Genomic DNA, 487587 nt, shown 5'->3' on the forward strand with positions numbered 1-487587 from the left:
GTTTAGTATCTTCGAATTATCTTCTTCTTCTTCTTCGTCTTCTTCTTCCATTTCAGCAGCATTGGAACTGTCTTTGAGTCGAATACAAGCACCAGCAGCAACAACAGTGAATCCATTAAGAGAAGAAGAAGAAGAAGATGGAGGAAGTGGAAGAGAAGGGGAATGGGGAAGAAAAAGAAAAAGAAAAGTTGAGTGATTATTATGAAAGCAATTATTAAAAGAAGATTGAAGATTCTATCAATGAGATTTCATCATTCTCAACTTCATCTTTGTTATTTTAAATCCAATCTCCTTTTATTTCAAGTTTGCAATCTGCTTCTTCTTTTCCTGCAACTTTGCCATTCTTTTTGAAATCGCTTTTCATATCGAACAAATGACAAAATTCTTTTTTTTTTTCATTTCTTCAAGTTCTTCCAATTGATAATTCAATCTAAAGCAGGTGCCATCATTATTATCACTTCTCTATCTACTCCCTATTCCTTTTTAACCTCTATCTTTTTATCTTCCAGTTTTCTTCTGCTCATTTCATACAATTTTTTATTTATCTTAAGAAGTTATTTTTCCATCTGAAGTCTCCAATCTTCATATTCCGGAGCTCCAAATTCCTATTTTTTCCATTAATAATCATTTCACCTTGATCTTCGGGTCTTTTTGCATGGCAACATAGACTTCTCTTATTATTTTTTTTTCATCTTCAGTGAAAAGCTGTTCTTTCGTGTCAATTGAGCATGCTTTTTCTTTTTCATAATGTTCTTTTGTGTTATCGTTTATTTCATCAGTTTATTCTTCAAATAACAACACAAGAATTTTCTTCTTCGACAAGTTACTGACATACTTATTTCAACATTTTTTTCATCATCTGTATTGTTCTATCATTCAGTAATAGTCACAAATTTTGTCTAATGTCATTCGTATAAAATTATATGAAAAACAAATATCTTTAAAAGTTGAAATTTCATTCACTGAATATATTTTGTGATCTTGACAAACATTCAATGCAACAACATATTTTCTTCAATTCACGTTTTCTAAACTTGTTCTTGACATTTCCTGCATTGATCCGTGTGAAATGTTTTCATTTTCAGTCGTTTCTTATCTTGTTTTTTGGACTTCCATTTGCACTTTATTGAACTGTCAGAAGCATCTGTGACAATACATATAAAATATTTATATGGGAAAATTGAGAAAAGGAGAAGAAACTCTTGAAGGAAAAAGTGTAAATTTCATATCATAAATAAACAATACTGTGAAGAGCACACTAACATTCATTTCTTCAAATAACTGGTTTGTGAACTCTGGATGATATTGATTTCTGTCAATGAACATAGCTTCAATGCTTATTGATTTTATTTGTTGGTAATCACTGATATATTGTGAAGATGATATATTATTATTGTAGTCTTCTTGCACAACTTTTATTTATCAAATGTCATCCTCGATGATTCAAGGTCATTTTTATAGATATTGGAGTATTTTTGAATTCGAATGCTTCTTGTGTGATATACGGTGCATTTGAATTCATCACTGGGCTCAGAATAACTTTTTTCATTATCCTTCTGATCAAGATCATCATCACCTTCACAATTTTCTGTCTCATCATTGCCTATCAATTCCAAATTGATGTTCATATCGTTGTCATCGCAAGGTTCACAATCGTTGTCATCTGTCTCTGTTTCTGTTTGGTTTGCAAATATTGTGGTGAAATAGTTGGTCTGAAATTGGCATTGGCTATTATGTCTGTAATTATTTCCGCTTGTTAATTCGAAAGCCTTTCTTTTTTTCCTTTGTAAGTCAGTGTCATCGAAATGGTAAATATATCCTCTTTGTTCGTTGTATTTGAATTTTCTTCTTTCACTTTTTGTCTTTCACATTCTCTTCATTTCATCTTTTTTCAATTTGTATTTTCTCTTTTTCTTTTGTTTCGTTTAAACATGCTTTGATTTAGATTGATCTTCTCTATTTCTCGTGAATAATAAGTTCATATCAGAAACGATTTTGATTCGTTTTTTCCTTTACGCTTTCGAAAGCATCTCCGCGTTTTCAGCAATCCAACCATCCAATTTTCTGTAATTCATAATCTTCGGCTTTTCAAAAATTCCTTTTGAAAACTCAGAAGTTCAAATTCATAAATCATTTTCGATCATCGTCCATCATCTCTGATCAAACCTTTTATTCCTATTTGTTATTCCCATTATATTTGTATTTTTGAACATATTTCAAATTTCAAATTTTGAACATAAAACGGAAGAAAATAACTTTTTTCATTGTTATAATTCAGATTCTTTGATATCGCGAAAAAACAAAAAAAAGGTCAAACCCACAATAAAATTCAATGTCCACGGTTATTGAAAGTGTCCACCATTATTAACACTAACTATACATGTTTATTTATGAATAGAAAAAGAATTGTGAATGATTTTTTGATAACCTAGTTTCTTTGAGAAAATTCTGAAAATTTTAAAATAACATTATGTTTTTGAGTTATTATTTATATTTTATTTATTTGATTTCACGACTTCCAACAAGTCCAGTTGGCAGAAGTGAAACAAAATACCTCCTTCAATTTCACGAATTCATTCATGATAATAAGTGTTAATAAATAACATAAAAAAACAATACTTTTTAGTGGAGCAGTTTTTTGAGATATCAACATAAAATAGCTAGAATAAATATTTGTGATCTGACCCATAATAAATTTTTTATTTCAATCTTTTTAACTTAAAACTTTAATGACCGTGTGTTGAAAGTTTTTCTTTGGATTTATAAAAATGACAATTATTACATGACAAGTTCTGCATGCCTTTTCTTCTCTTTTATCTTTTTTTAATTCTTTTCTATTGATTTTTAACTTTCTTGAATAAACCAACTTTGTAAAATTATTTCAACATTTTTTTGTTAAATTGCATCTTTCATTTATATTTTGTGTAACGTGAAATAAAGTATTTAATTTTTCATTCGTTTTTTTCACAATTAATAACGTTGTTCATTTGTTTCGAAATTTTTTGTACATTTCACATTTCATCTATTATGAAATAATGAAGTTATTCCTATACCCCTATTTTCTTCATTTACCGAAAAAATTGATTCAAAAAGTGTAATTTTGAAAAATTTTGAAAATTTTCTTTTTATTTCCAAAAAATTAATTATTAAAATATTTTCTTTGAAAAGAAGAATAGGTTATAATCAAGTTCTGTAACAATCACATAAAATCGTTCAAAATGGATTGTGATTATAACTGAGCTTTACTGGAAAGGATTTTCAAAGAAAAAACAAAAACTTGTAAATCAAAGCATAAAATTACAGTTTGAATAAATAAATACTCATTTCGATTTTCATTTCAATGAAAATTATTAGATTTTATTAAAAAAGGACAAGTAACTTTTATTCTGAATACAAATCCTTTGAAGAAAATACTGCTTCGCTTGTAATTGTAACTCCAAGCTTGAACAATGTAGCTTTGTCGTTTCGTGAAATTATGTGAGAGCAATGAGCATCCCATCCTCTAATAAGTGGCAAGCAATCTACTGCTGCTTTGGCCGAAGGGTTTGTAGCAGCAGAGATTGCAAGCGCATGAAGTACCTCTTCCAGATGAAGTTGTGGATATTCCATTTTCAACATATCGGTCTTTAGTCTCAGCAATGGCTCCAATACAGATGGAGATATAATATCAATCTTATCTGGAATTCCTGCAAGACTCTTAACGGCATTAAGAATCGCACTTCCACACGCAACCATCAACTTGCTTGACTTCCCTGTGATGCATGTCCCGTCTGGACTTTCCAAGCACATTGTCATTCGATCCGACTCTTTAAAGGTTGTGCAAGCCTTCTCGATGCACACTCTTTCTTTCAATTGTATCCCTCCCCGTTCCAAAAGCTTCTCAAGCTCTTTCACATTGTCCTCTGAAGAAATTCCTTCAACGACTTTCACGCGTTCGTCTAAATAACGTCTGATTATTTCCCGCTTACAAGCAACTTCAACAACTTTTGGATCAACAATGCATTTTCCTACCATGTTAACTCCCATGTCAGTAGGCGAAGCAAACACTTCGTATCCCAAAATCTTCTTTAGAATGGCATCGACAACAGGAAATACTTCAATATCCCTATTATAATTGACAGTTTCAACTCCATACTTTTTCAAATGAAAAGGATCGATTAGGTTTTTATCCTTCAGATCAACTGTTGCAGCTTCATATGCAAGGTTAACAGGGTGATCGATTGGTAAATTCCATACTGGAAATGTTTCAAATTTTGAATATCCCGCTTTAACTCCTCGCTTAGATTCGTGATACAGCTGCGACAAACAAGTCGCAAGTTTTCCACATCCAGGGCCAGGAGCCGTCACAACAACAAGGTTTCGTGTTGTCTCAACAAACGGGTTTGATCCGTATCCTTCCTCTGAAATAATTGCTTCAACGTCACTCGGATATCCTTTTATAGGGTAATGAATTGCAACTTTTATTCCACGAGCTTCCAGCTGTTGTTTGAATCGAAGTGCACCTGCTTGCCCGCTAAACATTGTAATGACTACAGCTCCAATCAGTAGATCTCTCTTCCTTAGATTATCAATCAATCTTAGGACTTCAAGATCATATGTAATACCAAGATCGCTTCGAATTTTGTTTTTTTCAATAGAATTCGCGCTGATACAAAATATAATTTCTGCATCATCTTTTAGTTCCTCTAAAAGTTTAACCTTTTCATTAAGATCGAATCCAGGTAACACTCTAGCCGCATGGCAATCATCAAATAGTTTTCCTCCGAATTCAAGGTACAATTTCGAGAATTTCTCAACTCTTTCATGAATCCGAGAAGATTGCAATTGCAAATATTTCGAATTGTCGAAGCCACAAGATTGTGCCATTGCTTTTGCCCTTGTTTATTAAAATCAATAAACAAGGGAATGGGAAAGATCCATTTAACACATAAACTTTGGTAAAAAGAATTCAACTGATCGTCTTTAATGCGTGCAATAAACAAAAATATTAAGTTAATAGTTATTACAAAAAAACGACTTTCGAAAATGGAGCAACCTCAAATTTGACAAAAGAGAAGTTTAAATTGTAAAAATGTTAAATTACGCAAAAAAATTTGCCGAATCTTTTAATTTTGTGAGAAATCAGTTGATTTTCATGGACATTGCACTTTGCTTTTTGTTTCAAGCAGGCTTTCTCAGAAATCCATTTATGGGAAATGAACTGCTTCTCCATCCACAAACCACAAGATTTTTCTCAGAAAGATACGTTGGGTAGTATCTCAGAGAAAGATGCCATTTTTGCTTTCCGAATGCTTCTTCTCCTTCTCCTCCTTCTTCTTCTCCTCTTTTTCTTTCTCTTCCTTCTCCTTCTCCACCCATCTCCATTTCTTCGTTCTCATTTTCCTTATCTCTTTCAGCTCTTTCATCAAAACATCCATTTCTGTTTTCCTTTCCCATCTTCAGCACATTTGTCTTCTTTCTCTCTCCATTTCCTCTCCCAACATAATCAATTATTTCTCCCTCCTCCAAAAGAGGAAGCAGCCGCACTGTGTTGATGGCAAAGCTCGCCCTCTCGCCAATGTCTCTCAAATGAGTCGGGTTCCACTTCGTCTTCAGCTCAGCCAGTCTGCACAGAAGTGACCGTGTTGTCAGGGTGGGTGAAAGAGGATGCACCAATTGCATCTCATTCAGAGAGGGAATCAGATGGAAACCCCAAAATTGAGGGGAGGTGAATGTGATTATGGAAGAAGAAGAAGAGGAAGAAGAAGAGGAAGAGGAAGAGGAAGAGGAAGAAGAAGAAGAAGAAGAAGAAGAAGAAACTGTTGATGAATAAGATGACAAACTTTTTTCTAATTGATCTTTGCCTTCTCCTTTTTCTTCTTCTTCTTCTTCATTCTCTCCCTTTGTCTTTTCTCCCACTTCTTTTCTTCTCTCATCACCTCCTCCTCCTCCACCATCACCACCACCAGCACTTTTGTCATCCTCCCACTCTCTCAATGCCATCCACTCCATCTTTCCATAGCAGCACGGGCACAACACAAATGGAGCAGAAAAAAGAGAAGAGAGGAAAAGCGCAGCATCAGTCAGACCGCCACAGCAGTGCAGCCCAATGAAGAAGAGAGGAAGAACAGAATTTTCATTCAGCTGTTGCTGCTTCTCCTTCTCCTTCTCCTTCTGTTTTTCATTGAAAAGGGCAATAGAAGAAGAATCCAATGAGTTCTGCTTCAATTGCAATGGGAACGTGAAGAGTGTTTTGATGCTCATCAAATCACTTGGAGATGATGTTGATTGCTCTGAAGGAGAATTCGCTGAATGAACGGTATCTTCTCTTTCTTGTGGCGGAGGATACAAAATTTGTGCTTCTATTTGCTCTTCCATTTGCTCCAGTGTTTTCGGCAGTGAAGAAGGATTCTTCGAAAATATGCCATTTTTCTGGTAAAAATGCATCACTTTCAGAATATCTTTAACGTTGCAGCGAATAAAACGAATGCGCTCAGTCAAATGCAAATCATCAGCATCTTCTTCTTCTCCTTTTCCCTCTTTTTCTTCCTTTTCTTCCTTTTCTTCTTCTGCTACTGTCGATGATTTGTCTTTTCCTTCCGATTTCGATTTTTCTTGCTCTTCTCCAGTTTCCTTCTCAATTTCTGACCTTTCTATTAATTCATTCTCTTCTTCATTCTTTTTCTCCTTACAGACTTTCTCCTCTTTCCTCTTTCTTCTGGTCTCTTGCAGTCTTTCTATGCAATTCCACCCTTTTTGCATGCTGCTGGTGCTGATGTCAATCACAGTGAACGTCGAATGAGGAAACAGAAGTGCCAATGCAGCTACAAGCAGCCCGTTTCCTCCGCCAACATCGACAAAATGGAAAGAAGGCGAAAAAATACTTGAATTTCCTTTGAAAATTGCTGATGATGATGAGGACTGAAGATCAATTGATGATGATGATGCTGATGAAAGTGCAGGAAAGCATCGAAAACTTGGTGTATTTTGCTTCATTTGCTTAGAAAGCTTGAAGATTTTTATCTTTTCGCTTTTTTCTGTTCTCTCTGCAATGTTTCTGTCTACCAACATGTCCTTCATTTTGGATTTGACCAAAGGAGAAGCATCCATTTCAATTTTTGCTGTTGATCCATCACTATCACCATCATCAGCAGTGGTATTATTATTATTATTATTATTATTAATTGAATCTGATTCTGGGCCGTGGTTATTAACTTGCTGTGAAGAAGCTCTTTCGACTGTTCTCAGCATCTTTGGCTGAACAGAACAGAGGGTGTCAGTTGTGGCTTCTGCAGCTGTCTCTGCAATGAAGCGGAGCATCCACCGGATTTGAGGGAATTTCTTCTTGTAGAAGAAGGAAAAACGAGGAAAACGGCGAAATTGCGACTCGAATGCAGCCATTTCAGCCAAAAGAGAGGAATCTGACTGAGAAGATGGCGATGATAAAGTTGATGAAGTTGATGGAGAAGAAGAAGAAGAAGATGATGATGATGATGATGATGATGAGCATGTTGAAGAGGAAGCTGTCGTTGCTGTGTTTGAAAGAATTGCATTTGTTTCTTTTTCTTCGCTTTCTATTTCCTCGTCGTCGTCGCTGCATTCTGCATCTTTTTCACCCGAGTTGCGGATGTCCCTCAAAAGAAGCAGATGTTCCTTTTCCAGCTGCAGAAGCCTTTTTTCAATGAGTTTTCTGGCTTTCGCTATTTTTGGAGGGAGCAAAGGAAACTTCTGCTCTTTTTCTTTAAGCTCCTCTGCACTTTCACCATCCAAATGGGAGTAGGCTCCATCCGCTTTCTTTTCGATGTTGTCATTCGTTTCTGTAAATTGAGTCAAAATCCGTTCAATTTGAGTCAAAAAATCTATTTCTGCTCGTTTCAATCTGTGTGGCCTTTCTTTCTTTGTTCTCTTGAATGCAATTGCTTCTGACGATAGCCTCTTTCCGCTGATCGGATCTTGTTCCGCGAAATGTTTCGAAAGCTCTGCAAAAATAGCTGTTAGTAGCTGCGACGCTGTAAGTGATGTTATGGCGGAAGCGTATTGTTTTCCTTTGAGTATTTGAGACTTCGGAATCGGCTTTGATGAAAGAGACTGAATATCAAATCCTATTGAATTTCCAAGCAAAAATAAAACATTTAAAGTTTGGAGGGCATTCCAGACTTTCTTTTCTTCTGCGCCAGGAATTTTAGCATGATGTTTTTTTGACCAAATTTCAACCTGATCAATCAAAAATTCACTCAGTTTAAAAGATGATAAAAATAGAATTTCAATTCCTCGATCAATTGAAATCTTTTTTTGATAACATAATTGAACAGCGGGTAATGACGTTGAGAGAGGTGATAATGGCAATCTTAAAATTCGACCAGAAATTACAAACAAAGAATTTTCTCCTGTTTTTGATTTCCCTCCAACGCATCGAAAATAACAGCAAGTACCAATATAAAGAAGAGCGGACATAACTGTCAACGGATCACCTTTAATACTAAGTTCATGATCCAAAGGATGAGGCAAAACCGTATCTTCTTTATAAAGACGATTGTCCAACAAAAGCTGGTATGTCTTTGTTGTCCCACTTTGTCCATCATCCTTAAAATCATCGCTAACATCTATTTCACTTTCCTTTGGCAATCCAGATTGATCAATATCTTGACAAAGTAAAAATGATAGTTTTTTATATTTTCTTTTTGCAGTAATAATCACAGGAACATCATAAAAAGTATCTTCATCCACCTCTCCAATAGAATAATTCTTGCTTTCTAAAATTAAGTAAATTTCTGAAAGTTCCATCTGTGAAATTATTATTTAATTATAATAATCTTTCTAATTATAATTATGTAAAAATGATCTTGCAAAAATATTTCAAAAAATGAAACACTTTGTTTTCATAATTTTATTTAGGCCTCTGCGACAGACCGACATTTTTAAAACAACTCGACAACTCGACCGACAATTTTATCGAGTTTATATTTTTTGGTTATTAAAAAATTTTTTCTTTTATTTTAATATTTTTAAGAAAAAAACGAAATAAAATCTTTTTCAATATTTTTTGATCTATAAATATTAATAATTTTATAAGGAAATAAATAATCAAAAAATTTTCTTTTTTTTTCTGAAATTATAATAATAATAATGGGTTATCGACAGATCTTTGTCGAGATCAGTCGAACGACAAAGATCAGTCGAACGACAAAGATCAGTCGAACGACAAAGATCAGTCGAGTTGAAAGATATAACAAAAAATAAATGATTTTTTAACATTGGCTTATTTTTTTTTTTATTTTGAGACTTTCTCTCACTTAAAGATTTCACTTTTTTTTTATTTTTGAATCATGTTTACTTTGATTTCGTATTTTGAAGTTCAATTATTTGGTTTGATTTTATTACAAATGTTGCATTGCTCAAATAAGGCTTTTTGATAATTATTAATAAATGGAAATGGAGTTTAGCGTATTTCAAACAGTTCTCTTTTATCTTTTTGGTTTTGATTTTTAATACAAATTTGATCGTCATTTCAAAAATAACATTTGATTGTTGTGGCAATTCAATAAAACGATAAAGCGGTTATTTGAGGATTATAATTATTACTAATAGTTGAAAAAATCTTTTGTTCAAAGTTAACATTTGCACAAAACAGTATGATGCGATTCTTTTTCTATAACATGAAACGGTGATAACACATTAGTGAAGGAATATTATTTTTAAAACAAAAAAAGTGAATGAAACGAAGTTCAGATAATTTCTTTTTATCCAGAGAATGAAATGCCGCTCAATTGGAGTGCGTGTGTGAGATGACATGAAAATTAGGAAACTGCAATGGTGATGAAGGATCAGATGGAGCTACATGCGAACCCGAAGAGGACTGTGGAAAAGAAGGTTGCTGGAATGATAAAATAGTCTGATGACGTGGAAAACGTCACATTTATCGAAAGAAATTGTTTGAAAGAAGAGAGAAGGCGAAAAGTGGAAGAAGAAGAAGGAGAAGTGAAGGAAGAAGAATGGTTAAAACAAAATAACTCATGTAATGAAGAGGAAGAAGTGGAAGAAGAAGATTATGAAGAAGAAGAAGAAGAGGAGGAGGAGGAGGAAGAGGAGGAGGAGGAAGAGGAGGAGGAGGAGGAGGAGGAGGAGGAGGAGGAGGAGGAGGAGGAGGAGGAAGAGGAGGAGGAGGAAGAGGAGGAGGAGGAGAAGAAGAAGAAGAAGAGGAGAAGAAGAAGAAGAAGAGGAGGAGGAGAAGAAGAAGAAGAGGAGGAGGAGGGGAAGGAGAAGAGGAAGAATGATTGGAAGATTTTATTGGGCTGTTTCGAATGTGAGTTGAAGAAGAAGAAGAAAAGAAGACGATGAAGTTAAAAGAACTCTTTTTGTTTAAGTTTTTTTCGATTGCTTTCGCAAAAGTTTTCATTTGCTTGTCCTGCTAAATGCTTCACTATCATCTTCATCTTCTTTTTCGTCGCTTTCATCATCGCCACTTTCATCATCCTCATCATCATCACTATCTCTCTTCTCCATCTTCCTCATCTCCTTCATCTCTGCCCTCTCTCTTTCCGAACTCGCCTCAAACAGCCTGAATTCCTTCCACCCTGCACACACTTTCCTCTTCACATTGTCTGGAATCATCGCTTTTGGCGCTTCAAATTCAAATCTCCCTTCTTTCGAAGAGCAAAAAGAGCCGTCTAAAACAGGCGGGCTCGGAAGAGGGATCGGAATAAGCATCTCAAATTCAACCAGAAAACACAAAGTTAAAAACAGGTGCGGATATGAAAAGCGAACAAAAGATGTTTTTTTGGCCTTTGAAGAAGGGAAGAAATTGACAATGTTCATCTTTTTTCCGTCTTTGAACTGCATCTAAGAAGCTTTGCCTTTCACAAGAAGAATCGAAAGAGGCTTTTCAGATAGCATTTTGTGGGTGTTGTGCACGAAAACAAGAAGGGTGCGGGAGAGGATGGTGACAGACCGATCATATGATGGGAAAAATTAAATTTGTGAATAATCAAAAAAATAAAAACAAGTAGAAAAAGAATAATCATCTTCATAACATACGCATTTAAAGTATAGTTTTCAGAAACAGATAATTTCAAATAACATCTTTCATTCACAAACCATAGTCCATTCCATTCTCTGCCAGTCTGATGTAATTCACTTTTGTTCTGATCTGCTCTTCAAGCGATGCATCCATCTTCACACACATTCTCCAATTTCAGTGTCAGCTGTACAACTTCAATTAGATTCACCAGGCGATTTCCGAAGAAGAGCGGGTGCTGTGTCACAACTGCATGAAGAGTTTGATGACCAGAAGGGAAAAGAGAAAGAGAGAGTGTGGAGAACCTGAAATCTTGGTTCCTCTCTTTTGTCTGCTCCTTCTCGGCGGTGCTGGGCTATTCGCAGAAGTCGCAAAGCTCCCAAAAACTCTGATCCAGCCAGGACGAACCAAGAAAGGGAACGTATTTTATTTTTGACTTCGACTTCGACTTCGACAGATCTTCGAACTTGTTCTCTTCGCTTAGCGTTGCTTCCTCGTCTTCTTCGCTTTCTTTACCTTCATTGTCATCGTCATCATCATCTTCTTCTTCATTTCTTTCATATTCTCCTTCGTTATCTTCCTCTTCCTCTTCTTAGCTTCCCTCTTATGAAATCCTTCCTTTTATCTTCGATTTCTTTCTCTTCAAATGTGAATTTGTTCTTTTCATCTACCCGCTTTTCTTCTTCTTCTTTTGAGTTGCTCTCTTATTTGCATTGCCTTTTGCTGTTTTCTGCTTTTGAATCTTTTCCTTTGTGAATGTTTCGATTATCTTCTGCTGCTCTCCCATTTCTTCTTCTTCTGATACTTCCAGAACTGAATTTATCAGCACCAATGCTCGCTTCAAAATCAGAACTTGCTTCGTTTTTTCGCTTTGAAAAGATATTTTCTTCTTCTCCTCTGGCCTTTTCTCTTTCAACTGGCTCGTCTTCATTTTCACAGTTTTTTGGTTTTTCACTTAACTTTTTGATGAAAACTTGTCACTTTTTCCTTTTGGATTTCTGTCATCTTCTGAATCTTCAATGTTCTCAGCTCCGCTTTCATCTCCTTTTGACTCTTCTGCTTTCTTTTTCTTTCGCGAAAGATCCAGTTCTGCAAGCTCTGCTTCAATGAAGTCTTTTTGCTCAAGAAATTCTTTCTTCATCGTCTGCTTTTAAATCACTCAATGCGCTGGCGATATGACGCCAACCTGTGACAACGATGCATTCCGCTCGTCGATGATCGTAAATGAAGGCAAAACCTTTATGAGCTTTGTGAGCATCTTGCGTGGAATTAATGTGAAAGTTAGTTCTGATTCTTGCATTGGAAGGAGATTGGTTGAAAAAACAGAAATAAACAGTCATTTTTTAGACTACAATGCAAATTAGCTGAACAACAAACGTCGAAGGCTTAGGTATGCTTGAACAAATAACACTCGCACCGAACCATCTAATTGCTTTTTCGTAAAAAAATCGAATAAATCAAATTAATCAAATAAGGAAAAAAACAACAAACTTTTTTTGTCTTCTTTGTATAAAAAAGGAAATATGCAGAAGTTTCAGTGCATGATCAGTCATTTCAGGAAAAAGCGTATGAACCTCTTCTCATAACGTCTTTTTGGCTATTCATAAACGCACTTCGACACATTGATGCTTCTTGAAAAAAGTACAAATATGAAAAAGGAGAGAAACAAATGGAAGAAGAAGATGAAAAATATGATGATGATGAAATAAAAGAAGAAATAATCGAAAACGGAGAAAAAGAAAAAAATTGAATAAAGAAATTTCTTCCAATTTTTCTTCTTCTTCTTTCACACAGAAAACTGTACAAAAAAAAATATAAATTTATATTTTCTTTATCGTTTTGAAGAAAATGTTAAAGATAAAAAAGAATTCTTCTCAAAAAAGATCGTAAAGCATACGAAAGTTAATTTTCCTCAGATTTTGCTGAGGAAATGTTTGAGATGAAGAGAAAGGAAGATTTGAGGAAGAGGAAGAGGAAGAGGAGAGTTATGAGAATTGTGTGGGAGAAGAAAAGAAAGATAGAAAGAGAGAGAGAATGAAGGAGAAGAAAAGGAAGGAGAAGAAAAGGAAGAAAAGGAGGAGAAACAGAAAGTTAAGGCACTTGTGATATGAAAGATGGAGTTGTGGAGTGTAATGTGAGATGTTGTGATGAAGCGGTACGAAATGGAAATTGAGTGTCAATGGAAGATGGCTATGTTGAAGAAGGCGGAAGCAAATGAACTGGTGAAATGGAAGAGGAGGAAGAAGAAGATGATGAATAGAACAATTCTTATTCATGAGTAAATATTTTTCGAGTATTTAAAATAGCAACGTTATAAATTATCGCAATTAATCAAATCCACATCAGCAGCAATGATATCCCAAAAAACTTCCATTCCAAATCATTGCACTTTAAAAAAAACAACAATCTGTTTGATTCCTTTCATATATCTTCTCCAGTTTTTTCAAAAATTTCTCATTTGTTTTCAAAATACATAAAATATAATTATTATGGTGAGGGGAAAAAAAAAAACAGTGACAGTGAAGTTAAGGAAAGTCAGATATGGGTCATTCTTTTTGAAAAGTCGCAAACGTTTAACTGATCTGAAAATAAGATCAGAAATGATCAAAAAATATTGATCATTCCGTTCCCATATAAATTTGATTAATGATATTTATGGTTATTTATTTCGCTTTATTAAGAAAAACAGGATACAATTTCGTTGAAATAATAAAAATTTTAAACTTTATTTTGTTATACACTTATGTAAGCGAGTGCTTTCCAGTTATTTGAATCAGATGATATAAATGTTTTTATTTCCTCATTTTCATTTCATTATTTCGAATATTCGTTATGAATTTATGGATGTTCTCTAAGTTTTTATTTTTTTCTTTTGTTGCAAACCAAATAAAATTGATTTGCTTTAATTCGAGAATTTTTCATTAAAAAATTATCAGTTAGGAAAAGTTTATCAAAAATTCATCAAAACAATACTCATTGCATTCGAAAAGTATTTAAAAAGGAGTTGGCATAAAGCAATTATTAATGCAATTCTCGAAAAATATGGAATGAAGTATTATTTTTCAAAATATATCACAATTTTTTCAAAACTCAAAAATGCAATCTTTTCTTGTATTTAGATTCAAATAGTTTGTATCATTCAAGTTTCTTTCTTCTCGATATGTGCCTTTTTCTTCTCCCTTTCAGTTTATACAGATGAATTATATAAAGATGTTCTGCTTCAATCTTTTCAAATTGAATAAAGAAAGCAGGCTTTTTCGGCTGGTCGTCCATTCTGATTCAAATGTGGATGCTGTTAGTGCTTCTAGTGGAAATTCTGGCTGTCTTGATGGTACATGTCTCATTAAACTTCTTGTGGCAGGAGTAGCACAGCCGCCGTCTTTTCTCTCAGCGCTTTTGTCTTCTTCTCCATCTTCAACTTGAACAGCATGCAGGTTATATTCGCCGTTTGGGATGTGAAAAAGCGCAAAGAAGAAGGCAGTCGGAGTTGATTAACCATTGTTATCTTCATCATCACTATCAGCTCCTGCAATTGACTCTTCGGATACCTCCGCGGTGGCAGTTTCAAACAAGTCGGCTGGAGCGATGGACTACATCGAGAGGTGGCTTATGTGTATGAAAATCACAATAGTCGTTACTGAGGGAGCAACAGACGCTTCGAATGATTTGTTGTGGCTCGGCGGGCGGTACTGTATGGGGGTGTTGTGTGTGCATACGATGTGGAGCTTTCAGCGATGCTTTCGGTTCCGCTGGTCGCCCCGCTTCCGTCGCTTGCAGCGTCGGTGGGAACGAAGCCAGAGGGAAAGCAGAATTTTGTGTCGGTTGTATGAATACGTTCATGTCGATCTGCGATCTGTTTGACCCTTCGCTGTTAATATGGCGATCGCAACAGTCGAGGTGTGATGTGGTGAAGTTGGATGAGAAAGTGATGGTGTGAGGGGCTGCAGTGTGTGAAGTCGGGGAGATTATGGAGAAGGCGCTGGAGGAATCAGAAATGATGATGAAGGATGAGGTAATGTCGCCAGCAGCGATTGCGCTGGCGGTGCTGGAGGAGCGAGAAGAGGCAGATGAATGTGAAGGGAATGAGGAGAAAGGCGGGTATCCGGCAGCGCACAGAGAGTTTGTGGAAAGAATCAAAGAGAAACAGAGGAAGCAGTAAGAAGCGATGGCGCTGCTGGTTGTAAAGGCGCTTGGGCTGAGTCGGCTGAGGTTTGTGAAGGAGGAGACCAAAGCAGAGGTAGACAAGCAGCAATTAGTGAAATCTTAAGAATGCAGTATTTCGTCAGCCGATTGCATCCAACAGGAGATATTAAGAGCAGAAGAAGAAGCAGTAGATGGGTCTTTGGGAATAATTTCAGATGGAAGTGAATGAAGTGTGAGGAGCAGATGGAAATATCAGTTGATCATTTGATAATAATTTAGGAAAAAGATAAATCCCATGAAGTTAGTGGGGAAAAGCCGTTTGATTTGTGAGGAGTGATAAGAAGAAGAAGAGGAAGAAGAGGAAAATGGAGGAAAATTTGAGCGAAGACAGAAGAGCGAAGTTCCGTGGTTGTTCTATTTGGTTGAGGGATTACGAGAAGTGCCTTGACACAAAAAGGCAATCAGTAAATGATGCGTGTGTGCATTGCAGACGGGCAGACTTTTGATGTGCTGGGCGAGCTGGATATGCCGCTGACCATAAGCTGTGTCAAGATGTCAATGAAATGGCGAAGATACAGCTGAGGAACAAAGCCAAAGAGGAATCTGACTTTGGAGCCCTGCGAGATTTTCATGCAGCATGGGACAGAGAGAGAAGCAGTGGTGAAGCAGGCGATTGTGGAAGATTTGGCGGTTATTTTTTTCGAAATTTTTGAATAGTTCGAGCACAAAGCAGAGGAGAAAGAGTTTGTGTGTGGTATCTTTATCAGCCAGGATGAGCTGATCCGCCTTGCGAATGAGCACGCTTTTATGAAGCAACGGCTTCTGTGCTGTGGAGTGACAACGACTGTTGTGATGGAGAACAGATGATTCAGCGAAGGTGAAGTTCACAACGGAGAAAAGAATTGAAGCTTCACGGCAGAGCAGAGAAGGAGAAGAAGCAGGTAATGTGAAGGAGATTTTGAGCAATTGTTCAGCGATGCAATCAGTGCATGCGTTTGAGGATGTGTCTGATGGGGCGTCTCATGCGGATACGCAGCTGATATGGCTAGGTGAGTGAATTGAGGCGGAGGTGCAGAAGGCGGGGAAGCTTATTCATTCAACATATCAGACAAGAGGCTCGGTACAGAAGAGGTGTTTATTTGAGAAGACATTCAAATGCTGTACAGACGATGGGTTAACGCGGCTGCAATGCTTCGAACACCATTTCTAACCGACCACGCTTCTCAGCGGTTGTTCCTATGGATGCTCCCATGGCATTGAAGATGGCAGCAGAGAATCTTCATTACAATTTTGTTTCTTCTTCTTCTTCTTCTTCTTCCTCCTCTTCTTCCTCTTCTTCCTCTTCTTCTTTTTCTTCTTCCTCAACTTCTCCTTCCCCTTCTTTATCATCCCCATCTTCTCCATTGATTACTACACTATCACCATCTCCTTCATCACCTTCTTCCTCTTCCTCCTCCTCTTCTTCTTCGTCGTCGTCAATTTCTATTTTTTTTGAGTGTCTGTTCCTTTTTCATATCCTCCTTATCATCTCAAATATCTCATCTGTCACATTCCTCTTCTTCTCTCTTTTCATCTGCCTCAGCACATGCATCTCTGGAAGCACTTGCTTTGAACAGTACGTCAAATGCGTGTGTTCTGACGAGTTGCCCGTCGATGTGCTTGTTTCATTGGCTTTTCGGTATTTGCGTAGCTCCATCGACCTCCTCATCTCCTGATGCGACGAATGGGAAGAGTGTGACGAAGGCATTGGTGGAGGTATATCGTCAAGAGGAGTTGGGGATTTGAACAGACAAGGAGACGAATGGAAGAAGCGCTTCTGCGATGATGTCTGTGAAGATTAAGAGTATGTGACCGGGAGAAGCGGTGGGGCATCAGCAGCGGAGGAGGAAAGAGGCGCAGACATATCTGATGAAAGAGATGAGGAGGAAGTGGTGGAGATGATAGCAGACGAAGTGACTGCAGCTGGCAAGTTTGATGAGGTAGTTAGGGCTGTTGCAGCAGCAGATTGTTGGAGGCTTCCTGGATCAACCAAATGAGAAGGATGTGAGGGAGAGCTTGTTAATGTGAGTGACTGCTGCGATGTGGCTGAGGATATGCGGGTGTGGAGATAGTTCGTGTTCTAAGAGGAAGACAATGATTGAGACTGAGACTGAGATGAAGACTGAGGTTGTCTGGTGAGTGCAGGGCCAGGCGAGGTGGATGTGGACATCTGCTGGATGGGCTGAGAGAAGGAAAGAAGAGCAGAGAAAGAGGAGGAAGCGAGAGATGTTGGAGAAGTCAGAGAGGCCAAGTTAGAAGAAGCAGAGGAAGATAAAGGTGGAAGGGAAGAAGAAGACGACGACGAAGAAGAAGATGATGATGCAATGGATGCAGTTGAAGATACCTCAAGCACAATCGTCGGAGCCAACATTGATGCAGACACAGAAAACGATGTGTCATCAAAGAAAGAGTGAAGCGTGGCTCACTTAAAAGTGGTAGAAAATGCAGTGTTTGATGTGCTTATCTCAGAGAGGTGAGCTGTTGATGAGTGTGTGCCTGCTATAAACGTGGTTGTTTGAGCGATGAAGGGTGCAGGGAAGATGGGTGAAGTGACTGAGATAGAGGCAAAGGCTGATACTGTTAAAGAAGGTAAAGCAGATATAGAAGAAGGAGAAGAGGAAGAGGAAGAAGAAGAAGAGGAGGAGGAGGAAGACGCTATATTTCCAAATGGCTTTTGAGTTGATTGAGTTGCAAGGGTCAGAAGTGTTGATCCTTTCGTCTTGTTTGTCGATATCACACTGAATGCAAAGTTCGCAGACTGCAACTGGATATCTTCTCCTTTTCGTGTTGGAGTGATAGAAGATTCATTCACTGTTTGTATTGTTATGCGAGTGGGAGTGGCAGGCACAGGAATTAGTGTCTTGTTGAGCTACCTGGGTGACTGCAGCTGAGTATTCGAAGCAGAAGATGTCTGAGAGGACGAAAGCTTGCTGAGAAACAGCATAGATTGGTCTGTTGAATTGGAGGATTTGTGTCTGGAAGGAGAAGTGAAAGACGCAGATGGAATGGATGAGGATGAGAGAGAAAGAGGAGGAGAAGAGGAAGATGATGATAAGGAAAAAGACGAGGAAGAAGCAGACAAAGTGGCAGATGAACTGGGCGGAAACGCCAAAGACACAAAAGGAGGTGGAGAAAGAGGAGAATTGGCCATTGTATCGTCTGCAGAATTCTGGGGAAGTGAAAATGGAACCTGCGATTGAGCGAAAAAGCGGGGAGTTTGAAAGCGTGGAGAGCCATCTGCCTGCGAAAGCTGTTGCTGTTGATTTTGGTCAAGTTGCTGGGTATTCATCAGACTTCCACTTGAGTTCTCTTTGAAATTCAAATGCTTCATTTGAACACTTTCTTTCGATGAACTGTTGGTCTTTGAAGAAATATGAGAAACCTGTGTGGATTGATTGTTTTTTCTGTCTTCTGCTTGCATGCTATCAATTTCAGTTTTTGCTTCAAGCATTCCATATCCATCTTCTTTCACTGATGCATTAAAAGAACGTGATAAGTCCAATGAATTGTTGTTTTGTGGAGTTATTCGCCCCAAATGAGACTGTTGAAGCAGCTGTGACTGCAGTCTCTTTCGAAGATTGTTGGAATACACCTCAATTGTTTTAATAGCTGATGAAGGGAACGAAGAAGAAGAAGAAACAGAAGAAGATGTTGACGATGTTGATGATACTGATAAAGTTGTATTAGTTGTATAAACAGAAGTTGATGATGATAATGTTAAGTCATCAGAAGGCAAAGAAAAAGGTGTCAATTGTGGACACACTTCAGGCTGTAAAAGTTGATAAGGATTGCTTCCTTTGCTTTGTGGAGTGCTATTCAATGGATTACTCTGCTTTCTTGTTGGCAATAAAAGAGACGAAGCAGAAGCAGAAGCAGAGGAAGAAGTAGAAGAGGAGGAGGAAGAGGAAGAATTAGAATTATTCGAAGCATTTCCAACAGAGTATGCATTCTGAGCTGTTGGGAGTATTGTTCCCATCTGCACAACCATCCTCACGTCATCGAATGTCTGCTGTGTCTGTGTATGAACAGGCCTCTTTTCAGATGTGCTGAATGAACCAGAGGCAGAAGAGAAGCGGTTGACAGATGCAGACGAATAAAGCACACTCGAATTCCCGCTGGTCGGTACAGAAGACGGCTGCAAAGGGACTCGGGGCAGAGAAGAAGGGTTGATGGGGATATGTATTGCATCAGCTTCAGTGGAGAACAAGAAAGAGTTTGAGTCTTGTTTAGCACTTCAGCACGGGTGGAGGCAGATGGGGAGGAGAAGTGGGAGGTTGAAGAGATGAGAGAAAGATTGGACTCCTTTTTGGGCAAGTTTGAAGATGGACTGCACAAAAAGAGGGGGAGAAGCAGCAGAACGACGAGGAAGAGGAAGAGGAAGAGGAAGAGGAAGAAGAAGGGGAAGATAAAGAGAAAGAGAAAGAGAAAGAGGAAGAGGAAGAGGAAGAGGAAGAGGAAGAGGAAGAGGAAGAGTAAGAGGAAGAGGAAGAGGAAGAGTAAGAGGAAGAGGAAGAGGAAGAGGAAGAGGAAGAGGAAGAAGAGGAAAAGAAGGAGAAGGAGAAGGAGAAGGAGAATGAAAGAGAGGAAACAAGGGCTGGAGTTGAATGGTTTGGGGAAACGAGTTGAGATAAAGCATATGGTTGTGCAGGAGTTTTTGAATGTTGTGAGCGAAGAGTGGGAGGTAAATGAGGAAGAATGGAAGGCGATGAAGTATGTGAAGTGGGAGAAGATGCATAAGGTGTGGATGTATGTGTGTGATGTGGTGATGATGAGCACGACAGCTTTGCAGAGGTCTGCAGAGGTGCTAATGCAAGCGCCAGAATCGATTGCGCTGCAAAGGGGCACTGAGAAAAGGACATAAAGCAATTCACTGAAGTTTGATGGCACTCTTCCGTAGTCTTGGGCGTTATTCTTCTTGCTGAGAAAAGTGTTTGTTCTATATCCAGTGCATTTGATGATTCGGCAGTCTAATATGTGTTGCAGCAGAGAATGAGGGCTCATGGTGGGGTGAAAGCAGAAGGGAGGATGCTGGAGGCAGAGAGGAGAGACAGGGTACATATGTCGCAGGATGCGGAGAAAGAAGTGCTGCTTGAGTTTCTGGAGAAGAAGTATCTGCAAAAAGCAGAAGTGGATTTGTTGATGATTTTGTGGTAGTTATAGTCGAAGAGTGTATCCGAAATTGTGGTTTCGATACTGTAGGCTGAATGTGGGACAATGCTGTGGCGCAACTGCATGAGATAACAATGGTGAAAGGGATGCAAGTGTATTGAAGTTTCGCTATCAGAACAATGTGCATATTTTCGTGTTTGGAATAGAAGAAGAAGAGTGGTAGGATGAGGTGGAAGAAGAGATGATGATGAAGAGACATTGAAAATGGAGTGAAGAGGAAAAGAAGATTAAAGAGAGAAAATATGTTTTGATGATTCCGTTTCAATATTTGTTGAAATGATCGCTGAATTGAATGCTAAACTTGAATCAGAGACTGTCCAGCCGCTTTTATCATTATTTCCTCGAATTTCATACTTCATACAGCAAATTCCAATTCATCGCTCATCAAAATCGTTTTATTGACAATAACTTTCTTTATTCCTATCAACCATGTGAGGGCGTGCTTCAAGGTCAAACAAGGAAATTGGACAATTCCACAATGAAAATGATTGAATGCATCAACATTGCTCACAAAGATTTCTTCTGGGGCGGGAAGGAGAGAGATGCACAGAGGAATAGCGACGCTCGAATTTCCGTTGTCATATCCTCTCACCTTGTCAAGAGAATCCAATGAATCTGTCACACATGTGATATTTTGTGAGTTTGCAGTTTCTTCCAGATTCGGAGAAATAACAAAGATCTCTCTTCCCCACTTGGATGTGTTTGCTCCGAATGAAGATGATATCAGGAAATCTGTGTTTTCATTCAATCATCGATGAAGAATTCCTCCCCACAGGTCATCGGATGCAGAACAAAAGCTCCCATCAAAAGATCCACCTTTCACTTTCACTTCATTTTCATTCCCAACACATAGAATCATCAACACTCAGTTGGCTGATGTTCTGCTTCCACATCCTGTTAATGAACAAGTATTCAGATCTTTGTCTTATATGCCATTTAAAAAACTGATGTTTACTGTTAACTGTGCACTTTTCAATTAAAATGCATGATTGAATTATAAATAAAAATTGAAAATTTTTTGTTAAAATAAAATACTAACCACTTAATTTATCAAATTTTCAGATGCATCAAATATGTGTGTTCTATCTTCGCATTTGTGTTAAGTTCAGGCTTATAATGCAAATGAAAGATACCATTCAAATGAAATTTTGAAATAACATTGAAAATAGAGTTTTTCATATAAAGAATCGAAACACACTTTGCCCATTTCATAGCTCCACAATTTCATAACTATTCATGCTAATAAAACCTTTTCACATTGAAATACTGAAATTTTAGTTTTGATCAAAAAATATGATACATAATTTTTCTATTCGGAAAATTTCTATTCATAAGGAGATTTGAAATGAACTTGCTAGCATTGTTGTAAAATAATCATTTTTTCATAAGAATTATGGAAACGGAGTGTTTTTGAATTAACTTTCATGGGACAAATTTTTGATCTGAAGCGACTTTTCAAAAATAACGACCCATATATTCATGAAAAGCAAAGTTTGGGAAAAAACAATCATTTCAAAATTTTCGACAAATGAAAAATTTCTCGACCGACAAATTGCACTCAAAAAATGTGTGTCGCAGAGGCCTAATTTTATTCCTCCAGACATGAGAGAAAATCAAATTTTAATTTAACAATTTTTCAATTGTTTTTTTTAAGTTTGATTATAATTGTCTGAATATATTTTTTTTTGGAAAGTTTGATTCTTTTTAGCAAAATGAATTATTCACGAAAAAGTTACAGCTGAAACGGAAAAGAATCATGTGGAACAAGCATAATTCTTGAAATCACTCGAAGTCTGATTCTTTTCACGGAAACCATTAAAGTTTTATTAAAGAATGTTGTTTTGGGGAAATCTTTTATTTTCTAAAAAACAACAAAAACACATTCGTCCGTTTGCAAATAACGAAGGGATAAAGATTATAATTTTTGATTGTTTTTTCTTTGAACAAACGAAATTGCAACATCTTTTCATGAAGTGAGAATATTTTCAACAAAATCCACAAATATGAACTTACAAATAATGAAAACCCATTGCGCATTAATGGAATTGAAAGTCTTTTTTATTCACCAACAACAATTTAACTTTAACGAATACAGAAAAGATTGGGTTTTAAAGAGCAAGGTAAACTTGTTACGATCATTTCTTGATTTATCAGAAAATAAGTATTTTTATTGAAATTATGACCAACACATACAACACTTCCTTTTCAGTTGTCAAGTGAAAATATTTGAAATGATTTGTTTGCATTCACATAAATAACTTTTAACGAAATAAATTATAGTTGTGGAAAATATTTGTTGAATAATAATTTTTTTTTAAATATTCTTTTTGTGATAATAATATATGAACAAAAAGTGTTCATTGAAAGATATTTGAATGACGTTGCAAAACATTATGTTGTTATATCAATGATTCATAAAAATAGATGAAAAATTTCAATTCATTTTGAAATTAGAAATAAAATATTTATGGTATAAGTGGAACTATTTTCGAAGACTTGATTCAAATATTTTCTGAATGTCTCTTTTTCCCTGGTATGTTCAACTCTTTTATATTTTCCCACTTTTTGTGTCGATTCATTGATCCGGCTTAAATTTCAAAAACATGTCAACGTCATTGCGTTTGTTTTTCACTATGTGCACTTCATTAATGATTGAATAAACTAATGTTCACTGTCTTCAAATCTGAGGTGGCAAACAAATATTTAAAACAACCTTTGCATCTTCTGCATTGAAACAAACAATCGAGCAATTGTTTTCCATCAGAAAATCAACACAACGTAGTCTCCTTCAGTCATTCATGATGCATTTTATCGAAGTGTAGTTTTGCTCAATTCTTTTTGGATCGTTCTGTTGAAACAGTCAGAACTATCATTTCTAACTTTTCACACTCAATTAAACAGATTCATTTATTATCGTATTCGTATTTCAAGCAAAAAACTTCTTGAAGAATAAGAAAGTCATTTGGAAAAGAATATTGAGACTTTTTCAGAAATGGATGAAAAAGAATAAAAAGAAACGAAACATTTTTCGGATTGTTTTTTGAAAATGAAAGTGAAATGAAAACAAGTCAAAAATGCTGTTTCAATAAACGAGAAGATCTTATCATTTTCAAGTGTTTAAGGTAAAAGAAAGACTGCTCAAAACAAAAATTCTGATTTTTGTTTTCTTTTGACATGCAGTTTGTGCAAAAAATACCGAACAAGATCGATATCTCAATAACCGCAATAAGAAAAATTCTTAAAAATTTTCTCAAAATATTTCTCATCAAAACAAGCTCAATTGATAAAAGAGACTTTCAAAATAGCTTCATTTGTGCTCAGAAAAAACAATTTTGTAATTTTCTGAGAAATAGAATTTTGAGTTTCTCCGAGATTGTTATTATAATTTTTTCTGAGAACAAATAAAGCTATTTGGGGCAAAATATAAAACTTCAGGCATTTTCATTGAAAAATTATGTATCAAAGATGAACTTTTTGTGATCATGAAATTTGAAAAAAATGTGTTCATTATTTGAAATGTGTTTGAGGTCATATAATTTTCGATTATAACATCAATGATAGCTATTTGCATTTTTGAAAATTCAATTAATTCTGAAATCTGAGAAAGATAAAAAAATAAGAGAGAAACATTAAAGTGCATTAGCACCTTTATTTTCAAGAAAAACATCCATTCAATTCCTTCTTTTTTATTTGAGATCACGATCAATGGGTCATCGCCACGATCGGATCAATGTTGCAATCGTCACAGTTCTCGACATTTCCTGGACTTACGCCGTCAACCTAAGCAGCCGGACTGCCAGGTGGGGCGCAAAGCCAGATGAACGTCCATTCGCAGCCGCCACTCCTTTCTCCTCCGTTTATCAACCATTCTGCAGGATTTTCGACACAGCCGTCAGATAGAGAAGAGAGCAAACGAGAAGAAGAAGAAAGCATGTACGAAGCTGCAGCATCTGTTTTTGTCAAAGTACTTGTGCAGGATCTCGTTAAATCTTTTCTCGTCATTCAGATTCCTTCTTTTTCAGTGGAAAGAAATCAGCAGGAATATTCTTCACACGATTTAAGCCCCTTATTGCCACAAATGCCTCCTCCAGCAACAAAATGTTAGAACTGGTTCAACGATGCACTTGACAGTGCAGGATATAAACAGTAGATGTGCCTGTGTAAAGCGTTCAAAGCCGTTATGTTTTGCTTTGCTGAAATGGATTCCAACAAGGAGAGTGCACGACAGAGAGCTTTATATGCTCTTATGCTCAAGGCAAAAGCTTTCCAGGAGGCTAGAAATACAAGAATTCAAGTGTAGTTATGTTTCACAGCAGCGAAAAAAATGCAAGCAGAAGCGGCGGCTGGATTGTTGAAATCGAGACTAGAACAGATCCTGAAAGAATCGGAGCTTGAAACGGATATGGCTAGTGCGCGAAGGAGATACAGGAGTTTTGAAGCAATGCTTAAGGCGAAGAAGCAAAAAAGAGATTTCCGTTCATCCAGCCCAGTTCAGGCACCGTCAAAAGGAGGAGCAGGTCAGAAGTTTTTTCGTTACAGACCCCGCTCTTTCTCAGGAAAAGGAAGCTATGGAAGCTGAACAAGAGCAGCAGGATGGGACAGTCGGAATAGAGGTCTTCAAATGAATTAACGAAAGCTACAGAGAAAGATTCGCAGCCAGATCAGATCATTGGAGGAAGGATGGTTTTGTTCTCAAAGGAATGGGAAGAGATTGGAGGAGGAGATTTGATCCGAAATGGGATCCAAGCGATGTGGAAGAACAGAAGTGAGAGAGAGAAACTTTCAAAGATGTCGTACAGAGATGGAGCCGAGCGAACAAGCGAGGAGCACAGAAGTGCCTTCAAGGATTTGTTGGAGTTACAGACGTGGAACGGAATTGTGGAGGAGATAAATCAGGAAGATGTCAAACACAGGAATAACGTATTCCTAATCAAGAAGAAGAACGGAACGTGGAGACAGATCTTTGACTGTAGTCGTTTGAATGCAGCTGCTCTCAGAACGCATTTCAAATGCGACAACGAGTGAACAGTGGAGAGAATATTGCTGAAAGAAGATTGGGCAGCAACGATAGACCTTCATCAAGCGTATTATCTACTCCCAGTTTCAGAGAATCTCAAACCATATCTCGCTTTCAGATTTCTCGGAAAAGATTACGTATTCAAAGGAATACCTTTCGGATTCGAAGATGCACCCAGAATATTCACCTATGTTATGAGGAAAGTTACGAAGGAAATAAGAAGAAGATGGCATGTGCGGTTAGCAGCCTATTTGGACGACTTGCTAATATTTCATCAAGATCAAATGCATCTAAGAAGAATTACTGAAGAGATTGTGTAGTTTTGAGAGTAGCTTGGGCTGCAAGTGAACAAGGAAAAAAGCCACCTATCTGCCAGCAGAGAGTTTGTTTACCTCGGATACAGATGGAACTCGGAAATGAGGAGGTTCAGTTGACAGAAGACAGCAGACTTGCGTTGATGAAAGAAGAAGACAAACGGAAAGTGAAAGCAGTGAATGCCAAGAAGGTGAGAATAAGAGATTTCGCCTCGTTCGTTGGAAAACTCAGCGCAACCCTTTCGTTCAGCAAGACGCTTCACTTTGGCTGCATTCCATGTATCGCATCTAACAAAAAGGATTGGAGTTGCATGGATGGAACGGACAGATGAGAATCAACGCATCCATTATACAACAGATTCTGCAATGGAGTGAGATATCGAAATCACTCCCTCAAGGAAAGTTGTTGCCTGTGTTTGGCCCAAAGGCAGTGATGACAACAGATGCATCGGAGGCGGCATGACTGAGAAGAATGGTGGAAACGCGCTTTGGAGCAAAAAGCTTTCTCAACTGATCTTGCAGAGGAGTTCTGCAAGGGAATTGAGGAGACAACATGGAAAGGATACCTCTTCGGCTTTGCACATTTTGGAAAGCAATGGGAGGAATGTGGCCACAAAGAAATACCAGACAATATTTTTGATTGGGCGTCGAATTGCGCAAATGTATTTTTTTTCCTAAGAAATGGTGGAATGTCGCTCACGTGCCTTCAAATCACAAGAGCTGCAGTTTCCTTATATACCAGTCTCGTTTTGAATACGTGCTTAGGAGATATCCCACTCATAAAGATGCTATTCAGAGCGTTCAGAAGAACAAGCAGATCAAAGAAAAAAAGAAAACAGAGAAATTTGGAACCCACAGACGTTGTTGAAGTATTTCGCAGATCAGGGACCGAATGAGACATTGAGCTTTAAGCAACTGACAATAAAGGTGATTGTGTTAACAATGTTATTTTCACCCTGCAGATTTACAGAGCTTGAGAGAATAGACATGAGAAATTCAAGGTTTAAAGAAGAAGGTATATATCTTGGATCGAGAATGAAGACTTCGGAGACCGAACAGTGATTGCTATTCTTCATTATTTCGGAGTTGCCACTTATTTGTCCTTATTTCGCGATTAAGATCCTCTGGGAGAGAGTTTAACAAGCCAACCCAAGCACAATCAGTTTTCTCCATAACACAAATCCCTTTGCCTCGTTGATAGCAGGAGGTTGTCGCAAACTTGCACATGAAGCACTGACCAACGCCGGGATACCAGACACATTTTCTCCATTCTCAATCAAGGCAGCTTCAATTTCGGCTTTGACAATGGCAGGTATTCCTCCTGTGCAGGTTGCAAAGTTTACTCGTCTTTCGCCACAAACAAACTCATTGGTTAAACATTTCTTTCGGGCGGATTTAGCGTCAGCAATGGGCAAGGTCATTGCTTCATCATCAGAAGGAACGATAAAGCAGGCGCAGAGTGCTGAAGAAGACAAACAGAGAAGAAGGAAAGAAAGACAGAACAATGATGAAAAGAATGTTACAGTTTTGAAAAAGCAGTTCAATATGAGACAAAGAAATGACAGAAACCAAGCGACAGATTTCTCCCAAGCAATAAAGCCTTCGAAGATTGAAGAACCAAAGGAAGATGGAAAAGAGGATACAGAATATGATAAATGGTTTATTATCAGAACAAGAGCTCAATCAAAGAAAGAAGAAATTCAGAAGTAATGGAAAGTGTCAAAAGCTGTAGTCTTGATTGTATCAGAAATGCCCAACTAACATTTGATCTCAAATGAAAGAGAAGGAATTGAATGGATGTATTTCTTGTGAATAAAGGTGCTAATGCACTTTTATTAGAAAAGAAAAACGAAATTCAATTCCTTCTCTTTTTCCCACAACTTTTTTCACTCCAAACCCCTCTTTAATATAAGTTTTTCACATTATCTTGCGTTCCACAATTCATTTTCTTAGCGTTTATTTGTTTTTTTAAAAACGCAAAGTTTTGATTTTTAATACAAATGCATTAACACTCACGTCGCTACCACATTGATCCTGGGCGATGACCCATTGATCGTGATCTCAAATGAAAGAGAAGGAATTGAATTTTATTTTTTCTTTTCAAAAATATTTTATATTTTTTGCAAAAAAAGCTTGAAAGTCCGTATTTTCCCCCATTTTAAAAGTCTCTTTTTTCAATTGAGTTTGTATTGATGAGATATATTTTGTGGAAAATTTACAGAATTTTTCCTCTTGTGGTTGTTGCAAAATCGATCTTGTCCGGTATTTTTTGCACAAACTTAATATCAATTTTTTTATAAAATTTTCTCTCTTTTTTTTGTTCACACGTAAAAAAAAAGTCAAAATAAAACAAAGACCATATTCATCTTCTTTTGCAACATTCAGCTGAACGAAACAATAAGGAAAAAAAATTCAATGAAAATGTTACTTCAAAAACGTTAATGTTTATCACACAAACCAAACAAAGAATTGAAAGAATTTGCTGACTCGCATTTCCCAAAAAGAATGAATGCGAACAGATTGCTGGAGTCAAAGAAGAAGAAGAAGAAGTTGATAAAGAAAAGCAATGACATTCATCACTCACAGAAGAAGTTGAAGACATTAAAGAGATTTTTTAACTGCTTTTCAGAAGCAAAATAATGGGTGTTTCCACCAAAAGAACCATATCAATCAAATTGAAATTTGATGAAAAACAATTGAAAGAAGATTATTCAGAAAATTCAGCTCTTCTATCTTCAGTCAAAGCGGCTTTCGCTTTGCTCCATTTGATAAATACAGAAACAAAAAAATATCTTCTCAATCCAATAAGTGCAATATTTCCTCTCTCTTTCTTCAATCTCTCTTTCTTCATCCACAAACAGCAGAATTCCAAATTGAAGCACGTGAACAGGAGGAGATCCATTCAGAAGATGTGTTGTTGAATGTGCCAATGAATGAAGAATGTGGATTTTTGGAAACAACTTCATTTCAAAGCACGATGACAGAGAAACAACAAACAAGGCATCGGCTCTTTTGGGGGGAAGAGAACACAAAGGCAATTGCACCGGCAACCTGAGAAATGGAGAAAGAGGAATTGAAGATCCCAAGAATGTTAATGATGAGGGATTTGAGGAGTTTGAATTACAGTGACTGCAATGAAGGAGAAGAGGATTTCCGAATGGAAGTTGATGGAACATGTAAAGAAGATGAAGATGTGAATGAGGAAAAATACACAACAACAAAACAAATATGAATGCAAATAAAAGAAATTCAAAATAAAGTGAATTACAAATTTGAATTTTACACTGGTAGAAAAAGATTGAAAGGTGAAAATAGAAACGAAAGGTCAAAAAAAAATTGCTCGAAATCAGCTGCAAAGCAACTTAAAGAAAAATTCAAGAAAAAAAAGAAGAAGAACAGGAAGAATAAAACTCTGATGAATACAGTTAACAAGATGGAGAAATTCACTTTTTGCCCGTTTTTAATTTATGATTCTTAATGATAAACAAAATAATCGTTTGGATTTTTTGATAACGCCCTAAAATGAGCTAAATCAAAAACTGATTTATAGAAGCTGACAATTAAATCTTCATATCCTTCCTCTTCCATCTTTTCGCACAGCTCTCTATACAACATCATTTTCTGATTTTCTTTTTCAATTTCCTCTTTCGCATTTCCATTCAGCCAGCTCCAGGTAAACAAAATAAACGAAGTTAAACTATTCTTCTATTCTCTTTTTCCGTTCAATGAACTCGATTCGCAATTGAGCGAATCAACAAACGCAAGGAGGAGGTTTGCTCCTCAATAATGAGTTTTGATCTTAAATTGTGGGTGGTTGAAGATCAAACTTCGCTTTCTAATTGACTTCTTGCTTACACCATTGTCCGCAGTTCAAATGACGCTAAATCCTGTTAGAATGGCAGACAGCGACAGCGAAGAGAAGACCGTTGATTTGGTTCAAAGGCTCAAGAGAGTTGAAAACTGGATGGATGAAGCATCGAGGAGCAGAGGAGGACTGAGTCACTCCGGAGTAGAAGGAATATTACCAAAGAGAAAGACGAAGAGGGAACTGCCAAGAAGAAGATCCCTGACGAGATCAAGCGAATCTGAGTCCGAAACAAATTGTTCAGAAATGATCGCAAAGAAGAGACACAGTCAGCGATTGAGGGGCAGTCGCGTACGTAATCAGATGAAGAGATGGGACCAAGAGGAAAGCAGCGAGAGCGATTCCGGAAGTACAGAAAAGCTGGAAGAAGAGCAGGGAAGATCGGAAGACTTTTTGGGAATTTCCCCAGACGAATGGCTGAAGCTCAGGAGGCAGGCTGGCGAACTGAAGAGATTTGTGGAGTTTTGCAAGGCCGGATCGATTAGAATAAACGATGATATCTTAAGCACGTTCATTCCTGAGACGGAAAAGAGTTTCTTTACCTGACATATGGATCCGAGTGGGAAAGCCTTAGCGGTGATGGGGGTCACCGCTGAAGGAAGAAAGGACTCACCAGAAGCTGTCCGGGTTATTAAATTGCTCCAACCTGCTCTCGAATCGGGGTTTGAAGCTGCCAATGCGATTGCAGCCCTTCCAGCAAGAGAATTAAAAAAGGTGTGCTTCGAAGAAAAAGAGAAGGAGCGTCTGAGGTGTCTTTTCTGTCCCTATGCGCTTATTGCCGGCTGTATCAGCAGAATTAACTTGTTGAAAGTTGTGCCCTACTCGGATTGGGAGAATGTGAAAGGCATTAAAAAAGGAGGAATGTCCAAGGATGAACCAGAGAACCTGAGAAAACTAGTGGAGAGCACTAGCTTTTTTCAAGCAGAGGGAGATGCAGCAGGATACGGTGCATCTCCCGACTCCACAACAGGTTTCGGGCCCACAACAGCCAGAGGGGGACTCTCGAGAAGATACAGTTCGGGAAGGAGCACCCAAGGATTTGTATACAGACAGCTCCAGAGAAGAGGATATGGCAGGAGCTTCACAGACTTCAAAGGAAAGAAGAGAACACCCCAGTTCCAGGCCCAGTTTGTTCCAACCATCGCTGGGAGGCCAGCCCCTATCATTGGACCATTGCCCCCAGCCCCCTCAAGGACCCAAGGAGGGACAGCGATGGAACCATCAATCAGATCCAACAAGTGGCCTCAGGAGTTGAGTGGCAGAGGAGAGAGAGAGTAGAGAGAAAAGAAAGAGCCGCGCTTTGCTGCAAGACCGAGAGAAGAGTGAGAGAGTCAAATTTCAGCGAAATGACTACATAACAAGAAACCGCAGCTCTTGGAGAGATGAGATCAGAAACGGAAGTGCCGAAACAATACGTGAACATCGGAAAGGTTGTGAGCTTGCTAGACCAAGAGAAGGAGAGAGAACGAGAAACCACAGGGGATTCTGTGACAAAGAGACCGAGAGAAGATGCGCAACACGCGACAACGAGAACAGAAGGAGACTCCGAATATCCCCGAGTGAAGGGACAGAAGAGCGAGAGGGAGAACGGGAAGAGAGTCTTGAGAGCTTCTGGGATTGTAATCGAGCCCCCAATTGGGAGCGCCCGGGAGGGGAGCTCGAGGATAGCTATATTAGATACTCTCGAAGAAGAAGGGAATACAATGACGCAACTTGGACACAAGACACCAGGGGTGAGGAGGAGAACAGCGAGTGGACCACCGAAGGAGCCACTTCCTGGGAGACTAGTGAACAGACCGAGAGAGTGGAAGAAGATTGGGGGAGACAAACAAGTGAGCTGTGGAATAAAAGCTCGATGGAAAAGTCCCCAATCCCCAATCTCACTGGAGGAGGGAAAACACAGACAAGAATTTCGGGGAACAACGGAGATGACAAACAATTATTTATCCCTTTTGGAGGAGGAATTGAAGGACGGAGTGGTGAAGCCCATGCAGGAGTCGGAGGTGAAGTGGTTCAACCTGACATTCATGGTTAGAAAGAAGAACGGAAAGTGGAGGAAGATCCTGGACTGCAGGGCGTCAAACGAGGAAGTGCAGGGAAAACACTTCAAGATGGATTCCCAGGAGACAGTGTTGGAACTCCTTGAGGAGAACGATGGAATGACCACTCTGGATATTTCGAGTGAATGCCAACATGTCAAGGTGGACGAACAATTCAGTCCCTATCTGTGCTTCAGCTTTCAAAATTAAGCCTATGCTAACATAGGGATGCCTTTTGGAGCAAATGATGCGTCCAGAGTTTTCACGAAGATAATGAGACGGGCAGCGTCATATATCAGAGAAAAGTGGAAGTTAAAGCTAGTGATACATCCAGACGACATACTCCTTATGCACACAGACAGGTATGCATTGAGATTGATCTCACAGGAGATAGCCCAGTTCCTGAGAAGTCTGGGATGGATGCATTCAGAAGAGAAACTGAAGCTGGAACCCACAAGGAGCGCGGAGTTTCTGGGATGGTTGTGGAACTCGGAGAAGATGGAAGTGACACTCCAGGAGAGGAAGAGAGTGCTGCTCCTGGAGGATGTGCGAAAGTGGATAGCACATGCAAGGAAGAGGAGGAGACAAAAGACGAGGGACTTAGCAGCACTCATCGGGAGGCTGAATTTTGTGAGGCTTCAACACACACCAGCGAGCTTGTGGATGAAGCGCATGCAATACGTGCTGAGGCAGGCAATAGCCCGCGGAGGCTGGAACGGGACAGTGATACCCAACCCAATGATGTTAGGAGAATTAACACATTGGAGGAAAACTCTGCGAGAGAACAGACCAAGGAGTCTGAGGAGAAGGAACAGACCAGCAGAGCTAACAACAGACGCTTCGGAGCTGGGATGGGGTGCAGTATTAACAATACCAACAGAGAACAAAGAGGAGAAGATATATGTCCACGGAAGTTGGACCCTCCAGGAGAGTGCGTTAGCGATAAACGAGAAGGAGTCCAGAGCAGTGTTGAGGACACTAGAGAGAAAGGGAGCATGGCTGCAACAACAGATGATAGACCATATTCGTTTAAAGACAGACAACATGTCCACGAGGTGGACGATTCAGAAGTAGAAGGGAGCGCCATCACTCATTCCAACACTGAGAGCATTGGAGATGAAACTGAACAGCCTGGACATTACAATACAGACGGAACATCTTCCGGGAGAGCAGAACATGGAAGCAGATTCACTCAGTCGGATGGCGAAAAAGCCGGACTACGCACTGAGGGGGGAGAAGGTCGCGGAGATATTGCGAATAGTCGCACCGAGAACACAAGATATAATTTCAGAACCAATTGCACCGGTGTCCTGCGGAAGTACTTGGAGACTATCCTCTCTGAGAAGGGAGAGAGAGAAAGAAATGCCAGAAGATGAGATAGTACTTGTCAATCCGTTCCTGAGAAATATCGGACGGACCCTGAAAGAGAAGATGAAGGAAGCCCAGAGGGAACCAACGATTCTGATTCTGCCAGCCTTGCGGGGACAGACCTGGACCCCGCTGCTGCCGCCTGGGCATTCGATAAAGACCCTGGAGACCTTTCAGGAGTGCATGATACCGGGAGCTATGAAGAGAAAGGAAGGCTGGAAATTACCCCCAGGAGAGGTTATAAGCGTTATACTGGAGAAGAGAATATTCAGGGGAGAGACATCTTCTTTACATGGGGAGAACACGTTGGAGCAATAGATAAAGCAGCAGCAATACTGAAAAATCAGAAAAGTGAAAGAGAAACGTGGAGAGCGCTACGAAGATTTAAACAGTTCCTAGAAAGAGAGAGCATAGATGACACCGTTCCACTCACAACCAAAGATGCCAAATGGATCATGGCAGAGCTCACCGAAACACTCTTGAATACGAACCTCTCGAGTGGAGTGATTCATCAGATGGTAATGAAAGGACTTGATTCAATTAACCTTTTCAGGGAGACAAAGATTGTTCGAAAGGACATTGAAACATTTCTAAAGACTAATGCAGGAGAGAAGCCGATGAGAGGCATGCGATATAAATCAATGTGGGATCTTTCAATTATTACTAAATGGGCATGAGCCATTCACGATATGACAAACTCATAGACACTTCACAGGAGAGCCCTCATCCTCACAATGATTTTTGAGAACTTAGGACCAGCGGAGCTGGAAAGAATGAGAAGTGGAACGACGATCAGCTGAGAGAACACTTAACTCACACAGGCACAGACAAAGATGTTTGGAGGGGAGATTATCAAAGTTTTTATTAATAAACGTCCAAACCCACGCATCGTTGCAGTTGTGGCACACCAACGTTGGATGGATTATTCAAAGACTACGTTTCAGAGTGAACATGTGTGGTTTGATTTAAAAGGGAGAAAACCTGCAAATTTGCAGAGAATTAAGAAAGAGTTAACTGCGATTCTGAGAGAAAACTGAATACCCGATACATTTACCGCGAACTCGATAAGACACGCAGTGATTACACACTCAGCAAGACGAGAAGGAGCAGACTGGAAGGCTATTAATGCTTATGCGAGATGGGAGCCAGGTTCAAGAGTGGACCAGGAATATTCTTCAGTGCTGCCGGTTCAAGATACAAACTGGATCCTGGAAACAATCGGCGGATCAGTACCCCTGGCTGAGAAGAGAGACAAGTCGGAGATGGATAGCGAAAGAAAGGATATTATCAACGAGGATACAGAATCTGGAGCAAAGGAGCATCATGAAGAGACATCACAAACTGGGGGAAAGGGGGACATGAGCAAGAGAAAGAGGTCGACGAGACGAGAGACAATTCGAGAGAGGAGCTCGCATCACGAGAGCGATGTTACAGAACCACCCAAAGGTGATGAGACAGCTCCCATAATTCCACGCAGCATCATGGAGCTGAAGGAAAGCAGACAGACTGCCTCATAGAAAAAATATGAGATTAATCGGAGGAAACGCGGAGAGAGAAGCATAGGGCAAATTGTCATGACTGTTCAGGCGCAAAGGACCAGATCAAGAACACCCTATGCACATCCCAAGAAAGGGAGGGAGGAGAGACAGGGGCCGCACTTTCTCTGCAGTCCCTCTATACATCCGCCGCACGAGAAAGTGCAAGGCAGGAGGGTTTAAGATCAGGGGAGAAAAGAGAGCGAGTGGTTTCAGGACTCATTATTGAGGAGTAAACCTGCTCCTTGCGTTCGAAGATTTGCTTTATTGCGAATTGATAGAACGCAGTGAGACAGGATTTGCTCCGAAATAATACGAACGCGGATGGAGAGACTCAGAGCGGCTGGGTGCGTAAGAGAGAGAAACAGATTAGGAAGATGACGTGAAAAAGGGCGAGATAGCAGAGGAGATGGGAAAAGAATAACCGCCCAGAAAGATCTAACGCACCTGAACCTGTATTGAGAAGCAGTGAAGGAATGAAAAGTTGGAAGAAGGATCCCACTCTTTTTATTGGTATCGATCAAATGCAAGGAGAAGAATTAGGCTGACCCACACAGTGCGTGGTGTGTGGTTTAGCTCTGCTGGATCAGCAGAAGAGCGGGAGGCAGAGCACATCACACGCAGTTTTCTTTTCCACGCCTCGCGGAAGCTAGAGTGGTTTTTTTTTCTGCTCCGACCAGAATACTCGCCTCACCGGATCCCTGCACTGAATGCAGGAGACAGCTCCGAGGGGCAATGTCCCCTGCCCTCTGGTCTTCGTGACCAAGGCGAAAAGGCGAAGTCGGGAGTGAAGTGAAGCGGACAATGCATTATTTCATTTAACAATTTTAAACATTATTGCAAAATTTTTTCATCTCGCCCTTTTTTCCACGTCATTTGGGGTGGGTGAAGTTTTTCACTCAAACCACCCATAATTTAAGATCAAACTCATTATTTCGGAGCAAATCCTGTCTCACTGCGTTCTATCAAAAGTTCAACAATTGCAAATGCACTCAATGTTGTTGCTTCATTGTTAATTGTTGGTCCAAGCATTTCCTCCAAAATGAAATCGACAGCCTTTTCACACAGGAAGCAATCAGGAGATTCTGCTTTTCTCAAAATAACATTCACAAAAAGAAACAGGCAGCACACATGGACATTTCTATAATTAAACTTAGATGCCATGTACATATCAATGATAAGCGTTGTCAGCTTGGAGTATTTTTCGTCCTGTATTTGGCCATATATCGCAAAAGAATTCAATGCGTGGAGCCATCTTTCCAAAGCAATCGTTTCATTCGCTTCTTTTTCTTTTCTATTCCAATTCACGCTTTTCGATAGCCCTTCCAGTTCTCTTGTTGCTTCTCTCACAAAATGCAGCTCATCCACAATCATTCTTTCCAATCTTCTATCATTGAGAAATCTGCTTATCAAAAACTGCCAAGCAGATAGATACTCATTTCGCTTCAGATTGTGATGCTTCTGGTGATGTTGAATGATTTCAGTTATTTCCTTCAAATGCACTTTTTGTTCGACAGACTTATTAGAAATTAAATTTAAAAAAAGCAAACATAACAAAAATGAAATAGAAGTGCTCATACACCATATCCCATTTCGCTCAAAGCCAGCAATGCTATTTCCACTTCTTTTTGAACTTCGTCGGTTTCCTCCTTTACAAATGCAGCTTTCAGAAGGTTGGACATGCAAATTGAAAGCATTTCAGAATTAATCCACCTGATCAACAAAAGATTGCATTCGCAAAGATCAATCAAAAACTTTATGCTTTTTCTTTTTTTTTCTTTTCTTCATCAGCAATCATCTGCACGATTTTTCTGCTCACAGAAGATCTATCTAATTGTACATTCCATACATTTTGCAATGTTCTGCAATATCCCATGTGCTTCGGCAGCAAAATTGCATTTTCCAAAACAATTTTCTTTTCTTCAATCATTCCGGAAATTTCTTTGAACAATTCTTCTGACAAAATTGAACAGAATTCATTTCTATCCATTTCTTCCATTAATTTATTCATTTCTTCAATTTTTTGCTTTTGTTCAATTTCAGCGCAATGTTCAAGCTCAGAAAACAATTCTTCGAAAATAATAAAAATTACAAGAAATAAAAAGCCTGTTAAATATAAGAAAACAACTACAAACTTGTGAACTTTTCAGTAAGATCTGACTTGAATTTTTCATTAACACTTTCATCTTCATCACCATCATCTTCTTTTCCTTCACCTCCTTCTTCTTCTCCTTCTCCTTCTCCTTCTTCTTCCTCTTCAACTTCTTCTTCTTCTTCTTCTCCTCTTTCCAGTTACACCTCCCCCATGAATAGGCGTTCTACACGCAACTTTGATCACATCTTTGAAGAGATGCTTATCTCTCTCATTGTCTTCATGAGCAAGCACCCAGGCAGACCTCTCTTCAACATCGATGAATGGGCACTGGTTGCAAAATGTGTCAAAGGAAAGCAAAAAAATCCATTGGCATCAGCTGAGCTGTATTTCACAGCAGACAAATGTGTGCAGCCGGTTGATGTTTTGTGATCAGCTGCTGAGAGTTGGATTCTTCGTATGTTTGAGAGAGAAATCATTCTTTTCAACATTATTATTAAAGATTAATAAACCTATTCGTTTTTATTTAAATACAACATTTGTTTCCAGTTTAATCTTCCTATGAAGCACTCATCAGTGAATGTGTCTCTCTGCTCTCTTCTGCACCCACTGCAATGCCCAAGAACAGCAAGAAAAGTGTGCTAGCTGTGAAACAAGGATGACTATTAGCTTGTTTTTGTTCCTTCTATTAAAGAACAAGCAGAAGAGTTTGATTGGGCAGAACAGAAAGGAACAAAGGAATGAAAGGAAAAGCGAACAAGAATGTTGTGTTTATATCGTTGGGAGATCTTCGTGAATGAACTTTGCATTTATTTTGATTTCTTTCTTTCTTTCATTTTGAATTGATGAACTGCTGCAAATATCTGAGAAGTTAAATGATGTGAATAGAAACGAATATTTTCTGATGGTTTTCGACAACTGTGATATGTGCTTTTTTTAATGCAATTTATTTCTTTTCGAATGCTGATCGTTATTTCATTTTTAAGGGATATTTTTTGTTGGCTTCGTAACATTTTATTGGACTTTTGCTTTCTATCCTTTGTATTCCATTGAAATCCATTCGAAAGAATTGCATTTTTTGAAAAGACATTAAGTGTATCCTTCTTTTTGTGAAGAAAACCATTGGTAGTTCACAACATATTTTTTGAATTTCATTTGATTTTTCTTTTTCTCAAATTTTGAAAAATATGCACTCAAAGGAATGGAATTTGAAAAAAAAACTCTCATCAAATTTGTTTTTTTATTGAAAATAAATGAAATTTAATAAACTTTGGTAAATAAACAACAAACATCATCCATTGAACGATTTGCCACAAAACTACATCTGTAAAGACCAAATGAACGAGACTTGATAAATGAAAAGAACGAAATTATTAAAAAAAAAAGAATAAAGATAAAATAACATTTGGAAACATGAAATTTTTTGTCTTCATTTTCTGAAGGTTATGAGAAGCATATTATTTAATTTTGAGTGAAGATGAGTTTTTCCATAAGATCAAATGTGACCCATAATAACACATTTCAAATTTGAGATAAAGAAAATCATTTTTAAGCACCAAAATGAATTTAGCAGTTGTTATTTATGCCATTTGGGGGAGTATAATTTACGGGCATTGCTTGTTCGAGGATGCCGCAAACGATAAAGTTGAAGCTATTCCAGAAATGAATGTTTTGCAAATGATTCCTGCAAGTGGTTCGACGACTTCAACAGAAGCTGAAAATAGTTGCAATATAAAGGAAACTTATATGCAAGCACATTATTGTGAAAAGAGTTCTGAACATGATGAATCTGAGAGATGGAAAGAAAAATGGAGAAAGATTCAAAACAACAGAATCGAATCCACTAAAACAAACACAAACAAAAACAATTTCATATCTGAAGGAGATTTATCAAGTGTAAATGTGCGCAATGTTAAGAAGGCATATGAAGGAATTGAAGAGAGCAAGATGAGGAGTCACATGATTCTGATAAATTCATCAGTCCATTGCATGAATTTGGGGATGTTTGCAAATGGAAATACAAGTTCAATAACTCTGAGGGCAAAAAGTGCTGCGATGATTTCTGGATGCTATTTTGAGGTCAGAAGCGAAATAAGTCCATTTGATTTGTGTTTCAGTCAAATTCGACTTACAAACTTGACACTTCGATCTTGGAATGCACAACAAACTCAAATGCCTCCTCTTTTCTGCACCCAATTGATGGGATCTAAAGACCAGTCTGCCAGTTACGTTTCTGTTTGCTCGTCACATTTTTCATCATTCAAGATATCTTCTCCTCCATTTCTATCTTCTTCGTTTGTTGAGAGTGTTTCACTCACAGGTTCGTTTTTCTCCAATATTTCAACAGTCCCAACACGCAGAGTGGATCCTTTTTCTCCAGGATATGGATGCACCACTCAGATGAATGACTGCTCATTTTCGACAGTTTGCGATGTGTATGATGGAGGGATTGTCCCATCCCTGAACAACCCATTTGCTTCTCTGACTGCCTCAAACACTTCGTTCGTTGAGTGTTGCAGGACAAGAAATATTGAATTCATTGGAAGCAAAGAAAACCCATTGAATCCAGGGAGACAAAATGTGACAGACGATGGAGCAAATTCATTTATTTGGTGTGAGTGGAACGGGTCGAGGGCAACTGGATCTGACGATTCTGTTTCAGATGGAATATCGAGTGGAGGTGCGATCTGCATGTATAATCTCAGTTCTGGAGAACTTTTCGTTTCGAATTGCATATTCAATGGATGTTTTGCAAATAGTCGTGGAGGTGGAATTATGTGCCATTCAATCAAATCTGTTCATGCAGAAAATAATGTGTTTGAAAATTGTACAGCGCAATACCATCACGGAGGAGGATTGTTCGCTTTTTCAATTTCATCATGTACAAGAATCTGTGGATGTGAATTTCAGAATTGCAATGGAAGAGAGTTTCGAGGAGGTGCTTATCTTTATGATTTTAATGTTTCAGGAACTGATTGCTTTGGAACAGAAAATGAAAATGGGGAGAGAGCATCTGTGTTTGATTGCAGTTTCATTTCATGCTCAATAACTGCCGGAAACAGTGGTGGAATGTATTGCGTATTTGCAATGGAACAATTTCATTTGAAGAGCATAAACTTCATTTCTTGTTCAGCTTTGAGAGATGCTGGAGGATTGTATTTTTATCCAAATCTGCCAACTGCTCCTTCTGAGGCATTTTTTTGTTATTTTTTGTTCTTTCATGAATGCAAAACCGGAACTTCTTCATCATTAATCAGATGTGATGTTGAATTTGTTGATAGCTTCAATGTCTTTTTAAATTCAGCAAATCCATTTTTTGAATGCTACACCACAAACACAGATGAACATAGAGTCCACTATGCATTCAATCATGCATTTACAAACACTTGGTCATATGACAAAACATCAAAAAAGAATTGGCTGAAGGATGGAATTCTTTATCGTTTTGTTGCTGCTGATGGAGGAGTTGATGACAAGTTGTGTGGAACAGATGAGTTAACTGCATGTCAAACGATTGGCATTGCAGTCAATTGGAGTACAACGCAGGAAGTCTTGTCAATCACTCTGTTGGAAGGGAATCATAGCAATGAAGAGACAGAAATATCCATTGAATCGAAGAAGATGAGAATGACAGGGAAAGGAAAGGAAAGAAGTATTATTGAGACGAAATCTTTATCTCTATCTTCAACAGCATTGTTCAGAGTTTTGAGTGGGAAATTGGAGGTTGGGCATGTGGGAATTGATCACAACTCGGAAAGAGATTCCAGTCCGAGTGTGTTTGTTGTTTCTGACAGGAGTGGTTCACTTTCGCTGGAAGATGTGTTGATCTCTTCGAGTGTTGCTGAAGCGAAAATTATGACTTCATATGTTTTTGTTGTGAAACTTTCACAGCTGGCAATGACCGACGTGGAGATTAAAAACATGAAAGTGAGCCAACCTCTGTTTGCTGAGCCATCATCAACAGAGGATGTTTCAGACGAGAGTTTTCTGTCAAATGTGACAGTTAGGAATGTGAATCTGACAGAAGGAGATGGGGTGGTTGTGGCAAAGAGTGTGAATGGAGATGAGATATTTTCTGTGAGCAACACAACAATAGAGCAATGTGTATGCGAGAATGGGAATGGAGGGGGAATATATGTTTGCTTGACAGGTGATGGGAAAATTGCTGTGAATGGAACAAGTGTGATTGATGGGAATAAGGCAGAGAATAATGGAGGAAATGGAGGGAGAGGAGGAGGGATGTTTGTGTTGATGGAGAGCGAGGGATGTGGATTGTCAATTGAACAGGATGTTGAGTTTTCGAAAGTGAAGGAGAATGTTGCAGAATATGGAAAGGATGTGTTTGTGTGTTGTGGGAGTGGTGTTTTGTTGGAGTCCAAGGTGAATTCAAACACATTTGCATTTTTTGACACAAGTGCCATTCCATCAGATGTGTTGAAATTGAGTGGGAGCGAGAATGGGAATGAAAGTGGAGTGATTCCATTGTTTGTGTATTTGTGTTCAATGGGAACGAAGATGATTGTTGATGGGAGTGGAAGAAATGGGATGAACCACAACCATTGTGGGTTTGAAGGGTTTGGGTGTCAGACAGTTGATTATTGTGCGAACTCAAGATTGAGTGAAAGTTCAAAAGAAATAGAGATTGTCTCATCTTCTTCAATAAATGATGAAATTGAAATCTCTTCATTTGGTGTGAGTATTTCAGGCAGAATAGCATCATCTTCAGATGAAGAGGAGAGGATACAGGTGAATGTGAGTGATGGAGGACCAGACACACAAGATTGGCTTGTTGGATGTTCGAGTTCACTGGCAATGAGGAGACTTTCATTTGTTGTGAAAGGTCAGATGAATCCAAGGAGAAGTGCATTCATTCACTCAACATCAACACTCAATCTGACTAACTGTTCAGTCTCATTTGAGAGTGAGGCATTGACAGATGGAAAGATAGGATACAATGCGATAAGCATTGAGGGAGGAGAATTAATCATGAATGGATTTGTGATGGATGGGGGAGTGACACTGAAGATGAATGAGAAATCACCAATATCAATGACTGCTGGAGTAAAAATGGAGATTATGAATAGCAGAGTGAGAGGAGTGGACATAACTGGAGTAGATGGGGGATGTTTGAATGTTGGGATGAATGAAGGAGGAAGTGCAAAAGTTGAAGAATGTAATTTGTCTTCAATATGCTCAGGGGGGAGTGGAATGAAAGGAGGAGGGATGATGATATCAGTGGGGAAGGGAGTGAGCTTGGAAATGAAAAATGTGAATTTATCAGGATGTGAAGTTCCATCAGAGGATAGAGAGGATGGGGGAAGAGGAATGGGAGGAGGGATGTTTTTTGAGCTTCCTGAAGAGTTTGGATTATTTGTGCTTGAAGGAATGGAATTTGAGGGATGCAAAGCCTGGAAAGGGAAGAATATGTTTGTTTCTGGATGGAATCTGAGTGAAATTGTGAACAAGGAGCACCTGAAATGGAAGATGAGTTCAGAGGAGTTGGAGTCATTGGATGAGTTGTGTGGATGGGAAAGGAAGACGACAGGAGAGGAGGGATATGTGATTCCATTGGTTGTGTATTTGTGGAATAATTGGAGTGGGAATGGGTTTGTTTCGAAGGAAAAAGGAGGAGACTTCAGTGGGTGTGGGTTTTCAGAAGCACCATGCTCATCAGTTGATCACTTGATATTGCTGAGATATGAACCACTTGGAGAAGGAGCATCGCACATCAAGATTGTTGGATCAGGGCTGCTTCAAAAATCTATTTCATTTTTGTCATCATCTTCTTCTTCAAAAACTCCGATTGTGTCAATTGAGGGAGAAAAAGAAGGAACAAATTTGAAAGTGAGTGAGGAAGGAAGGAACGAAGGTAAAGAAAAAGGAAGGGGGATGATAACATCGAATGTTTGCCTTTCATTCACCAATATTTCATTTTCTTTGCCAAATGAATTGGGGAGACATTCATCGCTCATTCAATCATTATCCTCCTCAGCAGCATCACTTTCAATCATGAGATGCTCATTTGTTTGTGAGGATTCAACAAAAGAAACGAAATACTATTTGGTGAGTGAAGATGGAGGGAGTGTGGTGATTGAGGATTGCACCCTTTCTCAATTCAATCTGGCCAAAGGGGTTTTAGAGTTTGCCCCAGAAGTGGAAGGGATTGATGTGATGAATGTGTCTGCTTCGAACACAATAATCTCAGGAAGGAGTCTGATATCGCTGAGTCAGCCATTGGTGTCAAACATGTTGATCGACAAAGCAAGAGAAAACGCAAAACAAAGAGTGAGGGTGAACAGCTCCTCATTTGTGAACATCACATGTTTGGAGGACAGGGCAAGTGTGATGAGTGTGGGATCGTTCTCATCAGGGATGGAGTGTGTGATTGAAGGGTGTGTGCTGACGAAGTGCATGAGCGAGAGAAGCACAGAAGGCGGAGGGATGAAGATGCTGATGAAGAGAGGAGAGTCGGAGGTGAAAGTGAGTGGGTGTTCGTTTGGGATGTGTGTGTGCTCGACAGGGAATGGAAGGGGAGGAGGGATGATGATTGATGCGCTTGATCCGAATGGGGAATGCTCCAACACGGAAATGCCACCACTTGGGCTGAGATTGGAGAGCATCCGATTCATGATGAATGATGCATTTGTGGGGAAGGATGTGTTCATCCGGTGTGACTCGATTGAGTTGCAGCTGAATGAAAGACTTTTTGGACTGGACTTCAGCCAGGAGGCGCTGAAGGGGGAGAAGTCGATGTGTGGGAGCGATGGAAAAGGGAAAGTTGATGTTGACCTGATTCCGCTGATCACATTCTATTATTCTTCACAGGTGTTTGTGTGTGTGAATGGGAGTGACAGCAGGCAGTGTGGAGCACAGAGCAATCCGTGTGAGAGCATTGGGAATGCTGTGCAGCACATCGAACGAAGTGTTGTGAATACGATTCTTATTGATGGGGAAGGGATGATGGGAGAGGGATGTGTGATTGGGGATGTGAGGATGGTGTCGATCCGGAGGGAGAAGGCGACAATCCATTTTGAGGGGAAGATTGGAGGAAGAGGAGAGGAGAGGAGTGTGATGGTGTTTGTGAATGAGTGTGTTGTGGAGAGGTGCCAGTTTGTGTTTGGAGAGGGATTTGAAGGGGTTGAGGGGAGTGTTTTGAAAGAGAAGAATGGGAGATTGGAGATTTCAGAGTGCATTTTCAGCTCGTCAGCAATGGATCTGGTGATGGAGAGCATGATTCTTGATGTGGAGAGTGGAGAGGTGAAGATGTGCGAAACGTTGTTCAGTGGAATTCATTCAGCTGTGCCACTTCTGTCGTTCTGTGGAGAATCGTGTGTGTCAATTGCTGAGACACGAATATCGAATATCGAGTGTGAGGGAGAAGTTGTGAGAGTTGGGGGAAAAGCGAAGGCAGAGATGAAGGAAGTGAAGTTTGAGAATATGTCAGTGGCTTCTGAAGGAAGCGTGATGAAGATGGATGGAGCTGAAAGGGGGTTGAGTGTGCTGAACTGTTCCTTTGCGAAATGCTGGAGCACAAACAAGAGAGGAAGGGTGATGAGGATATGTGAGTGTGTGGATGTGAGTGTTGGATCGTGTGTGTTTGATGGAGAGGAAGGAGAGGAAAGAGAAGAAAGAGAAGGAAAGGATGAGAATGAGGATGATGGAAGAGGCGAAGAGTTTTGCAGATGGGATGGATCTGTTGTGGATGTTGTGAAGAGTTCAGTGATAATGAAAGATACAACAATCTCGAATTCACCAGATGGTGGAATAACAATGAATGGAGGAAATATGATAATTGAAGCAGGGAATTTCTCAAACAATAATCCATCGATTGAAGGATATCCTTCACTGAGAAGAAACATCATCTGTTCTGATTCAGGAACATTGAATGTGATGAGTTTGAAAGGAGGAGATGGATTGGAGAGAAATACATCACTTTGGATGTTGAATGACGGGTGCAGTTTTGAAGGGATTGTTTCCGAAAGAGCATCATCATTCTTCATCCCAGTGTTGGAGGGTGTGGAAGCAAAAGAAGAGACAGATAGAATGAAGCTGATATTCAAAGGAATGCTTCTTTTTCCATGCAATCTGTCATTCTCAGTTGTAAAGAGGAAGGGAGATGAGATAGAGATTGAAAAATATGATTTTGATTCAAATGGGGTTTTGTCAGAAAGAGAAGTTGAAGGAAGTGTGGAGAAAGATCTCATCAGCAGTTGCGATGATGAAATCGAGGTGAGTGTGCATATTTTGTTTGGGGGATCTGACGATTCGTCAACCACTGAATCTTTCATCCTGAAGAACAAAAGCGATGGAAAAACAAATGAAGAAGGAAAACTTGTTGAAGGAGGAAAAGAAGGGAAATCTTATTGGTTGTTGGTTGTGATTGTGCTTGTCGTGATGTTCTTGATTGTTCTGATTATTTCAGTTGTTGTGACAATTCGATGGAGAAAGCAAAAGAGAAGAACAGAAGAACTGGAAGTTATTGTGAATGATTCCGTAAAGAAAGATCCGAAACTGATTGAGATGGTTACGATGGAGATATCACCAGAAGAGCAATGGAGGCGAGCAGAGAGAGAGGCAGAGAAGAAAAATGAAGAGAGATTCAAGAAAAGAGAATATGATACGAATATGCAGCATTCAGAATCATCAGAGCATCTTCTATCTGAGAGTGGCTCAACAGAATATATTCTGGGAAGAGACTCAGACAAGATTCCTGATTGGGCATTGGAGAAGGATGAAGAAGAAGAGATAAGGAAGCGAACTCCATCACCTTCCATTTCATCGACTTCAACCACAGACACATCAGACACAGAATCCACATTTGTTCGAGGGGAAGATTTGTGCCCAACAACCTCGTCAATGTCGAATCTGGTGGATGCAATGGCTTGTTCATCGCCTCATGAAAAGCTGATTGTGGATTTGAGAGATTCATTGTTCATGTTGCTTCATGGAAGAAATGAGAAGAAAGAGATGGAAATCGGGAGCCTTCAACAAAGAGAGCAAACAGCTGCCCAGATCCTGTTTTGGGTGGCGAATGGGGCTCTCCATTCATTTGAAGAAATGGAAAATCTGCTTCAATCTCTTTCCAATCTGAGTCCTCACATTGTGCTGTTCTCCGAACACATGGTGATCTGCATCGTGATGCATTCAGACTTATTGTCTGATGATTCAGACTCATCATCCACATCATCAACTGTTGTCACTTCTGCCAGTGATGAAAGCTACTCTCTTCCTTCATCTGCGTTTGAGGATGAGGATAGTTTCAAAAAAGAATGTCTGAGATGGAAGGCACCTGAGCTGCTGATGAACAAGAACATGGGAGCAACAAAGGAGTCAGTCTCGTTCTCGATTGGGATGATACTGTGGGAGTGCCTGACTCTGCAGATACCGTTTGGGGAGTATGAGGCAGAGGTGGCGGGGCAGAAGATTGCGAACGGAGAGCGGCCAGCACTTGAGGCAGTGCAGTGCTCTTCCTTCTTTGTTCTTGTGAAGAGCTGTGTGTCCCAGTCGCCTGGTGCACGCCCCTCCCTTGTCCAGCTCAAAAGAGAGTTCATTGGGCGCTTCCCGCCTGGCGCAGCTGTCCTCACCCTCACAGACGCAGTCGACCTCGAAGATTCGACTGGCAGGCGCAGGCAAGGCACAACATCTTTTGCCTTCTCAGCCAGCAGCACTGCCAGCGAAGCTCAGCCAATGGTCATCACCAAAAACTGAGAATGAAAAAGAAATGAAAAAAATATGAATTTGAAAGAAGAGAATTACTATTGCACTTGCGATGATCGCCAGTGACATTTGTTTTGTTTTTGTTTTGTATTTTGTATTTGTATTTTTGTTAAGTTTGTTTGTTTGAGCAAAGCACATATTTTGCTCCTCTTGGACTCATTTTCGCAGAACAGGCGATTCTCAACGACAGAGTCGCACTGCCATGTGCTTCTGCATCCTTGCTCAGACTTGTGACAACCAAGGGCTTTCCTCAAAGCCCTCCGGAAAACAATAGTCGATTGTCTGAGCCAGGCCTTGCCAATTCGCATAACATCACCCTCGGCCTTCTTGGACAAAGAATGGCACAAAAGTCAAACACGAAAGGATATTCCATGTGCACAAAATTGGGAATATCAAAAATAATTCTTATTTTTCGTTATCATAATTTTATTTTTTATTTTGTTTTTAAAAAGTCATATTTCGTTTTGTTTCTTATTTATTATTTCTTATTTCTTATTTCTTATTTCTTATTTTTTAACAAATTTCGTTTCATCTCAATTTTTTGTTTTGCTCAGTTTCTGCTTATTTTGCTCTTCATTATTTATCTGAGCTTATTCAGCTTCTCTTCTTCGTTTTTGGATGGAGCAAAGTTTTTTTCAAATTTCAGAACATTCATACGCACATTCTGTGAATTTGATCTTCATTTTGATAATTGAAATATGTATTTCCACTTTATCCTTTTATTGTTTTAATTACTGTTGCTTTTATTGTTTTCATTTTCCTTGCTCAGCGAAAATTGCGTTATTATCACAACACAAATTGTTTCAATAGATGAATTGCACAATTTTTGTGTAATTGTGAAATTTTTGAAAAATTTTGAAATTCCTATATGTTATTTTGAAATAATCGAGTAATTTTGAAATTTTTCAGAAAAATTGAAAATAAGGCAGTTATTTTAAGTTTCACAAGTGATATTCAAGTTAAATAAAAATTGTGGAAAGATCTGAATTTTTCTTTTGAAAATTACAGCATTCTCATATCGCAGTTTATTTATCACAACGATTATCAAAAAAATTATGCACAATTATCGAACTATCACCAATCAATAATGTGTATCAAATCGTTTATTTTAATTTTATTCCAACTATAAAAATTAAAAATTATTAAATATTATTTCACAAGTTTATTGTGACTGTTTAAATATTTTTGTGACAACAAATGATTGTCAATGTTCAAAACATTAAAAATTTCAAAGAGAAAAATAATAAGAAAATATTTAGTGACTTTCTTTGCCTGTAAACTGTGAACGCAACCGGTGAAAACAATCATTTATGAATCGAAGCTGCACCTTCAATGAAACAGATGACATTCTATACCTTTTAATGTTAGAAAAATTGACAAAAACCGATGATTGAGAGGAATAAAGCAGCATAATTGTCAGATTCATAAAGTTGGTTTCTGTTAAACCACAACAAATTTGAACCGAAAATGAACATATCATATCTATGGAAATGATTTTTCACTGGATAAAGAAGAAAAGAAGCAAATATTCACAAACGATTTACTGATTTTTTGTTTCTTTTTGAATAAATGTCTTTCTTCTACTGCTTAATCTCTTCAAACAGCTATCAAATCACTGTGTGTGGAACGTATGGTAATATGTGTAATCTGAGTTTAATGTGAAATTTTTCAAAGCCTTATTGAACAAAATTTTGCTTAAAAATGAAATACAACAAATTTTTGAATCGTTCAATCAGTGATTAGGCACAGGAAACAGGATTTGGAGCTATTCACAGACTGGAAATAAAATAAAACAATACGTAGTTTTGTTTAACATTTTTTCCATAGAGAACGAGCACACAAACCTTTTGCCATAAAATTTTATAAATATCAACTTTATTCATCACAGCTCGAATCCTCCAAAATACAACTAAGTGTAATTTGAAATTACATATTTTGCAATTTGAAAAGATTCTGAAATGACTTTCACATCTTTTTCGCTCATGCTGAATACAGATCAGCCTTTCCATTCCGAAGGCAAAGAAGCGAAGACAAGAAAGTGACTGGGGTGTTTCATCGGTCCATGCGGCTATCACTATGTGCGACGCAGACACTGGATGGATATGTTGTGGCGCTTTCGGCAACACTTTCAGTGTCGCTGGTGAAACAGCATCATTAATTTGCAATGTTGGTGGGTTCGTTGTTAAAAAGAAAGTGGATCTTAGTATCGAACGGCGTGAAAGCGTTCCATTTGATCTACGTTCTGTTTATCCTTCTGAGAAACAACCTTCCACAGCGCAGCTGGTGTTCCGATCTGCTCAGTCGAGGAGTGCGACTGTGAAGACAGACGACGAAGTCATTAGATGAGGAGTTGAAGAGAATGAAGTGTGGAAGATTGAGGAGATGGTGGTGAAACTGGCAAGAAAGATTCTGGAGCTGAGGAAGAAGCCCAATGCAGAGGTGAAGGATATGATGAAGCAGTTTGTGGAGATAATGAAGAAGATAGAGCTCAGCAAGGAGGAGTGGTGAGTGTAAATTGCAAACTGATACTAATGGTTTGGCGATGCATGCTGTCATGCTTTTTTCACTGGCCTCTGCATAGTGCGGGATGGTTTTATCTTTGGCTTTGATGATTCTGCAGTTGGGGCTACGTGAAAAGTACCAGGAGAAGGTTGCAGTGATTATTTAAAATGGAAGTGTTGTGGTCCTATCGGTACACACAAGCGGAAATGGAGTTGTTGTGAAGTTGGGCGTTGTGTGAGTGTCGATGGAGAAGTTAATTGATGAGGAGGAGAAGATAAAAGGAAAGGAGCAAATTCCGGGATCATCGAAAGATCTGAGAAGAACGAAGCTGTGGCTAATGGTGGTGGCATTGATGATATTTGTGGTGGTGAAGGAGGAGTGGAAGCAACTGTGCTGTTGAAGATAAACAAGATGGAAGAGGAAACGAAGATGCTGTTGGAGCTGTCGAAAGTGCAGGAGCTGACGATAATTGAACAGAAGGTGCAATTCAAGTATCTGATTGAGAAGCAGCAGACAGCACTTGCGCAAAAGGAGAATGAGAAGAATAAAAAGAAGGTCTTATATGAAGAAATTGTGGGGAGGCAGGCTGGGCAGGCGAAGGAGCAGGAGGAGCTGGTGTTGCGGGGAAACATTGACATAGAAAGTGATTGACGGGCAGAGAAGAAAGGGGCGAGAGAGTGTAACAGTACGAATAGTAGATGGATGAACAGAAGAGGAGGCGAAGAAAACGAAGAAGCAGAGGAGGGTGTAATGGCAGAAGATAGAAATGCAAGTGAGCTGAATGTGATCCAGCTGTCTCCGCACCACGATGCGAAGAGAGAGCAGAAGAACTTATTGCTAACTGCAACTCCAACAGGGTAATAGAAAGAGGCAGGGAAGGAAACTGTCGTTCAGTGGCTGGAAGAGAAGCATGCGGAGCAGAAGAAGGGCGAGACTGTGCGATGGGAAATGATCCACAATGAAAAGAAATTCAGGAAGTTTTTTGAGGATGTGTGGATGTCCGGGAGGTTCATGTGTTAGAAGTTCACCGGAGATGAGCAATCATTTTTATTGTTTTTCAACATTGTGCTGTTGAAGATGCGTTGGAGAAGAAGATCTAGATGTATTCTGAGGTGTTAAAATGGTTGAAGTTGGAGAAGGTGAGGACAGAGTCATCTGCATTTCTCGAATATTTTTTGAACTACAACCAGACAGAAGCAGCGAAGCGGAAGGAGGTTATAGAAGCTCTGCATGATTTCATATTTTGTTTCGATATGTCTTCTTCTTCGTGTTTGTCATCAGGAGAAGCTTGAAGAAAGATCATGTCTGCTCAAATGGAATCTCTTCTGTGTATTTGCAATCCGCAGATTTCACAGGTGTCTGTTGCCTCTAATCTTTTTGGATTCATTTTATCTATCGCCGTGCTGTCTGCCACCGTTTGCTTCTGTGCTGGAGACGTGCCAGTTTAACGACTTCTTCTTATTGTGTCTTAGACTATCGGATATGTGCAAATCAACTCACTGGAGAGTTTCTCGAATGTTGAATGAATACAGAGTGATTTCAAAGAGTGTGAGAAGGAACTGCAATTCAAGGTGAGTGTGCTTTCTATAGCGACTGAATGAAAATGGATGAGAGCATTTGTCTGGCTGAGATACGTTTAGGAGACTGTCTATTATGAAATCTCAAAGAAAGAAGGGCATTCGGCTCTATGTCAAATGGAACGGCTGCTGGTTGTACTGCTAAGGCTGCAGCTGAAAAGGAATGAGGAAGACGTGTCGATATGCATTTGGACGCTGCTGTGGGACAGACAGTGAGTCATGAAGTTTCACGAGACGATGATATTGAAGAGGGAGAAGTAATTATATCTTACAGAGACACATCGCTATTTGCTTTTTTTCAACAAAGTTTTCATCTGAAGTAGAAAGAATTGGTCATAAATAACATGTTGCAGTTCTTTGAGCCATTATTAAAAGGGATTGATCAAATGACTTCTCATCAAACATTTTCATCAGTGTTGTCATCTTCATTGTTGCATTCTTTCTCTTTTATCTCTTGTTTTTTATCGCAGTCATTTTCATTCAAAGAATTGTTCGAATGAAATAAATATATCCCGAATTTTGAGAAAGCATTGTTTTCTTTCATAAGATTTCCTTTAAAAAGGCATGAAATGTTGAAGAAAAAGAATAAAAAATGAGGAGGAGGAGGAAGAAGAAGAAGAAAAGATGATGATGATGATTGTTTGAAAATTGTTTTTCTGTTGGATTGACTGAAATTTGATTAAACATTCAATTTTCCCCAAAGAAGATATGGAGAAGAGATGGTATCATCAGGTATGGAATAAAAAGGGAAGATAAGACATATGCTACAGAAAGCAGGCCCAGATGTTGTGAAATTATAATAATGACCGTTATCCGAAGTAATTCAATCAGCAATACTCACACATCGTTGACATTTTTCAGTAGAACATTATCAGATGATAAAGGAGCTATAGCTAACGGAACTTTCATGGAGGGTTCCCAGAAAACTGTAGACTTAGTGAGAAAAGAGTTGTGCAGCCTCCTGTCCCAACATTATAAGTTCCATTCTTCTCAAATATTCTTGAGTCAAAAATATTCGCTTCTTCTGAGCCATGCACAAGAGCAAATTACTGTTAAGACTGAAATATGAGAAACAATGGCTGCTTCAATTTTTGTTTGGACAATTGCACTCACACCACTTTGTCCATATTTCACATAAGAATTGTCATCGATGTCTTCACTTCTTATTTCTGTCATTGTTTTTGCTAATATCTGGACTTCATTTGTACAACCTGGAATAAGTTAAGTGAAACAATGGCTGATAGTGAAAGCGGATAGCTTTCATTGATTGAAACATGAAAAAGTGCCTTTGGAATTTGGCTGTGCTGCAGTTGAAGAAACAAATCTGGTTCTTCCTCCAGCATCATTAAGCCATTCACTTTTGTCAATGATTGAACCCGAGTTTGCGCTAACTCTGTTTTCTATTTGTCTGTTTGAATAACAGTTTGGATGAATGTGATTAGCTGAAGAGCCTTGATGAACAATATCATGTTTTCATTTAACGTATGAGTCATTGTGGAAAAAATAATAGAAAAATAATATTCCTTTTTTTACTGCATTGATTTGCGACCCAACAACACCTCCTGCTGTCATCGAAAAGCAGTTGCAGAATATGCAGTTATTTATTAAGACATTGTCCATTGAAAGCCAATGCTCAATTGCGCCACCTCCAGAACCTGAAGAGTTAAGCGCACTGCAGTTGAAAAATAAACAAATTAATAACACATTTCTTCTGCCTCTCGGTTCTCTTTGCGCGCAGATCAATTGCCCCTCCGTAGTTGCCGAAAGAGTAATTTTGAAAAGAGTAATCATAAATCGCTGGATGTGTATTGATATTTTCAAACTGAATTCCTTCACCACCGCAACCATCTGAACTTGCTTTTTCTGTAGAACATTGCGTTAATGTTGCCTGGAGCACAATACATTCAGCGATATTCATTGCATATATTCTTCCACATCTTGCGGAAAAAGCATTACATTTAGGAAAAGACGAATTTTCAATTTCAAAACGGTTTTTTCACAGTCTTGGACATAAAGTGCACCTCCTTGTTGCGATGCGCAACCAATCCATTTCCATAATGAAAATGACTAACTTTCTGTTGCATCCATTTTATTTTTCCTTGAATTTGAATGTTATTCAATTCTTTTTCACCTTGAGAGAAGTATTTTTCATTTGAATTGCTCAAACCAATATAAACAGTGAAAATGAATGAACAAGTTTTTTCAAATCTGAATAGTTTTTCAACGTTCAAACTTGTGAAACACATTGTCCCTCATATATCTTGTTCAGAAACTTTCGTGATAAAATGCAACAAATCTTATGTCACCAGAAAACAAATATTTAAATTAATCAAAAAATAACATAAAAAATTAATATCGAGAACAAGTTTTTTTGGATGTTGAAGTTTATCATAGATAATCTTTCTCGTTTGTGAAATTTTGAATATTGATGATAAATAATGTACACTGAGTGTTTCATTACTTTCTCCAATCGGTAAATATTTTGATTCTTGGCGACTTTTTTAGGGTCAACTTTTTAATGGGGCTTATTCCTTTATTGGCACTTTTTATTTTCGACAACAAAAAGCTGAAAAGTGTGAAATGGCTTTCAGCATTTGGATAACCGATTTTAACAAAGTTGATTCAATTTATTGCAGGCTTGTTTTTAAATTTTTGTTTATTATTTAACGAGATATTACGTTTTTTTGATAAATTTGAATTGGTTTTCCCCACTCAACCAAGCATTTCCAGAAAATGAAAAATACTGTTTTCAAAAGCACAAACAGTTATCTAACTGTTTTCTAATTCTTTTTTTTGGCAAACAATTTTTTCGTGTTATTTTTGCATTTCATTTTTTTAACAACATGCTAACATAAAACTGATTGTTTCTCTGTAAATATATTGAAATGATAAAAATAAAAATATAATATGTAAAACAAATACTCTAATAATGAAATGTTGTAAAAATAAAACATTAATTTCTTATATTTGTCAAGAACTTAACAATGTCACAAAAGTATGATCGAAGGTCAAATATTGTTGGAGCCATTTGACTGTTCTTGACAAATATAAGAAATTAATGTTTTATTTTTACAACATTTCATTATTAGAGTATTTGTTTTACATATTATATTTTTATTTTTATCATTTCAATATATTTACAGAGAAACAATCAGTTTTATGTTAGCATGTTGTTAAAAAAATGAAATGCAAAAATAACACGAAAAAATTGTTTGCCAAAAAAAAGAATTAGAAAACAGTTAGATAACTGTTTGTGCTTTTGAAAACAGTATTTTTCATTTTCTGGAAATGCTTGGTTGAGTGGGGAAAACCAATTCAAATTTATCAAAAAAACGTAATATCTCGTTAAATAATAAACAAAAATTTAAAAACAAGCCTGCAATAAATTGAATCAACTTTGTTAAAATCGGTTATCCAAATGCTGAAAGCCATTTCACACTTTTCAGCTTTTTGTTGTCGAAAATAAAAAGTGCCAATAAAGGAATAAGCCCCATTAAAAAGTTGACCCTATAAATTTGACCCTTATCAATCATCTGGAAAAAAAAATTGCTGTTAAAACCTTCAAACATTAAAAACAATTAATTTGTAAGGAACAAAATTGTATTCCAAAGCTTGTTTCGAAAAATCGTTCATTATTTCATAACAATCTTGTTAAAAAATTTTTTCTTTAATTAATAATAATAAAAAACAATAGATAATTTTTCGAAAATATGATTTGAATAACTTCATGTATATGTATAATATATTTTTTCACATAAAAAATTTTGTCCTCCTGAGTTATTGCATAATTCCCCAAAATTTTCAAATTTTCCATTGACAATTTCAAAATTATTGGGTAATTTCAAAATAACACAATAATTTTGAAATTATTTTTATTTCACAATTCATCTAATGATTTCATTCACGAGACATTTTGCGTGTTTCTTTTTGTTTATTTCATTGTGTAGTCAAATAGCATTTTGTAAATCACATTTTGAGGTTGAGAGCGTTTTTTTTTCGTTTTGATTGAAAAGTTCTTTTTTTCCAATTTTTCCGATTTTTGTTCATTTTTAGTGAGTCAAAATTGAAACATTCAGCAAAACAAATTATTTATTTTTATTTTTATTTTTAGGATGGAAGAAATATGCAAAAAGGTCGTGCGGCTTTTGCATCTGTTCTTTTCGAGACTGGAACAAACAAAATCCAAAAATCATAATCAACAAATAAACTTCGACAATGATGATTCAGCAATAAAAATATCTTTTCAAACATTAAAATATTTGATTTATTTGTTTTGTGGGAAAACAATATTTGTTTTGGTTATTTTTTTTCCAATTGTCATATAACAGCATGAATGTTAAAAATATTGTCAGTTTTTGTGGAAGGTTTATAAAAATTTCAGTACACATAAATACATAATCTTAAAGAATAAATAGAATTTTTCTAAGTGACGAATGCTTTCATGATTTCTGTGGTCCAGCTGTTTTCAACTGAATTAGTGATTGAGCGAATTATCGAACGCATGGAGCAAGTTTACTCATCTAATGAGTATCGAAATCCCTTCTATCTCAGTACACGTGATCAAAAACCCTTTTCCTAGCACGCTCTGGTGTGGAGGATGAGTTGAGAGCGTTCGGGTGATGGTGCGACATCCCTGCTCTATACCCGCTCCCTCTTGGGATATCTTTGAGGCTACATAGATTTGGCCCTTGCCTCTTCAGTTTCATCACCTATCTGACCTATCCTTCTTCCACTGCGCTTCCTCCGATCCTTTCCTCTCTTCTTCAGTGGAGTTGTGTCCTTCTCTCCAGTCAACTCACAGATGCTGCTGGGGATTATGGAGGGAGTCTTCTGACGACTCGGTTGTCAGTGTGAAGAGCCTCGAAGTTGAACTGTCTCCCTTTTCTTTCCTTCTTCCCTCAGAAGACTCTCTCTTCTTTTCGATCGCTTTCTCGAAAGTTTCTTCCATTCTTCAAATCCCGCTTTTGGTAATTCCTCGGTGCGATCTTTCGATTCAGCATCTGCTATCTCGAGCCTCCCCTCCTTCGATACTCCACTCTTATCTGGCTTGCAATCTTCTCCCCTCTGGGGTACTGATCCGCCGATTGTCTCCAGGATCCATTTTGTGATTTGCACCGGTTACCGTGCATAATATTCCTGGGTCACTCTCGAACCTGGTGCCCATCTCGCGCACGCATTGATTGCTTTCCAATCTGCATCTTGTTGTTTTGCAAAGTGTGAAATCACTGCGTGTCTTATCGAGTTCGACGTGAAAGTCTCTGGTATTCCGTTCTCTCTCAGGACAGCCACTAATTCTTCTTTGATCCTCTGCAAGCTTGTAGGTTGCCTCTCACTGATATTGAACCACACATGTTCATTCTGAAAAGTTGTCTTTGCATAGTCCATCCAAAGTTGGAGCGCCTCCATTGCATCGATACGTGGATTGGGATGTTTCCGTACTGTAACTTTGACAACCTCACCTCCCGAAGTCTTGGTTCGGACTTGTGTCTGGATAGAGTTAACTTTGAATATCGTTGTCTCTCTTCTCATTCTTTCCAGCTCTGCTAGCCTTAAAGCTCCAAAAAATCATAGTGAGGATCAGGGCTCTCCTATGGAGTATTTGTGGTTCTGTCATATGGCTGATCCTTATTGAAATCAAACTTTCGTTCGAGTTTGGATCGAATTTATTTTTCTCAATGGGATTTTGAGTAAAAAATTTATTTTCTTTGAAATATCGTCATGTTCTGTGTGTTTCAACTATAGAAGTTCATTTTTTCTAAATCCCATTGAGAAAAAATTTTGATCAAAACTTGAACGAAAGCATGATTTCAAGAAGGATCAGCTAAATTATAAAACTTTAAAATGTCTTTTTATATTATTTAATTAATTTTTCAAAAAAATTATTCAAAATTTCAATTAGAGGACAGTTGTTTTTGAGAAAGAAAACCCCAAAAAGTTAAATAATAAAAAAAAACATATTATTATCACCAAAGAGTGTTGATGAAAGTTCACTCAAAAACATTTAGCCTTTTCATAAAGCTAATTTTTAAATGTTTAGGCACCCGAAAAGTGGCCTTATGCCTATTTTTTGGTCAAAAAATGGAGATGAAAAATAAAATACAGTCTAAACCGCATATAATCACATCGGTTTTTGCACAACTTTTTGTAACTATATCAGATTGTGATAATACACGATGCTGCTTTACACAGAAAAAAATAAAAATTAATTAATTAATTAATTAATTTTGAGTCGATTTTTTCATTTTTGAAAATTCTTCATAAAAACGCATTTTTCACTTGCGTAATTAATTTTTTGCGAAAATGCATATTATTTTAACTTATTTGAGCACATTTTTGAAAACGCGAAAAATTGAGATTTTTGATCAAAAAATCGATTTTTCATTGAAAAAGTCACCCATAATAATTAAAAATGTGATTATATATTGTCATCCCTGTGATTATATGCGAGGAAAAAATGAATGAAAAACAAGCAAAAAATGTCGGTGCATCGAAAAATGTGACTATGGGCGAATGTGATTATATTCGACGTGATTATATCCGGTTTTGACTATATAATAATAATTTTTATTAAATTTGCTTTTGTTGCAAATTTTGAAAAATGATTCCAAAATTTTCACTTTGATGAAATTCAGACCTGCAAAGCGAACTATATCTCATTTTATCAAATATTCACAAAATAATCAGAAATATTCAACGATAATTCATTTCCCCAAATTGGTCTTTTCAAAACGTCAAAAGTTTTATGAAAACTCCCAATGCAATCTTCACATCCCTTTTCTTCCATCTTTTCAAATATCTTCCTTTTGGAAGCCTTTTTTCTCTCTATTCCAGCTTTGCGAAACGTCTTTTCTTTCAATCTTTTTGACACATTCAAAAAGAAATCCAAGCAACCACAAACAGTATAACCTTTCAAAGTCGATCGTTTCATTTCGTCAATGAATAACTTTATGGTTTCTTCGTTCACAAATGCATCAATTTCCATATTTCTCTTTTTTGCTGCTTCTCTTATGGAATGAATGCATTTAGCATGAATTTCATTGTGATTATCTCTTGACGCTTGAAGCATCTGAACAATGCTTCCGATAAGTCCAATAAATTCCTCATTCCATGATCTGCATGAGTGAAAGAAATCAAAAAATACATAGATCCATCTCCTGATTATAGTCACTTCTGTTCTTTCATTCTCATCTTTTTCACTTTTCCAATCAACACACCTTGTCAGCTCTTCAAGTTCTCTTGCTGCTTCTCCTCCAAAACACAACTCATTCGTAATCACTTCTTCCAAACTTTTGCCATTGTCCAATCGGTTTATTAAAAACCGCCACGCTGACTGATAGGCAAGTCGAGTAAGATTGCGGTGCTCCTGATGATATTTGATAATTTCTGTTATTTCCTTAAAATACTGTTTTTGCCATATAATCTTATAAGAAACAAGAAAAATGACAACAACACCAAAAAGGAAATGGAAATGCTCATACCATGGGTGCTTAACCCGCACCCTGGTGCAAAACCCGCACCCTGCAAATTTCTTGAAAATAGAGATATTTTTTTTTGCTTATCACAGTTGTTCATTGATAGTGAATTTGATTGAAACTTATTCAAAAAAATTATATATTTTATTTTTTTTATAAAAAGACTTTCAAAAAATTGGATTTATAATATTTTTATTTGGAAATGAACTTTATCTATATTTACAGAAAAAGAAAAAAAGAAGAGTTCAAAAAATATGTGCATGCTTGTTTGTTAATGTGTTTTCAAATATCTTTATTAGTTTTTTGAATTTGAATTATTCAGCAACAAATTTCACTTTTTATTTGATTGATCAATTCCATTAAAATGTGAAAAACGAATCGAAAGTTCAGTAGCTGCATTGATAGAGGTTTGTGAAAATTGTTTCAAATGTTTTTCTATTACAGCTTTGTGTTTATTATATTATTGCTTATTATTGTGTTATATAACTCATCTTTTTTTTATTTGAATTATTCAACCAAGTTATTCATTTATTAATTTGTTTTGGATATTTAATATTTGATAAATTGTTTCCATGGTTTAATTGTTATTACATATTTATTGTTGATGTTGGTCAAGTTCTAATATTTTTCTTTTGTGAGTTTTGGTGATACTGGTTTTTTTGAAGATTATTTTTGGTTATTTTATTGTTTTCAAAATTGTTATTTACGTTCTGCGTATAAATGCTGTTGAGCATATGAATGTTTTATTCACTTGTCACAAAGATGTCAGATTTGCAAATTATGAGCTTTTTGTTTTTAATGATATTTTCTTTACAAAACTGTTGTTTTCAGAATAGCTATTTTTTAACAATGATTGTGATGGAATACTTTTAATCTTTGATTCAGTGTTCATTCTATCACCAAGTTATATTTAACCTGAACTGTCGTATTCAAAATGATAATCTCACTGACAAAAATAAAAATACTTTTTTCAATAAGGATGATAACGGAAAAAATATTAAATTAGAAGAAAAATAAATTAGACATTCATCGATATAACTTTAAAAATGTGAAAAAATTTCCAAAATGTTATTAAAATAGTTCAATATGAAAATTAGCTCACAATTTTCATGAAAATACGTTTATCCCTGGCAACAAATGTTTTTTGCAAATCATTATTTAAGAATGATAAATATTAAATTGTTTCAAGAAATTTGAATGATATGATTGGACTGTCTTTGCTTTCCAAAAGCAAAATATTCCAAAAAAAATGAATTGAAAAGAGCTCTAAAATGCAAGTGAAATGAGAAGAAAAGAATATGAACTGACAAATGAAAATATGTTAAATAAATAAAATAACAATTTTCAAATGAAAAATCTGCATTTGTGACAATTCAGCCACATTCAATTGCATGATCACTAATTTTTAATGAAATTTAAAATTTGGAAAACACATGCAATTTGAAATTATTCACATGATAAATACTTTCAACAAGCCAATGATAATATGAAATTTTGATGATTATATTGAAAGTTGCAGAATGTTTCCTGATCAGTGAAAAACAACAATTCGAAATTTGATTTCAAAAACATAAAAATAATAAAGTGAATAAAAATGAAAGTGTTTGAAAATTATGAAAATAATTATCTTCATTGAAAAAAGTTATAAAATAATACAAAAAACATTTCTATCTCCAATCAAATATAAATGAAACACAAATCAATCAAAGTTATCGTGTACATCGATATTAACATTAAATATTCAAAATTATATATAATAAAAGCAAGTTATCATTGAAAAACATTTGAAACAATTTTCACAAACCTCTATCAATGCAGCTACTGAACTTTCGATTCGTTTTTCACATTTTAATGGAATTGATCAATCAAATAAAAAGTGAAATTTGTTGCTGAATAATTCAAATTCAAAAAACTAATAAAGATATTTGAAAACACATTAACAAACAAGCATGCACATATTTTTTGAACTCTTCTTTTTTTCTTTTTCTGTAAATATAGATAAAGTTCATTTCCAAATAAAAATATTATAAATCCAATTTTTTGAAAGTCTTTTTATAAAAAAAATAAAATATATAATTTTTTTGAATAAGTTTCAATCAAATTCACTATCAATGAACAACTGTGATAAGCAAAAAAAAATATCTCTATTTTCAAGAAATTTGCAGGGTGCGGGTTTTGCACCAGGGTGCGGGTTAAGCACCCATGGTACGTAATATTCATTAACGCTCAAAGCCATCAAAGCAATTTTCACTTCTTTTTGAGTTTCCTCATTTTCCTCTTTCTTCGATGCAGCTTTCAGAAGAAAAAGCACACACGCACAAGGCAGTACTGAAATAGTTCTGTCTTTTAACAAAATATAACATTCACAGAGATCAACCAGAAACTTTTCGTTCATTTCTTCTTTTTTCTTATCTTCTTCAGTAATCATATCTCCCATTCTTTTGACCAATAATGACTCATCAAAAGAATAAAACAAAAAGCATTTAAATTTCTTCACACTACCCACATGCTTCAAACCATTGCTGCATTTTCAAATGATAATTTCTTTTTTTCAATCATTTTTTCAATTTTATTGAACAGCTCTTTCGTGAAAATATGTCTGAATTCTTCCTTATTCATTTCGTCAATCAACGAATTTAATTCTTCGATTTTGTGTTTCTTATCATCTTCATTGCAATGCTCCACCTCGAAAAATAATCCTTCAAAAAATAAATCAATAAATAATGCAACAAACAAGAATTCAATTGATACGACAGCTGCACACCAATAACCATTTTTGAATTGTCTGTTTTCTGCATTTTCAAAAATATATTGCATTCGGAAAATAATGATATTTCTATCATTAATTTTGGATTTTCATTAGTTTGGACAGATGAAATATAAGAAAAATAAAATATTTAAATTGTCACATAAATGCATGTGATCATACCCTCATTATTTGCATTAGTATTTTTGATTTGTTATTTTGAAAAGAGATAACGCTAAATATTCTTGGGATTGTTGTTATGGATTTAATGATCGAAAAGTGTTATTTGAACGGAAAATTTCATCAATAAAACGATATTAAGATGAATGAAATCTTCCAGTTGAATAAGAAATATCATTTTTTGTGGTGGCAACAGACAACGGAGGGATGAATCGATTTTGTAATTCTTCAAACAAAATTTTGCAATTAGATGGCCAAAGAAATGCAAATTTTTATTTTATAATATACAAATATCAGCATGCATGTATTTCATATTTCTCTATATATTGTGAAGATATTTCTATCTGAAACCTTTTCAAAGAATAGAACTTGAGGTATTGTTGAAATGACCAATCTCCTCATTGCAGAGCAAGACGATGAGAATAGAGCTGAGAGCATCACCTAAATTGGAGTGAGCAGTTTTTATTTTTGTCACCTCACCCTCGTCTTTGGACAATATCGTCAAAGCATTATTCGCTGGAACAGAGGATGAGGTTGTAATGTGCAGAAAATCTTCATATAGAATTTATTCGATATTTTTGATTCCCTGAAGATCTTCTTCTTCATCTTTAACTTCTTGTTCTTCGAATAACTACCAAATCAATCATTCTGGTACATTTCACAAAAAAATTGAGCACTTTCAGAGATAAAAGCAGATTTAACAGAAGGAAATAGCTTTGCAGCGTTGAAGAAACAGAAGAAAACAAAGAAATGGAGGAAGAAAAATAAGAAAAAGAGGAAGAAGAAGATGACGATGATGAGCAGGAGGAAGAATAAGAGGAAGAAGAAGGACGGGGAGAAAAAGAAGAATTGACAACACCATTCCTCCGAAACAACTCAAAATTGTATCAACTGAACTCAAATGTTTTCAGTCTTTAATGAAGAAACTGATGTTTTGTCAAAGAAACATGAGAAGCTCTGTTTTTGATAGGAAAGTGCAACTTATGTGTGAGGAACGAGCAGTCAATTGCCTTTGTATATAGGTTGAATTCACAGCAACAGCTGAATGGCACAAAAGCAACTGGGACATACGAATGAACTTGCACATTTAGACAGGAATGATTTGGGAGAGAAGCAGAAGGTGAATGAAAAAGAAAAGCAGAAGCGGATGCGGAAGAAGCGTTTGTATATGTGAATTGGATGGAGCTGGTGGATGCGATGGAAGAGTGGAGGAGGGAGAATGCGAAGAGATGGCTGAAGGGACAGCAGCAGCAGAAGAAGAAGAAGAATGTTATGTGTTGTGAAGGAGGTGAAGAAGAGCAGAGCATTTCATGAGTTATTTGAGAAAAAAGAAATAATTTTTGGTTAAATTCAGAAATTTCAAAGAAAAAGAAAGAAAGTTTATTTTCAACAACGGACAAGCAGAAGAAGAAGAAGAAAATGCTGTTTTTGTGCTGAAAAGATTGATTTGGTGAGTGGTGATTGAAAAAACTTCAATATTTGATGAAGATGAAAGTGTGTTGTCGACCCAAGATCCGCTATTGTTCTCGGTGAAGTTGGGGAGGCTGTTCTAGAAGGCACAATTGTGGAACAGGTTTGCTTTGTTTCTCGACTTTTTCTGGTTTTTATTTACCATTGGTGCAATACCCGGAACTCAGTGCCAAACCCGGAACTGAATGTCCCTCTGATTTGAGTTTCAGTACAGCCTCTATCATGTGTTTATTTCATTTTTGCAACATTTGGATCGATTATTTTCGATTAATGAATGAAAGCAAATGAAAACAAATGAAATTAAATGTATTATTTTGTTTGGTTCTTTAGAAAAAAGACTTCCTAATCTGGAGAGTTTCAAATTGAAATGAAAATGATTTGATTTATTTTCAATGAATTCAGGAAATATTTGGAAAAAATGATAATCAAACATATATTATTATCGTTGTTTGCTTAATTGAAACTTGTTGCATTCCACATCTTTGTTTGTTCTTTTTTGAATAAATAAAATGGACTGCATTGTTTTTCTGATGAAAACAATTATGTTGAATATGAGACATGCGAAAACAAGAAAACTGAAAAAAAGATAAAACAATCAAGAAGAACGGATTCTGACAGAGCACAGTGATGATTATTGATTTATTTGAAAACCCAGATTAAGAAATCAGCACTTCTCTTTTCTGTCACTTTGTGTTTTGGTATGAACTATTTTTTTTATTTCAAGCTCTCTTTTTGAAAAAACAGGAGATAGCGATCTTTGGTGGCTCAATTTCTTTCTGAATTGAAGTCTTTTTTGGCTTTGATTGGTTTCGTTTTCTTCTTCTTCTTCTTTCCTTATTCTTTTTCGACAATTCAGAATTTTTTTCTTCGAAGGATTATTTGAAGAATCCATAAGCTTTTTGAGATCATCATGACTTCGTTTTGAATTTTGTGATGAGCGTTGACTGTTGGTGCATTGTGATTAAAATACTTTCATTTGAGAACGTAGAATTAATAGATTGTTTTCAGCTTCCTGTATTTGACGTTGAATCTCTTTCAACGATGTCACTTTCGAATTAAACTGAGATATGAGAGGAGGTGTTTCTTTCTATAATTTGGATGTTTTTGTAGAACGAACATGTGATTGTTTGACTGATAATAGCTTTTGCACTTTTTTGAAGTCAGTAGTCACGGATTGGGCTAATTCATGTTCGCTAGCTGTTGGATTTTCGAGATCTTTCTTTGGAGAAAAATCTCCGAATAATTCATTTTTCCATGAGTTAGAATAAGCTTTCTTTGCATTTTTCTCACTTTTCGAAGAGATAGAACCTGAAATTCTTGTTAGAACAGAAGAAGCTGCAATAGGCCACACTCCAGTTTTGACATATGATGCTTTCACAGCAGAAGGAGTTATCGCTGCTGCTTCAGCATCAGGAAGTGCATTTACGAGAGCAGATCTATAAGCACTCAAAGAAAACTTGGAAGGAGGGCAAAACTTGTTGTGGAGTGTGAACTTCAAACGAGAAAATACATAAGAATCACATGGCTGCAGTAAATGAGTCATGTTTGGAGGAGATTTCAGAATAATAATATTATTCTTTGCAGCTTCCCTTGTCACTTATTCATCATCAAGTGATCTGTGATTGTACATCAGAAGAAGAGCTTTTTTTGTTGAAGTCGGTTTCACTTTGGAGGAAATCAGAGGAATCCAGCAGCCAATCATTATTTCTCTGAAAATCTCATTCATTATTCATCCTGATGAAGAATAAATGTAACGAATATCAAAAGCTGACAATAAAGAGAATTCTTCTGGAGTTTCTTTTCTGGGCCACAACAAAAATCTTGGAAGAGAAGATCCGTCCGCGCATTTACACAAGCACAATGTGGCAATTAGAACTTTTGGGGGTTTAGGCGGAGAATGAGGAATCTGGTTTTTCATACAAACCACAAGTTTCATTGATGTTTCACCGCAGCTTAAAGAAGTTTCATCGAAATTGAAGATTGTTGATGAATCAATATTGTGCTTTTTGATAACTTCAGCTAAGTCCAAAAACCATTTTCGAACATTTTCCGGGGATTGAGCTGAAATTTTTGACATTTCCATTGGTCTGGATAAAGCCGATTGTAATACTTCACTTCTTTTAATAAGTTTGTGAACATATTTGCAGTTTGCTGTTTGAGAAATTTGTTTTTCATCACATTCTTTTTCCAGCAGATCAACGCACTAAATTAATATTGAAAAGAAATCTAATGCAAATTAAAATTGATAATTAAACAAAACCATCGATTGAATATCTTTAACTCGAACAATCGTATCTTTGGATAACATTGCCATAACCTGATTTTCAATGGCTTCAAGCTGACTTAAGGATATCGATAATGGATGACCTTTTCAAACAACTCTGCCATTCTTTTCCGCTTTGATTCCCCGATACCATGCGCTTTTCGACATAGCTCCTGATTCAAATGCTGTTTTGAAATTGACAGCATTTTTGCGTTTGATTTCGAAAACTTTTTGGCTTGCCGATTTTATATTTCTAAATTCACTTAAGGCAAGTGTACGTCTGAGCTGCAGAGGTGAAAGTTGCTGTTTATTTTCCATGGTTAAGGGTTTTGATCAATAATTCAAAATAAGTTGCAGATGGCCTTTTCGTAATGATGATGTCTTAAGCAGCAAATGACTAACGGAAATTTCAAACAATTCGTTTTAGACAACAAAATATTCTGCATCTTGTTAATTTGCGAAAAAAAGAACAAATTGAAAGAGAAGCATTTGGAGTTTCAAATACTTTTCAATAAAACAAAGATATTTAACCTATTCAACATTTATTTCTGGAAAATGTATGTGTGGATTCTATTGTACAAAATAGAAGTGTTTTTGAACGATGAATAAACTTATCTGATTTTCAAAAGAATTATTCAGTTCCGGGTTTGGCACCGAGTTCCGGGTATATCACCAATGGTATTTATTTATTTATTGTTATATCTTCATTTTTAAAATACTGTCTTTTTATATGCTTTTTATGATTATAAAAATTATTCTTTATTAATTTTTCTTTTTCAATAACAAATTTAATCTCAAAATCTTCAAATTACCCATTCAGAGCATTAGTAACAGCAAACTCTGCTTTCTCTCTCCTCTCGTTAGGCATATGCCTCCCTTCGCCCACTGCAACTTCTCCGTCCTCTCCTCTCAAAATCATTTCTCTGCTTTCCTCTTTTTTGTCTCATTGCTCTTCTGTTATATCTTTTCTGCCTTCGAATTGCTTTGCAGTCAGACTTCTGAAGCAATAAAATTCGTTTTTAGAGGAAAAAAATCGCTTCAGAAGCTATCTGAGATATACGCAGTCCTGAAAAATTTTGGACTCTGCGGGTTTTCGTTTTTGACATGACATATTTTGCGAGCGAATTGCAATTTGACATGTCAAAAGAACAAAGACAGACATAAAACTGGCTGAAGAAATGCTGTTTATGTTTTTACAGCTTTTTCAACAGAAATGTTGGGATCAATTCAAAAAGAGCTGAAAGAAGAGTTTTCTGATACTGTTTTGATTTCGTCGTTGAATGTGATTCCAACTGGGGTGCAGGAAGGATATTGTGTTGATGTTTCAAGGTGTGGATGAAGATGGAAGGGGATAAAAAAAATAAAAAGGAGAAGAAAAAGTGAATATTATTGAAATGTTTTTCATTTTTTGTTCACTTTTTTTTTTTTTGTTCTTTTTTTCTTTCTTATTAAAATCGATATTTATTCAATTTTTAAATCCATCATTTTCTGTTTTCTGGTTTTCATGTTCCTTATTTGCTTCAATATTATTATTACGATTTAATTTATATATCTTCTCAGCTTTTCCTAATTCTGAGCGTTCCATGAAGTTATCCACAGGCCATCTTTCTCTTTCACATTTCGCTTATCAAAAACTCAAATTTGAAAATCCCAGAAACTTCGAAGAAAACGTTGGAATCGAAGGATCCGCTTCCTCCTCCTCCTCTTCTTCTTCTACTCCTCCTCCTCCTCCTCCTCTTCTTCTTCTTCTTCTTCTTCTTCTCCTCCTCCTCCTCCTCTTCTTCTTCTTCTTCTCCTCCTCCTCCTCCTCCTCCTCCTCTTCTTCTTCTTCTTCTTCTCCTCCTCCTCCTCTTCTTCTTCTTCTTCTTCTTCTTCTTCTTCTTCTTCTTCTTCTTCTCCTCCTCCTCCTCCTCCTTTTTCTTCTTCTTCTTCTTCTTCTTCTTCTTCTCCTCCTCCTCCTCCTCCTCCTCCTCCTTTTTCTTCTTCTTCTTCTTCTTCTTCTTCTTCTTCTTCTTCCATTTCTTCTCCTTCTCCTTCACCTCTTTCTTCTTCTTCTCTTTCATATTCACCATCGCCTTGTTTCCTTCAACCTCCACCATTGCCTTCATCATCATCATCATCATCATTATCATCATCATCTTCTTCATCATCATCATCTTCATCGTCAACATCATCATATCAAAATCCTCTTCTTTCTATTCTTTTTCTTTCCCTCTTCTTTCTCTTCGTTCATTCTGCATTGCAAGCATCTTCGCCTGAAAATAATAAAGTTTCAGTTTCAATTCAAATAACGAATAAATCATTCTCAAAGGCTTTTCTGATTCAATTCCTTCTTCGGAGCTGCTTTGCCCTCTTTCGCACAAAATATTCCTATTTCATTTGCAGTGGCTATCTTTCAACAGACTACTACATCAGCAACCTCTCCTTTTGGATCATCCTGTTTAATGCACCACATACAGCTGTTCATGTTGTGAGATGAGAGCTTTGTTCCATCATCGATTTTGCCAAATGACACACACCTCCTCCTCGGAAATCATTGCCTTTTGTGGAGATAGAAACATCTTTGTGAGACAGAATGGCATTTGTGTTTGTGCCAAAGTGAGCACAAAGAACACAAAATGAGAGAACCAGAGAAGACTGAAATTAACTGAATAATATCTTTTTCAAAAGAAAAAGTTAATTGAGGGGGCAGTGATAATAGTAAAGCAGTTTTGAAGAAGATGATGACGCATGATGTGACCAGACAGAATGAATGACACTGAAGATGAAGATAAGAAAAGATGATACGAAAAGATGGCAAAGTTTGCAAGCATGTGTCTTACTGCTTGACATTTATATGAAAGATGATGATTACAGGTAAACGAGACTCGACAATTGATAAAGCAATTTACACATTCAGAAAGCTCCACCTTGAAGAAGAAATGAAGCAATCTAAAGGAAATGTTCATGAAAAAGGAATTTTGAAGAAAGTGATCGAAGAGCAAAGGAGAACCTTTTATTTGCAAAGAGATATGCCCATATAAAATTGTTGAATGTTTATTTTTGGTGGCAATTTGCTCATTTGACATTTTCATAATTGCTGTTCTCTTCTATTGAAAAGAAAGAATTTTTTAATATCATTTTTCAAATGATTTTAATGATTCAGCAATATTCATAAACCAAACATTCTTCATTCTATATAATTACACTTTTCGGTATTTATGAAAAAAACAATTATGGATCGTGCATATAATAGATATTTATTAATCAAAAGACAAAATATTCCTTGCGATGTGGGTGCATTTGTCTTTTTTGGCATGCTTGTTTCTTGTCGACATTTTAGATGCATGGGGTACAACACATATTCCTTCGCTTAAAAATCCAGTTGCAAGCACAGATTTACATTTTGATAATTTCCCTGTTTATTCGAATCAGGATGGTCCAAAAGATGTAAATTTTTTGACAATGAACACTTATGTAAATGCGATCGAGCTAAATGTTTCACCAGCGTTAAAAGGATTGCAGAATGGTGCATCAACTACAATTAATTCCTTTATTGTATTTTGCAATTCTACAATTGGATTGAAAAGTGTAACTCTTGAACATTCTTCCTCACCATTCACGATAATAAAAGAAAAGTCATGCATCATGCTGGATTCGTGCACTACTCACCAAAAATCGGATTCTCCCTTTCATCTGCAAAGTGGGTCAATCTGCCTCACAAACATGACTTTGATCCCCCAAAAGATTTTTAACCCATCCAGTCTTATATTTTCATCGGATTATTCAAATACTGCTATTTTGAGGGATTCCATTCTTTCGGACCTGGCTGTTTCGTCATCGAACTATTTCCTGTTATCAGGAAAGGGCAAAAGCGAACAGATTAATAATTGTGCTTTCAGGAACATGTCTGTGAAATCTGACAAGAGCAGTGATTACCAAATGGAGCATTCATGCCTGTTGAGTTCAATGGAAAATAGTTTCATTTATTCGTGTGTGAATGTCTTTGAAGGAGGGATCTCAAGTGGTTCGCATTCTTCACAGGAATTTGTCTGCAGAAACACAACAATAAGCAACGGGAAAAGAGAAATGAATGCACTTGAGAAAAAAGGACAAATGAATTTAACAAATAGCCAATCATTTTCATTGTGCGAATGGGAAGATTGTTCAGCACCACAAGGGGGCGCTCTTTATGCTCATGACAATAAAAATGCTATTCTTTCAGTTGAAAATTGTTCTTTCACAAATTGTAATGCTTCTTCAACAAATGGCGGCGGAATCTGTGCCTTGAACATTGCAGAATGCTCAGTCAAATATTCCAAATTTATTAACTGTTTTTGTAAGGGAACTAATAATTTTGGAGGCGGTGGCATCATGATAAGGAAAGTTCTAATTCAACCATTGATTGATGATTGCTCTTTTCAAAATTGTTCAAGTGAAGATGAAGGAGGGGCAATTGATTTCCGACCAACAAAAACGGAAAAGCAAAAACCCTGTGTTATTAATTCAGTTTTCATAAATTGCACAGCATTCGGCGATTCTGGAGGTGCAATTGAACATTGGGATTGCACTGATAGAGTTGTAATTTCGAATTGTTTCTTTTGCCATTGCAGCTCCAGAACAGGAGGGGCTGTTTGCCAATTAATAAACACTTACAATTACGGAACGTTGTTTTATTACTGTTTTTTTCATAATAACACATGTGTAAGTTATGGGCATGACATTGCTCTTAACAACTCTGTAGAAAACAGCATTGATCCAAGCTGCTATTCAACAAGGCAAACGGATAATAGAGTTAGCACAAAATTCAATTCAGTCGAAGATAGAAGTGAATGGCTTCGAAACGATTTTGGAAGGATGAGATTTGTCTCCTCAGTGTTAGCCAAACCAAATGCAAAAGACACGTATTCATGTGGACTGGATGAAAGCCATCCATGCAACACTATTAGTCATTGCCTCACTCAGCTGATCCCGGAATTTGTTACAGATATCGAGATTCTCACAGGAACGATTACAGAAACCAAAAGTGTGGATTGTGGCGCAAACTCTTTCACAATATATGGCCAGAGTGGTTTGAGCGCAACGGTGCAGACGGAATTGGAAGCAGCTGGGTTGTCTCTTTTAGTTGTCTCGACAGGCACATTGACTGTCAGTGACTTTGTCCTTTTACACTGTTCGGCTCATCCAAATAATCGTGGTTCAAGGCTGTTTGAGATTTCTGGAACAGGAGAGATGTATGTGAGCAGACTGAACATTTCAACGGGAAGTGGGCAATCAACAGAAACAGCATTCACAACAGAGCTGCTCAATGTTCAGAATGGTGTGCTGCAGATGGATAATGTGAACTGGGCAAAGACAATCTCCACAACTTCATTGTTTTCGCTTTCTTCGACAAATGAAATATCATTGACGCTTTCGGAGTGTGCCTTTGATGGGATTGAGAGAACAAACAGTGGAGCAGCTGTAATCTCGTTTTCCAACGATAAGATTAACATTAAGCTGAGTTCATGTTCATTTATAGGATGTGGAAGCAGAACATCGGAAAATGGAGGATCGATTATGGCATGTGTTGGGAATGAAAATGAGGTGAAGATGAATGGCGGATCTTTCGATGGATGCTTTTGTTCGGCATCCAACGGTCTTGGGGGTGGAATTCTTCTTCGATTATCGACTGGAAGTCCAAATATTCTGATTTCTTCCTCATTTGGAACAAACACAGCCAAGTGGGGAAGAGATATCTTCGTCTTATCACCAAATCTGGAAATGACTGCAAAATCAAAAAAGATCTCATGTGTTACAGCCTCTTTGGATTCATTTGACAAAGTTCGAGGATTCGACAACGGAAATACGAGTGTGGCCATTACTCTGTGCATCTATCTCCTTCACACACCAGAAGAAATATATGTGAGTAATACTGAGGCATCTGATCATTCTCATTGTGGAATAGTCCAATTCCCCTGTTTGACAGTAAAGCACTCTCTCACACGTCAAACTGGGCCAAAGAAAGTTATTGTGAATGGAATGATTTTGATGAGCGATGAATTGGCCTTCACTGATCAAAAGCATGAAATCAGAGGAAATGATGATCAAAGTGGTTGGACAGTCTCTGATTCGAGTGCAACATCCAATTCAGCAATGATAACAGCAAGTTTTGAAACAGTCTTGTCAAAACTTATATATTCTCTACCTCCTTCTCTTTCATCACATTCAACTTTTATTTCTTCATCTTCACAACTGACTATGTCTCATTGTTATCTTTCTCTTCAAGATCCTTTATCAGAATTTGCATTTCTATTCTTATGTGTTGAGTCTGGGATTTTGGCTATTGATTCATTTTCGGCTTCGTCAATCACCTTGAATGGAAATCCATTGATCTCGTTGTGCAAAAGAAGTTCAAAAGCCGAGTCAATGAGCACCAAATGGCTTAACATGACGAAAAACAATTTCACAGAAATAGAAAGAAGAACTGGATGTGGAGGCTGTGTGAGCATCGACAACAGCAATGATGAAAATGAAAAATCAAATGCAGAAATAAATATTGAAGAATGTGATTTTGATGGATGCTCGGTGCTGGCTGATGAAAGCAGAGGAGGGGCAATGTTTTCTCAGTTGAAAGGAAATATCAAATTAAATGTAATTTCATGCACATTCATAGGATGCACTGCACCAACTGGAGAGGAGAAATTTGGCTTTGGAGGAGGGATGGCACTGAAGTTGATTGATGATGATTCTTCGTTTGTAATCTCATCTCCAATTTTTGATACAGAAAAGCCAAATGTTGCAAGATATGGAAATGACCTGTTTGTCGAATCATCCAACTTGACAAAGAGTATCACAAATGAATCACTTCCATTTGTAACTGAGCATCTGACTGATATTTCATTGAATTCTCTGAAAGGCTTTGACGGGAGTGACACAACGAATATCATTCCATTGGTGTATTTTTGGCGAACATCTGGCTCAGAGCTGTTTATTGGAGGAGATGGTTGTGATGTGTGTGTGTGTGGACTTTCAGATTATCCTTGTCTTTCAATTGATTATTCACTTTCAAGATTTCCAGGAGGAAATGAAAGGAATATAACCATCATTGGAAAAGGAATTCTTCAGAAATGTGTTGATGTCAGTGGAATATCAGTGAAATCGAATGAGAGCAGCATGAGCTTATTGGAATGTCTCTCTTCAGTTGAAGGAGCAGAGGAAGCAGCAATGAAGACTCAAGGCATCACAAATCTCGAACTGATTCGCTTTGTGATTCCATCTTCATTTACAAGTGGAGTGAATGTTCTGATCCATGTTGGTTCAAGTAAAGGACTGTTGACTCTGAAAGACTGCTCATTCTCAAAAAATGAAGAAAGCAGAGAAGAAATAATCAGCTTTGGGCTGATCAAGGCAGATGGGAGCACAGTTCAATTGGAATTTGTTTCAATGCAATCACTCAGCTTTTCAAAAGATGTAATTTCTGTGTTGTCAACAACGATTTTGAGAATCAAAAACATTACGATGAAGAATGTTGAGCTTGAAGGAGCAAGCGGATTGAGCATGTCAAAGAGTTCAAGAAGAGTAAAAAATGAAGAAGAACAAGATGTTGTCATTGAGTGGAGTGTATTCGAAGAAGTCACCCAGAACACAACTGCTGATATTCCTGTCATTCGAAATGACGATGATGTTGAGCCTTTGAAAATGGTGATTCGAAACACAACGATGAAGAAGTGTGGAGGAACGAGGTGTGGAAAGGGAGGGGCAATATTTGCCCTGTTGAACGAAGGAGGAAAGTTTGACTGCTTGTTTTGCACGATTTCTGAGTGCTTCTGCTCAACCACAGGAAGAGGTGGGTGGCTGTTTCTGGAATGCACCTCAACAGCTGAGCAGCCTCTGAAGTTTGTGTTGTCGAATATCACATTCAAAGACAACATCGCATTGAGAGGAAGAGACGTGTATGTTCGATGCCACTCAATCGAAACTCAAATTGCAGATGAACAATTCTTGCTGGACTTCCGAGCGCCGTTTGTGAAGGATCTAGCAATGTGGGGCTGCACAACAGACTCGTTTGTGGGGGAAGAGGATCTGCTGCTGAGGGTTGTGAAATACCAGAGCGAGACGATATTTGTGTCTTCTGCTGCAGACAACCACGAAGACAGCAAGCAATGTGGAGAGTTCGGCAAGCCTTGCGAGTCGCTGAATGAGGGGGTGCAGCACATCGTTCAGTCTCAATACTCCCAGCTGCTGGTGTCGCTCCAGACAGCCATCTGCGCGCCATGCAGCGCAGCCAGCATGAGCATCCGCTCGCTCGAGTCCCCGTCCTCTGCGCTCGTCCACCTCGACACCCCCATCCAGCACTGCCCAGCCATCCTCGCAACCTCTGCAAACGTCCGGATCGAGTGTCTTGACTTCCTCTTCAGCCAATCCTTTTCGCACACAGGCAGTGCTGTTGTGTGCCACACCGATGGCCACCTCTCGCTCTCCTTTGTCCAGTTTGCTTCCTCTGCCACTTCATCAGCCACCTCGCCAACAACCTCGCCAGCTGCACACCCGGTGCTCCTCAACACCTCCCTGCTCGCCATCGAGGGTGGGCACCTGACTGTCGACAACTGCTCCGTCCTGCACCTCGCGTTCGCTCTCCCGCCTTTCCTCCTCTCCGCCGCCGACCATGTCGCCCTCGCAAACATAAACCTCCAGCACCTCCAGCTGTCAGCCAGCGCCTTCGAGTTCCGCCAGTGCCAGAGCACCTCGGCGCACAGCATGGCAGCCGAGCATCTGGTGTTTTCGCAGGGCAGCACCCTCTGCCTCCCCGCCACTGCCACGGGAGACATCGCCTTTTCTGGCTCGTCTTTCCGCAACTGCACAAACACAGACTCCAGCACCAGCACCAGCACAGGCACCTCCTTCGGCTCGTCTGTGCTTTCTGTGTCTTCCCCCTCTGCACACATATCCCTGTCCAACTTCACCTGCTCGCAGTGTGGCCCATCCTCTGACAACGATGCCAATGAACCGGCACAGCAGGGAAGCGTTGTGAGTGTGAGCAATGCAACAGATCTCTCGCTGGCCATGTGTGTGTTTGAGGGAGCACCCTCAGAAACCACTGCAAGTGCAAATGGAAACAGAAACGGAAACAGCGCAGACAGCATCTGCTCGTGGAATGCATCGCTGGTCCATCTGCGCAACACAACAGCAGCCATCAGCGATCTCACGGTGGCAGACGCATCGGATGGAGCGCTGTCTGTCTCGGGAGGCACTGTCCGCATGGACGATGCAAAGTTTGTGGGCAACAGCCCCTCTGCCCGCAGCAGCCCTTCGGCCAGCAGCTATCCGTCTGCCCGCCGGAACATCGCCTGCTCCGATGGGGCGTCGCTGACGCTGGCGAGCTTGAAAGGGGGAGACGGCGCAAAAGACAACACCTCTCTGTGGATACTGGACAGCGGATGCACGCTTGCCGGCATCCCCCGCCACAGGCTGTCTCCCTTCTTCATCCCAACGCTCCATTCTGCCCACGAGGTGGGAAACGAAGCAGATGAACGGAGCGAGATCACAATCAGATTCCAGGGAGAGCTCCTCTTGCCGTGCAATCTGTCGTTCCTGCTGGCAACAACCATCGGAACAGAGGAATTGCTGCATCGGTACGAGTTCGATGCAAAAGGGCTTGTCTCAGAAAAGGAGGCCTTTGGGGAAATACAAGGGAGCATCCTTCGAGAGGCGCCAGCAGAGGCAGAGGTGTCTGTGTGCATTCTGTTTGGGAAGGTCGAATCTCCTTCTTCCACTGAGCCTTTCATCCTGAAGAACAAGAGCGATGGAAAAATAAATGAAGAAGGAAAACTTGTTGAAGGAGGAAAAGAAGGGAAATCTTATTGGTTGTTGGTTGTGATTGTGCTTGTCGTGATGTTCTTGATTGTTCTGATTATTTCAGTTGTTGTGACAATTCGATGGAGAAAGCAAAAGAGAAGAACAGAAGAACTGGAAGTTATTGTGAATGATTCCGTAAAGAAAGATCCGAAACTGATTGAGATGGTTACGATGGAGATATCACCAGAAGAGCAATGGAGGCGAGCAGAGAGAGAGGCAGAGAAGAAAAATGAAGAGAGATTCAAGAAAAGAGAATATGATACGAATATGCAGCATTCAGAATCATCAGAGCATCTTCTATCTGAGAGTGGCTCAACAGAATATATTCTGGGAAGAGACTCAGACAAGATTCCTGATTGGGCATTGGAGAAGGATGAAGAAGAAGAGATAAGGAAGCGAACTCCATCACCTTCCATTTCATCGACTTCAACCACAGACACATCAGACACAGAATCCACATTTGTTCGAGGGGAAGATTTGTGCCCAACAACCTCGTCAATGTCGAATCTGGTGGATGCAATGGCTTGTTCATCGCCTCATGAAAAGCTGATTGTGGATTTGAGAGATTCATTGTTCATGTTGCTTCATGGAAGAAATGAGAAGAAAGAGATGGAAATCGGGAGCCTTCAACAAAGAGAGCAAACAGCTGCCCAGATCCTGTTTTGGGTGGCGAATGGGGCTCTCCATTCATTTGAAGAAATGGAAAATCTGCTTCAATCTCTTTCCAATCTGAGTCCTCACATTGTGCTGTTCTCCGAACACATGGTGATCTGCATCGTGATGCATTCAGACTTATTGTCTGATGATTCAGACTCATCATCCACATCATCAACTGTTGTCACTTCTGCCAGTGATGAAAGCTACTCTCTTCCTTCATCTGCGTTTGAGGATGAGGATAGTTTCAAAAAAGAATGTCTGAGATGGAAGGCACCTGAGCTGCTGATGAACAAGAACATGGGAGCAACAAAGGAGTCAGTCTCGTTCTCGATTGGGATGATACTGTGGGAGTGCCTGACTCTGCAGATACCGTTTGGGGAGTATGAGGCAGAGGTGGCGGGGCAGAAGATTGCGAACGGAGAGCGGCCAGCACTTGAGGCAGTGCAGTGCTCTTCCTTCTTTGTTCTTGTGAAGAGCTGTGTGTCCCAGTCGCCTGGTGCACGCCCCTCCCTTGTCCAGCTCAAAAGAGAGTTCATTGGGCGCTTCCCGCCTGGCGCAGCTGTCCTCACCCTCACAGACGCAGTCGACCTCGAAGATTCGACTGGCAGGCGCAGGCAAGGCACAACATCTTTTGCCTTCTCAGCCAGCAGCACTGCCAGCGAAGCTCAGCCAATGGTCATCACCAAAAACTGAGAATGAAAAAGAAATGAAAAAAATATGAATTTGAAAGAAGAGAATTACTATTGCACTTGCGATGATCGCCAGTGACATTTGTTTTGTTTTTGTTTTGTATTTTGTATTTGTATTTTTGTTAAGTTTGTTTGTTTGAGCAAAGCACATATTTTGCTCCTCTTGGACTCATTTTCGCAGAACAGGCGATTCTCAACGACAGAGTCGCACTGCCATGTGCTTCTGCATCCTTGCTCAGACTTGTGACAACCAAGGGCTTTCCTCAAAGCCCTCCGGAAAACAATAGTCGATTGTCTGAGCCAGGCCTTGCCAATTCGCATAACATCACCCTCGGCCTTCTTGGACAAAGAATGGCACAAAAGTCAAACACGAAAGGATATTCCATGTGCACAAAATTGGGAATATCAAAAATAATTCTTATTTTTCGTTATCATAATTTTATTTTTTATTTTGTTTTTAAAAAGTCATATTTCGTTTTGTTTCTTATTTATTATTTCTTATTTCTTATTTCTTATTTCTTATTTTTTAACAAATTTCGTTTCATCTCAATTTTTTGTTTTGCTCAGTTTCTGCTTATTTTGCTCTTCATTATTTATCTGAGCTTATTCAGCTTCTCTTCTTCGTTTTTGGATGGAGCAAAGTTTTTTTCAAATTTCAGAACATTCATACGCACATTCTGTGAATTTGATCTTCATTTTGATAATTGAAATATGTATTTCCACTTTATCCTTTTATTGTTATAATTACTGTTGCTGTTATTGCTTTCGTTTTCCTAATTCAACTAACATTGCGTTATTATCACAACACAAATTGTTTCAATGATTTCATTCACTTTGTATTTATATTCTCATTTTTGTTATTATTTTTTCGTTCATTCACGAGACATTTTGCGTGTTTCTTTTTGTTTATTTCATTGTGTAGTCAAATAGCATTTTGTAAATCACATTTTGAGGTTGAGAGCGTTTTTTTTTCGTTTTGATTGAAAAGTTCTTTTTTTCCAATTTTTCCGATTTTTGTTCATTTTTAGTGAGTCAAAATTGAAACATTCAGCAAAACAAATTATTTATTTTTATTTTTATTTTTAGGATGGAAGAAATATGCAAAAAGGTCGTGCGGCTTTTGCATCTGTTCTTTTCGAGACTGGAACAAACAAAATCCAAAAATCATTATCAACTAATAAACTTCGACAATGATGATTCAGTTATTATAATAGTGTGATTTATAAACCCGGACTTTTTTTAAAAATTCATATTTCTCGACGAATTTAGAAAATAATGTTATAATAATTAACACAATTATGCATTAGTGAATAACACATCTAGCCATATTCAAATTTTTGATAATTGTGTTGTATTGATGAATAAATAAATAATTTTTATATTTGAAAATCTGACTTGAACAATTTTTCTATTTTAATAAAACGATTCAGCTCATCTTTTATGCACACAACTTATTTTTTCTATGCAATAAACGATTCTGGTTATTTTTTATTTTCGGAAATTTGCTCCTTCTGAAGAAAAAACAACTATCATTTTTGAAAAATCATTATCAATGGGATTACTATGAAAATATTTTTTGCAAAACACAAGAACATCCAAGTGGATTTAACACGTGCAATAATAAATATGACAGTTATATAAAATTACTTCATTTTTGAAATTAAAAATGATTTTATATTCATTTCAATAATGCAATTAGTTTTCATAACTGATTATTTATAATAATCATTTTCATTGAAATTATTACAAAATTGTGTTTTATGAAATGAATATAAAATCATTTTTAATTTCAAAAATGAAGTAATTTTATATAACTGTCATATTTATTATTGCACGTGTTAAATCCACTTGGATGTTCTTGTGTTTTGCAAAAAATATTTTCATAGTGATCCCATTGATAATGATTTTTCAAAAATGGGTAATTCTTTTTGAAAAGTCGCAAATGTTTAATTTTCGAATAAATCAAAATTTTCATATTTTGCTCAAATTGATGTTGACATATACCAAACTTCGCTAATATAGAATCTATTTCTGGATAATGCTATTTCAAACATTCTTAAGAAGATTTGTGAGTGGAAACATATATTTGAGCAAAATATGAAAATTATGATTTCTTTGAAAATTAAACATTAGCGACTTTTCAAAAAGAATTACCCAAATGATAGATTTTTTTTTTCGTCAGAAGGAGCAAATTGCCGAAAATGAAAAATAGCCAGAAGAATATGCAACAAAGAAAAAATGAGTTATACAATCGGTGGAAAAAGCGGTCGTTTGTGGGAAAAGCTGTAGTTCAAGTTGTTTGAAAAGAAGAGTTTTTGGAAAAAAACATAAAAATTAGAAAGAATATGAACATTCACACCAGTGAAAGTTCAACGAGATATATTTTTTATTTATCTACTGGTTATAAGACAGAAAAGTTCTCTGAACCTTCGTAATTTTAACAGCAGTATGAACAAACTGCTGTTATCAAAAATACTTTTCGCGTTGAATAATCAGAAGAAATAACTTGAATATAATGTGATTTGTTCTGGAATAGCTGTTTGGAAACAAATTTTGATCTTTTCAAATGAAACTTTATCAAAAAAATTTTGGATCGAATGTGTAATAATGGACGCTACAAAAAAAATCACTCCAAACCTTCTTTATCGTTTGAAGGCTACATCCAACTTCCGAAAATATTCATCTCCATCACAAAAGATCTTCGAAATATAAAAGAAATATGCTGTAACGTGGAAAACTGCTGTAGGATCCAAAGCTATCTCAAACGGAGCATGGGAAAGAGGAATAGCGGAGACGAAAGCAAATCGTGAAGTGGGGAAAATTGGACGCCCATCAAAATTACAAGCAAACAACGGGAAAGAGTTGAAAACCAAGTCATTGCACTGCTGTCTGAACAAAAAATTATCAAAGTGAAGGACATTCAATCGATGGTTTTGCATGTTGATCTTTTTTTTTTTTTTTTTTTTTTTTTTTTTTTTTTTTTTTGATAACTTTGTTTTTTTGATCCAGGAAATTTTTTATTCAAGTTGTGAAAGGGACGAAAAAGGAAAAAAGTCAATTCGAAATACGCCTTTGATCTCATAAAAAGAAGCTCAATATTAAAGGCATGCATTTCCAGGCTAATGGAAATTGAAAAAATCCGTGCGCAATCACCAGAAACAATTCGTGAATGGTTCCAAAAGTTGTCTTCCATGATTACAACGAACAACATTGATTCCACAGGCATATACAACTTTGATGAATCCTCAGTTCGTGTAGGTGATGGAACAGAAAAACTGGTAGTCTGCCTCAAAAACCAAACGCCGCCTTCTCCTCCGACATTACCAAAAAATTGAAAATGCAACTTTATGTGTTTGCATTTGTGCCGAAGGGTCTCATCTTCCACATATAATAATATACCCACGAAAAAAATTCCACAAGAGTTTTCTTTTTTATCATCATTTAATATTTCTCACATAGGTTCTTCGTCAGGTTGGACAACTTCGGAAACATTTCGATTTATCATGATTCAGAAATGGATTCCGTTGATTGTGAATAAACTGAAAGTGTCAGAATCCAAGGAAGCTCTGTTATTGCTGGACAATCACCATTCTCATTTTGACTCGGAGGTTGTTTCGTTTGCGAATCATGCACTAAGAATTATTCAAGATCGAAAAACTTTAATTCGAAATCGAAAATATTTATTTCAAAATCGAAAAAGAAGATAATTTGTTCAGAATTTCAATAAAAGTCAAAACCAAAAAAGTTTTATTGACACAAATGTTGATAATTGCAAATGTCTATTTATTGGAAATGTTTTTCTTTTGTTTTTAACAACTGTTTTCTACGATATAGGCTGATATTAATCGATTATTTTCTCATTTTGAATATTGAAAATGATATATTTTATCAGTTTCCAATGCAATAAATGAAATACAAAACATTTTATTTTCAGAAAATGAAATGAATTTTTGTATTTTTGTGGACAAAACAAGATCATGAACTATTCAATCACTTTTATTTTTTGCAAAAATTCCTTGTAATCTCCTGAACACATGTGAAAAGTTTAATTATTACTCAGTTTTATCCTTATTCCACAATTTCACACAATCAAACACCAAAAAAAACATCAAAAAATATTTTTCAAATTGAAAACGACAAATTTCTCAGATCTATAACTGAAAGAAAAGAAATTGACATGATTTTGAATTTTGAAATTTTTTCAAATTTTTTGATGATAAAGAATTTTCGATGTTGAATTAAAGATTTTCGATCTTGAATTAAACTTTTTCGATGTTGAATAATTTTTGATATAACAATATCATCATCGAAACCTTTCCTCCGAATATGACACACCTTTTTCAGCCGTGTGACAATTGCGTGCTTTCTCGATTAAAACTTGTTCTTCAAAATTAATTTGTTCGACCAACAAATTTAACGACTTCTTCTTTCAGAAAAGCTTTGGCAGATGTGTTTCCAGAAGCTTTGTCTGCTGCAACTTCTCCTTCTGAAATTAAATCGGCATTTTTCAACACACTGGAGTTCATCCTGTTGCTGCTACTTCTGTGTTATCCAAAGTGTGCGGCACAGCTTTGTCGTCAAAATAATCATCTTCTTCATATTTATCCACAATAGAATTGAAGAAAAGCGTATTTGGAGATTTTTCTCCAAAAGAAAAACAACAATTAAAAGAAAAAAGTCAGCAAATGCCTGCAATTGAGATAAAGAAAACAGAAATGACAGATGAAAAAGCAATTGCAAACAAAGAAAAAGGAGAAGAAGAAGAAGAAGAGCAAAACGAAAGCGATAATCGGAGATAATGAAAAAAAGAAAAATTAGACATCGAAAAAAAAGAATTGATGATAATTATGTTTACGGAAATGAAATCAGTTGCATATACGTAGAGGAGGGAACATTAACTTTTGATCAGAAAACAAAGTTGAGAACAAGAAAAAGGAGAAAAATTGAAGACGAATCCGATTCAGATATTGAAACCACAACAATTTGAATGGATCAAATTTTATGTAGAAGTTGATGTGAATGAAGATATTTATTTTTTCAGAACTGCGAATGTCTTATTTTTCCAATTCACATATCTTTTAAAATTAAAACAAGCTGTTGATAATAAAGTTTAATACCTTTTTTCCATTTATTTATTCATATATCTGTTCGACAAGTAATAATTGTCAAAATGCAACATGCCTAGGGTCACATCAAAAGAATAACAGGGTAGAAAACTTTCATAATTTCAGTTCCTCCAACTACCGCTTTTCCCACCAACGACCGCTTTTTCCACCGATGGAAAACAAAAGATAATTTCAAAAAAGTTCAATCTCCAAATACAACTGATTTTTTACAAATTGTCGCATTTGAAATGAAACAATGATAAAAGTCAATTCAAAATGATGCTTTAAAAAATGGTTTCACAACAAAATTAAAAAAAAAAATATTTTGAAGTGGAGTTTTTGTGATCTTTTAAATGAATATTTCCTTTTTCAATTTTCATTTATAAGCTTTACGGAGGTGGATTCTGTTTCGCAAATTCTCTAACATTCTTTTCATAGGTTGCTCTATCATCACGATAAAGCTCAAAAGCAGGTCGTTGGGCGGGATCCTGAAAAAATTTTAAAGAGAAAATTAAAAGTTTAAAAGAAAAAGTACATTATTAAATTATTATCATGGGAAGTAATTTTGAAGAATTATAAAATGAAACGTACAGCAATATTCGGATTATCTAGCAAATCTTGAATTCCAAGTAATATTGTTTTTATTGTAATTGAAGGACGCCAATCTTTGTCCTCATTCAAAATTGAAAGACAAACAGTTCCTTTAATGAAAGGAAAAATTACATAAAAATGCTTCATAAATAAAAAATTTAAGAAATAAGAACCAGATGGGAAAATATTTGGATGCGGAAGAGTTGGAGTGAAACGGCCTGAAAATTAAAAGTATGATTGTTAATTTTTATCAAAAATAATTCAAACATTTTGGTGGCTTACTAAAATGAGAATTTGAGGATTTTAAAAAATAAAAAAATATTGCAACATATGAAAGAGCAATACCTTGGATAATCCTCGGTAAATTCTGGAAAAATTTCAGAACTAATCAAATAAATGAAGCAAAACAAACACACCCATTGTCATCCTATATAACCCACCTTCCCAAATTGATCCTGCTTTTCCGGGGATGCCACAATTCCACTTAAATAGATTAAGTGATCCATCAGGATTTTTTTCTGGTCCAGCAAAAAACCCAATTGGTCTTTCTTTTCTTATTAAAGATCGCTCTATCAACAGTTTTACAAAATAATAATATGGATATTAAACTTAACATTACATATTTTAGCCGTACCTGCAAGCAAACGAGTCTTTGCTATTCCAGCCATCGAAAATCCAAAATAACAAATAAAACAGCAATTATTATGGTTATCATTCAACCATTAATTGTTTTAATAGCATTTTGTGATTTTTTATCAATCAACAGTATGCCACCAAAAGTTGCTGCAAATCCCAAAGCATTACCAAAGCTTAAAGAAAAAGCAAACACGTCATCTTCAAGATCAACAAATTCAAGACCAAAACAGCCTTCAAAGACATTAAACACTGTTTCTTCTGTTCCTTCTTTAAAGAAGCATTCAATCTCTTCACCTCCAAGAGTTGAAAAGCACCAATCACCATTTGAATCAGACTTGCATTCATCTCGTCCTTTAAAGAAGCTGACAAAGCCAGTTGGTCCAAAATTTTCTCAAACTAAATCAAAGAGTAATTTGACATCTTCTTCTGTGTCTGCTTCAAAAACAAATTTACAAAATCTTTCAAGTTCTTCTTCCCGAGGCAAGGTTTTATCTCCACCAAGATCATCTTCAAACACTCAAAACACTAAACAGCAAAATGATGCTTCACGGACAAGAATTCTTTCACCTCCACGGACTCTTTCAAAATCAAGTAGTACTTATATCGAAGACTCAACTACTCGAGCAAGAATACTCTCACCTCCAAGATCTGGGACAAATGCCTCAACAGCAAATTTGTCACGCAAACCTCTTACAAAGCCGATTGCACCCAAATTATCCGAGCCGAAACAGCGATCATATGCTACGCACACAACAACTCAAACATACACAACTACAGTTATAACAACTCAGTCTGTGAAAGCACTTCCAAGATTGCAACCAAAGCAGACTCAAAAAACTTCGTCCTCAAAGTCTTTGTCTTCTGCATCTTCGCTTCCTTTGCTTTCTCCGAGAACATCAGCCGCAAGAAAGTCGACTTCTCATTTGACAAGCTCATCGTCAGATAAATCACTTCATTCAAAATCTAATTCCTCATCATCTGGTGCTTCTTCCTCTTCCTCTTCATATTCGTCCTCACACTCCACTGGTTCAGTTTTGCAATCAAGTGCAGCAACACCAGCTGAGCAAATAGCCCATCAGCCACGCCGATCGCCAAGCAGACTTCAGAATGCTCCAGAAATACGTCTTTTGTCCCCACCTGCGAAGGCTCAGCATGTTGGACCAATAATCCCGCCTCCCCCGCAAGTGATGCGACCTCTGCCTGCCATCACAATCAAAGCACCGCCCAAATCGAGCCTTCCTCCGCTTCCGTCCTTTGGCAACTTCTCATCCGAAGAGAAGGCTGTTCTGGAGGCATCGTCGCATCTCAACGGCGCAACCTATCCAATCTGGAAGAACTCTCAGCACGCCATCAACCCTGCTGCCGAGGATGCTGCGCTGTTTGTGGACTCTGTTCCTGTTCTTCTGAACGAGAAGCAGGCGAACTTGGGGTGTGTTCTAAGCCGTCCAGAGAATCTGTTTGAGTGCCAGAGAGAAGAGCTGGCTGTGTTTGGAGGGTTTTCGTGGCGGCAGGGCAAGCAGAGCGTGGTGGATGACAGCTCTGTGGTAATGTCGCTGATTCTGATGGGCTACGCCGAAGAAAGACTACGTCTGGCTTTCCTCACGTCGAATGTGTACCCTCAAGTGGAAGGCAAAGGGAGTGTGGTGAATCCATCTGGCAGATACTACCTGCGCTTCTTCTTCAACGGCGCCTGGCGCTGCTGTGAGATTGATGACAGGCTGCCGTGCTATCCACGTTCATCACCAAACTTTGCTGTTCCGAAGGCAGAAACTTGGAAGCGGCAGCTGTGTGCGCACGCGATGGGGAAGAAGGAGCTGTGGATGCAGCTGTATGAAAAGGCCTATCTGAAGATACGGGGCTTTTCGTATTCCACGTTTGACCTGCCAAGTGCTGAGAACATCCACTTCATCGCATCCTGGATTCCTGAGCTGTGGCGCCTGGAGGAGATTCCGGGGGGAGACAGAGATGACGATGATGATTACAATAATAATAGAGATGGGGGTGAGGGAGAAGAAGGAAGAGGAGGAAAAATTGTTAAAGCAGACATCACAACAGAAGAAATGAATAAGTTCTGGGAGCAGCTGACAGAAGGATATGCGACTGGGATGCTTGTGGCGGTGGCAAGCACACGTCCTGACATGAGCGATGGAGTAGTGGAGTCGACAGGGCTTGTGGTAGATCACGGGTACGGAATACTCGATGCGAAAGACGTGGGCGGGGTGCGTGTGCTGAAGATGCGCAATCCACAGCTGGGAATCAGCGGCGGCTGGAGAGGAAAGCTCTCAGCGACTGACGAAAAGGGATGGACATCTGCACTCAGAGAGAGATTCCACTATTCTCCTTCAGATGCTGCTCAGAACAACAACGGCATCTTCTTCATCCGCTGGGAAGATATGCTGAAGTACTTCTCTTCATTAAGTGTGTCGCACAACCCGCTTCTGTTTCCCTGCCAGGCACACTTCCATTGCTTGTTCTCGAAAGAGCTGCAGTTCGATGCAGAGCTCCTTCGCACGCTGTCTGCTCCGCAGTTTCTGGTGAGAAAGGAAAAGCACCAGAAATACTGGTTTCTTTTGCAGCGGCACTGGGAAGATGCAGAGGGAGATGAAAGTGAAGAAGATGACGTGGACAACACGACCGACCCAGCTATTGGGCTGCGGTTCCACAAGCACCTGATAGAAGACGAGAAGCTGAAGGCAGCGGGAAAGCAAGGCGAAGAGTGCAAGCGGCCGAGACGGCTGGACGAGCCTCCGAGTGTGTGCCGCATAGCGGATGTGGTGAACAGGGTGGATCCAGTGATGTATCGGATGTGGATGTATTCGCTGGAGAAGATCGAAGACAGCTACGAGGGATACTACACGATGATCGTGTCGATGATGAACGCTCCGAAGAAGAAGCGGGACTTGAGATTCACAATTTCTGTGTATTCGAACAGGGAAATCGCTGTGTCGCGTATTCCGCTTGTGCAGAAGAATGAGTGCACCATCAGAAGCACAACAAGACAGCAGCCAATCATCCGCGGGCTGTCACCGCAGACTGGTACACACCTCATTTCACGCCCTTCGCAAAGGATCAACCTCCCCTTTGCCTCTCCTTCACTGTTCTCATCATCTCCTTCTTCATCACCTTCTTCTTCGCCATCTTCGTCTTCTGCATCTTCCTCTGCTTCTGCGAGTTCAAATGAATCATTTTCTCTTTCTCCTTCTGCCAGTTCTCCGTCTGCCTCATCGTCGATGCTGTCTTCCCTTCCATTCGATGCACAATGTGCTGTTTCTGGTGATGGCTCGTTTGTTTCCTCTCTTTCTGACCAGTCGCCTTTCCTTCCGTTCATCCGGGCAGCACAAGTTCTGTTTGCACCACAATTCTCATTGACACTCACACCGATGGATCCATTTCCTGCAATTGAGAACGAATTGAGTGCGAGTTCAGAGGCAGGCGATGCAGCTGGGAAAGGAAAGGAAAAGGACAAGGAAAGCGGAAGCAGCATGAAGAATCCGTTCAGTCTGGTTTCACAGCCACATGCGCCAGGAGATATGTCTTTGATTGCACACACCGCTTCCTCAGAGATCCAGTTCTATTTGGATGCTGAAGAGATGGACAAGCCCGCAGAAGATGTTGTGAAGCCAACGGATGCCTCACCGTTCTCAATGCGAATGGCAGAAAAACGCTATTCGCCTTCAACACAGATGTATCTCTTCCACCAGTCAGCTGCACAGATGGTGGTGCCATTCACTCCCTTGAAAGAGAAAGAGGCCGAAAAGATGAAAGGGAAAGAGAAAGGGATGGCGAGGCATGTGCGTGTGATTGTGCCATCTCCTCTGCAGTGCATCGAAATGAGTGTGCCGTTCGATTTGACGTGTGTTCCACCACATGGTTTTACGCTCTCTGCGACAGAGTGCTTGCAGCCGTGGATATGTGCCAAGCACGAGATCAGGTGGATGGGGCAGCTGGGGAAGAAGCTGAGCAACGAGCTGAAGGAGAAGCTGGCTGGCGAGAAGGATGGCGAAGGCGCGGAGCAGAAGACAAACCCGCAGCAGATCAGCAGGCGGTTTGTGCTGATTGTGGTTGGGGCAGAGGGCGAAGGGAAAGAAGGAGCGGAGAAAGAAGAGAGAAAAGGAGACGATTGCAGCATCTTTGTCCAGATGATTATGAAGACGGATGCGATGGTGCTGTACAATCCATACGTGAAGGTGTTCACACTGAATGGCGCTGACATCACAAAACAAGAAGAAGAGGAAGGATTGAAGAGAAAGAGCTACACAGAAAGTGCTAAAGCGGATGGAACAGGCAGTTCAGGCGTAGCTGATGGAGGTGGAAGCTCTGGAAGCTCTGAGGCAATGAGAAAAGAGCAAGAGAGCTTTGAAAATTCAGTGTTTGCGCTGCTGAAGAGGCTGACAATTGCAAACAAGCCACTGAACAAGAAGCATCTTGTGTTTGAGTCTTCTGTGTCGTCGAATCGGAACTATGCCCATCGCTTCCCGCTGGGTGTAGATTCTGCCTTTGGAGGGCCAGATGAATGTCTGCACATGGGATTTCCAGCTGGTGGGGGTGTTGTGAAGTGTGTTGAAAGAAAAATGGAGACAGAAATGAATGAAAAGCAAAAAAATGATGATGAAATGTGGAAAAAAGGGTTGTACTTGATGGAGATTGGAACAGCTTTTGTGGATCATATTGATTTTATGGCATTTTTATGGTCGATTGAAGCACAGCTGAAAGTGTATTCGTTGGATTAATTGGAAGGTGAACATGGAGACTATGAAATAAACACATAAATTATCTGATAAAGCAAAGAAGAAGAAGAAGAAGAAAAAGAAAAAGAAAAGTGAAAAACAATGATTCAAACTTGTGTATCGAATGAAGGAAATACAATGCTCATTTAAAAAGGAACATTTATTTAGATTTTTTCATTTAAAGTTACAAAATGTATTAGTATCAATAAAAGTTTTGAATTCAGTTTTACAGTTATGAACATTGAATTATGCTTTGATCTTTTCTTTTAAATTAATTTTGTTTAATATTTCGTTAAAAGTCTTCAATTCTCGATATTTATCTTTGACTTCACATCTTATATGTGATAGACTTTATGCATATTTATTAATCTGTCTTTTTAAATTCAGAACAAATACTTTTATATTTTTTAATAAGTATTTTTGTCTGAATTATTTATTTATTTATTTCCATTTTCTTTTTACTTGTTTATTTGTTTTTATTTGATTTGTATTGATGATGCATTCTTTTCATCACTTCATGGTTGATATTTACAAGCATATCTATTTCTGATTATTTTTTTTTTTTTTTTGATTTTTCTGTCTTTGTTTATCGTACACAAATCATTTTTTTAAAAAATAGTCTTCTTTTATCGTTTCTTCCCTGTTAAAATTTCAACTTGTTCACCCCAAATTTTTCTGTTTCATCTTTTTAGCAATCTGTGTTGAAACAGATTGCTGAATTCTCTTGGCTCTATTTCCTGTAATTCAAATGTCTCATTTCAAATCATGTTAATTATGTTTTCTTGTCAATTTCAAAGTGAATTTTTTTATTCATTTGTTATTTGTTTTAGAAATCATGCTTTTCTATTATCTTTAAACAGAATGATTCTGATTAATATCTTTAAACCTTTTGGATCATTATCGAAATTGAAAAAAATTTTTCGATTGATTAACACTTTTTTCATTTTTGAAAGCACAGAAAAGGTTGGAACAGATCGTGGTTTGTTTCCAAAAAGAACAATTTTTGTGTTTGTTGCGAAAGATAAAGAGTATTTGGATTCGATGAAAAAAAACAGAGAGAGAGAGAGAGAGAGATATATATATATATAGATAGATAGATAGATAGAGATAGAGATAGAGATAGAGAGAAAGAAAGAAAGAAAGAAGAAAGAAAGAAAGAAAGAGTCTGTGTATGTGTGTGTGTTGCAATTAGAAAAAGAAAAAAGAAAAAGAAACATCACATTTTGTCAATCTGGATAAACCAGTGTTTTGCTTTAAGGTTAACGAAACGAAAATGTTGAAATTGTAGTGAAAACAAATGAAGATTAATTACAAATGAACACAATATTTATCAAAAACTTGAGACAAAAATGAAACTCCAAATCCTTTTTTGATCATATAACAGCTCAGCCCCACCACGCAATCCTCGTAACCTTCTTCTTCCATTCTTTCAAACACCTTTCGTTTCAATTCCTTAATTTTTGCGTCATCACATCCTTGTTCCATTTTGAATTTCAATCTCCAACATATTTCTTTGAAAAACCACAAACCTTTGTTAATTGTGTTATTCGATTTATCAAATTTCACAAGTTCACTCAAAACAACATCGAAAGCACTGCTTTTCAACAAGTCTTCAATTTTCGCTGCGCCATTGACCAATCGTTCAATCAGAAAAACACATTTGTCGCTCACTCTCATTTCTCTGTTCTTTGCCACTCGAAATATACGCACGATGCTGCCTATAAGAACAACAAATTCTTCATACCACAGTTGGCATGAGACAAAAATAATCTCCAATGATTGAAGCCATCTCAATAAAACTAATGTTTCATTACTTTTATTTCTTTTCTTTTCATTCTCTTTGATTCTCTTCCAATCAACGCTCTTCCTAAGTTCTTCCAGTTCTCTTATTGCTTCCTTCCAAAAATGCAGATCATTCACAATCATATCTTCCAAGTTGTCATCATATTTTAATCTTTTCATCAAAAAATCCCAAGCCGACTGATAGGCAAGTCGTGTTGGATTGCTATGCCCCTGATGATAATCGATAATTTCTGTGACTTCATTCAAATACAATTCTTTTGACAAAACCTTTCAAAAAAAATAAAAGCAAGAAAGAAATAATTATATCAGAAGGGATACGGATATAACCAAACACAACATTTCCTTATGCAACTCAAAGCCAGCAAAGCCATTTCCGCTTCTTTTCTTGTTTCTTCGTTTTCCTCCTTTTTCAATGCCACTTTCAAAAGGCAAGGAACACAAATAACAATCAGATCGTTTGTAATGAAGTCTTCAATCAATAGAAGATAGCATTCACTGAGATCAACAAGAATCTTCTTGTTCATTCTGTCTTTTTTCTGAAACTCTTCACAAATCATCTTCTCAATTCTTTCAGGAAGTAAAGAAAATTTAAAGCTTCCGCTCTGACATTTGTGTAATTCTTTGATATATCCGATGTGCTTCAACAACAAAAGCGCATTTTCCAAATTCATTTTCTTTTCTTCAATCATTTTGTTAATCTCATTGCACAGCTCCATTGAGAAAATAAAATCGAATTCATTCCTCTCCATCTTATTAAATGAATCATTTATTTCTTCAATTTTTTGTTTCTGTTCATCTTCATTGCAATCTTCCAACTGTGAAAGTTTCTCTAAAAAAATCAAAAAATCAAAAGAGTTTAAAACACTCATTTATTTATTTAACCATTCATTTCTTATAAACTCTGACAAACCGAGAAATATTTGTCTTTTTAAAGATAACTGTGAAATTGCAAGTTGAATTTAAAACAACAAAAAAATCATTTTCATGATTGTTGTGCAATATTCGCATCAAATGAATTAAAAAAACCAAATCAAATATCTAACAACATTAAAGTCCATACGTCTTCGTGTTCCATCATTGATTTTGTCTCAAAACAAGCAAATCTGTGAAACAAAATAATCTTGTTTTTGTGCAAATTAATAAGGGAGATGAACCTATAATTTTCTTAGTGAAGATTTTTGATTGGTGATTTGCGACAGCCAGAGCATGTTTGAGCTGCTTAGGTGAATGGCTAAAGATGCGCCCATGCGAGATATAGCACTGCAGAAGAAAAGGAATTTTGCTTACAGATGGAGGAGCGAGTGGCTTTTTGCATCGATTGCTTACGAAAAGTGAATTGGTGGAGAAAACCAGCATGAAATATGAATTTGGTCATATATTGCAAAACATATGGTGCAACATCTTCTGCGATATTTTGAATGAAAAATAACACAAACAAGATGCAGAAAAAGCGAGCAGAATGTTTCTGAAGGATTGAATTGAACCTCGAGTTCATTTTGTGGGAAATGTGTCGCGCTTGGCATAACTATTGCGCAGGATTTATTTTGTGGAAAAGGAAAGGGAATTGGGGGATTGGACAATGGAGGAAGCGAGTTGAACGAAGCACTCTTCAGGCCTTAACAACAATCGCATTTGCCTTTTGAACGAAATCTGCTGGAATGCCATCAACAAATACTTACCGTTGAATTGGGTTTTGAAAAGGAGTTTATTTGGAGAATATAATCATTCACATCACTTCATTATCGGTTTTATAAAGGATTTTCTGCATTCGATGACTTTCAATGCCAGCTATTTGTTGTCCAGTTGTCTGTTTTTTTTATGTGGCAAGAGTCAATTTTGGAGAACAAGAAAGCCAGCTGGGCTGATAATTACCAATGCGTTGGAGATGGGAAAATATTTCAAGACAAAAAAAAAATTGGTTTGCCTTATTTTTTATTTCATTCAATTTTCTTTAAAGGTGTGTTTTCAATGAGTACAGATTGGGAACGAATGGAAATACCATAGAAAGAAATCTTCTTTTCATTTCGCAAAAGAGCCAGAAGCTTTGAAATTATTCTTGTTTGGATTGCATTCAACGATGATGTTTGTGACTTCTGCCATCTGTCTTGCATACTGCATAACCTGACAAAGCTTAAGATGAGCTTGAAAGAGAGAAAAAGCAGTTTTTTTGTCTTATTTGTCGAGAGCGTTTGGCAGAAGCGACTCTTTCATCAGGGCAGATGGGCTGGTTTAGCATTCACATTCAAAAGATAAACAACTTCTCATGTAATTCAACACTCATCTTTTTCTCCTTCTCCTTCTTCTTCTTCTTCCTCTTCCTCTTCTTCTTCCCCTTCCCCTTCTTCTTCCCCTTCCCCTTCTTCTTCCTCTTTTCCTTATACTTCCTCTTCTTCATCTTCGTCTTTATCTTCTTCTTATTCAGAATTCTCAACTTTATTTCCTTTATTTTTCTTTTCTTCATTTTCTTCTTCTAATTCAAGAAGCATTTCTTATTTCAAATTCTTCATAAAAAGCCCATCAACTCAAATGAACAATTCGATTTTGATTATTTTTTTTATTCTTCTCTCTTTCTCTCTCAATCTTCAATCTTTAAGGGATGCATCAAAACTCCCATCAGAATTTCTTCCTCTTCTCCGATTTTCAAATCAAACATTTTTTTGTTGCCTTCAGATGCTGCAAACGGATTGTTTTAACTTTTGGAATGGAAATGATGAAGAATGAATAAACAGGCAGAGGAAAGCATTTGGGTTGAATGTTTCTCTTCACTTGGATCAGCATCAACATCGTTGTTTGCTGTTTTTGTCGTCTTTTCAACATTCACTGATGGTTTCTGATATTCCTCGAAAGCGAAGGAAGCATTGAGAAAACACAATTTTCTTTTTGCCAATGAGCTGAAAAGAGGTTTTTTTGAGAATAACATGCAAAGAATGAATGAAGAATTTGTAATAAAAAATGTTTGTCAACTCATTTTTGGGAAGAACTTTGGTGAAAGAAAGAAGAAAATGGAGAAATTCATGATTTTTAATTATTATTATTATTTTCATTTGTAAATAAAAAATTCAATTTTTTATTGTTGTTATTTCTTCACTTCATTTTGATGAATCTGGATAATAAATCACTAAAAGCAAACATATGAAAATAAATTTTTGTATCGTTTTGTGAAATGAATGAAAAATGAGAAAATTGAAAATAAAGAGTTACAAAATACAATGTATTTCTTCAAACATAAACAAAATAATCAGAAATTTTCAACGATAGTGTATGATAAGGTCGTGCGTTTAAAATCTTTAAAGTTTCATGAAAGCTGGTGATGGTATCTTCGTATCCTTCTTCCTCCAGCTTTTCAAAAACCTTCCTTTTCGTTGCCTTTCTTTCCTCTTCTTCCCTTTCATCTTTATTCTTTTGTTTTAATTTCCTTGAAACATTCACAAGGAATTGGAAGCAATCATTCATTATATCTTCATTCAATGTTTGTCTCTGGATCTCTTCCAAAGCAGTATCAGTAGCACCACTTTCCAACAAGCCTTCAATTCTCATGTCTCTCCTTTCTGCTGCATTTCTCAAGGAATAAATGCACCTGCAACTAATTTCTTCATTATTCCCTTTTGCCGCTCGATATACCTGAACAATGACTCCAATAAGCATTGTAATTTCTTCATTCTTCAATTTGTTTTTGTAAATATAATAATCCAATGTTCGCAGCCATCTCATCAATGTAAGCTCTTCTATTATATCTCTTCTTCTTCTTCTTTTTCCATTTTCTTCTTCTTTCCTCTTCCAATCAATACATTTCATCAACTCGCCCAATTCTCGCCTTGCTTCTCTCGCAAAATGCAGCTCATTCATAATCATTCTCTCCAAACTTCCATTGAGCAGTAATCTTTTTTTCAAAGACTCCCAAGCACAGTGATAGGCAAGTGGCGATAAATTTCTGTGCTCTTGATGATATTTGATGATTTCTTTGATCTTGTTCAGATATTGATCTTCATCTATTTTCTTATAAAAATTAGAAATAATTAAAATATCAAAAATATCAAAAAGGAAATAAAAATGTTCATACAATCAAATATTCAATGTAATTCAAAGCGAAAAAAGCTATTTCAACTTCTTTCTGAGTCTCCTCTTCTTTGTCTTTGCTCGAGGCAGCTTTCAAAAAACAAGTTGAACAAATTGAAAGCACTTCAGGTGTGAAGCTGCAGCATAGAAAAATATAGCATCCACAAAAATCAGCTAAAAGCCTTTCATTTTTCCCTTCATTTTTCTTTTCTTCTTCAAGAATCATCTTCTCAAATCTTCTTTTCAATTCAGAATTAAAAAAACCACGACTCCACATGTTTTTCAGGGTCTTCAAATATCCAGCATGCTTCAGCAGCAAAATTGCATTCTCCATTGACATTTTCTTTTCTTCAATCATTTTGTCCATTTTGTTGAATAGTTTTTTTGTGAAAATTGATATAAATTCTTTTATATTCATTCCATCAACTATTTCATTCATTTCTTCTATTTTCTGTTTCTGTTCATCTTCATTGCAATGCTCCAGTTCACAAAACAATTCTTCAATAAATTTATTTATGATGGAAAGCGCTGAACACTCAAAAAATAGTAAAATGAACAAACTTGAAAACTTATCTTCAAGAGACGGCTCCTGGATATCATCATTGGATTTGTCTTCATCACACATTTCCATTCTGTCTATAATTAGAAAAGATCAATTCACAACAAAATTTCAAATGAAAAACAGAAAAACAAACAGAAAAACAAACATTGTTGATAATTGACAAAACTAAAATATAATTGCCAAACTCAATTCCTTTGCTCAGTAAAAACCTGCGTCAAAAAAGAAATCGCAAAGAAGCTGCAATATTGGTCGTATTTAGCCAAATACAAAAGAGTTTATTTTCTGTCTGATCGAACCAACAATAATTCATTTCATCGAAATGGATTGAATTTCGATTGAAATTTTTGAACGTATCGAAAAATATCCCACATATCTGGAATTGAATTAAAAAAAAATATCTATTTTAACATTCTGAGTGGAACAAAGAAGGGGAAATTGTGTTCTTTTTTTAACGTTACAAAAAAAGTGACAAAAAAGCAACAATTTGCACATTAAACTGTGCATTTAAACATTGTTGTTAATTAAAATTCAAACATAAATATTGCACTTATTTCCCTCACATTTAGAGTTATCTGGATGCTTTCCTTGTCAGAAATGATTTTTTCTGTTATTTCAGAGTGTTTGCTTGTTTCCGTGAATGTTTCAAATTTGAAGTGTTGAGAAAAGTTTTGAGATATCAGGATGATTTTGATATTTGTTCGTGACTTGAGTTGGCCATCCAGGCTGAAGGAAGATTGATGGAGGGAATCAAGCTTTCAGCAATTCGCAGTTTTTTTGATGATTGGGCGCTTGATAATTGAACGCATAAGAGACCTTATCAAGACAACAATGGACAACACTGTTGATCGGGCATTGAAAGAGATTCAATTACAAAAGGCTTTGAAGCTGTTTGAAGATGAAAGAATTCGAGATGGCGAAGGAATATTGATGCAATATGCGGAACCAAGCAGATGCAGAATTTTGAGTACATGGCATAGGTGTATTTAAGGTCCTTTTCCAATTCTTGATTATTCTTTAAAACAATATGATAAATAAAAAGCATATTTAACAACAAAACATTTGTATGGACTGGAATTTTGAAATTCTTTTCGATCCTTGAGAAAAAACTATTTTTAAAAATCACCCATAAATCTGAGTAATTTTTCAAAATTTTAATAAAAAATGATAATTTTAAAATAATAAGCTGCTAGGAGGTCATTTATTATTATACATTCTTATTATATTAATTAAAATTTGAGAAAAAAGCATTTACAAAAATAAATTAAAAAAATCAAAATTCTTTGATCAATCCCACAATTATATTTTGAATAATTAAAAAAGAAAATTTTGCTTTTCTGAATGATATACAGTATTAATGTTTCATATTATAACGTTATCGTTGCTAATTATTTTCAACCTTTCATAGAGAGATAATTACCTGCAAAATTAACTCAGACTGCTTTCACTTTGCTGCATTAAATTTCAAAGATTGTTTTTGTTTGTATTAATTGGTTTTCGATCTGCATAAGATGCGATGGATGATCACTATTGATTGTGTAAATTTTTTGTAAGGTTTTAGCTTTTTAAAGTACATTTGATATATTTCTATTTACATTTTTTTTCCATTTTTAAATTTTTTTTCAAATGCGAAAGATAATTGTTTTCTTTTTGTTCATTTTCAGTCACTTTTCAAATTGATATAGCTATTATTTATATAAAATGAATAGATTTGAAATATTAATACTTTAATATATAATTTAATATTATCAATAAAAAATGTGTAAGAAATTTCTTTTACTCCGAATTCATATAGTTATTTCAAATAATAAATACCAAGAGCTCTCTTTCAAGGCATATTCTTTCAAATAACTATTTCAATTATAAGAGCTCTCAAAAATAACAACAAAATTTATGATAATTCGATGATTACTCTATACACAGTCAACTTTATTTCCTTTTTCAAAAATAGCATCACTCCTCCTCATCATCATTATTCCATCTCTCTTCCTCCCTCATCCACCGGCTGCAGAACGCGCACTTTGTGTTTGTCTTGTTCCAGCCGCTGAGCAAAGTGATCAGCGCCGTCCAGGAACGAGTAACCCATCTCATTGTCGATGAAGCATATCACATCCTCGCCCCTTCATTCCGCTCTCTTTTCGAATCTTTGTGTGAAAATGCTCCGAAACTAAGGTGTGTTCTGGGGATGACAGCGACTTTGAACCGGATGGACGATCCGAGCGGGAGGAAGATTGCGGAGCTGTTTGCGAACACGCTGTATGCGCAGCTGCATGTGCAAAAGCTGAAGGAGCTGAAGGAGCTGGGGCTGTTTCCTCCGGTGGTGTGGAATTGGGGTTTTGAAGGGAAGAGGGGAGGGAGGTGTGCTTTGTTGGGGAGGGAAGGAGGGGGAGGGAGGGAGATAGAGATATGTATTTATTTATTTCGATAATATTGAGATTTATTATATTGATGATGATGATGATGACTTGCTTTATTATTTGTGGAAAATTCATCTTACACTTTCAATTTTATTTATTTCTTTATCTATTAATTTTTCATTTATAATTCAATTTTTTTTTTAAATAATAAAAAAAGAAATATCTTGAGATTCTGCCTCCGATCTATCAGAGGAAAAGGGTTTCGTCATATGCACAGATTCTCTCTCAGCTCACATGGAGTGTCGCAGCCGCTGGAGTCACATTGGAGAAAGTGATGAACTATTGCAGAGCACCTTCAATGAATCAGCGACAGTTGTCAATTGCTTCGTATTCTTCTGCTTCTTTTTCTTCTTCTTCCTCTTCGTCTTTTTCGTCATCTTTTTCTTCTCAACCAAACACCTCACAGTCATCATCTTCCTCTTCCTCTTCTTCCTCTTCTTCCTCCTCCCCCTCTCCCTCTTCTTCTTCTCACTCCTCCTCTTCTTCCCTCACCCTCTCCCTCTCTCAGCTCGCCACCATCCGCGACAGCACCCGCCTCTTCCTCCACTGTCTGGCTCATTTTCTCTCGCGCGTCTCAATGGCTGCACGGAAGCAGGTTTTCTCCACACTCATTCCGATTCGCATCTTCGATGCAGGAACGGCGGTGCAGCTGAACAGAATCGCAAATGATATTCCACCAAGAAAACACATTCTGATATTTTGTTCTTCGTGCAAGTGCTCAGACGAGACAGCAAGGCTGTTTGGGGAGAAGGTGTGGGAGGAATGAAAGAAAGAAAGAGAGAGAGGAGGGGAAGGTGGGTTTGAAGAAAAGGGGAGAAGGTGAAAGGAAAATGTTAATTTCTTTTGTTTTTTAATGTGCTCTTGCTATTCGAATGAGTAAAAGGAGAATTTGAAAACATTTTGATGCTTTTGTGAATCAAATGCTTTTCAATTGTATCAACTTTATTTTTTCATGTTCTTTTGTTCTATCCATCTCTCTCTCTCTCTCTCTCTCTCTCTCTCTCTCTCTCTCTCTCTCTCTCTCTCTATCTATCTATCTATCTATCTCTCTCTCTCTCTTTCTCTTTCTCTTTCTCTTTCTCTTTCTTTCTTTCTTTCTTTCTGTCTCCTCCACTGCTCCTCTGGTGACATCTCCATCGTCACTATCTCAAATGCCTTCGGATCCTTTCTGATGTTATCATTCACAATCTCTCTCAGATCTTTGTTCTCTTTCTTTGCTTTTCTCCATCGAATGGTCACAATGATTGTGTCGCTCTGATGAATCGTAATAAATCCAATCAGATCTGTATCATTTGTGTTATTGCACAAATCTCTTCCATATATTGCATTACTGCGATTGTAATTGTCTTCTCGAAAATCAAATTGAAATTGTCTTTCATTGATCTGAAACGTGATGTTGAAGCATTCAATGAAAATATCATTCCCCACACTTGCTGTGTTCGCACTGAATTTCATCCCCGCAAATGTGAAATTCAATTCTCCTCTTTCCTTTATTGCCAGATACACCCCTCCTCCTTTCCCATTGACGTAGCTGCATTGACTGACTTCGGACTTAATCATCTTCATTGATCCTGATGCTCCCGATGTGAAGGATATTTCCCTTTCTTATTTTCTTGTTTCTATCTTATCTTCTACATTCCATATTGATAAAGAAGAAAAGTTATGATTTATATAGTTTCAAGTTATCATATTTGTATAATAATTATAAAAAAAGATAAGCAAACGTCCATCTGCATTCAAAATGAATTTGTGATTCTATCTAATAATGCCGGATTCATATAGTTTCACATTGCATTCATAAAGGCTTCATAATCCAACAACAACATTTAAACAAAAACATAAGATTATCTTTAACAATAATCAGTGCATAAAATTAACAAATAATTATATGTTTAATTTATCATTTATTCACAAGTGTATAAACCATCCATCAAACAAAAAAGGCAAAATTCTCTTTTTAATAATTCAAAATATAATTGTGGGATTGATCAAAGAATTTTGATTTTTTTAATTTATTTTTTTAAATGTTTTATTTTTTGAAAAATCATTAATATAATAAGAGTATATAATAATTAACAACCTTTTATCCACTTATTATTTTAAAATTATCAATTTTTATCAAAAATTTGAAAAATTACTCAGATTTATGGGTGATTTTAAAAAATTGATTTTTCTCAAGGATCGAAAAGAATTTCAAAATTCCAGTCCATACAAATGTTTTGTTGTTAAATATGCTTTTTATTTATCATATTGTTTTAAAGAATAATCAAGAATTGGAAAAGGACCTTAAATACACCTATGCCGAGTACATTCAAGTATGTTATTCGTTTTATGGTGAATCCGCTTTAAGTGCATTTATCTGAAAAGACTCTTGTTACGTTTTTTGGAAAATTCATCACCTTGGATCGTTTTGATGATTATTGTTGATTCTCCAAAATCAGCGAGGATTTCTAGACAAACCTTGAAGCCACATGGAAGAAGAAGAAACGAATCAAAAAGACAGAACAGACTACGATAGAAATGTTTGATTTAATTAAGGTGTGTTATCCAATTTTTGTAACATTTTTGTATTTTTTATTTAAATAAGAAAGAAAGATAGAAATCATCAAAAATTAAAATAAATGTAACATTTTTTGCAATGATGATTTCTAATTTTTTCCTTTCCATTCTATCTCTTTTTTTCTTTCTCTTTTAGTGTTGCACAGAAGTTCTTTTGACTTTTGTTAATAAAAAACAAATGGTTGGGAAGAAATGATAAAAGGCAGACTGCTTCAATCAGAAAGGCGAGAATGCGAGCATTTTTTTTTTTGAAAAATGGTATTTCCTCATTTTGAACTTCATATTTTTCTTTTTCTTTGTATTCTTTTCTTTGAAAATTTTTGATAGAGCGCAGTGAGACAGGTATTGCTCCGAAATAATGAGTTTGATCTTAAATTATGGGTGGTTTGAGTGAAAAACTTCGCCCTCCCAAATGACGTGGAAAAAAAGGCGAGATGAAAATACAAAACAATAACATTAAAAATTAATAATAATAATAAAATAATGCATTGTCCGCTTCACTTCACCACCGACTTCGCCTTTTGCCATGGTCTCGAAGACCAGAGGGCAGGGGACATAGCCCCTCGGAGCTCTCTCCTGCAGGCCGTGCAGGGGTCCGGTGAGGCGAAAGCTCAAAATGGAGCAGAAAGAAAAACCACTCTCGCTTTCGCGAGGCGTGGAAAAGAAAACTGCGTGTCCTTTGCTCTGCCTCCCGCTCTTCTACTGATCCAGCAGAGCTAATCCGCTCGCCACACGCTGTATGGACCAGTCTGACTCTTCTCTTTGCACTTTCTTGCCATGAATTAAAGGAGTAAGGTTCTTCTTAACGGTTTCACTGACTTTCCTGTTTGTCAATTCAGGTTATGTGTGCACTTGATATCTCTGGACGGTTTCTCTCTTTCTATCTCCTCTGCTATCTCGCCACTTTTTTCTCGTCCTATTCTTCCCAACATGTTTCTCTCTCGTTCTAGCACCCAGCCGCTCTGAGTCTCTCCATCCGCATTAATATTATTTCGGAGCAAATCCTGTCTCACTGCGTTCTATCAATTCGCAATAGAGCGAATATACGAACGCAAGGAGCAGGTTTGCTCCTCAATAATGAGTTTTGAAATCCCTCGTTCTCTTCTCTCCTCTGATCTTAAACCCTCCTGCCTAGCACCTTGTCGTGCGGCGGGTGAACAGAGGGACTGCGGATGAAGGTGCGGCCTCTATCCCTACTCCCTCCCCCTCTTGCGCTGTCTTCGGGGGGTTCTCGATCGGGTCTTCTGTACTTGAGCGGGCATGACAATTTGTCCTATGCTTCTCTCTCCGCGTTTCCTCCGATCGGTCTCGAGTTTCTTCTGCAAGGCAGGTTGTATGCCCTCCGCCAGCTCCATGATGCTGCGGGGAATTATGGAAGGTGTCTCATCACCCTTGGGGGGTTGTGCTATATCGTCCTCATGATGCGAACTCTTCTCTCGAATCGACCCTCGTCTCTTCGAATTCTTTCTCTTGCTCGTCTCCGCTTCTCCCCCAGATTGTGATGTTTCTTCAGGACACTCCTTTGTTTCAGATTCTGTATTCTCATTTGAAATTTCTTTTCCTTTGCTGTCCTTCTCCGACTTTCCTCCCTTCTCTGCCAGGGGTACTGGGCCACCGATTGTCTCCAGGATCCATCTCGTGTCCTGAACTGGGAACACGGTGTAATACTCCTGGGCTACTCTAGAGCCTGGCTCCCATCTCGCGTACGCATTGATTGCTTTCCAATCTGCAGCTTGTTGTCTTGCTAAGTGCGTTATCACAGCGTGTCTTATCGAGTACGCGGTAAATGTGTGGGGTATTCCGTTCTCTCTCAGGACAGCCACTAATTCTTCTTTAATCCTCTGCAAATTTGCAGGTTGCCTCTCCTTGATATCGAACCACACATGTTCGTCTCTTAAGGTTGTCTTTGTATAATCCATCCAGCGTTGGAGCGCTACAACCGCATCGATACGTGGGTTTGGATGCTTATTTATAATAACCTTAACAGTCTCTCCCCCTGAAGTTTTTGTTTGTACTTGTGTCTGGACTAAATCCTCTTTAAGTATCGTTGTCTCTCTTATCATTCTCTCCAGCTCTGTTGGTCTTAAAGCACCAAAGATCATGGTGAGGATGAGAGCTCTCCTCTGAATGATCTGTGGGTCCGTTATATCGTGGGTGACTTCCGCCCATTTTGAAATAATTGTGAGATCCCACATCGTCTTGTACCGTTTGCCATTTCTCGGTTTCTCTCCCACATTAGTCTTCAGATATATTTCTATGTCCTTTCGATCAATCTTGGTATCTCTCAAAAGGTTAATGGACTCCAGCACTTTCCGTACTGTCTGATTTATCACTCCACTTGAGATGTTCGTATTCGAGAGTGTTTCGATGAACTCTGCCATAATCCATTTTGCATCTTTTGTTGTGAGGGGGTCAGTGTCATCCATGCTCTCTCTATCTAGAAATTGTTTGAATCTTCGCAGCGCTCTCCACGTATCTCTTTCACTCTTCTGATTTCTAAGTATTGCTGCTGCTATGTCCTTCGCTCCAACGTGTTCTCCCCATGTTTAGAAGAGATCTCTCCCCTGAATATTCTCTTCTCCGGAGTAACGCCTATTACCTCTCCTGGGGGTAATTTCCAGCCTTCCCTTCTCATCTTCGTTCCCGGTATCATACACTCCTGAAAGGTCCCCAGGGTCATTATCGAATGCCCAGGCTGCAGCAGCGGGTTCCAGGTCTGCCCCCGCTAGGCTGGCAGAATCAGAATCGTCAGATCCCTCTGGGCTTCCTTCATCTTCTCTTTCATCACTAGTCCAATGTTTCTCAGGAACGGGTGGACTAGTACTATCTCGTTTTCTGGTGCTTCTCTCTCTCCTCCTTCTCACGGAGGATAGTCTCCAAGTACTTCCGCAGGACACCGGTGCAATTGGTTCTGAAATTATATCTTGTGTTCTCGGTGCGACTATTCGCAATATCTCCGCGACCTTCTCCCCCCTCAGTGCGTAGTCCGGCTTTTTCTTCATCCAGCTGAGAACATCTGTTTCCGTGTTCTGCTCTCCCGGGAGGTGTTCCGTCTGTATCGGAATGTCCAGGCTGTTCAGTTTCTTCTATAATGCTCTCAGTGTTGGGATGAGCGATGGTGCTCCACTTTTCTTCTGTATTGTCCATCTCGTGGACATGTTGTCTGTCTTCAGACAAATATGATCTATCTTCTGTTCTTTCAGCCATGCTCCCTTTCTCTCTAGTGTCCTCAACACTGCTCTGGACTCCTTCTCGTTTATCGCTAACGCGCTCTCCTGGGGGGTCCAACTCCCGTGGATATATATCTTCTCCTCTTTGTTCTCTGTTGGTATTGTTAGTACTGCACCCCATCCCAGCTCTGAAGCATCCGTTGTTAGCTCTGCTGGTCTGTTCCTTCTCCTTAGACACCTCGGTCTGTTCTCTCGCAGAGTTTTCCTCCAATGTGTTAGTTCTCCTAACATCATTGGGTTGGGTATCACCGTTCCATTCCAGACTCCGCGGGCTATTGCATGCCTCAGCACGTATTGCATACGCTTCATCCACAAGCTCGCTGGTGGGTGTTGTAATCTCACGAAATTCAACCTCCCGAGGAGCGCTGCTAAGTCCCTCGTCTTTTGTATCCTCCTCTTCTTTGCATGTGCTATCCATTTTCGCATATCCTCCAGTAGCAGCACTCTCTTCCTTTCTTGGTGCGTCACTTCCATCTTCTCTGAGTTCCACAACCAACCCAGAAACTCCACGCTCCTTGCGGGTTCCAACTTCAGCTTCTCCTCCGATAGTATCCAGCCCAGATTTCTCAGGAACTGGGCTATCTCCTGTGAGATCGATCTCAATGCATCCCTGTCTGGGTGCATGAGGAGAATTTCGTCCAGATATATCACCAGCTTTTCCTTCCACTGTTCTCTGATATATGACGCTGCCCGTCTCATTATCTTCGTGAATACTCTGTGCGCATCCTTTGCCCCAAATGGCATCCCCACGTAGGCGTAGCAGTGACTCTGAAAGCTGAAGCACAGATAGGGACTGAATTGTTCGTCCACTTTTATATGTGAATAAGCACTCGATATGTCGAGAGTGGTCATCCAATCGTTCTCCTCCAGGAGTTCCACCACCGTCTCCAGAGAATCCATCTTGAAGTGTTTTCCCTTTCCTACCTCGTTTAGAGCCCAGCAGTCCCAGATCTTTCTCCACTTTCCGTTCTTCTTTCGAACCATGAATGTCGGGTTGAACCACTTCACCTCCGACTCCTGTATGGGCTTCACCACTCCTTCCTTCAATTCCTCGTCCAAGAAGGATAAATAATTGTTCGTCATCTCCGTCGTCCCTCAAAACTCTTGTTTGTATTTTCTCTCCTCGAGTGAGATTGGGAACTGGGGACTTCTCCATCGGGCTTTTATACCACGGCTCACTCGTTTGTCTCCCCCAATCTTCTTCCACTCGCTCAGCCTGTTCACTAGTCTCCCAGGAAGTGGCTCCCTCGGTGGTTCAATCGCTATCCTCCCCTTCACTCCTGGCGTCCTGTGGCCAAACTGTATCTGTGTATTCACTTCTCCTTTGAGAGTATCTTATATTGCTGTCTTCGAGCTCACTTCCAGATCACTCTCAATTAGGGATTCGATAACAGTCCCAGAAGCTCTCCAAACTATCTTCACTCCCTCCTTCAGGGATTCCTGATCGTTCTTCTGTTTTGTCCCGTGGGGATATACGGAATCTTCCTCTGTGTTCTCTCTCCATGTTCCCATCTCGTGGTCTCTCGAGATTCCTTGATTTATCCTCTTTTCTCTATCGAACGGGCTCAGTACCTCTTCGTTGTTCTCGCAGACTTCCAAGGGTTCCTCCCCTGTGACTGTCTGTCGATTGATTGGGACCTCCCGTAGTACTGTCATTCCCTTGGGCTCTGACAGCATCATGTCCGTCCCTGTCTCGCTGCAAAGCGCGGCTCTCTCTTCTCTCTCTGTCTCGCGACAAAGCGCGGATATCTCTAAGCCCACTGGCTCGTTCCAGTAGATGTTCCTGCTGCTGATTCTCCCTGTATCCTCGGGGGAGCTGGAGGAAGGGGGACTGTGAACGAGGGAGCTCTCCCAGCTGTTGCTGGGGCCTGTTGTGGTCGAGTTTGTGTTGACCTCCTTCTTTGTTTGAAATTTGCAAAACTCCCATCGAAACCTTGCTTTTGGAATTGTCTGTAGGCAAAGCCTTGAGCGTTTCTGCCTGTGCTGAACTTTCCTGGGCGCACGCCCCTGACTGGTGTAAGGCCGAAGGTTGTGGAAGAAACGGGGGATGCTCCGTACCCTGGAGCATCCCCCCCTGGACGAAAAAAGCTGGTGCTATCCACTAATCTCCTAAAACTCTCTGGGATGTCCTTGGACATTCCCCCGTCCAGAAAACATTAAACATTCTCCCAGCTTGACTGAGGAATAACTTTCAGCATATTTATGCGGCTAATACAGTCTGCTATTAGGGTGTACGCGCAAAAGAGCCCACTCAGTCGCTCTTTCTCTTCTTCCTCTAAGCACGTCCTTTTCAATACTCTTGTAGTGAGGGCTGCAATCGCCTTCGCGGCTTCAAACCCCGATTTCAGGGAGGGCTGAAGTAGCTCGATAACCCGGGCGGCTTCTGCAGAGTCCTTTCTTCCCTTAGCAGTGACCCATGTGACCGCTAAGGCGTTCCAATTCGCATCAGTGTGTCTGGTGAAAAAGTTCTTCTCAGTCTCCGAGATAAATGTGTTCAAGATGTCGTCATTTTATCTGATTGATCCGGCCTCACAAAAATCCATGAATCTTTTCAGTTCACCCGCCTGTCTCCTGGGCGTCAACCATACGTCTGGGAAAATTCCCAAAATGTCATCCGATCTTTCTTGCTTTTCTTCCCGCTTCTCTGTACTCCCGGAGTCGCTATCGCTGCTTCCTTCTTCGTCCCATCTCCTCATCAGCTCCCGTGTGCGACCGCTCCTCAATCGTTTTCGCTGTTTCCTCTTCGTGATCGTGTCAGTAAAATCTGATACTGACTCCGATTCGCTCGATCTCGACTGGGATCTCTTCCTTTGACGCTCTCTCTTAACCTTTTTCATTGTTAGCATTCCCATTACTCCCGAGCGGCTCGGAACTGCTCGGCTTCTCGCCATTTCCTCAATCATATTTTCCACTCTAGAAAGTCTATGTGCAAGATCAAATCCTCTGTCCTCGCTGTCACTGTTTTCCATTCTAACAGGATCTTGTGTCATTATTACTGCGGACAATGGTGTGTAAAAAATGTTTATTTGTTAGAGAAGTTTGATCTTAAACCACCCATAATTTAAGATCAAACTCATTATTGAGGAGCAAACCTGCTCCTTGCGTTCGGATATTCGCTCTATTGCGAAATTGGTTTATTTTGCGAATTTTAAAAACAAATTTCACTCAAAAACGGATTCGTCTTGCAGATCCTTATCAATTCAGACTCAGCAACATGCAGTAACAAGCGAAGGCACTCATCCTCATCGTATTTGTTAGCCTGTGTTTTTTTTGACAGCATCTGCCTATGAATGTGCCTTTCTTATTTCTTTCCATCAAAATTGTTGAATCGCTCAGAACAATGCTGAACAGCAGCTGGATGGAGAGAAGACGCATTTGCAGAATGGAAATGCTGCTGCATTCAGCTGAGTCTACTTGCAGATGCGAAGGGGAAGAAGGGGAAGAAGAGGTCAGAGTTATCAATCCGTTTGAAGAGGAAGTGAAGGAAGTGAAGGAAAGAGATGAAAAGAAATGAAGAGGAAATATTGAAAAAGAAAGAGAAGACAAAAAAGATGAGAAAGAAAGAAAGAATGAAAGTGAGAAAGAAAGATGAGGAATATTTGGATGAATATTAAAAGGACGATGGAAGAAACAATAAAAAATACTTTTGAATAGAAGAGCAGAAATGTTAACTGGATGGGAAAACAATAGATTTCATTCAAAAGGGGAAGGAAAGGATTGTCAAAAAGAGCGAAAGAAATGAAATGAAAAATCGGGAAATGATTTATTTTATTGGAGAATTCGATGAAGAGTGGAATATAACTTGCTAATTTCGAATTATTTTAAGACAAAAATCTTGCTTTTCATTTGAAAAAGAAAAATCTTCTCTTTTTGTTTCATTTCTGTTCTTTTTTTTTCTTCAGTTAACAGTAATCAAATAAAAATTAATTCTTTCATGGATTTTTTTCAAAAAGTCTTTCATAGAACTTCTTTAAAGAAACTTCAAAACGAAGGAATGACTATTAAATGCTGGCTCGCAGCATTATCATTGAACTACAACAAAAACAAAAATAAAATGATATTCAGCAATCAAGAATTAAAATATAACAATAATTACAAACCAAATATTTTTTCATAAATGATAACCTCCTGATTTGTAAAAACACGTCGTACACACAAATCGCAATGTTTTTGATCATTCAAACAAAAAATGAGTCATTACAAATAAAAGAATGTTTGAAACATAAAAATTTTAAAGCGGATGTAATAAATATCCTCATTCAAACTTTTCTCTTGAACATCTGAGTTTTGTCAACGATGAATAAGAAAAAAATGATTTTTCTTTCTCTGTTTGTTGTTATGGATTCAACGATCAAAAATCTTTGATTTATCTCGAATATTTATTGACAGAATGGGAGATTGACGAGTTAACATACCCCACATAATTTGTTTATTTTTTCCCCATGAATGCATGAATCACAGGAAAAGTACTTGTCACTATGGGATCATTAGTGAAAATTATGCTCATTGAAGCCAAGGATATCAATTCTTATTTGAAATGTGAATATTTGAATGTTTGCACTTTGTAATTTTTATTTTGTTGTTTACGACAAAATTGGTTCCATTGTCGCCTTTTTAGGAATCAAAAATTTGACGGATTGAATTAAAAGTTATTCATTTTGTTTTTCTGAGCAGAACATCAGAAGAGAGCAAGATGCCGAGATCCATTCAGCAGATGTGAAACGAATATTTTTTGCATTCAACTTGAGCAGGTGATGAAAAAGCAAATAAGATAGAAAGTGTTTGGAAGAAGGAAAATAGAGGAATTACAATAATTTGATTAAAGTTGGAAAGAAAAAACGAGGAGTTTTTTTTTTTTTTTTTTTTTTTTTTTTTTTTTTTTTTTTTTTTTTTTTTTTTTAATAATAATGAAAGGAAAATTATTGTCTAAAAATATCGATCAAATAATAAACAGTTGCTTTATTTTGTTGGTAAATGTGCACTTTTTATATTTTCGTTGATTTGATTTGTTCCAAATTTTAATCGAAATTTCTTTTTTATAACTTAAGGGCATTCCGGAAAATCAACAAAATAAAACATTTTATTGGATCAGTTAAACAGTTTGTTTCCAAAGTTGTCCTGCTCTCTTTGCCTTCAAGAAGAATGTGGAATCCTTATGCTTTTCGATGTTCTATTTTGATTTGTGTGTTTTTCGCCTTTTCAAATTTGTTTGCATTCGAGGGACAAAATAATTCCAATTTTCCTGAAATGAGCTGGAAGAAATACAATCCATCAAAATTGAACGATGATGAAAAGAATAATTTATTTGAAAATGATTATGAAGGAAATTTGAAGAATGATTCAGTTGATACTCAACGGAGGAAAAATGATTCTCTGGAAAAAGCAATAATTTCGTCAAAGCTTGAGTCTTGCATAATGTTGGCAAATTCATCGATCTATTTTCACATGATAGCTATAAGAGCACATCTCAGTGGAATGCCAGCACTTAATGCCGAAAGGTCGATTCTATTTCTTTCGAATTGCCTGTTGGAAGTGTTCGATAAAGGATGTTATTCGCCAATCTGCTGTGGCCAAAGTGGAGTTGCAATGAACAACATTTCTGCAATAAATAATGAAAACTGCAATGCGTTCCCATGCCTTGTGTCAACAACAACAGCCCAAGAAAAAAGCAAAATTGATGTTGGATTTGTTGAAATGGCTTCTTCAATCTTTTCAGACATTGTGGTGTCCTCCACCTCGCCATTTGTCGGAAGCGAACTGTTTTCACAAGTTGATGTTCACATGTGCGAATTCATGAACATCACCGCACGACAAAAGCCAGTATTTGCAGCAAAAAGTATTTTGAAGCAAACTTTGCAGAAAAACGTTGTTTCTGGATGCCTTTTTAGCAATTGTGCCAACACGTTTGATGGAGTGATTGTCGGAGCGGAAAGGGGAAGCGGATTTGTTTCGATGAACACCACCTTTGCTGAAACGAAGAACTCATACAAAGATCAGCCTTTTACAAGTCCTTTACCATCATTTAAATCTGGAGATATCGTGTTTGTTGGATGCACATTCACCAACTGCTCTTCTTCAGATCGGAATGGAGGAGCAATATCAGTTTCAGGATTAGCAAATCTGAATGTTGCAGATTGTTCATTTTTTGAATGCAGATCTATTTATATTTCTGAAGAATCGACGCGAGGAGGTGCAATCTACTCCAGAGCTTATGGAGATTGCTATTTGATAAATTCTACATTTTCAAAATGTTATGTTAATTCATCTTCAATTTCATTTGGAGGTGCTGTTTGCATATTCAACAATCTGGATATTGTTTATGGATGTCAATTTTCATGTTGTCAATCAAGTGAGTATTGCGGAGCATTAAATTGTGAATATGTTATAATGCATTTGTGTTCAAGTTCGTTTTCAAATTGTGAATCAGTAGATTATGGAGGATCTGTTCACACTTACTGTTTGAAAGAAAAATCGTTCGTAACAGATTGCAGTTTTGCCAATTCTCACTCTCAAAATCATTCTGGCGCAATCTCTCTATCGATATATACAAACATGCACATTCTATACACATATTTTTGTTTTTTTGAAAACAATTCTGCTGACTCAAATAATGGGCATGATATTCATTACTGGAATATAGATAGCACAAAAGTCACTTCCGATTTTATCAAATATTCCTTTTCACTTTCAAATAAAAATAACAGAGTCACCACAAATGTCGATAGAAGTGAATGGCTTCCGGATCCAAATTCAAGTCCAGATCCAATCCTTGTGAATTCAGCGAAGTTTGGAGGAGACCACAACGACTGTGGAGGAACTGATGATGAATGCCGAACAATCGGATTTGCAATGAATCAGTGGGTAAGTTATAAGCACCATTCAATAAGATTGGTGAGCGAACGCTTTGAGGAAACAGAAATAGAAGTGGGCGGAAGAAGTGTTCTGTTGAAGAAGAGCGATGGATTAGACAGAGTGAACATTTCGAGTCACACAGAATCCGGGTCATTGTTTTTCGTTGAATATGGCTCAGTTGAATTGGAGTTATTCACTCTCATTCACAGCTCAAGTATCTCCAATAATTCATTTCTTTTTCAAGTTACTGGAATGTTTGGATTTGTGCATCTGGATAAATGCGTGATCACAAGTGATATGCCTGATGGTGTTTTCAACAGGCCTTTTCTAAGTGCTGATGAAGGAAGAATCTCTCTCGATGATTGTGAAGTCAAGAACATTGTCTTTTCAGACTGCTGCCTTTTGTCGACGAGCAACTGTGGAGAGATATGCGTCCATGGGGGAAACATCACAGAGATTGTGAGAAAAGAAGGCGATGGAGCCTTGATATCGAAGATATTCAAAGGAGAGGAGAGCCTTGAATGGGAAAACACAACTGTTAGTGGATGCAGATGCTTGAATGGAAATGGAGGGATGGCCGCCTTGACACTTGTTGAGGGAAGTCAATTGTCGATAGGGAAAGAAGGGTTGGCAACAGTAATGAGAATCTGTGTGGCCAATGATGGAGAGGGAAATGTGCAAAATGGCAAAGGGAGAGGAGGATGCATCTATCTGAAGCTGATAAACGCAGCAGATGATTTTGTGATTTCGAATCCAGGGTTTGAGAATAACAATGCACTGTTTGGGAAAGATGTTTATGTGTATTCTCCAAATCTGAAGGCAAGTGTCACAAGAGAAAGAATAGCTTATTATTCCTCATTATTCACGGTTGACGAAGCAATGGGCACTGATGAAGGAACACCAGAGGTTGTCATCCCGCTTGTTTATTGTCTGAGAGAAAGAGGTGTTAGAGTAAATGTTGGAGACAACGGAGTGGATGTTGGAGTGTGTGGCTTTGAAGACTATCCGTGCAAAACAATGCAGTTTTCTCTTGCTCAACAGGAAAAAGTGCACAAATTGACAATTGCTTCATCGTATTCCCTTTTGGAGTGTTTGAGTTTGAGGGGAGATGAAGAATACAGCATCAGTGGAGTGAGTGGAAAATCAGAAATAAGTGTTGTTGGAAATGGGAGCGAGCAGAGTGGAGTGTTTGAGGTGATGAGTGATGTTGGCATAAGTCTTGTGAGCTTGTCCTTGGAGGCATGGCTTCAATCATCACAAGCAGCAGTGTTTGTTGTGGGAGAGGAAGTCGAAGGAAGCCTGCAGATATCATCGTCGCTTGTGAAGGGAAGCAGTTCAGTTTCGGAGATTGGATACTCTCTTGTTGTTGTGAAGAATGGAAAAGCTGAATTGAATGATTTGGAAGTCGATAGCCTAGCATTCAAGGAGCCTATGATTATCTGCGCTCAAATGGGTACAAAAGTCAAAGCAGTAAATCTTGTTTGCTCCGATGTGTTGAACGCTGAATCTAGTCTGATTAAGGCAGAAAGTGATTCGGAATTGCAGATTAGTGGCTCGAAGTTTGAAAGCACAGGAAGGAACAAAGGGTCTATGATCAATATCAACAAGGCGAGAAGCAGTATTGTCAATCGAACCATTTTTAGTGGATGCTTGCTTTCAAGTGGAGATGGAGGAGCGATTCAGGGGATAATTGGACAAGGTCAGAAACTTGAAGTTGAAGGAGGAGAGATGAATGGAGTCTGTGAGAAGGGAAATGGAGGAGGAATGAAGATAGTGATGGAAAAAGATTCTATCTTTTATGTTGGAATCGAAGGATTGGCGAAGTTGAAAGGATGCCAAGCTGGAATGATTGGAGACAAAGGAGGATATGGAGGAGGGATATGGCTGGATTGTGTGAAATCCACTGGCAACTTTCGGCTGAAAAATGTTGAATTTGCAGGTTGTGTTGCAAACAAATATGGGAAAAACATGTTTGTAAAGACAGAAAAAATGGGGAATGTTATTGACAGCACAAGGATTGGATTTGGGCCAGATCTTTTGAAAGAAGATGAGATTGTGGGCACAGAGAAAGAAGATGAAGGATATGTGATCCCTCTGGTGTTATTCTTGCGACAGGATGTTTCAGAAGTTGCAGTTGGTGGGGCGAATGAAAAAGATTTTTCCCGATGTGGATATGCAGGGCATCCATGTGAAACAGTTCAGTATGGGATTGCACAATGGAAAAAGGCAAGTGGAATAAGCTTGAAGATTAGTGAATCTGGAATTCTTGGATCAGAACTGTCATTGGCAAGTGGACTAAACACATTCAGAGGAGCTGATTCGGAGGCGAGGATGGACGTGAACGAAAACATAACAGTGAATCAGAATGCGATGATTGAAGTGAGCTCAAATTGTTTATTTGAATCTCTTTTTTTGGTTGTTCCAGAGAGTCTGAATGGAAGAGAATGGCTGATGAAGATGAGCGCTGAAACACTGAACCTCACTAATTGCCAATATTCAGTGAGATCTGCATCCTTTGTGAGTGTTGGACTTGTGCTTTGTGTTGGAGGAAGGATGGAGATATGTGGAATGTGTGTGAATGAAGTGGAGTATCGATTGCATCCATTGATGATGATTGAAGAAGAAGCAGTATGCAACATGAATGAAAGTGTTTTGAATGGAGTTATTACGAATGGAGAAGTGAGTGTGATTGAATTGCATTCCTCAGGGATCCTGACATTGGCTAAAACAACGATGAGTGGAAAGAAAGATAGAGCATCAGGAGGAGGGATGATCTGCGATGTTAATGGAAATATATTGACAGTTGAGGATTGTTCGTTTTGTGGTGTCTGTGCGAGCATGCAGAATGGAAGCGCAATAAACGGAAATGTTGGTGATGAAAACAGCGTTATCGTGAGAAACAGCACTTTTGATGATTGCTCAGCAAATGATGGGTGCGGTGGAGGAATTATGGTGACTTTGAGTGGAGAAGGAATGCTGCGAATTGGGGAGGAAGGGGAAAGAACAGATGTTAAGAAGTGTAATGCTCGCGATTTGAGCGAAGAAAAAGAAGGAAGAGGATATGGGGGAGGAGTTTTTGTGAGAATTGTGGAAGAAGCATATGATGTGATCTTGCGGAGTATTTCATTTGGCCAGGGAGAAGAAAGAAATGGGGCAGATGGTGGAGGGAACAATATTTTTGTGGAAGCGAATGAGCTGAAGAAGATCGCTACAGATACTGTGTTCGATTTTTCGTTTGCCAAGAGCGAAGAAGAAATGCCAAACTTGAAGGATATGATGGGCTTCGAAGGTGGAAACAAGTCGCAAGCAATTCCATTGGTGCTGCTGTTTCGGAACTTTTCGAGTCCTGCATTTGTTGGAAATGATGGAATAAATGGGAAGTTGTGTGGGTTTTCTGATTATCCGTGTGCAGATGTGTTGTTTGCTGGAAAGGACATTTTTGGCCAAGGCAGTGCAATAATACGATTGCTTCCTCAATATGAAATCACGAACCAGCTGAAGATAGAAGAGCAAGAGATGAAGATCGATGTGGAAGAGATTGGAGTGGAGGTTGTGATTGCGAGCAAAGGGAGTATCAATGGAGAAGGATTTATTGAAACGCGTTCAGCAACAACATTTGGGAAAATGATGTTCAGTGTTCCATGCTCGATGTCAGACAGCAAGAGTGCGCTGTTTGTGTGCTTCAGTTCATCGCTTGTGATGAATAATGTTTCGTTCATAGCCAGAACGAACGTTGTCAGTTTCTCGCTTGTGAAAGTTATTGGAGGAGAATCCAGTTTGGTTGGAGTGAAAGTGAGTTACGTGAAATTCAGCACAAATAGCTTTTTGGTGATTCAGGGAGATGGGGCAAGTGCTCAATTAAATGGAATGGAATTGGAGGGTGTTCATGGAGAAGATGTTTGTGGGCTTATCCATGTGAATTCAGGAGGTTCGGTCAACATTGTGAATTCGAGTGAAAAAGGAACAAACTTGAAAAATGGAGCAGTGCTGTATTTTGATGGTTCGTGTGGAATTCAGCTGCAGAACAACAGTGTGACTTCAGCGAGAAGAGAGGTTGGGAGTGGAGGAGGAGTTGAGGGGAAGGTTGGGAAAGGGAAAATGGTTGAGGTGAAGGAATGTGCATTTGAGACAATTGTCTGTGCTGAAGAAGGAGCAAAAGGTGGAGGATTGGTGGTGCATGTGGAGAAAGGAGGAACATTGAAGTTTGAAGGAAACAGTGTGAAATTCAATGAGGTGAGTGAATCTGAAGGATTTGGGGGAGGGATGTTTTTGGAGTTTGAGGATACTGATTTGAGCTATTCGATGCAAAAGAACAGATTTGGTGAGAACAAAGCATTGCTGGGAAGGGACGTGTATGTTGTGTGTAAGGATGTGAGGAGGATGCTGAATGAAATTCTTTGGGAAGGATCGGTGAATGAAGAAGATGAGAAAGAACGATTTTGGGTGTATGATGGTTCAGTTGATCCAGCGATAAATGTATCGATACTGGTGATATTGTTTCCTGAATCTCCAAAGATAATGTTTGTGGATGGATCAAAAGTGAACAAAAAGGAATGTGGGTTTGAAGAAACACCGTGCAAGGATGTTGAATATGCATTTTCATTGATGAATGACTCGCACTCGACAATCAGGGTGATTGGAAACACAACTTTGGATGCAGATATCGCAAGAAATTCATCGTTGGCAATTCAGGGAAGAGGCCTCAAAAAACCGGTTATTGGAGTTGGAGGAGGAGGTCATTTAACATTGGTCAACAGTTCCATTTTCTTGAGCATACGGAGCTTGACATTTGAGCTTCCAGCAACTTTCACAACAGCAGGCTATGAAGAGTTTCTGAAAATAGAAGGAGGGCAGTGTTTGATAAGTGAGTGTGTGTTTGGGGTTGAGAATGGAATAGAGAGCGGGATTGAAATGGAAAGCAGTATATGGATTGTGAAAGAAACAGATGGAAAGCTGGAAATCAAGTCAGGGAGTGTTGTTGCAATTGGCTTTCAAATGGGAAAGGGAATTGCTGATGTGGAAAGAGGAGTGATCAGTTTGTCTGATATGGCAATCAAAGGTGTTTCGATGGAAGGAAAGAGTTTGATTTGCGGAGGTGCTGGAGCAGAAATTGTTTGGAGCAATGTTAGAGCAAGTGGGTGCAGCATTGAAAGTGGTCATTTGTTGGAAGTGAAAAAGGCAAGAAATGTGGAAATTGCGAATGAAAGCTATTTTGAAGGGTGGGGGGTGAGTGTGGAGAATGGAGGAATGATGTGGTGTGAACTGGGAGGAGATGATAAGTTGTTGGTGAAAAATTCCACAGTGAGGAATTGGAGCGTTGATGGTGACGATGGGAAAGGAGGAGGAGTGTATCTTCGCATCGGAAACGATTCAACTGACAACTTCGTGTTTGAAGATTTGTTGTTTTCAGAGAATAGTGCCCGAGAAGGAAAGGACATGTTTGTGTTTTGCAAGGCATTGAACATAAGTGTGTCTCCCATTCGATTTTGTTTTGTGGCAGAAAATGAAGAAGAAGGAAATGGAGCTGATTTATGGGGAAGCGATGAATCACATTATTTTGAGCCAGTCAATTTGAGATTGTTTCTTGTTCAGCTGCATTCAGAATGTGTTTATTTGTCAGTTGAAGGATATGATGCAATTGGATGTGGGCTGGAAGAGCATGCATGTCAAACACTATGGCAGGGTGTCCAGAACATCAAATCCGGAGAGGATAACTCAGAGATTGTTATTTTGGAGAAGGCTTGTGTTAAAGATGGAAGTGATGTGTCAGGAATTAGGATTCGATCAGCACAAGATGAGAAACATTCTTCTTTGCTATTTGAAGAAAATTGTGAGTTCAATGGGGATGGGGCTATTGTGAACAGCAAGAAATCAGAATTTGTCTTTGTCGACTTTATATTTCCGCATTCACGGAGAAATGAAGTAAAAGCACTTATTTTGTCTGAATCCACAAATGGTGACATGAAGATGAGTAATTGCATATTTGAATGTTCTCATCAAGATACTGTCGAATTTGTTGTGTTGGAAATGAATGGAGGAGAAGTGACTTTGGACTGGTGCAGTTTTAAAGGGAAGATGGTTTTCGGTTCTCAACCACTAAAATTGACTGGAACAGTGAGTATGAATAATTGCTCATTTCAGGCAGTGGCCTCAGCACAAAACGGAAAAGGGGGATTGATAAATGTTATTCTTGAAAATGAAGCAGGACTGCAAGTCAAGAACTGTACAATTCAAAAATGCGAATGCTTACCCGAAGGTGGCAGAGGAGGCGGATTGTTCATTGATTGCAAGAAGTCCAAAATTGCCAGATCTATCTTGTTCAGTGCTGTTGTCTTCGAAGCAAACAAAGCAGATGTTGGAGAGAATCTGTTTGTTGAGTCGTTTGATCTGAACAGCACTGTGACAACAGACACCTTTGATTTTGACTTTGAACCACTGAAGAACAATGCAAATGGGTTTGTTGGAAGTGACAAGGTGTTCAGCGAAACAGATTTGTTCAGATTTGTTGTGGGATACAGAAGCGAAAGGATATATGTATCAGATGAAGGGCATGATGTGGCTCGATGTGGTTCAGCTGAAGATCCTTGTCAGAGTTGGTGGAAAGGTGTTAGGCAGATGAGTGAAGGGACAGATAAGCGTTGGATATTTGTTTTGGGGAGAGTTGAGCTGAATGAGGTGTTTGAGATGACTGATTGCTCGATCGAAGCATGGAATCCTGTGGAAGATGAGGTATCGAAGGTGAAGATGGTGATTGAAAACGATGTGAATGAGAACAGAAAAGCATGCCTTTGGAACAAAAACACAGCAAGGATTGCTCGAGTAGAGTTTGAAATGGAAGGGGAATATGATAATGAAGAGAAGGCAGTGATTTTGAGTGAGAATGGGAGCTTGAACCTGGTGAACTGTTCGATTGAAGGATTGGCAGAAAAGAGGATTCAGATGCTTGTGTCATTTGTCTGTGTGAGAGAAGGAGTTCTGGAGATAACGAATTTTGATGTTTCGAATTTGAATTGTGAGAGAAGTCTTCTTGTTGTTTCAGAGAGATGTGAAAGCAGGATCGAGGAGCTTGTAATAAAGGGATTGAGTCTGAACGAAGGAAGTGTGATTGAAGTTGAGGGAGCAAGCAGGAGCAATCATGAGCAAGCAAAATCAATGAAAAGCAGTCCAACCATTTTGCTGGAGAAATGCCATGTGAAAGATGTGAAGAAAGATGCGGGAGGGGCATGTGTGATTGATTCGGGTGCAAATAAGGAAAGTTTGAAGCTTGTGGTGAACAGAAGCATGCTTGATGAATGCCGAAGTTTAAACAGTGAAGAAGGCGGAGCGATCCTGTTTGTGTTGAAGAGCGAGGGAAGTCTGAGGATTGAAGAGAGCACGCTGAGCCAGTGTGGGTGCTCGACAGCCAAAGGCAGAGGAGGAGGGATTTATGTGGATGCAGCTGCTTCTGGGGATCTGGACATGCAATTTGTGAAGGATGGATTTGATTCCAATGTTGCGCGTGTTGGGCGGGATTTGTTTGTGAAGTGTGTGGATATCAAAAAGCAGATCAATGAAACACAATTCAATCTGGATCTGAGAGAAGGATCATACAACAGATACAATGCGATATATGGAATGGATGAGACAGAGTTTGTGGATGAGCCGATGAATCTGATCGAGTTCATTGTCACATATCAAAATGATGTTATTTTTGTCACGTCAAACATCTCCAAAGGCAGCGAGGACTCGAAGAACTGTGGAACGCAAAAGCAGCCATGTGCCACATTGGAGTATGGACTGCAGCATTTGTCATATGAGTTCAACAGCCAGCTCGTGATTATCGAAGAAGGGCGAATATCGGCTGAGCTGGAGTTATGCAATGTGACCATTTCATCCCGTTCAGAGCAGCATGCTAAAGTCGGAGTGACTTCAGGAATTCATGGATCAGCCGAGAGCCTATTGAGCTGCACAGACAAAGTGCTTTTGACTCGTCTGTTTGTTTTGTTTGAGAGTTCGTTTGCGATGGCTCATGGTTCATTTCTTCGAAGCGAAGCAGGAGTGGTTCAGATTGTTTCATGTTCATTTTCATGTGAAGAGGCAACAAGAAATGATGAATCAGATTTGTTGTTAATTCTGCTGTCGGTCACTGGGAATGGAAGCTTATCAATGGAAGAAGTGAGCATTACTCGTTTTTCATTTGTCTGTCAATTTATTGTAGTGGAATCAAATGCTTGCTTGAAGTGTTCATCTATTTCAATTCAAGATGTGAGTTGCAGAAAGGGATTGATATGTCTGTGCAGTCATAGAAAAGCGACTCTTGAAAAAATGGAAATGAGCAATGTTTTGAGCAACGAAGAAGCCACCATTCAAGTGCATTCAAGTGATGCGAATAGAAATGGAGATGAGGAAGAAAGAACTGAGATAGAGATAAGCCAATTGGTGTGCAAGAATATTAGCGTTCCATTGACTTCCTCAGTCATTGCCTGTGATAGGTTGAAAGACAGCTTTGTGAAAATCGAGAACAGCTCGTTTGCGTCATATTCATCGTCTGCTGAAAGAGGAAGTTTGGTGATGATGAGTGCCTGCCGAAATGTGTCAATGAATTTGTGCAGGTTTGGAGTGAATACGCAATCCTTTGATGAAACTGTGAATGATGAAGGAAAAGATATATGCGAATGGGATGGATCACTTGTTGATTTGAAGGGAACAGTTACAAGCATGAAAGACACAACCATAGAGAATTCAAGCAAAGGAGGTTTGTCAATTTCAGGAGGGCAGATCGTGATTGAAGAAGGAAGGTTCATGAACAACAATCCGATGATAGGGAAATATCCATCAATTCGAAGGAATATTGTTTGCAGCGACGATGCGACAGTGAATGTTGTGAGCCTGAAAGGCGGAGATGGGGCGAAAGAAAACAGCTCGTTGTGGATGCTGAACAAGGGATGCAAGGTGGAAGGGATGCTGGAAGGGCTGAAGTCTGTGCTGTTTATTCCTGTTCTGGGTTCTGTGAGCATGGCAGAGGAAGGGGCTGTGATGAGTCTGAGCTTCCGAGGGGCGCTTTTCATTCCGTGCACGCTGGGGTTTGAAATAGTGACAAGAATGGGAAGCACAAAGCTGATCGAGAAGTGGGAGTTTTCGGAGGGCGATTTTGCATCAGAAACGGAAGTGCACTCGTCGATTTCGTCTGCTATGATCACTTCTTCACCCGATGAGTCGGAAGTGGCAGCAGCAATCATATTTGGAGAAAAGAATGCAGAAACGGATCTGTTCCTTCTGAAGAACAAAAGTGAACCCCAAACAAGGGGAGATGGAAAACTTGTTGAAGGAGGAAAAGAAGGAAAATCCATATGGCCAATAATTGTTGTTGTGATGGCAATTATTCTTTTGATTGTTCTTATTGTTTCGGTGGTATTCATTGTTCGATGGAGAAGGGAAAAAGAAGTGGCCAAAAAATACAAGGAGATAGTTGATGACACTGTGAGAAAAGATTCGAAGGCATTTGAGATGGTCACGATGGAGATGTCACCAGAAGAGCAATGGAAGAGAGCAGAAAGAGAGGCAGAGAAGAAAAATGAAGAGAGAATAAAGAAGAGGGTTTATGAGACGAATATGGAGCATTCAGAATCATCAGAACATTTGTTGAGTGAGAGTGGTTCAACTGAATACATTCTGGGGAGAGACTCTGACAAGATCCCAGAATGGGCACTGGAAAAGGTTGAGAAAGAAGAAGAAGAGATTCGAAACAGAACACCTTCTCCATCCATCTCATCCACTTCAACCGCAGACACTTCAGATACAGATTCAACATTTGTTCAGAGAGAGGACCTGTGCCCAACCACGTCGTCGATGTCGAATCTGGTGGATGTGATGGTGTGTTCGTCTCCCCATGAGAAGCTGATTGTGGATCTGAGAGATTCGCTGTTCATGCTGCTGCATGGGCGGAACGAGAAGAAAGAAATGGCAATTGGATCATTGAAGGAGAGAGAGATGACAGCTGCTCGGATCCTGTTCTGGGTTGCAAATGGGGCGCTTCACTCCTTTGATGAAATGGAAAATCCGCTCTCTTCCCTTGCCAATCTCAGCCCTCACATTGTGTTATTCTCCGAGCACATGGTCATCTGCATTGTTATGCACTCTGACTTTTCATCAGATGATTCAGACTCATCATCCATCTCATCATCGACTGTTGCAACATCTGCCAGTGATGATGATGATGATGATAGTGATTCTCTTCCCTCATCAGCATTTGAGGATGAAGATGATAATTTCAAAAAAGAGTGTTTGAGGTGGAAGGCGCCTGAGCTGCAGATCAACAAGAACATGGGAGCAACAAAGGAGTCGGTCTCGTTTTCGATTGGGATGATGCTGTGGGAGTGTCTGACTTTGCAGATCCCGTTTGGGGAGTATGAGGCAGAGGTGGCCGGAAAGAAGATTGTGAATGGAGAAAGGCCAGATATGACTGCAGTTTGCAACTCTTCTTTTTGTGAGCTGGTCAAATTGACAGTGAGCGAGAAGCAAGGAGCAAGGCCAACACTGAGCGATCTGAAACGAGAATTCATCCAGAGATTCCCAGCAGGAGCTGTGATCCTCACCATGTCTGATGCAGTCACTTACCAAGAAGGGTCTCAGGAAAATTCTGAAATGGAGCAGTCTGGATCTTTGGACTCCTCAGAAATAATATTCATCAGCAGCCAAAACACTCCCAGTTGAATGAGCAGAGAAATGATCAACATCAAAGTTGAAGAAGTTAATGATTTTTAAAAAATTAATCCAGCAAACCATCTGCTTTTGGAAAATGATTGAATGTCTTGCCAAGTGTTCAGAGCGAAACCCAGATTGAAAAGGAAGCAGAAATTCCTCTTCAATTCAGTTTTTTTTTTGTGTGTGTGTTTGTGGACATTGAGTTTGTGTAAATTTGGATCTTCATTTCAGAATTAACCGCTCGTTAATATATCAGCAAGCATTCCATTTTTCATCCTTTTTTGTTGCTCTTTGAAGCTTCAATTTGGAAATAATTCTTGAACGAAATACTTTCTCAAAAAAAGTGTGCAATTGAGGATTATTGCAGTAACTTTATGGTCCTTGAATCGCATTTGAAAATTCTGTTGATTGTTTTTTTGTGTGAAAACTCCTTTTGAACATGTAATTTCCACATTTCGTGGTTCTTGTCAAACTGGCAATTTGAATAACTTTCATTGAAAAAGAGCAACATGGCCTGACAATAGCATCTATTGATTTGATTTTTCATCTTCTTTTCAACTTCCTTCATCTTTTTGATCTTTGGTAATTTCCCAGCTCTGTAATCGCTTTCCATTTCCTTCATTTGGAATTGCACTAATTGGTTGATTTTTTATTTCTTCATTGAAAAAAACATGAAAAGTTGTTCTTCCTATTTCATTTCTTCGTCTGCCTTTGCGAAACGTGAGATGTTGTTTTGGAGCCTGAATATCAGTTTTATGAAAGAATAAACAAAAAAGATAAAAAAATTACCAGAAAAAATAAAAAAAATAAAATAAATAAGTGAAGATGTGAAGAGAAACAAATTTTCAAACATAAACCCTTATTTAGCGTTTTTGCTTCATTCAAGATGCTTTGTTGTTAAAATCATCATTCTTTTCTTGAATTAATTTTCCCATCTCATTTCGACTTTTCTTGATTGATTCCTTTCTTGGAAGCAAGAGAATCATTCGCCTGTTCAATTCATTTTTTTTAAAAAAATCGCAATATCACAAAGAAAGATTCTCACCAAATATGAGTCGAATTACAAAATAAACAAAAAATTAAATAAGAATTTAAAAAACTGAATCAACACAAAAAACAGCAAACCGATAATTCATCAGTCAAGATTTTGCAAAGAAATTGTTTTATCAAAAAAGCTTCTTTATTCCCCAATCATTGAGTGAAATAAAGAAGAATGAATATCATTTCCCCAACGTTGAAGATACAAGCATGCCAGCATTGTTACTTCCATCGAATATTTTGCCTTTTATAAACCTTGAGATAAATTGTCTGATATTTTTGAGCAACTGCAATCGGTGGCTGTTGATCTGTTGTGAAAAAGAAAAAAATACTCATGAAATGCACATTTCGAATACAATCAATCGATAAACCTTGAATTAATTCTCTTTTATCTTCGTTCAGAGATTCCACGTATTTGTTTCCACAAAATACTGCGACGCGATCTCTGGTGGAATGCAAAAATTGTGCAGAAACACAAATCAACTTCCTTGATCAATCTTCCTTGATTTCTCTTTTTTTCTCTCAGAACCGAAAAGGGATTTTATCTTGACCCAATCAACAAAGCCCAAAGAATATCCTCTTATATTTCAATTTCGATCTCAAACAGCTTGTTTATTTCAAGTTGCTTTTCTTAGTTTTGACGGATCTTTGACCAGCATTTGAGATGCAAAGGAGACATTAATGCGAGTTGAGGCAAACAACCAGATTTCGGAATAATGATTTTATAGGAATGTGTAAGTGCATCCAGGTTGATAAGAGTCAATGCTATAGAAGCCTCACAGCTTTGCATATGGTCATTATGCACCTATGTCGGATATTTCGACAAGAAGTCATCTCAAATTACCAAATAATGCAAAACAACTTGAAAATATGATTTCACATCCAAAAACACCTTTTCTCACTGAATGTTACCAAGTGCAAATTTTCGTATCACCGCAAACAGGGACGAAAATTAACACGAACTGTGTATTTTCTTGAGCAACAAGCCAAGAATGGCTTCAAAAAGATATCTGTCACTGTCCTTTCGGTTTGCAGAAGTTAAAAATTAAAGAAATTACTCAAAATTGTTGGATGTGCATTTCTTTCTTTGAAGCGCATTTCTTTGGTTTCTTGTGTAATTTCCACAGAGAAAACCGAATTTTGAATAAATGAAACGATCTGCGAATCACTGAAGAAATCCACAATTTGCACGTGCACAAAGCAATTGAGCAATAACGCTCATCAATACTTGATAGATGTGTATTTTTGTGAGAATTTTGTTTCCTTTATGTAATCGTTTTTGTTTTGCCTAATCAAAATAAATACAAAAGAAACATCAAAATGATTTTGACAAGCTGGCTTTTGTGCAATAAAAACAATTTTCGCAAAAATTACTTTTTCAAGACGTATAAAGTTCTGTTCCAGTTAGGGTGTGCATAAGAAATATTTGGTCAAGTATACATGATTAATAATAGTGGATGAAGATGATTTGAATGAAGTATGAGAGGTAAAATATTATGAGCTTTTTCTATCGAAAAGAACAGAAATTTTCATTTTTGAAAAGAATATAATGGTATTGATCAAATTTTTTATGACAACATCTGCAGTCGGAGCGGGGTACGATTATTCAACATCAACATTTAGCAATGACGGAAGAGTATTCCAAGTGGAGTATGCAATGAAAGCAACAGAAAAAAGCGGAACTGCAATTGGAATTAAATGTGTTGATGGAGTTGTTGTTGCATGCGTAAATTTCCAGATCTCTCCTCTTGTTGTTCCATACTCACAATCTCGTATTCTTACAGCAGCGAAATCAATTGGATTGGTATTATTTGAAAAACTTAATATTTTCAATGAAGTGTAAATTGCTATGTTTCTCCGTTATTAACCTTAGGTCTCTGCAGGGCTTTTGGCGGATGGAAGACATCTTGCATCACATTGCAAAGAAACTGTTTGCTTGTAGAATTTATCTTTTTGGTTGTTTTTAAGGATTATCAATTTTGCTCAAATATTTCAAAAAAAAATAATTCAGGCTGCTGATTACAAAAAGAATTATCACGAGGATATTCCAGTTAGAGTACTTGCGGAAAGGCTTTCAATATATCTTCAGCAATTCACTCAATTTGGAGCATATCGCCCATTTGGTGTATCCACAATTATTGCTGGCTATGATGATAAGCCACAGTTATATTCAACAGATCCTGCAGCAACTCTTTATGTTTGCTCTTTTTTATTTAACGATCATTGTTAAAGCGTAACAATTGCGTTTTTAAGGGATATAATGGAGTGGCAATTGGAAAAGAAAAAGCTCAAGCAAGAACAGACATAGAGATGCTTCCTTTGGATAAACTTACGTGCGAACAAGCTGTGAAAGAAGCAGCAAAAATGTTTGCCTTTTTATCATTGAGTGAATATATGAATATATAAAAATTGAAATTGTTATTTCATTTTACAAAATAAACAATATGATTCTTTCTTCTTGTTTTTCTTTCATCATTGATTGCAGTTTGTATGGCCTTCGCCACGAAGATGAAAAAGCTTTTGAATTGGAATTTGGATGGGTTCGCACGACTGACAAGATCTTTGGTAGGGTTCCTGATGAATTGAGAGATCAGGCAATTGAAGAAGCAAAAAAATGGCTTGAAGAGAAAGACGAATGAGAAATTCACAACTCGATGTTGTTCTTTTCTTTGCCATGATTATTTTTTTGTTTTTTCTTTTGAGTATTTAATATATTTTGTTAAAACTCAATACAAAAATACACCTTCTTTCTTTTTTTCGCAACTCACAATTTTTCTTTTAGCTCCCTTAGAAGGGCGATGCAGAAATTCTGGCATCGTTTTTCATTATATTTTTCCACATCAAAAATCATCGCAAAAATGAAGTGAAAGTGAAATGAGCTTATAAAAAAATCTTTCTTTGGGCACATATTTAAATTGTTTTTTGCCATAATTGTGCGTTCGCTCCTTCGTTTTCAATCGAATGACGATTTTTTCAAACTCCTTTCCTTTTCATCATCTGCTGTGTATATTCCCATATAAGAATTGAAGCACTGTTGGTTGCAATCGCATGCATTATTTATTCAGTGAAAATTTGTTTATCATAATTAATCCAAATAAAATTGGAAAAAAAAAATTATGAATGAGTTACAAGAAATGAATAAGTAAAAAAGAAAAGAGAGAGAGAGAGAGAAAGCAAACCTAACATGCACATTGAGCGATCTGATCATTCCCAATTGAGGAATTTCTATGCATTCATCAACTGCATTCAAGCATTCCACCGGGACGCCTTCCTTCTCCTTTCCCAGCAGCACGACTGTCTTCTCCTTGAACTCGTACTCATCCAGCCTGACAGAAGAAGAAGTCTGCTCCAGCGCCACAACCGCATATCCCTCGTCCTTCCACTCCTTCAGCCGCCGCACAATATCCTTCGTGTTCAGCTGCGTCAACGGCAGCCAGCGGTCTGAAGTGACACAAAGCGCCTTGAAGATCGGGTCTCTCACAACTGACAGATCATTCACTGTCATCTCTTTCGCCCCAAACACCTCGCACGTGCGGCACAGCCCACCCAAATTCGGCACTTTCTCCACAAACGACGCCACAACAACAAGCGGCTGGCGGTTGCTGCGCGCAAGTGAGGCTCCAACAGAAGAAGAAGAAGAGGAGGAGGAGGAGGAGGAGGATAAGCTGGAAAGCATGGCACGAGATGCACCCAGCGCATCGTAAGGCGCCGGCACAGGCTTCCGCTGGATGAGAAGCAGCGACTGGCGGAACTCGCTTGTGGGAGCAGCAGGTGAACTTTCATCTTTCTGCTGAGAATGCGACGAATTTTCCGCTTGGGATGATTGCGGGGCCTGCTTCTTTGTGAGCGAAAGAAACTGCTTTGAGTCTCTTGCGCCGACTTTAACGCTCTGGAATGTGTTCTCTCTGACAGACTGCAGAAGAGCTGCTGGGTCGAGGCACACTGCAATCGGGTGCGTGCGTAGAAGAGACGCTCCGCCGTATTTCTGCTCAGCAATGATGCAGTCCGGGTTCGTTCTGTAGAAAGCGAGGAAAGGCGAAATTAAGCGCTGAAGTGGAGTTTGGTGGAAGTTACTGAGAGAAGATTTATTTGGAGAAGAACATGAGATATCCTGTGATGCACGTTGGCCTTGTGGAAATAGAGAGGACAGCATAACTTGAACATAAGTCCTGACATGATTGATCTGCGATGCGCACCAAGGCAAAAGATATCTCACAATCTCTTCTTCATTCCTCGTTTCCGTGCTTCTATTTGATTGATCTTCATCGCAACTGTCTTTTGCCTTCTTCTCAACAGTTGTGCTTCCCAAAGTTCCGTTCTCTCCAAACTGCAGCAGGAGAATAGCAATGCGCAAGGCAGACGAAATAGGCTGCGCTTTCATTGTGAAGTCTGAAATGATTGGCAGAAGCACTTCACTGGAATCCGACGGAAAGAAGATCAAATATGAAGCATAGAACATTTCAATGTAGTTGCGCACCGTCACCAAGTTGTTCTGAACAACCAAAAAGAAGAGTGCACGCGACTTCAGCAGAGACCGAATTTCTGGATGAAGCACAAACAGACACAGCGAGCACAGCGCCTGCCAAATGAGAAGGCGGCGCCGATGCAGCTCGTCGTGTGGAAGATACAGCACATTCGTTCCAGAGGCGATTGTCGAGCCGTCTGGCTGCTTTTCTGCTTCTTTAAGCAGTTGCTTGACAAGCTGAACAGCAAATAAGGACACAGATTGTTGATATGAAGTGTACAACAGAGAAGAATCAGAAGAGGCTGGAGAAATGTTTATCACACAGTCTTCTTCGATTCCATTGTGTTGCGAAAGAACTACATTTGTCCCGCTGTTTCGAGAGAGGAACGAAAGAAATTCTAAAATTCTGTGTTGTGCCAAGCGAGCCTCCAGCGCTCCTCTCTTGTCACTGACCATCTGTTCAATGTAGGACTCATTGAAAACAAGGCGGTGGCTCAAAAAAGAGGAGGAAGAGGACGCTGAATAAGAGCAAGACTTTCCATTGTGCTGATAGCAGATGGCTGAACCAAGTGCTTCACAGCTGGAAAATAACGTGTCAAATCTCGAGTATAATGTTGTGCCATCTTCGTTAATGCTTTCCACAGAAAAATCTGGTTTGCATTTTTCCTTTTTCACATCACGCGTTTTCTTTTCAGATGAACGTTCACTTTTCTGCTTTTCATTCGAATTGCTTTCATCAGCTTTTTTGCTCTGAGTCATTTTGATTTCTTTTTCTTCTTCTTTGTCAGATCCATCAAAAATGCTTGAATCGCTCTTTCCTTTCTTTTGCTGCTCCTTTTTGCTTTTTCTTTCAGCAGATTTTTTTCGAAGATTCACTTTTCTCTCCTCTCTTTTCTCTCTTCTCGTTTTGTGGATTCTTCTCGAATCATAAATCCTCTCTGCCTCTGCGTGCTCATCAACAGCCTCACCATCAGAGCAGCTTTGTTCTTCTGCCTCATCTTCTCTTCCTCCTCCTCCTCCTTCTTCTTCTTTCTCCTCGATCTTCTTTTCCGTTCTTCCTTTTCCTCTCCAGCTGCTTCCATCTCGCGCCATCAGATCTCTTCGTTTCCTCTGCTGCCCAGTCAGCCCATCCTCTGAATTCTTCCTTATCTCTTCTGCATACCCACTCTCTTTCCCTGCATCTTCTCCTTCTTCCCCTTCTCCATCTCCTTCCCCGTCCCTGTTCCCTTCATCATCTTCATCATCCTCAGATCCATTGTCAAATGCCTCTTTGCTGCCTTCATCGCTTTTCCTCTTCTTTCCCTTCGCTGCATCGCTGTATTTTTCAATCAGTTTTGACATGATTGGTGAAAGATACATCTTCTTATATCCAACTCTCTCTGCACTGAACTCTGGGTGAGGTCCCCACATCGACAATTTCAGCACAAAAGGCAGCAAAAAGGGAGAAGAAAGAGAAGGATGCGCCATCAGCGCTGGCAAAAGATACTCAATCACCATCGGAACAATTGTTGTCATTGTACTTCCAAGCTGGAGAAGTAACATGAGCAGACGAACATGTGGTTGAGTCTCTTTCATTTCATTTGAGGATTCAGAAGAAAGCTGAGATTCTGTTTGTAAATGTTCTGAGTCACCATCATCATTTTGATCATTTTCACTCACACATTTTCCACTCAATTCGCTTTCGTTACCTTCTCTTTTCCATCTCGCTGCATCGAACATGTGAGGAATACTCATCACAGCATCGCTGAAGGCAAATGAAAGCGCAGCCGCAGTCAGACTGGGCAGGTCATTCGGCCTCGCTGACTGGAAGGAGATGCAGCAGGCGTTGATGACATCGCTTGCTAAGGAAAGAGGAAGGGAAGGGATTGAATTAGGATTTGTATTTTGAATGTCAAGTGAGGTTTCAGAAGAAGAAGAAGAAGTTGATGATGAAGAAGAAGAAACAAACGAGGCAAGCAGAAGAACGCAGTTCAGAACAGCTGGCAAAAGCTCTGAGGATCCGCTTTCGATCGAATCAACTGCTGCTTTGTGAATTGTAGACACCAGCTGATGAGACAAAAGAGAAGAAGAAGAAGAAGAAATCTTTTTGTTTGTCTCAAGAGATTGAGAATGCTGAATAGAATCAAGTTGATTGGCAGAGCCTTTATTCAATGAATGATCTCTCATTATTCCTGTTTTCTCTTCCATTTGCACTCCCTTTCCAGCTCTCATCCTCCTCATCATCTCGTTCCCTTTCGCCTCCATTTCTCCACTTCCCAAATCTGTTGGCGTTCTTCCTGTTTCTGCAAACGCAGCTGCTGCTTTATCGAAAAACGCATCTCTCTTGCTCATCTTCTTTGCTGCCTCCAGCGCATTGCTTCCTCCTCTGAACAAGCATAAAAGATCAACCTCTGAGGGAAGGATATTTGAGACAGACAGAAAATGGCGAGGTGATAAAATGCCCTGTGTGGCATTCTGCTCAACCACAGAAGGAACAAGAAGCAGCCTCAAAGTGCAGATAAGCTGCTGGTCGATTAAAAAGCCTTTCACCAATTTTTCGCCTGACAAGTTCAGTTTTGTTGATATGGAGTTGGAGTTTCGGATGAATGAACGAGAAAGAGAAACAAGGAGCTCTGTGAAGAGAGCAAATGATTGAGAAAGAGGGATAGTTTGGGTGGATGTGACTGTAGAAGATGAGGAAGAAGAAATAAAGGAAGAAGAAGAAGATGATGATGATGATGATATTAGTGAAGATGAACTAGAATTAATGATGTGTTGAATGGATACAGCGAATTCTGATAGAAAGTTGCAGAGAAGAGAAGGCTGAGAAAGGATGTATTTTGAATCAGCTGAATCTTTTTCTATCAACTTTGGCATTGGATTTGATAGGCTTTGTGATTCCTCGGTTTTCTGTTGTGTTCCTAAGGCATTCTTAATGAAAGAAGGGATGTAAATAGACGAGGAAGACGAGTCATCTGTGGAAGGAGAAGCAACAGAAGAACGAGAAGAAGAAGAAGAAGAAGACGGTGAAAGATTACATTCCGCAGTTGATTTTTCAAGTAATTTACAACAATTGACGATTGATTGGGACACAGCCACAGACAGAAGAGGAGCAAGAGACAGGAAAGAAAGATAGCACATTTTGAGATCAGAAGTGGAGAGAGACGCAAAAGCAGCATTTAATTCGTTTGAAAGTGTGATTGCTTTGTTTTGTGGTTGAAGTGAAGAAGAAGAAGAAGATGATGATGATGATGATGATGAAGGGGAAGATGGAGAAGGCTGTTGAATAAATGAGGAAAGGAATGAAGTGATGGAATTAACAATGTTAGAGGAAGAAGAAGTTGATGATAACGATGATGCATTTTTGACTGGCAAAAGAAGAGATGGAAGAGAAATCTGTGAAAGTGTGGAGGATGCTACTTGAACGACAGAATTTAGCAGCTCGTCGAGTTCAACTCCAAATGAAGACAAGAAATCTTGTGTAAAAGATGAGTCAAAGAATGTTGAAAGAGCAGAAAAAGAAGATGAAGCTGATTTCAATTGAATTGCTTGCTGATATGTTTTCTGTGTTTCTCCAATCTTTTTCTCCTTCCTTTTGTTGTTTCCACAATTGTTGCTATTTCTTCTTCCATTCTTCCAACATGTCAACAGAACTGTGGAAGAACACACGAAATGCATAACACTCAAAATTGCCTCTGAAACAAGCGAAATGTGCGACAGGGAAACGCCTTCGCAGCTGATGAGCTTCGAATACGTCGAAAGCAGTCCTTCAACAACATTCCTTCTGAGACTCAGCTCAGAGGAAGAAGAGGAAGAAGAGGAAGGGGAAGAAGAAGAAGAAGAATTGCGAGAGGAAAAGCGGAGAAGAGAATGCATGAGATACAAATGAACAGAGCAAATTGAGTTAATCAGGCGTATTTGAATGGAATGTGTTGAGTTGACAGAAGAAGAAAGAGAATTTAATGCTTCTTTCTCAACTTTATTGTCACTTTTGCATTCACGACCAACAGCATCATTATCTTCATCATCATTATCTTCATTATCAGAACCCCTCATTTCAACAAACTCCTCCACCATTTGCAAAGGCACTGCTGCACACAGCTCCAAAAGCAATGCAATGCAGCTGTTGTGAACATGCGGAGACAGAAATGGCCTAAGTGATGCTTCAGAAACAACAGAAAAAACAGGGTTGAGCAAAGAATCAAGCAAAGAAGTGAGTAAAGAACCAGAAAACGAATCTGGAAAAGAATTTGGAAAAGAATTGGGAAAAGAATTGGGAAAAGAAGAAGAAGAAGAAGAAGAAGAAGAAGAAGAAGAAGAAGAAGAAGAAATAAAAGAAGAGCCATCAGAAAGAGAAGAATCGAGCATTGTGAAAGGGAAAAGGAGAGAAATAATACGAGCAGCACGGCGGAGTGTCAGAGAATGATCGACAGCTGAGCTGGAAAAGGAGTAGTCGACAGTTGTTGGTGGCGCACTTGATAAAGAAGAAGAGGAAGAGGAAGAGGAATGTGAAGAAGAGGAGGAGGAGGAAGAAAAAGAAAAAGCCTTCACTTCAGCAGCTGATTGAACATTATCTGCTGGTAGCACATGTGCTCCTTGTACTTTCTCTGCTTCATCTTCGTGTTTCAAAGCCATCTCATTCTTTCCCTTTGAAGCAGTTGGCTCAAATGTGTCGAAATCAAAGGGATTTTCATTTTGCAGTGCGTCAATCATCTTTTTCATCCCTTCGACCACCCAACTTGTCAAAAAGGAAGTATGTTGCTTGCATTTTCCATTCACTTGAACTTCTTTATAATCTCCTCTTTCTCTTTCTTCTTCTTCTTCTTTCAAATTCCTTCTTCCACTTCTTATTCTCTCAAACTCTGCACAAATACGACTCACTGGTCTTGTCACCTTCTCCAACAGCATCGCCATCTGCAGATGAAGATGCGGCTGCGTGCTGAGCACTTGCTGAGGAAGCAAACTGAGCACAGAAGACATCTCAGCAAAGGAAGGGCACAAATCAATTGGATGAAGCCAAAAGAGATTGGGAACTGGAAAATGCTCATAAATCCACTCTGTGAATTCACTACATCCAATTTGGCTTTGAAAAGAATGAGTTTTGGGGTTTTTGATTTCTGCTCCTTCAATTCCTGTGCTTGAACTTGCTGTTGCTACTGCCATTTCTGTCAAATACTTGTCATTTTCTCCATTTTTCTCTCTAATTTTCTCTTTCTCCTTCTCCTTCTTTTCCTTCATAGCACACATTATCTGCTCTTCCAGCGCCTTTGGAAGCGGAAGCACGTTTTGTAATGCAGCCAGCAAGCATCGATAGACACGAGGCGCCGAAGTGACTGACAAAACAATGGGAATTCCTGAGGAAGACAGGAAAGAGCGAATAATACGAAGGAAAGAGGAGCAGAAGCTGCGCCAGGATGAGAGGGAGGAGAAGAGGGAGGAGGAAGAGGAGGAAGAAGAAGAGGAAGATGAAGAAATCGAAGGAGAATAAGAGGGAGTTGAAGAAGAAGAAGATGATGGTGGTGGTGGCGGTGGTGATTGCATAAATGAATCAGAGGGAGGAGAAGGAGAAGAAGAAGAAGACAAAGAAAAACACGAATTTGATGGTGAAGGCGATGTGGATGACAAAATCCATTCCAAATGGGGAGAAGCCAGAAACTCAGCCAGAACACACACAAGATGCAGACTCACAGGTGCTCCCTTGGCGAACGTTCTGTTGTTGTTCTGTCGAATCTCATGGAATATTTCATTGTTTTCTGAGGTTAATGAAGAAGAAGAAGGAGATGATGATGATGATGATGATGATGATGATGATGATGATGATGATGATGATGAAAACGAATCTTTACCTGAATATTCATTTTTACCAGCGGATTCACTCAAACCTAACTGTTTCGCATTCAATCCATCTCCCTTTGAAAGAAGAAGAGGAAGAGGAAGAGGTGGAAGAAGATCTGATTGATACGACTTCAGCCAAAGTGAATCGTCAGTGTGGAAGGCGAAGCACATGCAGAGCGGACGGGATGAGATCTGAAGAGAGTTCTTGTGTGTGGAAGAGGATTTTGCGATGTTTGATGAGGGATAAGAATGAGAAGAAGAAGAAAGAGAAGAAAGAGAAGAAGAAGAAAGAGAAGAAAGAGATGAAGAAGAAGAAGAATATTCTGAATAACTTTCTTCTTCCTTCTTCTCTTTCTTCTCTTTCTCCTTCTCTTTCCTCTCTCCATCATCTTCATCGAATTCCGGAAGAAGAGGCAGTGCAATTGGCTGGTCGTCGTCTAACTGCATCACTTTCAATGACTGCGCACAGCTCATCCGCTCAGCACACGACAATACAAACGCCCTCCGTTTGAATTCGATTGACATTTCAGAAAGGAGTGAGGGAGAGGAGGAGAAGGAAGAAGAGGTTGGGAGAGATGAAGAGGAGGAAGAAGAAGAAGATGAAGAAGAAGAAGAATATGGAAATACAGACTGCATCTCTTCTGTGTTCAAAGAAGGTGACAGCATCAGAAACCTCAGCAAAAACACGTGTATTTCTTCATAAAACGATCTTTTGTAATGGGCGTGCTCATTCAGTGCACTAAATAAGTAGTTCGAAACAAACGAAGCAGGCAAACGGAGTGCAACGGGCGAAGAAAGCGATTTGCCGGCAAAATTGAGTGAATAAGTTCGTTTGGAGAAGAAGCGGTGCTGTTCTCTTTCGCTTTCTTTCTCATTTGAGGTGAAATCTTCGTCTTCATCTTCGTTGTCTTCTTCTTCTTTATCATCTTCTTCTTCTCCTTCTCCTTCCTTTTTCTCCTTCTCTTTCCCTTTCCCTTTCCCTTTCCCTTTCCCCTTCACTTTCTCCACCTCCCCGTACGAGCCAATGATCTTCCTCATCATGAACTTCTTCACTGCCACTGATGGGTGCCTCAGCCCTCTCAGTAGCAGAAGACACACCCAAGACACATGAAAAGCAGAACAGCAGCACAAATGCTCAATCTCCAGCCAGAGCGGAGTGTGAAGATGGAGAAGCGTCTCGTTCTGCCCGCGGTAGATGGTGAGGAAGGCAGTCCAGAGAGAGTAGTCGAAGGGGAGAGAAGGGTGAGGAGAAGAAGAAGACAATGAAGAAGAATTTGATGATGATGATGATGATGATGATGATGACATAGAAGATGAATTATTCTTCTGTAAATCTCCATTCATTTCTGTGTCTTCTCCTTCAAACGGGAAAAGAGGAGACTGAAACTGTCTCAATTGTTCCATTTTCGAATGGAAATTCGGTGCGAATTCAGCCGCTTTTTCTATCAAAAAGCAAGAATGTTTTTGGACTTCAGAAGAAGGATGGAGAAGAGACTGCTGGATGATGATCCAGAAATCAGTGGAGAACAGAAGAGAAAGAAGAGGTTTGTTTGGCGGGAATGAAGAAGATGATGAGGAAGAAGAAGAAGAAGAAGAAGAAGAAGAAGAAGAAGAAGAAGAAGAAGAAGAAGAACCCATCAAAGATACCGTTGCTTGAGCAGGCGAAAGGAAAGGATGAGAATAAAAGAACGGATAAAGGCGAGTTAATGCCACAATCGTCTCATTCCATCTGCTTCCTCCTCTTGTTATACCAGTTCGGAGCACCTTCCAGAGCTGGAAAAGAGCAGAAGAGAGAGAGAAAGAGGATGAGACGGAAGAAGAAAAGGAAGAAATAGATGATGATGAATGTTGTGCTGATCGCTGGTCTTCGAAAACTGAAAGAAAGACGAAAATTGAAGGAATGGCAGAAGAAGTTAACAAGTTAATGATTTGTGATCCGCTTTCAGTCTCCAACAGAGCCATCAAAGAAGAATAGCTTTCAGCAATCAAACAGAAAAGCATTTCTTGTAAGTCGAAACAAGGCTGACGTAAGGTCTGCGTTTGAGAAGATTTTGAATTGTTGTTTTGGATCTGTTTTGAAAATGAAACACATAATTCTCCTAAAATGTGAAGAGTTAAATCAAGAGGGATTATTCCATCTGGTTTGTTATCATCTTGTGTCTGCTCATGCTGATCGTGTAAATTGAGTTCTATGTCTCGATGTTTTGAATTTCTGTCTTTTTTATTTTCTTTAATATTTGATTTACAATCTTTTTTTGCTTTAATCTTATGTTGTGCAGTATCATGTTTCCTAATAAATGGATTAGCCAATGAACATTTCAGTGTTTCCAGAAATTCACGCGCGAAATCAATATTTTGCTGATTAACTCCATAAATGATTTCAGAGATGCTTTTAACAGCAAATTGTGTTAATTCATCGTCGTGAGCATATTTTAAAAATAAATCGAGACAGAGCTTCTGTGTCATTTGTAAGGTAGTTATTGTTGCCTTTTCAAAAAAATAATAACAATATTTTATTCAATATTTCAAAATTTATAAAAAGTCATACTCCTTCAGATAAGCATCTCTTTCTGAGTAAAGCCAAGTATATCATCAAATTTGATTCATCTAATGTGCCAGTTGATTTCTCTATGAGGCTTTGAATATATTCATCTTCAACCTCAGTATCTTTAAAAAGTGTTTCTATAACATCCAGTTTTTCTGAAAGCAGAAAGGGATGTCCTGATTTTGTTCCAGAAATAAGAGATAAAGTGTACTTAAAAAGTTGATCAAAAGTTGATGTTTTATTGTTCATTTTTGAGAAAATTGAAATATTTATTTTTTGTTGATCAACATCAATTGTTCCCATTGCAATATTATAAAGTTCAATTGAAATCCAATTTTTTGAATGCACATGATAAGAAATGATTATCCTACAAAAAAGCAATGGCACATAAAATACAACTTGACGTGAAAGAGGTGTCGCAAGTAGTGTACAATTTAGTGAAATGTTACATAAATTTATTATTTCTTCATTAAACTATTAACAAAATTAAATTAATCTATTAAAAATAGCAACTAAAGACTAGAACAATAAATAAATGCAACAAAAATAAATTAACATTTGAAAAATATACAAAAAATATAAGAAGATTTTTCTCAAACACCATTTCATTGGATCCAGTAACAATCATTGCATTTTTTTATTTTAAAAAAAAATGAGAAAAAAGTAAAGAAAAATAAAAATAAAAGACAAAGAAGAAAGATTAAAGATTAAAGAAAAAGAAATATTAATAAAATAAAAATAAAAATAAAAATATTAAATCAAAAATAAAATTAATCCTCAAGAAGTAGGATCACTTTCTCCTCTTCCTTCTCCTCCTCTTTCTCCTCTTCCTTCTCCTTCTTCTCCTTCTTCTTCATTGTTATCAAATAGAGTTATACGAGAAAGAACAGAAGATGCCTTCAGAGGAGTAAATGAAGAGGAAGGCTTATGTTGTGAAGGGGCAGAAGAGGAATTTTTGGAGAAGGAAGAAGATAAAGTTGGTGGGTTGATAGAAGAAGAAGAAGGGGAAGAAGAAGAAGAAGAAGACAGAGAAGAAGAAGAAGAAGAAGAGGAAGAGGAAGGAGAAGAGGAAGAAGGTGATGTTGATGAAGTCGAAGATGAAAGAACAGAAACAGGTTTTTGTGTTGACAGGATGGGCGGAGAAATAGGAGAGGTGCCAGGAGAAGGCGTCGGAGAAATAGAAGAAGAAGAAGAAGAAGAGGAAGAATTTGAAGATGAGGAAGAAGAAGAAGAAGAAGACGTATTTCTAAGAGAATCAGCAATGATGGGTTGTTTGCGAGGATTAGGCTGAGGAACATAAATAGAAACAGGAGGAAAGAAAGAGGAAGGAGAAGGAGAAGAAGAAGAAGAAGAAGAAGAAGAGGAAGAAGAAGAAGATGATGATGATGATGATGACGTGGAGAAAGAGCTGTTAAGAACAGAAGAAGCAGTTGCTGGATCTTTTGAATTGGAAGAAGAAGAAGAGGAAGAAGAAGAGGAGGAGGAAGAAGAAGAAGGACCATTGTTATTATTATTATTATTTGATATCATGCTATTTCTCTTTGGCAAACGAGGTGATGTGATAGGAGATGAATGATAAATAGGAGAAGAAGAAGAAGAAGAAGAAGAAGAAGAAGAAGAAGAAGAAGAAGAAGAAGAAGAAGAAGAAGAAGAAGAAGAAGGCGCAGAAGAAAGCTGAGAAGAGAAAGAGGAGTAAAGAGGAGCTTGATATAGAGAAGTTAAAGAGGAACGACGTAAAGAAGAAGAAGAAGGGTTGGAAGAAGAAGAAGAGGAAGAGGAAGAAGAAGAAGAGGAAGAAGAAGAAGAAGAAGAAGATTCAGGTGATGTAGCAGAAGAAGAAGAATTTGAAGAAGAAGGCGAAAATCTGTCAGAACCTAAACGAGGTGAACGGGAAATGTATGGAGAAGAAGGAAATGAGCCTGGTGGCATGTTTGAAGAAGAAGAAGAAGAAGAAGAAGAATTAGATGAAGAAGAAGAAGAATATCTTGTCGAAGAATACGGCGAAGACATAACAGAAAGCGAATTCTGATGAAATGAAGAAGACGTAGTTGAAGAAGAGGCAGAAGATGTGCGTGAATGAGGTGTGGTGGGTGTGGGACCTGCCCCACGCAGAGGAGGAAGAGGACGCATCAGAGAAGAAGAAGGGGAGCTCAAGTAGATCGGGCTGTCGGGAACGGGGCCGGCGGAACTGAAAAGGGGAAAAAAATAGAAAATAAGAATAAGAATAATGAATGAATGAATGAATGAATAGTTGAATAAGTGTATTTGGATGAACAATGAAAGAAAGAGAGAGAGAAAGAAAGAGAAAGTAAGAAAGTTTGATAAATGCAAAATTAAAATTGAAATCAGAAAAAAAAAATAGTTTTTTTTTTTTTAATGTTAAATAAATAATAATATACAAATCGAAATAAACCATCTTCATCCACATCCACAAAAATACACAAAAATACACAAAAAGACATAAATATACACAGAAAACATATTCACATATAAACACATTCACATACCCCGTATTCCTCCTCAAAGCCGAGTGTGCCAACTGCAACTCCTCCCTCAGCTGCTGCACCGACGTCACTGCCGTATTCGACTCAATCTTCAGTCTGTGCGCAATCGCCCTCAAAACCTCTGGATCGTCCTCTTCATCCAAATAATCATCAGAAATGGGGAATGACCCACCATCCATCTGACTCAAATACGATGACACAGAAGACGCTGACCCCAGCCCCCTCCGCTCAGAAAGCGCATATCGCTCTCTGTTCAATGGAGAGCCTATAGAAGTTGCCATTGGCGTTCCCATAGGAGTTCCCATAGGAGTTCCCATCGAAGGCCCAATCGACGTGTTCAGCGGAGAACCTACAGAACCCGTGGACATGGAGCGATAATGCCGCATTTCTCCGTCTTCTCCTCTTCTCAACGAGGACGAGGCAGAGCCTGTGCCATAGACAGAACCAGAGCCATAACCAGCTCCAAATGAATTCGGCTGCCGCATCTGCAGCATCGCCCCGCCTGCCACACTCGCTGTATACTCTTTACTCATATCTCCTCCATACATCATTCCACTTCCTCCTCCTCCTACTCCTCCTATTCCTCCAACCCCTCCTCCTTCTCCGTTCTCCATCTCCCTCATCGCCAGATGATCTGCCAGAAGCGAATTGGCTGACTGCAATCTGAGCTTCTCGGCAGCCAGCTTCTCGTTCTCTGCCAGTATCATCTGCAGCTGCATCTGCACAGTCAAGTCATCAGACTCACCCGCTCCACTCCCCAGCGCGGAGAAGCCCAAAGGGTTGGCTCGCATTAAAGAGGAGGAGGCAGAGGATGAAGGCGCTGTTGTTGAGGAAGACGAGGAAGAAGAAGAGGAAGAGGATGAATTTGCCAAAGGATTTGATTGATTTGAAGAAGAAGACGATGAAGCAGAAGACATAAACGAATCTGCCTTGTTGATAGAAGCTCCAAAGCTGCGAGGGCGTGACGGTGTTGGAAACATTGGAGGTTCAGACATTCTTCGCTCCCCCGTCACCCCCACCCTCGCTGCCTCCGCCCGCCAGTACTCAATCTCCTTCTTCAGATTCCTAATTTCCTCTCTCATCTTCTCCATCTGCGCCTGCTGCTCTCCCAGCCTCACAACAGGCGTGTTCTTGATCGACTGCACAGCCTGCGCATACGTCAGAGTCGACAATGAAATGCCCGCAAACATCACAGACGGCGTCACACACGCCACCATCAGCGCTTTTGCTGTCCCGCCCAGCGAATCCTTCAGCAGCGACGTCAGCTTCGAGTCACGGTAGGGGATATACGGCTGCTTCGCACACAGCGCCTTGATCACCGTGCCCAGCGTGAAGAGGGACTTGTTGATCGCTGCCGTCTCCTTCTTGTTCTCCGCCTCCGACCCTGACTGCTTCAGCCGCTCAGAGCCAGCCAAGTCCACAAACGTGATTTTTCCCCGCCGCAGCACAGACGAGCGCGCATTCAGCGATGTGCTGAACAAACGCCCGCTCGCTGCGGGTCCTTCTGTTGCTGCCCCCACCCTCATTCCTCCTCCTCCTGTTCCGCCTGATGAACTCCCAGCTGTTGATCTTCCTGTCACTCCTCCTCCTCTGCCTGTTCCTCCTCCTCCACCTCCACCTCCTCTGGAGAATGAGCCTCCTCTTCTCACTCCTCGTCCGCTCCCTCTCCCACGCGGTGTCCGCATCGCTTGTCTTTCCTGCTCCTCCTTCTGCCTTCTCTCTTCCTCCATCTGTGCCTCTTCTTCAGGCGTCGGCCGATGCTGCACTGTTATCTTCAGCGTGAGCAGAGCGTGCGAGCGAGACGACTCGTGATTCAAGTCATGCGACGCAACATGTCTGTTGCGCGCCCCCTTTTCCAGCAAGGCTATCAAATCTTCCCGAGAATAGCATGTCACTGTTGTCAGTGAATCAACATAAAATGTGCTGCCTCTGTGCCGAAGATGCTTAGGCTCCTTTTTCTCTATATCGGATATCAAGTCGAATATTTGTTCGTTGTATATTTCCATATAATTAGCTGTAATCGTGTAAAGGTGCTCTGGATGCAATTCAATTTCATTAAAAATGTAAGATGCTGCTTGAGGAATTATTCCATCAGTTGGCAGTCCATAGCAACGATGTTGTTCGATTTCATCCAAAGTCTGGGGCTCTGGGCCTGATATTGTGTATGTTTTACCTGTTCCTGTCTGCCCATATGCAAGAACTGACGCTGAATATCCTTCATTTAACACAGCATCAAGAATGTCAACAATTCCAGAATCCTGGAAAAACTCTTGTTGTGATGTCTCTTCACCAAATACTTTCTAAAAAATGGATTTACACAAGCTTTAAAAAGACAAAAACTACTCAATATTGAAAAAAATACAAACCGAAAAGCGAAAACTATGGATTTGATAATCTGCGACCGCAGGATTAGTCGGAGGGATAACCAACTATTTTTAAGTTGTTCGTATTGGAAAGAATATAACAGTTGATTAAGCTTGACGTTGAAGTAAATTGAATTCACAATACCTCAATTGTGCTATCTGATGTTGGTGTGACACATATTTCATGTCCTGCTTCATGACGCGCTAAAGGACGTATACGAATCATAACTTTAATAGCCTCCGATTTAACAGGCTGCCGCGACATGATTAGCTCCAATTACAAACAAACAAATAAAAAGTCGTTGAATAGAATAAATGAATAATGGAAAATCAAATAACAAATTTTTGTTATTGCAAAAGATTTACAACAATTTTACACTTATAAAGCTAAAACATTGAGGTTTGCGATATATTTCAATCATATAGATCTTACCCATTGATTCATAATATTGATTAGTCCATCAATTTCAGGTATTGAAATTCTTTCATATTATAATTTTCATTGAAAATCTTGTGTTGTTGCGATTGTGTTTGTTAAAACTAAATAGGATCATGTATAGCAAAGAGGAATTACCCACTCTTATTCAGAATTTGCCCACCTCAACCGATCCAGAGGAAATCAAGAAATGCTGCTTGTCTGCTGCTGCAATTGCGCAAGAGTGTTTGTAAATTTGTTTTATCGATTTTATTGTTTGAGATCTTTGTTCAGTAATTGTTAAGCCAGAAGGTGAAGAAGTTGCTGATATTCCCCAGCTTCTTGATGACAATCTTCTTCAAGCGCTGGTCGATGTTGTAAAAGGAAGCACTGATAAGCCTAAGGTTGCTGTTAGAAATGCCTTCCGTGCATTGGGCGATATTTCAAAGATGCCAGGAGCGAAAACAAAGTTGAAGGAAAAGGGTGTTCTTGAAGGTGTTAAACTTTTCCTTGAGCGTACTGCTGATCACGCAAAGAACACACCCGATAAAGAATCGTTCCCATATTCTGCATGTGCGTTGTTGAACAATCTTATTGTTCCCGAGCTTCTGACAACATTAATTGGTCTGGGATATACTCCCTTGTTGATCCGCTTGATGAAATCGTCAGTTACAACTCGTCCGTCTGTTTCTGTGTTTGCAGCCAATGTTCTTCGTAGCTTTGCTGGAATTGACGAAGGAAAACTTGAACTTATGGCAAATGAAGCTCATTCACATCTTAAAACTGTTATTGAAGCAGCTATCACTGCCATTGATGCTGGGCATTCTGCAAAAGAGGATCTCTTGTTTGTGATTCATTTGTGCTGCAGAATTATTTCTTCTCTTTGCGAGAACGGTTTGTTTTTTTTTTTTAATTTTTATTTTTATTTTGATTTTTATTTTTTTTTTAATAAATTCTCAAATTTTTGTAACTTTAACATTATTTTGTTATAGTTAACAATGTCAATTCATTCGCACAAGGAGGTTATGTATTCTTGTTGCACAATGCTTCTCGCTTGTTCGCACCAACTTTCGAAGCGGTAACAACTTCAATTGAGAAGTCCAGTGCCACCTTGAATGTTTTGATGAATCTGATGAAAACAGAAGAAGGTGGAGAAGAAGTCAATGGAAATGTTGATCTTGCCACAATGTACGGAATGCTTCAAGAAGCCCTTACGATGGACGCGTCAAATGCAGACACTGGAAAAGCTCTTCAGAAGCTGACATTGGGAATTGGAGGAATCTTCACAGGAGGTACATTTTAAAGAGGGAGATATTATCTTTTATTGTTATTATTATTTCATTTTTTCATTTTTTCCTTCATTTTATTTATTTATTTATTATTTTATTTTATTTTATTTTATTTATTTATTTATTTATTTTTTAATTCAAATATATTCATTTGTTTGTTTATATTGTTTTCTTCTCTGACCATACACAGAGCCCGACACTCCTGTTACTGCTCAGCAGTTTATTGCGCTGTTGAACAAAGCCTGTGATGTTTATCTCAAAACGGACTCTGAAGTGATTTTCATTGTCACATCGTTGATTGTCCATCTGTCCTCGTTCGATGGCGGGCTTGAGGCTCTTCAGGCAGACGACACTATTTCCACCAGTGCTGTTGTGCTCGGCCATTACTTGAAGGAAGAGCGGTCCGAAGTGACTCAGTCGATTCTTCGTAATGTTGTTGTGATGCTGAACACTGGATGCTCTGAGGAAAGAGTTATTCCAATCCTTGCCTCTCACGGAATCTTTGCGTTGTTGAAAGAAATTTGCGGACTTCACACAGAGCTGAACAGTGAGATTACCGACACCGCGATTGAGCTTCTGAGCCGTGTGGCAACAAGCCCAGATGGTTTGAAGGAGATTTCTGCTCCTGAATATGCAGCGACCATCAAGGAAGTGTTGAACTATTTCACTACAGTGAATCTGAGCGACGAAAGAAGAGACTCAATCATTGCTAAATGCACTCAACTTGTGCAAGCGCTTCCACCTTCCTAAGAAAACATAGAAAGAAATTTGGGTTTTGGAGTGATATTTCAAATTTTCATTTTTTAAATTTTGTTTCTTTTTATTCGAATTTTTATTTGGTATTCAATCAATCACATCTAGAGAAACAGAGTGAAGCCATTATCTGTTTCAACGCAAAAACTTTTTATTTATCCTTATCATTTTTGTCATAATTTATTCGCGAGCGTAGCAACTTTTTGATATAAATTCAAAAAAAAAATTATTTTTTGACTTTTTTTTTTGATGGAAATACTAGATACAATGAGAATAGAAAGGTTTTATTCGAATTAAAATAACTTATTCAAATAAACAAAGTTTATTCGGAATAAATTATTTTTATTGGAATAAAAAAAATTAATTGGAATAAACTCTGGCTTTTCGGAATAACTTTTTTCAAAGAAAATTTATTGTGGTTTCAAAAAATTTCTCAAGAATCACTTTCTTTAACAACACTTAAAAATTAATTATAATTATCCATTTATATTTAAAAGCTATTTAATTGGCCAGATATGTTTAAAATGAATTACGATCAAAAAACTTTTGCACTGTTTTGTAAAATGAATGATGATAAATTATATTCAATAATTTACAAATAATAAAAGCAATCAAAATAGACCTGCAGTTAACGACAAAATAAATTTCATCATTTCGCAATGTTTGTTAATTCTTTTTTGTTATTTTTTTCTGTTTATTCTTCACATTTATGATCAAACAGGATAAAAAAACCAAAAACAATATCCAATCGCAAAAGGAAAATAATTCGATGAAATTGTTCCAGTCACCTGATTATTCATATTATTTTATCCTCCACACGAAACTCTATCAGTAAAGGTGATGTTGTTCCAGTTGTTTTTGAGTAATACTGAAGAGGAGTCTGTGGTGGGAGATGACAGTGCGAAGGGCTTCGATGGTGAGTATCAAGAACAGAAGAGGTAGACAATTGGGTGTAATGGAATTGAGAAAAAGAAGGATTGACAAATGCCGAGGAGGCTGTGATGTTTTGAGTGTGCAGCTGGGTAGATGAGAGTGAAGTGTCGAATGAGCAGGATATCTGCTGCTGTTCATCTTTATCATAACCTCCTTCTTCTCTTCTCATGTCCCTCCTCCTCCTTTCAGTTGCTGCTTGCACTAGCTTTGTGCCGAAATTATAATTTATTCAATGTGGAATACATATTATTCTCCATCGCCTTCATCTTCACCTTTGGCTCTTCCTTTTGCCTCCCTTTCCTCTGCTCTGCGCTCAATTTGCATCTGAAATCCGCCTTCTTTGCCTCTTCCATTTGAACTTGAACTTCTCTCTCTTCGCTTCTTGGCGGTGTCATGAAACGAGCAGATGAACGCAATGTGCCTTGAAGCTCCTTTTCCCTCCAACTCCCATTATCCCTTCCATTCCTATTCACACATTCAGCACAGCCGAAGTGCTGAAACAGAGCGGAATGCGCCTCTTTGGAAGAGGAAAACGGTTCTGATGCATTTTTAGCGAAACAATTAAAGGCATTAATAACGATTATGATGATGTTGAGAGAATAAAAAGTGAATGAAATAATAATTGGTTCAATTTGTCTGTGCTTCCGATCGAACAGCTTTAATTAAACAGAAGGTCGATATTCCGATTTAATGCAAAGAAAGTGATAATGGCATTGAAAAAGTTAGAGAAGGAGTTTATGAAGAAGGCAATGACGAAGTTGAAGATGGGGCAGTCGGTGGAAAAGGACAAATCGCAGAAGAAGAAGAATCATTAAAAGAATCTGAAGAATTTGAAGAAAAAGATGAGGAGAAAGAGAAAAAGAATGAGAATGAGAAGAAGGAAAAAAAAAAAAGGAAAAGGAAAAGGAGGAGGAGGAGGAGGAGGAGGAGGAGGAGGAGGAGGAGGAGGAGGAGGAAAAGAAGGAGAAGGAGAGGGAGAAGGAGAGGGAGAAGGAGAGGGAGAAGGAGAGGGAGAAGGAGAGGGAGAAGGAGAGGGAGAAGGAGAGGGAGAAGGAGGAGGAGGAAAATAAGGAGAAGGAGATGAACAAAACGATTTGTTCGAAGACAACAGAAAAATCAGTTGGGACTGAGTAAAACCAGATTTTCCATCTTTGGCTGCTGAAAGAAGTGTCTTTCTTGTCCTGTCCACGAAATCTGAGTGAGACTGAACAGATGGCAGAGGATGAGAGAATGCTGCACAAATGAGGAAAATGGTAGATTGGAGATGAACATAAAAGCTGAGCCCGATTGCTGCATGTTTCCTGCTGTTTCCAGAGTGATACCGCAAACATATTTTGCAATGGACTTCTGAAAGAGTTGTGATCGATCACCGCTTGCCCCGCCTCCAGTTTACCAGTAGATACGCTAAACAGTGTTGGCGAAGACGTAGAAAGCGCACTCGTCCCAATCACACTCACTGTCTTCCCTCTCCCTGTTATTATTATCTTCTTTTCCCCAACACTGATTGTCTTCTCTTCGCTCACATGCTTCCCACCCAGCACTGTAATAGTGGAGATCAGCTGCACCATGCTTACCCAAACTGCTTGTCCCACTGTCTTGCATGGAGCTGTTTCGGTCATTCCATACAAATTGTTCGTGTCATCCACACTCACGCCAACATAAATCGTTTTGAACTTGAGCCAATCCTTCTTATCTGTGTGCTGATATGCCCAGTCACTGGTCCAATATCCGTAGCACACTCTCTTCTCATCTGTGTTTGTGGTGTAGCATTCATAGAACGGATTATTTTGAGATAAATATACACTGTAGTAATCATAATATACCATATCATGCCCATATGGAGTGGCTGCAGAGCATTTGCATTCATGAAAGAACAGAAAATAACAATAAAAATAATTGGTTGGAACTGCTGTGTTTCTGGATTCAAAATACAATCCTCCTCCATTTGCTGTTGCTGAACATGAAATAAACTGGAGGCTCCTCATTTTGAATGCAGCCGGAACATTGTAGCAGCACATTCCTCCACCAGAATCGTTTGTTAGTGTTCAAGAAGTGAATATGCACTAAAACACGTAAACACTCTCCCCTTTACCACTTTCTGTTCCAACAAAGATTGAAAATTTTGAAATTTCCCTAAAAGAAGTCTTTTCTCGGTGAACTGCTTTGAATTTTGATTTTTATGCAATTCTGCGAATCTGTTAATTGAATAATTTAAAAATTGAACACACTTTCATCGTTTCATAAATGACTCTTCTTCCATTGACCATAACCCTTCAAATATTGCATTTCATCATGTTTATCCACATTTTCGTGATCATCATTTTAAGAATTCGTATTATTTCTTGTAATTCTATTTGATCTCCAATCCTATGGCAGAAATTTCCAGATTTTCTTTAAATAATTTGAGACCATAACTGTTTGAAAAAATTTTTTAAATTGCATTTCAATGAATAAATATTGCTTATTAATCTTTAAACGCTCTTGTTTTCCAACCCTTTCAAATTGACAAAAAGGATCATTAAAACTTTTGTTGAGGGATTAATTGGAATAAACTAGGTCTTTCTGGAATAAACTTTTTTAATTCGAATAAACTGGTGTTATCTAGAATAAACTTTGGTTATTCGAATTATTATTTTTATTTCAATAAAATTTTCTTATTCCAATACCATCTACTAGTTGTAATATGTAGTTCATGCTTTGGTACGTCTGCTTTGCATGAATTCAGACAAAGCTCATAAAAGCTTTTTGAAATTTTTGAATTGATAAAAAAAGATACCAGGCAAAAAAGTGAAAGCCAATTGATTGAATTTGTTTACAGTGTAACTTTTTGTTTTTCCATTTTCATTAAAAGCGGACACTTTAATGATGACAGATCTGCAGCAATTTCTCAGTTGCCAATGAATGAAAAGCTTCAATCTTCAACAAAATCATCCTTTCGATGTTAATCGGCAAATGTTTCAAACAAAAAAAAATTTATTCCTTCGAAATATTCATAAAATCAATTTTGTTTTTTTGAGAAGTGCATGATTATGATTAACTCATTGTTTAACGTTAACCTCTGTGTCCTAACAAATAACTTTCAGCACTGTCCGTCACAAACAAATAAAAAAAATAAATAAAATTAAATAATAAATTTGATAGAACGCAGTGAGACAGGATTTGCTCCGAAATAATGAGTTTGATCTTAAAATATGGGTGGTTTGAGTGAAAAACTTCACCCACCCCAAATGACGTGGAAAAAAGGGCGAGATAAAAGTTCAAAACAATAACATAAAAAATTAAATAATAAATTAATGTATTGTCAGCTTCACTTCACCACCGACTTCGCCTTTTCGCCTTGGTCACGAAGACCAGAGGGCAGGGGACATTGCCCCTCGGAGCTGTCTCCTGCATTCAGTGCAGGGATCCGGTGAGGCGAGTATTCTGGTCGGAGCAGAAAGAAAAACCACTCTCGCTTCCGCGAGGCGTGGAAAAGAAAACTGCATGTGATATGCTCTGCCTCCCGCTCTTCTGCTGCATCAGCAGAGCAACCCCAATCATCACACACTGCATAATTAATAATTAATTCTTCTCTGAAAAAACAATAATAATCTTGTAAAGGAGGAGGATCATGCTTGAACTTTTTATTTGTTTCCATGTTTCTCTAAACAGGTTCTAGGTGCACTCTTGTGACTTCGGGCGGTTGATCTTTTCCTCTTTCCTTTTATATCTCGCCCTTTTTCTCGTCATATTCCTCCAAATATGTTTCTCTCTTACGCACCCAGCCACTCTGAGTCTCTCCATCCGCGTTCGTATTATTTCGGAGCAAATCCTGCTCACTGCGTTCTATCAATTCGCAATAGAGCGAATATACGAACGCAAGGAGCAGGTTTGCTCCTCAATAATGAGTTTTGAAATCCCTCGTTCTCCTCTCTCCTCTGATCTTAAACCCTCATGCCTAGCACCTTGCCGTGCGGCGGATGACCAGAGGGACTGCGGATGAAGGTGCGGCCTCTATCCCTACTCCCTCCCCCTCTTGCGCTGTTTTCGGTGGGTTCTCGATCGGGTCTTCTGTGCTTGAGCGGGCATGACAATTTGTCCTATGCTTCTCTCTCCGCGTTTCCCCCGATCGGTTTCGAGCTTCTTCTGCAAGGCAGTTTGTCTACCCTCCGTAAGCTCCATAATGTTGCGGGGAATTATGGAGGGTGTCTCATCACCCTTGGGAAGTTGTGCTATATCGCTCTCGTGAGGCGAACTCCTCTCTCGAATTGACCCTCGACTCTTCGACCTCTTCCTCTTGCTCTGCTCCCCCCCCCCCCAGTTGTGATGTTTCTTCAGGATACTCCTTTGCTCCAGATTCTGTATTCTCATTTGAAATCTCTTTTCCTTTGCTGTCCTTCTCCGACTTTTATCCCTTTTCAACAAGGGGTACTGGGCCTCCGATTGTCTCCAGGATCCATCTCGTGTCATGAACTGGTAGCACGGTGTAATACCCCTGGGCTTCTCTAGAGCCTGGCGCCCATCTCGCGTACGCATTAATTGCTTTCCAATCTGCCGCTTGTTGTCTTGCCAAATGTGTTATCACAGCGTGTCTTATCGAATACGCGGTAAATGTGTCGGGTATTCCGTTCTCTCTCAAGACAGCCACTAATTCTTCTTTAATCCTCTGCAAGTTTGCAGGTTGCCTCTCCTTGATATCGAACCACACATGTTCGTCTCTATAGGTTGTCTTTGCATAACCCATCCAACGTTGGAGCGCTACCACCGCATCGATGCGTGGATTTGGATGCTTATTTATAATAACATTTACAGTCTCTCCCTCTGATGTTTTCGTTCGTACTTGTGTCTGGACTAAATCCTCTTTAAGTATCGTTGTCTCTCTTCTCATCCTCTCCAGCTCTGCTGGCCTTAACGCACCAAATATCATAGTTAAAATGAGAGCCCTCCTTTGGAGGGTCTGTGGGTCTTTCATATCGTGAGTGGCTTCAGCCCATTTCGTGATGATTTTCAAGTCACACATTGATTTGTATCGTTTGCCTCTTCTTGGTTTCTCCCCCACATAGGTCTTTAGAAATATCTCTATGTCTTTCACGTCAACCTTAGTCTCTCTGAAGAGGTTAATAGAATCCAGCACTTTCCGTACTGTCTGATTTATCACTCCGCTTGAGAGGTTTGTATTCGAGAGTGTTTCAATGAACTCCGCCATAATCCACTTTGCATCTTTGTTTGTGAGGGGGTCAGTGTCATCCATGCTCTTATTATCTAGAAAATGTTTGAATCTTCGCAGCGCTCTCCACGTATCTCTTTCGCTCTTCTGATTTTTTAGTATTGCTGCTGCTATGTCCTTCGCTCCCACATGTTCTCCTCATGCAAAAAAAGAGGTCACTTCCCTGTATATTCTCTTCTCAATAATAACGCTTATTTCCTCTCCTGAGTGTAATTTACAGCCTTCCCTTCTCATCTTCGCTTCCGGAATCATGCACTCCTGAAATGACCCCAGGGTCTTTGTCAAATGCCCAGGCTGCAGTAGCTAGGTCCAGGTCTGCACCTGCCAGGATGGCAGAATCAGAATCGTCAGTCCCCTCTGAGCTTCGTTCATCTTCTCTTTCAGGGTCCGTCCAATATTTCTCCGGAAAGGGTGGACTAGCATTACCTCTCTTCCTTGCGTTTCTTTCTCTCTCTTTCTTCTTATGGAGGATAGTCTGCAAATACTTCCGCAGGGCACCAGCGCAATCGGTTCTGAAATTGTATCTTGTGTTCTCTGTGTGATTATTTGCAATATCTCTGCGACCTTCTCCCCGCTCAGTGCATTGTCCGGTTTCTTCTTAGTCCGGCTGAGTGCATTAACTGGCATTTTAGCTGAGATATGAGGAGCCTTCTTCAATTTTCATCACACCGTGCTGTGCGACTTCTTTCTGTATCCTTATCTCACGATCTTACGAGGTCATCACATTTCTTATATTCTCGCGATATTTCGCGGTTTCTATCTTTGTATCTATTTCGCAATTATATGATGTTTTTCGTCGTTTAATCGTTTCACTGGAGCTCGCCACTATTTTCTCTTCCCTCTCTCTGTTGCGACTCTTCGCGACTCCTCTTTCCGTCACTACTGCTGTTCCCATCAGTTCGTTCCAATTATCGTTCCCGTTGCTGTTCCCACTTGAATCCTTGGGGGAGCTAGGGGCAGGGGGACTGTGATCGGGGCAAGCCTCCCAGCTGGTGCTGGGGTATTCTGTGGTGGAGTTTGTGTTGTCTATCTCCTTTCTCTAAAGATCGTAAAGCTCCCATAAAGCCACATTTCAGGAACTGTCTGTTGGCGAAGCCCTGAGCATTCCTGCCTACGCAATATCTTCTTGAGCACCCATTCCCGTCCGAGATGAGGCAGAGGGCTGTTGACGAGTCGGGAGATGCACCGAACCCTACGGGATCTCCCTCTGCTTGAAAAAAGCTGGTGTTCTCCACCAGCCTCCTGAGACATTCAGAAGCATCTTTCGTCATTTTCTCTTCAAGGAACCCCTTCACATTCTTTAAGTTCGACTGGGGATTTTCATTCAGAAAATCAATGCGACTGATACAGTCAGCAACAAGGGTTTAAGTTCAGAATAGTCCTCTCAGACTCTCTTTCTCTTCTAATTTAAGGTGCGCTTTCCTTTATTTCTTTGCTATGGGGATGCATTCACTTTGGATTTTTAATGCCCGATTCAACAGCAGGTTGAAAAAGATCCATTATTCTGCTCTCTTCCGATGAATCCTTCCTTCCCAAAGCTGTGATTGCTCCGCTGGCTGAAGTATTCCAGATAACGTCTGTTAGTCCGAAAAAAATTTCTTTTCGCGTTATGAAATAAATGTGTTTTTGATATCTTCGCTCATTATATTCGAGCCAGCTTTGCAAAATTCAATAAACTTCTTGAGTTCTCCAGCTTTCATTTGGTGCGTCAGCCATTCAATAGTGAAAATTTTTGTGAAATTTTGTGACATATCTTCCTCTTCCCGCTCTTCTATTCCTTCGAAATCACAATCGCTGTCCTCTTCGTCTTTCAACTTCTTCATTTGATTAAGAACGCGACAGCCCCTCAACAACTGTCTGCGTTTCTTCTTTGTGATCATATCATGGAAATTTGTTTCAAACTCCGATTCGCTTGAACTCTTCCTGGATTTTCTTCTTTGTCGCTCTCTCTTCACCTTTTTCATCTGAATCGCATTTGTTGCTCCAGACTGTGTTGGTCATGTTCGACTTCTTGTTAATTCTTCTTTCACATTTTTTCCTCTCATCAGTCTTTGCGCAAGATCAAAATCCTTTCCCTCACCGTCTCTGTCAACCGATCTTACAGGTTCTTGTTGTATTTTCAGTGCGGACAATGGTATCAAAAACAGGTTTGAGTTTTAGCGAAGTTTGATCTTTTGCTACCAAAAAATTCATCCAATACTCATAATCGAGGAGCATACCTGCTCATTGCATTCGCATGTTCGCAACATTGCGAACTTTCAACATCCAACATCACTTTTTCTCCACAATTTTTATCTGTTTTGATTTTCATTCCTTCATTCAAACAAATATCCAGAAAAGTCATAATCTTGCTCTTTCTCTTTCATCAACTTGTTGCATCGCAACGATCAGCTCTCTTCCTTGCAATTATGTTCCAAAAAGCGAAATAATGAAAATTTTCATAAACAGTTCTTTTCTCCCGCTTTTTAAAGGCAACAGATGCAGATATCTTCAAACCGATAAAGAACATGATAAATACAAATGAACAGTTGTCCTCATTCAACGTTTGTGAAAATAAATATCCTTTTTTGTTGTTTTATTTTTTAAGATAATATTTCTCATAATGCTGGATTTCATTTATCTCCATCATTAACAAGCATTGTCAAGGAAACAATATTCCGAATTTCACAACAAATTTTTGTTTGATAATCTAAAATTTATCTGATAAGTTATTTTATGAATTTGAAAAATCAGTTTGATCGATGAAACCATTACAAGAAACAGATAACAATTATTCATTGCTTTTCTCGACAGTTGCTTGCCAAAAATGTCAATGCAAAGAAGGACTGTATGAAAGCTTATATTTTATTGATTGTGCAATGTTTTTATTTTTGTCATTTTGTTCTTTCAAACTGGGCGATTCTTCGAACGAAATGGCGTATTGCGAATGCTTTCTGGATGAATTAACTCGGGGGAAAATGAAGGAGCATCCAGTCGAAAAATTCACTGGTTTGCGAACAATATTTATTTGAATCCTTGATGATTGCGTTCTTTTCTTAATTTATTTTGAAGAATTGTTTTCTGAACTGGAGAATTGTTCTGAAATGGAGCAAAAACAGAAAATTGAAGAAATGAACGAACTGATGAATGAAATGAACAAAGTTGAAATTTGCTCTGTTTTCACAAATGGACAGCTCGACAGACTGAACAAAATGATTGAAGAAAGGAAAATATCTTTGGAAAATGCCATTCCGTTGTTGAAACACATGGGGTATTGCAAAGCGATGAAAGATTTCTTAGGAACTTCGCTTTGCAAATCGTCTTTACAAGAAAGATTTGAGAAAATGATTGTTGAAGAGAAGAAGAAAAAGAATGAAAAGCTTCTTGTTGATCTCTGCGAATGCTATATTTCTCTGTACGAAAGTCTTCGAGAGGCATTATTTTCAATTTGTGTACCTTGCCTTCTGAAAGTTGCATTGAACAAAGAGGAAAGCGAAGAGAATCAAAAAGAAGTGGAAATGGCTTTGCTTGCTATGTCAAATATTAAAGCATATCATGTATGAAATTAAATCTTCCTTTTTAAAGACGTTTGTTTCGATTTCAATTTCAATTTTTTATTTAAATATATATTTTATTTTATTTTTTCGTGAAGCGTGTTGGAAATGGACTGTATTTGAACGAGATGACAGAAATCTTGAAGTATCATCAGAAAAATCACTATTTGACACGACTTGCCTATCAATCAGCATGGGTGTTTTTGATAAGCAGATGGACTTATGACAAATTTCTAAACAGCAACGTTTTGAATGAATTGCATTTTGTTGGAGAAGCAACAAGAGAACTGGAAGAGTTGATGAAATGCGCGGATTGGAAGAGAAAAGAAGAAGAAGAGGAAAGAGGAAAAGAAACGAAAGAAGAACTTCTTTTATTGAGGTGGCTTGTGATAATAGATTTTTATTCTCAAAAAGTCCAAATACATGGAGAAGAATTCGTCAAACTGACAAGATGCATCATAGATCTGTGCAGAGCAGCAAAGGGAAACTGCAGAGAAATATATAGGAAATGCTATTCATTTTTTTATTATTACATTTTTAGAGCCGAATCTTTTTACTACTCGTTGTGCGAAGAGGTTGCTGACTTAATTTTGGAGGAAATGCATGGGCCAACGATTGACAATGAAGTTACAACATTAAACATAGATGCTTTTTATGATTTTTTGAGAGTATTAAGAGGAAAAAGGGAAAAGAAGAATAGTTTAACTTCGTTTATTTTGTTTGCCTGGAACTGGCTGAATGGAAAGGCGAAAGAAGAAATTGAAAAAGAAAATCAGAAAGTGATGTTGTATAGAGAGCTGTGCGAAAAGATGGAAGAGGAAGGATATGAAGATTTAATTGTCAGCTTCTATAAATCAGTTTTTGATTTAGCTCATTTTAGGGCGTTATCAAAAAATCCAAACGATTATTTTGTTTATCATTAAGAATCATAAATTAAAAACGGGCAAAAAGTGAATTTCTCCATCTTGTTAACTGTATTCATCAGAGTTTTATTCTTCCTGTTCTTCTTCTTTTTTTTCTTGAATTTTTCTTTAAGTTGCTTTGCAGCTGATTTCGAGCAATTTTTTTTTGACCTTTCGTTTCTATTTTCACCTTTCAATCTTTTTCTACCAGTGTAACATTCAAATTTGTAATTCACTTTATTTTGAATTTCTTTTATTTGCATTCATATTTGTTTTGTTGTTGTGTATTTTTCCTCATTCACATCTTCATCTTCTTTACATGTTCCATCAACTTCCATTCGGAAATCCTCTTCTTCTTCATTGCAGTCACTGTGATTGCAACTCCTCAAATCCCTCATCATAACTTTTCTTGGGATCTTCAATTCTTCTTTCTCCATTTCTCAGGTTGCCGGTGCAATTGCCTTTGTGTTCTCTTCCCCCCAAAAGAGCCGATGCCTTGTTTGTTGTTTCTCTGTCATCGTGCTTTGAAATGAAGTTGTTTCCAAAAATCCGCTTTCTTCATAGATGTGTGCGCGCACCAACACATCTTCTGAATGGGACTTCTCCTGTTCACATGCTTCAATTTGGAATTCTCCTATTTGCGGATGAAGAAAGAGAGGTTGAAGAAAGAAAGAGGAAATATTGCACTTATTGAATTGAGAAGACATTTTTTTCTGTTTTTATCAAATGGAGCAAAGCGAAAGCCGCTTTGACTGAAGATGGAAGAGCTGAATTTTCTGAATAATCTTCTTTCAATTGTTTTTCATCAAATTTCAATTTGATTGATCTGGTTCTTTTGGTGGGAGCACCAATTATTTTGCCTCTGAAAAGCAGTTATATAATCTCTTTAATGTCTTCAACTCCTTCTGTGAGCGATGAATTTCATTTCTTTTCTTCATCAACTTCTTCTTCTTCTTCTTCTTTGACACCAGCAACCTGTGATCATTCATTCTTTTGGGGAAAGGTGAGTCAGCAAATGCTTTGAATTCTTTGTTTGGTTTGTGTGATAAATTGAAACTTTTTTGAAGAAACATTTTCATTGAATTTTTTTTATCTTATTGTTTCTGTTCAGTCGAATGGAGCAAAAGAAGATGGATATGGTCTTTGTTTTATTTTGACTTTTTTATGTGTGAACAAAAAAAAAGTGAAAAATTAATCGAAAATTTGTTTAATTTGAAAAAAATACAAAATATAACACAAAAAGAAGTTATCGAAGGAGTTAAAATACAACGAGCTTTTATATAAATGAAATTAGAGATTATTTCTAAAGAAAATGTCATTTTAATGGGTTTCGTCCCTTGTGCTGGTTTTTCATATAACTTTGTATTTTGTTTGTGTAAAAAAAAACGTAATATTCTTTACAATTTCTTGAAAAGAAAACATTTTTTTCTTATTGTTTAATTTTTTAAATCATTCCACGATGTTATTTAACGTGTATATTTAGTCATAAAAAGTGCAAATAAATAAACAAAATTTTTAATCAAAAAATCAATATTTAATATTGAAAATAAATTGAATATGCAATTAGAAAAAATTTGCTAAAATTTCCGTGAAGAAAGAAATAAATAAGTATTTAAACGAAATGAATGAAAAAGAAGAGTTTTTTGGAATAAAAATGTGTAATGGTTTTCTGACATAATAAAACAAAATGAAAGAGATTACAACTCACACGTTTAATCGAAAATTAATAAATAAATTAAAAGAATATTCAACAAGCATTTCAAGTTACACTCAATATGAAAAACATGTAAAAATTGGTAAATCAACCACAACAATTTTAATGAAGATGAAACAAACAAATAATAAAAAAATAACTGTTGCACATAAATGGCTTTATGAAATAAATGGAAAAAGAAAAGGGGAAAAAAAAGATGCATATCACACAAAAACAAACATCAAAAAAAAAAAAAAAAAAAAAAAAAAAAAAAAAAAAAAAAAAAAAAAAAAAAAAGAATAAACCAAAGACATGTTTTAAGATACAAAAACTGCGCACAAACCAAGCAATCGAACATTTCATCATTTTCATTCAAACATTGATTCTATTGCATATTCTCAGTGCTCTTCCTCTTCAGCAGCATCGTCCGCATTCCCCGTCTTGCTGCTTGGATCTTTGGCCGGGCTCATCCCTGCAGCAATCATTGCATCTCTCAGCTGCGCCTCCAGCCGGATTCTTTCTGCTTTCTCTTTTTCTCTTTCCTCTGCAATCTCTTTCTTTCTCTCTTTCTCTGCTTTCTTTTCTTCTGCTTCTTTTTTCTGCGCCCTTCGATCTTCTTCCATCTCTTCCTGCTTCTCCTCATCTGTCTGCACTTCACCCAGCTCCGCTTTCTTCTTCTTCTTTTCCATTCTGTCTCGCAGCCTTCTCACTTCTTCCTCTTTTCTCCTCTTCTCCTCTTTTCTCCTCCTCTTCTCCTCCTCTTTCCTCGCATGTCTTGTACGTCTTTCTCGCTCTGCCAGCACCATCAATTGCTGTCGTAGCTGCTGAACATACGCTGCAGCTTGCTTCTTTCTCGCTTCATCTTCAGCACTCTCCCCTTTTGTGCTTGTAGCTTGCGGAAGTTCACTGGAGGAAGGGGGAATAGAGGCTATAGAAGCAGAAGAAGCAGAAGAAGCAATAGAAGTAACAGAATTAACAGAAGAAGAAGAACGAATCAAAGATGCAGAGGTGGAGGAGGATAACAGAGATGATGAGGATGAAGATGAATGAGCCAACTCATTCATTTTTGCTTTACTTTGCTGAGTTTCTTCTTTCTTTTCTTCTTTTTTTTCATCTTCTTTTTCTTCTTTTTTTTCTTCTTTTTTTTCTTCTTCTTCTTTTTCTTCTTCTTCTTTTTCTTCTTCTTCTTCTTCTTCTTTCTTTTCTTCTGCTTTTCTGAGTCGCTCAATTGACTGAGAAGCCATCAATTCCTGCATTTCGCTTTCTCTCTTTCTCCTTTCTGCTTTCTTCTTCTCTTTCTCCTCTTTCTTTCTCCTCTTCTTCTCTTGTTTGTCTTCTTCCTTCTCTTCTCCTGCTTTTTCTTTTGCCAAAGCTCCTTCAGTATTCTGCAATGAAACTTCTCCTTCTTTCAAATTTGGCTTATTTAACTCAACACCTTCCTTTTCTGACTGTTCCATCGCTGCTTGCTTTGCTGCTTCTTCCTGCTCTTTCTTCTTTCTCTCTTCTTTCAGCCTCTTTTTCTCTTCTTTTCGCTTCTTTTTCTGCTCCAACAGCTCTTTCATTCTTTTCTCTTGCTCCTCTTTCAATTTTTTCTCCTTCTCCTTCTCCTTCTCTTTCTCTCTCTCCGCTTCTTCCTCTCTTTCTCTTTCTTTTTTCAATCTTTCTTCTTCCTCTTCTTTCTTTCTCTCCTCCTTTTCTTTCTCTTTTCTTTCTTCCTCTTCTTCCTCTTCTCTTTTTTTCTTTTCTTTTTCTTTTTTTTCTTTTTCTTTTTCTCGCTTCTCTTTTTCTTCTTTTAGTTGAATTTCTTTCTTCTTTCTTTCTTCTTCCATTTGCCTTTCTTTCTCTTCTCTTTCTTTCTCTTCTCTTTCTTTTTCCTCTCTTTCTTTCACTTCTTTTTTCTTTCTTTCACTTTCAACTTCATCATTTTTCCTTTTTTCTTCACCCTTTTCACCTTTTTCTCTTGTCCTTTGAGCTTTTTTATCTTCTGCTTTATTTTCTTTCCCAACCTCCTTCTTTGATATTCCTTTGTTTTCTTCAGTTTTAAATCTCTCTTTCATTCCAAACTCTCTTTCGCTTATAGAAATTTTCTGTTTTGCCTCAGATGATGTTACAACTTGTTCATTTTTGACTTTATTTTTTTGTGTTTGCTGAATTTCTTCAGCTCTTTCTGATTGTTTTTTAACAGCCCTTCCTCTTTCCTCATTTTCCCTCTTCCTCCTTTTTTCGTCTTCCTCTTCTTTCTCTTCAAGTTCAATGAGTTTGCTTTGCTTCTGCACCATCTCATCCTCTTCTCCATTTTGCTCTTCTGCTCCGTCATTGAAGCTCAACACAGTCTCCATCAAAATAAACTCCTCTTTTGCTCCTTTTTCAGCTGGCCCTGTTTTTCTGTTTGCTCCTCCTTTGCTTCTTGCTTCATTTAAATCTTCCAACCCCTTCCTATTCCGTTCATCAAACAAATCTTCTTTTTCTTTTTCTTTTTCTTTTTCTTTTTCTTTTTCTTTTTCTTTTTCTTTTTCTTTTTCTTTTTCTTTTTCTTTTTCTTTCTCATCTCTTCCCCCTTCTTCATCCAATTTATTCTCCTCCTCCACATTCTTCTTCTTCCTCCTCTTCTTCTTCTTCCCGCCCTTTTTCCCTTTCTTTGTCCGAAGCAGTGTGTTCTGTCTTTTTGCAGCTCGCTCTCTCATTCTGTGCTTCAGAAGCTCTTCGTGGCTGGGAAATAGCAGTGTGCTTTCATCGTTGGATTCCTCTTCCTCTTCCTCTTCTTCTTCTGCGTGCGATAGTTCGTTCTCTGCAGACTTTGATGCGTTTGTGCGTGTTGTTCCTCGATGTGGAGAACCAAAAGAGGAGGAGGAGGAAGAAGATGATGAGGAAGTGGCTGATGAACTTGAGCCAAGCGCTGAAGGTGTGCTGAACAACTCCAAATGTGTCGAGCTCATGTACCGTTCGTGTATCATCCACAGTCGCCGCCTCCTTTTCTCTTCCAGCTGTTTTGCTTTCTCTTCTTCCTTCTTCTTTTTCTCCTCCAGCTGAACTTTCGCTTCTTCGTCTTTCATCTTCTCAATTTTCTGTTTTCGGATGGCCCTTTCCTCCATCGCCTGTTCGTGCTGCTCTTCCAAATTGATCCTTTTGATGATCCGGTCGATCGCCTTCTCCCACACAGCCTGGCGGATAGACGATGCCCAGCTGGCTTCTGAAAGGAATGGAAAAAGATATAGGAAAGAAAGAAGGAAAGAAAAAGGAATAGAAAAAGGAATAGAAAAAGGAATAGAAAAAAGAATAGAAAAAAAGAAAAGAAAGGAAATGAAAATTGAAGTTGGAACGTTTATAACAGTAAAAAAAAAAAAAAAAAAAAAAAAAAAAAAAAAAAAAAAAAAAAAAAAAAAAAAAAAAAAAATTGAGGCGTATGCCTCATAAAAAGAGTGTGCGCATAAAACATTTAATCAAAAAGTGAATAAAAAGTGAAATTCATTTCGTAAAAATACTTTCATCACACCTCCATATGAATTACCTCGACTTTCTTCCTTTTTCGCCTTTTTCTTCTTTCCTTTCTTCTTCTTCGCTTCAACAGTCATCTTTGTTGATTCGAATCCGTCTTCATCATTTTTATGGAGAATCATCCATTCTGCAATATCTTCACCACTTCTTCCTTCCCTTTCCCCAACTCCTTTTCCTCCTTCTCCTTCTCTTCCTTCTCCTTCACCGTTTCTGCCTCTGTCAGAAACTCCATACTTATTTTGACTGTTTATTGTTCCGTCTTTCTCTTTTTTATCCTTTCCATCTTCATTCTCATCTGCTCCTTCGCTTTTGCTCTTGCCTGATTTCCTCTGCCCAAAACCATATGATCCTTTTCCTTTGTTACTCTTTGAGTTGACTTTCTCTTTCTTTTCTTCTCTGCCCTTTGAAGCGCCATCCAAGGGAGAACAGGCAAAAGCTGTTCTCGAGCGATTCAAATGAGAAGGCGATCTATCATTGCGCATAGAAAGCTGCTGTGCCTTTCTTCCTTCCATATTTGGCTTCGCTGCTTCTTTCTTCTTTCTCTTGTACATTGACGGGCGATCAGTCTGAATGCTCAGAGAAGAATAATTTGACGAAGAACGGCTCGTGCCCAAAGACGAAAGAGAATAATTGCTGCTGTCTTCGCCACTGCCATAGGCTGTCCTTCTCCTTCCGTCTTTCTCGTTTAGCCTCCTTTCAGTTTGAAAGCCCCCTTTTGTTCTCGAACCTGATCTTTCGGTTAGTGCAGCGCTATGGATGTTGCTGCCTTCACGCAGCTTTGAAGGATGCTGGCCAATCGAAGTGTAAGAACGAGCAGACGGATTTGCTGCACTCGAAGATGAATGATGTGGTGTCGATGAATCTGCAGAAGGTGATTCAGAACGAACACTTCTACGACGCATCGAAGGTGAGGCAGAAGACAAAGAGGCTTGCTGCTGCGATCGAATTGGCCTACTGATTGTTGGAGAGATGGTAAGTGGTTTTACAGACACGTGTCGAGTTGGGCTATTTCTGTGAAATGATGGAGATTGAACAGATCTTGTGCGATTGCTCCTTGTAAAATCAGTTGGGGTACTTAGAGCAGAGTGCTGGCTTGTGTCGCTTCCGACAAACTCTGTGCGTGAGCGAGGAGTTGACATTTCTGATCTCTCCCCAATTTGAAAAGGACTTGTTTGTGTGCTTTCAGTATATTTTGAATAAGGACGAACACTTTTGGTGTAAGGAGAAGAAACAAGCGGACGAGAAGAAGAGGCTGCATTAAAAAGAAATTGGTTATTTCTTGTGTAAATAGATAAAGTGTCATGCACACTATCGGTATGTGAAGATAATTCATCTTTCTTTTCATCATTGTAAACAATATGTTGAGTCTTTGTTGGATGTCCATATTTGTGCAAAATAGAAGCAGGATCATGAAGAGGTGGTAGTTTTGCTGGACCTATTTTTACAATTTCAAAGGCAAAAATAGTTGTAATTTGAAAAAAAGAAATATAATTTCCTGCAAACTATCAAGAAATAAGTATTCTGTTTGCATGCGTTGCTTGCTTGGAGATTTCACTGTGTGGATGTTTCGACGCTGAATTGATTAAAATTCAAACATATTAAAGCAGAATAAGTTCATAAAAGACATGTTATTAAACATAAGAGAGAACAGGATAACTTTATTTTTCTGTGGGCTATTCGGAGAGTCGTTTCCTTTAGTGGGCGAGCTTTCCATTCCCGACTTTTAAATGCTTTTTAAAGCCCCTTTTAATTAATTTTTAAAGAAAAAAAAAAAAGAAAACGTCTCCCATTTTATTTTTCTTTATTATTAAAATGAAACCAGAAAACAAATATTCATTCTCTAACATTGACTTCATTGATGAATATAAAAAATATATGACAGTTAAAAAATAAGCGCCATAAAATAATTTGGCATTCTCTAATATTTCAAAAACTTCTTAACAGAAACATTAATTTCATAACTATAATAACAATTTTAAAAAGCAAACACAAATACAAAGTTTATTCAAAAATAATAGCTGCATCGTTGTTGTTATCATCACCATCATCCCCGCCATCCCCTTCACCATCGTCGTCTTCGTCATTATCATCGCTATCTCCATCGCTGAAGTCATCATCATCATCATCACTATCATCCTCCTCCTCCTCTTCTTCTTCTTCCTCATTGCCTGTTTCTATGCTTTCCCTGCTAACCGCAACGACTTTTGGATTCTTCGAATCTGCCTCTTCCTCCACCACAAACGCCCTCCACGCTGCTGCCGCCACACGTCTGTCTGTGTCATTCCTCAGTTCTCTCGCCATCGCTCTTCTTTGCCTGCCAAACTGACACAGCTCCATCTCCATCAGCCCAATCGCCCGCAAAATCGGACTTTCATGATGCACAAGCACAAACTCCACTTTGTCCATTTTCACCTCGTCCAGCTCTTCTTTCGATTTGAACATTCGCTCCGAGTGTGTCCGCTTTGTGATGTTGAAGTGGCCCAGCGATTTGGCAATAACCTCTTTCATCGAGCTGATTGGAGAAAACACATCTTCTGCTGTCAGATAACCTTTTCTCACTCTTTCCTCAAACAGCTTCACCCACTTGTCGCAATGTGTCACTGAAAGAAGCAGGATCAAGCTGTACAGATGCCAATGCGGAGCATTCTTCCCATCAAACAGCGATGTTATCTTGTCCACCACCACACGCATGGGCATTGGAACATCCTCTTCTCTCTTCCCATGGCTCTTGCTTTTCTTCACCCTCTCCTTCAGCAGACTTCCCAGTGACGCTACAAAATCAAACGCTTTCTTCCACATCCCTTTTGCCACCAGAGTTTCCATAAGCTCACAGATCTTATCAACATTGCGGGTGTTCAGAAGGGTTGGAAGCATTCGAATGGCACTTTTCGACAGCTGCTTCTCGTCAGATGTCACTGCAGACTGCGATGCAAATCCAATCACCATCGAAAGCAGCTCATCGCATGCAGCTGTTTCAGAGGAGGAAGAAGAGGAAGCAGATGAGGAAGATGATGATCCCAGTGAAGATAGCACAGATTCGTCTCCAATGAAATCCGCGGTTGTCAGCATGATTTTTCCTTGTTTCCTCGCTTTTGTGCACGCCATCATCACCTTCGATAGAATCGTCTTGTTTGGATGCTTCAGAAGGAGAAGCAAGAGCTGCAAGCAGTGGTGTGTGATGGGCATTTGCTTCTGCTTGACCAAAGATGCTTCATCAGATGCAGCCTTCATTGGAATCACAAGTGTGCTCAGATCTTTCTCTGCCATCTCGTCAAACGGTACTGCCGACACAGCCACAATCTCAATCGGAGACACAGCTGCCTTTCTGAACACATTCCACGTCTCCTCGCGGTCGATGTACTGCTCCAGCAGCGTGTGCATAATCAGCTTCCGCACATCCCTGTGCAGCGTCATCCCAGCAATAGACGCAAACTCACTGAACGCCATTTCTCCGTCTGGCAGATCACGCAAGAGCCTCACTTTCGTCTTGGCTGTCATCACTTTCTTCATCGGAATAGCTCGAATCGCATCCATCAGCTTCTCCGCACTCAGCCTCGACGGCAGGCCGACCAGCGCAAACGACGCTGCTTTGAAGCGTTTCTCATCGTCCAACGCAGACACAAGCAAATCGATGCTCTCTTTCTCTCTGCTGTCCAAGTGTAGCAGCCCGTAAATCGCCAGGTTGCACAGAAGCTCGTCCTCTTTCCCGTTCTGCGCCAAGCTCATTAGCGTGTCACTGGAGAAAGAAGGCAGATTGCTCAATGAAATGATCGCCTTCCGCTGATCAGCCAGCAGCCCGTTCATGTTCATTTTGTCGATGGAGCCTGCGTTGTCCTTGATGTACCCTTTCCTCTCTTTCAGCGACTGCACAAGCGATTCCCCATACATCTGCTGCTGCTTCTCAGTCAACCGCGCTGCCATCCGACGCAAAGTCAAAATGTATGGCTGTTTACCTCCCCTGAATTTATACCCTGTCTTGCCTTCGATGCCGTTCACCCCGTGCATCACGCGGAAGGACAAGAATGGCTGGAGGAGATCCTGCCGCTCAGAAAGCACAAGAGATGGGAACGCTTCGTTTAGAATCAGACTCTCGTCATTGGAGAGCAAAGAGAAGAAGATGCTCCTCTTTTTGGCTTTCAGCTGCATATCAGCTTCAAATCTCCTTCGCATCTTCTGCAACCGCTCTGTTTTATCTTCTTCCATTTTCCCCTCAGCATGTTCATTTGCCTGACCTTGCAACGCACCGCTGCTTCTTTTGATTCTCCTGCTTCTGCTTCTCTTTCCTCTGCGGTTTATTCTTCGGAACCTTCGCATGCTGTGTGCAGAAGGCTTAACCCTCCCCAGAAATTGAAGAATTCTCTGCCAGATCGACGAGAAGTTGTTGCTCTGCATCATTTTTTCGATCATTGGAACTACAACTTCAAGCGCAAATTCTGGGTTCTTGCCAAACTCTGTGATCACATCGTAGTATAGAGCATTCAAAACCTCATATCCTTTTTTCTTCTCCATCAAATGGATGCAATTCGAACTAAACTTCAAGGCTGCTTCGGTTGGCATATCACGTGCCAGATTTCTCAGTTTGATCTGATGCAGCCCAATAAAATCATTCGAAAACACATCGCTGTTTTTGTTGAGCATATCAAAGATGGATGATGTATCCATCACAAAACTCAGCTTAAACGTGAGTGGAATGATTGCCCTCGCCACTGTGAAGGAGCACTTTGATAGCTTGTGCGCTTCTAGAAGAGTCTTGATAAAAGTATGGAAGCAGCTCTTAAACAGCTCTGGATCCCGGTTGTATGCACGCCTAAACACAGAAGTCGGCAAAACACTTAATCTGCACGGGATCTCATATTTCGTCGTGTTTTTCAAGAGAAAGTCGGAAGCCATAGGCAAAAAGCGATCGAACGGCGGATTTTCACAGTGAATAAGTGCATTCAACAGGCAGTCAAGACCGTTTTCAGGATATTCTGTGAAGTTGGCGATTGCGCTTTTCTGCAGCCTTTCCAAGAAATCGTAGTCCTTGTTGCACACATACTCCAGCGTTGAATTGCTAAACTCAACAACAAGCTTGGAAAAGTCCATATCTTGAACATCATCCACGTTGTGCCCCTTCTTCTTGTTCAGCGCCTTCAGCATGCGAAACACCTCTTTCTCTCTTTCCTCCTTCGGCAGCCGCTTCACCAGTTTCACATTCAACACGCCATCGTCGTCTCTAAGCGCTGCATTGCCCGTCCGCACAAGCTCCGCCACATCTTCCCACCGCATCTCTTCAGCCCAGGACAAATCCAGCGGCAGTAGCGCCTCTTTTCCCGAGTGCTGAAGCAGAGACGAGATCTGCCTGACGCTGAGGAAACGCACTGAGTGTCTAAAGCTGTGTATGCTCTTTCCCTTTCCGTTGCGCCGTATCATTCCTTCATCGATGCTCGCCTTCCGAATGGAACTGAACGACTCATCTGAGCCAAACGGATAGGTGAATGAGTAATGAACTTCTTTCTCTGTTTGCTCTGTTTGCTTTGCTTTTGCAGAATTCTTCGATTCGTCGAATATGCACTTCTGGATCACAATATCAGCTGCTTCACAAGGAAAAGCCTCAGTCACTTTGCAAAGCAACGCTTCAGTGGTCTTTGAGAAGAGAAGGAGCAGGCAGAACAGATAGAGCAGCTTGTCTCTCCCCTTTTCAGTTTTCATCAGCTCTGAGTCTTTCACAATGAACGAATACGAAAGAATCGCAGAATTCGCAAATCGGTCGAGCAAAACCTGCAGAGAAGAGCTGGATTCGCTTTCAAGATCAATCAATTTGGTATTCAAAGATGAGGAAGAAGAAGAAGAAGAAGAAGAAGATGATGATGATGGCAAGTCAACTCTCTTCTCATCACATCCGTTCATCCTCAAAAACGCATCCTTCAGTTCATTTCCCCACTCCACAAATATCTCCAGCACAGCTTCCGGGTTGTACCGCGCCAGCGTCTTCCACTCTTTGCTCTTCACGGTCTTCACAAGCAGACCCGCTTTCTGCTTCAGCACATTCCCCGAGCAGCGAGACAGGACATTCAAATGCCTTCCAATTTCGCAGTCCTTCAGAGACAAGATGAAGCTGTCCAGCGAGCTGGCCACGCTGTTTGCTGATGAGTGAGGGCATTTTGTGCTCTTTTCTATGTCTTCTTTGGCTTTATTCTCTTGTTCTTGCTTTTCTTTCTCTTTTTCTTCTTCCTCTGTTGCCTTCTTGCCAGACTTCCGAATAAGTCTCAGTTTCTTCGCCAAATACTTCCGCTCTTTCCCTTTGGCATCTCTGAGCATTTGCTCAATCTCCTTTTCAGCCTCATTGCTTGCTTCTCCTTCTTTTCCTTCTCCACTCTCTATTTTCCTGAGCCTCTTCTCAACCAGTCTGATCAGAAGCGCCTCGCCCCGCACGCGGATGTTGTGTGACTCGGTCTTCTGCAGCAGCCGTCTCACTTTTGCCTCGTCTTGGCTGCCTTCATACGCCGACAGCATAAGCGACTCAGAGTAAAACCCACTTTTCGCTTCCAATTCGCTCAGAAGCGCGCTGACCTGCTCTTTTGTGGCTTGGAAATTAACTGAAACTGCTGGCTGCCTCTGCCCTTTGGCTCCTCCGGTTAACTGTGCACCACTCGAAGAAGAAGAAGAAGAGCTAGCAGATGCTGATACTGACTCCAATGGTGACACAATGCTCCCCAATCCAGCGGAGAACCTTCCAATTTCCACCATCGCCTTCACCCGCGCAATGTGCGGAAGCGTTTCCAGCTGTTCTTCGAGTGCATCTGCAGTTGTCTTTGGAGTGATAACCACAACTCCAGTTCTTCTCTCAATGGCAGACGCTGCAAACGGGTTCTTCGGCTGCAACGGCACAGAAGAGGAGTCGGTTTCGCTGCCTGGGAATAGAGAGAGTATTTGTTTAACAACACTTTTGGGGTCTGTGATTCCGAAGTTCTCAGAATCGTCAGCATTGCTTGAGCCCGAAGCACTTTCTGCTTCAGCATGCATATTTCCCTCATTTGCCTCTGAATCGTCTTCACTTCCCTCACTGTCTTCATCGTTGCTGTCATCATCATTATTACTGTCTCCTTTTTGCTCAATTTCTTTTGAATCGAAATTCTCTTTCAAAATTGATTTTAAGAAAGGCACATAAGCTTGAATATTTGAAAGCTCTTCCGTTTCCAAAGAAATTTCCTTGATAATTGCAAGTAACAATAATTTCATTTTTTGCGAGCTTGTTGCATCATTTACAAGCGGTGTGATTACTGATGGAATAAAGCCTTCTCGAAGCAGAGCTTTCCTTGAAAGAGAAGATTTGAGGAAATAAAGAGAACCCTTTAGCAAAGGCATAAGTTCGTTTTCCATAGATTTTTGCTTCTATAATGAAAAAAAAAAATAATTCAAAAATGATTTTGAATACAAGTCAATGAACATTATAAATCAAAGTCAAACTTGAAGTATTTGAACATATTGTCTAACGAAATTGAGTTTCATATCTTCGGCAGTCATGCTTTTTATATTGGACATAAAGCATTGAACAAAAAATATGCATTTTCTCTAAAAAATTATTTTGTCAGTTTTAAACATGGAAATAAGTTAAAAAAGACAAACTGTTAAATTTCTTGAAACTGGATGAGCGATTGCATTGAATACAAATTCAAATAAACCATCTCTATCCTTCTCTTCCAAGTTAAATTTTCCTTCAGAGATTAAGTTCGAAGCTTGTTCAAGAACAGAAACCGATTCATCAGCATCAAAAATTGACAATTTATTCAATTTTTGTTGAAGATCCATAATGCTTGGTGAAGGGAAAGTTAACTATTAATTTGTATTTGTTAAAAAAAATTTAACAAACCATTAGCCTTTATTTAAAAAATGAACAAATATCACAATTATTAAAATTATGGTTACATCAAAGTTTCGAAATAAAAAGTTAACAATTCCTTCAAAACTATGATAGAAAAAAACATTTTCCTTTCACATTTAATCCTACAATTTTTACAATCATCAGAGGATTAATTTGTCTCGCAAAAGTGGAAAATTGGGAAATTTGTTGAAAATGAAGTTACAAATCTTTTCATAAAAACTGAAATAGTTGGAAAAAAGATAAAGAAAAAGCAAAATTCATCAACGCTCAGTACCATTTTGCTTATCAGAAAGAATAATTGATGTTGTTTAAAATGAAATTGTTTTTCAAAAAATATTGTCATTTCAACACAAAAAGAATTTCTTGTTAAAGCAATAATAATGTTAATAAAAAACTTATTCAAAGAGATTACAAAAGCGTGAATACAATGGCACTGTTTTTGAAAAAAAATTGCAAATAAGAAAAAATAATCTTTAAAATTTATGTAAAGATAAAGAAGTAACAAACAATTTCATTTTCTAAATAATTCATCCAATCTTTTGAAAACTCTCATTCAACTTTTTTATCATCATCTTTGACATCTGAAAGTTGCTGTTCTTTCAGAATAACTTTTCGTGAAGTTGTTAGTGTTGATTTCGGCTTTGATTTTGTTGGCTTTGCTTGAAATAGTTCTTCAATTTTTTCTTCTTCTTTTCCTGGAGTAGCTGAAGAAGAGGAAGAAGTTATTGATTCATGAGCAACTTCAATTGAGGGACGTGTGTTCGAATTTTTAATTTCTGGTCTTTGTATTAATAGTTCTTCTTTTGGTGGATTTATTGGGATGATTGATGAAATGATTGATGAGCAAACAGGACACGATGCTTCTTTTGGAAGAGAATATGCGTGACTATGATATTTATCCAAAGACGTTTTTTCAAGTATAAAAGTGCATATCGCAATATCGCTTATAACATGCCCGCATGGAGAGAAATATGAAAATCGTTGTTTTCCATTAACTTCAATTTCATTTTTTAATGGACAAATCCATGGACCACTCTCCCCGTGTGAAGGGATAGTAATTACTGTTTTTGTATATGATTTGTTTGGGGTAAAATGAAGTTCAATCAAATCTTTCAATGGATTTTTAATATATGGGAATAATCTCTTCACTTCCTTCTTCCTTGCGATCCATTCCTGAATAAAATGCTCTTTACTAAAAAGGTTTCCAAATGAATCAGCTACAATGGGCTCTGAAAGAGGAGACTGCGTTAAAGCACAAGAAAAAAAATGTTCGCCGTATTGAGTATAATATTCAAGTGGTTTTTCTTCCTTCTTGGTTTTTGCAAGCTCCGTTCTGTGAACGAAACTTCCACCGTCTCCTCCTAAAATCCATCAAATATTTAATAAGATATAAAAATAATTGTTATTTTTTATCAAACCCATTTAAAAATTAAAGGGAAATTATTCACAAAACTTTTTCAAATTGTAATGTTTTTGTCTCAATCTGAACAATTTATTTTTATTATCGTTCAATTCTCATTTCAGAATTGTATTTGAAAACTTATTATAAGAAAGATCACAAAAGAAAATGGAGGATAGCAAAAGTTCGAGCAATCCACCAAGTGCCACAAGTTCTTCATCAACTTCTCAAAAATTGGATTCAAATTCTCAATCTTCTTCATCATCTTCTTCAATTGAACAAGAAAGTTCATCATCTTCCAACTTACCTTCTTCTTCTGCATCTTCTCAACAAGATGACACTATTAATGAAGAAGAGCCTAACCAAAACGATCAATCCGAACAAGCAATTGTGGATACACTCCGTTTTAAATTTATAATTAGAAATATTTCTGTGACAAATGTTAAAGCATTCGATTCATTCACAAGTGACATTTTTTTCACGTTTACTCTTGGGGGGAATTATAAAATCGTAGATAATCGTCACAAGTTTAAACTTTCTATCATTTAAATTTAAATTATTTTCTTTCTTTTACAAATGTGAATAAAAAAATCCAGGGGAGGAAAAGTTGAAGCAGTAGGAAAAAAAGGACCAATATTTAGAACTTCCACATACAAAAAAGTTAAATCAGAAGATACAGGTACTCTTAAACTTGTATTTGCGTTCGAGTTTATTATCAAAATGAAATTTAACAATGTGTTTTTTGTTTCAGTGAAAATGAGAGATTTTTGGATGGCTTACTGGATTGGAACAATTGAAGAACTTAGAGAGCAAGAGCTAAAAATTGATGTTTGCGAAGTTGATTTTTATGTGTTTAATATTTCAATATCTAACTTCATATTTATTTTTTCTTTTTTTTTCTACAATCCAAAAGTGCTGGAATTCTAACTTTTGCTACAAAAACGATTATATGGGCTCATTCAAAATTAAATTGTGGGAACTGGCAAATGGCCCTATATCGTACGACAAGAAAGAAATAGAGCTTCACAAGCCTGGAAAGCACGAAACAACCGCAAAGATTTCGTTTGATGCGTATTTCCAGGAGCTTCACGTGTTTTCAGTGTATCTTCACGACTTCCACGCAGAGGGATTTAAGCTGCCAGCTGGGGAAACAACGGTTGATCCGTATGTTGTGGTCAAGCTCATGAGCGGGGGCACAGTGAAGATGAAGTCCATCAAGAAGACGCAGTCCAAGCCCGAGAAAAAGACGGTGAAACCAGACTGGGATGATGTGGGGAACCTGACATTCCCTGGCATCCGGAGCGAGTTCGAGAACGAGGACATGCAGATCGAGGTGTATGCGAAAGGGGCAATCCTCGACACGCTGCTGGGGGCGACGATGGTGCCCATGCGGGGGCTGGCGGAGCTGGGCTTCTTCGACACGCAGATGGAGCTGAGGGACACCGCCCAGGGCTCCATCAGCGGCTACGTGGACGTGCTGACGCTGCCGCAGCTGCACCAGTCAGAGGAGAAAGTGGAGCTGAAGCCGTACTACCGCTACCTCTGCATTGACGTCAAAAGCTGCACCGACCTCATCGCGGTTGGCGAGACGGGATATTCGAGCGCGTATGTCGTGGCGGAGTGGGATGGGGCTAAGCAGCAGACGAAAGTGGTGAAGGAGGACCTGAATCCAGTCTTTGACCAGACGCTGTTTATCCCCATGATGAAGACAACGACGGTCAGCAAGACTGCCATCCAGGCAAAAGGAAATATCAAACTGTCTGTGTTTGACTGCGGGAACAAAGGGAACGACTTCCTGGGCGGGGCAGAGGTTCCGCTGTGTAACATCACAGATGGCGGAGTGGAGCCAGATCCGCAGGACAACACACAAAAGACACGCACTTTCTTCAACAGCGGCGGACTGTTCTTGACACAAGGCGGGCAGAAGACAGAGAAGGGGAGCAAGATCATTGTGCGGTGCTACTTCCACCCAGACATGCCGTCGAAGCTCAAACTCGACCCACCCCCCGCGAAGGAGGAGCTGAAGATACCAGATGCCCTCCTCGACTGCATCGCTGAGTGGCACAAGACGATCCCTCCTCACCTCGCGCTGAACTCGAACTACGAAGTGGTGGCCACGAACGAAGACAGCGAGTCGCATTTCCTGAGCTGCTTCCTCACCGACCGCATTCCCATCCCGAAGCCTCTCAGACACCCGCGGCTGCTGATGCGGATGGTGCACTCGATGACGTTTGCAGAAGACGCTGACTCGTTCCGCGGCTTCGGAATGCAGGACATGCGTGTGTTTATGTCCCCAAAATTCATGCTGCAGATCCGCAAGGGCGACGACCAGGAGCATTCGATCCTGCTGTGCTCGCTTTTCCTGTCGATGGGCATAGACGCCTATTTGTGCCTGGGCTCTGCAAAGAACGGGAACCCGCACGTGTGGGTGATGACGCGAGAGTTTGACGGGACGGTGTTGTTTTGGGAGACGACGTCGGGGGTGGCGATTCCGTGTGTGCTGAGGTGGCAAGGGAGCGATGACTGCCCGCCGGATTATGTTCTGTACAGGAATGAGCTGCTGGGAATCAAAGCGAAGTCGCATCCAGTGATTGAGGAATGGAGGCAGTGGAAGGAGGAGCAGAAGAAGCTGTTCAGCAGGAAGAAGAACAAGAAGCCGCTGCGGCAGGTGGTGGCGAATCCGAGCGATCCGAACAGCCTGACGGAGATGGTGGTGATGGGAGAAGACGGGAAAGAAGGGAAAGAAGGAGGGGAAGGAGATGAGGAGGAGGAAGAAGAAGGATCTGCAATTGACACAACAGAATTGGAGGAAAAAAGGAAGGAGCTTCAGAGGAAAACGAAGCGTGCGAGAGAAATAGAAGAGCAGAAGGAGAAAGCGAATGAAAAATCACCAAAAAAACTAGAACAAAAGGGAGACAAGCAGAATTCAGATGATTTTGAAGTGGTTGATGAAGCTGATGTGCCTGAAGAATCATCTGCTTCAGCTTCTTCCAGCAGTGCACGTCGTAACATCCGCCACGAATCACACATTTCTGTGGGATCGCCAAGTGTTCTGACTGTTGATGCTTCTCCATCTTCCTCTTCTTCCTCTTCTTCCTCTTCTTCCTCTTCTTCCTCTTCTTCCTCTTCTTCCTCTTCTTCCTCTTCTTCCTCTTCTTCCTCTTCTACCTCTTCTTCTTCAGGAAGCTCGCACAGTACACTGCCGAAGTCCAAGCTGAGCAAGTCGAGCGATTTGGACTTCACCGACGACGATGCAGTTGTGGTGGACATAAACGAGCAGTCGCAGCTGGATGTGATGGCAGGCGTCCCCAGCGAGCAGATGAAGTATGCATCGATGATGATGATGAATACACCTTCTGGAGATAATAACAGTAATAGTTATAACAGTGGCAATGATATGATGGAGAGCTCGGCACATTCACAGAGCGCCATGTCACCTGGCTCAAAGAATGGCCATCCACCTCCACCTCCCCCGCCTCCCCCTCAGATGAAGGCTTCTTCTTCTCAGGCTTCTATTTCTTCTGCTTCTTCGCCTTCAATCACCTTTGGAGAAACACACCACGTATCATCCTCTGGAGCTCCTCCTCCACCGCCTCCTCCTCAGCCTACTGTTGAATTCAACCCATTCGCTGCAGCTGTTGTTTCTGTGTCCAGCCCAGGCGATGTCTACCACGACGGCCGCTCTGCTTCTATTTCAGCAACAGCATCAGCAGCGTTACAGCAAAATGGGTCTTCATCTGCTTCTGCTTCTTCTTCTGTTGGCTCTGATGGCGCTGAAGACGACGGGACAGTTGTGCTTGCAGTGGAGGCGCCAGTGTGGGAGTGCCATCTGCCTCCAGTGTATCTGCCGTATCTGACTGTGGATGTGGTCTGCAACAACAAGAACGTGTGGGGCAATGCGCAGCATCTGGACCCCGCACTGATTGAATACGACATGGAGAACGAGGAGCACTGGAAGCCTGTGCTGACGAAGGAGACGAAGGAGATTCCGAACTACCCGATCCGCCCGTTCTTTGACACTGGGACGGAGAAGATTCGGCTGCCTACGCCTGTCTCGACCGCAAAGGTGGAGCAGCTGGAGAGGCAGATCTACGACGAGCTGAAAGTCGGCTTTTTGAACTGGCGGCACACGCGCTTCATGAAGAGCGGGTGGCTGACTGATCTGGATGCGACGCTGCGGGCGGGGCTGGTGACGCTGGAGTACGAGGAGCTGACGGGTATTCCGAATCCGCGAGGGATCGAGGCGTGGAAAGGGGATGTGTCGCGCCTTGTGCCGCCTGGCTGTTCATTCAGGGGAATGCCGTTCAATTTTTGCTATACCGATGCGAGGAAGATCCGGCACTACATCATCGACAACTTCGATTTCCACAAACACCCTTCGGAAAATGCGAAGTTTGCCTTTGCGGCGTTTGTGTGTGCACACTACAGCAGCGTCTGCTCTGTGTGGGTGTATGTGGCACAGATCACACCCAGCCACGAGGACAACACACAGACGGAGAGAAAAGGGATGAGCGGAGGGCCGGCGATGGCTGGAGGAATACCCGCGGTGCAGAGGAAGTGGTAGTCGGGATGAAGATACATGTGTTGAGTATTATTTTACTTTTCTTTTCTTTGCTTTGCTTAATTTTAATTTTAATTTTTTATTTTTCTTTTTTTATTTTTTTATAATTTTATTTAATTTGATTGCACAGTATTAATTTTGTTTGTGTGTCTTTTTTTTTAAAAAAAAATAAAGTTGAATGCTGTTTTGTATGTAATATTTTCTTTTCTTTTCTTTCTTTTTCTTTTCTTCTTCTTTTTCTACATTAACTTCTGTTGCTGCTTCAAACTCGGCTTCTCCTCATTTTTACTTCCACAAACCTTTTTATTCGAATGTTAATTACGTGCGTATTTGTTTGTGTTGCGTTCTTCTCATCCTCTTCTGAACACTCTTCAACCTGTATTTATGATGTTTAGTTAATAAAACATAAGCTTATCTGCTTTTTATCCAGCTAAAAGAAGCACGGATATTCATAAATTACTAAATAAGAATTATGTTATAAATTAAATAAAAGTTATTCAGAAAGGAATTGTTATAAATTCTGTTAATTTTTTTGATTTTCCAAAGATGACTTGATTTTTGTTTGTTTATGCACATCAAAGAAACATTTATTTTTGTAATAACAGTTTTTTATGAACTTTCTGAAATTTTTGTTCAAAGATGTTTCATTTTTAATTGAGAAATGAAAAGAAAAGATGTTGAACGTAAAATGACTCTTATTTTCACATAAAAAAAATCAATTTTATTTTTCAGAGCTTGTTATCAATTTTTTAAGATGACCCTTAAATAAAAACGATTAATACAAAGGAAACAAAATTCTCACAAAAATACATATCTATCAAGTATTGATGAGCGTTATTGCTCAATTGCTTTGTGCACGTGCAAATTGTGGATTTCTTCAGTGATTTGCAAAATGTTTCATTTATTCAAAATTCGGTTTTCTCTGTGGAAATTTCACAAGAAACCAAAGAAATGCGCTTGAAAGAAAGAAGTGCACATCCAACAATTTTGAGTTATTTCTTTAATTTTTGACTTCTGCTAACCGAAAGGACAGTGGCAGATATCTTTTTGAAGCCATTTTTGGCTTGTTGCTCAAGAAAATTCACAGTTCATATTTATTTTCGTCCCTGTTTGCGGTAATACGAAAATTTGCTCTTGGTAACATTCAGTGAGAAACGGTGTTATTGGATGTGAAATGATTTTTTCAAGTCGTTTTGCATAATTTGGCAATTTGAGATGACTTCTTGTCAAAATGTCCGTCTTTGGTGCGCAATGACCACGTGCAAAGCTGTGAGGCTTTGATAGCATTGACTCTTATCAGCCTGGATACACGTACACATTCCTATAAAATCATTATTCCGAAATCTGGCTGTTTGCCTCTACTTGCATGAATGACTCCTTTGCATGGCAGATACTCTCCATAGGGCCATAGAGACCAAGAAAAGCAACTTGAAACAAACAGACTGTTTGAGATCGAATTTGAAATTTGAGAGGATATTCTTTGGGTTTTGTTGATTGGCTCAAGACAAAATCCCTTTTCGGTTCTGAGAAAAAAAAAAGAGAGATTCACGAAAGATTGGTCAAGGAAGTTGATTTGTGCTTCTGCACCATTTTTGCATTCCGCCAGAGATCGCAAAACAGTATTTTGTGGGGATAAATGCATGTGCTCATTCTGAAGAAATATTAAAGAGAATTAATTCAAGGTTTGTCGATTGATTGTATTCGAAATGTGAATTTTATGAGTATTTTTTCTTCTTTAATTACAGATCAACAGTCACCGATTTCAATTGCTCAAAAATATCGACAATTTACCTCAAGGTTTATAAAAGGCAAAATATTCGATGGAAGCAACAATGCTCGAATGTTTGTATCTTCAACGTGGGAAATGATATTCATTCTTCTTTATTTCACATAATGATTGGTGTGCAAAGAAGCTTTTTCGATAAAATAATTTCTTTGCTTATTCTTGACTGATGAATTATCGGTTTGCTGTTTTTTGTGTTGATTCAGTTTTTCGATTCTAATTTTATCCTTTGTTTGTTTTGTAATTCGTCTCATATTTGGTGAGAATCTTTCTTTGTGATCTTGCGATTTTCGATGGATTGAACAGGTGAATGATTCTCTTGCTTCCAAAAAAGGCATCAATCAAGAAAAGTCGAAATGAGATGGGAAAATTAATTCAAGAAAAGAACAATGATTTTAACAGCAAAGCATCTCGAATCAAGCAAAAACGCTAAATTAGGGTTAATGTTTGATAATTTGAATATCTTCACATCTTCACTTATTAATTTTCTTTTTTATTTTTTCTGGTAATTTTTTTTTTATTCTTTTTTGTTTATTCTTTCATAAAACTGATATTCAGGCTCCAAAACAACATCTCATGTTTCACAAAGGCAGACGAAGAAATGAAATAGGAAGAACAACTTTTTATGTTTCTATCAATGGGGAAATGAAAAATCATCCAATTACTGCAATTTCATATGAAGGAAATGGAAAGCGATCACAGAAGTGGGGAAATTATCAATATTTTAAAAGATACCGCCAGTTGAAAAGAAGATGAAAAATCAAATCAATGGATGCTATTGTCTCATACTTGCTGCCCTTTTTCAATGAAAGAAATTCAAATTGCCAGGTTGGCTAGATCCGCGAAATGTGGAAATTATATGTTGAAAGGGAGCTTTCATCAAAAAAAAAAAAAAATATCCAGAATTTTCAAATGCGATTCAAGGACTTTAAAGTTACTGCAATAATCTTCAATTGCACACTATTTTTGAGAAAGCATTTCGTTCAAGAATTATTTCCAAATTGAAGCTTCAAAGAGTGACAAAAAAAGGATGAAAAATGGAAAGCCTGCTGATATATTAACGAGCGGTTAATTCTGAAATGAAGACCCAAATTCACACAAACTCAATGTCCACACACAAAAATAAAAATGGATTGAAGAGGAATTTCTGCTTCCTTTTCAATCTGGATTGCTCTGAACACTTGGCAAGACATTCAGCCATTTTCCGAAAGCAGATGGTTTGCTGGATTATTTTTTTTTAAAAAAGTCATTAACTTCTTCAACTTTGATGTTGATTATTTCTCTGCTCATTCAGTTGCGAGTGTTTTGGCTGCTGATAAATATTATTTCTGAGGAGTCCAAAGGTCCAGACTGCTCCACTTCTGAATTTTCCTGAGACCCTTCTTGGTAAGTGACTGCATCAGACATGGTGAGGATTACAGCTCCAGCTGGGAATCTCTGGATGAATTCTCGTTTCAGATCGCTCAGTATTGGCCTTGCTCCTGGCTTCTCGCTCACTGCCAATTTGACCAGCTCACAAAAAGAAGAGTCGCGAACTGCAGCCATATCTGGCCTTTCTCCATTCATAATCTTCTTTCCAGCCACCTCTGCCTCATACTCCCCAAACGGGATCTGCAGCGTCAGGCACTCCCACAGTATCATCCCGATCGAGAACGAGACTGACTCCTTTGTTGCTCCCATGTTCTTGTTGATCAGCAGCTCAGGTGCCTTCCATCTCAGACATTCTTTTTTGAAACTATCCTCATCCTCAAACGCAGATGAAGGAAGAGAGTAGCTTTCATCACTGGCAGAAGTGACAACAGTTGATGATGTGGATGATGAGTCTGAATCATCAGACAATAAGTCTGAATGCATCACAATGCAGATGACTATGTGTTCTGAAAACAGAACAATGTGAGGGCTCAGATTTGAAAGTGACTGAAGAGGATTTTCCATTTCATCAAACGAGTGAAGTGCCCCATTCGCCACCCAAAACAGGATCTGGGCAGCTGTTTGCTCTCTTTGTTGAAGACTCCCAATTGCCATCTCCTTCTTCTCGTTTCTTCCATGCAACAGCATGAACAGAGAATCCCTCAAGTCCACAATCAGCTTTTCATGAGGCGAGGAACAGGCCATTGCATCCACCATATTCGACATTGACGAAGTGGTTGGGCACAAATCTTCCCCTCGAACAAATGTTGAATCTGAATCAGTTGTTGAAGTGGATGAAATGGATGGAGAAGGAGATCTCATTCTTGTCTCTTCCTCTTCATCCTTCTCCAATGCCCATTCAGGAATCTTGTCTGAATCTTTCCCCAAGATATATTCAGTGGAGCCACTCTCACTCAACAAATGCTCTGATGACTCAGAATGCTCCATATTCGTATCATATATTCTCTTTTTTGTCCTCTCCTCATTCTTCTTTTCAACTTCTCTCTCTGCTCTCCTCCACTGCTCCTCCGGTGACATTTCCATCGTCACCATTTCAAATGCCTTCGGATCTTTTCTGATATTATCATTCACAATCTCTCTCAGATCTTCTGCTTCATTCTTAACCTTTCTCCATCGAACAGCCAGAACAACAGATACAATCAGAACAATCACAAGAATAACTGCCATGATTATAACAATTAGCAACAAATAAGATTTTCCTTCATTTCCTCTTTCAACAAGTTTTTCATCTCCTTTTGATCCAGACTCGCTTCTGTTCTTCAGAATAAATGACTGTGTGGAAGAAGGATTCTCTGCATTTCCAAACAAAATATGAACACTCACTTCCACTTCATTTCCACAACTGCTGATAAGATCTTTATCCACACTTCCTTCAACTTCTCTTTCGGATAAAAATCCATTTGAATCAAAACCATAATGTTCAATCTCTTTCTCTTCTCCCTTCCTCTTCACAACTGAGAAGGTCAGATTGCATGGAATAAGAAGCATCCCTTTGAATGTCAGCTTCAATCTATCTGTTGATTCTTTTGCTTCCGCACTCTCCAACACAGGAATGAAAAATGATGAATCCCTCTCTGAAACAATCCCTTCAAAATTGCACCCTTCATTCAACATCCAAAGAGAAGTGTTTCTTTCCCATCCATCTCCTCCTTTCAAACTCATCACATTCAATGTTCCTGAATCTGAGCAAATGATATTTCTTCTCAGTGATGAGTATCCTTCAATTGATGGATTGTTGTTCACAAACTCTCCTTTCTCAATTATCACATTTCCTCCACTCAATGATATTCCTCCTTCAGCTGAATTCAAGATTGTTGTGTCTTTCATCATCACAGAACTCTTCGCAGAATCAAAAAGAGATCCATTCCATCGGCATATCTCTTTTTCCCAATTCAAATAATTCTCCTTCCTTTCCTCTAAACTTCCTTCAAACACACATGACTCGATCAATATCTTGTCTGCTGATGTGATCGATACTTGGCTCCCCTTTTGTGATTCTGATGTGCACTCATGAAACGAGCAGTTGCTCATCTCAAAACCTTTCATGTACTGAGTTATGCAAACAATGCAAGACCCACAGTTTGATCGGCTGATGTTCGAGAATGATGATAACGCAAAAGATAAAACGAGTGAAGAGTAGCTGTTTTCAAATGAGATAAGACTTCTATCTTGCAGAGAAATGTTTGTGACTGCCAACTTCGAAATGCTCACTTTCTCACTCTTTCCACATTCAATTACTGAACTTGTGAATCGGATATTGCACACTGTCAGATCCTCAAATGTTGCTCTTTTCGAATTCAGTACCTGGAATACGGACTTCGAGAATTCCAGACAGCAAACAATGCACTTTTCTGCCTCAAATATCCCATCCTCAACAACCAATAAAGAAGAATCAAATGATGTTCGCGAATTCTCTGTGGTTCTGCTCTCAGACAGAAATGAAACAGATTCGAGAATAAGATATCCGTTCAGTTGGTAAATCAAGCTCGAGAAGGCAATATTCTGTATTCCACCAAAAACAAATGAAACTTTCTCAATTCGAACAGACTCCGAAGTTGTCACCGCCTCTTCATCAGCCAAATCAATTTCATTCACTTTTATCTCAGCATTCCTGCTTGCCTCCATCGACTTGATTGTCACCTTCTGAGCTAAGCACGAACCAGTTAGTGTTGTTTCATTCCATATCAGCAGTTGTGAATAATCAGATGGGATGATGTGGCTCACCCCAACATTCAGTGATCTGCATGCACCCTTCATCTCCCCACAATTCTTGCTGTCGCTGCTGTTCCCCACAATCGATGACACAAATATGAATTCGCTCCTGAACACATACACTCTTCCCAACAGATCCTCTTCATCCTCATAATTGTCTGCTGTGCATCCCCATATTGCCAGCTCCTTCACAAACGGCTCACCAAAATTTATCAGGAACTGTGATTCACTTATCTGCGAGTCAATGTCAGTGCACTTCACAAACACATCTCTCCCCTTCAATGCAGCATTCCCTCGGAATGTGATGTTCGATAGCACAAATGGCAAAGTCTTCTGTGCAACACTCTGTGATTTCAAAAACAATCCTCCTCCTCTCCCAATGTTCGAACAGAAACACTCTGTCACATTTGTGTGATTCATCTCCAGCCTTCCCTTCTCATTGAGAAGGAAAAACATCCCTCCTTCATTCGAGCTTGTTGATCCACACCCATCAATTGTTGAATTATCTATTTTCAGTCTCACTTCATTTGCCACATCACAGAAAAGCAGTGAAGGGTTGCTTGACACATTGTGCTTCACATTCGCAAATGTGCATTGTTCAAATAGAATGTTCCACTCTTCTTCTGAATTATCATTCCCCTTCACAGTAATCACACTTTCACTCATCACAATTGCACTTTTCCCACTCAATGAAATGACTTCAAATGTCACATCGCTCATGGTTGTTACACAATCAGCTGATATACTCATTATCTCATGCATCGTTGAGAATCCAGCTATTTCTGTATTTTCAATCGAAACAATTCCTTTCAAGGCACTGATCAACACAAATGACACCTCACCAATCGCATTGCCAATTGTGTGAATTGAACAGCTCACAACACTCGTTTTGACTGAATCTGAACCTGTCTGGATGAGGATGTTTGCAACATTATCAAATGCAGTCGGAATCGGCATCCCCACTTCTTTGAATTGAACAACCCCTTTGCACTCAACAATCACATTCACATTCCCTTCAATCTCTTTCACAAATCGGATTTTGTCTGGCTCCCCATTTGTTCCTTCCAGACTCATTCCACTCACATTCATTTCACTCCTCACATCACAAACTCCATGAATCATCATCTGCTCGACTGTTGAACTGCCGATACGATTCATCCCATAATCAACAGATCCACACGGATACTCCAACAGCCCACACACAACCACATTGTTTCCTTCTCGCGCCACATGCACACTCGACCCAACCTCTTTCCAGAAATAGATCAGTGGGATTGCACACTCTCTGTTTCTTCCATCATACCCTCTCATCGAATCTTCTGTCAGCGCCTCCAATCTATCTTTCACAAATGACAGGGTTTCGTTCTTGATGCTGCTGATAAGCGATGGAGATGAAACAAACAAGTCCTTTCCAAACTTCGCATTGTTTGGTTTGTCAGATGAAAAAGTTGGAGAGGATATCACAAAATCTGTCTCGCCAGATTCACTCAACAAGCTCAACATTATTCCTCCTCCATATCCAACAACTTCCCCTTCGTGCAGTGCTGTGCAATAATAAAACTCACACTCGTTCATCAACAGATTCGTATTTGCAGATGCCTCATAAAAGAGTGCACCTCCTCCAATCTCATTTCCTTCTCCTTCAACAGCACACCCTTCAAATGTGCAGTCATTTATTTCTGTTTTGTAATCGCTTCCATCATGACCATTCATTATGCTGATGCACCCTCCACTTCCCTTCGAACGAGTAATCGATGAAAATGTGCACTCAGACATCTCTTCAACATTTCCACTGTGGCACTCAACAACACATCCATTATCAAATATGATTTCTCCAAAATCGCTATTCGTCATATTCAGTGAAGGGCTTGAATTAATACTTCCCTCAACAATGAAAAACGATGAATCTCCTATTTTAATATTCCTTGATCCAAACTCACTCACTTCCACAGCCCCTCCAGCAGCCTTCACAAACACTGTTGTTATAGCCTCAGAGCCTCCTTCCATCCCACATTCATTTAGTGTAAGCTTCCCTGAATAGCACTCAAACACACTTTCATGAAAGATCAGCGATTGAATCAAAGAAAATACAATGCTGGTCATTGACACAGAAACTGAGTTCTCAATCAATCCACTTTGCGTTCCCTCTTTCTGATCAGAAACATCACACTTTATGTTTTCCCCTTTTCCTTTGATGCTCCATTCATTCGAAGTCAACGCCAATTCTTCCTCAAAGACAAATGGCTCAAGAAGAGCAACATCTTTTTTCTTCCCTTCAAAATGGACCGATGCTGCCTTCTCAATTGTGGAGCATGGAAATGATTCATATCCACACATCGAAAAATCATGACTTGACGATCCTCCTCCAACAAAGGCACACCCCGAAAAGTTATCCCACAGATACACCACCAGCGGAATGGAAAATGTCTCATTCAGCGTTGATCTCTCAAATCCATTCATCCCTTTCATATCATTCAAATTAACGTCAAATCCAATCGATGTTCCGTCAATCACACTTGATAGATCAAAAGAGTTAATGAAGATTTCTTTCCCTTTTCTCGCATCGCACCCAGGAAATGAAACATCCTTCAAGATGAATGAACTCGCTCCACCATTCAAATGAAGATAAATCCCTCCCCCATATCCACGCTCTCCACCTGCTGTTTGCGTTGCCTTGCAGCTCACAAGTTGAAATAAGTCGTTTTCATCATTTGAATACATTGAATTCGCTTGGGAAGCATCCGTCACATTTCCCACAGCGAATCTCGATCCTTCTTTCGCATCAGCCCACAATCCTCCTCCATTTCCTCCATTGCTCTCACACCCGCACATGGTTCCTCCAACAATTTCAAGAGAACAATCTCTCCCAAGTGTGCATTCAACTGCCCCTCCATTTTTTCCATCTCCTTTGAATCCACTCATCGTGTTGTTTGCCAATTTAATAGCCTTCACAGAATTTGTCGAAATTACTCGAATTGATCCTGATGGCAAATCTGTTTGGGAAGATGCTTTCACTGAAAGTGTTGAATCTTTAATCGAAAAAGATGCTCCATTCGCCATCCCAAACAAAACACTATTTTCTGTCGAGCTCATATCCTCGGCACTCAAAGAAGTGAATGCTCCAGCAGCATTGTTTCCGTCAAGGCGAATCAATGGATGATTCCCAATCACCAAGGATGATACAACAAAAGACGAAACAGACATCTCGCCTGCTGTTACAGATAAAAACACAAAAGACAAGGCTGATCGAGAATTTTGAAATGTCAGTGAGCAGCTCTTGAGCGAAAATGATTGTGAAGAAGAAGAGAAAAGTATTTCGTGATTTTCGAGTGCAGAAGGGATTGAGAAAACAAGTGATTTCAAAACAGTATTTGCACTTATTGTTATCATGCTTTCTTTGCTTCCATCAGGATCGTCAATTACCTTCCATCCACTGTTTCCATCTTTCCCTCGGATTGTGTGTTTGAAGGATTCAAATATCAGCTCATTTTTCAGTTCAATCATCCCGTAGACAACAATCTTCTTTTCCTTTTCTTGCCTAGTCAAAGAATGTCTTAGAGTTAAACAAGGGACTTCAGAAAATCCACAAAAAAAATAATCAAATGCATCAACATTACTCACAACAATCTCTTCTGGCAAAGGAATCAAATAAACACACATCGGTATTGGGAATGATACATTCCCATTATCATATCCTTGTATCTTGCTCTTTGTATCGAACGAGGCTGTCAATGAAGTGATCTTCCCACTTTTTGCTATTGATTCCAAGTTGATCGAGTCAACAAAAATATCACTTCCCCATTTGGCTCTGTTCCCCTCAAATCCTGATGAAATCTGAAAGTTTGCATTTATATCTCTCACTTTCAGCCCAATCCCTCCTCCTCTTCCTTGGATGGTCGAGGCATAACAGTTCTTCACAACACCTCCATTCATTGTCAATGAACCAACATTCCCCATTTCAACCATCATTCCCCCTCCAAACTCAGAGGCTTCACTCCCACAGCCATCAAGTGTGCATCCCTCAAGAGTTATTGAATATGACCCTTCACCCACACCCATCAGCGATGATCCTGCTGTTGTCCTCACAATGTTGTTGAATGTGCAGTTATCCAGAGTCAATGTGACAGACGATCCTTGAGAAAGAGATATCACACTTGTTGTGCTGAATGTTTGTGACCATCTCACATCTTTCATCTTCAAACTTCCCCCTTCCATCTCCACAAGTGAGTTCTGAATGCTCCTCTCTTCTGAATGAGCAGAGTTCATCGATATGTTCATTCGCTTCACATCCATCAACCCACTTCCCTCAACCTCAAACAGTCTGCATTGCCTGTTGTTTTCAAACGATGTGTCGTGAACCACAGACAGATCATTCACAGCCAATTTCCCTGTTCCAACACAAAACAGACTCAGTCCATTTGATTCAAACTTTGTTTCAATGGCTGAGCCAGCTGGAGAAACTCCATTCACAGTGATTGTTTTCTCCCCAACGTCAACTCCTTTTCCTTCCACAACTGTTCCATTCAACACCTTGATTTCCTCCACAAACCCCACAATCATTTGGGAAAGGCAATGGCTGATTGTGAGGCATGCATAGCTTTCATTCAATCCACAGCTGAATGTGTTTTTTGCATTTGTTTGATTTTGAACTGAAGCAACAAATCTGCATCGTCCTCCAGCATTCGGAAGCCATTCACTTTTGTCAGTTCCATTTGCATGATATCTGTTTCCATCGGTATTTGTTGAAAAGCATAAAACAAGCTGGTTGGTGGATGAAATTTCATGAATAATAACATCACAACCGCGAGGTGCGCTGTTGTTATGAAAAAAGCAAAACCACAAAAGATCGCCATTGAAACCTCCAGTGTTTATGCTTACGCCACCACCAATCCATTCTGAAAGACAATCTTTAAAAACACAGTTTCTGATAACAAATTTGTCAGACTGAATGGTATCATATGCTCCTCCTCCTCCGTTTATTGAACTATGCGCACTGCAGTTTTTGAATAGACAATTAGAAATGCAATCTTTCGTTTTTGCACTTTTTGAGTACTGAATTCGAATTCCCCCACCATCATTGCACGACCAGTCATCTTTGAATTGGCAATTCTGAACAAATACTTGAACGGATAATCCTTCTGCACAAATTCCAGCACCTCCAAAATCTGTTGAAGAGACACAATAGCATTCTTCGAACAAAGAATTTGTTACATTTAATTCGGCAATATTCTGAGCATATACACCTCCACCTCTTGTCGATGTCGCATTGCATTTCACAAATGACGAATTCTCGACTGTCAGTGTTGCACTCGAATTGCCATAAACATAAAGTGCTCCTCCGCATGAAGCATCGCATTCGATCCATTCAGCGTTTTTGAAGTTCTGTGTCTGGGTGGTTGTCAGTCTATCAGTGTTTTTCATTCTCGAATCAACCCTTTTATTGTGGAGGAATGTGCAATTGTTGCACAAAAATGAACCAGATCCTTCTGTTCCACTCGCAATCCCTCCCTCAAGCACATTCATCGATCTTTTAACATCACAATCCTCCATTGAACTCCTCTTCATCAATGTCATTTTTCCAGTTTGCATTGTCTCTGTTTCACAATATTTATTTGTGATATTCGCAAATTTGCAGTTTTTTATTCCTTCAAAACTTCCTGAACCATCTCTCAGAAAACTGCATCCTCTCCCGCAAAACACATCCTCAAACTCACTATTTCTCACAAACAACGAAGACAAATCACCCCCTTCCATCTTCACCACACTCCCCATCATTCCACATTCCGGACCATTCCCAATTCCCAAAGTCGTGTTTATCAGACAACATGTCCCTCCATTCCTCACATAATTCCCATTCCACTCATTGTTTCTCACAAACACGCTCCCTTCAACCTGCAGTAATGATCCTGCTCTTATTTCAATCATCACACAATCTTCTGGCTTTTCAAGCAACATTCCCTTCAATTCAACTGATGAGTTGTATATTTCGCAGAACGTACGAACAATACTTCCCCTCTCCAAAATACCACTCTTCTCCATCCCACGAGCATGGAAAGCATAATATTCATTTCTCAATCTATCGTTTCTGTCTTTGCCACAAATTGTTGACAACAGGCACACAAGAAAAACGAAGGGAATCATTGTTTCAATGACGATTATTGGTTCATGATCCCATATTTGTGATTATATCCCATTATCTTTCCATATGTCAAAAAATATTATTTCTTGCTCCACTTCCATTTTCTGGCTCAAATTTTCTTCTTTTATTAACATTTTTCGTATTCATTTAATTGCAAATATTAATTCCAAGAAACTGCCATCTTCAAATTAACCCTGGGTGACGTGAAGAAAAAAATTTGTCACGTTAGTCACCGATTTTTTTCAAAAAAAAAAAAAAAAAAAAAAAAAAAAAAAACTGACGCAGAAAAACATCACTGACGGACGTGAAGATAAATTTATCTTCACGTCACACAGGTTTAAAACAAATAAATTTTATTTTTGAAAATTTGACTTTTGATGAATTTTTCTATTTCAACAAAACGATTCAGTTCATCTTTTATGCATATAACTTATTTTTTCTTTGTTAAAAACTGTTCTGGTTATTATTCATAATCGGCAATTTGCTCTTTCTAGCAGAATGAAAATCTGTCATTTTCAAAAAATCACAGTCAACTGGATAACAAAAAAAATATTTTTTTCCAAACTCAAATTCATCCAAGTGGATTTAACACGTGCAATAATAAATATGACAGTTATATAAAATTACTTCATTTTTGAAATTAAAAATGATTTTATATTCATTTCAATAATGCAATTAGTTTTCATAACTGATTATTTATAATAATCATTTTCATTGAAATTATTACAAAATTGTGTTTTATGAAATGAATATAAAATCATTTTTAATTTCAAAAATGAAGTAATTTTATATAACTGTCATATTTATTATTGCATGTGTTAAATCCACTTGGATGAATTTGAGTTTGGAAAAAAATATTTTTTTTGTTATCCAGTTGACTGTGATTTTTTGAAAATGACAGATTTTCATTCTGCTAGAAAGAGCAAATTGCCGATTATGAATAATAACCAGAACAGTTTTTAACAAAGAAAAAATAAGTTATATGCATAAAAGATGAACTGAATCGTTTTGTTGAAATAGAAAAATTCATCAAAAGTCAAATTTTCAAAAATAAAAATTATTTATTTCTTCATAAATGCAGAATAACAAATAAAAATTTCAATATGATTAGATGTGTAACATACTGATGATTGAATATATGAATGATTAAAATTTTATTTTTTTGAAACGTGTCGAGATATATGAATTTTTAAAAAAAGTCCGGGTTTTTGAAAAATTCCCGGGTTTCTGAACGATGGGAATGAATTTTGCTTTAAAGGCAAGTTTTCTTTCAAAATATTTTCTTATAAAAAAATTAAAAAGGAGGAAAAACCTAATCGAAAAGACAACATAATAAAAAGTTGGATTGGATCTTATTTATTTTTTGCAGATGAGATTGATTATTTAATAAGTCAAATAAACTTTTGATCAAATCTTGGTGACTGATTTTTTTAAATGAGTTCATAACACCCAGTTTCGATTCAGTCTTTTGTTTTTTCAACTTTATTATCATAACCGTTGAATGATTCTGTCTTTCCATAGAAGTACATGACGGAACATTGTTTTTATTTATTCCAATGTTCTTTCCTTTTTTCTTTCCTTTTCTTTCCTTTTCTTTCCTTTTCTTTCCTTTTCTTTCCTTTTCTTTCCTTTTCTTTCCTTTTTTTCTTTTTCTTTCTTTCATTCATTCTTTCTTTTTTTTGAAAAGAAAAGGAACAGCATAATAATGACTTAAATAGAAAAAAATTGTCAGAGATAAAAAATTTTCAAAATTTGATTTAAAGATTCAATAAAATATGAAAGTTGTTCTCCTTTTTTATAACGATAATCGATGGGCAATTATCACCTTTTGTGGACCTAATTTTTTTTAAATGAAGTGCATTATAAATTATTAAAAAGTGTCAAAAAGTGATATTTTAGGTGAATTTAAGTGCGGAAATGTGTTTAAAAATAAAAAAATAATGGAAATTTTTTCGAATTTATGGGATGTGATCATTATTTCTTCTGTTTGATCGAAACTTCAAATGAATCGAAAAGAAGTTCATAAGCTATTTAAGACATTTCTGAATAAAATAAAGCTCAGCAATGGATGTTTGGAACCGTTCTGAAAGGAAAAGTCCCTATATGCAGCAGATACAAAATTCCAATGCATTTAATCAGAAAGAATACTGTGAAGAAGTATTGGAGATGCAAAAAATGAAGTGTGAAATGTTCATTATTTCATGGAAGTCAGTTTAACAAAATGTTCATCAAAATTGGAAAAGTACTGATGATTATTCTCTTTTTTTAAATTGGAATGACCATCAAACATGGAAGTTTTTTGCTTAATATTCACAGGCACTCAGTAGGTTTTGTTACAGTGCATGCAGATACACTTGCACACAGCACCTAATAAACAAGCCTATACAACTTGGAGGTGAAGGCAATACAGCAGAAATAGATGAATGTTTATTACGTCGAAGAAAATATCGAAGAGAAAGGTTCAAGAGGCAACAATGGATTTTTGGAGCAATTGAAAGAAGAGAGAGTCAGCAAGTGGGGAAAAAATGCTATGGATCGTCAAAGATCGTTCAAGAAACTCTTTGTTGCCAATTATTAAACAGCACATATTGCCTGGAACTACTGTAATGAGTGATTCTTGGAGAGCATATGCAATATTATCAAAAGAAGGCCATATTCAAAAAATTGTGGTGCACGATCGACATAATGTGGATCCTGCAACTGGAGCATGCACAAACACTGTTGAAGGGATGTAGCTTTATTTCAGAGAGTTTCAACCAGTTTCTGGAATGAGTGATGCATTTATTCAAGACAACATTTCTTCATTCATTGTCAAAAATTGCTTCAATTTGACCTTTTCTGAATTTATTGAGTTGGTTTACAAAAAACATAAAGAAATTGATGAAGACGATGATAATGAAGAGAATAACGAGGGACCAAATTAGCCAGATATTGATGACATAATTGGGAACAACTCTGAAAATTACTCTCTTTCGTGTTTTGATGAATTTGGAGCAGGAGATGGTGCATCAGCTTCAGAATACACAGAATATATGTTTAAATATTTTTTTTATTTTTTTGATTTTTTGCAACTTTCCGCACTCATTAAAAAGTTTTAATAACATCCTAATTGCTTATTTTTAGTTATCATTCATAATACGCAAATAATAGTAGGTCCACCAAAGGTGACATCTCCCAATTGATGAATTGTGTATAGTTTTTTTTTATTCAAATAAACGCAATTTATTAGAATAAACAAAGTTCATTAACGATAGACAGAGTTCATCTAAGTCACGAAAATTAAGAAAAAAAAAATTTCTAATGAATATTAAATCGATTGCAAAAGCATACATATATAATTAGTGAATTGCTAATGTTGTTTTAAAAATGATTTCTGTTGTTTTCCTCAAATTCTTTCAAAGATCAAAAGGATCAAAAAATCAGAAAAACTGTAAAATTTCTTTTTCCCAAAATGTGATTCAAAACACATCAGCATTATATTCGTTGATTATTGAACTTCTTATTATGTTATCCACATGTTTTTTCATATGTTTAATATTAATAAAAAGTAGTATTTAGTGGATTTTGATATGAATGACGTTTTATTATTTAGATTCAATAAAGTTTATTGATATTATGTTGAATGACAAATTGGATTGTATCAATATACACACAAACAACTAGCTTTTGCACTAAGATTGGCTCGATGACATTCAAAGACTGGGAAAAAAAGACTGCCAATTTTTGAAATTGATATTTCTTTTTGAAAAAGATAAAAAACAAATAAATGAGTCTTCATTATTTCATTTAATAATGAACAAAGTTCAATCATCTTTCTCTTGCTATTTTTCTGCACTTCTCGTGCAGACATTCCTTATTGCATAATTTCCAACCCTGCCTGGTGCGTGCGGAATATCATTCTGCTCTATTCAATCCATCAAAGCTGAAAGTCACATTCTGATGGAATCACATGGAAGCAGCGTTGACTTTTCGAATGAATCTATGGGTGACATGGAACTGAAGTGCAAAAGCATTGTGACACTATTTGCGCAGGTTGAATTGTGAGGAGAGACAGATATTTGGTGAAGGTGACAGTTCAACAGTTCAGCTGTAACGCTTCAATGCCTTTTTCACTTCACAAAAATGCTCTCTCTGAGTCGTCCGTTATCAGCTGCTATGGTAGCGATCCTTCCTGAGTGTCTGTGCATAACATGTCGATCAAGAGCAGCTGAAGAAGCCAGAGCGAGAGCTGTGGAGGAAAGATCATGAAATTGTGCAAAGAAGGGTTTTTCGAGTGCAGTTTTTCGGCTGTCTCAGAGTGTTTCTGCTCAGAAAGTGGAAGAGGAGGCACAATATTCCTGGATTGCTTATCAATCGCAAGAGATGGTCATTTGCCGTTCCTCTTGGAAAATACAACTTTCATGAACAACAAGGCGCTCACAGGACGAGACCTGTATGTAAGATGCGCAAGTATCAAATCTCAAATAAGCATTGAGCTCTTCCAGCTTGACTTCAGACCTCCGTTTGTTCGAGAGTTTGCAATGTGGGGATGCACAGCACAGAATTATTATGATGAGGAAGATTTGTTTTGAACTGATTGATGCGCATCAGAGCGAGACAATATTTGCGTCTTCTTCAGATGACAACGCCCCTGATTCGCGCAAGTGTGGGGAAATGAGCGAGCCTTGTATTTCGTTGAATACTGCACTTCTCCACATCATTCCCTCTGCTTGCAGCAATTTACTGGTTGACAAAAACGCACTGGTGTCTGGAAAAACATGTGCACGCGACGTGACGATCAAATCGCTGGAGCAGGAAAGCGACAAAGGGGTGCTCCACCTGAACTGCTCCATTAAGAGCAATACAGACAGTCTTGTTACGTGCTCGTCAAGAGTGAAAATTGAATTTCTAACATTTTTTTTTGGAAGCGCTTTTTCTTCTTCTCATTCAAGTCTGTTATCGCTGACTGATGGCAACTTGTTGATTGCAGACACAATATTTGCTCAAGAAGATTGGAGTGGAAACACCGAATACAAATTGAATTGCTCTATCATTCTCCACGAGAATGGCAGACTGTCGATCAACAGATGTTCTTATTCTTTCCTTAGTCTCAGTTCTTCATGCCTGGCGGCAAGTCGTGGGGAATATTTCTCGTGTGCATTTCTGAATTTCACAGATGTTATTTCTGGAGTGCTGATGGATTTCCACGATCTGGCAAAGCTGTCCATGCAACAGGTGCATGCATCCAATTGCAGCGCTCATCGATCAGGCCTCATTCTTCGCAACTGCAAAGACTGCCAGCTCCAGAACATTCAGATGAAAGGCACTTAGAGTGGATCAAACATTATTGTGTTTTCTTCAGATGGTCCGGGAGGACATTCAAACATCCAGGGCAATTATTTGTAATTCGATGATGCTCGCGTTTCAAGTGAATCGTTGGTTTCTGTTTAATGCCAGGATTCAGATGTTGAGATGAATTTCTTGGCTGTTTCAAACACAGTGCTTGGGGATGCGTGTGCAGTGGGCGTGACATCGAATGCTTCGGCATTCCATTTGAAGCAGTCATCATATAAAAATATAACCTGAGATTCACTTGGCTCGTGCTACTTGGCTGCTTCGTCTTTGTCTTTGTTGCATGAATTGGAGAACAAATCGAACAAAAAGTGTGCTTCACCATCAGATAAGGTACAATTGCATCGTTGGCAGATTTGATTGTAGCTTTCGTGTCTTCATGAGTGTTTGATGGAGGAGCAATCGCGTGAAAGTTTGGAATAAACAACGAGCCATAAGGAGAGCTGTGCCAGCGGAGCGAATCGATGGTAAATCTTCAGAAAAGCTCAGGAAAATAAATGTACTCTCGTATTGCCAACTTTGGAAATGAGGGCTGTCAGTGTTTTTCAGAAGCATCTTTGTGCAATTTGGACTATTTGTCAATAACAGCCCATATCCAGCAGGCAATCCATCCATGAGGAACAACAATGCCTGCTTTGGTCATAAGCCGCTGAACATTCAATTCCTGAAAGGCAGAGATGGCTTTCTTCAGAAGACTTTAATATGGATTTCAAGCAGTGAATGCTCACTGGAAAGATTGGCTTCATAAAGACTTTTTCCATTCTTCATCCTTCAACTGGCTTAACCGAAATCTTGCCATCAAGGAAGCACACTTACAGTTGATCTTGTTGGTTCCTTGCTTCTGTTCTGTAATTTGACACTTCATGTTGATTTCTTCAAAGGCTCGGTTCACAATCTCTGGGTGTATTCTCTGTAAGAGGAAGAGTTTGTGGGCGAAATAGAGATTCACACAACTATTCCAGCATCAATAGCAACAACAGCTTCAAAAGAAAGGAAGTGTCTGTTTGAGAGTGTTGGCTTGCCTTTTTCAACAAAACCATTTATTCTGAATAACAAAAGCGAGATTGAGCCAAAAGAAGATCAAAGGATTATTAAAGAAGGAAAGGTTGGAAAATCATTGAGGGCATTGGATGTGATAGTTAAATCCGTTGTGGTTTCATTGATTGTGCTTGCTGCGTCGATCGCAGTGACTACTCGAAGGAGATGTGTAAAAAGAAGAAGCTGGAAAATACAAGGAGAAAGATGACGACGCAATAACTAAAATCCGAAGTCATTTGAATGGCAACAACGGAGAAATCTCCAGAGGAACAGTGGAGGAGAGCAAAGAATAATGCAGAAGTGGAATATTGAGAGGCTTTGTGAAAAAAATTGACAAATGAAAATGAAATACATTTATTCCATGGAGAAAGTTGAGGAAGAGAAGGCTTCATCATTTAGTTGAATCATCAGTGTGCTTCAGAGATATCGGATTTGTTGGAGATGGACTGCTCCACGAACATCGATTGCAGCAAAAGTTTGATAAATATTTTTATTACATAGTGAACACATTTACTGTATATTAAAGAAAAACAAGATAGAATGATGACGAACAAAATGATATTATCATTCATTTCGCACTGTTTCTGTTTAATAGAATCTTCTTTTAAACAAATATCAAATTTTGTTTGAGAATAAAAAAAATCTCAAATTTTATTTGAGAATAAAAAAAATCTCAATTGAATAGATTTTTTCTATTTTTTTTATTGATAAAGAAATTGATAAAATGAAAAATTTTTTTCATAACAGTTCATAACTACTTCAAAAATCCTATATTTTAGTGAATCATACTTTATTCAAATATAACTTAATTAATTTAAATAACATGACTTTATTTAAGAAAAGCCCACAATATTTGAAAAAACGAGTTCTTTTGAATTGAAAAATACTATTAGAAATCCTTCTAATGGATTACTCATCACATACAGCAAAGTTCAACTAAGAATGTTTTCGATATAATTGTGGATTATCATAATTGATCTCATTTCATTCCATAAAAAGTCATTTTCTCTGTTGATCTTTCAATTGATAGTTAATGATGAGTTCAATATAATTATTCCTTCATTATTCACAATAAAGGTTACAAGATCAATAATTGTTAAACACTTTGTATGGCGCGTCTAGGCAGATATATCGAACATATATTGGCTGCAGCATTGCTTATTTTTTGTGCGAGTTCTGCATTTGCACCAGAGGCAGAGAAGGGCAGCGTGCTGCTGCCACCGACAAATGGGCTTTTCAACTCTTGTATTTTCGGGCTGAAGAACAGCACGCTCGAGCTGAAAGGAATGGTGACGATGGCGGGGAAAGAAGGCGTTGTTCTGCAGGGAGACGCGGAAAGCAAGAGTATTTTGAGGAATGTGGCGATTTTTGTTGATTGGAGAAAAGAAGGGGCGCTTTTTAGCTCGGAGGGATGTGTCCGCGCGAGCAACATGAGCATTGCGCCTGCACTGGAAACAGCAAGCTTGCATTGCAGCGTGTGCAGAATGGGCGAATTGGGAACGTTTGCGCTTTCTGAGAGTTCAGCTGAATCTGTGGCTGTTTCGACGAGTTCGTTCATCCTGTCTGGAGCAGCGAAGTCACTGAGCGTTTGCAGATGCACGTTCTTCAATTTTTCGGTTAAAAATGAAGGAAGCGATGGAAAAGAAGAGCATTGTTGTTTTTGCCAAGAAACATCAATGAGTGGATGCCAGTTGGAGAGAGTGGACGATCCAGTTGATGGAAGTGTGGTGCCTCATTTTGGCGCTCCGTGCACAGGGCTGTTTGTGGCTGACAATAACACATTTCTGAACTGTCAGCGGGGGATGCTGAAACGCAGACTGAATAAGCAATTTACTGACGAAACATTCACTAAAAGACAGGTTGCGCCAGATGGCGAAACTGAAGTAATATTTGTGAATTGCAAGTGGGAGCGATGCACTTCTGGCAGCAATGTGTATGGTGGGGGTTTATTTTGTGAATCAAATACAGTTGCATTGCAATTGAAGGAATGCTGTTTTAATGAATGTCAGTCTGACAAATCTGGAGGCGCTGTTGCTGTTTTGAAAGTGAAATCGATTTTAGTCCTATCTAGTGATTTTTTTAATTGTTCGTGTAATCAATATGGTGGAGGTATTAGAGTTGCTAGGATTACAAATTGTCTAAAGTTTTCTGAGTGTAATTTCGAAGAATGCAGTAGCAATTTTGTTGGAGGTGGAATTTATTTGGATAACGAAGGAAGTGAATGCGATCCAGCCAAATATCCAGCATATTCTTCACTTCTTGCATCCACCAATTCGCTGATGACAAATGTTGTCAATGACAAATGTCAGTATCAGATTTTTCATTGCTCATTTTCAAAATGCACTGCAACTAATTTTGGAGGTGGTGTATTTATTATTCGGCAAAGCAGAATTTTAACAACCGAAATGATGTTTCTTCATTGTAATACCTTGCAAAAACAAGGAGGAGGACTTGATTTCGAATCTCAAAAGAAAGCAGAAGCAATTACACATGAAATGAAATATGCGTTATTTGATTATTGTTCCGCAGGAAGCGGAATAGGCCATGATGTCAAAATACTTGATACTTACCGTTTGGTGGATGAGATGTTTTTTGAATGCCGAAGCCGAAGCAACACTCCAGATGGAAATCGTGTATGCTATACATTTAACTCCGTTGATGAAGTGAAAAATGAATGGATACCTCTTTGCAGCTCCGACATAGCATTTCGTATTACAGCCAGTGGTTCGGATGAGATTGGTTGCGAAAAGAGCCCGATTGGCTGCCAATCAATTAAGTATATTTTGGATCAAAAGGCCAGCGAAAATACGATTTCCATAAATGTTATTGGCTCATCTTTAATTGTTGGAAAGGAGTCAAACACGGGAATTATTGTTGATGCGAAAACTATTTTGATAAGTGGAAAGCTGGATACACTTATTGGAACCACATATGTTATTCCGGGGATGGCGCTTGATGTGTATTTTTTCAACGTTTTGACAGGAAAATTGGAGCTCTCTTTGTTTGATGTAAGTGTTCCCAGTGCTACATGTTCGATGGTGTTGGTCAGCGGATCAGGAGAGCTTGTCGTGGAAAGCCAGAACATCAAAGGGGTTGCAGGAATAAAATACACAAACCCACTGATTCAAGCAACAAATGGAAAAGTTTCAATGGAAATGGTCAGAATCAGCGAGATGCTGTCAGTCAATACTCACACTCCTCTTATGAAGTTGTCGAACACAAAAATCTCTATGATGTTGTGCGACATCGAGACAGGAGGAGGAGGAGTCTTCACAGATGAGTATGAAGGGAAAGAGGAGGAATTTGCATGCAGATATGCGACAGGCTCAATTGCCGTGACGAGGGGTGCAGTAACGATTGAGAAGTGCAAAATCAAATCGAACTCATGGGGAGGACTGAGTGTGGACAATGCAGATGTGATAATAATTGACTCAGATATAACTGAAAATGCACTGACTTATAAGTCGATGAAAGGAGAAAGGAATCTTGTGTGTCATGGAGGAGGGATAATTCGACTGAAAGCAAGCAAGCAAGAATATCTTGACAAAGTTCAGTACTGGATTAATGATGGATGTGCGTTAACAGATAACTTGACTCAAATTGATTCTACGTTTATTCGGCCAGTCATTGTCGAAGCGAAAGTGAAGGAGACATCAACAGAAGCAAAATTGGATTTGACGATCAGTGGAAGAAATTTGCTGTCATGTGGAGTGAAGGTTCAAGGGAAAAGAGGAAGCGATGCAGATGATGTTTATCAATTCCCGAGTGTAATGTCTTTCAATGGAATGGAGAGCATTGAAGCCACTTTCAACTTGCCAGCAGGTGATTTGAAGTCTGTTTCAAGTTCTGGTTCAAGTGAACCAGATGGATCAAAGGCGAAAAATGTATCAAATGCAAAGAAAGAATTTTTTATTCGACTGCAATATTTGAAAGAGCCCAATCTTTCAGGAGCTTCGGTGTGGGACTCGGCAAAGGTTGCTTTCACCAGCATCGTTATTGTTTTGATTGATGTGGACGATCCAATTCCACAGCCTGATCCAACGCCTTCTGAACCAAGACGGACAAATGAAGGAGCGATCATAGGAGCAGTGCTGGGGAGTGTGCTGGGTGTGTTTGTGATTGTGGCGGCTGTTGTCAGCGCCTGCTGCTGCTATCACAGAAAAGTGTGCTGTTACGGTGCGAAGAAAGAGAAATATGAAGAAGAGGATGCGAACAAGGGAGAAATAGAAGAAAGTGGGAAAGAAGTGGAAATGAATGCAATTGGAGAAAATTAGAGAGGGAATCCTATGAAAGCATTGGTCGCATGCATTTATATGTATTCCTTTTTTATTTAATTTTATTTTGATTATTTTCTTTTGAAGATGGAAAACACTTTTTAATTATGTTTTTAATATGTTTTGCAACTAATGAATAGTTGCCGTTTATGTATATAGATATGTTTTTCTGAAATTTATTTGAGTAATTAAAGCGTAATTGGCTGTTCATGTTGTTCTGAACGCTGAATCTGATATTTATTTGTTTGCTATTGAACAAATAAATATTTCTTTTCTTTTCTTTTCTTTTTCAAAAAAAATGAAAATATCTTTTGATTGAAGTGTTTTATTTTCAGAATTTTGCTTGGTGTATATTTTTTTATGTTTTTGATTATTTATAATATTTATGTATTTGCTTCCAAGGTGCTCGAGCCAAGTTTACTCATTTATCGCGAGCAGTTGGATGTTGCTTATTTTGTCTGAGCTGGAAGTTTTATTCGCTCTTTAAGTTTAGATTTTTTTTTTTTTTTTTTTTTTTTTTTTTTTTAATTGAAGAGGCATTAAGAGCTTGGAGAGTTATTTTTTCGCTTATTGAAATCACTTCATATCCAGTGGTTTTTTGGTTATGAAGATTTCTATAATACAGCAAAGAATTTTACAGAATAATGTTCACCTCATAAAAGTCAGAAAGTGGTTCTGAACGATAAAAGGAGACTCAACTGAAACCTTTGATTTCAATAAAAACTCCATCAATTTTTGATTTTTATATTCAAGTTTGCTTTTTAACACTTTTTTTTTAGAAATAAATGTTTATTAAAAAATATGAAATACCATAGGTGCCAAACCCTGAATTGGCAAATATTTGTGAAATTTGAAATATTTATTACTCATTGTTCATTGAGTCTGCAGAGCTCGCTATCAGGTTATTTGCTATATTTATTTATATGTGAAAATATTTTTCTAATAAATATGGCATATATTTTTTTGTTAAGTTCATTTTGTTTTATTTTCCAATTAAATAAAAATTTCATATTTTGATCAAATTTCTATTCCCACTCACGAAACTTCACAAGAACGTTTGTAACAGCATTATCAAGATATAACAACCATAAAAGTGAAAGTCTCGTGAGTTAAAACAGAAATTTAATCAAAATACTGAATATTTATTGAATTCGAAAATTTAACAATAGGTATATGGGTGTTTTTTTTTTTGTTTTCATAAAAAAAATCAAGAATTGAAAAAAAATAATATATGGTTGATCGTTTTTGAAATCACACTTTCGTTCGAGTTTTGATCAAAGTTTCAATCTCAATGGGACAAACAAGAAATAATATTTCCTTTAAAATATCATCACGTGTTTCATGTTATAACTGTTGAAGTTCATTTTAAAATATCCCATTGAGATAAAAAAATTAATCAAAACTCGAACGAAAGCATGATTTGGTTCGTAATTTTTTGTTTCATAAAAAAAACAACGATTTGTTCCAAACTTTTTCTACAACCTTATCTTGATAAGTCTTTCATTCACATTAAAAAAAAAAAAAAAAAAGATTTAAAATTTATTGAAAAACATTTGAAAGTTAGGAATGGAATAAAATTCATAATGCAAAATATTTCTTCCCATTTAAAAAAGGATCAGCCATATATTGTGGCATTTATTGATCAAAGAGTTTTATTGATATTATGAAAGTGTATAGCTTTTATTTCTGTGATGAGTATTTGTTTTATTTATTAATACAAAAAATGCATACCTCTTTTTATGTTTTTAGTTAAAAAGAATTTTTTGATCAAGTTAAAAAAAATTGAAAAATCTATATTTAAAAGAAGAATAAAAAGTTACAGTATTTGTATTGATACAAATACTGAAAGAACATTATTAATAAAGATTGGAGAATATTTCAATGAAGATAAAAAAATTAAAAAATTTAAAGGATTATAAATGTTTGTTTTCTCCAGTTCTTCAGCGAAAATTGTTTTGTCATATCTATCTTCCAGCTATGAGGCTCAGCAGTTTCTGCAAAAGTTGAACGAAATTGATGAACATCAGATAACTCTTAGAACAACAACCATCTCCACCTGTTTGCTTCAATCTTTATTCTTCTTATTTCATTCCCTTCTTGCTTCCTTATCAATCTGCCACTTATATTCCTCCCATTTCCGCTCTTCCTCAACAAAATCCTCAATTCGAAAACACCATTAAAATTGAAAACTTCCCTCTCCAATGTTTTCCACTTCATTATTTCTCTATGTCACTCTGTTATTCCAAAACCTTTTATTGACATTGATTGCTCTTTCTTCTCTTCTCAATCCAATATCCAACTAAAATCTCTTCTTTCTTCCATTATTCAAAATTTCTCAAAAATTTTGCAATATTCTCTCTATCTCGTTTCCATTTTCCATACATCTTTAATTGCTCCACCATCCTCAATAAGCGCAATATTTTCCTCCTTTCTTCCCTTTCCATTATCAACTGCACCAAAAACAGCATCATCTTAGCACAGGTGAACCAAAAAACTGCTACCAATGGCGGATGCATCTCATTCGCCTCATCTGCCTCTGCCAACTCCTTTTCAGTGAGCAACACCAATTTCTCCACCTGCTCTGTGAGCGAGGATGCAAGTTCTGGAGGAAGAGGCGGTACTCTCATGATCGAGTTCAAGGATGATTCACAAGTGTCATAATCCTCATTTTCCATCACCAATGTGAAGTTTTCTGCCAATAAGGCCAGTGTCGGAATATTTATGTATTTTGAGTGTGAGTCGCTTGTCGCCTATGTGAAAGAGCCCTAGTTTGCCTTCATGCTCAGCATCACAAAAAAATATAACTCAGTTGTTGGACATGTTAGAACAGATGCATTTGGCAACTGGAGTGTCGATTTGTTTATATTTCTTGATGGGCATACAGCTGACAATGAATATGTGGATAATCATCTTGGCAACAAAGCAATGTATTGCTGGCTATCAAAAATACCCTTCAAGAGCACACAAAACGCGATGGATCTTCTGAAGAAGGTGCAGAACATAAGGCAGAGATTTTTGAGTGAGCTGATTTGTCTGTGGATTAATGTGTGTGATAACCAAATAAAAGAATGGAGATTAGATAAAGTTGAAGAAGAAGAGGAAGCAACAATTGGAGAAAGTGTGGAAGTTCAGATGACGTTGAATTGAAGCGACGCGATTAATCCTCTTCTTTTCAGTCATAGAAAATCATTATAATTTCATTCACCACTTCTCAAATATCTTCTTTTCAATACAGTCTAAACCGGATATAATCACATCGATTTTTGCACAACTTTTTGTGACTATATCCGATAGTGATTATATACGATAGATGAAAATCGCGTCTATATGAAAATGAATCAATCAAAGTTTGAATTGCAGAATTATTAATTTTTTTAAAGGATTGCTTTATATTTTATTATTATGCATTTATTTTATTTCGAAAAAAATATCATTTTTCATTTTTTCAAAAAAAAATTAGAAAATCAAAAATATTATAATTTGAGATCAAAGATCAACTTCAAATAACAAATATGAAGAAGTTTAAGAAACGTGGCATGTTAACGCATTTTGATGGCAAATTCAAATCACCGATGTTAATGAAGAACGAACATCAATCTTTTAAAGAATAATTTGACTTATACGATTTTATTTTCTCATTAATAACACTTTGATATGTTTTTGAAAACAGACAGTTTTTTCAGTCTTATTGCAAACATTCTTTATTTGTTAAATATTTCTTTTAAACAGAAGATTGTGATTATTATTTTTTTTGTCAACTTGTTTTTTTGATAAAGAAATTCATCAATTTTTAACAAATTTTCGCATGTCAAAGCTTTATTGGGATAAAAAATTTTTTGGAAGCTTTCTCAAAAATGAATGCTTTTCTAAACAATTTCCTTGTGTGATTTGTTATTTGATCATTATTGTTTCATGTTTTTCAAGTAAAAAAATTAATGTTTGTAGTTTTTGTTACGAAAAAGAAGTTTCCAATATTTGTGAAACGCATAATTAATCAATAAATAGGAAATTTTCAATATTCGAATGTTTTTATAAAATTTTGAAGAATTCTTTATTCGTTTCTTTCATTTTCTCAGTCATTCTCCACAAACAAAAAAATCAAATTCACATGAATAATAAAAAGCATTTCAAGTTGGAGAAAAGAATGAATAGCTCGAGACAATCAGATTTTTGATGAGAATATCAGGAATGATTTGTTGGACAAGTGTAATTAAAGAAAAATGGATAGACAAGAGATATTAAAAAAAGTATTTTTATTGAAAATTGAATGAGATCAGGCAGACAAATAGGAAAATGATTTAATATGTTTTATAAACAAAGAAATAAATATTCACATTTAAATAAAGTGGAAAAAAAGGTGTATCAGTGAATGAAGAAGTGAAATAAATAAAACTTATAAATAGTGATTTATTAAATATTATGAATAAATTTTTCATCATATTTCCATCTGAATCCAAGCTGTGAAGCATACGCATGCTGATGATAATCTGGCAAGTGAATCGTCTGAAGCTGTTACTGAAGATAGAATCAGTTTGTTAGTGAGTGAAAATTTTTCGCTTACCTAAAAACAAAAAAATACTTTGCAATGGACTTCTTGTCGTATCGTCATAGCACAAAACTTGAACTTTACAAAACTACCAGTTCGGAACATTGAACAGCGTTGTCGATGATGAAGAAAAAGTATTTGTCACAATCACACTAACTGCCTCAACTATCCCCACAACAGAAATATTATCCCCAATATTGATCGTCTATTCTTCTCTCCCATGCTTCCCACCCAGCACTGTGATTGCCTAGCTCAGCTGTGCCGTGCTCAACCCCACTGCATGCCCCACTGAATTGCACTGCGCTGTCTCGCTCATCCCGCACAGATTGCTCGTGTCATCTCCACTCACCACAACATACCAATCCTTCATCCCTACGCTCAGCCAGCACATCTTTTCTGTATGTTGATATTTCCAACTTCCATATTTATAATAACGGCACACTCTCTTATCATTAGTATTTGTTGTGTACGATTCGTAGAATGGGTTAGCCGATGAAAAGTGATTGTCAGCATCTCGAAAATACACATCGTGGCCATATGGAGTGGAGGCGTTGCAACTGCAATCGTGGAAAAAGAAGAAATAGCAATAAATGTTGTTGCTTGGAGCTGTTTGTTGGTTTGGATCAAATCTCATTCCTCCTCCATATGACACTGCTGAGCACGAAATAAATTGGAGGCTCCTCATTTTGAATGCAGATGGAACACTTTGGCAATACATCCCCCCACCATAAGAATTTGTCAGAGAGCACGAAGTGAAGAAACACTCAAACACATTAGCGCCAACCACTTTTCAACTTTCTGTGCCAAAACATTAAGATAAAGAAATATGAAAAAATTCAAAATGAAAAACTTATCCTTTTCAAATGAACAACACAAACTATATTGGTATATTTTCCTTTTTGTTCTTTTCTTTGGAAAATGACTTTGATTATTCCAATTTCTTATATCTTTTCATTTATTACGTTTTGTCTCAATCTTTTGAATAAAATCATTGTCTGCTCATGTCTTGGTATTGATATTGTTTATTATTGCCAAATAGAATGCCATTCGAAAAGTCTATAATCCTTTTGTTAGAAAATATCAAACGTCATATCAGAAAATTTTAACCATAACTGTTTAATGATAAAAACCGAAATATATTTCTTGTAATAATGAAACATGCTTTTGCGTTGCTGCTTTTTGATATTTCACGGAATTTTGGAGTGAAAAAAATAAGAAAAAACAAAGTTGAGGGTCGAACTTGCAAAAATATTTTTCATTCAGAAAAATATCAAGGTTGCAAAGAAATTATATCTCCAGGAATAAATAGATGTCGTGTGTATTAATAGAATGTTATTTCATTTATATTTCAAAATCTGAAAGTGTTAGCATTCGCACTGTCACTATAACTTAAACTTTTGAATTGCCATAGCTGTTATTTATCAATGCATGATATCAAAGACAAGTGAAGGGAATTCTGAATTTCAAAAAGTTTATTTGTAATTTTTTTGGTCTCATTTGAAATTCATTTTGGATTTATTAGAATAATAATCGATAAGAGAATCACAGCCTTTAACAAAAATGCACAAATTGCATCTTCGAAGTGTCCTTCATTTTTATGCATTCATGTGACCTGATCATTTTTTATCAATTGTCAAATGTTCAAAGAACCTTTTAAAATGAAAGAAACAATCTTAACCATTCAGCGAATCAGCAAAGGCATTTATTAGTTATTTGTTGTTTGATATTTCGCTTGAAATCAAATATTTCAAAAAGATTTAACATTTTTTTATTCAAATTTGCAAAGAAAACAAAGAAGAAGGCTCATTATTACAAGTTGGTGGACATTTTTCCATTTTAGATTTTTCTTCGAATTACCAACTGTGAATTTGAATGCACGATCGTGCAGCAATCAAATTCTATTTTGGTGACTCTATCGAAATTGTTAATAATAATGATTTAAACAATCAGTTTAATATCTTTTTTTCTCTTCAAAGATTTCTTAAACATTCTGAGATGCTAAGCAAAAATACAAAGTGATTTGAATCTGTTTTTTCTACATATAATGAGTAAAATCTGATTGGTTTTCTTTTCTATATCATCTCTAGCATCTCTCAGCTATGCAAAAGGAAATAAAAAATATTCAAAAAAAGGTTTAAGTGTATTAATGTCTTTTTGGAATAACAAATGCTCATGATGTGATTTATGAATGTTTTGTTTCAAAAGGTTATTGGTAAGCTTTTCTGAAATGTTATATAAAAAATATAAAGCAAAAAAAGAACAAATTCATATGAAATATCTTTGTTCTTTGAAACAAAAAGATTACAAACTGATTTTCATTCAAACTTTGACTTTCTTTTCTTTTCCTGCATCACCTTTTATTCCAACTGTGTTCTCATGTGAATCACGCTCATCTGTTGTTCCGAACATGTTGAAGTCTGTTAATGAAGGCTGAATCAGATTATTAATTGCGACTTTTTCCAGTAAATCTTCTACTTCGTTAATAACTTTATGACTATCTTTGGGTGGTGATTTATCTTCAATGAACTCTTTTAACATGTTCCACATTTTATTTGCCTCTCCAATTGTTTTGACTTTTCTTTTTCTTCCTTCTTCATCAACTTTCACCTTTTCGGTTATTTCATCTTCGGAAACATTCGACTTTGATATTATTGAATCAACAATCTCTTCTTCGGATAGAATTTCTCTTGTTATTTCGTGATCTTCAGCCTGGTAAAATTCCTCGGCAGTTATTTCGAAAAGATCGCTGTCTCTGGTTTTCAATTTTTCAAACAGCACATTATACTCGTTCATTTCATCTTCCTCGATATTCACAATTACTTTTTCTTTTTCTTTAGCAGGATCCCATTCCGCATGCTTGAAACAATTTTCTATTGTTTCCTTTTTAACTTTTTTCCAAGCTTTTTCCACCATGTTTAAAACTTCAAGTATTGTAATCTTCGTTGCAACCCCACATTCAACTTTTGCCAGTTTTTTTCTAAGAAATAGACATTTATAGAAGTGTTTAAAGACTTTGATAATACCTGCGTCCATTGGTTGGATAATGGACGTTACATTAGGAGGTAAATAAAATAATGAAACATGAGACAAATTGACACTATCTGCACTATGAGCTGCACAGTTGTCGACAATTAACGCAATTTTCCTATGTGAAATGGACATTTTTTCGTTAAGTCTTTTGACGTAATCATTAAAAATGACTGCATTCATCCATGACTTTTTTGAATGATTATAAAGGGTTGGTAAGAATTTTCCTTTCAAACATCTTGGCGATTTTGATTTGCCGATCACAAGAGGGCATAGCTTTTCTCCTGTCATACTTGCGGCAAGAAGAACGGAAACCCTATCTTTCGATTGTTTGATTCCAGAAACCGAACAACTGCCTTCGGTAAAAGTTTGTTTCGCTGATTGATTGTAAAATAAACCTAATTCATCTGCGTTGAATATGTTGTTCTCCCCATATTGATTTATAATTGTAGGCAAAGTAAAATCAATCCATTTGGCGGCACTGTCCTTGTCTGCAGACAATGACTCTCCAACGATTTTCTTTGAAGTTATATTGTATCGCATTCTCCATCGTTCTATCCAACTATCCCAGTTGCGTTCTGAAGGATTTTTGTAGTGAAATTGATTGGCGAAATACTGTGTTTTCTCTAAAAGCATTCTTCCATCAATAGCTATTTCAGGGTTTGAAGACCTTATTTGTCGAAACCAAATAATCATCGCTTCGTCTAACTCTGGATATATCGTTGGTCGAATTCGAAATGTGATATCAGGCTTAATAACAGATGAACTCTGTTTTAATATTGCTTCTTTGTTTTTTAATATTTTTGAAATTGTTGAGAAATCAATATTAAAATCTTTTGCAATGATATTTCTTGGTTGAGGAGGGTTCGAACTCAACTTGTTGATGATATCTAATTTTTGAACAAAAGAAAGTTTTGTTCTTTTATTCACACCTGTTGTTTTCATCTTAACTTTTAGAATTTCGAATTTAAATTTGGAGAATATGGTTCAAAAACGTTTGAAATATTTCATGAAAATTAACCATATTGATCAATATTAATTTCTATCAAATAATTAATTATAAATTAGTTCATATTCGTTGGATATTTTTAAAATTAAAAACAAAAAATTTCACCCATATTAAAATAAAATGTGATTATATATTTTCAGCTCTGTGATAATATGCGATGAAAAATGAATGAAAAAAAGGAAAAAATGTTCGTGCATGGAAAAATGTGATTATAAACGAATGTGATAATATGCGATGTGATTATATCCGGTTTAGACTGTATTTCAAATTAAATTTCATACGGATAGTGCCATTCACTGTCAAATGTTCAACTCCTTCTTTCCTCTCTTTAACTTTCTCTATTAATCATGAAACACTTTTTCCGAAACTAATATTTGCTCAATCACATTTGTAACGATTATCCAATTAAACTTCTCCCTCTTCTCCTTCTGCATAACAATCATATTGAACAAGAATAACTTTCTCTTTCTTCTTCTATTGCTCCTTCATTAACTTCATCTTCATTTATTTTATCTCCTTCATCTCCTTCCCCTTCCCCTTCTTCTTCCTCCTCCTCTTTTTATTCCTCCTCCTCCCCCTCTTCTTCTTCTTCTTCTCTCTCTTCTCTCTCTCCTTTCTTTCAACATATCAGAAAATAGTTCTTTATTCTCTTTCCTTTATCAATTTGCACTTTCTAAATACTTTCTCGTTTCACTCATATGCTGAATTTTCACTCTTCTGCGTCTTATTGACGCTTTGCGGAATTTTTTTCTTTTCTTTTGCTTCCTCCTACGCTAAATGAGTTTAAATATTCATTGAATTCGCTTCGTCCAGTTATCTTCGCTTCTCTCCACTCTTATTTTGCTTATATTCCGTTGTTCTCGCATCCGCTTCATTTTTCTTTCCCTTTTTCTCATCTCTCATAAATATGTCTTCCACATTAAACTCATCTTTATCATCATTATTATTTCTTTAATAATATCTTCTCCTTCCCTTCCTCCACTTCCTCTTTTTTCTTTTCAATCTCCTCCTAACAGATTGTTTATGTAGCTGTGCTTTGTGTTGTGTGGGAGAAGTGTGACTTTTCACACCTGAATATCACCATCAGCGAACATTTTTGCAATACAGGGGTCGTCTGCAGAAAGTTGTTGAACAGCTAATATGGAGAAGTTGATAATTGATCTGTTGATTTGTTGCAGGAGGAGAACATCGAAATGGAGAAGAATGGCCAGTCGCAACGGTGAAAGTACTGGATAACGAAGAGACAACGACCTGGGGCTTCAGCTGTGCTCGCTGGACTGGCTGGTGAGGAAAATGCGAATAGCTTCGCTGTTCAGGCCAAGAGAAAGAGAGTCATTTTATATGTAAATTCCATGTTGTGTGCTATTAGTGATGGTCATTTCGTTGTTGCATAATATGTTGCTGAAGAAGCCTTGTTGAAGTTCGAAGTGCCTCTGCTTATTGAACATGCCTCAAGTGTAGCTGAAGAGTTAAAGCGGAAAACTGATGAGCTTTCAAGAGACAATGGAACCCCGCTCTGGGCAATGGTTTCTTTGGCTGTTTCACTCGCTGTGCTGCTGTTTCACTCGGATAGGTTACCGCAGAGCTGATTGAGTGAGATGAAGGTGAAGAAAATGTGAATCATGCTTTAGAAGCTTTCTGACTGATTTGGACCAGAAGAAGCAGAAGAAGAAGGAAGTGTGTATAGCAGGGGATCCGCTGAGGAGGCAGTAGAAGGAAGAGTGGGACAATACAAAGGAAAAGCGACAGCTGGTGAGGATGCAGTTGTTGAAAATAGCGACTACGGCAACGAGAAAGTTGTGGCGAAGTGAACAAAAACAAGATTTTCAGAGGTTCAATGGACTCGCACGTCAGCAAGGGAGATATGGGTGTTGAAGAAAAAGGAGGCGAAGATTCAGAAGGCGTTGCCGATGGTGCGGTAGAAATGGAGCATGGTTGTGCAGAGTGAAGCGCTGGAGGAAAGCGGAGAACAGCACTGGTGGGCAGACGAACCCGTATCCTGGTCGAAGAATTTCTGGGGAAATCGGAAGATGAAGAATATCGAGATCGAGGAAGAAGCTGGAATGGGAGAAGTCAGAGCTGCACATGGAGAAGTTTCTGAAAAGAGAGGCGTGAGTGATGACGAGGAATAAGATGGACTCGTTGATTTGGGCGAGGTTTCTGGAGCACCGAAGAAGGTCATTATTTCCCGCATGGGTTTCGTTCAAGGAGAAGCAAAGACTGAGGATGAAGTGAAAGATGGCAGAGGTGTTTGCATGCTTGGTATCGTTGACAAACAGCCCACTAACTCTTTCTGTTGTTTGGGAGCAGTTGTCCAGGTGGAGGATGCATGCTCACATTAACAGCAGCAATATCTTGCAAAATAGAATAAATGATCGATATCCAGAGAGCAGTCCAGTACAAATATGCGCTGAAGTCCAAGCCTGTTTCTTAGTCAACAAACACCTCGCTGGTCATGTTGGTCCACAGTTGTCTTCTTCCCACAACACTCATCCCGCTCCCCACTTTCGCAACATCCCCCTTCCCGCTCGTTTCTGACCCAACCAACACAGTGCTGTCACATTCGAAGCTCGCTGCAATCTTCTCTTGACTCTTTTCACACAGCCCCAACTTCAGAATCAACAAAGCCAAAGACTGAACCTCCCCGCCTCCCGCAGACGACAACGAAGAAGGTGTGGCAAGCGATATCCCTGCCCCTGACACTGCCCCCTCGCTGTACTCACTCGCCACTCTGCCCTGCTGAGAATGCAGCTTCTTCTCCTTCTCAATACCCACATCAATCAGCTCCACCTTCTCATTCATCGCTACCAGCTGCTGCAGCTCCTTCACATCTGTGTTATTCTTCTCGTTCAGCTCCAGTATCTTCCTCTCTCGCATCCTTTGATCTTGTCATTCTGCTGCAGCTGCTCCACCAGCCCGTTCGTCCGCTTCGAGATCCGCTCGTAATCCCGGATCTTCTGCAGTAGCATGACGAACTCTGAATTCCGCTTCTCCATCTCCTGCTTCGCCTCCTCGTGCAGCTCCATTAGCTCCGGAATCTGCCGCACCATCCCCTCCTTCTCCACTCCCAGCTCCACAACATGCCCCTCGCACTTTCCGTCCGTCTTGCTTAGCGTCTGAGCAGCGTTCGCCTTTGTCTCCTCCAGGTCTTCCTTCTTGTTCTTCAGCTCTACCCCTCTTCACACGCCGCAACTCTTAGCCTCTTCACTTCTTCGTCCAATTTCACAACCACACTCTCGACAACTGCAATTGCCATATCTGCAGCGAAGAGTTTAAATTGATCGTTAATCGACAATAACTCATTCACATCTGCTGCTGCAAAGATCCGCTTGCTTCCCGACTTCGTGCCAACTTTCACTGCACGCGACGGAAGCTGCCCCATCAGCGAAACCGAAAGCATCGCCGAAAGCGCCACATCGTACGCACACACAACACCCCCATACAGCACCCCCCGCCGCGTCACAACATATCCATGCAGTGTCTGCAGCGACAGCGGCATGTGCCGCCCAAACACCCCAGCCGCCTCAGGTTCCACAATCCTCAGCCGCCTCTCTGTGTCATCCATAGCTCCGGTCGATGTGTATGACGCTGCCACAGCAGATGCATCCGAAGGGTCAATCGCAGGTGCTGATAATGATGGCTGATCATCTCCTGCTGCCTTCTTCTCTTCGCTTTTCCGCCTCCGGAATGGCGAAGTTGATCGGCGTGACGCTCCTGTTGAAGAAGACGAAGAAGACAAAGGCGCTGAGTTCAGAGACAACTGAATCGCATCAACTCCCGCAATAAGCTTTTTGATACAACTCATCGCACAAAATTGCAGCGCCTTTCGTGTCACAAAAACAAAGTCCATATTCAAATAAGAAACGTCAATCATCACAGAAATCTCATCTTTTTGATATAATGGAAAAGAAAGAACAGAATTTCTTTTGAAAAGACTTGAAATGAGAAAAAATAGATGAGAAAAAAAAGAAAATGAAAAGTTGAAAGCTATTTAAGACATAATTCATGTTATGATTCAAAACATGAGATGCCATTTCTTTTTTGAATTTTTTTGCAAAAGTACATTAAATGCAAGAAATTGTAGTTGTCAATTATTTATTTATAATAAAACTAAAAATTGCTCTATGCAAACAACTTTTTGAATTTCTTTCAATTCAATGAGGACAGTATCGATGAAATTTTCTTATTTAACAATTTCTGATAAAATACTCATATTAAAGCAAGTTAAAATCTATCTGTTTTTCAACATAGAAATATATTTAAAAAGAATTCTCCTGACAATATATTAAACATTTAAACCAACTGTTGAAATGAAAACAAAGAAATATAAACAAATTCTTCTGTGACTTCAAAAAACAAGAAAAATATTATTTAAATCATAAAAGTGATTCAATAGTAAATTGGGTATTTGAAATCTATTTTATAAAACCGCAATATTTGGGGATAGGGGGCAAAACTCAATAGAATAACATTCAGCAATATATAATGGTAACGGAATGATCAACATTTTTTGATCATTTGTGATCTGATTTTCAGATCAATTAATATTTTGTGACTTTTCAAAAAAAATTACCCTAATATGTTTTGATTTTGATTATAAAAATTCGTTCAGAGATAATTAATTTATATTCAACATCTTCTGCTTCGTTAGAATCTCATATTTTGATTGCAATTTTCTCCTTTAAATTCCTGTTGACAAAATAATATGCATCCGAAAATTTCTCAATATTCATTGGTTCTTTTTCCATCTGTGGAAACTGGCACATGTGATTTTCATGCAGAATGTTTACAGGTGTATTTTTTCCTGAAGAGGAAAATTTTTTATTTTTGAATTATTTTGATGTGCATTTTTCATTCAAAATTTGTAACTCAAAATTATTTTCTGGATTCGGAGTTTTTTTTCTTTTTTTTTTTTAATAAATCAATTTTTCTAAAAACTTTTCTCCTCATTTTTTGTGTACACCAATAAAAAAGTCAAAATAAAACAAAGACCATATTCATCTTCTTTTGCTCCATTTGACTGAACAGAAACAATAAGAGAAAGAAAATTGTGAAAATGTTTCTTCAAAAAAGTTTCAATTTATCACACAAACCAAACAAAGAATTCAAAGCATTTGCAAACTCACATTTCCCCAAAAGAATGAATGCGAACAGATTGCTGGCGTCAAAAAAGAAGAAGTTGATGAAGAAAAGCTATGATTTTCATCACTCACAGAAGGAGTTGAAGACATTAAAGAGATTTTTTAACTGCTTTTCAGAGGCAAAATAATTGGTGCTTCCACCAAAAGAACCATATCAATCAAATTGAAATTTGATGAAAAACAATTGAAACCAGATTATTCAGAAAATTTTGCTCTTCCATCTTCAGTCAAAGCAGCTTTCGCTTTGCTCCATTTGATAAAAACAGAAACAAAAAAACATCTTCTCAATCCAAACAGCGTAATATTTCCTCTTTCTTCGTCCACAAACAGCAGAATTCCAAATTGAAGCATGTGAACAGGAGAAGTCCCATTCAGAAGATGTGTTGTTGAATGTGCCAATGAAAGAAGAAGGTGGATTTTTGGAAACAACTTCATTTCAAAGCACGATGACAGAGAAACCACAAACAAGGCATCGGCTCTTTTGGTGGGAAGAGAACACAAAGGAAATTGCACTTTCAACCTTTGAAATGGAGAAAGAGGAATTGAAAATTTCAAGTGTAAAAATGATGAAGGATTTGAGGAGTTGCAACCGCAGCAACTGCAATGAAGAAGAAGAGGATTTCCGAATGGAAGTTGATGGAACATGTGTCGAAGATGAAGATGTGAATGAGGAAAAATGCACAACAACAAAACAAATATAAATGCAAATAAAAGAAATTTAATTAAAAAAATGAATAATACAAATATTAAACCGGAAGAGGACGATTGCCATGATGAAAACTGAAACGAAAGGTCAAAAAAAATTATTCGAAATTAGCTGCAAAACAACTTCAAGAAAAATTCAAGGAAAAAAAAAAAAGAAGAAGAAGAACAGGAAGAATAAAACTTTAATGAATACTGTTAGTAAGATGGAGAAATTAACTTCTTGCTTGTTATTATTTCATGATTCTTAATGATGAATAATAAAATCGTTAAGATCAATTGGCAATCCAAAGAAATAAAATCCATCCAAATCTGTTTCATAGAAGCTGACGATACAATCTTCATATCCTTCTTCTTCCATCTTCTCACGCAGCTCTCTATATAACGTTTCTTTCTGCTTCTCTTTTTCATTTTCTTCTTTCGCCTTTCCATTCAGCCAGTTCCAGGCAAACAACAAAAATGTCATCAATCCGTTTTTCTTTCTGTATTTTACGCTCAATGCCCTCGAAAGGAGATAAAAAACACGAGCGTTGTATGGAAGAAAATCTTTTTCAATTGTCGGCTGATGCATTTCCTCCAGAAGGAAATAAACAATCTCTTCACCCAGCAAGCAAAAAGTTGATTTTTGCATTTGAAAAATCACAAAGCGAAAAATTGAACAGCAAGTGTTATATATATATCTGTGGTTGAACTTAGCTTCTCTGCATACACCAACGATGGATTTCGCCAGTTTGGTGTATTCCTCATTCTGATTATGAAAGCGCGTAATATAAAAATGCATTGTATCAATCCATCTCTTCAAAGCAACCTCTTCTTTTGCTTCTTTTCCTTTTCTGTTCCAATTCACGCTTTTCGATAGCTCTTCCAATTCTCTTGTTGCTTCTCTCACAAAACGCAGCTCATTTTCTATCGCTTTTTTTAAAGATTGATCTTTGTAAAATCTTTCAATCAAAAATCGCCAAGCAGAATGATGAGCAAGTCTTGTCAGATTGTTGCGTTCCTGATGATTCAAGATAATCTCTTTCAATTCATTCAAAAACAATTCTTTTTTCACTTTCTAATCAAAAAATATGAAAAAAAGCAATTAAAAAATAAATTGAAATAAAAAATTGAAATTAAATTTGCAATCAAACTAACAGATCAATTAATCACACCGTCATTCGTCCAATATTTGACATAGCCAGCAAAGCCATTTCCACTTCTTTTTGATTCTCCTTTCTTTCCTCTTTGTTCAATGCAACTTTCAGAAGGCAAGGCACACAAATTGAAAGCAATGCTTCTGAAAAATAGTCATAATACCGATTCAGTAAGAAATAGCATTCGCAGAGATCAACAAGAAGCTTTTCATTCTTTTTCTTCTTTTCTTTAACAATCATCTTCTGAAGTCTTTTACCCAATGAAGATTCAGCAAATTTATCATTCAATGCACCTTTCAGCACTTTGCAATATCCCATGTGTTTCAACAACGGAATGGCATTTTCCAAAGATATTTTCCTTTCTTCCAGCATATCGTTCAATCTGTCGAGCTGTCCATTTGTGAAAACAGAACATAATTCTTCTCCGCTCATTTCATTCATTAGTTTGTTCATTTCTTCGATTTTCTGTTTTTGTTCAATTTCAGAACAATTCTCCAGTTCAGAAAACAATTCTTCAAAATTAACAAAGAAGAGAACGCAATCATCAGGAATTCAAACGAAAAATGTTTGCAAGCCAGTGAATTTTTCCACTGGAAGCTTCTGCATTTCCCCCCCGAGTTAATTCATCCAGAAAGCATTCGCAACACGCCATTTCGTTCGAAGGATCGCCCAGTTTGAAAGAACAAAATGACAAAAAAAAAAATAAAAACATTGCACAATCAATAAAATATAAGATCGCATACCGCATTCATTTGCATTGACATTTTTGGCAAGCAACTGTCGAGAAAAGCAATGAATAATTGAAATCTGTTTCTTGTAATGGATTCAACGATCAAACTGGTTTTTTAAAAAACAAAAATATATGTTCATAAAATGAGAGATTAGCGAACAAAAATTAACTGTGGAATTCGTAATATTGTTTTCTTGACAATGTTTGATTACGATGGAAACAAATTAAATTTTGCTATTCGAAAAATTTAAAAAAAAAAAAAGAAAAGAAAAGAAATAAAGAAGAAAATCTGTGTTCATAAATTTAGAATGAGGACAACTGTTCATTTGTATTTATCATGTTTTTTATCGGATTGAAGATATCTGCATCTGTTGCCTTTGAAAAGCTGGAGAAAAGAACTGTTTTCGAAAATGGCAACTATTTCGCTTTTTGGAACATAATTGCAAGGAAGAAAGCTGATCGTTGTTATGCAACAAGTTGATGAAAGAGAAAGAGCAAAACAAGGACTTTTCTGGATTTCAGTTTGAATGAAGGAATGAAAATAAAACCAGATAAATAAATTCAAAGAAGGGATGAAAGAAATCGAGGGAAAAAGAGCATTTCACGCATTCGGATTGTTTTGGCATAACGAGAAAGATGAGCAGAACTTGGGTGTGTTGAATAAATAATGTTGTTAGAAACATCAAAAGCTGGATATTTATTGAGAAAAAAATGAAAGAAAACAATGCGATTCAATGAAACAAGAAAACAGCGGAATTATTTGCTGGACGATTTTCTGCACTTTCAATTCTAGCAGACCAGTGCTTTGGAATATTTGAAGGGAAGAAAAGATTTTTCTGAATTCATTTTTGATCTGAAGAAAATGAGAAATATCAGTGACAATGCAACATTCAGTTGTCAAATGGTTGTTGTGAATCAGACAAATTTTATGGAAGCCGTACTCGGATTTTCATCTTCAAGGTGTGTGCTATTGGAGTGGGTCAATTGATTATTATGCCAAGATTGTTTGATAAAGCATCACAATCAACATCAGGTGAGCTGTTGATTGTTATCATCTTTGGCTTTCTCTTCACTCTTCATTCTCCTTCCAACAGAGTCTTTGTTTTCTCCTGCTTTTGTGTTTGAGCCTGTTTTATTGAAGATCTCCATGGTCTGGTTTCCTATCTCATGCAGAACAAACATCATGAAACAAACATCAACATTTCATATCTCTTTGCTTATGATGTGGCAGCATCACCAGATTCTTTCATTCACGTTGTTATTATTCTTTTCATGCAACTTTTATCCAATTCAACACATAACCTTGTCTTCCAAATTCAATGCAGAAGCACAAAAGAAATGTTTATTTCTTCCAGCATTATCTCTTGAATTTATGACACTGTGAAGGAAATGCTATTTTGAGCAAAGAATAGACTATCAGAAGAAGTTATTCTTGCATGGAAAAAAACTGAGCATATGGTTTGGAAGTTGAAAGAATTCAAAGAAAAAAGAAAGAACTGGGAAGCAAGGATTGCTTGGCACGGATGGAATCCAAAAGAGCTTTTTGTCCAATCAAAAGATTCGCGTGTGCATTCAATGAAAAAGGGAAGAATCAAAGGAGATGGAGAGACAACAAATGGAACAAAGATTGGAAATGGAAAAAGATAAAAGAAGGCATTTCGTAAACAAAAAAGGGGAAATAAATCATAATATATGATGGAATTATTCAATTTTCTTGGTATCATTATTTGATGAAACAAGAGAACATCGGACATTTCCACAGAGCCAAGTAAATAACATCAAAAAAAAAAAAAAAAAAAAAAAAAAAAAAAAAAAAAAAAAAGGGAACTGGAATTATCAGTGAATTTGTTATTGCCAGTGAAATACAACATAAAATGCAGCATTTTTGTATACTGAACGAAAAATGAACTGAGGAATGCGTCTGACTCAAAGTGCAGATGAGTTTGAGAGATTAAGAATGATGAAATCCCAAATGAAGGCATGTTCTGCATTTTCAATTGAAAAAAGAGAAGATTATAATCATGGACAAAACCCGGGAAATGGACAAAACCCGGAATTTTTTTTAAAATTCATATTTTTCAACAAGTTTAAAAAATTAAATTATGATAATTCATGCATTCATATATCAGCATATAACACATCTTACCATATCCAAATTTTTATTTGTTGTGCTGTATTTAGGAAGAAATAAATTATTTTTATTTTTGAAAATTTGACTTTTAATGAATTTTTCTATTTCAACTAAACGATTCAGTTCATCTTTTATACACACAACTTATTTTTTCTTTGTTGCAAACTGTTCTGGCTATTTTTCATTTTCGGCAATTTGCTATTTCTGACGGAATGAAAATCTGTCATTTTCAAAAAAACACAGTCAATTGGATAACTTAAAAAATATATTTAGCAAAACACAAAAACATCCAAGTGAATTTAACACATGCATCAATAAATTTGATCGTTATATGAAATTTCTTTATTGATGATATACAAAATAATTCAGTAGATATTTCATTTATAAAGATTGTTTTCATTATTGATGATTTATAATGATCATTTTCATAGGTTTTACTACAAAATTGTATTTTGTGAAATATCTACTGAATTATTTTGTATATCATCAATAAAGAAATTTCATATAACGATCAAATTTATTGATGCATGTGTTAAATTCACTTGGATGTTTTTGTGTTTTGCTAAATATATTTTTTAAGTTATCCAATTGACTGTGTTTTTTTGAAAATGACAGATTTTCATTCCGTCAGAAATAGCAAATTGCCGAAAATGAAAAATAGCCAGAACAGTTTGCAACAAAGAAAAAATAAGTTGTGTGTATAAAAGATGAACTGAATCGTTTAGTTGAAATAGAAAAATTCATTAAAAGTCAAATTTTCAAAAATAAAAATAATTTATTTCTTCCTAAATACAGCACAACAAATAAAAATTTGGATATGGTAAGATGTGTTATATGCTGATATATGAATGCATGAATTATCATAATTTAATTTTTTAAACTTGTTGAAAAATATGAATTTTAAAAAAAATTCCGGGTTTTGTCCATTTCCCGGGTTTTGTCCATGATTATAATCTTCTCTTTTTTCAATTGAAAATGCAGAACATGCCTTCATTTGGGATTTCATCATTCTTAATCTCTCAAACTCATCTGCACTTTGAGTCAGACGCATTCCTCAGTTCATTTTTCGTTCAGTATACAAAAATGCTGCATTTTATGTTGTATTTCACTGGCAATAACAAATTCACTGATAATTCCAGTTCCCTTTTTTTTTTTTTTTTTTTTTTTTAAAAGAAGGACAATAGTTTTTTATTGTTTTTGTTTTGAATCATTTTTCATTTTCAAATCAATTTTCTAAAATTGTTATTTAAATATTCCATTTATAATTTTGATTGCGTGACATTCCAAAACAGGAAAAAATGAACCAGAAATATGGATATTCCTCTCAGAAAGTCCACAAATAAGTGAAAGAGTTTCATGTTAAATGTATGTTTTCTCGAACAGGTGACAATCTGGTTTTTTTCCAATTTAACCATTCTTTCATTTCTCTTTTTCATGCATGCATATCCTATCTTGAAATAAATGAATTCGCATTAAACGTTGAATCTGTTCGTGATTTCTTGAAATGAAAGAAAAAGAAAAAAGAAAAATGAATTAAAACATAAATAAATAAATAAATCAGCTTTCAGTTACTTTCGTTTCGCAAATTGCTTTTTCTCAAGTTTTGATATTTTGCATTTTTTCTCTTCTGTAAAATTCTTTTCAATTCTTTGTAATTCTGCCAATTGAATGTACACCTTTCCATTTTGGATCCTCTCCAACTGAAACCATTTCCAGCAGTCCGCTCAGCATCTGACTCGCATTCCTGCTGCTAGTCTCATCGCCACGAGATTTGTACCACTCCGCTGCTACTCGTATTCCTGCCACAGCTCCGCTTTCTTTCACAAGCGCAAGCCGGGAGCTCTTCACTTCCGTTGCAGCAGCTCGGAGCACTGCTGCTGCATCGCAGACAACCGTGCTGCTCCACATGTACTGCTCCAACAGCTTGCACACTGTTGGCACGCCTCCTGCTTGAACAAACGCTACTGTATTTGTATGAGTGCGAAGGAGCAGCAATATACAAGATAATGACCTGTGCACAAGCCCTGATGAACCTTCCACTCGTCCTGTAGCTCTGATTCTTTCATCTTCAATTTCTTTGGAATGACGATTCACTTCACGAAAGACTGATGCATTCTGCAGCTCATTTTCTTCCCTTTCTTTCTTTCTCATTCCTCTGATATTGGAATCGCCATGCTTCTGTGTGCAAACTCTGACAGTATTTAACAACAAAGGCAAAACAGAGCTCTTTTCAGCCTTTTCGCACACACTCACTGAAGATAAAAGCCCTTCAAGCGCTTTCACGCAACGCGAAATGCAAATCCAGTAGTTGCGTAATTTTTGTACACGAGCTGAAGAAGTTGATGCCAAGGCAACAGAACGAGACGGCATTGGCAGGCCAGAATAAGCAGAAGAATTCGTTGGAGACTGCTGGTGCATGCCGAATTGCAAAGATTGGTCAGCTTGAGCAGATAATGTTGTTCTTTTGTCGCTAACAGACGGCCCACCAGCAACTGAAGCGCTTGCACCTGAAAAGGCGTTTAGATTCTTCGACAGAATTTCAGATAAGAATTCAATGCCGCCTTCTCTCGCCATCAGCAGGCGAGCTTTCTCTGTTATCTCGATATTCCAGAACAGGCAGCAAATGATAGTCTGCAGCTTTGAGTCTGAATCCTTCGGCATGTGCTGGCGAAGCGCCTGTTGAATGATAAGTGTGCCTCTGCGGATAATCGATGGAGCATACTCTTCTGTGAATAAACAAAAATATTGCGAAAGAGAAGAAATGTTTCAAGAAAAATAAAAAAAAAAATTGAGATTCAAAGAAATTATTTCAGAAAAAAATATTTTGGTTGATGAATAAATTTTCACAATTCTTCATAAGCAAATGAACTCTGTTTAATTATTGTATTTCATTCAAAGCCTTTAAATTTTTAAGCTTCTTCTACATTTTTTTTTCTCTTTCTTTCTCTTTCTCCCATTTCAACGCATTTCAAAAATGAAAAAAACTCACCCGAAAAATTAAAATCCATTCAAAGCATACCTTGAGAAGCCATGCAGCACAAGCATGCAACAGCCGATTTGAGAATTTCGAACTGTCTGAAAAACAAGCTGGTGTCTCCTTCGCCTTCAACAATGTCGAGAAGCACTTCCATTCCTCCAGACGCAGCCAGAGCAGACACAATCTGCTTGTTAACATCATTCGTATCTGAGAAAGCACGCGAATTCGTCTTTGATTCTGCTGCTTTGGGAGTTGCTGTTGCTGTGAAGGTTGATGCGCTTTGGCGTTTTGACCTTGGAGTTGTCATACGTGGAGACACTAACGAATTCTGATTATATGTCGAGCTAAGTGAAGACGTCGATGCAATAAATTTGTTCCTTTCTTGATAAGACTGTCTTGGAGAATTAGCCATCTGAGTGGAAGCCGGAGAAGTTCTGCTTGCCGACAACTCATTTGAATGACCTAACTTTGGAGATGCAACGCGGAGTGAGCGATTTGGTGAGGCAGGAATTATCCTGCTTTTTGTAGCTGTATGAGATTGCTTTGGCGTAACTGCATAGCTTCTTGGAGTTCTGCAAGTTTCTTCTCCTTTTTGCTCCATCATGGTTTCTTCATTGTCTGGGCTGCTTTCATTTCCATCGCCCATCAGATTCCACAGCGCATACAGCAAAAAGCGAACTGTATCCACGTGAACTCTCAGCGCATTGCGAAGCATCCGCTTCTCTGTTCGAGACAATCGTTGCCTTTTGGTGCTCGAAACTGATGAGGAAGAGGAGGATGACGAAAGAGCAGCAGACAGAAGCTGATCTGACGAAAGAGAAGACACACGGATGTGTGTGTTGACAGCCTGCATCAGACTCACAACAATAGGCGTTGAACGGAAGGAAGCAGAAGCGCAATTAGAAACGCCATTCTTCTCCATTTCCCCAGCTGCAGATAGCTGATGGAGGAAATGAGCGTGGCACTTCTGATGAACAGACAGCAATGCGAGAATGCCGCTGCAAAGACACGAAATGGCATCTCTCATCATCCAGTCGCAGAATCGATCTCTTTCCTTTGTCGTGTTGTGATCAGCTTCAGCAGGAGCCGAACCACTTTTCAATTGAGATGTGTAAGGGCTTTCATAAGATGATGTGTTTGAGTACATTGAATACATGCTCGAATCATTGCACAATGTTCTGCTTGCACAGTCAGTCTCATTGCTGAACTCTTCTTCTTCCAACTTCTTCAGAAACTCGAACTCCTCTTTCCTTCTCTGCATCCTGGCTTCTTTGGCCTCTTCTCGCTTCATCGTCGTTGTCATCGGAGTCGTCAAGGGTGTTATGAGTGTGGCGGGCAAGCAGAAGACAGTTGGTGTCTGTGGAACTTCCAGCGGAGCGAGGAGCCTTTTCGTGGAAGACACAGATGGAATACTGCTTGTCTGCTTTTCATCAGATGATGATGCATCAATTGAAATCGATTCCTTATGCATATCTTCATACATTCTATTATTTTCAACGCTTTGCTCTTTTTCTTCAACTTTCTCGTTCTGTCCTTCTCCAAATCTCCTTTCTTCACCGAAATCTTTCCAATTGCTATTTTCAGTCGAAAAAGCATCAGCAGCAGAAGAAGAAGAAAAGCTCTCAGCAGAATGAGCCAAGCACGTTCTCTCAACAACTGCCAATGCAAAGCCCACAGCATCAACAGCACCAATGTGATGCAGCCACCCACATACCGAATGAGATGAAGAGGAAGCATCGAAGACGATTGAAACAAGAGTGTACAGATGGTCCAGGAGAAACGACAAATGCGAGAATGAATGCAAATGTTGCGTGGTTTGTGAAGGCACAGCGGGATTTTCAGCTGTTTCTGTGTTGTTCTGTTTTGGTGACGAAGCCTCGAAATAATCAGAAGTGTCTAGTTCTTCTTCTCTTGTCTGCTTCTCCTTTTGGCTGTTCAATTCGATTCTCAAAACAAAATAGCGCTGAGAAACATCTTTCAAGACGGACAAGAGCGTTTTGAGTATCTTCGGTGAATAACAAACAATTTCTTCTTCTTCCTCCTCCTCTTCCTCTTTCTTCTCTTCTTCCATTTCTCTGTATTTCATGTCCTTTCCACTTGTCATTCCCATTTTCCCTTCAATTCTTTCATCTTCTTCGTCTGCCATTCGGATTCGCGATGGAATAGGAGAAGGAGGAAGGGGGTAATTTATGGGCGTCAGCAGAAAATCGCTTTTCCCTTCTTTCCCTTCCTCTGCTTCCAACTCAAAACCGCCAGATTTTGTGAAGTCGGAATTAGAAGCGCTTGAATCAATAAGCATTTTAAGCTGTTTGCTTTGCTGCCTGAAATATAAGGCTGAACGAGAAAGTGCCAAAAAGATGCGAAGAAGAAGAAGAGAAGATGAAGAAAAGGAGTAAATAGAAGCATTATTGCCTGGAGCAGCCAATCTGTTTGTTTGCGAAAGAGAAGAAGAGGAATAAGCGTTATTAGGCGAAGACTGAAACGGTGAACCAGATTTCAAATGCTCGCCATGCAGATTGCTCTTCTTATCACCCACATTTTCAGCCTTTTTCCTGTTTTGCTTCGGAGCCTCTCTTTCTTTTCTATAAAGCGAAAGGAACAGCGACAGAACAAGCTCCACAATGTCCTTGTCAGCCAGAATCCTTCGCTCTGCTCCTTCGTCTGCCGGGATGAGAAAAGCAGATGCCTCCTCGTCAGCAGTGTGCGAGAACGTCGACACGTGAGACAGCAGCTGCGATGAAGATTGTCTCAACAGGAGAGACGTATATGAAGAATTGGACGAGGAAGAGGAAGAAGGAAACGAAGAAGAAGAAGAAGATACCATTTCGCCTGGTTTTGATTGCTCATCAGAAAAGCTTCCTCTTCTTGTTGAGGCAATCGAATTCAAGCCAGATGCGATTGGAGAAGGAAACAGGGACTGAAGTGCAGACGATGTTGCAGAGGAAGTTGGGGAAGGAGACATTGAGGATGATGAGGAGGAGGAAGAAGAATGGGAAGAAGAAGAAGATAAACTGAGAGAAGTAGCAAATAGAGGAGAGTAGTATGAAACAAACAATGTGAGTGAATTGAAGGAGCAGAGGAGGAACAGCGAGAAAAGGGCAGAGTGCACAATGGAGCAAGAAGACGCAGAAGACTCGATGTATTTTCTCTGCCACGCAACACATCGAAGCAGGATGTCATAAGGAAAGATGTGAGGAGTCTCAGAGAAGAAAGCCCTTTTGCTGTCGGAGAAGTGCTCGAATGAAACAGATGTGGTGAAGAGATAAGGAAAGAATACAGAAGAGAGAGAGGAGGAAGAGGAGGAAAGCTGAGGAGAAGAAGGCGGTGTTGTCAGTGGGGCGTCTCCATTTGCTGTGTCGTTCAGAAGATAATTGGATGTGCGAACTTCTTCGTCTAACAGCTTTGGACTGAACTTGCCGTTGGATGTGGGATGTCTTTGAGAAGGAGAATTGCAGTGTGATCTTGTGGAATGTGCGAAGGAGTGTGAGGATCCCTTTTTGGCTTCTTCTTCTGCTGCTTCTGTTTCTTCTGCTGCTGCTTTTGCGGCTTCTTCGATGCTTTGCATTTGCAGCAAATGGGCTTCGCTGCATTTCTGGATGTGTGCAGCGATCAAACGAGAATGGATTGAATATGCGAAAAGCGAGTGGAGGATTGAAACAGCAACAGACAAGATGCGATATGGAATAACAGTGACTGAGAGAGAAGAGGAGGCGAAAGTGAAAGAAGAAGAGGAAGAAGAGGAAGTGGGTGACGTTGGTGATGGAAATTGTGATGGTGATTGAGTGATAGTTGGTCCGCCATTTGTGGAAGAAGAAGGAGAAGAAGACGAACAAACCATTGAAGAAAGCGAAGAGAATGTAAACATCTCCACAATTGATAAATAAAGTCCAACAGAAGTCAAAGTTGATTGCTGCTCAGACTGCTCTGTGTAAGCTTCGTCATCATCAGCCACACTATTTTGAACAGCACTCAATGCGTCCTCGCTACTTTCAAGGCAGCTTTCAGAACTTTCATCAGAAACTTTGTTGCTTCCTCCTTCTTCTCTGTCTTCTTCTTCTTCTTTCAAACTTCCTTGTCTCTTCTTCCTGTTTTTGTGGCTGGTTGCACTTTCGTTTGATGTCACAGCAAGTGCAAGCGAAGGAGCCAGCGATTCATCAGCTGCAATGTTTGAAGCAATTGACAGGAAAATGTACAAGTCATTCATCTTCCCTCTCTCTTTCTCTTCCAACTGCTCCCATTTCAGCGCTTCTGCCTCCGCCTTCGCCTTTTTGGCTTTGGCTTCTTTCCTTTTGAGCTTCCTTTCTTCCGCAGAGGAAGAAGTTGTTGCCGAAATTGAGGATGAAGCAGAAGAAGAAGAAGAAGAACTTGATTGAGAATCAGCTTTTCCACCTGAGTGTATTGATTCGAACGCCTTTTTTCTCCACTCCTTCTCCGCTTTTGCTGCATCTTTTCTCTTCTTCTCTTCTCTCTCTTTCTTTTTCCTTTCTATTTTGCAAATCGAAGTCAGTGTGTTTCTTGTCTCCTCCAACAGGAATGGAAGCAGATGGCGGTTCACAAAATGTGTTCTCAGAGAAACGTGCCGCGAACCATTCAGCAAAATGCTCCATCCAATCCGCTTCAGCGTCTGGCGAATGGAACGAAGAGATGAATATACACGATCAGAAGAAGAAGAAGCTGATGAAGATGAAGACGATGAAGATGAAGTTGATGAAGCACTTGCATCTGCTGCTGATGATTTATGGTTTCGTTCAGAAGTGGTAATAGTTGATTTTGTTTCATTGCATTCATCGTCATTATCTTCTTCGTCATCTTCTTTTTCTTCTTTTTCTGCACTCAATTCTGTATTCTCTTCTTTTCCTTCACCTTCGATTCCCTGCCTGATGTCTATTCCTCTCAGAATCAGATAGCTCACTTCAGCAATCAGCTCTGCATTTCGCTGAGATACAAATTCAATCCATTCTAATTTCCCTTCTGTTAATTTTGCAGTTGCTTTCTCCTCTTCTCTTCCGCTGGCTAACCTTCTCTCTTCTGCCTCTTCTTCTTCTTCTTGGCCTTCTTCTTCCTCTCCAATTTCTCCCATAAGGCCGTCATGTCTTGAAGCAATAGAATAAGATCTTTCTGGAAGAGCACAAATTAACTGCTGTGGCGAATGGAGAAGAATGTTGCAAAGAGCAGTCGAGGTGAACTTGATTAGCAAAAGTTTTGTTTGAAGAGGAAGGCTGCTCAAATGCTGATAAAATGCAGAACAAAAAGAAGGCAGCAAAAGTTGAGACAAGCTATTCTGATTGTCCTTATCCTCCACGTTTCTTTGAGAGAAGTCAGAATTAAAAGGATCATCCTGATTTTCTGTGAGACTACTGCGAGATTGTGAAAGAGGTTTGTTTTCTGTGGATTGAATGGTCAGAGAAAGCAAAACAGTCAAATACGGAATCAATTGAGGAGCAAGCCTACGAAACATGTTGCTCGCAGTCGGAGCAGACAAAGAGTCATAAAGAGAAAAAGAAAGAGGTTGTGAAGTGGATGAAGAGGAAGAGGAAGAAGAAGATGATGATTGTTGCTGAGATTGTGATTGAGGTGTTTTTGCTTCATCTGATGCAGACGATGTGAGACGAGCCAGTTCCGCAACAATAATGCCCAGTCGCTCAAATACAACCTCACTGAAAAGAATGCATCTTCCTGAAATTTCTTCATCTCCACACAATCCACAATCTTGCTTTATCTCGTTGCAATCATTTTTTCCCCACTCCTTACTCAACTTCTTTTGCTTAGCTGGTGTCATCATTCGCTTTCTTTTCTCACGCTCTCCTCCACTTGTCGAGTCATCAGAAAGCACAACAGGAAGAAAAGAATGCCAAATAGCCAGAAGCGGAAACGCCTCCAGCGGGGAAGTTAGCACAGCATTGCTCAAAGCAGAGAAGCTTTGAGCGTTTGAAGCTAATGGGCAAACAATAGCTGCGTTCAATTTGGGTGAAGCACCCAGAAGATGAATCAAAATGGCAAGCACATTCTCCACAATCAGTGAGATGGTGTTGGATTTGATCTGAGCTTCACTTTCATTTGATTGGATTGCCTCACTTTCGTTTTTGTGATCTTTTTCTTCTTCCTCTTTTTCAGGTGATGATGTCTGAGAAAAGGAAGAAACAGGAGCAGAAGCAGAAGCAGAAGCAGACTGTGAGCTTTGCTGAGTTGTAATGCTTCGAATGCATCGGAGAGCTGCTCGATACAGACGAGGCACAAAATCGATTTTGAGGCATTCGTCAAACGACATTTCTGAAGCAATGCCATCGAAAAATAAATAGAAGTTGCCGGAATAATTGTGATAATTATGAAAAACATAATGAAAAGAAGAAAAAGAATAGTAATTATAGCAATAAAGCCAAATCAATCATTCAATCATTCAATCAGTCGCAAACCGTCTTCTGTCAGAAACGCCAAAGCAGACGTTGCATTCAGCACCAGCTCCAGCCCGCCTTTCTTCATTTCTTCTGTGTTTCTTTCCCGTTCTTCACTTTCTCCTTCATTCAAATACCGAATTTCTTGCATCTCTTCTTCCTTTTCCCATTCTGCATCCTCTTGTTCTTCTCCTGGCAGCTCATCATTATAATTATCACCGTCTTCGTTGCCTTCGCACATTTCTGAATCTTCTTTTCTTTCTTTCTCGTTTTCTTTCTCTTCTTCGCATCCACGTTTCCCTTCTTCACAGCCTTCACTTCCGAATACATCAGGCCTCATTTCATCTTCAGACTGTTCTTTTGATTTCATTTCACTTTTATTCAAAGTGCTATTCAATATTCTCTTTCTCTGTATGTTTCTCCCACACACGTGGCATTCAACAGTTGATATCACCAAGTCAATAATGTTGGATTTTAGCACTTCTTTCCGTGCAGATGCTGATTGTGTCAGAACATTGAGGAATTGAAAGAAGTGTAAAACGAAAATTCACGAATAGAGAAATGTTATTCATGTGTGATTAATTCAACAAGAAGGTTTATTTATATCCATTTAAATGCAATTGGTTTGAAGAAAGGAGATTAATTATAAAAAAGAAAACAGAATAGAAAACTCTGGTATAAAATAAAGTGAAAATAAAAGATGCAAACGGTTTTTCGCAATGAAAGCGACAAGTCCAGTTGCGATTCTGGAAAGAGAAGGAGACGAAAGGGCATGCTGATTCAAAGCATTGACAACTGCTTTGATTGTGGAAGCATTCAAAACTTGGTTGAGCACTGTTTCTGTATGAAGGAGAACAAATGTTTATTAAAAAAGAAAGAAAGAAAGAAAGAAAGAAAAGGAATATTTATTCAAATAAGAATAAAAGAAAAATAAATTTTTGGAAATAAAGAACATCGAAATATTTAAGTTGTTTGAAAGCAATAATAAAAAAAAGAAGATTTCAATTGGAAAATTAAAAAATTATAAAATTCAATATAAATTACCAATCAAAATTAAAACACGAAAATTGATAAAAATTTTTCAATTGTTTTTTAAAAAAAATTAAAATAACCAGAAAAATGATATACAAATCCACAAATGAAGTTTTAAAGGTTTAAAATAAAAATGATTCACAAACCATCTTGCGAGAGTATTGTAAGCACAGACAGCGAAAGGTGTGTGATTGGAGCCGAATGCGGGTAGAGATCCAAGCAATCAACGCAATTCAACACAATGTCGCTTTTCTTGACCTCAGTTGGAGAATAAACTGAATGATAAAAAGAAAATATGCATGCACGCAAAAACATAAATGATATGCAAAGAAATAATAAAAGGACCGTTATAAAGAAAAGTTAACATGTTAACAATATACAAAGAAAACAATAAGAAGAAGGATTTAATTATAACAATAATTGAAGCATGCCTGCAAATGGTGCTATGAGAGACAGAATAGAATAAGTGAGAGGCTCTGACAAAAGAGCATTTGAAGCAGTAAGAGCAGCATTCAGCCCGTCAATGACGCCCGCACTAATCAACTTGTGGTGCAGTGACTCTGATAGAATGAAAATGGACAATGGCGAAATGAAATAGAAATTGATTTGGTTTCAAATGGCGAATAGGAAGGAAGAAAGAGAAGAAAACATAAAAACACAGAAAAATGGTGAGAGAAAATAAAAATCTTTTCATTTAAAAGAACCTTCCTATCTTTATCGCATTTGATATTATGAAAATCTTGAATATTCTAATTGCACTTTCTTTCTCTTTCTCTTTCCCTTTCAACACAAAAACAGTTAGTTTAATTTTAAAAAGATCCTTTTCTATAATTTTTCCCTCTCTAAAGAAATGAATGAGCTTAAGCGTTTTTGCGCAATGCTCTGTTTAGAAACACACCATCCTCCATCCAGTTTCTTATGCACGAAAGAGCAGACTTCATAATTCTCAAATCAGCAGCAGCAAGTCGGTGATAGTTTTCTGAGCGTCGGATTCTGTCTATTTTTGACTGAACTGCCGTAGTTTCACTGCTCGTTCCATTTTCTTCGTTCTTTTCTGATGACGATGGAAATGAAGATTCAGAATCTGATGATTTCGAAGATTCGGGTATAATTTCATCAGCAACCAAAGGAGATGAGTAATATATAAGCGTGTCAACTGCTGCTTTTATTCCACCATGCTCAATCATCGTGCTGACAGTTGTTTCTACATCAGTTATTTGAAATGTTTGCCATTAAAGAATTGTTTAAGCCGTTAAAAAAACAATTTTATTAAAACAAAAGAAATATAAACCAATAAACATGGTTGAAAAGATAAATACAAATATTTGCAAATTAATGATATTTTCACACTGTCTTTTGAAAAAATCTGAAGATCGGCTAAAAGAGATCTCATCACTGCTTGATTTTTACCAAAGCAAAAGTCAAAAGCAACAAGCATCGATTCAACAATTCCTTTGCTTACCATTTTTTTTAGTATTTGTTCTAATTGAATTATGAATTGTCAAAATTCATTTTCGATTTTGAAATCATCGAAAATTGCAAACCATGTTTCGATAAAAGTCTTATGCAATAAAATAACAACTGAACAATTGAAAGATTTTGGTCAATATATATCGTTAATGAATCCTTTAATAGGTCAACTCCTCCCTTCGAAGAAAATATGTCCCTACTTGATGCTTTCGATCATAAATGAGTTTATAAAATTTCAGATTAAATTAAATTAATTTCTCAAAAGATTTAAAAAGTGCTTCAAACGATCTACCAGGAGGGATGCAATGGCTCTGAAAGCATGATAAACAATATCAAGATTTGTTTTTTGATATTTTCGGACAGTTTTGATCAATGTTTGAATGCCTCCAACACTTGCAATCTGTTCTCTATTTTGTTCTATAATTTTTACATATATAAATTATTAAATAATTCAATTTTTAAAAATCTAAATAAAACTTGTATAAGAGAATTTAAACAACAAGAGGCAAGATGTTTTTGTTATTGTTGGATTAAGAACTAGAAAACGCTTCAAATATGCAACAATCACCTTTGGTGTATCTATAGTTATATTTTCTCCTGCGGCAATTGCATCCAAAGACGATTCATTCATCCCAATGTAAAAGGATGACGCAGTTGAAAGAAAAGACAATTCCCCAGTAGAAGGCGACACTTGACATTTACAAAATCAAAGAAAAAATACAAAATAGTGTTTAAAATATTTATTGATTAAATTGAGAACGAACCATTCATCTAATGGAAAAAATATGCAGATTTTGAAAGAAGTGATCGTACCATGATAAAATATATAAAACTAAATTCTTTTGAATAAAGAATACAAAAACTTAACTATTCGCATCATAAAACTTATAACATGCAAAAAATCAAAATATAAACGTTAATTTGAAATAAAAATCGCACCAAAAATAATCGGTGATGCTTTATAATTGTTCTCTTTTTAGAAAAACATTTTTGTTAACGTTTTTTATTTTAACAAAAAATTTAGATAAAGATAACATCAAACATCCTAAATTACATCTTTAAAATGAAGATAATTATCTTTGTAACCTGATAATTCAAGAGTGGATCTATTCCATGTATTTGAATAACATCAACGAGCCGTACACAATCATTATAAAGACTCCGCCAACTGCATCTTCCAAATGACTCTTTAAATCATTGCTTTCATTTAACGGTTCATTCACCTTTCGGAAGTTTGCAGGTGTATATAACTTTTCTTTTTTGGATTTCTTTGAATCATCAATAAACTCGAGTGGTATAGTGTATTTTGTTGTGTAATTTGTAAAGCAGCAAACAAGAAATGCCATCAATATAGCAATAAATGCGTACAGTGCCATTTGTCTGTATACAAGAAGATGATAAACATCAATCGCAGTGGCAATCGTAAGGCCAATTTGAAGATAACGAAAATGCCTATATCTTCTGGCAGTTAAAACTGCAAGATAAAGTGACACGTACATAATAACAGCTAGCCCAACAGCTAAAACAATGTGTATGATATGCCATATGCGTTTAGGCGATATGATGATTACCATTGGGAAAATCATAAGAAGAGAAGTGTACAGCATTTTGTGACCAACATCAGAAGTGTAGCCGAGTCGAACGAACAATCTTTGCACATTAAGATACAAAGAGACTCCTGTAAGTGTCCAATATATAACAAACAAGTAGTATTTCTTCCTTCCCAATGAGCTTAGAGAATTCTTTGCAGGATTTTGAAGATCAATGTAGTACATATCATACATCAACGCACCAACATAAAATGCCATGCACAGCACTTCATTTTGTGCTATTCTCCATGAAAATTCCTTAAATTTCTGGTACAATTTTGTCATTGAAAACAATTCAAATATCAAATAAGGAAATATCCCATATAATATAAATTTTTTGGAAACATTTCTGATAAAAATTGTTGCTTGATTAATTCGAAGAAAAATTAGCAAAAATACTCTGTTATCATTAAAAGTTGATTGTTCCGGTCCCACTATAACAACAATACAGATCTTAAATAATAAATAGTTTTGTACAAATATGCTCACTTCATCTTTCACATCACTCATTTCATGCACACGATACTTATCGTCAATGCTACTCGTTCCACTTAAGTGGATAACGAAACAGTTTGTAGTTATTACTTTTCATTTATTGATATGTTACGTTTATTTATTCATTAAATATCTTTAAACTTTATGTTTTGCGATATCATTTACTTATAATGATGAAAATAATTACAGAAAAACTGAAATAAAATCAGTGAAATCTCCTGTGAAACAACAAACTATTTCTGATAATGATCAAAATGCAATTCCGAAAGAAATAGCAAAAGTTGAAAAAGAATATCCAATGTTTAACGGACCATCAATTTTGTTGGCCGATGATTCATGTATTGAATCTGTTTCCGCAGCAATTACACTTTTAATATCAATTCCGATTCCATCTGCTGTTATGAATAACAAAGGGCAAGACCCTGAATTTACTGAAGTTGGAAAGGAAATGAATAGGAAAGTTCAGCAATTTTATAAGTTTATTCGTCAATATTCATCGATTACGAATGGAGAAGTCATTTACTCATATGTTCTGCTATCTCGTTTGATAGATCAAGAAATTAGAGAGATGCAGGAAGAGAAAACTCCGTTAGTCTCTGAAGCAAACCTGGGAACTGTTTTCTTGTGCGCTCTTATGCTTGCAGTGAAAAATGCTCGTGATTCTCCTTATAGAAATGCATGGTGGGCTCGGCTTTTCGGAGTTCCAATCGATATTCTTGATCAATCGGAGGTGATATTTTTAGAGAAAATTGGGTTTCATTGCTATATATCTGCGAAAGATTACACAGATCTGGCAGATAAATTTCTTAAAGACAGCAGCGATGAAGAGAGCGTTTCCGAGGATGAAAAAAGTTCTTCTAGTGAAGATAGACAAATAAATACCGAAGATTCAACTGAGAAAGCGACACCATCCAGCGGGAATGAAAAAGAAAATTAAATAAACGACAAAAGATGATGAATATTGCCATGTTATGGGGGAAATATGTGTGTGTGTGTGTTTATGTTAGTCCAGGAAGAGAAATTTGTTCTTATAGAACCAAACCTTACAGATACAAATTATGACTCCGATGTTGAATTTTCTGTTTTAATTGAAATTATTCTGATGTTGTTTTATTTATAGATGTAGAAAGTTCCTTAAATCATTTCATTATTATTCTTCTTATTCTTTTTATATAATTTGTTATAAGGAATGCTGATTTTATGTTTTTATTTGAGTTTTTATTAATTTATTTTTTTTTTCTTTTTATTTTTCTTGTCGTTGTGCTTTTCTAGCTGCTTTAGCTGTTATAGCATTAACACAAGTTTTTAACTTGCAGTGAAACTTACACTTTTCTTTTCGCAAACACAACTTTTTTCATTTTTTTTTCATTTTTTTCAATTAATTTTTTGTGTTTTTATAAAAATTCATGTGCTTGCCATTATTCTTTGATTGTTATTCTTATTTGTTATTCTAATGTCACAAACTTTAGTTTATTAATTAATTTGTTTGTCTGTTTGTCTGTTTCTGTTAATGCTTGACCGCATTTGATCACCAAAGCGCATAATTTTTGTAACGTTTATTTAATCCTTATAAGAACTTCTGAAAACATTGTTATTGATTGCACTTGAGGTCAAACAGAGAAAAAAAAAGAAAGAAAAAGCAGTCCATATATTGTGAAAATCGAAGAAGGTTGTTTCTTTGATATAGTTTGATTTTATTTATTTCCTTTATAATTTTCTTTTTAATTTTCTTTTCTTTTCTTTTTTAACTTTAGAAAGTGTTTAATTAACTGAATTGAACTGTCAGTTTATTTTGTTGTTATTCTAGTTGTTAATGTTAAAATTTTTTGCTGCCATTATTTTTTTTTAATTTTATTTTTAAGATTTTTATCAATCAGTCTTTTTTATAGAGGGATTTTTTAAAAAAAAACGAATGATTTCTTTTGTAGCAGCTTCGTTTCATAACAATATAACCTTCACATTTTCACAGTAGGTTTTTATAAGTCTGATTCTTTTTTACTTAATTTTCCATTATTCCTTTTATGTTTGTTTGTTTGTTTGTTTTGGTTTCACTGCTCTTTCTGTTCGAATTATTCAATTGCATTTTTTTATTAATTTGAAATGATTTTCATAAATTGGGAAAAAAAAGCCAAACTTAATTTTTTTTTTCCCGCTGTCACTTAAGATTTTCATTTTGGTTCTAAGCTTTGGTATCATTTCATCATTTCATCTTCCTATCTCAGTTTTTCAATTCGCTGTCATTCGATCATTCTATGCATTTTGTATGGTTTATTTTCTAGCCTTTGCATTTGCATCATTTTTATTTTTGTTTCAAAACATTTGCTATCGTGTGTTTAAATATGTGTATTTCTGAAAAAGGATTTTTTTGAAAATCCTCGGAGAACGTACGGAAACAAAATCATCCACCTTTCCATTTAAGTATGCGAAACTTAGATTCTTCTTGTACAAAATGTTTGTCAAACAACAACGGAATTCATATCAAATTATACCAAAAACAAACAAGCACAAGATCCACAGAAAAAAAATAGTTTTATTCATGAAGCGTTTTGAATACTTGAACGCCACTGGTTCTTCTAAATTTTTTAGCAAACATCTTTTCATGTTTGAAAACATGAATGTTATGTTATTGATAAGATCTTAACCATTATTTTTTCGGCAACTTTCAATCTGTGAAATGAAACAGATTTCCAAAAGGTCAAGAATGGTTAGCTTTGAAGATTGCAATTTTCTATTTATGATATAATAATGCGCACGAATTTGAAATGTTTTTCTTTTTATTTCCTTGATTCAAATGTGAAATATAATGTTCAAAAGATTGCATTTACCACAAAATTTTCAAGTGTGTATATTTATTGTTTTTTTTTTCAAAAATAATTGTATTTGCCACGTTGTTAAACGTAGGGTTGTGCTCTCAGCTGAAATATTCTCAACCCGCTGAGCAAAAACGAATAATTAATGAAATGTTTATTTTGATTGATGAAATGGACAATGAAACAATCTCTTCGTGCTTTAGCAATATGTACAACAAATTAGGAAAAATGATAGATGAAGGAAAATTATCTGTGAAAAATGCTGTTTTAATAATGAAACAGATTGGTCTTCGAAATGCATCCAACGAAGTTCGAAATGAATCTTTTGATTGCTCTTCTTTGTGTGAAATATTGGAGAAAGAAATTACAGACGAAGAGAAGAAAACGGTGAATAAAAATGAAATGCTATTGATTGATCTTTGTGAATGCTATTTTTTATTGCATAGTTTTTGCTACAAAAGACCTGGAAAGCTATTTATAATGATTTTTCATCACTTTCTGAAATTTGCGACAAAAAAAGACGAAAATGAAGAAGTGCAAAAAGAGGTGGAACTGGCTTTGCTAACTTTGGGAAAGATTGACTACCCTTCCGTATGCGTATTGTTCAATAGAATTGAAATTTACTTTTCTTTGTATTTTAAATCATAACAGAAAATTAATGATCATATGCAATTGAATGAAGTTGTTAAAATGATCGAATATCATCAACTGAATCGCAATCTCACTCCACTTGCTTATCTTTCAATATGGAAGTTTTTGGTTAATAGGTTGATTGCTGAAAAGAAATTTGATTTCATTGAAGCATATGACTTAGATTTCTTAAGAGAAGCAGCAGCAGAGTTGGAAGAGTTATCTAAGAGAGTGGATTGGACGAATGATGAAAACGAATTAAAAGATGCAAAAGAGCAACTGATCATTAGACGATGGTGTGATGTTGTTGAGAAGTTTTTCAAAAACTTCAGATTTGATGGAGAAAGTTGCATTGATCTTGTTTCATGCTTTGTGCGCATGTGCAAAATATCTAAAGATTGCAACAGAACAGATAATAATTTGTTCGTGAGTGTATTAATGGCAATTGTTGAAATTGAAAATGTGGATAGCATTGTTGGATTGTCAAAAGGAGGAGCTGTGGTATTTTTTCAAGATGAGCTCAATCAGCCGACATTGATAGATACAAACTCTGCAATTTTTCTGTATTTTTTAAATCGGATTTGTTCAAATTTTTTAAGAGAAACAGAAATGAAAGACGAGAAAGCAAAACAAATGAAAATAAAAATGGATATTGTTGAACAATTAGAAGAAAAAGGTTATGAAGACTTCATCGTTTCTTTTCTCATAGTGCTGAGTAACTTCTTTGATGTTTATGATTTTTATTTTTCAAAAAATATTTATGATTACTATATATATGTTTAGCCCAAAAAAGAAAAAATTTTATTTTTCTGTAATGTGATGTGTTTTTGTTAAAACCTTGTTATTGAATGTTATTTTTGTTTCATGGTTTCCAAACAATATTACATTTTTTATTTGTAATTTTTTATTTTTTAAAATTATTGTTGTAATTATATTTATTATTTTGTAAAACGTTAAGACAGATCCTTATTTTTCTTTTCATTCAAGCGAAATTTGAAACTGTACAATTCATTATTATTTGCTTCGTTTTTTTTTTTTTTTTTTTTTTTTTTTTTTTTTTTTTTTCTAAGGTGATTATTTGTAAAGTTTTCATATGGTTCGAAGTTTTTTGATTTCTGAATTTTATTCCGTTCAATATTTTCTTAATTTTTCTCAATAATTTTTTTTTTTCGATATTTTTATTGATTAGAATGCAAGACTAATAATGATAAGATTGAAGGTTAAAAAAAGGAACAAATCTTTGGATTTTTTCATAAAACAAAAAATTTCGTCCCATATGTATTTCTTTGGTTTTTGAATTTTTTTTATAATTATTTTTCATATCGAATAAAAACAAATAATTTACGTAATATAGTTTCTTTTGATTAAGGATAACAATGCACCACAATAAAAAACCTGAATTATCTTATTAATTACTGCTCATCATTCATTTCTAACATTTATGTTTATGAGGAAATTTTTTTATTTAACTTTGTGAAAATATATGGGTAATTCTTTTTGCAAAGACGCAAATGTTAAATTTTCATTGAAATCAAATGTTTCATATTTTGTTCAAGTATTAGTTTGTATACACAAATATTCACTTAAATGGAATCTGTTTTTGGATAATGCGATTTCAAACATTCTGAAGAAGATTTGTGAGTGGAAACAGAAATTCGATTAAAATATGAAACATTTGATTTCAAAGAAAATTTAACATTTGCAACTTTTCAAAAAGAATTACCCATATTTTTAAATTTGGATGGATCTATTTTGATTTCGTTGATGTCTCACCTGTCAAATCGCAAATACAATATTAAGCAAAAAAAATAACTTAATAAATGGGGTAAAATACTATGTTTCAGGCATTTTCATTGAAAAATTATACACTTTTCATTCACTTTTTTGAATTAAATAAACACAATTTAAATGGGTTAATTTTATTTTATTCGTCAAACATTGGAAAATCTTTTGTTTTGATTTCAACGATACCTGTTTGCAGGCAAGAAAATCTAATTTATTTTGAAACCTGATTGAGTTTTTTAATGATATTAGGGAAACTATTTTTCAATGTCTTGTGCAAAAAAAGCTTGATAGCCCGTATTTTCTCTCAAATAAATAAAATAAAATTTAAGAAAAAGAAAAAATAAAAAATTCCAAGATTACAAAGCAACATGGAATTGGATAATGAGGTTAACACACTTTGCGGTGGACAGAAATTGCCCAAAGTGTAGATAAATTTTTTCAATTGAAAGCAAAGAAAGTTGCTGAAATTTCAGGTGTTTCAGATGAGGAAAATACTGCTCATTGTTGAAAATAATTCCTTTGAAAATTTTTTTGAAAATCTCTTTTTAGAAAATTATTGTGCTATTTTTGTGATTTTTGATCAACATAGAAATATATCTGTGAAGCTTGCTGACTGATATTTCAACACAAACTGTTCTATGTTTTTATTCCATTGGAAGAGCATACATGGTTGATAACTGTTCAACATCTTTTGAAAAGCTTGGCCGATTAGGAAAAAGAATCGAAACAGATGTTGCAATTCCATGCAAAAGGAAGTTTTGAAAAGGAAGAAGAAAGAAACAGACTTGGTTATTTGGTATGTTAGAAAAAAAGCATAATGGAAAGAAAAAGAAATGTTTGATTGCTTGAGTGAAAAAATTGAAGAAAAGAAACATCAAAACCAATTATCGAAGGTCACACAATTCCAGGATCAACTATTTTCTCGGATGAATGGAAAGCATACAGCTCTTTATCATCTTTAGGTTATGATCATCACACTGTTTTCCTCAAATACAGTTTTGTGGATCCAAAATGTGGCATTTTCACATATTTGATTGAAAGCACTTGGTCAAGTTTTCGTAAATCTCTTCCTTGAAATCAGATAAAAGAAAAATATGTTGATGACTTTCTGACACACAATGTTTGAAAAAGATCAAAAACACTTGATTTTGTTAATTTCATTCAAAAATTGCCAGTGTATAAGTACTTATTTGTTGCAAAGGAAATGTATGAAACTGATAAAGATGAAAATTACCAATTTGAAAAAAGTGACGTATCGGTTTTAAATGAAAATGATGAAGAAACAAAAGGAAAATCTGGTTTTTTTTGGAGCGAAAGATGGAGCAGATGCATTTGAGTCTGAAATGTGACAAATTAATTTTATCATTATCATTTTGATCCTCAATAATAAACTTTCAAAGATAAATTCATTTTTGTTTTTCTTTAAAACCCGGAGTTGGTGAATACAGAAGTTGTTATAAAACAACACATTCAAGCATGAAGAATTCAAATAATATGGACTTCGGTTGTGGTGTATTGTGATCTTCTTCCAGTCATTGCTAACAATAGGCCTCTGCGACAGACCGACAAATTTTGAACGGTTCGACAAGTCGACCGACATGATTGCAGTTTTATTTTTTATAAATCTTATTATATTTTTTTCTATTTTTCTTTTTTTCTTTATCTTTTTTAAGAAAAGAACAAAATTAAAATTAAATGTGTTTTATAATGATTTATATATTAATATTTCTCACTTTGATTATTTTTTTTTTTAACTTCCAAAAAAATTTTTTCCAAAATAAAATTTTAGAACACATTTTTTATGGGCACTCGACAGATCTTTGTCGAGATCAGTCGTTGACAAAGATCAGTCGTTTGACAAAGATCAGTCGAGTTTTTAAAAAGACTGTGACTGATGACTTTTTCTTGATTAATGACCAGTCTAACCAATTTTCAATCATGAGAGAACATAGATATTTTGTTTTCAAGGAATGAGTTTTTGATGTTTGTTTTTATTTCTCTATATTTTTTCAAAAGACAGAAATATTCTTGATTTCGTTCTTTTGCATTCACTAACAAAGCTTTGAATAACGATTAATAACAAGAATGAGTTGTTTGAATGATTTTTAAATATTTCATCTGCCTTGATCCGTTTATATTTTTTTTTACAAATTCCAAAATTTTTAAAGGATAGTATCATTTGATAGAAAGAAAATATGTCGTGAGATGGTTCCGTGATTTAATGAAAGTTATCAAAATTTTTCATTCAAAAAATGTCACATAGTTTTTATAGACTCAAAATCATGTGAAATAATTCTTTAGCAAAAAACTTTCTATTTTGTGAAAGAAAGAAAAAGAAAAACGGAAAAAGATAAAAATTCTTTTTTATTGAAGATGAAAATTCGTTGATGATGGTATTGAATTTTCCAAAATATGTGATGACTATTGCTGGGAGAGCATTTCAGGGTAGGTGAGATTAACAGGAAACTATGACATTAACGCTGGCGCTGGTGGAGCTGTGTGCAGAGCGGGAGCGGTTTGTGGGGAAGCCGTTTGTGGATGAGATGATACAGACTGACTGGACGATGATCATCACATTTATTGGGGTGAGGCTATTAGGGAGGAGAGGGAAGAAAAGGGAAGGAGGTAGGAATAAGTGTTTGGTATCGGATTGTGCGTTGTTTCATTTGAAGTCAGAAGGACAGAAAGAGACGATGGACGAGTTTGTTGCAATTGGGGCTGTTGTACGACAGGAAAGGGATAATTGAGGTGCTTTGCTTTCGCATTGTGTGCTTGCAGACGATTGGGAGTCTCTGGCGACGTTATTGGTATTCCTGTGATAATTATATTTTCCCTTTTAATGCATCGAGATGACATCTGGACGCTTCCTCTTTTCGTTCCGGCTGGCACTGCTGTCTTTCATGATTGCTCTCCCTCTTCTGCTTCTGTGCATTTTGCATCTGCTCAACCTCAGGCTTTTTCCAGTTGAGCACACATATCGGACTTTCATATCGAGGTGGAGGTTATTCATAGAAAGATCTCCTCATCCGGTTTCTGGTTCAGCTGGTGCCTATGCATATGTGTCTGCATTTTTACTACAAGAGTAAAGAATTGATTTGTTATGATTCTTTTTATTTGAAAAAACGTTTTTCAAAAGTATTCAAAAAACTTCATTAGTGAATGAAAGCAAAAACAACGAAACAATGTGAATTGTCCTTGCATTATTCACACTCTTTTTCTGCAATATTCCTCCTGAATAATTATCAGCTTTATTGTAAGTTCTGTTTCAACAAAATTTTTGCTTCCAGAAGATATGTTCAGTCTGTTTGTGGATATCTTTCTTGTTACAGAAATCACAAATATCCTTGAGCAACAAATATTCAGATGCAAAGAGTTATTCTCAATGGTTTTGTGACTTACTGAAAAGGCGCAAAATGAAACAAAAAAAAGAGACAAACCTGACACTTCAAATTCAATTTGAACTGTTGTTTATTAATTTTAAAGCCTATGCGTTGTGTAAGTGTTCATATCACAATTCACATTTTTAGCTTCTTTGATAGTTTCTTTGAGTATTTCTATATTCTTCACAACATCTGCGATCGGTTGAGTGATGTAGTGGAGATATGCTTTATGGATGAAACTCATTAATTCCGCATGTATTTGTCCCCTTTTCATTTTGTTGCGTTTGCACTGAGGAAGAAAACCTGACTCTTCCACTATCATTCCTTAGCCATTCGCTTTCATCAGGTGTAGTAGACCAACAAATTGCTGCTCTATTCTTTGTCATTCTTGTTGCATAACATGTTTCATTTCATTGATTTTGGATTTCATTCAGAAGAATAACGTCATGGTCAGCTATCCAAGCAATATTATTATGAAAAAACAATAAAAAGTTTGATTTCTATTCGATTTGTATTGCTATCCAAACTTATTCCTCCTGCCCCAAATTTTGAAAAGCTATTCATAAAACAGCACAAAATGCTTCACTTCCTGAAATCGCATAATACAATATCGCTTTCCCCTCCAGCTGAACTTATTTCATTGATTCCACTGCAATTTTTGAACAAATAATCAATGTGAAATACATCTGGTTTTGGACATGTGCAATTCTAAATACTTATTCCGCCTCCGTTTTTTCCTGACAAGCAATCTTTAAAAAGGCAGTTCAAAAAGATAACTTGACAGAGAATTTTGAAATAACAAATGCCTCCTCCTCCGCTATTTCCTTCGAGCGCAGCACTGGAACAATTGCTGAATATGCTGTTGTTTGTAATAATCTCTGATATACTCAAAGCAAATATTCCACAGCTTCTTGTGGAAGTTGCTTCAGATCTTGCGATTGATGAATTTTCAACAGAAATAATAACATCTGAATTATCATGCACAAAAAGTGACCATCCTTGTGGAGATAAACAGTCTTCCCATTCACACAATGAAACGTTGGCTTTCTGTTGTGTCAGTTATTCTTTTCTTTAAAGACGACTCGTTATTCTTTTCTTCCAAAAAAGAAATAATTGAAATATAACAGCGTTGTCCAAAACACATTTAATTTGCATAAAAATATCAACTTGAATCAATATATTTGTTTTTCAATGTGGGTGTAAAAGAATAATGAAGATCTTTCACTGCTCTGCACATCAGAAAGAATGATAGTGAATGAATACGAAAATTCATCTGAGAAATCAATTTTTATATTGATCAAAACTGATAATTTAATATTTTATCAACAAATTCATTGATTTTTCGCATTTAATGTTTTATTATTTGATATGATGCGAAAAAACATTTAATCATGTCATTAACAAAAAATGTTTGTTTTTAATACGAAAAATGCAATTCCATTCAAAAATCAAGAAGTTTTTATTTTAAACTATTTTTCGACAAAAGATTTGCAGCTCGACCGACATATTACACAATCCGATTTTGTGTCGCAGAGGCTTAGCTAACAAGAAAGCAATATATTTGCTATTTTAAATGAATCAACAATCTCAAAAGAAATAGGATGATGATCAATTATTACACATAATTAATTAATTGTTATTCACTTGATTATCATATTTTGTATTTTGATAAATTATCGTAATGGAATCCACTGATATACAAGTACGAAATAAATTATAATTTGTTTTTGCAAATAGAATAATTCAAATCAATATTTAATTCGAAATTTTTTGGATCTGTTGAAAAAATGTTTATAATTTTTTATAAAAATAAATAAACTAAATTTGACAGCTCTCGAGATGCAACAAATTTTCAAGTTTGAATATCATTTAAATTTTAAATTTCTAGTTATTGTTATTTTGTTGTAATTTGAAGAAATTATTCATGAACTCGAAAATAGTAATAATGAGCAGGAAAGGCACAAAATAGAGGAATTAAATGAATTACTTGAAGAAATGAATAAGAAGGAAATGAGATCTGTTATTAAAAAAGAGTTGTACAATAGAATAGACGAAATGATCGAAGAGGAAAAATTGTCACTTAAAAATGCCATTTTGCTGTTGAAATATTTTGCTTATTACTTGGGTTTTAGAATGATATGGTATACAAATTTTGATGATTCTTCTTTGTGCGAAAGGCTTGAAGAGATGATTATTGAAGAAGAAGAGAAAACTGGAAGAAAGGATGAGAAATTTCTTGCTGATCTTTGCTGCATTTGTTTGATATTGAAAGATAATGTTTTTTCAAAAAAATTATTTGCAAATTGTGCACCTTGCATATTGAAAGTTGCTTTGAGTAAGGACAAAAGCAAAGAAGAGCAAAAAAATGTTGAGATTGCGTTACTAGCTTTGATTATCACAGATCATAGAAACGTTTGAATTATGTAATATTTGTAAACATATATACATTTGTTTTTTTTTTTTTTCCTTTCTTTTTGAACAGGAAGTGAAAAAAGAACTGTTTCTATGTAATATGACAGAAATTATCAAAAATCATTGGGAAAACCACAACCTGACGCATCTTGCTTATCAACTGGCTTGGGAGTTATTAGAAAGAAGATTATTGTCCGAAGGAAAAAGGAATTTTGTTTACTTTAAAGAAACAGACTTTGCGATAGAAGCAACAAAAGAATTGAAAGAGCTGGAAAAATGTGTGGATTGGACAAAAAAGGAAAAAGAATTGGAAATCAATAAAGAAATGTGCGTTATTCGCAGATGGCTCGATTTTCTATTTCAAATATTTTTATTGAGCGTCAAGAGCACAAAGGAACGAGTGGAGTTACTCGAAAGCATTGTGACAGTGTGCAAAGGAGCTGCGGATAATTATCGGATGATAAGCGATCGATGCGTATTGTTTTTGATTGCGGTATTATTGGAAAAAAGTGAAGGAGTGGATGACATGGCAAAGAGTGGAGCTTTTCATGTGGCTTTGAGGGAAATCTGCCGAGCAGATTATAGAAACAGCACAGTGGCGAGCTGCTTGATACTGTTCGGGATGCTTTTGAGAAGATTGAATGGATGTAAGTTGAAAGAAAATGACACAGAAATTTCTGAGTCAAAAAGGAAGGAGATGAAAAGAGAGATATTCGAGATATTCGAAGAAGAGGGATACGAAGATTGCATTACAAGCTTTAGCAAAAAGTGGAATACTTTGGAGATGCATGTTAATTCTCCAAAAAATCTAACCGATTATTTTATTTGTATATAACACAAAAAAGTTATTATTCTTTCTTTCTTTCTTTTTTTCTTTCTTTTTTTTCTTTTTTCTTTTTTCTTTTTTCTTTTTTTTTTTCTTTTTTCTTTTTTTTTTTCTTTTTTTTTTTCTTTTTTCTTTTTTCTTTTTCTTTTTTTTTTTTTTTTTTTTTTTTTTTTTTTTTTTTTTTTTTTTTTTTTTTTTTTTTTTTTTTTTTTTTTTTTTTTTTTTTTTTTTTTTTTCTTTTTCTTTTTCTTTTTCTTTTTTTTTTCTTTTTCTTTTTTCTTTTTCTTTTTTCTTTTTTCCCCACATTTTTCAATTTTCTTGTGCACAGTCATCTTTTCTATGCCTTTTGATAAACTAAATGAACATTAAAAATAAAAAAAAAATTAATTCTGAAAGAAACTTGTGAAGTGAGTCCAATCTTTTTCCCAACATTCTCTCAAATTCACAAAGAAAACTAACAACATCAACAACAATAACAAGAAGAAGAAGAAAAATACATTGAAGTGTATATCCCAGAAATGCGAAATGAAACCTGCTCACAACTTCCAGTGCTCGCATTCCTTTTCGCACATATCGTTTGCCAGCTTGCACTGCCCAACACATCCATCGTATCTTTGGAAGCAAAAACCAGTGCAAATGACAATCGGAGGCGTATCAGTCGATTCGACTTGCGCTTGCGAAGAGAGTGTTGACTGCTGATGTGGAGATGAAGATGATGAATAAGAAGAAGGAGAAGAAGGAGAAGAGGAGGAGGAGGAGGAAGAAGGTGAAGTTGAAGAAGAATCTTGCTGGCTACCAGACTTTTTGAATGCTACAAATCCTCCAGCGTTTGTCAACGACAAAGAAGAAAGTGAAGACGAGGCGTAAGACGATGAAAGAGGTTTGTATCCAGCTTCAGCGTTTTTGTAAATGATGTTATACAGCGACGGGTGCATGTTAGCTGTGACGTCGCTCATATTCACCAGCTCTGGCGGCTTTCCAGTCGCAAACAAAATCGTCTCAGGTGCCTTTTCTGCCTGCTCACCAGGCAATTTTGACACCTTTCGGCCACGCTCCCCTTTTCGCTGTGTTGCTGAGGCTGAGGCTGAAGCAGCACCAGGGGCGCTTTTGGGTATTGTCGGCTGGGCAGCCAGCAGAATGCTCTGAACACACGACGAGATGCACTGCTCGCTCATCTGCGCTGTGCAGAAAAGAGAACATCCTGAGGAAATTGGCGGTGTTGGTCATTTTATATCATTATTTTTTTTATTAAATTAAATGGATGAAAAATAAAATAAAATAAAAATATTAAACATTACAAATGAGGCAATTTTAAAGAAAATGAGAGAAAAATAAAGAAAGAAAGAAAGAAAAAACCTTCTAATTCTTTCTTGCAATCACCACGACAAGTCAGTTGTTCTCTCTTGGTATCCAACTCTTCTTCATTTGCAACTTGTTCTTTTGTACGTTTCGAGCCAGTTCCTTCACCGCCTCTTAGCGACTCTGCAAGCTCCTCCATTTTTTCCCATTCAGACGCTTCTTCGCTGCACTGTTGCATTTGTAGCAAGCACATAAGTCTCCCTCTTCTTCCTCTAAGAACAGCACGAGTTCTGCAGTCGTCTTCTCCATCACCAACAGACGAATCTGAAACAGAAAATCCACAAAGGCCAGTGATGTCAGCGTGAAGACTCTGCTCATTGTGCGAAAAACATCGTTTCAATTGTTCTTCGCATTCTTCTTTTGGAGAAAGTTTAGCGTTGGATGCCTTCAGTGGAAGAGAATTCTTTGTTACTGTGTGATTTGTTTGGACTTTTGATTCATGAGTTGCATATCTTGGAAGTTCTAGTGGAGGAGGCTCAGATGAAGTAAAAGAAGGTTTCACTTTTTGATTTATTAATTGTTTGTAATTGTGTCGTTTTTGATGTTCTGCATTGTTGATTGGACATGTCTCTGCACAATGATCAAGGGATTTTTTAGCCTTTTTATTGCAGATATCTTCAGTGGTATCGCACATAGAAAAGCATTCACTAGATTTTTCTTTCTCACAAGCTTTTATGCACCGAACTTTCGCATCTGCGCATACAATCTTTTCTGCCTTTTCTTCCTCTGCGTCATATTCATAATGTTTATGAAAATCCAACAAATGTTTAAAAATTAAAAACCTTTACAAAGATGATTGCACAATTCTTCTTCAGAAGCAGCATAGAGCAATCTGACAATGCACATAACCAATAAAAACATAAAGTGCATATGAAATTAATGTGGCACGATATTTAGAGCTCCACCCATTTTGTAGAAATCACTGTAAATCAAAACATAACTCAAGTAAAAATATTTTATGGTTCACACAATCAAAATAGGAGAAACATTTTTACTCCTTTATTATTGTTTTCAAATCACAATACTCACATTTGTTTCATTTTATCTCATTGAATATAGAATCAATAGAACACAATGACATTCTGAAAAAATATCATTTTTGCTAATGAATCTTCTTTGACTTAAAGCTTTGACATTGATGAAAATGAAAGAAAATATGTTGTTTCTGCAACAACTTTTTGAGAATTACATATCTGAAATTTCAAATGTCTTTTGAGATTTCATGGAAAATGGAATAATTACACTTTTCGTAGCTTTGCAATCGATCAAATAAATTAACAGCAAACAAAAACTTATTCCATGCACATAAACATTAATCTTTATTTCGGTAAAAAACAACAAATAAAACATAAAAACGATGAAAGTGTAGTTGCAAGAAGTGAAAAAAACCAACAATTTTAATATATTTAAAAAAATAACATTTTTTTAAAAATAGAAGAAATGAATGAAAGAGGAAACAGCAGTGAAGTGTGATTAAGAGTCCAGAAAGTCGAGCATCGTCTTCCACGCATCTTTCTCCAAGTTGATCGTCGCCAGCTTCGTCGCAGCATCAGAGGGCATCCCAGGCACAGCCGGCCTCCCAATCGACGGCAGGAAAGGCGGCCACAAATCAACACTGCAGGGCAGTTTGATGTGCTTCCAGGTAAGCTCTTTCTCCTGCTGCATCTGCGACGGGTCGAACATCACCGACCCTCCCTCGCGTCCGTACGAGTACCCAAACACCGACGAGCCAAGCCCCGTCGGCGCCCCCATCAGCGACGGCGTCCGTCCTTGAGCATTCGACTGCCCAAACAGCACAGACGATGTGTCTCCTCCAACAGCATTTCCTCCACTTCCACCAGCCACACTCGCACTTGCACTGCCACTTGCATCGTTTCCTCCGCCCATCGGCCCAGGCGTCCCAGAGACTGCCGTGTCTTCGTGGGTCAGATGTGCCGTGTGCACACTTTCTGAGTCATTCGAGCTTGTTCGTGATGCTCCCAGAGAAGAAGATGCCAATGGAGATGATCCAATCCCTGTTCCTCCCTGTTGCCCCAGACTCGCACTCGACGAGGCTGTTGAGAGAGGCGGCTGTGAACCGCTGCCGGCACTGAGTGTGCTGTGGGACGAGCTCAGCGACGAGATCGGGTTCAGTGGAGAGGTGCCAAGATATCCTGTCTTCCCTCCTCCTCCTCCTGTCATCGTGCCAACTTTGCTCATGCTCATCCCCATTCCCATCGTCATTCCTATGCCTCCTGCACCACCACCTCCCATCATCCGCTTCCGCTTCTTCCTCCTGTCGTTCTTCTCTTTCTCCAGCGCCATTCGTGCCACGAGTGTCTCGCACATCGACGTCGACGGCCACACTGTGTCATTGTCGAACGACACAAGCAGAATATCTCCGATGCATTTCTCCGGGCGGATAGCAGCCGCGTCCAGATCTGAGGGTGATGCACGCGCCAGTGCCCTTTCATAGAACCTGGAGGTGTTTGTCATCTCGAACGAGGAGTAGTAGCTTTCGTCGAGGGGAAGCTGGAGATACGGCAGTACAGCGCCTTCAAACGTGAACGGCGGGCGGGGCTTTGAATGGTCCGTCGGGCGAGGCGCCTCGAAGATGTGGGAAGGCGGCGAAATGGCGATGATCTTGTTGAACATCGTGGTGAACCGCGACGCGAGGGAGAGCAAATACATAGCACCTGTGCGGTATCCGATGCAGTGCACCTGCGAGAAGTCAAGTGCAGAGCAGTACGGCTGCGTCGTCCGCAGCTTGTCCAGCAGCATCAGCACGCCTTCAATCGGAACACAGCGCGACAGCCTCGGAAGAGTACCCTCTGGACGCGTGTCCTGATACGCTACTGCAAACGAGGCAAAGCCGTGTGACGCCAACAGCGCTGCCACATGGCCAGACCACACAAACCCGCCCTTTGCCAGCGTCGGTCCACCCCCAGCAGCCATAATGATGACCACCGGAAGCAGCTCCTGCTCGTTGTTTTCGCTGTCTCCGTCGCCAATGATGTTGCCGTTGGCATCCACATTCAAATTATTGTTGTTTTCTCCTTCTCCAGTTGCGCTGCGTGGTGGAACAGACGTGTGTGTCGAGTGCAGCTGAGATGGTGATTGAGAAGGCGTGGCAGAAGCAGATGTCGGTGCTGAAGGGGTTGCCGTTCCGTCTTTTGCTTCTTTTCCGTTGTTTGACATATCACCTGTCAAATTTTCGTTATCGTGCTCATGTTGTGCTTCTCCTCCGGCTGATTCGGAATTGCTCTGCCTTTCAAGTTGCTCTCCATTTTCTCTCTCTTCGTGTTCTGAATGAGGAGTCCCCATGCTTTCACCACCAGTTTCACCTGGGTTCATCCCCAAATCATCAGCACTTCCTTCTCCTTCTCCTTCTCCCTTTTGACTCCTCTGCTGCTCTGCTCCATTCTCCATCTCCTGCGACACATCCAATCCAGGCGCAAACCCTTCTTGCCTCTGTTGATCCTGATCCTGTTCTTGAGTCATATCATATTGCTCGTATTTCTGTGAGAAGTCCGGAAGCGGCGGCAGGAATGCCCTGACACCGATGCCTTCAATCTCCCAGCTCTCAATCTCTGTGTCTTCAGTCACATCAGACGAGATCCACGTCCTTCGCATCTCAACCGACGCTGCCAGGTTGTCCTTTCCCAGTGTGATGTCCAGACGATACGTCAGGTCTTCCAAAGAGCGTGTGTCTTCCAGGAACGTCTGGCACTGGTTGTTCAGACACATCTCGAACCGTGGCGGAATCCTGCCTCTGCGAATGCGACGCTTCTTCTTCTTCTTCTTCACGACCATCATCTTCTGAGTGCCCGCTGCATGTGGTGAGCCATCGTAGTTCATTCCTGTTCCACCCATACCTGATGAGCTTGGTGTTGTCGGTGACATCATCACAGACCCTCCGTCTCCTCCTTCGCTTGCACTCATTCCGCGTGCATGCTGGTTATCTCCCTCTTCTCCTTCTCCGTTCAGCTCCCCAGAATCCACGCGTCCTTCGATGCTGAGCCGTCTTTCGTGCTTCTCCCTTCCTTTCCCGTTCGACTGCGGAGTCTGCTCGTCTCTTGTGGTTGATGCGAGCGTATCTTCAGGCACTTCATGAATGATTCCAGTTGTGTCAATTATCCCCATCGCATTCCCTGCCCCGCCCATTCCAATGCTCTCTCCATCCACTACTGCCCCACCCACTCCGTATCCCTCACCAAACTCGCCTTCCTCTGCCTCTCCGACAAGCTCGGCTCCAATCTCCTCCAGCGTCTGGCCTGTCGCTTCCACAACATACTCACCATCTTCCCTTTCAACCATCAGAATCCTTTCGAGATATTCTTCTTCCTCGTCTGCTTCCTCCATCTTCCCAACCATCTCATCATCGTCGTCATCAGCCTCTTCTGCCTCCATCCTTCGCTTCTCCTCTTCCTCCATCTCTTCAATCTGCATCTGCTCCTCAATGCTCAGCTTCTCTCTCTCCCTCAAAATCGCCTTCCTCGTCTGCTCATCCATCGCCGACGTGATCATCGTCATCCCAGAAATCGCTTGAGTTGCCCCTCCATTCGAACCCGATCCAGAAGCAGAGCCACTTGCAGACGCACTCCCTGGAGTTTCTGCATTGTCTACTGCATCTTTGTCTGCTGCGCCGCCTCGCTCGCTTCCAACACGCGACCCGCTGCGCGCACCACCGCCAGCACCGCCAATAGCCATGCTCTTCTCCTTCTCTGGTTCCATCGCCCAGAAGAAGCCCATTGCATCCGCCAGTGTGTACATCCCAGTTGTTGGTGATGTTGTAGGCAAAGAGATTGTTCCCTTCCCATCAGACAGGAAATCAGCACGTGAGCGCCACAGCCTTTCCCCGCTGTTTGTTGCAACGATCAGCTCCAGCGTGACAGGGGTGACAGGCTCCAAGTCAACCACTTTGATCACAAAGGCCGTGTCGTGCTCAGAACCTCCCTGCGCATCGGAGGGTGTGAACTCCACACGAACAGGGCGGATCGAGTCAGTCTGCTTGCGCAGTGCTGCTTGTGTGGTCATCCATTCGAGTGCTGGGTTTTTCCCGGTTGTCAGCAGAGTGCGGTTCTTCTGTACGTCCTGAAGGAAGTAGATGAGGTTGAGACTGCCCTTAGCGATACCGAGATTCACACGGGCCTGAGATGTTTGTATCAAGTGATAGACAATAGCATTTAAGAAGAATAGAAATTGAGAGTGAAAGTCAAAAATAAAAACAATAATAATAATAATAAAATTGCTAAAAAATGGTTTTTATATATGCTCAATAGATTCAAAATAATAAAGAATTAATCTTTAAAGCTCAATTCCTTCCCCTGAAACATTTCACACTACAACTTCAACTCGTCTCTTCTCTCACACATACCTGCTCGATAAACCCGCTCTGGTTCTGTGGCACAATCTTCATTGTGGCTGTTGCACCGACTGTCAGTCTGTGTGCTGTGTGTTGCGCATTTCCTTTCTTCTCCTTCCCTTGGCCCATCAGCTCATCATCCTGATCATCCTCCCCAAACCCTCTCCCTCGCATCTTCTCTTTCCCTTTGTCTTTCCCTTTCCCTTTCGCCCCAACCCCAATCTTCGTCAAAATCGCTGCTTGCTGCTCTGCCTGCCATTTCTCCTGCGAAGTCTGTGTTGCTTTCCTCGCAGATTTGAAGTTCTTCTCAAAAAATTGAATAGCTTCATTGAATTTCCCTGTCTTAATCAGAATCTGCCCAAGTGTCGATGTCTGCTCTCTTGTGTTCTCTTCCGCATCACCTCCTTCTTTCTCGCTCCCAACGCTCGCCACTGACTTCTTGCTCCTCTTCATCGACGCCCCAAAGCTCCTCTCTTTCGTCTCGTCCAGATCTTTCCCTTCGCCTGCTCCTTCTCCTCCTTCTGCCCCCTCCGCTCCACTTCCTCCTTCCGCATTCCCTCTCTCTGCAATTGTCATTCTCAGCTCAAGATACTTCACAGCCTCGTCCATCCTCCCAACAGCTGTAAATGCGCCTGCAAGCGCATGACACGCCTCCTCTGCACCTGTCGTGTCTCCTCTCGACTCGCACAGCTCGAGCAGCTGCTGGCTGTGCTCAATAGCCTGCTGATAGTCTTTGATCTGCTCACAGTGAGTCGCCAGTCGCCGCAGCGCCCGCACCTCACACGCTACGTTGCCAGACGCACGTGCCATCTCCAAAAATTTGGTCAAGTAAAGTGTCAGCTCTGCCGATATCTCCTGCAGCTTTGTGTCGTACAACGCTGCCTGCTGCGCTGCTGACTGTTTTTCTTGCTGGCTGGCTGACGAAACAGAAATAGAAGAGCGATGTGATGCCAATGACATTGTCGTGGGATCCTTGCCACGGTCTCCCAACACTGACGCATTCAGGTCGCTTCCAATGGTCGAGCCCAGGGTGTCTCGATCTCCAAAAAGCGATTCTCTTTCTGTGCCCAAATGAGATGCATCAGACATCCTCCGAGAACTCATCAAGTCTCCTCCACCACCAACGGCACTGCTTCCCTGTGAAATTGCGCCCATCCCTAACAGTGCAGTTGAAAGTGACTGAAGACTCGGGCCTCCAAACATCGATCGCGCAGTACGGTCGCCTCCTGAAGCTGTTCCACTGGATGCTCCTGCAGCTCTTCTTCGTCCTCCTCTCCCTTCGGCTCCTGCTCCCTGAGTGGGATGGGAAGCCATGTGTTGCTGTTTATCGCTTTCTAGCTTGTCTGCCATTTGCTCATAAATTTGCATCAAATAGTCCTTTCCGGACTGCTGTTCTTCCGAAGTACCACAATCATTTACAAGATTCAAATACCGCTCATAATATGAAATAGCCTCCTCTAATCGTTGAAGTGTTTGGTTTCCTTTTGCAAGATAAATACACGCATCTGCTTGAAGTGATGGGAGTTGCGCGTTCGTAGCACAATCAAGTGCTTTTTTGAAAAAATGCAAAGCATTTCGAATGTCTCCAATTGAATTAAAAAATGTTGCTGTTTTTTTATATGATTCGTACACAAGTTCAGGATTGCCTTCCCTTTCTGCTGTTTCTGCTTGGCATAAATGATCCTTTAAATACGGTAAGCTTACAAATAGATCACGTTTTCTTTTCTGTTCTTGTGAAACATCTTTGGTTTTCTTATTTTCCATTTGTTCAGCAGCTGTTTCAATCCAATCAACATCTTTAGTAACTCTAAAAAATTCAGAAAATGAACTTACACATCCGCTTGTAAGAATTTCAAGGCAGTAATTATGTCTTGGAGTGTTGCTTGTCATCGAAGAATCAGAAAGAGGTAATTCAGGTATTGCTGTGAAAACTGAAGGTGGTGCATGTCTAGGTATCTTTTTCGTAGGCCTTGCTAATGTTGCTTTAGCAGAGTTCATCACGTTTTTGAAAATTAGTTCCTTTTAAAAAGGAAAAAGAAAAGTTTGAAATGAACGGTTGTGGTTGGATCAGAGTGTCCATTATTATGATGTTTGAGATATAAAATTGATTTCTTTTGTTTATATAATCAATAAAAGCAACATTATTTCACGCTATGAAAAGGACGTATATGTTTTAGATTTTTATTTTGAGAAAATGAGAAAATTTGGATTGTTTAACCAATCGACTATTGGAATTTTATAAATTCAATTGATGCAGAAGCTAAATAATTTTTTATAATTTTGTTAAACGTGAAACATGTAATGAAAATTGTTTGATTATTATTATTCACTTATTTTTATTATTGAATTCGAAATATTTAGGTTTGAAAACAATTTGAAAATTTTCTTTAAGGAAGTGGGAAAAGGGGCGAGAAAATTAAAAAGAAGCAAAAATGCCTTTAAATATAACAAATTTTGAAAAGGAAAAAAGAAGAATATTGAAAAACTCCCCAAAAATCTTTTTTTCAAAATATTTGACAATTTTGTTACAATCATTGGAATCATTGTTAGTCTACTTAAAATTTAACCAAGATTTTCTGGATTCGTTTGCCTTCTTGGGTGTTGTGTAATTTTGTTCATTGCTTTCTTCTTGACTTTTCTTCTGGAAGATTTGTTATTGCATTTGATGCATTTTAAGCAAGAACACAACAGAAATACAATTTTTTTCAATTGAATTTGAAAAAAAAAATTGTTGCCTCTGTGTGTGCAGAACAATTTGTGGATGCATCTTAGAAATTGCAGAAATTATGTCTGCTTATTCTTTTTTTCTCAAAATGTCTCTTTTTCAAATTTCAACAATAAAATCGAAAGCCAAGCTTCTTGAAAGAAAGGAATTAATTATTCATTTATAAAATAACCTTCCAAGAGAAATAAGTTAATATATTTCCATATATTTCAGGGTTATTAAATACCACTATTTTCTTTGATCATAAATACCACACTCGATCAATTTTTCATTTTTCCACTAAATGGGGGGAGGGAACTCAAAGATAATCGAAGAAAGGCTCACGATTTTAAAATCGAAGCCAGTTGTTGGTTTGCTTTTGATACTATTTGTTTTCTTTATGTATTTAAATGGTTGCATTGGATAAATTTCAGGGCAAGTATTTTTGGACCAGTTTTTGGATTCTTTGACATCAGAAGTTGATTTTTCTGTCATTACTCATTATGAAATCAGAGAGATATTTCGTTCATTTCCTCAGAATATTATTACTCTTATCAATTTTGTTGTTGAGATTCTGGAGAAATTTGAAAGAAATCCTCAATCAGAACAAGAGCAAAAAATATTATTTTGCATTAAACTTCTGACAAGAATCATTTCTGTTCTTAATGAGCCAGAATTTAATGAGTTTACACAGCAATACTTCTGGCAGAGCTGGCATGGATCATCTGGAAAGCTTAGAGGCAAATTTTTGCTTCATTTGATAATGAAATTACTTTTCCTCCCTGGATTCACATTAGAGTCACGTGCACCATACAAATTTGTAAGTGAAAAGCAACCAGAAGAATTGCTTTGGGATCATATCTGGACAAGTGGAATTGCTGTTATTCGTCCAAAGCCTTCAACTCCAAATCATCTTGAAGCACGACTCACCCTCATCCGCCTTTTGCTTGTGTGCATCTCCAGCCAGTTGTATTACACAATGGGTTTGCTTTTAAGAGTATTTCCTGTATTCACTTTTGATTTATTATAATTTTTTTAGAGGAATCAATTAACAGAGTTGATCCTTGGGTGGATGAGCTATCAAATGAATCGCTACCATTCAGAGTTTGACATTTATATTTCCCTCTCTTATTTTAGTTTTTAAATAAATAATTTTTAAATTTTATTTAATACACAAATAAATATTTATCTGAAAAAAAAAATCTTACAGAGCGAGCTTATGATATCCCTTCTGAACAGCGTCTTTGGGTACAACCCTAACTGGAAGACGCCGTATGGGGCGATGCTGTGGTCAAGTGATAAAGAAGGCGCCTTTGCTGTTGACTGCCTGCGCCTGCTGAACTGTCTTGTGGAACACCCGGGCAACATCCGGATTATGCGAGATGCGAAGGAGAGGCAGCTGAAAGAGGCGAAAGAGCGGGAGGAGAAGGAGAAGCTGCTGAAGATGCAGGAGCAGCAGGCGCGTATGATGATGTCGGGGATGCCCTTTGGGCAGATCATGGCGGCGATGATGAGAGGGAGCATGAGTGGTCCATATGGCGGGATGGGGCCGATGAACACGATGGGCGGGGTGCCGCCGCTGATGGCGCCGAAGAATGCAATTGGGGGTGGGATGATGAATGGGATGATGGGTGGAATGAATGGGATGAATGGGATGAATGGGATGATGAGTGGGATGGGTGGAATGGGCAATGGAATGATGGGAGGAATGAATGGAATGGGAGCATTTCCTCCATCCGGTGCAAATGCCGGAAGAGGAGCTGTTCCGTTTGGGCAGATGAGTCCGCTAGCACAGATGGGCAGAGGAGGCGGAATGTTGGCTCCTCCGAACAATCCATTGTCTTCATCAATGCCGTCTTCACAGTCAGCTTCTGCTCTTCCATCTCCTTCTGATATAGCTTCATCATCATCATCATCATCTGCTTCTTCTTCTTCTTCTTCTGAATCAGCTTCTGCTTCCTCCTCCTCCTCTTCTTCTTCTTCCCTCGCCCCCATCTCCATCCCTCACTTCTCCATCGAAGGCGTCTCGTCTGCCACAGCCTTCTTCCCCGACTTCATCCGCCGCTCGCCCTGGCTCTACTCCACCAACACTGCCTCCTCCTCTTCTCCTTTCTCCTCCCTCTCCTTCGCTGCAACTGGATTTCTTCGCCTGCTGAAGAACCCAGTTGACGTGGCGCGCAAGCTAATCCCGTCGTCGGCACACCGCTTTGACGATGTGCAGGACTTACTGGTGCTGGCGTGGAAGTTCCTGGTGGAAGGAGGAGCACCCACAGATCAACTGTCTGCTCCTTCTTCTTCTTCTTCTTCTTCTTCTTCCTCTCACTCACACAACACAACAGCCAATGGCGCTGCTTCTAATGACGTGGCCATCTCGTTTGTGGACTTTGTGCTGAACGATGCAGCATGGCTGAACGAGTTCACCACCTGCCTCGTCTTCTTCCTCAACCAGGCGCTCTCTCAGATCAACGCCGGCGGAGCTGCTGCCTCAAAGGACCCCTTCACCACCCACTTCACACAGACCACGACGATCCAGCTGTGCATTAACATCCTCCTCTACCTCAGCGCCTTCCGCTCCTTCTCGGTCTCTCTCAACCTGCCTCTCGTTGCCTCTCTCCGTGTGCCCATCCAACCTGCCTTGAGCGACGGAACCGTCGGAGACCAGCTGATACTGTCGCTGCTGCACTGCTTCAGCCGCTACTCTTCCTCAACTGCGGTCTCCTCCATCGACACCCCCATCGCTTCCTATCTGTTCACTGCCTCTTCTTCCTCTGGCGCGGCTCTGGCAGGGACGATTCTGACGATCCTGTGCAACATCTCCCCCTTCATCAAGTCAGTTGCGAAGATTCCAGCGTCTGCGCTGGTGGACTGCCTTGTGGGTGTGGCTCGGCCCATGTTCTTTTATACGCACTTGGGCCATGTTTTTGACTATCTGAGGGATTTATTGGAGGTGTTTAAGAACATTGTGCAGTATCAGGCAGATGGGAACTCGTTTCTGATCTACAATCTTGTGTGCCATGCAGATGTGATTGAGAAGCTGGCGGAGACGAGGACGAAGAAGAAGAAAGTGATGCGGCCGGTGAAAAGGGCGATGGAGGTGAAGGGAGAAGGAAAAGAAGGAAAAGAGAAAGGTGAGAAAGGTGAAGGAGAAGAAGGAGAGGAGATGGAGGAAGTGGAAGAGGAAGAACTGGATGATTATCCAGCAGAACTCGATATTCGAACGAAGCAGATGGCTGAGGCAGTGATGAAGGTGTATCAGGACATTCAAGTAAAGATGAGTGAAAAACCCGAGGCGCTTAAGGAGGAAGGAGGAGGAGAAGGGAAAGAAAAGCAAAACGAGAAGGAAGCAAGCAAAAACAGTGTGAAGGACGCAGAGGAAAGCGAAGGAGCGAGAATGATGGCGATGCCTGGGACGGGGAAAGCAAACAGCAACAGCAGCAGTGGAAGAGAAGTTGATTCATCAGCCCCTGCAATGGTGCTGCCTTCAGTGCCCACTTTTGACTTGTCGCAGCCATCGCTTCCCAAACAGCCAGCTTCACTGCCAAAGGATGCAGTGCAAAACGGGAAGTCTGCAGCAGAAGGGTCAATGAATGCTGCTACTTCATCATCTTCCTCTTCCTCTTCCTCCTCTTCATCATCATCTTCTTCTTCTTCCTCTTTACTTCCACCCCAGACTCTTCCACCTCTTTCCTCCATTCTCCCACCTAATGGCCAGTCCGTGCGCCCACCCGTTGCCTGGATCCGGCAGAGGAAAGCGACACTTCCGGTCGCGCCTCTGCTGCATCTGGTGCGCTATCTGTCTCCCTTGTTCATCTCCACACCCGCACGCCGTGCTGGGATCATCCCAACAGCCTCGTCTTATTCGACAGCCGGGTCAGGCGCCTCTCTTGTTGGCGTGCCGCTGGGCAGTCTGAATGCTTCGGGGTTGCCTGGAAGAGGAGGAGGAGGAGGAGGAATGGGAGCATCAGCAGGAGGAGCAAGTGGCTCAAACAACACAAGCAGCGGAGGAAGCAGCGGAAATAGCGGCAGTAATAATAGCAACAGTGCTGGTAGTTCTGCTCAGGCGTCTGAGCAGATGCTGCTGGCGAGTGGAGAAGTTCCCTTGGCGACTGAAGAAGAGAACATCGCGTTTCTGAAGAAGCTGACGCTGGTGGGTGTATTGCCTGTGCCGCATCCAATCTACATCAGGCGGTTCCAGCCGAACGAGGCAACGTCTTCGTGGTTTGCAGCGATTATGTGGGGGAATGTGGTGTTTAAGTACGGCAGCCGGAAAGGGCTGAGCGGAGGAGGAGGAGGGCTGGACGGAGGAGAGAAAGGAGGGAAAGGGAAAGCTGGGCCGGATCCGGACACGCCAGCAGCAGGTGCGACGTCGGCGGTGCTGTGGGACGAGACGAAGATTCGGTATTTTGATGCAGAGGAACCGGAGAAGACGAATGCGCAAGGCGGACAAGGAGAAGGAATGGGAGGAGAGGAAAGGAGTGGGAGTGGGAGTGGGATGATGATGCAATCGTCACCATCATCTGCTTCTTCCTCATCATCTTCGTCATCATCATCATCTTCTTCTTCTTCTTCATCTTCTTCTTCCATTCCATCAGCTTCTGGCGCTGATCCTCATAGATTTGATCAGCCTCCGATGCCTCTTTAAGAGTGAGTTATTGCACTTTTGTTAGGTTTGTTAGGCTTGATTGGGCTTGCATTGAGTTTAAAGTTATGTACGTTTGTTGCTTTTTAAGAATTTGTGAAGCAATTTTCATGTCATGCGGAATTATCTTCACGCTCACTTCTCATTTGCACAGTTCACCTTTTGCTTTTTTTTTCTTATTAAAAAGGAAAACAAAAGGGTTTTTAGAGTAAAATAATCGAGAAATGAAATTAGGAATGGTTAATTGTTTCAGGAGAAAAACATAGAAAAATCTTGCTTGTGAAAATTGATAAGTTCTGTTGTTAAAAAAAAGAGTTGCTAATCAATGAATGAAGAAATTAGTTGATTTTCAAGAATGATTTCCCTGCGATATTTCCTTGATGACGCTCTCTTTTTTTGAATGGACTTTCCATTTTTAATCAAAACAATATTTCCCAATGTTTTGATAAATGCCAGTTCAAAAATCTTCTCCATGTCTTCGTCAAAGTTCGACACAAAGAAATGTTCAAATTATCGCTTATAATCACAATATTTTCCGAATTGTTTCATTTTTATGTTCAAATTTTTGATTTTTGTTTGAATGAAGGAATGAAAATAAAACCAGTTGAAAAATGCAAAGAAGAAGGGATGAAAGAAATCGAGGGGAAAAGAGAATTTCACTCTTTCGGATCGTTTTCATATAACGAGAAAGATGAGCAGAATTTTTGTGTATTGGAAAGATGTCACATATTGGTTCCCGATTTAAAACTGTGAAATAATTTGAATATTTCGCCAAATTTGACACATTTGAATATCATCATTCGTCGAATGATATTTTTTGTTTTTAATAAAAATTATGATTCTTATTGAAAAATCCGATAAGAACATAGTTTTTTAAATCATTATCACTCAATTGGTGGAACAGATTTTTTTTTTAATTTTTTTATGGATTATGAAAAGAAAACCATAAAGATGATGAAAAATCTTCAGATTCTGTTAATAGCAACTATTTTAATAAGGATTTTTAGATTAAAGTTAAATAAAGAAGCAAATTGTTTGAGGAATGAAGAAAATTTTATATTTCTATCATATTATGAAAATAATTGTCCATTTTTTTTGTAATGAAATTGAATTTTATTGCTAATTTGAAAGTTATTGCATCTTTATTTTTCATTAATAAAACAAATTATTAAAGTTAGAATTTTTATTTTATAATTAATTAAAAATGATTTCTATGATAAATTTCGGACCCAAAAAGTTCCTTTTTCCCAATCTCTTTATTGTTACACATTTTTCCAAATAAATTTATTTAAAGAAACTGTTCTTTCAATTAAGAGATAATTTTCGAATTACAAAATATTGGGTTAGATCTTTTAAGTTCTTTGATTTTGCTATGTTTTCACTTCTTACAATATTTTTGTGGATCATTTCAACATTCGCTGAAGTTTATTTTACAGAAGAATTTGATTGTTTGTGAATTGCTTTGATTTTCTTTTGCTTTTTATTTTACTTTAAAATCTTTTTCTAACTCTATTATTCCAAATCTAAAAACGCTTTGTTTATTTCATTTTAGATACATGGAGATCTAGATGGGTAGAAGGAAAATATTATGAAAAAGATGGACTTCAAGGGAAATGGGGATGGCAAATACCTTTATATTACAATAAAAAGGAGCTTGATTTCTGTCTATCGACAATTGAAGATAAAAAATATTATCAAATCAGTTGCGATATGGGGAAAACTTTTTCTACAAAAGATAAAGATTTGATTGTTGCATTTACAGTGAAAAATCAAGAAGAAACAAGATTTGCAGGTGGTTACCTGAAGCTATTTCCGGAAGGCATCGATCAAGAACAACTAAATACGCAAACACCATTTTATTTAATGTTTGGGCCAGACTGGAACGGAAAACTGAACAACATGCTTCGTGTTCTTATCCGATATAATAACCGAAACTTTGAGTTGCGCTCACATCACGCTTGTCCACCAGATAAGAACACATACTTATACACTTTCATAATCCATCCTGATTGGACATATGAAATTCATCTTAACGATCAGTTGGAAAGAAAAGCTCCCATGGAAGAGGAATTTGACTTTGTTAGACCTCGTCTGATTCCAGATCCAAATGCGAAAAAGCCTGATGATTGGGAAGACGAAATGGAGATATACGATCCATCTGATAGAAAGCCAGCTGACTGGGACCAGCCGATGGTTGTTGACGACCCAACTGATGTGAAGCCCGAGGATTGGAACGAGACAACGATGGGTGAATGGAAACCACGTAGAATAGCCAATCCCCTGTACAAAGGAACGTGGTATCCTCGCATCATCCCCAACCCGAAATACAAAGGCCCATGGGAGCCTCCGCTGGTTCCCAACCCGCTCTTTGAGAAAGAGAAAGAGACGTACCACTTCTCGAAAGTCAGATATGTTGGGTTTGATGTGTACCAAGAAAAATGCGGCACACTCTTCGATAAAATATTCATTGGGGATGACTGGGCAGAGTATCGTGCGTATTTGGCTGTTACGTGGGACCCATTCCACCGCGCAGAGGTGGAAGGCGAGAAGAAGAAGTCTGGATCGGCAGATGTGAGGGACGCAAAGCCGATGGGAGTGGCGAATCTGAACTCTCGGCAGGAGAGAGAGAAGAGGAGGAAAGAGGAAGAAGACAGGATGATTGAAAGGAAGCGGAAGGAGCTGGAGGAAGAGGCAAGAAGGAAGAAGCTTCTGGAAGAAGAAGAGGAGGAAGAGGAAGAGGAATTCGAAGAAGACGAAGACGATGAAGAAGAAATTGATGTGGATGAAGAGATATCCACAAAGAAAGATAAAGGCACCACAAAGAAGGGGAAAAGCGATGAGAAATATGAACTCTGAGTCTTGTTTAAGAGCAAACATCCCGTAGAACCAATGAGCGCTATGCATTGGTGGATCGCTGCCCTTTTATTCTTCTATGTTGATATTTCTATCTTTATCATTTCTAGATTTTGAAGGATCTTACAAACTTTTTTTTTCCTTTCATATTTAACACATTTTGTTCATTTTGTCTCATAATAGGTATTTTTTTTAAAAGAAATAAAAGAATTGCGTATACATTGATTTGTTAGAGTTTTTCTTAATATATTGAAAGGTTCAATTTTTTTTTATTTTAACTTACTTTTTCAAAGTTTTTGAAAATAGTGAGTCACAAATCCGGGACATATTACAAATCCGGGAAAGTGCATAAATTTCAGGTTTGATAAAACTTTTCGCTCATCCATTTGTTTCAAATTACATAAATGAAGCATTTGAAGTTAAAAAAGCAATTTTTTTAACTTCAAATGCTTCATTTATGTAATTTGAAACAAATGGATGAGCGAAAAGTTTTATCAAACCTGAAATTTATGCACTTTCCCGGATTTGTAATATGTCCCGGATTTGTGACTCCCTAAATATCAAAGTCAGAGTCTTCGATTGGCCAAAAATAATAATTTTGAAAATTCATGATGAATTTTCTAACATACGAAAAGGAAAATTCGTTGAAATTAGATTTTAGAGGCTCCAAAACAATAATAAGTTAACTCATAGAAAGAGAAATTTCTTGGAAAAAAAACATCCTTTTTGATATAGAAGAATGGGTTTTTGAATTTTTGAAAAGCTTTCTATTTAAGTAATTTTGCATATTATTGATGATATAGCCAGTACATTATCGTATAATTTAATAAACTCACAGATACATCAATATTTTCTCTTTTGAACTGCGTCTTAGAAATAATAGTTCAAAACATTAAATATCAAAATATTTTGATTTATCAGAACAAAAAGTTTTCTGTTTTATATTTCTTTATCTTGCAATAGAATTTTAATTCAGATGAAATACTTCTGACATCATTCTCAATCTCTATATTGAGAAAATGGATTTATTAAAAGTATTTAAAAATGGAGGCATAACCTTCCTGCTTTGCTTGTTGACGTTAAAACAATAAGAAGAAAAGCAAATATGAATATTAGAAAAATGACAAGAAAGAAAATGAGCAAACAATTGGGGATGAAGACAATAGAAAAGAAATCATATCTATGGAAAAGAATGCTTAAAAGAATCAAAAAAATTTTTTCAATATGATTAACTACAATTCATGGATCATAGACCGGTACGTGAATATCAAAGTTAGGGTATGATATTCAATGTATTTTACTTTTTTTTTTTTTATCTGTTTGTTTCAAATTTTGCAATATGAATTGAGTGTTTTAACTAGGAGAAGTGCATATTTAATTCATTTTTTTCCATGCAAATATTTCAAATTTTATGCAAACATTTTAGTAACAGAAATTGTTGTTAGCCTTTTGCATTGACGATTGAAGAGAAACAAAAAGAAACAGAAAATTGAAAGAAAGAAAATAAGGAGATTCATGGGAAAGCGGGGAAGATTTGAATATTTTTATTGGTTCGGAGCATGTGTGATGATTGAAGCAAATGAAAAAATTCGAGCTAATGATTTCCAATAAGTTTTCTTTATGAATTATTGATTTTCATTTCTTTTCCTTTATTAAACGTTGCATTGAACTGAAACATGCCTGCACATTTCCGGAGTGGAATCAGTCAAAGTCATAATTGATGAAAAAGAAAACAAAACACTCTGTAATTTGAAAGTAATGGTTCAGATCGATTCTGGAAATGAAATGGCTTCTTGCTTGGGAATTCTTCATGGAATGTCATGAGGAATATTTTGGATGCACAATGCACAATAATTGTGCAATTGATACGGAAGAAAAGAAATACGAAAGCGAACTGGAAAATGATTTTGTGTTGTTTAACAGTTCGCTTTCTTTGAAAAAAATGAAGTTCTTTTCTGGTGAAAGGGTTGGAGGAATAACCATTGTCTCTGATTCGGTCGTATCTTTGAAAGGTTGCTCCTTGATGCTAATGGGAACAAGGAAAAGAAGTTTCTTTATGTGCGGGAAAGGAAGAATATCCATTTTTAACGGATCTTTACTCAAAGATAGCTCTGAATGCCTGATACCGCCGCTTGTTTCTCCTTCAAAAGAAGAAATGAATTGGATCCATTCCGGGATTTTATCGGTTGCATTTTCAGTGTTTGGATCATTTCAAATTGCAGAGAAGCCATTTATGGATTTCAGCGCTGCTGAAGGGATTTCAGTTGAAAGCACGAAATTCAGCAACATATCCTTTGCGAATACAAATGATTGCGCACTACCAAATTATTGTGGCATGCCTCAAGCGAAAATCACTTTAAAAAGTTGTTCTTTCAATACGGTGGAAAATGTTTTTGAGGGAGGAATTACTCGTTCTATCAACTCGGGATTGATTGAGATGTGTTCATTAAATAACACACTCTGTTCGTGCCTTCGAAGTTGGAATTACCACAATCCAAATATGACGCACCAATTCAATCCAACAGAACTCAATTTTGAAAGGGACGAATGGCACAATGCTCATGCAATTGAAAATTTCACGTATTTTTCTGACACTTCTTCAGGAGGTGCTATTTGCTTAATTCAGCAAGAATCAGCTTCTGTTTTTATTTCAAACTGTTTGTTTGATAATTGTAGTTCGAATTTTTACGGAGGAGCAGTATTTTGCAAAGAAATATTCTCAGTAGATGTTAAAGAAACTTCTTATAAAAATTGTTCGACAAAACACGGAGATGGGGGAGGTATTTGTTTGATGACTGTTTCTAATTGTTTTTTGATAAAAGAAAATTCATTTTTTAATTGCTCAAGTTCAACATATGGAGGTGCAGTTTATATAACATTCTCAAATTTCGATGCGGGTTGTGTTGGGATGGAAGATGATGTCGGAAGCAATGCATGCATTGATAACTGCTTTTTTAATTCCTGCACAATCAAAAATGATGGAGGAGGGACCTTTTGCATCGATGTTCAATCTGCTCCATTTGTCATGAGAAGTTGTTCGTTTTTTCATTCAAAGGCAAACAACATGGGAGGTGCACTTTACATGACATTCGACAGGCAAACCAACAAAAATCTTATTCCTTTGTTATTTTGTTTTTTTCATAACTGCTCTATTGTTGCTTCAGCAAACAAGTTAGGCGATATAATATATCTAAAGGATTATTCACGAATGAGAATTTCTCCTCCTCCATTTGTGAGTTGCTTCACCACAATCAATTCGTTGCAAGCAGTTTATGCATTTGCTCCTAATGAAACTGCCACATCTTTGTGGCTTCCAGCTCAGCAGTTTCATTATCTTGGTGTTCTCGGAGACGATACGAGGAATGAATGCGGGTTGAGTTCTCTATTTCCGTGCAAAACAATAAAACGAATTTTGAGCAGAGACCTAAATTCGTCGATTTGGGTGATTTGTGTTGGAGTTAGTATACATTTGTCGGAAGAAGAAAGAATCAATGTCCAGTCGAGTGTTATTTTCCTGTTTGGAGAAGGAATAGAAAAAAGTTTATTATCAACAGTAAAAATTAACGATGCAAATTGCGACTTTTCAATAAAACATGGGGAGATATTGATAAGGATGCTGACCATCGAGCGATCAGGCTTCAAACCAGGCATTGTTTTATTTGAAGTGATGAATTCAGGAAAGCTGACTCTGGAAAATCTGAAAGTCAATTCAACAAGAGAAAACACTTTGTTAACTCCATTCACTTCACATTTGATAAAATGCGAGAGTTATGGTTCTGTTTCTCTTGAAGGAGTTTCAATAATTGGGATTATTATGGATGACATCCCCCTTCTTCCAAAAATAACCACTGATTTTATCGTATCAAATTGCACGTTTATTAAAATCATTCGGAAAAGAGGGAATGGAAGTGTGGTGCAACAGACAATAGGATGCTCCGAAACAATAAAAATTGATAACGTTTCAATTTCAGAAAGTCGTAGCGAGGCTGGAAATGGGGGAGGAATGAGCATCGTGATGGAGGATACAGGGAGCTTGATCATGGGTGCTGCTGAGGAAATGGAGTTTAAGAGTTGTGGCGCAGGAAACAATCAGACAATAAAAGGGAGAGGAGGAGGATTATTTCTACAGGTGGAAGGAAATGTTGCTTGTTTGTTGTTGAAAATGCTTCAGTTTCAGAACTGTGATGCATGGAAAGGGAAGAATATATTTGTGGAAGCTGAACGAATAGGTAATGTTGTGAACAGGGAGCGTTTTGCATATTGTTTATCACTTGATCGAAGCAAAGAAGAGGAGGCTATGGGAATGAGCAGGGAGCATGAGGAGTTCTATGTTCCATTACTGTTCTATTTGCAGAGCTCGTTTGACGGACCGGCATTTGTTGGTGGGGTGAACAACCTTGACTTTGACCAATGCGGTTTCAGTGGATATCCGTGCTCGTCGATTTGGCATACCGTTGAATTGCGTTTCAAATCATCGACTCGAGAAATCCAAGTGAATGAGGGGTTTGAATGGAGGGAGATCGTGGAGATGAAGGATTATGAATGGAATATACGTGCAGGGCTGAAAGGAAGGAATGTGAAAGTATCTCCACAAGGAGATGTACCTGAAAGTGGAATGATTGTAGTGAGCAAAAAGTCAACTTTGGTAAATATCTCATTTGTACTATGTTCTTCTCTCTCTGGTAGTGCCACAACGTTCATCAGTTGCTTATCGGATGAGTTGGATGTTGTGGATTGCTCAGCATTGCCTCTTTCAGAAAGCTCGAGTTTTTGTGTAACGTACAATTTTGTTGAAGGCTTTGGAGGGATAGTGAAATTTGATTCGTTCGAGCAAATTGCTTGTGTGATTACAGAAGCATGTGGTCTGATAAGGATAAATGGAGAATGCTCGCTGGAATGCAATCTGTGTTCTTTTGGAATGATACAGAAGCAAAATGGAAATGGAGGATGTATAGAAGTTAGGAGAAGAAGTGACGGACAAGGAAGAAGAGATATAAAATTTGATGGGTGTTCTTTCAGCAACTGTTGCGTGAAGGAAAATAGAGGATGTGGCGGAGGAATGTATGTCGAGCTTGGATCTGATGATTATCTCATAGTGAATGGATCAAGCATTTTTGAAGGTTGTTGTGCGCAATATTCTGCATCAGGAAAAGGCAAAGGAGGAGGGCTGATGATCGAAGTGAATGATGCATCAGGGACTTTTATAATTGGAGAGGACGTGGTGTTTTCCAATGAAATTGTTAACGAAGCAAGTTGTGGGAAAGATTTGTTTGTTGGATGTGAAAGTGGAGTTCTGTTGAATGAGTTTATCTTCGCAGACAGGATGAGATTTTTTGACAATTCATCTGAGCCTTCAGACATACTGAAAATGAGTGGAAGCGAAAATGGGATGGATGAGCCCATCCTTCCATTACACATCTTTTTATATACTCTTTCTTCAGCAGTTATTGTTGATGGGAATGCTGGAACTGATCACAGCTATTGTGGGTTTTCGTTTTTCCCGTGCTGTACTATTAATTTTTGTGGAAAAGAGAGAATTTCAAGAAATTCTAATCAAATGAATCTTATTTCCTCCACTGCTATTAATAGCGAAATGATTTTTTCTGAATTTCCTATTGTAATAAACGCAACTTTGAGCAACATCCATGTAACTGTTAGTGACGAAGGACCGAGTAGAAAATGCAGCATGATTGATTATTCAGTTCCTATGAGAATAATGCAATTGATATTTGATCTTCCACATTCGTTTCAATCTCCGCATTCTTCGTTCGTCGCATCTTCCGTCTTTCTGAAGATGCGGTATTGTGAATTTTGTTTTCCTTATTCTCCATCAGGACTTACGATTGGATTCGGCTTGATCGAAGCAAAAGGAGGAGACGTCGAATTAGATGGATTGATGATGACAGATGCAGTTAGTTTTAATTTTAATTCTGTTTTCTGCATGGAGAATGTTAATTGCGTTGCTATTGAAAATTGCACTTTTGCAGGATTGACGCGAGAAAATGGGGATGGAGGTTGTATTGCTTTGAATGGAATGTCTGGAGACGAGCCATCAGTTCTAATATCTAATAGTTCCATTTCTTCTTCATGTGAAGGTGGATTCATGCAAAAAGGAGGTGGAATAAAGACGCATTTGTCCTTTTGTGCAGAACTTTCGATTTCGAAGTGCAAGTTTTTAAGTTGCTCAGTCCCAGCGTCTGAAAGAGAGGAAATTGGAAATGGACTTGGTGGAGGATTGTTCATTGATACTGCAAGTGAATGTGAAACATTTCAATTGAAGGAACTGGTTTTTGAGTCGTGTATTGCATGGAGTGGAAATAATTTGTTTGTGGGAGCAAATTTTCTTCAACAAGTTATTTCAACAACTTCCCTTGCTTTTGACAGAGTGGGAATGAAAAGAAATGATTTAATTGGACAGGAACGAGGAACTGTAAATGACAAATTTTATGTTCCGCTTGAACTCTATTTTCTATATTTTGGAGATAAGGGGCATGTAGGAAGCGAATTTAATAATGGATTTGATCACACTGGATGCGGATACGAGGATTACCCATGCAGAACAATACCATTTCTCCTGAACTTAAGACATGACACATTTTCATCTTTTGCACATATAGTTTTGCTTTCTTCATTTATTTTTAGAGATGCTTTAATTTTTGAGACAATGGAAATGGTGATTGGTGTGAAAATGGAAATGACAGAAATTAAAACCAGTTCTGAAGGAATTTACGATGGAGAGGGATTGATTGAAACACACAACAAGATAACGTTCGAGGAAATAACGTTTTCTATTCCTCAGAACTTTTCTAGAGCTCAGCGGAAATCTCATTTTCTGTGTCTCGAAGGAATTTTAGTTTTGACGGACTGTTCATTGAAAGCACATCGGGGAGTTCCAACGTACAATTTTGTCACGGCAAAAGGAGGAAAAGTTTGCATTTATAATTTTTCACTGTCATTGCTGGAGTATGGAACAGCATGCATTATTGAGATAAGTGGAGAAGAAACACAAGGATTTCTTTCTGAGATGAAGTTTGAGAATGTTAGGAAAGATGGTGTTGGAGGGTTAATTTCGGCAAGAGAGGGCTCAATACTAGTTATGGAAAACTCAGAAATAAGTGGCCCGCAACAATTTAGGAGGCACGGAGCTATTATTATTGATGAATCCTCGTCATTAGAAGTGAAAAAATCAAATTTCTCGCTTTTGACTAGAGAAGCGGGAAATGGAGCGGTGACAGATGCAAAAATTGGAAGAAGAGGAAAGATGGAAATGTTTGAATGCATAATTTCATCTGTTGCGTGTATTGAACAAGAAGCAAGAGGAGGAAGTATTTTTGCCACTGTAGAAGGAGGAGGGATGTTTGTGTTCGAGAATAACACAATTGAAGGAAGTGAAGTGAAGGTGGCAAATGGGCTAGGAGGGGGATTGCATTTAAGTTTCGGAACAGTTGATGTTGAATATTCAATGAGACAGAACAAGTTCATCGGAAATAAGGCGATGCTTGGATATGACGTTTATCTTGTTTGTTCAGCTCCTCGATTAGTTGTCAATAGAAACAAGTGGGCAGGATCAGCGACAGAGGAGCAGGACGAGAAAACGTTGTGGGTTATTGATCCAGAGCATCCATCTGGAAATGATTCGATGATGAAGTATTTATTTGGACATCCAGAGAGCATTGTGTATGTCAGCACTGAGATGGGGCAAATGGAAGGATGTGGATCAGAAGATTTTCCATGCTATGAAATGTCGTATGGATATTTGCAAATGGTTGAAGAGCAAGACACAATAATGGTTCTTTTGTCTTGTGAACTGAACGGTGAAATCAATCGAGAGAAAGATCCTATGACAATTTGTGGGAAAGGCGAGAACGGAAGTGAGCTGAGAGTGGGCAAAGAAGGACATTTGTCCGTTCCAGTCGGAACGAGCCTGATGCAGTTAACAATTGAACGAATCAAATTTGTTCTACCAACAGAGTCTGTTGAAGATGAGCTGGTGAAAGTTGGTGTTGGTACTGTTTATTTTGTGTTGTGCACATTTGATGGAAGAGATGAAGCCCTTTCGCAAATAAGCCTGATGATTGTGCGAGGGTGTGGAGGGTCAGTACAGTTTGACAGGACATGCGTAAATGGGATGATGTTTTTACAGAGGAAAGGGATAGCTTATCTGAGTGGAGGATCCTTAGTTATTTTGGGTTCGAGAATGGAGAATATTACTACGAGCTGAAATGTTTTATTGTGCGAAAATCAAGGAAAAGTGGAGATTAAGGGTAATTGTAGCTTTGTTAATTGTACTTCAGGAGAAGATGGAGGAGGTCTGAAAAGTTGCATTGGTGCCAATGGAAGATTAATTGTTGACAACTGCACAATACAGAAGAGTCTTTCAAAGAAGGAGGATGGAAAAGGAGGTGGTATTTTTATCGATCTTTGTCATGGGGGAGAATCTTTGTTTATTTTTGAGAAAATTGTATTTTTAGAGAATGCAGCTTGGGAAGGGAGGGATGTGTTTATAGTATGTTCTGATCTGAATGAATCTGCAACAAAAGAAAGATTTGATATGGAGCTCATTAATGATATGCAAAAAGGGATTGTTGACATGAAAGGAATAGATACAATCAGATTTTTAGTTCCAGTTGATCTTCTGTTATTCGTTGTCCAACGAAAAACAGATAAAATCGAAGTATCCCCAGATGGATTTGACTTGCTTGGTTGCGGAGTTCATGATCTTCCATGTAATACGTTTTGGAGAGGGTTTGAGAATTTGAAGGCAAATCTATCATCTAAGAAAATAAAGATTAAAGAATGGTGTGACATTAATAACACGTATGATTTATCCAGATTTTTTGTTGCATCTGCTGAGGATGAAAAGAAGGCATCAATGAGAATAGGAAACAAAAATTGTGGTGATATTGAAGAAGCAATATTTATGAACAAGGAAACACTGAAGATAAATTGGATATGGTTTGAAATGATGGGAACTTCTTCTTTCAGACAGAAAACAATAATTTTGTCAGAAGGAGAAGAATCAAATCTAGTATTGTGGAATTGCACATTTTTTGCGAATAATATACAACCAACAACTTGTAGTCTCGTTTCGTCGAATAGAGGCTTCGTTGAAATGAAATATATTCATGTGAACAATTTTTCATGTGATTTGGTACCTTTTTGTTTTAAATCAGCTGTGATAATGTTCAAATGCATATTTGAAAATGTTTATTCGGAAAATAATTGCGAGGGAGGGGCAGTTAAGATTGAATTAAAAAGCAATGATAAAGCTGTAGCTAATTCAACACTTGCTGAGAGATGCAAGTGTACAGAACAGAATGGGAAAGGTGGGTGGATGTATGTGAAATGCTTTGAATCAACATCTATCAATCCTTTTTTGTTTGAAGATACTTCTTTTGTTTTGAATGATGCAGCAATTGGAAAGAACTTATTCATAAAATCATTTGATTTGAACGCAACTGTCACTTTAGCATCGTTTTTGTTTGGCTTTGATGAATTGAAGAACGATCAGAGTCTGTTTGTTGGAAGTGATGAAAGCTTCGCAGAAGCAGATCTGTTCATGTTCCTGGTTGAATTCAAAAGCTTGAAAGTATTTGTATCCTCCTTCGGACATGATGTGATGAGATGTGGGGGAAAAGAAGAGCCATGTATGACATTATGGAAAAGCATAAGACAAAGCAAAGTTAATGATAACTCCAAAGAGATGGTGGTAGCTGTAATCCTGAAAGTTTGTTTGGATGAGTGTTTTAATTTGTCAGGGTACATTGTTGAATCATCAACAGTGCCAGAAGAAGCCCCGTTGAGAGCTATTGTTGAAGTGAAAAATAAAATTGAAGGAATGAGTTGCCCATGCATCGTAAATGAAAAAAAACTGATGTTAAGGATGATCGCCTTATCAGTAGTTGAAGGATTTGAAAGTGAAGAAGGAGGAGTGATTGTGAATAAAGAAGGAATTTTGAAAGTGGAAAACTGCCTTCTTGAGTCAAATGGTTCATCAGAAATGTGCGGAAGCTATTCGTTTATTGTGATAGAAAAAGGAGAATTACAAATAGAAAAACTTGATATGCAGGATTCGAACGCAAGATGTTCACTAATTGTGATAAAATGCGGTTGCTGTTGCAGCTTGAGTCATTCTGAACTAACTTGGGGAACAATATTTGAAGGATGTGTTGTTGATGTTATTGATTCTCTGGAATCGAATGAAGAAGCAAAATCTCAATTGCACATTTCGAACTCGTCTTTCAACTCGCTGTCTGGAAGCAATTCTTTTCCATGTATAATAAAAAGTGATTCAGCTTCGAAAGTTGGAGTAGAAATAATTAACACAAGATTTGAGATGTGTAAGGCTTCTGCGTCTGTCAAAGGAGGAGTTGGATGGATCAAGCTGAATCATGGAGGAGAATTTTCATTGAAGCATTGCGATGTTATTCAATGCGGATGTAGCAGTGACGAAGGTCGAGGAGGAGGCTTTTATCTTTCAACAGATGAAAATGGAACCATGAATTTTGTATTCCAGAATTCTACGTTCAAAGGAAATAATGCAAAGACAGGAAATGACATTTTTATTGAATGCGTGTCAATATTTGATCAGATTGACGAAACACATTTCCTGATGGATTTGAGAGAAGGGATATTCAACAGAATGAATGCAATATGGGGTATTGATAATACAGATAATGTTCCTGTTGATTTAATGAAATATATCACAATTCATCAAGCTGATATAATCATTGTTTCGTCTGCAAGAGAAAAGGCAGGAAAAAATGATCGACAATGCGGAACGAAAACTCTGCCGTGCCTTTCATTGGATTATGGATTAAACCATCTCACAAGCGACTTAGAGAGCAGGCTCCTTATTGAAACTGAGGGATTGATCGCAAAAGAAGTGCAGCTTGGAGATGTGACTCTGGCAAGCAGGAACAGTATTAAGTGCAGCATTGGTATATTGAATGGAATTGAGGTGTTTACAGAGAATCTTGTTTCTTCACGGGGGAACACAAGCATTATCAGATGCTGCTTTTTATTCAACTGCTCGTTCGTCTCAATGCATATGCATTTTCTATTTGTGGAAGGGGGGCTTCTTTCGCTTTTATCTTGCTCTTTTGCATCCCAATGTGCAACAAATGCTGGGAGTGTAACTCTTCCTCTGAATCTTATATGTGTTGGAGAAGGCCAGCTGGAGATAAGTGAACTTGAGGTTAGGGGTCTCAGCTTTGACTCAGCACCGATACTTCAGTTATTTCAGAATGCTAAGTTTGCAAAAATTAATGGATTGAACATCGAGAATATAAAAATGAAGTTTATGAGTGTCATTGAATTTTGTACATCTTCTTTTTTTTCAAACGAAGATGAGGCGATTCAGTCGGTTTTAATAACATTATCTGTTTTTGAAAATATTACTCATTCTTCTGATGGGGCTGCGGCAATCGATTTTTCGACTTCGAACATCCATCCCACTCTCTCAAACTGCTCGTTTAGCAAATGCATATCAGAAGATCTGAAAGGAAGCATTGCCTCTTTCATTTCTTGTAGGAATGCAACAATTGAGCAATGTTTGTTTTCTGGTGATTTGAATGTTGATAAACTTGAAAAAAATGAATCAATAACAGAATTCGAAGATATTTGCAGGTTTAATGGTTCGTTGATTGAAATGAAAAGCACTTTTTCGTTCATGAAAGATTCCACAGTAATAAATGCTTCTTTTGGAGGTTTGTCCATTTGTGGAGGTGATGTGAGGATAGAAATGGGGATGTTTATGAACAATAACCCACATATCTGGCGGTATCCTTCTCTAAGGAGGAACATAATGTGCTCAGACAGTGGAACTGTTGACTTTGAAAACGCGAAAGGTGGAGATGGGGTTTTTCCATATGTGTCGCTGTGGATACAGAACGATAAATGTGTATTGACTGGCCTTACAGACCTAAGACCTTCATCTTTATTTATTCCATCAATAAAGAATGTGTCAATTGAAGAAAAAGAGATGCAAGCATTTCTCAAATTCGAGGGTGCTCTTCTGCTTCCGTGTAACCTATCGTATGTAGTTTCTGTTGTGGTGGGAGATGAAGAGATGGTGGAGTCACATGATTTTGATATGGACATGTTTGAATCAGAAGAGGTTGTCAGAGGAATTGTGAATCGTGACTTTATCGATCAAGGAGGAGAAGAAACAGAAGTGTCAGTAAAGATCTTATTTGGAAAAGAAAATGAACGTGTATCGACAGAGCCTTTCATTCTGAAAAACAGAAGCGAGCCCAAAGCTAATGGAGACGAAAGAATTGTTGAAGGAGGAAAAGAAGGAAAATCTTATTGGTTGTTGATTGTGATTGTACTTGTTGTGATTTTGTTGATAATTCTAATCTCACTTGTGATATTCATTGTTCGATGGAGGAAAGTTAAGGAAAGAAATGAAGAATTGCAAGAGATTGTGAATGATAATATCAGAAAAGATCCGAAGGCGTTTGAGATGGTGACGATGGAGATGTCACCAGAGGAACAGTGGAGAAGAGCTGAGAGAGAGGCAGAGAAGAAGAATGAAGAGAGGATCAAGAAGAGAGTGTATGATTCAAATATGCAACATTCAGAATCGTCGGAGTATCTTTTGTCTGAGAGTGGCTCCACTGAATACATCCTGGGGAGAGATTCAGACAAGATTCCAGAATGGGCGCTGGAGAAGGTTGAAGAAGAAGAGATAAGGAAGCGAACTCCATCACCTTCCATTTCATCCACTTCAACCATAGACACTTCAGACACTGAATCCACATTTGTTCGAGGGGAAGATTTGTGTCCGACAACCTCATCCATGTCAAATCTGGTGGATGCAATGGCCTGTTCATCTCCTCATGAGAAGCTGATTGTGGATTTGAGGGATTCTCTGTTCATGCTGTTGCATGGAAGGAATGAGAAGAAGGAGATGGAAATCGGGAGTCTTCAACAAAGAGAGCAAACAGCTGCCCAGATCCTGTTCTGGGTGGCAAATGGGGCACTTCACTCGTTTGAAGAAATGGACGATCCTCTTCAATCTCTTTCCAATCTGAGCCCACACATTGTGCTGTTCTCAGAACATATGGTCATCTGCATTGTGATGCACTCTGACTTATTGTCTAATGATTCTGATTCATCGTCCATCTCTTCATCAACAGTTGTGACATCTGCCAGTGATGATGACGATGAAGATTCTCTTCCTTCATCAGCGTTTGATGATGAAGATAGCTTAAAAAAAGAGTGTCTGAGGTGGAAGGCGCCTGAGCTGCTGATCAACAAGAGTCTGGGAGCAACAAAGGAGTCAGTCTCGTTCTCGATTGGGATGATGCTGTGGGAGTGCCTGACGCTCCAGATCCCTTTTGGGGAGTATGAGGCAGAGGTGGCTGGAAAGAAGATTGCGAACGGAGAAAGGCCAGTTATGGCTGCAGTTCGCGACTCTTCTTTTTGTGAGCTGGTCAAATTGGCAGTGAGCGAGAAGCCAGGAGCAAGGCCAATACTGAGCAATCTGAAACGAGAATTCATCCAGAGATTCCCAGCAGGAGCTGTAATCCTTACAATGTCTGATGCAGTCACCTACAAAGAAGGGTCTCAGGAAAATTCAGAAGTGGAGCAATCTGGATCTTTGGACTCCTCGGAAATAATATTCATCAACAGTCAAAACACTCGCAACTGAACGAGCAGAGAAATAGTCAACATCATAGTTGAAGAAGTTAATGATTTTTATAAAAAAAAAAAAAACCAGCAAACCCTTTGCTTTCGGAAAATGGTTGAATGTCTTGCCAAGTGTTCAGAGCGAAACCCAGATTGAAAAGGAAGCAGAAATTCCTCTTCAATCCAGTTTTTTTGTGTGTGTGCGTGGACATTAAGTTTGTGTGAATTTGGATCTTCATTTCAATATTATCCTCTCGTAAATTATACAGCAAGCATTCCATTTTTCATCCTTTTTTGTTGCTCTTTGAAGCTTCGATTAGGAAATAATTCTTGAACGAAAAGCTTTCTCAAAAAAAGTGTGCAATTGAAGATTATTGCAGTAACTTTAAAGTCCTTGAATCGCATTTGAAAATTCTGGATATTTTTTTTTTTTTGAAAAAAGCTTTTTTGGAAAATTTTATATTATACTGAATTGATCAATTTTTATTTTATTTTTATTTTGAAGCTGAAATGAGGTCAAAAGGCACTGGCATTACACGTTCTGAATTAATTGCAACAATTGCAGTAAGTGTCGTTACTACTGCTATTTCTATTGTTAATAAATTAGCTGTAAAATCATTTCCTTATTCTTCTTCGCTTTCTCTAATTCAAAATGTATTTATTTTTACTGGAATCTTCATTTACTGGATTTTAAAAAAAGATGGTCCAAAATTTTCTTCAAGAAAAGCAAAGCAACTTTTTCCAACTGCTGTTACAACATCACTAAATTTTATCACAAATTTTAAAGCTTTGCAGTTTTTGAACGTCTCAACTGTTGCTGTTATGCATAATGTTAATCTTCTTCTTGTTGCTGTATTGGATTATTTTCTTTTTGGACGACGTTTTTCAAAGCAAACTCTTTTTTCACTTTTTCTAATTATTGTTGGTGCTGTTCTTTATGGATATGGTGAAATTGTTGTATCGTTTGTTGGGTATTTGTGGCTTTTATTTCATATGTTTGCTCATGAAGGTCAAAGTTTATACACAAAATTCATCACGACTAGATATGATTATTCATCTGTGGAAATGTCTTTTTACAGTTCTCTGTGGTCATGCCCAATACTATTGATTGCGATGCTTTACTCGGGTGAGCAATATCAAAGCATTTCGATGTTGCTTTCTTCTAAAGCAATTTGGGTTTGTTGTTAATTATCTTTTCAAATCTAAAAAATATTTTATCATTTGAAAAATATTTCAATAATATTTTAACTTAACAAAACTTTTTTGGTTTTGAATATGTTGACTAATATAGGCATATGTCAGTGGGGTGCTTGCTCTCATTCTTTCGAATTTGCGCTTCTTTTCCCTTAAAACTTTGAGCGTAACTGCCTATGCTGCCCTGAATATTGTAAATAAAGTTCCTTCTTCAATTATATCTGTGTTTCTTTTCGATCAAAAAGTAACTTTTGTTCAAGTTGTTGGATACATTGTAGCGTTTGCTGGTGCATATTTGTATTCAATTTTTGGAAAGAGAGACACATTTGATGAGGATAGGGCAATCATAAAGAAGCAAAAAAATTGTAATCGACCAGAATCTCCGGAAGGAAAAGGAAGGGAAGAAAACAGAGCCTCAGAAGAAGGAAGGATTGCATCTGACGATGCTCAAAATGACAATAGATCGCCTTTGCAGCCTTTTTCTCTTTCTGGCGCTTTCTCAAGCACTTCATCCAATACTTTGACTTCAAGCAAAACGGATCAATCTTTGTCAATTGGATCTCCTCTGCCAGCAAATAATGAAAGCTTGCAATCAAATGGTCCCTTTGACTCTCTCATTTCGTCGGATGAAATGAAAGTGGCGCAAAGCAGAGTTCTCGAAGCCCGGAAAAAGAGGTCAGCAGGACGGAAGCGAGGAAACTTTTCGGCTTTGGTGGAGCAGATGAGCAAAGAGGCGTTGTCTCAGACAGCCAAATCTCAAATCATTTCAGAATATCCTCCGCTGCCGCCGCAAAAACCCATCACGCTCATTTCGCAAATGTCTGTTTCTCCGTCTTCAAAGAAATCTTCAAACACAACACTTCTGTCTGATCAACACGTCACAGTTTCTTCTCCTGAACCGCAAGAAGAGAACGTGTTAGTTTCAAACAAAGAGGAAAATGAAACGTAAATTGCGAACTTAGAAAGCAAAAATTACCAGTTCGGTGAACTATAACATTATTTGTATGATATTTATGCAGCTTTATCTGCTTTTTTTGATGAATAATTAAAACTTTCAATAAAGGTTGATTTTCTTTTGTGAATCTTTACAGCTACTTCAACAAATTTGTTGAAAAACAAGGAGAGCATAAATATTATTTTTCTATTATCTGTGAATAATTTAATAATTTTCTGAATTTTTCTAATTATTCAAGACTGATGGTTCAAAAGAACACAAAAATCAGATGAAAATAAGAAAATTTGAAGAAATTACAATATACAAATTAGATAACAGTAATTTTTTAACAATACTCTTCATCTGTCGGTTTTTTTTTTTTTTTTTTTTTTTTTTTTTTTTTTTTTACTTTTTTTTTTTTTTTTTTTTTTCTTGAGATTAATTTGTTATGGGTTCGCACAAAAAGTGCCTGAAATTTTAAAAATTCGCACTGAGCAGGATTTGAACCTACGCGGGATGAACCCAGCAGATTTCTAGTCTGCCGCCTTAACCACTCGGCCATCAGTGCTTGTGAAAAGAAGATTTTTTTTATACATTATAATAATAAACTATTTAATTAAAAATTTTTATCAATTTAATAGAACTATTTTTTTTATTTTTTTTAAATCAGTTTATTATCAATAAAGCTGATTATTTTTGAAATGATTCTTTCGTTCGAGTTTTGATCAAATTTTTTTATCTCAATGGGATTTTGAAGAAAATGAGTTGAAATAAGGAACACTTATTGATTAAGTTATTGCTTTTGCAAAAACAAATTCTTTTCAGAATCCCATTGAGATTTACAGATATCGCATAAAATACAGGACGTCGCACCTAATGCTATTAAAGATCGATTTCACAATAACCGCAAGAGGAATAATTCTGACATTTTCCCTCAAAACACACCTCATCAATTCAAACTCATTTGATATTCAAAACTTTCAAAACAGCTTCATTTGTACTCAGAAAAAATATATATATCGAAATCTCGGAAAAATAAGATTTTGGACTTCTCCGAGTTTTCTTTTTTAATTTTCTCAGGGCACAAATAAAGCTATTTTGAAAGTCTCATTTATCAGTTGAGTTTGCATTGAAGAGACATATTTTTTGGATTATTGTCACAATTTTTCCACTTGCAGTTATTGAGAAATCGATCTTTAATGGTATTTAGTGTGATATCCGGATTTTTTGAACAATCAATAATTGTGAAATTTGGAGAGTTGGAATGAAAAATTTTTGGAAAAATTTAATTGTAATCTTCTCTTGAGGAATTGACAAAAGAAGTATTTTGAAAATTTCCGCATGTGAATTTGAAAAAAAGACAAAGAAAAATGATGAAATTAATCCAATTTGTTTTTCATGTATTTACTGAGTAATCGATCTGAACCTGTATTTTTTCAGTGTCCGGACAAATGAGCAAAATCAATGATTATGTAAGAATGAATTTTCTTTTGGTGTTTTGTTTTTTCAAACTTTCAAATTCACGAATAACAAGATTTTGAAAAAAAAATGTCCCATTTAATATTTTTTTTTGGTTCTCTTTGAATTTGTTTCTTTCGCATTCTTGTAAAATACATAAAAATTCAAACTTTGCAGAATAATTACAAAATTCACAAAATGATACGTAATAAAAATGATCTTAAAACTTATGCAAAAAAATCAAAACATTTGCAAATTTTTTAATTTAACGTAAATCAATTAAAAAAATTTGATCTTTCATTCAGGAAATTTTGTTGAAAAAGAAACACTTGAAGATTCATTCAGTGACTGAGGTGGTAAGTGAGAAATTGTTGCTCTCCTGCTCATTGAATATGGAGTTAACGAAGACGTTGAGCTGTTAGAAGGAAAAGAAGACGACTGCCTTGTTGAAGGAGATATTGGGCATCGACAAAACATTGAGCAATCTTCAGAATTTCCTGGAATTCCCAGAGGGGAAGGTTTGTACTTCTCCTTTTTTCCTCCCGCTTCTTCTCCGAACTCAAAATCTGTTCCGTGCTTTTTCCGACCGCGCCCCAGAACCATATCATCAAAAATCGAAGATGTAACATTTTCGTGTGTTGTATTGGAAAAAAATGGGGTTGAAAAAGTTGAGATAAAAGTGTCTGTTGCAGCTGAATAAGGACGATTTGCATATGGACGATAATGCGCAGATTGACGAGTACTTGAAAAAGATGTTCTCGATGGCCGAGTCCCAAAAGAAGTATGAGGTCGAATATTTGAAGAGCTCTGCGTTGAAGATCTTGATCTATTTACTGTCAAAGAAGAATTCTCATTTTGAAATAACGTACGAAACGGAACATCATTTTTCTTTCCAGGAATAAGTGAATAATCTTTTTTATTTTCTTCACATTCTTCTTTTCCTTCAAGCAAGCTATTTTCTTTTTTCTTCAAATTGTATTGCTGTTCAGCTCTCATCAGAAGCATTGCATCCGTTTCTACATCTTTCTTTTTACTCTCAACATGAGAAGGAAAATCAAGTCCACAAAGTGATGCAATATCTTCAAAAACCTGTGGAGTTATTTTTCCTTCATTTCCTTTGTCAACAAAGTGTACCAAAGATTTAACATCATTCTTAGTTACTCCAGGATCATAGTCTTGTAGATATCGGAGTAGTTCTGAATAAGTCAAATATCCCCTCCCTTCAATATCCAAAAGAACAAATACATCCGTGCAAATCGCATGAAAGGAAGTTTCTATTAAATACCGTCCAAAAAAACGTGTAAATGTTGAAAATTTCATTCTTCCTTTTCCACTTGAATCAAGCTCTCCTGCAACAAGTCCTGCATTGTACTCATGAGAGCGAGTTCGATATTTAAATCCAACATCAACAACATCATCAATTACAACTTCTCCTAAATCAAAATTAAAAATTAACAACAATCAAAAATCAAAAACTGTGACAAAATACTCACCTGTATTTTCAAAATCCAATTCATTAAATACATTTTTTAAATAATATACAACTTTGTTTGGCAAAAAATCAGCCATGAAAAAAACACTTTTTAAAATGTGACAAAATTTTAAAGGGTCTTATTGAATGACAACTCCTCCAAGGAATAATAATAATTCCAATGACTATATTCCAACAATGCTATTCTGGATGCATAGAATAATTTGACCCACATTAAATAACAAACATTATCAAAAACATTTAAGTGTTTGCTGAGGCAGTTATTTTGATAATTATGTATGAATTTTAATAAAAAATATGCAAATTGAAACAAAATATCAAAATGCAACTTTGAACATTATTTCTTAAGATGTTAAATGAAAAAGTGTGAAATATCGATGATAATAATGTGGATGACCAGTATAAAGATTTTTTAAAAATTTCAGATTTGTCAACTCGGACGAATAATCGAAAATGACGATCTGCAAGTAGCAAAAAAGAAGAATATTTTAGAGGAACTTGCTCTTTCTTTGAATGGTATTTTTTCTTCCAAACGAGGCGATAAATTTCTTTTAATATTTTTTCCAGATAGCACAAAGGCAATATATGATGAGAATTTTGAACAACTTCTCTTGTTAATGGTTAAAATGCTGATAAGAGGGCAAAATCACCAACTTCAGGTTTTTATTTATCATCGAAACCTATCTATTTTTCAACCACACCTTTTCACAAACTTCTTAAACTCGTTATAGTCCCTCATTGAAAGGATAGTTGGAGTTATTGAACCTTTTATATGTTCCAAACAACAAAAAATAAAAAAAGAAAATCATAATATTGAATTAAATGATTTTGTTTGCCAGGCAGAAAAGATATTTCGTTCTTTCGTATCAACGCCTCGAAAGTCTGAGGATTTTGTGAATTCTTCGCTTGTGATTGCTCATTTAAACTTGCTTTCATCATTCGTTATATGTGGATATGAAGTGGCGTATTGCAATTCATTTAAGGAATCTCTTGATCAACTTTTATTATCAAAGGATCTAAGCATATGCTCTGAGACGACAAAATTAACATTTCTATTATCACGTCAAGAGTTTCCAGCAGGTTCTGAATGGGCGAAAGCATTTTCAATGACATCATCATCATCAATACAATCATCATCATCATCATCATTATCATTATCATCTTCTTCTTCATCTTCTCCTTCTCCTTCTTCATCTTCTCCTTCTCCTTCATCATCATCATCTTCTTCTTCTTCTGACATTGATCCATCTGCTGCAGTTGCTTCATCTCACCCTTCTTCTTCTCCTCCTCTTCATCTTCAAGCTTGTAAACCATCATCAGAACACACACTTTCTTCTCATTCACTGAAGGACCTTCTTTCTCCAGGCAGTTCTTCAATCCATTTTGTCTCGTCGTCTCCATCCAGAATCTCGTCCTCACAGGCAGCTGTGTCGCACACACTCGTTCTGAGGCACACAGCAGTGGTGGTGGAGCAGAAGATAGTCAGCGGTGTGTGGAAGGTCTGCGGAAGGTTCCTGGGCAGCCCTCGGAGCGTGGGGATTGTGAGCACAAGGACGCAGCTGCGGGACGAAGAGGAGCTTGCAGACCATGAAGGTGTGAAAGATGGATGGAGTTTGTGTGGAAATGCTATGGAAACAAGAGAGAGAAGGAAAAAAAAAAAATAAGAGGAGAAATTGGAAGTTGCGATAGTAGAAGTGGTTGATGTTGTAGTTGCTAATTCATTAGATTTAAAAGAGAGTTATCAAATATCAAGGGCAATATTGCGTTTATTTTTTTAAAATCTTTTTTATGATATATTAATTGTTTTCATTTATTATTATTATTTTTTATTAATTGCATCTGTGCTGCTACACTGAAAAAAAATAGATGGATTGGAATATTTCTTAGCGTTTGCGTTTCAACTTCTGCATTTGCTGGGCATTCACTTATTTTTTACAATCTTTTTTTTTCACATCTTTGAATTTGTGTCGAATAATTTTGACTGTTATTCTTCCTTTCCTCACTTTTTTTTTCAATCTTTCCTTTCCTTTTTGGCTTTTTTTGTATGGATTTTTTTGTATTGAAGAGGCTATTTGTACCAGGGAAGCCGAGAAGTGAGAGATCTTGCAAAATGCACAGATCAACCGCAAACAGCTGACCCTTCTCTCAAATTAGTAAATTCAATGTCATCATCATCATCACCAATACCTTCTTCTTCTTCCCCTTCTTCTTCTTCCTCTTTCTCTTCTACTCCTTCAGTGTCTTCTCAATGTGTTTCTGTTGAAATTGACATGATGTCAAAGCCTCGCCGTGTCACATTCTTTGCAGATGGCAACAAAATAAGCTGTTCTGTCACTCACATACCAGATTCAGTTTTCTTTGGGGTATGCAAAAAAAATTTTTTTTCTTTTAAACTCATTCTTTTTATTTTCTATGAATTATTATTTTCTTTTTTCATTCTCGACCACCCACTTTCTTTCTCTTTCTTTCTCTTTCTTTCTCTCTCTAAATGTATTTGCGTTGCAATCTTATTAAAATAACAATTTTCATTCTCTTAACAATTTCACAACAATTTTCAAAACTTTACTCCTTCATAAACATCTATTTATTCCCTTATTTCTTATTTGCTTTTATCGTTATGCATTCAGTTATCCTTTTATGAGCGTAATTCGAGTTTTGTTGTTGACTCCTTCCAAGAAATGGCATCGCCAACTGTTGTTGCTACTGATCCTGACATCACCTTCAGATGGAATGAGCTTCCACAGGACGAAGCTTCTGATTATTTTGATGAAGTCTTCTAGAAATTGACATGAATCAATATTCAATTTTTGATTTTTATTTATTTATTTTTTATTCTTGTAAATATTTAATTAAAATAGATAAATTCTATCAATGGAGAATTTCTTAAAAACAAACAAACAACAACAACAAAAAAAAAGTTCATGAAAATGCATATTCTTTTGCATTTACATATTTAAGTTATTTGTAGTAAATTTTCAAAATTAAAAAGACAAACATAAAGGATATAAATAAATTTCTAACAATTCATTGAATAATGATTTTTGTAAACAACATTGAGAATCTTATCATAAAGCAGAAAAAAGTGTCTGATCTTTATCTTCCATCTTTTCTACTTTTTCAGAAGTTGCGTCTCTTTCAGCCATCTTCCAGCATTGCTCCATTCCCATTCGTTGCAGAACATTTTGTGCCGCCGTTGAAGAGTTGACACAATCCATTCTATAACAAAAAAAAAAAAAAGGTGTTTAACCTTGGAGAGAGATAAAAAGAGAGAAGACAAACCGAAATTCTCGAAATGTGGGCTTCTTGACAACACCTTTCCATAAAAGCTTGCAGCTAAATATGTGTATAAATATCGAATTAATTACAATGCAATTGTCATAATTAAAGAAAATAAAGTTTCAAATATTAAACAGTCACATTTAATAATTATCAGAAAATATTTAGAAAGAAGAGGCACACAAATTAGTTTCAATTGGTATCATTGGTTGATTTGGAAATCTCAAAGAAGCGCTTCCAGAGGCTGGAGAAGGCTGCGTGGAAGATGAAGGATCTTGCGCTTGATCGGATTGTTGAGAACTTTCTCCAGTTGCTGCTGGAGCAGCCTGTGCTTGTAAAGGAAATGGCATTCCCCAATTTATTCTCTTTGTCATTGTGTTTATGTATTTCTTGATGTTTTGCGGTGGCCCTTCAACAAGAACTAATTGCATTCCTGGCTGACCAAAAACCATAAGACACATGCCTGTCAAATGAAGCTCAACTGCATTTGTCTTGACTCTAAACCTCAATTTAGAGTTCGATAAATCTCCGATCCTGAATAAAGCAAGAACACAAGCTTTTTTTAAATCTTCCCTGACTTTATTAACAATTTTTTCCCTCCGTTCTTCTTTTGATAATTTTCTATCTTGATTACGCTTTTCATGAGCTTCTCTTCGTTTTCTTTCGGCTTCTCGAACAAGTTTTTCAACTTCTGTCGGATTTGCAACCATTTGCTCATTAAGGACTCGAGCCATATTTGATATTTTAACCTTTGGTGGAGGAGGTGGCAATTCTCCAGTTCGTATTTTTTCTTGTATTTCTCTGACAACAGCCATCCTTCTTTGTCTTCGAATCTTTTTTCTTTCTTTCTTAGTTAGCATTATTTCTTGAGGCGGAGGTGCATAAGTTGTTGTTGCAGGTGGGAGTGCAGGAGGTATAAAAAGATTTCCAGTTATATTTTCAACTTTCACAGCAGAATAAGAAGAGTTTTCAACAACTGGCTCATCCCACCATTCTATTGCTGGTGCTTTTCTTCGGTTTTGAACTGATGTAGATCCAAACTCAGCAAGAGAAACTTGTCCATCAATTATTGTATCTGTTACATATGATAAAGCTATATTCTGACTCCTTCGCTTAAGTTTTTGCTTTGGAGCATCAGATGTCGTTAATAAATCAAGTTTTAGTCGACGACTAAAAGCCATATAAAGGAAAAAATTTAATTAAAATTAATTTGATCTAATGTTTTAATAAAATTTTTTGACAATCACATAATCCCATTTATTGTTGAAATTTTTCTTTGATCGGTTTTTTTTTTTCAAAATCGAAAGAGAAATTACAGGAAATGTATCATACACAATCTTTTGTTATGCTTGAAAAACATTCGACACTCAGGGAAGCATATCGCGATTTTAAAGACACAGACCTTACGGTTCATTATGACGATGGATCAACAAAGACATTTTCAGCTCCTTGCAAAGTTAAAGATGTGATAAGCGTGCCTCAAATTCGTAAATGTAGCTCGCCCATTGTTGGAGCACTTGTGAACAATGAATTGATGGGTTTGATAAATTTCATGAATTTTTGATTATTTCGAATAAAAATTTTTTCTTTAAGGAATGGATGAACTTCTATTTACAAATGTGATGAACATAAAACCTGTTCCATTAAATACATCGCTTGGAGCTCAAATATATCGTCGTTCACTTCAATTTCTCCTTTCTATGGCTGTTAGCAGAGTATTTCCAAAAAGAAGACTTGTCATTGGACATTCACTTGGAAGTGGAATATATTTTGAATTTCAAGAAGAGCCCATTGCAGCGTTGACAGAAGAAGAACTTCAAAAAATTAATGCAGAAATGGAGATGATCGTAAAGTCTGACTTCCCTATTAAACGTAGACGTATTGCATGGCCCGAAGCAGTTGATCATTTTAATGCCATTAAGCAAGAGCAAACAATGATGCTTGTTGCGCAACACAACCGCCCGTACGTGCCAATTGTAGTTTGTGACGGATACATCGATATCTGGCATGGACCGCATGCTGAGTCGACGTCAATATTAAACAAATTCGAGCTGAGACGATACGGAACAGAGAGCGGATTTCTGCTGCGATTCCCAAGAGCAGAAATACCAGACGAGATCCCTGAGTTTAAAGACATGCCGAAGATATTTGACACATTCAAGGAATCCAAATACAGAGGAAAAGTTCTGGGAGTGCGATGCGCGGGCGATCTGAACCGTCTTATTGGTCGCGCAACAAAAGGTGACCTCCAGTCGTACATTTTGGTGTCCGAGGCACTGCACGAAAGGCAGCTGGTGAATGTGGCAGAGAAGATCGTGACACGCCCGTCGGTTCATCTTGTGCTGATAGCAGGACCTTCATCTTCGGGAAAAACGACATTTGCGCGGAAGCTGTGCGTGCAGCTGCAAGTGTTTGGGAAGCGTCCGCATTGCATTTCGCTGGACGATTTTTACGTCAACCGCGAAAAGACACCAAAAGACGAGAAAGGCGAATACGATTTCGAGGCTGTTGAAGCACTTGACCTGCCGTTTTTGAATGAGACGCTGCTGAAGCTGCTGAGCGGTGAGGAAGTGACACTGCCAAAATTCGACTTTAAGTCTGGCACGCGCAAGCAAGGGCAGTCGATGCAGCTGAGCGATAACTCGATCATTGTGATGGAAGGCATCCACGGCTTGAATGACAGACTGACTGCGATGATTCCACAGGACAAAAAGTACAAGATCTTCATTTCTGCGCTGACTCAGCTGAATCTGGACGATCACAACCGCATCCCCACAACAGATAATAGGCTGGTGCGAAGGATGGTGAGAGACTTCCAGTTCCGCGGGACGTCTGGCGAGGAGACGCTGATGCGGTGGCCTTCGGTGCGAGCAGGCGAAGAGAAACACATCTTCCCTCACCAGGGCAATGCAGACTTCATATTCAACTCGGCACTTGATTATGAGCTGGCTGCACTGAAAGTGATTGCAGAGCCTCTATTGAAGAACATCAGGCCAACCACCCCGGTGTATCATGAGGCGCTGAGGCTGCTGTCGTTCTTGCAGAACTTCGATCCAATTCCACACAAGTACATTCCTGACTGCTCAATCCTGAGAGAATTCATTGGAGACTCGCCATATCACAAGGATGTGTTTTAAGAAATTGAGAAGGAAGAAGAAGAAGAAGAAGAGGAGGAGGAAGAGGAGGAAGAGGAAGGCTATGATGAAGAAGAGGCAAGAATCACCTTGAAGATTTGTTTCTCTTGTATATTTTTTTCAAGCAAGAGATTGAGAGTGAAAAAAAATAAATTTGAAAGAGAAAAGATTATTATTATTATTATTATTTTTTCTGTTTTAATGTTTTGGAGAAAGTAACTTCCATTGAACCGTAAGGCGCAAACGCTGCATTTCTTCATTCGCTGTTTTGTATTATGTGCTGGATGATAAATGTGAAAATTTTAAGCAACCATTTTGACTTCTTGGGCTTTTTCATATTTTCTTCATTTTGATCAAATTATGTTCTCTCTTTTTAATTGAGAAACCATGCAAACAACATTATTTTTTTTTTTTTTTTTTTGAATTATTTTTGTCATATTATTTTTTATCAAACAATCAAAAACAGTAATGTCAGATTTGAAGGAATTTTTATTTTCTAATTGTTTCATCCAATTAAAAAGGATTTTCAAAACGTCTTTTGATTTATTTTCTTTAAGAATTCTGAAAACGTTTATGGGATATAATTGTTTGATCAGAAAAATCCATTGAATTGAAAAAACTACTTTTTATAATCTTGCCGTTTTCAATATTTTTGCTTATTTCCTTTTGAGATGACGATTATTCAAGAAAAATTATTATTAGGATGCTTTATAATCTGATTTGTCCAACTGTTTAACACAGATTAATGACATCACACAAAAAAAACAGTTTATGAAATAACCAAACAAAACAATGAACAAGAAAATAGAGAAAAAATTTTTTGTTCAAATAAAAATGTAATAAACTTCTTTGAAGTGGGAATAAAACGTCTACTTATGAACAGAAAAAGAAAGTTGTTTAAATATCTATCAAAAATACATAAGTTTCATCTCGAAGAGCTTAAAAGTGGGTTAATCATCACATGAAGCGTCGTTTCATCTGAAAAAAAAATAATTATTTTTTTGCAAAAAGATCAATATTTTTTTAAATTTACAGAAAAAACATTAGAAATTTTATTTCTTAATCAATATGACAAATAAAATAAAAACACACCAAGTTTTGCTTCTTCTTCCTTCGCTCTCTTTTCTTTCTCCTTCTCCTTCTCTTTCGACGACTTCAAAAGATTAGAGAAAAAGCCGATGATTCCTCTGGACTTCTTTTCAGACTCCTCTTTGACTTTCTGCTGGTGCTTTGCAATAATCGCGAAGGAGTTGATAAATTGCTGGAAATATTATAGAAGAAGGAGAAGAAGGTGAGGAAAGAGAGAAAGAGAGAAAGAGAGAAAGAGAGAAAGAGAGAGAGAGAAAAATAATGGAGAGATAAGAATATACAACAAAATAGATGTAAATGAAGTTATTGATTATACATATTTTTTTCATAAAAGCAAAATTTTATTATAAGAATAACAATAAAAGCACATTGGCAGACCTGTTTTGCTCGCCTAAGTTCGAAATCTGATTTGCTTTGCCCGATTTCGTCTTTAATTTCGTTGATTTCCTTTTGAAGAGACGCCTCTTCAATCTTCAGAAGCTTCAGCTCATTCTCTTTAGCAGCAACACTGAAGAAGAATAAGCGAGGAAATAGAGTTTGAATGAATTAGAAGAGAAAAAGAAAATATTAATCCAAAAAAAAAAAAAAAAAAAAAAAAAAAAAAAAAAAAAAAAAGAGAGAGAGAGAGAGAGAGAGAGAGAGAGAGAGAGAAATTAAAAAGAAAAACATTGTTTATCACAAAATTCACGTAAGTAACAAACTGTTGCCTGTGCATTTCCCATTCTTTTCTAACCAGCGCCAACTGCTTTTCAGCAACTTCTGTTTGAAGAGTTAAAAGCTCAAGCTAAAGCAAAAAATAAGATGTCATTATTTGATCAATAAAGAAAGAAGAAAATAAAAATTTTTATGAAAATACGAGAGAAATACGTTTATTTAGTAATAATAATAAAAAGAAAACAAAGAAATAAAATAGCAATCCATATATCAAATAAGATACATAATAATCAAAAACCACATACATCGTTTTTGAGTGTCGTTTGTGCCAATACAGCCTTTGCCATATTTCCGTTTTCTTTTCTTTTCTTCTCCGCTTCTCGTATTCTTGCTGACTCCTCTTCCATTTCACTTATCTCCTGCTTCAGCTTCTTCAGAGCGTTATCCGCTGTCACTTCAATCATTTTATCTCTCTCTTTCCCTTCTCTCTCTTTTTCTCCTTTTCCTCTTTCTCTTTCTCCTTCTCCTTCTCCTTCCTCATTCTCCTCTCCTCCTCCTTCTCTTTCTCGTTCATCCAACTTCCTTTCCAGCTCTTTCAACTCTTCACAAGTGCCTTCATCATTCGACTTCAAAAGAACTTGCAAGATCGCTCTTTGCTGCTGAATTAGCATCGACTTCAATTTCTTCTCTTTTTCCTTCCTCTTTTTGTTATTCTCCTGCCTCTTCTTCTGTCTCATGCTTTGCATTTCTACCTTTCTTTCACAATTCCCCGTCTTTCTCTTTCTTTTTTTCTTCTCATTTCCTCTTTCTTCTTGTTTCACATTCTTTTCTTTTCCATTCTCCTGCAATTTTTCATTCAAATTCTGATTCTTCTTCAAAAGTGTCTCACAATGAATTGTCGATTCAGCCAAAGAAACAAGTTTTGTGACTGAAGAATCGAAAGTCTGAAGGAAAGGCGATTGATTGGCTGACTGTGTAGTTGATGGAGCATCAGCCAATGATGAAGAAGAAGTTGCAGAGGCAGAGGCAGAAGCAGACGATGATAATGAAGAATGAGATTCAGAAGAAGAAGAAGAAGAAGAAGATGATGATGATGGCGATGAAGAAGAAGATGAGGAGGAAGATGCAGAAGAAGACAAAGGAGATGTTAATATCCAACTATTTATTATTTCTTCACAAGTCATCCCTGCCTTCTGTTCCAATTCCTTTTTCTTTTCGCTTAAAGCAGAAGTTGATTCAGCCAACAAGCCATTCATCGCCTCAATCAATCTCTTTCCCTTCTCATGCTTCAAAGCAACCTCCAACTTCGTTTCCTGCTCTTTTTCCTTTTTCATTTTGTCTTCCTTTTCGAACTGCTCATTCATTTCAGTCAGAAAATAGTCTTCCACAGACTCAATCTCCTTCAACACTTCAGTCAGTGTATCATCATCAATCTCTACCTCATCTGCTGCTTCACTTTCTGATGGAGAAACTGAAGAAGAGGAGGAAGAAGAAGAAGATTGGTGATTTGGAAACGGAATGAAGACAGCATCGCGAAGTGTGTCAAACATCTCAGCCAAAGAAGAGGCAGAGCCAAATGAATACTCTGCATCTTTTGGCGAAGAAAGAGTAGCATCACAATTATTGTCATTTGAGAAAGAAGAAGGAGAAGAAGATGCTTTTGTTGAATGTGCTCTTAAATGTGTGATAAAATTGTTCCGCACTTGTTTTGTTGTGTCCAACAGCTTCAGAATAACCTGCAGTTGCTGTTGAGTCAGAAGACTTTCAATAAACTCCATCAAGCGCTGTGCACATTCATTCCATTCATTCCATCTCTTTGCTTCTTCGCTTTCTTCTCCAATCAACTGCAAAACTTCACTTCCGCTTTCATTTTCATCGTTATTACTTTCACCAGCTTCCTTTTTCAATTCATTTAGCTCATTTTTCCTCATCAAACAATTCACCCCAACTCTCCACTGCTGAATGAATTCCTGACTTATCCAAATAAAAGCAACTGCAAAGCATCCATTTGCATTTTCTGACTCAACTTTCCCCAAAACAGCACCTTTCCCCAATCCCAATCCCAATCCCAATCCAAACCTCATTCCCTTTCCCATTCCCATCAGCTGCCTCTGTGTTTGTGCGATAGTCCAGTTCATCTCCTTCACAACAGCATCACACCTCTTCCTCCTCTCTTCGTTCTCGTCACACACAGCCTGCTTCAGCTCCTTCGCCTTCGCCAGCAGCTCTTCTGTCTTCTTCATAATTCCGTCCGTCTCCTCGTTGATGCTCCCCAGCTGCTGCTCCAACTTCGCTTTGAGCTCATTTTTCTTCTGAATTCGAACGATTCGGCTTTGGATTGCATCGTCAAACGACATCATCCGCACAGACGGAAGAAGAGACAGTTTTGCTTCCCCTTTCCCTTCTTCCAAATCGCTTTCGGTGAATGAAAACTTCCTTTGTTGATGCTTAGACCTCATCTTTTCCCCTTTCGTATTATTGTCACTTCCATCACTTCCTCCACAATTTTCCTTTCTTTTGCCATTCCCCCCCCTTCCACCTTCTCCTCTCTCTTTCCCTTCTCTCTTCCGCATCTCCATCCCTCTCGCATCCTCCAGTTCCATCCACACGCTCGTGCACATCCTCAAAATTCTACTCTCCACCTCTCTTCCCTCTGCTCTTTTAACAGCCAGCATCTCCTCCTTCTGCCTTGTTTCCTCTGCCTCATCCTTCACCCTCTCCATGTCTGCCATGAACAGATTCATCGCCAGCCCATCCACACGCTGTGCGGCTGCCAAGAACTGCTCGCCATCATCCAGCTGAGAAGAGAGGAAAGACAAGAACGGTGCCAGCTGCGCAGACACTTTGCTGTTCACGGCATTCAGCTCGCTCAGAAACGACTGGGCGGAGCTTGAGGTTGGAAGGGCTTCGGGCGAAGGAGTGGAAAGGAGAATGGAAAACGGGTTGGACTCAATTTTTTGTGAGGATTCAGAAGAATCAGAAGAATCAGAAGAATCTGCTTGTTCTGAAGCAGATATGCTTTGACTGACGTCAAAGAATACACTCACAATTTGACAAATAGACGAAATGGCAAGAGAAGCTTCTGGACTTTGGCAGTTTGCCAGCAAAGAAGGAAATGCCAATATTCCATTTGTGCAAGTTAATTCATCCGTTTTTATAGTTTCGGACAGAGCTTGCTTCATTTCTTCAGCACTGTTGGAGAAACAAAGTTGCTTGATGATGGGCAAAGAAGGAAGATGTGATGGAAGCAAAGGCAGATTGAAAGAGATCTGTGAAAGAGAAGGTGTTGGTGTGGGTGATGGAGAAAGCAGAGGAGAGCGGCTGGGATATGGGCTGATAGCTCTTTCCATGGATGACGATGGAGAAGAAGGAAGAGGCGAAATGGAAAGAGAAGAAGAAGAAGAAGAAGAAGAAGAGGAAGAGGAAGAAGAAGAAGAAGAAGAAGAAGGAGAAACAGGAGAAAGAACAAACGCAGAAGAAGGCGATGAAGTGCTGTGAAGTGAAGAAGACTGCTGTGATTGAGGGGACAACGAGCGAACAGGAGCGCTTGAGGGCTTTGTGGAAGAGGGCGAGGCAAGAGATTTGTTTCCCAATGAAAGAGCAGCAAGGGGAGAGGCAGTGAATGACATTCCAGGAAGAGTAGAAGAAGAGGAGGAAGAGGAGGAAGAGGAAGAGGAAGAGGAAGATGAAGAACCTTTAGGTGAAAGTGAAGGTATCGAAGGTGGAAGGGCAGAAGGAGATGTGTGTGACAGGCGAGATTGAGATGAAGTGGAAGAAGAAGAAGAAGAAGAAGGCGAAGAAGGAGATATTGCTTGTGGAGCCTGAAGCAGATTAGCAGAGTTTGGAGAAGTTGCTCTGTCAGATGATGCCTCCAGCGGATTGGCTCCGTTTTGCTTCCCTTTTGACAGATGCTCTGAATACAGAGAAAGAAATCCAGAGAGCATTTGGCTGAATCTTCCAACACATTCAGATGAGCTCTGCATTATATTCATTGGTTCTTCATTATTTCCCTTTTGAAGCGTGTCTTCAATCATCTTTTTGACAAGCGCAGACAGAAAAGACGAGGCAGCCACGTGTGACGGCAGCATGTCAAGGGCATCTTTCACAGCACTTTCTTTGTCAGACTCCTGCTGAGAGGATGGGACAGGTTGGATGCTCATAATGGGCTGAGTGTTGTTGCTGTTGCTGCTGTTGCTGGATGATGAAGAGAAAGAAGAGGAGGAAGAAGCAGAAGCAGAAGAAGCAGAAGATGAAGGAGATGGGTTGCTTGGAACTGTTTCATCATTTACGATGTTTATTCCTTGCTGCTGCTGCTGTTGTTGTTGTGATTGCTGATTAGATGATTGATCTGCCTGTGCTCCATCTTTTTTATTGCTTTTATCTCCATTCAAAACTTCCTCATTTGCAGACGCCATCGAATTAGCAGCTGGATTCGGCTCTTTTCCCTTCTTTTCATCTGCTGCTGCTGATGCTGCTTCTTCTTCACCCATCCCTGGCCATGCCATCCCTTCTTTGTACTCACTGCTCATCATCCACTGGGTCTCCCTCGAAAGCCGCTCTTTCTCCTTCCGCAGCGCCGCCAGGTCCTTCTGCAGCTGGTTGAGGAGCGCTGTCAGCTCTTCGGCAGACTTCTGTGTGTTTGCCTTCACCTTCAGTTTGATTGTCTTGGCGCGCTGGGCAAAGCGGAGGGTGGAGATGGTCTCTTCGCAGTTGAACGGATGCGGTGAGCACGCCACAATCATCGTGGTCTTGGTGTTACCGCCGAGTGATTCCTGAAGAGAAAGAGAAGGAGAGAGAGAGAGAGAGAGAGAGAGAGAGAGAGAGAGAGAGAGAGAGAGAGAGAGAGAGAGAGAGAGAGAGAGAGAGAGAGAGAGAGAGAGAGAGAGAGAGAGAGAGAGTGAGAGTGAGTGAGTGAGTGAGAGTGAGAGAGAAGTAAAAGGAATAATAATTAGAAGAATAGATTATGATTGGTAGAAGATAATGAAAAAATATTTGTTGAATAATTTCAAATAAAAAAATCTCTTTACGAAAAGAATGAAACAAAATAAAAATCTCGTGAGTTGTTTCAATTTATGAAATGAATGTGCATTTTACAGGTGGTTTTCGAAAATAGCTGCTTAAAGATAAAAAAAACACCTCAGATTCATTCAAACCTGTAAGATTCGTGTCAGTTTCGAATCACGGAACGGAACATGCGTCTTATTTTCTGTGAGTGCGTGGATGCAGTTTCCGAGTGCAGAAAGAGACTGGTTGATCTTCTTTGCCTCTTCAAGCGTCTCTCCCGCTGCACCTGTTTTCCCCACTTTTTCTGAGCCAGCCAAATCCACAAGATTCAGCTTTCCTTGCTTCGTCGAGCCTTCGCGTGTCTTTTGAAAGAGAGTGACCATAAACAGTGAATGGCTGCGAGAAGACGTAGCGTTCATTTGCGTAAAGGATGCGTGCCGCGATTTTTCACCAAGATCCAAAAGAGACGATATGTCTTCCACAGACTTTGCGTGCTCTTCGGTGAGGTTCTCCACATAAATCCCCTTATCAGGTGACTCTCTAACTTGCAAGTCTACTTTTCTTTTATCAAGAAGATCACATATTTTTTCTTGATAAATCTCGAGAAACGAACATTTAACTTGAAATTCTGTTTCTTCGTTATCTTCTTCAATGTGTTGAAAAATATGCCTTGCAGCTCTTGGAATTATTCCTCGCAATTCTCCATTTGGCGTATCTGCACCAAACATGGTGAAACTCTATATTAAAAAAGTTAAAGGAATTAACATCATTTTTAAATAATCAAACTTTCCCAGCTCCTGTCTGACCATACGCAAATATAGTTCCATTATATCCAGCAATTACATCACTTATTCAATAAAAAGTTAAAAATGAATGGATTCAACATATATGTAACTACAAATATCTAATAAAAATATACAGGATTGTTGGCTTTCCACAGTCATTATAAACAGTAGTTTGTTCAGTACCCGGGGGGAATACTCTATCTAGTGGAAAAGTGTATGGTCCTGATGATTTATCTGCAATCTTCACAGTTTGCTCGTCGGGAAAAAGAAGAGAAAAATTTGGATCACGTCCAGTCTTTGCTTCTTCTTCTTGTTCACGCTTGTTTACAGGACGAAAGCGAGCAAGGACTCGAATTGAACATTGAGTTGCCATATATACGAGATCCTTATTTTGCACGCTTGGCTAAAACCTTTTTAACAAAATTATCAAAAGAATTAATTATGTTTCTTTATTAAAATCAAAAGAAAATGTAATAGTCAGAGTTGAAGGATTGCAAATTTGTAGAAATTAAAAAAAGAAAGGAATATGAACCATAACAAAAATTCGATTGATTCTTCATTGATATTTCATTCTTTTAAAATGAGCATAGAAATGTTTTCAAAAAATATTAATGGATCGACATTATTGTACGATGTTTATTCGAAGTCAATAGTGTATACCTTAAAGCTGCATGAAGAATTGATGGACGGACTTTCACCAGAAGAAATTGGCTATATTTTCATGGGAAGAACCGTTTTGGATTGTACACCATTGTTCAAGCTTAATGCTGTTTGCCTTTTTATTTAAAATATTTAAAAGTATTTCAATTCTATTTTCGAAAAATTTTTTTTAGAGAATTGGTTCAACGTTTTGTTCTGTGCTAAAGAGAACTTTTATCCCTGCTAAAATACCTGCACCTTTTAAATTGAAAAAGAGCGAGATGGAAGCTGCTGAAGTTTATGAACGTTTGACTTTTAAAACGAATTTGCATTTTTGTAATGCATTTATTAGAACTTATGGCTTTTTCAACGATTCCAACTTCAAATTTACCTTATGTCTTGCATCAGGCAAGATCGTGCTTGCCATTGCTTTCATTAGAATATTTTGAAGAAAAATTTGACTTTATGATAAAGAACGTAATTTTGAAACATTTTTCATTAACAAGTGAAAATCTTGATGTGGACTTCCCATTAGTTGGATTACTTTTCGCGTTCGTGAAGCGTTTACATGACTCTAAAGTTGTGAAGAAGTTTTTAAGACAAGAATGGATAAAAGAATTTGTATCAAATTTGATAAATAAGACAACTCTTTTATTGGCAGAATGGAAAACAAAACAAGAACTGTTTACAAAAGAAAAAAGATTTATATTGATATGGTGCATGTTTGTGATGATTGCTTTGCAAGGCTATAAATGGGAAACTTTGAAAGAGCAGCACGTAATTTTTTTGATATTATCGATCAAGTCTGATTTATGCGAAGAAAACTTCACTTATATTCGAGATACAATAGCGCTGATAAGTTTATTAGCTACTCATCCAAGTTTGAATATTTTCATTATAAAGTTTATTCTCTGTCATTAAAATTTTATCTTTTTTTAATGTTTGAAAAATTCATTCATTCATTTTTTCTTTCTCTCTTAATCTTTGATTGATTGTTTATTTCTAATATAAATATTTCCTTTAAAAGTACCTCCGTTGAATGAAAAGATTATTGGGAAAAAATGTAAATGGCATTTTATTACATTAAATCCCAGAAGAATACTTTTCAAAATAGCCAACTTGCAGCTGAAGAGATTTTTCAATTCTTCTTCAGCAGCAGTTCCATGCTCTTCAATCTCAACTTCATTTCCAGGTACCAATCCTTTAGCATATGCTTCCGATTCAGTTATCGCTTCTTCATCGGAGCTGCTGCCATCGTGTCAATTGAGTGCATCCACATTTTTGCAATTAATCAAAAGTTTGCTATTTCTTCATCAGGACTTTAAAAATGAAAGCGAAGAAGATGAAGATGGAAATGGAGAAGAAAATGAAAATTGGTGGATTAGGTCACTTTTGTATCTTTGTGAACACTTTGTTTCGCTTCAAAACATCTGCGATAAAATGAATTTCCAAATGCAATCAAAAAGAATTGACTCTGATAAAATCCAAATCATTAGCAATGATTGTTCAATTGCTGAAGATTCCACAATGGAAAGAAAAAAAATTGATTGTTTCAATACGTCAGATTTCATTGGACTAAAAAATATTGTCGAAGATTTCTCTGAAAGAAATAAAGTGTTGAAGTCATTTGCTGATATTGAAACATTCAACAATGCATTATTTGAGTTTGCACATTTCATAAGTCTGCTTCTGGCTTCAAACTCAGCTTTCATCCATTGCTTAATTAACATACCTGCATTAGTTCAAACACTCCTTTGCTTTGCTTCTGGTGGTGTTCATTACGGAATGTGCACTGTTTTAAAGAACGTAATTGAAGAGGAAGAAGAGCAATCCAGGAGAGAAAGGAATGCAATAGCTTTTGAATATCTGAGAATTGAAAGCATTCAAAGTCTTTCTCTATGTGTTGAGAATGGCAGTGAAGAAGATGTTATCCAGTTGCTTCAAATGGGAATTGTTAGTGTTGCATGCGAAGGTGCAATAAAATCGAGATATAGTCATGAACGACAAGAAAGAAATGTATTTATCGAATTATTAGGAGTCATTTATAATAGAGCTTGCAGAGATGATGAAGAAGTAAACAATCAACTTAAACTAAAGAAAGGATATGCAAACAGAATATCTCCAGTATGGCGCTGTTTTATTAACAGTTGCATTGAGGAAGGAGTGGAAGATATTTTGGAATCATACCGCGATAAAATATTGAGATTGTTCAGTGCTCACGAATATTTTCAAGAAATTGTGTCAAATTTATCTAATTTGTTATTTTCTAAATAGTTTTATAAATGATTTGGCAATTTTGATTGATCTCTTTGAGTTCAGATTTTTTGTAGTTAATTGTTTTGCGTTTTCCATTCTTTATTTTTGGGAAATATTTTGGCATTTTAGTAACCCTTTCATCGGTTTTTTGAAAAGCTTTTAACCAAAATTTTTATTTAAATTACAAGTTTGGCAAGGTTTTAGTTTGCTATGTTAGTTTTTATTCTTTTCGTACATGCTTTTAATCTTTTATTTTTATGTTTCGTAAAAAATATTATGTAATTTATAGATTGTTCGGAGAGTTGTGTTCAAAGAAATTAACGTTGGGAATTGAATTGCTCATGAACAAAATTTGAAGCTGTATTACACAAAATCCAACAAGAACATATTTTTTAATAAAATACTGACATTTATAAATTTGTTCTTCTTGAATTAAATAATTAATTTGGTTTAGGCAATCTTTTTTATTGCATATCAAAATTATGGAGAAAAAAATGTGATTATGTCATTTTTAATTCGTTCAAAATCTATTGTCACAATGCTTTATTTCAAGCAATTTGAACATTTAAATATTTATAATGGCACAAAAAATTCAAATAAAACTCTCATCCATTTTCCCATTACAACAGATTTAATTCAGGTCATTTATTTACAACGCAAATTCTAACAAGGCATCATTCGCTAGCAAATAATAAAAGACATAAATCAAAAACAAAAAGTCAGCATTTATCTGCTAGGTGTGATAAACAAATACAACAATGATGAGATCAAATTTTCATCATTTAACCTCGTTATACAATGAAAATAAAAAGTTAACACTAATCAAAATTAAAAGTGCAAATAAAAACTTAATCAAACATAAAAAAAGATTAAATACGCATGAGGATCATCCACATGGAATAATTTACTTTCTTCTTCTTCCTACAAACTCTGTTCCAGGTGAATAAACAATATTCCCTGTAAATACATCAAAACTCAACCGTAATGAAGACGTTGCTGTTTTCGAAAGGTTAGAACAAGAGTTGTCAAAAGATGAAGACATAAATGAAGAAAATGAGCAATACTGTGAACACGATTGCTCTTGCGAAAACGCTTGGCCGTGCAAATTTTTGACTTTGGATGTCTTTTTTCTCAATTTACACGGCATTTTAACAGATGAACGAAGAAAAGGAGGAAGGGAATTCGCAAAATGTGCGGACCTACGCAAATTGAATGGAAACTTTGATAAACTGGTTGTTTTACCTGAAGATAAAACAAGAGGATTTGAATCAGCATAAACATGGGCTTGGGTGCTCCTTTCCAGTAAATTTCTTTCCATTCCATATCTCAAAGATGAATTAAAATGATCGTCAATTTTAGTCGAATCCATTTTATTCTCTTGAGTTGTTCCTTCCTGCTTATCTTTCATCTGTTTGGTAAAATAAGAAAAATCTTTATTCACTGCTCTTTCTTTCTCCAATACAACTGATCGAATATGAGACTCCCTTGAAGGATACGCAATAACAACTGGCACCTTATCCACAGTTCCTTCAACAAAGAATATTCCCTCTGGCCCTTCCATAATATCTGTTATTACACGCTCCGTTCCAGACACATTATCACTCAGCGCAGCTTCATTTGATGAAAGTGTGTTGAGAGATGTATGTTTTTTCACAATAGGTTCTGGTTCTCTATAATAATCAGTTTGATGCAACTTCGAATCTGAACTGTCCTCAGAATTATTCAATTTATTCTCCTCGATTTTCATCATGTTTTCCTGCAACTTATCTGAAATGTGCTTTTCGTGTGGTGTGCATTTCTCAATCGCATCCGTCCACATTCCCACGCTGCACGCTGCAGCATCGACTCCACCCTTTGAAGAGAACTTGCTTCTCCCCAAAATCCGCGATGAACTCAATGCCTGAGCCATGTGCATCTGCAGAGAATGCTCGTATGACATGGTCACAAACAACGACGCTGGAAATCCGAAAAGCTTTACTCTCGACGACAGCTGCATCTCTCCACCAACTGGCGCTGGCTGTGCTTTCATCTTCCTTCCAAGCAAAGATTCTATTGCATTGTTCAATTCTTTATCCATTTCTTCCATTTTACCCTGTTGAATCTGATGCTTCCTGATCTTCCTAATCCTTTCAATGATGGCATCAGTACTAATATCGCTGAGTTGTCGAAGCTGTGTGATCTCCTCTTGAGACAACTTCAAAGACTGAGGAACACGGATGCGCCTGCTCCCAATGACAGCATAGTGATAGTTTACTTGACGCTTAGCGGAGAAATATGAAGGTTCATTCTTTTCTTTTGAAGCATGCCGAGAACTATCGAACTCCTTGAATGTTGAGGAATCACTTTCATGCAGGGCAAAACTTGAATCTTTGCTGTTAAGATTATCCATTTGAGCAGTTGGACTCAAACATTCGTTTTCGGTGCTTGCAGATTCAACGTTCCCTCTTAAAGATAACTCTGTTTGAGTATCAGTTATGCTTGAATTAGGTTGGCTTTTGCTTTCCAATGAATTTTCTGATCGACTCGAATGACCTGAATCTCCATCACTTTCCATCTTATTTTGATTATCCTTTTTCTTCTCTGTAAAATCATTTTTGGCAGAAATCTGTGAAGGCTTAAGAGCTTTTTCGCTTTGTGCATTAACATTTCGAGCATTTCTTTGTGAAGACTTGCTTTCCGTTTCAAACTCTGAAGTAGCTGACTCTGTTGTCTCATTGTCATTTTCCTCTTCTATTTTCGTTATTTTTTCCTCTTTCTTCTTTTCATTTTTCATTTTTTTGTTACTCAATCTTTTCCTGTACTCCCTTGAATCAGGCAGAGGTTTGTTAAATTCTTCAAATGCCTTTTTTGCTTGTTTTTCCTCTGAATCTGATAGCACCATTTGTGGATGGCAAAAGCTAGCAGGGTTAGAAATTGGCCGATATGTGTGTGTTTGGTTAACCAGATCTTCATCGTACATCTCTGGAAAACTGGAATGTACAGAAGATGAACTTGAAGCAGAAAAACTCGGAAAATGACTAGAACCAAGTTCATATGTTGAACCAACAATTTCCCATGGGAATGGAGGGAGGTTCCGCATCCAATTAGCAAAAGGATCCACATACGTCAATAACTTAACATTAGCAGACCGTTGAGACGAATGAATGGACCGAGAGGAAGAGGAAAATGATGGAGAGTAACTTTCTGAACATTGAGCGGATGATGATGAGCTTTCATTAGGATGTTGAGTTCCGAACGAACTTTTATCCATTAAATTGTAATCTGAATGAACATATCCAACAAACGAGGGAAGTACAACTTGATTTTCATCATCGTTAGCCAGCGCATCAACCAAATTTTGCTTTCGAGAAAAGTCCACGTGGAATGTTGACTGTGCATAATGTGACAAATAAAAAGCAAGCACATATGAAGAGACTGAAACAGTTACAGGAATTTTATTAACATTTCTTCCAATATCAACCACCAAATCGTGACTTAACAATATCTTACATTGATTGCTCAACAACTTTGTAATTTCTGACATTCTTTCTTTCAACAACATATCATCATCCTGTGCAAAACAAGGTTTCTTTTCCATTTGGACATGTTTTGATTTCTCACCATATTCACTTAAAGAAGCAGGCCAAACACTTCCATCATCCATTCTCATTTTGTGCCAATTCAATCTATTTTGCTTTCTTCTCCTTTGTCTCAGCTCCCATTCAGTCAACTCCATTTCTCTTGAAGAACTAGTCATTGAATATGTGTCATCTCTAGCCGAACACTCAGCATCCATAAATGCTGCGCGAGAAACAGCAAAATAGGATTCTCCAACAACAAGCGCCGTTGCAACATCAAAGCGAGACACAGAAGCAACAGAAAGCGCAGCATCATATTCCATCACAAAAGCAGGTCCGCCAATGCATGCTGCTTGCAAATCATCAAACGTGGCATATGTTGCCGTGGTCAGTCCAAACTGCAATTTGACTTTATTTTCCATTTCATTTGGAAACAAAGAAGAGTTTTTGTCCGATTTCGATAGCGGCAAGGAAGAAGATCCAGAAAATGCACTAGACGAATTAAAACTTGAAGGAATAGGAGAAGCATATGGAGATGGAGTCGAAGAATGTGATAGAACCGAAACAGGAGATCCTGAGGAAGATAAAGATAAAGATGGAGATTGAGAAGGAGAAGGAGATGGAGATGGAGACGGAGACGGAGAAGTTGAGGGAGATGGGGAGGAAGATGGAGAAAGTGAACGGGAAGGGGAAAGGTATGCAGCATTGGATAACATTGGTGAACTTGAGCTGGAATAATATCCATGCTTTGATGTTCCATTCTTTGGGACAGTTCCAAACAACGAAGAAATCAAAATGTCATCTGATTTGTTCTCCAATCCTTGTGACTTTTGCATTCTTTCTCGATATCGATTGTGCGACGATGATTTTCCTTTGCTCTTTTCGTTGATAACAATTGATTGAATAAAGGGAACGCCAAGCAATCTTATTGCTTGAAGCAAATAGTCCAAATCAACAGTCTCATTCAATGCAGAAAAATGTGTCCGTTTTCTTTCGCAATGCCATTCTCCTGATCCAAACAACGACTTATGAAGAGGACGATCTTTTGCAATTGACTTTGAATCAAAACCATCTGCTCTTCCTAACAACATAGCCGAAACAACATCATTTGAAATGTCTGGAAGATCTGGATTTCCTCTGTTTGCAAGGCGATTGGCCATTTGAAGTGCTTGTTGTGCTTTAGGTGTGAACTGAGGCTGCTTCAAAGGAGCAAATTGTTTAGTAACGGCAGATTTCAGTCTCATCAAAATAGACTTTTCCTTTTTGTTAAGTGAAGAAAATGGAGAATAGACAGGCAAATTTGACATTATCTGCTTTGAAGAATGCTCTTCTTCCATTTCCATTCGAATGCTGTTTTGCTTTTTGAAAATCTTTTCATTAATTTTCGTTTTTTCATATTCCATCAAATCTTTCTTCCTTTTCATTGAAGAGTATTCTTTCAATTCAGTCTCTATTCGTGTTTTGTGCAGCGCCATAAGCATCAATGAGGCTGGATCAGAAGCAACAGCATCAATTGAATCCAGCAAACAGTTGAATCTCTCAGCAACGTTTAAAGCTGCTCCACTTTGGAACACACCAAATTTCTCAACAAAGTCATCCTCAAACATCTGCTGTGTATAGACTGATGGATCCATCTGCTCTTCTTCTCTTTCAATGTCTTCTTTATCACTCGATTTCTTATTGCTAACTTCATTGACACTTTTGCACAAGCGCTCAATGTGTGCCAGCAACCACATAACATTCGAAACAGCTGATGTTGGCCTCAGAAATGACTCTATCATCGTCTGTGGATTTGGAAGTGGCAATAGCATTGGAAGCAACTTCTCAAGAACTGCTTTTGACTCTTTTTTACCATCAGTTTGTCTCATATCCATTTCATCCACATCCATCTCCATATTATTGTGATCTTCAGCATCATCACCATTTTTCTGGGCAATTCCCTTTCTGACAGCAGCTGTCGTTCTGTTTGGAGGACGACGATCGTACGGCTGGAAGCGCACATCCAGCACAGAACAAATGAGACTGTGCATTTTTTGAACAAGTGAAAGAAACTCTTTCATAAGCACAAACAGCAGTGAGTTCATAATGAATGGAGTGTTTCTCTTGCTTACCAATAGCCAAGACACAAAATCTTTGTAATTCACTCCTTTTTGTTGGTTCGTTCTAAACTTCTTTTGTTGACTCGTCTGAGAATCATTGTTGATAACATATGGCTTGGAACCGGAATCAAAAGCAGTTGAAAAGCTTTTCTGAAGCTGAGGAAAAGGATTGAAAAGATCAAAATCACTGAAATCGTTCCAGTCTTTTGGAATGCCGCAATATTGCTCCATCAAAGGCATTCCAAACACACAAAACACGAAAAAAGATAAAAACTTCAAGATTGACTCAAATATTTCCCATGACTCTGGAAACTTGCGATGAAACATGCCACTTTTAACATCAAATTCTACAGAAGCTTTTCGAGCTTGATTGACATCTTTTGTGTGCCTGGCTTCTGCAATAAGAGTTAAAATACGAGCTATGTGCCCTAACAGAACAACCAAATATTGTGGGCTTTCTTTTTTTGAGAAAGAGTCACTTGTGTCAGACTGTGTCAAAAGTCCATCTTTCTCGTCACTTTGATGCTTGCCTTGAGGCAGTGATTGCTTAAACTCTGATGAGATTGAAGGTTCTTCCAATGTTGTTGCAACTGTGTCCGCTTGCATCGAACTGGACTCGTTTTCAATTACTGGCTTCGGTTCTTCTTCCATTGCAATAGATGACTGCATTTGCTCCGAATCAGAAGTACCAATTGGAGAAGAAGATGACGAAGGTTTATCGTTTATTTTTCCCCTCATTATCCGTCTTTTTTTCAGAATTTTATCAATCCGGTAACTCCACAGCAGTTTCTGAGCTGGTAAGTGCATCGGCATTTCAGGAGCAGAATAGCCAGAATCCATGTTTTTGATGTACAACGAAGGCAAATCATATTCCCAGCGAGACGGATGCAGACTCAGCGATGGTGGAACATAATCTCCTTCTCCTCCGATTTCGTCACTGGGGCTGATGTTCTCACACAGAATCTGCGGATCCGGAGGCAAATTATCTGGAACCATTGAGCTTGGCACTGGAAGTCCTGTGCGAGTATCTTCTTCTGGTGAAAAGGGAAAGTCATCAATTGCTTGCTCGCTTGAAAGTTGTTCGGGTGTTGATGGACGCAGTGGAACAGAGTCTTTATCGCTGCCACTGTCATTATTGTCTTCATTGTTATTGTTACTGCTTTTGCTTTTGCTATTTGCATTTTTCTTGGATGAACTTCGAAGATTCTTTCTTGTTGCAACTTTTCCACTTTTTGTTTCATTTTCTTTTTGTTCATTTTTTGCCTTTGTTGGTTTCTCTTTCGATTCTTCTGATTTTTCTTCTTCCGTAACAGTTCCTTCATCACTCTCTTTGTTCTCATCAGATTCATCCATGCTATTCCATCCTTGATTGCTCTTTCTGTTCTTTCCCTTTTTAGACGACGAGGTTGACTGCTTTGAATTATTGCTGTTATTGCTGTTGTTATTTGTGCTTGAATTACTACTGCTGTTATATGCATCATCATTGTTATTATTATGATTACCGTTTTTATTGTTATTTCCTCCATTAAATCCATTTAAATAACTACTATTGTAATTATACGAATTTTTCTTTGCAGAACCACTCATTGAATCCAGCTCGCTCAACACAAAATAATTCGATGACGGGCCATTTGGTGGCAAGTGTGCTATTTCAGACAGCGTCCTTCGTTTTTCCAATGCGCACTCTCTGGTTGTTGCATTCTTCTTCCACTCGCTCAGAGTCTCGCTGTATTGATCGTTCTGCAGTGCCATCCACATCTTGTCTGAGTCTCTCTTGTGCAGCAGCAGGCGCTTGTGCTGCAGCTCCAGCCTTTCCAGCAGACGAGGAATGAACACAAGGGGAGAGCATCTAAGTCCGTTCAGCGGATTCAGCGTGTGAGTGAATGGGATGGGCGGAATGGTAACTGAAATTTGAGGAGATGTGTTGAAGAAGCTGGGTGATTGCGGTTGGACAACAGCATATGATGACAGATTCGTTGGAGACTGAGGGTTGCCTTGTGGTGGGAAGGCATCAGAAGAAGTTGCTGGACTGTTTGCAGTGGAAGATACTGGAGGAAAAGAGGAGGAGGAAGAAGATGAAGAAGAAGATGCTGATGCAGAATGAGACAGCAATGGAGAAGATGAAGAATATTTCAATGAATTTGATTTTGGGGAAGGTGAAGTTGCTGGAGGAGAAAGAGCAAAAGGAGAAGGAGGAGAAGAAGAAGGAGACGGAAAAAACACAGAAGCAGGAGCGTAAATCAATGAAGCACGGTTGATTTCTAAACTTGATGAAGATGAAGATTTGTTTGGTATTACTGGGAAAGATGCTTTACTTGCTGAATTTTTAGCAGAAGAATCGTTGTAGCTTTGACTAACATGTCCAATTCTAATCAATGAAGGGTTGAGCATAGCAGCTGTTGTCAAACTCCTTGCCATTTCTGATAAAGATGGTGATGAAGAAGAAGGTGAAGAGGAGGAAGAGGAAGAGGAGGAGGAGGAGGAGGAAGAGGAGGAAGAGGAGGAAGAGGAAGAGGAAGAGGAGGAGGAGGAAGAGGAGGAAGAAGAAGAGGAGGAAGTAGGGGAGGAAGAAGAAGGAGATGCCGTTGTTGTTGTCGGAGCAAGCGCAGTTGCAGTGTATACACTTTGACTCTTTCCCACAGCAACTGAATGGTGCATAAGCATCTCCTTCTCCATCGACGTTCTCAGAATCTCCAGAGACATCGGCGACAGCACACGCAAGTCAATTCCCTTCGAAGCTGAGAAAGCAGCTGAAGGCTTTGGCATCACATAAGGAAGAGACAGGTTGTGCAGAAGAGAAAGGAGCGACTTGTTCTCCTTCGGGTTGATAGGAGAAGGAAATGTGGCCAAATGAAAAGCAATCGAATTCTGGCGGTTAAAATGGAGACTTTCCAACGGGAAATGAGCAGCAAATGTGTTGATTGCGCGGAGCTGGTTGAACGACACGAACTTGTGAATGGAAGCGTGGTGGTTGTATGACAAAGAGAAGGGGCATTCAGACTCAGATGAATAACCATAGCGCTCATAGACTGGCTTGGGCTTGTATGCGATCAATGCTTCGACAGCATCTGTCTGACTGTCGAAATCAGAGATGGGATCTCCATTGGCAGACTGTTGGATGCTATTTGACTGAGTCTGCTGAGGAGAGGTATTTGTGGCAGGTTGGGCTGGAACTGGGCTTTTCTCATGGGCAACAGCTGGTGAAGAAGGCAAAGAAGAAGAAGAAGAAGAAGAAGACGTTGAAGAAGGGGAAGAGTAAGGAGGAGGAGGAGAAGAAGAAGAAGAAGTGGAAGAAGAAGTGAAAGCAGAGAGAGAAGCAGAAAGATGAGAAGCAGCCGCAGAGGCGGAGGAGGCTGATGAAAGAGCAGAAACAGAGGCTTGAACTAACACAGACACAGACGGATGAGAAGGTTGAGTTGAAGAAGGAGGAGTCACCATATTAGTAGCCAACGTGTATATTTTGGATACAGGAGACATGTTATTGACATCAAGATTGATAAACGAGGGAGAAGGAAATGAACTAGTAGTTTGGCGCATGCTATTCTTTTGTGGGGGTTTTTCCTTAAGCACAACGCTTGTGGAGGTTGCTTGGATTGATCTGACAGATGTTAGATCGCTTTTGCCAAATGTTATCGAAGACGGGTTCAATTGGGCATATGGCTGTATTGCTGTGTTCTTTGCCTGCAAGTGCAATTGTTGTTGATTGACTGGAGAATTATACGGTGTATTTTTCATGTTGCCTTTTGTTGTTTCGCTTTCTGGTGAGTTTCGAGGATATGAAACTCGTTCATTTTTGTTCTTATTGGCAGAAGTGTTATTTGGAGTTGTATTTTCTTCGGTTTTTGAGTCTGACTCAGAATTTGAGTTGCTTCGTGCTCTTGTTCTGGATCGCAGCTCAAACTTGTTCTCAAACGGAAACGGGATTCTCTTCTTTCGCGGTTTTGGCTTTGATTTTGAAGAAGCATCTTCGTTTTGTTCTGCTGTGGACATTTTGTCATCTGAAGTTTCATTCACTTCCATCCCATCTGTTCCTTTGGTATTCTTTGCATCTCTTTCGTTTTCATCAATTTTTTCGTTCTTCTCAACATCCATTGAAATATCCTTTTCTGCCTCTTTCTTCTCATTCTCTTTTGTTTCTTGTGATTCCATTGTTTTCCCTTCTGCTTTGATTTCTGCTTCATTTGTTTTGTTTTTCACGATGTTTGCATCTTTGCTTTGTTGCTCAGACTCCATTTTCGTATCAGACAAGTTTCTCCCTTCGGCACTTGCTCCAAATTTATGATCCAAAGGCAAAGTTGGTTTTGATATTGGTATTAAAGAAGAAGATGAAGAAGAAGAAGGCACAAGAGAATTTTTGAAGGAAGGCATCTTCGCTTTCACATAAGCTGTGAGCGCAGAGGATAATGCTGAAGCAGACGAAGCTGCAGATTCAGCCTCAGAAGATTGTGAAATCGCAGCAGCAGAAGAAGAAATAGATGAAGAAGCAGAAGAGGAGGAAGAAAAAGAAGAAGAAGTTTCCTTTGCACCTGATTGTGCAGGAGCAGTAGTTGTAGTAGTAGGCGATTTGTTACGAGGTGGTAGGACAGCTGGAAATATGCTCTTTGATGAGTGAGAAGACTGAAGAGGCGCTTGTACTGTAGGAAATGTCTTTGGAAACGGATTTTGTGGAATGCCAATGTTTGAGTTCAGATGAGCAGGAACATAATGCGAAGGGGTGAGGAAAGGCAAAAATGGCTGTTTTGCAGCTGATTGGTCAGATGTTGTTGTGGAATCTTCATCTTTCGATTTTTCGTCTTTATTTGTGTCTTTTTCTTTGTCTTTGTCAATTTTTTGTTTGACTTTCGTTGTACTGTCATTCAAATTTTCCGACTCATTTGCTTTTTCTAGCTCAGTTTCAGCACTAACATTTGATTCTTCTTGTTGTTCTTGCAATTCTTCCGGTTCTTGTGACATTCGTTGTTCTTGTTCACTTTGTGGTGGACGCTCAATTATTTTGTCTATTTCAGAAGTTTTCTCATTGTTCTCTTTGAACATTGACGATTCCTGTTCATTTGGAGTCTTACTCGAATCAACATCATCCACCCCTTCCTTCTTTTGTGATGAAGATGTTGGCTGTTCCTGTTCTGATTGTTGTTCATTTGACAAATCTGATTTGTTGACCTCCTGTGACGATGATGAATTCACATTCTGCGAAGATTCTTCAGTCTTTCCAAAAAAAATGTTTTCTTGTGGAGGATAATGCAACACTTTCTGGTTATTTTGTGGTGAATGCTCAGAATTTGGCTGAACATTATGTTGCGTTGCATCTGCTGTTCCAGTTGTTCCATTTGACCCATTAGATGCTGTTACAGTCGTTGTATTTGCCGTGTTTGTATTTGACGCATTTGTCGTGCCAGCAGCAAGTGAATAAGGCGTCGGAATTGGAGCAGCTAACGCCACACATGTCTGCAGCGGCTTGCCCACCACCAGATTCGATGACAAAAAAGGGGTGATGTGTAGAGCAGACTTGTTTGCACAAGGCTGCCCACTCGTATTGTGTGTGGCTGAAACATACGTCCCCTTTTTGTAGATCATCGCTGGGCAAGTATCAGCCACTGGGTTCCCTCCATATGGATAGGGGCTGGAGAACTGGGAGTTGGCAGCTGGAATTACTATGTCATTCAGCGTCTTCAATTCGCTTTCGCTTCTGCCTTCGGTCACATTCGTGTTTGTATTTGAATTCTCATTCTTATTTGTGCTTGTATTTAAATTTGTGATAGAATTTGCACTTGAGCTTTGCTTTGCTGTTTTTTTAGATGTTGAATTTCCACTTTTGCTGGTTCCTGTCCGACCCCTCTTTCTTGTGTTTGATGTTGTTTCACTTTCAGAGCCTGACTTAGAATTTCCTTTTCCTCCTTCTGTTTTTTCATCATCTTTGTCTGCCTCAGGCACTGTAAATGTCCCTGTCTTGAAGTCGTAGTCTTCCAAACTCATTCGGCCATTTTTTATGAGGTAAAACAGTTTGTTCGCTTTCTCCTTCGCTTTTCTGTCCATATCCAATGGCTTCAGTGCATTGTCGTCTTTTGAAGCTTCAGGCTTTGATGATTCTTGCTTGGAAGTTGATGGCTCTGTAATGGGTGATTTTGACATGTTATTATTTGACATGTTTTGATTTGTCTTGCTCGCTGACTCTGTTTCATTTTCGGTGAGAGCCTCATTTTTATTTGTACCATCAGAGTTTTGTGCTTTTCCTTTTATTTGTGTTTTTTCTTTCCTCTTCGCCTTTTCAGTTTTTTTTGATTTTGCTTTTGCTTTTGATTTTTGACTTTTCGGTTTAATTTTCTTCTCTTCTTTTATCTCAATCTCTTCAGTCTCTTCGGCATCTTCTGTTTCTTCGTCTTTTGTTTCATTTTCTTTTTCCATTTTTCTATTTTCTTCATCCATTTCCTCTTTCTCTTCACCCTCTTCTTCCTCTTCCTCTTCCTCTTCTCCTTCCTCATCCTCATCTTCTTCTTCTCCCTCTTCCTCTTCTTCCTCTTCCTCTTCCTCCTCTTCCCTCAACTTTTCATCTCTGTTATTCTTCAGCTGGTATATATTCACTTTCCTCGGGTCTGTCCCTTCCTTCTCCTCTTCCAGCAGCTCCTTCAGCTCATCCAGCGTCGGTAGCATCAGCAAAAACGAGTTCATCCTCATCGAACGCGACGTGCAAGGGCACAAAAGCTCCCTCGACCTGTCCACAAGCTGCGCTGCATCCATCTTCCCGCTTATCTCTGGCCTTCTCACCGGCCTCTTCACAGGCGTCAGGTTGACTGCCCTGACAGGGTGGTTGAAGAAGCCGTAGTATTTCGTAGACGCAGTCGGACCGTTCATCCACGTCAGCCTGACTGATATGCGGCAGCGCTTCTTCTGCGACAGAGAGCTAATCGCACAGCACAGAACACTGGGCGAATTGTGTGCGTCTGACCAGTGGAGATTTCGGGAGGCTGCACGTGATGGACGCAGATTAATCCCAGATTCGGATTTGGCGTTGGCTGTGTTGTCTGTGTTTGTGTTTGAATCTGTGCTCGAATTTGTGTTTGTATTTGTTTCATTGCTGTCTGTCGTTTCCTTTTCATCTGTTTTGCTATTCTTTTCAGGAGATTCTTCTGTTGAGAGTGTTTCTGGAGTGGCTGATTCAGAGGGAGTTGTTGGTGTGACAGGGGGTGTTTGCAATGTTGATGGAGCTGCTTCAGATGAAGAATCAGATGATGATGAAGAGGAAGAGGAGGAAGAGGAGGAAGAGGAGGAAGAGGAGGAAGAGGAGGAAGAGGAGGAAGAGGAGGAAGAGGAGGAGGAGGAAGAAGAAGAAGAAGAAGAAGAAGAAGAAGAAGAAGAAAGAGAAAGAGAAAGAGAAGGGAAAAGTAAGGAAGGAGAAGGAGACATAGAAGGAGAAGGAGAGATAGAAGGAGAAGGAGAATGAGTAATTGAAGGAGAAGATGATAAAGACGAAGGGGAAGAGGAAGAGGAAGAAGGAGGAAAGGAAGAAGGAGAAGGGGAAGGAGAAGAAGATTGAAACTGCATTTGCATTTGTTGAGAGGATAGTGAATAAGATTCTTGTGCATCTGGAGAGATTGCAATAATTGAAGGAGAGGAGGAAGAAGAGGGAGAAGTTGGATAAGCATAAAAATATGAATAAGAAGGAGTAGAGGAAGTAGAAGCAGAAGCAGATGCAGGTGCAGATGCAGATGCAGAAGATGGAGAGGAAGCAGAAGAAGAAGAAATAAAAGAATAAGAAGGATCAGAACCAGAAGAAACAGAACCGGAACCAGAAGAAATAGAAGCAGCAGCGGTAGTGGCAGCAGTATAAGAAGCATATTTCGATGCCTGATATTCTGCAGGCGATGAATACACACAAGTGGCATTGTTCATATTCGAATTCGCATTCACTTTCTGATTCTGATTCTGATTCTGACTCGAATTTCTCATATCATTTTTGTTCTGCGCCATCATTTTGGTTAAAGCATCAAGTTTTTTGCAGCTCTGCTTCAGCAATTGGAGAGGAGGGGTTGTGATGAACTTGTGGTATCTTTTCAGAACTAAACTAAGCTCTCTTGCTGTTGGCTGAGAAGGGATTGAGATACGCTGAGGGAATATGGATGCTTCTGGATCATTTTCAGATTTCTTGCGGGAAGGGAAAGGATATGAAGAGGAAGAGGAAGTGGGAGAAGAAGAAGAAGAAAGAGGAGAAAGAAGAGGAGGAGAAGCAGAAGAAGAAGATGGTGATGATGACTTTGAGGATGGCGAAGACAATGAGGAAGAAACAGAAGAGGAGGAAGAAGAAGAAGAAATCGACAAAGAAGGAAGAGGAGAAGGAGAAGGGGGATTCACCAGAAATACACTTGATTGAGGATATTGCTGACTCAATCCAACTTGATAAGAATTTTGTGCTCCTCCATTTTGCAGCGAGCCAAATGTGTTGCTATTTTGTGGATGGAGAAAAGCAGCTGATGTTATTTGTGAGATCAGTTTGAGTGCCGGCGGAGATGTGTTCGTGGTGGAAGGCACAGGATGTGCAGAGGGAAGAGGAAGGGGTGGAGCTTTGGGCTGTTGAGGCAAAGAAGGAATGGCTGGGGCAGGAGAGAGAATGGATTGGGGAAGGGTGGATGGGTTGAGGAGCTGGGAGGAAGAGGAAGAAGAGGAAGAAGAGGAAGAAGAGGAAGAAGAGGAAGAGGAAAGGGAATTTTGTAAAAGTTGTGAAGCTGTTGGTATCAGTGGGGTTGTAGAAGAAAGGGTAGGAGATAATGTTGTCAGTGAAGAAGAATCAGAAGATTGTGCAGCAAGCTGTTGGCGCATAGCAACCATTTGAGATACCAATTCAGAAGACAGCGAAGGAGCACCAAGTTGCACAATAGCTGGTGTTATTAACGATGAAGCTGATAACAATGGCGATAAAGAAGAAGAAGAAGATGATGATGATGAAGATGCTGATGATGAAGCAGATAGCAAAGGTGATGTAGCTATCATATTTGCTGGTCCTTGTGCTGACTGAGAAACACTCACAAAACCAGCACCAGCTTGTCCAAATGCTGTTTTCAATGATGCCGAGTAGGAAGCAGCGAGTGCAGCAGTGGCTGATGGGGAAAGCTTTGCAGGGAGCATTGGGAATCTCCTTTCAGCGGGCAGGACAAGAGGAATTGGGAGAGAAGAACGAGAGGGAGCGGAGAGGGGAGAATGGATGATGTCAGCAGGAGTGAATGGGGAAGGGTGCATGAAACGGATGCGCTTGCCGAATTCGGGTCGTTTGTTGAGAGAAGATGATTTGGAAGAAGAAGATGATGACGATGATGAAGATGAAGATGACGATTTTCCTGTGTTTCCTCCACCAGATGATGCACGTCCTCCTCTTTTGCCTTCAGAATCCTGTGCTCTTTTGTTCCTTTTCGTGCTATTTCTCACTGAAAACCCTGGTCTGTATGCTCTGTCGTTGCGCCTTCTTGATTCCTCTTCTATGAGCTCATCGCTGTCTGCATCTGACAATTCATAACTGTCGCCATCATCATCATCTTCACTCAAATTCGATCTGAACAGCTGCCGATGAGCAAAATGCTGGTGGAGCAGGTGTTTGCGTGATTGCTTTGCGGAAGTGGTCTCTTTTGGCTGTTTGCCTTCTGATGAGGCTTCTGCTTCTTGTTCTTCATCATATCCTTCTTTGTCTTCTGTTTCTTTTTCATTTTCTTCAGCTCTTTCTTCTTCTCTTTCTTCAATATCATTTTCTTCCTCATCTTCTTCCATCCCTTCATATTCAACATCTTCTTCTTCCTCCTTGCCTTCATCATCCTCTTCTTGTTCCTCTTCTTCATCTTCTCCAGCTTCTTCATTTTCTGCACTTTCGTATTCTCTTTCTCTTCCTCTTTCCTCTTCAGTTTCTTCATCCTCTCCTTCCTCATTAAACTCCTCCTCTTCCTCCATCCCTCTTCCTCCTTTTCTCTCTTCTTTTCCTTCAATATCGTAATCATCATTATCTTCTTCCTCCTCCTCCTCTTCTTCTTCCTCATCATCATATTCCTCTTCATCCAGAAAAGGTGACATATCATCTGAACTCCTTCTCCTCAATCGATTCATCGAACCACCAAAAAGCTGTTTCCCACTTTTCTCTTTGTTCCCTTTCTTCGAACTCGCCTTCTCGTTCTTCTTCTTCTTCCTCTGTGATATTTGCTCTCTGTAGTTGTTTTCGTATCTTCCTGTCATTTTCGACGAGCGCAGGTTCGGGCTGTCTGAAAGCGCCTGCATTTTCAACTCAATCGCAAAATCTGAGTTCATAAACGACTCCACAAAGGAAACAAAAGGGAAATCTCTCTTTTCATACGGCTGCGCCTGCTGCAGCGGCACCTGCTGGTTTTTGCTGTTCTCCATTGCCTGGTCCAGTTCTTCAGCATAGTGTGCTTTCTTCCCTGCATACAGAGCAGCGATTGTGTCGACATCTTCATTTTTGATGAAACGAGATAGAAGAATCAGAATGTTCAGAGGCATCGCATATGACAATGTTGGATAAGGAAGAGGTTTGAAATCTGAAGAGGATGAATACAAAGACGATTCTTCAGACACAGAATATCCAGAAAGTGGAGTGGACGGCACTGAGAAGGCGTCTGCTTTGTACAGCTTTGTCGGGTCTGTTGGATCAGAAGCAGACGGATCGATGTCATAGAGCGAATTGTTAGCTAGTCTTGTTTTGCTTGCTTGTGATTTATTCGAATTATTATTAATATTATTATTACTATTGCTATTATTATGATTATCTTTTCTACTTATCCTGAACTTTATTGCCGTCGATGCACTTTCTTTCCCCCTTGCACTTTCTTTCAGGATAACCTCAGCAATCTTCCTAATCTCCTTCTCCTTCTGCTGCAGCACAGACTCCTCCACCATCCGCATAATCATCTCGAACGACGCTCTGACTGACTCCACTTTCGCAGCCATCCAATCATACTGCTGCATCTCGTCCTCCACACGAAACATCAGCTCTTCAAACAGCGTGCGTTTCAGCTCTTTGAATGCGCCTTCCATCCCAATGGGCACAGACATCAGCTCATAGTTCACGACAAGCGAGGCTGGGGACAAATGGAAGCGGGACGTGTGCTGGATGAACGACTCTTCTGCATTAAAGGACTGGAAGGAGCCGGTTGCAGAGGGCACTTTAAAGGCAAATGGATAAGGGACGCTGAAAACCCCACGGCGAAGGAAAGAAAGGAGAGAGAAAAGGGTTTCTTGGGAAGAGGAGGAGAAAAACGAAGAGGAATTCAAAGAAGGGAAGTTGATGTCAGAGAATGATGAAGAATCATTTGGAGAAAAATGTTTTATTGGCAGAATTGGAAAAGAAGGGTTAGAATCATACGAGGTTTCCTCAAACAATGAAGAAGAAGAAGAAGAAGAAGAAGCAGAAAATGAATCAAAATCCAATCTTCTCTTCACCTGTTTCTGTTTCTGTTTCTGTATCTCCTTCATTAAATACTCCATTTTCCTCTTTCTCTCTTCCCCCATCACTGCATCAAGTGATACTGTCTCCACAAGAAACTGCGACAGCTCTCTGGCGCTGATGCAAGGGGACCAAGGAAACAAAGCACGGAACAGGTTGTCGATATCTTGCATCACTTTCTTGTGGAGGGAAGACGTGTAGCTCATGGATGGATGGGAACTGCTGCTGGATTTTGATGATAGGGAGGTGGAAGAGGAGGGAGAAGAGGAAGAGGAAGAGGAAGAGGAAGAGGAAGAGGAAGAAGATTGAGATTTGGAAGCAGATTTGCTTTTAGACACTGGAATTGATGTTTTCGATGACTTATTTTTTGTTGATGTTTTTGAATTCCCTGGATGACTCTTCTTTCCTCCTTTAGTTTCTGCTACTTCTGCCTCTTTTGTTACTTTTGCTTCTTCTTTCGCTTCTATTCCTTCTGCAACTTTAGCAGAATCTGCCTCTTCTTCTCCTTTTGCATCGATTTTTTCTTTTTCTTTTCCTTTTGCTTCTGACTCTGCCTCCGCCTCTGCCTCAGCCTCAGCAACCAACGCAGAGAAAGGTTTCCTCGCCAAATCCGACAGCACCTGATTTGAGAACATCTTGTTCTTCCTCACATCTGCCAGAGATAAAACAGCATTCGCATTGAATGAGGATATCTTCACACCAGCCGCGGTTTTCATCTTGTAGTCATTGAAAAGACGGTGCATTGCTAACTCAGCCACGTTCTGAAGATGAGTGAGGCTGTCTGGCTTGTCAATTGGATTGACAGTGGAATTGAAAGAAGAGTTGGAATTTGTGTTTGAATGAGTTGTATTCTTCGTGTTCTTCGTATTCTTCGCATTGTTCCCATGACTTCCTTTACTTCCATTTCTCGTGTTCTTCATCTGCTCTTTCTCTTTCTCTTTCTCCTTCTCCTTCTCTTTCTCCTTCTCTTCTCTCTTCCTCACGCCAAAACTCGCTCTTTCATTGAACAACGCCAGTAATGTCATTCTTTGCTTGTCTCTTCCCTCCAAAATCAACCTCTCCTTCTCCACCAGCGTAGCCAGCGGATGGATATTCAATATTCTGTACGATGTTCCATACGGCTTGCAATTGTCCAGTATTTTGAATGTGTTTTCGCGTATTTCTGCTTCAAAAGCTGCTTTTTTCTTCTCATCCAACATAATCTGGTATGTGGCAAGCGCCATCTTCTGCTCTGGATCAATGTTTGCATTGTAACGCCGATGAGAAAAGCGATATTTGCTGATCTCTTTTGAAGAAGTGGTTGATGATGAATATAATGATGCTAAAGATCGATAATGGGAACGCGTTGTACTCGAAACAGGAGTCAGAGAAGAAGAAGTTGATGATGAGGAAGAGGAAGAAGAAGAGGAGGAGGAGGAGGAGGAGGAGGAAGATGATGATGATATTGTGTGTGCTGATTGTATTGAAGATGATGAAGGAAAAGATTGTTGCTGTGATAAAGAAGATGGTGAAGTTGAAGAAGAAGACGATGTTGATAATGAAGATGCAGATGAGCGAGTAGATGAAGAGGAAGATGCAGGAATCATAACTGAAGAAGTAGTTGTAGCAGTAGAAGAAAAAGAAGCTGATGATAATGATGATGATGAGTGTGATTGTGATTGTGATGCCTTTAGTGCAGAAAGAGCTGGAAATGGTTTTAGTGTATCTGAAGAAGCCGATGCATATGAAGATGCAAATGAAGATGCAGAAGTCGATGAAGGAGCGGATGTATTCATATTGTTTGTTGATTTAGCTGTGGAGGAAGATGCTGATGATGCTGATGATGTTGTTGATGCTGCCACAGAAGAAGATTGCTTGCTGTTTGAACGTGATCGTGTTTGAGGTCTGTGATGAAGGGCATTCTTTGCATGAAACAGGTAACTCTGTTTATCTGACTGCTCTTCAGAGAGAATGGAAGGCTGCTGCAAAGATGATGATGATGATGAAGACGCTTGATATTCTTCATTCAATGCCTCCAGTTTAGTTTTCTCCTTCTCATTCACATGTTTATTACTAGTCTTCTTCTTTTTCTTCTTCTTCTTCTGTTGCAGTTGCAATTGACGTTGTTTTTTCTGTTGTTCTTTTTGTTGTTGCTTTTGTTGCTCTTTTAACTGCGCTTCCACATCTTCCTTCTTCATCAGCTCCACAATCTCTGAGTCCGGCAGTCTTTTCTCGTGGCTGTAGAACCTCTCGTACTCACTTGCCCTTCTCCTCGCTGCTTTCCTCAGAATCGTCGGCGAATGCGCCACTTTCTGAAAGAGAAGCGAACGAGGCGGAGGAATCTGCGTCTGCGGTGTCAGCGTTGTGGTGAAGATGTCGTTCAGCCCTGTCTCGACATTCCCCTTCGAAAAGCAGTCGGAATGGTACAAATCGTCAAAGCAGCTCGAAAGCCTCGTGTTTTTGCGTATCTCCACCACAATCTTGTACACCCTCCTCAGCACACCCCCCGTGTGTGGCACAGAAAGCGAGTTTTCTCTTTGATAGTGATCGACTTGCACATATTGGGGTATATACACCACACCTTCAGGAGCTGGGCCGCAGGCAAAGGAAGGTGGAAAGGTGGGCTTGATCATGTAGCTTGAGTGGGAAGAATGAGGGTCTCTTTTGCTGTTTTTGGGGGGGGTAGATCGGATGGGCTTGCCAGTCGATGATGATGATATTGATGTTAGTGGAACTGATGATGATGAGGAAGAGGAAGAGGAGGAAGAGGAAGAAGAAGAAGAAGATGCAGATGCAGAAGCTGATGCTGATGTTGCAGCCTTTCTTTGATACTCTTGATTAACAAGAACATTTTCTCCATTGTTCATCATCATCTCCTGCATTGTTGTTGGGTTGATCACAGAAGAAACTGCATTATTCGATGGAAATACCCCAGGGATGAGTGAAGCGTATAGATTACCACTGCGACTGCTGTTAAAAGGTTTATAGGCATCTGCGATATCTTTCTTATGTGCTGTTGTTTCGAGGAATTTTTGATATGACTGCGAAGAGTTATACTTTGGGTGAGGAGAAGGCGCATTGAAAGAGAAGGTGAGGTTTGGGTTTGGGTTTTGTGGTAAGTTGACGTGTGATTGGCCCCAGAGAAGAACGTTGGGCTCGAGGAAGAGAGGAGAGGAGGAAGGAGATGAGGAAGAAGAGGAGGAAGAAGAGGAGAAGGAAGAGGAAGCAGAAGCTGATGTTGATGCTGATGTTGAAGAAGACGAGGAAGAAGAAGAAGAAGAAGGCGGAGGAGAAGTACAAAAAGTCGACATTTGTTGATTGTTTGACATTGAATTCTTTTGTGGCTGTGAAGGTGATGTGGATGATGATGATGACGTTGATGATGCAGAAGAAATGGAAGAAATTGAAGACGAAGAAGGAGAAGAAGAATCAGAGGATGGATTTGCAGCTGAATGCTGCAATTGGGCTTGTTGAAGCTGCAGTGCTTGAACTGACTGCTGCTTCTGATTCTGATTTTGTGTTTGGTTTATTTGATTGGTCATTGGCATCATCTGAGAGATAGAGACAAGCTGAGTGGGAGAAGGCAAAGAAGAATATGAAGGAATGAATTGCATAGCTAAGGCTTGACTCTGTTGCTGTTGCTGTTGCTGTTGATGGTTGAGAGAGGAAGAAGAGAGAGAAGAAAGGGATGGTGTGATATTGGTGGAATGGGTAGGATGGGTGGGCTGGGAATGTTGAGGGGAGTTTGTGGAATGGAAAGATGATGATGATGATGATGATGATGATGATGGTAACGACGATTCTGAAGAAGAAGAAGAAGAAGAAGAAGAAAGAGAAGAAAGGGAATTTGACAAGTCAGTTGAAGCAACATCAGAAGTATTGTTTGCAGGTGAAACAAAAATTGCATCTTCTTTCTGTGAAGCAGGAGAAGAAGATGGAGATAAAAGTGGTGAATGCGTTTGTGGAATGCGATTGAATGGAATGGGGTGATGTATGGAATTGTGTATGGATTGTGGGGTGTTCTGTGTAATGGAATGGTGAATGTTAAAGGGAATGTTTGATGGATTGTTGAATGGGATGGACTGTGGAATGGACTGTGGTGTGGGTATTGTGGTGTGAGTAGGGTCTTTAAACGTATCGGGTGAGGTGGAAATCAATGAAGAAGCCGAATTCGAATTAAAACTTAAATTTGTGTTTGAAATTGAATCGGAATTCGACATAGAAATTTTGGTGGAAGAGGATAAAAGAGGTTGTGTTTGTGTGGTTTCATTGGATGAAGAGAAAGATGATTGAGAAGATGCTGCTTCAGTTGATGGAATTAAGTTAATTTCTGGTATACTTAAGGAAGATAATGAAGATGAAGAAGCAGATGAAGAAGAAGAAGAAGAAGAAGACGATGACGATGATTCATTTTTCATCGAAGAAGAAGGGGCAGGTGGTGGAAGAGAAGATGTGGATGAAGAAGTAATCGAAGCTGAAACTGAAGCTGAAGCTGAGGCAGAGGCTGGTGTAGATGAAGAAGAAGACGAATCGTTTGACAAATCAGAAATGATTGAATTTTTATCTGTTCCAATTATCATTCGCTTTCGTATTTTGCTTTCATTATCATCTTCTTCTTCTTCTTCAAAATTTACATCATCAAAATCACTTCTTTTTTCTTCTTCTTCCTTCTCCTTCTCCTTTTTCTCTTTCTTTCTCTCTCTCTCTCTCTCTGCTTCTGCCTTTGCCTCTGCCTCCACCGCCATAAACGCTTCATGTGCATCTTCACTCCCTGCTGCCTCCAACTCTTTGTTCCACAGCGCATACAACTCCCCTTCAGCCAGTGAGCCTGGCTGTGTTATGTTCTCCAGCAGCGCCTCTTTCATCAGCTTGTACAAATCAGACGTGTCAACGCTGTTTTCATTGAATTCACTGCTTTTGTCTTCTTTTCCCTCATTTCTCTCGTTTCTCTCATTAATTTCATTAATAACGCTCCTTTCACTACTGCCTTTAAAACTTTTATTTCGTTCTTTACTTCCACTGCTTATGCTGCCAATGCTGCTAACACCGCTAACACTGCCAATGTCGCTAATACTGCTAACACTATAAACAGAGCTATTAAAACTCCCACTACTTCTCTTCTTCTCCCTCGCCTCCTTCTCAATCTTCTGGAATATTTCATCCACATTCCGTCTGATTGAAGCTTGGCTGCATTCGCCTTTCAGCATCGCTAGCACTTCTTTGTCCAGCTCCTGCACCAGAAGCTTTGACGCCTCTGGACGTTCCTCATAATAGCCGGTGTCTTCTTCTCTTTCTTCTTCTTCTTCTTCTTCTTCCTCCTCCTCCTCCTCTCCTTCCCCTTCTTCTTCTTCCCCTTCTTCTTCTTCTTCTTTCATTCCTGATTTCAATTGCATAGATTCATATCCAGTTTGATAAGAACCTCTCATTTTTGAGCTTTCGTATATATTTTGTCTCTGAAATGCTCCTTCAGCCAGTTGAGAAGCCAACTGCGGGTTCAACAGCAGGTTTTTCCTCGCTCTCTCTGACTTGAACGTGAGCTGCTGCTTCACCAGCTCAATCATCTGGTTTTGCAGCTGCAGATATTCCTGATACAAAGTCTCAGTTGACTCAACATCACTCAATTGATGTGAAACTGGCATTTTCTTGGCAGTGCTGCTCGCAAAGGAAGACATTAATCCACTTCCCGTATTTTGTTCAGCAGAAATCTGGTTTTTTTTTTCAAGAAACGCTTTTTCTAAGGAAATTCTCTTGTGAATTGTTCGAAATTCATTATAACCGCTGTAAATATCACGGAAATAATCGTATTCGGCTTCGATAATTCTTTCATTGTCGCACGACTCGTCAAACGGATACCTTTCAAAAGTGTAGCCGTCTTGATCATCCTTAAGAAGTGCAGGAACATTGAAAAATACAACTCTTCGCTCTTTTTGCGCCAAGAGCAGGCCTTTCAGTTTCAGCTTAAGTAAATAAAGCTCTTGACGCCTAAAAATAACGCGCGAGCTGACGAACTCGCTAGGGATGTTGTTCAACATGTCTTTAGTATCCTTTGTGCATGGTGCATAACTGTCCATAATTGGTTTGAGCATTCTGAGAAAGAGATACACAACCAACGGCTTGTCTAAGTACAGTAAAAAAATTCGCACGCTTGTTTCTTCCAAAGTATATACTCCATGGCAGAAGGAATCCAGCAAAATAAGACTTTCGTAAAATCGGTGGATCCTGATTCCATCTGAAGGTGGATTCAGATCTTGCGTTTCGCCTTTAGATATAAACAATAAATATACATACAAGTTGATGTTTAAAAATGGTTTAAACGAATTATAAAATAAAAATTTTGAAAATAATTTTTGATCTGAACACTAAATAAAAAAGCTCAAAACTTCCAATCTGAAGAAGGTATGGTGTGGATTCAAAGAGTCCTAAAGCTTTAATAGTTTGATTAAGCAGCTGCTGAAGATAATTTGGGAACTTCAGAAGCGTAGGAGCTCCCACGAAATCAATATGGCCACTAAATGGTGGCTGGAACAGTTGATGTTCAATGGTATCTTCTCCATTGAATGGTTTATTGTCATTCTTTTCTTTACTTATATTCTCGTTCTTGTCTGCCGAGGCAGTGGTCTTCAGGGATTCATTATTTGAGATCACTTCAGGTGTTTTTGTGATCATTTTTCTGTGTGGCTGTTAACGGTATTATTCAATTGATTGGAAGATGTTGAGTTATTTTTAATTGAAGAAAAAACGCTCAGATATTTTTTAATAAATATAAGTTGCTTTGAATCGTCGCTAAAAGTTTAGTCGTTGAGTGATAAACAACAAACTTTCAATTCTGATCCAACCAAATTATGGCTTAGAATTTGTGCCTTAATGGTTAAAATATATAACAATAGCACAAACAAATTTATGTTATCGATAAATACAATGAACGAAATGAAAAATATTTCTGCACTTTGCATGAATTATCACAGCATAAAGATTTATGATGATTTTTTCTAATAACCCGAAAATCTTTGATTAATGGGAAGAAGGAACAATCAAGTCATTTGAATAAGAACAATGTTTACTTATTACTTCTTCTTTTATTAATTTTTGGAGAAAAAAGATATTTATTGCTTTGTTAAAGATTTTTTTCTACAAATTTTTCCAATAAAAACAAGAAGACAACAAAAAAACAATCTATTTCATTGATAACGCATGTGCTTTGCTTGATATATGTTATTGTGTTCTCGTTTTACAGATGATCTTTTTTCATTTATCAATTTGCGTATAAGATCATTCTCCACTTGTTTTTCATTTTCCTGCTAAAGCGCATCGTTCAGAGAATATAGCAACTAATTATAAAATAAATATAGAGAATTTCTTGATTAACGAAAAATTTAATCTCGTGTGTTTTTTGCTTCACGAAGAATAACTTGAGATCATTTGAAAAGTTATTTGTGCAATGGTTATGGGCTAATTATTTGGAGGAGTTAAAGATTACTTATTTAGGACTGTCTGAAAGGATCATTTTGAAAATGCATCACATTTCACAAAAAGATTATTCCATTTAGCGCATTATTTGAATACGTTCTCATATTGATTTGTTTTATACTTATATCAATAACTCTTACAAATTTTTGTAACCGTTTTGGCGATTTTCAGAAAGCTGCATCTTCTCTACATATTTTCATAATGTTATATTTGTGTTCCTGAACATGAATTGTTTCATTTCGTGGTTGTTTTTTTCAGTTTTGCTTGTTTTGACAACTGTTATTTTCACAGATTAAGTTTGTATGATTTGGTCGATTGATCCTGTTGCATTTCGCGATCACACATTAAAAATGGAGATAAGAAGATAGAAATCTGCATTTTTTTGCAGCGGAGCTGTTGTCTTCCGAATTATTGAACAACAATGCAAATATTCACAAAATGGCATGTCAAAAATAAAAGTAGAAGAGAAAATAAAAGAAAAACTTGTAAATTTACTGCAAGATTGAAGTTTTTCTGTGAGTTGACTAATAACATTAAAGAGAAAACAAAGCGTTATACGAAATATTTTTCGAAAAATATGTGAGCAAACAAAACAAACAGTGCATGACGTCACGATTAATACAACAAACAAAAAAACAGTTAGATTGGGAGAGGGAAAATAAACTGTAATAATAGTGGAATAAATGGTATTCATAATATAGAAACAAAGACACTTATCAAAAAAGCGAGTGATATGGGCTGTCTTTCATGCAGCAAGATGAGTTAAGCAAAGCAAAATAAATAAATAAAATGTTGAAAAAAATTTATTATGTTAAGTTCAGAACAGCTTGAATAATATAGATGAGCAAAATAATATTGGAACAATAAAAAAAAATAAAAAATAAATAAAATAAAATAAAAATTTTTGCTTAGCATAGAAACGACTGCGCAAGACAGCAAACAAATTTCTTTCTTCATTGGAAATAAAAGGAAAAAAAAAGAAAGAAAGAAAGAAAGAAAAAATAAAAAGATACACGTTCAATTCTGTTTGAAGCAAACGTCTGAATATCATCGAATAATTATCTCTCTTTCCCTCTTTCCCTCTTTCTCTCACTCTCTCTATCTCTTTTTCCATCTTTTTCAATCTCTTTCTCTCATCTCAATCCTCATTCTTTCTCTTTGTTGACCTCAGTTAAAATAAAAATTAAATAAAATAAAATAAAAATAAAATAAAATAAAAATAAAATAAAATAAAATGTGTTTATATCGCATTCAGTCCAAAACGGAATAAAGGAAATAAACCAACAATAAGAATTCAAAATAAAATAAATAAAATAAATAATAATAACAAACAAAAAATAGATATTTAAATAAAGCATGCACATGTGGTTACATCACTGCAATGACAAATGAGAAGCTTGATCGAATATTCCAAATGAATTTCTATTTAAATTTGATGATCTTCAAAACTCTTTTAAAAAATTGTCTTTCTCTTATTTCTTTTCATTTGATATTTCACTCTTATCTATTAAATTGTCTTCCTTTTTTTGATTTGAAGACTTTTCCTTTCTCTTCCTTTCTTTTTCTCTCTTTCTGTTTCTCTTTTCTTCCTCATTTTCTTCTATCATCAAAATAAAATCATAATCAACATTATCATAATAATAATAATAGTAAAATAATAGTAATCCTTCTCTTCCTCTAATATTCATACGCAGATCTTGCATACATCGGGTAGTTCTGCATCATCTGCGCACTCATCACTGCATCATAGTTTAATCCCCCCATCCCATTCATCCCCATCCCATTCATTCCATTTATCCCCATTCCGCCTCCTCCTCCGACTCCAACACCAACTCCTCCTCCATATGCCCCAAGCGCCATCATCTCATTGTACCTCATGTTATTCATACTGCTCATGCTATTCCCTCTGCTTCCTCCATCCCTCCCGTTTGCCGTGCTGTTTCTGCTCCCCTTCTTCTCCTTCTTCCTTCCTCCTCCTCCTCCTCCTCCTCCCCCAACATCCACCACCCCTTTCTTCTCCCTCTCCTCTTTCCTCTTCTGCCTCCGCTCCATTCGCATTCTCTTCTTCTTCTCTGCCTCTGTCTCTTTCTTCCACAAGTCCCTTCCACACATCAGAATACACAGTGAAGGCAAAGAAGACGCTAATATGATCAAAAGAGCTGCCCAGATGAATGTGAGGTTGTGCGAGATGGAAATGAAGATGGCATTGAGAAAGGCATAAAGCGTCGCTGTGACTGTCTCCTGGTTGATGATGTTCATCACAACAGAATTGAATGTGGAAAGAGCATTCATTGAGGTGGTGCCTAAGTCGTTTAGGTGGTTCTTGGGAGAGGGGAGAATAAATAAATAAATAAATAAATAAATAAATAAATAAAATGGAAAGAAAGAGAGAAAGAAAGAAAAATAGCAGATTGAAAGAAAAGGCAATGACAAAGAAAGAGGAAAAATAAAAATAAAGCAAAGAAAAGCAAAATTTTATTCAATAAACCAAATATTTAAAAGAAAGAAAGAAAGAAAAAATAACAATAATCATTGCATGCACAAGTATGCATTTCATATATTTCATGCTTTTCATTTATTTCACATATTTCACACATATTTTCCTCAGTCCAAACACACCCTCATCGCCTGCCTCGGCTCTCGATCCACCAAAAATGTCTGTGGATTTTTCATTTTATTCACAAGATTCATAAACGTGTTATTCATTCCTTTGATAAACGTCGTCTCAACCGGATTCTGCTCTCCATCTTTGTGTCTCAAGTAGAAGTTGCCTATGGCACTGCCATTGAGCAGAGCAAAGGGAAGGAATTCATCATAGGTGGGGGCATCGAAACTGTTGGGATGGGGAGAGGAAGAAGAAGACGAGGAGGAAGGAGAAGAAGAAGAAGAAATTGATGATGATGATGATGATTGGTGTGGTGAAGATGAAGATGTGTATGATTGTGTCTGTGAATGTGATTGCGGTTGTGATTGTGAAGTGTGTGGTGATTGTGTTGAAGAAGCACTTAATGAATCCAACAGAGACGCTTCAGAAAATGATGGAAAAGAAGAAGAAGCAGAAGAAGAACTTCTCAAAGAATCACCAACCGAATTCGCACAAATCGACTCTTCCAACAGAAATCCATTCATTCCATTTCTTTCCCCTATCGCCGTCTCCATCTCCATTGCCATCTTCATCTCCATCATTGCTTCTGTCACTGCTGCTACTGCTGCTGCCGGCTCTGTTTTATTCGCCGGTTTTGTAAGGTCGACGATGAAGTCGAAGATTGGGTAGAATTTGACGAGGTCTTTGCCCCTGTAGAGGTCGTTGTATGTGTCCATCAGCCCAATGCCCAGCACCGCCAAAGCAACTGCCACGACTGCCACAATGAACAAGAACACAAACTGGAAGAAGATGGAGCAGCACAGCAAGGAGTCAACAGAGTTGCAGAACGTGCAAGGGACTGTGGAGATGACGATGAGCGAGTAAACACCCAGAAATGCTGCAAGCGAATAGAATATGACATCTCCATATCCCTTGTAGATCTTCAGATACTCGTTGATAAACCCACCAAAATCCGCCAAGTAGTTCTTTGCTCGGAAAAGCGTGTCCTCTGCTTCAAAAAACAGGCTGTCGATGGCAACTGTCGCGTCTGTCAGCTCATCCAGCGCAGCGTCTGCAAAGCGGAGCTCAGCAGAAAGAGAGGATGCTCCTGACGCACCTATGAAAACGGGGTCTGGTGTGCAGAGTTTGGAGTTAATGAGAGAAAGAGAATAGCTTTTTGAGGTGTTGTTGGCGGCTATCTCGATGGCACTGAGTGAGGTGGCATACCAGGTTGGTTGGGCCGATAATAAGTGAGAGGAAGAAGAGAAAGAAGAGGAAGAGGAAGAAGAAGAAGAAGAATAGGAAGAAGAATAGGAAGAGGAAGAGGAGTAAGGAGAAGAGAATGCTGAATAAGCCGAATCATAACCCGATCCAAAATAGCCATCAAATCCCCCTTCTCCATTCGCTTCACTTTCCCCCTCGTTTTCTCCTTGTCTAAACAGCCCACACATCTCTCCGTCTTTCGATCTCAAGTCATCTACTTCCACCAGAAACTCATTCATCGCAAGCATCAGCGCCTTCGCCTCTTCCTTCGCGCCTTCCCACGCCTCCTTGTTGCTCTGCTGCGTGCTTTCTGCATTCGGCAGCAAACTATCAAGTTCTTGCAGCTTCGTCACCACTACCGCCAAGTCCGTTCCATCAACATCTGTTTGAATCGAAGCAACTTTCTCGTCGAGCAATGCAAGCGACTGCCGAATCTTCGCCTCGGAATCGCCTACTTCTGCCATGGCATTCGTGTGGAAAGCAGAAAGAGAAGTGAAAAAAGTGAAAATGGAGTTGTAGAGAGGAAGCAGTGTGGTGCGCACTTGCTGACAGACTTCTCTCAGTCTCAGAGTGGAGTCAGTGACGGATGTGGTGTTGGTGGCATTGTTTGGTGTGTGTGAAGTGCGTGGGTGCATGTTTGGAGGGACTGATGGTGGCGACGATGAAAAAAATAAAGAGGAAGAGGAAGAAGTGGAAGTGGAAGTGGAAGAAGAAAAAGAGGAAGAAGAAGATGATGATGATGATGAAGTTAGCTCAGATGGTAGAAATGATGTGAGTTCATTGAAAGATGAATAGCTTCGAACATCCTTCCTTCCTTTTCTCTCTGAAGCAATGCACTTCTTCTTCTTCTTCTTCAACTGATCTTCTTCTCTCTCATAATTATCATGCTTCTTCCTGTCGCTTTCACAAAAACTTTCAAAACCTTCTCTGAAACACTCTTTATTCCCCCTGCTTGTCTGTGCAATCACATCATCTGGCTCGGCCATCGATGCATCGTAAGCAGCCAGGGCAGCTGTGATGTTTCCTTTGAAGTTGCTCCAGGAACTTGGCGGGGCAACAGGGAAAAAACTTCCTCGACTGCCTCCGCCATTGTTGTTGATGGCATTGAGTGTTGTTTGACTAATGATAATTGGGGAAGGGGGAAGGGGGAAGGGGGAAAGGAAGTGGGTGATGGTGTATTTAAGTATTGTTTGTGATGAAGAGAAATTAACAATATAAAATAATAATTATAATAAAAATTCAATAATCAATAAAAAATAATGATAATGAAAAACAAGAAGAAAAAGCATATGTGAAAGAAAAACAGAAATATGCAAACATCGAAAGCGCTTCGTCAATTGCTTCGTTTATGCGCATTAACTCTTCGCTAACCACTCCAGCACCTGATTCTGTAAGGAAGTCTCCAACGCCTCCTGTCATGTTTAGAAATGTTTCTCCCACTTTCATTCGTAGTTCATTAAAAAATCAAATAAATGCGTTGTATTGGTAAAATATGTATTCAATTACAATTTTTTTAAAAAAAAAAAACGTTAAAAAATTTTTTCAGTAAAATATTTATAATAAATATTATTTTTGCCACACTGTTTGAAATAGCTTCAAGTTTATCGACAGCGTCTAAAAACCAATTGACTGTTCCTGTGCAATTGTTAAATGTTCCCTTGACACTGTTATTTAGTAAAATACCTCCAACAGCCGCAAGAACAATTCCAAAACTAAAGTTAATATAAATGGGGTGAAATGCAAGAATGCAATATATTGAAAAACAGTAATAAAATAAAAATAAAAAGTGGGTGATTAATTTGATAATCTAGCTTTGAAAATTAATTAATCATACAGTAGAAAAATTGATAAAATCAAAAAGCATATTCGACAAAAGCATTGCGTCTTCTTTCTTGTGTGGTCACGACAAGCTGTGCATGGAGAAGGTTTTTTCCCTTCAACGGGTTTTGATCCGATGCATTGTAAAATACACCACCAAAAACCAATAAACAAAACAGCAAGAAAAAATAGTGCTGTTGGAATTGCTATTCCGATAATGCTCTAATTTTCCATAAAGCATCAATGAAGATATTTAATATAAATAATCTATCAATTAAATGAAACGAGAAACACACAACACAGTATGAAAGGCACAGCTGAAATATATCATCAGTTTTGATTGTATCGGCAAGCAAAAAATTCACTGCAACATCGGAAAAGGATGTAACTTCAAATGTTGTACTTCCTAAGGTGTGACTTTTCTTAATTCTTGGAATGATATTCGCCACATCATAAATTGCCCTTGCAATCCAATTGACAAAATTTTGTTGGTCAATCACTAATGTTCAAACATATAAAAATGAATACAATAAAATTGCATATTTCCAACCTCCTTGCACAACGTCTCGTGCGGATATATTCAAAAATAACAACAAAAGCCACATCTAAACGTATTAAATGATCTTTATATATTATTGTTTAAAAATCAAAAAAACAAAAACAATTTTAAATGTCAACGTGATTGTTGAAAATTGTACCAACTGTTTCTTTATTCAAGATGTTTAAAAACCCACCAATTAAACGAAGATTTTTAATTTTTTGGGCAAGATCATAATTGATCTTTTAAACAAAAGAATTAGCTGCATCATGCAACAGATTTTCAGTGGCATATGTCAACTCATGAAGTCCGACAGTTCTTCATGGCAATCAGTCGTTGAAACAGCAGAAATAGGAATTGTCTTTAATTCGACGACTGGCAGATCCACCCTGTCCATCCAAAATCAAGCAACGCAACAGGTTCTTTATACATTTATTTGATAAAATTAATCTGTATAATTTTATGATCTGCATTGTTTTATTATAGCATTTCGCAAGCAGAGAACTGATCCCTGAAATTGAAATGGTTAAAATGTCGGACGCCTTTATATACTTGAGCATTCCACCTGATATGCAATTTGGATATAATTTCCCTGATCCAAGAATAGCCAGCGATTTCGAAGCTAAAATAAACGAATATAAGCAACCTCATGCACCTGTTCAATCGCGTGTTGCATCTCAACAAATAGCTGCTCCAACTCATCCTGCTGGAACTGAATTCCGAGGTCAATCTGCTGTAATTGAAGGATCAGATCGTCCTCCAGCTGGATTAATAGTTTTACGTCATGAATTAGAAGTTTTAGAGCAAAAATTGAAAAAGCATTTTGATCAGCAGATAGAACAAATGAAAGCTCAAATAATAAGAGAGCTAAGCACACGAAGAAGCTAAACTTTATATATTATTTCTGTATGAAGTGATAATTCATTCACAATTCCTTTGTTTGAAGTTGTCTTTTTTTTTTAATGAATGAATCTCTTTTCGCTATCATTTCAATCTTTGAACATGAATTCATTTTATTTTTTAAAAAAACTTATGGATTTTGGATAAATAGCATGTGGATTTAAAATGAAAAAAAGAAAATTTTGATTTTTAAAAGGGAGTGAACGAGGCCTAAAAGTGTGAGACTTATAAATACGTTGTGAAATGTCTCTTTACTCTAAATATAAATTAAGGAGTGGCTTGTGATTGCTTGTTTGAAGAAGAAGATGTATGTTGAGCAGATGGTGGCTCTATTATTTGCATAAGTTGTTCTGATGGAACGGTGCATTGAGAGTGATATTCTTTCTGATGGAAGTCAAAGGATTCTGGAGGAGGGGGTAAAGCAAAAAGAAGAAAAGAAAACTGATCTTTTGGAGGCTCTGATGTTGTGGAGGTGTTAGAGCAAACTCCAACTGAAGAAGATGATGAAGGAGGAGGAGAGGCGTTGTAGGTATTCTCGCTGTTAACTGGCAAATCCAAGTTGGCTCCCGAAAAGAAAGTTGACGAGCCTACAGTGCTATCTCTCATGTTGCGCTTGCACTGCATCTTGCATATGTCCCATTGAGCACGTGGTTGAGGGTTTCCACCTATTGAGCGTGCGTTTTTCCTCTTAACCTCATACAGCTTTCGGTCTCGATATGTCAGTTGCGTCTGAGGGAAAAACAGGCGATCCCCTCCCATCAATGGCGTACTGCTTGGATCTTTGCCTTTCCCATGATTTAGCAACGACAGCGAACAAGACATGGAATTCTTAACATTTTGCGCATAAAGGCGCGGATGTTCTTTTTCAGCTTGAGATGGATAATAAACAGGAAGGAATATCACTTCGAGATTGTTAGTCAAGTTGCACATCACGGTTAAATAATGGAATGGCCAACTTCGAACAGACCATTGAGTTGGATTGATTTTATCTTTGTAGTGAAGTACAATTGGCTGCATTGGAGCTCCAGGAACAAAAGCTCCACTATGAAAATAATTCAAGCATTGGCCATTGCTTGTTGCACCTTCAGGGAAAATCATGCACGGAGGATATTTGTCATCGTTTGATTCAAGCCGTTGTTGAAGTTTGGATAAAAACGATGAGCTGTTTCCAGAAGATTTTCTATCAATTACAGGGCAATTAAATACTCGAGATAGAGGGCCAAGGAAAAAATTCTTTCCCACAAATTCAGCAACCACAAATGATGGAGATAATTTCCAAATGAAATAAAACATATCAAAGCAGCTACTATGATTTGCAATCACCATCTTTGCATCCTTTTGAATTTTTCCATGCTCTGAAATCCAAAAAAATCCATACAAGTACAATATAAATCTGGCCCATCCTGCTCCAATAACCCTCCGAACTACTCTTATAATTTTTGGTTGGGGCTTATCAACGGGTCCAATACAACAAAAAAATATAAGATACAACAGCATGATAATTAAAACAGAAATAAGCGTCAAGATCAGTCGAAACGGGAACAAGAATATAAGTCCAAAAATAAATTTAATCCATCCCCCAACAGAAAATTCATGAACTTCAAAAGCATCGATTGTATCTTGTGAAATGTGAATATCATTATAGACGTATTCATCATGATCCTCATCAGGCATATCTATTGACGCAACTTGTGTATTCATGTTTAATGGTGAATATTTATGAGAATTAGTCGTTAAGTCTGGCAATTCGAAATTTTCTCGTATTGATCATAACCTAAAGTAAAAAGTTTGAGAATCACAATACATTTATTTGTGTGATTAATTATCAAGGAAAAGAAATGATTCGCTCGCCATTTAAAACATCAAAGGTCAATCTAGATGTATGGCTCCCTCCTTCTTCGACAGAGGATCTTGATCGATATATCGCAGAATATTGCGATGTCATGCTTTTAAAGTTTGTTGCGAATTAACAGCTCAAGATCAAACATTTTTTGTTTTTCCTTGTATTTTTTCGTTATAATGAAAATGTGAAATTCATATGAAAAAAGATATACATCTAAGCTTCATGGAGTTGTTGTTTCATATTCTGATGTTAAAGTAAATCATTCTTTAGCAGTTATTCCAGATGATCTTGCTCTAATTGGCTTATCTGCTACTGCAATGCTTTCTGTGTTTTCGCCAACATCTGGATCTTTACTTGGTATATTTGTTTTCTGCAAAATTTTTAACGAAATTAAAAAATTTTTTTAATTTTTTTAAGCCGGAACTGTTCAAAAAATTACATCAACGCAAGTTAGCTTGCTTGTTTATGGTCTCTTTAATGCATCTGTCCGGCTTGTTGATGTTTGCTCACACATTTTTAAAAATCATTTAATAATATTAATGTTATTTAGGCACCTTCATATCAATTTTCAGGAGGGAGACTTGTGAAGCAAAGGCAAACAAAGGCAAAGAATGGATTTTCATTTCCATCTGTTATAAATGAAAGTCATCGAGTTTTATTTGCGGTTCGAGGATTCTCTGCTGATGAAGGAGTTCCAGTTTTAATTGGATCATTCAATGAAGACGATGTAACAGACACTGAGCCTCTGCTTTCTGATAAGCCAGCGAAAGAAAAAAAATCAAAAGGAAAAGATTCTAAAGGAAAGGATATAGTTAAAGAAGAAAGCAATGATGATACAAAAAAAGAAGTCAAAGAAGAAATTGCAATTAAGGAAGAAGGCACTATTGTTAAGCATAAAAAATCAAAAAGAAAGAAAGAGGATATTGAAAAAGACGAAGAAGAAAAGGAAGAAAAGGAAAAAACGGAAAAAAAGAAATCAAAAAAAGAATCGTCAAAAAGCAAACATACACATGAAAAAAGTGATGAAATTGATGAAGAAAAACGAAAAGAGAAAAGTAAGTCAAAGAAAATTAAACTTGAAAATTGAAATGAAAAAAATATTTGGTTTATTTGAAAATGGTATCATACATAACTATTTTTATTTTATGAAAGAAAACAGATACCAATCATTTCATTCATCTACAAACTATTTTTTTTCAAAATCACTTCGAGTATTTTATGTTTTAAATGATCAATAATTAAAAATCAAAATATGAATTTTTGTGATAATTAAAAAAATACAGGTAATTCATCGTATTTGTTGATTTGATTTTTGCATTGTTGAATGAAAGGGTTAAAAAAAAATCAATCATATTATTCTTTAAGTTTTTCAATCCTTTCGAATGTCAAGGCGAAAAAAATTTTTATTGAAACTTTCTCATTCAGAGAGTGATATTTTCAGATAAATGCCACTAACTTTTTCTATTTCCGAATTTTGTTCCACACAATATGGGGAAAAATACGAACTTTAAAGCTTTTTGTGCACAAAGCATGAAACAATTGTTTCTCTTTTAACATTTCTGAACATTTTCAGATTTCATATTAAATCGATATTTTACAACTGTAAATAAACACCATTGATATAATAACAAAATGTGTTGTGATATCTCACGTATTTCAAAATAGAGACTTTTTCTTTCCATATTTTTTGATCACAAAAAGTTCATCAAATGTGCATTCTTTTTCAATGAAATACCAGAAGTCAAATATTTTTTTTATCTTTTTTCAAAAATTGCCTATTTTTCAAGATGGTCAGTGTTTATAATGGTGGTTCCTTTCAATCGCAGTGTACTGTGGTACTGTCTCAATAATAGTTGATAGAGATATTTCTGCTATTAATCCAATTGATTCCTAAATTAACACAAACTTATGCAATATATTTTAATGAAACAACTTGCTCAAAAGAATAAAGTTTATGATATTTTCAATAAATGGAAAACCTTGGAAAATCTTATTTCTCCGAAAAGATAAAAATATTCTTATTTTCAACTCGTAGTGTTTGTGTGGTGATTAAAATAATTGATATGCATTTGGATTCATTGAGAGAAAAACTTTGAAATTTGTCAGAGTGCAACAATCAACAGTTGTTGAGATAATGCAACTGCCCATAGTTATTGAAAGCGTGCACCATTAGTTACACTTATTAAATATTAGAAGATATTTCATCATTTTCTATATATCTTCATTAAAATTAACTTTCATTGATGGGAAAATAATAAAAATAAGGAACAAACCGTAGGTTTTTGCAGAACTTTGCTTAAAGGAAAAATAAAGCAATGGACGTCGGCCAAAAGACAAAACAAATGTGGAGGTTTTTTTAAAGATAACTGCATATATATAATGGATTGAATTTTTCTGAATTATTCTGCTTGTATCAAACTTTTTTTCTGACTTGAAAATTCGATAAAAATACAATTCCGAACAGACGAAACAATATAATTAACTTTTTTTGAAAATACTATTTGATTAAACTTCAATTATGAAATGAAAAAGCCAAAACAAGAATTACTGAAGACAAAACAATTATTTTTTAAAACTTAAGAAGATAAAACTGCAACTATCAAATTTTGCAATCAAACCTAAAAGAATAAAATATTGAAATCCTAAAACAATAGTTAGATATTGAAGTGATTATTTTTGAAATCATATTTTTTCATTCATTGTTTTAGGGACGAAAATTTGCATTGAATATCAGTGAACGAACATTGAAAAGTGAACGGGCTTGAACTAGAAATGTTTTTCTTTGTTGAAGCTTTTGAATTTTTTTTAACACACAAATAATGTTTTTCTCATTTCAAATAAAAATCTTTACTCAGTGACAAACAACCTTTAAAAAATAAATCACACGAAAAAAGTTATGATTTTAAAAATTATCACCCAGCTGCTTCTCATTCGGCAACCGCTGAAGCCCCCTTTCCTTCTTCTCAGCTGCCTCTTTCTTCTGCTTGTTGCGAATCTCCTCAAACTTATTTTGTCCTTCAGCCTTTCCTCTTCTTCTTCTTTCTATTCAAATTTAATTAGGGACAACTCGGTTTCTTCGTACTTAATTTTTACTGCAAGCGTCTTCTTCTCCTCCTTCTGCTTCTGCCTTTCTTGATCTGCCATTTTCTTTTACTCATCTCTCAGAATCTTCCCAATCTGTATGTTTTTTTTAACTTCCTTTTCCAGCTCCAATCATCTCTGTAACCATCGCTCTTCAATCTCCTGCTGCTTCTGCTTCGATTCCATTGCTGAATCTCTCCACTTCTCCTGTTCTTTTTCTCGCTACATCTGGATCTCCATTCCTCCCTCTCACATCCGAACAACTTCGTTCGTCTCCCTGCTTCGTGTTATCAAAAGCTGTTATTTTCCAACTATTCGTCTTTCGAGTCATCCACTTGTGCCTCTTTCGCTTCTGTTTTGCCTTTGTTCTTCTTTCCGTCGCATTTTTCAATCAGCCTTGAAAGAAATGAATCGTCTTTTATACCTCTCTTGGACCAATTCTTCCTCCCGATCGTCAAATTCCTCTAATTTCTTCTGAAGTGCTCGTTCATTGCGATGATTGTTTTCTGCATAAAGGACTCCTTCACTCTGTCTCTCATTTCATCTTACGACATCTCCTTCTCCATCACACGCAGATATTTCACACTCTCATTCATGCAGATCATCATGTCGCACCTCCGCTTGTGGTTGATGTGCTGCTAATTTCAGATCTCCCGGTTCCACTTCACTCTTTCCAGCCCATTCTGGATTGCCCACTGCAACAGTCACCGAAGCAGCATCGACACCCCTTTCCACACAACGGCAACGGTGTTCAGCATCCAAAGATACGTCGAATCGATGTTAACTGCAGCATGTGAATGTGAAACAGAAGACGTCCGCAAAGAGATGAGAACATCGTGTGAAGTGAAAGATGAAACAACATTTGAAATTGTTGTGACAGACGATGCAGCTGGAAAAGGCGAAGAGGAAGAAGTGGAAGATGCTGGTGATGAAGATATGCTGCTGTTTTGATGTGAAGTCATCTGAGGAGATGTTTGTGTGTTTTGTCATGTTGAATCAGTAGTTGCTATCAGTTGTTGCTGCTGCCGTTGTCTGTTATTTTTCCGCGGATGCAGCTGAAAATCAGAAATATAAGAATTTTATTCTGTCATTTGTGAATTTGCTTGTCTTGATGTCAAAGTCTTTTTATGAGTCGTCAATGGAATGAAATTAGGTTCGTTCAATATTTATTGTGCATATTTGAAAAAATGATGCTGTCGACATTGATAAAGAAAGCATCTGATAATAAGAAATAGCAGAAGGATGGGATTGCAGACTCATCCCAGGAGAAATATTGCTTGACGAGGAAGCTTCAGGAGGAGGTTGACACTGCAGCTGGAATTTCTGCAGCTGCTGTTGCTGCTGTGGATGAAGCAGTCGCATATTTCGGAGTTCGTTTTGAATAGGATGAAGCTCTAACTGTTGTTGCAGCTGTGATAAAAAACAAAAGATTGGGGCTGAACAAAGTGATGTTCAAGGATGTGACTAATGTGATTGAGGACAAAAAAGAAGGAGAAGAAAAATTGATGGAAGGAGAAGAAGAAGGAAGAGTAGAAGAGGAAAGAGAAGATGAAGGAGAAGAAGTTGTATTGGAAAGAGGAAAAGAGGAGATGTTGGAAAAAGGCGAAGAGAAAGTGATTTTTCAGAGACAAAAGCAGAGGAAATAAATGAACAGTGAAAAGAGCATAAAAGGAACAAATAGTTTCCCAACAAATTGTTATTCTTCAATTTTTCCTTTCGTTTTCAATATTAATTCAGCTTTCTTCTTCAAAATCGTATAAAGTTTCTTTTTCATTTTTTTTTAATTATCCACATCATAATTTAATTTTGAATATCTTTAAAATTTCGCAGCTTCTTTCTATTTCCATTTGAATGAGATTCTTTCCGTTGTGGAATTTGAATAATGATGTACAAATCATTACTAATAATGAAAAATCTTCATTGGAGAAATAACAATTCCGACAAATTTCTATTTTCATTTATCGAATTCAATAATAAAAACAATGATTTTTGTCAAACCTTTTTCATGTGTTAACATGATATTTCTACAAATCTGAGTTTGTTTTCAAAACGAAAAATATGTAATTATTATGGAATGCAATCAAAAAAATAGTATTTTTAAAAATAACGTTGATAACGAAGAAATATGAAAGCTGATGAAGTGCTAAACAAAATGAGGTTTTGCACATCAATAAAATTATGTCAGACAGATTGGACATTTTAAAACTTTTTCTTTTTTTCAAATTTTCAAGTTAAAAATGTTATTCTTTTGAATCATTATTAAAAAAACATTTTTAAAAATGGAGAAAAAATATTTGAAAAGGAATATCCGTTCGATATATATATCCTTTCGACAGACTGATCTTTTTGACAGTCTGATCTTGACAAAGATCTGTCGATCACCCATTGTGATTTCAAAAAATACAAAAATAAAGAATTTATTGATTCAAATAGTGTTAAAATGAAATAAATAAAAAAAAATTATTAAAAAATGGAAAAATTAATCTTTATTAGTTGTTTTTCATTTTGATCAAAAAAAGAAGAATAAGCTGACTTTTTTGTCGGAAAACTTATCGAGCCGTTAAAATAATGTCGGTCTGTAGCAAAGGCCTCGATTTTTGAATGAAAAATACCAAAAAAATTATCGATTTGTCCCTATTTGAGAAAATTCAATTACACTTCTGTGATAACTTGTTTTTTAAAAAAAGAATTTTTGTCATGTTAAAAAAAACATTACACTTTGTGCATTTTATTAAAAAAAATTATGCTCTTTTGTTAATTATTAAAATAAAAAATATGTGCAAAATAAGTTCATTTTCTGACATTCGTGTGAGGTCACAAATTATTTTGTTACGAAACAATTGATGTTCGATTTCGGATGTGAAAATCCAAATAATTTTAAAATAAGAGGAAGTCTAATAAAGTTGTGAGAGAACCAAAATTTTCATGATAAGAACAAAAAAATCTTGAGAGTCAAATATTTCTCCTATTTGATTAAACATTCTCAGCTATGTGATAATTATCCTCAAAAATGAATGAAAAAGCGTTAAATTTTTATTCATAGAAAATGTGACAATTGCTGATGAAAATAATATTCTGCATAATTGTCTTTTTTTTGTGGGTTTAACTCAAAAACTTGTGGTTTATTCATATTTAAAATGTGTGCTCCGAAAAATTCGAATAACATGTTAATCAAAAAAGATCGAAGAAATGAGTGAAAGATTTTCAGTAACAAAAAGGGCATGCAGCACAATGATACAGAATTTCGAGATATATTTGATTATTTTTGGTTTTCATTTTTTCTTTTAAAGATTTCGGTTCGAAAATTTCCCTTGAATATCAACAAAAGAACAATGAAAAATGAAAAGGCTTTTTCAAGATGCCTTTATCTTTATTTGAGCTGAAGCATTTGTTTCTAAAGCAGTTGTGTAATTTACAACTTGAATACAAATCTCTTCCCAATGACAAAAAACTTTTATAAAAAACAACACACCGAAAAAGTTATGAATTCAAATATTATCACCCATATCCAATATCAAAAGTTAACTGATTGATCGTTTGTTAATAATCAAATAAATTTTTTGATGTGTATAACTATATTTATTTTTTTATTAAAATATTTCGAAAAAAATAGTTCACAATTATCTGAAAAAATCTTAATAAACATTTCTTGTAATTTTTTGTTTGCTCCGAGCTTGCATAAAACCGTCGTGAAAAAAAAATGAGAGTGATGGGAAATTTTTGTTCAATTACATTGAACTATGTCATTTCAATTTGAAAATCAAAATACATAAATATCCAATGAATACAAAAACAAGTGATTAAAAAGGAATTTCTGCTTCCTTTTCAATCTGGGTTTCGCTCTGAACACTTGGCAAGACATTCAACCATTTTCCAAAAGCAGATGGTTTGCTGGATTAATTTTTCAAAAAGTCATTTTCTTCTTCAACTTTGATGTTGATCATTTCTCAGTTCATTCAATTGGGAGTGTTTTTGGCTGTTGATAAATATTATTTCTGAGGAGGCCAAAGATCCAGATTGCTCCACTTCTGAATTTTCCTGAGATCCTTCTTTGTAGGTGACTGCATCAGACATTGTGAGGATCACAGCTCCTGCTGGGAATCTCTGGATGAATTCTCGTTTCAGATCGCTCAGTATTGGCCTTGCTCCTGGCTTCTCACTCACTGCCAATTTGACCAGCTCATAAAAAGAAGAGTCGCGAACTGCAGCCATATCTGGTCTTTCTCCATTCGCAATCTTCTGCCCTGCCACTTCTGCCTCACACTCCCCAAACGGGATCTGCAGCGTCAGGCACTCCCACAGCATCATCCCTATCGAGAACACCACCGACTCCTTCATTGCCCCCATCTTCTTGTTGATCAACAGCTCTGGCGCCTTCCACCTCAAGCACTCTTTTTTGAAGCTATCCTCCTCCTCAAACGCAGATGAGGGAAGAGAGTCCCTTTCATCATCATCATCACTTGCATATGTCACAACTGTTGATGAAGAGATTGATGATGAGTCAGAGTCATCATCTGACAATAAGTCTGAGTGCATCACAATGCAGATCACCATGTGTTCGGAAAACAGCACAATGTGAGGACTCAAATTGGCAAGTGAAGAGAGTGGATTTTCCATTTCATCAAATGAATGCAGTGCCCCATTCGCCACCCAAAACAGGATTTGAGCAGCTGTCTGCTCTCTTTGTTGAAGGCTCCCAATTTCCATCTCCTTCTTCTCATTCCTTCCATGCAACAGCATGAACAATGAATCCCTCAAGTCCACAATCAGCTTTTCATGAGGAGATGAACAGGCCATTGCATCCACCAGATTCGACATTGACGAAGTGGTTGGGCACAGATCATCACCACGAACAAATGTTGTATCTGAATCTGTGGTTGAAGTTGTTGAAGTGGATGAGATAGATGGCGAAGGAGTTCGCTTTCTTGTCTCTTCTTCTTCAACCTTTTCCAATACCCATTCAGGAATCTTGTCTGAGTCTCTTCCCAAAATGTATTCAGTGGAGCCACTCTCAGAGAGAAGATGCTCTGATGACTCTGAATGCTGCATATTCGTATCATACGCCCTCTTCTTTATTCTTTCTTCATTCTTCTTCTCTGCCTCCATCTCTGCTCTTCTCCACTGCTCCTCAGGTGACATTTCCATTGTCACCATCTCAAATGCCTTCGGATCTTTTCTGATGTTATTATTCACAATCTCTCTTAGATCTTCTGCCTCATTCTTCATGTTTCTCCATCTTATTACAAACAAAATAAATCCAATGAAGGCAATCAAAAACATCACAACAAGCACAATCACAACCAACAACCAATAAGATTTCCCTTCTTTTCCTCCTTCAACAAGTTTTTCATCTCCATTCTTTGCTTCACTTGCATTCTTCAGAATGAAAGGCTCAGTGGCTGAGGGAGCATCAGCATTGCCAAAGAGCAGACACACAGACACCTCTGCCTCTGCTGGCGCCTCTCGAAGGATGCTCCCTTGTATTTCCCCAAAGGCCTCCTTTTCCGAGACAAGCCCTTTTGCATCGAACTCGTACCGATGCAGCAATTCCTCGGTTCCGATGGTTGTTGCCAGCCGGAACGACAGGTTGCAGGGCAAGAGGAGCTCTCCCTGGAATCTGATTGTGACCTCGCTCGTTGCTTCTGCTTCGTTTCCCGCCTCGTGGGCAGAATGGAGTGTTGGGATGAAGAAGGGAGACAGCCTGTGGCGGGGGATGCCGGCAAGCGTGCATCCGCTGTCCAGTATCCACAGAGAGGTGTTGTCTTTCGCGCCGTCTCCCCCTTTCACGCTCGCCAGGGTCAGCGACGCCCCATCGGAGCAGGCGATGTTCCGGCGGGCAGACGGATAGCTGCTGGCCGAAGGGCTGCTGCGGGCAGAGGGGCTGTTGCCCACAAACTTTGCATCGTCCATGCGGACAGTGCCTCCAGAGACAGACAGCGCTCCATCCGATGCGTTTGCCACTGTGAGATCGCTGATGGCTGCTGTTGTGTTGCACAGATGGACCAGCGACGCATTCCACGAGCAGATGCTGTCTGCGCTGTTTCTGTTTCTGTTTCCATTTGCACTTGCAGCTGTTCCTGTGGGTGCTCCCTCAAACACACACATGGCCAGCGAGAGATCTGCTGCATTGCTCACACTCACAACGCTCCCCTGCTGTGCCGGTTCATCAGCATCGTTGCCAGAGGATGGGCCACATTGCGAGCAGGTGAAGTTGGACAGGGATATGTGTGCAGAGGGGGAAGACGCAGAAAGCACAGACGAGCCGAAGGAGGTGCTGGTGCTGGTGCTGGTGCTGGAGCGTGTGCTTGTGCAGTTGCGGAAAGACGAGCCAGAAAAGGCAATGTCTCCTGTGGAGGTGGCAGTGGCGGGGAGGCAGAGGATGCTGCCCTGCGAAAACACCAGATGCTCGGCTGCCACGCTGTGTGCCGAGGCGCTCTGGCACTGGCGGAACTCGAAGGCGCTGGCTGACAGCTGGAGGTGCTGGAGGCTTATGTTTGCGAGGGCGACACGGTCGGCAGCGGAGAGGAGGAAAGGCGGGAGAGCGAACGCGAGGTGCAGGACGGAGCAGTTGTCGACAGTCAGGTGGCCACCCTCGATGGCGAGCAGGGAGGAGTTGAGGAGCACTGGGTGTGCAGCTGGCGAGGTGGTTGGCGAGGTGGCTGATGAAGCGGCAGAGGAAGCAAACTGGACAAAGGAGAGCAAGAGGTGGCCATCGGTGTGGCACACAACAGCACTGCCTGTGTGCGAAAAGGATTGGCTGAAGAGGAAGTCGAGACACTCGATCCGGACGTTTGCAGAGGTTGCGAGGATGGCTGGGCAGTGCTGGATGGGGGTGTCGAGGTGGACAAGCGCAGAGGACGGGGACTCGAGCGAGCGGATGCTCACGCTGGCTGCGCTGCATGGTGCGCAGATGGCTGTCTGGAGCGACACCAGCAGCTGGGAGTATTGAGACGGAACGATGTGCTGCACCCCCTCATTCAGCGACTCGCAAGGCTTGCCGAACTCTCCACATTGCTTGCTGTCTTCGTGGTTGTCTGCAGCAGAAGACACAAAGATCGTCTCGCTCTGGTATTTCACCACCCTCAGCAGCAGATCCACTTCCCCCACAAACGAGTCTGTTGTGCAGCCCCATATTGCTAGATCCTTCACAAACGGTGCTCGGAAGTCCAGCAAGAATTGTTCATCTGCAATTTGAGTCTCGATTGAGTGGCATCGAACATACACGTCTCTTCCTCTAAACGCTGAGTTATCCTTGAATGTGATATTTGACAGCATAAACTTCAGAGGCTGCTCAGCTGTCGAGGTGCATTCCAGAAACAGCCACCCGCCTCTTCCTGTGGTTGAGCAGAAGCACTCAGAAATCGTGCAAAACAAGCAGTCAAGGTGTCCTCCTTCGTTCAACAGGGCAAATATCGCCCCTCCCTTTCCACACCTCGTTCCGCCACACTTCTTCATCGTTGTGTTTCGAATCACCATTTTCAAAGGCTCAACATCATTGTCATTTCGAATGACAGGAATATCAGCAGTTGTGTTCTGGGTGACTTCTTCGAATACACTCCACTCAATGACAACATCTTGTTCAACTGCATTTCTCTCTCTTCTTGAATTCTTTGAAATGCTCAATCCTCTTGCCCCATCCAAATCAACATTCTTCATCGTCAGATTTTTGATGTTCAGAATCGTTGAAGATAACACAGAAATCACATCCTTTGAAAAAGACAGCGATTGCATTGTCACCAATTCCAATTGAACTGTGCCTCCATCTGCCTTGATCAATCCATAGCTGATTATTTCTTCTCTGCTTTCTTCCATTTTTGTGAATGAACAGTCCTTCACAGTCAACAACGCATCACTTGATCCAACATCCATCAAATAATTGACTCCACTTGCAAATGATGATGGAATCACAAAGCAAATCAGCTCGAAATTTGTAATTCCCTGAATCTTCATTGCTGCTTTCTCTGATCCTTCAAGCGAAGCGAGACATTCCAAGGAGCAAATGAGGCTATTATCTGATTTTATTGCAGCCCCGCTGAGATCCACACATTTCTGAAGAATCGCCTTCTCAACGATACTGATGTTCCTTTCGTTTCCTTCGGACAATCGATCCAGAGAATAATCGATTGACAGGCAAGGACAATCCGAAAACCCACAGGCACCCATATCTTTTCCTTCGCCTCCAACAAATATCTCTGATCCAAGTGCAATCCAGAAATACACCAGCGGAATGGCATTTGTTGTGTCATTCCCATCAAACCCTCTCATCGAATCCAAGGAAATATCATTCAGATTCTCAGACACAAATGGAAGCGATGCATTTGTGATGCTCTTTGTCAAGTTGGATGATTCGACAAACAGGTCATTTCCATATCTCGCAACATTCGGCTTTTCTGTGCCAAAAACAGGAGATGAGATCGCAAACAAAGAATAATCATCAATCAACTTCAGTGCCATTCCTCCTCCAAAGCCAGGTTTCTCCTCTCCAGTTGGTGCAGTGCATCCTATGAATGTGCATGAAATAATATTCAATTGAGTATTCCCTTTCAACTGAGAAAACATTGCCCCTCCTCTGCTTCCATCAGCAAGCACAGAGCATCCATCAAAAACACATTCTTCAATATTTATTTCTCCATTTGAATTTTCATCATTGCTGTTGTCAATGCTCACACAACCTCCACTTCCAGCTGTTCTTTCTATTTCTGTGAAAGTGCAGTTCGTCATGCTCAACCACTGATTGCTCATCAACTCGGCCTTTGTGATGCTTCCAGTCAATGAGATCAATGGATTTCCGCTCAAAGTGATTGACGAAGCTGAGAACGAATCAATTGTCAGGATTCCCGAGGCAATGGATAAGAATAAGGATACCAGTTCTGATGAAGAATCTTGAAGAGTTAAAGAACATTGAAACAGCGTTAGTGATGAAGAAGATGATGAAATAAAAGTGGAATGTGATGAAAAAGAAGAAGGAAGAGAGAAGATAAGTTTCGATAATTCTGTTTCAACGCTTGTTGTTAACATCGCTGAATTGGATGTTGCACTCGAATCAGAGACTGTCCAGCCACTTTCATCATCATTTCCTCGGATTTCATGATTCTGATTAGCAAAAGCCAATTCATCAGCCATCATAATCATTCCACTCACAGCAACTTTCTTTGTTTCTGTTTGACGTGTGAGAGAGTGCTTTATTGTCAAACAGGGGAATTTGACTATTCCGCAATGAGAATGATCAGATGCCTCAGTATTACTCACACATATTTCTTCCGGTGTGGGAAGGAGATAGATGCACAAAGGGATGGCCACAGTCGTATTTCCATTGTCATATCCTCTCACCTTGTCAAACGAGTCCAATGAATCTGTCACACACGTAATCTTTTGTGACTTTGCAGTTTCTTCCAGGTCTGGTGAAATGACAAAGATATCATTCCCCCATTTGGCTGTGTTCGTTCCAAATGAAGAGGAGATCAGGATGTTTGGACTTCCAGTCGATAATCGAAGAAGAATTCCACCCCCAAGACCATTGGATGCCGAACAAAAGCAGCCATTAAAAGATCCACCACTCACTTTCACTTCATTTTCTACTCCTGCACATAACATCATTGATCCTCCATTCTCTGAGCCTGTGCTCCCACAACCAGAAAATGAACATGAATTCAGCTTAATGTTAATCTTATCATTGGAAAACGAAATCACTGCTGCTTCACTATTTGTTCTCTCAATCCCATCAAAGGCACACTCCGAAAGCGTCAATGATATTTCATTTGTCGAAGAAAGCGAAAACAATGAAGTTGTGGAGATCGTCTTTGCCCAGTTCACATTGTCCATCTGCAGCACACCATTCTGAACATTGATCAGCTCTGTTGTGAATGCTGTTTCTGTTGATTGTCCACTTCCCGTTGAAATGTTCAGTCTGCTCACATACATCTCTCCTGCTCCAGAAATCTCAAACAGCCTTGACCCACGGTTATTCGGATGAATAAAGTCATGCACAAGAACAAAGTCTCTCACAGTCAATGTGCCTGTCGAGACAGCAAAAAGAGACAACCCAGCTGCTTCAAATTCTGTCTGCACTGTTGTGCTCAAACCACTCTGGCCATATATTGTGAAAGAGTTTGTGCCACAATCCACACTTTTGGTTTCTGTAATCGTTCCTGTGAGTATCTGGACATCCTTCACAACATCCGGGATCAGCTGGGTGAGGCAATGGCTGATGGTGCCACATGGATGAGTCTCATTAATTCCGCATGCATATGTGTCTTTTGCATTTGGTTTGGTTAACACTGAGGAGACATATCTGATTCTTCCCCCATTGTTCGGAAGCCACTCGCTTTTGTCACCGTCTGCATAATATCTATTTCCATCTGTTCTTGTTGAATAACACCAAGCAATTTGAGAATTTGTGGGGTTGTCACTAACTAAAATATCATTTCCTCTAGGAGCACTGTTGTTATGAAAAAAACAAAACCATAAAAGGTTTCCATTATATCTACTTGCATTGATAATCACACCTCCACCATCACGAGCTGAATAACATCCTTGTAAAAGGCAATTATGAGAAACAATTTTGTCAATTGGATGCCAATTAAAATAACCTCCCCCTCCTGAACTGTCTATGTTATTACAACAACAATTATAGAAAAAGCAATTTAAAATGCAATCTTTTGTTTTCAATGATTTTGAAGTCAAAACGCCAAGTCCTCCACCATCATTTCCTGACCATCCATCTTTAAACAAACAATTATCAACAAGGACTTGGACAGACATTTCTTCTATTTCCGCGCCAGCCCCTCCAAGATCTTTGGATGAAACACAGTAACACTCAACAAATGTGGAATGCTTAACAGTGCATTCCGCAATTTTCAAAGCATATATCCCCCCTCCTCTTGTTGAAGTTGCGTTGCATTTCATAAAGGATGAATTCTCAACTGTCAGTGTTGCACTCGAATTGCCATAAACATAAAGTGCTCCTCCGCATGAAGCATCGCATTCGATCCATTCAGCGTTTTTGAAGTTCTGTGTCTGGGTGGTTGTCAGTCTATCAGTGTTTTTCATTCTCGAATCAACCCTTTTATTGTGGAGGAATGTGCAATTGTTGCACAAAAATGAACCAGATCCTTCTGTTCCACTCGCAATCCCTCCCTCAAGCACATTCATCGATCTTTTAACATCACAATCCTCCATTGAACTCCTCTTCATCAATGTCATTTTTCCAGTTTGCATTGTCTCTGTTTCACAATATTTATTTGTGATATTCGCAAATTTGCAGTTTTGGATTCCTTCAAAACTTCCTGAACCATCTCTCAAAAAACTGCCTCCATTCTCGCAAAACACAACATCCTCAAACTCACTGTTTCTTACAAACAACAAAGACAAATCACCTCCTTCCATCTTCACCACACTCCCCATCATTCCACATTCCTGACCATTATCAATACCTAAAGTCGTGTTTATCAGCCAGCATGTCCCTCCATTCCTCACATAATTCCCATTCCACTCATTGTTTCTCGCAAACACACTTCCCTCAACCTGCAGCAATGATCTTGCTCTTATTTCAATCATCACACAATCTTCTGGCTTTTCAAGCAACATCCCCTTCAATTCAACTGATGAGTTGTATATTTCGCAGAACGTACGAACAACACTTCCCCTCTCCAAAATACCACTCTTCTCCATCCCACGAGCATTGAAAGCATCATATTCATTTCTCAATCTATCATTTCTGTCTTTGCCACAAATTGTTGACAACAGGCACACAAGAAAAAGGAAGGGAATCATTGTTTCAATGACGATTATGGGTTCATGATCCCATATTTGTGATTATATCCCATTATCTTTCCAAATGTCAAAAAATATTATTTCTTGCTCCACTTCCATTTTCTGGCTCAAATTTTCTTCTTTTATTAACATTTTTCATATTCATTTAATTGTAAATATTAATTCCGAGAAACTGCCTTCTTCAATTGATTTCTTCTTTTTTCTTCAATATTTTTGAATTTAATCTTTCCCAATAAATTCTGTTTGAATGGACTGCCTCATCCACTCAGCCACTTTTTCATCTTCCTCAATCTTCATTAAAATGTTGGCTTTTATCTGATATCTTTATATTTTCTTCACTTTATTTCAAAGATTCCTGAAAATACAAATGGAGGAAAAAAATATCAAAAAATGAAAAGAAATAAATATTTAAATACCAAGATATAAATCTGGCCATTCTAATGCTGTACATGATTGCTTTTGCTTCATTGAATAATATTGCTTCAACTCTTCATCGTGCCTCCAAATCCTCCTTTTCTGGCGCATCTTTCCATGGAATTTCTTTTTTTCTTTTTTTCAAAAGAGAAATTGATTTTGATTCACTATCCTCTGTTCTTTCTCTTTTCTGATTTTTCTTCTTTTGTTCCTTCAAATGATCTTGCTTTGCTCTCTTCTATTTCTTATCAACTGTTTTTCAGGATTTCTTCTTCTTTGATGCATTCAATATTTTCTGTCAATTTTTGAATTTTGCTGATGATTCAAATTTATTGTTTATTGTTAAATCAATCTCGATTCAGAGCAATCTCGCAAATATTCCAATGAAATTCTACCTTTTTCAGATATTTTCCTGCTCCTTCAAAAATGCCTCAATTCAGACTTTCCTTGCTTTATTGAACATTAACTGTTGCTTTTTGATGAATAAGAGGAGATTTGGAGATTGCTCAATCATAGAAATTGCTCTTTCCATAAAAAAAAAAATGTTTTTCATATTTCCATTTTCGCTATTGAGTTGTTATGTTATTCACATCTTTGTTCTACCAATGGATTGTTGGAGAGTTTCTGTGATTAATAATCAAAATAATCCATTTTTTGATAGTTGAACAAAATGTTCCAATAAGCAAATTTCAAAAATTATTTTCACAAAAGAAATACGCAAACCTCCAATTCCTTTGGCATTTCTATTATTGAAGCTCTGGGATCTGTTTTTCCTTCAGATTCCGAGTCTGGAGAAACTTTCATTTCTTTTGCATTTTCAGGCCGAATCTCAGTTCTTTGAGGCAATTGAAATTGACCAAAAAGAAATTCCTCTAAAAACCAATATTTACGCAAAACATGAAAAAATTGCTCAGATATCACTTGAAATGACATTGAATGAATCATTTTTCAAAATTATGCCATTCAGTCATTGGTATCAAAAGGTTTTGGTATAAAAGTGGAATTTCTTCAAAAAACAAATTGTTGAACAGGAATGAAAATGTATAAAAACAGCTATACTTCATCTACCTTCAAAACAAGTCATTTTCTGTTGGCATCAATAACTGAAGCAAACTGGAAATTCCCATTTCAATTCCACAAAAAATGTGTGGTAAATGATTTATTATGTTAGCTTATCCTTGATATATGACTTAATGAATTCATAAAACTCCTGAAAACGGAAAAGAAAAAGTGCAGGAATCTTAATGTTATTATGGGGTGTTGAAGAAAATATGGTACAAAATTTTTTTGCTTTGTGAATGTTGTTCTGCACAGTTATTTCAAGATTTTTATCAACTTTAATATATTAATATATTTTATTTTGCAGAGAATGTCAGTTTTATTCATAAAATATTGTTCAAAATGCACGGAACAAGTCATAGAATTTTTCAAAAATGAAAGAATTCTGTCACATATGTGGAATTATTTTTTCATTAGTGATAAAAACATAGATTTGTTCCAAACTTTTGCTACCATTTTATCATTATAAGTCTTTCATTCTCATGCAAAAAATAATGAAGAAAAATACAAAAATGGAGAAAAATAATAGAAAATATTGAGTGGAACAAAATTCATAAAGCAAATAATTTCGTCCCATATGTGAAGTGGAAGATAAAAAAATAAAAAAGAATCATGAACATCATCAATTGAAATGAAAAAGAAAAACATGAAATGCAATGCATTCATCAACATGAAATGACAAGTCGCTCTTATAACAGAACTTGAGCAAGAAGAAAAGAAAGATACGTAAGTTGAACAGTCTTTGCGTTTTTCATTTGAAATGATGAGAATAAAGGATTATTAAATAAGGCAGTTACAAATATTTAATCATGACAAATCTTTTTAAAATTATATAGCCATTTCTTTCATTTTAATAAGTTTAGTTTGTTCTAATTCTATTCTTTCAATTGCTTTACCCATTTTTTTTTCTCTTCTCCTTCAAGAGCTTCCTTTATGCTTTCTTTTCCCATATTGTTTCTGTTATTTCCAGCTTTATCGTCAGTTGTAATTTCACAGCCATCAGTTTCACCTTTGATTTCAGCTTCAATTCAATCCGTTTCTTTATCTTTAGATTTCTCTCTCTCTCTCTTTTTATCTCTCTTTCTCTGCTCTTTCACAGAAGAGTCCAATCTTCCTTCAGTTGCAGATATCAACTTCTTCAACGATTCCAGCCGAAACCCGTGCAATTGGCTCAATTCATCCAAAGCAGAACGAACTGACTGCTGTTAAGGCTGAATCTGTGCTGCCAATGAGCTCAGATCATCCACAGCTTTTCCACAACAACAACAAGAAGAAGATGATGATGATGCAGCTTCTTGCGATCCACTCACTGGAAATTCATTGTCTGTTTTCTCGTTCGTGTCTCTTTCATTATTCTCTCGATGCTTGCTAATTATTTTGCCAATTGAAGTTATGCCCATCTTCATCTCTTTCACTGCCTCGTCAATGCTGTGTTTCGCAGCTTTCTCCTCCTCGTCATTTTCTTCCATCATTTTCTTCAAAGTTATTTGAGATTCTTCAACTTCTTTTAATTTGTCGTTTTGTTCGCTTATAACTTTCAGCATTTCGTCAAAATGCCTCTCAGCTTCGCTTTGCATCTCTTTCCCTCTTTTAACCATCAAATCACTTTGTTCTTTTGAGACACAATTCGAGTTCTGATTATTGAAAATATCAACATACGAGTCAATCGACTGGGGAATCAATGTTTCTTTTGCCCACTTCAAAAATGCAACTGCCTTCTGAAAATCTGTTTCCTGCTGAATAACCTTGCGTCTCTTTTCCGCCTGCTCTTCCCAATTCACCAGTGTCGCTAAGAACTTCTCTCCAATTTCCCTCTTTTTGTTTGCTTCTTCAGAAAGAAGCTCCTCTTTTTGCTTTTTTTCTGTTATCACTTCGAGATATCTTTTGTGGAGTTTCTCTTTTTCTCTCAGCAACTCATCAGACTCCTGAGCCAGTTTCTTCTTCTCATTCGACAATTTCTCATTTTCCTCTTTCAACATCTTGTTTTCTTCTATTCCGAGCTTTTTTTCTTTTTCTAATTCTTCTATCTTCTTTTCCATCTTCTCTATGATGCAACACTTTTCGTTGATCTCTTCTTTTTTCGACTTCTGCTCTTCTTCTAATTTATCTTTCATATTCTTCAGCTTCTCCTTTATATCCTTTTCCCACGCCGCTAGTGCCTTATCTACGGTATCTTCCAAACATTTCAATTTCTGCATTATTTCTTCTTTCCAAACATCAACTTTTTCTGACGAATGTTTCGCATCTTCAACACAGTCTCCCAACGCCTTCAGATCCTCTTCAGACACAAAGCAGCCTCCGTCGCGCTCGATCTGCTGCTGCAAGTCCTTCTTCAGCCTCTGGATCTCTGCCTGCATCCCTTTGATGATGGATGTTGTTGTCAGTGACACATTGATTTTCGGCTTGTTTCGTATCGACTTTGTTCGAGTCGCAAAGGCCAGAGTTGAGCGCGAGTGCTCCGCATTGGCTTCTGACAAGTCAATCGTTGCTATCATCAGCGTTTTCCCGTTCCCGCCCAATGAGTTCTGCAGCAGTCGAGTCAGATTTGATTCGCGATATGGAATGTACGGGTCGTTATTCTGCAATGCTGTAATCACCTTGCTGAGTGTGAGCATCGATTGGTTGATTGACCCTGCCTCTTTTTGGTTCTGCCAGTCATATTTCGCTTTTCCAGCGCCTTCAGAGCCAGCGAGATCAACAAAATTTATTTTGCCTGTAATCACTTCTTCAGAGTCTTTGTCTTTTTTTACAACTACCAAGACATTTATTGTGAAAATGGCATGAGAGCGTGAAGAACGGTCGTTGAATACAGTGCCTGCGGTTGATCGTTTCACACAACCTTCTTTGAACCAGAATAAAGCCTCTTCAAGATTATTCACAACCTCCCCTCGCAGTCCTTGCACAACAACTTCGCCGCTTAGATTATAAATGATACTGAGCTTTTTGTCTGACTTACCCCTTGGCAATTGTGAAGAGGACCCAGAAGCAGATGAAGCAGATGAAGAAGATGTCAGCGTTGAAGATTTTGATGTGGGCTTTTGTTCATCAACGAGCAGATCACTTAAAAGTTCATTGTAAATTTCGACATTTGAAACAGTAATTTGATAGTCAACCACTTCCTTTCCTCCAAACAATGATTGTTCGAATCGTGGAATTTGTACACTTTTCACAGCTTTGGAAAAAGAATCTGCTATCGCATGCTTTGCCAATGGTTGATGATATTCGTTAATTTGAAGTTCTGTTGAACGCTTCCTTGGACACACTCGCTGCAATATTGTAAAAATGTAATGTAATGTTCTTGGAATAAGTCCAATTGCAATTGGATCTAAGCCACCGCTATCTGTATGCTTTCCTTCAATCGTGTATGTTTTTCCGCTTCCCGTTTGGCCAAATGCAAAAACAGCACAATCATAGCCAGAGAAGCATTCATTAACAATTGGAAGAACCTTCATTAAATTTAATAAATGCAATAAATATATCAAACTCATTGCAATGCTCAATAATACGGAAACATACTGCTTTGCTAAATATTATTTCTTGATTTGTACTCGGAGAGAATACTTGATCGAAAGAGTAAGTGAATGAAGTTTGCTCTTGTGAATGCTTCGATGATTTTGCCTGAGCAATACATGGAATTGTTACACAATTATCGCCAATGACTAAAAATTCGTGCTCTTCATCTTGGAGAGGTCTTTCACATAACGGAAAAAAAGATTATTTGTTATAATTCGAATATAATGACAAAAAAAGCATGTACATACCTTGCTCGAACGGCCACTTTCACATTATCTTTTAACAAAAGCGCCCTTTGAGAGGCATCATGTTTTTCACTTGATTTCATGAATAATTATGATTTTTCAAATTTGAAAAAATTATGAAGGGATTTCAAATTTCAAAAAATAATGAAAATGCATATTAAATTATTGAGTTTAGTAATATATAACACAAAAATTTTTTGGAATAACCCATATTTATTTTAGTCGTCTGGAATTAAAAATTGTTTTGTTTGAAAATGTCACAAATTTGGGATTTTTCTCAAATGAGATCTGCACTAGATGAAAGCATTGAAAAAGGAGAACGATATATAGATGAAATTACACTTAATTCAAAACAAGTTATCCTTAATTCATCTTCTCCTGAACATATGGCTGAAAACACAATCGTTCGCTTTAGATGTATGATTCAAGACATGCAAACTCCAGACATATACCCAGATAGATATTATGAAGTAGATTCAAGCACTAAAGAAAAATTTTTAAGAAGTGGTCGTTACAGAAATATACCTTTGTCATTCTCAGATCCTCAGAAAACACGAGATCCTAGCATTAAGTTTGGAACAGCAAGATCCTTATTTTGCGTCCCTGTTCCTGGAGAAAATTTATGGATTTATCAAACATATCAACAACAATCATCTCATAACTCTCAAGATTCTCTTCCTCCGTTCACTGAATCTATACCTGACATGTACGCACCTTGCCAAAGTAAGACTGAAAAAAAATCTGCGGAGTCATTATTTACATTTCCATCATTTTTTTCTCTATATCCAGAACTTCGTCATCTTGTCTATCCCAATTATCAAGTATTTGAAACTTCACTTCCATTTCCTCCAGAAAAACAAAACGGCAGAGAAAATTTATGGCCTCGGTTAACTTCTGCATGTGTTGTTCGGGCGTATGGAGATATTGTTGAAAATCTTAGAGTTAACGATATTATTGATGTAGTTGGTATTTATCAATCAATGCCAAATGAATCTAAAGCAAGTGATTTTGTTTCACCATTTTACCCTTCAAGAGGATCAAAACTATTTGCAAATGATTTTAAAGATGACAACAGTGAAGAAGAGAGCACAGAAGAGGATGATGAAGAACATTTTGTTGCAGGGCCAAAGCGAAAGAAGAACAAAAAAATCGAGAAAAATCGCATGCAAAGGTGCAAAGCTGATGAAGCTAATGATGGAAAAGAAAATGATGAATGCAATGAAGACGATGAGTTTGTGGAAGATGGAGAAGATGGAGCAATGATGAGCGGGGATGCTGATCCATCTCTTGTTCCTCAAATACATGCACTTCGCATCATCACATGTTCGGCTCATCCCAAATATACATCAGAGTGGCTCAATATTGATGACGAAATCAATTGTTCTGCAAAACGTGCGAATGAGCTTGTTTCTACCAGAGAAAATGATTCGGGAAAAATGGAAAAGGATGACAACGACGAAAATGATGAAACAGATGATTCAGAATTTGAAAAATCACCCAGTCGCCACAAAATTGCTCGTCTATCTCATCCATCTGCTTTGCTTTTGGAAAGAGTGTGCCACTCAATGAAATTACTACATAAGCAAATGATCCCATTTATTGCTCAATGCACAGCTGGAGACATAAACACTGCCGAGTATGTTTTGGGCACTCTCCTTTCTTCGGTGTTTTCAAGAAAAGAAATGATTCCATTTGGAAAATGCTCGTTGAATATCGTTATCCCAACATTTCACCATCCAGAATTGGACCAATTTTTGCAAAGCCAAAAACCTGTTGATCCCACCATAGCTTCAAATACAACCGCTGCTGGTACAAAGCCAGCGTTGGACTTTTCATTCTCCTCCTTTGTTGCTTCAAAAATTTCATCTTCACTTTCAAGCCTTCTATCATTATTTACACCACTGAGTCATACACAGCATGTGTCTGCTGATTGGCTTTCGTCTGTTTCATTTTTACCAAAGCAACATCCATCAACAATGAGACTGTATTCGGGCTTTCTTCAGCTTCCAAGTGGATGTGCTATTTTGTTTGACGAAAGCAAAATTAGAGAAGGTTCATTGACATCAAAGGCTATCGATAATATTCGCGCTATCCAACGAGTAGTTGACGAGCAGCAGGCAGACTATCAATTTGGCGCTGGGGTCACTTCATTTAATACAGACTATAGGATCTTCTTTGTTTCTGTGGGCCGTTCATTATTTAAGGCAGCTGATGTTATATGTGTTCTTGATCCTTCTCAGGACATGCTTTCTGGTCTTGTTAGAGAGTTTATTGCACAGCAGCATCAGACTTCAAAAGCAACAACAGATATTTATCAGTCATCATTGCAAACAGATAATTTAGTCAGAGCAATTTCAAGTCAATCAGAAGAGCAACTGCAATCATCGCTTCAATTACCCGCACCAATTAATCGAGAAAGATGGCTTGTAGATGCACGAGAAGCCATTGAAGTTCTAAGAAGCAGCATATTGAGGATGGACAAGCCAGTTATGGATTATATTGAGAGAAGGCTCGTCGAACTTCGAACTGAAGAGAATATGTTCCATCAAAATGACTTTTCCCTTTTGCTGGCTCTTTCGCGTGTGGAATGCTTAAGCAGAGGGGAAAGCTGGATGAGCCGAGAAGGATTTGAAGCGATTGTTGAGCGTGAGAAGATAAGAAGAACAAGATTATTACAATACGAAGCGGCAATTAATGAAATGAAGCAGAAGAAATGGCTTGATGAAAATGAAGCAGCAGGAATGTCATATGAAGCAATGGAAGAGGAGAAAGAGATGCTTCAAGATGCAATGAAATCCGAAGAATTTGAGGTATACCGAGAAGAGGAAAGTGAAGATATGGAAGAGGAGGATCAGTTAAAAAGTGATAGCAGTTGAAAATTTTAATTGAAAAATATCTCACTTCATTTACCCCTGATCACTTCATTTTAGACTTTTAGTTAAAAGAAAAAACACTTCAAATCAAAAAACATTAAAATAAATTCACTTCTTTGTTTCAACTTTTTTTTTGATGGAAAGATGAATCGAAGAAAAACAATGAGAAATAGAGAAATGAAATGCGTTAGAACTCTTCGTCATCATCATAGTCATCTTCTTCTTTGTTGTCTGGATCTGAAGTTTTAACATCATCCAGTAATTTAATTTTATGCAGTGCCTTTTCTATTTTATACGTATTCATTCTTACTCCACCAAATCCATCTAAACCTTCAATTTTTCCTGCGGTTTGACCCTTTTCAATAATTAAAAGTGTTGGTATAATCCTAAAAATAAACAATTATTAAAATAGAATGAAAATGCAAATAGATTTCAATAACTTTATATTTAATCTTTCAGTTAGAAATGGGGCTTTTTCTGCATTGATCTGAACAAATTTGCATTCAATATGCAATTCTGCAATTTTTCGAAGATGCGTTCCCAGTATGTCACTAAATTCCGAAGATGGTCTATGAAAATGAACAAGTCCACGCTCGCATTCTTTTGTTTGCGCAAAAAATTCTTTTTCATCAGTTATTTCATTAAGCTACAGATAAATTATCATTATTATTTAGTAAATATTATTAAAATGATGCGTGAAGAAAGAAGAGATTATGATAATTGCAAACTTTCCCATGACCAGCTGCAAGCCATTTTTGGCGCATTTCTTGCTGTTTTTTTAATTTTGCAAGACGTTGTGCTCTCAATGCCGAAAGGTCATCAACTTCTTTTAGTTCTTCTAATCTTTTGTCAACTTCTTTTTCAACAATTTCAGCTGCTTGAAGAAGAATTCCAGAAATATCTTGTTGAGGTTGAACTGCCATTTTTTAATTATGGAAAATTTTCTTTTTCAAATTTTTTCTCATTTGCATATAATTGAAAACCATTGGCAGAAAAAAATAGAAAAACAATGCTTGATTATCATTGAATCATTAAGGTGCTAATAAACAAAAAAATGAAAGTTTCAAAAATCATTTAAAAAAAACATTTAAATTCAATTTTTAAAAAAGAGGAAAGTTCACCAGACGGAATAAACTCAATCTAACGGTACTATAAATCATATGCAAATATATACATATTTCAAACGCAAAGTTACACCATTTTTTGGGCTGCAATCATCCAATATTGCCTGTGCGTGTCTTGCTCAACATGGCTCAAGGCAATGCATTTAATCTCTTCCAATCCAGTTCCAAACGCTACAGCTTCTCTAATGTCGGCTAAGCGTACATATTCTGATGGAGGATGTGTGTGACCAATTCTCTTTTTGAGATTTTCCATTTCTTTGGCCAATAATTCTCCTTCAATTCCTGGTTGATACTCAAAATCACCAACAATCAAAATTCCTCCAGGTTTCAGGTTCTCAAGTGCGATTGAGCAGACTTTATCTTTCAATTCAAATGGCATATGTTGGTTGAGTTCGTAAAGACGCCATTCATGAATCATTCTTTAATTTTCAATTCAAGAATAATAAATCGTTCAAACATAGCCAGAAAACAAACCGATTCAGAACAAGAACATCACATTTAGGTGGAGCTGCAGTTTTTATTTCATGAGCTGCGAGACGTTGCACGTAATATGGTCGTTCGCCTTCTTGATCTTGAGCAATGCCTTTTCCTTTGACTGGTAGTTTAGAAACAAGAACTTTCGCTGACTCTGCCATTGCTGATGGCTCAAACAGGTATGAGGTAACTGATTTTGTTTTTGCAAGATGAGATGTAGCAGGGCATGTTGAACCGCAGCCGACTATTAAATGAAAATAAATAAAGTTATAAAATATGATATTGATAGAAAAATCAACCTTCCATAATAACGTCTCCATCCTTCACAAATTCATCCAAGAAGGAGTTTAGCAGGCTATACGCAGCGTCAGCTAAAATAAAATAAAAAAATAGAATGCCAATAAAAGAAAATGAGATTGGGAAAAAACAGACCTTTGTATTGTGCAGCATATGTAACGTCAGTGAACGAATTAAATCTTGATTTCTAAAATATCAAAACATGTTACATAAATTATCGTTGCTGTTCATAAAAAAGAAATCATGAAAGAGAATCAAACAATGTCTTCAGTTGCCATATTGTTTCTAAATATGGCTTTATCGATCTTTTCCAAAGATGATAAATGGAATATTAACATGATAAATTAATTTGTATTAATAATATAAATCTGAACATTATCATATCGAATAATTTCGTATTTGTACCTTATCTTTAAAATTTTTCGAATAAAGAATTTTTCAATACGAAAATAATCGTCATAACATTTAAAATTTGCACAGTCGCATTTTTACAACGAATCAAATTTCCTTCGTAACTTGCAGAGACGTTGATAATTTTGAAATAAACACCACTTTAAGTTAAAAAACAAGAAATAGGAAATATGTTGTTTAAAAACAATCAATTGAATCATTTGTTATGCTTATTAGATGAAGATGCAAAATGTGAGATTTCATGTCACCGGGAAGTGAAGAAGTGAATCCATCAATTGAAAGATGAGATGAATATTCGTCTGATCCATTTAACGATACTATAAACGAATAAACAATAAATAGAACAACAAGAAAATCAAAACAAACTTTAGCAAATCCAATAGTTGCTGTATTTTCTCTGAAGCAACGTCTGCACATCATAAGACCGTATTTGCGGATAAGACCATGATGATTTCCGCATCTTCGGCTATAAAATAGAAAAGAGAAGAAAATCAAAAAAACCAAACATTAAAAGTAATTTCATACCATTTACGTGAACCAGGTCCGAATTTCTTTGAGTGACAGTTAAGTTGGAGAGGCATCTTCTATATTTTGACAATGTGTTTCAATTATCTTAAATAAGCACTACCCTTTTTACTTATAATTTTTTATTTCTGATCATAATTTTTCATAAATTTATATGCAATAATTTCAATAAAATAATAAGACAAAACACAGTTCCGCCATAAATTGGCGAACCTTGCATTTTTTGTTTTTGAAAAAAAATTCAAATTTTCCTTTGAAATTTGCTGAAGTGAAATATGAGGAATAAAAAGATAAAAATGCCTAAAGATGTGAAAGAAATGGGGATAGTTGATACAATGATATGAATGAATGTCCATTAAGAAAGAATCGCTGAAGAAGAAATCGAGAGGCAAAATTGATTTATGACTGCATAAAAGATTGATTATTGGAATTATATAATTAAAAATTCAACTATGAAATTTTGCAAAGCACCAATCTTCAGATAAAATCTCAACGAAAAAAAAAAGAAAAAAAGGCAAAACTTTATTCTCCACGCAAATGTGTTAAAGTATTTTAAATAAATAAAAGAAAAGAAAACCAGAGAAATATTAAGAGAATGTCAATGATGAAGTGAAATTTCTATTTCTCTTGGAACATTGCGTGAATGTGAACGTGTATCGAAAGAAGTGTCCTTCATTCAATTAGAAAAAGAACAGAACTTTATGTGATTTTTTAAAAGGGATTGACTTATATTTCGTGGAGAAGAAGAAGAAGAAGAAGAAGAAAATAAAAATTATAAAAAACTAACAAAAAAATATACTTATGAAAGAAAAAAGCTATGAATAGAATTTTGAATTGAGTGAAAAGATGAGGAAGAACAAAAATGACAAGCTAAAAAAATTTATATATATAAAATAAAACTTTGGAAAATACTTGAAATAAAATGAGGATAAAAAAAGAAAGAGAGAAAGAGAAAGAGAGAGAAAGAGAAAGAGAGAGAGAGAGAGAAAGAGAGAGAGAGAGAAAGAGAGAGAGAGAAAGATAGAGAAAAAGAACAATTCAATTTGAAGACTTCAAAGAAAGTGGATCACAAATAAATACTTTCAGATTTAAAGAGTGAAAACAAATATCATCAAAGAAAATAGAAAAAAAAGAAAAAGAACAATGAAAAAGGGAAATAAAATCATCATAGAAAAATTGAAGCTAAATTTATATTCCAAAAAATAAAAAGAGAGAGAGAAAGAGAGAAATCATAACCAATAAATCATAAATAAATAAATAATTTACAATATATAAAAGTTATGGAACTAACTGGAACTAACTGAAATGGAATAGAAGCTGAATAGAGAAGAATATTTCGTGTTCCTTTTATTTTTTTTTTTAAACCATTAGAAAAATTTTGCTAGTTCAAATGTTCTAACCCGAAAAATAATGCTGCTCTTCAAAAAGATGAATGATCTTAATTGTTATTTTCATTATTTTCTTCCTCTTTTGTATCTTTCAGAGAAATTTTTACCAATTAACTTTTGCCATTGAAATAGTTGAAACAAGCAGATTCCCAGATTTCTTCACATGCTTCTCTATTTGAAATGCCACATCACCTTTTCCTCTCCTTCACCGCTTTCATTCACTTCCCATCCTCTCCTCTTCTCTCAACCCCTTTCCCTTTTCTCCTCTTCTCCTCCTCCTCTTCTTCTTCATTCTCTTCTTCTTCATTCTCTTCCTTTTCCTTCTCCTTACCAGCAGTTAAACAGCGAGAACTGCTTTGGCGACTCATACTCCACAATCTCCACAAACACACACTTCTTCTTCACTGGCATAATCGCTCCATCTCCTCCTTGCCCTGTCTCAAAGGGATCGTTATACGCCCCAAGCATCACGTGGTTGTAGCTCATCTCCTCTTCCCTCCTCTCCTGCCATTCCTCCTGCCTCCGATGTGCTTCCGCCTCGCTGTCTGAATCGTCCTCGCTTTCTTCCCCTTTCCCTCCACAATTCGATTTTTCATCTCCATTTTCGTTTTCTTCTTCGTCGTTTTCGTCATTGTAGATGTTTTCCTCATCTTGCTGCTGCTGTCTTAGAAGCTCTTCGATCTGTTCTTGTATCCTCTGCACTTCCTCTTCCACCTCGTTTTCTCCTTCTCCTCTTTCTTCTCTATCTTCTCCTTCTCCCCCTTCTCCCGCCTCTCCTTCTTCATTCCTCGCCTTTTCACTCATCATCCCCACTGCTTTCTTCTTCTCCTCTGCTGTCAACCTCTCTCTCCTCTCCCTCAGCTCCTTCACTTTCCCTTCCCTCTCCTTCCTCCTCACCTCCAGCTGCTCCAACCTCCTCATCACTTTCTCCCTCTGCCTTCTCAACCGCTTCCGATTGAACGTCAGCACAGCCCATGCGCCTTTATTCCCCACATGTCCGCAATAGTTAGGCGCAGAGAACACAGTGAGCAACCTGTGCCCACACCCTGGCTGATACTCCCACCCGCCCATCTTCAGCTGATGTGATCTCAACACCACCTCCAGCCCATTCAGCTTGCAGAAGTCGTATGTGATGTTCGGCCCAAACAGGTTTCCGGAACCTCTTTCAGAGGCATACAGGCCGTACTGGTCGTGAGGATCAGACCAGAGCAAAAGAGTGGTGAGATCTCCCTCAAGTGTCTGCGCAGACCGCTCAATCGACCGGATGTCATTGAGTGTTGCTTGAGGCGCAATACCGCCATGCACACAGAGCACTTTCCCTTCCACAAGAGCAGCCAGAGGAAGAGACGCAAACATACGGGAGAACGCTATGTATGTGTGCACGCCATACTTCTGCCGGATCTCCGTTGTGAATCCAAAGAGCGTGTTCAGCTCTGTTGCTTCGTGGTTGCCTCGCAGCAGTGTCAGTGCTCGTGGGTGTGCCAGCTTCAATGCCAGCACCACCGCCAGCACTTCTGCACTGCCTGTGCCTCTGTCGCAGTAATCGCCCATGAACACCATCGAATGCTCCTCCTCGCTCGGATAGCCTGTTTGTCTGAGCAGACAGCACAGATCTTCAAACTGGCCATGAATATCACCCACAACTGTGCACCGCCACTTCTTCTTCGGTTTGGCTTTGGACTTAACTTTCGAGTTGGACTTGGATTTTTGACTCTTCTTTTTCTTCCTTTGAGATAGCTTGCCTTTTCCTGATTTTGTGCTTCTTTTGCCCTTTCCTTGTTGGCTTTCTCCTTTTCTTCCTTTCTTCCCTTTCTTCTTCTTCTTCTTTCCCCCCATTCCTTCTGCTGTTTCACAGAACTCTGCATTCAAATCTCCTTCTTCTCCTTCTCCATTCCCTAATCCTTCACATCCTTCAAATTCTCCATCTGCTCTTTCTCCTTCTTCTCCTTCTCCTCCTTCTTCTCCTCCTTCTCCTCCACTTCTTCTGCTTCCTCTTCTGCTTCCTCTTCGCCTCGAATCTGGCCGGTTGCTGAACCTCTCTCTAGCAAATGCAAATGGCATATCTTCAATATCTCCTTCTTCATTCTCTTCGTTTTCTTCCTCTTCCCCTTCTCCTCTTTCTCTCTCCCCCATTCCAAAGCGCTTGCGCCCATATCCTCCATGTTCTAGCCCATCCATGTTGCTGTATCTAATTTGATTGTCCTCGTCTTCTTCATCTTCTTCTTCGTCTTCCTCTTCGTCTTCTTCATCGTATTCTTCATCCTCATCTTCCTCATCATCCTCTTCTTCTCCTTCCCCTTCCTCTTCTTCATCTTCATTCTCTCCTTCCTCTTTCTTCTCTGCTCCTCCTTCATTTCCATCTTCATCTCCATTAGCATCAGATGAACCTTGCAATGGCTTTGGAACAGACTCGCTTCCCTTCTTCTCTTTCTTCTCTTTTTTATCTTTGCCATTCTCTTCCTCTTCATCTGCGTCTTCTTCCAAATCTGATAGTCTTCCTTTTCTCTGCTCTTCAATTTTCTCTCCTCCAATCGATAGCTGAATGTCTGCATCTACCAGCACTGTTGCAAGAGCAGACACACCACTTTCGCTCTTTTTGCTTGTCTTCTTCTTTTCCTCTTTCTCTTCTTTTTCTTCCTTCTCTTCTTTTTCTTCCTTCTCTTTCTCTTCTTTCTCATTATCGTCCTCCTTCTTGTGTCTTTGTGTCTCGGGTGATGAAAATGCAGACTCTTCCCCAGACAATGGATGTGGATTCACCTCTTCTGCTTCCTCTTCTGCTTCTTTTCCCTTTGCACTTCCATTTCCTTCCTTTTCTTCTCCTTTTCTTTCTTTCTTCTCTTTCTCTTTCTTTCCTTCTATCCCTTCCTCCTCACTAGTCTCTGATGGTGTTCCTTCTCCTCCTCCTTCTCCTCCTTCTCCTCCATTCATCAACATCATCTGCTCTCCTTCATCTGAGCTCAGACTCGATATCAGTGGCGGTGTGGGTGTTGCTGTTGATCTTCCACTCGAATCGTCGTCAAATCCTTCTGTCGAAGGCGGCTGGTAATGCAAACCAGGCTGCTGGGGCTTTGGAGAGGAGACTGTTATCTGCTGCACAGGGATTGGGCGAGGCTCACTGGGAAGAAGAGAATGAGATGTGGATTGGGATGAGGGTTGAGATGAATTGGAATCAGAAGAAATGATGTTGTCAGTGGGTGTGAGGGGTTGAGGTGGTATATCGTGTTCTTTGTTGGAGTTATTATTATTGTTATTATTATTATTGGCAACAGAAGATGTTTCGCTGCCAGTGATGATGATGCTGGCTTTAGCTTTCTCTTTGGAATCTGCATCTTCTGTTTGATTGTTCTTCTCCTTCTCTTCTTCCTCTTCCTCTTCTTCCTCTCCTTTTCTCTCTCCTTTTCTAATCTGCTGCGTCTGTAACAGTTTTTGCTCCTTTTCTGCTTTCCTCTTCGCCTTCGCCTCCTCCTTCGCTTTCCTCTTCCTCTCCTTCTCCTTCTCCTTCGCCAGCTTCCTCTCCTTTCTCTGCCTCGCCTTCCATTCTTTCTTCTGCCTCAATCTTTCCTTCTCTTCCAGCTCTTTCCACTGCGCAAGTGCAAATGAACCGCATTTAGCACGTGTTATTTCGAGTGGGGGTTCTGGTGGGAACTGAGTGAGTTGGTCGAACATGAGGGGAGGGGAAGAAGGAGGAGAAGAGGAGGAGGAGAACGATGATAATGAAGAAGATGATGATGAGAAAGGAGGTGATAATGCTGTTGAGGGTTGTGTGAGTGAAGTGGAGTGTGTAAATGGTGAAATGGATGGAGCTACAAATGAATTGTTATTTGAATAAGAAGAGGAGGAGGAGGAAGAAAGCGAAGGAGAAGAGGAAGAAGAGAGTCTGAGATCGATTGTGAGAGGGGAGGTTGACAGAGAAGGGTAGCTGTGCACTGGGAACTGTGAGGCAAAAGCGATCGTTCGAAACAGAGGAGGTGTGGCTGATTTTTCTGGGTGAGAAAAAGTTGGAGAAAGAAGTCTTTTGACACTGCTATTATTGTTATTGTTATTGTTACTTCCCTTTCGAATGTTATCACTCGATTCTTTCTCTCCATCTTTCTCTCCTTCTCCTTCTCCGCTTCTTTCATCTTCAGTCACACCAAATGCATCTGATTGTGACAGAGGAGAATCTGCTGGATGCTTCAGGAAACCCTCTGGTGTACTGTCATTGTCTTTCTCATCATCTTTCTCTTTCTCTTTCTCTTTCTCTTCTCTTTCTCTCTTCTCTTTCTCCTCTTCCTCCATCTCATTGTTTGTCTTTGTCTGTCTGAAATGATCAATCCCAACATAATCATCAACCGTGTCAAAGCAGATAGCATGCGACATCAATGCAACTTTTGTCGTTGGTTCCAACTGCCAATTCTCCAAAAGCAGCTCAAACGAATTCTTTTCGGGCTCTTTTGCTTTGGCTTTGCCTTTCTCTTTTGATTGAGTTTTTCCTTTTCCTTTCACTTTCCCTTTCACTTTCCCTTTCCCTTTCATTCCGTTCTTTCCCTTGCTTTTCTCTTGTTTTCCTGTGTTTTCTTCATTCTCTTCTTTTGTTCCTCTTCCATTCCCACTTGTTCTTCCTCCACTGCTCTTTCTCTTCCTCCTCAATCTCTTTCTCTCGTCCCTCTCCTTCTGCTTCTGCCTCTTCTCCTGCCTCGACAGCCCATCAATTGTCACTCCAAACATGTCTGCTTCTTTGATCTTTGCTTCTGTTATCCCACTCTTTTCCTTCGGCTTCCTCCGACCATGCTTGTTCTTGCGATGTCTTTTCTTTCTCTGTGTGTTCTCATTGTCTTCATTGTTATCATTTTCATTAGCATTTTCATCTTTCTCATTGTTATCATCCTTATCATCATCCTTTTCATCATCAACATGATGATGACTATGATTGTGATGCTCATGATGATGATGGTGATGCTTGCTGTGTATATGCTTATGATTGTGCATATTTCTGCCTGTGTTTGAGAGAGAGCGAGAACGATATTTCAAATGCTGCTTAGACGCATCAGCTGTATTGTCTGTTTGAGCATGCTTTGTGGAATTGTCATTAATATCATCATTAACATCATCATCATCATCATCTGGAGAAGAAGAAGAAGAAGAAGATGTTGATGACACAGACGATATCGACATCGAAGGCGATGTCGACTGCATTTGCTGCTCTTGTTCGATTTCTCTTTCATCACCTGAATTCTTCTGCTCCGTCTCACTACTCGATTGCTGCTCCGGTGTCTTGCTGTTATCTTCCTCTTTCCCTTTCTCTTTCCCTTCTTTCCCTTCCTCCTCAAACACATCTGGTGTTGCATCTGGTGTGATTTCTGAAGGAGCCTTCCTCAACTCTGGTGGCCCAGGCAAGAGTGAAAGCAGAGCCGCAATAGAATTCTCTTCTGCTTTCTTTCTGTGTGTTTTGCTTGCATTGCTTGCATTACTTTCTCCTTTGGCTTCATTTCTATCATTAGCTCCATCAACCCCATTCGCATTTTTATTTCCCTTGTCATTCTCATCTTTGCTGCTACTCTTACTCCCACTGCTGCTAATCAGCTGCCCATGCAGAAGATAGTCTGCTGCTCTCCCCTGTGGAGACAGAGACACAAAGCGACGCAGCATACGCTCCTTCATCTTTCTGCTGGAGGGCTTTGCAAAGGAAGAGGAAGAAGAGGAAGATGATGAAGAAGCATTCCCTTCACTTCCTTTCCCTTCTGCAATATCTGACACAGAAGTATCCTTTGATGCTCCTTTATTTGAAGAAGAAGCACTTCTATTTTCACCAGACCCTTCTGCCTCCATCATCTCGCTCTGGATGAATGCCATCAGATGAGAAGAAGCTGAGCTCGACGGCATTTGCGAGCGCGAACGAGCATTGCGATGGAGTCTGCTTGTTCTCCTGCTGTGCTTCGTGTAGTGATACCTGTGCCTCAGATAACTGTCGATTTTGGCTCTTCTGCTGAATTCATCATTCATTTCTCCACTTTCTTCTTCTTCATCACTTTCTTCTTCTCCTTCTCCTTCTCCTTTTGCTGTTATTGTTGATTTAATCTTTTCAGATGATCGAAGGAGGAACGGGAATTTATGCTTGTGCAATGGACATTTGCATTTGGGGCAGATTTTGAGTGGAGTTTTCGCTGGAAAAGAAGAAGATGATGAAGATGACTTTTCTGTTTTGTCCTTTCCGTCTTTTTGATTTTCTTCTGTGTTAACTTTACTGTTAATAATTGTTCCATCTTTTTCTTTCTTTTTATCGCTTTCTCCTTCTCCTTCTTTAATATCAATCTCCTGCTCCTTCTTCAGCACTTCTGGCATTGAATTAACTGGCCCTGTCGATCTTCCTCTTCTTCTCTGTTGTTTGTGTCCTTCTCCTTCTCCTTCTCCTTCTCCTCCTTCTTTTCCCTTCTCCTCCTTCTCTTCTTCTTCTTCTTCTTCTTTTCCTTCTTTTCCTTCTTTTCCTTCCCCAGACTCATTCACTGAGCTCGATGCACTTCTTCCTCCTCTTCCGCTTCCTCTCCCTCTTCTCCACCCTCTTCCTCTGTCTCTCTCTCCTCTCCTCTGCTGATACACCTCTTTCATCACTCCTTTCTCTTCCTTTTTGCTGTCGTCTTCCTCCTCCTCCTCTTCTTCTTCTTCTTTTGCAGCTTCTGCCTTCTCTTTGTTGTCATCTTCTTCTTTTGATTCTTCTTCAGATTCTTCACTTTCTTCCTCCTCCTCCTCTTCTTCATCTTCCTCCTCTTCTTCTTCTTCTTCACTCTCATCTGTCTCACTCTCTTCTTCTCCTTCACTTTCATCAACATCAACATCATCTTCTCCTTCTCCTTCTCCCTCTTCTGAATCAGTCTGTGACATTTCTGAACAGCTGCTGCCTGATAGGAATGAACCCGTATCCGAGTCAGTCATTGAATCTGTGCCACTATTCGAATCACTTTCTTCTCTTTCTCTTTCTCCTTCTCCTTCTCCATTCCTTTTCTCCTTCTCCTTCTCATCTCCTTCACTTCTCCTCCTCCTCCTCATTCTCCTTCTATTTCTTTGATTCTTCTCACTTCTATTTTGACTCACACTTCTGCTTTGACTTCGACTTGGGCTTCGGCTGATGCTCCCTCTCTCTTCTGTCCCACTCCACTTCACTGAACAAAAACTCGAATCACTTCCAGAATCTGAAGATACCTCATCCTCTTCTCTGTAATTCTTATTCTCCTTGTTATCTTTGTTATCTTTGTTATCCTTGTTATTCTTCTTCTCTTGTCTTCCTCCTTCTTTTCCTCCTTCTTTTCCTCCTTGCTTAGCCAATCTCTGAGCCTTCGGTGAGTATGCATCGACTATCTCCTGGTAATGCACTTTCTCTGGAATGTGGCACTCACAATTGCATCCACACACACACCTATAAACATGCTCTTTCTTCTTTCTGCTGCTTTTTTCTTTCTCTTTCTCTTTGCCCTTTTCCGATTTGGGTTTTGTTATTAAAACGATGTCTTTATGTTTAACATTCTCTATTTCCTCTGTTATTTCCTGGTTATTCTCTTCACTTTGCCCATCTTTTGTTGTCTTCTCTGAAATGTCTTCTTCGTTTTCACTGCTTTTCTTCTTATTCTCTCCTTCTTCTCCTTCTCCCTCATTCATCATTTCATCCTTCAGCTCTATCGAATCATCCAATTCACTTCTCCATCTGATCTTTGTTTCTTCTTCCCCTTCTTCTTTCTCTTTCTTTGCATCTTTCTCTTCTCCATCTTTTTCTTTCCCCTCAAAACTATAAGGCGAATAATCTGTCGGTTCACTCTCATTTTTGATATTTTGTTCGTCTTCTTTTTGATCTTTGTCCATTTCTCCATCTCCTTCTCCTTTCATCTTGTCACCTTCATTACTTTCATCCATTCCTTTCCCTTCTCCTTCTCTTTCCTCTCCTTCTCCATCTCTCTCTCCTTCTCCTTCTCCTTCTTCCTCCTCCTCCACATCTGCCTTTAACACTCTCGTCTGCCCGTTCGGCTCCCTCACCAGCATCGGCTTCGTCCTGTGCGGCTGGGCACCTATGTGGAACACAAACTCCATCGTGCCCAGCTCCAACTCCTGCCTCACCGCCAGCTCTGAGGGCGGAGGCGACATCGCAGGCGAAGGGGAATTCCGCAGGGAACTTGCTGCATTCGGGTCGTTGCTGTTTGCTCCGCCTGGCCCGCTCATATCGCCTGTACCTTCGCCATTGGCTCCCAGCCCATCGAAGCCAGTCAAGGAAGCAGAGTGGTTGGAGAGCTCGGACAAACCTGGGGAGTGCGCCGGAGAAATAGACGGAGAAAAAGCAGGAGAGAGAGAAAGACCGGGGAGACACCCGAGGCTTCCGTCGTCGGTTGGATCGGTCACGTCTACGAGGGTGGGCTCTTGTGAAAAGAGATAAGTGGAACGCTCCAAGAGATGGAGAATAAGTCTAATTTGGACAAAATGTGGTATTGAAAGGGAGGGTGAGGAGGATTGCAATTAGAAAAATAGTAATGAAAGATATATATTTTTGAGTTTGAGTTTATTAATCAGATGGCATTAAAATATAAACAGAAAAAAAATATGAAACACACCTTAATGGCAGATACGAATTTGGCTGACCGTTCAAATAATCAATCATTTCATCTACAAATGCATCTGTTACAGGCTCATCCTCTTCCAATCTGGGTCCTGTGTATCCCAGAGGGTATTTAATTGTTCTCCAATCTGGAATCAAAGGCCTTGTTTCATTTCCATCAGTTAATGATTGAAGGAGATTAAATTCTGCAATTGCAGCTTGGCACATTTTCATTCTTTCCTTAACTACTCGACTTTCTGGTGCAAGATACAAAACTTTTCTGAATTCAATTTGCATTTTCAAACAAAAAATTCGAAATCTGTTTAGAAGAATTAACAAATTAATAATTATCACCTAAAATCTTGTAACGATTCTGTAAAATGTCGAAGATCTAATAATTTTGAATCAAAACTTAAAAATAAATTAAATTAATAAAATAATTGACGAACAATAATGTGCAACTCCTCTTCTATAATAAGCCTATTAAAAATGAAATGAAATTGTCAAAATTACGCACATAATAAAAAGAAATTTTATAAAATACCTTCACATAGTCTGGATCTAATTCAACAGCATAGTCTGCATCTTCAAGGGCTCTTTGATAGTTTTCCATTCGCTGATAAGCGAAAGAACGATTTGAATAAAGGACTGTAAGTTCAAAAGGAGGTGCTTTATTTTCCTGTAGAATATCAATGGCTCTTGTATATCTGTCGATTGCGTCCAAGTAATTATAATCTTAGCAACATGTTAATTTAATTCAAAAATACAATAAATGTTATAAAATGGCAAAATATGCACGTACTCAGAAAGAGAGTATTCCCTTCGAGCTTTAATTTTTCTGGATCTTCGCCTTTCTCCATTAGTCAAAATGATGTGTTGTGGATCTTAAGCAGTCCGACCAAAAAAGAAAGGCTTTTGAAAATTCTTCTTTTTATTATAGTTTTAGTGGGCATGATCAATAATAATAATTTTGTTATGCATATTGATCAAACTATTTAAATTTTTTCAAGGGATAGATAACGTTTATAATAAAAATTAACGTATTGCATATTCAAATTTTTTATTTTCTAGTGAATGGAGCAACCAAGTTCTGTTTCATCGAAATATGACGCCATTCTATCTGCTTTAAGTTGTGTTGTTAATTCAACTGTACCAGTAAATAATCATCTTTTGAAGTCCTCAAATTCGCCAATAGAAGATAAATGCATGCAGCTTCTTCAAGCAGCAGAGAGAGGGCAATCTCTTTCTGAAAGTGAAACAAGTATTCCAAAATTAGCTATTCCTTCGGCTTCAAAGCCTCAAATACATCCAGCACTTCAATTCCAAGAAGATCGTAATGTTGTGGATACATTTGCGTTTTACAACTTGCCTAGCGTATCGCTTCTGTCATCTTCATCTCGCATTTCATCACGTTCATCTATTGCGTCTTCAAGAATAAGTTCAGACGAGCAAAATCGATCAAAGCCTGATGAAGAAATAGAAGATTCTGAATCCGAAAAAACAAGTTCGAGAAAGTCTTCAATTCATCCTTTTGAAACCAATGTTTCAGATGGAAAGCATGAAAACAATGAAAATGTTCAAATTCAGCAAACAGAACAAAATAAAAGATTGGCGAATGCATCATCACCTTCTCCTCAGCCATATTCACCGACTGCTGAATTTGCAAAAATTGTTTTAAATCAGATGTCAAAGAAAGCCCAATTTTTGAATCAACCGAGAAGATCTCATGAGCAAGTTAAAATTCAACCTCTGAGCATGATAGGTGTTGAATCGCCTTCAGCTTCTTCCACAGCACAATATCCTAAGCAACCTATCTCTTCTTTTGTTGGGACAGCGCTTTCTCCAGCTGCATTTTCAAGCACGCATCATTTTGGCTCTTCTCCACACACTCCGACTGAAACATTTTCATATTCAAGCTTATCACCTTCATCTCAATCAGTCATTCCAGCTTTGAATGGCTCGTATTTGAATCAAACAACTCGGTCTTCAAATATGCCTTTGATTCCATCTTTGCCGTTTGTTTCAACTGAAGCCTCACAAAAGCGAATTTTTTCATTTCCTGAATCATACACGCCTCTTTTCTCTACGACATCAAAAGAAGAACAAGCTCGATCACTCACTCCAGAGCAACTGCACAAAATCTATCCATCTGCACTCACATCCTCAAGCCCACTTCTTCAAACAGAGAAGCAACAAGGTCAGAGTTTGCTTTCGCAATCAGAACAATCAACTCCAACGCTCAATCCTGTTTTTTCTCCACATGAGCATCTGTCTACTGTTTCTCCTCGAGTTATATCTGACTCATCTCACATGGCAAGTGATACTTTATCAATTCACTCTTTTGACGCTCCAATGGACATCGAACAGTTTCCGTCTGCCCTTTCAGCGCGTTCTGTTTCTCGTCCGAATACGAAAGATCTTCCAGCTTCTCATGATTCTTTTCCGCTTTCGACAAATGCACTGAAGCAAACGACTGAAGATAATAAGACTTTCACTAATCCGAATCAACTTGAAAAAGCTTCAACTTTGCCTTTCTCATTTGATCAGCAATTAGAAGCACAAGCACCTCTTATTCAGATGCCTTTCAATAATGCAATGCACACTTTATTTCAAGATCCAATGGAGTTGCATAATGAGATTTCTGCACCTTTCTTGATGAACTCACAAAACACTGCAATGCCATTAAGCCACATTTTCGATCAAACTCCAATTTCTATTCCAATGCAAATGCCTTATGCTGTTGCATTGGATCATCCAAGAGAACAAACGGAATTCACTTCTTCTTTTGCAGATGAAGGAGATGAAAGCTACGAAGATGAAAATGGAGGAGAGACAAGCAAACAAAATGTTTCAAAAGCAAATAAAAGAGGATTTCAACAATCATCTGGCATTGCAAATCCTTCTTTTGCTTCTTCCTTACCTTCAAAACGAAAACGTAATGATCTGGAATCATCAACCACAAAGAGATCAGACAATAAATCAGAAGAGAACATCCAAACAGCAAAGAAGAAGAAGAAGAAAGGGAAGAAGAAGAAGGAAGCGCGGAAGGAACAGCTGAAACAGCTTTTGCAGATGAAAGAGATTCTGTCTGATCTTGTCGATCTATCTGCAGCACAGCCAATTAGCTCTTCAACAGCACGCTCTGATTTTTCATCAACTCAAACTGCCCCGCCTTCTTCTCTTCCACTTTCGCTTTCGCTTCCGCCGCCTCCTCAGCCTCCTCCTTTTTCTCTTTTTTCATCGAATCCTTCATTCCCTTTTGCTGGTCAGTTGCAACAGCCTGTGAGTCAACTTGTACAAAGCAATGCTTCAAATCCACAGCCGTCAAACACAAACAATGAAACAAATATTAAACAGGCAGATCCAAATCAAACAGCAACTGCAAATATGCCGCACCTTCACTTCGAATTGTTGCGCCGTACAATTGACGAGCAAAGTCCTTCTTCGTTTCATGTGCAATTATCTCCACAAAATGATAAAATGGCATCAAGAAAGGATAGCAACAATTTGAATCAGAATGAAAAAACAGAAAATTATAAGCAAAACACAGAGACTATTGTTAGCGAATTCAAGGCTGGTAATTCAAACAACAAAGAAGCCAAAACGAAAAATATTCTAAAAAGTTCTGAAGAATTGGAAAAGAGAGAATCAGAAAAAGTGAATGATGAAAAAAAATTCGATGAAAAGAAAGTTGAAAAGATTTCCCCTTCTTCTTCGCCAGAAGTATCAGAGCGTTCTTTTTCTGCTGATTCCTCGAGTAGTCAGAGAGATGCGTCACATAACTCAGATAAATCAACAGCTCATTCAAAACGCTCGTCAGAAAGAGAGCCTCCCTTGCAGAATGAAAAGGGGGTGAGGAAGAAAAGTCAAGGTACAAAAAATGAAATAAACGAAAAAGAGAGGAAAAGCAAGTCAAATAAAGAAGGATTGACCAAAAAAGAAGATGAAAATAGAAAACAGATTCCAAAGAAAAAATCAAGAGATGACATTGGAATTCGTCATCATTGCCCCTGTCTTGAACACGGAACAAGGCCAAAGCATTCCTTCGTACCACAAACGGAGCGTCAGCCTGAACATAACAGAAAGCGAGAGAGAAGAATAAGGGCATATGATTTGCAAGAAGGAGATTTTGATCCTAAATTAGATCGAATAGAAGATGGGATAATGACAACGAGCAGAATTAGACAGCAGCCCTATCACTCTCACAGACATCATCGTCATTCATCATCAGCATCATCATCGTTATGTTCTTCTCATTCTCTTCATTCTTATCGTTCATTATCTTCGCAATCTTCAGTTGAAAGTCTTCAATCTTCACTAAGTCAGGAAACTTCAGCATCTCATTCAACCACATCTCATTCTTATTCATATGCATCTTCATCGTCGCAAATGAGACCAGATGCTTTCTCCGCAGAGAAAGGAGCACATTTCCACGGTCATTATAACCCTAACCACCATCTGCATAATCACCATTTAGAGCACAATACTTCTTGGCAGCATCGTCAGTCTCGACCGTATTCTCATGCACTTTCTGAAAAAATGTCAGGTTATCATCAAATTAGCCCAAATGTAGCAGAAGATAATATCACTAGTAAGCCAACAATTCATCCTCCAACATTAATCTCATCGAGTTCTACTTCAAACAATGCATCAGATTCTGATCCTCTATCCATTTCCATTTCTTCTTCAAAGCACTCTTCGTCTCCAACTATTGATCATTCTCATGTGTTGTATAAAAATATCCCTTCTCTTCTTCCTTCTTCCCCGCTCTTCACACGTAGCGATATTGAATGTCCAAAGAAAACCCCGTCGCTTATTCCTTTGATTCAGACATCAGACGAAAAGGAGCTTAGAGACAAGAAAAAGGAGGAAAAGAGAAAGAAGCCAGAAATTTTTGAAGAAAAGAGAGAAAATGATTACAATTCTCGAAAAGATTCAGAAGCCTCTCGATTTGCAAATGTGGCAAAAGAAGAAGTTGAAAAGAATGGAAACAAAAAAGAAGCTGGGCCAATTGAGGAAGAATATCAAACAGGAAGAAAAATGAAAGAAAAGAAAATCAGTGGTTTAGTCTATGCAATTTCAAAAGAGGACGAAGAAGGAAGGAAAGAAGAAGGAAAGGATGAGATTGATGCTGAGGAACAAGAAGAAGAAGAAGAAGAATGGGAGATAGATTACGTTCTTAAAGATTCACAAGAAACAACATCAGAAAATCCAGAGTTGAGAATTCAATCGAACATTGATTCAGATAAAGCAGTTAGCGAACACAGAAAAGCAAAGATGCAATTTCCGGACAAATCACAAAAGCTGCTTTGTGGAAATGAGGCTTCGCAATTAATACTCTCAAAACCAGAAATAGAAGGATTAATGCAGCAAATGCCTGGTAATGAGACAGGAACTGTTTCAAAGAAAGAAGTAACACAAAATTTCGCTTTGAGTGAAAACGAATCAGATGATGCTATTAATAAAAGCAATGCTCGTATTTCCGAGAATGAAAATGACATCAAGAAAGAAGAGTCGCCTCCATTTTCGTCTCGTGTTCCTTCTTTTGCTCGCAAGCAGCCAGATGATTCAAGAATGTTGAACTCTTCCAAGTCATCTTCTGCAACTTCTTCTTTTGCTTCATCATCATCTTCTTCTTCTTCCAAAAACACATCGTTTCCTGATTTTGCTTTTTCAATGAAGGAAATCGAAAAATCCAACAAATCTTTACAACCGCCCTACATTCATTCCTCGAATACGGTTGGTTTGCCCTCTTTCACTCAGCAGCCGCCTCTTCCACACCATCGCCACAATCAACCTACCAATCATATAGAAAGCGCATCTGTTAGTCTGGAAAAGCCTTTATCTTCAAGCAATACTCAATTTTCAGTGGAAAATTTTCACTCACCTTCAAGTTATGGATCATTGGATCTTTCGCTTTCTACATCCTCTTTTTCTCCGAGATCATCTTTTTGGAGTCTCGATGTTCAAAGAGAAGCGTTGAGAAAGACTTCTGAAACAAAAGATAACACGGAGCATGATGTTGATAGCCAACCAGAAACTCCGCCTGCAACACCTCTATCGCTAAGCTCAAACGATATTGAAGATATTATTTAGTTTTTTTCGAAACATGTATGATCAAGACCATATTTTTATTTAAATGCCTTCAAAAAAATCAAAAAACAGTAAAATTGTTAAAGATAAATATGCAGAACTAGACATCGTGTTTTTATCGGACGATGATACTAAGGAGCAAGTTGCTCCTTCGTTTGATGAGCTCTGCAACGATTTGGAGCATTACCAACAAGAAAAACATGTTTGATGATTTTTTTTGTAGAATAAACAAAAAGAAATGACTGTAAATTTTTTTCATCATTTTAATTTAGGAAATGGCTTCTAAAAAAAATTCAGCAGAAGAGATAATAGAGCCGGAAGTTCCAAAAGATCTTCAACAAATTGAGGAAATGTTTTCCCACATTCACGATGCTTTGTTTACGGGAGATGTTGCGGAAATGTTGAAAATTAATGAGCACACTCTAACTTCAGTCGAAAGCTGAAACTTATATCGTCTAAGGACATTTGAATTTATAAATAATCTGTTGAAGTTATTTGTTCAAATAAATTCGAATTTTCTTTTTTCATTTGATGTTTTTCGAACTTGATGTAATGTATTTATTATTCATTGTTATGTGTTTCAAAGACTTAAAGAAGTTGGTTCTTTTTTTATAATTGAATTAATAGAATTTTGTGCTTTAAGTTTGGCTGCGCGTAAATATAATTAATTGAAATGCACACATGTTATGAATTTATTCATTGTTTTTCAAATACAATTTCCCAATTAACTGTAAAGCCCATTTTTTTATTTTTCAAAATCATACAGGATCAATTAACTCTGAAAAGTCGTTTCAAATCAATGGGATGTATATTTTCTTTCAGAAAAAAGAAATCCCAAGCATACTATGATATTAAGTTGAGAGAACTTGCTGCACAGTTTCGAGAACTTCAAGCAATCGCAGTAGACTCACGCTCAAGTCTTGAAAAGAATCAGACAATTTTAAATTTTGCTTTCAGTTTTCTGGCTTGTATTTGGATCACTTTGATTGGATTACAGAAGGTTCCTCCATTAACAATTTTGGTTGTCATAGCGCTGTTTATTATTTGCAGACTTTTATTGACTTGGAGGCACTCAACAAAAGTCGCATCAATTTCCGAAAAACTCAATAAATGTATTGAAGATACTGAAATTTCCTCTGACGATGCGCTTGAACACTTAAATGGAAAATCAGCAAACAGAATATTAACAAAGTATCATATTCCTGTTGAAGAAAAGCAAAGAACTGAATATTTTGATGCGCTAAGACGGAGAGTGTTCAAACTTTCTCAGCAAGCTCCTTCACAGTCACATTTAGAAAAATCCGTTTCATCAAGACCCATGCATTCTGTTTCATTTCAGAATTCTCAAATATCTTCATCCAATAATTCTCATTTTGCAACTCAATCAGAAATAATGTTACCTGCTCCTTCAAAAACTCCTCAACCACAGCATACGCAGCATTTTATTCCATCAACAGAACTGGAAAAAAGGCCTGTTTCAACGCCTCTAACTTCTTCACATGAGCCTGGAGTTGCTCAGGAAAATGTTTTTCCTTCATCTTCATTTTCCTCCTCTTTATCCTCTTCTTCGTCTTCGTCATCTTCGTCTTCGTCTTCGTCATCTTCGTCTTCGTCACCGTCATCTCCATCTCCTTCATCTGCTTCTGCTTCTGCTTCTGCTTCTCCTCCTTCATCACCGTCATCATCATCTCGATTATCATCTAATATCACAACATCTTCATTATCATCGGCTCAACCATTTCAGAATAATGATATTTCACATCAACCATCGACTGAGATCATTTCTCCAATCTCGTCAACTCCTCCATCATCTGAATCGCCTTCTCAAAGTAATTCTGAAGCTCATTCGAACGGCGATGTCTCTTCAATCGCTTGTCAGGATCCACTGCCCACTTCAGATGAAAATGCAACTGTTATGCAAAGAAAATCTAAGAAAGGAAATAATCCTGAAAATTCGGAGTGAAATAAGAATTAATAATATGTTTTCATTTTTAAATTGTTTTTTGGATTTAAAAAAGCAATTTATCTTTTTGAAAACTTTGCTTATAGAAAAAAAAAACCTTTTTACATTTTTTTTTTGAATTTTCTAATAATGAACAAAATTTTTTGTGCATTTATTATTTGTTTCATCGATTACGGGTTTGTATTAATGAGAAAAAATGCAAATTGCATTGGCTTTCTTTTTATATATCAATAAGTCGATCCTCTCTTTTTCTCTGAATTGATTTTATTGAAAGTTTGATTATTTTTTTCTGTATAATTACCATCAAGATTAGAAGAAAATTAGAAAAAAGTGATATTATAAATAATGTTCAAAAAAAGAAAGAAAGAAATCTTTTTATTCTCTGTTACGATTAGCTTTCAAGCATATCCTTTAGAAAATCACTGATTCCCAGATTCTTTATCATCAATTATTTTTGATTGAGAAATACCATCTGAAATCATTTCGATTCAATCAAAAAAAAAAAATTGTTTTCATTTTCATATCCTCGATTTCAAATTTGTTTGGAGGATCGATGTTTTGAAATAAAGAGAGAAATTGAGGAAAAATACAGACTTTCAAGCTTTTTATCCACAAAGCATTAAATATTTGTTTAGCTCATTACTTTAAATATCTTTCTCAGATTTCATAATAAATTTGATTATCATATCTGTAAACAAACCAAATCGATATTATATGAAAAAGTTTTGTAACATTTCACGAATGTCAAAAAACCAACCCGTTTCAATAGCATTTTTTGATGACAGAAGGTTCATCTTTGGTACATAATTTTTCGATGAAAATACCTGACGAGAAATATTTTGCACCAATTCTCATATTTTTCTATTATGTCCTTTCGAAAAGTTGAAAAAAATAATAAGTTATTCTCGTAATTTTTTTTCTTGATGGAAATAATCCTCATTAAACAAAACTGAATTGTCAAATGCAAAAAATTAACAAAAAAAAGAGAAAGAAAAAAATAAGTGTTTGTGATACAAAATTTTAAACCAGTTAGCATTTTGTTTCATTCCTGAGATATGTGTTTCTGAGTCTGAACAAATGTTTTATAGAAATTTATATGAAAACAAAAATGAGTCGATTCGCAATTACATTTTTGTTGCATATTGCCGTTGAAATGAGTGAATATTTTTTTCAAATCATATTTTTTTCGGTGTATCATTAATTCAAAGGTTTTTCAAAACAATCAAATCAATTTCACTAGAATATTGAATGCTGAATTATTACTGCAAAAGTCAAAGTTTTATATGAAAAAACATCAGAGACTTCATTAAATATTCATCTCTTTTCAAAGTTTATTAATAAATATTCATATGGTGCAAAATATTTAACTTCAGGCATTTTCATTGAAAAATGATGCACTTCAGATTAATTTTTTGTGTTCAAAAATCTTAATAAAAATAGGCTAATTTTTTGACATTCATATAAGGTCACAAAACTTTTCGTAATAACATCTATGATGGCTATTTGTCGATAAGAAAAACCATTAGATTTTGATGTTTGAGTAAGTTTGATTTTGTTTTGAGTGAAACATTTCTTCAACGCTTTGTTGAAAAAAGCTTGAAAGTCCATTTTTTCCTCCAAATATTCAAGTGATATAGAAATAGATTGATTTCAATCAATTTTTGTTTCCATTCATGATATTTCAGTTGAACGGAAAGGTTTTTTCAACAATGTTATTTTTTCCTTCCCAATGCATTTTCTTGAATGTGAACCGATGCTTGATCAAAAAAAAAGTTATTATATAACTTTGAAGACTTGACAACAGAGATTTTCCCAATTAATTGGCAGCAGGTGTTAAATGATAATGGATTACAACAAAATGTTGTTTCATTTGAAAAAAAAGATTATTGGTTATGATCTTCAATATATTTATATATTTTAACAAAAGCAAAAGTCAAATTTGAAATGATTATCATTATCTTTTTGAAAGGAATATTCATAATTTATTGTTCATTTCCAAATAATCAGAATGTGTTTTCTCTCCAAATTGTTTTTTAAAAAACAAAAAATTTCATCAACAATCACTCACTTTGTTTCAAATTTCAATTCAACTTTTATTCTTTTTGTGATTATTGGAAATTGAATAAAAATTATGAAAATATAATAAATCAATTGCCTTTAATAAAATGAAATCTTCAAAAATTTTCCAAAGCAACTCCGTTCTTATTCAAAACTCGAAAGAGAGAATTAATTTTTAGAAATAAAAACAAAACAAAAACATAAAAAAATAAAAATAAAAATAAAAATGAAAATGAAAATAAAAATAAAATTAAATAAAATAAAATTTGCTTTAAAGATTAACCAAAAACATTGAATAATTCTGATAACCTTTGTCACTCCGAGCTCCCATCATGCCAGACAACTGTTGTTGAAAGCTTATCATTATTTCTTCGAAGCCCTCGTTCTCGTACGCATCAAATATCTCTCTTTTTCGCTTCTTTTTAATAGCATCAATTTCTTTGATATTATTTTCAGTTTTTCCATTTCCTTTCTCCGCAAATGATTCTTTGACTTTCACAAAAAATATTATACAATGCCATATCGTTAAATCATCCAGCGACATTTGACTAAATATCTCCAAAACTAATTCAATAGCTCCGCCTTTCAACAGTTCATCGATATCAGCAACATTTTGAAGCAGCATTATCCTAAAAATATTAATGAATTTAATCTTCGTTTCTTTGAAATCCTTTTCGGACTCTTTACACTTTTGACAGATGTATTCAATAAACCCTGAAAAATCTTTTTCCTCGTTAAACCTAAACCAAAGAAAAAAACGTTCCAAAGTATCAATCCACCTCTTGATGATGAATGCTTCATCATCGCATTCTTCCTTTTTCTTCCAATCCACACACTTTGAAAGCTCCACAAGTTCTCTTGCTGCTTCCATTGCAAAATGAAGCTTGCTCACAACCTCATTTCCCAATCTTTCGTTTCCCACAAGTCTATTTATCAAAAACCGCCAAGCCGATTGATACGCAAGTCGTGTAAGGTTGTGATGCACTTGATGATATTGGATGATCGCTTTGATCTGATTCAAATACAATTTTGTATTTATTTTCTTTAAAATATTAATATGATAATAACAATTTAAAAAAATAACTGCAAATGTTCAAACCCAAGCCATATTGATGCAACTCAAAGCCAGCAATGCCATTTCCACTTCTTTTCGCGTTTCCTCGTCCTTTTCTTTGTTCAACGCAACTTTCAAGGCACTGCGAATACATATTGGAAGTAATTTTTGTGAAACAGAGTCCTCCACCAACATTAGATAGTATTCGCAAAAATCACAAAGCAATTTTTCATTTCTCTCTTCTTTTTTCGTCTCTTCTTCAATAATAATCTTCTCAAATATTATGAAAAGCGGAAAAAAATCAGAATGAATGATACATGGCCTTTTGGATATTCTGATATATCCTATACACTTCAACAATGGAATTGCATTTTCCAAATACAGTTTTTTTTGTTCAACCATTATGCCAATTTTCGCGAACAATCTTTTTGTAGTAATAGACAATAATTCTTCTTCATGCGCATCATAAATCAATTCTTTCATCTCTTCGAATTTATGTTTTTGTTCATCGATTGAGATATGATCCAATTCAGAAAGGATCTCTTTAAAAATTTAAAGAAAAAATATTAGATTGAAAATTAAAGTTCATTAAACTCTGAAACTTTTCCGTCAATAAACTCTTTTAAATTGCACAAAGTGCAAGAAATAACCAAATAACAGCAATTATTTTATTTTTGTTAATTAAAAATATCAACAAGAAGAAAATCATTGCAAACGGGATAAAATCATTATATAAATAAATCACACGTCTTTGGGAACCTTGCCCATATGTTTCCAACTTTAGCGAAGTCAAACAGCACAAAAATTTGAAAGCGATAAAATAATTATGATATTGATTTGATCATTTTTAAATATTAAATTCGAAATTTTTTAAAGTGAAGAGAGAGAACAATGTTAAAGATAGAAATGCTTCGATCAGTGAAACTATTTTAATCATCAAACAATCATAAAAAAGAGAATCAATAATTGTGGCTTCCTTTGTAATTTTTTAATCACTATGCTGTGAGCTTTTTTTTTCATCATTTATTTATTATTAATGAAAATAAACAATTTCATTCAATAAGAATAAATCTGAATTTATGAAATGGGGCTATTATTTTTTTTATTTGTTGAAAACCACTGTTTATAACAAATTTTTTGTGAATTAATGTTGAAAAATTTTGGAAATTTATCAAATATCAAAATAGATTCAATTATGTTGGTTAAACTATATTTTATTTGATAAATATTTTTTTCACAAATCTTCCCTTCAGAATTTCAGACCTATTTTTGAAAAGCACTTTGAAGATGCACAAATAACTTTTCTTTAAATTTATCTATGTTTATTTTTGTTATAAAACATTACTTCATTAAAAACTGAAACAATAACCAATGATATATTAGACAAGCCATTTTCTTTAAAAAAAAAAAAAAAAAAAAAAAAAATACACAAATGAATCTATTCAGCAAATGCAAAGGCTGATATGAGCGAAGATCACTTTGATGCTAATAATGATTGATTTCATTTCATTTTCTTTTCACTCCAATTAACATCTGAGGAAAAATTTCTTTATCAAGTCTTGAATGCATTTTCATGATAATTACCAAACGAAGAGTCTAATTTTGTTCATTTTTTAAGAATGGTTTATAATGTTGAAACTTAAAAAAAAAGGTCAATAAGAACTAAGTCCATTTGCAAATGAAACACTTATGAACTTTCCTTTAACGATTCTTTGATAAAAAACAATACTGCGTTAAATGTAAGTTATCTTTTTTTTTCTTTTTTTCAAAAAACCATCCTTGTAAATAACCCAAGCTATGAGAATAGCAAAGGCACTTATAAATTACAACAATAACAATAACAACAACTTAAAAAAAAAGAAAAATCGATTGAGTGAACGCTGCTTAATCATACAGCAAAGCAAACAACAAGCACAACTGGAGGAAGAGTGGATTTCAATTTGCCTTCAGACGACGAAGATGCAGAAGAAGACGATGACGAATTCTTAGATGGAGAAACATTCATGCAGCGAGGTGAATGAGCGAAATGCTTTACAAGAAGTGATTTTGTTAAAAATGGATTCTACAAAAATAATCACATAATCCCCCCCCAAAAAAAACCATTTTAATTTGTTTGGAAAAAAAAAATAAGGAATTTAACTTACAAATATCACAATGACATACTGCTGCGCGATCTTTTTCAGATGCAACATACAAAGGAACAACATGAGTCAAACGAGAAGGATCAAACTCATGCTTGAAATTATGTTCAAAATAACTTTTATTTGTCCAAGTTGCCATTGGATCTACGCAAGTGCAATCAAATTAAATATGAATATTGGTTAATTTCTAAAATATTTTTTAATCAAGCAATAACACCTTTCATTCGAGCATCAACAACTTCAAAACAAAAACACTTCACATTTTCACTTTGAAGAATTAATTTCAAAGGATACATGTACGTGTTATATGCCGTTTGTGGATGTCCATCCATCATCGGTTCTGAAAGGTCTGGAAGCAAGGAAAGAGGCATAAAAGTCTCAGAATTTAAGGCAAAGAACATTCGAAGCGGAACAACTTGAATGGAGTCCGGAAGAGTTGCTAAAATAAATAAAACAAAGAAATAATATTAAACAAAATAAATAAAACAGCCAATGAATTTATGCACATTTTAAAAGATCAAATGCACTTTCTGTTTGCTTTCTGAATGATGAGGCAACAAGTCTTGGAACAACAAGCGTTGGGAGATCTGCAACATCATCTCCAACAGAAGATAAATATCCACTTGAGCTTTCACCATCAGATACTTCTGTTTCAGTGAAAGAGGCTGACGACTCTCTCTTTTTTGTCTTTGCTTTTGTTTTCTTTTTCTTGGGTTTTTTCGTCAGTTTAGAAAGCAAACACGCAAATGCAGCGCCAACGCCAATGTAGATAAATGGCTTAACCGCTTCTATTGAAGCCATTGATATTATTTTAAAAGCACTTTGATCACGACTTGCGGAATTTAATAATTATTCTTTTTGGGAATAAATAATAAAGCAAACAATAAAACATGAAATCTTTTGTCCAATTTCAAGTGACAATAACAGTTATATGTTCAAATATTCAACAGTAAATTTTGTCAATGCTGTATTTATTCAAAACGCTTGTTGTCCTTTTGCAACAGTAAAAACACGCCGATATCGCATGATAAAAAACAGAGTGTTAAAATCAATAAGCGAATGCACTCTACAGACAAAACTTTTCTGGAATAATTACACAAATTTAAATCTTGCTCTTTCTATTTAAGGAAATCTTGAATCGCAAACATTCACTGTTATAAAAATCAATCATTGGAAATTTCTTTTTCATTAATATTATTTCAATGCAACAGATGACGTTGAAATTCTTGTATTTGTTGGAGAAAGATGCATATCGAAACATTTGCATGTATATGGATAATGTTGGAAATTATTCGAAAAAAGGAGAACGCAATTCATTGGGAACAATTTGCGAAGCACAGCAATTGAATCAACAAGATGCGTTTTTCATTGATGGATTGGGCCTTTTATCACACGATTTTGAAATGGAATTTCAAGACGATCAGAAAAGTCATGAAAGAAACACTTGTGTGAAAAAAACCCTTGGATCGAACGTATGCTTTTATTTTTCTTCTCTCCTTTTTTTCTTTTTAGCATTCAATAAACAAAAAGAAGTATCCATTGAATTTTACGAATGCTTTGAAACAAACTTTTTCATTCGTTTTATCCATTTTCTTTTCATTTTTTCTTTTGAAGCAAGTTTTATTTCTGATTTTTGAAAGAAATAATCCACTTAATCAAATATGATGATTTTTAAAAAGAAAGCATCGGGGAAGAGGGAACGAATCGTGTGGGCCATGTGCACACTCAACTCGAATGAGTGGCTGGAAGAGATTGCTTTTGTCCAGCAAGGAGAACAGATGGAATGGGCGTTGTGCTGCTTTGGGGAAGCAAGGGAGTTGCAACAGGCACAGCAAGGCACCACAAAAGACAGCATATTCAGATGGCTTTGGCTTCGCTAAAATTGGCGCAATCCAGCGCAATGCAGGAGATAGGATCGAAGTCAGAGGCATCGGAGGAACATCAGCAAGGGAATATTTCAAAGGAATTTCTTTGGTTGCAGGAAAAATAAAAACAGAAGGAAAATAAAATAATAAAAAAAAACCAATAATTATTGTATCTTCAGAGTGATGTGGCTGCAATCTTTTATTGTTGAAGCAGTGAAACGAAAAATGGAAAAGCAAAACAAAGGAAAGAAATAATATTTTTTATGATGCCTCCAACCTCATGCATATTGAATACCCTTTTGTGTTTGGCTTTTGTGCCATTCTTTGGCCAAGAAGGCCGAGGGTGATGTTATGCGAATTGGCAAGGCCTGGCTCAGACAATCGATTATTGGTTGCCGGAGGGCTTTGAGGAAAGCCCTTGGCTGTCGCAAGCCTGAGCAAGGATGCAGAAGCACATGGCAGTGCAACTCTGTCGTTGAGAATCGCCTGTTCTGCGAAAATGAGGCCAAGAGGAGCAAAATATGTGCTTTGCTCAAACAAATAAGCAAACTTTAGGGGGAAAAACAAACACAAAACAAACATCACTGGCGATGATCACCAGCGCAATTGAAATTCTCTTCTTTCAAATACACTTTTTTTTCCCCATTTCTTTTTCATTCTCAAATTTTGGTGTTGACCGTTGGCTGGGCTTCGTTGGCAGTGCTGCTGGCTGAGAAGGCCAAGGATGTTGTGCCTTGCCTGTGTCCGTCGGTCGAGTCTTCGAGGTCGACTGCGTCTGTGAGGGTGAGGACAGCTGCGCCAGGCGGGAAGCGCCCGATGAACTCTCTTTTGAGCTGGACAAGGGAGGGGCGTGCACCAGGCGACTGGGACACACAGCTCTTCACAAGGCCAAAGAAGGAAGAGCACTGCACTGCCTCGAGTGCTGGCCGCTCTCCGTTCGCAATCTTCTGCCCTGCCACCTCTGCCTCATACTCCCCAAACGGGATCTGCAGAGTCAAGCACTCCCACAGCATCATCCCAATCGAGAACGAGACTGACTCCTTTGCTGCTCCCATCTTCTTGTTGATCAGCAGTTCTGGTGCCTTCCACCTCAAGCACTCTTTCCTGAAGTCATCTTCATCCTCAAATGCTGATGAGGGAAGAGAATCTTCATCGTCATCATCACTGGCAGAAGTCACAGCTGTTGATGAAGAGATAGATGAAGAATCTGAATCATTAGACAATAAGTCAGAGTGAATCACAATGCAGATGACCATGTGTTCTGAAAATAGAACAATGTGCGGACTCAGATTGGATAATGACTGAAGAGGATTTTCCATTTCTTCAAACGAGTGAAGTGCCCCATTCGCCACCCAGAACAGGATTTGGGCAGCTGTTTGCTCTCTTTGTTGAAGGCTCCCAATTGCCATCTCCTTCTTCTCGTTTCTTCCATGCAACAGCATGAACAGAGAATCCCTCAAATCCACAATCAGCTTCTCATGCGGAGAAGAGCAGCTCATCGCATCCACCAGATTCGACATTGACGAAGTGGTTGGGCACAAATCTTCCCCTCGAACAAATGTGGATTCAGTGTCTGAAGTGTCTGTGGTTGAAGTGGATGAAATGGATGGAGAAGGAGATCTCTTTCTTGTCTCTTCCTCTTCATCCTTCTCCAATGCCCATTCAGGAATCTTGTCTGAGTCTCTTCCCAGAATGTATTCAGTGGAACCACTCTCAGATAGAAGATGCTCTGATGACTCTGAATGCTGCATATTCGTATCATATGCTCTTTTCTTGATTCTCTCTTCATTCTTCTTCTCTGCCTCTCTCTCGGCTCTTCTCCACTGCTCCTCAGGTGACATTTCCATTGTCACCATCTCAAATGCCTTCGGATCTTTTCTGATGTTATCATTCACAATCACTTCAAGTTCTTCTGTTCTTCTCTTTTGCTTTCTCCATCTGACTGCCAAAACAACAATTATCGCCAACAACATTATGAAAACTGAACAAGCGATCACAATTAACAACCAATAAGATTTCCCTTCTTTTCCTCCTTCAACAATTCTTTCGTCTCCATTTGCTTTTCCATCGCTCTTGTTCTTCAGGATGAAAGGCTCAGTGGCTGAGGGAGCATCAGCATTGCCAAAGAGCAGACACACAGACACCTCTGCCTCTGCTGGCGCCTCTCGAAGGATGCTCCCTTGTATTTCCCCAAAGGCCTCCTTTTCCGAGACAAGCCCTTTTGCATCGAACTCGTACCGATGCAGCAATTCCTCGGTTCCGATGGTTGTTGCCAGCAGGAACGACAGATTGCAGGGCAAGAGGAGCTCTCCCTGGAATCTGATTGTGACCTCGCTCTGTTCATCTGCTTCGTTTCCCGCCTCGTGTGCAGAATGGAGTGTTGGGATGAAGAAGGGAGACAGCCTGTGGCGGGGGATGCCGGCAAGCGTGCATCCGCTGTCCAGTATCCACAGAGAGGTGTTGTCTTTCGCGCCGTCTCCCCCTTTCACGCTCGCCAGGGTCAGCGACGCCCCATCGGAGCAGGCGATGTTCCGGCGGGCAGACGGATAGCTGCTGGCCGAAGGGCTGCTGCGGGCAGAGGGGCTGTTGCCCACAAACTTTGCATCGTCCATGCGGACAGTGCCTCCCGAGACAGACAGCGCTCCGTCAGATGCGTTTGCCACTGTGAGATCGCTGATGGCTGCTGTTGTGTTGCACAGATGGACCAGCGATGCATTCCACGAGCAGATGCTGTCTGCGCTGTTTCTGTTTCTGTTTCCGTTTCTGTTTCCATTTTCATTTTCATTTGCACTTTCAGTGGTTTCTGAAGGTGCTCCCTCAAACACACACATGGCCAGCGAGAGATCTGCTGCATTGCTCACACTCACAACGCTCCCCTGCTGTGCCGGTTCATCAGCATCGTTGCCAGGGGATGGGCCACATTGCGAGCAGGTGAAGTTGGACAGGGACATGTGTGCAGAGGGGGAAGACGCAGAAAGCACAGACGAGCCAAAGGAGGTGCTTGTGCTTGTGCTGGTGCTGGAGCTGGAGCGTGTGTTTGTGCAGTTGCGGAAAGACGAGCCGGAAAAGGCGATGTCTCCCGTGGCAGTGGCAGGGAGGCAGAGGATGCTGCCCTGCGAAAACACCAGATGTTCGGCTGCCACGCTGTGTGCCGAGGCGCTCTGGCACTGGCGGAACTCGAAGGCGCTGGCTGACAGCTGGAGGTGCTGGAGGCTTATGTTTGCGAGGGCGACACGGTTGGCAGTGGAGAGGAGGAAAGGCGGGAGAGCAAACGCGAGGTGCAGGACGGAGCAGTTGTCGACAGTCAGGTGGCCACCCTCGATGGCGAGCAGGGAGGAGTTGAGGAGCACCGGGTGTGCAGCTGGAGAGGTGGCTGATGAAGTGGCAGAGGAAGCAAACTGGACAAAGGAGAGCGAGAGGTGGCCATCGGTGTGGCACACAACAGCACTGCCTGTGTGCGAAAATAATGGGCTGAAGAGGAAGTCGAGGCACTCGATCCGGACGTTTGCAGAGGTTGCGAGGATGGCTGGGCAGTGCTGGATGGGGGTGTCGAGGTGGACGAGCGCAGAGGAAGGGGACTCGAGCGAGCGGATGCTCACGCTGGTTGCGCTGCATGGCGAGCAGATGGCTGTCTGGTGCGACACCAGCAGCTGGGAGTATTGAGACGGAACGATGTGCTGCACCCCTCATTCAGCGACTCGCAAGGCTTGCCGAACTCTCCACATTGCTTGCTGTCTTCGTGGTTGTCTGCAGCAGAAGACACAAAGATCGTCTCGCTCTGGTATTTCACAACCCTCAGCAGCAGATCCTCTTCCCCCACAAACGAGTCTGTTGTGCAGCCCCACATTGCTAGATCCTTCACAAACGGAGCTCGGAAGTCCAGCAAGAATTGCTCATCTGCAATTTGATTTTCGATTGAGCGGCATCTCGCATACACATCTCTCCCTCTGAACGCAGCGTTGTCTCGGAATGTGATGTTGGATAATACAAACTTCAGAGGCTGCTCAGCTGTTGAAGTGCATTCCAGAAACAGCCACCCACCTCTTCCTGTGGTTGAGCAGAAGCACTCAGAAATCGTGCAAAACAAGCAGTCAAGGTGTCCTCCTTCGTTCAACAGGGCAAACATCGCCCCTCCCTTTCCACACCTCGTTCCACCACACTTCTTCATCGTTGTGTTTCGTATAACCATTTTCAAAGGCTCATCATCATTGTCATTTCGAATGACAGGATTGTCATCCGTCGTGTTCTGGGTGACTTCTTCGAATACACTCCACTCAACAACAATGTTTTGTTCATCTTCATTTTTTCCTCTTTTTGATCCCTTCGAAATGCTCAATCCACTTGATCCATCCAGATCAACATTCTTCATCGTCAGATTTTTGATGTTCAGCATCGTTGAAGATAACACAGAAATCACATCCTTTGAAAAAGACAGCGATTGCATTGTCACCAATTCCAATTGAACTGTGCCTCCATCTGCCTTGATCAGCCCATAGCTGATTATTTCTTCTTCACTTTCTTCCATTTTTGTGAATGAACAGTCCTTCACAGTCAACAACGCATCACATGATCCAACATGCATCAAACTTTTAACATCACCAGTGAATGAAGATGGCATCACAAAGTTTATCAGTTCGAAGTTTGTAATTCCCTGAATCTTCATTGCTGCTTTCTCTGATCCTTCAAGCGAAGCGAGACACTCCAAGGAGCAAATGAGGCTATTATCTGATTTTATTGCAGCCCCGCTGACATCAACACATTTCTGAAGAACTCCTTTTCCAATGATGTTTATATCCCTTTCATTTCCTTCGGACAATCGATCCAGAGAATAATCGATTGACAGGCAAGGACAATCCGAAAACCCACAGGCACCCATATCTTTTCCTTCGCCTCCAACAAATATCTCTGATCCAAGTGCAATCCAGAAATACACCAGCGGAATGGCATTTGTTGTGTCATTCCCATCAAACCCTCTCATCGAATCCAAGGAAATATCATTCAGATTCTTACATACAAACGGAAGGGATGCATTTGTGATGCTCTTTGTCAGGCTTGGCGATTCGACAAACAGGTCATTTCCATATCTTGCAACATTCGGCTTATCAGAATCAAAAACAGGAGATGAGATCACAAACAAAGAATAATCATCAATCAACTTCAGTGCCATCCCTCCTCCAAAGCCAGATTTCTCCTCTTCAGTTGGTGCTGTGCATCCTATGAATGTGCATGAAATAACATTCATTTGAATGTTTCCTTTCAACTGAGAAAACATTGCCCCTCCTCTGCTTTCATCAGCCAAAACAGAGCATCTATCAAAAACACATTCGGTAACATCAACTCTCTCACCTTCACCGTTATCATTGCTGATGTCAATGTAAATACAACCTCCATTTCCAGTTACTCTTTCTATTGTCTTCATTTCACATTTGGTGATGTTCAAGCTCTTTATGCTTCTGCATTCCATCAAGCATCCGCTTTGCTCCCCACTTCCTGAAAAGCGGCTTTCTGCAATTTCAACTGAAGGGACTCCTCCATTTCTTCCATTGGCAATGATTGCACTTGTCTGCCATCTGATTCCATTCCCAAACGTATTGCTTATTGCAATCTTGCCTCTTTCCGCTTTCACAAAGGAAACATCCAAGCTATTTTTTGATGCAATAATCCCACAATCCTGAATTGTCAGTGAGCTGGAAATGCAATGGAAAATGCTTTCGTGAGATCCTATTCTTTCAGCAACAGAAAACACCAACTCAGCAAAGGTGGTTGGGCAGTGTATCTCAAATACTCCTTTTTGAGCACCAGAAATGTCAGCTGCTATCTCATAACTTGAGATATTTCCTTCTCCAGTCACGTTCCATTCATCTATATCCATGATCAGCTCTTCCACAAATGAAAATGGCGAATGCAGTTTTATCGACTTGTTTTTTCCAGAAAACCTCAAATCTGCTGCCTGAGTAATTGTGCAACACGGAACCTGCTCAAATCCACACCCACTGAAATCATGTGCCTTCTGCCCTCCAACGTGGCAAGGAGATGTGAAGTTGTTCCAAAAATACACAACAAGTGGTATCACGAATTCTTCATTTGCCGTTGAGCGCTCAAACCCGTTCAACTTGTGAAGTTCATTCACATCAACATTGAAGCCGATTGTTGCCGTGTTTGTTACAGCCCTCAGATCATTTGCATCCAAAAACAAGTCTTTCCCTTTCCTTCCTGAACATCCATCAAATCTCACGCTCTTCAATACAAAATCAGATGCTCCAGCATCCAAATACAAGCAGGCCCCTCCTCCAAATCCTTTGCCTCCATCAACATTTGCTGATGCCTCACAATGAGAGAAGCACACTTTTTCCTCCTGTTCATTTTCATTTTCATTTTCATTTTCATTGTTTGAAGGCGCTTCCGTCACATTGCCAATCCTGAGGGATGATCCGCTTTTTGCCCGCACCCACAATCCCCCTCCATTCCCTCCCTCACTTTTGCATGAACTCATTGTTCCCTCTTCAAACACAAAGGAACAGCCACTTTCAAGTGTGCATTCAATCGCTCCCCCGTTCTGATTATTCACAGCAAAGTTCGAAATGTCAGAGCGTATAATGACAATTTTGTTTGCATCTGTTGTGGAGATAAGACGCGAGGATGCCAGCTCTTCCGATCGAGCAATTGAAGAAACAACGCTGTCACACACCTGAAGAGAAGCGTTGTTCTTCACTTCAAATAGTCCTGATGTGAAAGATGTTCCGATCGCATTCAGTTGAACGCTTTTTAATTCTGCCTTTGTGATGCTTCCTGATAATGAGATCAATGGATTTCCGCTCAAAGTGATTGACGAAGCTGAGAACGAATCAATTGTCAGGATTCCCGAGGCAATGGATAAGAATAAGGATACCAGTTCTGATGAAGAATCTTGAAGAGTTAAAGAGCAATGTGATAGGGTTAGTGTTGAAGAAGATGACGAAATAAAAGTGGAATGCGATGAAAAAGAAGAAGGAAGAGAGAAGATAAGTTTTGACAAGACTGTTTCAACGCTTGTTGTTAACATCGCTGAATTGGATGTCGCACTCGAATCAGAGACTGTCCAGCCACTTTCATCATCATTTCCTCGGATTTCATGCTTTTGATTGGCAAAAGCCAATTCATCAGCCATCATAATCATTCCACTCGCAGTAACTTTCTTTGTTTCTGTTTGACGTGTGAGAGAGTGCTTTATTGTCAAACAGGGGAATTGGACTATTCCACAATGAGAATGATCAGATGCCTCAGTATTACTCACATATATTTCTTCCGGGGTGGGAAGGAGATATATGCACAGAGGGATGGCCACAGTGTTGTTTCCATTGTCATATCCTCTCACCTTGTCAAACGAGTCCAAAGAGGCTGCTACGCATTGAATCTTTTGTGACCTTGCAGTTTCTTCCAGGTCTGGTGAAAGGACAAAGATGTCTCTTCCCCATTTGGCTGTGTTCGTTCCAAATGAAGAGGAGATTTTGAAATTTGGATTTGCATTCAATAGCTGGAGAAGGATTCCTCCTCCGAGTCCATTTGTCACCGAGCAATAGCAGCCATTAAAAGACCCGTCTTTCACATTCACTTCATTTGCATCCCCAACACACAACATCATTGATCCTCCATTCTCTGAGCCCGTGCTCCCACAACCAGAAAATGAACAAGAATCCAGATTCATGTTTGCCTTATCATTGGAAAATGTCAATACAGCTGCTTCACTATTTGTTCTCTCAATCCCATCAAAGGCACACTCCGAAAGCGTCAATGATATTTCATTTGTCGAAGAAAGCGAAAACAATGAAGTTGTGGAGATCGTCTTTGCCCAGTTCACATTGTCCATCTGCAGCACACCATTCTGAACATTGATCAGCTCTGTTGTGAATGCTGTTTCTGTTGATTGTCCACTTCCAATAGATACGTTCAGACTGCTGATACTCATTACTCCTGCTCCATTTATCTCAAACAGCCATGACCCACGGTTATTCGGATGAGCCGAACTGTGTAAAAGGGCAAAGTCACTGACAGACAATGTGCCTGTCGAGACAGCAAAAAGAGACAACCCAGCTGCTTCCAATTCTGTCTGCACTGTTGTGCTCAAACCACTCTGGCCATATATCGTGAAAGAGTTTGTGCCACAATCCACACTTTTGGTTTCTGTAATCGTTCCTGTGAGTATCTGGACATCCTTCACAACATCCGGGATCAGCTGAGTGAGGCAATGGCTGATGGTGCCACACGGATGAGACTCATTAATTCCGCATGCATATGTGTCTTTTGCATTTGGCTGTGTTTCAGTTGATGAGACAAATCTCACACTTCCAAAATCGTTTCTCAGCCATTTGCTTTTATCATTTATTGAATTGAAATCGGAACTCACTCTATTTTCTATTTGTCTTGTTGAGAAACAGCTGAAATCAATGTTGTTTGATGTTGAACCATGCAAAACAATATCGTGTCCTCCCCTTTTGCACGTGTTATTGTGAAAAAAGCAGTAATAAAACAAGACGCCATTATTATTTGCGTTAACGTGCTGTGTGACAGCACCTCCTCCACACATTGAATGGCAATGACAAAAGAGACAATTGGAAATAACCACTTTGTCCGTTGGATTCCAATGTTCAATAGCTCCACCATTTCCATCTATTGTATCATTGGCACTACAAAACAAAAACTTTGAATTAATAATGCAGGGTTTTTGTTTTTCTGTTTTTGTTGGTCGGAAATCAATTGCCCCTCCATCTTCTCCAGATGAACAGTCTTCAAACGAGCAATCATCAACCAAAGACTGTATAAGGACGTTCCCCATCATAACACCACCTCCACCCAAATCATTTGTCCCTTCGCAAGAACAGTTAATAAATGTGGAATGTTTAACTGAGCATTCTGCAATGTTCAAAGCACATATTCCACCACCATTTGTTGAAGAAGCATTGCATTTTGTGAAAGAACAATTTTCAACATCCAAAATTGCATTTTCATTGTTATACACATAAATGGCACCTCCTTGTGGTGCTGTGCAATCTTCCCATTCGCACAACGAAAATGATTGGCTCTCTGTTAAATTCATTTGCCCTTTTTTCTCAAGAGCATTCATTTCTCTTTTCCCGTTGCTTATTGTTGTGTTTCTGCAGACAAATTCCTGTGAAGAATGCGAACCACTTGAGATCCCTCCTTCAAAGACATTTACACATGAATAAATGAGTGCATTTTCCATTAAACTCAACAGGCATGAATGCTCCATTTGAAAATCACTGCTCTTGTCAGATTTCACAGACATGTTGCAGAAGGTGCAGTCATTGATCATTTGGCTCTTGGATTTTCCACATGAAAGAAACGGAAAACAATTCGAAACAAAAAGATTGGACAAGCAAGAGTTGTTTAGTGTTATTGAATTAGATGCATCAGATGATTGGATGAGGCTTCGAGGATAGATGTTCGGTTGTGGAAGAAGTGTGAGATTTGAAAATTCAAGTGTTCCACTTTGCAGGAGGAACAAGAAGGAAGGAGATTGAGGTAACAAACAATTGAAGGAATGAAAAGATGATTGACTTTCAATGAATGCAAATGAGGAAGATGAGAGTTTAATGAGAGTGGAAGATATAGTTATTGAAGAATTGATGATGCAGAAGAAAGTGGACATTGAGGAAACAGCCAAAGGGTTTGAAAATGTGGAAGAAGGCAAAACATGTTCAAATGTCTTTTTGATGATGTTGGTGGACAACTTGTTAGAATCATCAGCCATTTTGATTAAACCTGAACCGGGAAAAGTGTGCAGTGAATGAGCAATTGGGGAGGATTTTTGCTCATGGAAGGGGGATGGCAGAGCAGTGTTCAAGGTTGTAGTCAGCACAAAGAAGAGCAAGCACACATATAAAGACAGCTGAGACTGCATGGAACTGTATTCAAGAGATGCTAATGAAAGGATAACAATAACAAATGCTTGCCTTAAAAAAAACAACAAAAACGAAAAATACTTTTTAAATTTTGTGGGGGAAAAAACGAAATACTCAATGGAATATGGAATTTGATATGAGTTCGCAAAAATGAAATAAATAACCACAATTCGAAATTTGAAATATTTTTTGTATATCCAGAATATATATCTTGGAGATCAAAAGATAACCCTCATTTTTTTTTGGAAAGTTTTTCGATAAAGCTTATGTTTAAACAGATAAATTATCTTCACTTCAATTTTTGTAAGTATCCAATACTGTGGATTAAATATTAAAATAATTTTCGGTTAGTGGAGTTGATCCTGGTACCAAGGTGATCCTACCCACTATTTATATCGTTTTCATTTTGAGAATCTCTTCTTGGGTTAACCCTAACCCTAATTTTGCTCTGTAAAACCCTAAACCATCACACTATCCAATATGAACTTGTTTAATTCGTCAAAACCCTAAAACCTCAAAAGCACAATTAGAATAAATTACAAAATTTTAATAATAAAGGGCGTTGATCATGAAGTACCAGGATCTTCTCCATTTGCCTTATTTTCATCAGTTCCAAAATTTTTGTTGATATTAAATATTATTTTTATCATTTTCTTCAAGCGGAATTTCATATAAAAAAACCGTTGAATGTTTTTGATAAAAGATACTTCTCTTTCACAGATAAATGAAATATTAATTTATTGAGTTGAAATATCAAATCATAGCAATGGAGAATGGTTCAAATAATATCTATCTATGAGAAAAATAATTATTAAACTCATGTTCGTTTTTATTTTTTTCAAATCATAACATTTTTGGGGTTGATTATTTTGAAAATTCATTGTCGTTTGCTAAATTTTTTTCATTCAAATGAAAAATGTTTTTCAATCGTTTCAAAAGCCAAAAGTTGATAAAAAAGTATGTAAAAAAATATTTTTTTGTTTGGGTCTCAACTTTTCTGCATTCATAAAATAAAAAGTTAAAACAAAATTATCAAACTGATATTTTTATTCGAAAAAATAAGATTTCGAAAACGATCACACATATTGGAATTCAAGAAGAAGAAAATGTTGAAAAAATTAAAAAGGATATGATGAAAATAAATCTTCAGATGAAAAGAATAAACATGAACATATTAATGAAGAAGAGTGAGAGTCTTTGAAAAAAATGAAATAAAAAGATAGGAAGTTTTAAGTGAAAGATGTTTATTATGAAATAAAAACGAATTAAGAAAACACGATTTAGAGAGAAAATGGAAAAAGATAAGTGCTTCATCAATTAGATTCGTCATTTGTGTTTCTATTGCTTTTCATTTTAGAATGTTGTATTATGCAGTGAAGCTAGGCTATGATCACTATCCATTTTGCATGATTTTTTGTTGATAGAAACCGTTCTTGATTTTACACGAAATAACTTTTTCATTGAACACTTTTTTCTCAACATATTTTTGACCTTCAAAAATTGAAAAGTTTCAAATTTTGTCCAAATCCACCATTAATTGCATATTTATCAACGAATAATGTTCAAATGAACTTTATCGTTTATTCTGAAAAAGAAAATGATAACTTTCATTTTGGAAAAAATTCGAAAATTGACTGAAAAATTTCCATCATTTTTGAAAATATTGTGATTAATCGCAATTTTTATATATGATAGTTTCTGACAAAAATACATTAGAATATTTTCAAATATATCTGATAGAGGAAATAAATGTGATAACATGCAGACATGATAACATCAGAGGTTATTACAACCTCGCTTTTCTGTTAAAGGCTCGACTTTTTTCTGGGACTTTTTCCCTTATTGGCACTTTTTTTGTTTTTGCTTGCCAACAACCGAAAAACGCTGGATGGCTTTCGGCACATTTAAAATCCTTTTTAACCAGTTTTATTCTATTTATTTACTGTTTTCTTTTTTCTTTTTGTTTTTTACACATATGGGTGATTATTTTTGAAATCATAACTTTTTTCGGGGTGTTCATAATTTTGAATATCCATTGTCGTTAGTTAAATAATATTCATTCTAATAAATTATGTTTGTTTATCGTTTTTCAAAGCCACAATTTTTCTCAAAAAAATCGTAAATGCACCATAAAATAGATCATTCACTTTTCAGTGTTCATTAATTGATATTTATTTCAAATATTCAAACCCAAAATTTTGACAGAAAAAATATGGTTTCAAAAATAATCACCCATATAGAAATAAAGATTTTTTGCTCATTTTAATAAGACTTTTATCAGCGAACCAGGTAGCTCAAAAGAAATTCATAGCTTGTTTTGAATTGGATAAACTATAATATAACTATTTTTTAATTCTTTTTTTCACAAACACTTTTTTCTTGTTTTTTTTTTCACATTTCATTTTTTTGACAACATGCAAGGACAAAACTGATTATTTCTTTGTAAATATGATGAAATGATAAAAATAAAAATATGATATGAAAAATAAATACATTATTAATGAAGTGTTGTCAAAATAAAACCTTGATTTTTTCTATTTGCATACAATTTAACTTTGTCGCAAAAAAGGTTATGTGTAACTTATTGGGTACTAAAATTATCATTGAAATAATTTTGAATTATTTCGAAAATGCACTTCATTGTTGAAAATTTGATTAATAAATGTGTGATTGAGTTTCAACAATTGACAAATTTGTTTGTGAATTTCAGTTTCATCACCAAAAATTAAACCAGAATTTTCAAATATTTATAGAAACATTAAAAATTTTCTTCATTCTCCAACGAATTTTCTTTTAAGAATAACTTTAATTAAAAAATCCTCAAATAAAATTATTTTTAGTAACAGAATCTGTTGATATTTCATCATTTTTGAAGTTTTCTTTTCATTATCCTGATAAATTTTTGAATGGATCTGTCCCACCATTTGAGTGATAATGATTTGAACATAATGTTCTGATTGGATTTTTCTTTAAAAATCATAATTTTTCAAAAACAAAAATATCATTGGCAAATGGGCACTTTACCGGTACATCAAAATTTGCTTTATTTTATGATAAAAATGATTATCATTGTTTTAAATATATTAGTTCAAAATATTAAAGTACGGAAATTATTCTGAGTAGAAAAAAATTTTTTCAAAAAAAAATTTATCAAAAATGTATTTTTTGGTACGAGAAATCTTTCATAAACAAAATTATTTGAAAGTTAACATTGAATTTTTTGTTATTTTCATCTCCTAAAAGAAGATTGCAAGAAAAAAGAAAACTGAATCTTTTTCTCAGCATCATCATCTTGATTTCCAATGAGTTTCGGCACCTCACAATAACTTGTTTTTAAATAACCCTAACCCTATATAATTTTTTTCAAATAAGAAAGGAATTCGTTAAACCGAATCCCTTAAATAGAAGATTTTTAATAATATCCTATAACATATGATATCTATTTATCTAATATTATATTTTTGCTGAACTCAATAAATTATTTTTCGGTTTCATAACATAATTTTTTCGCATGCATATTATTTTCCTATTTCATCTCTCAGTGAAATTAATAACAAATTCCAATCCATTTCTTCTTTATTAAATGCAAGAATCATCATGAAATTACCTTTCTTTTGAGATAAGATATGTTTCAGTCAAGAAAAAAAGAAAATATTTCTCAAAAAATGTGATATTTTTTTGATCAAAGATTTTTTCAAAATATTCTTTAAAAACGTTTCCCACAAAATAAATAGCTTTAAATAGCAAATATGAGAATAATATAATGAAATAAATTGATTGTGTCGATTTTTGAATGTTCCGGTTTAATACCCATATGCCATATCATTCAATCAATGATGATATTCAAATTTGTCAATATTTGGTTACACATTGATAATAATTCACAATTGAAATCGGTACCCAACATGCCACATCTAACCAAAAGAAAAATGATCGTTGATCATTGAAAGTTGGTGCCATTTCAAAGTTAAATTGTATGCAAATAGAAAAAATCAAGGTTTTATTTTGACAACACTTCATTAATAATGTATTTATTTTTCATATCATATTTTTATTTTTATCATTTCATCATATTTACAAAGAAATAATCAGTTTTGTCCTTGCATGTTGTCAAAAAAATGAAATGTGAAAAAAAAACAAGAAAAAAGTGTTTGTGAAAAAAAGAATTAAAAAATAGTTATATTATAGTTTATCCAATTCAAAACAAGCTATGAATTTCTTTTGAGCTACCTGGTTCGCTGATAAAAGTCTTATTAAAATGAGCAAAAAATCTTTATTTCTATATGGGTGATTATTTTTGAAACCATATTTTTTCTGTCAAAATTTTGGGTTTGAATATTTGAAATAAATATCAATTAATGAACACTGAAAAGTGAATGATCTATTTTATGGTGCATTTACGATTTTTTTGAGAAAAATTGTGGCTTTGAAAAACGATAAACAAACATAATTTATTAGAATGAATATTATTTAACTAACGACAATGGATATTCAAAATTATGAACACCCCGAAAAAAGTTATGATTTCAAAAATAATCACCCATATGTGTAAAAAACAAAAAGAAAAAAGAAAACAGTAAATAAATAGAATAAAACTGGTTAAAAAGGATTTTAAATGTGCCGAAAGCCATCCAGCGTTTTTCGGTTGTTGGCAAGCAAAAACAAAAAAAGTGCCAATAAGGGAAAAAGTCCCAGAAAAAAGTTGATTCTATATGATATTTTTTCGTTTCAAAATAAAAGATCCAAAAAAAGGGAGGGATTCAAAAATAACTGATCTTTTTTCAATAAAATAAAATAAATATAAAAATAAAAATAAAAACGAAAACGAAAACTGAGAATTTGAAAAAAAATATATCATTTTTTGAATAATTTTTTTTTTTAAAAAAGCAATAAATAAAAAATAATATATTCAACTACTATTTTGTGTTAACATTTCAATCTTAAACAACATTACTTACTTTCTAACATTTTCCGTTTTCATTAAAAAAGGAAAACAATGCACTTCTGTCCATTAAAAACAATTCTGTATTGCATTTCTGTTTTCGAAGTTTTTGTCAAATCCGAACATTCCTTTTTGGAAAATGCTTCAACTAAAAAAATAGATACAAATCAATTTGTTAAAGCTCCAAATGTTGAAACGCATATCTTTTCTATTGAAAAAGAAGGCGAACGAGAAACTTTTAATTGTCATAATTGCAATTCTTTGACCAATTCATTTGTCACCTGTAGATATATAGCATCAAACTCCTCGTTATCACTTTTGAAGCTTGATATTTCTTGGTCAAAGAATTGTCAAATCTTTTTTGCAAAAAGATGTTCACACATAAACATTTGCACGTGTTCTCTTCAAGAATATTTCAGTTTATCAATCCCATTTGAAAGCCACAAATCACAGCTGTTCTTCAACAACTTTTCAATCAAGCAAATCGAATCAAAAAAATACACTCCACCAATTGCACGCATAATTGGAGAAATGTCTTCAATAGAGTTGCATTCTTCAACACTACAAAATTTTCTGTTTGAAAAGACTGGGACATTTCTTCTCAATTGTTGCTTCTCTAACGTTGTGAGGAATTCATTTTTCAAAAACATAACGGTCAAATGCCAACTGAATAATGAAATTTGCACTGATGGTTCTGTCTTTGCTTCGGAAAAAAGTGTTATTGACTGCTGTCAAATTGAATCAACTGAAAATGCTCTTGTTGGCACAGTGATTTGTGGTATTCAGCAATCAAGGCATCTTCATTGCACAAATACGTCTATAATCGGAAACAAAAATAGCGATGATGTGCATAAAAATCCTGAACAAATAATAACCTCTAATTCAGTAAACTTTAACTATTCTGAATGGATCAACTGCACATCCGCAACAAATGGTGGTGCCATTTCCATCACAGGAAGCGATAATTCAACACTAAATCTCTCTTTTTGCTTCTTTTTTAACAACCAAGCTCTTCATGGGCGTGGAGGTGCAATTTATACTCTTTCAATTTCCACAATAAACATAGATCATTCCATATTTCAAGAATGCAAAGCTCCAGATAACAGCTTTGATGAATCTGGTGGTGGAATATGCATCAAATGTCCTCAATCCACATACTCCGTTAATAACTGTTCATTTATCTGCTGTTTTTCCGGAAATGATGGTGCTGGACTGAGCATTGACAGTAAAAGTGCAACAATGGGTGGCGATGAATTATTAAATAACCTGTTTTGTAATTGTTCGACTTCGCAATTACCTGCATCAACAGGCGGAGGAATTCAAATGTGGGCAATGGCAATTCCTCCAAAAATCAAAAACTGTTTTTTTCTTAACAATTTCGCTTTCAATGGCGGAGGGGGATTTGCCCTTCAAATTCCAAATCAATATTCTGAAAAAACAGTTTATTTTTGTTTTTTTCACTCAAATGGTCAAGGTCCAGATGGAACAGGTGGATGCGACATTCTCTTGCAGGATCAACAAATCAACATTATTGATTCAAGTTGTTATTCATCAAGAATTATTGGACAAAGAGTTGGAAAAAAGTATAACAGTCTCATTGATACTAGTACTTGGCTTCGAAATGATGGAGGAAGAATCAGATTCGTCTCCTCAGCGTTAACCAAACCAAATGCAAAAGACACATATGCATGCGGAATTAATGAGTCTCATCCGTGTGGCACCATCAGCCATTGCCTCACTCAGCTGATCCCGGATGTTGTGAAGGATGTCCAGATACTCACAGGAACGATTACAGAAACCAAAAGTGTGGATTGTGGCACAAACTCTTTCACGATATATGGCCAGAGTGGTTTGAGCACAACAGTGCAGACAGAATTGGAAGCAGCTGGGTTGTCTCTTTTTGCTGTCTCGACAGGCACATTGTCTGTCAGTGACTTTGCCCTTTTACACAGTTCGGCTCATCCGAATAACCGTGGGTCATGGCTGTTTGAGATAAATGGAGCAGGAGTAATGAGTATCAGCAGTCTGAACGTATCTATTGGAAGTGGACAATCAACAGAAACAGCATTCACAACAGAGCTGATCAATGTTCAGAATGGTGTGCTGCAGATGGACAATGTGAACTGGGCAAAGACGATCTCCACAACTTCATTGTTTTCGCTTTCTTCGACAAATGAAATATCATTGACGCTTTCGGAGTGTGCCTTTGATGGGATTGAGAGAACAAATAGTGAAGCAGCTGTATTGACATTTTCCAATGATAAGGCAAACATGAATCTGGATTCTTGTTCATTTTCTGGTTGTGGGAGCACGGGCTCAGAGAATGGAGGATCAATGATGTTGTGTGTTGGGGATGCAAATGAAGTGAATGTGAAAGACGGGTCTTTTAATGGCTGCTATTGCTCGGTGACAAATGGACTCGGAGGAGGAATCCTTCTCCAGCTATTGAATGCAAATCCAAATTTCAAAATCTCCTCTTCATTTGGAACGAACACAGCCAAATGGGGAAGAGACATCTTTGTCCTTTCACCAGACCTGGAAGAAACTGCAAGGTCACAAAAGATTCAATGCGTAGCAGCCTCTTTGGACTCGTTTGACAAGGTGAGAGGATATGACAATGGAAACAACACTGTGGCCATCCCTCTGTGCATATATCTCCTTCCCACCCCGGAAGAAATATATGTGAGTAATACTGAGGCATCTGATCATTCTCATTGTGGAATAGTCCAATTCCCCTGTTTGACAATAAAGCACTCTCTCACACGTCAAACAGAAACAAAGAAAGTTACTGCGAGTGGAATGATTATGATGGCTGATGAATTGGCTTTTGCCAATCAAAAGCATGAAATCCGAGGAAATGATGATGAAAGTGGCTGGACAGTCTCTGATTCGAGTGCGACATCCAATTCAGCGATGTTAACAACAAGCGTTGAAACAGTCTTGTCAAAACTTATCTTCTCTCTTCCTTCTTCTTTTTCATCGCATTCCACTTTTATTTCGTCATCTTCTTCAACACTAACCCTATCACATTGCTCTTTAACTCTTCAAGATTCTTCATCAGAACTGGTATCCTTATTCTTATCCATTGCCTCGGGAATCCTGACAATTGATTCGTTCTCAGCTTCGTCAATCACTTTGAGCGGAAATCCATTGATCTCATTATCAGGAAGCATCACAAAGGCAGAATTAAAAAGCGTTCAACTGAATGCGATCGGAACATCTTTCACATCAGGACTATTTGAAGTGAAGAACAACGCTTCTCTTCAGGTGTGTGACAGCGTTGTTTCTTCAATTGCTCGATCGGAAGAGCTGGCATCCTCGCGTCTTATCTCCACAACAGATGCAAACAAAATTGTCATTATACGCTCTGACATTTCGAACTTTGCTGTGAATAATCAGAACGGGGGAGCGATTGAATGCACACTTGAAAGTGGCTGTTCCTTTGTGTTTGAAGAGGGAACAATGAGTTCATGCAAAAGTGAGGGAGGGAATGGAGGGGGATTGTGGGTGCGGGCAAAAAGCGGATCATCCCTCAGGATTGGCAATGTGACGGAAGCGCCTTCAAACAATGAAAATGAAAATGAAAATGAAAATGAACAGGAGGAAAAAGTGTGCTTCTCTCATTGTGAGGCATCAGCAAATGTTGATGGAGGCAAAGGATTTGGAGGAGGGGCCTGCTTGTATTTGGATGCTGGAGCATCTGATTTTGTATTGAAGAGCGTGAGATTTGATGGATGTTCAGGAAGGAAAGGGAAAGACTTGTTTTTGGATGCAAATGATCTGAGGGCTGTAACAAACACGGCAACAATCGGCTTCAATGTTGATGTGAATGAACTTCACAAGTTGAACGGGTTTGAGCGCTCAACGGCAAATGAAGAATTCGTGATACCACTTGTTGTGTATTTTTGGAACAACTTCACATCTCCTTGCCACGTTGGAGGGCAGAAGGCACATGATTTCAGTGGGTGTGGATTTGAGCAGGTTCCGTGTTGCACAATTACTCAGGCAGCAGATTTGAGGTTTTCTGGAAAAAACAAGTCGATAAAACTGCATTCGCCATTTTCATTTGTGGAAGAGCTGATCATGGATATAGATGAATGGAACGTGACTGGAGAAGGAAATATCTCAAGTTATGAGATAGCAGCTGACATTTCTGGTGCTCAAAAGGAGTATTTGAGATACACTGCCCAACCACCTTTGCTGAGTTGGTGTTTTCTGTTGCTGAAAGAATAGGATCTCACGAAAGCATTTTCCATTGCATTTCCAGCTCACTGACAATTCAGGATTGTGGGATTATTGCATCAAAAAATAGCTTGGATGTTTCCTTTGTGAAAGCGGAAAGAGGCAAGATTGCAATAAGCAATACGTTTGGGAATGGAATCAGATGGCAGACAAGTGCAATCATTGCCAATGGAAGAAATGGAGGAGTCCCTTCAGTTGAAATTGCAGAAAGCCGCTTTTCAGGAAGTGGGGAGCAAAGCGGATGCTTGATGGAATGCAGAAGCATAAAGAGCTTGAACATCACCAAATGTGAAATGAAGACAATAGAAAGAGTAACTGGAAATGGAGGTTGTATTTACATTGACATCAGCAATGATAACGGTGAAGGTGAGAGAGTTGATGTTACCGAATGTGTTTTTGATAGATGCTCTGTTTTGGCTGATGAAAGCAGAGGAGGGGCAATGTTTTCTCAGTTGAAAGGAAACATTCAAATGAATGTTATTTCATGCACATTCATAGGATGCACAGCACCAACTGAAGAGGAGAAATCTGGCTTTGGAGGAGGGATGGCACTGAAGTTGATTGATGATTATTCTTTGTTTGTGATCTCATCTCCTGTTTTTGATTCTGATAAGCCGAATGTTGCAAGATATGGAAATGACCTGTTTGTCGAATCGCCAAGCCTGACAAAGAGCATCACAAATGCATCCCTTCCGTTTGTATGTAAGAATCTGAATGATATTTCCTTGGATTCGATGAGAGGGTTTGATGGGAATGACACAACAAATGCCATTCCGCTGGTGTATTTCTGGATTGCACTTGGATCAGAGATATTTGTTGGAGGCGAAGGAAAAGATATGGGTGCCTGTGGGTTTTCGGATTGTCCTTGCCTGTCAATCGATTATTCTCTGGATCGATTGTCCGAAGGAAATGAAAGGGATATAAACATCATTGGAAAAGGAGTTCTTCAGAAATGTGTTGATGTCAGCGGGGCTGCAATAAAATCAGATAATAGCCTCATTTGCTCCTTGGAGTGTCTCGCTTCGCTTGAAGGATCAGAGAAAGCAGCAATGAAGATTCAGGGAATTACAAACTTCGAACTGATAAACTTTGTGATGCCATCTTCATTCACTGGTGATGTTAAAAGTTTGATGCATGTTGGATCATGTGATGCGTTGTTGACTGTGAAGGACTGTTCATTCACAAAAATGGAAGAAAGTGAAGAAGAAATAATCAGCTATGGGCTGATCAAGGCAGATGGAGGCACAGTTCAATTGGAATTGGTGACAATGCAATCGCTGTCTTTTTCAAAGGATGTGATTTCTGTGTTATCTTCAACGATGCTGAACATCAAAAATCTGACGATGAAGAATGTTGATCTGGATGGATCAAGTGGATTGAGCATTTCGAAGGGATCAAAAAGAGGAAAAAATGAAGATGAACAAAACATTGTTGTTGAGTGGAGTGTATTCGAAGAAGTCACCCAGAACACGACGGATGACAATCCTGTCATTCGAAATGACAATGATGATGAGCCTTTGAAAATGGTTATACGAAACACAACGATGAAGAAGTGTGGTGGAACGAGGTGTGGAAAGGGAGGGGCGATGTTTGCCCTGTTGAACGAAGGAGGACACCTTGACTGCTTGTTTTGCACGATTTCTGAGTGCTTCTGCTCAACCACAGGAAGAGGTGGGTGGCTGTTTCTGGAATGCACTTCAACAGCTGAGCAGCCTCTGAAGTTTGTATTATCCAACATCACATTCCGAGACAACGCTGCGTTCAGAGGGAGAGATGTGTATGCGAGATGCCGCTCAATCGAAAATCAAATTGCAGATGAGCAATTCTTGCTGGACTTCCGAGCTCCGTTTGTGAAGGATCTAGCAATGTGGGGCTGCACAACAGACTCGTTTGTGGGGGAAGAGGATCTGCTGCTGAGGGTTGTGAAATACCAGAGCGAGACGATCTTTGTGTCTTCTGCTGCAGACAACCACGAAGACAGCAAGCAATGTGGAGAGTTCGGCAAGCCTTGCGAGTCGCTGAATGAGGGGGTGCAGCACATCGTTCCGTCTCAATACTCCCAGCTGCTGGTGTCGCACCAGACAGCCATCTGCTCGCCATGCAGCGCAACCAGCGTGAGCATCCGCTCGCTCGAGTCCCCTTCCTCTGCGCTCGTCCACCTCGACACCCCCATCCAGCACTGCCCAGCCATCCTCGCAACCTCTGCAAACGTCCGGATCGAGTGCCTCGACTTCCTCTTCAGCCCATTATTTTCGCACACAGGCAGTGCTGTTGTGTGCCACACCGATGGCCACCTCTCGCTCTCCTTTGTCCAGTTTGCTTCCTCTGCCACTTCATCAGCCACCTCTCCAGCTGCACACCCGGTGCTCCTCAACTCCTCCCTGCTCGCCATCGAGGGTGGCCACCTGACTGTCGACAACTGCTCCGTCCTGCACCTCGCGTTTGCTCTCCCGCCTTTCCTCCTCTCCACTGCCAACCGTGTCGCCCTCGCAAACATAAGCCTCCAGCACCTCCAGCTGTCAGCCAGCGCCTTCGAGTTCCGCCAGTGCCAGAGCGCCTCGGCACACAGCGTGGCAGCCGAACATCTGGTGTTTTCGCAGGGCAGCATCCTCTGCCTCCCTGCCACTGCCACGGGAGACATCGCCTTTTCCGGCTCGTCTTTCCGCAACTGCACAAACACACGCTCCAGCTCCAGCACCAGCACAAGCACAAGCACCTCCTTTGGCTCGTCTGTGCTTTCTGCGTCTTCCCCCTCTGCACACATGTCCCTGTCCAACTTCACCTGCTCGCAATGTGGCCCATCCCCTGGCAACGATGCTGATGAACCGGCACAGCAGGGGAGCGTTGTGAGTGTGAGCAATGCAGCAGATCTCTCGCTGGCCATGTGTGTGTTTGAGGGAGCACCTTCAGAAACCACTGAAAGTGCAAATGAAAATGAAAATGGAAACAGAAACGGAAACAGAAACAGAAACAGCGCAGACAGCATCTGCTCGTGGAATGCATCGCTGGTCCATCTGTGCAACACAACAGCAGCCATCAGCGATCTCACAGTGGCAAACGCATCTGACGGAGCGCTGTCTGTCTCGGGAGGCACTGTCCGCATGGACGATGCAAAGTTTGTGGGGAACAGCCCCTCTGCCCGCAGCAGCCCTTCGGCCAGCAGCTATCCGTCTGCCCGCCGGAACATCGCCTGCTCCGATGGGGCGTCGCTGACCCTGGCGAGCGTGAAAGGGGGAGACGGCGCGAAAGACAACACCTCTCTGTGGATACTGGACAGCGGATGCACGCTTGCCGGCATCCCCCGCCACAGGCTGTCTCCCTTCTTCATCCCAACACTCCATTCTGCACACGAGGCGGGAAACGAAGCAGATGAACAGAGCGAGGTCACAATCAGATTCCAGGGAGAGCTCCTCTTGCCCTGCAATCTGTCGTTCCTGCTGGCAACAACCATCGGAACCGAGGAATTGCTGCATCGGTACGAGTTCGATGCAAAAGGGCTTGTCTCGGAAAAGGAGGCCTTTGGGGAAATACAAGGGAGCATCCTTCGAGAGGCGCCAGCAGAGGCAGAGGTGTCTGTGTGTCTGCTCTTTGGCAATGCTGATGCTCCCTCAGCCACTGAGCCTTTCATCCTGAAGAACAAGAGCGATGGAAAAGCAAATGGAGACGAAAGAATTGTTGAAGGAGGAAAAGAAGGGAAATCTTATTGGTTGTTAATTGTGATCGCTTGTTCAGTTTTCATAATGTTGTTGGCGATAATTGTTGTTTTGGCAGTCAGATGGAGAAAGCAAAAGAGAAGAACAGAAGAACTTGAAGTGATTGTGAATGATAACATCAGAAAAGATCCGAAGGCATTTGAGATGGTGACAATGGAAATGTCACCTGAGGAGCAGTGGAGAAGAGCCGAGAGAGAGGCAGAGAAGAAGAATGAAGAGAGAATCAAGAAAAGAGCATATGATACGAATATGCAGCATTCAGAGTCATCAGAGCATCTTCTATCTGAGAGTGGTTCCACTGAATACATTCTGGGAAGAGACTCAGACAAGATTCCTGAATGGGCATTGGAGAAGGATGAAGAGGAAGAGACAAGAAAGAGATCTCCTTCTCCATCCATTTCATCCACTTCAACCACAGACACTTCAGACACTGAATCCACATTTGTTCGAGGGGGAAGATTTGTGCCCAACCACTTCGTCAATGTCGAATCTGGTGGATGCGATGAGCTGCTCTTCTCCGCATGAGAAGCTGATTGTGGATTTGAGGGATTCTCTGTTCATGCTGTTGCATGGAAGAAACGAGAAGAAGGAGATGGCAATTGGGAGCCTTCAACAAAGAGAGCAAACAGCTGCCCAAATCCTGTTCTGGGTGGCGAATGGGGCACTTCACTCGTTTGAAGAAATGGAAAATCCTCTTCAGTCATTATCCAATCTGAGTCCGCACATTGTTCTATTTTCAGAACACATGGTCATCTGCATTGTGATTCACTCTGACTTATTGTCTAATGATTCAGATTCTTCATCTATCTCTTCATCAACAGCTGTGACTTCTGCCAGTGATGATGACGATGAAGATTCTCTTCCCTCATCAGCATTTGAGGATGAAGATGACTTCAGGAAAGAGTGCTTGAGGTGGAAGGCACCAGAACTGCTGATCAACAAGAAGATGGGAGCAGCAAAGGAGTCAGTCTCGTTCTCGATTGGGATGATGCTGTGGGAGTGCTTGACTCTGCAGATCCCGTTTGGGGAGTATGAGGCAGAGGTGGCAGGGCAGAAGATTGCGAACGGAGAGCGGCCAGCACTCGAGGCAGTGCAGTGCTCTTCCTTCTTTGGCCTTGTGAAGAGCTGTGTGTCCCAGTCGCCTGGTGCACGCCCCTCCCTTGTCCAGCTCAAAAGAGAGTTCATCGGGCGCTTCCCGCCTGGCGCAGCTGTCCTCACCCTCACAGACGCAGTCGACCTCGAAGACTCGACCGACGGACACAGGCAAGGCACAACATCCTTGGCCTTCTCAGCCAGCAGCACTGCCAACGAAGCCCAGCCAACGGTCAACACCAAAATTTGAGAATGAAAAAGAAATGGGGAAAAAAAAGTGTATTTGAAAGAAGAGAATTTCAATTGCGCTGGTGATCATCGCCAGTGATTTTTGTTTTGTGTTTGTTTTTTCCCCCTAAAGTTTGCTAATTTGTTTGAGCAAAGCACATATTTTGCTCCTCTTGGCCTCATTTTCGCAGAACAGGCGATTCTCAACGACAGAGTTGCACTGCCATGTGCTTCTGCATCCTTGCTCAGGCTTGCGACAGCCAAGGGCTTTCCTCAAAGCCCTCCGGCAACCAATAATCGATTGTCTGAGCCAGGCCTTGCCAATTCGCATAACATCACCCTCGGCCTTCTTGGCCAAAGAATGGCACAAAAGCCAAACACAAAAGGGTATTCAATATGCATGAGGTTGGAGGCATCATAAAAAATATTATTTCTTTCCTTTGTTTTGCTTTTCCATTTTTCGTTTCACTGCTTCAACAATAAAAGATTGCAGCCACATCACTCTGAAGATACAATAATTATTGGTTTTTTTTTATTATTTTATTTTCCTTCTGTTTTTATTTTTCCTGCAACCAAAGAAATTCCTTTTCCATATTCCCTTGCTGATGCTCCTCCGATGCCTCTGGCTTCGATCCTATCTCCTGCATTGCGCTGGATTGCGCCAATTTTAGCGAAGCCAAAGCCATCTGAATATGCTGTCTTTTGTGGTGTCTTGCTGTGCCTGTTGCAACTCCCTTGCTTCCCCAAAGCAGCACAACGCCCATTCCATCTGTTCTCCTTGCTGGACAAAAGCAATCTCTTCCAGCCACTCATTCGAGTTGAGTGTGCACATGGCCCGCACGATTCGTTCCCTCTTCCCCGATGCTTTCTCTTTAAAAATCATCATATTTGATTATGTGGATTATTTCTAATCTTTTAAAAAATTTATTCATTTTCATATGATTTAAAAAATTGAAATTATAGTCTATTTTTTAATTAAAAAAGGAATAATCAAGCCAATAAAACAAATATTAGAACTTAAAGTTTGAATAAAACAAATAAAAACGAAAATTTAAAACACATCTATCACAATGGTAAAATAAGCAAAGCATATTTACATAATATTACTGAAACGGATAAAGGTTATGTTGGGACGGAGGCGGCATAAGAGGAACAAGATGAGCCGTTTCAGGCGACAAAGAACCTTGAGACGGAGATAATTCTAACGAACTACATTCCATATGTGGATTTTCAATGCTCAAAGGCTGAAGAGGAGGATGATCAGAAGTTGAATGGGAAGAATGAATAGACGGATTGGATTGGATTGGATAAGGAGAATGAGATGAGAAGAGGGTGTTCACTGGAAGTGGAGGATGATCCGATTGAGAAGTCTGAAAAGAATGACCGTCAGAAGCAGATGAGCTTGGTCTGCCTGTTGTTGGCGAGGCAGTCTGCTTCTCCCAGTCACTCTGACGAGGGTGATTGCCGGTACCGTCCTTGCTATTAATACAGGTGCTATTGCTTCCGCCTCTAGCTGAAGAAGAAGAAGAAGAAGAAAACATAGCATCAGCAAATGATGAACCGTTGTTAAACACGAAACGTGCAACATCGCCATTTGGTGAGTAGCAATGGAACAATTCTGAGCCAGGGCCAACAACGTCAACCATAACACAGTCGCTCTTCCGGATAAGCGAACCTGCTCTTTCCGTTGCAAGCGGCGAGTGTGTCAGAGATGGCTGTACTTGAGGAGAAAGCGAAGGAGAATTTGAAGATGAAAACGGATTCTGTTGTCGAGGGGAAAGAAGGAAGATACTTGAGCGGTCTTCGGTGGAAAGTACAGGAAATACGATTGATTGGTTCTGTTGAGAAGGAAACGGAGGGTGTGAAGATACTAGCTGTGCTGATGAAGGCGAGGAATCAGGTGGAGGCGGGGGTAGTGGAGAAGGCTCAACTGTTGATGTGGAACGTGGCGGCTCAGTCTGGAGACGATCCAGAACTGGATCTATCGCAATTGACGGATTCAGCGGAGCAGTTTTCTGGTTCACGGTTGATGAGAGTGTGCGCTGGTGGTGCTGATGGCGATGCTGCAATTGAAGCTGCTGTTGGAGTTGCTGCTGCTGCTGTTGTGCACGGACGCTCATAAAATGAGAGGAGCTATTTTGCTGGCGGAAAATAAATGACTCGTTCTCATGAGGATAAATACGACTCTTCGAATCAGGAAGATCACTCGCTGTCAGTCCGTTCTCTGCATACAAAGCACGTTGATTCTGGTGAATGCAATCTGAATCGTTCGACGGAACCATCCACGATGGTTGTGGGGCAGCTGATGTTTGGCTGCGGAAGGAAAGAGACGTGTTGTCCAGAGGCGAGCGGAGAATGCCTGGGAGTGCATTTTCCTTCATCAGAGGAAGAGCAGTTGCCTTTCTGCCTTTCACATCTTCTGTCGGTGGTAGAAGGAGATTTGAGTTCGCATCTACAACATGAGAAGTGAAGGAGATCGGATGTGGTTGTGGAGAAGGCGATGGTGCAGCAGCGAGATACATGGATGTCTTCAGATTTGCTTCGGGAACTTCACAGTAAGGAGGAGAAGATTGATCAGATGGAAAGCTGGAGGAGCAGCCAGAGGAATATGAGGAGCCTGTGGTGCCAGTCGAGGAATAAGAAGAAGAGTATGAGCGAGTAGAAACGTTGGAGTCGTCAGAGGATGATTCGCTTTGCGAGGACTCGCGAGACGAGAGAGACGAAGTTGAAGTTGAAGTTGTGGTGGATGTGGTAGTGGAGAAAGAGCTGGATAGCACACTTGACTCTGACGAATTTGAGCATGCAACAGACGCTGGACTTATCTGCGAATACTGTGTGTACACTAAAGACGGCATCTTTTGAGTTATGCGTTGCGGTTTTTGCTTCCGAGAACGTTCTTGAGTGGATGGGATGTTTAACTGGAGGATAGCTTCGTGTGGAAGAGGAGGCTGAGACGGCACTTGTATCGCAGTGATTGGCGTCAGCTCCTCTTCTTCCTCTTCTTCTTCGTCTTCCATTGCAGAAGTCTTGCTTCTGGTCATCTGCCCAATAATTGGTATCTCCTTTGGCATGGTGCTGCTTTGTGTTCTCTTCCCTTTCTTCAACTTCTTCTTCTTCTTCCTTCGAGTTGTTCCATGAGACGGAAATGTCGAGTCCACATTCGTCGATGGGGAGATCTGATCTGTCTTCGTGCTCTCCACTTTTTCTGTGCGCGAATTTGAGCCTGCTTCCGAATCGTTGCCTTCCATCAGCGGATGCATTGTGTACTCTGTCTCTGCAGAGTCTGCATGTGTTGAGAGATATTGCGTTGACTCACCACCAGACGAGTTCGTTGAAGTCTGCATCGTCAACGGTGTATCAGAGCGGTTGTCTGAAACAAAGGAGGCATTCGATTCAGATTGGATGAGTGTCTTTGAAGAGCCACAATCTGAAAGCAAGCTTTCTCTGCTGGCCTTTCGGTGGCTTGTTTTGATGCCTGGCAAATGTGACGATGAATTCAAGTTGTCGTACACAAACGATGCTGAAAGATGCCTCGGATGAAGCGGTGCAATTGGTGCTTGCACAAATCCAGGCTCTTCTGACGGAGATAGAATAAACGAAGATGTCGACGAAGTTCCTGCTGCAGAGGCAATTGACGATGCAGCAGACCCCATCGCCGGCTGTGGAGATGCGCTGAAATGTGTATGTGGCATCGATAGCTTGACAAGCCTTCTCCCTGTTTCATTTTCAAATACACTTTGTTCTGATTCTGTTAGCTTTGGGCTGATGTCTGGCCTCAAATGACTTCTGGGGCTGCCCTTTGGAGACAAGTCAAATGAATGTTTTGTCTGATATTCGCTTGTAATGCATTCATCCTCCAACTTCGATGTGGATGTGCGCAGTGATGACGTAGACACTTGACTCTTCAAAGGAGGAGGCAGCAGCTGCTGATGCTGCCCCCTTCCCATCAACCCACTTGCTGCTGTGTGTGTGTGTCCGTGTGGATGCGACTGAGTGCGGCGCATGCTTTCGTGCTGAGAAGGAGGACATGGCCTGATTGAGGGATGTGGAGTTAGCTGCCCTGGTTGTGTAGTGCTCTCTCTAGGTGACTGGAGATTGGAAGAAGCTGAAGTCAAAGAAGGAGAAGGTGCAGTGAACAGAGTCGGCTGAAGAAGCTGAGCGTATGTTGCTGTTTGGAAGGGGTCTTGTACATCTGAGTGGTGCCCGTGCTTCTTCTTGTTGCGCTGTGATTTGTGGCGCCTGTGTGAGTGCGAGTGTGAGTGAGAATGTGAATGCGAATGCGTTTTCTTCTCTCTCTCTTTGGCTGAGTGGTGTCTGCTGCGATGGTGCCAGTGAATGAAAGCAGGCGTTGCAGAAGACGATGAAGAGGAGTCTGTTGGAGATGTCTGAGGCGAAAAGGCTGTTGCGAATGAGCCAAACATGATACGATGCTCTTCTTGGAGCGTGCGCTTTCCGGTGTTTAACGGATCAGGCTGCTTCATCCCCATCTCAAAGATGTTGTTTGTGTGTGTTGCTTTGTGGTGCTTGCTTTTCCTCCTCTTCCTCTGCTGGATATGCTTCTCCATTGAAGACGATGTAGTCGACGAGGCAAGCGTGGCAGATGGATGTGCATAAAACAATGAGCCATCAATCATCCCTGCCCCATCCGCTGAGTCTTTCTGATCTGAATGTGCCGACGACGACAGAGGAGAAGAGGAAGGAGAAGACGCCTTTGCACTTGAGCTCAATCTGTGTGAAGAAGCGAGTGTTGGACTCTTTTTGTTGTTCTTCTCGTTTCGTTCGTCTTTTTTGTTGTACGTGATGATGTTTGTGTATGTTGGTGTGACAGGAGAAATGCTGGACTTGTCCTGTATCATGTATCGAGGGTCGCCTGGTGGAAACAGCACTGACTGATCACCTGAATAGCGAGCATCCCCGTAGCTTGTGCCCAAATCGCTCTTGTGCCGCTGATGGCGAGATGAGGAAAGTGGATATTGTAACATATTACGTTGATCATCATCAGCAGACACAGTCAACCTGTCGTCTTCTGAGCCGTATTCGTCGTTTGCATTGGACCGGCCGATGATTGAGCCTTTATTGCCGCTGCTGCTGATGTTGTTGATGTTCAGCATGTTCCCTGCTCTTCCTGCTGGCTGTGATGGTCCTCCAGCAATACGATGGTGTGTCTGGTCAGCAACTGCTAATATCTGAGGGGCAGGTGTGGGAGATAGTGAAAAGAGGCTCTGATTAGACATAATGGGCGCAATCAGCTCGGATGTGAATGAAGGAGAGGTTGACGTTCTGCTTAAGAATTTCCTGACCGGCGCAGCATTAGTGGATGAGGCGAAGATGTTTTGCGCCTTCTCCAGCTTGTCGAACCCTTGAAATCCCACACGAAAGTTCTCATCAACAAACTTTTCATATTCAATCCGGCTGGGTTGATGATTGTTTTGCTCTGATGAATCTGACACTTCCTCTTCTTCGCTGACATCTTCATATTCCTCGTCTTCCTCGTCTTCTCCTTCCTCTTCTTCATCAAAGCTTTCACCCGATCTCTTGTCTTCAGACAGAATGTGATGGATAATCTCGCCTGTGCTTCTGTTCAAGTAACCTGATGATCCATTTGCATTGTTTTCCTGTCTATTCTCATTGGCGTTCCCTTTGTCTCTGCCTCCTCTCTCCTTCATCATCTGCATCGCAGCTGCACGAGACGGCAGAATATTCGATGTTCTTTCTGTGCCTGACACCGACGACGAAGACAAAGCAGACCGCTGCCTTTGAGAAGAACGCGACTGCCCGCTGTTGGAATTGTAGGAAGAGGAATGGGAACCAGAGGGAGAATGAACAGACGATTGATTAGAGCCATCCTGGTCGCTGGGAACAGAATGCGCACGCAGCTTCCTTCGCAGCCTGGTTTTTCTTGTGCCTTTCGTTCTCCCTTTCTCTTTGGCTGCTTCTATTCCTCCTCCTCCTCCTCCTCCTCCTCTGTTTGTTTCTGTGGTGTTTTCGATGGCTGCCATGTGAGGCGATGTTGTGTGCTGAGAGCGGAACTGGCCTGTGCCTTTGCCTCTTCCTCGCCACGTGTCAGTTGTGTCACTTTCATTCGCTACTGAGTCTTCATCGTTGTCATCATCTCTGTACTTCCCTTTCTCTCTTCCTTTATTGTTGTGCATAGCTGATTCAATATCTGCTTCTTTAACTTTGCGTGAAATGGATGAAGGAATAACTGGGCTAGACAGCGACTTCTTAGTTAATATTCCTGCATTTTCATCTGCTTCGATTTCGCACTGAAGCAGAGAGATCAGCGGGATCGCTGTTGTCGAGTGAGCTCCCACAGGAGAAGTGGCATTGCCTGAAGAAGAAGAAGAAGAAGATGCATTTGGCGCAAATGTGACTGTCTTTTGATGATGCTCAGCTTTCGTCGAATGCAGAGGCATCGATCTGCGAGGTGGAGGAGGCACAAATCCCTCTGAAGACGCTGAAGACTGTGAAACCACAGTTGAAGGTGTTGATGATACAGAAGGATGCTCAGAGATACTTGATGTCATCGACTCCTCTGGCGCCAGATTTGGCGGAAGCGGAGCATTTGTGCACTCCGAAATGGCTGTTGGCAGACTCTCGATCGCTTCTGCTGCTTTGATGTCTGCAAAAGCGGGCTTGTTTTGAGGATCGTCGGCAGACGGGATGGGCAGTTTGTGGTCAGTTTTTGAAAGCATCGGAGACACAACTGGCTGTCTCTCAATGAATGCCATCAGATTGCCTCCATGGACACTGTCATCGTCCATTTCGGGTGTCATGTTGAGAGGTCTGTCTCCAGTCACCACGCCCGACAAGAGTGTCTGTCTTCTCACTTCTTTACTCCTCCCCCGCAGTGCAGGAGTGCACAAGGGAGAAGGAGGCGGTGTGTCTGAGTCAGGTGAGAATTGTGATTGAGTGGATTGGTTGGACTGATTTGACTGATTCGATCGATTTGATGCATCTGACACCTGGGCGTACTCCTGTGCCTGCTTCGGGGTGGGCTCTTGTGTGATGGCAGGTTGAGCAGGCAGCTGGTTGGTCGGGTGAATGGAGGAAGAGGTAGAGGCAGACTGCTGGCTGTCATCACGTGGTGAGAGTGACTGTGGGTTTCTGGGTGAGATGGACTTTGTCTCGTCTGCTCTCTGATGAGCTGGTCTGTCTGGAGGGATCAGTGCGCCTGTTGTGAAGCTGTGCACAATCACCTGCTCCTTCTCGCTCTTCTGCGGAGGCACCTGGTCTGCTGGCTGCGAGGGCTTGGGTGTCTTGTGGCGGTGTCTGTGGCCAGGGCGGTGGTGATGGATGAGGCTGCGGTTGCGGCAGCTGCCGAGTGTGGTGCACGTAACAGCAGCAGCTGACTCGGTCGCATCAGACGGGTCGTGTTTCTGGCTTTGGGTGGTTGATTTCGACTCCTTTCGTAAGATGATGCTTTCGGTGATGGAGGATTCCTTTTGAGGCATTGATTGTTGAACAATCTGCTCTTGTTCTTGTTCCTTTTGTTCTTGATCTTTTCTGACAGAAGCTTCGATTCTCTGACTCTCTCCTTTTGTATTCTGAACGCTCTGAGAAGTGTGAGCAGACTGAATAGAAGCAATTTCCGGTGTAATAGCCAGCGCTTTGCTGTTTGAAAGAGGGGTTGTGCTTGGAATAGCAGCAGAAGGAGAAATAGGAGAAATCGGAGAGAGAGGGGAGATAGCAGCCATTTTTGAGTGCTGTCTGTGTGTTGTGTTTGTGCTTTTGTGCGTCTTCCCACCAGAAGTCTGTGTCTTTCTGCTTCTGGATGAAGAGGAGCCTGTTGAGGATGAAGAAGAGGAGGAAGAAGAAGAGGAGGAGTTGCTGACTTGTGAAGCTATTCCATCGATGTTGCTTTTGACTGAACGCCATGTGGGTGACCTTCCATCTTGTTGTGTATGCCCCTTGCTGTTAGGAAGTTGACTAGCTTGATTATTAACATTACTCATATTATTATTATTAATGCTATTACTTCCATTATGATGATGATGGTGATGGTGATGGTGATGGTGATGATGGCTATGCTGATGGCCATGCTGAAGAGAGCGTGATTTAGTCGACCGCGATGAATGAGTGGCGTGTGTGGAGTGTGTCTGTGAGGAAGACGGCGTCTCGCTTCCTTCAGAGCGGTGGAGGTGAACAGGCGCAGGGAGCATCATTGTGCCTATTTGAGTGAGCTGCTGCGGAGGATTGTCAGGCAGGCCGATGTTGTATGAGGAGACAGCAACAGAATCAGTGGTGATGATGAGGGTGGGGATGGCAGTAGTGTTGAGGGAGGAGAGAGGTTGAGATGATGATGATGATGAAATAGTTGTTGTGGAAGAAGAAGAAGACGATGATGAAGAAGAGGGAAGTTTGAGAGAAGTCGAAGTCGAAGCAGAAGTTGAAGGTGGCGATGGTAATGTCAATGAAGATGAAGCTACAACTGCTGCAGCAGCAGAAGATGAAGATGCTGATGCTGATGATAATGTTGATATTCCATTCAATGTTTGTTGTCCATTGTTCTGTCTGTATTTCATTAGAGATGTGACCTGCTGCGGTGAATGCTTCTTTTTGGTAGGCATAAAAACAGAAGAGAACTCGTTTCGTTGTGATGAAAGAGGAGGAAGATGTTGAATGGGAAGACGAAGTGCCACACGCGATGGAATGGAATAATGAGAAGAGGAAGAAGAAGAGGAAGAAGAAGAAGAACAGGAAGAGGAGGAGGAGGAGGAGGAGGAAATTGAATAAGAAGAAGATGAAGATGATGATGATGAAGGATAAAAAGAAGAGGAAGAGGAAGAGGTGGATGCAAAGGAAGAATAAGGAGGACGAGGTGGAAGAGTGGTAAAAGAGAAAGGTGGGTGAGGTGTGACAGGCAATGGCTGAGATAAAGTTGCTGTGGAAGAAGAAGTGGAAGATGAGGAGGAGGAAGAAGATGGCCAAGTTTCTGCTTTAACCAAAGAAGGAACAGCAGAAGAAGAAGAAGATGATGATGACGATGAATCTAATACTGTTGTTTTCAATTCTCTTCCATTTCCTTTCACCTTATTCTCAGGCGAGCTTGCCAGCTCAGGTGTCTTCTCCCAGCTGCCTCTGCCTTCTTTGCATTCCTGTGCTGATCGAAGAATGGTGCAGACAGCAGCTAACGAGGCATTATTGCTATTATTATTATTATTATTAAAACTATTATTACTGATATTGCTTCTATTATTATTAGCATTATTATTCATATTGCTTATATTTGTATTATTATTAGTATTATTATTGAGTGTTTTGCGTGGCTGGATGGGCGAAGAAAGAGAGCTGACAGAAGGTGAAGGAGAGAGCGTGAAGGAAAGAGCAGGGGAAGGGGTGGGGGGGATGGTGAGAGAGGAAGAAAGAGGAGAAATATCCAAAGAAGAAGAGGAGATGGATGAGGAAGAGGAAGAGGAAGAAGAAGAAGAGGAGGAGGAGGAGGAAGGATAAGAAGGACAAGAAGGAACAGGGGAAATGAATGGAGGATTGAGTGTGGATGAGAATGAGTGGAAGGAAGGGGAAGATTCAAGTGAAAAAGAAGAAGAGGAAGAAGAAGAAGAAGAAGTTTGTATTCTATTATCATCAGAACCAACAGAAGGTGACAAAATCTTCTGAGGACACAGACTGATCACCCGCGTGTAGTACTGGCTGTCTCTTTCTTTCTTGTTCAAATCAGAGTTTTGAGGAAGAATAATTGCATTTTCATTCGACTCTTCTTCATTTTCTCCTTTCTCTCTTTCATTTTCTGTTAATTTTGTATCATTTTGTGTTTCTTTGGCTTGTGGGCTTATTCCTAAACTTGTATCAGATGAAACATAAGGCAAAATTGAATCCGAAGAAGAGGAAAGAGAAGGAGAGAGAGAAAGAGAGAGAGAAAGAGAAGACGAAGAAGCAGAGGGCGCAAGTTGTTTCAATGATCCGTTTGTTGAAGTGGTGGAGACAGCGACAGAAGAAGGAGAAGAAGACAAGTCAATGCTATCGCGATGATGCTGAGCAAAAGAGGCGAAGAATTGAGAAGTGCTGGCTATTTCGTGAGGAGGGAGAGGAAGCAGGACAGAAGGGGAAGGGGCGGATGTGGTGCGAGAAGGGGGAGAAGAGGAAGGGGGAGAAGAAGAAGGAGGGGTGGAAGAAGATGTGAGGGCATCTGAATGGGAAGATGGAGTGGCAGTGCGTTCGGGCAATGAATGAAGAAGATCGTTGGTGGAGGATGGGGCTGGTGGAAGAGAGTGGGATGGGAGAGAAGAAGAGGAGGAAGAAGAAGAAGAAGAAGAGGAAGGGGAAGATGATGAAGATGAAGAAGAGGAAGAAGAGGAAGAAGATGAAGCTGGAGGAATAAAAGAAGGAGAATGAGGAGGAGAAGAAGAAGAATTTGTAGGTGAGGTTTCTGGAGAATGCGAAGTTGCAGTGGAATGAGAAGGAGAAGCATTTGAATCAATTGAAGAAGAAGAAGAAGCAGAAGCAGAAGCAGAAGCAGAAGCAGAAGCAGAAGCAGAAGCAGAAGAAGAAGTCGAAGAAGCATCAGCTTGCTCAACAATTCCAGCAGTTGATGTTGCATATGCTGTCATCGTAGCATTTGCTGTTCTATTTCCTCTTTCTCCTTCTCTTCCATTTCCATTCAAATTTTCATTTTCTCTTCTTCCTTCTTCTCCTTCTCTTCCTCCTTCTTCTCTTCCATTCCACACCCCATTCCTCACTGCTGATGGTCTTGGATCCAGCTTTGCCCCGTCCCATCTGATTGATCCGAACTCGTCTTCTTGTTCTTCTTCGTATTTTCCTTTCTCTGAAGCACTAAAATCCATATTGCCGATCAAAAACAGCTCTTTTCCTTCGCCTGATTCTTCGCTTGTGGAACAGGTTATTTCTTCTTCTATCTCAATTGTTTCATATTCTGATGAGGAAGAAGAAGAAATTGCTGTTGTTGTTGAATCTGTTTCTTCTGTGCTTTCGCTTTCGTCACTTTCTTTTTCTTCTTTTTCTTCCTTTTTCTTTTCATTTTCTTTGCTTCCTTCTTTATCATTGTGCATTGTTGAAAAATTTTCCTTTTTCTCGTTTTCTCCTTCCACAAAATCCGTCTGACCGTACGAAAACTTCACATTTTCCTTTTGCTTTCCTTCTCCCTCCTCTTTCTCCTTCTCCTTCCTCCTCCTTCTCCTTCTCCTTCTCATCTTCCCCTTCCCTTTCCCCTTTCCATATCTTTGCTTTGCAGATGTCTTCTTTCTCCTCACCAATCTTTTCACAATTTTGTGCTTCTTTCTTCTTCTTCTCTGAAACACAGATGAACAACAATAAGATGATTGGCCATAAGATGTGAGGGTGTATAATGAAGAAGGAGTAAGCATTGCATAAATATAAGGGTACGACGATGACAATGAAGAGGCATAACTAGAAGACAATGAAGAAATAGATGAAGAAGAAGAAGAAGAAGATGATGATGATGATGATGAAAAAGGCGAAACATAAGCAGGATATCCAAAGCTTCTCTGCATATCGCCTTGTCCATAGACACCTCCCCATCCTCCTCCTTCTCTCATCCCATATCCAAAATATTCTCCATTCATCCCAAACTGCATTCTGTTCTTCGGTGGCGTGTCATACGCATCCCCATAGCCAGCAGGAATAACACCGTCATTGTATGAGGGAAGGCAATACCGCAAGTTCTGCGGGTTGCTCTCCTTGTTATTCGCATTCGCGCCCATTTGTGGGGCTTCGGTGAATTTACTCCCTCTTTCTCTTTCTCTTTCTCTCTCTAACTGCATTTTCACATCCATATTCATGTTAATATTCATGTTCATGTTCATGTTCATCTCATCCACATGTCCTAATCCTCCTCCTCTTTCTTCTTTCTCCATCTGTCCTTTCATTGCTGGCACTCCCACTCCCACTCCAACACCTGCTCCCACCCCTACACCTGCCCCAACACCCGCTCCAACACCTGCCCCAGCCTCCACCTTCACCTTCACCCCCTCCTCTTCCTCCTGCAGCAACGTCGACAATCTGTTCTGCAGTGGTGGCGAGTGTTCAAAATGTGCATCTGAAATCCCTGTTGGCTGCTCCACCTGCTGCTCATCCATCTTCATCTGCTGCGAAGACAATGAAGTTATCCCTGGAAACAGATCCGCATACGGCGTGGGTGTGTTGATGGGGATGAATGGCGGGTGTGGCGAGATGCCTGGGCTGTATGGAGTGTTTGGCTGCGACTGCTGGCTCTGTTGACTGGAGGACGGAGTGATGCTGCCTCGTGACAGCATCCCGTCTTCCAGCATCATCAGATTCGTCTCGGCTTCGGGCTCTTTGAGAAAGTTAGGCTTGTCTGTGCGGATGGAGGAGTCTTCGGATGGTGCTGTTGAAGAAGTGGTAGAGGAAGAAGAAGAAGAACTTGAAGAGGAGGAAGAGGAAGAGGAAGAAGAAGATGATGATGATGAACCAGGTTTCCTCTCCTTCATCAACGAAGCCGACAGATCGTGTGATATTCCACCTCCAAAGTGTTCATCGTTGTTCTCTTCATCCATCTCTGTCTCTATCGCCAGCGACGGCACATTCCTCACATGCTTCATGAGTGGAGACAAAGGCAAGTCCATCTCCTCTTCGCTTCCCGACAGCATCCCATCAGACGCAGCATCGTTCTGTGAAGACTCTTCCACACACGCCATCATCGTCTGCTTTGAATGGAGCAAGCGACGTGGCGAGTCAACAGCAGAGACTGCCCCCAGATGTACGCTATTGGGGGCAGTGGAGCAGGCAGAGGAAGAAGGCGAGCTGGGGGAAGAGTGGTGGGGAAAGCTGATGAGGAGAACGGGGGTGCTGGGGGTGACGTGGGGCTTGCTGTGCATGATGATGGTGGTGGTGGGCTGGATCGGGGTGGTTGGGGAAGAGGAGGTTGAGGAGGAAGAAGAGGAGGAGGAGGAAGATGAAGAAGAGGAAGAAGAAGAAGAGGATGAGGAAGAAGAAGAAGGTGGTGGTGGATGCCTTTGTGGTTGAGTGGGCGTTAGTTGTGTTGCAAAGGAAACTCCTCTGCGAGGTGAATGCTGAGGGGAGTGAAGGGGAGAGTGAAGAGGCGTGTCTGAAGGAGAAATGGAAGGTGAGAGGGAAGACGAATGAGAAGAGCCGATAGAAGAGGAGCGAGACTGAGGAGCCAATGGATACATTCCAAGTGGATGGGTGAGAGAAGGAGAGAGGGTGTGGGTGGCTTGTTGTGTGGAATAGGTGCTTGTGGGAGAAGTGTTGGAAGAGGAAGAGGAAGGAGAAGGGGAGAAATAAGAAGAGGAAGAAGAAGAGGAAGAAGAAGAAGATGATGATGATGCTGAAGAAACAAAAGAAGGAGGAGGGTAAAGAAGACTTCTATTGCCCACAAGAGATCCCTCATGGATAGCTCTGCCTGTCTGCAGATAGCCAAATGGCAGGTGGGGCGCTGTTGTGTAGTGTGGTGTGTCTGAGTGGCGGTGGCGCCTGTGGTGGTGTCTGTGCCTGCTGCGTGAATGGGCTCTGGGCGAATGCTCTGTGTGATGCGGGTGAGAAGGATGAGAAGGATGAGAAAAATGAGAGGGTGCATTGTTGGGTTGTGTGGCGTGTGGGTTGGCTGAGAGCTGGTTGTCATAGAAATGCTGAATCAGCCTTCGATCGTTCTCCACTCCAAGAGCATTCTGTGGGTGTGTAAGTGAATGCTCAAATGCCATCTCTTGTTCTCTTCCTTCAAAACAGGAAGAAGACTGACGACTGCTCTTGTTGAGCAATGCCAGCTTCGACGCAGAAGACGAAGACTGTGCTAATCTGCCTGCTTCTCCTTTTGCACCTTCTTTTCCACCTTCTTCCTCTTCCTCCTCTTCCTCCTCTTCTGTTGTTGTTGTTGTTGTTGTTGGTCGCTGCACCGCCAGCAACTGATCAGCTGATCTGTGAATGTGCGACGCCTCCGGGTGGAGCATCTCCTGTTCCTGTGGCATCTGCGGTGACTGCAGATTCGATGTGGGGAGGCTGTGAGAGGAAGAAGGAGAAGGAATTTTGCTGAACTCCAAGCGGAGCGCCCCTTCTTCCATTTGGCTGATTCGGCGGCTGTCTGCTGCTGCTTTGTGGATGATGTCGTGTTTCGAGGAGTGATGGAGAGATTTTGAGTATTTTGAGTGTGTGGGAAGAGGCACACGAAGCAGCGAGTGGTCAGAATTGGTTGAGTTTGATGAAGAAGTGGAATGAACAGAATGTGTTGAATGCATCGAATGAGCATGGATTGAAGTGTCATGAAGAGGAAGATCAGATGAAGACGCAGATGTGCCAGACAAGGCAAGAGAAGGCGAGCACGGATCAGGCGACGTGAAGGGCGGGTTTAAAAGAGACAGCTGTTTTGGTGCAGCAGGCTCCTGTGACGTGTGTGACGTGGAGGATGTGGAGGTGTTGGCAGAAGTGGGAGAAGCGATAGAGGCGGAAGAGGAGAAGGCAGAGCGTGGGGTGGATGGTGCGGGCGTGGAGACAGACCGCCCGCGTGTTGAGTTGGTTGATGTGGTGGTGGCAGCAGTGGCAGAGGTGGGTGGAGTGGCTGTGGTGGCAGACGTCGAGGGAGTGGCTGAGTCTGTCGGCGCAGACAGATCAGTCGACACATCTTCAGACTCTTTCGAGGCCTTTCCGGGCTTCTTCTTGCGACGCTCGCTTGTGGACGTCCGCTCAGTGAATGCACCTGAGAGCAGAGGAGATCTTCCCATTGAGGATTCGCCTTTGACTTCTCTTTGCAGCTCCTTTTTGGATGTGTCGGTGGTGTGGTGGGGAGCAGTCATGTGGATCACTTTTTGCTCGATGAACAGCTGCTTCCGCTCGATCAGAAAGATCTTGCTGTCGAACAGGTCATCGCCCACGTGCTGGTAGCCAACCCACTTTTGCACAGCTCTTCCTAGCGCATACTGCTCGATGCAGAACGTAGATGAAGGGGAGGTTGGCAAAGGATCTGGATACTTGGCAAATGGCTCGGGTTCAATCCATTCACGCCATTCTGCCTCCCACTTCGCAAAAAATTCGCGTATAATAGCGGTGCGAAATAGCATGTAGCTGGCTTGTGGTACGAAACTATCAAGTTTTGAGTGCAACAATTTTGAAAAAAAAAATGATCGAATATAAAAAAAAAAATATTGAAGGTAATACCATTTTGATTCTCCGTCAATCCAATTGCGCCTGAATTCTGGATTCGAATTTACATGATCAGACAGCAACGCCATTTCACGAGACGAATGGAAAAATTCTTCTGAAAACGTGTTTAAACTTTTCAAAATAACTGTATCGCTGTCAACCCAAATAATTGGATCATATTCCGTCGAAAATTCCGCAATATCCAATTTGTACTATTTGTTTAAAAGTTAAATAATAAGGTTTAGACAAATATATGAGAATTATCGAGAAATTATTGATTGAGTTAAATATGCAATGTTCACACTTGTGTTGGGTACCATTTCTCAAAATGAGAAATTCCCTGTTTAAAGTGGATAGTCTTTGCTTGGGGAAACGCTGATATTATTCGACTTTGCAGATCTGCGAAAGGTTTGTCACTTGGAATAATTACCCCAATATTACAATTCATTGTAGTTTTTATCAATGACGTGATAGCGTTAAAAGTCATTTCAGAATCTACAAAATTTTCAATTAAAAAAAATGAGAATAATTGAGCAAACATTTCGGGCTACCATCGAAAATAAAGCAATATATAGGATTGAAGGGCATTGAGCAATTATTCTTGTCAAGTTCTACTGAGTAGAAAATCTTAACTTGATGTTTTCCTTCTTCTACTGGAATATACCGAAGATACGCCCAATCCTTGATTATAAAAAATAATTATTGATCAATAGATATTATTTTGATTATTCGGTAATATTTATTTGCAAAAATGTCTATTGGTGTAATCGAGATGGACGTGTGCAAATAGAAAATTTATTTATTTTAATTTAAATATATTTAGGATACAAAACAAAGAATTAGAAACATTCTAGAAAAAGAAAAAGAATTGAGAAAAGAATCACAGCAAAATGGTTATTCTGATGGAAGTAATATTCACAAGTCAGTTGTTAACCCCAAGCCTATATCCGTGGCAGATAGGATTTATGCTGTTTTTATCTGTTTTGTTGCCTTCCTTTTGTTCAAATATACGAATTATCTCGATGTCGTTATGCATGATGAACGAATAAATAGGTATGATTATTCCTTAATTAGCTTTTTTATTTTCTTTTTTAAAATATTTTTTTAACTTTTTTCTGTTTTCAGATTTTGGATGAAAGCTGCTGAATTCAGTTTATCTGTATTTTTATGTTGTGCTTTCTATATTATGTTTAAGTCACATGACGCAAGAAAACTTCCACTAAATGTTTGCATTTTACATTTAAAACTTTATTTGTTTTATTCCGGCTGTTTTCTCTTCATTTTTATTGTGATTATTTAAAGCAATATTCCGCAAGACATCCAAAAATGATACCTTTTGCATCATGTTGGATGGTTGCAACTATAATTTTGTACATCATCGCGCATTGGAATGCATATTCATTTTTGTGTGAACTTTTTTTTCAAATTTTTTTATATTGTAACTTACAAAACTTTCTTTTAGTTCGATTCTTATTGTTTTCGGATGGTGTTATTTAATTATTCACGCAGCATATTTATTGCCTGATTGGTAATTTTTTCCCCAACTTATCAACGCTTCGATTTGGATTTTCGTTGATCGCTTCTGATCATAATTTTTTGTGAATGTGTTTGAGTGAAAATTATTTCCATTAAGCTTTTTTTATTCAAAGTCATTTTTGAAAAAATTAATTTTTAAGAAAAGAACATTCCCTTATCATTTTCTTCGAAAGGCAAAAATCTTTAAACAAAAAATTTCTCCAGCACTATTTGAAATTATAAACACTCTGTTATTTGGAGTTGCGAGGTGAAAAAACGATGAAAATGAAGTTTGAAGAAACTTTTTTGAACATAACACAAAATCATGTATTATTGAATTAGAGCTCATGAAGAAGAAGAAGAAGAATATTAAGAGAAGAATAAGTAGTAGCAAGATAAGAAAAAGCTAGAATTTTAGTACTCGTCTCCTCTCAATAAAAAAACAAAACAATTTTTATTTTCAAAAATAATTTAAAAATACAACAGAAAACATTTCTTTTTTCTTTCTCTTTTTTTTTTCAGTTGATGTTGTTGTCTGCTTCAAAATTTTCTTTTGAAATATCTTCCACTCTGAATCTTTTTCTATACTCAAGCACAAAGGTTTTACATATACTTCCCTGTTCTCTTCGCAAGAGGCAGAGGTCCATCAAACGTGTGTTTCTTTTGGCTCAGGACGCTCTTCTTCAGATAAGAATAGTCCTTTCCTGAGTACTTGTACGACATGGATGCATAGCTGCTGTCTGCCCACTCGATGTCAAAGTAGTTCGCATTCCACGTCTCTCCATAGCGTGTCACTGTGCCCATGACATCATACGGCCTTTGAATGAGCATTCACAGAAAAAGAATATATTTGACAAAAATAAATAAATAAATAAAAAGGAAAAAATGATTCATTTGAAAGTTTCGGTGAAAATATAAAATATATGTGTATATATTCTTTGAATCATCATCAATAAATATTTGAAAAAAGTGGAGGAAAAAAAAATCACCAATTTCTTTTTCATCTCTTTTCATTTTTTGTCTCAAAAGCACACATCCAATAGTAACCACAGTTATCCTTATCATTAGCCAAAAAGTCGAGCTGTGACTTGAGCGGCTGGAAGGCGTCTGCCACCATCGACGGCGGCACCTCTCTCAGAGTGAATGTTCCAGCAGTCTTTCCGTCTGATTTCTGGATCGTCACAAACTTCGCTGTGACAAGGCTGTTGGTGTCGTGTGTGAATGAATCGAGGAAGTAGCGATACTTCGTGGTGTCGCACTTGTAGCGAGAAGCGTTGTGGCACTCAAACTCAAACGGCTGGCGCAGCACACGAAGAAGCTCGTCAGCATACTCTTTCTTCAGACACATCTCAACAGATTTCTCTTCGTTGCTGGCACTGTTGCTTGTGCTGTTTCCGTTCTGCTTCATGGCTTCTCTCTTCTCCTTCACGAACCTTTCTCTCATCTCATTCGCCATCTTCTTCTCAGCACGTCCCATGTTCTTCATTTGCGTGGGGCCAGCCTGCAGGTCTGTGCAGCTCATCCAATTCTCTGGGTTACCTGGGTTGGGGCAGATGTACCGCTCGTCCCATGTGGAGATCTCCCCGAGCCAATACCCCAGCGAATGGGAGCCTCTGCCTCCTCGAGTCAGATGCGATGCAGGGTCCCACGGATAGAGCTGGTCGTGCCAGCTGTTCTTGATGGCAAACCCTCCTTTCTCTCCGTGGAGCGTGATCCACTCGTCGTTGTAGCCCACCATCTGCATCGCATGCCCGCCTTCTGCCACAAAGTGGGTGTTCAAATACCACTCTCCGTCCATGTTGTACCCAGGCTGCTCAGTTCGCAGGCACAAATCATCCTCTGCGTGCTTTGTCACAAATGCCGGGCACTTCACTCGATCTTTCCATACTCCACACAGTGGCGAATAATCTCCACCTGCCTTTTGATCGTCTTTGTAGCACGGGATGTAATACACATTCGTCCATACATCGGTGCTAAATGCCAGTGCCATATCTTTCTCGCGCATCAACTCCTTTGCGTCATCAATATCGTAAACAGTTTTCATATCAACGATATTAAATTTTATTGGGTTCTTCTTGGACTTTATTGCTTTATCGAGATCATCGCATTTCCACTCGTCTTCGTCTTCTGGAAGATATGGACATAATGATTCTGGAAACAGTTTATCATATAATTCTGGAAGATAATATAACTACAAATTCAATTTGAAAAAATTCATTATATTCAATAAAAACAAGAATCCAATACCCATGCAGGTTCTCCACCAGCAGTTGTGTTCATTTCTGGTCCGGCTTGTAGTTCTTTACAAACAGCATAATTTTTTGGATCTTGGCAAGCCTTTACTATCGAAATTCCAAAAGCTTGAATCGAAAAAGGAACGTATTGGTCCTCTTTTAAAAAGCCTTTTAGTATTCCATTTCTTCGATAAGATTGCTCTAATGGCCCAACGAGCCCATGAACCCTTTTTGAATCATTTAAAAATTTCAAAGTTTATTAAAAAATTATTCTTGAAGAATAAAAAAATCGCAAACCAACAGGTTCCTCTATTTTCCTGAAATGTTTCTGGAGGAGGGAAGCTTGTTGCATATTTATGCTTGGGCCAATAGCGAGATGACACTACTGGCGTCTCTGGTTGAGTAGTATACACAAAAGCTGAAACAACCACAGTGGCAATTCCAAGAATTAAAATTGCTACCAGAAAAATAATTGTGATAAATTTAAATATAGGATTTTTTTCTGGCTCTTTTTGCAGTTGTTTATAATCGATTTCTTTCTCACTGGTTGTGTACATTAAATAAAATACTGATCTTAAACATCATATGTATGTTTTTCTTTCTCATGAACATGAATCATATTTATTCATGTGAAACAAAAGTTTTTGATTGTATGCAAATTGGTTATAAAAGATTTGATATTTTTGCTTTATTCATTATTCTTTTCAGATCAAAAATTGTTTTTTGATCACTTGCTCATTCTTGTTTCACATGTCTATTCAGAGCTCAACATCCGCAGAATCTTCCATTCTCTATCAGTCAAATGATGCAGAAGAAGTTAATCCTTCTGAATCTCCACTTCCAGCATCAAATGCACTATTTTTCCATCCAAATTCAAGGCAATTTCTTGATCAACAAGTTTCAAGAAGATTGCATGCTCAACATTCTGGGTCAGCATTTTTTGCACATCCCACATTCGAATTACGGACAACTTCTGAATGTGTTTGAATCTTATTTTTAATGATCTTTTTCGAGACTAATTTCTCTATTTATTGGTGGATCGACATAAAATTATTCTTAATTTATTAGAAAAGGAGAAGAAAGAGATATGCTGTTGTTGCAATTAGTGATTCGTTGACAGATATTGTTATGAATGTCAGTGAAGCTCAGCTTGCATCTTTGGGTTTAACAAAAGGAGCATCATTTCCAATTGATGATGAAGTTACAAAAAAAATATTAAATCTTATGGAAACTGTTCAAACCTCAAAGCATTCTGGTGGATCTCCAACAAATACAATTTTTTCTTGCTCAAGTCTTGGTCTCAAATGCGCTTATGTTGGATGTGTCGGAAATGATGATAATGGTTATGATTATATAAACTCTTTACGAACAAATGACATTGATACCTATGTTTCCATTAAAAAGGGTAATTCGGCTGTATGCTACACTTTTATTACTCCTGACGGACAGAGATCTTTTGGCTTGGATTTCGGAGTTACAAAGCAACTTGAGGAATATGAAATTCTTCATTCTCTGATAGAAGAAGCCCAATTTCTTCATTTTTCTGCTTATGAACTTCGTGGCGATACGTCAATGAGCAAAGCGACGATGCATGCAGTGGAGCATGCCAGAGAAAATGGCACACAAATTAGCATTGATATGGGAGATGCATTTTTGATTGAAACTTGTTTCGACAAGCTTATGGAACTATTTCAGACTCCTGTTGACATTATATTTGCAAACGAAGAAGAAGCAAACGCGTTATGCAAAATTCTTAAGGAAAAAAGGCCGGAATTGTTTAAAAGCCCAGTGATGATTCCACAATCGTCTGATTCTCAAAAAAAGACTTTTCAGGAGCAGGAAGCAAAAGAATCTTCAAGTTCCTCTTCGTCTTTGATCACTCCAACTCCCGTTCATCCTGATGAACAGTCGTCAAGCTCCTCTGCGTCTCAGACTTCTCCATCTCTTCAACCGTCTGCTTCTTCAAATTTGCTTGCATCTGTGTCTCCATCGCTTTCTTCATCCTCCACTACTGAGCTTCCAACAATTCCTGAAGATTATATGCAGCTCCTCCGTTTCTGTCAGTTACTCATTGTGAAGTTCGGAGAAAAAGGATCTGTTGCAATCCGCCGTAAAGATCGGAAAATCGCTTATTGCCCTGCTTACAAAGTCGATTGCGTCAGAGACACCAATGGAGCTGGAGATAATTTCCAAGCCGGTTTCTTTTATGGATATTTCAGAGCTCTTAGTTTGCCTACGTCGTTGAAGATTGGAAGTTTCTTGGCTTCAAAGGTTATTGGAAGAGGAGGAGCACAACCTTCAGTGCAAATCTCTGGAATCGAGTATTTAATCTAAGCGAAAAAACAAGGAAAAATATTTGGCAGATAAAAAGTTAATACGTGATAGATGGTTATGTGTATTTATTTTGAGGATACGAAATAGCAATTTCGTTTACAAATCAATTTGTTTTTGCTTCTTTCAAAATAATTTAAAAAATGCATTTTATTCCATGTTTTCTTTTCTTTTTAATTTTCAATTTGAACTTATTTTCGTTTTTATGAAGTTTTCGAGTTAGAAGGAGAAAGTTTTGTAAGGAAGTCTATTAATCGAAGATTTTAGGATGTGGAGAATAATTTGGAGAAAACTATTTTTTTTATTGATTTTTGGTCATGTGCAACGAGATCACTTTTTATATTAAGTAGTTTAATTTGTATGCATGACATTCTCTGTGTCTACACTCTCAATCCTTCTTCTCTATTTACATTTTTCATACATATAACATTTTATTAAGGGTATAATTTTGTTATATTCCTAAATAATATTTATATAGCACTTAAAATAAATAAAATAATATGGTGGTGTGTTTTAAATTTCACAAAAGGCGAAAAAATCTGATAAACTTAGTAAAAATTCCCTTAGGGTTTGATCAATGATACGTATCCATAATAAAATAATGAACAAAGAGCAAAATAAAATCAAGGGTATTTCGGAAATAGTAAAGGAAATCGTTGATTTGTACAATCAAGGAAAAGATATAGATCAATATTCTATCGTTTCTCGGATATGCGGTTTGTATACAGTTTGTTATTAAAGGAAAATGCGTTTTGTAATATATTTGTACAAAAACAAATTTGCTAAAAAATGTTTATCAAATTGACTCCAATACCAGGAAAATACAGTATATCTGTACCAAAATTCACAGATATTATATTGGCAATACCTGATGATTATAGGTTTATTTTTTTTTCTTTTTGGCGAATGTTTTCTTTGACTTTTCAATAGAGAAAAAATATTACCAATTCTTAAAGTGAAGCCTGTTCGAACAGCATCTGGAGTTTGTCTTTTTAATAATTTTTCTGCAATTTAATCTTTTATGTCATCTTTTGTTAAGATTGCTGCTGTTGCTGTTATGTGCAAGCCTCATAGATGTCCTCACATAGAAAGAGACGGTCATTCATGCGTTTATTGTCCAGGAGGATTAGATTCTGATTTTGAATATTCTCCTCAATCTTACACTGGATATGAACCGACAACAATGAGAGCAATTCGAGCAAGATATGATCCATTCATTCAAACAAAGATGAGACTTGAGCAATTTGAACGATTGGGGCATAACACAGAGAAGGTGGAATTTATAGTTATGGGAGGTACATTCATGAGTTTAACAACTGAGTATAGAGCACAATTTATACAAGCTCTTCACGATGCTCTATCTGGTCACACATCAACAAGCCTTGAAGAATCTGTGATGTTTTCAGAGCATTCAACTCATAAATGTGTTGGTATCACTATTGAAACAAGGCCAGATTATTGTCATGAAAATCACATCGATGATATGCTTAGCTATGGTATTTGCTTTTTTTAAAAATATTAATAATTGTTGATTTTTGATTTCTACTTTTTTGTAAACGTAACAAATAGGATGCACAAGATTAGAGATAGGAATGCAATCTGTTTTTGAAGATGTTGTTAAATCAGTGAATCGGTTTGATAAAATTTTTTCATAAAAATAACCTAATTCGAAATTATTCTTTATCAATTATTATTTTTTCCAAAACCGTTTCTTATTTTTTAGAGGTCATACAATTGCAGATGTTATTGATTGCTTTCGTTTGTGCAAAGATGCTGGATACAAAGTTGTGGCTCACTTGATGCCAAACCTTCCAGGTGTTAGCTTTGATAGAGATGTCGAAACATTCAGAGTATGTGCATCGCTATATCTCTTTTTCAATATATTTCTTACAAAAAACGTTCACATATCTTTTCATAATTACCTTTTTTGCAATTCATTTATTTCGTTTCAAATAAATTGCATGTCATTTGTCAACTTCAATGCAGATTCTTGCAGAAAACCCTGATTTTCGACCTGATGGCCTGAAAATCTACCCCACATTGGTAATGAGAGGAACTGTGCTGTATGATGACTGGAAGACAAGGAAATATCGTTCGTATCATCCAGGCGATCTGATCGATCTTCTGGCGCGAATGCTCTCCTTTGTGCCTCCTTGGGTCAGAGTGTACAGAATTCAGAGGTTTGTGCTGATGTGGAACCGATTGGTTTAACGGTTATATGAGGTTGTATTGTAATTGATGTTTTAAAAAGAATATAAAAATTGAGAATTTTCAGAAGTTTTTTTGAACAAAACTTTTTATTGAATGCAATTTTTTTTTGTTTTAATTTTTATTTTTCATAATTTTCTAATTGAATTGTTCAGGGATATTCCAATGCCTCTTGTCACTTCAGGTGTTGAAGCAGGAAATCTTCGCGAAAAGGCGCTTAGACGAATGGAAGATTTTGGCTTAAGATGTCGAGATGTCAGGACAAGAGAAGTGGGAATTGTTGATATCCACAGCAGAGTTAAGCCGGAGAGGGTTGAATTGATCAGGAGAGATTACACTGCAAGCGACGGATGGGAAACATTCTTGGCGTATGAAGATCCTCAACAAGGTTTGCGAAGACAAGAAATAGAGTTTAAAAAAAGGAGATTTTTAGCTTTGCTTATTATTTTTGCACAATTCGTAATTTGGAACTTGATGCGAGTTTTTTATTATTTTTTTCAAAATGTTGTCTATTACATATATATTTGCTTGGTTTTTTTTCTTTTATTTCAACATATTCTATTCATTCAGACATTTTGGTTGGTCTTCTTCGTCTGCGGAAATGTGCTTCAAGAACTTTTCGAAAAGAGCTAATAAGTGAAAAGAACATAAATGTCAAAACAAAAAAAGAACATTCCGTTAGCAATAAATCAATGATGAATCTCACAAATTGTTGGGATGACAACGATTCAGAAGAAGAAATCGAGGAAGAAAATGAATATTTGAATGGCAACAAAATCTATGAAAACGAAAACGGACTCGGAGTGGACGATGGCAATTCAATCAAAGCTGAATCTTCTTCGACAGATAAGCAGATTCCTTTTTCTTGTGAGCATGAGCCTCAGTCAATTGTGCGAGAGCTGCATGTTTATGGACAGGTTGTCTCAATTCACACAAGAGACACTAAGCAGTTTCAGCATCAAGGATACGGAATGCTCCTTATGGAAGAGGCAGAAAGAATCGCAAGGGAAGAACACGGATCAACCAGGCTTGCAGTGATAGCTGGTGTTGGCACAAGGGGATATTATAGAAGAATGGGATATGAATTAGAAGGTCCATATATGGTTAAATCGCTGGTTTGAAGAAAAAATGAGCGATTGTTGTTTGATTTAATTAAATAGTTGTTTTAAGGATCTGAGAAATAAGAAAAGCAAACAAACTAGCTTGAATTTTGAATATTATTTGATGCATTTACTTTTCATTGACATTTTTTTTATTTCTTTTTGAATAATTTATCACTTCATTTTTGTGAAATATACGAATTGAACAGTGAATTCTATCCAAATGTATTGAACAAAAATGCATTTATTTGAGATCTTCAAAACATTCGAAAACTGTGATAGTGAAAAGAAAAATACGTATCAACAATCAGGTGAGTTTGTTGGGAATAATCAATGCTGAACCATGTCACTCTTTTTTCTTTTTCTGATTCCATCACCTATGTATTTTGATAAAATTCACTTTAAAATACATAATCAGAGTTTTCACAAGTAAAAAGAGTTTTTTTTTTTTTTTTTTTTTTTCCTGCAACAATCGATATTCACCAGATTTGAAAATATCCTCTATCATATGGGCGATTATTTTAGAAATCATTTTTTCTTTGAAAAATTTCAGTTTTCATTTTTTGTTATGACTTTATGTCAACGAACACAGAGAAGAAATAACTTCAACACAAATGGGTATTTTTTTTTGAAAAGTCACAAAATTTTAATTGATCTGAAAATCAGATCACAAATGATCAGAAAATGATGATCATTCCGTTCCCATCATGTATTGTCATTTATTTCAATTTGTGGCTTATTTGACTAATTATAAAGTATTAAGTTTCAATTTAACTCATTTCATATAAACTTTTAGTTTAATTGTTGTATATGTATAAGTTCATATTCTTTTAGTTGTTATTCATAATGAACAATAAATTGCAATAATTTTCAACTATTTCATTTCATACGTTTTTATATATGTCTTATTTTATTGTTTATTAACTAACTCCTTTTTCATATTATTCAATTTCCAATAAAATAATGATAATACATATTTTTTCTTGTTATTCTTTTTCATATTTATGATTTTGAAGAATACAATATTAAAAAGATTGAAATACACGAATTCATTCAAAGATGTGCGAATAGAACGTATATACATGTAAAAAAATGCTTCAAACAATCTTTCCATTGAAGAGTTCTTGTATTATTCAACAAGTTCACTCTTATTTCTCATCTTTCAGTTTTAATGATGTTTCAGATGCTTTGACATTAACAGCATTAAAAGTATCATCATCAAAAGAGTACGACATAAAAAGTTAATTAAAAATTATTGTGGAAAAAGCGGTTGGCGTGTTCACGTGGGAAATGCAATTGTTACAGCAAAGGAACGTTTTAGTGTGATGGGCTGTGCTGCTTAGGGTGTTGTGTATTCCACCGATGCTGCGATATCGGTGATGTTTTCGGTTTCGCTGATGGCTCTGCATCCTTCGCTTGCAGCGTCGATGGGAACGAAGTCGGGGAGGAAGTGAATGCGTTCACGTCGATCTACGATCTGTTTGACCCATCGAAGCAGCCGTCAAAGATAGAGCTGCTGGTGTCACGATCGCAACAGTCGAGGCGCGTGGAAGTTAAGCTGGTCAACAAAATGGGGAAGCGAATGGTTGCAGTGTGTGAAGTGGGGGAGATTGTGGAGAAGGGGCTGTCGGAGGTTGGGCTGAGGACGGAGGATGTGGTTCTGTCTCCAGCAGCGATTGCGCTGGCAATGCTGGAGAAGCGCGAAGAAGCAGAGGAAGCAAAAGAAAAAAAGAAAAAGAAAAAAAGAAGGAAAAAAAGTTTGCTGGAGAGAAGAAGATGAATAAAAAGGAAAAGTATGAAAAGGTGAAGCAGGAGATAAAGAAGAAGTATTTGGAGTTTCACATGAAGCTGCAAAAGATCATGGAAGATGAGAGGATTTTGAAGCTGATAAACAAGCTGGAGGAGCGGCTGCAGGAGAAGGATAAGATCATATCGATGCAGGAGAGGAAGATTCTGCAGCTGAATGAGAAGTCTAACTCAGAAGAAAGGAGGTGAAGGAGGTGAATGAGGCGAAGGGACAGTTGGTGGCCACGAAGGAGAAGGCGGGGCTGATTGGTGTAAGGATTGAGAAGGAGAAGAAAGGCTGTTCTTTTCAGGGCGAAGTGGTGAGTATGGATGGCAAGCAGTAACTGATGTATCGGCTGTAACAATTGACACATCTCCTTCATTACTTTGTGCGTATAATGGGGTGGTTCCATCTTTGATTTCCTTGAATCTACTGTTGGGGCTGTGCGAAAACTGCCAGGAGAAGTTAACAGAGATCAACAAAAATGGAAGTGCTGTGATTCTTGGGCCAGACCTGAATGGGAAGGTTGCTGTTGCGAAAGTGGCGAGCGGGGTGAGTGTTGTGGGAGAAGCAAACAGCGGAGGTGGAGGTGGTGGTGGAAGAGAAGATGCAACGGTGCAGCAGAAGATGAACAAGATGGAGAAGGAAACGAAGATGCTGATTGCGCTGTCGAAAGTGCAGTAGCAGACGTTAAGCGAGCAGAAGGAGCTGTTCAAGGAGATGATTTAGAATCAGAAGACAACGCTTGCGTAATAGAAGAAGGATTAGAAGAAAATGAAGGCGTCGTATGAAGAGACGGTGCTGCGCCTGGTTGGGTAGGTGAATGAGCTGGATGAGCAGGTTGGGTTTGGGGACTTTGGAGGTGGCAAAGAAGGCGGGGCAGAGGAGAAAGATGAGAAGGAGAAGGATGCGGAGAGGAGGAGGAAGAACGAAAGTTGAGGCGGAAAATACGATGAAGCTGAGGAAGATGAAAAGGGAGAAGAAATAGATGAGAGCTAGCCGCATGGGTTTCATCCATCGCAGTGTAAAGATCTAATGAAAGAGTGAAAGGACTGGATGCTCGCTGTTGTTCCAAATTGTGAAGAAAAAGGGGTAGGGAAGGCGATTATGTGCAGCGGCTGTACATGCTTCTTGAGCAGACAACAGACAGCCGAGACCGGGAAGAGTCGGAGTGGCCAGTGACTTCGCGTGGTGGAACGGGGCAGGGTTGTCTGTGGCAAGCGGGGCGCCTTTGCCAAATGGGAAGACAGAGATGAAGCGGCTGATGAGCACGGTGTCAGGTGTGCTGGGGCAAGTGGCGTACGAAATGGTTTATGCGCTTCGGATGTCGCACATATATTAGTCGTCTATTCCGATTCAGCGGAGTCAGCAGTAGCTAAAGACAGGACTGCGATAGATGCTGGCGTGGACGCTGTCAACGATCCAGGGAATATAAAGAGAAGATATTAGCAGATTTGAGAAATGGCAGCTCTGGGTGGGAAGATGGGGTGCTTCCAAGTCAGTTGTTTTGGGGATATTTTGTGTATGCGGCTGGGGGAGAAGCACGCGGTGCAGAAGAAGAGCGAGGCGGCGCTGTGTGCGATGGTGTGCGAAGTGGAGCTGTTCTGGAAGGACTTTGCGAAGATGCGGTTGTTTGGTAGAATGTGCCGGAGGAGTTTCCTGGATGCGAGCTGTATGACTTCCTGTACTGCAACACTGTGCTGTTTGAAGGTGACCAGCAGCAGTTGTGGATGAAAGAGAAAGAGGACTTCTTGACTATGTCGTTACGGATGTGTCGGATGTGTATCAACATTGTGCTTGAAGGGGAATTGGGGAAGAAGATAAAGTTGTTTCTCGGGGAGTTGGAAGAAATTAAGTCGGATAATGGGGAGGCAGAAGCGTATGTGTTTCTTGGATTGTTGCTGAACTTCTGAGAAAGAAGCTGCGAGGTTGAAAGAGGCGATGAATGCGCAGTCAGATGCGATATGCAGTGAAGATCCACTGATTTCATCATCTTCAGCAACATCATCGTCAATGGGTGTGGCTTGTTGAGGCAATGCAAACGATGAAGTGGAGTCTCTTCCGCATGTGCAATCCACAGACGCTATTTGCGCTGTCCCTGAGGATCTTCGAAGACGCTTGCTGGCTGTTTTGATGCTGTCTGCCATATTAAGTGTCGGTGCTGTGGGCATAAGAGGACAACGACTTTATCAAGCTGTACCAGCAGCAGCCGGACGTGTGTGATGCTGCTAACCGACGAGAGCCTCTATCATAGTCTGAGAACGTTGCGGTTGAAAAGACTGTGAGCTGTCACTTTGCACTGCGGAAGCAAACACCTGACGAATAGATGCGGGCGCTTTCGTTGGTGTCGGCTGGGACGTGGGTTAAGGTTGTGCTGAGGTGGAGTGTGGAGAGTGTGCAGCCGGAGATGTGGAAGAAAGAAGGGCTATGAGCGCTGTTCCGGATGGTTCTGCTGCTTGTGAAGGATTTTGTTGAGCTGTAGCTGTGGAGGGAATGATGTGGAAGGGGCGATCTGCATTTGGCTGCCGCTTGGGGAAGTGTATTGCATGGAGCCGTTTCACAAGGCTATTGAATGGCAGAAAAAGAAAGGAGGAGTCAATAAATTGTAATGCATCATCTTCTTTTCCTTCCTTTTTTACCTTCCTCCTCCTCCTCTTCTTCTTCTTCTTCTTCGTCTTCAACTTCTTCTACGTTTTCTCCTTTCCTTCCAGCTATGCCATCTTCAACTTCTTCTTCTCGTTCTTCTTCTTCTCCATTTAACTCTTCTTCTTCTTCTTCTTCTTCTCATTCGCTATCACACCTTTCCTTCTCTCCCCCTACTTTCTCTGATTCTCATCCTTTCCCGCCTCCTCCACGCTTTGCACTCGACATGGCACATTCTCCCTTATCTTCGCACATCCACCCTCCGCCTGCCTCATTTAACAAACAAACAGAACACGGCTCAGCAAGTTCCTCACATTTTTCTCATTTGTCTTTTTCTCCTCTTCCTCCTCTTTCTTTTTCTTCTTTTTCTTCCTCTTCTTCCTCTTTTTTCTTATTGTGTTAATTATCTTTCAAAAATTATTTTGAAAAAATGATAATATAATTAACATAGAGAATGCAACATTTATTCATTTTCTATTATATTTCTTTAAAAAAACGCTCGAAAAGAAGAAGTTGTTGAAATTGAAGAGGGCGAAGTCGAAGGTGAATGAAAAGTGGCGGGAGAAGCAAAAAGAGAAGAGGCTCCTTTTGAATTCCTCGAGGAGTTCTTGAATGAGGAGCTTCTTTCCAAAACACTTCCCGAAGTTGAGCTACCAATCGAAATGATACAACCTCCAGACAGCTTCACTCCATCAGCAGATATTCCATTGTGTGCAACGCTTCCACAGTTGCCAATCTCAAATACATTGGTTGTTGCTTCAATCTGTTCCAGTTTCACATTTATAATATTTATCTCATCTCCATTTAACAGAAACGAAGACTTCTTGAATGAAAGGAACGATACTGAGCAGTTGTCAACATGAAGAATTCCATTTTCGATGCTCAACAATGTTGAATTGAGAACAACAGATTCAATGTTTTCTGATTCCCCAACCGGAGAAAAATAAACAGATGAAAGGGAAAGTTGTCCACTTGTTTCATGAATAATAGAACTGCCCAAATACGTAAACAACTGACCAAAGTTGAATTTCAATCTTTCAATACGAACTTTTTCTGAGGTTGTGAAAAGACTTCCCTCTTTACCAACAATTGTTGAGTTCAGATACACCAAAGCAGCTGAGGGAATTTCCAATGAGTGAATGCTAACATTCTGCACGCTGCATTCTCTGTTGATGATTGTTTCCTCTGATATCAACATCTGTGAGTATAGAGATGGAATAATGTGTTGAATTCCAACATTCAGCGATTGGCAAGGAACACTGAACTCCCCACATTGCTTGCTATCTCCATGATTATCTGCAACAGAAGAAACAAATATCGTCTCGCTCTGGTTTTTCACAACACTCAACAAAAGATCTTCTTCCCCCACAAACAAATCTGTTGAACATCCCCACATTGCCAGCTCCAAAACAAACAGTGCTTTGAAATATGCAGCAAACATGTAAATCTGAAAAAAAATTCATTTTTCTATAATTAAATTTTGTATTCTTTAAAAAGATAGATGAAAACTGTTTGATTTGCACACTTTTCATCTTAATCAAAGTTGTGGGGGTAATCTTTGTATAAATTAAAATTCTTGGAACATTCTGTGACACGAAAAATTATAATCAAATGAGAATTCGAATTAACATTGAAAATCAAGTTTATCAGGGAAAACAATCGAAGAATACCTTGTTTATTTCAGAAATCCACAATTATGAAACTATTCATGCTAATAAAACCTTTTCACTTTGAAATACTGAAATTTTTATATTGATCAAAATGAATGATATATAATACTTTGATCCAAATTGTTTTTTTCCGAAAAAAAGTTTGTTATGAATCAACAAATATGATTGTGAAAGATATATTTTTTCATTTGTATTATGGAAACGGAGTGTTTTATAATTAACTTCCATGGGTCAGATTTCTGATCTGTGGTGACTTTTCATAAAAAAATACCCAAATCATTTCTGTCTTTCTTTCACATCAAAGGATGTATTTTGATTCAACAAAATAAACAAAACATTTCTATAATAATCCTTTTCTCGAATTCATAAAATTCTCATTATTGTGCACGCCCCGAAAAAAGCAATGATTTCAAATAATCACAAAATAGATAATTAAAATAAAATAAAAATATTTGACACATATTTGTGTAATTCTTTTTGTTGAGTTGTGAACGTTAAATACCCTTGGTGAAAAAATAGGTGGTTCTGGACTTTAAATTGGTGCTGTTTTTGATAACATTTATATCCACTTAATGTTTTTCGAACATTTTGGTAAACATTTTGCAGGATAATGAAGAATTTCAATGATTGAATTAAACAAATGATAAAACAAATGTGACAAAATATTTGACTTCATGAATTTTCATTGAAAAATTATGCATTTCTGATGAACTTTTTGTGATCAAAGTACACAATTAAAATGTGTCCATTTTTTGACATTATTGAAATGTTGGAAAACTTTTTTTTTTCAACTATGCTTTTTTTCGGAGATGAAAATCAAATTTTTTTCGAAATCTGACAATGAGAAATAAAGTTATAAGAAAAGCTATTTTTCAATGCCTGGTGCAAAAAATGCTTGAAAGTCAATATTTTTCCCCATATTCATTTATGTTTTAGCTAAAACATTTGTTTTTGAAATGGCTTTGAAGAAATTTATCAAAAAAACACATAATCTCTATTCAATGACAAACAACCTTTGCAAAATCAACACACCGAAAAATTTCATGATTTCAAAAATATTAACCCATTACTACATCAATGATAGCTATTAACATATAAGAAAATACAATTTATTATGAAATCTGAAAATGTTTAATAAAAGAAAGAGAAAAACAGAAATTTAATTCTTCATGCAAAAAAAAGCTTGAAAGTCTATATTGTCCTACACATATACAACTCTATCTCAATTTTTCTGTTTCTTGCGTTGATCCATTAATCTAGCGAGAATTAAAAAAAATATTCCAAAGTCATTGCGTTTGTCTTTCACTGTGCACTCCACATTTAAGTTTGAATAAATTAATGTTCACGGTTTTCAAATCTGAGGTGGCAAACAAATATGAGGAAAATTTTTTGTATGTTATGAATTGAAACGAACAATCGAGCAATTATTTAACCGAAGGAAATCCACACAACGTTGCCTCCTTCAATCATTCATAATGCATTTAATCGAAGTGTAGTTTTGTTCAATTATTTTTGGATAGTTCTTTTGAAACAGCCAGAACCATCATTTCTCACTTTTCCCACTCTATGAAACAGATTCATCTTTTATTGCTTGAGTATTACAAGCAAAAAACTTTTTGGAGGATAAGAGAGTAATTTGGAAAAGAATATTGAGACTTTTTTAGAAATGGATAAAATCGAAAAGAAAGAAATGAAACATTTCTCAGAAAATTTTCTGAAAATGATAGAAAAACAAAAACAAGGGGGGGAAAATATGGACTTTCAAGCTTTTTTTGCACAAAGCATGAAAAAATAGAATCACTTATATCATTTTTATACGAAACCGGATTTCGTAATCTATTTGATTTTCATATCTGAAAACAAACATTATTGATATTACTGTATAATGTTTTGTGAGATCAAACGAATTTCAAAAAATGGACCCATTTATTTCAAATTTTTTGATCACAAAAAGATCATCAGAGACGCATAATTTTTCAATAAAAATGCCTGAAGTCAAATATTTTGATTTAATAAAATGTGCTGTTTCAATAAACGAGAAGATCTAATCATTTACAAGTGATAAAGGTGAAAGAAATATTGCTCTGAACAAAAATTCTGATTTTTGTTTTCTTTTCAAATTAATCAATTTTTCGATAACCTTTTCTCTTTATTTTTTGTTCATACATAAAAAAAGTCAAAATAAAACAAAGACCATATTTATCTTTTGTTCCATTCGACTGAACAGAAACAATAAGAGAAAGAAAATTGTGAAAATGTTTTTTCAAAAAAGTTTCAGTTTATCACACAAACCAAACAAAGAATTCAAAACATTTGCTGACTCACCTTTCCCCAAAAGAATGAATGAGCACAGGTTGCTGGTGTCAAAGAAGAAGAAGAAGAAGAAGAAGAAGAAGAAGTTGATGAAGAAAAGCTATGATTTTCATCGCTCACAGAAGGAGCTGAAGATATTAAAGAGATTATTCAACTGCTTTTCAGAGGCAAAATAATTGGTGTTTCCACCAAAAGAACCATATCAGTCAAATTGAAATTTGATGAAAAACAATTGAAAGAAGATTATTCGAAAAATTCAGCTCTTCCATCTCAGTCAAAGCGGCTTTCGCTTTGCTCCATTTGATAAAAACAGAAAAAAAATATCTTCTCAATCCAATAAGTGTAATATTTCCTCTTTCTTTCTTCAATCTCTCTTTCTTCATCCACAAACAGCAGAATTCCAAATTGAAGCATACAAACAGGAAGAGATCCATTCAGAAGATGTGTTGTTGAATGTGCCAATGAATGAAGAAGGTGGATTTTTGGAAACAACTTCATTTCAAAGCACGATGACAGAGAAACCACAAACAAGGCATCGGATCTTTTGGTGGGAAGAGAACACAAAGGCAATTGCGCTGGCAACCTGAGAAATGGAGAAAGAGGAATTGAAGATCCCAAGAAAAGTTATGATGAGGGATTTGAGGAGTTGTAATCACAGTGACTGCAATGAAGAAGAAGAGGATTTCCGAATGGAAGTTGATGGAACATGTGTCGAAGATGAAGATGTGAATGAGGAAAAATACACAACAATAAAACAAATATGAATGCAAATAAAAGAAATTAAATTTAAAAAATGAATAATACAAATATTAAACCGGAAGAGGACGATTGCCATGATGAAAACTGAAACGAAAGGTTAAAAAAAAATTATTCGAAATTAGCTGCAACAAATTCAAGAAAAATTCAAGAAAAAAAAAGAAGAATAGGAAGAATAAAACTCTGATGAATATCTTGAAACAGTGGAGAAAATCATTTCTTGTTTGCTATTATTTCATGATTCTTAATGATGAATTAAATAATCGTTGAGATCATTTGATAGCCTCCAAATACCAGCAAAATAAAAATTTGATCGATAGAAGCTGATAACAATATCTTCATATCCTTCTTCTTCCATCTTCTCACGCAGCTTTCGATACAGCATCATTTTCTGCTTTGCCTTTTCACTTTCTTCCTTCGCCTTTCCATTCAGCCAGCTCCAGGCAAACCAAACAAACGAAGACAAGCTATTTTTCTTTTCCATTTTTCTGCTCAATATTCGAGAAAGCTTATAAAAAACTCTTCTGCCGAAAGTTAAAAGTTCATCATTAATTGTTGGCTGAAGCATTTCCTCCAAAATGAAATCGATAGCCTCTTCACATGGCAAATAATCCTCAGATTCTGCTTTTTTCAAAATGATATTATCCAAAAACAAATTGCTATTTTCATAGACTTTTCTGTGATTGCACTTCGCTGCTCTGCACAGATCTATGATGCATCTTGTCAATCTGACATATTCCTCATTCTGTATTTTGCCTAATCTACCAAAGACATCCAAAGCATCGAGCCATCTCTCCAAAATGATTCTTTCTTTCATTTCTTTGTCTTCTTTTCTCTTCCAATCCACACATTCTTTCAGAGCTTCCATTTCTCTTGCAGCTTCCCTCACAAAATGCAGCTCATTCACGATCACTTTTTTTAAAGTTTGATCTTCGTTAAATCTTTCAATCAAAAATTCCCAAGCCGATTGATAGGCAAGTCTTGTCAAGTTGTGATGTTCTTGATGACATTGAATAATCTCTGTAATCTTATTTAAATATAGCCTTTGTTTAACTTCCTTATGATGATGATAATAATAAAAATAAGAAAGAAGAAATGATACCAAAAATGAAACAGAAGTGAGCACACAAAATCGCTATAAATGTTTCTCAAAGCCAACAAAGCCATTTCCACTTCTTTTTGTGTCTCTTCGTCTTCCTCTTTTTTCAATGCAACATCCAGAAGGCATCTCACACAAATACGAAATATTTTAGGCAAATAGTTGTAACTGAGTGAAAGATAGCATTCACAAAGATCAACCAGCAGATGCTCGTTCTTTTCTTCGTTTTTCTTTTCTTCTTCAATTATCATCTTTTCAATTCTGCTACTCAGCATGCCAAAATAAAAAGTATTGCTTCCCACATGTTTGGAGTGAGTGTAACATCCAAAATGCTTCATCAACACGGATACCTTACCAATAGATAGTTTCTTTTCATTTATCATTTTGCAAATTGCTCCAATCGGATTTGTTAATAAAATTTTTCTTGATTCTTCTTCATTCGTTTCATAAAGCATTTCATTCATCTCATCTATTTTCTGTTTTTGCCCTTCCTCATCGCAATATTCAAGTTCATGAAGCAATTCTTTAAAATAATAAAAATTACGAGAAATAGCAAGTTTGTTAAATATAAAAGAAACAACAAACTTGTGAACTTTTCTGTAAGATCTGATTTGAATTCTTCATAAACGCTTTCATCATTATCTTCTTCTTCCTCTTCCTTTTCTTCGTATTCCTTGTCTTCTTCAATGCAGTTAACTGGACTTATTCTGCTCATTGCATATTCTGAATATTTATAAAATAACACCAGTTGAACAAACAAGACAATCAACAAATGCAAACATCATTGATTGTATCGCAAAATAAAAACGAAACAAACACAATACCAATTGCTAAACTTTATAAGAAAACTGAAAAAGACAGAATGTTCTCCAAATTCAACAATCTTGTCTGGAAAATGCTCGAAAAGCAAATCTTTTCCTTCTCTTTGATCAAACCAACAGGAAATCATAAAGAGAAATCATTGATTATTTTTGAAACGTTTTGTTTCATAAGTTGGACTTTTAATTGATTTACTGATGGTGCACAAAATTAATGCAATGAAATGGAAGTTGGTAGAGGAATGAATGAAAGCTTTCAGAACCAAATTCAGCAAAAAGAGAAAACCATTTATCTTCTTTTTGCCAAGCGGATAAAGTCTTGAGACAAGGGAACCGAATATTGGCGCACTTGGAATTTAATATTATCCGTGTTCTTGAACAACTTTCATTTTCATTTTAAATGATTCATGGTGCTTTTGAAGATGAAGGAATTGAAAAAGGTAAAGTCAAAACGGATTGACGTTTTCAAAACAAAAATTGTGCAAATGGCAGAAAGATATGGAAAATATGTTTCATCGCAAAATAGGCAAATGATACAAATCATTTAAGGATATCTCCTGGAGCAAAGACGGCAGGTTTCATGATCAGTGAAACAGCAGTAATAATTGATGCTAACTTTTTTCTTTGGGGTTCTTCGAACTCTTTTGCAGCAAGAACAGCCATTTTATTTCTATTGAGCGAAAAATGGATGGGAAATGGGACAAAGACAGTTGTGCCATGAAAAGCATTCATGAATCAAGCGAACAAACAACACTTTCTTCAATTTACGAAAAAAGCCAGAAGTTATAAATCAGAGAATTCAGGTGCTGTTCCAAAGGAATGAAGAGAGCGAAAGGCGCTCTGATTCGTTGCCCCAGTCTTCTTTATGTTTCAGCTCAATCTTCTTTGAACAGACTTGAAATATTTCTCCGAACTTCGATAGCCACATCTTTATTCAAGAACACATCAACATGAAAGGACACACCACAAAAGAGTCTCTTCAACTCTTCTTTTTTCTCCCTATAAACAGAGCAACCAACAGAATAAACCTCTGCCTTTTCAGTCAATACTCTTCTGATTCTCTCAAAATGCATCATCAACAGCACCATATTCTTCACCAGACTTTTTTCTTTACAAAAATTTTCAACGTTTGTGGTCGTACTGGCAATTTAACAGCCATCATTCACAGCCACAATCATTCTCACAGAAGTCTATTTTGCCTGTCTGTGTTCTTCTGTTGGATACGCCGATAGAAAGAGGTTTTTGACAAGAAACTCAATATATTCTACTCATGTTTCTACAAGCTTTGAGAAGAATGAAGATCGGCTCCTTCTCCAATTTTAGGTGCCTTTTGTCAAAAATGATATTGTTTTGCCATGCAACAATACAGAATGCAGCGAGATTAGCATCTGCACACTTTTCTTTCTGAATGAACAGAGATTTATTCAAAGGGAATTGAATTGCAGGCGATCTCTTGAAACAGACGTTGTTTCCCTGCAGCCGAATAGAAACAGGCAGAAATGACCAATTTTATGCTATCAGAACGAAGAGACAGATCAGAAGAAATTTGTCATTGAAACATTATTGGTTCATATTCTTTGTCTGCTCAGACGAGGAAGAGGGGCAGACGCACTTTCTGAAGAAATACTCTTTTCAGATTGATTCTTAATCTTCCCACAAACAATGGGCTTATGCGGCATTCACAAAGAAAATGAAAGGAAAATATCCTCAAGGACAATTTCCATTCATTTCGATCTTCCTCTTCTTCCAGTCAATCTTTGCAACACTTCACATCTTTTTTTTCTTTCATCATTTTTCATGTTGTCAGTCAACTTCAATGGATCACTCTTCATTTACGATCTTTGTTCATCTTCTGTCACAAAGAGCGGTGGAGAGGAAAAAGAAATAGCAGGGGAAAAAAGGAAGATGCTGTTCAACCAAAGATTATAATTGATATGGTGTTGGTGAAGCACCGAGAAAAGGAATCTTCCAACAGAATTGCATTGCCTTGAATTCCTTCCTGTTTTCATAGAGCTGCTTGATGCAAAGAGTCTGCTCTGTCACACTTTATGCTCTTCTTCATCATTATTGTTGCCATCATCATCTTCCTCCTCCACTTCTTCCAATTCAAAAAATCCAGCAACGGCTTCTTTTGTTCTTAACAGCTCTTTCTCCACATCATCTTCTTCTCCTTCTTCTCCTTCTTCTCCTTCTTCTCCTTCTTCTCCTTCTTCTCCTTCTTCTCCTTCTTCTCCTTCTTCTCCTCCTCCTCCTCCTTCTCCTTCTTCTGTTTCTCCGCCAATCCTATCAACACAACAACCTGTTTCAGTGCTATCTTTATCATCAACATCATCATATCGAAATCCTTTTCTTCCTCTTCTTTATTTTTTAATTCTTCTTTCTCTTCGTTCCTTCTGCATTGCAAGCATCTTCACCTGAAAATTACAAAGATTTAATTTCAATCCAAATGACAAATAAATCATTCTCAAAGGCTTTTCTGATTCAATTACTTCTTCGGAGCTACTTTGCCCTCTTTCGCACAAAATATTCCTATTTCATTTGCTGCAGCCGTCTTTCAACAGACCACTTCATCAGCAACCTCTCCTTTTGGATCGTCCTGTTAAATGCACCACACACAGCTGTTCATGATGCGAGATGAGAGCTTTGTTCCATCATCCATTTTGTTAAATGATACACATCACATCCTCAGAAACCATCACCATTTGTGGAGATAGAAATATTTTTGTGAGACAGCAAGGTATTTGTGTTTGTGCCAAAGGAGCACACTAAGAACACAAAATGAGAGAAGCAGAGAAGAATGAAATTGTTGGAATAAAAACTCTTTGATCAGAAAAAATAACTTGAGAGGACAAGCATTTGAGAAAAGCAGTTTTGGAGAAGATGATGACGCATGATGTGACCAGACAAAAGGAATGATTCTGAGGATGAAGACAAGAAAAGACAATACGAAAAAACGGTAAAGTTTGCAAGCATGCGTCTTGCTACTTAACATTTATATGAAAGATGATGATTACAGGCAAATGAGACTCGACAATTGATAAAGCAATTTACACATTCAGAAAGCTCCACCTTGAAGAAGAAACGAAACAACCTCAATGAAATGTTCATGAAAAAGGAATTTTGAAGAAAGTGATCGAAGAGCAAAGGAGAACATTTTATTTGCAAAGAGATATGCCCATATAAGATTATTGAAAGTTTACTCATTTTTGATGAAAATTTTCACATTTGACATTTTCATTTGCTTTTTTCTTCAATTGAAAAGAAGGAATCTATTAGCATCATTGTTCAAATGATTTTAATGATTCAGCAATATTCATAAACCAAACATTCTTTGTTTAATGTTCTGATATTTTAGCGGTTTATTGAAAAGAATAATTATGGATCGTGCGTATAATAGATATTTTTTTCAAAAAGACATAATATTCCTTGTGATGTGGGTGCATTTGTCTTTTTTGGCATGCTTGTTTCTTGTTAACATTTTTGAGGCATGGGGTGCCACACATATTCCTTCGCTAAAAAATCCAGTTGCAAGCACAGATTTACTTTTTGATAATTTCCCTGTTTATTCGAATCAAGACGGTCTAAAAGATGTATATTTTCTTACAAAAAACACCAATATAAATACGATCGAGTCAAATGTTTCATTAGCGTTGAAAGGATGGCAGAATGGTGCATCGACTTCAATTAATTCATTTTTTGGATTTTGCAATTCTACAATTGGATTGAAAAGTGTAACTCTTGAACACGCATCTTCACCGTTTGCTCTAATAAAAGAAAAGTCATGTGTCACACTGGATTCGTGTCTTTTTCAACAAAAGCTGGAATCTCCGTTTGATTTGCAAAGTGGGACAATCTGCTTCACAAACATGACTTTGATCCCCCAAACAAATGTTAACCCCTCCAGTCTCATATTTTCATCGGATTATTCAAATACTGCTATTTTGAGGGATTCCATTCTTTCGGATCTGGCTGTTTCGTCATCAAACTATTTTCTATTATCTGGAAAGGGCAAAAGCGAACAGATCAATGACTGTGTCTTCGAAAACGTGTCTGTGAAATCTGACAAGAACAGTGATTTTCAAATGGAGCATTCATGCCTGTTGAGTTTAATGGAAAATGCACTCATTTATTCATGTGTAAATGTCTTTGAAGGAGGGATCTCGAGTGGTTCGCACTCTTCACAGGAATTTATCTGCAAAAACACAACGATAAGCAACGGGAAAAGAGAAATGAATGCTCTTGAGAAAAAAGGGCAAATGAATTTAACAAATAGCCAATCATTTTCGTTGTGCGAATGGGAAGATTGCACAGCACCACAAGGGGGAGCTCTTTTTGTGTATAACAATGAAGATGCAATTCTCACAGTTGAAAATTGTTCTTTCACAAAATGCAATGCTTCTTCCACAAGAGGCGGGGGAATATATGCGTTGAAAATTGCTGAATGTTCTGTGCGAAATTCCATATTCAAGAACTGTTCTTGTGAAGCTACAACAAATTATGGAGGAGGAGGCATTCAGTTTGAAAGTATTTATGTTCAATCAATAGTTGAAGATTGTTTGTTTCAAAAATGTTCTTCTGGAAACGATGGAGGAGCAATTGATCTTCGCCCAACGATGACAAAAAAACAGAAAAATTGCATTGTCAATTCATTATTTGTATTTTGTTATGCCAACAGTTCCGTGGATGGAAGTAGTGGAGCAATTGAGCATTGGAATCCAACGGACAAAGTGGTAATTTCGAATTGTCTCTTTTGTCATTGTCATTCAATGTGTGGAGGAGGGGCTGTCTGCCAAATGACAAACGAAAATAATAATGGCATCTTGTTTTATTACTGCTTTTTTCACAATAACACGTGCGAAAAAGGAGGAAACGATGTTGTTCTTCAAGACTCAACATTGAACAACATTGATCAAAGCTGCTATTCAACAACACAAACAGAAAATAGAGTGAGTTCAAATTCCAATTCAATTGAAGATAAAAGCGAATGGCTTCGAAATGATGGAGGAAGAATCAGATATGTCTCCTCAGTGTTGACCAAACCAAATGCAAAAGACACATATGCATGCGGAATTAATGAGTCTCATCCATGTGGCACCATCAGCCATTGCCTCACTCAGCTGATCCCGGATGTTGCGAAGGATATCCAGATACTCGCAGGAACGATCACAGAGACCAAAAGTGTGGATTGTGATGCCAACACTTTCACAATATATGGCCAGAGTGGTTTGAGCACAATAGTGCAGACAGAATTGGAAACAGCTGGGTTGCCTCTTTTTGCTGTCTCGACAGGCACATTGTCTGTCAATGATCTTTCCCTTGTGCATGACTTTATCCATCCCAATAATCAAGCTTCAAGGCTATTTGAGATTTCTGGAGCAGGAGAGATGCATGTGAGCAGACTGAACATTTCAACGGGAAGTGGACAATCAACAGAAACAGCATTTTCGACAGAGCTGATCAATGTCCAGAATGGTATGCTGCAGGTGGACAATGTGAACTGGGCAAAGACGATCTCCACAACTTCATTGTTTTCGCTTTCTTCTGCAAATGAAATTTCATTGACACTTTCAGAATGCACCTTTGATGGGATTGAGAGAACAAACAGTGGAGCAGCTGTAATCTCGTTTTCCAACAACAAGGCAAACATTAAGCTGAATTCATGTTCATTTATGGGATGTGGAAGCAGAACATCAGCTGATGGAGGATCGATGATGCTATGTGCAGGAAATGGAAATGAAGTGAAGGTGAATGGCGGATCTTTCGATGGATGCTTTTGTTCGGCATCCAATGGTCTTGGGGGTGGAATTCTTCTTCGATTATCGACTGGAAGTCCAAATATCCTGATCTCCTCTTCATTTGGAACGAACACAGCCAAATGGGGAAGTGACATCTTTATCCTTTCACCAGACCTGGAAGAAACTGCAAGGTCACAAAAGATTTCATGCGTGACAGGTTCAATGGATTCTGTTGACAAGGTTAGAGGATACGACAACGGAAATACGAGTGTGGCCATTCCTCTGTGCATCTATCTCCTTCCCACCCCAGAAGAAATATATGTGAGCAACTTCGAGGCATCTGATCACTCACATTGTGGAATAGTCCAATTCCCCTGTTTGACAATAAAGTACTCTCTCACACGTCAAACAGAAACAAAGAAAGTTGCTGTGAGTGGAATGATTATGATGGCTGATGAACTGACTTTTGCCAATCAGAAGCATGAAATCCGAGGAAATGATGATGAAAGTGGCTGGACAGTCTCTGATTCGAGTGCAACATCCAATTCAGCGATGATAACAATAAATGCGGAAACAGTATTATCGATACTTCTCTTCTCTCTTCCTTCTTCTTTTTCATCACATTCCACTTTTGTTTCATCATCTTCTTCAACACTGACCCTATCACATTGTTCTTTAACTCTTCAAGATTCTTCATCAGAACTGGTATCCTTATTCTTATCCATTGCCTCGGGAATCCTGACAATTGATTCGTTCTCAGCTTCATCAATCACTTTGAGAGGAAATCCGTTGATCTCTTTGTCTGGAAGTGGTTCAAAGGCAGAGTTGATGGGCAATCAGTTGTTGAGCATGACTGAATGCAATTTCACAAAAATAAGAAGAACAGCTGGAAGTGGAGGCTGCGTGAGCATTGACAACAGCGATGATGAAGATTCAAATTCAGAAATAAATATTGAAGAATGTGATTTTGATGGATGCGCTGTGCTTGATGATGGAAGCAGAGGAGGGGCAATGTTTTCTCAGTTGAAAGGGAATACTCAATTGAATATTATTTCATGCACATTCGCAGGATGCACTGCACCAACTGAAGAGGAGAAATCTGGCTTTGGAGGAGGGATGGCACTGAAGTTGATTGATGATTATTCTTTGTTTGTGATCTCTTCACCTGTTTTTTGTTCAGATAAACCAAATATTGCAAAATACGGAAATGACCTGTTTGTTGAATCGCCAAGCCTGACAAAGAGCATCACAAACACCTCCCTTCCGTTTGTATGTAAGAATCTGAATGATATTTCCTTAAATTCTATGATGGGTTTCGATGGGAATGATAAAGAAAATGCCATCCCGCTGGTGTATTTCTGGATTGCACTTGGATCAGAGATATTTGTTGGAGGTGAAGGAAAAGATATGGGTGCCTGTGGGTTTTCGGATTGTCCTTGCCTGTCAATCGATTATTCTCTGGATCGATTGCCTGAGGGAAACGAAAGGAATATAAACATCATTGGAAAAGGAGTTCTTCAGAAATGTGTGGATCTCAGCGGGGCTGCAATAAAATCAGATAATAGCCTCATTTGCTCCTTGGAATGTCTCGCTTCGCTTGAAGGATCAGAGAAAGCAGCAATGAAGATTCAGGGAATTACAAACTTCGAACTGATAAACTTTGTGATGCCATCTTCATTCACTTGTGATGTTAAAAGTTTGATAAATGTTGGATCAAGTGATGCGTTGTTGACTGTGAAGGACTGTTCATTCACAAAAATGGAAGAAAGCAGAGAAGAAATAATCAGCTATGGGCTGATTAAAGCAGATGGAGGCACAGTTCAATTGGAATTGGTGGCAATACAATCGCTGTCTTTTTCAAAGGATGTGATTTCTGTGTTATCTTCAACGATTCTGAACATCAAAAATCTGACGATGAGGAATATTGATCTGGATGGAGCAAGCGGATTGAGCATTTCAAAGATTTCAAGAAGAGGAAAAAATGAAATTGAACAAGATGTTGTCATTGAGTGGAGTGTATTCGAAGAAGTCACCCAGAACACAACTGCTGATATTTCTGTCATTCGAAATGACAATGATGTTGAGCCATTGAAAATGGTGATACGAAACACAACGATGAAGAGATGTGGGGGAACGAGGTGCGGAAAGGGAGGGGCAATATTTGCCCTGTTGAACGAAGGAGGAAAGTTTGACTGCTCATTTTGCACGATTTCTGAGTGCTTCTGCTCAACCACAGGAAGAGGTGGCTGGCTGTTTCTGGAATGCACCTCGACAGCTGAACAGCCTCTGAAGTTTGTGCTGTCGAATATCACATTCAAGGATAACTCAGCGTTCAGAGGGAGAGACGTGTATGTGAGATGCCACTCACTCGAAACTCAAATTGCAGATGAACAGTTCTTGTTGGATTTCAGAGCGCCGTTTGTGAAGGATCTAGCAATGTGGGGCTGCACAACCGACTCGTTTGTGGGGGAAGAGGATCTGCTGCTGAGGGTTGTGAAATACCAGAGCGAGACGATCTTTGTGTCTTCTGCTGCAGACAACCACGAGGACAGCAAGCAATGTGGAGAGTTCGACAAGCCTTGCGAGTCGCTGAACGAGGGGGTGCAGCACATCGTTCCGTCTCAATACTCCCAGCTGCTGGTGTCGCACCAGACAGCCATCTGCGCGCCATGCAGCGCAACCAGCGTGAGCATCCGCTCGCTCGAGTCCCCGTCCTCTGCGCTTGTCCGTCTCGACACCCCCATCCAGCACTGCCCAGCCATCCTCGCAACCTCTGCAAACGTCCGGATCGAGTGCCTCGACTTCCTCTTCAGCCAATCCTTTTCGCACACAGGCAGTGCTGTTGTGTGCCACACCGATGGCCACCTCTCGCTCTCCTTTGTCCAGTTTGCTTCCTCTTCCCCTTCATCAGCCACCTCGCCAGCTGCACACCCGGTGCTCCTCAACTCCTCCCTGCTCGCCATCGAGGGTGGCCACCTGACTGTCGACAACTGCTCCGTCCTGCACCTCGCGTTCGCTCTCCCGCCTTTCCTCCTCTCCGCTGCCAACCGTGTCGCCCTCGCAAACATAAACCTCCAGCACCTCCAGCTGTCAGCCAGCGCCTTCGAGTTCCGCCAGTGCCAGAGCGCCTCGGCACACAGCGTGGCAGCCGAGCATCTGGTGTTTTCGCAGGGCAGCATCCTCTGCCTCCCCGCCACTGCCACCTCCACAGGAGACATTGCCTTTTCCGGCTCGTCTTTCCGCAACTGCACAAACACACGCTCCAGCTCCAGCACCAGCACCAGCACAAGCACAAGCACCTCCTTTGGCTCGTCTGTGCTTTCTGCGTCTTCCCCCTCTGCGCACATAGCCCTGTCCAACTTCACCTGCTCGCAATGTGGCCCATCCTCTGACAACGATGCACGTGAACCTGCACAGCAGGGGAGCGTTGTGAGTGTGAGCAATGCAGCTGATCTCTCGCTGGCCATGTGTGTGTTTGAGGGAGCACGTTCAGAAACAGCTGCAAGTGCAAATGAGAATGGAAATGGAAACAACGCAGACAGCATCTGCTCATGGAATGCATCGCTGGTCCATCTGTGCAACACAACAGCAGCCATCAGCGATCTCACAGTGGCAAACGCATCGGATGGAGCGCTGTCTGTCTCGGGAGGCACTGTCCGCATGGACGATGCAAAGTTTGTGGGCAACAGCCCCTCTGCCCGCAGCAGCCCTTCGGCCAGCAGCTATCCGTCTGCCCGCCGGAACATCGCCTGCTCCGATGGGGCGTCGCTGACGCTGGCGAGCTTGAAAGGGGGAGACGGCGCGAAAGACAACACCTCTCTGTGGATACTGGACAGCGGATGCACGCTTGCCGGCATCCCCCGCCACAGGCTGTCTCCCTTCTTCATCCCAACACTCCATTCCGCCCACGAGGCGGGAAACGAAGCAGAAGCAATGAGCGAGGTCACAATCAGATTCCAGGGAGAGCTCCTCTTGCCGTGCAATCTGTCGTTCCGGCTGGCAACAACCATCGGAACAGAGGAATTGCTGCATCGGTACGAGTTCGATGCAAAAGGGCTTGTCTCGGAAAAGGAGGCCTTTGGGGAAATACAAGGGAGCATCCTTCGAGAGGCGCCAGCAGAGGCAGAGGTGTCTGTGTGTCTGCTCTTTGGCAATGCTGATGCTCCCTCGGCCACTGAGTCTTTCATCCTGAAGAACAGAAGTGCACCCAAGGCAAATGGAGATGAAAGAATTGTTGAAGGAGGAAAGAAAGAAAAATCAATATGGCCGATTATTGTTATCATTGTGTGCATAATATGCATTATACTGCTTGTAGTCATTGTTGTTCTGGCTGTTCGTTGGAGGAAGGCAAGGAATGAGAACAAAGATCTAAGAGAGATTGTGAATGACACGGTGAAGAAAGATCCGAAGCTGATTGAGATGGTAACAATGGAAATGTCACCTGAGGAGCAGTGGAGGAGAGCTGAGAGAGAGGCAGAGAAGAAGAATGAAGAGAGGATCAAGAAAAGAGCATATGATACGAATATGCAACATTCAGAATCGTCGGAGTATCTTTTGGCTGAGAGTGGCTCCACTGAATACATTCTGGGAAGAGACTCAGATAAGATTCCTGAATATGCATTGAAGAAAATAATTGAGGAGGGAGAAGAAGAAGAGACAAGAAAGCGAACTCCTTCACCTTCTATTTCATCCACTTCAACCACAGACACTTCGGACACTGAATCCACATTTGTTCGAGGGGAAGATTTGTGCCCGACAACCTCATCCATGTCGAATCTGGTGGATGCAATAGCATGCTCTTCTCCTCATGAGAAGCTGATTGTGGATTTGAGGGATTCATTGTTCATGCTGCTTCATGGAAGAAATGAGAAGAAGGAGATGGAAATTGGGAGCCTTCAACAAAGGGAGCAAACAGCTGCTCAAATCCTGTTCTGGGTGGCGAATGGGGCACTTCACTCGTTTGAAGAAATGGAAAATCCACTCTCTTCACTTGCCAATCTGAGTCCTCACATTGTGCTGTTTTCAGAACACATGGTCATCTGCATTGTGATGCACTCTGACTTATTGTCTAATGATTCTGATTCATCGTCCGTCTCATCATCGACTGTTGCAACTTCTGCCAGTGATGATGACGATGAAGATTCTCTTCCTTCATCAGCGTTTGAGGATAAGGATGACTTCAGGAAAGAGTGTCTGAGGTGGAAGGCGCCTGAGCTGCTGATCAACAAGAAGATGGGAGCAGCAAAGGAGTCAGTCTCGTTCTCTATTGGGATGATGCTGTGGGAGTGCCTGACGCTGCAGATCCCGTTTGGGGAGTATGAGGCAGAGGTGGCTGGGCAGAAGATTGCGAACGGAGAGCGGCCAGCACTCGAGGCAGTGCAGTGCTCTTCCTTCTTTGTTCTGGTGAAGAGCTGTGTGTCCCAGTCGCCTGGTGCACGCCCCTCCCTTGTCCAGCTCAAAAGAGAGTTCATTGGGCGCTTCCCGCCTGGCGCAGCTGTCCTCACCCTCACAGACGCAGTCGACCTCGAAGACTCGACCGGTGGGCGCAGGCAAGGCACAACATCCTTTGCCTTCTCAGCCGGCAGCACTGCCAACGAAGCCCAGCCAACGGTCAACACCAAAATTTGAGAATGAAAAAGAAATGAGAAAAAAGAATGTGTATTTGAAAGAAGAGAATTTCAATTGCGCTGGTGATCATCGCCAGTGATGTTTGTTTTGTGTTTGTTTTTATCCTTAAGTTTGCTAATTTGTTTGAGCAAAGCACATATTTTGCTCCTCTTGGGTTCATTTTTGCAGAACAGGCGATTCTCAACGACAGAGTCGCACTGTCATGTGCTTCTGCATCCTTGCTCAGGCTTGCGACAACAAAGGGCTTTCCCAAAAGCCCTCCAGCAACCAATTATCGATTGTCTGAGCCAGGCCTTGCCAATTCGCATTGCATCACCCTCGGACTTCTTGGCCAAAGAATGGCACAAAAGCCAAACACAAAAGGGTATTCAATATGCTGAGGTTGGAGGCTTCGACAATTATATTTTTGTATGTTAGCTTTAATGATTAATTTGTCTTATTTTGTTCGGTTTCTGCTCATTTTGCTCTTCATTATTTATCTGAGCTTATTCAACTTTTCTTCTTCGTTTTTGGATGCAGCAAAGTTTTTACAAATTTCAGCCATTCATTCACACATTCTGTGAATTTGATCTTCATTTTGATAATTGAAATATGTATTTCCACTGTATCCTTTTTTTTGTAATAATTACAGTTGTTTTAATAGTTTTCGTTTTCCTTATTCAGCGAAAATTCAATTCAATCAAACTTAAATCTTTTCACTAATTTCAGTCAATTTATAAAATTACTTAGTATTAATATTTTTCTTTCGTTCACGTATTTGGAAATTTTTGTTGCTTATAACTTTGTATAGTCAAATAGCATTATTGTAAATCACATTTTGAGATTGAGTGTGTTTTTTTAGTGTTGATTGAAAAGTAACTTTTTTTTCAATTTTTGTTCATTATTAGTCAGTCAAAATTATAGAATTCAGCAAAGCAAATTATTTATTTTTATATTTATTTTTAAAGGACGAAAGGAACATGCAAAAAGGTCATGCGGATTTTGCATCTGTTCTTATCAACACTGCAACAAATCAAATCCAAAGATCATAATCAACTGATTAACTTCGACAATGATGATTCAGTAATAAAAATATCGTTTTTAATTTTTTTTTTTTTTTTTTTTTTTTTTTTTTTTTTAAAGATATTTATTGTCACCCAAAAAATTAATCAGTGCTCAACAAAATAAAACGGGACGAAAAAGTTCTTTCTCTCTAGAGTTCTTTAAGAAAAAAAATAAATAACAGAAAACTTTCAAAGTATTTTTATAAACTACAGTTTGCGCAAAAAATACCGGACATCGCAAAAAATACCGGACAAGATCGATATCTCAATAACCGCAAGAAGAAAAATTCTGACAATTTTCCTCAAAACGTATCTCATCAATGCAAACTCGCGTGACATAAAAGACTTTTAGGACAGCTTCGCTTGAGCTCAGAAAAAATTATTTTCAAAATATCGGAGAAATTGGATTTTGAGTTTCTCCGAGATTTTTAAAATTATTTTCTCTGAGCATAAACGAGGAAGTAATGAAAGTCTTATACGTCACGTGAGTTTGTATTGATGAGGTATATCTTTAGGAAAATTGTCAGAATTTTTCCTCTTGCGGTTATTGAGATATCGATCTTGTCCGGTATTTTTTGCGATATCTGTAACAATCACCAAGTTAAATTTTTATTGTCCAAAATTATTCATTAAAAACAATATTTTCAATACTAAAAATAGATTTTTGTGTTTTATTTTGTTGAACAAATTTATTTAAACACAAATCTGCAAAATCCAAAAATTGTAATTAAAGAACAAAATATTCTGTTTTTATTGAAAAAAACTACATATAGAGAAAATAATTGTGATAATAAATTTTTATCTTTTTAATAGCACAAAATTGAAAATGTATGAAAAAAAGGAAAAAATGTTCTTGCACACAAAAATGTGACTATTTCTTGGGTGAGTATTTATGAAATCATAACCTTTTTTTGTGTGTAATTATTTCAAAGATTGTTTGCCTTTGGGAAGAGATTTTGTTTTCAAATGCAAAAATTATCATAACTATATCAAAAACAAATTCATGATCAGAAATAAAAATAAAGAGGTCTTGAATAAGCCTGTTCACTTTTCAGTGTTCATATGGGTAAAAATATTTCACTTCAGGCATATTCATTGAAAAATTATGCACTTTTCATTGACTATTTTTTATCAAAAAATAATACAAAAATGGTTCTATTTTTTGACATTCGTGAAATGATGTAAAATTTTATGTTTTGATTTCAATAGCGCATGTATCAGGATATGAAAATATAATTTATTTCAAAATCTGAGAAAGTGAAATATAGTTGTGAGAGAAACAATTTTTTCTAGCTTTGTGCATAAAAAGCTTGAAAGTCCGTATTTTCCCCCATATGGGGAAAAATATACAACTTCAGGTATTTTCATAGAAACATTATGCACTTTTTGTTGACTTTTTTATATCAAAAAACACAACAAAAATAGTTCCATTTTTTGACATTTGTGAAATGTGGGAAAACTTTCTGTTTTGATTTCAATGATGTTTGTTTACAAATATGAAAATCAAATTTATCTTGCAATATTTTTTAGTTAAAAAATGTTGTAAGTGAAACTATTTTTTTGTGCTTTGTGCAAAAAATGCATGAAAGTCCGTGTTTTCCCCCATTTGTTGACATTCAATAGAAATAAATGAACAAAAAATTTCAAAAGAGAACAAAACTTATTATCAAAATATATAATCACCGACATATTGATAATATTTGAAGCGATTATTTCCGATTGAGACTGTATTGTCAAATTTGACAGAAGGTTGAAAAATTTTCAATACACAAAAGTTTGTTATATCAAAGAATTTAAAAAATTTATTCAGGTGTTGAAATCTTCATGTTTAAATAGAATCCATTTTTTTGCAACTGAATCTTTATTTATTAATTTCATGATTTATTCTTTCACTAATTTAACTTGTCTTCTTTTTTCCTATCATTTTTTTAGGTTTATTAATTCAATTTGTTTCAATTATTATTTAATTTATTTTCATTTTATTATTATATTTTTTAAAAAATGAATTGACATAAATGACTCTTCTTTGTTCAGCTGAAAGAATTTATTTCACTAACAGACTTCATATTTTTTTTTTTTTTTTTTTTTTTTTTTTTTTTTTTTTATAAATTACAATATCGATTGTGTTTCTTTCACGATCTGATTTACTTTTTTTTCTGTTGAGTGGAAAGAAAATTTGCACAATAATTTTTTTTATTTTTTGTAATGAACGAAAAATTGAAAAAATTGTGAAATGGAATTGAAATGATGAAATGTTATTTAAGAAATAACAAACAACGTATTATTTTACGGATCACTTGATGTACAAAACAACTCATTAATTTTGAAAGTTCTTAAAGAAAATCAGGTTCATGTCCATTGCATCAAATCCTCCCTCTTCTTCCATCTTTTCAACCCATTTTCTATGAAGCTCCATCATTTGCTTTATCTGTTGTTCTCGAGACCGACATACACAATTACAACAAATTGGTAAACGAGAAGAATTATAATTTTTCTCAATGTCTGTATCCATTTTATTCTTTTCACTTACTGTTTTTCCTTTGATTTCATTTATGCTATTTTCTTGTATTATCAAACAATTCACTCTCTGTTTCATCTTTTTCAATGTCAAATAAGATGTATGAACAATTTCCGCACACAGCTCTTCGTAGCCAAGCAAATTCCACAAAAAGCACATCACCAACCTGCTCCACACACTTCCAACAGAAGAAACACACGCATTGATTGCAAGTTCCTCCGCAATGCGAAGAGCAGCATAGCGCAAAAGTTGCGAATTGGAGCGTGTGAGACGCAGAACAAGCGGAAGAAGAACACGTGACGATAAAATGTAAAGAAGAGGCAGCTTCTGCGTGTTTTGAACGTTGACACTGCCTTCATTTGATGTGTGACCATCTGAATCTGCTGAGCCTTTTAACGACACTTCAATTGCACAATGCAGAAGTCGAAGCGCCGAATACAGCACTCCAAACTCGCTCATCATCTGTTTCGAATCTTCTTCGCTTTTCTTTGATTGCATGAGCTTCGCTTCTTCGGTCGTCTTTCGTTCTTTCAGTTCGTTCCTCCATCTTCGTCTCTTTTTGTCCAGTTGTATATCAACTTCCTGTTTGATTCTGGTTGAAGCACAAATCTCTTCAACCAGCGGTAGAATTGGCACATTCACAACTTGCTCGTAATCTCTGCCCAGCGCCTCGATGAGTATTTGCAGCACAGAAAGAGACTGCGCAATGAAAGGCGGCGGGAAGGGGAGATCAGAAGATGCTGATGAAGATAACGAAGAAGAAGGCTTCTGTTTTTTTGGTTTTTTCACAAACGAAATGGCGAGTTTCGCGATGCTTTTGACATACTTCTTTGACTGGAAATCTGCTATAAATGATTCGATTTTGGAAAATTCAACAATAACAATAATAAAAAAAAATGATATGAATGAAAATTATTACCAAAAATAGAAAAGAAAGAAAGAATAAAGAAATTTTAAATTTTTTTAAATATTATCCGAAAAGAAAAATTATTTGCTTTTCTTATATTAAGAGCGAAAAAAAAAAAAAAAAAAAAAAAAAAAAAAAAAACATACTTTTGTTTGCAACAATCCTTTTTAGAACGCAAAGAGCATTAATCGAAAGATTCGTGTATTGAACAATTTCCTTTGACTGCTCTGTCTTCTTTGTTGAGCCTGCAACATCCAGTAGCACAGGAACAATGCCATTCACCAACTCTTCGTCTGCTGACAGATCAAGAGATAACTTTCCATACAACAGAGAAAGAAGGATGAGAGATTCTTCCCCAAGCTCAGTTTTATGATCTGTTGATGCTTGTTGAGCATTTCTCTCTTTTTCTGAAAGAATGCTATCTTCTTTGAAAGCATCTTGTTCTGCCTGCTGCTTTTTCTGGAATGCACAAAGCTCTTTTTTCAGTGTTTCCGTCAGTTTTCTGAACAAGTCTGAATTCTGAAGCAGAGGAAGTGGAGAGCTCGACAGAGAAGGCGTGGAGAACGGAAGCACATGCGAAGTGATGATAAACAGCAAATCGATGATGGCTCGTGTGACGGGCACAACATTAGCACCAAACAGAACGTACACAGAGTCATAAAATGAAGGAGTGACAATTGAAATGATCTCATTTCTGGTCATTTCAGTTACCGCTTGCCCGACCCGCTTCAAAATAGGAGACGCTTTCTTCCCTCTTTCCTCCAGCTCTTCCTTTTCCAAGTGTTCATTTAGCATTCGATTTCGTAGTGTACCACTTTCTGTGTTATCACTGCTATCTTCATCATCACTGTCGTTGTCATCTTCTTCTGCACTTTCTCCCTTTCTGTCATACTCCATTCTACCATTCCCCATCTTTTCTCTGCTTTTCCCTTTCCCTTTCCCCTTCCTCCTTCCTTTCCCCTTCTCTTCCTCTGCGCCGAGTCTCATCACATTCACAGCCTCTGTCACAAGCGTCTCAATCAGCGATGGCACCACTCGCTGCATCCTCAGCCGCGCTAGCTGCACTGGTGGTGGCAGCCCAATCTCAAACGGAATGACACTCGCCACTTCAGATAGAAGCTCAGGTGTCTTCATCGCTGCCTGCTTTGGCTGCGATGCCACCAGCTGCCACATAATTCCCTGTGTCGGGCGAGCTTTTGTGCAGCGGGCAACCGTGTCCTCCAGCTGCTCTGGGAAGAAGAGGGAGTCGAGGCGATACATCAGCGCCCACAGATCTCCCTCGGACGGAGAAAGCATCAGAGCTCCGTTGATCCAGCTCCTGGCTTTGAAGTAGTCTCCTTTGCGCCAATACATTCTAAAGAGGGAGAAATAGAAATAGAAAGAAATAGAAAAAATTTGAAATTGAAAAACAAACAAAATTATGACAAATAATAATAATAATAATAATAATAAGAAAAAAAGAACATCACATTGATTGCGAAAGAAAAGTGATTCAACAAAACAAAAGGTTAAAAGCAATTCTCATTTAATTGAATGTTTTATTTTTTTCTTTCCACATTTCATTCACCCTTCAAATAAAATTAAAAAAAACACATACTTCCCAACAAGTGCGCAGAAGTGCGGGTTGTCCTTCATCGTGTCTATGGCTGTCTTCACCAGCGAGAACTGTGCTGAGCGCGGTGTCACACCAACATGCTCTGCAAATATCTGACCAGACTGCGGAAATGCTGAAAGTGCTGATGAAACAAGAGAAGAAAGCAGAGAAGAAGAAGAAGAGGAGGAAGAAGAGGAAGAAGAAGAGGACAATGAAGTGGATAATGCTGATGATAGCAGAGAATACGGTTCGTCCAATTCTGAGGCTGATTCAGCTAATGACGTGTCTGCAGGCAAAGCACCAGATGAAGCAGAGTTTCTCATCTGCCTCCTTTTCTCAAACCAAATGGAATGCAGCCACACATACTCGTTTGTCTTCATTTTCTCTCTCGCTTCCTCAAACTGTGTCCGCGCACGTGCCAGTCCAGGAATGGACTCTGAAGAGAAAGAGGACAAAGAAGACGTTGAAGGGGAAATATCACGTGCGCTTGGTGAAAGTGGGGAATTTGCTGGTTTGTAGAGAAGACGCTGCTGTTTGAGAGCGATTCGTTCCAGAAGGAGAGCATATTCAATGCGAAGATTGGGATCCATCGGATTTCGGCGGATCGCTTCCATAAACACCAATTCAGCTAAGAAAGAAAATTGATTCAAAAAAAGAAAAGAAAAGAAAAGTGAAAAAAAAAAAATGAAATGAAAAAAATTTAAGATATTTACTCGTTAAAACCAAAAAAAGAAAGAAAGGCTAAAATCAAGCAAACCTCCAACATAATCTCGTCCATATGCCTCGAGAACTTTCGCAAGCAGAAGAGGCGCCTGCGAATCTGAATGAAAACGTCCCAGTGAAGTTCTGAGTGTCTTCAGACATCGCCCAATATCTCCAAGTTCAATATCAATTTGTGCAGCTTTGAGAATAACTGAAAAGAAGGATCATAATTGAATCAGATATAAATACAATAAAAATAGATAATAATCAAAGATCAAAAATAAATAAATAAATAATAACAATAGAAATACAATTATTCATGAAAAATGAAATAAAAAAGAAATCCATTTTCAGAAAAAAAAGTTAACAATAAAAAGAAAATTCATCACATTCTCCTCAAATAACACACGAGAAGGAGTAGCACAAGTATCCAATGCCTCATCTGCCACGATCTTCGCCTGCAGCCAGTCTCCCTCTTCGCACTCCAAGTTCATCAGAGCTAGCCAGATGTCTTCGCTCTTCGGGTTCAGCTTCCTCGCCTCCAGCAGCACCTGCCTTGCTGCCCTTCCTTCGCCTTCGTCGAGCTCCGTCCGCGCCACAAACAGAGGCAGTCGCTGGTCACCCGGGCAGAACGAGACAGCTCGTCTAAGCACATGCAACAATGCTGCTCTGTCGCGTGTCTCCTTCACAAAGCGGAGGTAGCGGTACCACAACGCAGCATCAGATGGGGAGAGAAGCACAGCACATTCAAAACACTCACTGGCACACGCCAACAGCCCCTCGAGAAGAAAGCGCTCGCCTTCCGAGCAGCAGGAAGTGAGAGAGGCAGAGAGCGTGGCAGAAGGGAGAGAGGAGTATGGTGTGATGGTTGAAGAAATGGAAGATGAGGAAGAGGAAGAGGAAGAGGAAGAGGAAGATGAAGAGGAAGAAGAAGAAACGATAGATTGATCTGTTGAAGTGAAGAAGTCTGCATTGCTGCTCCATCCTTTCGTGCGCATCATCTTCATCTGATAGCACCCATCAGCTGCAAAGCCAGTCGGCTTGTCTCCCTCAGCAGTCTCTGGCAGCAATGCCATTCGGATGATTGCGCGTGCTGTGAAAGGGGATGCAGCTTTTTCAGCTGTCCGCGCATAGTTCAGCCACTCCTCTCTCGTCGGAACTGCTCCTTTGCTCTTCAAGTACAAGTTGTACTTCTTCATCAGCTGCAGAGTCTTTTCTCGTTTGGGGCTTTCAGAAAGAAGGCGATTCTCATGCAGTTTGATCAGTGAGAACAGCTTTTTGGAAGAGTATTTGCGAATGTGTGGAGTTGATGTGGAAGATGAAAGAGTTGAAGAGAAAGAAGATTGTTGAGAAGAAGAAGATGCTGATTGCGATGAAGAAGATGAAGCAGAAGCTGATGATGACATCATCTGCTGTGCAAACGAAGGCGGAGTTACAGTTGGCTGCTTCATCAACCCTTCATCTTCTTCATCTCCATCTCCATCAGCACCATCCTCATCTTTCATCTCCTCCTCGCTCACTGGCACCTCTTCCGTGTTTGCTTCCACCAGCATGCATCCAGCTACGAGAATTGACGAGTCTGTAGGAAGCGCCTTTCTCGCATCGTTTAGCACTTTTGTCGCCCGCTCAAACGGCTCCAAACGCGCAAGGGCTATCCACATCTCAGCAGACTCTGGCACACACTGCACAGCCGTCCTCAGCAGCGTCACAGCTTCATCGCGGTCAGCCAATTCTATTGCTGCTTTCCACAGCTGCACCGAGTTCGGCAGCCGCAGAAGCGCATCCTTCAGCACAGCCAGTCTCCGCCGTACAGACTTCCCTTGCAGCTCAGCCAATGTCAGCCACAATGTGACCGAACGAGGGCAATGCATCGTCGCTTCTTTGGCTTTTGCAATCGCAGCTGAGTTGGAGTGCCGCACTGTGACTGTTGATCTTGGCTTCCCAGGCACAGCTGTGGCTGTTCCTGTTCCTGTTGCAATCCCAGTCATTGTGCCTGTTCCTGTTGCAATTCCTGTCTGGAACCCTCCTCCCAGCCCAGTCGCCCCGCCAGCCCCTGTCTCTGTCCCTTGCCCCAACATCATCGCAGTCGCTGTGGCTGTCGCCGTTCCGCTCACAGTGCCTGCAGCACTCCCCTTTTCTTTGTCTTTTCCCATCGAAAGTGGAGCAAGCTCGTACAATCTCACACACTCCATCCACACATCCTCTTTGTCTTTGCAGTGGCGGCATCCTTCGTCAATAATGCGCCTGGCTGCTGCTGCGTCTCCTGCCTGCTCTTCAAACCGAGCAGCAGCGATCCACGCAGGAGCATAGTTCGGATTGGTTTTGCAGGCAGCACGATGGATCGCTCTGGTCTTTTCCTGATCTCCAAAGGTTGTGCCTGAAGTGATGATGTGATGAGCATCCAGAGCCGTCGAATATCCTTCCTTGTCGATGGCTGTTCGAGTGCCTCCATCTTCCTCGTTCACTCTGTCCAGTGCCAACGATACAGCCCTGTTTCTCGCATTCCACATGCCCTCCAAGTCCACTCTTCCAGTGGCAGTGCCTTCTGTCGTGATTGAAGAAACAGTTCCATCATTCGGATCAATCGATGTGCTAACAGCATTCGATTCCACCATTGGCGCAATCACTGAATCGGGAACTGGCGTGTATTTTTCGCTTCGATTGGACTCGCGTTTCCGTTTTGCGATGCGTTTTGCTTCGGGAAGTTTAGCCCAATCGCTCTCAGTCAGCGTCTTTAATGCTTGTCGCTCAGATTCATAGAGCTGTGAAATCTTTGTTGCTCTTCCAAATTCTTCTTCTTTCTTCTTTTCTCTGAGGTCGCGTTGACGCTTTCTTCGACTTTCTGCCCAGTCATCCACTGTTTTATAAATTGCATCAGCTTCCTCATCATCTGATTCATATGGAGTGTCTTTCCCAAATAAACTTCCACCATATCCGCTAAATGAATCGTAATTTGATTCACTAAGATCTTCTTTATCATCTGTGTCAGGTCCTTCTATTTCAAGACGTTCTCCACGGCGATGGGGCGCCTGCTGCAAATGCTTGACACCTGGCAGAATGATAGAATTCAAATAATATTAACAAAATAAAAAAAGTCGAACCTGATTCAATTGGCTTTGCTCCTCTTCCGGCTCCAGCAACATATCCTGGAGGAGGTGCACCAAAGGTTCTTATAATCATTCAAATAAAAAAATCGTTCAATATTTCTTAAGAGTGAAAAAATAAGTTTCATACGGATCTGGTCGTCTGGATAGCGGTCCAATTTCAGCATCTGTTGTAAATCCACGAGCCCTAAGTTGTAATGAATAACAATAAATTGAAAAGTACAATCAATAATTATTTAAAACCCTCTCCCAGCCCCAGCGACGTAGCCACTTGGTGCTTGTGTGTTAAAAGATGGTCTAAATTGATATTGTGGCACCTGTAAAGGCTGTTGACTCATGAAAACCTCGTAATTAAATAGTTAAAGAAGAATAACTTTTTTGATCGAATTGAGGATTAAAAAAAATGATAGATATGATCAACTTTCATTTTTGAAAATCTCCTTTTTAAAAATGAAAATAAAGCCAGAAATAAAGAAATTGATTATAACAATTATTGGCTTTAAAATATTAACGTTTTTGATTGCAAACATCAGTCAGTCTGTTGTGACTTGCAAAGATGAATCAACAGAAGTGCTTCTTTCAGGAAACGCACATGAAAATAATGAAAAGCCTCTAACGGGGCTAGATAGATTTATTAGAAAACTTATCTCTCCTTTTCTTAAATGGGATGGACAGTATTTCATTCACATTGCAGAAAAAGGATATACTCATGAAAAAATATTTGCGTTTTATCCTGTCTTTCCTTTGGAAATGCGTCTTGTATCAAAATGTGTGAGCCTTTTAAATGATGATTGAAAATTTCTATTTTACTTGCTTTTTTTCGAATTTGTAATTATTCTTTTTAGTGTTCCCTTTTTTGGCACAGCGCACCGCTCTTCTTTTGTCTGGCTTCCTTGTGAGCAACATTTCCAATGCTATTGCTTGCATCTTTTTGTATCAGTATGTTCTGCTATTGAACGTGTTTTAACGACTTCTAAATGTCTCCCCAATTCAGTCTAACGAAAGGAATTTTTAACAATCAACGATTTGCTCGTCTTGTAACTTTTTGTTACGGAATTTGCCCTGCATCTGTGTTCACACAAGCTTTGTTTGCTCGTTCTTTTTCTATATCCACCTTCTTTTAAAAAGTTCTCAAATATTAACTTTCACCTTTATAAACATATGAATACAGATATACAGAGCCAGTTTTTGCAATGTGGTCGTTCGGTGGGATGTATTTACTCTTTGTGAAGAATATGAGTTGGCTGGCATTTGTATTCTTTTTCATATCTGGTGGAGTTCGAAGCAATGGAATTGTTAATGCTCTTTTCATCTTCTGTTATGCCATGCAAAATGCTGTATGAATTTTAATTAAAATTTTGTTATTTCTGATAAAAAATTTTTATTTTTTTTTTAATTTCAGTATCTCATTCTTACGGGTCAATGCACTCTGTGTCATCAAAAAGCTTCATCGAAAAATTATTCACAGAAGCAGTCTTCAAACAAACAAGCTTCTCATTCATCGCTTATCAAAAGAGCATTTCTTGCCTTTCTGAGTCTTGTTCCACATGGAATCCAATGCATCCTCCTTCTTTTACCAACGCTGCTGTATGAAGAATATGCGTTCTGCCACTGCTGCCTTCCCCCTGAGATTAGCATCGACAACAGAAAAGGAATATTCTATGGGAACGACTCAATTTATGAGCAGCAATCTCTTCAAGCAGGAAGCAATGCCAAATTAAATGGATATCACTCTTCCATTTCTCCAGCTTTGCATCTTCCACCGCTTTATGCACGAATCTTCCGCAGAGTGCTTCTTCTCTCTCGAACTTACCCAATTTTGAAGAAGTTTCTACCAAAAGACTTATTTGACTCAATCTCCCTCTCTCCTTTCTATCAAAGTCTGACTGACGTTGCCTCTGCAGAGTCTGTTACTCTTCGTCCGTGGTGCGTAGCTGACGAGAACGGGAAAGGTGGATCCATTTACGGTCACGTTCAATCGCATTATTGGAACGTTGGACCTTTCCATTACTTCACTTTGCTTCAGTTACCCAATCATCTCCTCTGCTTCCCTATTCTGGGATTGTCCTGCGCTGCTATTGCATCTTGGATTTTGTATCATAGGAAAAACAAAAAGGGAAACAAGCACGAACATATGAATGATAATGAATCAAAGCAGGGCCAAAAGTCCACATCGTCTACAGAGTCATCTTCATTTGTGTATCCCGAGGGATCTAATCTATTTCCATTTGTTCTCCATCTAGGCCTTATGACTGCCATGTATCCTATTATTCATGCACAAGTGATGACTCGCTTTCTCAACAATAGTCCAATTCTCTTTTGGTTCTTTGCGCGAATTTTGTGGAATATGATTTATCAGATCCCAAAAGGAAAAGATAATCAATCTCAAAATTTAAATAAATTTAAGAAAAGCAATAGTAACAGAAAAGCATTTGCATTTTTATTCTATAGCATTGGTTATGCACTTTGTGGAACTCTTCTCTTTTCAACATTTAATCCATGGACGTGATCACTTATTTTTTCAATTCATCTCACTTTTATGTTCATCAACAAAACTTTCTTTCAAAATAAATATCCTCTATCTCTTTGAAAAGTTAAAGTTTGTGCATCATCTTTTTATTCTTCAAAAAATATTAAATTACGACAATAATCACTATTTGTGATAATGAGCTAACTTCAAAAATGAAAAACAAAAATATGAAGAAATAATGACTTGAATATCAAATAAAAATGATATATCAAAGCTTAACGAAACAAAGGGAGTTATTTGAGATATAAAAATTAGAAAGATTGCTGTTGCAATAAATCTTAATTTTCAGAAGCTTTATGCACCTTGGATGATTGCGGCTTCATTCTCAAAAACGATTTCAGGAGCGGTATAGAACTTACGTTCAAGTTGAATCTTCATTGGTCCTTCGGCGTTGCTTTGACGGTGTTGGATTCTTGCTTTTTGCACAATAACTGAGAGATCCTCTCCAACTGGGATTTCTTCCTCCTCTGGCACTTCTTCGCAGAATGCAAGTGATGCAATAGCTAAAATAAGGCAAAACATTTTAATCTTCAATATGATAATTCTATCAAAAAATTCGATCGATCTAAAATAAGGTTATTAAAACCCAGAAAATGATCTCTTAGCCCACAACATATATTTAATGAGACAAAGTTGATTATTCTTAACATTGGTTAATAAAGTCCAAATTGCTCAACATTTTCGATTATAGCATTTCATTTCATAAAAAGAAAAGCAGTTATTTATGTTTTTGGGATTGGATCCTTGCCCATATTGTCGAATTGAAAACTGAACTGTTTCTGTTTTGAATATGATGTGGGGAAATGAAATAAAATCATCTAAAATTTAAAATTGAAGTGAATTGAATATTAAAACGCACAAATGCACTGATTTTGGAAAAAAAGATCAAAAAAGATAAAGATAATTTCTTCAAAAAAAGTTATTTAGAATAGCCTTGTAATAATACCCACAGCAATAGTGTCTTTGCCTTGGTGCATAACAAAGCGGCCAGCACGTCTGGCAGAAGAAGGCGATGACGCATCAGCTGCTGCTGGTGCAGCCTCAAGAACAATCGGAGCATCAGTCTCAATCTTCACAAGCCCAACTGCTCCATAAGGGATCAGCCGAGGATAGCTGTGAAAGGAATAATAAATAATTTTAATAATTATAATAATAACATATAATTATTGGTATATTGAAAGACAAATGAAAAAAATAAAAAGTTTTATGTTTGAAATAAATAAATAAATAAATAAAATCCCATTTATCAACACCAAAATAACCATCTTCCCCCACAAACCGACTTTTCACTTTCCTCGTTTTCTCATCCAATATGCAGAGGAGCTCGCGAATAGTGGCGCCTTCGGCCTTTGCCATGGAGTGTAAAGTGCCAGCTGTTCCTCTGAGGAGGGGGTGGAGCTGAGAGACACAGACAATGTTGGCGAGGAAACGAGACGTGTGTTTGATGCTGATGAAGGAGAGGGGAGGAAGAGAAGAAGAAGAGGAAGAAGAAGAGGAAGATTGGGAAGGCGATGCGGAAGAGGAGGAAGTCTGAGATAAGAGACATGAATCGACTGGTGTGCTTATCACATCACCAACACTGAGAATGGAATAAATAAATAAATAAATAAATAAATATGAAAGAATATTTGGAAAAGCAGATAGAGTATTGTCAAAGAACAAATTGAAATTAGAAAAAAAATTTTTTTCGGTTAAAAATGCAAAGTAAAAAACAGATACATTATTCACAAAAGGTAATAATAGCAAATAAATAAATTAATAAATAAAATACATCCAAACATAACATAGTCCAACAAAACACAATGTCATCTCATCATCACCACCACCACCATCATCATTCTAATTTTTAATGCAGATGAGACAATCTCAAACAATACATTCACACACACCTCACTCTGAATCCAGTTGTCTTCGATGGCATCACAGACAGCTCAACCACATCGCCACAATAAAACCACTCGCGCTCTTCATACGGGATAGGAGCAGCCCAGTCATATGAGGAAGGAGAAGAAGAAGAAGAAGGAGAGGAAGAGGAAGAGGAAGAGGAAGAAGAAGAAGATGATGATGACGACGATTGCAAAGAAGGAGAAAGCGATGGAGAAAGCGAAGAAGACACAAGAGACGGGGATGGAGACATACTTCTCCCTCCTCCTGCTCCTCCTCCTTGCATATCCCCCGCACAGCTGACACCTTTGATTATTCCCTGGTCTCCTGAGGGCGATGCCACAATTGGTGTTCCTTTTCCCCCAGCGCCGGAATCGACTCGCCCAACAACAGAAAGAAGAGGAGTGAAGGGGCGCTGGTAGACATCTGTGACGACAATCAGAAGAGGAGCAGAGAGAGAAGAAGAAGAAGAAGAAGAGGATGAGGAGACGGGGAGTGAGTCTGGGGGGAGGAAAAGAAAAGGAAAAAAAAAAGATGAATAATTAATTGAAGACATGAAAAGTGAACAAGCAAATAAATAAATAGAAATATCGAAAAAAAGCGAATAAAATAAACAGAATAAAAAAAAAAAACAAGAAAGAAAAAAGAAAGAAAATAAACATTAAACAAAAAATATAAACAAAAAATAAAATAAATAAAAATGAATAAAATCATTTTGCAATCAAACCTATCAACTCGATGAGAGGAGGTCCTCTGTACCAGTCGAGAATGTCAAGAGACCCATCAGAGACAGGTTGTGGTGGAAGATCAGTGGACGACGAAGAAGAAGAGGAAGAGGAAGAGGAAGAAGAGGAAGAAGAAGGCGGAGGCGAAGGCGTAGAAGAAGGCGATAGCACTGGAGGAGGCGATTGGGAGTTGCTTTTGCCTTTCTTTTTCCCTTTTCCTGTCTGTTGTGTCTGTATCTGTTGCGTCTGTTGTTGTTGGTCTTTTTGTGATTGTCTTTCTGCTCCTCCTTTCTGCTGCTGTGTTGTCATTCCCCACGGCAGTGCAGAGTATGTGAATGCCTTTGGACTGCTTTCAGGTGAAGAAGAAGAAGAAGAAGAAGAGGCAGAGGCAGAGGCAGAAGCAGAAGCAGAAGAAGAAGGAGCTGTGCTGCTCTTCTGGTACAGAGGCGTGCTCTGTATGATATTCCACCCTTTTATGGCTGAGATGGGCATGAAACGCACTTTCGAAGGCGGAAATCCAATCTTCGTCAGCTGCGGCGTCATCTTCGTTACAATAAACCGGAACCGCTCAAACGAACGGCTGGATGCAAGTGATTGCGCACCAGTGATTGAAGAAGAAGAAGATGATGATGAAGCAGCAGCTTTAGCTTCCTTTTCTTCTGTGTTCCCCTTTGCTTCCCCGCCTTCTTCCTGCTCTCCGAAGTAGGAGTCCAGTTTGTTCACCGCCACAATCAGCCACTCCACCCCGACTGCACGTGCTATCTTCATGTGCTCCCGCGTCTGCCCTCCTTCGCTCCATCCAGACTCAAATCCCCCCGGCGCCCCGTCGATCACCAACACACCCGCATCGGCCTGGCTTGCTCCGCTAATCATGCCTTCAATGAAATCCCGATGCCCCGGCGTGTCCAAAAGCGTGACTCGCTTCGATCTTAGCTCGACTGTTACAGCTGTTGTGGCCATCGTCACTCCACGCGCTCTTTCTTCCTCATAGCTGTCCATCACCCATGCCAAGCCAAATGATCCCTTTCCTGCTGTCTTACTATCTCGCTCATACCTCGTTACAAGCCGTGATTCAACATTGTGAGTCAGAAGTAAAAGTTGACCCATTAAGGTACCTAAAATCAAATTTGTTAAAAAAAATTGAATGAATAAATCTGCAAACTCTTCCCTGCATCGACGTGTCCAAATACAACAACCGAAACTGAATCTTTCCCCTGTTTTTGAGGAGGTTTAGGTATGGCGGCGGTTTGCATTGACATTTGGATCACACCTATTTGATCTAATGATTTTTTATCTTTTGACTTTTGCTTTTGGGGAAAGGTTTGTGTGGCTTGTGTTCCTGAAGGAGTAAATGATTTCGATTGTGATTTTGAGGCATTTGTGGATGTGTTTTTGTCTTGTTTTGGCTTTGGTTGTGGTTTTGGTTTTGGCTTTGGCTGCGGAGAAGGCTTTTGTTTTTCTTGAGATTTAACCTTTGTTAACTTTTTTTCTTGAAGAGCTGTTATCAAAGATGATGAGGAAATGAATTAAAGTTTTTTTTTCCATCATAAACCAGAAACCTTTAAAGTAGTCTTCATCGTCCATGTCGTTGTCATCATAATAATCATCATCGTAATCATCATAATCTAAAAATCAAAAATTCAAACAAATAATTAATTAAAATGCTATGTTTATACCGTCGTAGTACTTTGACATGAAAACTCTTCTCACAAGTTTCAGAAAACAATAAAAAGAAAAAGTGAGCAGGAATGACGGTTAAGATCAAAAATGAAGTTATCAAATAACTTCGTTCACAGAAAATTGATGAAAATATACAAATATGTTTGCATAATTTGTAGAATATACGAACACTTCAAATATTTTTAATCCAACTAATATAATCATTCATTTTTGTCATTTGGTAATTCGAATTAGAGATTAAAGTATCATAAAACAAATGAAAAGTGACGAAAACAACAAGAAATGCTAGAAAAGAAAACGGATGGTGGAAATGGAAATAGGGTAAGTGGGAACAAAAATTACTGTTCAAAATGCTTTAAAAACGTAAATGTTCGTTATCAAAATAAGTTATAAGTCCATGTGGGATATTTTTTCTGGTAAATTTTGTCGAATTCGAATAATTGAATTTGTGACCCATTTATGAAATTCTTAATCATTAAATCACCTGTTTCAAGTCTTTTTTTGATAAATAAAACCCTAATCTGTGATTTAGGTTCATATTTTAATTTATATTATACCCTAATTCACTCGTTGTGTAGGCATTGATACCAACAGCCTCTCCAAAACCTAATTAGAAGTTATGAGAAATAATATTATTAGGGTTTGATCTTAGATTTTTTGATGAAAAAGGCAATTATTTATCGCTTGAATTTTGAGTCGAAAATGAATATTTCAATTTTATTGATTGCTTTGTATCCATTTAGTCTTTTTTTTTTTTTTTTTTTGAAATTAAACTTTCTTTGTGTTATTTTTTGAACAGTACGTTTTGTTCTCATTCACAGGAAATAGTTGTGGAACAAAAAAAAAAGTATGAATCTCAAAAGTTTTTTTATTACCAAATTTTTTAAAAAAGAAAAATTCAAAAATAATACTAACGAGGTCAACACGATCAAAACTTTGGTCAAAAAATTAAACTTAATAAATTTAAATCTATCTTCTGAAAAATTTATTTTCAAAAACTTTGAGCGTTCAACTTTATAATTTAATATTATTTGTTTCAAAATGACTCACATTGAATTCAAGCTAATGTTTGAAGCAATAATAGTGAAAAACTTTTTTGTATCTCATATTTAACAAAGTAAATAAAGAAGAATTTATCAAATTTTTGAATTAATTACAATGTTTTTCCAGTGATGAAAGAATACATAGCATATCATATATTTTTCGCTGCAACCAGTAGTCTATAATCGATCTCTCATTTTGTCGATAAATATTTTTGTATTTGGAATAATCAATTCGATCGTTGAATCCATTACAAGAAACAGATTTCAATTATTCATTGCTTAACTCGATAGTTGCTTGTTAATAATGTCAATGCAAATGAGTGTGGTATGAAAGCTTATATTGTATTGATTGTTCAATGAAAATGGTGTTTAACGATGTCTTCTGATTTCATTTGCTTGGGAAAAAATGCAGAAGCCTCCAAACGCAAAATTCATTGGTACGCAAACATTTTTCGTTTGAATTCCTGATGATTGCGTTCTCTTCTTTGTTAATTTTGAAGAATTGTTTTCTGAACTGGAGAATTGTTCTGAAATTGAACAAAAACAGAAAATCGAAGAAACGAACAAACTAATGGATGAAATGAATTCAACAGATTTTTTTTTTCATTATCGCAGATGAAAAATTAGATAAAATCCACAAAATGATAGAAGAAAAGAAAATATCATTGGAAAACACGATTTCGTTGTTGAAGCTTATTGGATATTGGGAAGTGATAAGTAAAACAACTTTCTGTTGTTTTTCCAATTCTTTGTTGTGCAAAAGATTTGAGGAGATGATTATTGAGGAAGATAAGAAAAAAGAAGAAAAGAACAAAAAGCTTATTGCAGATCTTTGCGAATGCTACATGATGCTGCAGGACAGCGACATTTCAAAAAAATTGCTTTCAATTTGTATGTCTTGCGTTGTGAAAGTTGCCTTGAACAAAGAGGAAACTTTAAACACACAAAAAGAAGTGGAAATGGCTTTGTTTGTATTGGGCGACGATAGGAAATTTGATGTATGAACTTAATTCTTCATTTTTGATAACATTTTTATATTTCTTTCGTGAAGATTTATGACAAAAAATTGAACATAAAAAAGATCACAGAAATCATCCACTATCATCAGGAGCATCACAACCTCACTCATGTTGCATATCAATCTGCTTGGTGGATTTTAATGCGTCGATTTAGATATAACAAAAGTTTGGAAGATATTATTGCGAATGAGCTTCATTTTGTGAGGGAAGCTGCAAGAGAAATGGAAGCTCTGACAAGAAATGTGGATTGGACGAGAAAAGAAGACAAAGAAATGAAAGAAAGAATTACTTTGGAGAGATGGCTCAAAGCTTTGGATGTCTTTGGTACATTAGGCCAATTACAGAATGAGGAATTCACCAAACTGACAAAGCTTATTATAGGTATTTGTGGAGCAGCGAAGTGCAATCACAGAAAAGTCTATAAGAAGTACTATTCATTTTTGAGTTATTTCATTTTACAAAAAGCAGAATCTGAGGATTATTTGCTGTGTGAAGAGGCTATCGATTTCATTTTGGAGGAAATGCATGGGCCAACAATTAAACAGGAAGTTACAACGTTAAGCGCTTATGTGTTTTATAAGCTTTCTCGAATATTGAGCAGGAAAAAGGAAAAGAAAAATAGCTTGACTTCGTTTGTTTGGTTTGCCTGGAGCTGGCTGAATGGAAAGGAGAAAGAAGAAAGTGAAAAAGCAAAGCAGAAAATGATGCTGTATCGAAAGCTGCGTGAGAAGATGGAAGAAGAAGGATATGAAGATATTATTATCAGCTTCTATCGATCAATTATTTATTTTTCTGGTATTAGGAGGCTATCAAAAGATCTCAACTATTATTTTGTTTATCATTAAGAATCATGAAATAATAACAAACAAGAAGTGAATTTCTCCATCTGTTTCAAGATATTCATCAGAGTTTTACTTCCTGTTCTTCTTTTTTTTTTCTATGAATTTTTCTTGAAGTTGTTTTGCAGCTAATTTCGAATAATTTTTTTTTGGCCTTTCGTTTCTGTTTTCACCTCTCAATCTTTTTTTCTACTGGTGTAACATTCAGATTTGTAATTCACTTTATTTTGAATTTCTTTTATTTGCATTCATATTTGTTTTGTTGTTGTGCATTTTTACTCATTCACGTCTTCATCTTCGACACATGTTCCATCAACTTCCATTCGGAAATCCTCTTCTCCTTCATTGCAATCGCTGTAATTCAAACACCTCAAATCCTTCATCATTTTTACACTTGAGATCTTCAATTCCTCTTTCTCCATTTCTCAGGTTGCCAGTGCAATTTTCATCATGTTCTCTTCACCCCAAAAGAGCCGATGCCTTGTTTGTGGTTTCTCTGTCATCTTGCTCTGAAATGAAGTTGTTTCCAAAAATCCACCTTCTTCATTCATTGGCACATTCAACAACACATCTTTTGAATGGAACTTCTCCTGTTCACATGCTTCAATTTGGAATTCTACTAGTTGCGGATGAAGAAAGAGAGGTTGAAGAAAGAAAGAGGAAATATTGCACTTATTGGATTGAGAAGACATTTTTTTTCTGTTTTTATCAAATGGAGCAAAGCGAAAGCCGTTTTGACTGAAGATGAAAGAGCTGAATTTTCTGAATAATCTGGTTTCAATTGTTTTTCATCAAATTTTAATTTGATTGTCATGGTTCTTTTGGTGGAAACACCAATTATTTTGCCTCTGAAAAGCAGTTGAATAATCTCTTTAATATCTTCAGCTCCTTCTGTAAATGATGAAAATCATAGCTTTTCTTCATCAACTTCTTCTTCTTCTTCTTCTTCTTCTTCTTTGTCTTCTTCTTCTTCGTCTTCGTCTTCGTCTTCGTCTTCGTCTTCGTCTTCGTCTTCTTCGTCTTCTTCTTCTTCTTCTTCTTCTTGTTTTAAAAAGTGGAGAAAAAGACAAAAGAGAGAATTTTCATTTTCTATTTCGACCATAGACAGCAATGCGATTTGTTCGTTTCCTTCGAAACCTCACCAGAATTCATCAACGAAGGAGCATATTTCTGGTGAATGAGTACAATGCAATGATAATACGATTCTGTGAAAGCGGGCTTTAGAGCAATGGAGTCTGGAGGATGAATTAAAGAGTCATCTGAGATGAAAAGCAAATGAGGGACATAACTGAAGAAAAGGAGAAAGAAAATCAAAGGACGACCTGAAATGAGCAGCTTGAGGGAGATTGTGCAGGGAAGCTGAAGAAAGACGCATTGCTTTCAATGAATGGAGCGATTAGTGCTTGTGCGAAAGCAAAACAGATGAAGGGGGAAAAAAGATGGATGAGCGACAGAAGATCCAGAAAAGTGGGGGAAAGCAGAGTGAATGTGCTCTGATTGGCTTCTCGCAGTTGGAGCTAAACGACTGGATTGAAGTGTTTGGAAGGGAGATGAGCGAGTCGACTTTGTTAACTTCAGCAATAAAAATAGACAGATGAAAGCAGAATGACAAAAGCTGAGGAAAGAAAGGCAAAAGAAAGGAAGAGTCCGAGAGTGAATGAGAGTGAATGAGAGAGAGAGATGTTTAATAATATTAAAAAATGGAAATAGAAATGCTCATTCAGAGTCTCTAACATTACTCAGAGCCACCAGAGCCATCTCCACATCTTTTTGTGTTTCTTTGCCTTGACCCTTGTTCAACACAGATTTTGAAATGAAATTTCGAGACTTCATTTAAAAACCATGAAAGAAACGCTTTAATGAAAAAATCCTTGGATCGAACGTATACTTTTATTTTTCTTCTCTCTCTTTTTTCTTTTTAAGCATTCAATAAACAAAAAGAAGTTTCCATTGAATTTTTCCAATTTTTTGAAACAAACTTTTTCATTCTTTTTATCCATTTTCTTTTCATTTTTTCTTTTGAAGCAAGTATTATTTCTGATTTTTGAAAGAAATAATCCACTTTATCAAATATGATGATTTTTAAAAAGAAAGCATCAGGGAAGAGGGAACGAATCGTGCGGGCCATGTGCACAATCAACTCGAATGAGTGGCTGGAAGAGATTGCTTTTGTCCAGCAAGGAGAACAGATGGAATGGGCGTTGTGCTGCTTTGGGGAAGCAAGGGAGTAGCAACAGGCACAGCAAGACACCACAAAAGACAGCATATTCAGATGGCTTTGGCTTCGCTAAAATTGGCGCAATCCAGCGCAATGCAGGAGATAGGATCGAAGCCAGAGGCATCGGAGGAGCATCAGCAAGGGAATATGGAAAAGGAATTTCTTTGGTTGCAGGAAAAATAAAAACAGAAGGAAAATAAAATAATAAAAAAAAAGTCAATAATTATTGTATCTTCAGAGTGATGTGGCTGCAATCTTTTATTGTTGAAGCAGTGAAACGAAAAATGGAAAAGCAAAACAAAGGAAAGAAATAATATTTTTTATGATGCTTCCAACCTCAGCATATTGAATACCCTTTTGTGCTTGGCTTTTGTGCCATTCTTTGGCCAAGAAGGCCGAGGGTGATGCAATGCGAATTGGCAAGGCCTGGCTCAGACAATCGATTATTGGTTGCCGGAGGGCTTCAGGGAAAGCCCTTGGCTGTCGCAAGCCTGAGCAAGGATGCAGAAGCACATGGCAGTGCGACTCTGTCGTTGAGAATCGCCTGTTCTGCGAAAATGAGGCCAAGAGGAGCAAAATATGTGCGTTGTGCAAACAAATAAGCAAACTTTAGGGGGAAAAAACAAACACAAAACAAACATCACTGGCGATGATCACCAGCGCAATTGAAATTCTCTTCTTTCAAATACACATTCTTTTTTCTCATTTCTTTTTCATTCTCGGTTTTTGGTGTTGACCGTTGGCTGGGCTTCGTTGGCAGTGCTGCTGGCTGAGAAGGCCAAGGATGTTGTGCCTTGCCTGTGCCCGTCGACCGAGTCTTCGAGGTCGGCTGCGTCTGTGAGGGTGAGGACAGCTGCGCCAGGCGGGAAGCGCCCGATGAACTCTCTTTTGAGCTGGACAAGGGAGGGGCGTGCACCAGGCGACTGGGACACACAGCTCTTCACCAGAACAAAGAAGGAGGAGCGCTGCACTGCCTCGAGTGCTGGCCGCTCTCCGTTCGCAATCTTCTGCCCTGCCACCTCTGCCTCATACTCCCCAAACGGGATCTGCAGCGTCAGGCACTCCCACAGCATCATCCCAATCGAAAATACAACCGACTCCTTTGCTGCTCTCATCTTCTTGTTGATCAGCAGCTCAGGCGCCTTCCATCTCAAACACTCTTTCCTGAAGTCATCTTCATCCTCAAACGCCGATGAAGGAAGAGAGTCACTTTCATCATCATCATCACTGGCAGAAGTTGCAACAGTCGATGATGAGACAGACGATGAATCCGAATCATCATTAGACAATAAGTCAGAGTGCATCACAATGCAGATGACCATATGTTCCGAAAACAGCACGATGTGAGGACTCAGATTGGCAAGCGATTGAAGAGGATTGTCCATTTCTTCAAACGAGTGAAGTGCCCCATTCGCCACCCAGAACAGGATCTGGGCAGCTGTCTGTTCTCTCTCCTGAAAAGTTCCAATCGCCATCTCCTTCTTCTCATTTTTTCCGTGCAGCAACATGAACAGAGAATCCCTCAAATCCACAATCAGCTTCTCATGAGGAGATGAACATGCCATTGCATCCACCAGATTCGACATGGATGAAGTGGTTGGGCACAGGTCCTCTCTCTGAACAAATGTTGAATCTGTATCTGATGTGTCTGTGGTTGAAGTGGATGAAATGGATGGAGAAGGAGATCTCTTTCTTGTCTCTTCCTCTTCATCCTTCTCCAGCATCCATTCTGGAATCTTGTCTGAATCCTTTCCCAGAATGTATTCAGTGGATCCACTCTCAGCCAAAAGATACTCCGACGATTCTGAATGTTGCATATTCGTATCATATATTCTCTTCTTTATCCTCTCTTCATTTTTCTTCTCTGCCTCCTTCTCTGCTTTCCTCCACTGCTCCTCAGGTGACATTTCCATTGTTACCATCTCAATCAGCTTCGGATCTTTCTTCACCGTGTCATTCACAATCTCTCTTAGATCTTTGTTCTCATTCCTTGCCTTCCTCCAACGAACAGCCAGAACAACAATGACTACAAGCAGTATAATGCATATTATGCACACAATGATAACAATAATCGGCCATATTGATTTTTCTTTCTTTCCTCCTTCAACAAGTTTTTCGTCTCCATTCTTTGCTTCACTTGCATTCTTCAGAATGAAAGGCTCAGTGGCAGAGGGAGCATCAGCATTGCCAAAGAGCAGACACACAGACACCTCTGCCTCTGCTGGCGCCTCTCGAAGGATGCTCCCTTGTATTACCCCAAAGGCCTCCTTTTCCGAGACAAGCCCTTTTGCATCGAACTCGTACCGATGCAGCAATTCCTCGGTTCCGATGGTTGTTGCCAGCCGGAACGACAGATTGCAGGGCAAGAGGAGCTCTCCCTGGAATCTGATTGTGACCTCGCTCTGTTCATCTGCTTCGTTTCCCGCCTCGTGTGCAGAACGGAGTGTTGGGATGAAGAAGGGGGACAGCCTGTGGCGGGGGATGCCGGCAAGCGTGCATCCGCTGTCCAGTATCCACAGAGAGGTGTTGTCTTTCGCGCCGTCTCCCCCTTTCAAGCTCGCCAGCGTCAGCGACGCCCCATCGGAGCAGGCGATGTTCCGGCGGGCAGACGGATAGCTGCTGGCCGAAGGGCTGCTGCGGGCAGAGGGGCTGTTCCCCACAAACTTTGCATCGTCCATGCGGACAGTGCCTCCCGAGACAGACAGCGCTCCATCCGATGCGTTTGCCACTGTGAGATCGCTGATGGCTGCTGTTGTGTTGCACAGATGGACCAGCGATGCATTCCACGAGCAGATGCTGTCTGCGCTGTTTCTGTTTCCATTTGCACTTGCACTTGCAGCTGTTCCTGTGGGTGCTCCCTCAAACACACACATGGCCAGCGAGAGATCTGCTGCATTGCTCACACTCACAACGCTCCCCTGCTGTGCTTGTCCATCTGCATCGTTGCCAGAGGATGGGCCACATTGTGAGCAGGTGAAGTTGGACAGGGATATGTGTGCAGAAGAGGAAGACGCAGAAAGCACAGACGAGCTGAAGGAGGTGCTTGTGCTTGTGCTGGTGCTGGTGCTGGAGCATGTGTTTGTGCAGTTGTGGAAAGACGAGCCAGAAAAGGCAATGTCTCCCGTGGCAGTGGCGGGGAGACAGAGGATGCTGCCCTGCGAAAACACCAGATGCTCGGCTGCCACGCTGTGTGCCGAGGCGCTCTGGCACTGGCGGAACTCGAAGGCGCTGGCTGACAGCTGGAGGTGCTGGAGGTTTATGTTTGCGAGGGCGACATGGTCGGCAGCGGAGAGGAGGAAAGGCGGGAGAGCGAACGCGAGGTGCAGGACGGAGCAGTTGTCGACAGTCAGGTGGCCACCCTCGATGGCGAGCAGGGAGGAGTTGAGGAGCACTGGGTGTGCAGCTGGCGAGGCGGTTGGCGAGGTGGTTGTCGAGGTGGCTGATGAAGCGGAAGAGGAAGCAAACTGGACAAAGGAGAGCGAGAGGTGGCCATCGGTGTGGCACACAACAGCACTGCCTGTGTGCGAAAAGGATTGGCTGAAGAGGAAGTCGAGGCACTCGATCCGGACGTTTGCAGAGGTTGCGAGGATGGCTGGGCAGTGCTGGATGGGGGTGTCGAGATGGACAAGCGCAGAGGACGGGGACTCGAGCGAGCGGATGCTCACGCTGGTTGCGCTGCATGGCGCGCAGATGGCTGTCTGGTGCGACACCAGCAGCTGGGAGTATTGAGACGGAACGATGTGCTGCACCCCCTCGTTCAGCGATTCGCAAGGCTTGCCGAACTCTCCACATTGCTTGCTGTCTGTGTGATTGTCTGCAACAGAAGACACAAAGATCGTCTCGCTCTGGTATTTCACAACCCTCAGCAGCAGATCCTCTTCCCCCACAAACGAGTCGGTTGTGCAGCCCCACATTGCTAGATCCTTCACAAACGGCGCTCGGAAGTCCAGCAAGAATTGTTCATCTGCAATTTGATTTTCGAGTGAGTGGCATCGAACATACACGTCTCTCCCTCTAAACGCTGAGTTATCTTTGAACGTAATATTCGAGAACACAAAGTTCAGAGGCTGCTCAGCTGTCGAGGTGCACTCCAGAAACAGCCACCCGCCTCTTCCTGTGGTTGAGCAGAAGCACTCAGAAATCGTGCAAAACGAGCAGTCAAACTTTCCTCCTTCGTTCAACAGGGAAAATATTGCCCCTCCCTTTCCACACCTCGTTCCACCACACTTCTTCATCGTTGTGTTTCGTATCACCATTTTCAAAGGCTCAACATCATTGTCATTTCGAATGACAGGAATATCAGCAGTTGTGTTCTGGGTGACTTCTTCGAATGAACTCCACTCAACAACAATATCTTGTTCAACTTCATTTTTTCCTCTTCTCGAACTCTTTGAAATGCTCAATCCACTTGCTCCATCCAGATCAACATTCCTCATCGTCAGATTTTTGATGTTCAGAATCGTTGAAGATAACACAGAAATCACATCCTTTGAAAAAGATAACGATTGCATTGTCACCAATTCCAATTGAACTGTGCCTCCATCTGCCTTGATCAATCCATAGCTGATTATTTCTTCTCCGCTTTCTTCCATTTTTGTGAATGAACAGTCCTTCACAGTCAACGACGCATCACTTGAGCCAACATGCTTCAAACTTTTAACATCACCAGTGAATGAAGATGGCATCACAAAGTTTATCAGTTCGAAGTTTGTAATTCCCTGAATCTTCATTGCTGCTTCCTCTGTTCCTTCAAGCGAAGCGAGACATTCCAAGGAGCTAATGAGGCTATTATCCGATTTTATTGCAGCCCCGCTGACATCAACACATTTCTGAAGAATTCCGTTTCCTTTGATCTTTATATCCCTTTCATTTCCCTCAGGCAATCGATCCAGAGAGTAATCGATTGACAGGCAAGGACAATCCAAAAACCCACAGGCACCCATATCTTTTCCTTCACCTCCAACAAATATCTCTGATCCAAGTGCAATCCAGAAATACACCAGAGGGATGGCATTTGTTGTGTCACTTCCATCAAACCCTCTCATCGAATCCAAGGAAATATCAGTCAGATGCTCAGATACAAACGGAAGGGATGCATTTGTGATGCTCTTTGTCAGGCTTGGCGATTCGACAAACAGGTCATTTCCATATCTTGCAACATTCGGCTTTTCTGGGCCAAAAACAGGAGATGAGATCACAAACAAAGAATAATCATCAATCAACTTCAGTGCCATTCCTCCTCCAAAGCCAGATTTCTCCTCTCCAGTCGGTGCAGTGCATCCTGCGAATGTGCAAGAAATAATATTCAATTTTGTGTTCCCTTTCAACTGAGAAAACATTGCCCCTCCTCTGCTTCCATCAGCAAGCACAGAGCATCCATCAAAAACGCATTCTTCAATATTTATTTCTCCATTTGAATTTTCATCATTGCTGTTGTCAATGCTCACACAGCCTCCACTTCCAGCTGTTCTTTCTATTTCTGTGAAAGTGCAGTTCGTCATGCTCAACCACTGATTGCTCATCAACTCGGCCTTTGAACCACTTCCAGTCAATGAGATCAATGGATTTCCGCTCAAAGGGATTGACGAAGCTGAGAACGAATCAATTGTCAGGATTCCCGAGGCAATGGATAAGAATAAGGATACCAGTTCTGATGAAGAATCTTGAAGAGTTAAAGAACATTGAGACAGCGTTAGTGATGAAGAAGATGATGAAATAAAAGTGGAATGTGATGAAAAAGAAGAAGGAAGAGAGAAGATAAGTTTTGACAAGACTGTTTCAACGCTTGTTATTACCATCGCTGAATTGGATGTTGCACTCGAATCAGAGACTGTCCAGCCACTTTCATCATCATTTCCTCGGATTTCATGCTTCTGATTGGCAAAAGCCAATTCATCAGCCATCATAATCATTCCACTCACAGCAACTTTCTTTGTTTCTGTTTGACGTGTGAGAGAGTGCTTTATTGTCAAACAGGGGAATTTGACTATTCCGCAATGAGAATGATCAGATGCCTCAGTATTACTCACATATATTTCTTCCGGGGTGGGAAGGAGATATATGCACAGAGGGATGGCCACAGTCGTATTTCCATTGTCATATCCTTGCACTCTGTCAAAAGAATCCAAAGAGGCTGTCACACACGTAATCTTTTGTGACTTTGCAGTTTCTTCCAGGTCTGGTGAAAGGACAAAGATATCATTCCCCCATTTGGCTGTGTTCGTTCCAAATGAAGATGAGATCAGGATGTTTGGACTTCCAGTCGATAACTGAAGGAGGATTCCACCCCCAAGACCATTGGATGCCGAACAAAAGCATCCATCGAAAGATCCGCCATTCACTTTCACTTCATTTTCTACTCCTGCACATAACATCATTGATCCTCCATTCTCTGAGCCTGTGCTCCCACAACCAGAAAATGAGCATGAATTCAGCTTAATGTTAATCTTATCGTTGGAAAATGAGATTACAGCTGCTTCACTATTTGTTCTCTCAATCCCATCAAAGGCACACTCCGAAAGCGTCAATGATATTTCATTTGTCGAAGAAAGCGAAAACAATGAAGTTGTGGAGATCGTCTTTGCCCAGTTCACATTGTCCACCTGCAGCATACCATTCTGAACATTGAGCAGCTCTGTTGTGAATGCTGTTTCTGTTGATTGCCCACTTCCAATAGATGTGTTCAGTCTGCTCACATACATCTCTCCTGCTCCAGAAATCTCAAACAGCCTCGAGGCACGATTATTTGGATGAGCCGAACTGTGTAAAAGGACAAAGTCACTCACAGTCAATGTGCCTGTCGAGACAGCAAAAAGAGACAACCCAGCTGTTTCCAATTCTGTCTGCACTGTTGTGCTCAAACCACTCTGGCCATATATTGTGAAAGAGTTTGTGCCACAATCCACACTTTTTGTTTCAACAATTGTTCCTGTGAGTATCTGGACATCCTTCACAACATCCGGGATCAGCTGAGTGAAGCAACGACTGATGGTGCCACATGGATGAGACTCATTAATTCCGCATGCATATGTGTCTTTTGCATTTGGCTGTGTTTCAGTTGATGAGACAAATCTCACACTTTCAAAATCGTTTCTCAGCCATTCACTTCTATCTTCGATTGAATCATATTTTGTGCTCACTCTATTTTCTGTTTGTGTTGTAGAATAGCAGCTTTGATCTATGTTGTTTGATGTTGAGCCATATAAAACAATATCACGTCCTCCCCTTTCGCATGTATTGTTGTGAAAAAAGCAGTAATAAAACAAGATACCATCATTATTTGCGTTAACGTGCTGTGTGACAGCACCTCCTCCACACATTGAATGGCAATGACAAAAGAGACAATTGGAAATAACCACTTTGTCCGTTGGATTCCAATGTTCAATAGCTCCACCATTTCCATCTATTGTATCATTGGCACTGCAAAACAAAAACATTGAATCAATAATACATTTTTTCTGTTTTTCTGTCATTGTTGGATGAAATTCAATTGCCCCTCCATCTTCTCCAGATGAACAGTCTTCAAACGAGCAATCATCAACCAAAGACTGTATTAGGACGTTCCCCATCATTACACCACCTCCACCCAAATCATTTGTCCCTTCACAAGAACAGTTGATAAATGTGGAATGTTTGACTGAGCATTCTGCAATGTTCAAAGCACATATTCCACCACCATTTGTTGAAGAAGCATTACATTTTGTGAAAGAACAATTCTCAACATCCAAAATTGCATTTTCATTGTTATATACATAAAGGGCACCTCCTTGTGGTGCTGTGCAATCTTCCCATTCGCACAACGAAAATGATTGGCTATTTGTTAAATTCATTTGTCCTTTTTTCTGAAGAGCATTCATTTCTCTTTTCCCTTTGCTTATTGTAGTGTTTCTGCAGACAAATTCCTGTGAAGAGTGCAAACCACTTGAGATCCCTCCTTCAAAGACATTCACACATGAATAAATGAGGGTGTTTTCCATCACACTCAACAGGCATGAATGCTCCAATTGGTAATCACTGCTCTTGAATAGTTTCACAGACATGTTGCAGAAGAAGCAGTCATTGATCAACTGTCTCTTGGATTTCCCACATGAAAGAAACGGAAAACAATACGAAACAAAAAGATTGGACAAACAGGAGTCGTTAAGTGTTATTGAATTGGATGCATCAGATGATTGGATGAGACTGCGAGGATAGATGTTCGGTTGTGGAAGAAGTGTGAGATTTGAAAAGTCAAGTGTTCCACCTTGCAGGAGGAACAAGAAGGAAGGAGATTGAGACATCAAACAATTGAAGGAGCGAAAAGATGATTGACTTTCAATGAATGCAAATGAGGAAGATGAGAGTTCAATGAGAGTGGAAGATATAGTTATTGAAGAATTGATGACGCAGAAGAAAGTGGACATTGAAGAAACAATCAAAGGGTTTGAAAATGTGAAAGAAGGCAAAACATGTTCAATTGTCTTTTTGGCGATGTTGGTGGACAACTTGTTTGAATCATCAGCCATTTTGATGAAACCTGAACAAGGAAATGTGTGCAGTGGATGAGCAATTGGGGAGGATTTTTGCTCATGGAAGGGGGATGGCAAAGCAGTGTTCAATGTTTCAGTCAGCACAAAAAAGAGCAAGCACACATATAAAGACAGCTGAGACTGCATGAAGCTGGATTCAAGAGATGGTTTTGTGAAGATAACAATTACAAATGCTTGCCTTTTGAAAACAATGAAAACAAAAATTGCTTTGAAAATTCTGAGAAAAAAAACGAGATGCTCAATGGAATATGGAAATTGAAATGAATTCACAAAAATTGAAATTAGTAACCACAATTCGAAATTTTGAAAAAAATGTATATACAAAACGTATATTTTAACGATAAAAAAGTTGACTCAAATTATATAAATATGAAAATTATTTTTATGAAGTTTATGTTTGAACTGAAAAATATTTTTTCTTCGATTTTAGCTGGTTGAATAATACTATGGTAAAATCAAATAAATAATTATCCTTTGCGCAAAATAAATCATCAGATTTTTTATTTTCGAATTCCATTGTCGATGGAAATAGATAAGAAATAATAGCTAAATATTTGTTGAGTGTCATTTCTCTTTCACTGACAAATGAGTAAAAAACATCGTTTTAGTGTGAAGTCAAATAATGGTGTGCACAGTTGATTCAAATTGAATTTTGCAAATATGAAAACAATTTTTAATCATGTGTGTGTTTAACTTTTTGAAAAGTCTCATATATAGATATCGCATAAAATACAGGACAAGATCGATTTCACAATAACTGCAAAAAGAAAAATTCTGTCATTTTTCCTCAAAACACACCTCACCAATACAAACTCATTTGATATGCAAATATTTCAAAATAGCATCATTAGAACTTAGAGAAAATTATTTTTAAAAACTTGGAGAAACTCAAAATCCTATTTCTCCGTGTTTAAAAAAATATATTTCTCTGAGAATAACTGAAGCTGTTTTTAAAGTCTTGTTTATCAATTGAGTTTGTATCTTTGAAATATGTTTTGAGGAAAATTGTCAGAATAATTTTTCTTGCAGTTATTGTGAAATCGATAATGTCCGGTTTTTTGTGCGATGTCAGGAATTTAATGTGATATATGTACATTTTATTCAGAAATAATTAATCATTGAATAATTTGAAATTGGGTGATTTTTTTTGATATCATAAAAAAAGATCAAAAATTGAAAAAATAAAATCTATAATGGTATTTATTGATCAAAAAGTTAAATTAATTTTTCATAACTGCAAAGCTTTTATTTCAATAATTTATATTTGTTTTATTTTTTCTCCCCAAAAAGACATACCTTTTTAATGTTTTTGGTGAAAAAGGATTTTATGATCAAGTTTTATAAAAATTAACTAAAACAAACGAATAAAACTTCAAAAGAAAAAAACTGCAAATTCATAATTGGCAAAATACAACATTGCAAAGAGAAAGTTTATAAGAAGAACAGAAAAAATAATAAGAAAACAAAATTATTGAAACTTATCGAACAATAATAGTTATTTTTCTATTTTTTCCCTTTCCTTTATAAGGCCAACAAATCTCCATTCATTTTATTTGATTCAGCAGCTTCATCAAACGTAAACAGATATAGTGGTGCATGGGATAAATCCAAGTTCAATATTTGGCTCCTCCTCATCAACCAGAATAAAATTCATTTCAGCAATGGAACCGATGCTGATGTCTGTGGAAGAGAAGGACAGATTTCATGTGCCACCATAGAATATACCCTCAACGGCTTCATTTCCCTCCTCCAAGACGCCTCTCTCACGCTCCTCACCTCAATATTTGTTACTCTTCAAACACTCACCTTCAGCGCGGTTGATATAAAAATCACAGGAAATGATAAACTTTCTAAATTCATCAGAATTTCTTCCATTTTCTCATTTTCACCATTTTCCATTTCACAGAAAAATACTTGATATTTCATCTTCTTTTCAATTGAAGTATATGTCACTTAATTATATCAAAATCCTTAACATCAGCAAGACAAAAATATTTCTTCCACATTTCTTCATCCAATTTTTTCTTTTCATCAACTACAAATTAAGCTCATGAAAAAAGATTCATTGTTGTTGTATCTTCAAAAAGAATATATTCATACATATCTAGTAATTTTCTTCAGATTAAATTTTCTTCACCTTTCCGATTTCAACTTGCTTGTATCCAATAAGCTCCAGAATCTCATATGACTTCCCTTCAAATATGATTTTTCCCAAAAATCGCTTTATCTCATTGTTTCATTTCCAACAATTTACTGTGACTTCGTAGCTGTGTAACCTGCCGAAGTCTATTTAGGAACCCAGCCATTCCAAACAAAAATAGCATCAACACCATTTCCTTTTCACTTCAAATGCTTCTGCATCCATATGAAAAAGTCAGAATAGATTTTCTTGCTGATTGCATGCCTCTGATCAGCTTTTCTATGCAAAAAACAGAATCGTTTCCGTTGATATATAATATTAGCTGATATTCATTCTTTGAATAAGTTTTTCTTTGTATCTTTCCAAATAGCAACGATAGATGATGTCTAGCACTGAATTCGATGATAGTTGAATGAAAAGGAAGCAGACGAAGAAAGAGCAGGCAGTGAAAGTGGAGAAAGTGAGCCAGGAGCAGCAGGATTAGAAATGGATGGATGAACAGCTTGAGACAAAAGGAAGGGAGAAGAAGAGATTCTGAGTAAAGGAGAAGATTGCTGTTGGACGTTCATAAACAAGGACGAATTGACAAGCGAAGAGGTGCAATGAGAAAGAGGATGCAGAGAAATATTTGTATTTGAACAAAATCAGCAGCTGAATCAAAAGGCGCAACCAAATTGAGGGCAGGGCATTTCAACATCAAATCCATCTCCATTGAATTCTGCGACGTGAAGAAAGATGCCAACTTTGAGAACGACAGTGAAGAAAACAGCTTCGACAACGCATCTCTTCTTCCGGGCACACTGCTCTGACTGAATGTTCTTATCCCTTTCTCATTCTGAAACAGCAGAGGTGATCCTTTCCCTGCTCCTTTCCTTCCCTTCCTGTGTGTCACTTCTGCTTCCTCTTTGTGTGTCCACCAGCCCCTCCACTTCATCCTCCTTCCTCTTCTCAGCTCCGCCCGGCTTTGCCACAGCCCACTCTTCAGCGCACTCATCAGATCCAACCGCGTTCTTGTCTGCCTCGCGTCGACTGCTGCATACACAGGCTCTTTTCGCATCTTCCACACAAATTGCCCATTTTCCTCGCTTTTGATACGCACATAACGGTATGGCACATCCAATTCATCGCTCAAATCATCAAAGTCAGAATTAGCTACATCATTCAGCATGCTGTCCAATTTCCGCTCTTTTGTTAAAATTGGCGTTTGGCTTTCTTTCGCCTCTTGTTGCGCCTCGCTTGCCATTTTGTTCTCCTTCTGGTTGGTTGGCGTGCCTGTCTCAAGGTGTGGTTGTGGTATTCCTTGGATGCTGCTAAACAGATTCTTGTCTTTTTCTTCTTTCTCAATTTTCCTGCGCTCCCGCTCTTCTTGCTCTTCTTTCTTCTTCCGTATTTCCTGCAGTTTTATCAACCGAAGCAGTTTTTCTCTCTGTTTGCGTCTCACCTCTATTCTCTCTTCTTCGTCACTGATGATGGAGCTGTTGTAAAGGCATTCACTTTCTTCTTTCTTCTTTGTTTCCTTCAAAGAATTTCTTCCAATCAATGATAAACTCTCGTTTTCTTCTGCTTTCACTTTATTTTCTTTTTCATCAACATAGCTATTTTCATCTTTTTCAGGCTTCAATGCCTTCCTCATCTTAATCAGTTCTCTTATTCTTCTTTCCTCTCTTCTCTCGTTCCTTGCTTCTCTTTTTCGCTCTCTTTCGCTCTATCTCTTTCTCCCTTCCTCTTCTTCAGATTCTCTGAATAACGCTCCATCATCCGAAATTATGCAAAAAACGTTAGCGCCTCAAACACATCTGGTGGGAGAACAAAATATTGTCTTTTCCTTCTTCTCCCGAATTGCTTCCTCATCCTCCTCATCTGCTGCTCTTCGCCTGTCAAAAAGCTGTTTTTAGAAAAGCGCAGCAACGAAGAAGAAGAAGAAGAAGAAGAAGAACGTGAGGCACCAGAAGCAGCAGCCACTTGTGCACAGCGGTTGAGATAGCATCTGCGGAGGAGAGGATGCATTGCTCTTATGCGGCGAGCCATAGCAATTTCAGAGCGATGAGGTGGTTTGGGGTGGAGAGAGAGGTCAGTTACTGCTAGAGAAGATGGAGAAGATGGAGAAGATGAAGAAGAGGAAGAAGAGGAAGAGGAAGATGAAGGAGAGGGAGAAGAAGATGGCTGACAAAGAGAAAGACAAGATTCATTTGGCAATGAAGAAGGAGATGTTCCTGTTCCTGTGCCAATGCCAGCAATTAATTGAGTAAAAAAGGTTTATGTTTAATCTTTATTGTTTTTTCTCAGTCTTTGTCTTCCACGCACATAAGATGGATTCAAATCGCATCTGACTGAAAAACAGACAATTTTCTGCTCGAAATGAGGCTGTTTGCAAGCGAACCGAATCTTCTTCGCAGAACGCCATCGCCATTGTTCAGTAATTGCTCAAAGAGAAAGTCGTCAATAAGATTGGTTGCATGGCCAGGAAAATCAAATGTGTTGATTGTGTTGGAAGATGAGTAGTTTTCGAGTGTCAATGGATTGACTCCACATTCATCGACAGCCTCGTCTGTGTCAGGATGCTCCACCCAATCACCCAACAGCTTAAAACCAGGAAATTTCTCTCGGTTCTCTTTCTCTTTTCCTTTCCCTTTCTCTCTCTCTTTCGGTCTCTCCTTCCACTTCTCCTTCTCTCTCTCTCTCTCTCTCTCTCTCATCGCTGTTATTCCTGTTATTCCCCTCACAACATTTCCTCTTTTTCCTTTTCCATCTTTCCCATCATTCCCATTCTCATACATTCCAGTGAAAATAGCCATCATCCTCTGCTCTTTGTTCGACATCTGTTTGTTTCTCTGCCCCCATCTCAATCTGTTCTGTCTCAATTGAAGTTTTCTTGTGCGAATGTTAGAAAATTCGTTGTCTTCATCAAAGAGAGGTGGAGGAGGAGGAGGGAAAACAGGTGAAGATGAATGAGAAAGAAGCTGTTGAGTGAGAAAAGAATGATGAAGGGAAGGGATGTGTGAGAGAGAAGAGAGAGAAGGGAAAGAAGGAGAAAGGGAAGAAAGGGAAGAGGTTAAAGAAGAAGTGGAGATGGAAGGAGTTGATAGAGAACGAATAACAGAAGAGAAAGAAGAAGGTTTGAGGGATGTTTTGAAGCGAAGTTGTGGTTGTTGATAAAGATGATGATGTTGATGATGACGAAAATGAGAATGAGAAGAAGAAGAAGAAGAATTATAAGAAGAAGAAGAAGGAACATATGATGTGTTCAATGAATAAATGCCTGTTGGATAGAGATGATGAACAGAGGCAGAAGAAGGTGAAAACAGCTGAGTGGCGAAATGGAAATTGAAAGAAGATGAAAGAGGAGAAAGAGAAGAGTATTGAAGAGCTAATGAAGAAGGAATAATGGAAGATCTGTTGGCCGAGAGAAGGCGGTGAATGAAAGGCGTATTGAATGAAAGAGAATGATTGGGAGGATGAAAAGGATGAGGAAGAGAAAGAGAAAAAAACAAGAAGAAATTGTATGATATGTTATTGATATATTTGATAAAGAAGAAAAAGAAGATGATGAATGAATGGCATGAAATGATTAATTGTTGGAAATAAAGAAGATGAGTGTCAATTTACATCAACTGAGAAATTCATTGAAATTCTCGTCTTCTGTTTCTTTTTCTTCTGCAGAGGAGAAACATCTGAATCCTTTTTCACTTTCAGCTCAATCTCTTTCTCTCTCTCCAACAAAAAATACGAAAGATTGAGTAATCTCTTTTTCATTCCATCTCTTCCACATTCAATTCCCCTTCTTTCACAAGAAATCTTCTTTCCTCAAAAATAATTCTTCGCCAAAGCACAATGCAAGCCATCTTCGATTTATCTTGAATTTCATCAATCTTCATTTCATTTTTCTTCCTTGCTTTTCTTCTTCAAAGCCATATAATTCTTCGCTCTTTCAACATCCTGAATAAAAAAATTATAATCACTTCAAAAAAAAATAATAATAACAGCAAACCTTCAGAACCTATTTTTAAGCCAATGTCTAAATTTTATCCTATTGGCAACTGTTTTCTTTATCAATTTCATTATTTCTTCCTTTTTCAAGTGTTTCATCATCTGATTCCCCAAACATCCTTTCCGTCAGTTGTTTTTCCATCAAATGCATCGATTTCTGGTCCTTCTGAAAAATGTGAAATTTATGCATTTTGCTCAATTTCATCTTTCTCATTGAAAAATATCCTTGTTTCTCGTCTGAAAATATCATCTCCAATTCCCTTCCCAATCCCTTCACCCTGGGCACTTTTCGTATGAATTCGCTGGCTCAACTCGATGGTCAGCCTGCACAATGAGATATCCCGCTTTCATTCATTTTCATTCTTTTTGACCTGCTGCCCCTAAAACAACACAAAAAGACATCAACAGGTTAATATTCATATATAGAAAAATAAATAAAAACCAAACTTCCTTCTCTGCCTTTTATTAGCAATTATTCTTTGGCATACCAATCATATAAATATTTTCATTAAAAACAAAAGAAAGAACAACTATTGATTGTCTATGAAAAAGATTTGTTTAAAAAACATGTGTTTTCCTCATATGATAACAAATAACAAACCTCGATGCAACGTCAATGTGAGAAAAATTGTTGAAAGAACATTTTGAAATAAAGTTATGGAATTTTTTCTCATTGAAAAAAGTTCTAAACACACATTTTTTTTAATCATTTTTAATGAATATTGTTATTTTGATAATTATGAAATGTTTGAACACAAATAGAATATAAGCATTTTCTCGTTCTTGAAAGAACAAAAAAGCGAAAAATTTTCATAGATTTTTGATCTGAAAATTTGAGATACATTTTTCGAAAAAGAGGTCACACCTTGGTACCCCTTTTTTTGACATGTTTCACGCACCTTCATAACAACAAATCGATTCGTGCAAAAAAAATGTCACCCAAGGTGTGACCCTCGTGGGATACCTTAAAAATATTTTTTCCTTATGATCATTTCCATAATGATTTGGATATGCGTGAAATTGTTTGACTTTTGTGTTATGAGACGATTATTTTCCATTTGTTATTTGCACAAAATTTTAACATTCTGACATTATTTTGTGAAATATTATGTTGTAAGTCTGCTTTTGTTGAAAGAAGTTATTTAACTTTTATTAGTGAAAGTTTTGTTAATGATTTATTTTTTTTTTCATTTTTTAAATCTTCAAATATTATAAAGAATAAATTATCTCGAGTAGTTTTCCGAAAGTTTATTAATAGAAGATAAAAATGTCTTATAGTTATTGTTCAAATAAAAAAAAATTCCTCATTTGATTTTGAACGAATAAACCAAAAAATTATATAATTTTTTAAAGGTTGTTTCTGTGAAAATAATATATTTTTTCAATAATTTCAAATATATTAAGCAGTCATCCAAACATATATTAACAATTTTATCCTTTGAATAAATGTGAAAAAATCAAAAAGTTTTTTAAAATTTTAATCTCAAATTAAATTTTTTTTCTTGAAAAAACATCTTTCATTTTGGAATCAAACAACACAATTTTTATAAAAAAAAAGAAAGAAAGAATAATTATATAATTTTGTTTATTATCAGATTTTTTGAAGTTATTTTTTTTTTATTTTTGTGACTTAATTTGTGAGCTTTTTGGATAACTGTTTGTCTTTTGACAAAATGATAATAGGAGAAAGTGAATAAATAAAAAAAAAAGATGGAGGATGACAAAGGAAATTTAAAAATTTTTTTCACATTAAAAATTCCATAATAAATTAATTATTTCACAAAAATGTCTTTTTCAAAACCTCAATCAACTCTTAATTCTCGATCCAAAACTCTTTGGAAAGAAATTGAACGCATAGGTGGAGATGACGTTGATTCATTGCTCGTCTATCTCTTTTACAACTACAGGCAATCATCTTCAGTAATTAATGATTTACTGAAGTCTTTGAATGGTTTGGTTTTTTATTTTTTGAATTTTTATATAGAAAATTTTCTGAACTGTCATCCTTGTCATTTTCTTATTTTTTTGTTTATTATTTATTTTTTTTCTAACAGAATATCACACAAAGCTGCTAGAAGACCTGTCTGTGGTGTACAACAACGCTCCGTTGCACACTCAGACAACAATGCTACAGGCGCTGTCTCGAAACACATCATTATCCGATTTACAGGACTATGGATATGATGTGACAGAAGGCAAATACATTTACGCGAAACAAACATTAAAGAAAAACCAAGGATTTATTATTCAGCCTCAAAAACCTCATCTTCCGTCTTGCAAAAGTGGTTTGTGTTTATTTATATTTTTTTATGTAATTTTCTCTGTTTATTTTAGGCTTAAATGAACAGGACTGGGAAAAGGGCAACAACTGGATGTTAGCCCATTCAACTGAAGCTTCCACTTCGCTTCAGTCAGCAAAGAAAAAGCAGCGAGCTGAGCCTGACTATGCGAGATATATTGATGAAGATGCCTGGGAAGAAGAAATAATTACAGAAAACTCTTCTTCAAAGAATAAACAATCTTCTTCTTCTTCAACATCATCTCAACAAAATAAAAAATCAAATTCCATTTCACATGAAAATTCTTCTTCTTCAAATTCTTCTCCAGCTCAAGCTGTTGATACCCCAATCAACACTCCAATAAGGAAAGAAAGGGGTTCGACAAAAAGAAAAACATATAAATCACATCAAAAACGTCACTCATCTCCTTCACCCATTCCAATTCACAAATTCTTCAAAACAAAACAATCGTCATCCACTTCCTCATCTTCCTCTTCTTCCTCATCTTCCTCATCTTCCTCATCTTCCTCATCTTCCTCATCTTCCTCATCTTCCTCATCTTCCTCATCTTCCTCATCTTCCTCATCTTCCTCATCTTCCTCATCTTCCTCATCTTCCTCATCTTCCTCATCTTCCTCATCTTCTTCATCTTCCTCATCTTCCTCATCTTCCTCATCTTCTTCATCTTCCTCATCTTCCTCATCTTCTTCATCTTTCAAAAAGCAACAAAAAGAAACAACAAACACTTCTTCCTTCAGCAACAATGATGTGTGGGTGAGTGATCAATTAGTTGAATATGCAACTTCACCAGCACTTCTTCCTCCTCAGGCTTTTCAAAATCTTCTGTCATCATTTTCAAAAGGCAGTTTCACTTCTTCTCAACATAATACACAAGCAGAAGATAGAGATGAAACACTTCATGATTATTCTCAGCAAATCATGTCAAACAGCAACACAATGGCTTCTCTTCCTGCAATTCAATCTCCTTCTTCATCTATCTTTTCAAAAATTGACAAAGATTCCAGTTCTTCATCAAAAACAGTTAAAGGCTTGCAAAATTTAGGAAATACTTGCTATCTGGCCTCTCTTCTTCAATGCTTATCTTCAATCATAACACACAAGCCATCTTTATTCAAAAAACAAACAGCAATGAAAAACACATCTTCGCGTGTTGTTAGTGTTTGCAAACAATTGGCTAAAGATGGAACGGCCGTGCGTTCGTGGGTCCCATCGTTAATCAACAAATGGGAAGAATATTGCAACTATGGTGTGAGACAGCAACAAAATGTGGCTGAGGCATTTGACAATCTTCTCCAACTTCTTCAAAAAGATGAGTTGATAAGCAAGGAAACCTTCAATCCAGTTATAATCACTCATTTCAAATGTCAAAAATGTCAAAAAGTTTCTAATCATTTTAATGAATCTTGCAACAATGTTATTATAAATTCATCCTCTCCTCAAAAAGGTCTATCTTCTCTCTTTTCAACTGACATATTGAACGGAAAAAATGCTATCTATTGCAACGACTGCAAAGAGAAATGCTGTGCTGCGAGATGGGAGGAAATGGCTGCATTTCCAGAGGTGCTGGCCCTCTGTCACGAATGCACTGACTCTGCTTGCTCTACTCCTTCAAAAACACTTTTGATTGAAACTGATCGTGTTCACCAGCGATCGTTTATCAAAGGGTTTTCAACAGAAAACGTTCAACATTCGCAAAAGAACAATAAGGAAATTATCATATATCATCTCGTTGGGCAAATTCTTTTCAAGCATTTTGATCAACAGAATGGACATTACATCGCTGTGATCAAAAGAAAGAGCGGAAACAACTGCATATGGAATATCTGTAACGACATTGATGTGACAGAACTGAACATCGTAAATTGGACAAAGGCATGGAAGGATCTTTATGATCAAGGTTTCACTCCTTCCCTTTCATTTTACACAAAAGAAAAAACAAAGCCAACACTGTCAACTTTTCAATTTGGTGGTTCATCTTCTTCTTTTGAACGATCAAATAATAACACATCAAATAACATATCATCATCATCATCATCATCATCATCATCATCATCATCATCATCATCATCATCATCATCATCATCATCATCATCATCATCATCATCATCATCATCATCATCATCATCATCATCATCATCATCATCATCATCATCATCATCATCATCATCATCATCATCATCATCATCATCATCATCATCATCATCATTAACAACAACAACAACAACATTCATCACACCACCTCCTCGAACAACTTCCATTCCACAACTATCATCATCAATCGCATCAAATTATGGATTGGAAGCACTGAAAGAAAAAAGAAAGAAAACGGGCATCTTTTCTCCGAATGAAAAGAGATTGATCTTCAAGCCCAAGACGAAATTATGGAGTGAGTTCACAGAAGAAACAAACATCAAAGTTTCTCTGTCGCATTTCTACAAACTCACAACCAACTTCTCGAAAGCGAAAAGGCGTACAGATCTCTGTGGAATGTGTGAGAAGTTGAGTTATCTCGAAAACAAACTCAAATCATCTCCAAACAAAAATGGACTTTCTTCTGTTGAGTTTCTAACACTCAAACTTCTTCGTCAACATCGTCTTGTTGCAGAAATGCAACGCAAACACTATCAATCAACTGTCGACAATTTGAAAGAGGGAGAAGCAGTCTTCGTCTTCGACTTCAAAGAGAAATGGAAACTCCCTATTAGAAAGAACCAACTTCAACAGGAATTCTTCAACTATCAACAAGTATCTCAATTCACTGTCATCTCTCTTCAAAAAATTAATAATCAACAAATAAAACGAACTTTCAACTTCTTCTCCGACTGCCTCTCAAATGATCACAGATTTGTTATTGAGTGTCTGGAATCTGTGATTAAAAGACACTTCTTCTCAGACACTCACACTTTTAAGTTCTTCTGCGATTCTGGTCCACACAACAGAAATCGCTTCCTTCTTCACTTCATCCTTTCAAAACAATCAAAACTTTTCAAAAAGAAAAATACTCAACTCAACTTCTTCGCTGAGCACCATGGAAAAAATATCTGTGATAGTGAATTTGGTGCACTTGTGAACACAATCAACAACAACCTATCAACTGAACACATCATTACACTTCATGGCTTAATCAACTTCTTCGACAACAATATGAACACTTCGACATCTGCTTCTTCGACATCACAACAAGACATTTTTGAATCATCCTCAACTAATTCTTCTCCATCAACATCAACTGTCAATGAATTTGTACATGAGAGGTACTTTGAAGAGTACGTACCATCTCAGCAAATTTCATGGCCATCTCTGTCAGTCCCTCACATGAAGGACTACTTGTATTTTGAGCGCAAGGGCTCATTTGTCTGCGCATCTGCTGTTGGATATCTTCCTCAACGCTCTCTGGTTGCACTCGAATCTTCGACAATGAAAGAAAAGGTTCAACGAACAAGAAAGTCATTTCACTCTGATATCACATCATCTAATTCTTCTCTTCTTTCTCAATCTTCTCAAGATCTTCTTTCAAGGAGATTTGAGCTTCTTCTTGACTCTTCTTCTTTTAATGAATCTCAAAATTGTATTAATGGTGTCCCTTATTAAGAAACTGGTTATTGTGCATGCTTAGCTGGCACTCTATCGGAAGGGTGCTGGACATGACTGTTCGTATTAGATATTGCAGCCTCCGGGCTGCTTTATCCGGACCTGGATACGACGAACAGCCTCCCAGGTGCACAATAGTTAGAATCCGATTGTTTTCTTTTGGTTATTGTCCCTGATATGTCCCTATAATTAAATTGGTTATTGTCCCGCTTATATATGTATTTATCGAGATTCATTAATAAAGAGAGTTATGAGGGAATTCATTGATCTTTGAGTGAGGTTTTTGGAAGAGAGAGTTGTTGAGAGTGTGAAGTGATGTTTTATCATTGTGTCTGTCTTTTTTCTTTGTTGAATTTGATCTTTTTGAGTCAAAGAGAGAGAAATATCAGAAAGGGGTGAGTGGATGGAAAACAAAAGAAAAACAGTCAAGTTTGTTTTTGGACTTGAAGTATTTGTAATCTTTTTTGTTTGGAATTGTCATTGATTTCATGAATTAGCTGTTATAGTACTGCTTTTTATTTGACCTTTCATTGTTCAGAATATTGGGCAATTTGATAATGATTAGTGAGAATTTCTTGAGAATGAAATAGAAAATAAATATGTTTGTGTTTGATTGAAAGAAAAAGATGTCTTTGTATTTAATTTTGTTTATCGTCAGATGTTGCAAAAAGTTATTTGGAATTGTTTTTTTATTTGTTTCAATAAGTTTAACTTAGTTTTTTAGTGTTTAAGTTTTTTGGTTTGTTTGTTGTTGTTTCAATG

General features: G+C 38.4%; 112 protein-coding genes across 112 annotated transcripts; 54 read left to right on the forward strand and 58 right to left on the reverse strand.

Moving 5' to 3' along the window:
* Positions 1-3095: 3095 nt before the first annotated feature.
* Positions 3096-4904, reverse strand: MONOS_7352 (putative ATP-dependent Zn protease). The gene has a single exon (XM_067877669.1). The coding sequence runs from the start codon at positions 4864-4866 to the stop codon at positions 3382-3384; it is 1485 nt and encodes a 494-aa protein (XP_067726551.1). The 5' UTR covers positions 4867-4904; the 3' UTR covers positions 3096-3381.
* Positions 4905-5160: 256 nt separating this feature from the next.
* MONOS_7353 (uncharacterized protein) lies at positions 5161-8763 on the reverse strand (the record flags this gene model as incomplete). The annotated part of the gene is made up of 1 exon (XM_067877670.1): positions 5161-8763. One exon carries the CDS (start codon positions 8761-8763, stop codon positions 5161-5163), a length of 3603 nt encoding a protein of 1200 aa, XP_067726552.1.
* A 1608-nt stretch (positions 8764-10371) lies between these two features.
* On the reverse strand, positions 10372-10686 carry MONOS_7354 (uncharacterized protein; the record flags this gene model as incomplete). The annotated part of the gene is made up of 1 exon (XM_067877671.1): positions 10372-10686. The coding sequence occupies one exon, from the start codon at positions 10684-10686 to the stop codon at positions 10372-10374; it is 315 nt and encodes a 104-aa protein (XP_067726553.1).
* Positions 10687-15604: 4918 nt separating this feature from the next.
* Positions 15605-16003, forward strand: MONOS_17637 (uncharacterized protein; the record flags this gene model as incomplete). Its single annotated transcript, XM_067870575.1, has 2 exons — positions 15605-15682; positions 15854-16003. 2 exons carry the CDS (start codon positions 15605-15607, stop codon positions 16001-16003), a joined length of 228 nt encoding a protein of 75 aa, XP_067726554.1.
* Positions 16004-16374: 371 nt separating this feature from the next.
* Positions 16375-16851, forward strand: MONOS_7355 (uncharacterized protein; the record flags this gene model as incomplete). Its single annotated transcript, XM_067877672.1, has 1 exon — positions 16375-16851. The coding sequence occupies one exon, from the start codon at positions 16375-16377 to the stop codon at positions 16849-16851; it is 477 nt and encodes a 158-aa protein (XP_067726555.1).
* Positions 16852-17255: 404 nt separating this feature from the next.
* MONOS_7356 (uncharacterized protein) lies at positions 17256-17546 on the reverse strand (the record flags this gene model as incomplete). Its single annotated transcript, XM_067877673.1, has 1 exon — positions 17256-17546. One exon carries the CDS (start codon positions 17544-17546, stop codon positions 17256-17258), a length of 291 nt encoding a protein of 96 aa, XP_067726556.1.
* Positions 17547-18044: 498 nt separating this feature from the next.
* Positions 18045-19163, reverse strand: MONOS_7357 (uncharacterized protein; the record flags this gene model as incomplete). Its single annotated transcript, XM_067877674.1, has 1 exon — positions 18045-19163. The coding sequence occupies one exon, from the start codon at positions 19161-19163 to the stop codon at positions 18045-18047; it is 1119 nt and encodes a 372-aa protein (XP_067726557.1).
* Positions 19164-19811: 648 nt separating this feature from the next.
* Positions 19812-20268, forward strand: MONOS_7358 (uncharacterized protein; the record flags this gene model as incomplete). Its single annotated transcript, XM_067877675.1, has 2 exons — positions 19812-19966; positions 20142-20268. 2 exons carry the CDS (start codon positions 19812-19814, stop codon positions 20266-20268), a joined length of 282 nt encoding a protein of 93 aa, XP_067726558.1.
* A 4400-nt stretch (positions 20269-24668) lies between these two features.
* MONOS_7359 (uncharacterized protein) lies at positions 24669-25369 on the forward strand (the record flags this gene model as incomplete). The annotated part of the gene is made up of 2 exons (XM_067877676.1): positions 24669-24861; positions 24981-25369. The coding sequence occupies 2 exons, from the start codon at positions 24669-24671 to the stop codon at positions 25367-25369; spliced, it is 582 nt and encodes a 193-aa protein (XP_067726559.1).
* A 1293-nt stretch (positions 25370-26662) lies between these two features.
* MONOS_7360 (uncharacterized protein) lies at positions 26663-27385 on the forward strand (the record flags this gene model as incomplete). The annotated part of the gene is made up of 2 exons (XM_067877678.1): positions 26663-26690; positions 26877-27385. 2 exons carry the CDS (start codon positions 26663-26665, stop codon positions 27383-27385), a joined length of 537 nt encoding a protein of 178 aa, XP_067726560.1.
* A 2164-nt stretch (positions 27386-29549) lies between these two features.
* Positions 29550-30086, forward strand: MONOS_7361 (uncharacterized protein; the record flags this gene model as incomplete). The annotated part of the gene is made up of 1 exon (XM_067877679.1): positions 29550-30086. One exon carries the CDS (start codon positions 29550-29552, stop codon positions 30084-30086), a length of 537 nt encoding a protein of 178 aa, XP_067726561.1.
* Positions 30087-30119: 33 nt separating this feature from the next.
* Positions 30120-30818, forward strand: MONOS_7362 (uncharacterized protein; the record flags this gene model as incomplete). Its single annotated transcript, XM_067877680.1, has 1 exon — positions 30120-30818. The coding sequence occupies one exon, from the start codon at positions 30120-30122 to the stop codon at positions 30816-30818; it is 699 nt and encodes a 232-aa protein (XP_067726562.1).
* Positions 30819-30922: 104 nt separating this feature from the next.
* Positions 30923-33624, forward strand: MONOS_7363 (uncharacterized protein; the record flags this gene model as incomplete). The annotated part of the gene is made up of 3 exons (XM_067877681.1): positions 30923-31735; positions 31837-32897; positions 33006-33624. 3 exons carry the CDS (start codon positions 30923-30925, stop codon positions 33622-33624), a joined length of 2493 nt encoding a protein of 830 aa, XP_067726563.1.
* Positions 33625-34561: 937 nt separating this feature from the next.
* Positions 34562-35278, forward strand: MONOS_7364 (uncharacterized protein; the record flags this gene model as incomplete). Its single annotated transcript, XM_067877682.1, has 2 exons — positions 34562-34659; positions 35014-35278. 2 exons carry the CDS (start codon positions 34562-34564, stop codon positions 35276-35278), a joined length of 363 nt encoding a protein of 120 aa, XP_067726564.1.
* A 134-nt stretch (positions 35279-35412) lies between these two features.
* MONOS_7365 (uncharacterized protein) lies at positions 35413-36179 on the reverse strand (the record flags this gene model as incomplete). Its single annotated transcript, XM_067877683.1, has 2 exons — positions 35413-36000; positions 36063-36179. 2 exons carry the CDS (start codon positions 36177-36179, stop codon positions 35413-35415), a joined length of 705 nt encoding a protein of 234 aa, XP_067726565.1.
* A 714-nt stretch (positions 36180-36893) lies between these two features.
* On the forward strand, positions 36894-37219 carry MONOS_17638 (uncharacterized protein; the record flags this gene model as incomplete). The annotated part of the gene is made up of 2 exons (XM_067870576.1): positions 36894-37031; positions 37124-37219. The coding sequence occupies 2 exons, from the start codon at positions 36894-36896 to the stop codon at positions 37217-37219; spliced, it is 234 nt and encodes a 77-aa protein (XP_067726566.1).
* Positions 37220-38134: 915 nt separating this feature from the next.
* On the forward strand, positions 38135-47120 carry MONOS_7366fu16736 (uncharacterized protein; the record flags this gene model as incomplete). Its single annotated transcript, XM_067877684.1, has 1 exon — positions 38135-47120. The coding sequence occupies one exon, from the start codon at positions 38135-38137 to the stop codon at positions 46280-46282; it is 8148 nt and encodes a 2715-aa protein (XP_067726567.1). The 3' UTR covers positions 46283-47120.
* Positions 47121-48367: 1247 nt separating this feature from the next.
* On the forward strand, positions 48368-48637 carry MONOS_15851 (uncharacterized protein; the record flags this gene model as incomplete). The annotated part of the gene is made up of 1 exon (XM_067868752.1): positions 48368-48637. One exon carries the CDS (start codon positions 48368-48370, stop codon positions 48635-48637), a length of 270 nt encoding a protein of 89 aa, XP_067726568.1.
* A 567-nt stretch (positions 48638-49204) lies between these two features.
* Positions 49205-49444, forward strand: MONOS_15852 (uncharacterized protein; the record flags this gene model as incomplete). The annotated part of the gene is made up of 1 exon (XM_067868753.1): positions 49205-49444. One exon carries the CDS (start codon positions 49205-49207, stop codon positions 49442-49444), a length of 240 nt encoding a protein of 79 aa, XP_067726569.1.
* A 6044-nt stretch (positions 49445-55488) lies between these two features.
* On the reverse strand, positions 55489-55899 carry MONOS_15853 (uncharacterized protein; the record flags this gene model as incomplete). The annotated part of the gene is made up of 1 exon (XM_067868754.1): positions 55489-55899. The coding sequence occupies one exon, from the start codon at positions 55897-55899 to the stop codon at positions 55489-55491; it is 411 nt and encodes a 136-aa protein (XP_067726570.1).
* A 7426-nt stretch (positions 55900-63325) lies between these two features.
* Positions 63326-63781, reverse strand: MONOS_15384 (uncharacterized protein; the record flags this gene model as incomplete). Its single annotated transcript, XM_067868255.1, has 1 exon — positions 63326-63781. The coding sequence occupies one exon, from the start codon at positions 63779-63781 to the stop codon at positions 63326-63328; it is 456 nt and encodes a 151-aa protein (XP_067726571.1).
* A 3472-nt stretch (positions 63782-67253) lies between these two features.
* Positions 67254-67524, forward strand: MONOS_15385 (uncharacterized protein; the record flags this gene model as incomplete). Its single annotated transcript, XM_067868256.1, has 2 exons — positions 67254-67302; positions 67358-67524. The coding sequence occupies 2 exons, from the start codon at positions 67254-67256 to the stop codon at positions 67522-67524; spliced, it is 216 nt and encodes a 71-aa protein (XP_067726572.1).
* Positions 67525-69337: 1813 nt separating this feature from the next.
* On the forward strand, positions 69338-75667 carry MONOS_15386 (uncharacterized protein; the record flags this gene model as incomplete). The annotated part of the gene is made up of 1 exon (XM_067868257.1): positions 69338-75667. The coding sequence occupies one exon, from the start codon at positions 69338-69340 to the stop codon at positions 75665-75667; it is 6330 nt and encodes a 2109-aa protein (XP_067726573.1).
* Positions 75668-80969: 5302 nt separating this feature from the next.
* MONOS_7789 (putative ubiquitin-conjugating enzyme, E2) lies at positions 80970-82063 on the reverse strand. Its single transcript, XM_067878140.1, has 7 exons — positions 81994-82063; positions 81776-81928; positions 81705-81726; positions 81627-81640; positions 81533-81577; positions 81360-81469; positions 80970-81256 (listed from the first exon to the last, which is right to left on the reverse strand). Exons 1-7 carry the CDS (start codon positions 82025-82027, stop codon positions 81158-81160), a joined length of 477 nt encoding a protein of 158 aa, XP_067726574.1. The 5' UTR covers positions 82028-82063; the 3' UTR covers positions 80970-81157.
* A 63-nt stretch (positions 82064-82126) lies between these two features.
* Positions 82127-87654, forward strand: MONOS_7790 (putative MIT and Peptidase C2 domain containing protein; the record flags this gene model as incomplete). Its single annotated transcript, XM_067878142.1, has 1 exon — positions 82127-87654. One exon carries the CDS (start codon positions 82127-82129, stop codon positions 86723-86725), a length of 4599 nt encoding a protein of 1532 aa, XP_067726575.1. The 3' UTR covers positions 86726-87654.
* A 42-nt stretch (positions 87655-87696) lies between these two features.
* On the reverse strand, positions 87697-89805 carry MONOS_7791 (uncharacterized protein). The gene is made up of 5 exons (XM_067878143.1): positions 89680-89805; positions 89586-89628; positions 89436-89463; positions 88858-89354; positions 87697-88792 (listed from the first exon to the last, which is right to left on the reverse strand). The coding sequence occupies exons 2-5, from the start codon at positions 89601-89603 to the stop codon at positions 88031-88033; spliced, it is 1305 nt and encodes a 434-aa protein (XP_067726576.1). The 5' UTR covers positions 89604-89628; positions 89680-89805; the 3' UTR covers positions 87697-88030.
* Positions 89806-91649: 1844 nt separating this feature from the next.
* On the reverse strand, positions 91650-93427 carry MONOS_17639 (uncharacterized protein). Its single transcript, XM_067870577.1, has 4 exons — positions 93289-93427; positions 93143-93217; positions 92586-93079; positions 91650-92521 (listed from the first exon to the last, which is right to left on the reverse strand). The coding sequence occupies exons 2-4, from the start codon at positions 93210-93212 to the stop codon at positions 91745-91747; spliced, it is 1341 nt and encodes a 446-aa protein (XP_067726577.1). The 5' UTR covers positions 93213-93217; positions 93289-93427; the 3' UTR covers positions 91650-91744.
* Positions 93428-95346: 1919 nt separating this feature from the next.
* On the forward strand, positions 95347-96323 carry MONOS_7792 (uncharacterized protein; the record flags this gene model as incomplete). Its single annotated transcript, XM_067878144.1, has 2 exons — positions 95347-95460; positions 95715-96323. The coding sequence occupies 2 exons, from the start codon at positions 95347-95349 to the stop codon at positions 96321-96323; spliced, it is 723 nt and encodes a 240-aa protein (XP_067726578.1).
* A 275-nt stretch (positions 96324-96598) lies between these two features.
* Positions 96599-97123, reverse strand: MONOS_7793 (uncharacterized protein; the record flags this gene model as incomplete). The annotated part of the gene is made up of 1 exon (XM_067878145.1): positions 96599-97123. The coding sequence occupies one exon, from the start codon at positions 97121-97123 to the stop codon at positions 96599-96601; it is 525 nt and encodes a 174-aa protein (XP_067726579.1).
* Positions 97124-99309: 2186 nt separating this feature from the next.
* Positions 99310-100542, reverse strand: MONOS_7794 (uncharacterized protein; the record flags this gene model as incomplete). The annotated part of the gene is made up of 1 exon (XM_067878146.1): positions 99310-100542. The coding sequence occupies one exon, from the start codon at positions 100540-100542 to the stop codon at positions 99310-99312; it is 1233 nt and encodes a 410-aa protein (XP_067726580.1).
* A 397-nt stretch (positions 100543-100939) lies between these two features.
* MONOS_7795 (uncharacterized protein) lies at positions 100940-102502 on the reverse strand (the record flags this gene model as incomplete). The annotated part of the gene is made up of 1 exon (XM_067878147.1): positions 100940-102502. The coding sequence occupies one exon, from the start codon at positions 102500-102502 to the stop codon at positions 100940-100942; it is 1563 nt and encodes a 520-aa protein (XP_067726581.1).
* Positions 102503-102681: 179 nt separating this feature from the next.
* On the reverse strand, positions 102682-104336 carry MONOS_7796 (uncharacterized protein; the record flags this gene model as incomplete). Its single annotated transcript, XM_067878148.1, has 3 exons — positions 102682-103357; positions 103684-103748; positions 103935-104336. 3 exons carry the CDS (start codon positions 104334-104336, stop codon positions 102682-102684), a joined length of 1143 nt encoding a protein of 380 aa, XP_067726582.1.
* Positions 104337-106791: 2455 nt separating this feature from the next.
* MONOS_7797 (uncharacterized protein) lies at positions 106792-118890 on the forward strand (the record flags this gene model as incomplete). Its single annotated transcript, XM_067878149.1, has 2 exons — positions 106792-107671; positions 107987-118890. The coding sequence occupies 2 exons, from the start codon at positions 106792-106794 to the stop codon at positions 118888-118890; spliced, it is 11784 nt and encodes a 3927-aa protein (XP_067726583.1).
* Positions 118891-121468: 2578 nt separating this feature from the next.
* Positions 121469-122794, forward strand: MONOS_7798 (putative nucleophile aminohydrolase; the record flags this gene model as incomplete). Its single annotated transcript, XM_067878150.1, has 5 exons — positions 121469-121723; positions 121793-121849; positions 121931-122116; positions 122173-122285; positions 122405-122794. The coding sequence occupies 5 exons, from the start codon at positions 121469-121471 to the stop codon at positions 122556-122558; spliced, it is 765 nt and encodes a 254-aa protein (XP_067726584.1). The 3' UTR covers positions 122559-122794.
* On the reverse strand, positions 122712-132791 carry MONOS_7799 (putative methyltransferase TARBP1; the record flags this gene model as incomplete). The annotated part of the gene is made up of 3 exons (XM_067878151.1): positions 122712-122950; positions 123099-132685; positions 132747-132791. The coding sequence occupies 3 exons, from the start codon at positions 132789-132791 to the stop codon at positions 122893-122895; spliced, it is 9690 nt and encodes a 3229-aa protein (XP_067726585.1). The 3' UTR covers positions 122712-122892.
* A 273-nt stretch (positions 132792-133064) lies between these two features.
* MONOS_7800 (kinesin 16) lies at positions 133065-137875 on the reverse strand (the record flags this gene model as incomplete). The annotated part of the gene is made up of 4 exons (XM_067878153.1): positions 133065-134931; positions 135251-137547; positions 137614-137676; positions 137756-137875. The coding sequence occupies 4 exons, from the start codon at positions 137873-137875 to the stop codon at positions 133521-133523; spliced, it is 3891 nt and encodes a 1296-aa protein (XP_067726586.1). The 3' UTR covers positions 133065-133520.
* A 170-nt stretch (positions 137876-138045) lies between these two features.
* MONOS_7801 (uncharacterized protein) lies at positions 138046-140337 on the forward strand. Its single transcript, XM_067878154.1, has 5 exons — positions 138046-138081; positions 138159-138271; positions 138320-138919; positions 139018-139317; positions 139505-140337. Exons 2-5 carry the CDS (start codon positions 138163-138165, stop codon positions 140062-140064), a joined length of 1569 nt encoding a protein of 522 aa, XP_067726587.1. The 5' UTR covers positions 138046-138081; positions 138159-138162; the 3' UTR covers positions 140065-140337.
* Positions 140338-140863: 526 nt separating this feature from the next.
* On the reverse strand, positions 140864-142826 carry MONOS_7802 (uncharacterized protein; the record flags this gene model as incomplete). Its single annotated transcript, XM_067878155.1, has 4 exons — positions 140864-141205; positions 141273-141538; positions 142138-142304; positions 142411-142826. The coding sequence occupies 4 exons, from the start codon at positions 142824-142826 to the stop codon at positions 140864-140866; spliced, it is 1191 nt and encodes a 396-aa protein (XP_067726588.1).
* Positions 142827-145387: 2561 nt separating this feature from the next.
* On the reverse strand, positions 145388-146230 carry MONOS_7803 (uncharacterized protein; the record flags this gene model as incomplete). The annotated part of the gene is made up of 1 exon (XM_067878156.1): positions 145388-146230. One exon carries the CDS (start codon positions 146228-146230, stop codon positions 145388-145390), a length of 843 nt encoding a protein of 280 aa, XP_067726589.1.
* Positions 146231-148955: 2725 nt separating this feature from the next.
* On the forward strand, positions 148956-151509 carry MONOS_17640 (uncharacterized protein). Its single transcript, XM_067870579.1, has 4 exons — positions 148956-149033; positions 149170-149194; positions 149258-149742; positions 149838-151509. The coding sequence occupies exons 1-4, from the start codon at positions 149013-149015 to the stop codon at positions 150660-150662; spliced, it is 1356 nt and encodes a 451-aa protein (XP_067726590.1). The 5' UTR covers positions 148956-149012; the 3' UTR covers positions 150663-151509.
* Positions 151510-152732: 1223 nt separating this feature from the next.
* MONOS_9043fu9044fu9045 (uncharacterized protein) lies at positions 152733-157609 on the reverse strand (the record flags this gene model as incomplete). The annotated part of the gene is made up of 5 exons (XM_067879503.1): positions 157487-157609; positions 157333-157402; positions 157139-157264; positions 155828-157081; positions 152733-155524 (listed from the first exon to the last, which is right to left on the reverse strand). Exons 1-5 carry the CDS (start codon positions 157541-157543, stop codon positions 152733-152735), a joined length of 4299 nt encoding a protein of 1432 aa, XP_067726591.1. The 5' UTR covers positions 157544-157609.
* Positions 157605-163353, reverse strand: MONOS_9046 (uncharacterized protein; the record flags this gene model as incomplete). Its single annotated transcript, XM_067879504.1, has 2 exons — positions 157605-163203; positions 163279-163353. The coding sequence occupies 2 exons, from the start codon at positions 163351-163353 to the stop codon at positions 157831-157833; spliced, it is 5448 nt and encodes a 1815-aa protein (XP_067726592.1). The 3' UTR covers positions 157605-157830.
* A 448-nt stretch (positions 163354-163801) lies between these two features.
* Positions 163802-165115, reverse strand: MONOS_9047 (putative Rtf2 RING-finger; the record flags this gene model as incomplete). Its single annotated transcript, XM_067879505.1, has 3 exons — positions 163802-164126; positions 164201-165054; positions 165112-165115. The coding sequence occupies 2 exons, from the start codon at positions 165113-165115 to the stop codon at positions 164243-164245; spliced, it is 816 nt and encodes a 271-aa protein (XP_067726593.1). The 3' UTR covers positions 163802-164126; positions 164201-164242.
* A 135-nt stretch (positions 165116-165250) lies between these two features.
* MONOS_9048 (putative C2 domain protein) lies at positions 165251-170342 on the forward strand. The gene is made up of 4 exons (XM_067879506.1): positions 165251-165619; positions 165689-165771; positions 165844-165920; positions 166006-170342. Exons 1-4 carry the CDS (start codon positions 165261-165263, stop codon positions 169654-169656), a joined length of 4170 nt encoding a protein of 1389 aa, XP_067726594.1. The 5' UTR covers positions 165251-165260; the 3' UTR covers positions 169657-170342.
* Positions 170343-172726: 2384 nt separating this feature from the next.
* MONOS_9049 (uncharacterized protein) lies at positions 172727-181720 on the reverse strand (the record flags this gene model as incomplete). The annotated part of the gene is made up of 3 exons (XM_067879507.1): positions 172727-180392; positions 180525-180572; positions 180633-181720. 3 exons carry the CDS (start codon positions 181718-181720, stop codon positions 172727-172729), a joined length of 8802 nt encoding a protein of 2933 aa, XP_067726595.1.
* A 4546-nt stretch (positions 181721-186266) lies between these two features.
* Positions 186267-187028, forward strand: MONOS_9050 (uncharacterized protein; the record flags this gene model as incomplete). The annotated part of the gene is made up of 1 exon (XM_067879509.1): positions 186267-187028. The coding sequence occupies one exon, from the start codon at positions 186267-186269 to the stop codon at positions 187026-187028; it is 762 nt and encodes a 253-aa protein (XP_067726596.1).
* Positions 187029-189170: 2142 nt separating this feature from the next.
* Positions 189171-192361, forward strand: MONOS_9051 (uncharacterized protein; the record flags this gene model as incomplete). Its single annotated transcript, XM_067879510.1, has 1 exon — positions 189171-192361. Exon 1 carries the CDS (start codon positions 189197-189199, stop codon positions 192359-192361), a length of 3165 nt encoding a protein of 1054 aa, XP_067726597.1. The 5' UTR covers positions 189171-189196.
* A 4793-nt stretch (positions 192362-197154) lies between these two features.
* Positions 197155-197592, reverse strand: MONOS_9052 (uncharacterized protein; the record flags this gene model as incomplete). The annotated part of the gene is made up of 1 exon (XM_067879511.1): positions 197155-197592. The coding sequence occupies one exon, from the start codon at positions 197590-197592 to the stop codon at positions 197155-197157; it is 438 nt and encodes a 145-aa protein (XP_067726598.1).
* A 1634-nt stretch (positions 197593-199226) lies between these two features.
* Positions 199227-200477, reverse strand: MONOS_9053 (putative tigger transposable element-derived protein 4; the record flags this gene model as incomplete). Its single annotated transcript, XM_067879512.1, has 1 exon — positions 199227-200477. The coding sequence occupies one exon, from the start codon at positions 200475-200477 to the stop codon at positions 199227-199229; it is 1251 nt and encodes a 416-aa protein (XP_067726599.1).
* A 1969-nt stretch (positions 200478-202446) lies between these two features.
* MONOS_9054 (uncharacterized protein) lies at positions 202447-202754 on the forward strand (the record flags this gene model as incomplete). Its single annotated transcript, XM_067879513.1, has 2 exons — positions 202447-202516; positions 202600-202754. 2 exons carry the CDS (start codon positions 202447-202449, stop codon positions 202752-202754), a joined length of 225 nt encoding a protein of 74 aa, XP_067726600.1.
* Positions 202755-202874: 120 nt separating this feature from the next.
* On the forward strand, positions 202875-203075 carry MONOS_9055 (uncharacterized protein; the record flags this gene model as incomplete). The annotated part of the gene is made up of 1 exon (XM_067879514.1): positions 202875-203075. One exon carries the CDS (start codon positions 202875-202877, stop codon positions 203073-203075), a length of 201 nt encoding a protein of 66 aa, XP_067726601.1.
* A 298-nt stretch (positions 203076-203373) lies between these two features.
* MONOS_9056 (uncharacterized protein) lies at positions 203374-203820 on the reverse strand (the record flags this gene model as incomplete). Its single annotated transcript, XM_067879515.1, has 1 exon — positions 203374-203820. The coding sequence occupies one exon, from the start codon at positions 203818-203820 to the stop codon at positions 203374-203376; it is 447 nt and encodes a 148-aa protein (XP_067726602.1).
* A 292-nt stretch (positions 203821-204112) lies between these two features.
* Positions 204113-204793, reverse strand: MONOS_9057 (uncharacterized protein; the record flags this gene model as incomplete). Its single annotated transcript, XM_067879516.1, has 1 exon — positions 204113-204793. The coding sequence occupies one exon, from the start codon at positions 204791-204793 to the stop codon at positions 204113-204115; it is 681 nt and encodes a 226-aa protein (XP_067726603.1).
* Positions 204794-207033: 2240 nt separating this feature from the next.
* Positions 207034-208740, reverse strand: MONOS_9058 (uncharacterized protein; the record flags this gene model as incomplete). The annotated part of the gene is made up of 3 exons (XM_067879517.1): positions 208666-208740; positions 207941-208522; positions 207034-207843 (listed from the first exon to the last, which is right to left on the reverse strand). Exons 2-3 carry the CDS (start codon positions 208373-208375, stop codon positions 207034-207036), a joined length of 1245 nt encoding a protein of 414 aa, XP_067726604.1. The 5' UTR covers positions 208376-208522; positions 208666-208740.
* Positions 208741-212253: 3513 nt separating this feature from the next.
* On the reverse strand, positions 212254-222649 carry MONOS_14901 (uncharacterized protein; the record flags this gene model as incomplete). Its single annotated transcript, XM_067867741.1, has 8 exons — positions 212254-213509; positions 213803-220030; positions 220174-220650; positions 220861-220992; positions 221331-221459; positions 221616-221744; positions 222083-222388; positions 222535-222649. The coding sequence occupies 8 exons, from the start codon at positions 222647-222649 to the stop codon at positions 212425-212427; spliced, it is 8601 nt and encodes a 2866-aa protein (XP_067726605.1). The 3' UTR covers positions 212254-212424.
* Positions 222650-223379: 730 nt separating this feature from the next.
* MONOS_14900 (uncharacterized protein) lies at positions 223380-224559 on the reverse strand. The gene has a single exon (XM_067867740.1). It carries the CDS (start codon positions 224526-224528, stop codon positions 223761-223763), a length of 768 nt encoding a protein of 255 aa, XP_067726606.1. The 5' UTR covers positions 224529-224559; the 3' UTR covers positions 223380-223760.
* Positions 224560-224724: 165 nt separating this feature from the next.
* Positions 224725-225675, forward strand: MONOS_14899 (uncharacterized protein; the record flags this gene model as incomplete). Its single annotated transcript, XM_067867737.1, has 2 exons — positions 224725-224813; positions 224928-225675. 2 exons carry the CDS (start codon positions 224725-224727, stop codon positions 225673-225675), a joined length of 837 nt encoding a protein of 278 aa, XP_067726607.1.
* A 6756-nt stretch (positions 225676-232431) lies between these two features.
* Positions 232432-232710, forward strand: MONOS_3369 (uncharacterized protein; the record flags this gene model as incomplete). The annotated part of the gene is made up of 1 exon (XM_067873365.1): positions 232432-232710. The coding sequence occupies one exon, from the start codon at positions 232432-232434 to the stop codon at positions 232708-232710; it is 279 nt and encodes a 92-aa protein (XP_067726608.1).
* Positions 232711-237117: 4407 nt separating this feature from the next.
* MONOS_3370 (uncharacterized protein) lies at positions 237118-238786 on the reverse strand (the record flags this gene model as incomplete). Its single annotated transcript, XM_067873367.1, has 3 exons — positions 237118-237782; positions 237938-238666; positions 238723-238786. The coding sequence occupies 3 exons, from the start codon at positions 238784-238786 to the stop codon at positions 237118-237120; spliced, it is 1458 nt and encodes a 485-aa protein (XP_067726609.1).
* Positions 238787-239235: 449 nt separating this feature from the next.
* On the reverse strand, positions 239236-245358 carry MONOS_3371 (uncharacterized protein). Its single transcript, XM_067873368.1, has 2 exons — positions 243297-245358; positions 239236-243070 (listed from the first exon to the last, which is right to left on the reverse strand). The coding sequence occupies exons 1-2, from the start codon at positions 245280-245282 to the stop codon at positions 239414-239416; spliced, it is 5643 nt and encodes a 1880-aa protein (XP_067726610.1). The 5' UTR covers positions 245283-245358; the 3' UTR covers positions 239236-239413.
* Positions 245359-246292: 934 nt separating this feature from the next.
* Positions 246293-250857, forward strand: MONOS_3372 (putative Dyggve-Melchior-Clausen syndrome protein; the record flags this gene model as incomplete). The annotated part of the gene is made up of 4 exons (XM_067873369.1): positions 246293-246359; positions 246423-246971; positions 247028-247092; positions 247199-250857. The coding sequence occupies 4 exons, from the start codon at positions 246293-246295 to the stop codon at positions 250628-250630; spliced, it is 4113 nt and encodes a 1370-aa protein (XP_067726611.1). The 3' UTR covers positions 250631-250857.
* A 1115-nt stretch (positions 250858-251972) lies between these two features.
* MONOS_3373 (putative Calreticulin CRP55) lies at positions 251973-253705 on the forward strand. Its single transcript, XM_067873370.1, has 2 exons — positions 251973-252075; positions 252180-253705. Exons 1-2 carry the CDS (start codon positions 252000-252002, stop codon positions 253481-253483), a joined length of 1380 nt encoding a protein of 459 aa, XP_067726612.1. The 5' UTR covers positions 251973-251999; the 3' UTR covers positions 253484-253705.
* Positions 253706-257294: 3589 nt separating this feature from the next.
* On the forward strand, positions 257295-267456 carry MONOS_3374 (uncharacterized protein; the record flags this gene model as incomplete). Its single annotated transcript, XM_067873371.1, has 6 exons — positions 257295-257388; positions 257452-261669; positions 261775-261885; positions 261952-262225; positions 262313-262435; positions 262562-267456. 6 exons carry the CDS (start codon positions 257295-257297, stop codon positions 267135-267137), a joined length of 9396 nt encoding a protein of 3131 aa, XP_067726613.1. The 3' UTR covers positions 267138-267456.
* A 139-nt stretch (positions 267457-267595) lies between these two features.
* Positions 267596-269467, forward strand: MONOS_3375 (putative GDP-mannose transporter). The gene is made up of 2 exons (XM_067873372.1): positions 267596-268291; positions 268407-269467. The coding sequence occupies exons 1-2, from the start codon at positions 267626-267628 to the stop codon at positions 269256-269258; spliced, it is 1518 nt and encodes a 505-aa protein (XP_067726614.1). The 5' UTR covers positions 267596-267625; the 3' UTR covers positions 269259-269467.
* Positions 269468-270998: 1531 nt separating this feature from the next.
* On the reverse strand, positions 270999-272270 carry MONOS_3376 (uncharacterized protein; the record flags this gene model as incomplete). Its single annotated transcript, XM_067873373.1, has 2 exons — positions 270999-272134; positions 272195-272270. The coding sequence occupies 2 exons, from the start codon at positions 272268-272270 to the stop codon at positions 270999-271001; spliced, it is 1212 nt and encodes a 403-aa protein (XP_067726615.1).
* Positions 272271-272542: 272 nt separating this feature from the next.
* Positions 272543-275065, forward strand: MONOS_3377 (uncharacterized protein; the record flags this gene model as incomplete). Its single annotated transcript, XM_067873374.1, has 7 exons — positions 272543-272557; positions 272619-272709; positions 272761-272852; positions 272925-273786; positions 274060-274081; positions 274259-274556; positions 274821-275065. 7 exons carry the CDS (start codon positions 272543-272545, stop codon positions 274971-274973), a joined length of 1533 nt encoding a protein of 510 aa, XP_067726616.1. The 3' UTR covers positions 274974-275065.
* A 56-nt stretch (positions 275066-275121) lies between these two features.
* MONOS_3378 (U4/U6 small nuclear ribonucleoprotein PRP3) lies at positions 275122-276686 on the reverse strand. Its single transcript, XM_067873375.1, has 3 exons — positions 275653-276686; positions 275473-275526; positions 275122-275409 (listed from the first exon to the last, which is right to left on the reverse strand). The coding sequence occupies exons 1-3, from the start codon at positions 276648-276650 to the stop codon at positions 275259-275261; spliced, it is 1203 nt and encodes a 400-aa protein (XP_067726617.1). The 5' UTR covers positions 276651-276686; the 3' UTR covers positions 275122-275258.
* A 37-nt stretch (positions 276687-276723) lies between these two features.
* Positions 276724-279085, forward strand: MONOS_3379 (Uridine kinase). Its single transcript, XM_067873376.1, has 2 exons — positions 276724-277007; positions 277063-279085. Exons 1-2 carry the CDS (start codon positions 276791-276793, stop codon positions 278604-278606), a joined length of 1761 nt encoding a protein of 586 aa, XP_067726618.1. The 5' UTR covers positions 276724-276790; the 3' UTR covers positions 278607-279085.
* Positions 279086-279226: 141 nt separating this feature from the next.
* MONOS_3380 (kinesin 1C) lies at positions 279227-286508 on the reverse strand (the record flags this gene model as incomplete). Its single annotated transcript, XM_067873378.1, has 8 exons — positions 279227-279581; positions 279696-279864; positions 280071-280200; positions 280394-280476; positions 280652-285118; positions 285500-286087; positions 286137-286197; positions 286270-286508. 8 exons carry the CDS (start codon positions 286506-286508, stop codon positions 279529-279531), a joined length of 5790 nt encoding a protein of 1929 aa, XP_067726619.1. The 3' UTR covers positions 279227-279528.
* Positions 286509-286817: 309 nt separating this feature from the next.
* Positions 286818-287223, forward strand: MONOS_3381 (uncharacterized protein; the record flags this gene model as incomplete). The annotated part of the gene is made up of 3 exons (XM_067873379.1): positions 286818-286904; positions 286969-287080; positions 287183-287223. 3 exons carry the CDS (start codon positions 286818-286820, stop codon positions 287221-287223), a joined length of 240 nt encoding a protein of 79 aa, XP_067726620.1.
* A 2325-nt stretch (positions 287224-289548) lies between these two features.
* On the reverse strand, positions 289549-312762 carry MONOS_3382 (uncharacterized protein; the record flags this gene model as incomplete). Its single annotated transcript, XM_067873380.1, has 3 exons — positions 289549-301788; positions 302086-312355; positions 312477-312762. The coding sequence occupies 3 exons, from the start codon at positions 312760-312762 to the stop codon at positions 289935-289937; spliced, it is 22410 nt and encodes a 7469-aa protein (XP_067726621.1). The 3' UTR covers positions 289549-289934.
* Positions 312763-313957: 1195 nt separating this feature from the next.
* On the reverse strand, positions 313958-319852 carry MONOS_3383 (uncharacterized protein). The gene is made up of 7 exons (XM_067873381.1): positions 319779-319852; positions 319525-319727; positions 319245-319450; positions 318992-319122; positions 318729-318849; positions 316183-318529; positions 313958-315885 (listed from the first exon to the last, which is right to left on the reverse strand). Exons 1-7 carry the CDS (start codon positions 319831-319833, stop codon positions 315241-315243), a joined length of 3708 nt encoding a protein of 1235 aa, XP_067726622.1. The 5' UTR covers positions 319834-319852; the 3' UTR covers positions 313958-315240.
* Positions 319853-320013: 161 nt separating this feature from the next.
* On the forward strand, positions 320014-320846 carry MONOS_3384 (uncharacterized protein). The gene is made up of 2 exons (XM_067873382.1): positions 320014-320185; positions 320253-320846. Exons 1-2 carry the CDS (start codon positions 320036-320038, stop codon positions 320652-320654), a joined length of 552 nt encoding a protein of 183 aa, XP_067726623.1. The 5' UTR covers positions 320014-320035; the 3' UTR covers positions 320655-320846.
* MONOS_3385 (putative lysophosphatidylcholine acyltransferase / lyso-PAF acetyltransferase) lies at positions 320804-322437 on the reverse strand. The gene has a single exon (XM_067873383.1). The coding sequence runs from the start codon at positions 322365-322367 to the stop codon at positions 320934-320936; it is 1434 nt and encodes a 477-aa protein (XP_067726624.1). The 5' UTR covers positions 322368-322437; the 3' UTR covers positions 320804-320933.
* Positions 322438-322442: 5 nt separating this feature from the next.
* Positions 322443-323803, forward strand: MONOS_3386 (putative DNA-directed RNA polymerase I subunit RPA43). Its single transcript, XM_067873384.1, has 4 exons — positions 322443-322620; positions 322715-322866; positions 322927-323009; positions 323060-323803. Exons 1-4 carry the CDS (start codon positions 322505-322507, stop codon positions 323594-323596), a joined length of 888 nt encoding a protein of 295 aa, XP_067726625.1. The 5' UTR covers positions 322443-322504; the 3' UTR covers positions 323597-323803.
* Positions 323804-326367: 2564 nt separating this feature from the next.
* MONOS_3387 (uncharacterized protein) lies at positions 326368-327236 on the forward strand (the record flags this gene model as incomplete). The annotated part of the gene is made up of 2 exons (XM_067873385.1): positions 326368-326534; positions 327020-327236. 2 exons carry the CDS (start codon positions 326368-326370, stop codon positions 327234-327236), a joined length of 384 nt encoding a protein of 127 aa, XP_067726626.1.
* A 2278-nt stretch (positions 327237-329514) lies between these two features.
* MONOS_3388 (uncharacterized protein) lies at positions 329515-337362 on the reverse strand (the record flags this gene model as incomplete). The annotated part of the gene is made up of 2 exons (XM_067873386.1): positions 329515-336028; positions 336350-337362. The coding sequence occupies 2 exons, from the start codon at positions 337360-337362 to the stop codon at positions 329515-329517; spliced, it is 7527 nt and encodes a 2508-aa protein (XP_067726627.1).
* A 2008-nt stretch (positions 337363-339370) lies between these two features.
* On the reverse strand, positions 339371-342676 carry MONOS_3389 (kinesin, unidentified; the record flags this gene model as incomplete). The annotated part of the gene is made up of 3 exons (XM_067873387.1): positions 339371-342281; positions 342397-342526; positions 342597-342676. 3 exons carry the CDS (start codon positions 342674-342676, stop codon positions 340041-340043), a joined length of 2451 nt encoding a protein of 816 aa, XP_067726628.1. The 3' UTR covers positions 339371-340040.
* Positions 342677-342847: 171 nt separating this feature from the next.
* MONOS_3390 (putative Mini-chromosome maintenance replisome factor) lies at positions 342848-345469 on the forward strand (the record flags this gene model as incomplete). Its single annotated transcript, XM_067873389.1, has 2 exons — positions 342848-344233; positions 344555-345469. The coding sequence occupies 2 exons, from the start codon at positions 342848-342850 to the stop codon at positions 345467-345469; spliced, it is 2301 nt and encodes a 766-aa protein (XP_067726629.1).
* A 104-nt stretch (positions 345470-345573) lies between these two features.
* Positions 345574-346389, reverse strand: MONOS_3391 (putative ATP binding protein associated with cell differentiation; the record flags this gene model as incomplete). The annotated part of the gene is made up of 3 exons (XM_067873390.1): positions 345574-345852; positions 345907-346112; positions 346195-346389. The coding sequence occupies 3 exons, from the start codon at positions 346387-346389 to the stop codon at positions 345654-345656; spliced, it is 600 nt and encodes a 199-aa protein (XP_067726630.1). The 3' UTR covers positions 345574-345653.
* A 79-nt stretch (positions 346390-346468) lies between these two features.
* Positions 346469-347654, reverse strand: MONOS_3392 (uncharacterized protein). The gene is made up of 5 exons (XM_067873391.1): positions 347622-347654; positions 347497-347548; positions 347364-347435; positions 347065-347308; positions 346469-347009 (listed from the first exon to the last, which is right to left on the reverse strand). The coding sequence occupies exons 1-5, from the start codon at positions 347637-347639 to the stop codon at positions 346658-346660; spliced, it is 738 nt and encodes a 245-aa protein (XP_067726631.1). The 5' UTR covers positions 347640-347654; the 3' UTR covers positions 346469-346657.
* Positions 347655-347883: 229 nt separating this feature from the next.
* Positions 347884-348407, reverse strand: MONOS_3393 (putative small subunit ribosomal protein S29e). Its single transcript, XM_067873392.1, has 3 exons — positions 348298-348407; positions 348139-348238; positions 347884-348089 (listed from the first exon to the last, which is right to left on the reverse strand). Exons 1-3 carry the CDS (start codon positions 348351-348353, stop codon positions 348081-348083), a joined length of 165 nt encoding a protein of 54 aa, XP_067726632.1. The 5' UTR covers positions 348354-348407; the 3' UTR covers positions 347884-348080.
* Positions 348408-350012: 1605 nt separating this feature from the next.
* On the reverse strand, positions 350013-359099 carry MONOS_3394 (putative protein phosphatase; the record flags this gene model as incomplete). Its single annotated transcript, XM_067873393.1, has 6 exons — positions 350013-358110; positions 358256-358519; positions 358594-358630; positions 358689-358719; positions 358784-358974; positions 359042-359099. The coding sequence occupies 6 exons, from the start codon at positions 359097-359099 to the stop codon at positions 350013-350015; spliced, it is 8679 nt and encodes a 2892-aa protein (XP_067726633.1).
* A 214-nt stretch (positions 359100-359313) lies between these two features.
* Positions 359314-364335, forward strand: MONOS_3395 (uncharacterized protein; the record flags this gene model as incomplete). The annotated part of the gene is made up of 1 exon (XM_067873394.1): positions 359314-364335. One exon carries the CDS (start codon positions 359314-359316, stop codon positions 364333-364335), a length of 5022 nt encoding a protein of 1673 aa, XP_067726634.1.
* Positions 364336-364378: 43 nt separating this feature from the next.
* MONOS_3396 (uncharacterized protein) lies at positions 364379-364775 on the forward strand (the record flags this gene model as incomplete). The annotated part of the gene is made up of 2 exons (XM_067873395.1): positions 364379-364534; positions 364605-364775. 2 exons carry the CDS (start codon positions 364379-364381, stop codon positions 364773-364775), a joined length of 327 nt encoding a protein of 108 aa, XP_067726635.1.
* A 296-nt stretch (positions 364776-365071) lies between these two features.
* On the forward strand, positions 365072-366797 carry MONOS_3397 (uncharacterized protein). Its single transcript, XM_067873396.1, has one exon. The coding sequence runs from the start codon at positions 365132-365134 to the stop codon at positions 366293-366295; it is 1164 nt and encodes a 387-aa protein (XP_067726636.1). The 5' UTR covers positions 365072-365131; the 3' UTR covers positions 366296-366797.
* A 4359-nt stretch (positions 366798-371156) lies between these two features.
* Positions 371157-372372, reverse strand: MONOS_16634 (uncharacterized protein). The gene is made up of 4 exons (XM_067869530.1): positions 372055-372372; positions 371766-371987; positions 371571-371692; positions 371157-371469 (listed from the first exon to the last, which is right to left on the reverse strand). Exons 1-4 carry the CDS (start codon positions 372347-372349, stop codon positions 371296-371298), a joined length of 813 nt encoding a protein of 270 aa, XP_067726637.1. The 5' UTR covers positions 372350-372372; the 3' UTR covers positions 371157-371295.
* Positions 372373-373674: 1302 nt separating this feature from the next.
* On the reverse strand, positions 373675-373995 carry MONOS_15732 (uncharacterized protein; the record flags this gene model as incomplete). The annotated part of the gene is made up of 2 exons (XM_067868624.1): positions 373675-373962; positions 373990-373995. 2 exons carry the CDS (start codon positions 373993-373995, stop codon positions 373675-373677), a joined length of 294 nt encoding a protein of 97 aa, XP_067726638.1.
* A 77-nt stretch (positions 373996-374072) lies between these two features.
* Positions 374073-376364, reverse strand: MONOS_15733p1 (uncharacterized protein; the record flags this gene model as incomplete). The annotated part of the gene is made up of 1 exon (XM_067868625.1): positions 374073-376364. The coding sequence occupies one exon, from the start codon at positions 376362-376364 to the stop codon at positions 374073-374075; it is 2292 nt and encodes a 763-aa protein (XP_067726639.1).
* A 644-nt stretch (positions 376365-377008) lies between these two features.
* MONOS_15733p2 (uncharacterized protein) lies at positions 377009-382660 on the reverse strand (the record flags this gene model as incomplete). The annotated part of the gene is made up of 2 exons (XM_067868626.1): positions 377009-381690; positions 381736-382660. 2 exons carry the CDS (start codon positions 382658-382660, stop codon positions 377009-377011), a joined length of 5607 nt encoding a protein of 1868 aa, XP_067726640.1.
* A 6833-nt stretch (positions 382661-389493) lies between these two features.
* On the forward strand, positions 389494-396734 carry MONOS_17641 (uncharacterized protein; the record flags this gene model as incomplete). Its single annotated transcript, XM_067870580.1, has 3 exons — positions 389494-389614; positions 389729-392462; positions 392567-396734. The coding sequence occupies 3 exons, from the start codon at positions 389494-389496 to the stop codon at positions 396732-396734; spliced, it is 7023 nt and encodes a 2340-aa protein (XP_067726641.1).
* Positions 396735-396768: 34 nt separating this feature from the next.
* On the forward strand, positions 396769-398421 carry MONOS_17642 (uncharacterized protein; the record flags this gene model as incomplete). Its single annotated transcript, XM_067870581.1, has 4 exons — positions 396769-397533; positions 397663-397916; positions 398016-398053; positions 398108-398421. 4 exons carry the CDS (start codon positions 396769-396771, stop codon positions 398419-398421), a joined length of 1371 nt encoding a protein of 456 aa, XP_067726642.1.
* A 53-nt stretch (positions 398422-398474) lies between these two features.
* On the reverse strand, positions 398475-413124 carry MONOS_7082 (uncharacterized protein; the record flags this gene model as incomplete). The annotated part of the gene is made up of 3 exons (XM_067877380.1): positions 398475-412577; positions 412653-412849; positions 412942-413124. 3 exons carry the CDS (start codon positions 413122-413124, stop codon positions 398633-398635), a joined length of 14325 nt encoding a protein of 4774 aa, XP_067726643.1. The 3' UTR covers positions 398475-398632.
* Positions 413125-413388: 264 nt separating this feature from the next.
* MONOS_7083 (uncharacterized protein) lies at positions 413389-414312 on the forward strand (the record flags this gene model as incomplete). Its single annotated transcript, XM_067877381.1, has 5 exons — positions 413389-413415; positions 413461-413690; positions 413763-413862; positions 413940-414043; positions 414100-414312. 5 exons carry the CDS (start codon positions 413389-413391, stop codon positions 414167-414169), a joined length of 531 nt encoding a protein of 176 aa, XP_067726644.1. The 3' UTR covers positions 414170-414312.
* Positions 414313-414380: 68 nt separating this feature from the next.
* Positions 414381-416956, reverse strand: MONOS_7084 (putative papain family cysteine protease domain containing protein). Its single transcript, XM_067877382.1, has 4 exons — positions 416684-416956; positions 416400-416613; positions 415187-416343; positions 414381-414969 (listed from the first exon to the last, which is right to left on the reverse strand). Exons 1-4 carry the CDS (start codon positions 416941-416943, stop codon positions 414756-414758), a joined length of 1845 nt encoding a protein of 614 aa, XP_067726645.1. The 5' UTR covers positions 416944-416956; the 3' UTR covers positions 414381-414755.
* Positions 416957-416971: 15 nt separating this feature from the next.
* On the forward strand, positions 416972-419217 carry MONOS_7085 (putative PfkB domain-containing protein; the record flags this gene model as incomplete). The annotated part of the gene is made up of 3 exons (XM_067877383.1): positions 416972-416977; positions 417095-417367; positions 417455-419217. 3 exons carry the CDS (start codon positions 416972-416974, stop codon positions 418718-418720), a joined length of 1545 nt encoding a protein of 514 aa, XP_067726646.1. The 3' UTR covers positions 418721-419217.
* Positions 419218-419294: 77 nt separating this feature from the next.
* Positions 419295-422249, forward strand: MONOS_7086 (putative histone acetyltransferase-related; the record flags this gene model as incomplete). Its single annotated transcript, XM_067877384.1, has 9 exons — positions 419295-419433; positions 419535-419598; positions 419648-419699; positions 419757-420213; positions 420287-420350; positions 420441-420567; positions 420704-420897; positions 421081-421313; positions 421496-422249. The coding sequence occupies 9 exons, from the start codon at positions 419295-419297 to the stop codon at positions 422044-422046; spliced, it is 1881 nt and encodes a 626-aa protein (XP_067726647.1). The 3' UTR covers positions 422047-422249.
* A 1346-nt stretch (positions 422250-423595) lies between these two features.
* Positions 423596-424495, forward strand: MONOS_7087 (uncharacterized protein; the record flags this gene model as incomplete). Its single annotated transcript, XM_067877385.1, has 2 exons — positions 423596-423782; positions 424122-424495. 2 exons carry the CDS (start codon positions 423596-423598, stop codon positions 424493-424495), a joined length of 561 nt encoding a protein of 186 aa, XP_067726648.1.
* Positions 424496-425272: 777 nt separating this feature from the next.
* Positions 425273-425724, forward strand: MONOS_7088 (uncharacterized protein; the record flags this gene model as incomplete). Its single annotated transcript, XM_067877386.1, has 2 exons — positions 425273-425395; positions 425452-425724. 2 exons carry the CDS (start codon positions 425273-425275, stop codon positions 425722-425724), a joined length of 396 nt encoding a protein of 131 aa, XP_067726649.1.
* A 1217-nt stretch (positions 425725-426941) lies between these two features.
* Positions 426942-427895, reverse strand: MONOS_7089 (uncharacterized protein; the record flags this gene model as incomplete). Its single annotated transcript, XM_067877387.1, has 1 exon — positions 426942-427895. The coding sequence occupies one exon, from the start codon at positions 427893-427895 to the stop codon at positions 426942-426944; it is 954 nt and encodes a 317-aa protein (XP_067726650.1).
* Positions 427896-431437: 3542 nt separating this feature from the next.
* Positions 431438-433213, reverse strand: MONOS_17643 (uncharacterized protein; the record flags this gene model as incomplete). Its single annotated transcript, XM_067870582.1, has 4 exons — positions 433110-433213; positions 432878-433015; positions 432322-432815; positions 431438-432250 (listed from the first exon to the last, which is right to left on the reverse strand). Exons 2-4 carry the CDS (start codon positions 433005-433007, stop codon positions 431438-431440), a joined length of 1437 nt encoding a protein of 478 aa, XP_067726651.1. The 5' UTR covers positions 433008-433015; positions 433110-433213.
* Positions 433214-435149: 1936 nt separating this feature from the next.
* On the reverse strand, positions 435150-435769 carry MONOS_7090 (uncharacterized protein; the record flags this gene model as incomplete). Its single annotated transcript, XM_067877389.1, has 2 exons — positions 435150-435424; positions 435727-435769. 2 exons carry the CDS (start codon positions 435767-435769, stop codon positions 435150-435152), a joined length of 318 nt encoding a protein of 105 aa, XP_067726652.1.
* Positions 435770-437876: 2107 nt separating this feature from the next.
* On the forward strand, positions 437877-444473 carry MONOS_7091 (uncharacterized protein; the record flags this gene model as incomplete). Its single annotated transcript, XM_067877390.1, has 1 exon — positions 437877-444473. One exon carries the CDS (start codon positions 437877-437879, stop codon positions 444471-444473), a length of 6597 nt encoding a protein of 2198 aa, XP_067726653.1.
* A 3218-nt stretch (positions 444474-447691) lies between these two features.
* Positions 447692-454679, reverse strand: MONOS_7092fu16834 (putative Pre-mRNA-processing factor 6; the record flags this gene model as incomplete). Its single annotated transcript, XM_067877391.1, has 8 exons — positions 447692-448876; positions 449088-450295; positions 450539-451163; positions 451293-451448; positions 451647-454286; positions 454339-454406; positions 454472-454528; positions 454585-454679. The coding sequence occupies 8 exons, from the start codon at positions 454677-454679 to the stop codon at positions 447834-447836; spliced, it is 5892 nt and encodes a 1963-aa protein (XP_067726654.1). The 3' UTR covers positions 447692-447833.
* Positions 454680-454762: 83 nt separating this feature from the next.
* On the forward strand, positions 454763-457437 carry MONOS_7093 (putative glycosyltransferase family 76 protein). Its single transcript, XM_067877392.1, has 5 exons — positions 454763-455110; positions 455187-455280; positions 455336-455428; positions 455513-455678; positions 455744-457437. Exons 1-5 carry the CDS (start codon positions 454792-454794, stop codon positions 456848-456850), a joined length of 1779 nt encoding a protein of 592 aa, XP_067726655.1. The 5' UTR covers positions 454763-454791; the 3' UTR covers positions 456851-457437.
* A 195-nt stretch (positions 457438-457632) lies between these two features.
* On the reverse strand, positions 457633-461175 carry MONOS_7094 (putative Hsp70 subfamily B suppressor 1; the record flags this gene model as incomplete). The annotated part of the gene is made up of 7 exons (XM_067877393.1): positions 457633-457984; positions 458151-458450; positions 458761-459256; positions 459483-460595; positions 460643-460978; positions 461040-461105; positions 461157-461175. The coding sequence occupies 7 exons, from the start codon at positions 461173-461175 to the stop codon at positions 457795-457797; spliced, it is 2520 nt and encodes an 839-aa protein (XP_067726656.1). The 3' UTR covers positions 457633-457794.
* A 1801-nt stretch (positions 461176-462976) lies between these two features.
* On the forward strand, positions 462977-464067 carry MONOS_7095 (uncharacterized protein; the record flags this gene model as incomplete). The annotated part of the gene is made up of 2 exons (XM_067877394.1): positions 462977-463201; positions 463255-464067. 2 exons carry the CDS (start codon positions 462977-462979, stop codon positions 464065-464067), a joined length of 1038 nt encoding a protein of 345 aa, XP_067726657.1.
* Positions 464068-466206: 2139 nt separating this feature from the next.
* On the forward strand, positions 466207-466881 carry MONOS_17644 (uncharacterized protein; the record flags this gene model as incomplete). The annotated part of the gene is made up of 2 exons (XM_067870583.1): positions 466207-466446; positions 466621-466881. 2 exons carry the CDS (start codon positions 466207-466209, stop codon positions 466879-466881), a joined length of 501 nt encoding a protein of 166 aa, XP_067726658.1.
* A 111-nt stretch (positions 466882-466992) lies between these two features.
* Positions 466993-474933, reverse strand: MONOS_7096 (uncharacterized protein; the record flags this gene model as incomplete). The annotated part of the gene is made up of 1 exon (XM_067877395.1): positions 466993-474933. One exon carries the CDS (start codon positions 474931-474933, stop codon positions 466993-466995), a length of 7941 nt encoding a protein of 2646 aa, XP_067726659.1.
* A 2579-nt stretch (positions 474934-477512) lies between these two features.
* MONOS_7097 (uncharacterized protein) lies at positions 477513-478580 on the reverse strand (the record flags this gene model as incomplete). Its single annotated transcript, XM_067877396.1, has 1 exon — positions 477513-478580. The coding sequence occupies one exon, from the start codon at positions 478578-478580 to the stop codon at positions 477513-477515; it is 1068 nt and encodes a 355-aa protein (XP_067726660.1).
* Positions 478581-478711: 131 nt separating this feature from the next.
* Positions 478712-479724, reverse strand: MONOS_7098 (uncharacterized protein; the record flags this gene model as incomplete). Its single annotated transcript, XM_067877397.1, has 2 exons — positions 478712-479166; positions 479328-479724. The coding sequence occupies 2 exons, from the start codon at positions 479722-479724 to the stop codon at positions 478712-478714; spliced, it is 852 nt and encodes a 283-aa protein (XP_067726661.1).
* Positions 479725-482719: 2995 nt separating this feature from the next.
* Positions 482720-486825, forward strand: MONOS_9903 (uncharacterized protein; the record flags this gene model as incomplete). The annotated part of the gene is made up of 3 exons (XM_067880444.1): positions 482720-482885; positions 482989-483219; positions 483269-486825. 3 exons carry the CDS (start codon positions 482720-482722, stop codon positions 486823-486825), a joined length of 3954 nt encoding a protein of 1317 aa, XP_067726662.1.
* Positions 486826-487587: the final 762 nt, after the last annotated feature.

Source organism: Monocercomonoides exilis, assembly GCF_001643675.1.
Source record: "Monocercomonoides exilis strain PA203 chromosome Unknown scaffold25-1336746, whole genome shotgun sequence".
Taxonomy (NCBI): Eukaryota; Preaxostyla; order Oxymonadida; family Polymastigidae; genus Monocercomonoides; species Monocercomonoides exilis.

Bases quoted from the DNA above. Each gene is read 5' to 3' on its own strand.
- MONOS_16634 (XM_067869530.1), bottom strand. From the start codon at position 372,349: ATGGCTTCAATAGAAGCGGTTAAGCCATTTATCTACATTGGCGTTGGC. The intron at 371,988-372,054 runs GTGCATAAATTC...TATTTATTTTAG, and splicing joins TGCATTTGATCTTTTAAAAT to CAACTCTTCCGGACTCCATT. The intron at 371,693-371,765 runs GTGTTATTGCTT...GCACTTGCGTAG, and splicing joins TGTTGATGCTCGAATGAAAG to ATCCAATGGCAACTTGGACA.
- MONOS_3393 (XM_067873392.1), bottom strand. From the start codon at position 348,353: ATGCCTCTCCAACTTAACTGTCACTCAAAGAAATTCGGACCTGGTTCA. The intron at 348,239-348,297 runs GTATGAAATTAC...TCTATTTTATAG, and splicing joins GGACCTGGTTCACGTAAATG to CCGAAGATGCGGAAATCATC.
- MONOS_7093 (XM_067877392.1), top strand. From the start codon at position 454,792: ATGAAAATAAAGCCAGAAATAAAGAAATTGATTATAACAATTATTGGC. The intron at 455,429-455,512 runs GTTTGCTCGTTC...ATATGAATACAG, and splicing joins TCTGTGTTCACACAAGCTTT to ATATACAGAGCCAGTTTTTG. The intron at 455,679-455,743 runs GTATGAATTTTA...TTTTAATTTCAG, and splicing joins GTTATGCCATGCAAAATGCT to TATCTCATTCTTACGGGTCA.
- MONOS_3385 (XM_067873383.1), bottom strand. From the start codon at position 322,367: ATGAATACACAAGTTGCGTCAATAGATATGCCTGATGAGGATCATGAT.
- MONOS_3392 (XM_067873391.1), bottom strand. The intron at 347,436-347,496 runs GTCTGTTTTTTC...ATTTTATTTTAG, and splicing joins ATATGCTGCACAATACAAAG to CTGACGCTGCGTATAGCCTG. The intron at 347,309-347,363 runs GTTGATTTTTCT...TTCATTTAATAG, and splicing joins TGGAGACGTTATTATGGAAG to TCGGCTGCGGTTCAACATGC.
- MONOS_3373 (XM_067873370.1), top strand. From the start codon at position 252,000: ATGTTTTCACTTCTTACAATATTTTTGTGGATCATTTCAACATTCGCT. The intron at 252,076-252,179 runs GTTTGTGAATTG...ATTTCATTTTAG, and splicing joins TTTTACAGAAGAATTTGATT to ATACATGGAGATCTAGATGG.
- MONOS_7789 (XM_067878140.1), bottom strand. From the start codon at position 82,027: ATGGCTGGAATAGCAAAGACTCGTTTGCTTGCAG. The intron at 81,727-81,775 runs GTGTGTTTGTTT...AAATTTTTCCAG, and splicing joins GTTATATAGGATGACAATGG to AATTTACCGAGGATTATCCA. The intron at 81,257-81,359 runs GTACGTTTCATT...AAATTTTTTCAG, and splicing joins TAGATAATCCGAATATTGCT to GATCCCGCCCAACGACCTGC.
- MONOS_3384 (XM_067873382.1), top strand. From the start codon at position 320,036: ATGCAACAGATTTTCAGTGGCATATGTCAACTCATGAAGTCCGACAGT. The intron at 320,186-320,252 runs GTTCTTTATACA...GTTTTATTATAG, and splicing joins AAAATCAAGCAACGCAACAG to CATTTCGCAAGCAGAGAACT.
- MONOS_7791 (XM_067878143.1), bottom strand. The intron at 89,355-89,435 runs GTTTGTCAGAGT...TGATTTTTTTAG, and splicing joins AAAAAGACAAATATTTCTCG to AGAAACTTTCACAGTTGGAA. The intron at 88,793-88,857 runs GTTTGGTTATAT...TTTTTTTGAAAG, and splicing joins GTTGCATAAGGAAATGTTGT to GTTTTGTCAAAAGAATTGTA.
- MONOS_17639 (XM_067870577.1), bottom strand. From the start codon at position 93,212: ATGGAAATGTGTGATGAAGACAAATCCAATGATGATATCCAGGAGCCG. The intron at 93,080-93,142 runs GTTTGTTCATTT...AATTTATTGAAG, and splicing joins TCTTGAAGATAAGTTTTCAA to AATTGTTTTGTGAACTGGAG. The intron at 92,522-92,585 runs GTATGAACATTT...AATTTTTATAAG, and splicing joins ATTACATTGAATATTTGATT to AAAATAGATGAAGATCAATA.
- MONOS_3371 (XM_067873368.1), bottom strand. From the start codon at position 245,282: ATGAACTCTGCTAAAGCAACATTAGCAAGGCCTACGAAAAAGATACCT. The intron at 243,071-243,296 runs GTATGTGTGAGA...CAAACATCTCAG, and splicing joins AGAGCGGGTTTATCGAGCAG to GCCCGTGTGAATCTCGGTAT.
- MONOS_7352 (XM_067877669.1), bottom strand. From the start codon at position 4,866: ATGGCACAATCTTGTGGCTTCGACAATTCGAAATATTTGCAATTGCAA.
- MONOS_7084 (XM_067877382.1), bottom strand. From the start codon at position 416,943: ATGTACACAACCAGTGAGAAAGAAATCGATTATAAACAACTGCAAAAA. The intron at 416,614-416,683 runs GTTTGCGATTTT...TGATTCAAAAAG, and splicing joins GAAAATAGAGGAACCTGTTG to GGTTCATGGGCTCGTTGGGC. The intron at 416,344-416,399 runs GTATTGGATTCT...TTGAATTTGTAG, and splicing joins CTGGTGGAGAACCTGCATGG to TTATATTATCTTCCAGAATT.
- MONOS_3378 (XM_067873375.1), bottom strand. From the start codon at position 276,650: ATGGCTTTTAGTCGTCGACTAAAACTTGATTTATTAACGACATCTGAT. The intron at 275,527-275,652 runs GTGTGCCTCTTC...ACACATATTTAG, and splicing joins ATACCAATTGAAACTAATTT to CTGCAAGCTTTTATGGAAAG. The intron at 275,410-275,472 runs GTTTGTCTTCTC...TTTTTGTTATAG, and splicing joins CCCACATTTCGAGAATTTCG to AATGGATTGTGTCAACTCTT.
- MONOS_9048 (XM_067879506.1), top strand. From the start codon at position 165,261: ATGGAGGATAGCAAAAGTTCGAGCAATCCACCAAGTGCCACAAGTTCT. The intron at 165,772-165,843 runs GTACTCTTAAAC...TTTTTGTTTCAG, and splicing joins AGTTAAATCAGAAGATACAG to TGAAAATGAGAGATTTTTGG. The intron at 165,921-166,005 runs GTTTGCGAAGTT...ACAATCCAAAAG, and splicing joins AGCAAGAGCTAAAAATTGAT to TGCTGGAATTCTAACTTTTG.
- MONOS_17640 (XM_067870579.1), top strand. From the start codon at position 149,013: ATGTCAATGCAAAGAAGGACT. The intron at 149,034-149,169 runs GTATGAAAGCTT...GGGAAAATGAAG, and splicing joins TGTCAATGCAAAGAAGGACT to GAGCATCCAGTCGAAAAATT. The intron at 149,743-149,837 runs GTATGAAATTAA...TTTTTCGTGAAG, and splicing joins CAAATATTAAAGCATATCAT to CGTGTTGGAAATGGACTGTA.
- MONOS_14900 (XM_067867740.1), bottom strand. From the start codon at position 224,528: ATGACAAAATTGTACCAGAAATTTAAGGAATTTTCATGGAGAATAGCA.
- MONOS_7801 (XM_067878154.1), top strand. From the start codon at position 138,163: ATGTATAGCAAAGAGGAATTACCCACTCTTATTCAGAATTTGCCCACC. The intron at 138,920-139,017 runs GTTTGTTTTTTT...ATTTTGTTATAG, and splicing joins TTCTTCTCTTTGCGAGAACG to TTAACAATGTCAATTCATTC. The intron at 139,318-139,504 runs GTACATTTTAAA...GACCATACACAG, and splicing joins TGGAGGAATCTTCACAGGAG to AGCCCGACACTCCTGTTACT.
- MONOS_3386 (XM_067873384.1), top strand. From the start codon at position 322,505: ATGATTCGCTCGCCATTTAAAACATCAAAGGTCAATCTAGATGTATGG. The intron at 322,867-322,926 runs GTATATTTGTTT...AATTTTTTTAAG, and splicing joins AACATCTGGATCTTTACTTG to CCGGAACTGTTCAAAAAATT. The intron at 323,010-323,059 runs GTTTGCTCACAC...AATGTTATTTAG, and splicing joins CATCTGTCCGGCTTGTTGAT to GCACCTTCATATCAATTTTC.
- MONOS_3383 (XM_067873381.1), bottom strand. From the start codon at position 319,833: ATGTGGCTTTTGTTGTTATTTTTGAATATATCCGCACGAGACGTTGTG. The intron at 319,123-319,244 runs GTATGATTAATT...TATTAACTTTAG, and splicing joins ATTTTATCAATTTTTCTACT to TTTTGGAATTGTTCTTGCGG. The intron at 315,886-316,182 runs GTGTGTTTGGAC...CCCTCTCCCAAG, and splicing joins AGCCGAGGCAGGCGATGAGG to AACCACCTAAACGACTTAGG.
- MONOS_3379 (XM_067873376.1), top strand. From the start codon at position 276,791: ATGTATCATACACAATCTTTTGTTATGCTTGAAAAACATTCGACACTC. The intron at 277,008-277,062 runs GTTTGATAAATT...TTTTTCTTTAAG, and splicing joins TGTGAACAATGAATTGATGG to GAATGGATGAACTTCTATTT.
- MONOS_3397 (XM_067873396.1), top strand. From the start codon at position 365,132: ATGGGATGTATATTTTCTTTCAGAAAAAAGAAATCCCAAGCATACTAT.
- MONOS_3375 (XM_067873372.1), top strand. From the start codon at position 267,626: ATGAGGTCAAAAGGCACTGGCATTACACGTTCTGAATTAATTGCAACA. The intron at 268,292-268,406 runs GTTTGTTGTTAA...TGACTAATATAG, and splicing joins TTTCTTCTAAAGCAATTTGG to GCATATGTCAGTGGGGTGCT.